The following is a 576716-nucleotide window of genomic DNA, read 5'->3' as shown; positions in this document are numbered from 1 at the left end:
AATGCTCCCTCCTAATCATCAACAATTGATTTCACTGGCTTTTTTCAAGAATCAGTTCAAAGATGTGATCCACAAATGAAGGACTAGACATTTTTTCCCAGTTCTCACTAATGCTCAAAAAACTAGAGCAGTTATAGCTGCATTCACAGATCAAGACCATCAAGACACCTAAAAAGGTAAGTTTTATGATTTAACATCAGAGAACACTAATCTCTTATGTACTCAACCCCACCCTTCCTCCTGCCAATTCTTATTTTCTGGCATAGCACAAGAAGATAAATCAACAAGCAAGATAATAAAACAGAAGGGAAAATGGCCACCAGGACATCTAAATAACTCCAGACATCTCAAAATAAATATTATAGGACAAAGGAAATTGAAGCAACATCTAATGAACAGAGAACTCTGGATTCTCAAGAAAGCATGGAGCTAACTTCCTGAAATGCTCAAGAGAGAAATTAGAATCTTGAAGGAAACAGTTAAAAAGGGACAAATAATACAATTTATCACTTGAACAGCAGAAATAATAAGCAAAATAGAAAAATTTGAATCCAAGATAATGAATCCCTGCCTCGGACAAAACTGAAGAATCGATGGTGCATAAATGGGTAGAAGAGGGGCAGAAGACAGAGCAATGTATGACATAACCCAATCAAGTCAATGACAAACAATGAAGAAATAACTTCTGCAGTTTCTCAAAAGCAAAAGGCCTATAAATTGGGTAAGTTATATATCTCAAAGGAGATAATGAAAAAGGAGATAATGGAAAAAAGAGAGATTTCAACTCAGCGGTGAGAGGGGACCCCACGGAAAAAGACCTTCAAAATATTTTCTCTTTGTCTCTTTCTTTTTCTGTATCTGTCTAATCTGTCTCTGCCTCTTTCTCTATCTCTATACAGGAAAACTATATCTATATAGAGCTAGAGCTAGATCCATATCTATCTATTATCCATAGCTCTGTCTATATCCGTATATAGGAGATTATATAAATGAGAACACATATACATATGTATGGGATTGATATATATATATATATATATATATATATATACACACACATGTATGCACAGTGGTCATGTATGTGTAGTGAGAGATGCAGAGAACATAGAAATACAGATACATAGAAACATACATATATGACAGATACATAGAAAGACAGAAAAAGAGATTCTATAAAGGGAGATTGAGATCTTAAAATAGTTGTAATATACTGGGATTTTGTTCTTAATTCTTTTGAAAGAAGTTGTCCTTCATGTATAATATCATGTCTTAGGAGAAAGGAAATAAGAGTTTATAGGAGCAGCAAGTATCAAGAAATATTAAGTATTCCAGTGGAATAAGAGGGTGAAAGGGAGGAAAATAAATGCAGGTTAATTAAAAAGAAATTTAATAATATGTTATATTGTGAATTAATATAAAATAAAGAAAAATCTTACAATATAAAATATCACCTTTAAGTGAGTTTAAATTTTACTGTACAGGATTTCCTGAAAGCAGCAGAAACATGCATGTTATCTTTTTAGTAATGATCATTGAAAGAATTGGATGGTATATGTATTCACAACCACACTGTGTTAAACATTTTTATAGTGCTCATTACCCAAAGAACCATGTCTAGAAACACAAGGTACACAAAAGAGCACGTGAGTATGGTTTTTGTATTTGTTACATAAATGAGTAGTGATCATTTCCCTGACCCCAGTGTATGATGCTCCCCAGTCCCACTAGTTCTTGCCACCAAGTGGGTGTTGTTGACTGTGTCCTTATCCTTTGTCAAAAGTTTTGCTCATTATCTTTGTGTGATAATCTAGGGGTCATTATCGAACTCATGTCCTGGGTTGATAAGAGAATTGGGTAGTTGGTCTAGATATATTCGTCAATTTTGAAGAGCTGTTGGTGGAACTTTTTTCCTTTTTTAACAGAGGCTGACATGGATTTGGATGTATCAGGTCTTTGAATAGAGTCCTAGAAAGTGGAGGACCAATAAGATTTTTTTAGTGGTGATCCTTTATGAAGACCCAGACTCTTGAGTTGGGCTGATAGCATGGTCCCAGAAGAGATTATTTGGGAAGGCTTGAAAAGAAAAGGCTGATCACAGCTCATGAATGTTAATATTTTTAATGACTAATTCTTCTGTTTCAATTTAATTATTTCGTTTTCATTCATGATGTATATGTGAATAAAATATGATTTTTTTTTTTGAGAGGAGCATGGGACAAAGCTACACAGATTCTCAGGGTTCTTTAAAGTCAGTCCATGGATTGAGATTTATCTGATGTTTCCCTTTAACTGGATTTATCAATACAGACATCTTTGAAGATGTGAGCATCATTTAAACTTTGTTATATACAACTGGGAAAGGTGACTAATCTTACAGGAAAAAATCTAACCAACTGTCCCCATCACTGAAAATTCTTGGATACATAATGACACTAAAATTTATTGAGGAACATCCATAAGTCAAGGGGAATTACTATAAAGGGGGAAGAGAGAGACATTGTTATGACAGTATAAACTTTCATTAGGTCTGGATCTGAAAATTCCAGATCTCTTAGAGTTGAAATTGAAATTTTTTCAGTTATATTTTGAGCCTACCCAAGGGTTAGAAAATTATTTGGAATAGTCAGTTTATAACTCAAATCCACATCATTCAAAGGAGATAAAAGCCAGAGGTGGGAAGAGTTCCAAACAGAAGGGAGAAGAAAGATAAGAAGAAAATGAATCAAGCAGAATGGTCCTGCCATTTTCTTCATGTCCTCCATCCTAATCTTCCTGCAATTTACATCTACCTGGGGATAGTTTAACATTTTGGAGAAATTAAGCAGGATGCCCCATGGGCATTTCTCCCTGAGAGACAGATTGCAGATATATCAACAAGACATATGGTTCAAATGATCACAAAACAAAACCAAGTTTGTAATCTTAAGAAATTCTACCATACACAGTACATTTCATTGCTTACAGCATAGAGTGGTATAGTATTAGCATGAATAATACAAGGTAGTGGGATTGTTTTTCAATTGTAATACAATAGATGGTAATACAATATTGAAGACATCTTTTGCGTTCACTGAGCTCTTAGGATGATCCAAACATTTATCTAGCATTTATATAGCTCTTTAAGGTTTGTACAACACTTCATAAATATCTCATTTTACCCTTGAAACAATCCTGTAGCATAGGTACTACTAATATTCTCATTTTACTTATGAGGAGACTGAAAATGGGAGCAGTTAAGTGACTTATCAGGGACACACAGATATTAAATGTCTGAGGAAGGATTAATATTCAGGTCTTTCTAACTCCAAATCCAGCATGATATCCACCCTGTCACCTAGGTGCTCTACCAACACCCTGAAATTCACACAGCATGGCACTCATCATGTTTTTCAAGGCAAACATCAATAAGATTAAATGGTCATAAATATAAAAGAATGAGATTATGTGATTTAAAAAAGGTGTAGAGGGCTGAAACTCTTGAGTCAGTGCACTGAGGTCGGTTCAAGCACTTAGGACCAGTTGGACAATACTCTATTAGCATATGCTTGGAAAATGGTCCTTCCCACTATCTTATGCTGGCTCAATGATTGGTGTATGCAAATAATTGTAGGAGGGACTAGGGGGTGGAGTAAGACGAGCCAGGGTCACTTTTTGGGGTGAATGAGGAAGGAGGGCGCTGAGATTCTACTTTCATCCCCTTCACTTCTATCCCTAAAGACCAAGAATAAAGACTAAGGACTTTTGCTTATCCTGACTCCAGCTGATTCTAAGGTATCCAGGGAGCTAATGTGGTCGTCACATTTGACGCCCAAGCGTGGGGCCCGAGGACCCTAACTTCACTGAAGAATTCTCTGGTGACCAGGAAATAGGGTGAGTATTTTAATAGACAAACAGGGAACTTACTTTGTTAAGGACTAAACTAGTAACCTTTTCTGGCTGAAATGGGGCGGATATTGGGAAAAGATTCTCCCTCAGCCCCAAGCCCAGCCCCAGCCCCACCCCTCCCCACCCCCACCCCAAGGAGGTGCTATAGAAAGCATGCTTAAGTTGATCAAGGGACAAGGCTTACTTGTAACTTGGTTGCAGATCGCTAGACTCTTGGGTACATTAGAACACACATCTCCTTGGTTCTTAAAGGAAGAGGAGATAGGGCTACAGAATTGGAAGCTAGTAGGACAACAATTATGTGAATACTACAATGACAAAGGTCCTTGTTCAATTTCCAAGGAAACATTCTATACATACAACATAATACAATTGGCCTTAAAGGATCCTGCAAGTTATAGAAAAAAGAAAAATTCTAAGAATGGCCAGATGAGGAAGTGTGAGGAAAATGAGGAGGACAAAGGAGGGATTAAAAATGATATCACTAGAGGGCATGGGGAATTAAGTGAGGGTGAAGGCCGTGGTGATTCTTGCTCTCACAAAGCAACTTCAACCCCGCCTACACCAGAACTGGTTCTTGACATGCCCTCATCAACTTCACCTTCTGGGATGGAGGGGGGAGGAGTAGTGAGAGGCAGTGACACCACCAGCACCTCCCCCCCAGTAATCACCCTTCCTCCATGACTAGATTGCAAAAGGCACTACTTAAAGCCACAGAAGAAGGGCAGAATACAGTTGATTTGAGAATAAAAATGTATTCTGTGATTCAACAGTTTGACTCTTCAGGTCAAGAAAGTAGAAGATACGCTCCTTTTGATATAGAAATCCTCAAAGACCTGAATAAGGCTTGCCCTCTTTATGGGGCTACATCAACTTATGTTAAGATGTTACTACAGAATTTGGCTTATGAAGTCTTACCCCCTAGGGACTGGAAATCTAGAGCAAGGACATGCTTAGAACCTGAACAAAACTTGTGGCTTTCTGAATATAGTGAGCTCTATAGGATACAAGCCCAACAAAATAGTCATAGTGGAGTTAATCCTCCAATCACCTATGACCAACTAACAGGTGTATGTTCTTATGCAGAAATTTCAGTACAGATTAATTACCCCTTAGCAGTTTGTGGGCAAATTGCTGCTGCTGCTATCAAAGCTTGGACTTCGCTGCACAATAAAAATGATAAGGGTGAAGCCTTCACAAAAAATAGCACCAGGGCCAAATAAACCTTTTGCTGATTTAGTGGGATGTTTGCAGGCAGCTGTCCTATGAACTAATGGGGAAAATGCAGTAACAGTCATTATGATAAGGCAACTTGCTAAAGAAAATGCTAATGAGGTTTGTAGAAGAATTATGCTAGGACTACCCAAGAATGCTCCTTTAGAGGAGATCATAAGACGCTGTGGCACAGTGGGCACAAATGCCTTTTATAGCCAGGCTATGATGCAGACTTCCCAAGATCCAAACATGGGAAGACAGGGTCACTTCTGGCAAGGGACTTCCAGAGAGACTCATCAATGCTTTCAATGTGGTAAGGTAGGATATCTGAAAGCTCAGTGTTGGCATAGAGACAGAATGAGAAAACAAGGTGGGAGAACATGACCCAAAATCCCATGTCCAAAATGCAACAGACGCTTCCATTGGGCCTCAGAATGTAGACAGATTCAGGGAAACAGGATGAAGGACCCAGCCCCAGGGCCCAAGACAAAAAACACTTAGGGCAGCCGATGCTGCACCCAGAGAGGGCCTAGAAGTCCAGTACCCAGACATGACCAATCAGCGAGGAAGCCATATGATGGGAAAAGGGGATTATACAATCAATCAGCCAGGAAGCAACCTGATGGGAGAAAAGGATTACAATCGGAGAGAATAGAATTGTATGTAGCTGGGACAACTGAGATACCCCCTGGAGAAGTGAAATTTGTTCCTCTCCAGCCTATGGATCCCTTGCCTCCAGGCACAGTAGACTTGACCATTTCACCTCCTGAGAGTACTTACAAAACAATGTCCATCCACACACTGATGTGGGAAACTAGGGAATGTATAGATAATATCCCAGTCACTAATACGGGTAGAGAATGTGTGACTTATCACCCAGGAGAAGTAGTAGCATCAGGTTTACTCATATAGAATCCTAATAAGCAACCTGGTGATAGTCACCCAGATTCTGACTCCAAGCAACAAAATCCAGGAATATACTGGACAAGAGCTGTGACAGCTGACTGACCTATGCTCATGATCTATATAAATGGCCTACCATTAGAAGGATTAGTAGACACAGGTGCAGATCGTACAGTCATTAGAGGTGCCAACTGGCCTAGTCACTGGCCAAAGATTAAGGCAGACACCTACATGTCTGGCATAGGAGGATCAATAGCAGCTGAAGTTAGTGCTGCTCCTATGAGATGGACTTTTGAAGGTGAAAGAGGAGTTTTTACTCCTTTCATAGTTGAAAAAATCCCCATCAGTCTGTGGGGAAGAGACATTTTACAACAATTAGGGTTAAAAATGAGTACCTCAGTTTTTTAGGCAGGGCTGCTGTTGAAGGCCTGCCAACACTTTCACCTGTTCCTATCCAATGGAAAACTGATACACCAGTGTGGATAGAACAGTGGCCCTTAGGTAGCAATAAAATTCAGGCCTTATTAGATACAGTACAGGAGCAACTTGACCAAGGACACTTACAACCTTGTCTAAGTCCTTGGAATTCCCCAGTGTGTGTTGTAAGAAAGAAATCTGGAAATGGAGGATGTTGATTGATTTAAAAAAGGTAAATGAACAGATGGAAACTATGGGAACTCTTCAGCCTGGACTTCCATCTCCTACTCAATTGCCTAGAGAATTACCTCTTTGGGTTATAAACATTAAGGATTGTTTCTATTCTATCCCTCTAGATAAGGAAGATATGAAAAGATTTGCCTTTTCGGTGCCCAGCGTTAACTTAGCTGAGCCTTATAAAAGATATGAATGGACAGTTTTACCACAGGGAATGAAAAACAGCCCTACTATGTGTCAAATGTATGTTGCTGCTGCTCTTACTCCAGTAAGAAAAGCATTCCCAAAAGTTATGCTATTACATTACATGGATGACATTTTGGGATGTGCACCTGAGGAACAAATGTTAGAAGCATGTCTACAAAAGACCATGGAAACACTAAGATACTATAAATTGCACATAGCTCCAGAAAAGACATGCTTCTTTTCAATATTTAGGATATGAAGTATATCCTAAGGTGCTCATAGTACAAAAACTTTCCTTAAGAACAGAGAAGCTAAACACCTCAAATGACTTTCAGAAATTAATAGATATCCAATGGATGTGTCCAGCGTTAGTCTTGACTACCTATCAATTACAACCATTATATGACATTTTAAGGGGAGATAGTGTTTTAAACTCATCACGCCAGCTTACAAAAGAAACTCAAGAGGCTTTGAGAGAAGTTGAACTGGCTTTATCCAATGTGGTTGAAAGAGTCATTCAAAAACCCTTGGAAATATCGGTTTTTGCTATATAAGAGACACCCACAGCAGTCCATCAAGGAGACAGTGTGATAGAGTGGGTGAACCTTCCAGCACAACCAGAACAAAGCCTTATCCCTTACCCAGTGCTTGTGGCTAGAATTTTATTGAAGGCCATTAAACGAGCAGTACAATTATCTGGGATAAGACCTGACAAGATATATACCTTTTATACTAATGCACAAATTAATGTATGCTGTGAAACCATCCCAGAGTGGCAAATTTTATTAGCCAATACTCCAAATTTTACACACGGGTCTCCATTAAAGATAACCAGACTATTACATAATTGGTGATGTATTCTTGAAGAGAAGATTTCTAAAGTTCCTCTTAAAGGACCAACTATCTTTACAGATGCATCCAAACATAATATTTGTACTGTATACTCTTGTGACTTAACTACAAAGAGAGTAATCAGAACTCTTTTTTAGGTCACTCAACAGAATGAATTGTATGCAATCATTCTAGCTCTTATTTATTATGCAGGAGATATAAATATAATATCTGATTCGGCCTATTCATTAGGTGTGGTACAAAGAATTGCCACAGGCCAAATAAAATTTGTAGCCTCTAATATATATCAGCTCTTTAAGAAACTTTAAGAGTAAGTGAGAAAGCATCCAGGTAAGATTTATATTTTGCATGTCCACTCTCATAGTGGACTCCCAGGTCCTATTTTTGATGGTAATTCAAAGGCAGATAGCCTTCTAACTATGTTGGTCAATACTCCTTTATTTCAAGAGGCCCAGGAATCTCATTCTAAATATCATCAGTGTGCTCAAGCTTTACATTTGCAATTTGGAATAGCAAGAGAGGAAGTAAAGAGCATAGTAAAAGCCTGTATGGCTTGCCTTCCTTTCCATGCTTCTACACTGCCTCCAGGGAAAAACCCTTATGGTTTGAGACCCAATGAAATCTGGCAAATGGATGTGACCCATTATAAATCTTTTGGACATCTGTTTTTTATCCATGTTGTGGTAGATATTTTTTCAGGATTCACTTTTGCAATACCAGCAGCAAAAGAGACAGCCTGAGTGGTCACTGAATTCCCTATATAAGCATTTGCAATTATGGGTATGCCACAAGCCATAAAAACAGACAGTGGACTTGCATACACTTCTAAACATTTTGCACACTTTTGTGCACAGTGTAAGATTTTACACACCACTGGCATACAGGCAATAGTAGAGAGGAGAAACAGAGATATTAATGTAATGGGCTGAAGCTCGAGTTGATGCACTGAGTTCCCAACCACATGGGGCTAAATAGTAATTGGACCATACTCTATTAACATATATGCTTGGAGAAAGAATGGCCCCCACCCACTCTTTGTGCAGTCCTGATTTGTTGTATAGGAAATGATGATTTTGGTGGGTGGAGGCAGAGAGGCAGAGAGAGACTGCTGGCTGGCTTCCTGTTGCAGCTGCTCACATTGCTATTGCAATCCTCCTTCACCTCCAAAAAGAATATTGAGGATTTTCCCTTAACCTGAATTCCTGACTCCAGCTGATTTTAAAATACACAGTCATCACATTTGGCACCCAATGTGGGGTTGTTTTTCATTCCCTGTGGCAAAACTGTCCATTCATATCTTTTATAAGGCTCAGCTAAGTTAACGCTGGGCACCAAAAAGGCAAATCTTTTCATATCCTCTTTATCCAGAGGGATAGAATAGAAACAATCCTTAATATCTATGACCCATTACGGTAATTCTCTAGGCAATTGAGTAGGAGATGGAAGTCCAAGCTAAAGAGTTCCCATAGTTTCCATCTGTTCATTTACCTTTCTTAAATCTGTTAACATCCTCCATTTTCCAGATTTCTTTTTTACAACACACACTGGGGAATTCCAAGGACTTAGACAAGGTTGTAAGTGTCCTTGGTCAAGTTGTGACTGTACTATATCTAATAAGGCCTGAATTTTATTGCTACCTAAGGGCCACTGTTCTATCCACACTGGTGTATCAGTTTTTCATTGGATAGGAACAGGTGAAAGTGTTGGCAGGCCTTCAACAGCAGCCCTGCCTAAAAAACTGAGGTACTCATTTTTAACCCTAATTGTTGTAAAATGTCTCTTCCCCATAGACTGATGGGGATTTTTTCAACTATGAAAGAAGTAAAAACTCCTGTTTCACCTTCAAAAGTCCATCTCATAGGGGCAGCACTAACTTCAGCTGCTATTGATCCTCCTATGCCAGACATGTAGGTGTCTGCCTTAATCTTTGGCCAGTGACTAGGCCAGTTGGCACCTCTAATGACTGTACGATCTGCACCTGTGTCTACTAATCCTTCTAATGGTAGGCCATTTATATAGATCTTGAGCATAGGTCAGTCAGCTGTCACAGCTCTTGTCCAGTATATTCCTGGATTTTGTGGCCTGGAGTCAGAATCTGGATGACTATCACCAGGTTGCTTATTAGGATTCTGTATGAGTAAACCTGATGCTACTACTTCTCCTGAGTGATAAGTCACACATTGTCTTCCTGTATTAGTGATTGGGATATTATCTACACATTCCCCAGTTTCCCATCCAGTGTGTGGATAGATGCTGTTTTGTACATACAAAAAGGAGGTGAAATGGTCAAGCTTACTGTGCCTAGAGGCAAGGGATCCATAGGCTGGAGAGGAACAGATTTCACCACTCCAGGGGGTATCTCAGTTGTCCCAGCTGCATACAACTCTATTCTCTCCAATTGTAATCCTTTTCTCCCATCAGATTGCTTCCTGACTAATTGATTGTGTAATCCCTTTCTCCCATCATATGGCTTCCTGGCTGATTGGTCATGTCTGGGTACTGGACTTCTAGGCCCTCTCTGGGTGCAGCATCGGCTGCCCTAAGTGTTTTTTGTCTTGGGCCCTGGGACTGGGCCCCTCATCCTGTTTCCCTGAATCTGTCTACATTCTGAGGCCCAATGGAAACCTCTGTTGTATTTTGGACATGGCATTTTGGGTCTTGTTCTCCCACCCAGTTTTCTCATTCTGTCTCTATAACAACATTGAGCTTTCAGATGCCCTACTTTACCACACTGAAAGCATTGACGAGTCTCTCTGGAAGTCCCTTGCCAGAAGAGATCCTGTCTTCCCATGTTTGGATCTTGGGAAGTCTGCATCATAGCCTGGCTATAAAAGGCATTTGTGCCCACTGTGGCACAATGTCTTATGAGCTCCTCTAAAGGAGCATCCTTGTGCAGTCCTAGTATAATTCTTCTACAAACCTCAGCATTTTCTTTAGCAAGTTGCCTTATCAAAATGTCTGTTACTGCATTTTCACCATTAGTTCTTGTGATAGCTGTATGCAAACGTCCCACAAAGTCAGCAAAGGGACCAGAAGGGCAGTGTCCAGTGCGAGCAGTTCCACTATCTTTAGATAATCGCCAGGTGATGTGGAGAGACCCAGAAAGTGGTGAATGGAAGGGACCAGATAAGCTAACTGTTTGGGGGAGAGGGTTTGCTTGTATTTCTACAGGTGGAGAAGGAATCAGATGGGTGCCAATGAGCCGTATTTGCCTTGCCAATCACAGAGAGATGGAGCAGACCCTTGAAACGAAGGAGAAGACCCAGGAAATATCGGGTGGTTCTGTTGCTGATTGTGCTCACCATTGAAAGAGCGTGGCAGTTATGGCGTTTGACTCATGGACATCGAAAATTGTTGGACTTGAAAACCCTCAGGAATCATTGGATTTTCTAAGACATAAGATTGTTGTAGGACTTGAAAACCCTCAGGAATCATTGGATTCTCTGAGACATAAGACTTGAAAGCCCTCAGGAATCCTTGGATTTTCTGAGAAATGATAAGACTATTTCAGGACTTCAAAATCTGCTGGTATCATTGGATTCCCTAACACATAAAAAGACTTTTGCAGGACTTCAAAAACTTGGGGGGATCACTGGATTCCCTGATATGTGAAACAATGGACAATAGATTGGTTTTGGACTATCTCTTGGCTGCTGAAGAAAGCTTATGTGTGACTGTTGTTTACATACCCTCCTTCTATGACTTCTGGCAGTCTTTTACAACACCATGTTGATTTATATTGGTTGCTATTCCGCTACTTGCATGTACAATTCATGTTTGTTATGCCACATTGAGCCTACACCAACTGTGGGGAGAGTCATCCCTAATAGCCTCTGCGTTATTGCTATGTGCTTGTGTAATACCTCTCATGCTGATGGGTTTGTGCATAATAAGACCCTTCAACCCAGAAACCCGCCAGCAACCCCCACTTCCCTTTGGTGCTTTTCATCTCTCTTCCTGAGATGTCAGGGAGGGCGTGATCATCTCCTTTTTAGTGCTTTCACCTCCCTTCCTGAGAAGTCAGGGGGATCATGATCACCTCCTTTTCAGTGCTTTCACCTCCTTTCCTGAGAAGTCATGGAGGGTGTGATCACCTCCCCTAGGGGGCTCTGACCTCTCTGAGGAGTCAGGGATGGCATAACCACCTGTGTTCTAAAACAAAAGAAAGCGGGAGATGTAATGGGCTGAGGTTTGAGTTGATGCACTGAGGTCCCAAGCACGTGAGGCTAAATAGTAATTGGACCATACTCTATTAATATATATGCTTGGAGAAAGAATGGCCCCACCCACTCTTTGTGCAAGTCCTGATGTGTTGTATAGGAAATGACGGTTTTGGTGGGTGGAGGCAGAGGGGCAGGAAGAGAGATGGGGAGAGACTGCTGGCTGGCGTCTTGTCACAGCTGCTCACATTGTGATTGTGGTCCTCCTTCACCTCCAAAAAGAATAAAGATTGAAGAGTTTCCCTTAACTTGAATTCCTAACTCTGGCTGATTTTAAAATATGCAGTCATCACACATTAAGATGCTCTTCCAAAAACAAAAGAAAGAGGGAGCCACAGATAACCCTAGAGAACTTCTAAATCTAGCTCTTTATACTTTATACTTTATATTTCTTGATTTTTGACAAAGATGCACTGGCTGCGGCAGACAGATTTTATAACCCACTGGAAGAGCAGTGTCCAGTGTGAGCAGCTCCACTATCTTTAGATAATCGCCAGGTGATGTGGAGAGACCCATAAAGTGGTGAATGGAAGGGACAAGATAGGCTAACTGCTTGGGGGAGAGGGTTTGCTTGTATCTCCACAGATAGAGAAGGAATCAGATGAGTGCCAAAGAGCTGTATTCGCCTTGTCCATCGCAGAGAGATGGAGCAGATCCTTGAAACGAAGGAGAAGACACAAGAAACATTGGATGGTTCCACTGCTGACTGTGCTCACCACTGAATGAGCATGGCAATTATGGTGTTTGACTCATGGACATCAAAAATTGTTGGACTTCAAAACCCTCAGGAATCACTGGATTCTCTGAAACATGATAAGATTGTTGTAAGACTTCAAAACCCTCAGGAATCATTGGATTCTCTGAGACATGATAAGATCGTTGTAGGACTTCAAAACTCTCAGGAATCACTGAATTCTCTGAGACATAAGATTGTTGTAGGACTTCAAAACCCTCAGGAATCATTGGATTCTTTGAGACATGATAAGACTGTTGTAGGACTTCAAAACCCTTAGGAATCATTGGATTTTCTGATCTGGTCTGATAAGACTGTTGCAGAACTTCAAAATCTGCTGGAATCATTGGATTCTCTAACACATAAAAAGACTGTTGCAGGACTTCAAAAACTTGTGGGGATCATTGGATTCCCTGACGCGTGAAGCAATGGACAATAGATTGATTTTGGACTATTTCTTGGCTGCTAAAGAAGGTGTATGTGTGACTGTTGTTTGCATACCCTCCTTCTAGGACTTCTGGAAATCTCTTACAATACCATATTGATTCATATTTGTTATATCACTACTTGCATGTACAATACATGTTTGTTGCACCACACTGAGCCTGCACTGGTTGTGGGGAGAGTCATCACTAATAGCCTGTGCGTTACTGCTATGTGATTGTGTAATATCTCCCATATTGATGGGTTTGTGCATACTTGTTTCTAATAAGACCCTTCAGCCCAGAAACCCACTAGCAATCCCGACTTCCCTTTGGTGCTTTTCATCTCCCTTCCTGAGATGTTTGGGAGGGCGTGATCATCTTCTTTTTAGTGCTTTCACCTCCCTTTCTGAGAAGTCGGGGGGGTGTGGGGTGTGATCATCTCCTTTTGGGGGCTCTCACCTCCCTGAGAAGTCAGGGATGGTGTGACTACCCCCTGTGTTGTAAAACAAAAGAAAGCAGGAGATATAGAGGGCTGAAACTCTTGAGTCATTGCATTGAGGTCAGTTTAAGTACTTAGAGCTAATTACCTATTGGACAATACTCTATGGGCATATTCTTGGAAAATGGCCCTTCCTACTATACTGTGTTGGTTCGATGATTGGTGTATACAGAGAATTGTAGGAGGGACTGGGGATGGAATAAGACTAGCCAGGGTCACTTTTTTGAGGTGGACAAGGAAAAAGGTGGTTGCAGAGTTCTACTCCTAAAGACCAAGAATAAAGATTAAGGACTTTTGCTTTTCCTGACTCCAGCTGATTCTAAGGTATCCTGGGTGCTAGCTTGATCATCACAAAAAGGAATGATAGGAACTCACTCAATATTGGAAAATTATCAATTGCAATTAGCAAATGGCTCTAAGATTACAGGGTTACAAGAACTTATTTTTTTCCCTTCCATTTGTATGACCAGCTTTTTGGTCTGTGGTAATATTGGAATTGTTGTAATATTAACTTTTTGAAGGAAAAGAGTCTTTAAAGTTAGGAACTAAAGATCTAAAGTTAAAGTGGTCTGCAGACTTATAGGAGTCTTCTCAGAAAAGTCTCTAGGTTGCCTCTCTTTCTTATGATTTAAAGTGAAGAATCTAGTCTTTTATTTTTTTAAAAATAAGCTTCTTTTGGTATCTTCTGTTATTTACATCATCACAGTTATCCCCACTGTCTTCATCTTCTCCCAGAGAGGCATTCCTTATAATAAATAGTATTTTTAGAGAGGAAAAAATCAGCACACTAATCAATCAAAACCATGGCAATATGTATAATAAGTATCTCATATCTGTTCATTTGAATTCTGCTTGATTTTTTTTATTTAGTTACATTTGATTTTTTTTGTGTGTAGTTGTTTTCCATTTACAATGTTGTAGTTATTATGTATATTGTTTTCTTGGCTCATTTTATTCCCCTCTTCTACCCATTAATTCATACAGATATTTCCATCTGTATTCATCACACATATCATTTCTTACAGCATGGTAATGTTCCATTATATTCATTTACCACAATCTGTCTAGTCATTCCCTAATTGATGAACATGTACTTTGCTTCCAATTCTTAGCTATCTCAAAAAGTGCTGCTATAAATATTTTGGAGCTATGGGAACTTTTTTCTTATTGATGGCTTCCTTGGGATATAAGCCCAGTAATGGAGTCTCTGGTTCAAAAAGTAGAGACATTTTAATCATTTAAAAATTTGCCTAATTTCAAATGGATTTCTGAAATGGTTATACAATTTCACAACTCCACTAACACAACCCAATTTGCAAAATGTAAGGATACAAGCTAAGTCTACTGAAAGAAGAAACACTATAAAATATACTAGTTAGTAAAATTGGGAAAAGAATAAATAGAAGAATAATAGCTAAAGAATATTATCTATTATAGGTAAACTCCCAAATTTACCATTTTAATGTATATTTCATTTGTAATTTCCTCAGTAATTCGTTCTAATAGTGAGAAATAGTGGCGTCAATAATGAAAAATTAAAATAATTAATGTCTTACCTGCCATCAGTAGAGGGAAATTGATTCCCAGGACATTGAAGGAAAGAAAACTTGGTTTATATCTCAGGCTGAAGGTAACAAACTGAGATTAGGAATTATGTAGCCCTATCAACATGACTTGTATGCCAGCTTCATGGTAAGGAAAGCATTTGGTATCTATTATACTCTAGTAGGAATAAATGGAAAGATCCATTTTGGGGTGGTAGGGATGTAGCTTGCCTGAGACTTCTTTGGATCTCTTTGGGGGAAGCAACCTAAGCCATATACTTACCAAATTAAATAAACAAATAATCTACCCACATTGTGAATTACTTAGACCTAGTTAACAAGAATAATAGTATTATTCCTACCAAAAGTACTTCTATATCCATAGACATAAAGAAAATTAAATTGGAAAATTGACAATGGAGGCTAATAATTATAGGGAGTTAATAACTGATAGATTCCATGTTTGAAGCCAAAATTGTTTATCCTGAGGTACATGAAGATAATGGACATGAAGAGAGCAGTAGGTTCTTAAGGGAATTTTTGTTCTAATTTCAATTAGCATATTTTATGAGTTTTGAAGGAACAGGATGTAGTAATTTTGTAAAGTTTTCTGAGAAATACAAGAAACTTATTTTTGAGAATCAGGGATTATTGAAGTATAAATTTCCAGAGGGGTGATAAAAAATAATGAGGCTTTCTTGGTAAATAAGTAAACTGACAATTCAAATTACTGGGTGGGTAAGCATAATTATGGCAGGTGTCACAATACTTATCACAGCATGGGCACTCAAAAAAGAACAAATGAATATTAGTAATAGTAATGACCATTATTAATTTTTGCCCTTGAGCTAATTAAGGGTTGGGTATATTGCGGAATGTTTATCTTGAACCTAAGAGGAAGAAGGACATTATGACGCATGTTCAGGCTTTTCTTCCTCTTCCTCTCTTATTGATTTCATGCCCTCATGATGTGCTGGTATAAGAGAAAATTCATAGAAACCTCAAGAAAGGAATTTTTACTATAAGGTTCTAGTTGGAAAACCTGGCACTATATTCTGACTGCCCACTCTTTCTAGTTTAGCTTCTGAAATGTCTTGTTTTTCTTTTGTTCTCCACAATCTGTATGAAACTTCTGATGAGACTGTTAACCAAGCCTGTCCCTAAGATCACTCACTCACCTTGGTTATCCTGGCCTTGTCCCAATCCCACTATTCCTATGCCACCCCACTGGCTTTTGATAAAAAGAAAGGAAGGAGGTAAGGGGTAATTGTTATATTTTGGGATGCAAGGAAGGGGGTCACAACATGAAAGTTAAACAGTTAACTTCACACTTTTCGATGCACCAAAGAGATCTTTAAATAAATAAAAAGTAGCCCAATAGGAATAGAAAAGGACATTTTGATATTAATGAATATTCTAAAATTCTTACTAGATTCTGAAAAAATTTTCTGCTTACTGATCCAGCCTCTGTTAGTCTAGCTCCCTGGCTCATATATCCCATTGCACAGTCAGGCAAAGTCAGTAACACAGAATCTCAAAAAGAACACTAAAAACAAAACTGCCTATAATCCTACACAAGGAATAGAACGTAGTATTAAAAAAAACCCAAATCCACAAAACAAAAACAAAAATCTCAGATCTAAAAGCATTTGCATTTTTCTAAGTTCATTATAAAAAGAAATTATTGCATCCTCCTTAGCAAAATGCTCTGAGAACAAAAACTTATTCATGCAAAGAAATTGTATTTTGATTCACTCTAAAACAAACATGGCCCCAACATGTGCCCTGATTCTTCTCTATTTTGCCCTGTACCCTTCTGCAAATGTTTGATGAAGATATAACCCTTCATTTACTTTGCTTTGATCTCTCCTCCTGCTTAATGTATTTGTATTGCTGATTTCATAGTGACATTGCGTTTGTTCTATTTGGCACTTGTTGAATCTGTGAGTGTGGTTTTATGGGAGTGAGGGACAGAGAAAAGAGGGCAGTGAACTGCTTTGGTCAATGTAGCCAGTGGTTAAATAGTAGGAGATATCAGGCCAGGGCATGCTTAGTAATTTTAGGAGTACTGAGTATAAAAAACAAGAGGTCATGCTCCTGGTGTGGAAGAGAATTCAGAAGGAACTCCTGATATCAGAGATACAGAACTCTCAAAGTTCAACTTGGCCTCTTCCCTAAATCACCCTTGCTCTCCCTTCTTTCCTAGTCACATCTTCTCAGCTTTCCTTATTCAGTCATATTTGATTCTTTGTGACCCCAATGAGGTATTCAAGTAAAAATGACCTGGAGAAAGAAAAGGTTTCTTCCTTATTATCTCTTAGATCCCTTAGATCTCTGTCTCCTTTCCAGGAGTGTGCCAGTGAATGTTTAACAACCAGCTCTCTGAGGGTCATGTCCCACTTTTAAATTTAATCGGCATTATTTTGTTTTGTTTTTAATAGTATTCCCCCAATATATGCAAAGATAGTTTTCAGCATTCACTTTTGCAAAATCTTGTGTTCTAAATTTTTCTCCCTTTCTCTCTTCTCTCTTTTCCCAAGACAGCAAGCAATTCAGCATAGATTAAACATGTGCAATTCTTCTAAACATATTTCCATGTTCATCATGCTGTACAAGAAAAATCAGATCAAAAGGAAAAAAAAAGAGAGAGAAAAAAAAAAACAAGCAAACAAAACAACCAAAAAAGGGTAAAAATACTATGCTTTGATCCACATTCAGTTTCCATCTGTGCATGGCACTTTCCATTACAAGTTTATTAGAATTGCTTTGAGTAACCTCGTTGTTGAAAAGAGCCAAGTCCATCATAGTTGATCATCATATAATGTTCTCTTGGTTCTACTCATTTCATTTAACATCAGTTCATGTAAGTCTTTTCAGGCTTTTATGAAATCAGTCTGCTCATCAATTATCTGCATTAACATTTTCTCCATTATTTTCTAAAGTCTAGACTAGACAATAAATCAAGCCCTGATTTGTAGCCTTTGCTGATTTTTTAAAAAAAGTGGAACAAATGATTTTTATTCAAACCACCACCTTTGTTTTAAAAGAGAAACTGAAAATCAGGGTGATGGTGAGGGGAGTAATGTTTGGAATGACATGGAACACATGGAACTTTTCCCATTTGCTAATTTAATATTTAAACTTGCTTTTAAAGATATATATATATATATATAAGATATAGCTCTCAAATGGGAAGTAAATTTTCTTTTCTTTCCTTTTTTTTGCTGAGGCAATTGGAGTTAAGTGATTTGCCCAGGATCACACAGCTAAGAAGTGTTAAGTGTCTGAGATCAAATTTGAACTCAGGTCCTCCTGACTTTAGGGCTGGTGCTCTATCACTGTGCTACCTAGCTGTCCTGGGAAGTAAAATTTCAAAATGTACAATTTCCTTTAGAGAAGTTTTAGAACTAAAGCTCTGATTTACATGACAAGCTACAGAGAAAGTAGTTGAAAAGTCCATTCATAAAACTTTTATTCTACTTCCACTAAATTAATACACATGTTCATAACAATTATGCTTGGATTATTCATGAAAATTTCATAGAGCATTAAATAAAGCTAACAATCATCTTAAATTATTTTCCTGTTAACTATTTTTTACAGCATATGCATGTTAATTTTGTTTTATTGCTGTGCTTGATAAACCATGACTTTATGAATATCAAGAAATTTATTTTTACTGCATCTTTATTATACATTTGCTCTGAGATTGCCGAAAACATTTAAACGAAAATAAAATGAGTTCAGCAAAAATAATGAAAGCAAAAAGCAGGTAACTTTACAAATAATGGATTGAGAACCATTTCTGCCCTTCTCCATAATAAATTGACTGAGTTAAACTTTGTCTTAAAGAGCACTTTTGCAACTGCAATCATAAAGGTGTGCACACTGAGATTGTGTATTCCATAGATAAACATGGAATGACATGTAATATCTATGGGGTATCTGTTTCTAACACACCATGAGTGCTCCGAGCCTTAGGTATCCACAACAACTATACCTGTGGCTGGAACCTATTATCCCTGGAACCTATTATCTTGACAAGCAAAAGGGCACCAAGTGTATATTTTTGAAAATCCACTCTTTAGAGCAGGGATTCTCACCCTCATGTGTGTCTTGCAACCCTTGGATGGTCTGGGAAGGCCTTTTCTGAATTATGTTTTTAAATGCATAAAACAAAAAACATAGGATTACAAAGGAAACCAATTATATTGAAACATATAAAGAAATTAAGCTTTGATTTAGAGGGTAGGCTTGCCTAAAGGTCAGGTACCTGTATTGAATCCTGTTTCTCCCTGTTTTCTGACTTGGATTATTTTTAACTTCTTAGCTTCCCTGCTTGCTTGATTTGTGAGAAGTGAAGGTAGGCTTTCTAAGGATAAACACACTGCACAACAGAGGATAAAAGGGCAGAGTTCAAACTAGTGCTTATCCCTGAGAGCCCTGATCATGATCAACTTTTCTGAACCAGAAATCAGGGCAAAGGACAGTTTATTTGCAAAATCCTATTGAGTATACTTTGCATCAAATGAGTTGACAAAGATGACAAAAAATGAGAATAACGTTGTAGAGGCTATGAATAAACAGGCACAATACTACATTTTTGGTAGAGCTTTGAATTAGTCCAACAACTGTGGAAAGAAATTTGGAATTGTACTAAGAAACTGACAGAACTGCTCCAGATGTTCTTGTTTGCTGGCAACATTGTGCTGGTTGCAAAAAGCCCTGGGATACTACCCAGTGCACTAAAGAGATTCAAAATCATTTGAAACTTTGGCCTAACTATCCAGTGGATGAACAATATTCATTCTTCAGAATATGATATGCTGTTGGATGTACAACCTATAGAGCTGGTCCATCAGGAAATATATTTTGGATGAATACTATAGTGGGCACAAAATTGGATTGGACAGAATGGGCTGACTTTTATCAACCCTCCTCATCAGTAAAATGTAAGGACTGGATTAGATGGCCTCCAAGATTTTTTCCAGCTCTAAATCAATGATGGATGATTTTATAGTAGGGAAATCACTCTGTTTTTAATAATAATAATAATAAATAATAGCCATCATTTATCTAGCACTTTAAGGTTTACAAAGTCCTTTCCAAATATTATTTCATTTTATCCTCACAAGAACCTTGGGAGGTACTATTTTTATCTCAGTTTTACAGATGGGGAAAGTGAAGCTAACAATGATTTTTATTTTTATTTTTTTATTTTATTTTTATTAAAGTTTTCTATTTTCAAAACATATCCATGGATAATTTTTCAACATTGACCCTCATAAAACCTTGTGTTCCAAGTTTTCCCCTCCTTCCCTCCACCCCCTCCTCAGATGGCAAGTAATATGTTAAACATGTTAAAATATGTGTTAAATCCAATATAGGTATACATATTTATACAGTTATCTTGCTGCACAAGAAAAATCAGATGAAAAAGAAAAAAAATGAGAAACAAAACAAAATGCAAGCAAAAAACAACAAAAAGAGTGAGAATGTTATGTTGTGATGCACCCTCAGTTCCCATAGTCCTCTCTCTGGGTGTAGATGGCTCTCTTCATCACAAGATCATTGGAACTGGCCTCAATCATTTCATTGTTGAAAAGAACCAAGTCCATCAGAATTGCTCATCGTATAATCTTGTTGTTGCTATGTAAATCATCTCATTTCACTCAGCATCAGTTCGTGTAAGTCTCTCCAGGCCTTTCTGAAATCATCCTCCTGGCCATTTCTTATAGAATAATAATATTCCATAATATTCATATACCATAATTTATTTAGCCATTCTCCAACTGATGGGCACTAACAATGATTTTTTTTTTAAAGTGACTTAGGGTCATAGGGTCAAGCAAGTGTCTGAATTCTGATTTGAATTCAGGGCTTCTTGACTGCATGTTCAGCATTGTATTCACTGTTATCAGCTAGCCAATAAGAATAGATCAAGAGTTAAATGCTGGAGAGGATGTGGGAAAATTAGGACACTAATGCATTGTTAGTGGAGTTGTGAACTCTAACCATTTTGGAAAACAATTTGGAATGATGCCCAAAGGGAAACCAAACCTTTTGACTCATTACTAATTCTGGCTCCAAAGAGATTGTAAAAAAGAGAAAAGGCTCTGATGTGCAAAAATATTTATAATATCCCTTTTCATGATGTCATCTTCAAAAGAGGAAATGGGAGAGAGGCAAAGAGAAAAATTTGGAACTCAAAATCTTGTAAAAATGAATACTAAAAATTTTCTTGACATATAACTGGGGAAAATACTATTAAAAAGGAATAAATCATCTTTAAAACCATCTTTAAATGGTTTTAAGTTTGTGATACATATATGTATGCATATAATCTTATTTAGTCCACACACAATAATACTGTGATGTACGTATTATTATTCCCATTTTATAGAACATGAATTTCTTGAGAAAAGGGAATGACTAACCTTTCTGTTTATATTCTCAGCTCTAACATAGTATTTTGCACATAGCAAGTGTAATAAATGCTTTTTGCCATTCATTCATTCATTCTTTATTCATTTTTTGGGCAGACTCATTTTCTAATCAGAATATACCCTGCCTCCAGTGTTATTGGGTGGAAGCAGAGTCTACTACATGTAGCAGGAGGGGGACAAGTCAGGAAAGTGCCAGTACATTCCCCGAATGGTGGTGATAGTAGTGGTGGGGGGATGGAGGGATAGGATCTAGGCACAAGCCTGAGAGTCAGATGTATCCCTGCCATGCATGAGTGAACATTAGTAGGGGAAGAGTGCTGAGTGAGTCCTTTAAGAACAAAAATTCTCTGGAGTTAATTTATAAGAATTTTAGTTTGTCCTGGTTTTATCTTCTCTGGCACGTATTTTTTTTTTTTTTTTTACATCCTCTAGTGTGAGGATGCTCATCCTGCTTTAGTATCTATTTGATTCATCCAACTGTTACCTGTGATTCCAAGAAGCTATAACATGTTCAGTGGCAACACCTGGAAAATGGGCTAAACTGGGTTGAGGATTGTAATCAACAATCCTCCAAACTCTTGTTGAGTTAGGGAGCTGTCTAGTCCATGTATGTGAAGGTTTTCCTCAGTAGGATGGGTGTTTGAGAACAATTTGTTCTAAAGACCAGCTGAAGCAAGTGCTGTACAGTGATTAGAGCTTGGTGGCCAAGGTCATCCCCTGCATCCTGGGCCATCACCAGTCATCTTGATTTTGCTTTGCCACTGGACTTTTGGATCAGGAAAAAAGTGAGAAGGGTGACTTTGTGCAACCCTACCTCACTAAAATCCAATTCGTGGGTAAGTAAAAAAATCACCCACAATGTCTTTGGTCCTCTTTGAAAATGAAGGACTAGCAATAACAACCACAAAAAGGGACTGATCTGCCATGTTTCTGATCAGATATATATCAAGATTTATTCAACACAAAAAGCAGTAACTTTATCCACTTGGGTAATAATTTCCAGGATGTTAAATAGAAAAGAGTAATTCCATAATAATAATAACTTGTCCCCAAGCAATTTATATCTGATCTTCATTTCTAAAAGATGAGAATAATGAGACAACAGTGATACTAACAATAAGCATGTGGAAACAGGAGGGAGTACATTGTATCTCTCTTATCTATGTCCCAGGGGAGTTGTACTGAGTTCACATTCTGTGAGACTACAAAGGATGGATTTACATCCCAATAATCAGGCACATCATGTAATCTCGTTGAGTTCAATGTAAGACATCTAGCTGATCAAGGGCTGACCTGGTCAGTCCTCCCATCTTTCCCCATTACATCTACTTTAAAAAATATATAATTGTAGTCAAAGTAATTTTGGTTCTGTTGGTTTCATTTTTCATCACCTTTTATAGGTATGCTTATGATTCACGTTTATCATTTTTAATGGTGCCATGATATTCAGTGCTATAAGTATAACAAATTATTCAACAATTTCCCAATTTTCAAATATATAGGTTGTTTCCATTTGGTTGGGATCATAACTCTGACTCATTTCTGTCTGCCTGACCACTGACAAAGTCACTTAATTTCAGTACTTTAGGCCATGATTCTCAAATACTATTAAAAATTATTGAGGATCTGTCCAAAGAGTCGGGTTTTGGAGATGCCTCTAGGATTCTCTGGATCATACTTTCAGAATCACTGCCCTAGGCAATACTCTAAGATAGTAAATTTTAAAGGAGCCAACCTGTCTTGATACTAAGCTTCCCTCATAAGAGTCTAGTCCTATCCAGTTTCTAATCTTCCCCTCTCCAAATAGAGCAGTTAATTCTTTTTTCTTTCTTTTTTTAAATTTTAATTAATTAATTATTTATTTATTTAATAACTTTTTATTGACAGAACCCATGCCAGGGTAATTTTTTACAACATTATCCCTTTCACTCACTTCTGTTCTGATTTTTCCCCTCCCTCTCTCCACCCCCTCCCCCAAATGGCAAGCAGTCCTATACATGTTAAATAGGTTACAGTATATCCTAGATACAATATGTGTGTGCAGAACTGAACAGTTCTCTTGTTGCTCAGGGAGAATTGGATTCAGAAGGTAAAAATAACCCGGGAAGAAAAACAAAAATGCAAACATTCATTTCCTAGTGTTCTTTCTTTGGGTGTAGCTGCTTCTGTCCATCATTGATCAATTGAAACTAAGTTAGATCTTCTCTTTGTCGAAGGAATCCACTTCCATCAGAATACATCCTCATACAGTATCGTTGTTGATGTATATAATGATCTCCTGGTTCTAGAGCAGTTAATTCTACATGTTTTTGGATTGATACTTCCCATTTTAAAATAATATATTGACCTTCATTTCTCAATTGATAAATGATCAAAGAATATGAATAAACAGCTTTCAAAGGGACTAATCAAAGCTGCCTGTATTCATATGAAAAATGCTTTAAATCACTATTGATTAGAGAAATGCAAATTAAAATGACTCTAAGCTATCACGCCACACTTATCAGGTTGACTAATATGACAGAAAAATAAAATGACAAATGTTGGAGGATATGTGGGAAAATTGAGGCACTAATGCATTGTTGGTGAAGTGACATATTGATTCAACCATTCTGTAGGGCAATTTGGAAATATTCCCAAAGGGTTATAAAACCATGTGGTTTTATACATTTGACTACATTTTTACTACATTTACTACATTTACTACATTTGACTAAGCAATACCACTACTAGGTCTATATCCCAAAGAGATTACAAAAAAAAAAAAAAAACCAAAAAAGAAAAGGACCTATATATATTTAGGCACCTATATATTTAGGTGGCAAAGAATTAGAAATTAAAAGAATCTCTATTAGTTGGTGAATGACTGAAAAAGTTGTGTGTGATTGTGGTGGAATACTATTTTACTATAAGGAATGACTAGCAGGATGCTTTAAAAAAAAGCTGGGAAGAGTGATGCAAAATACAATAAGCAGAACCAGGATAACACTGTACACAGTAAAAGCAATATTGTATGAAGAACAACTGAGATTGACTTGGCTATTCTTAGCAATACAATGATCCAAAACAATTCTGAATGACTTTTGATGAAAAATGCTATTTATTTTGAGAGAAAGAAAGAGCTGATGGAGTCTGAATGGAGATCAAAGCATACTTTTTCTATACTTTATTTGGGGAAGGGTTGTCTTGGTTTTCCTTCACAACATGTCTAACATGGAGATCTGTTTTGGATGACTGCACATGTATAACCTATATGAAATTGCTTACTGTCTCGGGGGAAGGGAGAAGGCAGGAAATGAGGGGAAAAATTTGGAATTAAAAAAAACTTTTAAAAATGAATATTAAAAGTCACTTTTACATGTAATTGGGGGAAAATAAAATATTTAATTAGAATAATATATTGGCCTCAAAGCAATTTGTATAGCCTAAAGCTTAAAATAAATCATTTAGAAGGCAAGTAGAAATTAAAATTAGTCTAGGTGGTACATTGAATGTGGAATCAGAAAGACTGAATTCAGATCAGTCCCACAGTCTAACTGTGTGGGAGTCACTTACTCTTTATCTACTTCATTTTTCCCATATAAAATTGGGATGATAATATTATTAATGTTCATCTTCAAAAGTTATTGTGAGGATGAGAAAATATTTGTACACCTTAAAGTGATATTTAAACACTAGCTGTTATTAAAAACAAGATCCCTGAAACAGATATAGTTACTTTATATCTCCCGGAACTCTATTATAGAACTTCTATTTTTCTGTCTCTTTGTAGATGGGGCAGAGAATAATGGTTTCCTTCTAGCCTAGCAGGAGAACTCCCCATAGTGGTCCAGATTATGGGAATTTGTTCAGCCTGTTTGATTGCAGGTGTCCAACTTGTTTTTTTTCCCTTTAACTGCCATCAGATCCATCAATCAAAGCTAAGAGGTTTAAGGGGGAAAAACTGCCTTATTGAAAGCAAAATGGGGGATTGGCCAGTGTCCAGTGGTAGTAGCAGTAGCTTCTGAGGCTGCTTATTTCCTTACCTGGCTACTATGTGGCTATGAATGTATGGTGCTGTTCTTTCTTCTGCCTATTTGTGCTTATTCTTTCCTGATCTGGGTTATCAGAAACACAATGGACCATCCTTGTAAGCTTTAAAAAGTTAGAAATGATTTCAAATGTTTCTTCACCAACTGGGACCAGTAAGAACAGTAGCTGATTTTGATGAGGAGACTTCCTGACTTGGACCAGTGCTCCAGTGAATGGTCAAGTGAGTGTGAGTAGGGACTGTGTAGAGGACTTTTAGGGCCAACAAATACCTTTCCCCCCATTTTCTATTGGGGATAAGAATATTTTATAAATTTGAGTCAACTCTTCTTAGAGGCTGAGAGTGTATTCAGAGAAGAAAGTACATCTTCAGATCAAGGGGGATGTCTTTGTACTTGGTTCTTGCTGTACCTTCTTGGTAAATATTTTTCTGTAGAAGCTAATTGATGTTTAATTGGTTAATTAATGCTAGGGAGATGGTAAGTGGTTTATCAATATTGCAGTGTGTGTGTGGGAACATACCAGATGGGAGCTCAGACTTGATTGCGTTGGAGATATCAAATACTTCAGGGTTACCCCTCGAACCTGCAAGGAGAAGAAGTAGTAAAAATAGATGTCCTCTAAGGGTCCTGACCAGCCAATGATATGGGGTCTGGGAGAATGAATCCCAGAGCCAGTCCTACAAAGTAATATTCCCCCATGACAACAAGGAAATAAGGCAGATTAAGCTAGATTGCAGCCCAAGTATCATCTCTCTCCAGGCACAGAGTGAGGAAATTTTGTATTTGCATGACTCCTGTCCCTTTTTTCCCACCCTACACTACCTACTCAGAGAAAATCAGGAAGAATCATTTTGTGCTCACTGTAGCTATGATCTACCTGTGGAGAGAAATGTCTCTTTTCTATGGTATCCATTGATCCATGGATCGATTTTTAAGTTAAGGAAAATCCCTTTCTTAGGACTGTGTCAGAAACCCTGATGCAACAGGAACGTGTCTAGCTTTCCCAGACCAGGCCCCTGACCTTGGCTGCCTAGCCAAGGAACTCCCAGAACCCTTCTGTCTTGGCAAAGTCACCCTGAGCTTCACCTACCAAGCCCTGGTTTTCTCTTTCATTACTAGAGAGAATCAAGTTCCTCATGTGAACAATAGCTGCGATTACAGATGCTGCACCAGGGCCATGGATGGCCTTGCAAGTGATAGGCTCATTAGTCCTGCCAGCTGTCAAGAATCTCCCTCATTCAAAATACGGTAATCCGAGAAACGTCAACAAAGACTGGAACTATGATTTGCTGATGGAATCACTTTCTGCAGAAATAAGGGTGCCCAAAAGTCTTGAGCTGCTTTTACGGCGTTTGTATGGAGGAGGAGGTCCTTTTGGGTTTTATCTTAAGCTTTTTCTTAACATAGATATGACACAATCAAATGAAGGAGGCCCCCACAGTAGAGGAACAATTCTTTCTTTTTGAGGGCTGCTGGTTCTATCTCTATCTAGGGAAATTAATATATTGATTAGCCCTCCAGAGGATAGCTGATCCTCCCCGTGGGGAGTGTCTGACTGGCTAATCCCTCAGGATCCTGTTGCCAGGAACCAGGACGTAGTTGTAACCTTGACAGCCGCAGCATGGCATGCATCTGTTCGGGTCCCCATGTAATTCTTTCCCTGTGATGCCGCTGTGTTTATTTGTCAGCCCCATACTTGAGTGAGGCTGGAAAGGGGGGTGAGCTCATCTGAGACCTCTATGCCTTCTTTGATGGGCAGGGCCGGCCCCCCCTGGGGTCACATTGCATGCTTTCATCTTTCTCCCCTCTGCATCTTCTTGAAATCAGCTGATGGAACCTCTTAAGTTACACAGCAGCTCTCGAGGCAGGCTGCGTGACTCTTGAGATGAGCAAAGTCCCGGGTAAGTGTGTTTGTATCTTCAGCTCACTGAAGGGATAAGATATTTCTTGACGTGGAGAACATGGGAGAGCAGTTGTCTTATCAGTGTTTAGCACAATGTCTTCCACAAAGCAGGCACTGAATAAATGTTTGCTATATTGAATTGTGACCTTGAAGAAATCATGACTTCTTTGGGCTTTCATTCTCTTATTTGTGAAATGAGAGGAGTTAGACTCCTAATAATTCAAAAGATCTGGGTTCAAATCCCACCTCAGCATTGGCTAGCTGTGTGACTTTAGCAAAGTCATTTAATTCCTTTGTGCCTCAGTTGGAAAATGAAGACAATGGCCTCTGTGCTCCCTTACACTATACATCTGTTATTCTATGATGAAATGATTTCTGAGGTCCCTTCCAATTTGAAATCTATGCTCTGTTGAATTGAATTACTTCTCATTTGTCATCTATGTAGCTAACTCCAGTCACTGTCCCATCTACACATTTTTAATTTTAGCACTTTCTGTGCTCTTCCCATGAGGATCTATTCCCCATCACCCACACTACAAGCAGGGCTGGAGATGCCACAAGGCCTGAGGTGACTTTGGAGGGGGAGAGGAGAAGAAAGGAGAAGAGGGAGTCAGACACACCGAGGGGTTTGAGATTTTTGTGCAAGTCTGTGCGCTCCTGGGGAGTGACTATGTTTTAGCTTTTTGTGTTATTTGATATTCACTATTTCTGTGTTACTTTGCTGGTTTTTTGTCCTCCCCACTGAAATGTCTCTCATTGTCATACAATGTTCCACTGCAAACAACTTCTGGAATCATATATCTGTGCTTGTCAGAGGGACGACACTCATTCCTATCACACTTGTCCCAGAAAGTACTCAAGTATTTGTTAATGTACATACATACGTATGTACTTATGTAGACCCAGATATATGTACTATATGTACACATGTATACATAATACATTAACAGATATTATATATACAGACACATATATAATATGTGTATATATTACATATATATATATACACACATATACATAAAAGCAAATACTCTAATAGTTACTTCCATCATGAAATGGCATATGGAAATGAGCTGCATAAGCTTAGATTTCTTGATTTGCATTTTTACTTTGTCTTTCAGAATTTACTTAATTCTAACTCTCAGAAGCCCCAAGTTTTTAAAACACTAGGCAGTCACCACCTAAATTTCAAATACATGACTTGGGAATGAACAGTACATCCTGAGGTAGTTAACTGTACACTGCTTACTTCTCCCTCCCCCAGTCCCTCCCTCTTTCTCTCTGTTCAGGGCCATATTGTCATTCTCTTTTCTCCCACACTCAGAACAAACTGTTTGAACTGGTTTGCTGGGCATGGGGAACCATCTGATTCAGTTTTTTTCTCCAACCATTTTTTTTTTCCTCTTCAGAATGGTGCACTCAACCTCTCTCCTTCCCTCCCTTCTTCCCTCCTTCCCACCTTCTCTCTCTGTTTCTCTCTCTGTCTCTCTCTCTGTCTCTCTGTCTCTGTCTCTCTCTCTCCCTCTCTCTCTTTCTCTCTCTCCCCCTCTCTCTTCTCTTTTCTCTCTCTTCTTTCTTTCTCCTCTTCTCTTTCTCTCTCACACATATACACACATGTATATACACACACAAATTCACACAGCCTAAGAGGAGAGCTCCTTACAGGGTACTGTCTTACTCCAAGAAATGAAAATTGTATGGTCAGTGATGGAGAATCCTGGAGAAATACACGGAAGCTGCCCATATGATTTACCCATGTTTCCAGGGAGACAGCTTCATGATCTGGGTTTCCAAACCCCCATCTACTCTTTAGAAAAGGAGGGAAACTGATTAAAGATTATTCTAGTTCCTGCTACTTCTAAAAGAATGCTTTTATTGAAATTTATATATCTCTATAATTCCCCCATTTTGTCCCTCTCCCTTCCTCCTTCCCTCCATTTCTTCCTTCCTCTCTCCCTCTCTCCCTTCCTTCCTTCCTCCCTCCTTCCCTCCCTCACTCCCTTTCTCCCTTTCTCTCTTCCTTCCTTCTTTCCTTCCTTCCTTCCTTCTTCCTCCCTCCCTCCCTCTCTTCCTTCCTTCCTTCCTTCCTTTCTCCCTTCTTCCCTCCCTCCCTCCCTTCTTTCCTCCCTCCCTCCCTTCTTTCCTTCCTCTCTCCCTTCCTTCCTTCCTTCCTTCCTTCCTTCCTTCCTTCCTTCCTTCCTTCCTTCCTTCCTTCCTTCCTTCCTTCCTTCCTTCCTTTTTCCATGCTACCTCAGTACTCATTGTCCATACAAATTGAAACCAGAAAATTCCTATAGACTTATAATTGTTCAGAGGATGAATTGTGTGAAAGGAGAGGTATGAAGGTAATTCAGTGACTGAGTGGAGCCAGATACATGATGGGGAAGAGAGGTCAAACAGGGGTGATGTATCAGAAGCAAAGAATGTCATACATGTCAGTGAGACTTGAAAAAAAACAGATGTGCACAAGTCCTGCTGGCCCACTGGGAGTAGTATGTTGGCAAGATCCAAGACAAGCAAGCCGTCCAGCCGAGCAAGGCTCCATCTGCACCATTCGTTCTTCAGATCCTTCTCCTTAGATGCACCATGGGAATGCGTAGCATTTTCTCTTCTGAAGCACAGAAAATGAGACAGGGACCCTGGGAATACAACATTCTTCCCACTTCATTGTTATAGAGAATGCTGGTAACTACTGCAGCACAAGGGGATTTGGTGACAGGATGAGGTCATGAGAAAGATAGATTCCATGAGGGAGACGACTGTTAGGATACAGTTTGCTGGAATGGCTCATTTGGCTTTTGGAAAGAGAAGATGCCAAAATGGACAAGATTAGCAATTGATGACTGGTAGATACCAGAAAGGAGTGCACTAACTAATAATGTTTAGCATTTATACTTTAAGGCTTGCTAAGCACTTTATAAATATTTCATTTTAGCTTCACAATAACCCTGAGAATTGGGATTATTATTATCTCCATTTTACTGTTGGGGAAAATAGAATTTAAGTGACTTGCCTTGGTTCACACAGCTGCTAAATTTTGAAGCCACATTTGAACTCAGGTCTTGCTAACTCTAGGTCCAGTATTGTCCTATCCACTAGCAGAAATAATTTTCCTTCCTTCCTTCCTTCCTTCCTTCCTTCCTTCCTGCCTTCCTGCCTTCCTGCCTTCCTGCCTTCCTGCCTTCCTGCCTTCCTGCCTTCCTGCCTTCCTCTGCCTTTCTGCCTTCCTGCCTTCCCTTCATATTTCCTCCCTCTCTTTCTTTTCTTTCTCTGCTTCTATTTCTCTTCAATAAGTTGTTATTCAAGAAACAGACACAAAGATAAAAATTGATAAAACATAATTAATTTTCTTCTTGAAACCTGGTCTCTTAGCTTTTTTTGGTGGTAAGGAATTAGAAATTGAGGTGGTGTCCATTATTCTGGAAATAGCAGAACACATTGTTGTACATGAATATGATGGAATACTACTGTACTATAAAAATGATGAAGGGGATGATTTCAGAACTGATTCAGAGTGAAGTGAGCAGAAGCAGGAGGACAGTCTATATTACTGTATAGATAACAATATTGTAAGGAATTACAACAATATTGTAAGGAAAATCAATTGTGAAGGATTTAATATAATACATGACCCACCACAACTCCAGAGGATTAATGATATGAAATACTATTCAACTTGAATAGAGAATTCATGTACTCAAAGAGCACATTAAAACAGATTTTTTCTTCTTTCTTTTTTTACTTTCCTTCCCCTGATCATGGCTAATGTGGAAATATGCTTTGTATGACTATTCATATATTTTTGGCTTTCTCAATGGGTAGAAGGAAAAGGTGGAAGAAGCGAGAGAATGTGGAACTGAAAATAAAAGTAAAAAAATAAATCTGGCCTCTTTCAATTTTCCCTATTTTGATTGAGGGCGTACATACTTTCCCAATGTATCAAGTTCATTACATTCCCAAGTATCTTTGACTTTTCCTTCTGCCTCATTCTTCCCATCAAATGTGGTGCTAAGATGTGTCTAGGTCCACTTGATCTCTGGCATCTATCCCTTTTTCTCTGCTCATGCAGCCATTACCCTAGATTAGGCCCCTATTTTATCTCTCCAATCCATTTTCCACTCAGCTGCCAAAAATGATCTTCCTAAAGTAACAGGTTGAACAATGTTACTCCCCTCTTCACAAACTTCAGTAGCTCCTATTGCTAATAGAATAAAATGCAAACTTCTAGGCTCAGAATTTTGAGCCTCCACAATCTAACTCTAGCCTATGCTTCCAGCCTTCTTTCATATTATTCCCTTTCATGGAAGTGTACCTTTCAGCCAAACTATGCCACTAGCTGCTCCCCAGAGTTGATATTTTATCTCTTGCTTCCCTGTATTTTTCCTCAGAATCTTTGTCTTCCTTCCTTTATGGCTCAACTCAAGGAGCATCTCTTGTACAAAGCTTTTCCTTCTTTAACCTCCTTCTTGCCATTTGTTCATTCTTCCCTTTAACCCAATTTTCTCCCAATAAATAATATTAGTAGCTCGCTTTTATTTGGAACTTTAAGGTTTTCAAAGCTCTTCACCAAAACTAACACATTTGAGCTTTATAAATGCCCTAGAAGGTAGGTAATTTGAGTCATTTGACTTATGAGGAAACTGAGGCAGGCAGAACTTAACTGTCTTGTCACTTAACTAGTCATGCAGGTAGTATTCTCTCTGGGCAGAATTTTAGATCATTTGATTCCAAAGCCTGTGTTCTATTCACCAGACTACTCTTAGCTCAACTAATGAACATTTACTTAATGAATTAATTAATGGATATGTTCTATTCTCCCAACAGAACGTAAGCTCTCTGAGGGCATTGGCTATCCTGTTTCTAGGTGATACAGCCCAGAACTTAGCACAGTGCCTTGTGCAAAGTAGTCTCTTAATATTTGTTGAATGGAGTAGAATTAAAGGAATAGAAAGATAGATTTCATCCAGAGACATAATACAAGGTCTTAGTGCAGAATTAAGCTGGGTGTGGGGGATGGGGAAAGAGGAAACAGGTATTTATGAAACACAGGCCCTGTGGTAAGTACTTTAACAATATTATTTCATTTGATTCTATTTGATCCTAAGCTATTAGAACTTAAAATTTCTCCAAGGTTTTCAAAAGACTCTGTATAACCCAAAGAAGATATTACTAATTACCTCTCTGTCTATAATATTTTCAAAGCACTTAAGGAGCTAAAAAACAGAATGAGAATTGTTTGCAAAGTACCTGAGTCCTTACAAAGCTTAGATAGATTTCATTCTCATAGAGTAGTTTTTTCTCTTGAAGCAAACATTGACATAAAAACGTAGTTGCCTATTACAAATGTTAGTAGCAAGGCACAAAATCTGCAGATATCCTAGTAGAAAGATTTGGTTAAGAAGTCTTATTATTATCTTATTATTATAAACTATTCAGTAAAGTTGCAATTTTCTCTTCCACTCTCCAGCAAGAAACTTTTGAACTTCAGAGGCAAATGGGACTTAAGGCACCTGACTACCTACTTCATCAATAATGTTGCATAAAGAAACTTAAGGCTGAAATATTAAGAAGATAGCCTCAAGAAGAAAAAATGTACCCGAGAATAAAAAGGCATCCTGAAGGAGAGATTGCATAGAACAATAGATTATTTAAATGTCATCCATCAAGCATTTATTAAACACACTCACGTTCCAAGCACTGTGCTAAGTTCTGGGGAATCAAAGAAAAGCAAAACAAAAAACAAAAAACAAAAAACAAAACCCTATTCTTAAGAGGGCACAGTCTAATGGGAGAGGCAACATGCAGATGATTCTGTACAAATAAGTATATTCAATCATTTTTCAGTCTTGTCTGACTTAATAACACTATTTAGGGTTTACTTGATAGAAATTTATTTCTTCAGCTCATTTGACATCTAGGAAATAGACAAATAGGTTTAAGTAATTTGTTTAGAGTTACATAGCTAGTAAGTTATAAACTATAGCTATAAATAGGATAAATAAGAGATAATCAACAAATAGAAAAGAATTAGAATTACAGGCAATGGGGAGAGGCTTCCTATAGAAGGTGGGATTTTAGTTGAGACCAGAAGGAAGTCAGATATGAAGGAGGAAGATTCTTCTAGGGATAGGGAACAGCCAGAAAAAATGCTCAGATTTAGAAAACAGAGTGTCTTATGTAAGGAACAGCAAAGAAGTCAGCGTTATTGGACTGAAGAATATTTTAGAGGAGGATAGAAGTAAGGTGTAAAAAGATATAAAAGGAAGGAAGGGTATAGATTGTGAAGGGCTTTGAAAGGTAAACAGAAGATTTTATATTTGATCCTTGAAGTGGTGGGGAGACACAGGAGTTTATTGAGTAGGTGGGTATGATGGTTTTTTGGGGAGATCACTTTGCTAGCTGAGTGGAGGATCTGCTAGAGTGGGGAGAGACTTGAGGCAAGGCAAGCTACCCGCAGGTGTTACAGTAGTCCAGGTATAAGTTGATAAGAGAATTCAGGCAGTATATGAGGAAAGAAAAAAAGGGAAAGAGATATTAGGAAGGCAGAATAAACTAATCTTGGCAACAGATTGGATGGAAGTGGAGGTAGAGAGATTGAGGAACAGAGGATCATCTGAGTTGCTCATCTGGGTGATTGACAGAGGATGAAGGTGCCTTCAAAAGTAATAAGATAATCAGGAAGAGCAGAGGACTTGTAAGGGGAAAATGCAATGTGGCAAAAATTTTAAAGAATAATCCTTTAATTCAAATGGAAATTTTTGCACACTTGAAAATTCCTTAGATGATTGTTGATTTTTTGTTCTCTCTTTACAGACATCCACATCTTTCTTATAATATCTGGCTGTCACATTGAGCACAGATGCTTGACCTACTGTAAGTCAGAAAATCTTGTTTTAACTTCTTTTCTGTCATTTCTTTTTGAAAAAAAAAAATGATTTGAGTGAATTCAATCATAGATGGTTAGGCTGAAGAGAGGTCTATGTATTCTTTCAAGATTCATCAATATTTAAAACCAGGTATTTTGTTCTTAATGACCAGAATTGCTTAGTGAAAAGGATCTCTTTTTCAATGGGAATTCCCAGAATTCTCAGGGCACTATTGATGGCATTCAATAATGCATAATTGTTGCTGGCAATGAAAAGTATCTCTAATCAAAGAGTAGAAATATTTTCCCTTTATGACTTGATGGAAAAGGTTTTTCTTTCTATCTTGATATCTATTTGTTAGTCTTTTAGCTGTGTGATATTTATGCATGATTATAGGATTGACTATTTTTTTGTTTTAAGTTAGGGAAAAAAAGAAAAACTATATGGAAGTGATGTGGTATTATTTGGAGTTTCACTATACAAGTATTCCAAAAACAAGTCACAAAAGTGAAAATCATTCTGTATGTACATTTTCTTCCTCCATCCACCCTGCCATAAACTGGTTTTTAAAACATTTATCACCAAACCCCTGGTTGGAGGGAATATGTAAAGACTAGCAAATAGAGTGTTCTCATTTGGGAGTAAGGGTGGATAAAACAAATCTGGAGCAGAGATAAACCCCTGTTTCCTCACTTCCAAGAAGGGCAGTAGAATCAATTTGCCAGAAAGTTCAGCAGTTTGTCTATGAAAAATATGACTACACTAGTGTGCATTCATTGGCAGGTAATCTATGGTGGAGGTTGGCAAGAGGAAGATAATGAAAAGCTTACACGGGGTCCTAGTGGACATGTCTCCTTATATCTGGAGTAGCATGGCGAATAGATTATAGTATGAGATTTGGAGTCTGAAAGACTTGGCTCTGAATCCCTCCCCCAGTACTTACTAATTCTGTGACCATGTATGATTTTGTTGATTTTACTGTGGCCCATTTACAGGGTTATGAGCCAGCCACCTTTGAGCGACTGATTAACAATCTGCCTTAGAATCACTCAGCCCATCAGTTTCCTCATTTGCAGATAATTATATCCTTAATACCTCCCTCACAGGGCTCTTGTGAGGCTCACATTAAGCTATGTATTTATATCTATATAAATATCAATATCTAATGACTAAACTGGCCTGTGATTTCAACTGAAGGGATTCTTTCTACCAATGCAGGTCTGCATTTTCTCTGAAAAATAGTCTTTGTTATTTTATTATTTGTCATTATTTATTTATTTATTATTATTTATTATTAATAGAGACTTGTCTAGGATTCAGAGAGGTTGTTACTTGCCCAAGAACACATAGTCAGTATAAATCACAGTACCTGGCTCCAGGCCTGCTTGACCCTGCTTGACAACTTTGTATTTGTTATATTGTTCAGTCCCTGTTCATCTAGGAATTGAGTATGCATATATAAATGTATTAAGTATGATGTATGTGCACATACATACACACACAATGCATACACAGTGTTTGGTGTGAAAATTTCTCCACTTATGTAATGGATATACAGACATACAAATATACACACAAACATGTTTATTATATATGTATGTACACAAATATTTATGCATATATATATAAATATTATATATATATCCCCGTGGATGATTAAATTCTCTAGATGCTCCTTTTTGTGGATAATATCACACTTACTGCACAGTTTTTTGGCAAAGATCTAGACCCATTCAAAAGGATTTGGCCAATGCAGGAAAAACTGGTGGATGATGAATGCTTATGGTATGTTCTTTGGTGGGCCACTTATATAGCATATCTATCAGTCTATTTTATCTGTCTCTCTCTCTATTTGTGCCTGTTTCTTTATTCACTTATCTATATCTTGGATAGATAGTACAAATGGACAAAATGTTGGGTGCATAATTAAGCAGGAGGACAAAGACTGGATTGCCTTCAAAAAATTGCAAAGTCCCTTAATAACTCAGAAAAAAGACTCATATTCTATCAGCATTGTTATATGACTTAGAATCATGGGATTCTATAGGCACTGAAGAATTAAAAATGAGGAGCACACACAAGCCACTGGAGATACTATTACATTATTGGTGTGGAGAGACTGCAGCATCATTGGTGTGAACAAGCTGTGACATCACTGGTATGGTCAACATAAAACAAGGAAAGAATGAGAATAAAATTGCTGAAAGTAAGAAATGGAACTATGTATGGAGAAAGAGACAATACTTTTTGTTTTTCTTTGACCAAATCCAGTGTGGTGAGAGGAAACAAATCTAGGTAGAACATAAGAAAAAAATTGAGTTTTCTTTATCATGATTCTCATAAAGTGCTTAAGAGTTTGAGCACTTGCCTGGAGTTAACAAGAGACTAGGTATATAGCTGATCTGTCTTTCAGGTCTTACGCAGTTTCTCTGACCCTTCTTCACTTATCACAAACTTTTGAATGCTGTCCTCTGCAGGGGGAGATTGAGACAGGAAAGCAGAGCACTAGTTTCCCACATATGCCAGTCTCTGTGCTATTATAAACGTCTAGTCTCTATTTGTCCTTTATACTTCACAAGTTAGGTGGATAAAAACTCCTCAATTGAGCCATTTTACTTTTCATTTTTTAGCTAGCTGAGTTATTCCTGGTTATTTTGACATGGGTTGTTGATGAATTAGGTCATAAAAGTTAATGTTGCAAGCCACGTACAATAAGTATGAAAGGATAGAAAACTGTCTTAAAAGATAGGAAGACCTGGTATCAAGTCTTACCCTGACACATATTGGTGACTAGTTTTAGTTTAACTCTGTCTGCTTCATCCATCCATCCATCCATCAATTCATCCATCTATCCATCTATCTATCTATCTATCTATCCATCCATCCGTCCATCTATCTATTCTATCTATTCTTTCTTTCTATCTGTCTATCTATCTATCTATCTATCTATCCTCTATCCTCTATCAGTACTTCAGGCAACTCTCTGAAAGTTTAAGTTGAAAAAAGATGCTAAGTTGTATTAGTAGAGAGAGGTTCCTATATCTGTGAAATTCTACACCCATTCCTTCTACAACCAGCGTACTTTTTGATGGACCATCACTCTTGAGGAAAATGGGAGAGGCAGGGTCTGACTGTGTTGAGAAATTCTAAGCTCTTCCCAGAGAGTTTTCGCACCTCAGCAGACTTCAGTTCCTCCTTTCCTTGATGTGCCAAGGTACTGTATTCTATGTCTAATGATACATAGTACCCAACAAATAGCCAGTGGAGCATTTTGTTTTGGGAAAACTCAGTGCACAGAATATGGGATCACAGAAGCATCAGAAGGGAAATAAAAGACCAAATGGCCCTGGGCTGGACTAAGGTCTTAGTGTATGAGACGTGCACAAATTTGGACAGAATGAAGATTTTTTTTTTCCTGACCATTGTGATCTATCAATGCCTTTCTCAGTTTTCCTAAAATTATGGCCCTCACAACAACATTTTAGTTCTGGGATCTTCTCATCCTCTATCTCTTGCTCAATATGGGCTAAATTTCCAACCAATACTACAGAGTATACTTCAGATGAACAGAGGAAATCCTATCTCCCTTGCTTCATCAAATAACAATAGGAGACAATGATGCCTTGGAGAAGATAATCACACTCATTTTCAAAAGCTGAGTCTTTTCCAGACACTGATATATCTTAGAATGTTTTATATTATAATTCATCTGAAATATAAGCATTTTATATCATTTATCTCTTCATCTCCCTAACATAGGCCACCTTGATCAAAACTACATGATTTTTCAAGGCTGATAGAGCCTTAGAGTCTTTTATGGGTTTTTCACATTTTGAAGATAGTCTTGAAGGAGACCCTATTTATGGTTCCTTCAGTCCTACTTTGATCCCAAATCGTAGATTTAGATATGGAAGATCTTGGAAGATTATCCAGTTCATTTCATCAACTTTACAGATATGGAAACTGAAGCCCACAGAAGTGAATTGCTTAAGGTCATATAGATAGTCCCAGTCCTAGATCCTACAATGAGCCAATTTAGAGTTTTCAAAAATTTGATCCTGCAGCTGCTCATTAGTTGTAATGTTGAACAGGTTCATTCTTGTCAGCATGAAAAAGAATTCTTTCTCTTTATATCCTTCTCTCAGCTCCCCGGTTTTCTTCAAATCCCATTTTTTACAAGAAGCCTTTCCTGATCTCCCTTAATGCTAGTGCCTTTTCTCTATTGATTAATTTCAATTTACCTTGCCTAAGTTTTGATTGTATATAGTTGTTTTCACATTGTTTTTTTCCCCCAATCAAAACTGAGGTCCTCAGAGACTGTCTTTTGTCTTTCTGTATATTCTCATGTTTAGAACAGTGGCTGGGACATTTGTGGTTGTTCAGTCATTTTCAGTATTGTTTGATTCTTCCTTATTGTATTTGGGATTTTCTTGGCAGAGATACTGGAGCAGGTTGTCATTTTCTTCTCCAGTTCATTTTACAGATGAGAAAACTGAGGCAAACAGGGTTAGGTGATCTGCTCAGAATCACACAGCTAGTAAGTGTCTGAACTCAGGAAGATGAGTTTTCTTGACTCCAGGGGTAGTGCTCTATCCATTGTACCATCTAGCCATCCTTGGCTACTATATAATAAGCACTTAATAAATGCTTCTTAATTTGACTCCTTTCTCAGATTTTTTTTAGATGCAAACTCATAGAAGGCAGAGACTGTCTTTCTTTTTATGTGCTCTTAATAAATGTATATAGAGTTGGAAGTTAGAGTACTATATTGGAAAGAGATTGTCTTGTAGACTGAATCCTGTTCTGCCATTTACAGCTTGTATGATCTTGGACAAGTCACCTGATCTCCTTGCAAACCTTGTAAAACAAAGCAGTTGGACTAGATGGTTCTGAGGTCTATGATCCTATAAGTACCTTATATTCCTCTAAGCAGTCCTTGTTTGCTGTCAACAAGTTTAACTTCTATTAGGAAATACCTTCAGGAAAGATTTGTTCTAGTGTTCCTAAAGACTTTTAGACTATTTCCAGGAGTGCTGGGGTTGTATGAAACACTGGGAATGAGAGACAGAATGGCTTTTTGGATCATGGTCTTCAGACGAACAATTATAATCAAATATATATATATATATACATATATATATATATGTATATATATATATATATAGATTGTTAGGAATATGTTGGGATATACAGATAATATTATATGTATATATGTATACACACACATACACATATATATATGTATGTATGGATAAATAGATAGATATGTGGGGCCTTATTTCTGTGTTTAGTTTCCTTGGGGCATAGATTCAGAAATGAAATCCATTCACTTTACAGAAGAGAAATTTGAGACCTTGAGAAGGAAGAGTCCAATTTGTCACTTGTTACACTGTCAACATTTTCTTTTGATTATAATTATTCGTCTGAAGACCATGATTATCTGATTCAAGGTTTGAGCTGGGTTGGTGATCTATTGATCATTCAAACTGTCAGACTTTATGCTAAATCTCTGCACAAAGGATTTCTAATCCTCAGAGAATTTCAAATTTCAGAAGGAAACAGCTACTTTTTTCAACTCTGACCATTGTAATTCCACCTTGGTTTGTCATCAAATAGGAGTTTGCATTAGCAAAAAATTTTCTTTTCCTCCAAATTAAAAAAAAAAAGTTTCCAGGGTTAAGACTACAGTAAATGGAGAAAGAGTCTCTTCCTCTTAGTAAATACTTTTCCCCCTAATGCCTTTATTTGTGTCACAGATATTTTTATTTTCCAGAGTCTAAATAAAGGTCACTATATTTCATGGATTACTCATACTATTTGAGTGTGAAAATAATATGGTCGGAGTAATTAGAAGTCATTTAAATAATTTCATACAATGATTCCCAGGAAGAAAGATATTAAGCTCGATAACCTGGATGATAGATCTGAGATGACAGAAATGTTGTTGAGTCACAATAATCATGAAAAGAAGAAAATAGGGGTCAGAATACTAGACAAATTCTGTCTATGAATTTTGAGCCACTTTTTCTTTTACAATTGCAAAGGGCATTGGTACCATAAGGTAGTTATTTTTATTGCACTGCATTTTTAAAAAAACTAACCTTTGTGGCAAAGAAGGACTCACTGGGCAGGAGAGTGATGTATGTAGAAATGACAGTGATATAAAAATATAAGATACAAACTTCAAACTTCCTCTCTCTCCACTCCTACTATCTCTTACTCACCACTCAATATTATATGGGAAAATGAGATTCAAAAGTCTGTTCACAGACAGTTTCTACTCAAAGTTCCTTGGTGTTAATGACATTGAATAATATTCCACACTCATTGTTATCCACTTCTAAAATAAAAGGGATGAAGGAGAGTGTGTATTTTCCAACTCTTTTACAGGGTCAGACTTGATTAATAAAATGACAATGTTCATTTTGATGGACTTTGTTGTTATTACTGATTTTCCATATATGGATATGTATATATGTATATTTACTTTTTTTGTATATTGTTTTCCTGATTCATTCTACTTTACTCTGCATAAGTTCATATATATTTCCTAAAGCTCCAATATGCATATTCATTGTTTCTTAAGATATGATAATAATAATGTTAGTAATAATAATAATAATTATAGGTAATATTTCTATAGGGTTTACTATGTGCAAGGTACTGTGCAATTGTTATCTCATTTGATTCTCATAACAACCCTAGGAGACAGATACTATTATTATTCTCATTTTACAGAAGAAGAAATTGAGGCAAATGGGGGTTAAGCCTCTTATCCAGGGTCACACATCTAGCAAGTATTTGAGGTCAGATCTGAATTTAGATCTTCCCAACTCCAGGCCTGGCATTCAAGCCACTATCCCAATGATAATATTCCATTACCTTCATGTAGCATAATTAGCTTAATTATTCCATATCTGATGGGAAAATTTTGTGGGAAGAGAATGCTAAAAATTGGATGGAATATTGGAATTCATTTTGTCTATCCATCCTTGCATAAGGAGTCAGAGTGGTATATCATTCTGGGACTATATATATTTGGCTGAACTAGACCAGTGTAGATTGGGAACCAAAGAAATTAGGCAGAGACTAAGAAGTAGAAAGGAAGTTGGGTGAGACATACCAAGTAACTGAAACTAAAAGGCTTTGAAACAATATTTAGCTTAAAGTCCTTGATTCTTAGTTTAATTATTTGATGTTTTATTCATTAGTTTCCTAAAGGAGTAAGGGAAACCAATGACCCTTCTTTTCCTTGGTCAAAAACTGTCCAGTGTTTAACTCTTTGTTTCCTTAGATGTTTTCCCCATTTATCTTCCCTCCTCCCTACTTTCCTCCCTTCCTTCCTCCTTCCCCCCCTCCCGCCTTCCTTCTCTTCCTCCCTTCCTCTCTCTTTCTTTCTCTCTCCCTTTCTCTCTCTCTCTCTTTCTCTCTCTCTCTCTCTCTCTCTCTCTCTCTCTCTCTCTCTCTCTCCCTCCCCATTTTTTTGTGTAACTTCTCCAAAATGCTTTGCTTTTGACCAGCTTCTCTAATCTGCCTTCCCTTCTATCATCCCCTCATCCTTCTGTTATTCCCTTTTCCTCCTACTTCCCTGTAGGGTAAGATAGATTTCTGTACCCAGCTGAGTGTATATGGGTATTATGTTATTACCACTTTGAGCCAATTCCAGTGACAGTAAAGTTCAAGCATTGTCTGCCACCCTTCCCCCGTCTTTCCTTCCACTATAGTTCTTTTAAGCCTCTTTTATATGAGATAATTTTCCTTATTCTACCTCTCTCTTCCTCCTTCTTCTCAGTGGATCTCTCTTTCTCATCTCTTAATTTAATGTAATTTTATATCTAGTAGCCCAACATAGTTAATTTATACCTGGGTTCTCTGTCTATATATACTGCTTCTAACTGCCCTAATAACAAAGTTATTAGAGTTACATGTATCATCTTCTCATGTAGGAATGTGAACAATTTCATCTTATTGAATCCCTTTGGATTTCTTTTTCCTGTTTGTCTTTTTATGCTTCTCCTGAGTCTTGCATTAAAAAGTCAAATTTTCTATTCAGCTCTGGACTTTTTATTAAGAATGTTTGAAAGTTCTCTATTTTATTAAACATCCATTTACTCCCTGAAGCATAATATTCAGTTTTGCTGGATTTATTGTGATTCTAGTTGTTTTGTCTCTAGAATATAAAATTCCAAGCCCTTCAATACTTTAATGTAGAAACTACTAAGTCTTATGTTACACTGACTGTGGTTCCATGATATTTAAATTATTTCTTTCTGACTCCTTGCAATATTTTCTCTTTGACTTGGGAAGTCTGGAATTTGGCTATAATATTCCTGAGAGTTTTCATCTTGGGATCTGTTTCAGGAGGTGAGTGGTGGATTCTTTCAATTTCTATTTTACCTTTTGGTTCTAGGATATCAGGAAAGTTTTCCTTGATAATTTCTTGAAAGAAGATGTCTGGGCTCTTTTTTTTTAAATCATAGATTTCAGATGGTTCAATAATTCTTTAATTATCTTTCTTGCATCTATTTTCCAGGTTAGTTGTTTTTCCAATGAGACAATTCACATTTTCTTCTATTTCTTTTCATTCTTTTGATTTGATTTTATTGTTTCTTGATGTCTCATGGAGTCATTAGCCACTACTTGCTAAAGTATTATAAAACACTTTATAATATTTTTTATTATTTTTAAAGAATTACTTTCTCTGCTGAGCATTTATACTTCCTTTATATTTGACCATTTTTATTTTTTAAAGATGAATTTTTGCATACTTTTTTCATGTGGTCAATTTTCTTTTTTATTGAGTTCTTCTTTTAAGTGAATTTTTACAAATATTTGTCTATTTGGTCAATTCTGCTTTTTAAAGGCATTGTCCTCTTCAATGATCTGTATGCTTCTTCTTACTATTTGTTCTATTCTATTTTTCAAGGTGTTATTTTATTCAGTAGTTTGTTGTGTCTCCTATACCTAGCCATTGATTTTTCATGATTTTCTTGATTACTGTTATTTATTTCTTTGTTTTTTCCCCTCTCTTGTTTGATTTTGAAAATCCTTTATGTGCTTTTCCAGCAATTTGGTCCTGAGACCAATTTGCATTTCTCATTGAGGTTTTGGATGGGACAGTTTGGACTGCTGTCTTCTTTTAAGTTTGTGTTTTGATCTTCCTCATTGATATAATATCTTTCTATGGCCAGGTTCTTTTTTTTGTTGTTTGCTTGTATTCCCATCCTATTGCTTGACTTCAAACTTTATGTTAAAGTTGGGCTTTACTCCTGGAGTAAAAGGAGCACTGTCCCAAGCTTCAGGTTTTTCTTGCTGAAAAGATGATTGGTTGAAAATACAATGTTGCTTTACCTGGAGGAGAGAAGATTTAGAAAGGGAACTATAATAATCTTCAAATATTAAAAAACCTAATAATTATCACATGGAAAAGAGATGAGACTGTATTTTCAGTGAAAAAAATTAGACTTGATTTAGAAAGAGCTTTCTAACAGTGAGAGTTATTCAGAATGGAGGCCATGGCTTTCTACTTCCAGAAAACCTATAATCAAAGGCTGGGCCATTTGTTGTGATTTTTCAAGTTTGTGCCACTAAGGTCTATTCAACTCTGGAATTATGGGTTTATATTATTATATAAACTGAAAAGAAGAGAATTTTACTCTAAAGTTTCATGCTAAAGTTTTTTTGTATAACAAGGGTCAGAAATACTTTAGGACTATCTACTGTATGGAGGGCAACTGGACATGAGGGTATGAATTTTATATTTATGTAGTACTTTGTTTTTTTCACAACAAACTTGTGGAATAGAGATAATGCAAATGAGAGGAATCAAGATATAGTGGCTAGACTCCTGGATTTGGGGCAGGAAAACCTGTGTTCAAAATCTGCCCTAGATACTTACTAGTGATGTGACCCTAGACAAATCACTTCTATCCAACTCATTTTTCTTATCTGTAAAAATGAAGAGGTCAGACTAAATGACTTCCACAGTTCCTTCAATCTAAAAATGTATGGACTTATAATAGGATTCATTTTAAAATGAGAAACATGAAGCTAAGATGGGTTAAATATTTTCCCTGAGGTACACACACACACACACACTTTATACATACATACATTTTAAGATCAGTCATGTTCTTTTCACTGCACCATGCTGCTTCTGGATTGTACTGCTCAGCATAACTTATGCTATTTGTATTTTTTCCCTCACAATGAAGGAAGTGAAGACATGAGAACTGTACAGTGACCCAGCATCATGAAAAGGTTAACCTTCTTTAATAGTTTCAGGGCTCCATCATTCACCATTGATGCTGACTTGTTTTCTGGAAACATCATTCACCAAACGTATGTTTATGTGCCCACAAAAGCCCATTGGGAGACAAGCATTAAGTCCCTAGGCTTTAATTTGCAGAGTAGATTCCCCAATCCTGTCACTTAACATTATAGAAGATCTGTTTGGCCTTAATTGGATGAAATGAAAAACTGTCCTGACCGTTTGTGGTCATTAAAGATCCCAGGATACTTACTTTCCTTAAGGCAAGTGAGGCCCTGGACAAATGCCAACTCTATTAATTAAATTAGAGCCTCCCCAGTTTCTCCAGTCACTTTCATTGGACATTGTGTTCCCTTCTAGATTCTAGGCTACAGGCTATTGGATATTATATTGCATCTTTAAACTTCTGTTCCATCCCTAATGGGACATATTTTCTCTGATAAGTGTAATAATAATAATGCATTCTTCACCTACAAGATGTCCAGAAATTCAGGGAACACTCCCTGAGTTAGTGGAGGGAACCCCAGTAGGAGATGCTGAAGATACTTTCCCACACAGTGAATGAGTTTGCTCTAGCCTGGCTATTTAAGATGTACTATAAACTTTACATCTCTCTTCATCCAAATGAGCCTGTTTAATAGCTTCATATAAATAAGTAGAATTTTCAGGTAACGCAAATTCTTTTAATGCTTCCAATAGTTATTCACAGCCATTTTCTTTTTTGTATATTATGAGTTTCCATAAATATAACATGTAATGCTCTATTCACAGGCCAAACCTTGTGGTTTTATCTATTATTTTATAATAATTATTTTGTCTTCTATGAAAACTATCAGTGTGGAAACTCCTTCCCCCAGCATGGTTTGATATTTCCTCTATAAGTTGTAGTCATAAAGAGTTGTCTGGGATACTGAGAGATTAAGTGATTTTCTCATATTTCCACAATTAATATGTATTAAAGTCAGGATCTGAATTCAGAACATGAGTATACCAAGACTTGACTGCTATTAACTATGACATATTACCTTTCAGTTTACTTTTAAATTTACTCAAATACTCCAAATGGAATTGTAACCTCATCAATGTGGATGCTTTCTTCAGTGATGTAGATTTCTGGCCATCTCTGCCATCCCATCATGTATAATTCTTGTCCATGGCCACTCATCCAATCTAGTGGAAGTTTTCCTTACTTTTCTTAATAGTGCAAAGATATCAGTGGAGCTCAGAGGCTGTCCTTTTTATTACATCTCACGTTTTGTGACCACCTTTTTGGCTACACATTTCTTTGATTATATCCTTTCTTTTTCTTCATTAATTGTTGTATGTCAAATCCTGCTCACACCCACATCCATATTGTTATTGCCCTCTGGGTAATTAATTCTTTGATTTGTAGTGTTTCATGATTTGTAGCCATAAAACATCATTGGTTTTTATTGGTAGATCAATTAAAAAGAGGAAGCTTTATATCAGAGAGAAATTTGGGGTTATTAAAGAAACCAGAGGCAAGCCAGCCCATCTACTATTACTTAATTTTAGATCTAACTCATAGGCTAGTTTTAGTATCTATCCAAGGTACTGATGTGTACATTTTATCAGTTGTCCATTTGATTGTATGACATATTCTGAGCAATAGACATTCTTTATCTATTGGATTTCCCTATGTATAAGATTAGGTCAAGGGCTACATATTTTACCCAAGAGCTTGTGTGGCATTTAAGCGTTTGATGCAACAAGCGCAATGTTACCCATAAGCAAGAATATGTGAAGAATTTCACCCTCTAAAGGGAATCCTTTTTGACTTTGGACTCTGTGCTGGGTCCTCCATGAAAGGAGCAAATAATGTGTGGTGAGCATATATCTCCCTGTTTTATGCCTAGTCTCATTAATAATCAGAGTATCATAGAGCAAAATTATTTCTATTATTTTTTTTTCAGGGAATCTTAAATTTGATGTATGGTTGAGCAACACTATTGTAAGAGGACCTTTAAGATGGTGTTTTGCTCTATTGCATTAAAAACTTTTTTTATGATCAACATAAAAGCTCATTAATCTTTACCCCTTTTAGTCAATTTTGTGGTAGTGAAGATTTGATCTACTGTAAAATATGGTTGGCAAAAACCTACCTGTTCCCTCATCAGAAGTACCTTTCATTTTTATATGTACAGATAATTCTCAGAAAGAAATGTAGGGAAGTGGCTATATAAGTCAGTAGTTGATGTTCTCTTAGTTGCCCTTTTATGATACTGTTAAGGTTTGAGATATTTTCCTCATCTTTGGTATCTTCAGATACCTGATGAATTGATCTTCATCATCTGTGATCAATTGTTTCACCACCAGAAGAGTTCTCTTCTCTTTACACTTACTTCCCATATCTTTGTTTTCTTTTGAATCTCCAATTATATCTCTTCTGTAAGCACATCTGGGACTGTGATGTTATTGTGATGGCTTTGTTCATTTGCATCTGTGGTCATGTTTTCCTTAAATTTATTTACTTTTTTACTGTTTCTCTGTTTTATGGGGTAATATTTTTCAGTCATCTACCATCGTCATAAGATTTTACTAATGAGTTTATATTCTAAAATGATGTGATCCTTTGGTTGTCATATTTTTTTATTTGGCAAATGTTTACTGATTAAGAAGATTTCAAGACCTTTTCAACAGACTCCCTTTATTAATGCAGCCACACTCTCCAATTAGTGAGTTCTTTCCAGTCTCCATTGTTTTTAGACAAGACACACTTTATTCTCTAAAAAAATCTCCAACCATGGAAGAGATGGGGAGGGAAGGCAGCAGCATGGTGAGAGGGTGGGAGAGGTGTTTGCTTGATTTTGGAATAGGAAAAGTAAGTTAAAAGTAGGATCTAAGAACCAGCAGGGAGATCATATTCTGCCTTCTGGGCGTTTGGGGAAAAGATGCAGAAGCTCTTGGGCAGCATCTTTGTAGCTCCTTAACCAAAGATGTCTTAAAATCATCAATAGCAGCAGTAAAGACCAGAAAGATTTGGCTCAGTTATCCAAGGATTTTTTAAAAAAAGAAAACAAAAATCTTAGGACTAATTGGTCACCCGTAGCTTCATCCCTTATGTGAGGGAGTCATTTGGTATGTCCCTTCCCTTTTCCTTCTAGATTCACACATAATTCTTGATTAGGTATCCTGAAAGACCTCAGGAGCCCCATGGAGGAGGAACAGAAGCAGAGAATTGGACCACATAATGGCTTGTGCCCCTTGAACTATCAGAGGATCAAATACAGCACAATAGCCCCTCACTTAGTAGAAAAAAGCCTGGAGCTGTTTAGCCACCTACAAGCTATGTCCCACCTCCCATTTCTGAGCATCAGCTGCCAGGGGGCTGTAGAAGTCCCTGATGATCACATAGGCAGTCCAGCAAAGAAGAACCAGATCAGGACTATTGTGATGAGGAAAATGACCCTGAAATCAGAACTAGTCAAGCTTTTGGTTCCTCATCTTCTATGCATGTGGTACCCTTGGTCCTAGCAAGGCCGACCAGAGCCTGGAGTTTGCTACCATTTCCACCCAGCTTAGTTTTTCATTCTTTTTATGTGGTGTTTTCTTCCATTAGAATGAAAGTTCTTTCAGAATAGGGGCTGTCATTTTTTTTTTTGCTTCTATTCATGGTTATTTTTTTAAATGTTAAAAATATTTTTAAAAGGGTGTTTACTGCAAAAAAAAAATAGCCAGGACAAGTTGCAAACATTTCCACCCAATTCCTGGGGGCACAATTTTTCCCTATGCCACTTCACTCCCTAGAGAGTGTGTTCTCAGTGTTAAGTGTTTCTGCAGCATTTGATTTTTAAAATTATTTCTAAATGTGGTTTAGCCACTGGATTAATCCATGTCTTGATTGGAACCCAGGTAGGATCCAAAAGGTTGCTCTTTGCTGAATGACTTTAGGCAAACTCCAGCATGGATTCCAACCATCTAGATTTTAGTGTCTCATTCTACTGACTTATTTTTCATTCTCTCCCCCACCCCATTTTATTTTCAGTTCCAAATCCCCTTTCCTTTTTCCCCTCCTTCACCTGTTGAGAAGGCAAGAAAACAAAGTTCATTACAACGTGTAAAACTTGTTGTTTTTGTTGTCTTGAGTCATATCCCCAGCTCTTAATGTAGTGCACAACACACGGTAAGTGCTTGGTAAATGCTTGCTGACGTTACTCCTTGTGATTTACAATGATTGAACTTTTCCATGAGATATTATAATCAATATCTGTTATTTTTTCGTCATATTCAATTTTTGTCAATGTTTATTTATTTTGTCATTATTTATTCATTATTATTTATGCCCTTTTCATGACCCCATAGATCATAGCACTACTGTCCAAAGGATTTTCAAAAATCTTCTCTAGCACTACAATTCAAATGCATTGATAAGAATATAGTTCTTTAATTATATTCCATATATTTTTATTTTTTAGCAATAATATTTTAATCTTTGCTCTAACAAGTTGGTAATATAATTGTACACTGAGTTAATTTATGAAGGACTCCCTCCATAGGCTAATTGTATCTTGAATGTGAAAATATGGTCAAATTTATTTTTGTGGTGCTATTCAGTACCCCTCATGTTGCATGCCTACTGATTCTTTCTCAGAGGAAGAATTCATGATGAGTTTATGTGTAGCCTACAAGGCTTTGGCATCTTAATTATTGTTTAATATTTTGAATTTTTAATAGTCCTCAATGACTACATTGAAGTCACTGAGTATTATCTGCTAATTTAATTTGGAGATTCTTGTCTAGTTCTTTAGGAAATCTCTTTACCTCTTTATCTTCTTCAACAGATGTTGTAGTGCAAATCGTAATTATTTCCATAATCTTTTTTGCAAATATTTATCATGAATACTGAAACATGAAGTGACAAAAAGTCCCTTGAAATTATGTTTCTTTTTTCCACTGGCACACTATAAAACCTTTTTGATCAAGCCCTTTATTTACTTTTTCAAGAAGAATCTGTGAGCTATCCTTTTATTTGGTGGCAAGTTCCTACTGTTGCTTGATTTTATTTATAATGAAAATGTCAAAATTGAGATGATTGGTCATTGAACAAATCTTAATTTAAAATCTTAAACTTCTGAACCTTTGCCCCACTTTCTGCCACCATCTTTGCAGTAAAGGAGGTATTTTGCATTTTTGCATTTTTTTTGTGTGTGTTTTTGTTTCATGAATTGCAGTGGCCAAAAATTTTCATCATTCACTGACCACCCTCCCTGTGATAAATCTCTCAGAACTTAACCATCCAGGTCTTGGAGAGAAGGTTTAGTCTATTTCCAGGACTTGTTCAGATATAGACTTTTCTTACCTTGATTTTGAAACAAAATGGTTTTTTCAAGACCTTTTATTAGTAATTGCTTTTAGCAAATTTTAACTTCAAATCATAGGCTACCTAATCTATCCCTGAAGACTTCTGACCTCTCTAATCTTCTCTAGATGGGTGCTACTTGGATGCAGATGGTGATGCTGCTCCACTATAGCTGTTTTACCTTGCCATACCTTACCTTATTGTCTCCATACAGCTTCTAGGCATCTCATCACCATTTCCCCTTTTCAAACATACCTTTATGGATTGCCTTCTCCCATTAATGTAAGCTACTTAAGTTCAGAGACTTTTTTACTTGCTTGTATTTTTAACTCTAATATTCTGCACAATGCCTGACATAAGTGCTAAATAAATGCTCTCTCTCTCTTTCCTCTCTCTGTCTCTCTTTCTTTCTCTTTGTCTCTGTCTGTCTCTCTGTCTCTCCCTCTTCCTCTCCCTCTCCCTGTCTGCCTGTCTCTGTCTATCTCTCTTTTTGTCTCTCTCTGTCTCTCTGTCTTTGTCTCTCTTCCAGTGGTATTTGGGCAAATATTTAATATCTGGATCTCTAGGAAAACTGTATGCTTGTCACAACTTTAAGTATAAGTTGACCAACCTTTTCTCTTTTCACCAAACAATCTATATTAGGGATATAAAAAGTGTTCAGGGAAGATTAGCTCCTTTAGTGTTAGGGTTGTTTCACTACCTTTGGCGTCTATCTTCATCAAAATCTTACCTGTGACTCCAAGAAGCTGTAGCACACACAGGACCCATGCCCTCATAAATCACCTTGGCAGCAAATTAAATCAAGTTGATGGTAATTCATGGGGTTCAAACCTACTAGTGAGTTAGGAGATGTTTCAGCCAAGCATATGAAGGCTTCCTATGACGGAATGGATAGATGCAAATTATTTGTTCCAGTGACCATTGGAACAGGTGGCTGAAGCAGTCGCTATGGGTCAAAGATGCCAAAAGTCATCCACTGTGTCCTGGGCCATCCCCAGGCATATTCACTTTTGTCCTCCCACTAGACATCAGTGACTCAGGAAGAGAGTGAGACTGATGACTTTGTGCAACTCTACTTCACTTAAATCCAATTCACCCACAAGTCATCACCTCCGATGTCTTTTCAAAACTGAAGGAGCAACAACAATAATTTGCATTATTAACATTTTCTTCATTTTTATTTTTTATTTTTTTGCTGAAGTACTTGGGGTTAAGTGACTTGCCCAGTGTCACACAATTAGGAAGTAAGTGTCTGAGGCTAGATTTGAATTCAGGTCCTCCTGACTTCAGTACTGGTGCTCTGTCCACTGTACCACCTAGCTGTCCCCTTCAGCATTCTCTTTAAAAGTCTAGATAATTAAGAAAACAATAAATCAAGCCTTGATTTGTAGTATTTGCTCATTTCTGCGGTATAAATGCTCACACTAAAAACGTAGCAGTTGGCTCTTCAAGCCAGTTCAGTTTGGTTCCAGTATATCCCTGTATCTCCCTCCTTTTCCCTCCTCTCTCTTTTATTCTTTCTTCCCATCTGTCTATTTATCACGTTGTTCAGTAATTCAGTCCAGTTCTTTGTGATCTCTTTGTCTATAGCTGCCAATACTGTCCATGGGGTTTTCTTTCCTTCTCCAGTGAATTAAAGTAAGTAGCTAAGTGACTTGCCCATGGTCACACAGCGGCTGCATTTGAACACAGGTCTACCTGATGAAAAAATACAGGTGAGGAGCAGCGCCCATATATCTTCTGGTCATGATTTGGAGTGTAAACTCAGCATAAATCACCAAGAATCATTCAGAGATTGAGCTTTTGGCCATGGCTAAATTTGCCTGTTTAGACTGTTTTAGCTAAACAGTTAAAATTAGCTGTTTAGACCAGCATACTCTGAGAAAAACTGCTGGTTTTCCAGTCCCATCCATTTTCAGCTCATTCTCATTCCTCTCAGCTCAATCAAAGGTTAAAAGTGTAAAAATAATGAATGTATAACATTTCATAAATTTATCTTAATTGGTTCATGTTCCCATTTGTCATTAATATTCTTATCCTCTTTCCAATCTCATGCAACTCAGAGGAAAACATACTTGTATTACAGAGTAGGATACATTTACTGCACTAATTTGTAATTTAAAAGACATAATATTGATATTCTGAATTACTGACAAACCACTACTTCTAGAGATGTCCTAATCCCCAACACAGCAAAGCAACAGATATTTTCAAAGAGCTCATTGTGCACCAGATACTGTGCTCTGTGTTAGGTGTACAAATAAACACAAGCCAGACAGTTCCTGCCCTCAAGAAGCTTGGATTCTAATGGATAAAGATCATATATAAAAAGGTACTGAAAAAAGGAACTGAGGGGAGACATTGGTAGAATTCCAGACAATCAGGAGAAGCACAGCTAAGAAGGGAATGAAGTCAGTCTAATTCCTTACCCAACAAGGAGACACCAGAAAGAACTCCCCAATGGGAGCTGGGAGCGGGCAGTAGTAGTCATTAAATTCTGAATTCACAGCTTCATTTTTGTAAGGGGAATGAACTCACTGAGAGGCTGTTTGCAGAAGATTGCTTTTAGCCTAATGTATCACAATAATGAAGATGGGAAAATAACATCATTTGATGAATGTCTCTATTTCCTGGACAACCATGAAATGAACCCTGGAGTGGCAAGGCTCTGATGGTTCCTCAGAGATGTCCCAACCTAATAATAACAGCTAGCATTTATCTAAGCAATACTGCTTTTACAAGTATTATTTTGATGCTTACAATAACTCTATGAGGCAGGTGCTATTATTCCCACTTTTTTAAACTGAGGCAGACCTAGGATCACCCAAATAGTATCTGAGGTCAAATTCTTGACTCCAGTATTCTATCCATGTCATCTAACAGGTTACACAGTCCCAGAAACTCAAGCTGTGTGGTCACCGTTTGTTGGTGTTCAGTTGTTTCACTTGTGCCTAACTCTTTGGGACTCCATTTGGTGTTTTTTTGGGCAAAGATCCTGGAGTGGTTTGCTATTTTCTTCTTATTTCATAGATGAGGAAGCAGAGACACAGCGTCACACAGCTAGTAAACTTCTGAGGCCAAATTTGAACTCTTCCCCTCCAGACTCTATCCACCCATAAGCTCATCATCCTTCACACAAATTAGGTGGAACTTAATTACAACTTCTTCTGGACTTCTTGTGAGTTTTACTTCCAATTTGGTAGCTCAGAACATGGTAACTCCACTCCACAGATACCCAGGAGAGAGGGAGAGGGGCACAGATTGTTGTATTGTGGGTTTTTAAATTCCTCTACAACCTTCACAATAGTGAGAATGGATCAGTTGTAATAGCCACATTATGCTGTTGCCTGGTTCTTTTGGTACCTTATTAAAAAAGAAGGGTAGAATGCTTCCAGTTTGCCATCCCCCAGATCTGCATGAGATAATGTCCTTTCCTTCCTTGTGAGGATTAATCTAATCCAATAAACATTTATTAAGTACCTACCCTGTTAAAAACAGTCTTTACTCTCAAGGATGTTGCAATCTAACAGGTGTGTGTGTTGGGGGGAGGGTGATATTGATAGGAAACCAGTAATTACCCAAAGGGAGCATCTTGTTCTGTGGAGTTGAAACCAGGCAAGGAAACAAAAATAAAGTGGATCAGATTAAGAAGAGTTAATGAACTCTTTGAGTAATAAACCTCAATTAAACATCCAAAATGAGCAAATTTTCAATTCCAATAATACATCAGTAAATTTGCATTTCTCATCCTCTCCTCTTCCTATGGGGTAAAACTGACTATATAGTTAAAAGGGGAAATAGGTAGCTTTCATAAGCTCAGCTGAAAAGGTCCCAACTGGCCCCAAATTTCTCAACACAATATATCTGTGGTTTCCTCTCCATCAGCTCTTTGCAAGCTTCAGTTAGTGTCTGGTCCACTGTCATTTGCATCTATCACCAGTTTGACTCCTCTGCTCTCCTCAAACCCAGGCAAAATGGGGATAATAATAGTACCTACCTCTTAGGGTTGTGGTAAGGATCAAATAAGATAATAATTGTAAAGAGCTTGATACAATGTCTGGCACACAGAATCTATCTATCTATCTATCTATCTATTTGTTAGCTATTATTGTTATTATTAATGTTACTTGTGGCTGTTTGCCTAATAATGACAATCCTGTATTCCCACATTCCCTGCTTGGCCAGGGCAGTTGTAGGATGGTGTAGTAGAGCTGCTTTGGCTTCTTTCATAAAGTCTATCCCTCTCCCAAGTCACTAAGACCCAGAAAAAGTTGCAGCTAGGATCACTGGAGGGTAAAATTAAACCTGAAAGGGATATGAAAGCACAGCTAGTTAAACCCTCTCATTTTATTGTTAAAAAATTGAAACCATAAATGTTAAGTGACTTGCTTATATTTATACACATACTAACCACTAGAAGCTAGGATTCAAATCCAAATTCATCATTCTTTCCACTGTACAGTTCTGACTTAAAAAAAATTAATTTTCATTTTTTAAATTACAGTTCTCACTTTCTAAAGGTCTTTGAGCTCCTACCTTTCAGTCTCTTGATCTTGTAGGCTTCTGGAAGGGGGTGGTATTAATTTCCTCCCTATGGCTAGAAATTTTGTGGTCCCTTTCACAATCAGTTGAGGTATACTTGAAATACTTAAACATATGTCATCAGCATAAAAATAAACATCCACACTTAAAATAACGAGGATCATTATCTCAACATCTCAACTAATTATCCCATGGAACCATTCACACATTAGCATTATATGTAATACATACAGCTCAGGGCAAAGTCAGGCTCTTTCAGTGACTGAACATTTTAATTACACACTGGTTATATTACATTCCCATATCATGAGGACATATACATATCTAATATACACCAGCAAATAATAATAAGTAGAAAACATCTCAATGAAACAAGGATAGTAGCAACAATATCAATAAACCCATAATAAATAACCAAATAAATAATATTGGTGGTTGTCCTTTGTGCCTGACGAGGACCTAAGTGACATTACTGTGCTGGAGTCAATGTACAGTCTGTCCCACTGTGGCTGATCAGACCAATATGAGCTCAAAAGGTTCCACCATAGGTTGGACACAAATAGTCCATGTGAACATTTATTGTGGAGATGTTGATGAATTTTAATAGCTTGTTTCTTTTTAGTTCTGTTTTGTTCATAGAACCCAGCTCCTCCTTTGGTGTGAGTATACCATTCTGGGCAGTCCTGTGCTGGTGTCTCCCATATCTCATGATCGATTTTTAAAATTCTTCATGGAGACCTTGAGTGTGCACTTATATCATTTCTTCTGATCTTTGAGCACTTGTCTTGTGTGAATTCTCTGTAAAATAGTCTTTTAGCTAAACATATTTGCAATAGAATAATGTGGCCAGCCCACTGTAGTAGCATACTGTAGTATAGTGTGAATAATTGACAATTTAGCTTGAGAAAACACTTTAGTGTCCAGTACCTTATCTTGACAGGTGATCAGCAAATCAGCAGACAGCAAGACAATACATAGTTTACAGACCGCTGTAGATATGAAACATGCAAAATGCTATTTGTAGCAGATGAACAAATTAAACTTAACTAGAAAATAAGATCAATACATGCAGGAATTAACACATGCACCAAAATTGGTCAACCAATACAAGAATGTGGAGAACATACAATTAAGTACTATTGTCAATATTAATTAGTTTTGCTATGAGGTGTTTACTCATGGTAACTTCCTCTCTAGCTTTACCTGGAACATTATAGATTTAGTCTGGTACAGGTCAGATAGATCTAGGTCTTTTGTGACCTGCTGATCTTTTGAATCTCCTAATTGAATTGATTGCTGATATGCATTGATCAAGATACCATCAGGGCTGCATTCCTAAACTGAATTGTTAAGAGCTCCAGACTGGCTTTCTGGTCTTTATACGTTGACTTTAGGTGTCTCTATAGCTTTAGTCCTTGGTAGAAAAGATGCTGGCCTGGGATTCAGTCTTTCCCCTCCATCTGAACTCAGTTTGATGAAAGGTTTTTAGATTATAGGATAAAAGTTTTTGCTTCACGGAAATATGACATTCCAAGTCAATATCTGCCATAGAATAGTTAGGTCATCTCTTTTACTAAATGGACAGATTTTCCAACTAATTCTCTGCAATAAGTGGTTTCAGCGAATTGCCTTTACGGATTTTAGGTGGTGAGGCCTGGACAAATCAAGTAATGCTGTTTGTTTCAGTTTCCTCATCTGTCAAATGAGCTAGAGAAGGAAATGACAAACCATTCCAGTATTCTTGCCAAGAAAAACCCAAATGAGGTCATGAAGAGGGATCTAAAATGACTAGTAAAGACTATCAAAATGACCACTGAAATAACTGAACAACAAAAAGCTATTCCCTAAGACTATTCTGTAAACAGACAAATTGCATAGTTCCTTGACCATTTGGCTTATAGTAGCTTTCCATTGACCCACTAATTTATGTTCCTGGAATCCTAATGGATTTCATAAAACCTTTTAAGTCCTTGTTGAAGGTCTCAACAATGAACCAGGTTTCTATTTCTCAGAGCCCCTTTAAGCTGAGAGGTATGTGTTGGGAGAATTTCAGTTTTTAAGTCTCCTGAGACTCCAAAGTATAAAGTCAATAAGCAGGCATGGGCTCATAGCCAAATATTTACAGATAAGGTGTAAACTTGTGACATCATTCCTGTGCAGTCATGGATGTGTACAAAGAATGCAGCATGTTGATTCCACTGAGTTTGGTTCTGGTATCAGTGATTCTAACATAGACTCACAGATCCAGAGCTTGAAGTGATTGTAGGTGCTATTTAATCTACCTCACTCGTTTTATAGAGGAAGAAACAGAGAGTCACCTAGGTAAGCTAATGGAAAGGCATTCTGATTTTAAACCAGTATGTTTTCTAGAGCTGGTCTCATTCAAATGGAACTCAAAGGTTGGATTCATAGAATGCTGGGAGAACTTGCATGAACTGAAGTGAGCAGAGCCAGGAAAGCAATTTATATAATGACATTGCTGTTTTCAGTCATTTTTTGGTTATGCCCAATTCTTTGTGATCTCTTTTGGGTTTTTTTTTGGCAAAGATACTGGTCTGCCATTTCTTTCTCCAGCTCATTTTATAGAGAAGGAAACTGAGGCAATCAGGGTCAAGTCTCTTGCCCAAGATCAATAACTAATAGGTATCTGAGGCTAGATTTGAACTCAGGAAGGTGAGTTTTCCTGACTCTACTTATTGCACCACCAAACTGCCCCCAAATGACTACAGCACAATAAAGAAAAATGACAGTGAACAATTGTGAAACAATTTAAGAACTCTGATTAGACAATAATTGATCATGACGCCAAAAGAATATAGTAGAGAATGAGACATATATTTTCATATATGGCCAGTGTGGGAATTTATTTTGTTTGACTAGGCTTATATGTTAAAAGGGAGGACTTGTGTATGTGGGGGGGGGGAGAGAAGGAGAATTAAGGAGAAGCTAAGAACAGATACTGTTAGCAAAAATAGGAAACAAAAAACATCAATGAAAAAGCTCTTTACAAATGTTATTTCATTTGATCCTCCCTACAACTCTGGGAAATAGATGCTATTATTACACCCATTTTACTGCTACTGAGAAAATTAAGCCAGAGCTTAAGAATTTATCCAGGGTTAAACAGCTAGGAAGTGTCTCAGGTTGAATTTGAAGTCAGGACTTTCTAATTACAGGTCCAGTGCTCTTTCTATTACACTACATACTCAATAAGGGATCATAGGATTTAGATATGGAATGTGATCTTAGAAATCAATGAATCTAACTCCCTAATTTTTCAGAGGCTTTTGAAAACGTGAAGTGATTTACTCAGTCATAGTAAATACTTCTCCTCCTATTACTACTACTACCACCTCTCCTACTATTACTACCACCTCTACTACTACTACTACTAGTAAAGTACTACCACTACTACTAGTAATAGTAGTACTATTACTACTACAACTATACTACTACTACAACAACTATATTACTACACTACTACCATCACTACCACTACGACTACACTACTACCGTCACCACTACTACTACTACTACTATCACCACCACCACAACTATACTACTACTACTATTACTACAACTATATTGCTACTACTACTGTACTACTACTATACTACTACTACCACCACCACCACCACTGCTACTACTCACTACTATACTACTACTACTACTACTACTACCATTACTATTTCTACACTACTACTATTACCATTACTACTACTACTACCACCACTACTACTACTACACTACTATTACCACTACTATATTACTACTACTACCACCACTACTACTACACTACTACTACCACCACCACTACTACTACTACACTACTACTACTACTACTACTACTACTACTATTACTACAGTACTACTACTACCATTATTACTACTACTACCACCACTATTTCTACACTACTACCATTACTCTACTGCTACTAGTACTATACCATTACTACCACCACTACTACTATTACTACTACTACACTACTATTACAACTACTACTACACTACTACCACAACTACCACTACTTACTACTACTACTATCACTATAAAAATACACAGAGGAAAGTAAAAGGCAGCTCAGAAGAGGAAATTGACAAACAGGAAAGTACTGGAAATAATGTTAAATCTTTATGGCATATTGGACAAGAGTGCTGGACTTGAAGCCAGGAAGGCTTTAACTTGAATTCTGCTTGCTCTTCATGTGGAGCATGGTTGGCTCTAGCTAAATAGTGCTATCGAAGATAGAGTGCTGGTCTGGGTTCAAATTCAGTCTCAGAAACTTATTAGCTGGGTGATCCTGGATGAGTCACTTAACCCCATTTGCCTCAACTTCTTCATCTGTAAAATGAGCTGAAGAAGGAAGTGGCAAAACCCTTCAGTATATTTTGCCAGAAAACCCCAAAGACATGACTAAAAGCAATTGAACAAAAGTAGCACCTACCTCCTAAGGTCATTGTGAGAATCTAATGATAAAGAATGTTGCAAGTTAAAAGTGTTGTATAAGTGCTAGCTATTACTGTTATTTGTAGATGGCACCAAGTGGGTGAATTGTTAATACAGTGAATGCTGATTTCAGGACACAAAGAAAATGTCAACAGACTTCAAAGTTAGATAAATCTATTACGATGGGAGAAATACAGTTTGTCAAATGGCTTCAAAAGATCAGTTCCATGAAAACTAGCGGGGGGTGAGGGGAAGGGAGAAGGGTGTTGGCAAGATATCAGTTGACCTTTTAAAAACATGGTAGTTTTGTTGAATTTTAGCTTAAGGAGACAAAATGGTGATATGATGGTGATTAAAATGAATGTCATGCTGGGTTGTATGGACAGCCATCTTCCAAGAATCAGAAGATGGAGATCCCTATAATCTGCATTGGTCAGATCACAGCTGGAGTGTTAGAGTAGGGTCTTGACACAGCATTTAAGGAAGAGTATTGATCAACTAGAGAATTTTCAGAATCTCTGGAATTTATAAAACCTCCGTGGAAGCTACAATCCTCAGAGGAAGCCACTCTACTATAGGCATTTTTCTTTTTGATAGCAAATTGAGAGAGAGATTGATCTCCTGTTGAGGATATGGATGATAGAGGATCAGTACTCAGGATGGGGAAGGCAAGGGAAGAAGCATTTATTAAGTGTCTGATATGTACCAAGCACTGGCTAAGCTCTTTACAAAAGTTATTTCTTTTGATCCTCCCAACAACTCTGGGAGGTAGGTGCTAGTATTGCACCCATTTTACTACTACTGAGAAACTGAGGCAGAGCTTAAGTGCTTACCCAGGGTTAAACATCTAGGAAGTTGGAGTTGAAGTCAGGACTTCCTAATTACAGGTCCAGTGCTCTCTCTATTACACTATATACCCAATAAGCAATCACAGGATTTAGATGTGGAATGTGATCTTAGAAATCAATGAATCTAACCCCCTAATTTTTCAGAGGCTTTTGAAAACCTGAAGTGATTTACTCAGTCATAGTAAATACTACTACTACTACTACTACTACTACTACTACTACTACTACTACTACTACTACTACTACTACTACTATTACCACCACCATCTCTACTACTACTACTTCAAGGTTTATAAAAGGCTTTAAAAATGATAGCTAACATATTATGTTTACTGTGAGACAGACACTATTATACTTTAAAAATAATATCTCATTTGATCCTCACAACAACCTTAAAAAGCAAGTGCTACTATTACACCACTTTTATAGATCAGAAAACTGAGGCAAAAAAAGAGGAAACGTGGCTTACCCCCAGATCACTCATCAAGGAGGGGTCTGAGGGGAAATCTTAACTCCAGTCTCCCTGACTCTAGATCCCATAATCTATACATTTCCTTTCTTTATTTGTTTTTTGACAGAGTAATTTAACAAATGTCTACTTAATTGAAACCTCCCTTTCCCCCCTCCCCCCAGCTTATTTTTCTACCTCTCCCATATTTCTTCTAGGCTCCCTAGCTGCCTACATTCTCTTTCTTTTAAATCAGATGTAAAATTGTATCCCTAAAACTGATTTCCCCCCTTTAATTGTCGGTGCTATTGCTTCATTTAATCATCTGACAGCATCACAAGGTTCTAATTTACTGCCAACCAATGTAATAATAATGAAGCTTCAGTGTAATGATTAAACACTTCTAGGAGTCATAATTTCATTGTGTGTGCTTAGCCTAAACAGATGCAGATCACAGCATAGTATCTGTAAAAGGACTGTGTATGCAAATTGCTTCAGCAAAAGATAAAGAAGAAACTCTAGTATTCCATATACTCTAGAGAATTAAAAAATATTGTAATAAAAAAGAATGCTTGTTTTTATCACTATTTCTTAATTGTAATGCCTGAGGTAATATTTTTCTATCTAGGGCTAAGATTCTGTGGTTTTTGAACTGAAAATTTCATTTTGACAACAGTAAATAGAACTGAAACTTGGAGAGAGCTGATTATATTTGGCATCTAAGTGCCATGAGTTCTCCATGTGTTCTATCCATGGCCACCCACTTTCCCCTATCATTACTCTCCCACTGTGCTATCAGATATCTGAATCGAGCTTCCTGGGAAATAATTACTCTTTTTCTTCTCACCTATGATATCTCTGCATCTTCTGATAATCAGCATCACGGACTTTGTGGGCAGGATGTGATAACTCTCTGAGATAGTGAAAGAGGCAATGATAATAGAGGGCTTTGTAAATTACCAGTGTCATGTGACTGATGTTTTAAGTTAAAAAAATTAATTAGTATGTCTTTGCACTTTAAAAAGTAGATCTCATTATAATTAACTTTTGTGTTTAGAATCCCTTTGGAATTTTTTGGGGCTTCCCTTTAGAGAGGAAGAAAAGATTCAGTTTGTGTTCCCTTGTCAGGAGTACTGTGGGATGAAAAGCACTGTGAACTGTAAGCTATTATTAAGGCTCCACTTTTCTAGATATACGATGATGTAGCCTCTAAAATGTCTGTCTGCTGACAGTGTCTACTCAAAGGCAGCTGCATTTGTAGCTACTTTCCAGCATTCAGCTCAAACCCCTGTGCATGTCCAAAGAATTAGAATGGCCCTCTCACAGCTGGGGTAGCTCATGGCTTTATGTAAAGTGGATTCAGCTGGATGGACACTCCCTCTAGGACAATACTTGCTGTCTTCTCCAGTTCGTCTTACACACAGCTGTCAAAATGATATTCCTAGACCACAGGTGTTACATTTGCTATTTCCTTGCTCAATAAACTTCAGTGGCCCCTAGCCCCTTTACCATCAAATACAAATACCTCCATGTGACTTCAAACTAGGTACATAGAACCAGGAAAACAACATATACATTACTATAACAATGTAAATAGTTAAAAAAATAAGATCATGGACACTGCCATTATAGTGCCAAGCTTAGCCCTAGAGAAGAGATTGGAAAGTATACCTTCCTCCCTTCTTTGTGGAATTGCGGGGGGGGGGGGGGGGGGGGGGGGGGAAGGTGTTAATACAAAGAGCTAGGTGGTACTGTGGAAAGCAGGATGTCCTTAAGGGAAATTTTAACTATTAATTTTTATTGTTAATTAATTTAATTAAAAATGCACCGTCAATTAATCCATTGATTTATTATTTTTATTATTAAATTAAAATGATTTAACTAATTATTAATTGTCTCCCAACATATGAGAAGAGTACATAAGCATCTTTCAGGGTTGTTGTTGAGTCCCACGCTATTGGAATGTCTAATGAAGTCCTTTTTGTCCTTTGTTAACCTTATCTTGATGGATAGGATCCAATATGGTCCTAGTAAATTCTTTTCTGCAATGAATTGTGTCATAGAGAGGCCCCTTTGTATAGCTTTCTAACATTATGCTGATTAATAATGTGGGAAACTCAGCTGATGCTTCAATTCTGGGAGGCTGGTAAGTTCAATAATTGAACTTCTTTCAGTTTTTATCATGTACTATTAAAATATTAACACAAACTATGCCCTCATTGCCATACTAATCAACCCTCTGCAATGTTAAATTAGTTTATAGACCAAGTGCTTTCCCAAATCTGGCACAGGCATGCAGGTGGTGATCAAATCAAATAGTGGGCAGGGTGGGGGCCAACTTCCTTATAATCTTCCAAACAAGGTCCAGAGGAAATGAACCCTTCTTAGGTCAGGGAGAAGAGGTGTAACCAAAGGCAGAAAGCCCTTCTCTACCCCCCAGGCTCTAACCTTGGAACTGACTTGTAGAATGAAGACTTGGTTAAACTTCATTTAATTAATATTATCTCTAAGCAACTTACAGTTCATGAACAAAGTGCTTCAGAAAAGACCAATCTCAAGGTTCAGAGATTAATTAAACACCATTTATTTTCCTGAATTGACTGATGTAATCTACTACATTACTGTGGTCACAGTGTTAAGGTTTTTGGTTGATAGACTGGATTTTCATTGTTGGGGGTGGGATTGACTCTTCTCTACCTCTTGCAATCATGAGATACCCTCCTTCTCCTGTGCCAAGAAGAGAGGGAAACGGAGACCAAATTTTGCAAAAAGTATTTCCAGTAGTCACTAGAAAATCCAAGAACCATTGGTATTACAAATAAGTTTGTAACCAGGTGATCTATACATCAAGGCAAGGGATTGATTGCTTAGTTGGTCAGCAGCTTTGGTGTCCCAATCTCTGTGCCCCAGTTTCATGTATAAAATGGGGTAAGAGTAATATCTGCTGTACAATGTGGTTATTAGGATAAAATGAAATAATATTCTTAAAATGCTTCTGAAAACTTAAAACATTATATAAATTTCAGCTATTTGTCATCATCATCATTGTTATAATTATATATAATACATATTACAAATAATATTTATGTAAAACATGTAACTGATGTAATATTTAATAATTAAATATATAATATACAAACCCATGATATAAATATTAACTATCATATATAATTTTAAATATCATTTAAATACAAATTTAAAATTCAAATACAATTTAGGTATAAATATAATTAATTATTATATTATTATAATTATGTGCAATAATAAATACAATAACAAGTATAATAACAATAATAATAATGAGTTTTAATTACAACAATAAGTATTTATAATAACAGAATAATAATGATGTCTTCTCAAGGTTAATCATTGCCTTGATTGGAATTCTTAACTCTTTCAAAGTTGTTTTTATAATATTGTGGTAACTGCTTAAATTACCATTTAATTTTGATTACTTCATTCTGCATCAGTTGTTACAAGTCTTCCAAGTTTTCCCCAAACCGTCTTTTTCATTAGTACTATTTCATCACATTCATATATGTAGTTTGTTCAGTATTTACCCAGTTGAAGGGTTAGTTGATAGTTCTTTCCATTGACAGAAAGAAGAGCTATTATACATATTTTTGTATTCAGGATACTTTTCCTCTTTATTTGTTCCTTTTGGGTGAATGGGTCTGGCAAAACTCTTGCTAGATGTAATAGTATGGCACGCACAATTTAGTCACACTTTTCAGGACAGCTGGGTCAATTCATACAAGCCCATTTTTCTTCAGCCCCTCTAACATTTGACAATTTCTTTTTTTGAGGGGAGAGGAATTAACTTTATCAATCTGACTTCAGAGTTACCTGAATTTGTATTTTCTCCTAATTAGTAGTGATTTAGAACATTTTCTCATATAGCTATTGATAGCTTGAATTTCTTCCCTTGAGAACTTCCCTTATATCCTTTGACTACAAGTCAATGGACAGATGATTCTAATCCTTATAAATCTGAATTAATTTCTTATATATTTTAGAAATGAAACCTTTACTAGAAAAACTTCCTGTGAAGCATTTCTTCCCTAGCCAAGTGATCTTTTTTGGTGCAAAGGTTTTTTATTTTTATGTAATCAAAATTATCCATTTTATTTTCTGTGTCCCTATTTGTCCTTTGTTTGATCATGAGTTCTACCCTTATCCATAGATTCTAAATGTAATTGCTTCCTTGTTCTTTTCATTTTTTTAATGATATGCCTTTTTATATATGTTACATGACTATTTGGAGCTTATCTTGGTATATGGCATTGTTCCAAACAATTTCTGCCAGAATCTTATCTAGTTTTCCCATCATTTTTTTTTTTTTGTCAAAGAATAACTCTTTGACTCAATACCTGGGATCTTTGCTGAATGCTAGACTGCTTAAGTTCATTTGATTAAGTGTATTGAGTAACTCATCTTTTCCACTCATGGACCACTCTCTTTTTTAAACTTTTTATTTTTAGTCAGTGCCAATTGTTTTTGATTACTATTGCTTGGCAGTATAATTTGAAGTCAGATAATGCTAGGCTCCCCTTCCTCTCCACTTTCCTCCCCTGTTTTCTTGAAATTCTTGAATTTATTTCTCTAGATGAATTGCTATTTTTTTTTCTAGTTCCAGAAAGAAATCCTTTAGTAATTTGATTGGTATATCACTAAGTCAATTAACAGGTAGAATTGTCATTTTTATTATATTGGATTAGTTTATGCAAGAGCTTTTAATCTTTTCTAATTATTCAATTCTGTTTCTATTTGTGCTTATTCTTTCAATTTCTTGTCACCACTATAACTAGTATTTCTGTTGGTTTTGTTCAATCATTTTTAGTCGTGTCAGATTCTTCGTAATTTCTTTTGGAGTTTTCTTGATAAAGATACTGGAGTTGTTTGCCATTTTCTTCTTCAAATTATTTTACAGATGAGGAAACTGAGGCAAATAGGGTTTATTGAGTTGCCCAGAATCACAATCTGGCAAATGTCTGAGGGCAGATCTGAACTAGTATTGAGGCTAGTATTTCCAGCTTTATATCAAATAGCAGTGATAATAATGGGCATGCTTGCTTTGTCCCTGATCTCATTAGAAAAGATGGTACTTTATCTCCTTTACATATATAATGCTGGCCCTTGGTTTTAGATATATACTACTTACCATATTCAGAAAAGGTTAATTTATTCATGTAATATTTCTAACATGTCTTACTTCTTGGGTCAGAACAATTGCCTATGGTCCTCATCTGTTCCTAGTCTAAATTCTAGAATCCTTTTCCTGGGTTGGGATGATAACTTCACAATTCCTATACTGAAGGACTGAATTTAAGATTTCTCTGAGGTCAGAGTAACACCACTGTGGCCCTGATCTGCTCCCACACTGTAATTCTGCCATTCTGGCTAGTCATTTGCCTATTGGTTGAATTTATGATCTTGTGCTAGAAAGATGATCCATGATAATTTCTTCTTCTAAATTCCTGATGAAATTTAGTCTGGTATTTACTTGAAATCTCTGTCCGTGTAGTTGTTGGGGCAACTGGGATTCATTGCTTTTTCCCATTCCATTATTTTGGTTGGTCTCAGAATAATTTTGGATAAATGTCCTGGTAGCCATTAAGAATAAACAATATTAGGGACATCTAGATGGCAGAGTGGATAGAGCACCAGCCCTGAAGTCTGTAGGACTTGAATTCAAATCTGGCCTCAGACACTTAACACTTTCTAGTTGTGTGACCCTGGGTAAGTCACAACCCCAATGGCCTCAGCAAAATAATAATTAAAAAAAACAATACTTTTGCTTAAAATTCTTTTTTTATTCAGACTTCAGTAGGGATTAATCTTAAGAAAGTCAAACTCAGGTTAGAAAGGCATCAGTGGAGAGTGGCTAGAGCTTTGGACTTGGAATAAGGTGGATCTGAGTTTGAATTCTGCCTTTGACATTTATTTACTAGTCAATGGAACATTTGTCAAGCACCTGGAACATAATAGATGTATGATAATAAAAGTTTATTGAATTCAAACTCTCTGGTCAAGATTCAACAAAGGGTGAAGAGGAAAATCAATTAGTCAAGATTAGGTGAGGGTTACTCAGTTAGCTACTGATACTCTGTCTTCTTAAGGTGATAATTAAATTAAAATGAATAAAATTAACACAAAATTTCTCATCCCTAATATGTGAGGTACTAGATAACTGATTTTTGGACTATGTGTCAGATTTCGTTGGTATTAAAGAATTCCTTTGCATTAGGCAACTGATCTTCCTCACAGTTTTAGAGATTAAATGACTTGTCAAGAGTCACATAGTCAGTATGTGTTATAAGCAAGATTTTAAGTCAAGTCTTCTTGACTCAGCCTTTTCTGTTTCCATAGCACACTGCCAAGTTAGGTCATATAAAGGCAATATAAAGGGTCCAAGATATTGCTTCTGTCATTAAAAGCTTGCAATTTAGAGCTTAGAAGAGTGTGCCAAATGTCATTATAAGAGAATAAGCTGAACCAAAGTGAAAGTTAGTTTAATTAGGTTTGTAGTAGGGGTGGAGGCAGTTTCTTCCCTGAACACAGTTGGCATAACTACAGAAAATAAAAGGACAAATAGAGGAGATGAGCTTTTGGTGGATTAAACTTACAAATGTGTCCATACCCTGTCAGCTCTTTATGTAGTATGAAGTTCTCCATGATTGAATTAGAGGAAAAGTCTTCCATTGGCTGGCTGAAGATTGTCCGTGCCTCTGGTGGCCTTTGAAGGACGTGCCTGTCAGCCATTGTAGCATCAGGCAAAGCATTTGAGCAGGGGAACAGCTGTGTGGAGGTGACCCTTGTACCTTTACCAGAGGGCAGGGGGATAGAGAGAGGAATTCATTTTTTCCCTTCAGTTGACCATAGAATATAACATTGGACTTTATTTGCTTAGTGTCAGACTTCACAGCCAGCAAAGAATAGAGAAAGACACACAATATTTGTAGAAAACTGGAGATAAGAAGCAACTTTGAGGAATGTGACCTCTGACAGGAGAGAAGAGAGTCTTTATGGGTATGAGAGAACTAGCCTTGACAGACTTAAGCTGAGCTGCTAAGAGGAAGCCCCGTTGAGGGAGCTGTCCATCAGAGTTTCTGGATCCAGTGTGAGGGTGCTACAAGAGAGAAAAGACATTGTATCCTGAAGAAGAGTAATAAATTGCCTTAGGTACATGTATTTCTTACATATATGTCTCTCTACCAGTACTCTATCTATATTCACTCTTCCCATGGCCACTGTATTTGTAGGATAGTGCACCCTATGTGTAAAGAAAGAATATATTATAGCTACAGTTTCTATTATGTTATCACACTGTCATTGTTTTAATCTATTGGGGTTACTAGTCAATGTTAAAGGTAAAGTCACCTTTAACTGGGGTGACTGGGGGCTCATGAAATATAGTTTTAAAGGAAAAAACACACAAGATGTGCTTTGAATTTGGAAAAAATTATCCCCCTTGGGATCCTATCTGCAATCTGTAAGTGCCATGTTGAGGAAGCCCAGAGGGATATTACACTTAATTTTTAAAATTCAAAATCCATTTATTATTATTATTTTTATTCTTCTTCTTCAACAATGAAATCTTTTGCTCTTTCTTTGGTTTCTTTTGGGTATGAACCTAATAGTGATAATGCTGGATCAAGGACTTGAAAGCAATTTTTTAAACGTCCAAAAGAGAACCAAAGGCAATTAAAAAAAATAAAGACAAGCAGAATAGCTTTGAAAATTACTTGTTATATTTGTTACATACTTAAAAGGAAAGGCAAGTGCTACATAGGGAAGATTTGTAGTTTCATGTGCAATCTTCTTTTTCTGTCTAACTTTGTATATTGAACTATTTGTTTTATTTGGTACTTGTTGTGTTGACAATGTTTTTGGAAACTCCTCAAGTAGAGAAAAAAAATTAACAAGAGATTGATGGGGAAGGGGGAAGGAGAAATCTGTGTCTATCTTTGAGGCACAATGAATGTGCAAAGACTTGAAAGAATTAAGGAAATATATAATATTGTAGTATAGTAGTAGTAAACCAGTAATGTCAAACATCCCTAGACAGAAAACTCTGTGGAATCAAATTAAGAGATAAATTAGGAAATGTTTAACAAAATAAATAAAAAGACAATGAAACACAGATAATGTATATTAATATGTTAATTTTATATAATAATATGTTAATATATATTTTTCTAAGTCAATATATGTTCCTCAGGGGTCCTTATACATAGGTTTAGTGGCTCCTGTTTTTATTTTAATTTGACACTATGGTATAGATTATAGACTATAATGATATAACGAGAAAAGCAATAAGAAAGATAATAGCTATATAAAGTCATAGGAAGGAATGATTATTTCCCTTTTTCATTATTTCCTCTTAGATGAATTCCAAGGTAACACTGTTTCCACCAAGTTCATATCCAAAACCAATATGAATGGACTAAAATCTTGGACCTTTATTTCTCAAAGCATTTTTAACACTTGTCCTATAGTTTTGAACTTCTGGGTCTCAGGGCTTATGCTATTAATCCAGAGAGGATGCTCCTCTCCATACAGAACAGATTTTTAGAATAGAAAAGAACAATTAAAAAAGTCAATGTATTATATCAGTGCTAGGAGGAAGGCCCCATGATCATTTCCCTTATAGCAAAGTTCTCTTACAGGAAGCTGTTAGTGAAGGAGTCATCACAGTCTTACTCATGCCTTTTTGGAAGACATTTACAATTCTGTCTACGCTACCCAATGGATAAACTTCTTTCAGAAACATGGTAGGCTAACAAGAAACAGTTAAAAAAATCCACGTATGCTCCAGGTCTTGTAATTCTTCCCAGCATCCTCCATATGGAGATTTTAGCAAACTGACGATATATGTATATGACTCTCCTCCTTGTATGAAAACTTTGCTATCCCTAGAAAATGAGCACATGTATATGTTGAATATACTGACTATATTCTCATTCCAGAATAGTACTTTGGGTCTCTGGGGAAGACATTAGAATTGTTTTTTTCAGTTGCTTCCCCGATACCATTATAGGAAGGAATTTCAAAATAGTTACTGTGACATGATCTTAATTAATCTCACATGTACAGACAAAAATTGCAATTATTCCCCAATACAGAGTTTTATAGGTTGAATGTTATACAAATATAAACACACACATATATGAACATTTCATAAAACTTACAAATGATCACTTGATTAGCATTCAACAAATGCCTATTTGAAGACAAATAGCTTCCTTCAAATTAATAACAGAAAGAGAAAAGAAAAAAAAACACAAAAAACTTATTTTCTTATCTTGGAAGGAAACTTGATCCATACAGAGTTTTGCAGATCATATGGAACTCTTCCTGAAGTGGTTTAGGAATTAGAATCTACTGGAACTCTCCATCTCACTTTCAGATAAGAGACAATCTTTATTGAAATTCTCCTATGATTCCCTCAGAATAGAAGTTCATCCATTTTAGGTCAGGACAGATATTTTTAAGGGCCTCCCCTAGAGGATTCCTGCTGCTACAAGGACAATTCCAAGTGAAATCAATCACAAACTAAGCCCACAAGACAAGCAGGTTTAGTTAGAGAAAATTGAAAAACAAGGTTGAATAAGCCCTGAGAGGTGCTTCAAGACTAAATGCTTGAGGTGGGTTGCTTAGAAAGTTCTAGTCAGATAGTCAAACCGATAGGGTTCAAGGATCTCAGAATAAGGCAAGTATTCTAGGTCTGTTTAAATGAAGATAAATATTTCCCAGTTGGGCACCAGCATTCTCCTGATGTGAGTTCTATATTTCTCATACTGAATTCCATATTAGTAAAGATTCAGTAATACAACAATGCAGTATCAATATCTAAACATTCAAGGGGTCAAAAAAATTTACAAAATTATTTCAATAAAATTGATTTGTGAGGGAATACAGACTGTACTAATACAGCTGAATTTTTTTTCACCCATTTTACCTTGGATCCCACAAACTAATGTATCCAAAAGGTCCTAGGTAGAAAATTTTTCTAGGGGTCCCACAAATGCAAAGGGATTGATTTTATCTTATATGATCCCTCATATGTAACATGGTTGAATATAGTCACAATATCTAAAAACTAGACCTGTTATATAACTCTTCTCCCAGATTCTCAATGTTTCCCTTTTCTATGTCATTAACTTGAGTCTCCACAGAATTGTATTCTCCACAATTTTGCTAGCATGCCAACAATATTCTCTACAATATTTGTTAGGGTTCCCTGGTACCACTTAGCCATTTAACATTGGGGTAACTTTTATAAAGAAACATAATTCAAAGATACAATCAGAACAAAATACAAACACTTTCTTCAAACTTTTGAGGGTATGATCTTCTCTATATTGGGGATGGGTGAGATTAAATTCCAAAAATTTCTTCTTATATAGCATGTTCCAATGTGCACAAATGCAGAATGAATCATTCTGCTGGGCTGGGTCTCACAAGTTTCTCCTGAAGATCATTTCTTGTTCTCTAGGGGCATCAGTGCTGTGCTGGATGAGGAACACACTGTGGTTTCTGAGTCCCAATTTCCTAATTTATACTACTAACCTTTCAAAATTCCCAAGATGAGAGATTCAACTTCCTTCAATGGATGCCATAAGTGAAGATGTCACTTAGATCCACAGAAGCAAATGAGGCAATGAGAACAGTTGACATTGAGAAGTCTTTTTGAATGTCTCCACAGTCGATGAAGAAGCCTTTTCTCTCTTCTTCAACATGAATTTGTTGATCAAGGCTAGTTACAGAATGTTCAAAGATAGTAGAATCTGAAAAATTCTCTCAAAAGCATCTTCCCAATGTCCTCCAGTTGGATGACACTATCTTAGTAAACTGATGGACCAGCACATCTGCCAGATTCTCATTTCACTTCATTCCTTCTTCTTATTTCCTCTCACTCCCTCCCCCCTCTTTCCTCTCTGTCTCTCTCTCTCTTTCTGTGTCTTTCCATTCTCTCTCTCTCTCTCTTCTTCTCTTGTCTTCCTCTGTGTGTCTCTCTCTGTCTTCCTCTGTTTCTTTCTCTCTGTGTCTCTCTCTTTGGCTCTTTCTGTCTCTCTGTCTCTGTCTCTGTCTCTCTTCCTCTGTGTGTGTATGTGTCTGTCTCTATCTTCCTCTGTGTGTTTCTCTATCTCTGTCTCTGTCCTTTTTTCTCTCTGTCTCTCTCTCTTTGCGTTTCTCTTTTTCCTTCTGCATCTCTTACTTCTTTTCCTCTTTCTCCTCCTTTCTTTCTCTGCAATCTTCTCTCATCTTCCTAATTTTTATTTTCCTCCTACTTTTCCTCCCTCTCTCAGCTTCCCTTTTATTCTCAATTCACTACAGCATCCAATATGCACTAAATACCAGATAAAGTCACCTTTTAAAACCAGCTGTATTGAACTCAATAAGACATCCCAATGAGGATTCCTTTCTTTTCTTCCCTGAATTTTTTCTCTTGTTCTGAACTCGAGACCTTGTGAGTCGGCAAATCCTTGTGATGGAGTGGAACAGGAGGAAGGGAAAATTGGAAACAAATGGAGCTTAACTTCATAACGTGAATCCATTTTCCAGCAAACCAGAATAATTTATTATAGTATGACACAAATTAGAATTTTTTCAGATGTAAAGTTAAATCTAGTAGAATCTCCAAAGTTTCTTTTATGAGGGATGCAGAGAGAAAGAATGAGGAAATGTTCCTGAAAGTCATTAAGTACATGAAACAGACCAAACAGTTGTTTTTTGAATTCCAAAGACTGGACTTTTTTTTTCTAAAGCTGAATTCTGTGTACCTGGTCTTTCTAGCTATAAGGTATAGGTAACCTTGGTAGGCAGGGAAAGAAGTCCCTCTAACAATGACTCTGCAGGGATCTGAACTGACCCTAAGAAACCCCTAGGAATTAGTAAATGTCTGACAGGTCCAAAGGTTCAGTTAAGAATTCTTTGTAATACGCCTGAATACTAGGCAGGCAGTACTTAGCCAGACCTCTAAAGAGAGTCTTTAATAGTTCTGATCTCTTAATCTTCTCAGGGTCTTCAAGACTAGTTATGAATCAAGACCAAATCTGATGTTCAATTCAATTCAAACCAACAAATTTTTTATAGAAATGTCTACTAAGTTTAAGTCACTATCTTAGGCACTAGGAGTACAAAGACAAACCTAAACCAATCCTAGCCCTCAGAGACCTTATATTCTATTTCAGGGAAAGGAGGAGATCATACAGCATATAAACAAGATGTCTAAAACAAAGTATATACAAAGTGATATCATAATAGAAGAAACACTAACAACTGGGGGAATTGGGAAAGACCTTGTGTCTGAGACAGAGTTTGAGCTGTGTTGTGAAGAAAACTAGAGATTCTATGGGTGAGGGGGAGGTGAGAATGGAGAAAAAAGGCATGTCATATCAGACAACAGCTAGCTGGTTAACTAGCTAGTATTAAGATGACCGACTTCATTTCTGCAAAGATATTGTTTCAGTAATAAAGGCATGCTATATTCCTTAAAGGAAGCTCTTAGAGTCAGCTAATCCTTTAAATATTTATATATAGGTATCAATATTAGAGAGCAATATTATATTTTTATTAATGCTTATAGGAATAAACCCATAACACCTTCTTGATGCCTCAATGCTTCTTAAATATCAGAAAAAAGGTGCTTTTGTCCATGTAAGAAATTAGTACAAAAATAAATGTTGAGCTCTGATGAGCACTGAAGCATCCAAGAAGTGAGTTTCTACACACAGTGGTGTTTTGTTGCCCAGGGAAACAGACAGAAAGCTTGGGTTTGGCTGGGACTAAAAATGGTAACTGTTGGGATTCTTCTGGGAAGAATCCAGGGCTCTGTTAGGATTTGACTGGTGTAATAAATGTTCTCATTGCTAATGGTAGCTTTGCAATAGGTTTTCATCTGAAAATCTAAGATTGGACCCAGCATGAAAAGCTACATTAAAAAAAAATAAACACATGTGAACAGGAATCATCTTTGCTTTTTACAAGCAGGCACTGGGCAACTATGACCTCAATAAACCTGTTACCTACATTTAATTTGAAAATGCAGTATGGGTCCAAACCATCCAGAATTTTGTTTTGTTTTGTTTTTAAAGAAATTTGTATTGTGATTTTATCAAAAACATCACACTTTCCCCCTCAAATTAGTGCTTAATGAAAAGTAAGATAGAATAGGGATAAGGCAAGTAAGTACGAAAAGAGATAAGGAATGTAGAAAGGCCCTTTAATAGTTAGCATTTATATAATGCTTTAACATTTGGAAAACACTTTACAATATTATTAAATATTACAAATATTTACAAAGTTTATCCTCACAATAACCCTGAGAAGTAGGTGCTTTTGTTAACCTCACTTCTCTGACAAGGAAACTGAGGCAGAAAGTAGTTAAGTGATTTGTTTAAGGTAACACAGCTAGTGTTTGAAGTTGAATTTGAACTCAGGTTTTTCAGGTGGTGCTCTGTCCACTTAACTGCTTCATGCTTTAGAGTGTCCCACACTCTTCTTGCTTTTCTCTCTCATTTTCTTTTCTTCATTTCAACACTATTGTACATGCTGAGGGGAATACAAATATAATTGTGAATCCTTGTGGGGACCAAAGATTGGAGTACTGAATCCTCTTTGTCTAAGAGCCCAATTTACTCTATAACTATAAATGTTGTAAGAATGAGGTTCAGTTCTAGAAAACCCTGAACACCTTGAAGAAGGAACATATTCTTTTTCCTCACACTCTTTGGTTCTTTATGTCCACATCTCAGAACAAATTTTCTTAAAGTATGGAGTGTGGTTCATATCTTGGGTATCACTAAAAATGTCAGAGAATGAGTATAAACATATTCAACATACATTACAAATCAGATATGGGACAACTACTTATTTCCTTCAAAAAAAAGAGGTGTTAAATACAAAAAAGATTCTCACTAGTATATAGGACACAAATTAGGATTCAGTAGTTTAGAACTGCTGTTAGGATCACTACATTGATAGAATAGTATTGATAGAAACTTAAACACGTAGCAGTGATGACTATTATACTCTTCTCTCTTCTACTAACATTATATTTTCTACTACAATACTTAGTTTTCACTCCATTTCTCTCTTTTAAAGGTGTGACTTGGATGTCAACACCCTTACAGAGGATCTCTTTCTCTCCCCAACAGCAGCTATTTAGTACATAAAATTTCATATATGTGATCTCCTACATCAGCTGGGATTAAACTCACTCAGGCAAGCATATATAGATTTCAAATCCCAAATTATTATTTCCACTTTCTGACTTTTTTCTTGACTGAGCAAGGATCCTGAGATATTAGAAGCCAGGAGTTTCTGGGTGTTGATCGGCAGTAGGAGACATTTCTCCTTTCTGAGATCTTTTTCAGAAGAGAAAATGACCGCTGCTGGAAGCCCAATGGGAAGCTCTGGAGCTGAAATTGCTGTGTGGACAGGATAGACTGAGAAAAAGTGAAATCCATTCAGCAGTACTATAAATCCCCTGGGAATCTATCTGAATTCCTGGTAGAATATAATAGAGGTGATGGGAAACATATGTTGATTTTTTTTCTGTTTCTAGGTTCTTGTAAATCCTCAAGTCTCCCAGGGGTCTTTCCTAGTCCTTGGGGGATAATACAAGGACTGATGGATTACTATTTCTTATTTTAAGCACTTTTCAATGCATACTTTTGAGCCTTTTTGGGTTTTATCTAGTTCTTTTATGATGGAAGAAATAACTAGCTGTTCAAGGAAAAGGATCATTTTTCATCCCTTTTGGGGGTACTCTAGACACGAAGCAAACCTAAGCTTTAAGTGATGTTCCCTCTGATTTTGAGGTGGGGACATTATGAGCCAGAAAGTAAAAAAAATATATAATAAAAATAAAAAAGCTTGACTCTTCTCTATGAGAGTCACACTTCCCAAGACTGACTCGGATCTTCATGAGTACAGAGCTGAGCCATGGTCATGGGTGACATACCTTATACACATACAATATATGTATAATATATATATATATAAATGTGTGTATATAATGTGTGTATTAGTTAGAAGTGTAAAAGCCAGCGAAATCCTCTTTTTGAAATTCTTACAAATTTCCATTTCAAAGAATGCAAGAGTCTCAGAGTTGGAAGTGACTTCAGGAGCCATCTGTTCTACATGAACTTGAACAAGGATCCAGCCAGAGTCCCCCCAAGAAGGAGGAATCCAGTAGCTACCTTTGGAGGCCCTCAAGTCCTTTGTGGGACAGTTCTAAACATGTAAAATTCTTTCTTAGATCAAGTCAAAGTTTGCCTTTTAGCAACTTCCAGCCAAAGCTACTGGTAGCTTTCTAATGGCCAGGTGGGACACACCAAATCCTTCTGTATTACAGCCTTTCAGACTTTTGATTTTAATTCCATCATAAGTCTTGAGGATACAAGGATGAAACTTCAATTTTCTGCTCTCATGGAGTCTGCATTCTCTTATGGAGAAGACACAGTGACACTACAAGTCTTCCCTTTTTTCAGGAAAAAAATTCCAATTCCTTCATCCAGTCCTCATGTTACATGACCTTATGGCCCTTTGTCATCCTAGTGCCATTCTTTGGCTACTTTCTAGGTTACTGAGGTCCTTGTTAGATTCTAGAACAGAATGCAATGTTACAGATATAGTCTGACCAGGGTAGATGGGCAAATTACAGCAAGACTCTCACCTTTCTAGTATAGCACACCTTGGCTCTCATTATTATTAGGGATGCCTTATGTGTATAAAGTCTGGGGAAGGCTTGGGATAATTTCTCAGGAACTCAATGGACCTGTTATTCTCTGGTGCTGTTAAATGCTTTGAAATAAGTTGTGGATGTTCATTTGTTTCAGTCCTGTCTGATTCTTTGTGACTCCATTCAGGATTTTCTTGGCAAAGATATGGAATAGTTTGCCATTTCCTTCTCCAGCTCATTTTACACATGAGGAAACTGAGATAAACAGGGTTAAGTAGTTAGCCCAGGATCACACAGCTAGTAAGTATTTGAGGCCAGATTTGAACTCGTGAAGACGAAGTCTTCTTGACTCTAGGCCACCAGGCTCTATCCATTGGACTACCACCAAGCTTCTCTCAAAATCAGTGTATACTGATACTTTATTTTTTTCTCAATAATATTTTATTTTCCAAATACTTGTTAAGATAGTTTACAACATTCGTTTTTAAAAGATTTTTGAGTTCCAAATTTTTTATACCTCCATCCCTTTCCTGCCTCCTCCCCAAGACAGTTGCAATCTGATATAGGTTAAACATCTACAATAATTTTAAACATTTCCATAGGAGTCATGTTGTGAAAGAAAAATTAGAACAAAAGGGGAAAACTGTGGGAAAGAAAGAGCAAACAAACAGAAAAGATAAAAAGAGTATGCTTCAATCTGCATTCAGTCTCCATGGTTTTCTTTCTGGATGCTGATGGCATTTTCCAACACAAATCTCTTGGCATTGTCTTGGATCAATATATTGCTGAGAAGAGCTAAGTCTTTCATAGGTGATCATCACATAATCTTGCTGTTATTGTGTCTGGTGATCTCCTGATTCTGCTCACTTCATTCAGCATCAGTTTATGTAAGTTTTTCCAGGCGGTACACTGGTACTTTAAACCTCCACCAAGCACTTATTATCTGCTATGTCCCACTATCTGGGAATACAAAGAAAGACAAAAGACATTTCCTGCCCTCAAGAAGGTCACAAATCTAAGGGAGGGAGACAGCATGTGAACAAATAAGTATAAATGTGCTTTATATAGGATATATAGGTTATCTTGGAGATAGCCAGTAGAGGGGAGACACTAGAATTGAGGACTAGGAAAGATTTCCTGAAGAAGATTGAATATTGGCTGGGACTTAAAAGAAGTCAGGGAAGCTAGGAGCTTAGGATGAGGAGAGAGAGCACTCTATGTATATGGGACATCCAGTAAAAGAAGTCAGTGTCATGGATAGCTGAGGGATGGGGATGGGGATGGGGAAAGATATAAGGAGTAAGAAGAATAGAAAGATGTGAGTGTGGGGAGGCATTTTATATTTTGTAAGGTATAATTTGGTGAGCATATTGAACCATATCCAAGAAAGCTGAGCTACTGAAAAATCAAAACAATTTTAACATAAGTTTGACTCCTTTGTAAGAAAAAATTGGATGACCCAATTTAATAAAGCTTCATTGCATTGAACTAAATTTTTTTTTGCCATGGAAATTGCTTTTCCAAGAAAGGATCCCATGTAGCTGATTCCTGGATAGATATTCGGTGTATTCATCAGTGTTTACACATTAAAAATTGGCTTATTGATAAAAATATCAGAAACACTACTTTAGATTTCTTGCAAAAATGCACATATAAATTTTATGTTTTCAAAGTTTGTAGTAATCAATGAAGAATTTACAGGAATCCAGGACCACTTTTGGCTGTTTTTACACTAACTTAAAAAGCAGAAGCTTATGTTTTTTCTTATTATATTCTTTTCTATAATTCATAAAACTTGTTACCTACTTATGGGGAAAATGATATATGATTTGAAAAAGCCAGTACTTTGGCATATAATTCTGTGCTATTGTGCCAAAGAAACTGCTTAAGTGGGAACCGAATTAGGTCTCTCCTTATAGCTAATATTCTTTTATGTCTCAGGAATTTTGGTGAATCTTGACAAATAACCGAAGTACTCTAGATGAAAATTTTTTCTTGCCATAATTTTAATGATGTGTGGTTCTTTGTAGCTTGGCTTAAATAATTGTTATTATGTTTGTTGCTAGGCACATGCATAATATATTTGTGTGAACAACAGAGACATATGTCTTCATCATAATACTTGCAATAGCCCTTGGACATAGCATCCTTGTCAATTTTTCTTATGGGTTGTTGTATTTATTATTTTGCTGTAAACCATAACCAGTCCTAAGATGATTATATGAAAATCAGTATCAAAAAAATAACTGTTACCTGTTTTTAGTTCAGAGAGATTTGAGAGAGGGACTGACCTTACCTTCCAAAATTGTTTCTTCTCATGTAGTAGACCAGAGTTTACCAGGTTGAGAAGATATCTCAGGTTTCATAGTAGAGGGAAATAAGTAGTCCATTTAGCAGTTAATAAAAAAAAAGATTTACTTAGTTATAGCAGAGAAGGTCATTAAAAATAGGGGAAAAATATTTATCCTTTTAAGTGCCTGCTATACATCAGTTACTATGCTAAGCAACTCAAAATGATTTTTTTGTTTATTTTAAATTTAAATACAAAAAAAAAAAAACCCAAAAAGGAAGAACATTTCTATGTACAAAACAACATGAAAAGAGGATTCAGTCTAAAACCATGGATTTCCATTTCACACTGTATATTTTTGGAAAATCTATGTAATAAATATTACAATCATTTCCTAAACTACCCTGATTTTCTGTACTTTCTTCTATATTTTCTTTTGTTCTCTGTTGTGCACTTCCCCCCCCCCATAGTAGACTACCCTTAGACTCAAATAAGAATATATATGTATATATATACATATATATTTATTTGAGTGTGTGTGTGTGTGTGTGTAATATCATACTATGCATAATTCTATTTATCTGTTCTCTCTCCAGATGTGGACAGCATCTTTTATAGGTGCTGTACTTGATTTGTGTATTTATGACACCCAAAATAACTTAGTTCTTCAAAGTTGTTTTTAGAACAATTATTATCACTATATGCAATGTTCTTTTGGGTCTGCTCATTTCATTTTTTCATTATTATCTGCTATGTCCCACTATCTGGGAATACAAAGAAAGACAAAAGACATTTCCTGCCCTCAAGAAGGTCACAAATCTAAGGGAGGGAGACAGCATGTGGACCACTAAGTATAAATGTGCTTTATATAGGATATATAGGTTATCTTGCATTTCTCTAATCAATAATGATTTAGACTCTATGTAGTTTTGATTTCCTCATTGAAAAATTCCTTGTTCATATCCTTTGACCATTTGTCAATTGGAGAATGACTTGTATTCTTATACATTTGATAAGATTCTTTATAATAAAGATGAGACCTTTATCTAAGAAACTGTCTATAAAAATTTCCCCCTCCAATTTTCTGCTTTCCTTCTAATCTAGGTTACATGGCTTTTATTTGTTCAAAACTTTTAATGTAATTGAAATGACCTATTTTATATCTCACAATGTTCTCTGTCTCTTGTTTATTCATAAATTGTTCTTCTGTCCATAAGTCTGATAGATAATATGTTCCATGTTCTTCTCATTTTCTTCAGAAATCTCCCTTTTATATCTATCATGTATCCATTTTGACCTTATCTTAGTAAATGGTGTAAGATATTGACCTATTCCTAATTTCTGTACAGCTTTTCCATGTTTCTTAACAATTTTTTAAAGCAAATAATGAATTCCTGTCCCCCAAACTTAAATCTTTATGTTTGTCAGATGCTAGGTTATTATAATCATTTGCTGATGTTTATTGTATGTGTACTGTTTCACTGATTTCTATTTATTAACCAATATTAGCCTATTAGCCAGAAAGTTTTGATAATTGCTGCTTTATCATATAGTTTAAGATCTGGCACTGCTAAACCTCCTTTTTAAACATTTCTTTTGAATAAGTCCTTTGATATTCTTGACATTTTGTTTTCCTAAATCAATATTATTATTATTTTTCTAGTTCAGCAAAATAAAATTTTTATATCAACTGGGATGTCACTGAATAAATAGCTTAGGTAAAATTGTCATTTTTATTATGCCACCTCTGTTTTCCCATGAATAATGAATATTTCTTTAATTATTTAAACCCAACTTTATTTGTATAAAAAGTATTTTATAATTATGTTAATTTAGTTTGATTTTATATTTTATAGTATTTTATACTGTCTATAATGACTTTAAATGGCTTATTTCTTCTTACAGAATTTTATTGGTGATATATAGGAATGCTGATGATTTATGTGGTTTTATTTTATATCCTAATTTTGCTAAAATTATAGTTTCAACTAAATTTTTAATTGAGTCTTTAGGATTTTCCAAGTATATCACCATTTATGTCTGCAAAAGATATATAGTTTTATTACTTCCCTGCTCATTTTGATTCTTTCAATTTCTTTTACCCTGACTTTTCATTATTTTTGCTACTAAAAGTTCTTTGTGAGGTCAAGTTTTATCTGGTTTGTGGGATACATTTGGAGCATCTAGTCATTCCTGTTTTATTACATCATATTCCTAGAATCTTCTTGTGTTAAGCATTTTACATATATATCATTTGATCCTCCTTACAATTCTGAACAATAGATGCTGTTATTATCCCCACTTTGCAATTGAGGAAACTGAGGCAAACAAAGGTTAATGAATAGTCTGAGTCTAGATTGATTCAGGTCTTCCTGACTCCAGATCCAGCTCTCAATCCACTGTATCACCAGGTTGCTCTAAACTTGTATGTAGGAGTATCAGAGCCCAGTTCGAATTAGACTTTTTATATTCAGGCAATGAAAAAGCTATGTTTGTTTGTTTGTTTGTTTTCAGATTCCAAATAGTCTCTTTATTCCATGTGTCTGATCCGAGGAGAAACAACGTATGGGAGGGGGAAGGGGCTGAAAGGAAACTGTGAGGGGAGGCAGGGGGGAGAAGAGGGACCTGACCTTCTGCTCCTTGGATCCCCCCAGCTTACTCCCTCCCATCCCCCTCTTCCCTTCTGAGGTCTCACTGATCACCCTGAGAGGACTATGAGGGAGGAGAGGTGGAAGTGAGGGGAAGCCCCCTTGGTCTGGAGCTGGAGCCCAACTGCACAGTGGGAGAGGGTTTATGAAGACCCCCTTCCTGGAACCCAGGAGCTCTGCTCACCATTGAGCCTCTGGCTGGGAGGTGGGAGGGATGGAGAAAGAGAAGAGATCATAAATAAAAAAAACAACCCCCCCAAAAATAAAATAATAGTAAAAATAAATAAACCCCATCACAAAAAAGGACAACTCCAATGCAAGGGGAGCAGTCTCTGTGTGTGTCCCTTCCCTCCCCCGCCTCATTTCTCAAGAACAGAAACAACAGAGAAATAAATTAAGAGTCAAAATGGCCACCAGCAGCTGACGCCCCTGGTCCCCGTGGCTATGACTTTAATCCTGTTAATCCTTTGGTCCAGTTTAGTTTCAAAGGCAGTTTCAATGCAGTGAAAATTAAGACAACTCTGAGATACCACCTCACACCTCTCAGATTGACTAAAATGACAGGAAAAGATAATGATAAATGTTGGAGGGGATGTGGGGGAACTGGGACATTGATGCATTGTTGGTGGAGTTGTGAACGGATCCAACCATTCTGAAGAACAATTTGGAGATAATTCCACAGGTCTATCAAACTTCACACTCTGATCCAGCAATATCTTTACTGGGCTTGTATCCCAAAGAGATCATAAAAGAGGGGAAAAGATCCAATATATCTTTTAATGTTTATAGTACCTCTTTTTGAAATGGCAAGAAATTGGAAACTGAGGATGCCCATCAATTAGGGAATGCTGAATAAGGTATGAAATATGAGTGTAATGGAATATTATTGTTCTATAAAATGATGAATAGGTTGATTTCAGAAAAGCCTGGAAAAACTAACATGTACTGACACTGAGTGAAATGAGCAGAACCAGGAGAACACTGTACACAGTAACAAGCAAGATTATATGATGATCAGCTGTGATGGATTTGGCTCTTCTCAGCAATTCAGTGATTCAAGACAATTCCAATAAATGTGGGATGGAAAATGTCATCCGAAGAGAGAATTAAGGAGACTGAATATGGATCAAAGCATAGTGTTTTCATCTTTCTTTTTTTGTTTGTTTGCTTTTCCTTTCTTGTTTTTTTTCCCATTTAGTCTGATTTTTCTTGTATAATACAGCTAATATGGAAAAGTATTTAAGGATTGCACATGTTTAACTTATATCAGATTACTTGCTGTCTTGGAGAGAGGGTAGGTCAGAGAGGGAGATAAAATATTTGGAATACAAAGTCTTACAAAATGAATGTTGAAAACTATTTTTACATGTTTTTGGAAATACAAAATAGTGCTGACTGTAAAAAAAATTAAAATGAAAGAAAAAAGTTCAGTAAAATTTAAAAAAAGATAGTTTTAATGGCTTTTAAGGAAAAGAACTAGCTACCTAATATTCAGGGGACCATGTTAGTTATTCTTGCTATCAGGTCCCACCCTGCCTTTGGAAGAAACAATTATGGGATTGTGAGACGGTTGTAAAGGAAGGGCTGGTGGTAAGGAGGAGCTTAAGACTGGGGCATGGAAGTTAACTGCTTCAGAAAGATAAATCATGAAAACTTACCTGAATATCTGGACTCCTTGTCCTGCAGTAGTATGGAAGTAGTATACCAAGAATCATTATCTCTGGGATGTTAAGAGCTAGCCTAATGAATGGGATGGCTCAGAGTAACTTTTCTATCTTCTAACAAAATTAGGTTTTTTTTTTTCCTCTTCCAGTTAATCAGGAACACAAGCTTGTAAATTTTTTATCTGTTGCCTCCAATTTAGAACTCATATGCCACTATAAATCCTGTTGGCCAGTAGAAATCCTAAGCCCTATGTAGATTTTATTTGTGATTTCTAAATAGAAAGAGAAAATATAGGAGAGTGATTCTCATTTTACTTTAACTTTTCTTGTGTCATGGGCTTTTTTTGTCTGTTAGATCAAACTTATGAACTCCTTGTCTACCTTAGTTGCTCCACAATATGCACACTTGAAAATTCAGTTAGTGATGGACAACCTGAAATACTTCCTTACATTTCTTAATTATGACAAGTTACTTTAATTTTATAAAATGATTTGCTAATAGTTTTTATTAATTCTTGTGAAAAACTTTAAATGGGATAGCCTAAAGAAATGTTTTTGTTTTTGATGGAAACATCATAGCTAGTATTTTTCCTATTATGACTGCATTACTCATGAATTGTTTAATCATTTATTCCATAATCTGTATATGTAAACACACCACCACAAATTGCAATTACAGAAGCTCTGCCAACTTGTTATGTTAGTTCAATGGAAAATAATAGAGAACAAAGCTAACAGTATGTATTTGTTTGTATACACCAACTAAAGGAAATGACTTAACTCATTAGATGTCAAGGACTAGAGCAGTAACCAGGGTGGGATGACTAGGACTTTGTCTCATAGTACTAACACTGAGAGGGGTGCTTAGATCTCTTTCTGTCCTTCACCAGAATAGAAATAATTGACCCAAGGATCGTCTTAGGATAATGGGATCCAAGATTTAGAAAGCAGGGGATATCAGGGGCAGCTAGATGGTGCAGTGGAAAGCAGGATGTCCTTAAAAGATTTTTCTCTCATTGTACAGATGAAGAAACCAATACTTAGAAAGATTGTAATTAGATACCATAAATCTAGAGTTATAAGAGATCTTAGAGGACATTTTACAGAAGAGGAAAGTGAAGTCCAATAAAGTTAAAAGAGTCACTCAAAATAGGAATGTACGGCAGAATCCAAGGTGAGATTGGATTGTGAGGTTCTCTGACTCCGATTTCAGTGTTCTTTTCATTAAACCAAATTGACTTGCTCTTATTCAAAAGTGAAATACGTGTAAACTCAGATCCTCTGAATCCAAATTCAGTGTTCTGGAACCTAGTAAGCAAATGTGGTCAATTAAAACAGAAAGCTATCTTATGGAAGTGTTTCAGGGTTTCTGGGTAACGTTCCCTTCCTCCAGCTGAAATGAGGGAGCCTTTGGTGCCTCTTGTATGATTGGTGCCATTTGCCCTCATCTCAAAAGTGGTTCATTGAGATTCTGCCTTTCCTTATTCCTTCGTTGTTATCACTTTTCCTTTAAGTCAACTTTATTTTATCTTTGCTTTTGCTCACTTATCTTTCGGTTATGTCCAACTTTTCATGACCCCATTTGGGATTTTCTTGGCAAAGTTGCTGGAGTGGTTTGCCATTTCCTTCTCTAACTCATTTTATATTTGAGAAAACTAAGGCAAACAGGCTTAAGTGACTTGCCCAGGGTCATACAGTTAATATCTGAGTTCAGATTTGAACTCACAAGGATGAGTTTTCCTGACTCCAGGTCCCAGAGCTCTATCCACTGTATCACCTAGCTTCCCTTTGTTATGTATTATATTGATTCGTCTATAAACATGTTGTAGATTTTTTGGTTTTTAGAGCAAAGACTCATTTTTATCCTGATTATGTAAATTGAATATTATATGCAGAAAAATCATGACATTTAGAAGTAAACCCCTTAACAATATTGTATTTAACATATACTAGTACTTTTTAAAAATAAAATTTAACTAGTAATTTTTTAAAAAATTATTTTTTATTATAGCTTTTTATATACAAAACATATGCATGGGTAATTTTTCAACACTGACCCTTGCAAAAACTTCTGTTCCAACTTTTCCCCTCCTTCCCCCCACCCCCTCCCCAGATGGCAAGTAGACCCATAAAATATGTTAAGTATGTTAAAGTATATATTTAACTAGTAATTTGAAAATTATTCTACACATGCACCAGAAATCAAAGACACTATTAAAATAATGGTTCATTTAAAATATTCTTCTCTGGCTTTAGACCAAAAACATAAAAAGGCAACATAATAATATTTTATAGCTTTTGTGTTCATTAAACAGTTATATATCTGAGTTTATTATAAGGATGCACATTTCCTAAGGTAGAGAGACAAATGAGCTTTATTTGCTATTTGGCAGGAATGCTAAGCTAATTTTTAGCAATTTTCTAATAGCAATTTTCTATGTATATTGAAGGCAGCAATTTCAAATGAGAGATCTAAAGCTGAAGCTGATGGGCTTGCATATTTCACTTGGTCCTTTTGCTCTTTGCACCATGTTTATTTACTTTGCCAACTAAGAACATTTTTGGGAAAGAGAGGATTGAGGAAAGCCTTCGTCACTCCAGTCCATCAGAGTTGCATGGTGGTCTTTGGTGGTGGTAAGGATTAGGTTCCTCAAAATGGGTTTCAGAGATAAGGAATTTAAAGAAAATCTCTAATCCCAAAATTGACTCGGGCCAGGTAACTCAAGTAAGAACAATAGAAGGGCTGTCAAACGAGCAGATTTAATCTTGGTCTGATGCTATCTGTTGAATTTTTTTTACAAAATTCCTAGTTTGGTGCAGCTATTATTGCCTACAATTCCCTCTTTTCCCAGAAAAAGGCTTACGACATACAGCCACCAGCCCATCTAGTTTTACAGATGGTAGTAAGGAGCAACAGATCATCTGGAGAGATGTGAATAAAGAAAACCTCAGCAAATGTTACAGCTAGAGATAATAGAAGCTCAGGAGAGAATAGTTATGCGACAGCCTGCAGAAACTTCGATGGAGTGCTGTCCAAAATGGATAGCTCAGATTTTATAAAACAGCAGGAAATAACATGGTGATAGGGGCAGTTAGGTATCATGGTGGATAGAGCACTGGGTCTGGGAAAATCAAATCCAGTCTCAGCCTTTCTGTATGATTCTGGGCAAGCCATTTAACCTTTTTTGCCTCAGTTTCCTCATCTGTTAAATGAGTTGGGGCAAGATATGGCAAATCACGCCAATATCTTTGCTATGAAAGCTCCAAATAGGGTCACAAAAACTCAGATAAAGCTGAAGTAAACGAGCAACAGCAAAGCATGATGTTATTATCCAAGACATTAGAGATTCTTTAGTATAAAAGGTGTAAGTTACCCTGATTATACAAAAACCTTGGCCACATGTTTCCTTATGTATATATTCTAGTGGATGAGTGTCGCCCTCTGTTTATTGGATCACTCAACTTGCTAGTTTGAATAAATGTTTTAAGCTTTAAATGACCATGATGGACAACTTACTGGTTGGTTTTGAAAAGTAGTGGGGAGGTTCATGAACTAAGACTTCAAATGTGACATCTATCTACAAATGAAGAACATTTCTCCCCAATGTGCCTCAGATGTTGGGTGTTGTTGGGGAAGACTGTGTGTATGTGTATGTATAATGTGTGTTATGCTAATGGGTTAAATTTAATTCAATATAACAGAAGTCCATGAATTCTTCAATCTGGCTCTTCCTGGAAACCCCTCTGTGGCCTGATAAGCTATATTCCAGACTTGCTGTGGCTGAAACATTAATCATCCTGCAGTCATTATGGAAAGGAGTCTCTGAACTTAGCCGGGATGCTAGACAAGACATAAATCTGTCACCAGGTTCATGTCAAAGGGTTTTCTAGTTTGTTAGAATGTGCCAAAGTTGCTTCTCCTTTGGCACAGCTTTTGAGATTCCAGTTAGCTCCATGCCATGTTGTGCCATCAGGACACATCCCTAGCTCTGAAACTCAGAAGTCTGAGATGCCGCATAACTTTTCAATTATAAATAGTCTGCATATCGTTTTTCAATCGTCTCTCTACAATTGTTTAACTGGGTTGGCTGTGGATAGGCAAAATATCTTTATTTTTCTCGTTTCCTTTTTTTCTTCTACTTTTTGGTTATGACAAAGCTCATTCACATCTCTGTTTGAGAAGGATTAGGAAAGGGAGAAATGAGATAATCAGAAATCAATCAATTTTATCTATTTCTGGTGTGGGAATAAGGTAAAGAAAGCCATTGGCTAAACTTGAATTGTTTATTGATGAGCTAGCCTTTTAGTAGAAATATTTGAGAAGTAATTCCTACTCTAACAAATTAAAGTTTGCCTTTAATTTTCTCCTTTATTCTGATAGAGACAAAACTGAATTTTCTTTATTAGTAAGAATGAAATAATCACCAAGGAATAATTAAAGGAATACCTTGATTTACAAAATCCTATTACTTCATATGATTTCAATAATGTGGCACTCCCTCCAATGATAGAAATTGCAATCCTTCTAGGCTTACCTATTCAATGTGATCTTCATTTATCACCTCTCATTCACCACGTAGAGTACATCCAGGATTGCGCTGGGGCCATCATGAATTGGATCTAGAATCAGTTGTTAAATTTGCAGTTTGAACATTTATATATTAGAAATCCCCACACCCTTTAAACCAGGGCTCAATTTGGATAGCCTTTTCCAATCATCTGAATTCTAGTGCCTTTCTTCTGTTAATTATTTCCTATTTATCTTATCATATTTGCACACATATATGCATATTTTATGCATATTTCTCCCCCATTAGACTGTGAGTTCCTTGAAGGCAGTGACGGCCTATTGTTTCTTATAGTATCTAATTTTAAAATAATAAATTCTATGGTAATAAATACAGAATTAAAGTAGATATTCTAATATATCAAATAAGAAATACATTCATGCATACACACAAATATATCACTGGGGAGCACCTTAATACAATGCTTAGAACATAGTAGGCATTTAATAAATGCTTATTGACTGATCATTTGACTCATTTATTATCTTATTGATTGTCTAATCTCAAAGTGATACAGAAAATATTAATGCAAATTAAAGTTAAAGGAGGCCTGTTTTTTTTTCATAGAGATGTTTATTAAGTTATTTAATAGCATACTTTTGGCTACATCCATTGCCTTTGGTATCATCCTAGCCTTCTGTTGACATGCTAGGGATACCAGTAAAGGATACAAGCTGTCTACTATTTATTTCTCACAGAATCAGTCTCTTCTTTTTTGATTGTCATATTTGGCAATTGCTTTTCATGTGAAACAACCCCCTAAAAAGGAAAAAAAAGTCCCTAAGATTTTTTTTAGTGAACTAACCAAAAATCCTATATATAACTCTTAAATACCCACCATAATTCTATGATCTCTCCAGGCCAGGATTTAAACTTTTTCCACTCATGCTCCCTTTCTCCCAAGAAAATTTTATGTGACCTGGGCATGGAAGTATATAAAATAGATACACAAATCAACCATTTACTGCTAATGAATCATCATTTTTCAACTTTCACTTTCAGTTATGACACCCCATATGGAGTTGCAACCCACTTTAAAAAGCTGGGCTTAAATCTAGACTAATCTTAGGAAAGCTGTCAATCATAAAAAAAAGTTCAACTTAAAACCAGTGTTTTCAGGAGGCTGAATGCTATACATCAAATAACAGCAACAGCAACAACAACAACTAGCATTTATATAATGTTTAAAGTTTACAAACCGTTTTTCAAATATCATCTCATTTGATCCTCACAATTATCTTGGGAAGGAAGTGTTATAATATAATATTAAAATTATAATTATACATGACATCATATATAATTACATTATTATGATGATTCCCATTTTGCAAATGATGAAACTGAGGCTAAATGAGGTTAAATGACTTATCCAGGATCACACATTTAGGAAGTGTTTATGGCAAGATCCAAACTCAAGTCTAAACTGATTCCAACTCTAACAACTTACACACCAAATGGAAAGGCAGAAAAAGGTCAAGATTTAATAATCAATTCTCCCTGTCCATCTGCCCCACAAAAGACACACATACGTAAGAAACATATGCCTTATTAGCATTTTTCATCACTTTCTTAAGTCTAGATGATCAACAACAATATAATAAATCAAAGCTCTGATTTGTGGTGTTTATGGATTTTTGAGATGTAAATAATCACATTGAAAATTTAACAGTCTCTTGAGTCTATTTTTAGCTGGCTCCAGCATTGCCCCCAAAAGGGGTCATATTGTGAAAATCTTTAAATATCAACCAAAGTGCTATATTTGATGCTGGAGGTAATAGGAAATGATTGGAATTTATTGAGTAGAATAAGATCTAAGTTTAAGGTAAATCACATTGACAGCTGAGAGGAGGATGGATTTGAGTGGGGAGATTCCAAGCAAGGAACCTATTGCCAAAGTTCAGGCATGAGATAATGATGATGTGAAATTGGGTGATGGCTGCGTGATAAAGAGAAGGGACATATAGGAGAGGGGTAACCAAAGCAAAAAGGACAAGATTAGCAAGTGGTTAGATACATGGTTGGGAGTGGGATCGGGTGAGAACAAGAAATCAGTAATAACACTGATATTTTGAACCTTGCAAAGTGTCCTTGATGAGAAGAGGGCAGTTTGAAAGAGGGGTGGGCTTGATCAGGGGAACTTAATGGACTCTATATTTATTATCTTAGAAATATAACATGAAACGAAATACATCTGAATATAATGCAACCAGTTTCCCATTTATATAGAAAGAGAAACCAACCAGTGGTTGGGGATAGAAACAATTAATTTTCTTAAATCAAGAAATCTGTACCAAGAACCATCTCTCAAAAACTTTTAAAAAAAGAGGTGAAGACTTGTGATGGTCAGATATGTTAATTAGCTCTAAACTATAGGCAAATGTAATTCCATATAAATATAATATTAAATTACTAAATGAATATAATAAATTACAATATTAAAACAACAGAATTTATCAGGGTTTTGTCATGATCTCTTATCTACTTATTTAATTTTAACAGACAGTAATAACAGCTAACATTTCATAGCACTTGAAGATTAGCAAAGGACTTTACATGTATTATCTCATTTGACTTAGAATGGAAGAATAGAAATGGACAAGTCTAAACAGCAAGTTTTGACCTACCTAAGAACAGCTAGGAGCCACAGTGCATAGAACACTGGACATGGAGTCGGAAAACCTGACTTCAAATCCAGCCTCAGACATTTAACGGCGGTTGATTTAATCACCGTTCTGCCTCAGTTTCTTTAACTGTAAAATATAGAAAATAATAGCATCTACTTCCAGGGTTGTTGTGTGAATCAAATGGGGTAATATTTATAATATTTGCAAAGTGATTAGCATAGCGCCTGACACATAGTAGGTGCTTAATAAATGTTTTTTTCTTTCCTTCCCTCTTATAGAAATTTGCTGGCAGAAGCTGACTCTTGTCAGCACATCTAGTACTATACTAGGCATGACTTTCCCAGGGTACTTGGTCATTTTTGATTCCTCTCCAGGCTTTATTTTTAGATATCCCACAAGACTTTAATGCTTCCATGTTTGTTGCCTGCTGTGTTAGCAACTGTCCCCAGTGCAATGCCATATCAATAGATGGAGAATATGGAGAAAGTGTCAGTAAGCCAGCAAGAAGTGAATTAACATGGTTAAGTTATTTTTTTGTTAGTTTTTTTTAAATCAGAGAAATAAGATCTGGAATCTAGTAAAAACCATTAGAGTAGAACACTACTAATTACAGTGGGTGGAAATTTATAGAGCTTCAGGCCTGGAATTTTTATTTTAATAAATTTTATATAAGAATAAAGGTTGGAAAACTGTATTCCAGTGTCTTCCCCCAAGTAATAATAATAGCTATTATATATATGTATGTATATATATATATATATATAAATAAACTGCCTACTTGTATCAGGTATTATGCTAAGCACTTTACAATTATTAATCAAATTTCATTCTTGGGAGGTGGGTGCTATTATTACCCTCCCATTTTACAGATGAGGAAATTGAGTAAATGTTAAATGATTTGCCCAGGATCACACAGTTAGTACATGTCTGAGACTAGATTTGAACTCAGCAAGATGAGTCTTTCTCACTCCAGGAAACTGAAAATTGGTAACAAATATAATTTCTATGGTTACAAATGTAGGATTCTTCATTACACCTGGAACAAATACTCAGATACTTACAATGAAAAATTATGCCCACCAGAACTTTTTCTCTTCATACAGAAATAGTAGATATATGAAGGATGATGTAAATGAATCTGCAACACACTGAAGGAAGATGCTTTCACCAAGAAGAAGGGTCCTGAGGGCAGCTGGTGGCTCGTGGATAGAGTACCAGCCCTGAAGTCAGGAGGACCTGAATTCAAATTTGACCTCAAACATTTAACACTTCCTGTCTGTGTGACCCTGGCAACCCCAGTTGCCGCAGCAGCAGCAGCAGCAGCAGCAGCAGCAGCAGAAGAAGAAGAAGAAGAAGAAGAAGAATGGTCCTTTGGATATTAAGATATTTGCAATTTAAGATTCTTTCATTTGTAGCATTAAGATCAGAATTTCATGATGCTTGGGAAATTTCTAGGGTCAGCAGAGAACACTTTTAGAACAGTCTTGCTTAGGACTATATATTAAGAGAGAGAAATTCCTCATCAGAAAAAGAAAGAAATGAACATTATTGAATAGAATATTATTGCAACATAAGAAATTATGAAAAAGATAACCCGGGAAATTGGGAAGATTTTTTTGTGAATTGATGTTTATGATCATGAGCAGAACTAGTACAATTTATAGAAAAAACTACTAAAGACAAATAACTTTAAAAGATGCAAGAAATGTGATAGATGAGATGATCATCTGATTCCAGAGTACTGAAGGATGATAAAGCTAGCTCCCATCCCCTGACAGAGAAGGAATGGATTCAAACGAGATACATATTTTTTGGACACGGCCAATTTGGGAATTTGTTTTACTTGACTGTTCATAGTTGTTACAAATGTTTTGCTTTTCTTTTTTTGTTTTTTGTTTGTTTTTGTGGGAGAGGAGAAAGAAGGAGAGAAATATGCTTTTTAATTAAAGAAAAAAAAAAAAAGAAAGTTCAGGGGACAAAATGAGGGGATTGACCTAAAGAGGTGGAAGTTCCCTTTCAGCATCAAAGTTCCACAAATAGCAGAACACTAGGGTAAGCCCGAGATCCTTGTTTGGTCCATCCCAGTCCAACATTCTCCATTTTGCAGCTATGGTAAGCATATGAAAATATGAGTGAACCACAAGAATCAAAGAGAGACATAATTCTCCTCTCTCCTCCACAAAACAAAGTACAGACCTTTCAAGATGCTACATTAAACAAACAATTTGGGTGATTTCCCTAAGGGCAAGTACCATAGTAGAAAATGAGATGGGCCATTTGGTAATGCGGTTATTTCATTGACTTATACTGCAGGAATATTTATTTTAGCTCACCACCCACAGCATCACCCTCTATCTCCCGTTGGGATGCCCTGAAGGGCTGATGTCAGTGGCAGAGAATGTGGAACCCACAAAGGGGCTTTCTGACGTTGCTCCATCGTGTGAAAGTGTGACAGCCACCAGGTTCTTCAGGCTTTTTCTATCATTCATCCTTTCCTGGAGTGACAAACAACTTTCCATTTTATTTAGCGACTAGCATCTCTGATTTCCTGGTGAGCGTGCCCTGTCTTTATCTTTCTTTGTTTTCCCAGGATTAGCACAGGACCCATAGTAGGCATTGAATAAATGTTTATTAACTGGCTAACTGAATTCATTTTCATTGAAAGATGTTAATGGGAAGATATGGCAGCTGTTATTGCCAGGATGGAGCTAACATGCTTCAGGCTTGCCGGAGTCATGTCTACTATTTCCCACAAGAAAAAATGCCCTGTAAAAGGACAAAGAAAATGAAGAGAGAGTTATAAGGGTAACTGGCATTTTACGTCACTTTAAGATTGCATTACTCACATTATCTCACTGGGAGGGAAGTACTGTTATAGTCATTGTTATCTTCATTTAGTTGATGAAGAAACCAGGACTTTGAGAGGTTAATTGGCTTGTTCAAAGTCACAAAATTGATAAGTGTCAGAAGTACGATGGGAGTCCAGGGTATCTCCTGTCTAGAGGTCATTACACACCTCTGATCACTTTATTTTCTTTTCCAGATTAATCTTGGTGTAGGAATTGAGGGTGGGAGGAAGTAGTATTGGAACTCTCCTCTCTCTCCAATCTTTTAAAAAAGTCTTATCTTTTGCCTTTATATCACAGTCATTTCTTGATACAAATGATTTCCATTTGACTTTCTTTTGTAGGGAAGAACCAGGTACTGTCAAGCTTTTTTTTTTTTTTTTCAAATTTTCAAAACCATTATCTCCTCAAGCAAGGAACTAGACCTATGATTTCATTGGTATGGGACTCTCAGATAAAGAAATGACCTCTAAGAATTCAGGTGGGCACCTTTTCTGGACCATGGAGGACCAAGATAATGTGATTTACTCATGGTCATGCAGTCAGGATGTATTAGGACTCCAATTCATGTTGTCCTGGTTCTGAAGTCAACTTTCTATCCATGTATCAAGTTGCCTCTTAATCCTCTTGCTTTTTAACAAAGCAAGACCAATAAACAAAATCAACAGACAAGAAGCCTTTCTCAATTACTGTCTCCTATTCTCTGCTAAATAGAGAGTAGTTCTCTCTGTCTTGACTGGGCTCTTTTGCATTTGGGTTTTATTTTGGGTTTGGAGTTAAGGGATTTGCTCAGGGTCTCACAACTAGTAAGTGTTAGTAAAATGTGTTAGTAAAATTTGAATTCAGGTCCTTCTGACTCTAGAGCTGGTGCTCTATCCACTTTGCTGTCTAGTTACCCTAAAATTATGGCTCTTTTTTAGCCTCTTTGACTTTACTAACTTGGAGGCTAGTGAAGGGGAAGACGATAGGGGAGATTGTAAATCCTAACAAATAAGGGGAATAAAAACCACCAAATAAAGATTTTTTTTTTTTAATGTCACTGGGGATTCTTATTGGTGAAACCTATGGATCTCTTTTCTGAATAATGTTTTAAAATGCTTTAAATAAAATATACAAGATAACAAAGAAGCTAATTATATTGAAGAATAGTTCTTAAAATATTAAAAAAGTTCAGAAACCCAGCAGAAAAACCTCTGCTCCTCACCAAAGAATAGTTATATTTTAGTTCATGATTTTGAACAGATAAAATGCCTCCAGTTTATAGAAATTTAGCCTATTCTTGAGGGACAATTTCAAGAAAAAAATTATTTATTTCCTCTTCTTTGAAAGGAGCATATTCCTTAGAATCCTTCTTCTTTAAGACATAGCTTATGCATCATACATGTACTATTGCAATAGCTTGCTGCTTGATTTCCCTGCATCTAGTTTTGTCCCACTTATCTATCTTTCATTTGGCTGTCAAAATGACCTTCCTAAAGCACAGATGCGACCTTGTCAACTCCAAGTCAACCCATTTCAGTGCCTCTTAGATAAACTCTTGCCATTTCTTTTGCTTATATTCTCAACTTTCCTATTCTGTTTGTAGTTCATAAGCTCTGAGGATCCTTATCCTAACTCCCACTCTCACTAACAAGTTTTGGGTTCTAAAGCAAAACTACATTTCTCCTCTGGATTCTGGGGCACTGGTAAGGAGTTGGAAGAGATTCTTTAATCTTATTGACTTGAGCCCTCACCAATGAACTTCCTCCAAGAAGCATATTCAATTATTGGTTGAAAATCATCCAATCTTAGATAGGCGTATTTAGTAAAAATAGTATAGTAAAAACAATTGTTACAAAATAATTTCCTTAAAAGTCTGTGACATATTCTCCTACAGATACATATAGAATATGGAAGAAAGTAGATTCAGGCTTAGAGATCACCCGGGACAAAGAGATACCCACAAATCCTAGTTGCTTAAATTTTTTTCCTCTCATTTTTGGCATATTACGGAGTTCCTCTAAAGCAAGGTGGTTTTAATTCCCTTTATAATGAGTCACCATCTCCTTGGTTTAGGCACTTACAATTGCTGCTCTGGGATGTTGCTTGGTCAACCCAATGGGGCGATGGAAAGTCCAACATTCTGAATTTTTCTCAAAGCTCACAAGGTCCTCCTCCAGGCAAAGCCAGGAAGTGGGGAGGAAGCCTAGGCTTAGTTGAAGCCAAGACCTCTCCTCCTCCCTACCCTTTCCCTCCTTCCCCAAAGAAGTTACTCTTCAAAGGTTTTGCCAGAATCAGTTCTTTCAATGTGTCAAATGACTAATTCTAAACTACCTTGATAATTTATGCAGAATTCTTAAGGGGATGATTAAGTTTTCTTAGCCTACCAGAAAAATTATTCTTGTGCAATGTTACTACAATTATAAAAAACTTTTTTGCACTAAGTCTAAAGTCTATGATTGAAATACTTTGAATGAGCATTTTTTATCACTTATTTAACTGGGGTGTATTGAATAAATCAATTAATCTCACCTTTACATTGATAGCATGACTATAATTCTATACACCCAAGCTATATTTTGGACTCAAATTAACTTTTTTTTTTCCTTGTCCAATGGTTGCATTTAATCAGTTAATAGTTCTTGTTGATTCTCAAATCAAGTCAATAAACTTTTATTAATCACCTACTATGTGCCAGATTCTGTGTTAATTGCTAGGGAAACAAAGAAAAACAAAAAAGTGATCGTTGGAGGAAAAACAGCATTCAAAAACAATCTATGCAGGATAAATTAGAGATAATTGCAATTCAACTTCCACAATATCACTTTCTGTACTCTCCTATTCCTATACTCTCCATTCACATTCTCACCATCCTTTTGAGGACGTCACCACCTTTTATCTGCATTATTTTAATAGTTCTTAACTAGACTCCCCTTTGCCAGAGTCTTTTTTTTTTTTTTTTTTTTTTTCCTTCACAGAGCTGCCAAATGAATCTTCTTAATGGACAGGTTTCACTCTGCCACCTTCTTGCTCAACTCTCTACTCCCCCACAGCCTCTAGGATTAAATGCAAATGCATTAGCCAAGCACTTTATGCTTTCAAATCTTTGGATCCAATCTACTTTCCAATTATTTCACATTACTCCCCTCAACACAATTTGTATTCCAGTCACATTGGGCTACTTTATGATCCTTTATTTGGTTCTGTATTCTCCTGCCTCTTTTCATTTGCAGTTCTCCAGGACTGACCAGAGTGTGCACGCCTCATTTTTCTGCATTTTAAGATCCTTCACTTTGTTAAGACTCAATTCAAGTACTTCTGTAATCCTTGACTGATCTCCTTCCCCAGAAGAAAAGGGATAGGAAGTTCTCAATAATGGAAACATTTCTGATGAAGAAGAAGGAGGTTGCTTTCCAAAGATACCAACCAATGTGGGAATTTCTGGAAACCTTGTCCAACTGAATTTTTTTCTTTTAAAAAATTCTGAACTTGAAAAACATCAAAAAGTAAGAACATTTTCACATGCAAAGAAGAACATAAAAGTTTATGTGTGAAGCTATGGCTTATTACATACATCTTTTAAACAATATACAATACATCCAACATCTTAGTTATAATTTAGTCTTGCTTGGACAGTAACTTTCAGTATCATCCTCTGAACTTTAATTCTATTCTCTTTACATGAAAAAGTGCTTCAATGATCATTTTTCTTTCTTAATTTTTGAGTAAGGAATTAACTCTCATTATTATTCTTTCCCTTCCCTAAATTTCTTTTCTTTCTAAACTAAAAAAAGAAAATCCAAACTTTTGTTTTTGTTATTGTTCACTTATTCCTGATCCTATGGAGATTTTCTTGGCAAAGATTCTGGACTGGTTTGTTATTTCCTTCTCCAACTCATTTTCAGATTAAAAAAAAACTGAGGCAAATAGGTTTAAGTGACTTGCCCAAGGCCATAGTTAATGCATATTTAAGGTTAGATTTGAACTCAAAATCTTCCTGACTCCAGGACCAATATTTTACCCTTGCACCACCTAGCTGCTCATAAAACAACAGCAACAACAACAATAAAAATTAATTATATGAACAACAAAAACATTTCCTTTGTTTTAAGTATGCATAGTTCATTTAGCTTTCCTAATTTCAAATTGCCTACTATCTCAATGTGGGGGGAGGGGAGGAAGAATGAGTGAATCAAGGATAGAATTTGGAACTCAAAGCTTTTTTTTAAAAAAATTGTTTAAAATGGTTTTAATATGTAATTTGGGGAAAATAAAATGTTGTTTAAAAATAGATGAAATTATGAAGCATAGTTCATAATTCCTGGTATGTAGTAAGAGCTATAAAAATGTTAAATATTATTATTGTTAAGCAAAAACGAATCTATACATTGGTCATGTTTGAAAATGTCTATCTCCTTAATGCCTTTAGTCTAGGTCAATGTAAATTTTCTTTCTTTTTCATTTTTCTTTTTTTCTTTTTGCTGAGACAATTGGGGTTAACTGACCTGTCCAGGATTTACACAGCTAGGAAGTGTTAAGTGTCTGAGACCAGATTTGAAATCAGATCCTCCTGACTTCAGGGCTGGTGCTAAACCACTGTACCACCTAGCTGCCCTATCAATGTAAATTTTCAAGAAAGATGTACACAGTGGATGCTTTTCACCCATGCTTTAAATGGGCTCACGGGGCTAGTAGAAGAATTCTGTAGATGTCATTGATCTCAATATCAGCAAAGCATTGAATTTGGCAAAGTCTCTCATGATAGCCTTGTGGATAGATGAAGAGAGATGGCCTAGAGCCATGAAAGTATTATCTCTTCATCAAAACTATGTGATTTGGGACAAGTCATTATCTAAAAAGTCTATTTCCTCATCTGTACAAACAGAGGTTTGGGCTAAATTAACAGAGGTCTCCACTGAATGAGGACAAGTATTTGTTAAAGGATATCATAAAGAGAATTCCAATTCAGATCTAGGTTGGGATAGATGGCCTCTTAGATTCTTTTTACTCTGAGCTTCTGTGATTGTAACCTTGCAAACATCAGGCAGTTCATAAATGTTAGTTAAACTGAATTGATTTGTTAAAAAATGAGAGACTTTTTTGAAACTCTGCTGCAAATTACTCCTTATGTAAAGATTTTGAGCATCAGTTTACCTCTCTGGTGCTTTTTTTTTTTTTTTTTTTTTTAAACAGAAGGACTTGGATCCATTTGCCTCTGAAGTCTATTCTATTTCTGGGCCTCTGAAGCCATGACCATTCTTGCAGAAAGATCCTTGGATCATGTCAAGGAGGTCTTTTAACAGAGGACCAAATGTGTTGACTACATTGGTTCTAAAAATAGATAAGATAACTACTTCATGCTTTCCTAATTTTAAATTGCTTACAATTTGTAATCCTAATTACAAATTGCAGTGGGGGCGGGAGGGAGAGAAGTGAGGGAGTCAAGGATAGAATGTGAAACTCAAAGCTTTTTTTTAAAAAATTGTTTAAAATGGCTTTAATATGTAATTCAGGAAAAATAAAAATAAAATATTATTTAAAAATAGATGAGAGTTTATAAAAGAAATATTTTCATATTCCAAATTCTAAGATAACCTTGGGTTCTATAAGTTATGAATCTGTTTCTTGTTCTTATTTGAAAATATATCAAATATTGATCTAATAATTATTCTAATAGAAAAGGAAACTGTAAATTTGATTACAGAAACATCTTCCTGTTAGTCTTCTATGTAGTCAATAGCCCTTTGGCAGTGATTTAGGGTGTGGGTGTAATTTTAAAAATTTTACTTTCTGTTATTTTATCTAATTTCGATTAGATGGGTGGGGTGACTTCTTTTCGAATGATTTGGTCTCCAGTGGGATTGTCTCATAAATTATAGCCTCTCAGTTTTGGTAAATCTGACACAGGGGAATCAGTGATTTTGTCGCATGCTCTGCACTGATGCTGCTACACACCCAGGATCCCAACTTCCATAAAGACAAAGTCTTTTTGCTCTGGTCTGTTCAGTAATTGTGTCAGAGTGGTTTTGTAGCATTCCACTTACTGATGTAATTATAATTTCATTCTTGCTGCAATTAAAACAGGATGAGAGGGGGTTTTAACGTAGAACTTTAGAGCTGGGAAGGTTTTGAGAGATCATTTATTTCAGTCCTTTCTTTTCATACATAAAATGGATTTGGAATTTGACTCTTGGCTCTGCTATTTATGACTTGTCTGACCTTGGACAAGCAAAGAAATCTGATTTTTTTTTTCCAGACAGGTAAAGCCTGTCTCAGCCTTAGCTTCCTCATCTATAAAAGGCTAAACTAGACTTTTTTTTCTTAATTTTTTCATTATAGCTTTTTATTTACAAGATACATGCATGGGTAATTTTACAGTATTGACAATTGCAAAACCTTTTGTTCCAACGTTTCCCCTCCTTCCTTCCACCCCCTCCCTGAGATGGCAGGTTGACCAATACATGTTAAATATGTTAAAGTATAAGTTAAATACAATATATGTATACATGTCCAGTTATTTTGCTGTACAAAAAGAATAGGACTTTGAAATAGTGTACAATTAGCCTTAAACTAGACTATTTTAAAGAACCTGTCCAGCTCTGATATATTGTGATCTTCGAAGTTCAGAGAGGTTGAATGATTTGCTCAGAGTCACACAACTCAGTGTGTGGCAGAGCTGTGAACAGAAACTGGGTCTTTGATTTCCAAAACAGTAGCTTTTTTTCTTTCCCTCCTTCCTTCCCTTCCCTTCCTTCCTTCCTTTCCTTCCTTCCTTCCTTCCTTCCTTCCTTCCTTCCTTCCTTCCTTCCTTCCTTCCTTCCTTCCTTCCTTCCTTCCTTCCTTCCTTCCTTTCCTTCCTTCCTTGCTTCTTGTTTTTTTTTTTTTTTTTTAACCACATCATCAAACCATGCTGTACTCCCCTTTTACACCATGTGTTCATTTCAGGGTGGGCTGGTGAAGAAGGCACAGATCTGTCCATCACTTAGTTCCTTCCAGTTCTGCTTTTGTGTGGGTGAACCTTCTGGGCAGCTCACTCTTCCCTTGGGCAGATTCTTCCTAGCCATTTTCATCCCCTCTGTCTTCCGAATGACTCGGTCATGAAGTCAAGGGAATGATGGTACTGCCTGACTTACCAGGGTTGAGTTAGCCAGGGCTAGTTACTGCTCTGTTACTGCCTCACTTTAATTCTCAGAGTCACTCCCAGTGAATACATTCTCTTTGCTCCGGAAAGTTGCTAAAATAATCAATTTTTGAATAGGATAAATTTCTCATGGAAGAGTAGGCTCAAACTCATGTATAAGAGTAGCGAGGCACACTTGTAATACTGTGATACTGCACTGCTTGGAAATCCATTTTCTCTGATCAAAGAAAGCAGTAGAGTGGCATTTAAACTCTAATTACCTTGCAATGTCTTATAATACATGTGTAATTCTTCCAGTAAAATGGAAGTTACCTGAAAACAGAGATACCTTTGTATTTCTGTGCTTTTTACTGTTTATGGAATGAATTTGGATGAATTATTGGGGAAATGACAATTTTGATAGGTAAAAGTTTAATTGGATCCATTCCAGTTGTACAAATTGTGCAAGGAAGAGGGGGAGAAAAGGTGCATTGAGGGGAAAGGAAGCAGCATTATTAAAGGCATGGAGGTAGAAAAGCACAATACATGTCTGGGGAATTTTAGCATGCTGAAGAATCAAATGAGTATCATCCTGATGTCAATTTTTAAGATGACAGTAATAATAATATGAAGAAAATCAACTTATTATGTAATCCTGGTACACATTGAGTAGTAAACAGATGCTTGTTATTAGACTTGCAGATTAATGAAAGCATCAGATAAGTTTTACTTCAGAAGAATGATGATAAAGCATATTTTCTATGCTTAAAGAAGAGGTGATGGATCTTTGTTATAGAATAGAATTATGTGCAAATTAAGACAACTCTAAGGTACCACTACACACCCCTCAGATTTGCTAGGATGAAGGAAAAGATAATGATGAATGTTGGAGGGGATATGGGAAAACTGGGACACTGATGCATTATTGATGGAGTTGTGAACTGATTCAACCCTTCTCGAGAGCAATTTGGAACTATGCTCAAAGAGTTATCAAACTGTGCATACTCTTTGATCCAGCAATGCTGCTACTGGGCTTAAAACCCAACAAGATCATAAAGGAGGGAAAGGGACCCACATGTGCAAAAATGTTTGTAGCAGCTCTTTTTAGTAGTGGCCAGAAACTGGAAATTGAGTGGATGCTCATCAATTGGGGAATGGCTGAATAAGTTGTGGTATATTAATATTATAAAATATTATTGTTCTGTAAGAAATGACCAGCAGGATGATTTCAGAGAGACCTGGAGAGACATGAAGTGATGCTGAGTGAAATGAGCAGAACCAGGAGATCATTATGCATGACAACAGCAAAATTATGTGATGATCAATTCTGATGGATGTGGCTCTTTTCAACAGTGAGGTAATTCAGGCCAGTTCCAATGGTCTTGTGATGGAGAGAGCCATCTACACGCAGAGAGAGAGAGAGAGAGAGAGAGAGAGAGAGAGAGAGAGAGAGAGGAGTATGGGAACTGAGTGTGGATCAAACATAGTATTTTCACTCTTTTTGTTGTTGTTTGCTTGAATTTTGTTTTCTTCTCATTTTTTTGATCTTTTTGATCTGATTTTTCTTTTGCAGCATGATAATTGTGGAAATATGTATAGAAGAACGGCACATGTTTAGCATATATTGGATTGCTTGCTGTCTGGGGGAGGGTGGGGAGAAGGGAAGGAAAAAAAATTGGAAGACAAAGTTTTGCAAGGGTGAATATCAAAAATTATCCATGCATATGTCTTGAAAATAAAAAAAATAAAAAAGAGGGGCAGCTAGGCAGGGCAGTGGATAGAGCACCAGTCCTGAATTCAGGAAGACCTGAATTCAAATTTGATCTCAGAAACTTAACACTTCCTAGCTGTGTGATTCTGGGCAAGTCACTTAGCCCCAATTGCCTCAGCAAAAAACAAAATTAACCAATTAATTAGCTAAATAATTAAAAATTTAAAAAAGAATAGAATTATGCAATTTCAGATATGGCTAAGAAGTTGATTGCTTTACTATACATTTGCATCCATACAATGGTGGGACAAAGCACTTGATAGCTCTATTAGCTTGCTCATCCTCCTCCTCCTCCTCCCCCACCATGAAAGACACATGGCATAAAAGGGGAGTATAGCATGGCTTGTTGATGTGGTAAAAAGATCACAAGATTGACAATCAAATTACCTGATTTCTAGTCCCATCTCTGCCACTGAATTGGGCAAGCTCTTCAAAATAATTTAATTGATCATTTTATAGATGAGGAAGCTAAGGTTCACATGGGCTTTACCTGTCTGAAAAAAAAAAAAAAACCACCTGATCTATCCTGCTTGCTCATGGTCAGATGAGTCATAAATAGCAGAATTAAGGGTCAAACTCCAAGTTTACTTCATTTATGAAATGAAAGAATTGAATGGGGGATGGGATTGCGGAGTTGTCAATAGTTTTGCAAAAAACATCAATAAAATATTTTTTAAACCTACAGAAGAACAGAAAAAAGTGACTATAAAGAGCAATTTTGGACTATCTAGTTTAATTTAATATGTTTCTTTTAAAAAAGTAAACTAAGCAACACAATTTCACTTTCTTATATGATACTTTGTCTTATTCTTTGCATATATATATATATACTGATTGCTACATTTATAATAAAAAGGAATTTTTAAAAAGAGAATTACACAATTTTTGAAAGAGAAAAAAATTTTAAAGTAGTACCAATAGACTTCAACTAAGGATTTGTTTTGGGGAATAGTTAAGGAGTCAAGGTTGAAGAGGTAGCTTAGGGCTTGATGGTGGAAAATCTTGAATAATAGATGAAGGTATTGGATATGGTCCAGATAGTAGGCAATGGAGTGCCACTAAAAACTGAGATAAGAAATTATTTCAATCAAATGTCATTAGAAAAATTAAACAGGTAGTGCCAAAACAATTGGGAATGGGATTGGGAATTCCCCCTGGAGGTGGGAAGGCAAGTTAGGAGGATATTCCAGGACTCCAGGTGTGAGGTGATAAGATGGAAGGCAGAAAGAATAGGTAGATAGAAAAGAAATTTGGAAAATGTCCTGTTCCTTTTTGAATGTAAGTTTGATGTAGGTTTGGAGGGTTGGCAGGTGAAGGGGAAAAGCCAGACATTTCTTTTTTGTTGTTATTTTCCAAAATAGTTAACAGGTGAAAAAGTGGAAAAAGTTCTAAGACAAAGTTTACTGTTTCCTCTTTTAAAATTGTTTTTGAAGAGCACTGGCCCCAGACTCAGGAGTACCTGAGTTCAAATCTGACCTCAGATACTTGACACTACCTGTGTGACCTTTGGTAAATCACTTAATCCCAATTGCCTTCCAGAAAACTAAAAAGAAAATTGTTTTTGAGATTATTTAATAAACAATTTACTTAATTTTTTAAAACGTAACGATCATTTATCCACATACTCTTTATCCATGTTCCTTCTCTCAAATCTCCTGTTGTAATTTATATTACACCATCTCAGCTAGGTCTTCTCTGCAGCAAGATAATCTTGCTTCTTCTCTCTAATTGATTCTTTATCTCACTAACTGTTCCAAACCTTCTTTCTTCTTCTCAAGTCTCCTAAGGCATGTTTAGCCATTTCTATATTTATTTAATCATATGAAATTAAGATGGTTACCATAGAATGGACCTATGAGCTCATGATAAGAGAATTCTCAGGTGGGGAAACTCTGTATCCATGCAAGTCATCATCTTCTTGGTAATTTATAATCTCCTGAGATATCTAGTACATTTCAAAGTTAGGTGATTTACCTATGATGACATAGTTATTATGTGTTAGAAACTAGACTTAAAACTAGATTTTCCTGGATCATCTCTCTGGCCTCAAAATCACACACATTTTTATTAAAAGAGATTTCGCTAGTTCATTAAAAAGTAATATTTAATGAGCTGGAGTCAGAGATTGAGCTAACATTAATAAAAAAGAGGTAATAATTCTATTAATGTATTAATGTAATAATAATGTATTAATGAGAAATAAAATATCCAGCATACTTCTGAATTTATTTAGGTCTTGGAGTGATGACATTTGAAAAGAGACTAAATTTAAGTGGTAGGTTGAGGGATGACTTAAGCAAGAATGATCAATCTCATATAATTTTTTTGGGTCAATTAGTTATGTCTGACTGCAATTCCATTTGGAGTTTTCTTGGCACAGATACTGGAGTGGTTTGCCATTTCCTTCTCCAGCTCATTTTACAGATGAGGAAACAAAAGCAAACAGGATTAAGTAATTTGTTCAGTCTTCAGCTAGTAAGTGTCTGAGATTGGATTTGAACTCGGGTCTTCCTGACTCCAAGACTGGATTTCTATTCATTTAACCATCTAGCTGTTCCATTATAATTACAACACCTTTATTCTGAGTTAGTTGCTACCTTGTGGTTTTTAAAATGTATTTACAATAATAATAAAATAGCTTAAAATCCTTAAAGTGCTTTAAGGATTTAAAAGTTCTTCCCATATTTTACCTCATATTTTCCTTATAACAATATTGGGAAAGAGGTACTATTATTATTTTTAATTTACAGAAGGAGAAACGGAGGCAGAGAGAAGTATAGTTACTACCTACTTATATTATTCTCCTGGATTTGTTTTACATAGATTCATTAAATGTTCCTATATTTCCCTGAATGTCTTATATTTTTTATTTCTTATCATTCAAAATTTTTTTTATCATATTCACATACCACAGTTTGTTTAATTATTTTTCAAAATGGTGACCATACATCTGATTTCTATGTTATTTATTACAAAAAAGTCCTACCATGAATATTCTGATTGTTTTTTGCTTTCATGGAAATACATGGCAATGGAATGATTTGTAGGACAAGATGTATGAAAAGTTTAGTAAATTTTCCTATCTAATTTCAAATTGTTTTTGCAAATGCTTGAACCAATTTACAACTCCAGCAACAATTCATTAGTGTATCAAACTTCTTTCCAACACTCCTGTTTCCATATTTGATCACCTCTACAAATATGATAGCTGTGAGGTGAACTTTAAACAAATAATATACAGTCCCTTCCTATGCACTACTAAGTGGCATAATCTTAGAATGGATTCATACAACCAGTATATATTGTTTTAGAATGGAATCATGATGCAATGGAAAGAGATGTAGAATTTGTTGATGTGGGTTTGAATCTTGGACTTACTAAAAGCTGCCACCTTCAGCAACTCACTTCTCTAAAATGAAAGGTTGAAGTAGATAGTTTTTGAAAGGTTCTTTCTCTTCTAAGATGATGAATCTATGATCCATTCTTCCAGATTCAGATAAACTCTTCCTCTTTTTTTTTGCACTTAATAGTATTTTATTTTTTCTAATGACATTTAAAGATAGTTTTCAATATTTATTTTTGTAAAATTTTAGACTTCTATTTTTTTTTATCCTTTCCTCCTCCCAAGACAGCAAGCAATTTGATATAGATTATATATGTATAATTGTATTAAACTTATTTCCAAATGAATCATAGTATGAAAGAGGAATCAGAACAAAAAGGGAAAACCATGAAAGAGCAAAAACAAAAAAGTAAAAAAAGTAAAAGTAGTATACTTTGATCTGCATGCAGACTCCATAGTTTTTCTTTGGATGGGTTCAGCATTTTCTTTTACAAATTTTTGGAGTTTTCTTGGATCACTGTATTGCTGAGAAGAACTAAGTCTATCAAAGTTAATCCTCACATGATATCACTGTTACTGTGCATGATGTGCTCCTGGTTCTGCTCAGTTCACTTTGCATCAGTTCATATAAATCTTTCCAGATTTTCCTACAACTCACCTGCTTATCATATCTTATAACACAATTGTATTTCATTCACAAATATTATATATTAATATACTATAACTTGTTCAGCCATTCCCCAGTTAATGGATATCCACTCAATTTCCAATTTTTTTTTTGCTACCACATAAAGAGCTGCTATAAATATTTTTGTTCATGTGGATCCTTTTCCCTTTTTAAATCATCTGTTTGGAATATATAGTAGTTACTATTACTGGGTCAAAGGGTATGTACAGTTTGACAGCCTTTTGGACATAGTTCCAAATTGCTCTCCAGAATGGTTGGATTGCTTTGCAATTCTACCAACAGTACATTACTGTTCTAGTTTTTCCACATGACTTCCAACATTTATAATTTTCTTTTTCTATCATATTTGCCAATGTGATTGAAACTATTCTTCTTTAAAGCTTTCTTTCAGCTATTTTTTCATCTTCTAAACCCATAGCACTCTGTCACTTATTTGGCAATTAATTCTATGTCTTGAAACATATTTTGAATTATTGTTTTCTTATATAATTATCACTTTTTGTTTATTTATGGCCTAATTCTATTGCCTTCAGTCTGAGAGAATCTATAATTTGCCTTGTATATATTTTACATAGTTTTTTGCCTTCTTCATTAGATTGTGAGCTCTTCAAGGGCAGGATTTTTGTTCTTTTTTATGTTTGACATAGAGTAGATGGCCCATAAATGCTTATTGATTTGACTTGTTTCAACAACTCATTTGTTAGTTTTGTGAGGTCAGGGACCATGTTTTACCCTCTTTATACACCCCTCTCTTTCTTCTTTTTTTAATCTGGATGCAATAATGATTAGTAGAACTAATTATCTTCATCACTTTTATCTGTTGGAGGTTGCTGTAATTATCTTTCTCAAAGACTTGGATAAGATGCCTAAGTTGAATTTGGGTATATCTAAAGGATGGTTTGCACATCTAGGTTTGGGCAATAGAATGAGAAAAGAGGCAGAAAGGGGAATAAACATGATACATGTCAGGAATAGAAACAAAATCTGTTAAATTGGGAAATAAAGTTTCCCACAAGTGATTGAAATTTCAAGTTTTATAAGTACAGTGGAACTAGATTTGGAGGACAAAATTTAGATGCATTTTATATTTCATATCTAGAGAGCAAAATATTTAAATGTGTTTGTCACTCAGCTGTTTCAATCATCTGACTCTTTGTGACCCCATTTGGGGTTTTCTTGGTAGAGATAATGAAGTGTTTTACCGTTTCCTTGTCCAATCCATTTTATAGATGAAAAAACTGAGGCAAGAGGGTTAAGTCACTTGCTTACTTACTCACACAGCTAGTGAGTATTTGAGGCCAGATTTGAACTCAGGAAGATGAGTCTCCCTGACTTCAGGCCCACTATTCTATTCACTATGCCAGCTAATCGATTGTTAAATTTATAATAAAAGAGAATTTTTTTAAAAAGTAAGGTGAGGGATAAGCTAGGTGGTGCAGTGAACAGCACCAGCCCTGAAGTCAAGAGGACCTGAGTTCAAATCTGGTCTCAGACACTAAGCATTTACTAGCTGTGTGACCCTGGGCAAGTCACTTAACTCCAATTGCCACAGCAAAAAAAAAAAAAAAAAAAAAAAAAAAAAAAAAAAAAAAAAAGTAAGGTGAGTGGTAGTTCTCATGGATTTCAGCTAAGGGTTTCTGTTTGGGAAAAGGGACTTAAAGCCAAAGAGAGATGGTGGGCCAGAAGGTGGGCCTAAATAAATCCCATATAATAAAATTATTTTTAAGGAAAAAAGAGAAAAGAAAAAATCATAATAAAAGAGAAATACATTTTAAAATATGGAAATATATAATATATGCACCTTTACAAGGGGGAGGATGGAAGGTTTTCACTTTTCTTTGGGGTTATGAGTCTCTGTAATTTTGTAACATTCACTTTTAATTGTTCTGTGGTTGTGGTCCTTCCTATTTCCATTGTCACAGTCATTGCATACAGGTGTTTTCCTGGGAGAGCCAATCAATCTTGTTTTAACTTTTTTCTTGCCATAGTGAATCACATAGACTGATTTACACAGGCTGATTCTCCACACAAAAACTAACTTATTGAAGCTATTATATGTGCGTGTAAGGATAGTGGGATATATAGCAATCTGCGTCAATATTGTTGAGCCTGACATAGTCACTTGTGGATTTCCCTGACCCTCTCACTTTGTTTTAGCAAAGTCCATTCATAAAAATTTTATTCCATTTACATAAATAGATATGTATGAGTTTTCAACTACTATCCTTAGATAACTCATGAAAATGTCGTAAGCCTTTAAACATTATTGACCACCATTGCAAGTTATTGTTTTGTTAACTTTTGTTATAATATATACAAGTTAGGGAAATGGGAACTAGACCCATGATTATGTATAGTTAAACATTTATTTTCTCTTCCTTATTTAACAGCCCCCTCTCCCATGGGGGTTGCCTGGGAAATATATTTCACTGGATTAGGGAACTCCAGGTTGAGGACACTCCTCCACCAATGTAGGTTGGTATCTTCTGTGTAACTTACAGTCTTAGTAGAAGTGACATTACCAGAGTCACACGGTCTGTATGTGTTAGTGGTAGAACTTGAACCCAGGTCTCCCTGGGTTAGACCTCTATTTACAATGTCAAAGTATCTTTCTTGCATAGTAGGCAAAAATAAAAAGAAAAAAGTCACAAAATCAAAAATCCTAAAAAAAAAAAAGTTATATCCATAGGGTTTTGCTTTAAAACACTGCTTTGCTTGATAAATAATAATTTTGTGGATATCAAGCATTTCATTTCTAATGATTTTTATTTGTATATTAGCCCTCTTAAACCACTGACATGAAAATAAAATGAGTTTAAAAATTAAAGCAGGCAGTTCATGAACATAATAAATATTGGGATATGTACCATTTTTTCTCCCTCTCCAGAGTACATTGACTAGAATGAAAACTTTGTCCTATTCATACAGAAATATGCATTACATGATTGCACATATATAACCAGTATCAAATTACTCACCAATTTAGGAAGAGGGGAGGAGTAGTAGGGAAGAAAAATTTGGAACTCAAAATTTTGTAAAAATGTGTATTAAAATTGCCTTTATATATAATTGGAAAAAATACTATTTAAAAATAATAAAAATAAAATAAAAAAATAAAAATAAAGTTTAAAAAAAACTTTGTCTTAAGGAACATTTTGCTTCTTTGGTCCCAAAGGTACACAGTTGCTATATATACCACATATAACATCTAAGGATCATCTGTTTCTACTATAGTCATGAACACACCAACTGTTAAAGGGCCCACAGTAATTACAACTGTGCCTGAAAATAGTGATTCCCCTCTCCTCTCTCTCTCTCTCTAGCCCTTCTCCCCCACACCATAAAAAGCCCAATGGATAGGCAGTTTCATTCCTTAAATGTGGAAGCTAGTTTAACGGTAGCCTTATGAAATCGTGTTAGTTAATAATCAATATTAAGCACATTTTACTCATTATGCTAAACACTAGGGGTGCAAAGACAGACAAAAAATACAGTTCTCCAGTAGCTCATAGTCTAACCTGAGAAAACCTACAAACAATTATGAAAATAGACTAAAGTGGGGAGTATCAACAAAGGAAAGGTACCTGCCTCAAGGAGAATCATCAAAGTCACCTTGAAGGATTATTGCAAACGTGTAAATCTGAATAAAAATTCCATCTCCCTATGTTGGCTACTTTAGATAGAAATAGGCAGCTCCCCAAATATTTACTGGCTCTGTGACTTTAATGTTAAACCAGAAATCTTTAGGTATATCTAGAAATAGAAACAGAAGTAACAGGATCCTATGAAAACTATTCATGGGACAGCATGCGTGGCAAAGGGTCTTTTTTAGAATGAGGCAGACAACAACAGATGAAAGATTGGCTAATTTTCCCCTCCTTAAGCTTCATCTCCTTCAGCCAGAGGCGCACAATGTCAATTGCCTCACCATAATTACATTATAAGTGGACTGTCTTTGTAGGATTTTTCACTTAATATATTAAACTCAGCAAAAACTTCATCGAAAGTTCTCTTTGCCAGAAAAAAAGGCTTTCTCTGGGGAATAAAGGATCTCAAAATAGAGCATGTCAAAAGTCTGAGCCAGACTCAGTCCTAGAGGAAGTGTTGGTTACATTTTCTTTGTGCTGATTTCAAAAGCTTGATACATTTTGTCCTAATCAATCTAATATTCTTTTCTTCCCATCACCACTAACCAAACAATGGCCATATTCCCTTTTCACTTCAAATGGAAAACTTTGCTTTGTGCCTGAGAAGTATTAGGAAACAAGAACCTGTCCAGTGGCAACCATCTAACCCTACAGATTTCTCTTAACTGTCTCAGCTTTTTCTTGATATTATCTGATTTTTGCTTGGATATTCTAGGAGAAGACTCTTCATGAATGACCTCTGGTCTCCTGGGACATTTTTATAAGCATTGGAGAGAAGAAACTTTGCCTTGTTGGACAATTTAGAACTTCTCTCTCAGATCATGCAGGCTGCTCCTGTGTCATCCTACTGTCTTAGCCAATTTGACCTTCTGCACCAGTTTTTATTTACTTTTTTATAAATGATTATATCTTTTTATTTACAAAACATATGCATAGGTAATTTTTCAACACTGATCCTTGCAAAATTTTCTGTTCCAAATTTTTTCCTCCTTCCCCCCACAGGTAGTGGGGTAGATGACAGGTAGTCCAATACATGTTAAATATGTTAAAATATTTGTTAAATCTAATATATGTATACATATTTATACAGATATCTTGCTGCACGAGAAAAATCGGATCTGGAAAGAAAAAAAACCTGAGACAGAAAACAATGCAAGCAAATAATAACAGAAAGAGAGAAAATGCTATGTTGTGGTCCACACTCAGTTCCCATAGTCCTCTCTCTGGGTGTAAAGGCTCCCTTTATTACTGGACAATTGAAACTGATTTGAATCAACTCATTGTTGAAGAGAGACACGTCTATCAGAATAGATCATCATATAGTCTTCCTGTTGCTGTATATAATGATCTCCTGATTCTGCTCATTTCACTCAGCATCAGTTTGTGTAAGTCTCTCCAGTCTTCTCTGAAATCATCCTGCTGGTTGTTTCTTACAGAACAATAATATTCCATAACATTCATATATCATAACTTATTCAGTCATTCCCCAACTGAGGGGCATCCATTCAGTTTCCAGTTCCTTGCCACTACAAAAGGGCTGCCACAAACATTTTTGCACATGTGGGTCCCTTTCCCTTCTTTAAAATATCTTTGGGGTATAAGTCCAGTATAAACACTGCTGGGTCAAAGGATATGCACAGTTTGATAACTTTTTGAGCATAGTTCCAAATTCTGCACCATTTTTAAACTATTTGTTATTTCGCTGGTATAGTTATTTCACAGGTGAAGAATTCCCTCTCCTGATGCAGATTGCTACTTTCTCTGAGAGTGTTGACTAGTGGGCAGATAGTTTGTGTGACTTGCCCAAGATCTCATCTTTATTTTTGAAAATGTTCTCTCTTTTCCACTCCAGAAAGCCATCCCTTATAATGAATGAATGAATGATATAATATTTATTAGAAACTTATGGGCACTTCCGGGTCACATGAACAAGCTGGAAGTCTAGACATTTTCTTTGATTCTTTCAGCCTTTCAAACCTCTCTACAATATAAATTGTAGAAAACAATGTCAGCTCTTTCCATCATCTAGAATGTCCAGAACCCAATAGAAGGTAACAACAACCACAACCACAATAACAATAACAACAACAAACCATCAACTGATAGCTCACTAACCCTGAGCTCAATAAGCACACCCCCTCCCCACCTCCTATATGGTGGTAATGAGTCTATATTAGCAGACCCAAGGATTTGACACATGGGCTTGCCACATAACCCACACCTCAGTCATGCTTCCTTCTTTCTAATGCTTTGGAGACCCTGGCTCCAGCCCAAGAAAGTTTGCTTAGGCCGTGACAAGTAGCTAGTACGACAGAAGACTTTCAGGAGCAAAAGCCTACTGGTGGCCAGCCAGTCAGCCTGAAGGTAGACAACCTTTTAAATACTAATGCTGCAAAACTCTGAACTTCCAGGGAAGATTTAAAACACTGGAATGGCAATTTTCTGAACTTCTATTGCTAGACTGGAGAACTGAGAAACAGAATACTCTCTCTCTCTCTCTCTCTCTCTCTCTCTGTGTGTGTGTGTAGGAGGGGTGCTCTATAGTACTACAATAAGTTCAAAGGAAGAGCACAGCATCTACCTGGGGCTAGTTCTGTTCACTCAAAAGTCAAGTGACTTGGGCAGGATACATAAACTGGTGAACTACATTTCCAAGTATTGGAGGAGGTAGAGAGACTTTGAGATCTGACTCCCAAGGGAAACTACTATCAGAGGGGACAGATTCAGAAAGTAAACAATAAGGGTTTCCCCTTATTATTACTGTAAATGTCTTTAATTTCTTCACCTGAAAATTATCTGTTCATATCCTTTGGCCTTTTATCAATTGGGGAATGATTTATATTCTTATAAATTTAAATCAATTTTCCATGTATTTTAGAAATGAGATCTATCAGAAACAGTAGCTGAAAAAATTATTTCCCAGCTTTCTGTTTCCCTTCTAATCTTGGCTACATTGCTTTTGTTTGTGCAAAGCCTTTTTAATTTAATGTAATCAAAATTATCCATTTTGCATTTTATAATGTTCTCTAGTTCTTCTTTGACCATAAATTTCCCCCTTCTCTACAGATCTGACAGGTAGATTATCCTTTGTGCTTCTAATTTTCTTTTAGTATCACTTTTTATGTCTAAATCATGAACTCATTTTGACCTTACTTTAAGTTGTGAGATGTTGGTAAATGCCTAGTTTTTCTCATACTATTTTTCAAATTTTTTAAGCAATTTTTTTCAAATAGTGAATTCTTATCCCAGAAGCTGGAGTCTTTGGGTTTGTTAGGCAGTTGGATAACTACAGTCTCTACTATTCTGTATTATATACCTAAGCTATTCCACTGATCCACTAATCTAAGAAATAAGTTTTACAAGTGATCAGGAGGAAGACCTTCAAAAACAAAGGAAAAGAAGTCTGGATAATGCAGGACTATTCTGAATCCATCAGAAAACACAGGAGGGAATGGAATAATGTTTTCTGAAGAGCCATAGAACTCAGAGTGGAAGCCAGGGTGACCTACCTTGCCAACCTGAGCTTATTCATAAATAAAAATGGACATTCAATAATAAAGAAGTGCTTGAAATATTTCTAGGAAAAAAGAACTGAAGAGATTATTTACTTCTCCAATTTTCCAAACAGCAGAAAAGAGTGAATAAATGCAGCAATTAAAGACAGCAATAGCAATAGGGTGACAGCAGAGACTTCTTTCTTGATATACAAATAAGTAAGAGACTTCTTTCTTGATGTTCAAAAAGAAACAGTGGTGGGATGGGGTTCAACTAAGAGCAGATTTTGGATCTGAGTTGAATTACTATGGCAAGGAGACATGCTAGAGTAACAACAGACTGTTAGCTAGGTCAGGGAGTTGAGAAGTGCCCGCACAAAAAGATCTTTGAGTTCTGGGATCATATCCAAATTAGGGTTTTGTCCTGGAGGACCCTGATCTCTAAATAGAGAGTCAAGCTCTTTCCTGTACTGTTTGGCTCAGTGTGCCCCTATTGCCAGAGACTTAGTGAAAAATCTTCTAAAGAGAGCTTAAATCTGGCTTATTTCAAAAGGCTTCCAAAAGAGAATAGAAAGGACAATGTAGATCAAGAATAGGACAGCTATTTATTTCCTCCACATAAAAGAAACACTTAAAACACAAAAGAGTCACATATGTCCATACTGAATGTCTTCTGAGTGAAAAATTCTCAGAAGCTAATTTTTATAATTGGCAGCATAAAGAAAAACTATAAAATATCTTATTAAACTAATGTGATAAATATTTCAGTATTAGGCGAAAATGTACTGGTTATTATTTACAAATTTGGTCTTTGAGATTGAGATTCAGATATTGATACTGATTCTAGTAGCTTAGTGAGCATAAGAGATAGAGATAATTTAGATTATGAACTTCTCGAAGACAGGGATTGTCTTTTGTCTTCTTTTTTCCATTCCCTGAAACTCAGTACCATGACTGCTATATAGTAGGCAATAAATTTTTATGGATGGGCATGTTTGATAGGTAACAATAATAACTTTATTATTTAACTACTTTAAGGTTTGCAAAAACACTTTACAAACATTACCTCATTTGATCCTCACAACAACACTGGATGGTAGGTGCTGTTATTATCTCCATTTTACCAATGACAAAACTGAGGTAGATAGAGGTTAAATGGCTTGTTCAAGGTCATATAGCCAGTAAGGACACATAACCTGAGACTGAATGTGAACTAAGGTTTTCCATTTACCTCAATTGCTAGTTAGCCTTAATGGGTGCAACCTCAGTCAAACTAAGACCTGTTGAAGATCTTAGCTTAAAAAGTCCAAGGTTTCCTGATGAAATGGGAAATTATTTTGCCACTGGAAGGTAAAGTGAGGCAAGTGACCTTGCACAGCCCTCCCTCACTTCAATCCAATTCACTTGTGTGTCATGGCAGCACCTTCCTGATGTCATGGTCCTAACAACCACTGGACTCTAGGTGCAGTGCTCTATTCATTGTACTTTCAGTTGTCAATTAACCTGAATTAATGTACCACTAGTACATGCACAGCAACCTGCCTGAATCTTATGTTGTAAGTAATCACTACATGAATAAAAGGGGGATGGGAGATATGAATACTGCTTTTCTTGATAATATATAATTAATGTGCTTAACCATGTTTTCATAGGTAGATAGGAGAACTATTAAAAGACAATCAATTTAGTATGAAGTCACAAAGTCCTGTACTATTGGGTCTATAATGAGATTCCATTCCATTTTATTTCATTTTTTAAAAAGTTCTTTGTTATTTTGAACTTGAAAAACTCCAACAAATATGGATATTTGAATATAAGAATAAAAGGAGAGGATTGACTAAGAAAGCATATATCTCTTTTATAGCATATATATATATATATATATATATCCATACACACACACCCACACACCCACACCCACACCCACAATATATTCAACATGTTAGTTTTAAAACTCTCTGGTGTGTATCTCTCTGAATTTTTTCCTTTTCTTCTGTGCATATTAAAATGCTTCATTAAAGCTTCTTTCTTTCTTCTTTTTTGGTCACTGCTACTTAATGCCACTCTCCTCCCAGATTCTATTTCCTCACCAAATGACTGAGCAAATACACAAACAAATCTTTGCAACAAATAAGCTTTGTTAGTAGAAACATATATGGACTGTTTCTGAAAATGTAGCTAATTCTGTCCTAATACATCTCTAGACAGGAGATGGGTTGTATACTTCATCACCAGTCCTCTGGAGTTGTGGTTGGACATTGCAGTGGTCATAATTTTTAAGTCTTTTGAAGCTGTTTTTATTTAAAATGTATAAATTGTTTTCTTGGTCTACTCTCTTCCATTTGTATCAGTTCATGAAAGTCTTCCTAGGTGATTCTGAATCTATCCCTTTCATTATTTTTCATGGCGCAACATTATTCCTTTATATTTATATACCAGAACTTGTTCAACAATTTTCCAATTGGTGGGCATCCTTTAGTTTCCAATTCATTTGGTTAAATTTAAAGAAAATTACTAAGCATCTAATATGTAAAATACACTGCTTTGAGGTGGGCAATGCACAATCTAGTAGAGGTCTAACTCTTGCACAAAAAAATAACTGGAACACAAGTTGTACTGAAATATTGGGTAGGAAAAGTCCAGTAGATGGATGACAGAATATGAAGGGAAATGTTTCTAGCTGAGGAAGGGCAGGGAAGGCTTGTTGGAGGAACTTGTATGTGGGGGAAATTTTTGAAGGAAGAGAAAGATACTTATAGAGTAGAGATTTGGAAGGAATGCATTAAAGGTATGGGGTTGATCTGAGCAAATGCCCAGAGATTGGATGGGGTAGAATAGGATTGGTAATTATTAGGCAAATAGTATGTCATATGTTGCTTAAATGTGCTGGTAGGATTAGTTCTCTTACTTAGGGGACCCAAAGCTGAACCATCAGAGTTGTTGAAAGGAAATACTAAGTCTCTAATCTCAGTTGCCCTAGAGAAGTATGCAGTGGATCAATCCATCTAGCAGAAGTGCTATGCTATATGAGGAACAATTGTAACAGAAATCTGTCCAAAAGGGATGCAAGCCCAGTTTAACACAGAAACCACACCTATTAGGAAATCTCAGGAGAAGAAAGAAAAGACATTGAAGTCTTATAGTTCCACAGCTATGAGTTGCCTCAGCTACATGTTTATACTTTAAATTTTATCCACTTTTCTCATGGACACAATGTATGTTTGTGGGAGTGTGAGCTCAGATTAGGTAGAGGAGATGTTTTGTAACTACGGGTCTTTCTATGCCTTCTGAATAGATAATTTTCCAAATTAAATGTCTCTACTAAATGTTAATGAGAACACATCAATGGGGGCTCATGAGCTACAGTCTTAAGAGTAAAGAACTTTTAGATTACCCCAAGCTAGCAACCAGTTTTGAAGAGGGTAAGCTGGAAGAGTATCTGAGAGAGGGTATTACAATATTTATACAACTATTGATCATCTTTGAACTTTTATATGTCAGTGATATATTCAAGCTTTTATTATCAGAAAATTACTTTGAAGTAGTATCGAAGATGTATTATAGAGGGAGGAGTTTGGATACAGGAAGATCAATTAGAAGAAGTCTATTACAATATCTAAGTGAAAGATAATTTGGGAAAGATAATTACTGGGAAATCAGTGAAATTTGTCAATTGATTAGATGGGATGAGAACAGTGCGTGAAGACTATTGCTAATATAAATGAAATCATTTCTAATGATGTTTGGGTCCCAAATAGCATTATTCATTGAGGGAAATTTCCTGGACTACATTTCCCAGAAGACTGTCATGATTAGTGACTGCCAGAAAGGACTTTGGTGTGAAGCATCCTTTGTGTGGGGTTTAAAAAGCAGGATTGTTGGAGAAGTGGAGGTATGATGTGATACTGAACTTAGAAAAGGAAGAGAAGAGAGGTTGCTATAAGTAAATTTGAAAATTTACTGAGAGAGGAACCCTTAGATTCAACATGAGGGACTGTAATAGATTTTAGCCCCTTAAAAATTCCTTATTCTACCCCATTCCCAAACTGAGAAGATGTAGAAGATCTTCATGTGGAGAAAAAGAATGATTTTGTTGTTGTTTATTTTATATGTATTATATTTGTGGGATATTCTGTTAATCAACACTTATACCCATAGGTTGCATTTCCAGAGAATGGCTGCTACTCCCAGATTCTAAGGAAGTCTCTGTGTCTGAATGTCCCAATACTACAGCTAATATACTCCCATTAGCGTGCTTCCTTTTAATAATCAGACATGGTTAGTTTATAGTAAAGATATTTGCTAAGATGCACATTAACACTTGTAACCACAAAACATTCCTTTTACCCCATAAATCTGGGGTGAAGTCTCTAACAGATATTCAGTTTCCATGGAAAGAATGAGCAAAAATCTATACAAGTAGTGAAGCAAATGTGTAGAGAGCAAAGAACTAAAGCTCTCTCTCTTTTTTTTTTCCGGACTTTGAAGTCTTTTCTCACCCAGTGTATTCCTCACAAATTTTTGTTTTTCCATTGCTATGACTACCTTTCTCTTGAGTCTTTAGCCATTTCTCTTCTCTGCCGTCCATCAGGGGTGTTTTCAGTTTTGAGTAACTGCATCTTTGTATCTAAATCTGTCTAATGTGTATGTCTCTGAAGCCTCAGATCACACTAATTCTACTGGATGTAGTTTCCCTCTGGTCCAATAATTCCAACACTAGATGTCACTAAGAGGGCAAGAGTTGGGTTCTTCTCTAACTACCAGTTTTTGCCTCAATTGCCTCAAACTAACTAGACTGTGTCTTTTAAGAGTCCCCTGGGGATATAGCCAGTCATTTATTTCCCTAATTGCATTATTCCCTTCTGACTAAATTGAAAAGAGATGTTTATACTTGATAAAGGGATGAAAAGGTTCTAACATCTTGCTAATGTTAAAACGACATATTCTATGATTATATTAAGTGAGCTGGAGGGGAGGAAGCAAGTCTTCCACCTTAACAAAGTCCCCTGAATTAAAATTTTGCTGTCTCCAACAAATCAAATGTGATATTTTTGACAAAGACATGCAGCAGGATTCATAGATCACCTGGAGGTTAGCTTTCTTCCATAAGCATATAGGCTTAGCAGGTTGTTCAGTTCTTTTTCAGACTCTTCATGACCCCATTTGGAGTTTTCTTGGCAAAGATACTGGAGTGGTTTTCCACTTCCTTCTCTAGCTCATCTTACAGAAGTGAAAATTGAGGTAAACAGGTTTAAGTGACTTCCCTAGGATCACACAGCTAGTGTCTGAGGCTGGATTTGAATTCAGGAATTTCTTACTCCAGACCCATTGTTCCAACCCACTGAACCATCTAGCCATCCAATAAGCCTAACATAGCTGATGGTTAGATATAAAATTTCATCTCATCCAGTAGAATCCGTGTGAGAGAGTCTGAGACATCAGAGGTTTACACACCAAATAGATATAGGTACGGAAAGGCAGTCCTTCCAAACTCTTGATATTTAAAGCCTTGGCAACCTGGCCTCCTTCTACCTTTCCAGTCTTCTTATACTCTATACTTTCTCATCTACTCTTTGTTGAAAAAATAATTAATTATTTTAAAATACTATTTTATTTTTTCAAACTCTTGCAAAGAGTTTTCAATTTTGCAAAACCTTATATTCCAATTTTTTCTCCCGCTCTTCTCCCCTCTACTCCTGTAGACAGCAAGTAATCCAATGTAGGTTACACATCTCATCTATTCTTTAAAACAACAACAACCTCCTTAAATAAGACACTTCATCTCATATGGCTGTCTCCCATATCTGTAATACTCTCCCTCCTCATTTCCTAGCCTTTCTGCAAGTCTTAAATAAATTTTCACCTTCTCTAAGGAACCATTCCCAGTTCTACCTTCTATGTGGGGTTACCTCCAATTTATCTTCTACAGATATTGTTTGTACATAGTTGTTTACATCTTGTCCTTCTCTTTAGACTATGTGCTCCTTGATGGTTGGGGACTGGTTTTTTCCCTTTTGGGGGGATAATTCCAAGAGTTTTAGCCTAGTCCCTAGCACATGGTAGACTAATAGTACTCAGTTTGTGAATAGACTGACTGATGTGCCCGGATATTACAATCACTCTCAAATTCATTATTACTTTAATTTTTACCAAGAAATCATTACCTTGCAAAATTCTCATATGTCATTGGCTATCTTGGTACTTACCAAGGTTTTCCTCAACCCCAAAGCAATGAAGTAAAGAAAAAAAATTAAGTTTTTCCCCTTAGGGGAAAAGTTTGGTCTCCATGGAGTTCCTAGGACATATGAGGCTCTCCCTGCAGCAATTAAGGACTGCTTTGTCTTAGTGCTTGTGTAAGCAGAGAGACCTGTCTGGTCCAGGGAGAGCTGGAATGACCTCCTTCTTTCAATAAGGGTGTCCTTTGCTCTGAATTCACAAGCACAGACTGAGTTCAGCTTTGGACAGGGGTAGGATGGAGGCTGATGAAAAGTCCTTTGGGTTTTTGCAACAGAGGGGCCACCCCAAATCTGTTCAGGAATACTTGTGAAACACAAAGAATCCAACAAGTCTGAACTCAACTCTGATTAGGATAAATGTAAAGGTCTAGAACTCTGGAGAAAGGTGCTAACTCAGTGGAATTGATAAGAGAATGGTTATCTAGTTTAGCATGGTGATTAATAGTTCTCTAGTTCAGTATGATTGAGTTAATCTTACAACAAATAATGGTTCTCTGGTGATATAATGATTGGTTTATAATCAGTATACTATAATGATGTAACTATAATAGAGTATATAAACTGGGGACAAAGTCAGCTACTGACAGAGAAAACTTGACCAGCCTCTGGTGACTCCACTGCCTCCTTCATTCCTCCACTGAAACTAAGACCCATATCCCATTATTTGTTGTAAGATTAAATCAACCATACTGAACTAAAGAACTACTAATCACCATGCTAAACTAGATAACCACTGTCTTATCAATTGCACTGAGTTAACACCTTTCTCCAGAGTTCTGACCCATTACAGATAAACAAGTTAATTTAAAAAGAAATCAGCAAACTCAGAAAAGTTCCACCAGCATCTGAGGCTCTCCAAAAGACATTGAGTTCTTTGGGGGTGAATATTCCGGATTCTTAGGTCATCAGGCAAACCTTATCCTAGGGACTTTATAGATCCATAAGGATCTCATATAAGTCTGGACTCATATCACAGGAGAGCAAGTATTCTAATAATTGCTACTATTTATATAACTCTTTAAGATCTCTTTTGTTCCTTGGGACAAATCTGTGAGGTAGGTGTTATTATTATCTCCATTTTATAGATGAGGAAATTGAGGTTAAAGATTTGTCCAGGGTCGCACAGTAAGCCTCTGAGGCCAGATTTGAGCTCTTCTTAACTACAAATCCAAGACTCTTATCTATTATTCTTGCTAATGGATAAATATGCTTCAGTGTTAGGAAAAAAACAAACACAAATGAGCTCCCATTGTGCACTCTTGGCGTGTTTCTTGGCACTGGTATCCTAGGAATGCAACATCCACACTGCTCATATTATTACTTTCTCTGTTCGTAATGGGCACAGTGACACAATAGTTATTAGTATTTATGCGTTTAGACATACAAAACTCATCTCAAAGATAATGTTTGTCACCGAATGCTGAGCAGTGTTTCCAGCCCAATAGCAAATGTTTCAACATCAGAATTGCTGGGATTTTCATCAGTGGAAAGGGTATTAAAAAAGAGGCAGGATTATTTGTTTTGTTACTATTGCACCTTAAGGATTACGGGACAGGTTCTATCTGACTTGTAGCTGAAACTTCAAATGTGTCATCTACCTCATTAGAAACTGATGTCCTTGAATGGGATACTGTCTTTCTTTTCTATTTGTATCACTAGTACTTAGTAAAGTGCTTTGTATATAAACTTCATAAATGCTCTTTTCCCCTTCCTTCCTTCCTTCTTTCCTCCCTCCCTTCCTTCCTTCCTTCCTTCCTCCTTCCCTTCCTTCCTTCCTTTCTTCCTTCCTTCCTTCCTTCCTTCCTTCCTTCCTTCCTTCCTTCCTTCCTTCCTTCCTTCCTTCCTTCCTTCTTTCCTTCCTTCCTTCCTTCCTTCCTTCCTTCCTTCCTTCCTTCCTTCCTTCCTTCCTTCCTTCCTTCCTTCTTTCCTTCCTTCCTTCCTTCCTTCCTTCCTTCCTTCCTTCCTTCCTTCCTTCCTTCCTTCCTTCCTTCCTTCCTTCCTTCTTTCCTCCCTCCCTTCCTTCCTTCCTTCCTGCTTGCTTCTCTCCCTCCCTCCCTATCTCCCTCCCTTCTTCCCTCCTTCCCTGTGAATGGCTACTGAAGACTGAATTCCAGCAACTCTTGGAGGGTCTAGAAGCTCAAAACTGTACTGGACAGTAGTTTTAAATGGGATGTTCATAACTGGATTCTCAAGACAGCTACCGTACATTAGGAGAGAATAGTTAGATGCTCCTGATACAGAATTCTCAGTGCCCCATATTGAATGGCAATAACAGGTACATCAATGTATAAAGATAAGTATCTTTTGGTTCAGAACTCAGATGTAATGAAGGAACTGATATTCTAATCATCAAGATGTTGAAAGACAGAGGGGGGGTGGGGCAGAGAGAGGGAGAGAAAGAGAGAGATAGATAGATAGAGAGATCTTTACTCTGATTTTAGGGTTGTCAATCCAATAATTTTGACTACAAAGGCAGCAGCTTGGCAGATGTGTATTTTAAATGTGCACTGTTTGTTCCATGTGATTTTCTGTCTCAAAGGAGACTGTCACCTCAAACATAAAGAAGAAAACTGTGTGATAAGTAATGAATAGGCAAGCTTGGACCGGGACCTATTGAAAGGAAGTGGCCTTCAACTGATGAAACAGTTAAGTCCAGGAGACTGAGGCAGTAGCCCGGTTTTATAAACCAGTCTCCCCTTTGGATTATTCACACTTCAAAGAGACAAGGAGGAGACAAGCAACAGTGGGTTACAGTGAGTGATACAAAGGAACAAGGGCCCAGTTATGTGTTTGGGAGGTGTCTGGTGTGAAACAGATTAGGTGGATCAACAGAAATCGAGGGACAAAGGACTTTTTATGCAAAGAGAAATCTGAGTTGATTCCTGATTTCATATCCTACAACTATATTGATTTTAAAATTTAAACTCAAACACATGGATTCTGATGGTTTAGCAGTTCCTGCAGGCTTTTTCTCTTTGCTTCTAAACAGTGGCAATTGTTTCTCATGTTATGTTGTTGGTTCCATGGGAGAATTTCTGTAGGAAGAATAGGATGAGACATTGGCCTGGGGTTATCAAAAGCAGTTTTCATAATTGACTCTTTGATGTGGAAAATAGCAATAGAGCTACACAGGCTCCTTGAGATCACTGGTTTCAATTTTTGGTTTGCAGGTGGGGAAACTGAGACCTGGAGAGATTAAAATGACTTGAGCCAAATTTCTACAGGTAGAAGAAAGCAGATGTGGGATTCAAAAGGAGGTTTTCTGATTTGAAATTCAGTGTTTTTTTACACTACAATTCACTGATACATCTCAGCATAATTGCTCAACTTTTTATCTGAAACGGTTTAAAATTGCTCTAAAAGGGAAGTAGTTTAGTGATTCAAATTAGTGATTGAAATCATAGAATTTTAAATCCAAAAGGGACCTCCTAGTCCAACTTTCTCAAATTTTAAAAGTCTAGAGAAATTAAATGAATTTGTCTTATAACACTCCTCTCAGAACATCTTTAGAGAAGCAACTGGGAATCAGAATCTTGCCCTGTGTGAAAATTATTTCTCTACTCTGGGACTCAGTTTTATTATTCATAACATAATGGTGTTTGTCTAGAGCAAGGCTTCTTCTACTTGTGACCCCTTTTTACCCGAGAAATTTTTATGTCACTCCAAGAATATGTGTATGTAAACTAGATATACAAATAAAACATTTACTGATAACAAATCATAATTTTGTGACTTCCACATATAGTTACAAGATCCCATATGGGGTCACAATCCACAGTAGTCTAGATATCCTAAAAGGATATCTTGTTTTGAGAATCTCGGATGTATAATTTAATTTAAAAAGTTTTGCCAAGCCACAAGTAAATGTGTGAATTGGAGGAAGATAAGAGTTGGGTGGCATCGTGTGGCAACTCATGAGACATGTTAAAACATATAAATGCATTTCCCACAGCTTGTGCCAGTGTTGACAGCTTGCAAAAACTGTGTAACTTCCCTTATAGCACCGGTCATCATTCATTGTAAGTCTGGGGGTGGAAGGAAGGAGCATGAATTATAAACCTACCTCAGCTCATCTCACTGAGGAATCTGTAGGTGGGAATTTGGACTCACTGGTCTGTAGAAAATATAATGACAAAGCCCCTGATAGCCAAACTTGTATCTAAAAGGTCGGATTTCACAGTGTCACTTCAGAATGACCTTCAGAATTTGGTGATCGAAAATGGCCTACTCTTTTTCATTAGTTACATTGAACCTCTAATTAAATTCTTTCTGAGGATGGTGATTTAGTGACTTTTTTTTTTTTTTTCATTAATCTGGGATTTCAGTGGCCACAAGTGCCATGAGAATCTGTCATTTGGGACCCCAACTCTAAAATTTTTTTCATTGTGTTCTTGTTCACTCATGTGTGTTTGACTCTTTGTGACCCTGTTCAGTATTTTCTTGGCAAAGACACTGTAGTGATTTGCCATTTCCTTTCCTAACTCATTTTACAGATGAGGAAACTAAGGTAAAATAGGATGAAGTGACTTGTCTAGGGTCCATCAGCTACTAAATGTCTAAGGCTTCCTGACTCCAGGACCAGTGTTCTTTCCACTGAGCCACCTGGCTGATTTGCTGTATTGAAACTTTATTTTTAATTTCCACCATGTGGGATACTAGTAACATTAGGTAATTTCATAAACTGTATCCCATCAGAAAAATATTAAGGGCATATAGCTGTTTTGAGCACAGATAAGTCACTTAACCTTGGACCTCAGTTTCCCCATTTGTAAAATGAGAGTTTAGATTAGATGTCCTTTTAGAACTCTTCTACCTTCAATGCTGTATCCCTATGTAAGAATAGGTGTAAATGTGTCTATTTATAAGGCTTTACGTTATATAAAGGCTTCTTTTCTTATTACCACTAGATGGCACAATCTTCTGCCTTTTCTTCCCTCCCCATCTTTTTCTGTTTTCTGTGAACAGTTTGGGAGCAAAAGGCTGCTGAAGTCTTTAAAAAAGAAACAGGTTGCAGAAAAGGTTAATTTCTCTGGTTAAGGCTAGGTGGAATTTCATTTTACATCCTGTTATTTGCTCTTCTGGTTACAAAAATTCAAATGACCAATTCTCTGGTTTTAGCTTTCCAATTATTGTGTTAACATTTCTAAATACTATTGGTCTATGTGGTTGTTGTTTTTGAGTCAGTTCAATTATATCCAATTATTTGTGACCCCAATTGGAGTTTTCTTGGCAAAGATATGCCAATTTCCTTCTCTAGACCATTTTACAAATGAGAAACTGAAGCAAACAGAATTAGGTGATTTGCCCAGAGACACCCTGTTAGTATGTGTCTAAGGCAAGATTTGAATTCAAGAATATAAATCTTTCAGCCATGGCACATTGTACCACCTAGATGCCCCACTGGCCTACTACTTAGTGGAGAATCAGCACCTTTCTTCTCTCTCTCTCTCCTTCTTTTCTCTCTCTTTCTCTCCCTCTTTACCTCCCTCTCCTCCCCTCCTTCTCTTTATTTAGTTTCATCTCACTTCTATTCCACAATTGTTATAGTCACTTCACTGATTCCTGAAAACACCTAACATAGGAGAAAACTAATTCTTTTTAGTTTTAATTCAGGTCAAGGGGCAACTTAAATTTCAGATCAAAGAAAGGAAAATTTAGCATCTGTGGTTCATGCAGAGGAAAATTGTCAAGTTACTCGGCTAAGTTAATCAATAGCCTTTCTGAGGAAACAGTGGAGTAAAAGGTCCTATGCTCAAATTCTGATTTTGACCCTTAAGTATCTGTGTGATTCTGAATAACTCACAATATCTTTCTAGGCCTCAGTTTCCACATCTGTAAAATGAAGGTAGGCAAGATGGTCTCTGAAAGGTTCCTTTTCGCTCTAGAGTTAAGACCCTAAAACATATATGAATTGGGTAGCTAAGTGTTACAGTGGATAGAGCACTGAGCCTGGAGTCAGGAGACCCTAGTTCAAAACCAGTTTGACAATTCCTCAAATTCCTGAGCAAACACTTACCTTTATTTGCTTCAGTGTCCTCATCTGTAAAGTGAGTTGGAGAAGAAAATGGTCATACTTATATTATCTTTGTCAAGAAAATCCCAAATAGGGTCCCAAAGAGTCAGATCTGGCTTAAATGACTCTCAATAACAACAAATATGTGAATCAGTGAATAAACATTTATTATAGTAAAGACCTACAGTAGAGAAAGCACTGGATTTGGAATTGGAAGACTTGGGTTTCAGTCTCACTTCTGCTATAACATATCACTCATGTGACTTCTGGACCTCATCTATAAAATTAGAGGGTTGGATGAGAATATGTTCTCTCAAGTCTCTTTCCAGTACTATGTCCTACTGTCTAATACATCATAATGAAAGTTGCGATTTTGATGCTGTGAATGGAAATAATGTCTCATTAGAGGTGAAGAGATGGCAGAAAGAAGTGATTGGATGGCAGCCAAGTGATGTCCTTTTCATTTAAATGACATTAATTGAATAAAGAATTCAACTCTCTAAAAACTTAAACGCCACCTAATTTTTATCAGTTTCAAGGTAAATTTAATAGTGAGATGCTGTCTTGTATATGCATTGTCGAAGAGGGCCTGTTCATTGCAGAAGGCCCACCTAGTCAGGTGAAATATTTAATCATTCACCAGACTTCCTGTCCTGTCCCCTAATGGAGGACTAAAATATATATATATATATATATATATATATATATATATACACATATAAGAATTTTTCAGTGGCCCTGGAAATGCAGTCATTTCAGTTTGTGGATTATCAGGGGCAAATTCTGAAGTGAAAATTTTGGATTGTTTTTATTAGCTAGGTTATGGTTGATTGTCTCTGACATGATGGGTATCAGTTTTAATATTAGCCCAAGGACATCATTGTTATGAAGAGAAAATTCATATTCTTTGCTTTATTTGTAGGAGAGAAAGCTGTTATCAGGCAATTTGACCAAGTTATACTATATAGCCAAAAAAGTTTTTTTTTTTTTTGAGATTATCTATTACTTTGAATTAACTGTGTCATTACTTCTCCATTAATTTAAATAAGTTAGATTTGTGTAAGGACAAACTTCACCAAGTACTGATCTCAGACAATTTCTCAGATTCCTGAGCAATCACTTACCTTTTTGCCTCAGTCTCCTCAACTGTATAGTGAGCTGGAGAAGAAAATGGCAAACCTCTACAGTGTCTTTGGCAAGAAAATCCCAAATGGAGTCCCAAAGATTTGGATATAGTTGAAATGACTCTAACAACAGCAAATATATGAACTGGCGTAATCCTGAAGGCCATAGTACTAGAATCCAGACTGACAGATTCTACCAAGTTGAGAAAGCTTCATGTAGATCCCTGGCAAATGAATTTTTCTCACCAGCTGAGATACATACATACGGAGAGACAACTGGGCCATGAATTCTTTGGCCGAGCCATGAAACAAAAGGCAATACATAAGGGTTTTGAGTCTTGCTTGTAGGCTACACAGAAGCCTCATGCTTGCATACCACGGATACTTTAAGAACAGAATTGGGAGGTGCTGAACATGAATAACAACACATATGCACAAAAGAAAGAAACATTATGTTTTAACAGATAGGATATGACATCAATTAATAAGTATTTATTAAGTACTTATATGTGCCAGACTTTAGGGATACAAGTACAAAGAATGAAGCAATAGGCTACTCTTAATGAGCTTACATTCTAATGGAGGAGACAAATACATATAAAAATATAAAATATAATTATACTTTAAACTATATTGCTTAGTTATTTTTCAGTCTTATCTTACTCTGTTGTCCCATTTGAGGTTTTCTTGGCAAAGATACTGGAATGGTTTGCTATTTCCTTCTCCAGCTCATTTTACAGATAAGAAAACTGAGGTAAACAGGGTCACACAAGCTAGTAAATGCCTGAGGTTGAATTTGAATTCAGGTCTTCTTGACTCCAGGTCCAGCAATTTATCCACTGTGCCATTTAGCTGCTCATATATATTCACACAAAGTAATTAATTATCTGATATTATGGGAAAGACACAGTAATTTGGAGAAAATCAAGAAAGGCTTTATTTGAAGATCCTTAAAGGAAAAGAGGGGTTCTATTAGGAATATGGAGAGAATGTATTTCAGGCAGGGGAAATGGCTTGTTAAAGTCCAGAGGTACTGATATGGAAGTTGTCCTAAAATCAGCTGTTTGTGGAGCCAGACCACTGAACTGTTATAGCAAAGGTCCAAATTAGTTCAAAATCAGAAAAATAAAAATAAGAAAACTAACAAAATACATAATATGCAATGAAGATGACTTTATCTTGATCTATTCAAGAAAGTAATTGATAATTGAAAAAATGTGCTATATAACTAGAAGACAGGGCAGAGATACAGACTCTATGATTTCCATTCACAAGCCTAATCAATATTATTAAATTGCCAGTGTAAACTAATATAAATAATGACTACAAAGGTTTTAAAAGGGCTTAGTCAGCAAATAATTGACTTATTTGCCAAGTGGAGAGAAATGGAGAGCCAAGGCCAGTATGGAGTTAGCATATAATTTAATTGGTCAATATTTTATGGAGATAGATGGACTAGATTAGCAACAGCTAATCTTCATAAAAGAGAGAGAAGCAGGGAAAGGAAAAACTATTTTAAAGAAAGCTTTGGAGAGGCCCAACCCAATAAAAATTGTCCTTAGAAATGCCTTTTCATCATTTCATGATGAACATGAAGGAGGAGAATAGTGGAAGAAAAAAGGAAAATTTCTGCAAAAATTGTTGTAACAATTGTTTTTTTCTCTACTGAAGAGACTAGAGAAATTGCACTTGAATCTTGCTTACGGAGAAGGTTAAAATGGCATTAAGGAGACAAGGATGGGGAAAAACAGCTGGATTAGTTAAATTTGAGGAGTTTTTTTTCTTTTCTTTTCTTTTCTTTTTTTTTTTTTTGATTGTTGTTGTTGAGATAATTGGGTTTGTGATCTGCCCAGGGTCACATAGATAGGAAGTGTTAAGTTTCTGAGGTCGGAGTTGAAGTCAAGTGCTCCTGACTCTAGGGTTGGTGGACTGTCCACTCAATGATTTAGCTGCCCCAAGATTAGGTTAAACCTTAAAAGGTCGTCCAGTTAACAAAACTCTGAAGACATAGAAGGATCAATTCACAAGATATCTGAAGGAGAAAATTCTCCCCCCCCCCCAAAAAAAAAATCTTAGGATATATTTATACTCTACAAACAGCAACTAAGAAGCAACAAGCACCATTTTATATGCCTTTAAATAAGAATCACCTATATATGTTCTTTTGTGAAGGAACACGTAGGCTTTCACAAGTGAAATACCATCTCTATTATCACACAACTGACTGAAAAACAGAGAAAACAAAGTTGTTGTTATTGATTTATTTCAGTTATATCTGACTCTTTGTGATCCCATTTGGGGTTTTCTTGGCAAAGATACAGGAGCAGTTTGCTATTTCTTTCTCCAAGAGAATATAATATCCTACTTCATTTGTTGATGGTTAATGATCTTTTTTAAAAGGTGGTTGATTTGGTTGAGCAAAATGTTGTCTTATGGCTCTTTTCCAACAAGGAGTCGTTCCATCTATACATCAAAATTATGTAAAGATCTAATAATTGAGATGAGCTTGTTCCCACCAATCAGATGTTCCAGGCAAGGTATAAGATATTGGAGGAGCACAGAACCTAACAGAAGTCTTGTGGATGGCAAAATCTTCTAGATAGATGTTCCAAGACATTCTTCTGTTTATGTGAAGTCCCAGAAGAGAGAAGAGCTTCCTGGAAAAGATCTATAAGTACTCAAAAGCATTTGATTTAACTATCCATATTGAAAAAAAACCCAAGAGAATAAAAAAATCTGTCATTCAGATTATGGTAGGTAGTTGGAAAGACAATCTATGGAGCTTGTCCATCAATATAGTAGGTAGATAATACAAGTGAACACCATATTGGATCCAGATTTAAATAGGAGGAAAATGGACTGAATTGCCTTTGGGAAATTACAAAATTCCTTTAATGGCCCCAAACTTCTCCTGGAAACAAAGATCCATCTTTTAAAGAATAGAGTGGATGTCTCAGAGGGGCATAGATAGAGAGGGGCATGCTGGATGTGAGCAGGCTATTCCATGAAATAAATAAAAGTGACATCAGTGTCTGCTCTCAAAGGGTTACATTCTAATATGGGAAATAACATGTACATGTACACAAGATGGGACACAAAATAATTACAAGGCGGCCTCAGAGGGAAAGACATGAGCAAAGGGACAGACCAGGAAAGGCTTTTTGTAGACAGTAATACCTGAGTTGAGTTTTGAAGGAAGCCAGGGATTTTAGGCAGTAGAGTTGAGGTGTGAGACATTCCATGTATGGCTTAGCCATTCATATAGGATATCCAGTAAAAAGGTATAAGAATTGAGGATAGGCTGCTGTCTCTATGGAATAAGCAATCCAACATGGCTGGACCAGTGTTTGGGAAGGAAGTAATGTGTAAGAAGATTTCAAAGATAGCAAGAAGTGAGGTTGTGAAGTACCTCATAGTTTATATCTGATCCTAGAATTATTAGGAAATTATGGCGTAGAAAATCACATAAACCCAAACTTTAGGAAAATCACTGTGGCTGATGTTTATGGAGAATGGATGGAAATGAGGAAAGAATTGAGGCTGGGGAACCCATAACAAAGTTATTTCAATTATCCAGATGGAAGATGATCAGAATCTGACCTAGGGTGGTTGTTGTTTGGGTGGATAAAAAAGTGAGGGCCCTGAGAAAAATGGCGACAGAAACTGAATGTGACAATTGAATATGGGGAGTAATTGAATTGAGGATGACATAAAAAGTTATGAAGTTATGGATAACTGGAAAGATGGTGGTGCCCTCCTCAGAAGCTGGAAAAAAACCCCCTGAAGAGTGGGGGCTTTCGTTAGAAAGATATTAAGTTGTGTTGGGTAGCTAAGTGACATAATAGATTGATAGCTAGAGTTGGAGTCAGACACTTCCTGGCATCCTGACTCTAGCAAACTACTTAATTTCTTTCAGCCTCAGCTTCCATGTTTGTACAATGGGCATAACAACACTGACCTCACACAGTTGTTGTAAAGATAGGAAGAAAATGACATATGTGTAAAACATTATTAAAATGTTAGCTTTGTTGTCACCATCACTGAGTTGCATACTAAAAGGGTACAATGAAGGGAGCGCTTATGGATTCATTGAGGATTTGACTTAGGAGTTCCAGGCAGTAATCAGTAAGTCACCGTATAGTAACTGCGTTGGCATTTCTATTTTTGCTCAGCTGGTTTATTTAACTTTCGCTCTTTTAACAAGTCAAAAGCTGTTTCCAAGCATTTAAGGCAATTAGCCTTGGGCCCAATCCAAGAACAAATGATCACTTTGTTGGCTCACCAAACAGCCCTTTGATGAGCTAACAGTCCAAGCCAGCAGCCATCAGTTACATAAACAAATGCTATGGTCTAGAACAGAAGTATCAACAAGGGCACAACCAACCGAGAACTAACTGATGGTCTGTAGCATCCTTACAGGGGTTCTTGCAAAGCTGGGATATTACATTCTTATAGAGGCTTGACCGAATGAGGAGCCAGTCTCCGGTCAGCAGAGGCAAAGAAATCCTTCACTGGGAGGTGTCTGTTAGGATGACCAAGGAGACTGGAGCACTCTTAAGAAAAGAGGGAGAGTAGGTACACGATTGTGGGGAAAGCGAAGAGGCAGCGTGCAGAGGGGGTTCCAGAGTCAGGAGCCCCGGCTTCAGCGTCCACCCCATTTTTCTCACCTGCAAAATGATGGGGTTGGACTAGTTGAATACTGAGGTCTCTTCCAGTTCCCAAAGGAGGAAAAGGCGGCGGGGCTGTGGAGAGGAGGCAGGATTCCTAACCGCAGCCGCAAGCGCTGCAGCAGCAGCATCCCCCCAGCTCTGGGAGCAGCAGCAGCAGCAGCAGCATCCCCCCAGCTCTGGGAGCAGCAGCAGCAGCCCCACAGACCGCCGCCGCCGCCTTCTTCCCCTCTCAGCCAAAGTGAGCAGAAGTTGCAAAGCAGCCTGCAGGCGAGGTGAGCCAGCCTCAGGCGGCCGGCGAGGCCCCTCCCCCAGGGCCCTGGAAGCCTTGAGCTCCAGTGACGCCCCGAGCAGCAGCAATCGGAGAGAGGGGTGGGGTGTTGGGGGAGTGTGGTGGGGTGGGGAGCAGAGGGGAGGGCCGGGCCGAGTCCGGTCTGGGGACGGCCGAGGCTACTCACTGCCTTAAATATGGATCGCAGGCTTGCTCTCCCAAAGGCAGCGGCGGCGGCGACAGCGGCGGCGGCGGTAACAGCGGCCGGCCTCCGCTCTCCACGACACTCCTCGCCAAGCCACGCGCGCCCCGGGCCGTGCCCCTGGCCAGGCACCACTGCAGCATGATTAGTTATTGGCAGTCATATCGGTGATCCCAGTACACAGGCGGACGCTGCAGAAGGGAACGTAGAGAAGACACGCACACACGCTCACTCACACATACACACACACAAACACAATACCTCCCCTCCCCCTCACACACGGGCACACTCGCGCGCTCGCTGGATCCCGGCTGGCCAGTGGCGGGGCCGTCTCCCATCCGCCCGCTCCCGGGCTTTCCGCCGTGCCAGGCGCGGAGGAGTCCGTTCCCCGGCCCCGGCCGTGCTCTTGGCCCTCACCCCCTTTCTCCCAGAAGTTGTGGCCGCCCGTCAGTCCGCTCCCCCCGGCTCACCGTGCTCCGCACTGCGTGGCTGCCCGCGGGAGGTTCGGGGAGTAGCACCGAGCGCTGCCCCGCAGGTTGAAAACTTTCCGCAGCTCCCGCCGGCCGGGCAGCGCGGCGCCCACGCCGGGGGGCTCCCGGCTCTGTCCCCCGCACGCCCCGGAACCGCGAGCGGCGGCTGCCCCGGCAGCCCCAGACCCCGCCGCCAAGCTGGAGGAGCGACGGAAGACAGATCCCCGGAGGTGAGTGTCCCGGGAACCTGCCGGAGGAGGCGGGCAGGCGGCCATCGGTGCGTTCCGGGCGGTGCGGGGCAAGCTCCGGGGCCGCGGGCGGGGGCCGGGCCGGGGCAGAGCGGGATGACTCGTGGAGGGAGCCGCCGGCTGGCTGTCCGGAGAGCGAGGTTACCAGGAAGGGCGCAGGCTGGGCGGCAGCAGCAGCAGCCCGGGAAGGGGTCCAGGCTCCAACCTTAGAGCTAAGGCAGGACTGCTGGGTTTCTCTTTAAAGATGACAAGGACCATCCGCGCCCGGGCTGGAAGGGGCGGAAGGCGGAGGGCAAGGAAAGGGGGGAAAGAATCAAATTTGGTGGGGGCAAACTGGGTGCGGAATACTTTTCTTGCTTCTGCTTCTGCTTCTGCTGCTTCTTCTTCTTCTTCTTCTTCTTCTTCTTCTTCTTCTTCTTCTTCTTCTTCTTCTTCTTCTTCTTCTTCTTCTTCTTCTTCTTCTTCTTCTTCTTCTTCTTCTTCTTTTTTAATGGGTAGAAGGTGGGAGGGGAGAGCCAATATGTGGGTGGTCCTCCTTGCCTCTGTTTCAGTGTCCTGCTAAAGATCCCAGGCAGCTGTTCTAGAGCTTGACCGCCTAGAGAACCTGTCTATCCCCGCAGCTCCAGGGAAGGTTAGGGTCGGCTGGTTTTGAGCATTTACTCGGTTGTCTGGGGGTGTAGGATCCCGGCCGGTCCGTTCTCATAGAGGCCTTCGGGAAGTTCCCTGTCATTTACCTCCAGGGACCAAACGAACATACATTTGGCTTCCTGGCGAGGTGAAGGCTGGGGGTGAGTCAGGCAATTTCTCTGGAAATAAAATGTCCACATCTATTTGAGAGCATTTGGCCAGCAGCCGGCAGAGGTTTAACGAGGGCTTCTCGTGGCCAGCCAAAACTTAAGCTCTTCTACAGGTACGGGGCAAAGTGTGATGCAAGAAAAGTCTATGTAGGGTTGTCCCTCTGTGCCTTTTCCTCATTTTTGCCAGTTGCTACTAACAGTTATCAAAAGAAGGCAGGGACCGGGCCAGATCTGGAGAACAGCAATAGCCATCACGAGGCAACACATTCTCTTTTTTGGTAATCTACACAGTAGTGTGTCCACCGTTGTGGCGAAAAGGACGACGTTTCTGCCTCTCTCCAGTTCCTTATCAATCTTGAGTCTGCCGACTTCCCTTCTTTGCCGGGGCCCCTCAGTGCTCAAGATAGATTTGTTGAGTGAAATGATCCTCGAGGTGCACCGAGAATGTAAGCAGTTTAAACATCGCTGTTGGTTTTCTTTGCTATTCACACAAGTACCAGATTCATTTCAGTTCAAGCAATTATTTAACAAGCAATTATTAAGGGTCACTGTATGCAAGATCATTCTCTTTCTCATAAATTGTCATCACTCTAGACGTTGCAATTCAATTCAGTTCAACAAGAAAGGAATCGTGCGGGGTGGCTAGGTGGCGCAGTGGATAGAGCAACAGCCCTGAGTTCAAATTTGACTTCAGATACTTCCTAGGTGTGTGATCCTGGGCAAGTCACTTAACCCCACTGGGATTTGTGGTTGGAGTGCCTGGCATCTAGTAAAACGTTTAAAAAATGCTTGTTAGGTGACTGATATTGGAATTAATTGCTTACATCCAGTGCTTAAGCACTGGAAATCATTCCTGGTCAAAGAAGTCGATTTTTCAATTCCTTTCTAAGAGAGAAGGTGATTGGATAATGGTTAGGTAACAAAACTTGAAGCCGGGTCTCTGTTTATTCCATGTCTTACATCATTGAGGAAAAAAAAAAAAAACCTCACTTTCATTTTGACTTTAGAAGAAGTTATAGGTGATGGATCTTGTGAAATCCTCCACCAGACCTGATTACATTTGAATTCTATCCAGAGCTAATAAGTAATGTAAGAAAGGCACTTTTTTTGGGGGAGGGGGGTCAGGATAGCCGATTTCATTGGTGTAGGGAATTGTAAGTGAAAAAACTCCCTCTCTCAATTCAGATGGACTCCTGTCCAGTAATTTGTAGACTCAGAAGGCACTAAGATTAAATGGCTTAACTCGAGGTCACACAGCCAGAATATGTTTCAGAAGTGGGAATTGAACCCAACTTCTTCATAGGTCCTGGAATGGTTTTCCCTCCCTTTCTTCAAAGTACTCCAGATTGCATGACGGTAAATAGAGAAATATTTACATGGATAGTTGAGGGTAGACCTTTTCCTTAAGGTCCATTAGAAGCATATTCATAGCCTAAGTCCTACTTATTTATTTTTTAAAAAGTAGAAAACCAGAAACAAAAAACACCTGTTTTTTAAGAGGTAGCCTAATGCAAAGAACACTGAATCTATAGTCAGAAGCCCAACCTTTGAAATGAAGTCTTGCTATTTCCTACCTATCTGACCTTGGTCAAATTCTTGTATATCTATTGGCTTCTCTGTAGGTCAGGCTGGGGGATGGCTGAGGTCACTTCCAGCTCCAAGTGATCTGTGATCTGCATTTCCCAGAACGATTCATACAGTCATTTAGAATCTGATCGCTTTTAGGGCATCACAAATGGACCTTTTCTGGAGAACAATAAGGTGATATTAAATTACTTGTCTGATTGTACAGATTGGCTCTCAGTGGGCTACCTTGCTTACGGTGATCAGAATATATTTTTATTTGTTCCGTGCACATGAAATGCTTTAGACTCTCAAAATGTTTTTGTTAATTCCAAACTTATTATGAATTGTACAGTCAGCATCCAGGGTACAAAATTTATGGTTAATAGGGGACATATTGCTGGTAGTATCACTGTTCACTCAGCTCTAACAAGTACACTTTTTCAAGAATTACTGATGCCTCATTCTGATAACAAGAGGATAAAATCTGGTTGCAGCATGCATCTTAAAGGAATACAGCACTCCTAAGAAAAAGAGAATATTGTACACATGGGTTGCTAACCATGTTGCTAATCAGGTTTCTCTAGCTGCCTCTGAGGGCGCTGCAGTCCAGTGTTGCTATAGCATTTGAGGTTGAAAGCAAAGCAGGTTTTCAGCTGTAAGAATTTCCCAGCTTCATGAAGATCCCAAAGCTAGCAATAAGCAGTCTCTGTTCAGTTTCAGTTCTTAAAGATTTAAAGAAAAAGTTGTTTGGTATTTAGTAATGTGAATGAAATTGAGAATTTGATCTGGTGGATTTTGAAATCAGAGAGGGAAATAGGAAGCAATTTCTCTAGGAATGATGCATTTTGAAATAAGTTTAACAAGCAGTTGCTTAATGCTATATGGGTTTATGTTGTATTTTTTTTTTTTGGAGGGACAGAGGGAGTGATAAGCAGGAATCAGTAAGAAGACATGTCTTCATGTTTACTGCCTATGATGCTCTCCCAAGTGGATTTAACACCTTGTGATTTACCGGCCTTATCCTTTATAGGGATGTATAATTATTTAGCACGACAGGCGTCTGCAAATGCCTGGAAAGCTATTAAAATTGCTCAAGGAAACAAACTGTAATTTATTATATGATACTGTTATTGCTGCTACTCCTCCTGGGATCTGTGTGTCAGGAACAAATCTATGGGAAATGAGACAATCTAAGCCTTCTCTCAGGAGAGTCAGGGTCTTGTTACCTTGGAGACAAGAAGACCTTGTTTCCATCACAGAGGCATTCTGCCTATAGAACCCTGGTCAGGTCACTTAAGGTCTTAATGTCCCAGGTAATTTATCAAGATTATAAATTGCTAAACAGGGCCTAACTTGCCTTGATAGAGTGAGTTCTCTTTCCTCCTTTGTCCCACAAAAGTTTTCCCTTATCATTTAAGTTATTTATTTATTTATATTAAGTTATTTATTTAGCTTCTACTCTGTGTGAGGCTCTGTGGTGGGTTTTGGAGAACCAAAGACAAAAATGAAATACATCTGGCCTGGAGTTGATAGGTGAGAATACAGTAATGATCCTAAAATGTAGTATATTGAGAATAGAGGAAAATGAGAAAGCAAACCGCTGTGGGAGAGGAGGTCTTGAGAAGGCTTAGCTGATAAGCAGCGCCCGAGTTGAACCTCGAAGAAAGATTTTTGAGAGGCAGAGATCTGGTTCAAGTTACCTCAGAAACAAGTTTTGCATTAAAAAGGCTAACGAATTTAGATGTTTGTGCCAAAAAAATAAAACTTGTTGCTTTTAGTACATAAAGATGATATTGTCTACTCTCAGTAGGAAATATATGCCTTTGCTTTGTTTTTCTGTTAGGGAACAATAATAATTTCCCAGACCCACACTCTTGCCTGATCCCTCTGTGTCAACACTACATATGTGCATATACACCCACACAGAACATTTCATTTTTCAGAGCTGGTCTCCTGGGCTGTGATTCCTGATGCCATACTAGAGGTTGCTAGGTGACAGTGGGTAAGAGTCCTGAAGTGGGAGGCAGAAAGACCACTCTCAGCCTCAGTTTTCCCATCTATGAAATGGGGATTACTATGTCTATCTCCCAGTTATTATGAGAATCAGATAAGAAAATAAACATAGTGCTTTTCAACCCTTAAAGTGTTAGATAAGTGCTGGCTGTTATTGTTAGTGACAAATAGCAATTGCATATTGGGTCACTGATGTTATTTGTCTTAATTTTAATTTGACAAAATTGATCCATCTATTTTGTTTAGATAGAACAGATACTGCCTCCTTAATAAGGTACATTTCATCAAGTATAGTTTATTGATTGTTAATAGAAAGGAATGTTTTAGTCCTTAAAATTTGTCTGATACTTACAGATCCTAGCATCCAGATTTGACCATAATTGACCTACACTTTTTCAATCAATCATCAAGCATTTGTTAAATGCTTCCTCTGTGCTAGGCTTTGGGCACATGAAGCCAAAAGCAAAGTAAGTTCCTGGCCTCAGGGAACTTACTTGTGTGTGTGTGTGTGTGTGTGTGTGTGTGTGTGTGTGAGAGAGAGAGAGAGAGAGAGAGAGAGAGAGAGAGAGAGAGAGAGAGACAGAGACAGAGAGAGACACACAGAGAGAGACAGAGACAGAGAAAGAGCAAAAGAGACAGAGACAGAGACACACTCAGGGAGACAGAGACAGAGAAAAAGAGAAACACACAGATAGAGAGACAGAAAGAGACAGACAGACACACAGAGACAGAAAGAGACAGAGACAGACAGAGAGAAAGAGAGAGACAGAGACAGAAAGACAGAGAAAGAGACAAAGACAGACAGAGAGAGAGACAGAAAGAGACAGAGACAGAGAGAAAGAGACAGAGACAGAGACAGAAAGACAGAGAAAGACAAAGACAGACAGAGAGAGAGACAGAAAGAGACAGAGACAGATTGAGGGAGGGAGACAGAAATAGAGAGACAGAGAGACAGAGAGCTAGAGACAGAGACACAGAGAGAAAGCGTATTGGGGGGCATATAACATGTACACATACATTTATATAAAATAAATAGAGGAAATCTTTTGGCAAAAAGTGCTATGGGTTGGGGATCAGGAGAAGCCTCATGTAGAAAGCACTCCCGGAAATGAGTTTTGAAGGGAACAACCGCTTCTAAAGAGCAGAGGAGGGGAGTGCATTTCAGGTATGGAGGACAATCAGTTCAGAAATGCAGAGATGAGGGACATATCATGTATGAGAACATCAAGAAGCTGAATTTGGCTGAATTGTAGTGTGCCTGCTGGAAAAGTAAATTGGGGCCAAATTTGGAAGGGCTTCATAGAGCAGACAGAGGGGTTTATATTTGATATGGAAATAATAGGGAACCATGGGAATTTTTTGAATGGTGGGGTGTTGGCGTGACTTGGTCAAACCAGTGCTTTAGGAAAATCTCTTTGGCAGCTTGTATGGGAGATGGATTGGAGAGGTATCAATGAGTCACCGGGCATACCGATCTTTTGGCTCACTTTCCTTTGCTCTGTATCATTTCATATAACTCTTTCCATGTTTCTCTGAATTCTTTAAATCATCATTCTTTACAATCCAATAATATTCCATTACAATGTTTCCCAACTTCTCTATAAAGCATTTAGGATTTATCCTGCCTATAGACTATTTGTATCTATTAGTTTGCACCATTGCCTTCCCCATTGTGAACTTCTTGAGGGCTTCTCTTATATAATCAGTGCTTAACTTAGTTCCTGGCATATAATAGGCACTTAATAAATGCTTACTAACTGACTGACATCCACATGTCATCATTTCTTCAACTAATCACCAATTGTTAGATATTTTGTTTCTGGATTTTCTATTTTATCCTTATCAATAATGCTGCTGTAAACATTTTTGCACACAAAAAAGAATTTTTTCTTTCTACTGATTTGAGGTAAAGACTTAGCAGTGGATTTTCTGAATTAAGAAAATGAACAACTGAGTGACTTTTTCCTACAAAATTCCAAATTGTTTTCAATAACGTTTGAAAAGTTCACCATGAGTAAACTGTCATGGAAGACTTTCTATAGCCTCTCCAATATTGTTTTATTAGCTTTTAGAATCTTCTCTGGCTTAACTGGTCTGAGTAAAACAATCCCCCAAGTTTAAAAAAAATTTCCAATTCTGAATTACTGGCAATTTTGAACACTTTTCATGTGTTATTGACAGTGTCTATTTCTTCCTCAGAAATCTTACTCTATTGTTAATGTGTTAATGACCCTATTCCATCCTTCCCATCTCCTCCTATCTTTAGACTCCTACCTCCCAACTAAATTGATCTATTAGAAGCAACTTCGAGAGAATTCATGACTTTCATATAGTTTACTTCTCATACTTTTTGGCATAATTTATGTTTTAGTAGAAGTTACAAATTGATGTACATGAATTTAGATACATGTGAACACCTTATGGAATTCGTTATTTACACTAATTAAGTCTTAAACAAACTTGCGTTTCTCTAATAAATGATTCTTTCTGAGGCTGTGCTTTGTAATAAAAAAAGGGAACAATAATACTGGGCAGTTGAGTGGATTAGACCATTGGCCTTGGATTTAGGAAAACCTGAGTTCAAATGTCAACTTATTAGCTGTGTGACCCTAGACAAGTAATTTAACTCTATTTGCCTTAGTTTCCTCAGCTTAAATTGAGTTGGAGAAGGAAATGATAAACCAATCCAGTATTTTTCCCAAGTAAACCCCATGTGGTTTTGAAGACAGAGACAGAGACACACACACACACACACACACAGAGAGAGAGAGAGAGAGAGAGAGAGAGAGAGAGAGAGAGAGAGAGAGAGATTGAGAGAGAGAGAGAGGAGAGACAGAGACAGAGTACTGATACTCAAATTATTGGGAACCATGGGAACAATACTAATAGGAATATTAAAACAGCAATATTAATAGGAATGATGCAAAGTGTTCTGGTAATTTTTTCAGTGTATTCTTCATTCTAAATTAAGTAGCTTTCAAAGATTATATTGTGAATTTTATAGGTGGCAAAACCAAGTTGCTGAAGTGGTACCATTTCATGGAATTCTAAAAGATAGGATACTTTAGAAGTTGCTAAAGTATTAGGTCACATCATACATAGTTTGATCATTTAGCTTTAAAAAAAAAGATTTATTTTCATTTCCTCAAAAAAGTTGTTATGGCTAGGTAGGTCATTCCACCCTACTGTCTGCTTCAGAACAAGGCAGCTATATGGTGCAGTGGATGATAGAATGGCTGGGCCAGGAGCTAGGAAGAACTGAATTCAAATCTAGCTTCAGATACTTACTAGCTATATGACCTTGGGCTTAACCTTTGCCTCAGTTTCCTCAAGTGTAAAATAGAGATAATAATGGCTCTGTTCTCAAGGGGTGCTTGTCAGGATTAAAGAAAATAATATTTATAAAGCCTGGCCCATAGTAGGTGCTATATAAATGCTTCTCTGCCCTATTCCCATGCTCACAGAGCCATTTCTCTTCCCCTTCACCCTCCCTTCCTTTTCCAATGACCATGTTTAAATGGAAGAGATCTTAAAAGAACAGGTACATTTAGGGTAACAGGCTACCACAGTAGGGGAAAAACCATTTCTTCCCTGGTGGGAAGAAGACTTTGCTCACCAGATTCTCTCAAAGTATATTTTGGTCTTCACACCAAACCCATGGTGTGGTTGGGTGGATTGATTCCTATGTGAATAGCAATTCCAGTCTGAAACCTTAAGGGCTATTTCCCATGGTCCTTGGGGAAAGGAACATGTTAGAATGAACCTAACTATTCTATTAAAGTGGTTAAATGTGAACTGACATCTCTATTCACTTTGCTTTTTAATTGTTGCTTGTTTCTTTAAGGATGTGAAGGAAAGGTAGCCTCAGTTTAACTTAAAACCATATTGTCTTCATCTCTGTTGTCTTAATGATAAATTCTATTTGTGGATTTATTTTTGAGCTGTCCATTGTCCAAATTAATAGATGCATGATTCACAAATGGAACATAACTTGAAGGGAAGCCAAGAAGTAAGGTGAATTTCAGCACATTTTCAAATTTTTTTTTTAGAAATTCATTCAATAACAAAACCCACCCTGTGTATCAGAAAATGAATACTTTGTATTCAAAGCAATGAAGATTTGCCTGGTAAATAGTAAGTGCTTAATAAATACTTCTTGATTGACTGAGTCACTGGGATGTAATGCCAGAGAGTGTTAGTGTTTAGGTAAAAAAGACCTGGATTCAATTCTCGCTTTATGACCCTGGGAAAGTCCCTTCACTTCACCAGTGTTTCCTTATTCAGAAAATGAAGTATTTTGACTAGGAGCTTCTATATCTCTTTCAGCTTCAAATCCCTTATGCTATGAAATTTTCCCTATGTTCATTGTACTATGGGGGTGACCCAAGATTCTCAAGAGCTACATCTGTGGACCATAGCATCAACAAGTTTTACTAAGTTACAGAGGGGACTAGGTGCCTGGTTTCCTAAGGATGAGCCTTAGAAAATCATCCTCTCCAGAAAAGCAGTCATGGGTGGAAGTTCTTCTGCAAGCATCTACTTGCAAGCATCATGACCACTGAAGACCAGAGCACGCGTTCCAGAACCTGCAAGAACCATGAATGTGGGCAGCTGGGTGGCTAAATCTCTCCCTCCCCTGATGGGTTGCACGCTGTCTGCAGCTGTAGCATGACGAGCTCTGTGGAGCTGATCCACAAATTCCTTCATTCCTCCAAGCTCGGGAGACGGCTGTCCTGAGGAATGTGAGATGAACACTCATGATGGATGCTTGGTTGGGATCCACCCCTTGAAGTGCTGGGATTGCTAAATAATGAACAACAAGCATCTTGAAAACTAGACCAAGTTACCAGTGATCATTATAGCATTAATGCCAATAATGTAGTTTAAAATTTGTCTTCAAGTATTTTACATGTACTATATTTTCTCATTTGATCCTTAGAGCTTCATGAAATAGTTGATAATGAAGATGATGTTTTGATGATAATGGTGATGATGATGGTGGTAGTGATGATGATAATACCATCACCAGTACTACTATTACCATTACTACTACTACTACTACTACTACTATTACTAACAATACTACAACCACCATTACTACTATTACCATTACTACTACTACTTGCTACTACTACTACTACTACTACTACTACTACTACTACTCTACTACTACCACCATTACTACTATCACTTCTCCTCCTCCTCTTCCTCCTACTACTACCAGCACTACTACTATTACCATTACTACTACTACTACTACTACCAATACTACAACCACCATTACTACTATTACCATCATTACTACTACTACTACTTACTATTACTACTACTATTACTACCACCACTGCTACTACCACTTCTCCTCCTCCTCTTCTTCCTCCTACTACCACTACTACTATTACCATTACTACTACTATTATTACTTCTTCTACTATTACTACTATTACTACCAATACTACAACCACCATTACTACTATTATGTAACATCATTACTACTACTACTACTACTACCTACTACTACTACTACTACTACCATTCCTACTACCACTTCTCCTCCTCTTCCTCCCACTACTACTACTACTACTACTACTACTACCACCATTATTACTACTATTGCTACTACTACCAATGCTACTACCACTATTACTACTACCATTCTCCTCCTCCTTCTCTTTTTTCTCTTCTTCCTCCTTCTCTTCCTCCTTCCACTACTACCACCACTACTACTATTACTACTACTTCTATTACTACTACTATTACTACTACTACCACCACTACCACCATTTACTATTTGTTCCCCACAACAGCCCTGGGATGTAGGTGCTATTTTGCCAATGAGGAAACTGAGGCAAACTGAGGTTAAGTGACTTGTATAGGATCACCCAAATAGTAAGTATCTGAGGTCAGATTCGAATTCAGACATTCCTGACTCCAGGCCCTGGGCTTTATCCATTGAGCCACCTAGCTGCCTATGATTATTCCTATCTTACAGATGAGAAAACTCAGTCTAAAATAAATTAGGTGACTTGCCCAGATCACACAAGCTAGTATGTGCTTGAAACAGTATTCAAGCCCAATTCTCCTGACCCTGAGTCCAGCATTCTAGTCACTATGCTGCCTGGCTGCCTAGTTATCAATAGTATTAGTAAGACACTTAACACTTAACACTTCCTAGTTGTGTGATCCTGGGCAAGTCACTTAACCCCAATTGCCTCAGGAAAATCTGCGCCCCCCCCCCCCCAAAAAAAAATCTCCAATTTCGCTCCTTTCATCAAGCTGCTTCAGATCTAATTAGGGAGATCATAAATTCTTAATGCTAATAATAACTGTCATTCATATAGCACTTTGGGGTTGGCAAAGGGCTTGACACATGCTATCCATACAGTTAATCTGAGAGACAGGGGCTTTTCATCTTTCCATTTCACAAAGGAAGACACTGATATGGAAAAGTTCATTGACTTGCCTGTGGTGCCTCAGCTACTCAGTATCTCCGGAAGTAGTTGAGTCCTGCTAGTTCTGATCTACTCAGACTAGTCGTGTGATCCTGCACAAGTCACTTTATCCTGTTTACTTCAGTTTCTCTATCTTTAAGATGATACACTCCAGTATCTCTACCAAGAAAACTCCAAATGGGATTATAAAGAGTCGGATATGACTGAATAGCAAAAAACAACATCAAAAAGGTCTGATCCCACACTCAGCAATCTTTCTACCGTGCCAGTTAATTGTTAACAACTGAAATCTAATTTTAAATATGTTAAGTATAATATTATTTTGTTGTTCATGCTTCCTTCTCAGAAAGAACCTATAAGAGGACCAGATCAGGGAGGTAATGCCTTGACATGTAAGTGAATTAGATTTAAGGGAGGGAGGTCTGTGCAAAGTTACCTGCCTCATTTTCCCCTCCAGAGCCATCTGAGTCTAGTGGCAAGACAGGTCAAGATGATGGTGAAAGCCCAGGGTACAATGGGAGACCTTGGCCTTTTTAAGCTAAAATCTTTCCCTGCCAGTCAAGCAGATTTCCATCCATCACAGTTTGCCATAGTCCAACCCTTATTCATGTACTTCCATTAGTCAGCCTGCTCAAGGGTCTGTCAAGATTCTGGAGATCTTTGAGTTCTCTTCTCACATTACAAGGGTACCATTGGAGCATTTCAATTAACCCTTGCATTCTCATATTCCATTGTGAAGCATTAGCCTTTGATAATGTTCTCCCCATCCTTCCTCCTTTATAATTTATTATTTGTAACATAAGGCAGTCTCTTTATCCCCACAATAGTACATATTCCTCTTTTTGTAATTATTAAGATCTTTCTTAAGAAGAAGGCAGTGAGATGATACAGTAGACACATCAGTGATCCTGGAATCAGGAAAATCTGAATTCAAATCCATCCTCAAATAACACATAAATGTGTGACTCTGGGCAAGTCCTTTAACCTCTATTCCCTTAAATGTAAAATGATGATGATAATAATATTTATCTTCTAGGGGTATCTGAGGATCAAATGAGATAATATTTGTAAAGCGATTAACATGGTTCCTGGCATGAAATAGGAGCTTAACAAATGCTAATTCCCTTCCCTTGATTCCTTGTCCCCAGTGCTAGATATCCCACTAACAGCTGGGATCACAAAGAAAGGTAAAAACCTTAAGGAGTTCACATATTTTGCAGATATTGTTGGGTACATTGAAAGACACATTGCTCAAAATGTGTGTGCTCCCTTTACTGAGGGACATGTGGACACTTCCTAATCTTTTGTGGATTACTCATAACTAAAAAAAATATACCCTGGAAGTCAGTTTTTTGGTGATTAGTCTCTGTTTGCAGCTAAACTGGTCCTTGGTGATAGTTTAAAGACCATGTTACTTCCCATTTATATTCTCTGTATGTTTGCATGGATCTAATTATTTCCATGTTATGTCTTCTATTAGAAAGATAGCTCCATGAAGGCAACAACTATTTTTGCCTTTGTTGAGAACTTGTAATATTTGTTGATGTCACAAAATGAGAAATTGGTGATCTTTAGCCTGATAAAGAGAAGACTTAAGAAGACATGTGGAGGGATGGTAGATTTATCTGAAAGACTGTCATATAGATGCTATTAGGCTAGAAGTTCTTTACTTGGGAATCTATAAATTTTTTTTGAACTTAAAAATATTGTTTGATAGTTGTTTTTAACTATTATTGGTTTCTTTTGTTATCCTATGAATTTGTTGTTTTAAAAACACAATTCTGAGAAGAGGTCAATAAAGTTCACCAAATTGCCAAAAGGGTCTGAATTACTCTCATTTTGTTTAGTTCCATATGTCTAAAGTTGGTAGAAGCAATTGGTGGAAACTTTATTTAGGCAGATTTTTGGCTCCATTCAAGGAGAAGCTTAATAACAATACCAATAAGAATTGTCCTAAAGAAGAATGAGATGTCTCTGTCTTGGAAGGTATTAAACTCTCTATTGACTTTCATGTGGGGGGCTTTCATGTGGAAGATGGATTATCCATTCAGTGGTGATATCATAGAAAGGAATTCAGGCTTTTCAGGTCTTTTCTTGGCCCTCTTCCATGTACTGAAGATTTTCTGGCTTCATAGAACCAGGCAGAGACTGTATTCCACTTTCATATCCTTCAAGACTTAAGTACATCTCCTTAGTTCAGATTTTAATGGAAATTACTGTCATGGTTAATCCTAATGATAAGAATTCATTAAGCCTTCATTGTGTTCTCCCCATTATAACATATAAAGAATTAGATATAATTCCAGCTTTGTGGCTTTATCTTGGAAAGGGGCAAGTACATATTGCAAAGGTAAGGGAAGATGGAGATTTATTATTTTTCTGTCTTCCAGCCTCAGTCAAATGACCACATTTTTACTTATCTTTATCCACTTCCATTGTTATTTCATATTTAGTTTATAAATAATAAAATGAACTTGGAGAAATTATAGAATAAAGTTTGAGTGATGAAATAAATCATGTTATATCTCTGTAATGAAATATTACTTTGCTGTATAAAATGTTGAAATCAAAGAAGAATGGGAGGATTTGTAGGAACTGAAGCAAAATGAAGATGGTAGAACCAGGAACACAATAGTTAAACCACATCAATTGGGAAGAAAACAAAAACTATTGAAATTATATATTATGAAATTATACTGAGAAGCTAGCTTTTCCCAAAGAATTAAGAGAATATACTTTCTCTAATTTTTTTTTTAGAGGTGAAAGACCATGATAATGGATCATCAGGTCTAAAAAAATATTGATTGGTTTTGTCAAAAATTTTTTTCTTCTTTTTTCCTCTTTATTATGGGTATAGGTATCTGGGAGGAAATGGGAAGAGGGATATAATAGAAAATGTAGGTAATATAAAAGTATCAATGAAAATTTATTTAAAAATCAGTAGAGGCAATTAGTCAACTGACCATATCACCTCCCATATAATCCTTGTGTGGTTTCTTATTATTTGCAGGATCAAATAGAAAATCCCCCTTATGGCATTCAAAACTCTTCATTACCTGGCCTCCTTCTACTTTTTCAATCTTCTTACATCTTAGTCCCCTCCATCTACTCTATGATCCATCAATACTGGTTTTCTTTCTTTTCCTTGCATCTGATACTTCAACTTATGACTGAGTATTTCGCTGGCTACTGTCTTGCCTGGAATACTCTTCTAGGAGGAAAATGACACCTTTACCTTTTAACTTTGCTGGCTTCCTTCAAGTCTCTAGCTAGTCTCACCTTTTGCAGAAGTCCTTGATGTCTTCCCTCTGCAATTTATCCTGTCTACATTTTGTTTATACATAGTTATTTGTATATAGCCCATTAGACTGTGAGCTCTTTGAGAGCAGGGGCTGTTAGTTTATTTATTTATTTTGTATTATAGCTTTTTATTTACAAGATATATGCATGGGTAATTTTTCAGCATTGACCCTTGTAAAACCTTCTGTTCCAATTTTTCCCCTCCTCCCCCCCACCCCTTCCCTCAGATGGCAGGTAGACCAATACTTGTTAAATATGTTAAAGTATATGTTAAATACAATATATGTATACATGTCCATACAGTTTATTTTGCTGCACAAGAAGGATCAGACTTTGAAAGAAGGTAAAATTAACCTGAGAAGAAAATAAAAAGTGCAAGCAGATAAAAACAGAGGGATTGGGAATACTATGTAGTGGTTCACACTCAATTCCTAGAGTTCTTTCACTGGGTGTAGCTGGTTCTCTTCATTATTGAACAAATGGAACTGATTTGGTTCATCTCATTGTTGAAGAGAGCCATGTCCATCAGAATTGATCATCATATAATATTGTTGTTGCAGTATATAATGATCTCCTGGTCCTGCTCATTTTACTCAGCATTAGTTCATGTAAGTGTCTCCAGGCCTTTCTGAAATCATCCTGCTGGTTATTTCTTACCGAACAATAATATTCCATAATATTCATATACCACAATTTATTCAACCATTCTCCAATTGATGGGCATCCACTCAGTTTCCAGTTTCTGGCCACTACAAAAAGGGCTGCCCAAACATTCTTGCACATATGGGTTCCTTTCCCTTCTTTAAGATCTCTTTGGGATACAGGGGCTGCTAGTTTTTAGCTTTTAGTGCAGCTTCTGGGACATAGTAGGGTTAATGGTTTTTGACTGACTGATTGATCTTAAGTTATGCTGGACTTTTATTTGTATTTTTATGAATATTACTCTTTGATTCAATGACAATGACCTCTTGGCTCTTCTTTGAACCAGACACTCCATCTGTTGGCTTAGAGCATTCACTCTGGTGGTCTTCCATCCTGAAATTCTCTGCCTTCTTGCTTTTGATTACTGGCCTCTGTGGCTTCCTTTAAGTTCCATCTAAACCTCACCCTCTGTACAACAACCCCTCTTCATTCTGGTGTCTTCCCTCAGATAATAATTTCTTATTTATTCTGTTTATTTCTTATTTTATACATATTTATATGTTTTCTATCTCATTAGATTGTAAGCTCCTTGAGGATAGAGTTGCTTCTTTTTGTACTCTAGCAGTTAGCATGTGTGGTGCCTGGCACATTGTAGGGTTTAATTATAGTTTATTCATTGATTGAGTCTATTAGAGTTATATTAGTTATCCTGGGCCATTTAAAATGGGATACTAGACTGGTAAAATAGTCAGATGGTATAAGATACTTATACATAACATCTCTAAAAACACAGATTCATTTGTGTAAAATCACCTTATTAATCCAAGTCCATGCTTTTTTGTTGTTGCTGTTGTTTTTTGAGGCAATTAGGGTTAAGTGACTTGCCCAGGATCATATAGTTAGGAAGTATTAAATGTCTGAGGCCAGATTTGAACTCGGGTCCTCTTGACTTCAGGCCAGTGCTCTATCCACTGTAACATCCATCTGCCCCCAAGTCCTTGCTTTTTAAAAAATATTGATATGATTCAAAAAAGTCAGTTTAGAAAAATTTTTAGTCAGCTATTTGAAAGAGTGAACATCACTGCATTGCTATGACATATTTCTCTCCTTTCCATATAGTACAATAAGTACAGCAAGAGCAATGGACTCAAAGTCCAAAATTTGGGTTTGAATCCTAGCTCTGTCCCTTCTTGATGTGTAGACTGGGACAAGTCATTTAACTTCTTAATGTCTTTATCTATAACTAACCCAGTTTGCTTGAGGTATTCATTTAAAAAAATTAATAATATATCAAATCAACCCTAAATTGATGGATTAAATTAATACTAAATAAAATGATAATAAATTAATGAATTGAATTGATAATAAATTAAAATAAATTAATGCATGAAATAAATGAGCAAATAATGTTAATCATATATAATTATATAAATGATATACAAATACGTAATATTCACAATAAATTAATAATAATATTAAGTAATTAAATGGGGTCATAAATGTGAAAGTTCTTACAAAGCTGTATTTTTTTTAACAGTTATTAGATAAATAGAAAATAGATGTAAGATTATTTTGAGAGCTAGACATGAGCAGTTGTGGATCAGGAGAGGCTTGATTAAGAATCTGGTGCTTGAAATGAGTCTTGAAGAAAACTCGGAGTTCTAAAAGAGGAGTTGAGGAGGGAGGGAGTACATTCCCTTCTTAAATGGGGTTGGGCCTATGATGGCATGGAGTCGGGTGATGGAATTCTGTATGAAGAACAAACAATAAAAAGACTAGTTTGGCTGTCCTGTTGTATGCATGAAAAGAAGTAATGTGTAGTAAGGCTAGAAAGGTTAACTGAGAGCAAGATTGGAAAGACTTAAACCCTTGACAGAGAGAGGAGTTTATAACTGATGCTAGGTCATAGAAAGTCAAGATCAGACCTGTGTTTTAAGTCAATTTGTTAGTTGAATGGAGGATAGATTGGCAAAGGAAGAGTCTTGAGACAGGAAGACTAATTAGGATGTTATTGAAATAGTCCCTATCTACTGATTCTGGGAAGTGATAAAACCTTGGAGAGAGGTGATTCTGGGTATAGAGAGAAGGGTATCTGTTTAAGAGATGTTGGGGTGACTAGTGTGCCCTCAGGAGAAATAGGGAAATTCAGAAGTGGGCTTAATTTATGGGGAGAGATTTGTCAGATATGTTGAGTTTGAGATACCCTTGGGACATCCATTTTGAAAAATCCAATGGACAGTTGGGGATGTGAGGATCTCTATCTATCTATGTGTGTGTGTTTATGTAAATATGTATCTTTACATAACCCATGTATGTATGTATACATGTATCTCATGAATGATTAAGAGCCTTGGGGTTAATCTACAGGCAACTGATATTCTCCTTATGATAGTCCACCAAAAGATACTGAAACGGAGCCTTATAGATCGAGGGGAGATTCAAGAAAGATTAGTATCATGAAAATGCAGACAGGAGACTGTATCCAATTGGATATGGTGGTTCAAATGTCAAATGCAGAGATGTCAAGAATGATGAGGACTGAGTAAAGACCATTGAACTGGGCATTTAAAAGATCATTTATAATTTTGGAGAAAGCAATTCCAAGGAGGGAAAGTCGAGATAAACAATGTAGACAGCTTTTCCTAGGAATTTGGAAAATACAGGGATGATATAAAAAGGTAGTTTGAAAGGATGATAAGAGTCTAGTGAATTTTCTTTTGGTTTTGCAATGGTTGAGAGACACCTGGATATGGTTTTAAGCAATAAAGTGTAATATTCTCTCTAAAATGTAATCTTCTCTTGTTGGGGTTTTCTTGGGGTCTCAGTGAATTTTCTTTTGGTTTTGCAATGGTTGAGAGACACTTGGATATGGTTTTAAGCAATAAAGTGTAATATTCTCTCTAAAATGTAATCTTCTCTTGTTGGGGTTTTCTTGGGGTCTCTGGAGGCAGTCTTTGTTTCAGTTCAGTAATCACCCCAAATGCAGCCAGGTGTTAAAGTTCAAATCCTTTATTGTCCCTTTCCAAGTCTTGTCTCCTTTCTGCAGCCCGGTTAGCTTTCTTATAGTCCAGATCCTTTATTATCTCCTTCCTGGGGCTGGGCAACTTTCTGGAGAGTCTTTCAGTCTGGCCTTGGTTCCGAGAGCTTGAGCTTCCTCCTGCCTTCTCTGGCTTCTGAATCTCCCCAACTTCTAAGGGTTTGTGCTTCAGCTTCCAGCCACAACAAAGGTAGAAGATGGAATGAATCTGTCTCAGCCTCCAAGAGCTTCTAGAGCCCTTGTCCTTTCTGGTCCTGAGAGCTTGTCCCTTATATGTTCCACACTGAGTACAAACTAATCATTATATCACTAGGAAACCATTATTTGTTGTAGGATTAAATCAATGCTAAACTAGATTTAACCATTGTCTCCTCAATTCCACTTAGTATCTTGTTTCAAGTTCTGGCCCATAACATCTCCTTGTAGGATTAAATTGATCATACTAAACCATGCTAAATTAGATAATTATTGTCTCTATCAATTCCACTGACTTAGTACCTTGTAAGAATCCTTTGTTTCAAGTTCAGAGTTCTGGCCCATAACAATAAAGACTAAAGATTTTTAGAAAATTTTAAAATCCAAGATAAGAGGACATAGGAACAAGAGATTCTTAATCATTTTATAATTGATAATATGATTAATGTACAAGCCTAATCCTCCTCGTGGACTGCAAGCCCCTTGAAGTAAATAGAGGAAATCAGAAAGAATAGTGTGAGAGTTAGGGAAGAATCCCTTCCTCTAAGAAGTGGCTCTGGAGCTGGTTCTTGAACGAAAAGGACTTTTAGTAGGTGGAAGTCAAAGGGTATGTTCAAGTGAGGATGGGTGGAGAGGGATGTAGGTATAGACATGGAGGTAGAAGAAAGCAGGAGACCAGGTTAAAACAAGGAGTTGAGTTTGATTAGAACATGGAATTCAAGAAGATGAGCATTGTAAAATAATTACTGGAAAAGGAGATAGAAACTAGATTATGGAAGATTTTAAATGGCAAGTAAATTAATTTGCATCAGTGAAATGAAATTGGCTGTTCTGAACCCCCTTTCTCAGAGGCAAAGGGAGGAATCAACAATAAGTTACATTTTAAGTGGAAAGTAAGAAAAGTCACAGTATTATCTCTTCTTGAATTCTTTCTATAATTGTATAATTGAGCTCTTCTGATCAGTACTAACTTCATCTCAGAAATAGGCATGGAATCCTGGTCATTTCTCTGTTCATCATGTCATATTGCCTTGGTTGGATAATGTAACAGAAATAGCTTCAGAGTGAATCCTAGAATTTTTAGTGTAGAAGAGGCTTTAGATATTATCTGGTCCAACTGTCATATTTTACAGATGAGGAAGCTAAGAACTAAAGAGACTGAAAAGATTGTCCAGTGTTACAGGGCTGGGAACATTCTGGGAGTCTGATAGCAGAGGCAGGACCCAAGTCTTGTCTTTTGATTCCACATTCCAATGTTCTTGACAGCAAGAGTTACTTAAAGGATGAAGGACATACATATATTTTTCTTGTTGTGTCTGTACCAATTGATGGCTCACTTTGGTAAAATTAGCAAGAGTGGTGGAGAAAAAGAAAGCCTTCTATTGGAATTTCTTAAGAATGGTTTTCCTTTTTCTTTTTAATGTACTTTCCCCCCTCTTCATCTGTGGATCTGTTGTATTTAATAAAGGGATTTAAATAGCTGAAAAACCTTTCCCTTCTTTTTAAAAATGATGATTTTTTTGAATGACTTATGATGCTATTTTTCCATATGATTTCATAATCCTAGACACAATGATGGTTAAAGAGGAAACAGAGGAAGACTTTTATTTCATTAAGGTTGAGTCACTAATAAATTTGATTAGTAGCTGAGTTTCATACTTTTGTTATGGTTAAAGGATTAATCCTTTCATTTAAGCAGCTAGTCTTAGTTCAATTAGCACCTTTTTTTCCTCCCTTAGGCTTTGATGTGTTTTCCTAACAATGACATTTTAACCCCTTGGAATTCTGTATTTGTGGGATAGAGGGTAATTTTTTTGTCATTGTTTTTATTGGGGATGGGGATGGAGACAAGTTTGGACATGTGATTAACGGGGATGGAAGATTTAAAAGATTCTAATGGATTTCTCAGAAATATGAATGTTGAAAATCTAAGAAATGGCCTATTAAAGATTGGTTGGCAGGGGACATTAAAATGACCAAAGGTGCTAAATGGCACCCAACTTAAAAGCAAAGGAGACTTCAAAATTGTGCATTTATATGGATCAAACCACACAAACCATTTTAGAGAAATGCATTTAAGCTGAATACTCAATGGGAACAACATTCAAGATTGTATTTCTTAGAAATACTGTGTGTTTGTGTGTGTGTGTGTGTGTGTGTGTGTGTGCGCGCACACACATGTGCAAATGCTTCTACATTGTAGAAGATGAAAAATAAAACCACAAAGTTCTTATATAGAAAATTTGTTGCATATATTGGCATAGGCAATAAAGCTATCATTATGCAGTAAAGAATGGTATCTGTGGATTTATACTTTACCCTGGATTTATTCGAGCTGTACTGAAATGTAACTGGGTCTTTCAGTCTAGTTTTATCTTATTCTGTAGTTACTATTAGAATTTTATCCTTTTTTGTGAGAAACTCATCTAATAAACTCTCTCCTGAGACTTAATGTGTAATGGAGGGGAGTGAGGTTCTTCAGGGGTTTATATTGAAACCCAAAATTTTGTAGGTTTTCTAAAAGTAGGAAAGAAAGACTTTGCATATAGGTTTAGTAATAGACCCCTATGTCATATATTAGCCAACTTATTGAGTACCTAGAGACTTGTCCCTAAGTTGGCCACAAGGTGATTCTTCTTCTTCTTCTTCTATCTCAAAAACAATATACAAATGATAAATGAATTGTGAGTGAATAGTGTCAGTGAACACCCACACTGAGAAATCAGAGTTTCTTGAAGTATCTGAATCTTGACAAGATTGGAGATACAGGCTGAAATAGAAAATAAAGCCCCTAGTCTAGTGCCTAGCACAAAATAGGTCCTAAATAAATGCTTGTTGACTTGACATCTCAACTTTAGATGACTGTTTTAGCTGTAAAAGGTATTCATGTAATAGGTTCAAAAATTAATCGAATATAATCCAGTTAACTTGATTTAAGATCAAAGATATTTGGTGAGAAAACTCTAGGCATCCAGACCAATTTTTAAATAGAAGTTGTAGGATTACCTGACTTCATTTACTAAATTAGTCAGATTCAACTTATTCCTTATTCTCACAAAGCTTATTTATTTTAAAAATATATTTATTATTTATTTAAAACTTAAATGTAAAATGAGAAAAACAATAGAAAAAGACAGAGAAAAGGAAAAAAATTTCGTGCTCAGCAGAATATAAAGGAAGATTAAAAATATGCAATAATAAATTTACAGGACAAGAAAGCATATAGAAGCATAGAAGACATTGTATTCTTAACTGTCCATCTTTTTTTTGCTTCTTTGTGGATTTTTTTTTTATCTCTATTGTGTACATTTTACTTTATTTTTTCTCTCCCTCCCTCCACCTCCCCCAAGCTATAGTTAAACATGGATATATTTATATATACATACACACACACACATATATATGTACTTATATACATATATACATACATATACACTTGCATATACAATTTACAAACATATGCATATACACATACATATACATACATCTAAAACAATATTAATATGGCTGACCAAAGCTTATCTATTTAAAGAAGACACATATCTGTGGCAGGTAGCATGATTCAGTGGAGAGAACATAATAGGAATTTCAGAAGACCCTCTAGGTGCTGGGTGCTAGATTCAACTTTATTCAATTAACTAATTTTATTGAATTTTAGACAAGTTAATCACTGTAACTCAATTTATTCAACTGTAAAACAAAGAGCTTGAACCAAATGGCTCTTCTTAATTCAGATATTCTGTGATTCTAAATAAGTTGAATAATACATGAGTACTTGTGACTATGTAATAAGGTTTAAATGGGAAATAATGCAATAGAGGCTTACTTAAGTATATTTTAATTACTTAAAAATTACCATATTAAGAATAATCATAGTTTATTTCTTAAAAGTTGATTACTGCTGTGTGTGTGTGTGTGTGTGTGTGTGTGTGTGTGAAAGATACTTGAGAAATAGTTCAGGGTAAATTCCAGAGTAAATTATACCTCAAATTTGAAAACTAAGGACTGAAATCCTCTTCTTAGGAATAGTAAATAGGAAAAGATTGCTATCCTACAAACAAAAGGAAAAAATAAATTCATATTTTTATTGGTATAATTTTCAATTTTGAATGGTGAGTTCACTCCAGATTCATTTTACTGAAAATGGACAATAATTCCTACCACTTACATTCAAAGCATTTCCTGAATATTGAATAATTTATTTATGGTAACTCCCTTATGAGAGTAGAATAACATGATTCTTACTGTTTACCCAGAAACCATCATGCCAGATTATTGAAATGGATATTTTAGAGCTTAATGTAGCTAAAATTTCCAAGGTGACATGTCTTAGTTTCTACTCTGCCTTTCCAAATATAGGCTTTCTGGAAATTTTTCCAGAGGTGTGGGATGCCTGGAACTTTTCTCAGTTGCAAATCATCAATATCTATATGAAAAAAATGCTGCAAAACACTAATAATAAAAGAATTGAAGTTTACACTAGCTCTGAGGTTTTGTTTCATATCAGCAAAATAACAAAGGTAATAAATGAGAAAAATGATGTAGAAAGGCTGTTGAAAGGTGGAGGCACTAATGAGCTATGAATGGAGCAATGAATCTGGAAAACAATTTGGAATTACAAAGTATATACAAAGTAAATTCAATGTAATTTTGTTAAGCAAAAGTAACAGTTAAGATTGGGAGAAGGGAATCAGCCTCTTGTAGAAAGGATGTGGTCCATGAGTTGAACTTGGAAGCAATGTGCTTTAGGAAGATCCCTTTGGTGCCATATGGAGGATAGTTTAGAATGGGTTAAAGGATCAAAATAAAGATATTGGTTCAGAGGCTACTGTAACAGTCCCAAAAAGAAGAGATCAGGACCTGGTCCAGGATGATTGTGTTATGAATAGAGAGAAGAGGAGGCAAGACATGTTTTGGAAGCAGAAGGGACAATGCTTTGCAACTGATTGGATTGGGGTTGGTGATGAGGCAGAGAAAAGAGTTAAATTTGAGAAGATGGATAATTGGAAAGATGTGATACCCTTGTCAGAAATAGGGAAGATCAAAAGAATAGGGGATTTGGAGACTGGCATGAAATAATGAGTTTTTTTGTACTTGTTATATTAGTGATGTCTATGACATCCAATTCAAAATGTCTAATAGGCAGTTGGTGATGTGGTATTGGATGTCTTGGTATAGCAAGCTTGAAGTCATCTTTATAGAAGTATCAATTGGACTTAATGGAACATATAGATAATTTTGATCATTTTTTAATGTAGTTTAGTGACTTTAAAATTATCTCTCTTTAACTTGTTTTCTAAGTCAGTTGTTTTTGAACATATATGCTTTGCATTTCCTTCCATGTCCTCCTCATCTTTTGATTTGTTTTTAATATTTCTTGTCTGGTGGAGCCATTGTTTTCTGTTTGGGCCTTTCTAACATTCAGGGACTTTAATTCTTGATTAAAGTTCACTGCTGTATGTTCCAAGGTTTTGATTCTCTTTGCTCTTTGTTCATCTTTGGTTATTTTATTTTGTATTTTTCTTTCATTTTTTCCAGGTTTTCATAGGATCCATGTAGCCAGGATGCCCTTTTTTCTGATTCTCTACTTGTATTTGTAGATTTACTTTCAAATTCTGGGTTTACTTTTTAGCCTTTTCTGGGTCCTAAGTATTTCTTCACTATGTTCAGCATTTTTTTTCTGTTTATTCATATTTCCTGCATTCGTTTCTGGATTGGGAGCTTGTGTTTCAGTACAGCTCAGTGCTTGAACTTGAGTCTGGTGCCTAGGACTGGATCCTGAATTCTGCAGGAATTGTATGACCTTCTGCTGTGGTTTGGGCCCAGGCTGCCTTGATGCTGGATTGCCTTGGTCCAGACTTCAGCACTGGTCTGCCTCTGTCTCCTGTTGTGAGATTGGACTATTTGTCTTCCACCTATCCTAGTTTGTTTTTGATCCATGTTTCCTCAGAATCCTGGGAGTTTTTTGTGCAATCTTGGGCTGGATAGAGAAGGAGTTTACAGTGATTGTTTTTCACCATCATTGTTTATTGTAGTGTATTTTTAGAATTTTATTGAAAGTATTTGTGGGAGAATCTGAACTCCTGTAGTTCCTAAAATACTGCCATCTCTGCCCATGAGTCTTAAAACAGAATGTGGATAGAGAAATCTAACCCCAGGACAGAACCTTGGGATAGATTAGGGAACATGCTGTGATTAATGTTTCAGTAGAGGTAACCAAAACCTTGGGGCAACTTTGATGTTATCAAGCACACCCTTCTTCTTGATACTTTTTCCTCTTTAGGATTTCTTTTTTGAGCAATGCTCTCTCTTCTGGTTCTTCTGTTACTTCTTTGCTCTTTCTGAGTTTCTTTTGCTGATCTTTTCTGATCATTTTAAATCTTAGTATTTTCTCTCTATTGATTTTATAGACTTTACTTTGTATATATCTGTTTGTATATCGTTGTTTGCATATTGTCCTCTGCCTTAAACTGTGAACTTCTTGAGATTAGTCAGTTTTTCCTGCCTCCCCCCCTTTTATTTGAAAGTATTTCTAGTGCTTAACAGAGTTTCTGGCACATAGTAAATGCTTAATAAATGCTTATTGAATGACTGACCAGCTGAAAAGGAGCAGTCAAACCTGGCAGTGGAGAGTCAAGAGAGATCAATGTCATGAAAATCTTGAAAAGAGAGAAAGTCCAGGAGAAGAAGGTGATCAACAGCATCTCATGTATCAGGTTAAAAAAAGATGAGCGCTAAGAAAGGACCATTGAGTTTGACAATTAGGGGAGATCTTTGTTCTTTCTTTGGACAAAACAATTGTATTTGATAATAAAGGGAAGAAAACAGTAAATTCCCTCATGTACCAAAATATTCATAGTAGAACATTTTGTGGCTAGGAAAATTACTGGAAAGTAAGTAAGAGAACACATTCACTGGGGAATAGCTGACCAAGATATGGAATATGACTAAAATGATGTATTACCAACTACAGATCTGATGAATTAAAAGAAACCCCCGGAAGACCTGATTGAACCTATGCAGAGTGAAGATAACAGAACCAGGAGGAGGGTATACAAAAGCACTACAAGAAAGGAAAAGAAACAACCCCTAAATGTAGCTGAACTCAGATGAAAAACAATGACTCATGTTGGTTTCAGTGGAGAGATGATGAAACTTGCCTCCTTTCTGGGATGGGGTGGGGGGAATCTATAGGTGCCAAATGTTGCATACAACATCAAATATGGTCCCTCTGCCAATTGGCTTTGTTGAATTGTTTTTCTTTGTGAGAGAGGAGGGTTTAGTGGAGCTAGAGATACTGGGAAATGTCAATGGTATGAAAAAAAACCTTGCCTTCTTCATTCTGTCATAACTTTCCCTTTCCCCTTGTACCTTTCCCTCCTACTCTCCACTTCCTGGTCTAAGTCTTTTGCCAAGCTGGTTGTTGAGGACGGGTTCTGCTTGAGGTAACCCTTTCCCCCCCCAAATTTTGACATTAGGGAGCCTAGTGAAAAATCTGGGAAATGACAAAACTACACACCTAGAAATCAATTTTTTCATGCACATTTCCCTAAATAAATTAATTAAAGTAAATTATTTGATAATTTATAATTTAGTACATTAAAGTGAAAGAGAATGGAAAATCAGTCTCCTTTTCAAGAATCTAGATTTAGCCAGGAGACTAAGGATAATATTAATGATCATTTATATAATGCTTTATGATTTGCAAAGTGATCTTATCTTATTTCATTAGATCCTCACAGACACCTTAGGAGTTAAGTGCTATCATCAGGCTCATTTTGAGGTTGAAGAAACAGAAGCAGATAAATTGAATGACTTGCATAAGATCAACTAGTAAGACCTAGAAAGGCTAGATTGGAACTCAATTTTTCTTGATTGTTAAGTCCAATGCCTTATATCTAATTTGCCATCTAGCTGCTTTTATTTAAGGAAAAGGGGGAAAGAAACATTTATAAACACGTACTATGTGCAAGGTACCATGCTAAGTGCTTTACAGATAATATCTCATTCCATCCTCCTAATAGCCTTGTGTGGCTGGTACTCTTATCTCTATTTTATGGTTAAGGAAACTAAGGTAAACTGATGTTAAGTGACTCTCCAGGGGGCCATAAGGATCAAGAAGCTGAATTTGAACTCAAAATTGAGCTAAGAGAGCTAGCTCCAAGGCTAGTACTCTATTCATTGCAGTCACCTAGAATTATGACTGTTATGTATTATTCCTATTAATATACTTATTATTTATTATTATTTTTGAGAGGCAATTGAGGTTAAATGATTTGCCTAGTGTTACACAGCTAATAAGTGTTAGTTGTCTGAGATTGAATTTGAACTCAGGTCCTTCTGATTTCAGGTTGGTGCTCTATATACTGTGCCATATAGCTGTTATTATTATTATTATAATAAATATATCTATTATGACTATTATATGCCCAGCAGTATGGCAAATAAAAAAACAGGTTTAATACAGTGCCCGTATTTTTATTAGGGTGGGAGATCTATTTTTTTCCCAACATGACTTTTATGGAAATGTTTTGCATAACTTCATTTGTTGTTTCTTAATGATAAGAGAGAGAATACAGAATTCAAAAGTTTTAAAAACAAATGTAAAAATAATTGATTAAAATGTAACTGGGAAAAAAATTAAATAAATTTAAAACAAAACAAAACAGAGATAGTGCCCATAGAGACAAGACCCATTAAGTAATTAGGAAACTCAGACATCTTGTATTTTAATACTAAATTGTACAGTATAGACAGCCTGACAACAAGAAAGTTGAGAATAAGCTGCTCAGAGACCCTCTGTGTAAAAGGATAAAGGGCAGAGGGCATTCCTTCAATGGGCTCTATAATCAATGTGCATCTCAGTCCTTTCTTTTACAAAATGGGGAACTGAGTTCCATAAAGGGGCCATTGCAATCCATAGATTGTTGTGGTTGTCAATGAAGGCCTTTCAGGTGGATGCGAGATTCCCAGAAATAGTAAATTCTTTGAATTAGTCTTTACATGTGTAATATGTAGCTCATAGCAGCTTTGAACTCATATGGATCCAAGTTTATATGTCAGGGACTTATAGACATTAATACTCTATTTAATAATAGCTAGCATTTACATGATGTTAAGTATATGCAGGGCACTGTGATAAGAAAACAATATTCCATAAAAAACTCTAGGAGATAGGTGCTACTGTTAACTCCTTTTTTACATTTGAAGAAATTGGGTAAACTGAGGTTAAATAGTTTGCCCAAGTCACTTGCTCATTAGCAGATGTTTGAGATTGGATTTGAACTCCTGCCTCTTGTAGACAAATACAATGACTTCTGTCTTAAATATATAGTTTGAGCCCCGACTGACAGGAAATACCTAAACTGAACTTGTTTTTAGCTCTCATCTAAGTGTCATTGGTGCTTTTGCCAGTAGCACAGTAACAAGGCATAGGACCTACACCAAATTTATTATACTCAACAAAGAATATTGAAAGAGCTCATACCTCATTCCATAGACAATCAAGAGTACTTTCTGTGGGAAGAGAACCTCTGTGATACAAGGGAACTGGTAACCTCTGCGATAATTCAATCAGATAAATCTTGGAATTGAAGCAGAAATAAATTTATTTGCTAGAGTTTTAAGCCACATCTTGGGTTAGTCCAAGGATTTCCATGGTAGCTAGTGCCCTATTTTGCCATTTAGAGCCTGCTTCCTAGGTACCCTGTGCCCAAAGAAATTGGGATTGCTCGAAAGTTGGTTCTCCCAAATCCAAACCTACACAGTCTACATAACTCACAATACCAGGAAAAGGCAGGGTTTGTCTTTGCTTCTTCACATTGTGGATTGATTTTACCTTTCTCCTTGTTTCTAATTTTGACAATTTTTGGCATCAGCCAGAAGTTCTCCCATCATTACATTGCTTCCGATCTTCAGCCAGTTACTTCACTGACTTTACTGCACTAACCCAATCTCAGTTATACATTTTCCCTTCTTTGGGAATGTTACGGTTCTGAAGGTGACATAATCAGAGTTAGCATGTTTCCATGGAGTTTACATGTCTCTAGCTCTTTTATTAGTCAGGATCTTAGTTTAGAAGCACATAAAAGGTTTTTAATCGCCATCCCTGATTAGCCAACTGAATTCATTCAGTTTATTTCTCACAATGCAACAGTAATTTTTTTCAGATGAACAGTACCTGCTGCTAAGTCTTTTTGAGGTGAGGCAAAAAAAGCTCTTGTATTTCTATTTCCTTTAAAATGCCCACCATCCCCACTTGGGAATTGCCCTGAAATTAATAGAAATTTTCATATAAAAAAGTAGCCAGCATTTATATAATACCTTAAGATTTGTGAGTGGTAAATTTAAGAATAGCTAGGACATAGCCAGGTGCATAGAGTGCTGAGTCTGGACTCAGGAAGGCTCATTTTTCTGAGTTCAAATCCAACCTCAGACATGTATTAACTGTGATTCTGGACAAGTCACTTAACCCTATTTGCCTCAGTTTCCTTATCTGTAAAGTGAGCTGAAAGAAAATGGCAAAGCACTCTAGTATCTTTTCCAAGAACACTCCAAATGGAGGCACGGGGAGTCAGACATGACTGGAAGCAACTAAACAGGATAAAGTACTTTAGGATTTACAAAGCACTTTGCAAATATTTTCTCATTTGATTGATATTCTCACAATAGCTCTATGAAACAACTACTCTTTCTATCCCCATTTTGTAGGTGAAGCGGGACTGAGTGAATTGTTGAGAGTCACAAAGTTAGAAAGTGAATAGGGCAATCTTTGAATTCGGAATTGAATTGTTGATTTTATATAATTAAATAATTTTATATATATGTATTATGTAATTACATAAATTTGAATTGTTGATGCCAAATCTAATGCTCTTTTCACTACCTCATTTAATTGCCTCCAAGAATTGATATTTCCTATAATACTGCAATAGTTGAAAAAATCCATGGGCCTCTTACACATAGAAATAATGAATGTCCACTTTTCACGCATCATCAGGAATGGAGTTCTGTAGGACCAGTTAATAAGAGTATGAGCTCTGACCTAGGTGATCACTCACATGGGAAAGTCATTAAGTATGATTCAGGCAATAGGACCTGTCATCCAAGACCTCATCCAGCCCAGCTCAGAGGGTCTCATCCCCAGGTGCATCACCATGGTCACTTCTGAAGTTCATTTCAGATTGTCCCAGTCATAGTTATTTGGAATATTATCAGTGGAAGGGGTGCCCACAGGGAATGAAATCATCAGTCCGAACTGAAGAAGTTCCATACTTGACTCAATAACTGTTCTTAGAAAAGTGTGTAAAAGTGTGACAGAAATGAATGGGGCAAATAGGGTAGCCAGGTGGCACCAGGCTTGGAATCAGAAAAACTCATTTCATGAGTCTGAATCTAGTCCCAGATTCTTACTAGCGTTGCCATCCTGGGCAAGTCACTTGATCCTGTTTACCTCAGTTTCCTCATCTGTAAAATGAGCTAGAGAAAGAAATGGCAAACCCCTCCAGAACCTTTGCCAAGAAAACTCCAAATGGGGTCATGAAGAATCAGATGTGACTGAAATGACTGTAGAACGTCAAAAAGATAGAGACTGCTGGGCCCGAGCCAGGAAAACCTCAGCTCAGATGCAGTCTCAAGATATTTCCCAGCTGTGCGTTCCTGGGTAAATCACTGCCTGCCTCAGTTTCCTAATCTGTAAAATGGACATCATGATAGCACCTACTTCCTCAAATTTGTGTGGGGATCAAATGAGATAATAATTGTAAAGCATTTAGCACAATGCCTGGCACATTGCAAGTACCATTAGCCATTACATCACATTCTGTTTTAAGTTCCTAGGGAGACAGCAGGGGATTTTGTGGGGCTGGCACTCAGGAGATCTGAGTTCTGTCCTTGTTCTGATTTTACTTTTTAACATGGTGCCATTGCTCTGCATCTCAAGTCCTCCAACTATAAAAATATCTTCAATATCCACATCTATAAAAGAAATTATAAAAAGACTATATGATCTGGAAGGCCCTTTTCAGTAGGCTGGGAGTCTGCAGGTTTGCTATTTTGGGGAACCCTATAGTGAAAGCTTTTTTTTTTTTCAAAGACAATGGAGCTTTTGCATAGTGAATAATCATTCCATAAATTCTATGCTTTGCAAATCCAGATGGTCATTGACTGTTTGCTTAAATGAAGGGTACCTGCTTTCTTATTGCATTATTTTATCAGTTGTTAGAATCAAAAATTAACAGAAATTTCTCTGGCATCTCCTACTTTGCCTTCATTTAGTATCTATGTTGTTTTATAGCGAGATCTTTGGGCTGGGAGTTAGGAGTCTGCATCTTAAAGCCAGCTCTGCTGTTAACTAACTGTGTGTGACATAGAACAAATATTTATCTATATTAATGCCTCTGGGGGCAGCTAGGTGGGCCTGAAATCAGGAAGATTCATCTTCCTGAGTTCAAATTCAGCCTCCATCATTATTTGGGTGATCCTGGCAAGCCCCTTAACCCTATTTTTGCTTCTCTTTGCTATCTCTTCTACCTTTGCCACTTTCCCCATTGTGATTTTAACATAATATGGGTCAGCATGAAAAATTAAATGGGAATTTTCTGGGAGTTTTTTGGAAGCTGAAGATGATACATAAAAGCCATCAGATGATATAGAAAAAGTTTACAAATTCAGAAATGCATAAAATATATCTATAGTATTATATAATGTTAACCCAAATTTTATAATAAGATACTATAAATAAAAATAAAATAAAATGGGAAATAAATAAAAAGGAAATAAAATAAAATAAAATAAAGGAATAAATAATATATATTTATTTAAAATATAAATAAATTAAAATAAAATAAATTAGGAATAAATAAAATAAATAGGAAATAAATAAAAAATAGGAAAGTAAAAAATAAAATAAATAAAATATTTATTTAAATAAATAAATAAAATAAATAGGAAAAATCAGACTTTTTCACTGGTACAAAGGGAGGGAGGCAGAAATGTTTCTGCAGATTTTCTAGATTGTGGAGATGATGCACCTATATCCACCATGATATGAAAGGGATAGCTAACTGCACAAATGAAGATGAGGCTGTTTCGTGTCTCCATGACCTGGTAATTCAGCTAGATTGAATCATGGTGTACTTTGAAAATCCTCTGAATGGGAAATCTACTCATTCTATATCAGATAAAATTTAGAAAAACTCAAGTCCTCCACATTCTGGTTCCCATTTAAATTTTCCAATCTTTTTTGCACGACTCTACTTCATTATGTCATAATTTCAGGGAAACTAATCTGTTTACTTCCTTATGCAGAACATTTCATTTTCTACCTTCAAAGTTTTGCAGAGATGGTTATGCATTTTTAGCCTAAAATAACCTTGTTTGTTGTTGTTGTTGAGTCATTCAGTTGCTTCCAACTCTTTATGGCTTCATGGACCATAGCCCGCCAAGTCCAGGACACTGGCCATATGATGTTTCTCCTGATGTTCCTGCTTATTAATCCTTTGCCTCCAACTGAAATGACTTCATATTACTTATTATTTACTTGCTTGTACAGTTGTTACATTCCCTCCATCCCCTGCAGAACATAAGCATTTTAAGGTCCACATCGATTTCATTAATGGTTTATTTAAAAAGCAGGTGAAGCAAGTAGGAATGTCAAGGACCATAGCATCACAAAATATGAAACTGAGAGAATCCTGACAGAAAAATAACAGGCCACTAATTTGAGAGTCATTTCTAATAACTACCAGTGTACAGACCTCTAGCTTAGAGCACAATTTGGCTCTGAACAAATTTGAAGAAAAAATAAAAATGAGATTTATTTGAAGAAAATGCTAATACTTAAAAATGAGAGATAGAAGTTCAGTTAGGTAATGCAGTGGATAGAGCACCAGCCCTGAAGTCTGGAGGACCCGAGTTCAAATTTGACCTCAGACACTTAACACTTCCTAGCTGTGTGACCCTAGACCAGTCACTTGACTTCAATTGCCTCATCAAAAGAGAGAGAGAGAGAGAGAGAGAGGACACAGAGAGAAAAGAATGGAATCAAACAAGGACTATTTCCCTTAGAAATTTACCAGATCTCAATAAGTCAAGCCAAAAAGACTAGAAATTTTCTTAGCTTTCAAATGCTTATGGACAGAGAGGGTTAAAGTTAGTCTAAGCAAAGCCAAAAATGTGCATAGCTAATCATCTTTTATTTGCCTGAAAGATCATCGGGATGCACTCTTTAGAATTTTTCAGCTACTAATAAACTGTCTAGCTAACTGAGATAATTTGGACACATATTTAATAGAAGAGTGGACCAAACAAATTTTTGAAATCAAAATAAATTATCAAAATAAACACCAAAAGATGAGTCATGTAAAGATGTAATCATCTCCTCAGCAAATTATATTCTTTATGTCAGTAGAATATTGCATAAACAAACTCTTAAGAATTAAAAAAAACTATAGAAAGAATTTTGTTATTCATCAGCAGTTCTCCTTTTGCTATAGAGAGTATCTTTTCTTTAGACAATATATACCTATTTGGGTAAACATCAGGCACCTAAGACTCAAAACTAAATGTTCTTTATTTTACATTGTTTTATGGCATAAATATCATATTCCCTAATAAGAAATTTGAGACTTAGCTTTATTATGAACTGTTACTAACCATTAGTTAAGAAGGAATGGTTTCTGAATTTAAATGCCTGAAGAAAATTAACCTTTTGCAAAGAAAAGTCTTGGAAGAAAGTTTAGATCCCCTTTCCTCACATCCCCAGTCTTCACATACTGGATTTCCTACTCTATTAGTATCAAATTTGTCAAGCACCTGCTCTGTGCCAGACACTGTACTAGACATCAGATAAAAAATGAAATAATCCCTGTCTTCAAGGAGCTTATATTCTTTTGGGGGAAATCACAATATATTCATAGGTTTTTAAAAATGTAAATACCAAGTAAGTACTAAGTAATGTCCAAGGGGGACCAATAGCAGATGGGGAGATGAGGAAAGATGATATCAGAGATTGAGCTGAGCTTCAAAGGAAGCTAAAGAGACTATGAATTCATGGCTTTGCATAGGACACAGTCTGAGCAAAAGTAAGGAGGTGGGAGATGCAGCATTATAGGTGAGGAACAAACAACAGGCTTCTTTGGTGGAATAAAGTACATGACAAGGAGAGTTATGAGAAATAAATCTAGAAGAGTAGATAGGAACCAGAATATGGAGAATTTTAAACATCAGGTGGTGAAACTTATCCTAGAAGCAAGGGGAAGACCCTGATGATTTTTTGAGAAAGTGGGTCATAAAGTCACGACTATGTTTTAGGAATATGAAATTGTGGTTTTTGTTCAGTCATTTTCCACGTTTCAGAGTCATTTTGCACAAGTCACTCAACCCCTCTTAGTGGCAGAAGGTTTTTTCCTCATTTTCCTCATCTGTAAAGTGAAAGGATTGAATTAAATGATCTCTGTAGTGCTAACATTGTGATCTGTGTTCTGTCAGTCATATCAATAAGTTCATAGTCTGTACTATAAGAGAAACAGAGATTAGTCCACCATAGTCCTGTCCTTAACTCCATAATCTCATTGTAGGAAACAAGATGAATCCTGCTTTCTTTAGTTCCACAAAAAATGTATTAATTGTCTACTTGGTACCATAATAGGTACCACAATAGACACCACAATAGGATGAAAAGAAAATGAAATCAATTTGGATCTGCAGGGAATAGAGGGAATATAACATATTTAGAAGCAAGTAAATAATAAGTAATATGAAGTCATTTCAGTTGAAAGCAAAGGATTAATAAGCAGGAGAATCAGGAGAAACCTCAGATGGGCAGTGGCCTGGGGTTTGGTCCATTGGGCCAGAACTCTGGAGAAATGTACTTGAGGCAAGGATTCTTACAACAAGGTGTTAACTCAGTGGAATGGATAAGACAAGGGTGATCTAGTTTAGCACAGTGATTAATACTTCTCTAGTTCAGTATGATTGATTTAATCTTACAACAAATAATGGTTCCCTAGTGATATAATGATTGGCTTATACTTAGTATGATGAATAGATTTAATTGTAATAGAGTATTTAAGAAGGTCAGAGTCAGACCTAGAGGAGAACTTGAAGACTCTCCAGGTGGCTGTCCTATCTCCTTCACTTCTCTACTACAACAAAGGTCCCCCAGAAAGCTTAATCGGCCTTAGGTGAAGGAGGCAGACTGTGAAGGAGATAATAAAGACTTTGGACTTTATTCCTGACTATTCTTGTGGTGATAATTCTGCTGAAACCAAGGCCCATCCAGAGACCTCTAGCCAGAACATTACAGTCCCTGAAGACTTTTAAAGACATTACTCATGATATATAGGTAAAAAGCTTCAGTGTATTCTACCAATCTTTGATGTCTGATTGTCGCCAAAATGTTGGTGGTTTTCCTGGCTCCAAGAGATCTTGCAGCTTTGTCCTTGGTTCTTGCTTCTGCTTTCTTCAGTCTCCAGTCAGCTCCGACTCGTGGCTTCTCAGTCTCCAGTCTGTGGCTAGTAGTCTTTTCTTCCAGAGTGTTCTTTCTCAGAGACCTGTTGATGTTCCAGAGAAATTCTTTGATGTCTCTCTCTTTAAGAGATTATATCTTCTTAAAATTCTTATCTACCTTGCACTTTATTTATTTTTGGCTTAGCATGGTGCTAGGCACATGATAGGTACTTAATAAGTGTTTCTTGGCTGACTGATTGATTGGTTTGCCTTTTTTGCTTTGAATTTGTGCCAATATGTAGGTTTTTTAAGTGATTTACTGAACTTGAAGGATATGTGTTGTGGTTCATTTATCTATTGTGACTTCTGATTATTAGTTTCTTTACCACTGGAGATTCCCTGCCTCCTTCCCCCAATCTGGAGCAGAATCTTTTCTTTCCAGAAACAACATGGGCCAAAGTTTAGTGTCTTTATCATGAAACTCCTGGTATATCTCATTATGTATAGAACTACCGGTGGGCTGACTCTACAGAAGTATTCTCCCTGTCAGTCCCCTAAACACACACAACCCAACACACACACACACACACACACAACCCTGTGAATTTTGCTTTACTGACCTATTTTCCTTCGTGGCCTACAATGACAATATATTACCAAAAGGTGGCAGCAAACTTAAGCCCTGATAAATTTCCTTAACTCTTCGGGTTAAGAATTAACATTAAGAGCAAGCTCAAAATAGCTTATTTCAGAGAAAAGACTTCATAAAGTTTTAAGCTAAAAAAAAAAAAAAAAGAACTATGATATTCATACGCTTATTCTAATAATATAAGTGATTTCCTAGCTTCTAGAAATGATTAGAAGAGGGAACTTTGGGGAAAGGTGGGTGTGTTGGTCCCATTTTAGGTGGAAGAGCTGATTTCTCATTTTCATGCGACCATGCATCTTAGTGATCTTGACTATTGCAACTGGAGATTTTTTTCCTCCCAAGAAGTTTCCAGGTAAATTAGCAGAGGCAGTCAAGATCTGAGTTCTTTCTTTTTCCTTTTCCTTTTTTTTTTCCTTTTTCTTTTCAAACATATATATAATTTTCAACATTTACCCTTGCAAGACCTTGTGTTCCAAAAATTTGTTTTCCTCCTTCCCCCTCCCTTAGACAGCAAACAAATATATATTAAACTTGTAATTCTTCTATGTGTATTTCCACAATTATCTGCTGCACAAGAAAAATCAGATCAAAAAGGAAAAAAATCAGAAAGAAAACAAAATGCAAGCAAACAACAACAAAAAAGTGAAAATACTATGTTGTGACCCTCACTCAACCCTCACAGTCCTCTCTCTGGGTGGAGATGGCCCCAAATCGTAATTCTGAGGGAGATTAGTACTGCTTTTATGAAATAAAGGCTCCATGTACATAATACATGGTCCACTGGGAAAAGAATTAGCTTTGCAGTTAGAAGACCCATCCTTTCACTTACTATGGCCTATTTGCTCTTTAAACCCTTCCCTCCCTATGAATCTTTTGTTTCACTCAGTGTGAAAGGGCACGTGTAGCAAGATTGGTTTAAACATTTGCTCTGCCTAGGATGGCAGTTGTAAAATGAGAGATTATGAGGCTCCCTGAAGCTTGTAAAGAGACTGAATGGTTCTGTTAAAACAAGTACACTTTAAAGAAATTGTTAACTAATAAACTTTATACCACAAAAGTGACTTAGAAAATTATCAGTATTGCCAACTGAGGACTCAATATGTTGAAAAGAGAAAGTCATTCTGTACTGTGTGCTATAACTTTCATGATTTTTTTTTTGGGAGGGAGAGGAATTAGTAAATCCTATTATTAACTTGATCCTTATGTAACTTCCAACTTAACCTGGAGGAGGAGGGGATGTAAACCATGGTAAGGGAGGAAGTGGGATGGTTATGTGGGAGTACTTGTTGGTGGAAAGATGAGAGTAAATCCTTTACATAGAAGAACACAGGGTCATGCCCTAGTGTAGGTGTATTTTGATAGCTATATTTCAATACTATCCTAGAAATTTAAAATTTAATTAATGTCTTAAATTAAAATGATTAATTATATCACTTTAATTTTATGAAAAATGTTATTAATTTTGTTTTACTTCAAGACATTCTGAAAAGGGGTTCATGGGCTTCAGGAAAAGGGGCCAGAGAAACATCACAGATTAAAGCTTTCTGCCCTGGTTATAAGATATCCTTTTCCCCCTTCTTATGAAGTTGCCTCTGAGTACCTCAAGTTCCATAGCTTTTAGTTAAGCTAAAAGTAGTGAGGTTCAGATTTAGTTGGGAACCACCTTGAATAGAAGTTTCCATTTCCTTTCTCATTCTCTTCTTAAACCTGGAAAAGCATTTAAGGATTGGCTATATAAAATTATAATCAAATACTACTACAATAAAGATAAATTAAATGTTTAAAATGGGCCACAGGAAGGGAGGGGTGGACGGAGAAGGGTAACCGAGGAGTCTAAAGGCGACTGAGCCCAAAGACCTTCAACCTTTAACAGTAATGTGCTGGGGCAGGCTTACGTCCTGAAGCCTGGGTTCTGGCAGCCTGCCACGTGCTGACTGGCTGATTGGCAGTTGCTTGCTCCGGGTGGACCAGCTGGGGAACACGTTGGCAGTCGGCAAGGACATTTAGGGGCAGGCTCTCTTGGAGGACAGGCTACAACAGGGTCTTATGGCCAATGGCTGATGCTGTCCCTAAATCTTTCTTGTGATGGGCTTGAGTCCCCCTGATGAGCCTGTTCCGTGTTAAGCTGGTCCCAGGAAAGAGGCAATGGTTTTGGCAGCCGATTTAGACATGTGCTCCACTCCAATGGGTTTTCTCTCCCGGAATAACAGAGAATAAGAAAAATTCCATTTTGGGTGTGGATTTTATATAGCAGGGCTATAACTTTTACTGTCACAGTCCACACTGCAAGAAGCCGATATTGGCTCAGTGTAAATTTTATAAGATAGACTAACATGACCCTTATCCCCGTGATGCCAGTGAGAGGCTTCCAAATCTATTCTGAACTCACTCTTGCTTGTGATATGAACACCCTTCAGTGAAGGAGTTCTCCCTCCCTTTCTTTTTCCCAGCAAAATGCACAAGCAGTTTGAAAGGCATGTTTCAGGAATGTTTGTGGGACAGTATGGGTAAAGTTACACAAGACATCGAGTCAGGTTAGAAAATACATGCCATCTATCTAAAGAGATGATTCCAGCGGTTCTAATTATAACATTCAGAAGAATTTTGGGACCCCAAACCCTCTGGATCTGAACAATTGACATTCAAGGCATATTGATGAAGATTCCATCTCTTCTCTTGTGTGCTTGTCTAAAATGATGGTGAACGTTCATTCTCATGTTCATGAGAATATGCATGTTGTGGGTGCCCAGGTTTTGTATTTTTAGTCTGTAATACTCACACTTGCAGAATGTAGCATCTTAACTCTTCTTGTAGAGAAGGGACAGCTCTCAGAACATGATGTGGGGTTCACATGCAGCAGTCAAACAGAAGTTGATTTTCCCTGTGTGAATTTCTGATTCCTTGTTACATATGGTCTGTGGTGGAACTCTAAACCATTTATCAAATAGCCAAAGACTGATCTAGGAATTATTGTCAGTTTGTAGTTCAGAAGAAACCCAGATGTTGATGATGGAGGTGGAGGGTGGAGAAATTGCCACACTGGATTACAATCTCAACCTGTAAACTAGCCCTTGTCTTAAACCTCTCTTTCAACTCATACAGTCCCTAGGTAGTGATAGCACATCTTTTTCTTTTAATTATCTTTTTATTTACAAGATATGGACATGGGGTTTTGGGTCTTCTCTCACCCTGTCTTCTCATTCTATCTCCATATCTGCATTGGGCCCTCAAATGTCCAACTTCAAATGTCCAAACATCGAGTTTCTCTAGAATGGGTAATTTTACAGCATTGACAACTGCCAAATCTTTTGTTCCAATTTTTCCCCTCCTTCCTCCCATCCCCTCCCCTAGATGGCAGGTTGACCAATACATGTTAAATATGTTAAAGTATAAATTAAATACAATATATATATATATATATATATATATATATATATATATATATATATACAAAGTATACATGTCCAAACAGTTATTTTGCTGTACAAAAAGAGTCGGACTTTGAAATAGTGTACAATTAGCCTGTGAAGGAAATCAAAAATGCAGGCGGACAAAAATATAGGGATTGGGAATTCTATGTAATGGTTCATAGTCATTTCTCAGAGTTCTTTCCCTGGGTGAGACTGGTCTGGTGGTACTGCTCTATTGGAACTGATTTGGTTCATGTCATTGCTGGAGATGGCCATGTTCATCAGAATTACACATTTTTTTTTTTTTTTTTTTTTACCTTGCTCCTGTTGCATGAAAGATGGAGAAAACTCAGACACAGCAAATTAACCTCTGCTTTAGGGAATTATATACTCGGTATCTGACAAATCTAGATCTTGTAGAGACCCTGGGATTGTCTCCCAGGGGAATGTTGGTTGTTGTTGGTTATTATTGAATTGAGGGGAGCAAATAGCTTTTTAGTAAACAGAGCCCTGAACTTGGAGCAAGGACATGAGTTCAAGTCTGACTGAGCTGTGTGACCTCAGGTGAGATATTTCTGTTTGGTTCAGTTTTCTCACTATAAAATGGGAATAATAATAGCATTTACTTTTAGTGTTGTTATGAAGACCAAATGAGATAATATTTTTAAAGTACTGAGTACGGTGTCTGGCACATAGCAGGTGTTGGTAAATGCTTGTTAAATCTTCACCTAAAGAAGGGAGATTAAACAGCTTTGCTTGTCCAGTAAGGGGAACAATAGAAATAGATTGACAGGTCAGGGGATATTCTGTGCTTTGGACATCTGTTAACATAATTTCATCATTGAGTTGTAATCCTTACTTGGATCTACAAACAATGTAAAATAAATGAATTTTGATTCTTGGGCTGGTGGCGGGCCTTGGTAAGGCAGGAGCATACTGGTTATTGATTGGACTGGAGTCGTCTCTTTTTATATTTTGATTCTACAACTGTTTCTCTTCTATGCCTTCTGTGTATGAGGTTCTATTCTGGGTAGTAGACATTGAATGATAACAAATGACTGAACCTTGCCTCTCAAGAAGTTTACCTTCATTTCGCTGGGAGATGTGCACACATCAGTATTATATAGAGTATGTTTGATGATGTGGCCAGATGAAACATCCAGTCAAAATATTTGAGGAAAATGTGACAAAAGAGAGAACTTTTGGTGTGGGAGTACAGGGAAGGTTCAGAGTCAGTAGCATGTATTTTTGGGAAGTTGATTTTGAAAGATGCTGGAGGCATTACAGTCCAGGCGGGGGGATGGCTTAGCCTACTATGCAAAGGCTGGTCATGGCATGTCAGGTTGGGTGAATAGAGGTATAGGCTAGAAAAGACCTCAGAGGTCAACTTAAGGAGGAAATCGAGGTCCAAAGAATTAAGGTTAATGTCAGAGATGGGATTTGAACCCAGGGGCTCTGACTCCAGTGTCAAAAAGAGCATAACTTTAGACCTTCAAAGTCATTTAGTCCAACTCTCTTCTTTCATAGTTGAGGGAACTGAGTCTTATAGAGGTAAAATGATTTGTTTATGACAGACAGTGGCGGTCACAGTCAATACTCTTTCATTGTTGTTTCATTGTTGTTTCATTGCTGTTAGCCAGCTATTGGTTCAGTTTGGGTTTTTTATTTGTGGTTTGTATGTAGTAAAAGTAATAAAGATAGCTCAGGTGAAGCATTTGGATGCTGCTCCCATGACTTCAGAGGGAGAAATTTTCCATATTTCTAGGGGATTGATGACAAGTCACTTAGGGAAGATAGGATGGATATATGCACATGATAGAGCACAGGGAAATATCCTATTTTGGATATCCATCCACATATGCTATCATGTATGTTCCTATTTTGCTTTTCCTTTTCTGTGTAAACTCTGTAGAGCAGGAAGTAGAATGATCTGGCCTTTCTTTGTATTTGCCACACTTAGCACAGTACCTGTCATTCATTAAGAAATTAATAAATGCTTGATTATGAATAACAAATTTCTGCATAACAGTAGCTACTGTTATAAGTCTAAGAACAATTCAATGGGTTTGATACTACTCTCTAAAATCCTTCTCCTTTGGGCCCTGCAGAATTCATGAGGGATTTTCTCCTAACTTCACTATAAATGGCGTTCATGGAATTCTCCCTAATAAAGTTTATACAATTAAAGAAAGGAGGCTCCTAGTATGAAAATAACTCTTAATTCGTGTTGTAAACTTGGAAATGTGCTTGGCAACGGTTGGCCTAAAAAGGCTGTCAAGACTTGGAAGGCTCATGAGGTCTTATTTAGCATGTGAAAATGCAGAGTAGATCCTATTATGTAACATGACAGGAGGGCAGCAAAATATAGTTCTAAAATAAAGAATCCCAGCCCCTGTGTAGGGCAGTTAAAGGACCAGCATGGGGAAACCCTGAAGTGAGAAGATGGAAGAAAGTCAATGAATGAGTGACATGTCTAAGTGACGCTAGGATGGCTTGACTATTGTTGGAGCTGGGTCCCAGCTTAAGCTTTAGATGTCAGACCTCTGTAAGGCCGACATGTGACTCAAAGCTTGCCACTTGACAGAAGCATATGTTTTGCTGGTATTAAGAGGCTGGCTGAAGGCTAGGCTCCCACTGTGTATTAGACGATCTCTCTGTCTCTGTCTCTGTCTCTGTCTTTCTTAGTCTCTTGGTCTCTCTCTGTTTGTCTTTCTCCGTTGCTGTCTCTGTCTCTGGGTCTCTCTGTCTCTGTATCTCTGTCTCTCTGTTTTTCTCTCTCCCTTTGTGTGTGTCTCTCTCTCTGTCTCTTTGTCTCTGTTTCTGTATCTCTGTCTCTTTGTCTCTCTCTGTCTCTGTCTCCCTGTCTCTCTCGTCTTTCTGTCTCTGCCTGCCTGTCTGTCTCTGTCTCTCTGTCTCTTTCTGTCTCTCTGTCTCTCTGTCTCTCTGTCTCTCTCTCTCTCTCTCTCTCTCTGTCTCTCTCTGTCTCTCCCTCCCTCCCTCCGTGGGTGGGTGTGCACAGGGGGTGTATGTGAGTGTATACATTTTCTGCAGCAGGTATCACCCGAGCTGCTCGCCGATGCTGGATTTCCACAAACGCTCAGCGCTCCGTTCCGCAGACACACCAAACTTCCTCTCCTCTCTAGTTTCTTGCCTGCTTTCTGCAAAGGCACCGAGTGCTGGGGGTGGGGAGGGGGAACCCTCTGCCGCTCGGTGATTACCCTCCCTCCACTTGCTAATTCTAGAATTCGAGCTATGTGGGACCGGTGTAATCCTAAACACTGCTCCAAAGAAGCTATAACGGAGTTGTAAGAGCGAGAGGAGAGTGGCCTGCTGACATGAACGGGAGCACGCAGCAGATTAACCTGCCCCGAAGCTGGGCTGCTCCGAGTGGCTCCCTCCAGGAGAGATCTGAACACTCGTTTTTTCTTTTTTATTACTATAGGATGGAGGATGAAGCCGTCCTGGACAGAGGGGCTTCTTTCCTGAAACACGTGTGCGATGAAGAAGAAGTCGAAGGTGAGTGCTGTCAGTGGGGGCTCGGACATCTCTCTCCTTATTTATTTCTGTCTGCACATTCTCACACCCAGTACAGCTGATATCTTTGAAGTTAGAAACCAAAGCTTTCCCCTAGGGAATCATTCGTATCGTGTGTGTGAGAGAGAGAGAGAGAAGGAAAGAGAGGGAGAGAGAGAGAGGGAGGGAGGGAGAAAAAGAGAGAGAGAGAGAGAGAGAGAGAGAGAGAGAGAGAGATTAGATAGATTTAAATCTTCATTCTGAGGTCAGAACCTTGGCTAAGGTGATGTTATCTTTTCCTGGGTGATCTCTAAAGCCCTTTCTAATGCTAAATTGAGGAATCTGGAAATCTGATTTTGTAGCAGGTGCCAGTGTTAGATGTTCTTTTAAAAATAAATTAGTTTATGTGATAATATTAACCAGTCACCAGTGACTAATTCAAAGGAGCTGCTGGCTTTATATAAATGTACTTGGCAGTGCTTACTAATAAATATTCTCTCTTGTATGTTACAGTGTAGACAAGCAGATGTTACAAAGGGAGACTGATACCAGAGTGATATAAACATTGTTGACAAAATGGGTTTCTGACCAGGGAATTAAGAATGGGAATCGGGGCAGGGTCATAGTGGAACAAAATGGACTTGAATCTCTCAATGAAAAGGGAAGAAGTTTTGCTGACTCTCCAGGAACCCTCCTTACTAAAACTGTCTTTATGGACCAAAAAGATTTGTGCTTTAGCCAAGCTTTAACTTAGTTTTTAAATTCTTTTTTTTGGGTATCATTTTGTCTAATTTTGTCTCTATTCATGAACAAAATGATAGATGGCTGTTTACTTGATAGGAGTGCTTCAAGACAATTAGTATAAAATAATATAATTGTTAAAAGATGAAATAGGTTGTTATGAAAATGACAAAATTATTAAGTGGTGAGAAGCAATATGGAATAGGGAGAAAGCTGATCTGGAGTCAAGAAAACCTAAGTTCAAATCTGTCTCTTGTCATTTACTGGCTGGATGATACCAGGCAAATTATTTAACCTCTCACTGCCCCAGGCACCTCTGTTTTCCAAGTTGTAGAGAAAGTGAAGACCTATGTCAGAAAGGAGAATTCCTTCTTGGAGAACTCCTATGGCAATGAAATTACGGGTCAGGTACAACAAAATAAAATTAAACAAATGGCACGAATGACAAACTTTTACATGAAAATTAACCATATGTAGTTGGAATCCTTTGATGGACTTATTTATTGGAAGCTCTGTCTTGACGACTGCTATACTAGGATTGAAGGACTGAAGGTTAGTATGTCAGATAAGAAGAGGTGCTATGTTAGCATGGTCTGGAACAATGTTTTATTCTAGATCAGGGGTGTTTCAGGTAGGCTGATGAAACCTATTGACCCCTTCTCAGAAGAATGTTTTCAAATGTTTAAAACAAAAATAAAGAGGATTACAAAGAAAACAAATTAAAATATTTAAAAAATAATAAATGGACCCAAGATTAAGACCTGTTTTAGAGCTAACAATAGGGCCTGGGAAAAAGTGGCTCTCATAGGTGTTTAGAGCTGCCTAGAAGTATGTTGAATTATGTTGGTATCCATGTTATTGCTTATGCTCCCTGGAAAAAGTTCCATTTGGACATATAGGGAGTACTTCATCCTGCCATGAATTCTTTTCCTTCTTCTTACGTCTCTCCATTCCTACTCGTTTATGTTTCTGAGTGTGTTTAGGGAAAAAGGATTTCCTATATGGTCTTTTTGCTTTGATAATGTTTTCCGAGTTCCCTGTCCTTTAACTCTGTGACTGTGGGAACATTTTTAAAGTTGTAAAAGCAAAATCCTTAGACCATGTCATATTAAACCTCCATTACAGTGATTGTATTGCTGTCAAAATGTCAAAGGGAATAAAAATATTAACAGGTAGAACACATACATATAAAATCAGGGTTCCCTGAGCATCTTGCTTTTTCTTTAGGACAATGAAGGTAGGTCTCTATGGGAATAAGCTGAGAAAGTTCTGAGAATAGGCTGCAACGGCCTTTTTTTTTTCCTTTTTCCTTGAGAAGGCTGTTTTGGCTCAGTTCACAGGAGATGCAAATCATATTTTTGGTTTTGTAAGGTCTGCAGTGGTTGATAGTAGCCTGTAATAGGATGTTGGACATGGCCTTTCTTCAGGCTTTGACTGAGAAATGGATTTCCTGAAGTATTTCCCTTGATTTTCAGGGGGGAATTTCCCCCCTGTTAAGATAACAACATAAATGAAAGGAACATAAACATTCACTCAGACTTTTAAAGTATGAAATAAGGCAATTAATGAAGTTAGTTATGAGTGTATTTGTAAATTCAATAGATTTGACAGCAGCTTTAGATGGAGCAGTGGACAGGGTACTGGAAAGTCAGGAAGAATTCAAATTTTCCCTTAGATGGTTCCTAGCTATTTAACTCTTGCCAAGTGAGTTAGCCTTTATCTACCTTAGTTTCCTCATCTACAAAAAGAATAATAATAGTATTTACCTCTCAGGGTTGTTGTGAGGATCAAACGAGATAATATTTATGATGCAGTGCCTAGCACATTAATGAATATTTCTTTCCTTGTTTTTATATTATGTTATTTTATATTGTTATGTTATTTTATACTGCATTATATGACATCATCTTATGTCATATACTGTTATATCATACCACATCTATCTCCCAGGGTGGTGGTGAAGATAAAATGAGGTATTTGTAAGGTACTTTATAAACCTTAAAGTTCCATATAATTACCAGCTCTGATGATGATGATGATGATGATGATGATAATTTGCTGTGGGATAAATAGAGTAGCAGCTCTGCAGTCAAGAAAAGATGGATTTAAGTCTCATCTCTGGCATATGATGGCATCTTGACTCTGTGACCATGGGCAAATTATTGAATCTCTCTTAGTGCCAAGGCAATCCTTGAGAACCCCACATTATAGATGAGTTTCCTAGCTATAGAAAGAATTTATAAATCCCCATTCTGATGAAATTGAGTCTTATAATGAGTCTGTCTCAGTCTCCTCCTCATATCTTTAATTTTTTATATGTAAGCAAGTGATTTCAAATCACTTTTGATTTTTTTATAATTAGCATTCACATTTGACTAATGTTGTATTAGGGTTTATATTAACTGAGGGATTGGTCAGTTTGGGCAAATTGATGGAAGGGCCTCCAGGATATAATTGGTTTCCTGATACTTGTCATCATGGTAGGAACCTTGTGATACCACTGAGTATGATTCATCCACTCTATGGAGACCTCCCAGCTATTGAGATGCCATGAGAACTTCTGGGACTGAGGGTGAGGTCACGCTTGGCCTGAGCTAGTTCTGGAGGGAGAGGCACTTGGCTGGTACAAAGTAACTCAGGAAGTGAGTATGGAGGAATTGAGAATAATAGCCACTTATATTTTAATTATAATTGGGCATACTCTAAAGGTATTGTCATCCCCAATTTTTGTTTTCTACAAGTGAAGAAGTTAGAGAAATGAAAAGACTTTCTCATGGCCTTACAAGTTTCAGAATCAGAATTTGAACTCAGTTCTCTATTGAGTCTCAAATTCAGTACTTTTTCCAATGCTCCCCACTTGGTGGAAAGGATTTATTTTCCAACCCCATGAATGAGGAACTAAAACCTTAATCAATGCCATAACTCTTGATAAAGGACCATAATTTCATTGATTAGAAAATTTTTTTCTTATTTTTTCCTTTATTTTTTTATTATATAGTTTTTATTCCTTTTGGTTTGTTTTCCTGTTACAGTCATTTCCTGATCACTCCCCTTGCTCAGTGATGGATCTTTTCTTGTAACAAATCAAAGTGGTTAGGCAAAAATGACTGAAAAAGGAACCATATCTGACAGCACATATAAGAAGTCATTTTGCTTTTAACTATGGCGGTTTAAAAAAGATTCTTATATATGTGTTTTGAAGCTATATCACCCTCACTTTCCAATGAATCCTATATATTGTTTTTCTGTTTCTGCTCATTTCAGCTGGTTTTCCTATATGTACGATCACTTATCTATCTTCTTGGCTGGCTATCATCCATATCCTATCCCTATGCATGTTCTCCAAAGTTCTCTCCTCTTTTTTTCTCTTGGGAACTTCCTTCACATGTTCTCCAAAGTTCTCTCCTCTTTTTTTCTCTTGGGAACTTCCTTCAATTCCCATGTGTTTTCTATATAGAGCACAGTATTCAGTTTCTATATCAACTATATCAATATAAAGAATAACAATGAAACTCAATACTCTGAAATTATAATATATATGTATATATATATATATTCAGTATACACATACATTCATATATATATATTCAGTATACACATACATTCATGAATCTATCTGTTTTTCCCCAGAGCTTCAGTTCTGCACTATTAGATGCCTGTTAGCCATTTCAAATTACATGTCCCTGAGACATCAAAAACTTAACACATCTTAAACTGAGCTCTCTATCTTTTCTTCCTGAAACACATGTCTCTATCTACTGTCCCTTTTCTGGCAAAGGCATCAACATTTTTCCAGATTCTTAGGCAGGGGTCCTCAAACTACGGCCGCGGGCCAGATGCGGCAGCTGAGAACGATTATTTCCTTCATCCAGGACTATGAAGTTCTTTATTTAAAGGCCCACAAAACAAAGTTTTTGTTTTTACTATTGTCTGGCCCTTCAACAGTCTGAGGGACAGTGAACTGGCCCCTTATTTAAAAAGTTTGAGGACTCCTATTGGGCATATAATCTTTGGTTATGACTCAGTGGACAGTTGGTTGTATTATTTATTAGGGATTTTTAGGGATGGAGGAAACAGATGAATTTGTAGGTGGTAGGTAAGGGAGTAGTAGATAGGATCTTTTGCTTTGCATTAACCTGATTGTGGTTTATTTAGGTAATCAAAGTTGCCATGCCTTTAAGTTCTCTTGAAGATCTTAGCTTCCTCTATGCTCAGTGGCTACAGTGTGGTGGGTAGTTAGTTGTGTTCTTCCCAGAAGTCAAGGAAATGGACTAAATAGCCTAGTTAAAGATTTCCCATCCATTTTCAATCTCTTTACAGTAAACTTCCCATACACCCTCTTCTATGTGAAAGGAAATAAATACTAAAGCTCATCATACATGTATGTATAAGAAACAAAACAATTTAATTTTTATTCTCCAAGAGTACACTAAAATTTTTGTAACTTCATTGATTGGGAATCCACTTAGAGTTTCTGGAATATTTCATTAAGATAATAAAATTACTCGAAATATTACCTAAATCCCCTTGACAAGCTTTTTGTATTCCCATGGAGGGCATGTGTATTAGAAAGGTAGGGTCATCATCTCTTCTTAACTCTGCATCTGTAACTGAGAGGAACTGAGACTTGAAACCATGTCCTCAGTTCACCTTCTTCAAATCTCCTCATGGTGGGTGGTATGACACTTTATCCATGAGTCTGAAAAACCCAAGCGAGGGATTTTAATGCTGAAATTCACGAAGAAGAAAATGAGTCAGAAGTGGAGTCATCCTCTGCTTCAATGTTTTTAACTATTGTGGTTTCCTTAAGAACTTGCTTATCGGTTTAAGGGAATTCCTTTACAAAGGAATCAGATGAGAAACTTTCTATTGAGTGATTTTTCTAATTGCATTCTCTAAATTGAATGTCAGGTCTATCTTTGTCCTGTGAAGAACCTCATAATTGTGATGCAATATTTCATCATGAATAATAAGTATTTATTTTGTATTTTAAGATGTACAAATATCATTTATTAAGCATCTACTACATACCAGATACTGTACAAATATTTTCTCATTTGATCCTTATAACCATTCTGAGAAGTAGGTGCTATATATTATCCTGTTACATTTGGGGAAATGGAGGCAAATAGAGGCTAAATGCTAGGTGTCTGAGGCAGGATTTGAATTCGAGATGTCTAATTCCAAATCTCTTGCTCTATATACTTCACTACCTACTTGCTTCTGGTGCAGTTTTTGCATGGAGATGGTGTGGTGATAAACTCAGGACAATGCACACCTTGTACCTGTATTTTTCATTCCATTGGGACCTAAGTGCCAGGTGCATCCTATATACTACCACTGAATTGGCTTGGGGATGTCAGATTGATGTTTTCTAGACTGACCTAGAAATGGGACCTAGAAGAATAACCCCTCAGTTTGAATTTCCAATAATACATAAGCACAAGTGGGTAGTGCTAAGCTGTAATGAGTACAGTTGGTTTTGGAGTGGAGAGATTCAATCCCCAGGGGCCCTCTCCAAAAATGAGGAACGATTTTTAAAATTTTTATTTTCAAAACTGTCACTCAGCCAAGATTTGAGGTGTATGTGCTGGAAATGTGTTACTTAATATGCTCATATTTTGCAACAGGGGAAAACGGCTAACTCCACCTCATCCTCTGAGATAAAAGGTTGGCTCTGCAAGCTTAGTGACTTGCCTTCAGGCCTTGGCCATTCTCACTATAAGGGGAGTGAATTGAGCTGAAAGTCAGTTAAGGACTCAGAAACAGAAAACACAATTGGAAAATGTTGTCCAATGGGTGTCCCCATCACTGGAAGAGTCTGGTTTTATTGATACTGCTTATTAGATATTTTAAGGTGTTTTTTTTAAATTTTAGGCACTTTGCAAATTAGACAGTGAGTACACTCTAACTTAGACATACATCAATTTGAAGAGAAAGTAATGTGGCAAATTCTCACTTCCATCAAGATGGAAAGTTATTGCTGAACATGGTTTAAAATGCAAGGTAGAAGAAGACTAAAGAAAAGGGCATCTAAAAGACCTAAAACGCCCTAACCAAACAAAACCCAATTGTTTTCTTTAAACATTTTCAAATTTCTAACTACTCAGAATTATTGTGTAGTATAATTAACAAGTAGGATGATATATATATATAGCAAAGCTATAATGACACAGAATCCGAATTATTTAATTTGATAGTTAAAAAGGACCTTGGTGATACTGAGTCCTCCCTTTAAATTTTTTTTTCTTAATCTCCTTGAAAAATTCTAGTTTGAGTTTTAATGAGACTTTGGCAAATGGTGTTTGCAGAGAGGCTATAGAACTAACTTTGATGTTCATTTAAAAAACAAATAATACTATCTTTTCTATCTTGTTTTTTCCCCCTCTAGGGGAGATAACATTTTGTTGAAGTGTTGAAGGATCTTAGCATTTTATAGATACATATTTGTAGTCATAATGACAAATCATTCTTCACCAAAGCAACTCATGATAATCCCCATAGGTGGAATAGTGGGGCTGAAAGTACTTTGAATAGGTCTTCTAATTTTGTATTTAACATAAAGACTAGCACGTTCAGTCATTCAGTCACTGGATAATGCCCAGGGCTTCCTCTGTAGAATTTTTAAAAATTATTTTATCCTTGGTTGTTTAAATACAGTTTACCTGGAAGTAGATCTCTCTTCCAGGTCAGTGATACTAGATTATTTTTGGCTTGCAAGTATATGTATGAGTCCATAATTACTAAAATAATTAAATAACTGTGGCCTAGAAATAGCAAGTCAGTGTTTTGCAAAGCCAACATGATTTGTAGCATATTTTCTTGGCTCATGAATTATCAGTTTTTATAGAAGGCTATAACTAGTTATGGATGTGAGATAACTTGTTGGATAGATATTTTTATAAGTCTTTTCATTTATTGTATTCATGTGCCATTAAGGTGGCTATATAACCACTTGAGTTATCAGGTAAGTTCAAGGAAGTTATTTATCTTCTGAATTCCTCAGTTTTCTCTGTGGAACCAACCAGGGCAAGTCTAATTTTTCCTTCACGTTCTAGGTCTGCAAATAGCAGAAGACAGATGCAATGCATTCTCTGATTCTTCTCTTCTCCAGGTTGAAACATTCCCAGGCCTTTCAACTAATCTTTATGAGACATGAACCTTTGAGGTCTTTCTCTGTTTTGATTGCCCTTCTCTGGACATTGCCATTTGTTCAATGCGCACATTGTACACAAAAGTACACTTATATTTACCTTTTACCTTGTGACCCCAGAACGGAACATTATTTCAGATGAGATCTGACATATTCAGAGTCCTCTGGAACTGTCAGATGGATAGATTCTTTTAAGCCTTTATGATGGCATCGTGCTAAGCATTGGAATTACAAATACATGCAAGCAAAATAGTACCTATCCTTGGTGAGCTTACGTTCTAATAAGGGAAGACAATAAATAAATAGGAATCTGAAAAAAATATATGTCTTTATGGAAAGGGGAGGAAACAGTATGGTTGGAAATCTCTGGGAAAGTCATGGAAAACTGGTTCTGGACAAAGAAAGATGAAAGCTCACCTCTCAGAGCCTGACGTCCCCAAGGATTGTCTCAAGTTTTTAATGGAGTTAGGGTTGATGATGACTGGGAATTAGGCAGCATGGGGGTTGTAATAAATGAGAAATGGTTGGGAAACCAAGTTTTAGGCAAAATAAGGCAAAACCTTACCTACCAAGGCTTGGCTATTCTTAGAAGCTAATCTTTCCTAATGTAACCTAAGAACACATTAACTTTTTTGGCTGGTACATCACATTACTGACTCATAATAAGCTTGTAGTCCATTAAAACCCCTCATTTTTTTTTAAAGGAAAAAACTGTTATTTAACCAAGTTTTCCCTGTCTTATACTTGTGAAGTTGATTTTTATACTCAACTGGAACATTTTCCATTTTCCTTACTGAATTTCATTTTATTTGTTTCAGGCCAGGACTCTTAACATAATATTTATGATCTTTGAATCCTGACTCTACTATCTAGTATGTTAACAATGCCTACCAGTTTTGTATAATCTGTAATTTGTTGAGCATCTATACCTTTATCCAAGTCACTGATGAAAATTTTGGAGAGCACAGGGCTGTTGCCATGCACAGATCCTTGAGGTTTTCTGCTAGACATTTCCTGCTTTCTTGATAGTGAACCATTAGCAACTGCTCTGCAAGTTAGCTAATCATTTTGGGTTATGTCTAAATATATTGTTTTCTAGTTTATATATTGTCTCCACAATTTATCAATTGTCTCCACAAGAATAGGATCTGGTCCTGGAAGTATTCTTCAAAGATTCCTCAGCCCAATTTTTGCCAAATTACTTTCTCCCAAATTCTACCAATGGCTTTGTATTTTACTTGTTTAAACCCTTTCCAAGTCTCCTACATGATTTCTTTCTTCTCTTGTTCCTTCTCTCACAATCTGTTGCCACCAAAGCCAGAAGTAGAATGATGCCATCCCCTTTTATGGAAATAACATTTCCTCTTCTCCGATCCCATGGTTTTTCTCCCATTTTCCATATCATTATGGTGGCTCAGCATTCCCATCTGTCAGTTCTTTCAGGGCCCAAGGGTATAGTTTATCTAAGCCTGGAGACTTGAATTCATCAGGGGCATTTAGGAATTCCTTAAATGCCACCATTCTGACTGGTCTTTTTGACTCGTACAGGCCCTTTCCAAAACACATGGGGCTGCAAAAATGATATCTAGTCTCAATTTTATATTTACTTCATTCATATCTACTACTGGATTCTACTTTTCCTTTTCTCAATTTTCTGGTATATTTACTGACCATAAATTACTGCTAGTAGGAAATTCACTTGAATTTGGTTACTCAAGAAAATCAGAAGGAAAATTGGAAGAAAATAATGATGGCTTCCACTTGGGCAGTACTTTGAAGCTTTCAAAATACTTTCATATTTTTTTTTCTCATTTTGATCTTCATGACACAAAAGATAGCAACTAGGATGAGAGAACTAAGGATCATATCAAACAAGGAACTGGGGATGTTTAGACCAGAGCGGCAGAGTCTCAGGAGGAGAAATGATAACTATATTCAAGTATTTGGAGGGCTGTCATGGAAAATTAGAGTTGTTTTGTTTTGTCGAAATTAAGCAGAATGAGAAGCAGTGGGTGGAAATTGCAGAGAGGCAGATTTTAGCTTGATGAAGGAAAAAGCTTCCCAGTAATCCAAGCTGTCCTAAAATGTAATGGGCTTCCTCAGGAGGCAGCGAGTTTCTTTATCACTGAATGTCTTCCAGTTAAGGCTAGATGATTACTTGTCAGTATTATAGATGGAATTCCTGTTTGGGTCTAGGTTAAACAAGATGAAGTTATCTCAAACATTTTGCCAATTCTATGAGCCCTGTAAGGTAGATTGGGGAAGGCACATTTTAATTCCTACTTTACAGGTGAGGAAATTGAGATTTAGATTCAATGACTTCTTTAGCCTCCAGGAGAGCTGAGAACAGAATTCAATTTAATGTTATTTTGAATATATTGCATTTCTTATAAAACCCATGATTGTTTTTTCTTTTGGCCCAATTTGAATTCTTTTAGGATGGATTATGTATGTATGTCATTATCTAATAATCTATGTGTAGTATGTGTAATACTATGTTGACTGTAATAAAAAAAAACCCTATAAAATACAGAATTTCTACTTATTGTACAAAAACTTGATTTGTTGTTATTTTTCCCCTCTTCCTTCCAAGTAAGAAGGGAACCTATTAAAAGAGAGGTAATTCAATTTTTCTAACTTATAATTAACTACAGTTTGCACTTATGTATTTGAGGTCCCAGATAAGTAAAATAGGACATGAAATCATAGATCTAGTACTGGAAGGGACTCCAGAATTTGTCTATTTCTCCTTCATTTTACAGATGAGGAAACTGAGGCTTCTCAGAGCTTGAGTTATTTATCCAAGGTCACACAGGTAATAAGAGAGTCAGGGAGTCAAATCCACTTCCTCTGACTGCTGTCCTGGGTCTCTTTACTCTTAACACAAGTTCCTAGGGTCATAAAGTGACATTGAGAACTAGGATTGGTGTGGGAGTAGAGCATGTGAATGTGTAAGAAATCAGCTACATTACTGTGCTCATGCCTTTGCCATTATGGGGGTGTTTGAGAAATGACTGAATTCAAGGAATCAGGGTTGGGAAGTGAGAGGTGGCATGAGGGAGAGATCATAAAAGGTCCTACCTATTATCCCAGTGAATCTCTTGGTGCCAGGTGGGATAAAAGAGTTTGAAAATCTGAGTGATATTTCCTAAATAAGCAATAGGAATGACTCAATTCTTTTTTTTTATGAGAAGTTAAAAATGTTTTAAAAAATCTAGTTAATCCTTACCATTTCCCTATAGCAGAATAGGAATTAGAAATAAAAGATTCCAAGTGTAGGGTTAAAGTACTCACCTTTAACTGTGATGATTGTAAAACAGAACAGGCCTTATATAGAATTATATAGTATTGGGGAAATTAGATAACCAAGAATTTTTGATTTTCCTTTTTTCATTAAAAATGTCTCTAGTTTTTACAGCAAATTAATTTTTGAATACATTTCTTAGTTCTACATTTCTTACAAGATTTCCATTGTAAGAAAGATTAAAAGAAAAAGAAAAAAAATCAATTTTGTAACAATAATGACTACGTCTTATGGAATACACAACAGTCCATCATCTGTAGACATCCTCCACTGTAATGAAAAGAGGGAAGTGCATTTTGTAAACTCTTTTCAGTATTTAAAATCAATTTTAATTGCACAGCATTGTTGTTGAGTTATTATTTAGTTGTGTCCAACCCCATTTGAGGTTCTCTTTGCAAAGATACTAAAGTGGTTTGCCATTTCTTTTTCCAGCTCATTTTACTGATGAGGAACTGAGGCAAATAGGTGTGGTGTTCTTTTTCCAAAACACAGCCATATGATAAAAGTTCAGATCTTTTATTTTGTCCTTCAATATAGCCCAGTTAACTCAGGCCTATCTCTGCTTGATTCTAAGAGCTCCACCCGAATGTCTCTATCAACTCTAATGGCTTAACAGTTTGTAAAGATTCCAACAAATAGGGTTGAGTAATTTGCTTAGGGTCACATAGTTAAGTGTCTGAGGATAGATTTGAATTCATGATGAATCTTCTTGATTTCCAATTCAGCCAGTGCTTTATCCATTGTGCAAGCTAGCTGCTCATATTAAGTAGAAGGTTATAGTCATTGTGTATACTCTTTTTCTGGTTCTATTTACACCAATAAATATCTGCATCATCAGTACATTTCCAGTACTTCCCATGATTCTGATTACATGTTAATTTTTCATAGTATAACAATTTTTTCATTTCCATTCATGTATCACAGTTATTTAGTCATTTCCCAACCCCTGGTCACTTATTTTGTTTTCAATTCTATGATATAGTAAAAGATACTACTCTGAATATTTTGGTATTTATGGGATTTTTTTTCTGTCTTTGGTATATGAGATAGTTGATTAAATGTAGTTACTTTAAAAAAAAGCCTATTCTGCATTGCTTTCTGGAATCTCCCTCCTTCTCTCCAATATACATCTTTGTTAATAGCACATGTGTGATTTTGTCTTTCTAAAAGACCTCCAATCTTGAGTGTTTCCATATTTTATCATTGTTGCTGATTTGTTTGAAATCACAGAATTGTTTTGATTTGCATTCCTTTTATTATTAGTGACTTGTATTAATCTTTCATATGCCTGTTAATAATTTACCATTTTTTGGGGGAGAGAAAATATTTGTTCATTCCCTTTGATCATTTATCCATTGGAAAAGGCGTCAATCACAAAAATATAAATACTTATTTCAGTTACCTACATATCTTGTACACCATGCCCTTATCAAAGATATTTACTATATAATTTTATCCTTTCTTAGCAGCTTTGATTTTGTTGGTGCAGAAGTTTTTCAATTTCGTGTAATTGAAATGATCTTTTTTTTTTTTTTTTTTTTTTTTTTTTTGGCTCTACTTTATCCCTTGTTTGGTTAAAAACTCTTTCTCTAGCAAGAATAGTTGTGAAAGATACCTCCTATCTTCTTCCAAGTTTTCAAAGTGATGTGATCATTTACATTTAAATTAACTTTATATTTGGAACATATGGTGATTTATAGTATAAGATTTTGGTGCAAACCTTCCTTCCTTCCTTCCTTCCTTCCTTCCTTCCTTCCTTCCTTCCTTCCTTCCTTCCTCCATCCCTCCCTTTCTTCCTTCCTCCCTCCCTCCCTTCTTTTCTTTTTCTCCAAACTTTCCCTTTTCTAGTTCATCCTTCAGATATACAACTGAGTAAGACCCAGGGGCCTACTTTGCCTCTAGGATCTGGCTACAACTTGATTTAATCCTTCCAGAGTTATTTAACATTATTCTTTTTCTCTTATGCTGTGATTTAGTTATACTCAGAAGTATGCTGCTAAGTTAAAAAAAACTATTAAAAAGAACATTCATAAGACATGCCTTTTAGATTTAATCTACATTATTAACATCTTAGCCATCCCTTTCTTAAGTCTGGACAATCAACAAAGCAATAAATTAAATCTTATTTGTAGTATCTGATGATTTCTTAGGTGTGAATGCTTACAATGAAAATTTAATAATCATCTCTTGTGAACGTGTTTCAGCTGACTCTAAATCTATATTCACTTCTGGATATACTGGCTTTCTTCCTGTCCATCACATAGAATGCTCAATCATCTAGTTCCATATCTTGACAAGTGTTTCTTCCTAGGAAGAAGAAAAATAGAATCCTTCTTCAACTCCACCTCTCTCTCTGGCTTCCTTCAAAGTTACTTCAAGTTCCACTTTGTGAAGGAGGTCCTTCTTAATCCCAGTGGCTGCACCCTTCCCAACATGACCTTGATTTTGCTTTTAGATCACTTATATGTCAGAGACTAGAATAATATTTAAAGGAAACTCAGTATAAACAAAAGACATCTCTCTAAAGCTGTCAGTAATGGAGTGAATCTGAGTTGGTTTAAGGAATTTCCTCAGTGGCAGATCTTTATTCTGGTTAAGCCACAGACTATATCTAGAAAAATTTGTATCTGTTTATATGTGCACATATTTCTCATGATAGAATATCAGCTCCTTGAGGGCAATATTGTTTTTATATCCCTAGATAATGGGACAATTCCTGTCATAAAGATGGCACTCGGTAAATATTGAAAGCCATTTAGTTTCTTGTGATTGTTGAGCAATCTTAGATTGTTCTATTTGATTTTCATAGTTGAAAGTCTCTGAGCTGCTAAAATTGCGGTTTGTAACCAACATTATAAAATTTAATGACTACTTGACTTGAAGTGTTTCTGGTGGTAATGTAGAGATTCAAAGGATCATAGTTCTAGCTAAAAGAGAGTCCAGAGACCAAATGTCCACCTCTTTCCCAGGGCTGTTGTGAGCATCAAACTAGATCGTATTGGTAAAGCCCTGGGTGTAGTGCCTGGCATATAGTAGGTTCTTAATAAATGCTTGTTTCCTTTCCAGAGTTTAGAAAACAGTGGTCCAAGAAGACTTGCCCAAGATCTTAGAGGCAAGAGTCTTCAGAGGTGGCATTTGAACCCAAGTCCTCTGACTTCAGAGGTAGGGTTCTTTCCCTTATACTATACTTCCTTCTCAATTGAGCCGTTCTTTGTTGTCTGTATCCAAATGTTTTTGAGAGAGATGATTTTTCTGCCACATAGTCATATGATTTTTTGATTTGTCATGATCAGCTAGAAAAACTGATCTCAAATTATCTGCACATTCTGTCTTCTAGACAAATTACTTTGTTCTGTATATAGTTCAAGGGTTGCTTCAAAGTCATTCCCTTGTGTTTCTCTTTTGTGAAATTGTGATTTTGGTTTTCGTGTTCCAAAGCTATTCTTTGGTCTTCTTCAGAGAGATTTCCATGGTCAAATCTAAGTTCCACATCAGTTTGTTTAATTTAATTTGACCCTGAGAGCTATGATTTTTTACCTCAATTTCCTCAATTTTTTTTAAGCTTAATTTTTTCTTTCAGTCACTCTAGAAATTCTGGTTATAGTTCTATGATCCCTGGATAGTCCACAGAATTTTCTTGTTCAACAGGGAATTTGGTTGGATTCATTTTCCTTCATAGTATAATATTTGTTCATTTTGTTTTGCTTGAGTTTTTGACTCAAACTTTCTTTTCTTTTTATGAGTCACTTTGCTGGTTTATCTCTCTGTAAGCTAGGTTTATGTTCAGGTTTTCTTCCTTGGACTTTTGGTCTTTTGGTCTTTCTCTTGTATTAGTCACTCGTTTTTGGTTTGTCTTCTCACTCTTTGGCTTCTATCCCTTCCACTACTACACAGATTCCCTTTTTACAATTGGAAGTAAGGAAGTCCAGAGTTGGGTTTTCAGTCCCTTTTTCCTTGGACACAGAAATTCTCTGAATATAAATGGCTCCATGGTGTTCACATCAACCATGCTAAGCTCCCCTTCCCTTTAACTTGCTCTCTTTTTCCTTTGTCTGAGTAGAATCAATCTCTTATGGGATGTGGGGATTGGAGATTCAGACTGAGTCACTGCTCTAGAGGAACAAAATCATGAGACAGTTTGTGCTGGTTGTATCCAGCATATGGCATGAGTTGAAGGGTGATTATGCTGAATGAAAGTGCTATATATTTAAGTTCTCCAATGTTATTTCATAGTGGTTTTTTCCCCCTAAATTTTTACCCTGTGTAGTGTTACTATCTCATTATCTTGTGGACTTAGCTTTAGTCACTCCATATCTGGCACATAATTTCTATTTCTGAGGTCTTTTGGTCATAGAAATGTGCAGGAAATAACTACTCTGACATTTTGCCAATCATGTGATTACCAAGCATTTTCAATGTATAATAAAATGGAAATGTTTTCCAAGGCCCCAGATGCTGGGAAGCTGAATAGCTTTTAAATTTGAGGAATAATAGCTAAAGCATCAATTTTAGAAAGTTAAAATTGCATATTTATAGATTAAGTCCATATTAAATTTTCAATAGGTAATTATGTTTCTACTAAAAGAATGGTTCCATTTCCTTATTTATAAAGTGAGATGTTTGGGCTAGATGGCTTTAGAGATCCCTTCTAGCTATAAATCTGGGAACTTCTTTTGACTGTCAAAGTCAAGTCTATAATTGAGACCTATGGATGCCCATTTTGATGTATTAAATTGTTTGGTCTCCTTCTTACTTTCATCGATTCTACACTGTGATTTAATGAATAAAGCTATCACAAGGAGTGCGGGGACCTGAATTTTGTTCCTAGCTTTGTCACTACTAGTCTTTTAGGTGTTCTAAGACAAATTGATTACATTTTTATGCCCAACTTTTCCTCCTTGTCTGTAAAATGGAGGTAATAACATGGGTCTTCTCATCTTCTTACTAATGATGGTAATACTTTTGGGAAGCTTTCAAATTTACCATGTGACCTTGAGCAAATTGCTCTCAATATTCTGATCTATAAAGACGCAGTAATGCCCTTTGCCCCTCCTATCTCACAGGAGCTCTGAATATCACTGCAATAATTTGAACTTGTCAACATGAACCCTATAAATTCAAGCAATTACTTCACATGGATCTATGTCTCTATATCACTTTCCTGTTCTGGTCTGGCCAGAGGCAGTGATTGGAGAATCCCATGAGGCTGAAGTGATTGCCACTCTTTAGAACTCAGGAAATGAGAGGAATGGTACCAAATAGAGGAAGGGTTTGGAGACCTGGCTTTGCACCTTGATCAGTTGGCTGGTTACTGAGCTTGAGCCAAGTGATGCTACTTCTTAAAAAGCCAGTTTGCCCATTTATAAAATATGGGGTTCCACTGGTGGACTCCAATGCCTTTCCCAGCTTGAATATGCCATGATGGTGGTTGAGACATGTTTAGATTGACACCTTAAATTTAACTGATAATTATTGTCTTCATTAGGGGCTCTTGGACACTCAAGTAATTGATAAACTTTTTAGCCCACTTCTCAGTTATTCAAATTGAACTGAGTGAGAGGCAGTGTGGTTGGATGGAGAGACTTGCTGTGATCCTTCCCCAAAGCCCTTCTCTTCCCAGTGCCATTTTACAGGTTGCAGCTGCCAGTTTCCTGAGAGACGGGTATGACTCCTTAAATCATAAAATTACAGGATATATAAAAATAAAAATGGGACAGGCACAGATACAAAGAAAAAGAATGAAATGATCTACCCCTTTTTAATTTTATGGGGGAGAAAACATATATCTATGGATGCAACTGCAGAATTAACACCAAGTAATTAGAGACAATTGGTGGTTCAGTGGATAGAGCACTGGACTTGGAGTTCAAATCTGACCTCAGATACTTAGGTGTGTGATCCTGGGCAAGCCCCTTAATTTCTGATTACCTGGCAAAATACATCCACCGAAACTGCTGGAGAAGGAATTGGGAAACCATGCCAGTGTCTTTGTCAGGAAAACCCCTAGTGGGGTCACTAGGGGTAAGACATGACTGAACAATTAGGAAAGAATTCTCTGAGTGGGACAATTGGGAAAGGCTTCAGGCAGAAGATGGTACTTGAGTCAAATGTTGAAGGAAGAGAGGGATCCTCTCAGAGTCAGAGATAAGAAGGAAGGTCATTCCTGCGTAAAGGCATGGGAAAAGCAGATGGAGCCCCACTTGTGAAGACCAGAAAGAAGAAGCAGTTTGGCTGGGCCATAGGGTAGAGAAAGGCAGTGGTATGTAATGAAACTGGAAAGATAGATTGAGATCAGGTTATGAAGGACTTAGCCAAGAGTTTATAGTTTATCCTTGTCGTTGTTCAGTCATGTCTGACTCTTCATGCCCCATTTGGTATTTTCTTAATGAATTTATTGGAATAGTTTGTCATTTCCTTCTCTGGATCATTTTCCAGGTGAGGAAACCGAGCCAAATAAGGTTAAGTGACTTGCTTAGGACTGTATAGTTTGTAGGTGTCTGGGACTAGATTTGGACTCTGGCATTCCTGACTCTAGGCTCAGTGTTCTAGCCACTGTGCCAATTTGTGCTTAAAGAAAATCAACTTGGCCACTTGGTGGAGGATGGAATGGGATAGAGAAAAGCTTGAGGAAGCTGGAGCTTCTATTGCACACTCCTCATTGAGCATAACAAGTAGGGCTATATCACTGAGCCCAGAAACCTGAAGGCCTGTAATAAAGTCCTGTTACAGTGAGGGCAGTGATGTGTTAGCTGAAGGCCTGGAACTCATTTTGTTCCAATGGATTTACTCACCTGGAAGGCTACTGTGGGCACTGAGCTAGCAGCTGATGGCCAAGGAATCTTGTTGGTTCTGAAGTGAAGGGCAGATCATAGTCTGCTTACTTCCTTTGTGATAATCATCATCAAGAAGAAGATCTGGGCAACATAAACAACATCAAACAACTATAAGTTTATTCATTCAACCAATTCCAAATCCATATGATTGTGGACACTTATATTCCATGTTTCTCTATTGTCTCCACACAATTTTGAATCACTTGATAAAAGATTTTGCTAAAATTCAGGTAAATTTTACCCATAGCATTCTCCTTGGCTGATAATTTTTTAATTCTGACAAAAAAGAAAAGGGAAGTGGGATTGCTCTGGCAGTATCTGATCTTGATGAAGCCATGCTGGTTCTCTGTAATCACTGCTTCCCATTTTACATGTTTGCCAAGTTTCTCTAAAGATCTTTTCTATAATTTCCCCCAAGAACTGAAGTCAGGCCTACAGTTTGCAGATTCTGTTTTCTTCACTTTTCTGAACATTCAGACCACATTTCACCTCCAGTCTTGGAGCAACCTACTGTTTTTCCATAACCTTTCAGTTATCACTGATAGTGAATCAGCAGTCATATCAGTCAATTCTTTTGGTACCCAGGAACATAGTCCATCTGGGCCAGGTGACTTGAAGTTATCAAAGGCAGCTAATTGCTCTCATAGCTTATCTTATTAATAATTAAAATTGTTGTTCTGTTATTTCCATTATAAAGGTCACTCTCGTTTCCAGAGAAAACATAAACAAAAGTTGAACATCTATGTCTACACCATGTTATTAGTTATCACTATCCCATCTACCTCAAGTAAAAATTTCTTTGATCTTTCTTTTTCTCCAAATACAGACACCTCCCTATATCCCACCCTTAGCTTTCTTTACTAATCACAGCTAATTTTGAGCTCTTTTTTTTTTAGCATTCCTGATATTATTTTTATAAGACTGTGCTAAATTCTCATATTCATTCTTTGTCACCTGTCTTCCATTTTTGATACATTCTTTTCTAAGATCTAAATTGGTCCCAGTGTATCCATGTTGGTTGATACCTTCAGATAAATTTCATTTTTTTCTTTTCTCATTCGAATTACTTCCTTTTATAACTTCAGAATTTTTTTCTTGAACATCTCCCATCCCTCCTGACCTGATTTCCCCCCAGAAGTATTTTGCTCCATGGTATCCTACTTTGAAATCAGCTTCCCCAGAATGTGAGGTGCTTGTCAGACTGTGCCTGGATTTTCTCTCCTGTATCACAAAGTCTAAGATGAAGTAATTACTCCTTCCCCACCCCACTGGGTTTCCATCATTACCACCCTAACAACCAGTTCCTACCAATAAAGAGAACCTGATCCAAAATAGATTTTTCTCCTCGTTGATTTCTTCATTTTTTTAATAGCTAGCATTTGTAATAGCTGAACTAAGCATTTATAATTTAAGGTTTGTAAAGTGCTTTAGAAATATTACCTCATTTTATCCTCATAACAACCCTGAGAAGTAGGTGCTATTTTTTATTTCCATTTCACAGACAAAGAAATTGAGGTAGACAGAGGTTAAGTGACTTGCCCAGGATTACCCAGTTAGTAAAGGTATTACTTTGGATTTGAACTCGGGTGATCTTCCTGATTCAAAAACCAATGCTCTAACCATGATGCTACTTAGATTCCTTTACCTTTTAAAGAATAATTTCTACATTTTGATTAACACATAGATTATAATCTGGTAGAATTTCACCTTTCATTGGGTTTTGCTTTACTATCCCCATTCTTGTCACAATATCTGGTGCATAGAACTGTGGATGTCTTTACCTTTTAAAGGATAATTTCCACATTTTGATTTACAAGTAGATTGTAACCTGGTAGGACTGCATTTTTCATTGAGTTTTGCTTTAGTATCCCCATTTCTTGCCATACTATCTGATGCATAGAACTGTGGGTGTTTAATAAATAAATTGGTTGATTCATTGATTGATATACATCAGTTCCTATCTGAATTGTAGGAACTCAGACATGGGGGATATTTTGGGTTGTTTCTAGTTGAGTTTTCCGTGCATACTTAATGTTGTCAAACTCTGTTCCAACTTTATTCACAGTTCTATTATACTCCACTCAGGCATGCAATAGGATCGAGAACACAGTTAGTTGACATTCCCATTTTTGAAAGGCCTTGGGGATATTAATTCTACTGATGTCATGGGCCATTTTTTGTACAGTGAGAAAACTTTGTACAGGGCAGGGAGAAGACAGATCAGTGGGACTTTTTTGTTGTTGGCTCATTCGCAACCTGGTTCAGTGACTAACATAACAGGTGTAGCTTACTGTAGTTGGCCATATAGTATTTTTTTTCATACTGTATGCTTAAGAATATCTACTGACCACACAATATGTTGAAGGGTTGTTATTTTTTTGTTTGCTTGTTTTAGTCTAAAATGAGTGCTAGACCTTGAAGTGAGGAAGAATGAGCTAAAACAATGGGTGTGTGGATGGATAGATAAGTGGGGGAAGGGAGCAGGGATTTAATTTCATCACATTATATGTAATGAGAAGTAAATGAAATTCCCTTTTGTCTTAGCTTTTTTTCTTATGTGGATTGAGGAACAAATTAGGGAATGAAGAATAAAGAGAGGTGCAGAATTTGATCATGTCTATTTTTCTTGTGTAGAGAGAAGGCTTATATAGATCTCTTTTGATCCAATTCAAGTTGATTCAAGTTAATGCAATTAAGTTTGATACATTAATGAAACACCTATTGTTTATAAGGCATTAGGTTAGGTGGGAGGGATAAAAAAGACAAGATAAAAAATAGACACAGGAATAGGATTATATATTTTTGCTGTTGTTGAGTTCTGACTCTTCATGAGGTTTTCTTGGCAAAGATAATGGAGTAGTTCACCATTTCCCTTTCCAGTTCATTTTACAAATGAGGAAACTAAGGCAAACAGGGTTAAGTGATTTGTCCAGGGTCACACAACTAATAAGTGACTGATATAAGCTTTGAACTTGCAAAAAGGAGTCTTCCTGACTCCATCTATTGTGCTATCTTGCTGTCCAGATTATATTTAGGGGACTAGATTTTGATTTCTTGAGGAGTGTTTAATGAGCAGAGGGAATATGCAGTAATAAAGGAATTAGAATCATTTTCACATTAAGAACAGGGGTAGGTCCATCTTGACAAAACTCATTTTAGGAATTCAATAAGAAAATCCAGTTAAAAATCCAGTTGTTAAATACTGATCATGTGTATAGCATTGTAGTAGTTAGTGAGAATAATGCAGCAAAAAATGGCCCATTTTCTGCTCTCCCAATTCTAACCCAAATTATATCCTTTTTGAGCATATTAGAGAGGATACTGAGGCATCTAGGTGGCAGAGTGAACCTATGGTCATTAAGACCTGAGTTCAAAGTCTACTTCAAACATTTAGCTGTGTGACTTTGGGCAAGTCACTTAATCTCTGATTGCCTCAGTTTCCTCATCTATAAAAGGGAATAATAATAAATAATTTACTTCTTAAAGTTGTTATGAGAATCAAATGAGGAAACGTTTGTAAAGAGTGTTTTGCAAACCTTAAAATGTTCTATAAGATGATATTTCTAGAGCTTCTATTATTACTATTACTACTATTACTATTATTATTATTACTACTACTGCAACCATTATTACTATCACCATTATTACCATCAACATCATTGGCATTACTATGACTACTACTACCACTACTGCTACTGCTGTACATGAAAAGTTAAGAGTTCATCCTCTGTCCTTGGTTTTTAGTGCCTTTCTATGTAATGGATAGTTCCTTATGTCTCTGAATCTGAGCTTTCTCTTCTATAAAAGGAAGTTAATAGTATATACATCTGTTTTATAGGTTTATTGGTGCACTATTGCAAACGATATTTTTAAATATACTTGGAGGTCATTAAAAGTGCTAAGTAAATGGAAAGAAGTATAGCTTAGGCTCTGATTGCAGAACATTTATGACTAATCCTTTTAATAATAACCTACAATTTTATAGTTCTTTAAGGCTTGTAAAGTACCAAATTCACCTTTACTTTGTGAAGTAGGGAACATAAGTATTATTCTCTTTATCTTCTTTTTAAAATTAATTTTTATTTTCATTATGAACTTCAATTCCAAGTAGAATGGACATTTACATATACATTGAACAGGAAAAAGAGGATTGTACATGAAATCAGAGATCTTTATTAAATGCGACTTGTTTTTCTTTAAAGTATATGACAAGTTCAACCCTTCATCAAAGTCCAGCTTGTCTGCCTTTCTTTGTAAACTCCTGCTAGTTTACTTCTCTCCATTTAAAAAATTATTATTTTATAGATGAAAAGAACACTCACATCTATTAAATTAGTTAGTCATTAAGTGCCTGCTATGTGCTGGGCATTGTGCTAAACCCTAGGGATCCAAAGAAGGCAAAAGACAATCCCTGTTCTCGAAGCTCATAATCCAGAAGGAGAGACAATATACAAATGGATTTATGGGATAAATAGTAAATAATTCACAGAGAGAAGGCACTCCAATTGAGAGGGATTGGGAAAGTCCTTGTAGAAGGTTGATTTTTAATGTTAAATGATTTGTCTGGAATCACTTAGCTACTAAGGGTCAGGAGCTGACACTAGAATGTAAGTTCTTTGAACTTGAGATTTGGACTCCATTTTATCACACAGTCTTTCTCAGAGGCATTTTATATGTAAAGTTAGAGAAGCCCTCAAATGTTCATAGAGACTATTTGTGTCCGACTTATGACAGAGCATTCCGAGCTTGTATTCATCTAATCAGACATAGTCAGACACTCTGTAACTTGACTCTAACATAGTATTGTCATTTTGGTCTTCTTCCAGTACAAAGGACAACCAACCAACTAGTTTATACTTTGGGAAATTAATCAATTTAGGACCATAGAACTTTAGAGATGATCTGAGTTCTTGCACCTCAATTTAGAAATACTGAAACTCAGCTAATCCATAAGCATTTATTATGCACCTACTTTGTGTCAAGGACTGTGTTAAAATATAACTGGAGTTATAAAAATAATTAACCTCCCCTATCAAGTAGCTCCCTGTCAAATGGGGGAGACAACTTCCAAACCCTTATATAAAACATGTGACATATAGAGGATGCATTGGAATATGTTGAGAGGGAAGGCATTAGAATTGTGAGGGCTTGAGTAAAAGCTTCTTGCAGAAGACTTTCATTGATGAAGGAAGCTGGGGATATCAGAGGGTGAAAATAAAGAGGGAACTTTTTCTAGGCATGGGGCACAGTTAAGAAAAATGTACAAAGTATGGAGTGGGAGTGTTATGTTGGAGGGACTGAAAGGAATCACTGGATTACTGAATAAAAAAAGGATGTGTGCAGAATACAATGGATTTTAAAAGCCAAATAGGGGATTATGGAGATAATAGGAAACCATTGAAGTTTATGGAATATGGGGAAATGTGGTCAGATCTATGCCTTAGATTGTTGATTAAGGATATACTGGAATGGGGAGAGACTTGACCAACTAGCAGGCCAGATATGAGAGGATAAGGATCTGATTGAAGAACTGTGGTGATGATGCTTGCTTTGAAGGTTTTGCTTTGCTTTAAGCGTTCAAGATTTTTTTGTAGAAGTTCAGCTTTATCAAAAAGAAATGTGCTGATTTGTAGTAATTATATTTAATGACTGTCAGGGCATGCCTCATCAGCAATAGACTCCTTGAATGCTTTGTCTTCTTGGCAGGCTGGTCTCCATAACTCTATTTTATGAGATAAAACGGTTTAAACATTTTTATTTTGTCTTATGTTTATATTAGATGATGATACTCCTTTATCCTTCTCTACCCTTGTAAACTTCCTTGTTGTAACAGACAATAAGAAACAAAACAAACAAAAAACCTCAAACCAAACTAAAAAAGAAATCCATACTCCCAAACAAGCAAACAAGGAAAAACTAGGGCAGTAATACTAATCAACAGATCATTTGAGTTGTACTAAACTCACATTATTTTTCTAGGTAAACAGATGCTTTTAAAAAATAACAACCATATACCTTTAGAATCATAGGAATCAATCTTCCATTTGAGATGGAAGAAACTCATATAACCTCATTACACTGCAAAGGAGACTGTTTAAGATTAAATAACTTGCTCATAGTCATAGAGCTAGTGTTCAAACAGTGACATACATATAAATTCTAAATTTGCAAGCAAGTATTTCACAGAAGCATCACTTGTATTCTCCTTGTTGTGCGAAAGTAAATCTATTGCCTCAACTACACAATAAACCAATGGCTAAAAGAGACTGGCTCTGGGGTCAGCTTGATGCTGGAGCAATTTCATCATGCTAGATTAACTAAGGGTAAGGTAAGGACAAGAAAAACAGCATTTTCTTCTTTCTTTCTTTCTTTCTTTCTTTCTTTCTTTCTTTCTTTCTTTCTTTCTTTCTTTCTTTCTTTCTTTTTTTCTTTCTTTCTTTCTTTCTTTCTTTCTTTCTTTCTTCCCTTCTTCCTTTCTTCCTTTCTTTCTTCCTTTCTTCCTTTCTTCCTTCCTTCCTTCCTTCCTTCCTTCCTTCCTTCCTTCCTTCCTTCCTTCCTTCCTTCCTTCCTTCCTTCCTTCCTTCCTTCCTTCCTTCCTTTTTTCTTTCCTTTTTCTTTTTTCCTTCTCACATTTATAAGGGTTGTGGGGAACAATGTCTTGAAGTTTTATAGTAAATGTAAATTGACAATTAATAAGATTAGGAATAGGTTCTCTATCATTAGAGATTACAGAAAAACCCTGTTTTGTTTCTGGATTTATCACCCAGATACCATATTTTTTTTTTTTTTATTTTATGCCTGGATATGTTTGATGCCTTTTAATGTTCAGTGTTACAGTAACAACAATATGATCATTAATAACAATGGGCATTTGTATAACTTTTCCAGGTTTGCCAAATTGCTTTTAAATACCCTCTTATTTGAACTTCACAATATTTCTATGGGATAGGTTGCCAATTTACAGGAAAAAGAAACTGAGGCTTAGGGAGGTAAAGTGAGCTTTCCCTTTAAAGAATGATAACTGCAGGATGGTTGGTCCCTAAGCCATAGTTTCCATCTCAAAATCTCAAACCCCTTTTTTACTTTTACTTTTTTCTCATTTTCTTTTAATCAAAACATTCTCTTAATCTTACCTTCCTTTTATCTCTTTTGACAACACCTGGAATTGGTTGGCATTAGACTTCAGGGCATGAGGCCAATTCATCTGGGGAAAACAGTATTAACTCTTTTTTGGAAAACTATTCCTTGGTGCTCATTAAAAGTACTAGACGGGGTACAATCATTGATTTTGAGCTGAAGAGTTCTGAAATTCACTCAGTCATAGCCTGAGTTGGAGAGCAAAGTGCCAGGATTAAAATGGAGAGAGACAAAAGGAGGAGATGGAAATGGGGAGAAATCCTGGAAGTCAGGCAAAGAGAAAACAGATTTGTGAGCCCTGAGCAGACACTTTGTATAAAGATCACAGCAAACTTTGCTATATTAATATTTCCATGGCTTATGTAATTTTTCTTTTTTTAATGTCATTTTCCCTTTTGGGTAGATATCTTCTTTCTCCCCTCCCTCTCTAATTTATGTGCAATTGAACTTGCCTTAAGAACTTTTCCCCTAAAACTGGGACACTGATACATTGTTGGTGGAATTGTGAATACATCTCACCATTCTGGAGAGGAATTTGGAACTATGCTCAAAAGGTTATCAAACTGTGCAAACCCTTTGATCCAGCAGTGTTGCTACTTGGCTTATACCCCAAGGAGATACTAAAGAAGGGAAAGGGACCTGTATGTGCAAGAATGTTTGTGGCAACCCTCTTTGTAGTGGCCAGAAACTGGAAACTGAGTGGATGCCCATTAGTTGGAGAATGGTTGGGTAAATTGTGGTATATGAATGTTATGGAATATTATTGTTCTGTAAGAAATGACCAACAGGATGATTTCAGAAAGGCCTGGAGAGACTTGCATGAACTGATGCTGAGTGAAATGAGCAGGACCAGGAGATCATTATATACTTCAACAACAATACTATATGATGACCAGTTCTGATGGACCTGGCCATCCTCAGCAATGAGATGAACCAAATCAGTTCCATTTGTTCAATAAAGAAGAGAACCAGCTACACCCAGAGAGCTATGGGAAATGACTATGGACCACAACAATGGATAATGGAAATGATAGCATTTCCACTCCCTCTGTTTTTGTCTGCTTGCATTTATGATTTCCGTCTTGTGCAGCAAAATAACTGTGGATATGTATATATATATGTATGTATATATATATATATATATATATATATATAGTATTTAACATCTACTTTAATATATTTAACATGTATGGGTCTGCCTGCCATCTAGGGGAGGTGGTGGGGGGAAGGAGGGGAAAAGTTGGAACACAAGGTTTTGCAAGAGGCAATGCTAAAAAATTACCCATGCATGTATCTTGTGAATAAAAAGCTATGAAAAAATAATAAAAAAAGAACTTTTCCCCTTCAACACAGATGTCTGATCCTAGCTCTTCTGTTATGCTTGACAAAGGGTAGAATATCTTGGTTTCTTAGGAATAATCCTCATCGTTCTGTAATATGCTCAATTAGGGAAGCAAGCTGAAATAGTGGATAGAATAATAGTCTAATGACTGGGCGTCAGGAAGTCCTAGTTCGAATCTAGGCTTAAGTTATTAGCTATATGACCCTGGGCAAATCACATAAGTCATTTCTGCCTCAGTTTTTTCAACTATAAAATGGGGATAATAATAGTACCTACCTACCAGGGTTGTTATAGATCAAATAAAATAACGTTTGTAAAGTGCTTAGCACTGTGTCTGGCACATAGTAGGCAATACATATATTTGCTGCTACTGTTATTCTTCTTAACAAATACTTAAAAATACTTAACAAATACTCCATTCATGGAGATACATTAATTCTGTTAATGGAACTTCTACAGACTTAAAGAACTTCCCAGTGATTTCTTGATGTTCAGCAAAAGCAGGGGCTGGCAGTGAGCTTCCTCATTGTTTTTGGCCAGGAGCACTGGATAGGTGATTTGGAATTTGCTGAGAACTTTGTTCCATCTGCTCAGAAAGAGCCTGAAGTATTGGCAGACCAACCTATGATAAAAATGGGCAGAGCCCAACTAGTGACACCTGGTGCCCTCCTAGATTATGTATCAGAATAAACACATTTATTTGAGTGAGTCCTTTATAAGGTGAGATGCTCCTTGTAAAAGGGTCCAATAGTCTTTCTTTTGATGGCACTTAGGAAAAAAACAAACAGACCAAACCTTTTCTGAAAGGCTATTCTTTATGATCCTTTCCCTCAATAATCTTCCTTCTGAGGGAGCTGCTATTGAAATTCCTAGTGATGAGGTTCTGTTTTACACTTCAGGGATCTGCCATCCATCAGTAGGCTAGGGGGGTGCTAACCTTGATTCTGATATTGTTCTGCAAGTTCTTGTTTCTGAAAGCTCATCTGTTTTTTATTTTATCAGTGTTATTTTATATATAAGATAATAGGACACACCTATCAATTAATTCATTTCCTGCTGGCTTATCGTCATTCTGTGAGTTATAAATTTGCGAAAGAGTCATAAATCTCCATATAGCTGAATTATGTAAGGTATTTACTTAGTTTTAAATTGGATTTGTGATTTCACTGGCATAGGGAACTCCCATTCTAAAAATTCCTGCTATCAATGTTAATCTATAATTTCATTACAACTTGCAGTCTCAGAAAGATGCTTAGGGAAGTTGGAAGTTAAGTGATGGGCAAAGGTGGAAGATAAACCAAGTGTTCCTAACTAGAAGCTAGATCTCTATTTAATAGGATATATTAATGGAATGTAACCATAGCCATTCTCAAGGATGTTACCATAAGAATATAAAATTCAGAAAATGACTCTTGGAGTTAAGTCAGGAGTGACTTTGAATTTGGGCAGAGTTCTGAAAAAGACAGTAGCCAGGTGGGATGGTAACATAAAAAAGAAGGTGCAGCAGTAGATTCAAAAAGTTAGGTTGGTAACCACATCTTAACCTGTCCAAACAGGGAACTGGCAGAAGGGGCAATCCCTCTGCACTCTTGTGGAAGTCACAGATTTGAAAGCTGTAAGAACCAGAAAAAAACTGGGAGGTGGTGGAGACCAGAGATTGTGGAGTAGGCTGGTGAACCATCCATACTGGGTCCCCGCCTCTATGGCTGGCAGGGGCCCTCTGTTAACTGTCCAAACATTTCCTTCCTGATTTCCCTCCCTCTTGGAGAGGGGAAGAATGAATAAAGGGCCTTTTTTGGTCCCTATCAGCTTGTAGTCTTAGTCAGCCAGGATTTCAAACCAACTCTTTCTAATTGCTGTTTCATTGTTTTATAAATTTGTTGTGATATGAAATTTGGTGGCCACCAGCCCAACTGGGGTGGTTAAAGCTGGCAGTGGAGTGAGACTGGGAGGAAAGGGAGGAAGCTGGAGTTTGCCTGGAAGCTAAAAGCACTGAAGGCATTTTTATTTTTGCCCATCAGCCAAAGTCAGAGGGTTGGTGAGGGGGTCCAAGGACAAAAGAGAATCTGAATCTCATTTGCTCCCTTGAGAGAGACGTATCCTGGAATCCTTGAGTTCCCTATGGCTTCTTCCCATGTCATTGCTTGAAAGAATGGCCTAGCTCATGGGCTTTGGGTGACAACTTCATTTCGGTGCCATGGATCTGAACCAGGGGGCTGGATGGCGCTGTATATCATCTCTAGCTAGGCTGCTGGTGCTTGGAACTGGATGGCTCCAGACCTTGGCAATCTCCTCCGGTTGGTTAGATATGGGAAACTAAAACAAACCCAAACCCAAATTAAAATTGAAAACAGAATTTTCTTTGGATTAAGACTATAAAAAAGGAATTTTGGTGGATAAAGTAGAAAATATTTTTGGAAAAGGTGTGTGTGAAAATATAAAAGAGCAAAAAAGAAGATGGAAAATTATTTCAAAAGAAAACAGCATAAATGAAATTGGGTTACTACTATTTTGCTCAAACTAGAAGATGAGAAAGAACAAATTTTAGCATCTCAGAGACAGAGAAACAAAACAAAGAGGAAAAAAATATTTAAAAATATCTGACAAGGCCCCACATCTAACCACCAGGGTGACAGTGAGTTCATCTGGGATGGAGGCTCAACCTTACCCACAATCCCAGCCTGTCCAACCTGACTGCCATATCTTCTTCCTTTACTCATTTGCCCTGTTTGGTCTCTCACCTTTTTGTAAGTCTACTCAAGATTAATGTCAGGAACACTGGGAAGCTCTAGGTAGCTCAGGAACACTGGGAAGCTCCTTTATCATATATTCCCATCATAGTGAGTGGGAGAATGTCAAGATGGCAGGGGGCTATAATATACACGTTGAGATCCACACATTCTCATCAAAAATAGGACTTTTCCACTAGTAATGAAAAGGTAGGCTTTTTCTTCTGCTCTTAGACCAATGGCTGGGATTTAGGAGAGTCAAGTAGCCTCCTTTCAAGTTACTTTCTTGGTCTGAGTATTTTGATTACTTAAGTACTATTTGATTCTTGCCAGATCCTTAAGAATTAGCCTGAGCAGACCTTCCTCACATTGGTGTCTTAGGAGGGAAGTTACCATCATTTCTACCTTCTTTATTAGGAAAAGAAGTAACTGAGCTTAGAGCAGAAGTCATTGTCCTGAGATGACATTTGTCTTGCAAAATCCTGAACAGCTGACAGCAAGGGAAGCGTCAGAGAGGGTGTTGCCAGCCCCTCCTCCACCATCCCTGCCCATCTTTGAAGAAAGAGAAAAAAAGTCTTCACTTCCTCCCCCCATATCTGCAATGCTCTTCCTCCTTTTCTCTATCGACCTCCTAGCTAAGATCCCACCTTCTACAGGATGCCTTCCCCAACTCCTCTTAATTTTAGTGTCTTTCCTCTGTTCATTATTTTTTATTTATTCCATTTATATATTTTCAATTTGTCTTCCCATTTGGATTGTAAGTGTCTTGAGGGTAGGGATGTTCTTTTGCCTCTATTTATATCACAAGTATTTAGCACAGTGCCTGCTGCATGGTGGGCACTTAATAAGTTGGTCTTTGGTTTTGTATTCAATGCCATGTGCTTCAGCTATGGCCATCTTTAGGACAATGATTATAGCACACGCCATGGGGATTTCATTTCACCATTCAGGAAATAGTCTTATAAGAAACAGGGTGGTCTTAGGCTAGAAAGCTGACCTCAGAGTTAGGATTCCTATTCTGCCGCAGACTCATATTGGCTGGGACACCTTGGGAAATTCACTGAGGCTCTCAGTATCCAAAGTCACTAAGACTATAAATTGCAAGAGGGATGACAATTCATTCAAGTGAAACTGCTCTCTCCAAGTTACCAGCTGTCTAAAAATTGCTATATGTGATGGCTTTTTCTCAGTCGTCATCTTGGAGACTGACTTGGATGCCCATGCCTTCTCTATTCCCCCTCAACTTTGCCATTCCTCCCTCCCAGTTCTGCTCCTATCTGTCTTGAAGTATTTTTCTCTCTTTTAAAGTATCATTAAGGCCCCCCTCAATTTTTCATTTGTATTATTTTCTAATAATGTCCTTTGGATTCTCATCTTGTAACATTTAATATATTGTAATATTATATGTACAACATGCTCTTATGTTGTAATAACACGTAATAAATTGTTGTTTTGTGTTGTTCAGTCATATTTTCAACTATATCCAATTTTCTGATTCCATTTGAGGTTTTTCTTGGCAACAGTAATGGAATGGTTTGCCATTTCCTTCTCCAGCTTATTTGAAAGAGGAGGAAATTGAGGCAAAAAAGATTAAGTAGCTTGCCCAGAGTCACATTACTGACAAGTGTTTGAGGTTAGATTTGAACTCACGAAAATAAGTATTTTTGACCCCAGGCCTGGGACTCTATCCATTGTGTCACCTAACCACAACCAAGTTGGCCACCGAGGGGCTTTTCCTTGTCTCTTTTCTTGCTTCATGATCAAAATCCCCTCCTGTCCCCCAGTTGTGGATATTTCTCAAGCTTCTATCATGTACTGTTTCTTCTTCTCTCTTTATACCTTATCCCTATGCTCATCGGCTTCTATAGATTTGTTCATACTTTCTACGGAGATGACTCCAAAATTTACATATCAAATCAGCATTTCTCCACTAATCTCTAATATCATTTTTAGGGGAAAAAGTCTTGATATTATCCTGGGCATAACATCAAAGAGACGTTGGAAGGAGGCTGTGTAGAAGCTGGTTGTCAACTGTCATCTCCAATGGGTGGATGTGGAAGGATCTAACAAAATCTCACTAAAGTCTATGAAAAATCAGAATATCCTAGGATTTGGAGCTGGCCCCCCAGCTCAGGCTGATTATGTCCTCATTTTACAGATGAGGCAACTAGAAGTGTGTTTGTGTGTGTGTGTGTGTGTGTGTGTGTGTGTGTGTGTGTATGTGTGTGTAGGGGATGAAGGGGAAGGAGGGATGACACAAAGGTAGCATTGTAAGAAACCGAATTTGAAGCCATTTCTTTTGATTCTAGTTCAAGGGAGTTTTTCCTGTACCTTTCTTTAGAAGGTACTTTTAGAAGGAATTTACTTTAGAAGGAATTGCTATAATCTTGGGATTTATTCAATAATATGAGAAAGTTGGAAGAATTGACCACCAGTAAATCTTAGTAGTTTTAAACAGTTTAGCCAAATGCATTTGGGGGATTGAAGTCATGATAAACTAATATGTGTGTATTTAATGCTAGTTTTGGCAATTTGCCATTATGTTCTGTTGAAAAAAGTTCAATATTGCAAGATTTTTTTCTTTCTTTGCTTCTTAAATTAATTCCTTAACAGGATATGACGTAAAGGGGACTGGACTTGGAAATAGAGTATTTAAGTCTAAATCCTGGGTTCTGAAATTTTCTAGCTAAGTGGCTGTTGACAAGCAGTGTATTCTATGCTCCAGTTTGCTTATCTGTAAAATGGATTTAATGCCATTATTTAACTGGAAGAGTGATTGTGTTGTTCACTCATTTTTTAGTCATGTCCAACTCTCTGTGACCCCATTTGGGGTTTTCTTGGCAAAGACACTGGAGGGGTTTGCCATTTCCTTCCCCAGCTCATTTTACAGATGAGGAAACTGAGGCAAACTGTGATAGGTGACTTGTACAAGATGGTTGTGAGGGATTTGCTTTGAAATCATCACGACACTACAACAGTATCAAGGATAATAGCTTTATAATTGGTAGGGATCTTGAAACTGGTAGGGGCAGATAAGTGGAAACAATGGCTAGAGCACTGGGTCTGGAGTCAGGATGATTTCTCTTTCTGATAAAGATGTCCAACCTCAGATAGCTGTGTGATCCTGGGCAAGTCACTTCACTCTGTTTGCTTCAGTTTCCCCATCTGTAAAATGAGCTGAAGAAGGAAATGGCAATCCATACCAGTATCTTTGTCAAGAAATCCCCCAAAGGGGGAATCAGAAACAACTGAACAAAGACAACAGGGATCTCAGAGACCATCTAGTTGTACTTCCTTATGTTATAAATGAAGAAATTTGGGCACAGAGAGTTAAGTGACTTGCCCAAAGGGATCACACAGACAGTGAGCATCAGAGATGAGATTTGAAATCAAGTCCCTTGAATCTAAAAACCAATATTTTTTTTTATTTTACCAAAACTAACTTTTTTTTATTATTCTTATTCTTATATAATAACTTTTAAAGGAAGGGAACCAAATCAGAACCCACCTTCTTTTGATTTACTTGAAGGTGTTGGCAGCTTCCATCCTTGTGACTTTTGAGATAAAGCTGCTGGACTCACCTCCTAGACTTGTGAAGAGGAAACAATTGGCGCTGTTTTTTTGATTCATGTTGTTTCTGAGACATTTCCTACTTCCTAGTAAAATTTAGTTTTCCCATGAGAACCATTTGCTGGCAAATGGTTTGGTTTGATAAATCTCACATGAAATGCAACGGGCAGAATTCCCCTGTGGCTCTGAGTTGGAGGGGAGGGAGGAGGAAAGAGCAAGTGGTTGGACTTCTTTAAATGGCCAGCAGGGTCCTACATTTTTCTTGAAGATTAATATAGATAGACTCCTGGCTTATGCTTGTCTCAGTTGAAGCCTCTTTCTTGAAGGAGGATAAGATTCCTTTTAATCTTTGCCAAATAGAGGCAATAGCCCTATGAATTACGTTTTCATAACTGTCTAATAAGTTATTGGGAAAAATAATTCATGCAGTTTAAAAGAACTATGGCACATACATCAGTCAGTCAATAAATATTTGTTAAATCCTTACTGTGATCCAGGTATTAGGCTAAATTTTGGAGAAACAAAGCAGGAGCAAAAATGGCTCTTGCCTTCAAAGAACTTACATTCTAATGGGAGAGATATGTAAATTAATAAGAAACCTGTAGAGTAGATGAAGGGAGTTGTAAAGGGGATGGCTTTAACAGCTGGAAAGATTGAGAAAGGCCTCCTGTGGAAGGTGGAATCTGAGCTGAGTCCTGAAGGCCTCCTGGTTAAATGAGAGGCAGAAGTGATTGTTTATGACATGAAGAACAGTCAGTGCAACATCACGGAGGTGGGGGATTAAGTGCTGTTTGAAAGGGAGTAGGTCAGTGTACCTGGGTCATTTGTTTGAAAGGGAGTAGGTTAGTTTACCTGGGTCATTTGGTGTGTAGAAGGATATAACATAAACACTAGAGGGTAGGAAGGATTCAGGTTGTAAAGGGATCTCAATGCTCAATTGAGGAACTTATATTTAATATTAGAAGTATATTATAGTTTTGTGATAATGTCTCTTACACTGGGAAATTGTTGTGAAGGCAGCATTCTTGTGGAAATGTGAAGGGAAAACCAAAGATAAGAAATAAATCAAATTTGTTGATATTATTGTTATTTTTGTTGTTGATATCTATTACTCGTGTCACTTCTGAAACAGATGATTTCTATATAGAGAGTGACTAGTTCACAAAACAGGGTGAAGTTTGACCTTATTGAAACAAAGTCTAGAACATTGACTTTTTTTTTATCTTGTCAGATGTCAACTCTGTAGCCCCTGTAATCCAGAGAAAGTATTTCACAGCCCTACGAAATGATTTGACCTGGTTGGTTTATTTTGATTAATGAAGCAGGGAGGAGAGGTGGTATTGCCTAATGGTTAAGCTGACCTTAATTCTTCATTTGTCTTCTGACAATTATTGGCTATCATTCTAATGTAGAAATCTCTAAATATCACATCTTTTTGGAAGTTATGGTACTTTTAATGGTCTGAAAGCAGAAATTCCACTTAGAAAAAGCCATAATAGCAACATAATTTAAAATTCTTATAGAAATGTTACAGAGTTGAGGTATTTGATTTTATTATTTTTATTTAGTTATTAATATTAAGTATTAATATTTAATTCTGACCACATCAATAGTTAAACCAAAGAATTCCTTTATTGTTTAATCATGTTTCTCCAAATATCAAACCCTAAAATCCTAAAACTTGGGAACTATCTATTTAAGTCACCAGTTTTTTGTTTTTTTATTTGAAATTAAACTATGGCTGAATGTTAGGGAAATCATTTCTACCTCTAAACTACAGTAGGTAGTCAAACCTAGGAGGATGACTCTGCTTTATTGCTCAGATATTTTCATCTGTCTTCTCATTAATATAATGCATGAACAAAAGAAGGAATATAATCTGTAATGACTGATGATCCCTTTGCCTCTCTTAGGTCACCACACCATCTACATTGGGGTTCACGTGCCGAAGAGCTATCGCCGGCGACGGCGCCATAAGAGGAAGGCGGGCCACAGGGAAAGGAGAGAGAAGGAGAGAAATTCAGAGAACTACTCTGACAAATCTGATGTGGAGAATGCCGATGAGACGAGCAGTAGCATCCTCAAGCCGCTCAGTGAGTACCTTTTGGGGATCTTCTCCTAATGGAGAGGAATTGCAAAGACAGCCACAGAATCTTGAGGAGGTTGGCGACTGACTTCGTAAAGTTAGGTTTTCCTGGCTACTAAAAGAGAGAAGTGTCTCATATGACTAGTCTCCTGTTGCTTTAGCAATTTATTGGGTAAGGTTCAAACGGAGCAGAGAATCTCCTACCTGAATTTCGGTATTATGGCCTTTTAAAAATTCTGTACTCAATTAGGTGTGAGTTAGACTAGACTGTTAAACCTAGGTGTTTAACAATAACAGGGCAATAACTAGGAAGATTCAAAGGCTCTTCTAGGCTAGTTTTCACTTTGTCTCTTGGGTCAACAGTCTTGCTAGTCCCATGAATGTATGTGACTTTAAAATGGGATAGTAGGGGCAGCTAGATAGTGCAGTGGATAAAGCACTGCTCTGAAGTCAGGAAGTTCAAATTCGGCCTCAAACATCTGTGTAACCCTGACTTAGCCCCAGTTGTCCTGCAAAAAAAAAATAAAGGAAAAAAAACAAAATGGGTTAGCAAGGAGAGGAAGGACACTTTAATTCTGGTCCCTTTAATTCAACAATTTGACATTTTCATGTTTCTGTGATAGAATTCCAAAACTAGTTCAGTCATGCACATCACCACTAATCTATGCTATCCTTTTATTATTCAGTCATTTCATTTGGGTCTGACCCTGTTTGGGGTTTTCTTGGCAGTTACTGGAGTGGCCTGCCATTTCCTTCTTCAGCACTTTTAACAGGTGAGGAAACTGAGGCAAATAGAGTTAAGTGACTTGTCTAGGATCACATAACCAGTAATGAAGTCAGGTCTTTCTGACTCTGGACTCAGTGGGCTGTCCATTGCACCATCTAGTTGCCCCTTATCTCAACTTGGGTGACTCTAGTTCGTGTCTATAAATCCTCCTCAAGGGTCTAGCAGAAATTCTTAAGGCTTTCACCTAAATCTCTTCTTGTTGCATATGTACTACTAACTGTTCCATTTCCTTTTCCACTCATCCATTTCGTTGATATCTCTTGTACTGCTTCTCTTGGCCAATCCTTTTTTGCTACATGCTGATTCTTTACTTCTCATCCCTTCATGCATGTGCTTATCATTTCCTTTGGAAGCCATTAATTCTTTGAAGATGATGGTACATTTTAAAAAAAATTTAAATTTTTAAATTTTTTAAATAACTTTTTATTGCCAGAACCCATGCCAGGGTAATTTTTTACAACATTATCCCTTGCATTCACTTATGTTCCGATTTTTCCCTCCCTCCCTCCACCCCCTCCCCTAGATGGCAAGCAGTCCTGTATATGTTGAATATGTCCTAGATACAATACATGTGTGCAGAACCAAATAGTTCTCTTGTTGCACAGGGAGAATTGGATTCAGAAGGTATAAATAACCTGGGAAGAAAAACAAAAATGCAAGCAGTTTATATTCATTTCCCAGTGTTCTTTCTTTGAGTGTAGCTGCTTCTGTCCATCATTGATCAATTGAATCCGAGTTAGATCTCTTTGTCAATGAAATCCACTTCAAGATGATGGTACTTTTATGGCTCATATATACATAGCATCATTGAGACAATATTGTTTCTTTGTTTCAGGGAGAAGTTTAGGGCTCATCAAAAGCAATTTGCAGTTTTTCCACAATGCAAATCCACCCTGTCCTTCAATTCTGAGCCAAGTTCAGTGTGAATCTCATTGCCTCTCTAGGTTAGAGATATTGGTGCCAGCTGCATGCCCTAGTGTGGACAATAGGCATTTAAAAATAAATGTTGTATTGATGCTTGTTTTAATATCTCTTTGTCTCTTCTTATTGATTCTTCCTGCCCCAAAGAATACAGGTTTATTACAAAGAATACATTAATATATTGGCTATGCCTTATTGTGCATCTCATTGTCCATGACCTCTTTTTTGGGAGGGGACAGACATGCTTCAGTAGTGGTCCTCTGAGGTCATGGATAATAAATAGACTTTCTTTACCTACTTGGTTTTTCCTGTGCATATTGTAAAGGCAAATCCTTTAGCATGAGTACGTTTGGAATAGTGGAGAAAACACTGGGAGTAAAAGTCCCTAGCTTTGAATCCAGGCTCTGATACTTCACACTTGTGAGATTTAGGGCAAGTCGGTCTCTGGGCTTTCCTCACCTGTAAAATAAGAGGTGACTAACTGACCTCTCAAGATTCTTTCTTTTAGATATCAGTGCATGACCCTCTGATTACTTTGGAGACTTTGTGGCCCTTCAGGGCTTGATGCAATGCACACAGTGTCATATGAAAATTGGAAGATTTTCATTGTTAAAAGAGCTTAAAATTTTTCATTTGGACCCTGTTCTGAATTTCTTCCATAATCAGAGAAAAATCATCTTGTTCTTCATTGCTGTCCTTGTTGCTGGTTCTTTCATGGGACCATATTTCATATACATGTATTCACACTCACAAATACAAATATATATACATATACCCATACTCATATAACACATATACAGGCATTTATACAATAGCATATATATGTATATGTAGATATACAAACACACACATTAGATATATCTGTGTATATATATATATAGTTATGTATCCATATATGTATGCATATATATTCACATATAATATACATCTCTTATGTATGTTATATATCTATAGCTATTTATATATCTAACACCTTTTTGTAGAAATACTATATAGACACAAACAGGCTGATCAGAGAACTGTGATCTCTGAGAGCTTGAACCCTAATTTCTCTCAGCAACCATCCAGGAAGGGAAGAGGGATGAGGACAGTATATAGCAAAAAAGTGAAGAAAGGAGTGGACTCAGAGAGACTTGGAAGACTTGAATAATTTCATCATAATCATAATTGATCATAATTGTAATTATGTAGAGGAAAGCAACTTTGAAAGACTTAGGAACTCCAGTCAAAGCAATGAACAATCATGTTGTAAAAAGAAGCTTGGTTCCTACTTTTTGGCAGAGAGATAATAAACATGAGAAATACAAAATAAGATCCATGTTTTAAGATACAGCTGATACATTTTATTTGAATGTTCTGATTTGTTACAATGAAAGGCTTTTTTGCATGAATATGCATGTGTGCATTTGTTTTGGGTGTGTATATGTGTGGGAAAATATGTGACAGAGGTAGGTGATATGGAAAAAAAGAAGAAAAAGAATAAAGCATCATTGAAATGTACAAATGACAGCAGAAAGAATTTCAGAAGAAATACAGGGAGTAATGGTCACAGTGCTGTAGCTACCATATAGTTATCATAATAAGAGAGTCATAGTTTCCTATACAATCTCTCCTTTGTAATTGAAAATGTTCATCTTTGCCAATGTTTGTTAAGTTTGTTATATACATATGTAAATAGTTCAGGCCCTTTTACCTTTCACCTGACTATTATAATAGTTTCTTCCCCAGTGGCACTATATATACAGAGGAGAGAACAGATGTGAGATATCATAGAAGTAGCATTAATAGGGGGACTTAGCAAGTAATTGGATCTGAGGAGTGACAGAAGAGTTGAGGATAAAATTAATATTTAGGCTTGAGTAACTGGGGTAACTAGGAGTATGTTGGTGTCATAAACAGAAATAGGGACATTAGGAGGAGGGGTGAGTTGAAAGAGTGAGCTCAGTTTCAGACACGTTGAGTTTAAAGGTGCCAGTAGGACACTGAAATGGAGAAGTCCATCAGGCATTTGGGAATGCAGGCCTAAAAGCTCAGGGGAGAAATCAGAGCTGGATATAAAAAATTGGAAATTGTCTGCCAAGAATGATTATTGGATCCATGGAAGTAGGTGAGACTACTGAGGGAAAGAGTATAGAAAGATAAGGGGAAAAGGCTAAGGGCTATGCTTGGGGGGTTACCCACACTTAGATATGGGAGGATAAGGTGAATCCATCCATCCATTAACCAATTAATCCAGAAGGAATGGGCGACAACAAAGCCAGATGGTACAGCAAATTTGGAGATATTAAGCTCTAAAAGAAGGCCATTAACGGCATGTGGCAAATAAAGGGCTGACAATTTTCATAAGAATAGTGTTATGATTAGATTGGAAGACTGATGGCATAAGATTGAGAAATTAGTGAATAGTAAGGAAAATTGAGGTGGTTGAGTATTTCCTTTCAAGTATTTTAGCTGTATGGGGAAGAGAAATAAAGGCCTTTAGGGACTATCAGGATCAAGGAAATTATTTTTAGGAAAGAAAAGATCTGAGCATGTTTGTAAGTAGTCAAGGAGTCAAAAGAGAGGCAGATATTGCATTTTGGAGAGAGAAGAAATTATCTTCAGTGAAATCTCCTCAAAGAGACAAGAAAGGATGGGGCAGAGGCACAAGGAGAAAGATTATGCTTTCCGAGGAATAGGATCTTCATTTCTGAAATTAGAGCAAAGGATAAGATTAGTGAAAATCTAGACATGTTCTATGAAGGATGAGAGAGAAAGAGATCATGATAGATGATCTTAATCATCTGAGTAAAATAGGTGACAAGGTCATGAGGGAGATGGTGGTGAAATCAGGATCTTTGTATGTCAAGAGATTCAGAGCAGTCACTGAGGGAAGAGGCAATCAGTCAACAATGGGATTATCAAGTCCCAGCTGAGACTGGAGAGCATGAATCTGATGGAGGTCGGACCCACTCAGTGCAGTTTCATTTAACATTTGACTGCTTGTGAGAGGGGAGAGAAAGGATCTCCCAAGGCTTTTGTGGTAGGGGTATTCCTATATTAAGACAAAGAGAGGGCAGCAGGCAATGATAATGCATTGTTGAAATGGCTAACAATAGGGCCAATACTGAAGAAAGAGAAATGAAGTCAGAGCTGGAATAAGAGATAGTATGATGTATTGGTTAGAGCATGGAGAAGACTTGGGGTCAGGAAATCTTGGATTTAGGACCTGTTTCAGACATTTGCTACCAGCATGATTCTGTGCAAGTCATGTCATCTCTTTGTGACTCAGTTTCTCCATCTGTGGCCTCTCTTTTAGCTCTAAATTTTTGATGTAAAGTAGAATGGGAGAATTAAGAGGGATGGAGAGAGCAGAATTTGTGGTGAGAATACCCAGCAAGGAAGAATAAAGCATGAGGCAGTGGCAGAGGTATGAAGAGTGAGCAAAGAGAAACAAAATTTAATTTAGTTTTTCAGAGATGGAAAAATTTTGGGTGGTAGGGCTTGTCCATATAAAATGTGTCCATTCCTCTGGGATACTGAGATAGAGGGAAAGTTGATATCTTACATACAAAGACCAAAGTGTGTGAATGTAATTTTGATCCCTAAGGATGAGAATAGGGGTTAGAGTGAAGATCATGGAAGATAATAATCCAGATGACAAAAACACTGAGGCATATGAGAAAATGATTGCAGAGGTTGATAGATGATGGCAATTAGTCATTCAATAAACATGTTATTAAGTACCTACTATGTGCCAGTTACTGTTCTGAGTGCTGGAAAGATACAAAAGGGATATAACCAGAGTAATATATATAGTGAGGGTAATATATAGCTAAGACTGAAAGGAGGTGAAGCTGCTCAATGATGGTGGCAGAATACAAGTTTGTAAATAGCAATGGGGAGCAGGGAGAATCTTGTATTTATATAGAAGTTTAAATTCACAAAGTATTTCATAATAATCCTGGAAGATAAGTGCTATTATTATAAGAAACTGAGGCAAACAGAAGTTAAATTTGGTGTCCAATGGCTATTAAGAATCTGAGGTAGGATTTGAACTAAGACCTTCCTGACTGCAGGTTGAGTGCCACTGAATTATCAAACTAATTACCTTTCCTGGTCCTGTGAGAGCCTAATATCTCACTGCTAGTACTCCATCTCTCAAAGTTGCCAATGAAACTTCAGTTGTCATATCAATAGCTGGATGGAACTGATATTTAGACCTGGGTAGCTAGGAATATGTTGATGCCATCGACAGAAATAGGGGCAGTAGGAGGAGGGCCAGGTATGGGTGAAGTTTTAGAGATGTTGAATTTTTAGTGCCAACAGGACATTCAAACAGAAAGGTCTATAGGCAGTTGGAAATGTGGGACTGGAACTCAGGGGAGCAATTGAGTGGAAAAGATGAGTTGTTGTAAGAAGGAGCAAGTGCTGGAGAGAATTGTGACCTTCATGGTGATATTAGTCAAAAGTCCAATTCATGACAAGAGGAGGAATTTATGATGAAATTGAGTTTTTAAACAATAGATTAATATGACAATGCAAAAACTGAGTACAGAGGAATGGTGACTGGTCAGAGATGGATGGGGATAAGAGAGCTGGGAGAAATAGCAAGTAAAAGAGATAAGATGTAGCAATGAATTCTAAATGACAGCAATTAGAGGAGATCATGGTGGTTTGATGGTCATAGGGTAAGAGGAGAAGCAGTGGGCAGAATGTTATAGAAAAATCAGCCTTGTTTACTTAGAATTTTTATGTCTGTTGTTGTTTCATCCATTTAAGTGACTCTCTGTCTCTGCCTCTCTCTTTGTCTCTCTGTCTCTGTCTCTATCTCTCTGTCTCTCTTTCTCCTCTCTCTTTTTGCTGTCTCTTTGTCTCTGTCTCTGTCTGTCTCTGCCTCATTGTTCGCTCTCTCTGTCTCTTTCTGTCTCAATCTCTCTGACTCTCTGTCTCTGTCTCTCTCTCTCTCTCTGTTTCTGTCTCTCTGTCTCTCTGTCTCTGTCTCTCTCTCATTCTCTCTCTCTCTCTCTCTCTCTCTCTCTCTCTCTCTCTCTCTCTCTCTCTCTCTTTCTTTTCTCTCGTTCTGGAGAAACCTTCAGCCTCCAGCTGAAAGGAGGCACAACCATTCTGTGCAATGACAGAGAGAAGCATCAGAATCCTGCCCCTTTGGGGGAGGTCTCCCCTGACCTAACTCATATACTTGGGGCGTTTCATGTTGGCAAAGACTGCTACATTCTTAGCCTTTTTTCCCCTGTACCAGGAGAAGTAAGGAGCTTGTAGCAAATTACATTATGGGTGGGACAGATGAAGATTGGATCCAGTAATCACAAGTGATGACAGACAAAATTAGACTAAGGAGCTTGAGGGTCTTGAAAAGTAATTTTACGGAGTTAATTTAAAAGGGGGCGTGAAACAGTAATTTGTGTCTTTTATATTCTGACAGTTGGAACAGAGCAGGTGGCACAGGAGGCTAGAGAAGCTACTACATTAAGAGCAGAGTTACAGATTGGACAGGGTTCAGATACGGTTCACTGCGATGGAGGGGGAGGTTGATTGGAAAGATCGTGATTAAGACTTTGATGGGAAGAAAGGACAGGAAAATAAAACGTACACTTTTCATTTGAATATTTGGAAAGAAGCTGAAAAAGATTATGCAATGTTGGCTCAAGGGTAGGGGTGTGTTAGCATAGCGATGTCTATGTGTAACACTTATAGAGGAATGTTTGAAGACCTTTCGGGCTCTAGAAGTGAGAGGGAGAAGGGTGATTCACTAGGGAAAAACAGAAACTCTGACCTACTGTATAGATGGATGCCATCTCTCAAGGCTTACTAGCTCTGTTGGAAGTCACCCAGATCCAAAATAGCAAGAGCGTACGGAAGAGGGAGGTGGTCGGGACTTTTATTTACCAGCTGTTTGCTCCAATACTGGCTCTGGCCAGAGTGTATTATAAACTTGAATATATGTCAGTCATCTCAAATATACGTGTATATATATTTATGCACAGAAAATGTTTGGATATTATTATATTTGCATCTATATTACATACGTATGTTGTACTTGGGGAATCAATAGATGTTTGATGTCATAGAATATATAAAATAAATCTGGAGAAATTTTATTACTAAGGGATATTGCCTCTTATTTTTGTATCCAAATACCTCAAGGAATCACACAGAAGAAGGGAATAATTGGAATAGCCTGAATTTAAATAATGATAGGGACAAAATCATCCAGCTATCTGGTTAAACAGAAGACAATCAAGACTAATTAAAGCATAACAGGAACCAGTGACATAACTCATGTAAAAAACTTCACAAACCATAGAGCATTATGTAAATGCTAAATATTTTACCATGTTCTCAGGATTATTTTTATTTTTATAAAATTTTCTCTATAAATATGAGATGCTCTTTCACCAAAGTATATAGTATACACCAAGGAGAGAGTAGTGATAAATTTAAAAAACTTTGCAAACCATAGAGCATTATGTAAATGCTAGATATTTTATCATGCTCTCAAAATTATTTTTATTTTTATAAAATTTTTCTATAAATATGAGATGCTCTTTCACCAAAGTATATAGTGTACTGCAAGGGAATGGTGGAGACAAACTTTAAAAACTTTGCAAATTATAGAGCATTATGTACATGCTAGATATTTTACTATGTTCTCAAGATTATTTTTATTTTTATAAAATTTTCTCTATAATATGAGATACTTTTTCACTAAAGTATATAATATACCCCAAGGGGAGAGTGAAAGCAAACTTATAGTAGCACTGCTTTTTATTTGTGTTGTCAAGGCAGGCATAAAATAGAAATATTTCAAAATAGAAAAATATTTTTGACTCATTCATTTGGTGTTTTGAATGAGAAATCCAATCTCTTGCCACTATTGGACTAACTGATAGACTGGATTTTTTGCTCTCTAGCTCTTCCCATAAGCTGGTATCAGAATCTTTCAGCTCTGTATGTGGTAATTTAAAAGGAGCACTTTAAAAAAAAATTAACTCTCCCTTCAATTATGAATGTAGATAACAAATCATAGTAGTATTAGCAGAACCTGAAACTTTGCCACCAATCAAAATCACAGATATTTTTATATTATAATTGTATTATATCATGTGTTATATTATGCTATAACATATTATAACTATATGTAATTTTTAATATTATAACTCAAAATTGTCATTCATGTTTATCACAACTTCACCATTGCTGTGGTTATTAGATTTCTAAGCTGCCTATGAGTACAGTCTTCCTCTATACCATAGATTGAGAGAAACCTTTATCTTGCTTTACTTTATGAAAGCTTTAATTCCATTTGCAACAAAACATTTTTGAGAATCAGCATATTCAACATTCATAATCATCGAACCAAAGAAAAGATGAATTGGATGTCCAGCATGATATACATTGTATTGTTTTGTGAAAGAGCATTTATCTTCTAGTTGAATGTACTTCTATAAACTAAGCAAACCATAGCCCTAACATTGATATGTCTTTTAAAAATTAAAATTTAATTCTAGCTTACCTATATTTTAAATGTACTGTGTTATTATTTGATCCATTAATAAAGAAGCATGCATTAATTTATTACAGGTTTGCTTTTAAAAAATATTTTAAGAATTATATTATACTTTGCAATCCTGTTTATTTCATTTTTTGCTTTTAGATAAATTATTCTGAAAAGAACTGCTAAAGGATCTATCACACAAAAAAGTTAAGACCCCTTGTTTTTAACTGCTTTGGAGCCCTCTTTCAACTTTACTTCTTGTTGTTTGTCCTTTGTTCTTGAGGAAGACTCTGATATCAGGGAGTTGACGCCATGAAATGCAAGTGAATTGAATTTAAGTGAGGGAAGATTATAAATTTAATAACTAATGTTCATATAGTGCTTTACTGTTTTCAAATGTTTTAAATGTTTCAAAAAATACATTAATTTATTTGACCATCAAGTAACCCCATGAGAATTATCTTCATTTTACAGATTTTACAGATGAGGAAACTGAGACACAGAGAAGTTCTTGGTGGTAGGATTTGAATTCAGAGCTTTCTGTTTTTAAATCCAGTGCTCCTCAGCATTCACTCCTCTAAGTTCTCTACCTCTTTCTCATCCCAACCCCCTTCTTTAACTTAAGTTTGTAATTGTACACATTATCTTGCATTTATGTTGGTTTAAAGTCTTTAAGAGAAAATACCTTTTGCTCCATATACTTGCCTTCAGTTAGTCTTACACTCCTCTATTCATGTTTTCAGCTCACTGGACTCCTGTCAGGGACTGGTAGATATGTGCTAATGAGCACTGTTTTACGAGCTTGGAACAATGGATGACAATCAGTGATCTAGTTACATTCAGGAAATGGGCAGCTGCTTAAGTTCATTGCTTCTGGGTAAAGCAAACAGTATGGTTCTTTCTTGGCGCCAGGTATATTTGGGATTATAACATTTGATTTCCCCTTTTCCCAGTATATCTTCAATCCAACTGCATTTTTTTATGACTACTTTGACATTTTATTTTATGACATTTTTTTATGCTACTGCTTTCTCTTTTTTTCCTTATTTCTTTGTTAAGACTTTTTTCTTTACTATATATGACTATATTATATATTTTTATATATGATAAAGTGAGATTTAGTCTTATTTTTCTGCATTCATTTCTTTCTTTTTTTGAGATTTCTAGAAATTAAGTTAATGTGCAGAAAAGAGTAGAACAAAATTTTTTTCTTTTGTGTGTCAAGTTCAGTCTTTTTTTGTGTTTGAAATTATAGGGTAGGAACATTTCCTTTTGAAAACACTCTATCTCTGGTTATTTTTCTTTCAGCATAAGCAAGAAGTACATTCTCTTAAAGCTTTGAAAATATGTCATTCCTGGAAAAAAAAGTGTGTGTGTGTGTGTGTGTGTGTGCATGTGCACCCATGTGCATGTTTTGGGGAGGGTGAGGTGGAAAGGAATTAATATTTTTCTTTTCCAGAAAGAATCCTTAGAATCCTCATCTTCTTCAGGGTCTTTGTCTATGAATATTTGTATATATGTTAGAAGAATTATTCTAAGTAAGAAGAACAAATCGTAGGTCATTTTATTAATGTTAAAACAATATTCTCAGCAAGAAAATTGGATGCCCTAAGACAGACTTTCCATAAGACAAGAGTTCTTAATCTGGGTTCTATGATTTGTTTTTCTTAAATATTTTGATTCTAATTGGTTTCCTTTGTATTCCTGTGGATTTTATGTTATGTATTTACAACATGACTGAGAAAGCATCCATAGGTTTCCCCAAACTGCCTAGAAAGTTCATAACTGAAAAGAAAAGGTCCAGAACCTCTGTCATGTGGGTTATAGATAGGGTTAGCCCTATCTTTCATCAGCCACTATCTTCTCTCTCAAGCCCTTTTTATTTTCACCATCTGCCATACTCTGATAGTGACAAGAGTCCTCTCAGAATATTGTCCTCCCTCTCATTTCACTCAGACCTTTCAGTTTCTCTAGTCCCCCTCTCTGTTTCTTGATTTTAAGTTCAGCCTTGGTTCCTGAATTGTGGCTGATGTAACTTCTTTGCAAGAAGAAAGAAGCAAGTAGCCTTCCAGAGTCTATGGCAATCTTGGGAAACCTAACAATCCCTTCTCAGAATAATGTTTTTAAGTGCATAATTTTTTTTACAGTATTATAGAGGAGATCACTATATTGAAATAGAATCATCAAAATATTAAAAAATAAAAACACATTTACAGACCTGTGATCAGAGAGACTTAAGCCAATTGACCACTTGAGCTTGGAAGTTCTGAGAAGTAACTGTTTAAAACTGATGGGATGTTACATTAATTCTGGTACCAAGATGGTGAGTCCCTGAAGTAGGCTATTAAGGCTATCTACCCATTCCAGTCTGGACTGGAAATGTAGCGGGTCAGAGTTTCTATACTGATAGACCAAGAGGTTGACTCATTAGTGGCTACTATACTTCTAGCCCCCTTAAGATTAGGAGACCTAGTCTTAAAAACAAACAAGCAAACAAATGCTCCCACCCCCAGGTGCTGAAAGAAAGGAAAACTTCTCAGGATATAATTCTCTTTCTCTCATTTTTAACATAGTTTTCCTCATGGTCTCAAAGGCAACTCATGGGCTTTTCTCCTTACTAAATGCATCTCCAAATTCCCTCATCATTCAGTTCTGTGCCATTTACTACCCACCTCAGCTTGAGAGTGAAAGCAAATGTGCTGTTTGGTTTCTTCAGCAACAGTAGTAGTTGACAATGGAGTCACAGGGGAAACTGAGTCCACAGGAAATCAAAAATGGGACTGCCTGAAGGGAAGTTCAGGCCACTGAGGAAGCTATACAAGAGGGTGGAAGAATGGCTGAGAATTTTTTTCCATTGTGCAATAGGAGCCTTCCTTTCTCCTCAAACCACCCTTTTTGGTGGATTTTGCCTAGAGAGTTCAATATAATAATAATTGTATGTATAATAATAATAATAATTGTGTATGTGTTAATGATTACTTGCTGTTTAAGACTACTAATGCTGTTACTGAGACACTGAATGGTGATGGAACAATTTCTAGAGAATTGGTGGTTAAGGTATAAATAGACATTTGGATCAGGGAAGGGACCTAGGTGAGGTAATGGCAAGGGACATCAGGTTATTTCTAGAGGTAGAAATGTGCTGTATGGGTGGCTCCAGTTGTTGAGTCCAGGAGATCTTGGGGACTAAAAAAGCCCCCCCTCCCCAGTACTTTTCTCATTTTCACCAGTTGTTTGCAGAAGGATTCTGATCAGTTCTAACTATGTGTTCCCTTCCTTTTTTCTTTCCCATTATCTAATAGGAATAGATTGGAGGAGATGATTGAACCATACAGTTCCTTTATAACAACAACTAGAATTTTATTGTGATTTTGAATTGAACTTGCAATTTTATTGGTATAGGAAATTCCTGGTGAGGATGGTCCCTTTATCAATGCAGATTGACATTTGCTTTGTAATTTAAAGTGTTAGTGAATTATCTGAGGCACTCAGAGATTAAATGACTTTCTATGAATCAGAGGCAGGTTGAACCCAGGTCATCCTATCTTCAAGACCAAACTCTTTATTCACAGCTATCTTTTTTTTTTTTTTTAAATAAATCATGTTTTTATAAAATCATGAGGATACAAAATTGATATTGAATTAGAACCAACCCACCTGCCATGCATATTCTAAGAGACTGTAGGCAAGAGTCCCATGTTAAGCATTATGGGGGAAGGTAGATTGTGTGTATGGGCAAGGACAGTTTTTGGGGAAAACAATCTTCCATGTAGTGCCACTTGATGGCCATCTATGCTTTATTTTCTCTTGTTGGTTAATTTGTTCATTAAGTGACAGACTTGCTTTCTGTAGGGAATGAAGGCACTAGAGTTTTTTTTTCTCAATAGTATTTTAATTTAGAAAGATAGTTTTCTGCATTCATCACTGTAAGACTTCGTTTCAAATTTTTCTCCTTCCCTTCCTTCCCTTCCCTCTCCTCAAGACAGCAAGCAATCTGATATAGGTTAAATATGTGTTATCATTTTAAACATATTTCCATATTTATTATTTTGTGCAAGAAAAATCAGACCAAAAGGTAAAAACCATAAGAAAGAAAAAAAGAACAAACATACAATAATAAAAAGATGAAAGGTAAAAATACTATGCTTCAAGACACATAAAGTGTCCACAATTCTCTCTCTGGTTGCAGGTAGCATTTTCTATTCCAAGTCTATTGAATTGTGAAGGCACTAGGATTAAGGGAGTTTGGGAATGGGTTTTTGAAGAAAATGAGATTTTTATCTGGAGAAGAATGTCAGGGAAGGCAGCAGGTAGAGATAAAGGGAGAGAGCATTCCAGGGATGAGGGACAGACAGGAAAAATGCCAGGAATTGGGAGATTGAGTTTGTTGTTGTACTGTACTGGCACCACATTATGGTGGGTTTTTTTTTGGTGGTACAAATAATTGTTCTTTATGCCTTGAGACTGGTTTTTGAACCTGTTGTTAAAGTGAATATATGAACCATTTAAGAAATGTGAGCATTTTAACTTATGTTTCCAAATGACATTTTAAGATTCTCTAAAATAATGGTTTCTTTTTTTCCTTGACTATTGGTTTATAACTATCATTTTACCCTCTCTATGATTATAGGGCAATAGCATGTGTGTGTGTATGTGTGTGTTTGACAGGGGAATTGATGCTTGCTCTATTTATAGAGTTCAGAGTCCAGTCTTCCACAGAAGATTTTGTTGCTCTCCAAGGGCTTATTTGTGCTAAGATCCTTTGTCTTGGGGTAGCAGGGAGGACAGAAAAGACTAGAATATTGATATATCATGTCATGAGATTAATTGAATTGGTTTGAGCAAGGTCTGTGTTACAGGCCACATGGGCATTGGTGCACCAAGAGTTGATCTGCCAATTCGAAATTCACTAATGGGAAAAAAAAAGCAATTGATTTTGTAGAAAAGACTTTTTTTTTTGAGAAAAAAAAAAGTCATTCTCAAAGGTTTGTCCAAATGCCTACATGAGGGAATTTTAAAAAAAAGATCAAGCCAGATAAAACTTTCATTTTGATTTTCCTGGGGAAAATGATGTGGTGGAGAGTACTGGGGGGATGTGGGTTGAAAATTAATTTCAGGTTGTTACTAGTAGTGTCTAATTGGACAAGCTGTTGGACTTCTCTTGACTTCCATTTCCTCTTTTCTAAAACAAAGAAAGACTCAATCTTCAAGGTCCACTGAAGTACTAAATCTATAAATCTGTGATCTTAAGGTCTAATTATGCCTATGTGCACTTTGTAGCAGATTACTGTAATATATGATTGATTGAAAGATGTAGAGAAAACAGGATGTCATTGTGTTTGTTGGTTTTTGATTATTAGGAAAACACCAAATGACATAATTGATAGAGCAAGCCTTAAAGCCTCTCTTTTTATCTAGGACAGTTAGGTAGTTCAGTGTATAGAATGCTGGGCCTGGAGTCAGGAAGACTCATCTTCCCGAGTTCAAATCTGGTGTGACCCTGATCAAGTCACTTGACCTGTTGCCTCAGTTTCCTTATGTGTAAAATGAGCTGGAAAAGGAAATAGCAAACCACTCCAGTAACCTTGCCAAGAAAACCCTCAAAAAGGGGTCACAAAGAGTTGGATATAATTGAAAGTGACTGAACAATAAAATTTCTCATATGTATTTCATATCCATTTTTCGTATGAGATTCTTTGAAAATGTACTAGATTTTGCCTTGTTTGACTAATCTTTGTTAACTGACTTAATTAAACACTAGAAGAAGCATAAAACAGAGAGACTTCTTCTTGACATAGGTATTTGCCACCATCCAATAGTTGAAGAGGAATCCCCTAGAGATAGTAAGATCCTCCAGATGTTCTTATTTCAGATGCCATTGGACTGGTTGTAGCAAGCTCTGAGACATTGCAGAACCTCCTGGAAAAGAACTGTAATCACTCCATCTGTTAGAAATATAATCTTGACACTGAAGATGAGACATCAAGGAAAATTTATTAAAGAAGAATCTTAAGGAATCTTAACTCTAGAAGCGGACTCTGCTCCTCTTTGGGAAGAGGGAGCCCAGAGCCCAGGAGTGGGAGAACTTTTGTACTTGCTAGTTTGGCACAGTCCCTCTCTTCAGAGAATGGATTGGTCTGTTCCTTTCATATTACAATCTTCCTGATACTCCCACTACGTGTTTCCCCCTAAATATGTATAAACGTGTCCCCCTTCACTCATCCTACATCCCATGTTCAAAAATGGCAGAAAACTCTCCTATGGGGTGTATTGTTTGATATTCAATTAGCCTATTAAGCAAGTGCAATTGTAATTTGGTCAAGTTAGGTCATTGACCCCAACTAGTTTAGGCTGGATTGACTATTAATTTTGTGTTTTTTTCAAAACCACAAGACTCTGTCTGATTGGTTGAATCCACCTGTGCCTTCCCAGTTCCCCAATTCCTTGTTTGCTCAAGGCTTCTATTGATCATTTAATTGTTCTGTGAAATCTTAACCTTCCTTAACCTCTCACATTCTGAAAACCTCTTGGTCAGTGGTACTCACTATCCCACACTACCTCAAAGCTTGCAACACTCTGTGGAAATCCAACTTTTCAGTATTTCTCACACATCTGTCCATCCATCCATCCATCTACTCTCTGTGTGTCTCTGTCTCTGTCTCTGTCTCTCTCTCTCTGTCTGTCTCTGTCTCTCTCTCTGTGTCTTTGTCTGTCTGTCTCTGTCTCTGTCTCTGTCTCTGTCTGTCTCTGTCTCTGTTTATCTCTCTCTCTCTGCCAATCTGTCCATATCTCTTTCTGTCTCTGTCCCTCATCATCTCCACCCTCATGTGTCTTTCTGTTTGATTAGCTGTCTGTTTGCCTGTTGCTGTATCTTGACCAGGTAGGTAGCACAAATGGACAAGGAAGTGGCTTCAACATTAACTTAACATAGGTGAATGGAGGGAATTTCCTTTAGAAAACTTCTCCAGTGACCCACAAACTTTCCCCTGTGGCATAGATCCATATTTCTATCATTCTATTGGAATGGTTTCAACATGGCAAGTGTAGAACTTTACACTCTCTGCAGAATCTCTGCCTACTCAGGACCTCAGAGAGGTGAATGAAAAGCAGGTTATAATGATCAACAATTAAAGAGCTCTGAAGAATAACCGGAGTAAAGGATGTTATCAAAGGACTATAGATCAGAGAAGAGGGACAAGTCACACTGTAGGAGTTAGGGGTAATTGAGGGACAGTCCCAGTGTCACTGAACTCATAATGTTAAGAGAAATTTTTTTTCCATCCTCTTGCTCTTGTCCCATTTGCCTCCTGGTGAATTTGTGCAAAGACATATCAAGTGTCATATAAGTGAACTTTCCATATGAGTTGTGATCTGCATCACTGGAAGAAATATCCACCAAGATCCACACATCCTTTTGAATATTTATAGAACTGTAGAAATGGGAGGGAAAAGGCACCATTATTTTCCTTGTCTACAACCTGGAGCCAGGAGGATTAAATTATTTTACTTTCTGTGCTGCTAATGGGGCTGATGGGTAGGGAAGGATTTTTAATGCTTCTTTCCCCCTATCACTCTGTGAAAGTATCACCACCATTGATAATTGGATTCTTCCAGGTCCCCAAGTGGAATTGTTTTTGACCTGAAAACAAATCTTCCCTAAAACATATACAGTAGTTGTCCATTTGACCTTTGTTGGAAAACTCCACTGAAGGGGAACTTGGCAACTCCCAAGGCAATCCATTCTAGCTTTGGATAACGCTAATTATTCAGAATTTTCCCCTTTCATTCTGTCAATATTTGCTTCATTGAATCTTTGGTCCTTTTGACTTCTGGTTTCTCAATAAGAATTTCAAAGAACAAGCCTATTCTTCCTTCCACACAATAATCCTTCAAAGCTTGAAGGAATCCATTATGATCCTTTTGATCTTTGGCTCCTCAGCTTGTAGATTTAGAACTGAAAGAGACCTAAGAGGTCCTCTAATTCAGAGAGATATTTAGTCCAACAGTTTCATTTGATAAATGTAGAAACTGAGGCTGAACTAGGGGAAATCCCTTGTTCAGGGTCACTTAGGGAGTATATAGCAGAGCTAGGATATGAACTCTAACCCTGACCCCAAATCCTACCTTCTTCCTATTATACCAAATGATCTCCTCCTTAGCTCAGACAGCCATAGGTCCTTCAGTTGAATGTCATATGTCTTGAACTTTCTTGAGTTTTTTATATCCAGTTTGATTTGCTCTTCTCTGGATGGCATAGCATTGTTTATTTATTTTAATAATAGCTTTTTATTTTCAAAATACATGCAGAAATAGTTTTCAACATTCACCCTTTTAAAACCTTATGTTCCAAATTTTTCTCCCTTCCCCCTCTCCCAGGCAGCAAGAAATCCAATATAGCTTGAACATATACAATTCCTCTATACATATTTCTACATTTATCATGATGCATGAGAAAAATCAGAACAAAAAGGGAAAAAATGAGGGAAAAAAAGCAAGCAAACAACAACAAAGAAGGTGAAGATCACCATATTGTGATCTGCATTCAGTGATGGCTTAATTTATTAAGTCTTAGTTTCTAGAGTGAGATCCCCCAAACTGAATCCAATACTCCAAACATAATCTCAGTAGGTCCAAGTGTAGGGAGGAACTATCATCTTCCTTCCTCTAGACCCCATACCTCTTTTGATGCAGCCTAAGATGGAATTGGCTTTCTTGGATGAAATATCACATTATTAACACAAAGAATAGCAGTTCTCTCTCCTTTTCCCCTTCCCTATTCTTTTTTAATTTTTTCAGATGAATGACTATCTAATCAGGCCTCTCCTATCATGTGCTTGTAATTTGATTTTTTGAACCCATGTAAGAATATATCTCCATTAAATGTCCTATTAAATTCAGTGCAATGTTCCAACCTGTCAACCTATTTTTAGATCGTGACAGTCATCCAATGTATTAGCTGTCCTTCCCAACTTTGCTTTGTCTGTAAATCTGAAAAATCTTGTCATCTATGCATTTATTCAAGTCATTGATAAATATGACACAGGGCCAGGCAGAGATCCCTGGGGATACTCCCTGGGAGATCACCTGTCAAATTGAGATCAGACCATTAATCACTATCCTTTGAGTTCCACCAGTTTCAGATCCAAGAAACTCAACTAAAATTAATTCACATCTTTCTCTGGCCCTTCTATAATAATAACACAAGAGATTTCATCCACATATTTCCCCCTGAAATTAAAATCAAGCATATCTGTAAGCATCTTCATTATCTGCCAGCTTAATAACTCTACCTGAACCATGCTGGCTTTTTAGGATTACTGTTGCCTCTTCTACATATCCACTTCCCACCCTTTCATTTTAGTTCTATGAAAGTAATTGAAGTCAAGTTAAGGGACCTTTAATTATATAATTGAGGCCAGAATTTAAACTTAGTAAGATGAGTCTTCCTGATTCTAAGCCCAGGGTTCTATGCACTGTGCCATCTACATAACCAGATACTGTGCTAAATACTGGCAGTAAAAAGAAAGGGGAAGCCCCTAAGAAGGGCTTCAAGGAGAGCACAATGCTGTGGATATGGTTTTATCTAGTCTTAGCAGAGCTGTTGATAAATTATCTCATACTATTCTTGTGGAGAAAATGGGGAGGTATAATTGGATACCATCAGATAAATTCAGAACTCATTGGAAGGTCAGCCTTAAAGAGTAAAGTCAAAGTCAACATGGCAGGAGGTCTCCGGAGAATACTCCAGGGAACTTTACTGGATACTTTAAACACATTAATCAATAATTTAGATCAAGGCATAAATGCCACACTAATCAAACTTGCAGATGGCACAATGCTGGGAGGAAGAGCTAATCCACTGGGTGACAGAATCAGGATTCAAAAGGATCTTGACACATAGAAAACTGGGCTGAATTTAATAAAATGAATTTTTAACAGAAACAAATGTAAATTCTTTCACAAAAACCAGTCCCACAGATATAAAATGGAAGAGACCTGGTTAATTAGCAGCAGTCCTGAAAAGGTTCTAGGGATTTTATCGGTGAATTGCAAGCCCAATATGAGTCAGCTGTGTGGTGTATAGATTTGGGTGATGGGGAATGACTTTGAAAATAAGGAGATTATAGTTTCACTATTCTCTGCTACTGTCAGATCTCATCTAGAATAATACATTCTGTTCTGGGTGCAATAGTTTAAAGCAGACATTGGTAAACTGGAGTGTGTCTGTAGGAGGGCAACCAAGGTGGACAAAAAGTTTGTGAAGATTCAGGGGACACACACTTTCTGTGTTCAGTTGTTTGAAAGTCTGTCATGAGCAGGGGACTTTATACTTGTTCTTTTTTGTCTAAGATGTGGATAAAGTGATGAACTTGGAGTTAGGAAGAGGCGAGTTCAAATCTTCTCCCAGATACTCCCAGATAATCTCTTTCAGAGATTAATAATAGTATTTAATTCACATTGGTATTGTGAGGATCAAATGAAATAATGTATATAAAATACTTTGCATATTTTAATATTCTCTATAAATAGTTATTTTTATTTTCTCATTATTAATATCATTATTATGATATTAATTATATTATTATATCCCAGGTGGAAGTTACAAAGAAGTCAATTTAAATTTGATTTCATGAAAAACAATTAGAAGGATCCCCATCACAGAGAAGCTGGATGATCGTTTCTCAGCTATATTATAATGAGGATTCCTTCATATATGGATTGAACTAGATGGCCCACCAAATCCAACTCTCAAATTCAGTGATTCATTTAGAATGTGAGCTCCTTCAAGCCTTTCTTTATATTACAAGTGTTTAGCACAGTATCTGGTCATCTAGGTGGCACAGTGCATAGGACTTTGGGCTTATAATCAGCAAGACTCATCTTCCTGAGCTAAAATTCTGGCCTCAGACATTTAATAGCTGTGTGACCATTGGCAAGTCACTTAACCCTGTTACCTCAGTTTCCTTATCTGTAAAATGAGCTGGAGAAGGAAATGGCAAACCACTCCAGTATCTCTGTCAAGAATACCCTAAATGGGATCATTGAGTTAGAGATGACTGAAAAGTGATTAAATAACAACAAAGCACAGCACCTGGGATGTGATAAACCCTTAACCCAAAGTTAAGAATAATCTCTTTCTCTGATGAGAAGATTTAGAGTTTTCTATCACTTCTTATGGCAAATAGATAGTTGCATAGAAAGAGTGAAAATGCTGGTTGTAATTCATAGGGAAATTGGGCAAATCACTACTTTCCTCATTCTCATTTTCCATATGTAAAAAAATTAGTGTGATACATTTGCACAACCCACTTTGTAAACCACAAAATTATATATATATTATATATGCATTTAATCACCATCATTATTGATAATATTATTATTGACTTAGCTATAACCTTTGTTGCTGTCTTTCAAATCTATGATTTACCAATTCTAAAATGAAACTCACTGCTGGATTTTTTTTGTTTCTATCATCATGTCCAGCTTTTTGTGACTGTGCAGTATTTATCCTTAATTAAGAACTGTTTTTGGTGCAGTGTTTATTTCAACCAAGAAATTCATGTTAGAAGCTGTCACCAACCCTCTACCACAAAAGCCATATTTAATAGATACTATTTCATTTAGGAGGTTTTGGGAAGGAACCCTTTAAATGCAATGGAAAATGTGATGTGTAGAGCTGAGTTTATGGTAAGTATGTGGGCTATCTAGTTTCTTCAGAAAATAAGTGGAGTTTGTGTGGAGCAGAAAATAGAGAAATTTCTGTTCTCCAGGTGTGGAAAGATACACTGTAACTAAAAATGACTTCCTGGGAATCTTTTCCCTAGAATTGAGAATCTGGATAGCTTTGATTCTCCATTTCAACCTTTGTCAAATTCTTCTCTAAGACTTTCTCTGAAATTCTTGATCATCTAAAGAGTTTGGGATGTTCTTTACTAATATCCTCCCCACCTCAAACATTGGTAGTAAGGCAAATCTATTTTAGCAGAGAAGGATTCTACTGGCTAAGTAACTGGTTTTTGCAGAGAATTGGAGACCAGTCCTAAGGGGGCATTTCTGAACTGCTGGTTGACTTATACCAGAGTTTTTATTTCTCAACTGAAACTTCGATTGTGGAGAATAATTTGTGCATCTCTTGATATCCCTTCAAATTTTTTATTTTATGATTTTGTCCAGCATTAAATTGAAATTAAAAGTCTGGCATGTGCAGTCAAAAGATTAAAATTTGAATTCTGGTTGAATCATTTACTAGCTCTGTGAGCATGGCAAAATGATTTGATCTCTCAGAAACCTAATTTTGCTTATTTGTAGACTAGAGAGAATAATATTTATAACTCCTATATTATAGGGTTGTTGTGAGCAAAACATTGTAATCTACAAAATGCTATGTAAGCCTGAGTTGTAGCATCCACACCAGAGGCAGAAATCCCTATCAATCAACTGATCAACAAGTATTTATTAAGCACCTACTATGTTCTAAGCACTGTTCAAGAACCAAGAAAAATCCTGTCCTCAAAGAGATTACTTTCCACCTGGAGAGACAATAAGGACATATGTAATATTTAGAGAATAAATATAAAGAGAAAACATAAGTAAATACAAAGTAATTAAATGAAAAGTTGTTTAGGATTGAGGACAGTATTAGTTTTGGGATCAGAAAAAGCTTAATGGAGCAACATGAGAGGGAGAATAATCAGTAATGGAGACTCTCAATGGAGACAGGAGATAAGAGTATTATGTTTGAGGAACAGAATAGGACCGTCTGGCTGGATTGTAGAGTGAAGACGATGGAGCAATATCCAACAAAGCTGGAAAGGCAAGTTGGGATCAGTTATTAAGGGCTTAAAAAGTTAATTTTGTTGTTCAGTCATGTCTGTCTCTTTGTGAACCTATTTGGGGTTTTCTTAACAGAAATGCTGAAGTGATTTGCCATTTACTTCTCCAGCTCATTTTATAGATGAGGAAACTGAGGCAGACAGAGTTAAGTTACTTGCTTAGGGCCATATAGCTAGTCCAAGCCTGGATTTGAATTCAAGAAGATGAACCTTACTGATCCTAGACCTGGCCTTCTATCCACTGAGCCACTTAGTTGCCCCAGCTAGATTTAAAGTTAAACAGAACAGTTAATATTTGATTCTAGAGGCAATAGAGAACCATTGCAGTTGATTATGTAGGGGAGAAACATATTATTATTTTTGGAGTTATTTTTGGTTCAATAGTAACTTATTTTTTTCAATTTTGTATATAGTTTTTAACATTCATATTTGTTAGATTTTGAGTTCTGAAATTTATTTCTCCCTCCTTCTCTCTCTTCCTTCCACCCTTCCCAAGATAGCAAGCAATCTGATATAGGTTATAAATGTACAATCATTTTAAACACATTTCTATATTAGTCATGTTGTGAAAGAAAAATCTGAACAAAAAGCGAAAATCCAGGAGAAAGAAAAAAATAAAAGTGAAAATGGTGTGCTTTAGTTTACATTTAGTGTCCATTGCTCTCTCTCTGGATGTAGATGGCATTTTCTATCCCAGGTCTATTGGAATTATCTTGGATCACTGTATTGCAGAGAAGACCTAAGTCTATCATGGTTGATCATCACATAATCTTGTTGTTACTGTGTATACACAGTCATTTTAAACCTAATAACAATAAGGAAAATCATGGCAGCTTTGTGAGGGATGTATTTGAGTAGGGATAGAGTTGAGGAGGGAGACAAATTGGAAGGTTATTGCAGTAATCTAGGTAACAGATAATAATAATTCTCTTAATTATTAAATTATTATTAATAATTATCTTAATTATTAAATTAATATATCTATTTGAATAGAAAGAAGCTATATGTGAGAGACTGGGAAAGAGGAACAGAAATATCAAGATTTTGGCAAATGGAAGAGTGAGAATTTCAATTCAATTTAATAAAGCATTTGTTAAGTGCCTATGGTATAACAGGCACTGTGCTAAATGCTGGGAATAAAAAAGGAGGCAAAAGACAGTCCCTGCCCTCATGGAGTTTACCATCAAATGAGAATATAATGCCAGGATTACAAATCTCAGAAACCGGTATAATGGTGGTGTCTTTGATAGAAATAGGGAAGTTCGTAGGAGAAATGGTATGGTGGAAACAATCTCAGCGCCGTCCCCCCAATTAGGTTAGTTGATTAATTTTCCCTTATAATGTATTGACACCATCCTGGGTATTTATTTGGCTCCATGGATTAAAGCTTGGATCATTGAGGCACCTTCTTGGTTGCCTAGATACAAAACATTCAGATTACAAGGGGCAGAAGTTCCTCCCTCTGGCTTGTGACCACAGACCAACAGTGGGAACCACACTAGAAAGCAATGTCCAACTGCATCGATGCTTCAGCCCAGAGCAATAAACCTTCCTCATTCCGAATGCCTTTGCCTTGTCATGGCTGAGTAAACTTCTTTTTGTTAACTGTTAGATGGACTATGAATGTCTTATTCAGATTTTTGACTCAAATTATCAGTAGATCCAAATGAGTTAAATCCAGTCTGTGATAGCTGGATTTGTGGGGAAAGGTAAGTTCTGTTTTGGACATACTGAGTTGGACATTGAGTTTGAGCAATTGGAGTAAGGAATTGAAGCTTAGGAGAGAATGAAGTTATCTATATAATAAATATGTGATTCACCTATGTGAATACCTATATCATTTACAGGTATAATTAAAACCATGGAATCTGGTGGGGAGGGAGTCTCACACACACACACACACACACATACACAGACATAGAGAGAGACTGAGACACAGACACAGAGACAGACAGACAAATACATAGACACAGACAGAGAGGCAGTGAATCACAAATAGTGATTGAAATTACCTTTTATTGGATGAAGTAAAGGGCACTTGAAGAGGGGTTGACCTTGGCAAAAAAGACCATTTCATTATTAGAGACTGAAAGAATGGATGAGGGAGCAGGAGATGATATCAAGGAGTAGTTACATGAAGGGAAGCAGAGAAGAGGGAGGTCATGTTGAATGTCCTCAATTTTCTCATTAAAGTCACCTCTTCAGCTGAAAGGAGAGGAAGAGATTTAAGGAGAGAAGACAAATTTGGGAATGAGATAGAAAACTAATTAGAGGGGAATAAAAGGACTGCCTTGCTGCAGTGAGGGCCGGGCTAAAGTTGGATGACATGAATTTCCAATGTCAGCAGGATTGTGTGATGTTTTCCAGCTTCATTCAGCAGCATGTGAGGAGGAATGGAGGAGGCAGATGGTTGGAGTAATCCACAGCTGAGGTTTGGCAATGTTGATAGGAGAAGGTGGTGAAAGATTTGAGAAGAGAGGACATTTGTCCTATATCTCTCTTTCCTTTCACAGCCAAATTCAGAGAAAAAACTGTCTCCACTCATTGCCTCCATTTCCTTTCCTTTCCCTCACATCTCAACCTCTTGCAGTCTGGCTTCCATCCTCATCACTGGACGGAAACTGCTTTCACCAAGATCACGAATGATCTCTTTATTTCCAAATCTGATGGCTTTTGTTTTCTGTCCTAATCTTTCTTGACACTGTTGACTGCTCTGTTCTGCTGGTTACTCATTCTTCTCTGGGTCTGTGACATTGCTCTCTAGTTTCTTCTTCTTATGCGAACTGTCCTCAATTTCATTTGCTGGGTCAGCATCCATCTCCTGACCCCTAACTGTGGGTGTTTCCCAAAGTTCGGTTATCCCTTTTCTTATTTTTCTCTACGTTCTCTTTTGGTGAACTCATAAATTGCATATCAGAATTCTGGAAAAGGATAATTCTTTCAGAAATTTTATCATTTCTCTTATTTCATTGTAATCTGTTAGTTCCTTTATCTTCTCTACTTTTTTCATGGCGTTAAATTCAACCTTAGCTCCTGAGTCCTGGCAAAGAAAATAATAACAACAATAATATCTGGCATTTGTATAGTACTTTTAAGTACTATCTATCTATATTCTATGTAGATAGATAAAAAAACAGATTTAAAGAGTTCAAGTAAGTTGCTCAGGGTCAGTATCTGAGGTAGGATTTGAATTAATTATCGGTCAAGCACTCTATCTACGACTCCACTTAGTTATTTAAAGTTGTCATTTTCTCTGATGAAATTGTTTCTATGATTTGTTCTCTGACACACAATCTTTGGAATTATATTATTTAGTCTCAATATAAGCTTGAATCTTTTAAAGAATGTGCCATCTTGATTATAATTGTTTCTTTCTCATCAGGAAAGGATACTTAATATTTCTGCTTTTCTGCAATTGTTTAAGAGGTTTTTGTTGTTTTTTCCCCTAGTACATGGTCACAGTTGGTTTTTTAGTGTACTCGGCAAAGCAGAGAAATATATATATTCTTTTTGTTTCCCATTAAAAGAATTATCATAGGTCTATTCTATCTCACTTTCCTGAAATTCTCTTCGGGTCCTTAACTTATTTCTTGTCTTTTGTTTAGATTTCTTTAGGTCTGAAAAATGCATCTTGAGGTCTTCAACTATTATAGTTTTTCTATATATTTCTCCCTGTAGTATGATGAGGTTTTCCTTTAAGTATTCATGTGCCATGGAATTCCAGGGATAAGTTCCTGGTACTAATATTATTTCATTATCTATAATGTCTATAATGAAAATTTCCAGTTTAGCTATTCTAGTAAAATAGCTAAAATTAGCTATTTTAGCACTTCAGGTTTTTACCGTTTTTACTTCTTTTGAATTCACAATTGCCATCCCTGCTTTTTTTTTATTCACCTGAGTCACAATAGATTTAGCTTCAGCCCCTTATTTTTATCTTTACATGAATCATTATGTTTCAGGTGTCTTTCTTGTAAACAGTAAACATATGGACCCTACTATGGATCCTATAGATAGGATTATAATCTATTACCTTCCTCTATTTTGGTGAGTTCATTCTGTTTCCATTTATTGTGATTATTGCTTTGTGTTTTCTTGCACTTCCATCCTCCTCTTTACAAAGAGGAAGAAGGTGGAAGAAACAAAAAAGATTGGGATTAACTTTAGTAATCTCTGATTCGACTCCTTTGCCCTTCTTCACCTAGCCCATACCCGGATCACTGATTTTTATGCTTTCTCTCTATTTAATCTCCCTTTTATAATTAATTCCCAGAACTGGTTTGTTTTTGCCAGTGACCATTTCTCCTCTCTGTTAGAAATAATTTTTATGAACTAAAAAAATCATCAACTCCACACAGACTTTTTCATAGACAAAATCAGAAAAAAGACTGCATGATATATGGAGTAGATTGTCTGACGTCTGGACCTATTGTAGTGGAAAAGTGAAGCAATCACAACTAAGATAGTAGGGCCCTAGAGCAGGAGACATACATCTTCACTAAACAAATTGATGTATGATTTGATTAGGAAGGAGATAGCCTTCCTTCCCTTGATTATGGTTGGGTATTTCATTAGTTGCTATCCTCTTCTCTCAACAACTTACTTCATCTTCTTTAATACAAGAGCCAAGATCCTCCAAATGGAATTGAATTAGTTCTATCAATTTTTTTTTCTGAAGGAAACCCATCAGCCCTATTGTCTAAGTGGAGAACTCTTTGAAAAAGCATAAAAGGGCCAAGGAAGAAGATGGCTTGGAAATTTTATTCATGAAGGGATTTACAAGCAATCATGCGTATCCAGTTGCCACCTGACTCGGAGTTAATGCTTGGGCTTGAAGTTTAGCTCATGAATGTTGCTTTTTGCCATGTTGACAGTAATAGTAATGGGATTGATTCTCTAGAAGAAGAAACATGTCAGCTATTCTAGGTTCATTGTACCAATCTGCTCCAACCCCTTCCTCTCCTGTCCATTTTCTTCTCTCAAGTTTTTAACTTCCTTTGTTTTTAACAAAGGTCCAAGAGCGGAAAATGAAATGCCACCTTGTCCCAGAAAGACATACAACATTGAAGAATGGTGCACTTTATTCTTGCCAACTCTGAACTGCTTGATATTGGGAACAACTGCTGAATTAAGTCTGACTACAATGTTCATTGGGGATTGCCCACAGATTATGGCCGGGCTGGCAGCAGATATGGGATGAAATTTATTTATTATCTTATTTAAAAGTCCTCTGCTTGAATCTTTTGCCCTAATTGGACTGGCCCCTGTTCTCTCCTCTATTTGATGACAAAATGAGTTTATAGTGACAGAATTAGGTTATTTAGGAAGGCAGTTGGGTCTAGGGACTTTTTGGTAAGCAATAAACTATCCTTTAATTGAAACCATTGGTTAACAGTTTATTAAGAAAACAACAACAGCACATGCTAGTTCATTACTATGTCCTCTGACAATTCTGGCTTACTCAGAGACTGCTGGAAACATTTCTGATTTTTTTGTTGTTGTTCAGAAAAGGGGGCTTGCTTCCTTGAAATCTTGAATTGGGTGCCAACTGCTGACATGGTCACATTAAGGCTGGTACTAGGGAGTTTTTTATTTTTTTTTTTTGCCATTTTCTTTTTGAGAGTGTTAGTTTTTATTTTTATCATTTCCACTAATTTGTCAAATGCTTAAGTAGAAAAATATTTTCTCAGTCTTTTGTTTAGCAAACAGTTACTTTTACTTCTTCTCCCATCTTTCCCCAGGGAGGAAATAAGCTAATATAGCTGCTTTTGATTTTATTCTTTGCCAAAGAGCCAAACTAACATATGATCTCATAAAGCTCTGGAATTTTTGCCTGAAATCGCAGCTTGTTACTGCTCTTCGAAGCAGTCTCACATACACCCCTCTGACCTCATAGTAAGGTAAGATCAATCAGTCATCAAGAATTTATTAAGCTCTTACTATATGCCAAGGGGAGGGGGACAGCTAGGTGGTGCACTAGATTAAAATGCTGGCCTTGGAGTCAAAGACTCGTCTTCCTAAGTTCAAATCTGGCTTCCGACAGTTCATAGTGGCAAGTCACTTAAACCCTATTTGCCTCAGTTCCTCATCTGTAAAATGAGCTGGAGAAAAAAAATGGCAAAAAATTCCAGTATCTTTGCCAAGAAAACCCCAAATGGGATCATAAAAAATTGAACACAACTAAAATAACTCATTAACAAAATGTCTCGGGGACTGAAAATACAAGGAATATAAACAGTCCCTGTCCTTAAAGACCTTACATTCTACTGGAGGAGACAACAGCAAGAGCAAATGCTGTTTAAAAACTCCTGGTTGTATACCAAAAATGCTCTTTCCAGGTCTTTGTGTTCTGCCTTTTGGGGAACTTTAGAGGCAAGGAAAATACTCTATGAAACTTCACTTGCGATTTAGAGCTAGAGTTTGCTCTATGTAAAATCTCCAAGTATGGCCATCACAACTTCAGTTCTGCCTTGAAATGACATCCTCTGTCCCACCCAGGTGTTTACAAACCTTAAACCTCCATAAATCTCCCTTATAACAGCTATCCTTCAAACACACACACACACAACTGTCCCATGCTTACACAGTGTCTAACACATAGTAAGTGCTTAAGTAAATGCTTATTGACTGACTCCAGTGTATAACATGGTGCCTGACACAAAGCAGGTGCTTAATGAATGCTTATTGATTGAATGAGTTAGGGTGGATTTTTCTAAGCTATTTCACGGTAGAATATACAGAGCTGATAAAGTTAACTTTATCAGGTAGTGATAAACCTGGTTCTTTAAAATTTTAACGTCATTAATAGTACAATTTGAGACATTCCTAAGATTCTTACCTCTCCTTTGCCCTCTCTCTCTCTCTCTGTCTCTCTCTCTGTCTCTCTCTCTGTCTCTCTCTCTCTCTCTCTCTGTCTCTCTCTCTCTCTCTCTCTCTCTCTCTCTCTCTCTCTCTCTCTCTCTCTCTCTCTCTCTCTCTCTCTCTCTCTCTCTCTCTCTCTCTCTCTCTCTCCCTCTCTCTCTCCTCCTTTCTCTCTCTGTCTCTGTCTTTCTGTTTTTCTATTTGTGAGTCTCTTTGTATTTCTCTAAGGGATAACAGCCTATGTTACAGGAGACTTGTGAGCATAGAGAGCTCAAAGTCAGGAAGCCTTGAGTTCAAGTCTTGTCCTTGATACGTAATGCTTTTGTGACTCTAGGTTCTAGGCAATTCTCTAAAATTTTAAATTGCAGTATCGGTTCTGTCCTGCACCTGCATTGGTAAAAGGAGTTCCTCATCTGCCAGTTCCCCATAATAATGAAATAACAAGTGTTATCCCTTTCTTGAATTGCTGATGAAAATACTACTAATGATTAATAGCAGAGCAGTGGGGTGTACTAGAGTATTGGACTCAGTGTCAAAGACTCCTAGGTTAAAATCCTGCCTGACATTTACTGTGTGACTGAGGATGGGCCAATTAACTTCTGGGAGCCTCATTTTTGTCATTTGTAAAAGGAGAGAGTTGGAACTGATGACCTTGAAGGTTCCTTTTAGCTCCAACTTACCCTATGATCCCAGACATATGTTTAGATTTTCTTATAGCTATGAAAATGAAGAAAATGAAACTTGAGAAACACTTCCCCCAAGACAGCGGTTGATTTAGGGAATGGACCAGAAGTTAGAAAGACCAACATTCAAATCCATCTTAGAAACTTACTAGCTGTGAGAACTTGAGTATATCACTAAATCTCTGTCTCATTTTCCTCAACTGTAAAATCGAGATCATAATAATTAACTTGCAGGGTTGTTGTAAAGATCAAATGAGATGATACTTGTAATAAGCCTTAGCATAAAAATGCCTAGTACATCATATAGGCTATATTATATAAATCCTTATTCCCTTCTCCTTCATGAGTACATCTAGTTAGAATAGCCAGAGATATTACTATATATTTCTAAATTATATATATATATATATATTATCTTTCAAAAAAGACACAGAACTGAACAAGTAGAATTGAATACAGATAAATCACACCTTGCCTTCTCACACTGCAACTCAAATACATGGTCTCTGGATCTTAGAAAGTTTGTGATCAAAATACAGAAATATTATACAGTGAACAAAGGGAGGGTCTATATATTTCAGGCTAAATTGTGAAGACCTCATCTGATGATTTTTATCAGAGGTATGCTGAAGCAGGCACGGACCAGCAGGCTGGTTAAAATTGATTATTAAATTTTCACTGGTATTTAAACCTCAAAAAATCATCGAATGCTACAGATAAGGACTTGATTTATTGTTTTGTTGATTGTCTATATTTAAGAAAGTGTTAATAATGTAAATGAACTTGAAAGTATCTTGTGGGCACATTTTTTTGTTAAGCCATTTGTTAAACATTCACCAACACACTCCCCTGTCTCTAAGATTCCTTCTAGCTCTAAGACTTTCTTCATTCTCATGAATATTCCAATTAATATTGGTGATAATGTTTCCAAGAGTCAGTGACTTTCCTTAGAAAAAAAAAATAAAATCACTGACCTAGTAAGCCCCTGAATGTTTTACCCTTCAATAATTGCATGCCAAAATTATGTAAGATTAGGGCAGCAGCTACTAACCTATGCTCACTTATTTTGCTTTTTTTTTTTTTTTTAGTGTTTTGAAAATTGCATCTCAATATAACTTGTTCCCTTCATAATCTTTGCATTTGATTTCATGCATTTAAAAACATTACTTTGATAAGGTGCCTATAAACTTCACCAAAGAGAACATGCGACAAAAAACATAGTTTAGGACAGCAATTGTTCAATATCTAAGATACCATCTTGATCTCTAATGGAATGATTAGTAGTGAAAAGGGCTCAGCTCACCTGTAGTGCTCATGAACATGGGACTTGAATCCAGGAACATCTGAATTTACTGACTAGGTATCTCTGGGGTTTTCTTCTCTAACTCTGATTTTTCATTAGAGATATACTAGATATGTAACAAGGGGCACCTTTATTCAAGGCAAATGCTAAGTAAAAGCCCTTATTTTGGCATGAGTTTCAATAGATTTACTTTTGACCCATTCATATAAATCCTTGAGCCGTGGACCTGCTTTGCCCTCTAACATTGACCTACATCAACTCTTTTCTCTAGATATAACTTCCTGTCTTTTCAGTTTTAAAAATAATAAAATTATTAGTTTTGGGAGAATTTTATAAAGATGTCTCCATTTCTGCTCTAGTATCTTTATGATTCATTTTACCTGTAGGCAAGTCTTTTCCCCCAATGTTAACTCTCAGCTGGGATCCCAGGTCTGTGTTTAAAAAGACATAGGGGGAAATCCTTTGGAAGTAATGCCATCTTCTATGTGATGTCTTTCCTAATTCCGTAATTCTCCCCAAATTCCCCTACTTTCCCCTTTATTTTATATACATACCTATTATACACATACCTATTGTCTCCTCCTATAGAATGAAGGCAGGGACTGTTTTCTTTTTGTCTTTGCGTTCCCAGAAGCAACATAGTGCCTGGTAAATTTTTGGGAGGTGCTTAATAAATGTGCATTGATGGATAGTATTTTTGGAATAGTGAACCTAAGAATTAAAATGATGTGCTATTTTTCTATTTATTCACATGATGGAAAATTAGCTACTTTAAAAAGATGAGCCTGCTAGATTTGAGTAGACATAGAATCCATTGATTGTATGTTTCCTTTTTTAAACTTATTTCCAGTATGACTTTTCATAAACTATAGGATTACTTCAAATGCCAGCTAAAATCCCACCTTGTGCAAGAATCCTTTCCTCGCCCCCCCTTCACACTAGGATTTTCCTTCTGCTGATAATCTTCAATTCATCTCATCTATATCATGCTTATACATGATTTCTTGAATGGAAATTTTTTTCTTTCCCACTAGACTGTGAGCTCCTTGTGAACAATGAGTTTTTTTGCCTTTCTTTGTATTTCTACCTCTTAGCATAGTGCTTGGCACGTTGTAGTAGGTACTTAATAAATGCTTTGGGGCAGCTAAGTCATGGTGGCCTGGAATCAGGAAGACCCGAGTTAAAATATGATTTCAGACACTCTGTAGCCTTGTGACCCTGGCCAAGTCACTTAACTCTATTTGCCTCAGTTTCTTCTTCTGTAAAATAAGCTGGGGAAAGAAATGGCAAACTGCTCCAGTGTCTTTGCTAAATAAATTTGGATTGGGGTCATGAAGAGTTGTACATCTGTGGAAATGAACAACAATAAATGCTTATTGATTGAGTCATGGTCTGCTACTCATGATTGATATCCTATGGTTCATTTATCAGTCTACTCTCTTATAACTAATAAAGTAAGGAACTGTCCCCTATAAAGATGGCAATGGAATACAGATCTCTTATGTTTGTATTGCCTGAATACATACTTTTCAGTATACAAGCTATTTCAAAAGTCCACTTTAAGTTATTAAAGCCTATTTTGATAGCTTAATTAAAGTCTATATTAAGTTACTAAGGCCTTTCTTTAAACCTAACATTTTGTACTTTTGCTCACTGCCTTTGCTAAAGTCACGATCTTCCAATTTGTCTTTTGTTCATCTTTTCTGTTGAAGTACATTGGAAAGCCCTTGGAGATTATCAATTATAATGACTACCCATAGAGCAGTTTTTCATATTTTACATCTGTTTACTGCACCTTATAACTTCTCCTGCAAATTGTGTAATCTCTGCTAAACATTTTTATCAGGGATGATATTAGAAGTTGCAGTTAAGATTTTGGGGTGGGGAGAGGGTCCTCCTTCTGCTATGGCTATCATTCCATGCTTCAAACTTTAAAATAGAGATAGAGAAGATAGAGAAGACATAATTGAGTTCAGTTGGTTATGTATTAGAAAGCCTTAAATCTCAGAATTTTGAGCTGGAAAGAACCTTAGAAATGATCTAGTCATATGACCATAGATTTAGAGCTGGAAGGGACCTTAGAGGCCATCAAGTCCAATCCTTTCCTTTTAAGATAAGACCCAAAGCTCATTTAATTGACTTAGAATCATATAACTAACGAGTGTCTGTATTGTTATTTGAACCCAGGCATTCCTGACTTCAACGCCAGTGTCCTGTCTGGTGCCCCATTGTACAGGTGAAGAGAGGCTAATTGGTTTGCTGTAGCTCCCCAAATTAGCTAGTGGCAGAGCTGGGACTAGACTTAGTCCAATAATTTCTTTTATATCACATATCACAAGGAAGACAGAAGTCCCAATGAAGCAGTGAAGGAAAGCCCAGAGGTTTCTGGAAAGTTTGGCATAAAGATGAGAGAAGTAGACTCAATATTTGACCTTATGTAAGTCAATTCCAGAGGACTCTATACTTTATGCATGCTCTGATATGGTCTATCTGTGACTTCATATAAGTGCTTCCTTCCCCATTGCAGATCATAATCTTTTCACATCTTCTAATTGGAATGATCTTTGTTCAAGCTTTAGCATAAACATTCCTTTGAGGATTCACTCTCTGGAGTACTGGGGTCTCCCTCTACTTTTACAAATAAGTTCTTGGGCCATCCAATGACTGACTTGTTATATGACTATCCATTTCCTTTTATGGGTGGGGATATTCTAGATGCCTTTTATACTCCCCTTTGAGTTCAAGACATTGTTCCTAAGTTTCCATTGTCTATATATACCTGTTCATCTTAAGGAAAATTGGCTAGAGTCAAAGCCAAGAAGATCTAGATCCTTAAAATATATATGTATGTATACCCCTCCCCCCACATATAAATGTTTTTAATAGAGTGGGTCATTGACTTTTATTTTTAAGCAAATTTTTATTTATATCAATTTGCTTTTATCTCTCTTCTCCCCTCTCCCAGAGAGGCACTGACTGTTCTTAATTGCTGCCATCTTCAACTTTTCCTTTTGGGGGCATCCTAAACAGTAGTGCAAGGGCAGACTTCAGGATTAAAAACCATGGAGCTGCAACTTGATATATCTCAGCAAATGATTCTAAAAATGTAGAGACACCCACTTGGCCTATTATGGAAAGTTCCCTATTGGGCTTTTTGTTCACCTGCCTAAGTTCCATGAATAATATTCTTGATTATGGCGATGATGTCCCTGACCCACTCTTAGTGGAACACACATGCTGAGTTGTATTTCTAGAAATTAATCTGTCAGCTACACTTTCTTGACCTGGGTCTCCTTGTGACCAATGACACACAAAGTTAGGAATGTAGCCTGTAGTAAGGAAATGAAGGAATTGTGACTGATCCATATTTTAATCATAAAGTATCAAGGAGAAAAGGTGGATCGATGTTAAATCTGCAGAAACATGGAGAAGAGTTGAATTGATGACCTTGGCTTCATGAATACTGCCTTTATATCAAATGAATTCTGATTCAGTTCAGTAATTTGACAAATCTTTATTAACTATTATATTAGAGACTCTGTGATAGACTGTTGGAATACAAAGAAAGAAAAAAAATATATTCCCCAACTTCAAAGGAGTTTGTAATCAAGTACAGGGGATGATGCATGTATACAAATAATTGAAATACAAGTTAGAAAATTATCATGACTCAAGGATGAAAAGTTCATTTTCAGCTGGGGAGGGAGGTGATAAAAAAGATACCATGGAGTATTTAATGATCTAAGTTGGATTTTGAGGGTTGAGAATGATGTTTATAAGTAGAAATGAGTTAGAGAGAAGAGAGTCAGTTTTAAGCATGGAGGATGACATGCATATATTTATGGAGGTAGGAGGACAGGACAAAATCAGGAAAGTAGAAATAGACAGTAGTCTTGGACTTGTTCAGGGTGACAAAGTAAGTAAATGTCTGAGGCTGGATCTGAACTCAGATCTTCCTCACTCTAGGTCAAGTACTTTGTGTTCTGCACCATTATTATATTTATTTATAAATTTCAAGCTATAATGCTTATCTAGCACAACTCTCTTTTTTCAGTTGATGAAACTGAGATGCAGAGAAATTTTGGCTTGTCAGAGATCACATAGCGTTAGTGGTGGGATTTGAAGCTAAGTCTTTATCTACAATGCTAATGCTTCACTGTTAATTTGCCTTTATTGATAATTTTTTTAAACCAAGCAGAAAAGCATACCCATAAAATATACTTCCTGAAAACAGGTAAGCAGAATGTTTCTAAAGAAGGCTTTTGATGGCTTGTTCATACAGCTATACACTTTTATCATTTACCATTTGTTAACAGAAAGGAAGGCTGTGTGCTTCAAGGTTAATAAGGTACCAGTGTCATCTGTTTTCTTTAACCTGAGCTGTGTGATCACTTAATACTGTTTTCATTCCCATGGTTGCAGTTAATATCTCTACTGTTCTTTGAACTCTCCTTTCTTTATTCTGTATCCCTTCAAATAAGTCAGTCTTCCCATATATCTTGAGATTTTTATCTGTATTCCCTATGGAACAATAATATTCCCTTATGTTCATGTGTCAAAGTATATCCAGCTGTTTCCCTGTTCTTGGGGACATGGTTTGTCTTTTTGCCTATACAAATAACTCTCTTCTGAATAGAGGCAGTTTTGGTCTGATTAATAGAATGCTGGGCTTAAGTCAAGAGGACCTGTAGACACATAGGTAATAGTTGTATGACTCAGTTTCTTCATCTGTAAAATATGGATGTTGGACATAGAACCTGCTAACTCTAAATGTATGATGCAGCCTTAGGATATTTCTGTTCAGCTTTTTCCTTTCTGTTCACAATCTCCTTGTGTTATAAAAATATGAGTCAAAGAATTTGAACTTTTTTGGTCTTTTATTAGACAATTTCCTATAGCTTTCCTACAGTCCAGATACTCCACAGTTGCGTCAGTAGTAAGTTGGTTTGTAAGTTCCCTATTTTTCCAGCACAGAGAAAAGGACATTCTACCATTCTCTTCACAGATAACATTAGTATCTGCTAGTAAAGAATTTTATCTAGATGGAGGAAGAATGAGAATTAGAACCAACAGGGAAATACAAAAGCAAAATAGGTTACTTGGAGATAATTCTTCTTCTACTCCAGAATGTTCAGTTTGTTCCAAATGTTGTTTCCGTCTTTCTCTAGAGAGCTGTCATCTGCCAATTCTTGATTGTTTTTCTTTCTTCTTCCCCCACCTTGTCTTAACTTCACAGTGGGGATTGATGAAGGGCATAGGACACTCCTTGCCTTCAGTTAGTGCCAGCAGCAACAGAGTCTTTTGCCCAGATCCCCTCAATGGTAAAAAGAGTGAATATAGGAACAAATCAAGGGAAGCCAGAGAGCAGGTCCAAATAGCAGAACCTCCCACACTGAAGCCATTGTTCCTGTGACCAGTCAACAGCTCTGCCTGCACAGAGGGCAGTGACCACTACTGATCGAGTTAGCTTGTGGCACTGAAAGAGACTGTCACTTGTTTCCCATAATACTTCCTGAAGAGTAACATTCCCATGTATTCAGGATTGTGACTGAACCCTGGCATTTTCCTAACTGCCCTGGTGGCAACAGCAGGAGTTTGCTTAAATGCCTGAAATTGCCAGGTAAGAGCAACTTCTTTAGAATGAGAAGCCTTTTTTCTCTTCCCTGACTGTGGCTCCCATGTGAACTTGGCTTTGGGAAAACATATTGAACCGTACACAGCAACTTCTGAGGCAATAATTCTGTACCATGTAAGGAAGGCATAGAACAGCAAATTAGTTTTTCAATCTTTCTAAACTCTAAATATTTCTTAGGCTATTTAGACTATTAGACTATTTAACTTTTTTAGAGACCATAGAAAGAAACAATTGCCAAGCTGTGGGGGAAAAAAAAGATGGAAGGTTCAGAATACAAGAACAAATTCAAAATATATAATAAGACTAGGGATGCTGGGAGTTGCTATAAAGCACTGAAAAAAGTGGGAGACATTTTTTAGGGAGAGAGAAGTTGTAACTGTTTTAGGTAGATGAATAATAACTTTTACTTAGTATAGATTTAGATGAGAGTTTTAGGACACCATGTTATTGATAGCAATATAAAAGGAAATTATTATCATTTTGTAATTAAGAAAAAAAAATCTCCCAAAGGAATACCTATATCACCTTCCCTAAAACCAAAGAAACTGAATGTATATAGTATAGATATTATTAGAATAGAATATTTATATTATTAAAATAAGGGATTGAGATTATATTTATGATTTTAATGGTATGGGAAACCCATGTACCACTTCAGGTCAGAACCTTGGAGAGTGTCCAGAGCAGAGGGGTCCCTGCTCCACTGATTTAGAAAACCACAAAGTAACATTATCTATATTGTATTCTATTTTTATTTCTTTTGTTAAACATTTCCCAATTACATTTTAATCTGGTTCTGGCTGCAATTCAGGATATTTTGAAGGTGCTGTGCTGCCCACTGTACTGACACCTCTATCCTAGATCATTGAGAAGTAAAGTGACTTGTCCAGGATCACATAGTCAATATGTGCCAGAAGTGGAATTTGAGATCGATTCTTTCTGGCTTTTTATACTAGGCTGCCTCTTATTATTAGAATAACAAATCTAAATTGGCTTCACACACATATGACATATTTATTTTTAGAATAATAAAGCTGAAATAGTTGCATACATATTATATTGTTGGGTTAAGAAAATGAAAATAATCATATTATTAGGATACTTTACACACATATTGAGAAAACCTTTTTGAATATTTGATAAAAGATAATTTACAATAGACAATATCTTTACAGTCACTTACTGAAAGGTGCAGAGAACACAATTTTCCATTGTATTTGTACTTTGTTGACTATAAAAATAATTTCATTTTTCAGTGTTTTAAAGGCTTACTTTCAACAAGGAATCCAATGTTTGTGTACAAGTCTAAGATTCCTTGAACGAAGCAACAATAGAAATGACTTTGTTTGAACCCACTTAATTCTTAATATCCAATAAAACTGAGTGTAGGATTGGAATAAAAATAGGATGATTAAGTTCAATGAAGTCAGGTTAAGAAGCTTTTGTTAAGTACTTATTATCTGCTGGGCACTGGGCTAAGTTAGAAATTGAAAATGTGCCCATATGGAAAGTGGATACTTTAGAGAAGAATTGATTAAATATATGTAAATTTGGCCATTAGAGGTGATGTCATTGAAAGAATGGATATCAGTAGTGTTTTCTCATCTTCTTATCAAGAGACTTAGATTTCAATCTTGATTCTGATATTAGTGGATATTTGCTTTTGTAACAGTGGGCAAATTGCTTAGAGCATGTTTCCTTTTCTTTTTAAAATTATTTTTATTCACTTCATTAATTATACAAAAGTGTTTTTAACAATCTTTTTTAAGACTGAGTTCCAAATTTTCTTCTTTCCTTTCCCCCTCCCTTCTTGATTTGATGATGAAGTTATGCAAAACATGTTTCCACATTAGCCATATTTCAAAATAAAACCACCGAAAATAAAGTTTTTTTTAAAGTATGCTTCAATGTGCACTCAGAGCTCATCAGTTCTCTCTCTAAAGATGGGTAGAAATTTTCATCATAGATCATTTGGAATTATCTTGGATCATTGATCAAAATAGCTAAGTCTTTCACAGTGGATAATCATTTTACTGTGTTATTTAATTTTTTTTTTTTTTTTTTGCTGTAGTCAATGTTCTCCTGGTTCTGCTCATTTCACTTTGAATCAGTTCACATAGAGACTATTAGACTATTTAACTTTTTTAGTGACCATAGAAAGAAGCAATTGCCAAGCTATGGGGGAAAAAAAAGATGGAAGGTTAAGAATACAAGAACAAATTCAAAATACATAATAAGACTAGGGATGCTGGGAGTTGCTGTAAAGAGTCGTATGTACTCCCACATTTTTCTAAAAGCATCCCCCTTGTCATTTCTTGTATCATAATAGTGTTCCATCACAGTCACATACCACAACTTGTTTAGCTATTCCCCAATTGATGGTCATCCCTCTTAATTTCCAATTCTTTGTCACAGAAAAAGCTGCTATAAGTATTTTTTGTACAAATAGTTCCTTTCCCCTTTTCTATGATCTCTTTGGGGTTCAGATGTACTCTGAATCAAAGAATATGCATAGTTTTATAGAACTTTGATGTAGGTTCTAGAATAGTTGGACTGGTTCACCACTAATACATTAGTGTTCCCATTTTACCATATCCCCTCAAGCATTTGTCATTTTCTTTTTCTGTCAAGTTAATCAATCTAATAGGTATACTGTAGTATCTCAGAGAGATTTTAATATGTATTTTTCTAATAGTGATTTTAGAGTATTTTTTCAATATGCCTCATTCTTTCATCTGTAATTTGTTTGTTCATATCCTTTGACCATTTATCAATTGGGGAATAGCCCTTATTTTTATAAATTTGGTTCAGTCCCCTGCGTATTTGTTAAATAAGGCGTTTTTCAGAGAAACCTGATATAAAATTCTCCCCCATTAAAATCATAAATTATTCTATTTTCCATTTAATTATGGCTGCATTCACTTTATTTGTGCATAAGCATTTTAATTTGATGTAACAAAAATTATCCACTTTACATTCTGTGATGTTCTCAATTTCTTTTTTGATCACAAACTCTTTTCTTATCTCTAGATCTGACAGGTACATTTTCCCATGCCCCCTAATTTACTTATGATTCCACCATTTATATCTAAATCATTTATCCATTTAACCTTATTTTGATATATAATGTGCTGGACTATATTTAATTTTTCCCAAACCACTTTTCTATTTTCTCAGCAATTTTTGTCAAATGGTGAGTTCTTAGCCCCAAAACTTGTATCTTTGGGTTTATCAAACACTAGGTAACTGTGGTCATTTAGTACTGTGTGCTATGTACCTAGTCTATTCCACAGATTTCTTAGGCATTCCAAATTGTTTTGATAATTACTGCTTGGTAATATGTTTGAAATCTTGAACTGCTAAGCTATGTTCCTTCAATTTTTTTTTTATTTCCTTGATAACATTCTTGACCTTTTCTTCTTCCAGATAAATTTTGATACTACTTTTTTCTAGCTCTATAAAATGTTTTCTCATTTTTGAAGTGGGGATGATAATCTTTGCTATTATTGAGTGCACAAGAATTTTATAAGGGAAGTAGCATGTAATAAAATATGATGATATGATACATAGCCATCAGGCACACAGTTGATCCTAAGCTAAACAGGGAGTGATTTTAATTAAAATGGAAGCATAGAATTTGGAAGGGACTAGTTGTGGAGACTAACTTTCTCATTTTGCGGATAAAGAAACAGGACCCAACTTTCTGGACAAGTGATTCACTTGTCTGGGATCACAGTTAACTAGTAAAAGAGCCACAATACTATGTTTTTTTTTATACTACTCACTTTGTGTCTTTGTACCAATGAAAGGGAAGTCCAAGCTTGGTTACAGTATCTTGCAAATGTTCAAGCAATTGATAGCATTACATTAAAAAAAGGGTTTTGACAACTGAAAAATATATTTGGAACATTTAGTTTGGAAACATAGTTGCAGTGAATTTTGTCCTAAATGGAATCATTAATGGATAGTCCAATGCCTGGAATGCTCTACCTCCTTATTTCTGCCTCCTGGCTTCCCTGACTTCCTTGAAGGGTCAGCTAAAATTCCATCTTCTATAAGAAACTTTTTCCAGTCTTCATCTTAATGTCTTCTCTTTGGATTTCTCCAATTGTTCTGTATGTATCTTATTTGCAAATCGGTAATTGCCTATGATCTTCCCTTCTAGACTATGTGCTCCTTCAGGGCAGAAATTGTCTTTTGCCTTTCTTTGTATCTCTAGCACAATTCCTGACACATAATAATAATTTAATAAATGGTTGTTGATTGAATTGACCAGTGCTTAGCACTGCATTTGTATTCTTTCTTTTAGTAATATTATTTTTGTATGTGTGAGAACTTCCTCACTAAGTGATCATTTTAGTATAAAAGGAACAGGAAAGACGATTGTATATAGGTGTTTTTAGTATGTTTTTCGCTGTAACCTACCTTCTTTTTCATTAGAGTAATAAATATGTATAATATATGGTCAAGCAAACAAAAAAACAACACAATGACCATGTTTCTGACTTCCCGTGTTATTATTTGATATTATCCGGTAGACTGGCAGTCTATTACTTCTCTGTCAGGAGGTAGTTAATGCAGTTCTGAAAAGTTAAGGTACTATGAAGGTTTCATACTAAAATAAGATTATTTTCCAATCCCAAAGGATAGCCAATTAACTGAACATTATTCTCTCATTTTGCATTTTTCTTTTCTATGAGAGTCTAATCATATCACCATTTAATACATTTTTCACCATGTTAGGATATATTAATGACTCCATTATATCTTTTTACATTGTACTTATACAGTAATATCTGAACCTATCAACCAATAAGCATTTATTAAGCATCTGCTTTGTGCCAAATATTAGTTCACTGTTAGGGATATAAAGAAAAAATGAAATGGCCCCCAATGTCAAGGAGCCCACATTCTAATTAAAAATGGAAAAATGGACAAGAATCTAGAGGTAGAATAAGTCACTGTAACATACATCCCCAGGACTGGTGCATGTCTGGCATCAGACTCACAATGAGTATTTCTTATTAAACCTGTTATACCTGAGGGCATAATAGGGTAGAAATACTCCTATCTGTTCTATAGTACCTTGTCCTCTATCTTTGGGGCTGGAAAGCTGGCAAAAGAAAATTGGCAGAACTAAGTGTGACTGTTCTCATGTTTTCAATGCTGGAGTTTTAGGGCCCTCATATTCAGAGAAAGAGTTGCCTTAATGTCAATGGAGTAGATTCTCACTCAGTGTCTTCCGGGAATGCTTCTTGTTGGAAATGAGCAAATTGAGCTCCTTAGAATTTTATCATGACTCTGTATGAAAAAATTGGAAGACAGATCAGGTTGGGTATGAGAGGTCCCTTACATGACTTTTGGGTCTCCATGACATTGGGTGCCCGGTTGTCCATGCCTTCTAGGCCCCGGGGAATGTCCCAGAAGAGCTCAGTGAAAGCTGAGCCCAGAAGGATCAACGGTGTTATCCTTTCATAGACAACTGGCTGATGAGCTTTTTATAGAGCCTCTTGCTGCATTTCCCTCCTCCTTTTCCTCCCTTGTGCTAAATGTGGATAGCGAAAGATCATCCAGACATTTTCTCAGTATTCAGCTTTGGGAGTAATCTAATTTCTTCTTTTTGTCTTTTTGACCTTTGTGACCTGGAAGCTTCTCTTGGAAACTTGACCCACGATGATGAGATGATACTGATAACATGAGAAATAGTAATAGGAGAAGCAGATGACTTAAGACTTATAGTAGTAGTAATCATGATGCACTAAATAAAAATAGGTCATCACCATTTGTTTTCCAGAATAAAAATAAAAGACACAACTTTTCCATGTTTGTTTGAGACCATATTAGAGAATAATAGCAGTGACTAGTATCTATATAGCACTTTCAAATTTGTTAAGTGCTTTCTGCTTTCTCTCTGTATTCTTAGTTGAACCTTACAACAACCCTGGCAGGGAGGTGCTGATGTTATCCCCATTTAACAGATGAGGAAACTGAAAAAATTAAGTCACTTATGCAGGGTCACATAGCCAATAAGGGACTGTGGCAGTATTTGAACTCAAGGCTTCTGGATTCCAAGTCTACTATACTACCCACTGGTCAGTGATTTTCTGCAGATGTCTCAAACTAGGTCAGACTTCCTGTTGGCTCTTTAATAATAGGAAAATGAGCTTATTAATAGAAGTTTTTATAGAATGCTAGATTGTTGGAACTAATAGGGACATTAGAGATCATATCATCACTTTTCTTCAAAGTGCAGAACTTCTTTCCAAAATACTCCTCAAGGTTATCTGGTCTCTGCTAAAACTTCAAGGAGAGTATATTTTATATGGCAGCCTGTTCTATTGGTGAATAGTAAAAAAGGATTAAAAGATTTCAGTGTCCCCTTCAACTTAATAATGATATCCCATATCGAAACAATTTTACCCACATTATTTTATATGATTCTCATAATCTCCTTGCTCAGAAGGAAGGTCAGGGATGAATTGCTAATTCTGCCATTCTGAAGTTAAAAGAACATATCTTATTTCCCTTTCACAGGAAAATCCTTTAAATATTTGAAGAGAGCAAACATGACCATTCTCTGACTCCTATTCTTCAGGAGGAGAAAATCCTAGTTCCTTTAAGCAGTCCTTATATGACATGGCATCCTGACCCATTCTGGTCTTAGCTTGTGAATGTCCCTCTTCAAAATAAAGAACTGAACCTAGTAAGGAAAATATTGTTTGATTCTTAGGGTGATATTTCCACCTTGATGGATACACTGTATTTTTAACAATGTAATCTATGATTATATTAATTTTCTTACAACCTATATGAATTCTTAGCTCATTTTGAGGTCATATTCAGTGAATGATGATGATGATGATAGTTAATATTTTTATAGTGTTTTAAGATTTGAAAATCTATATAATTATTGTTTCATTTGGTTCTCACCCCAAATGTGGGAGGTAGGTGTTATTACTATGTCCATTTTACAGGTAAGGAAACTGGGACTGAGAGGGTGTAATTAAGTAATTTGCCCAGGGTCACATAGGTAGCAAGCATCTGAGGCAGGATTTGAACTGAGTTTTCTTGACTCAAATACACACCAGATTCTTGAACTACCTAATTGCATTCAGGTAAATTTGGCAAATTCTAAAATGATAAATTTCAGTGCAGATGCCAACTTGAATTGGAAAAAGGAGTTTCTTTATTTTAGCATTCGTTATAGCAATGAAATCAGCTGCCCTCTATTCCTACTTAATTAAGCATTGTTGATGTTTGTTTTTACATAGATTGTTATTAAGACATAGTACTACTATTCTGTCATGAGGGTTGTTGCTTATGATCTCTTTTTCATCTTTAGCTCAAGAGTTTTAACCTAAAACCTAGCCAGAAATATCTTGACAAAGTTACATTTGGATGTTAAGCCATGTAACACTGGATTCTGTGACTTAGCCAAATACCTATACTTTCTTATCTTTATATATCTCTACTTGATAGTTCTTCACACTTTAGTAAAGCCGATTTTATGCTTGAAAGTATCACTGGCAATGTTATAATTTGGAAAAGTTTCCATGCTTGCAGGAATGTTGTCTTAGCTTTGGCCTTGAACTCATTTAATAGAGCTCAATAATTCATTTCTATAGTTTTCAAATTTTACTTTTTTGAAATTCAATTTTACTTTTTAGCTCTATCCTCTCACCCTTCTCCCATTCCTCTTTTCTCAAGAAAGCAAGAAAAAACAAATCCCCTTTTATAAAAACGTACAGCCAAGTAAATCAATTCTCTACATTAGTCATATAGGGAAAAAAAGTCTTAATCCACATTCTGAATTCTTTACCTCTATGTCAGGAGATAGATAGCCTTTTGTTATGAGTCCTTGGGAATTGTGGTAGTCATTGTGTTGATCAAAGTTCCTAGTCTTTCAAAGGTGATTATCTTGACAGCATCTCATTATTATATAAATTATTTTTTGCTTTTTTCACTTTACCTTGAATCTAAATTTTAAAAACACTTTCCTCATAATGAGTTGTATGGTACATTATTATCTCCATGTTGCAGATAAACTTGCTGATACTTACACATCTTAGGAAGAGTCAGAATTAGGTTTTTAATTCAGTTCTTTTACTCCAAGTCCAGTATTCTTACCCCTACATTATACTGCTTGAAGAATAATCCATTAAAATTCCTTAGAGACTCACTAGTAGTTGCGGAATTGACCAGTGACTAATTTGGGGGCAGGGTCTTCTGATAGAAGATATTTGGGAAAGTTCTATCTCAGGGGTTTGGGTCTTATTAGCAATGATTCCTGTTCCATTGTTGTCAACAAATCTCTGAAGGTCTAATTTTCTACCAGGGAACATTTGAAAGCATCATTTATCTTTGTGGAGGGACACTATAATTCTTCCCTAAAACATACACAATTCTCTTCAGCTAGGATATGGTCAGTTTAACTTCCCATAGCCCTTTGGTTGAGTATTTAAAGGAAATATAGAACTAGTTTGTATGCAATAGGAATCTCACCTGAGTATGGATCAGGGGTGTACTGGGGAATGTATCTCTAATACATGATAAATCTTAAAATTTATTCAGCATTATCAATTTTTTTGCCATCATTTTCATAAGTCTAAATAATAGGCAAGTCATATATAAAGTCATAATTCATAGCATTTGCCAATTTTCCAAGCTGTAAATGCTCACACTGAAAATTTAATAGTGCTCCTGAAGCAGTACAAGGTGGTTCCAGTACTCCACTGGTATGGATCCATAGCCATGGCACTTTCCTGGGTATAGACTGGATATAAGTGTAGTAGATGTGAGAACTGTCATCCCTTTGTCAACAAAGTGTCAACACACATAGGATTTGCTATTTTAGTGAAATTGTAGGTGTAATCCTAATCCTTGTGTTTCTCTGTCTTCCACTAGGTATATACTACTCCAAATAAAAACATTAACAAAATTTCATTCAGATAGTTGCCATTTTCAATAGCCTTGTTAGTGTAAAATGACCCCATAAATATTAAATAACAGATCCTCTGAGGGGTTGCTAAGGACATTATTTAGATGCCATAAATATCATTTTAGTACTGTGAAGACTCAACAGTTGTCCATTCCCAACCAAGTTCACATCCTTCTGATTCTTAGATGGCCTGAAACACTACTTTTAAAGAAAATTCAGTCCTGACTTCTCGGTTTGTCTTCCCATTTTTAAACAAAAGTTACAATCATCAGATTGAAATTCATTGTCTTTAATCTTCCTTTCACTTAATCTGTTTGGAAAAATCTCCTCTTTCCCTTGATATAAACCATTATTCACAATGGCAGATGCCTTTTCTGTTTGTTTAGTAGACCCTCAAGCTTACTTTGTAAATGGGTGCGAGCAGATAGCTCCTGGAATCCCTGTACTAAGTGATTTATATTTTATTTTAAAAATTTGTACCTATGATTTCATTGATATAGGAAACTTCCAGATGAGGGGACCTTCTATACTAGTGCAGACTGGCATTTTTCCTCCAACTTTTTTAAAAGAGTTATCCAGCAATTGAATGACTTACTTAGAATGAGTTAGAAGCAGGATTTGAACCATAGGGCAGCCAGGTGGTACAGTGGACAGAGTATTGGGTTTGGAATCAGGAAGACTCATTCCTGATTGAAGACTCCGATTGAAGACTCAAACACTTATTGTGACCCTGGGTAAATCACTTAATCCCATTTGCCCACATTTCCTCATCTGTCAAATGAGGTGGTGAAGAACAAGTTAAACCACAGTACCTTTGTCAAGAAAATCCCAGTGCAGCAAAATAACTGTATGGACATGTATACATATATTAACATACTTTTAACATTTACTTTATTTAACATATTTAACATATACTTTAACATATTTAATATGTATTGGTCTACCAACCATCTGGGGGAAGGGGTAGGGGGAAGGAGGGGAAAAATTGAAACAAAAGGTTTTGCAATTGTCAATGCTGAAAAATTATCCCTGCATATGTCTTGTAAATAAAAAACTATAATATTAAAAAAAAGAAAGTCCCAAAACTATAATATTAAAAAAAAAGGGGTCATGAAAAGCTGGACAAGATTGAACAACAACAACAGTTTCCTTGCTCTGAGTCCATCTCTCTAACAACTACTGTATGCCTTTCACAGAGTTTTAGTAACTCTTGCCTTCAGGCTGACATGTTAGCATGGACAAATACCACACTTGAACATCAATCGTTCAGTAATAATAATAATAACAAAACAATACACTACTATGTGCTTAGCCTTGTTCTAGGCATTGAAGATGGAAAGACAGAATTAAAGCAGCTCCTGCTCTAATATAATAATAATAAATAAATAATAATAATAATATAAGCTTCTTGCTTATATTTTGTTAGGGAAAACAAGAAGTATACATATAACCATATGCTAAATATATATAAAGTAAACACAAGAAAAATTTTTGGGAGGAATCACTAGCTGTGGGGGAATCAGGAAAGACCTCCTAGAGGAGGTGGTGATTGTGCTGAGCTTTGAAGGAAATTAGAAATTCAGAACTGGAGGACTGTACATCTAAGACTGGAAGCAGAACAAGCTATTTTCTTCATTATTGTGTGCTAGTAATGATAACAGTAACAATAATGATAACAGCATTTAGATACTTCTTCAAGGCTTATGAAGTACTTTACATATATTTCACAATCTCACAACAATTCAGCAATGTAGATGTTATATTCCCATTTTACAGATGAGAAAATTGAGGCAGCCAGGTGACTCAATTTGACATAATTAGTCTGGAGTGGAATTTGGACTCGACTCTTCCTCATTTCAGGCCCAGTGCTCTATTCACTGCACCACCCAGCTGCGTCAACACCTACATGATGTTTGGACAAACCTCATAAGTCTTTGGTTATCAAATTGAGAAAGGAATCTGGGTTGTGGAGATGGATAACTAAAAAGCTCAAAATGACCCTCATACAGTTGTCATTAGTGAAATGCATTGTAAACTGTAAAGGGCTAAGTAAAAATTGAATTGTTATTACTCTCTAATGGAAAAAAATACTCACCTTCCTGAATAAGCCAGGCTGTGATTTGTAGATCCTGAGCCACATTTTGACAATACCAACCATTCCTTTTGAAGGAAGAAACAGACTTCCACATTTTATAGGCCCTAAGGATGCCACAAAAGCCTTTCATCTCTGTGTAACTATTTCCATTACTCACAGCAACTGGCATGTAGTGTTTCAGACTTATGCCCTTCAGGAGTGATAGTCTCTGTGTTTTCAGCATACAGTACAACATAGCCTTTGTGTCTCAAATGTGACGTTTGTTTATGTCTTCATATTGTCATACTCTTGTTATTTTGCCCTATTGGTTGAAGTTTCTTTGGTGCATTTATCTTAGAGTAGCTTATGATTGCTAAAAAAAATTGAATTTCTATTAGTCCCTTTTGTTTGGTTGGAAAACAAAAATAATTTATAATTCAAAAGCAATTATAAAATGTTAAAATTTTTTTTTTAACACCTTAGAATCCATCATGGAAGCCAGTCAAGGCAACCTCTTTATTTTCAATGGTCTGAAGCTCACTAAAATTTCATATGAATAATTGAGTTTAGAACAAGTTTACTTTTCAAAGTCCCATTATATATCTGATGAATAGGCATTAATCATTAATTAATATTAATAACATGGTTTCTTATCCCAATCTAACTTAACTCACTATACTTTGTAGGGTTTGCAGCACTTGTCTGCTCACCTGTCCTAATCCTTACGTGTAATAGAAGAAACTTTTTTTTAATGGGATAATAAGTTGAATGAGAAATAAGTTGCATTTGGATTAACCTCTTGTTTTGTGTTGCAGAATGAATTCTTGAGAGTAGTCAATGGTGGAGAGAGGTTAATTCAGTTTCTGGGCTGCATTCACTCAGTCCTGATATTTCTAAGTCTTTGAAAAGGCCAGAAATCATGCTCCTTGGATGACACAATGGGCCTGTTTCATCTTATGGATTGTGATCTGATCTCTGGAAAAGTCTACTGAGCCATATCATCACTGAGCTAGACTGGGTGTTTTGGCTTCAGGCTAGGACTTCATTTATGTTGTCTTGAATGGTTTAGCTTATCTCCTGTGTTAAAAGACATACAGGAGTATTGATATAGATAGAAGATAGTTCTTGTTTGTCTCCAAATTATGTATAAAATTAGTCAAGGACTCCCTGCTCCTTATACCCTTTGTCTGAATAGTCTCAAAATATACAATGTTATACATAGTTTTTAAAGTGAAATTTCTCTCTCTGAGTCTTAGAATTAGATGTAGAACTATGTTCTAAGTTCCTAAATGGGAGGTGGCAGTGGGTGGGTTGCTCCCCCATGTCTTAGAAAGAGGACTGCAAAGAAAGAGGCTGGCGATGTAGATTCCAACCCACATGAAAGTTAGAAGGATAGAAGTTAATTTCTTTTTCTACTAGTATTTATATAAAACCTGAAGGAAACAAAGTGAAAGTAGCTTTTTTAAATAAAAGAGGAAGGGTTCCTAGTTGGAAAAAAATTTTTTTTTGGTATGGAAAAAGATTTTGACTAAGGCTGAAGTATATTTGTAAATCCCTAGAATCATGACATTAGAGATTAAAGAAAAAAGGGACCTCAGGAATGATTTAGGCTAGTAGAATAGAAAAAACCCCAAAGGCACTGACTCTTGTGTCAAGATGATCTGGTTCATATTCTCCCTTTGACTTTTGACAAGTCACATCAGTCTCCTCATCTGTAAAATAAGAGGACTGAGATAACTTTTGAGATCTTTTCCAACCTTACATTTGTGATCCTGTTCTTTAAATCTAAGTCTCTGGAAGGGAGATTTAATGAACCAGTCATTGCTTGCTTTCTGCAGCCCACCTTCCTGAAACAAATGTTATCTTGGGCATCTCTGTTGATTGAGAATGTTTTGATATTGTCATTCTTTGGACTGATGATGAAAGATTTCATCCTAGGTTTTGATGGGTTCCGAATTGTGCTGCGTCGAGACAGATTGACTGTAGAATTTGTTCCAGGTTTGTTAGCCATGAGGCTAACATAGTAGAATTATTCTCAACTGTGATCACTCTTAATGTGGCTACAGGAATTAAGACAATGGAAGGTGGTATGGAAATGGATAGTTGCAGTGAGAGTATGGCATAATTGTTTTTTTTCCTTGTTCAATCTTTGGAATATGTATTTCCATACACGGGATTGTAGGGATATAGTATTTCAATATATATGTTTGGGGGTGAAATAGATAATATAGATAAGAAGTTCTTTCATTAAAGCTCAAGGAGGTTATTGACAGATATTATTGCAGAAATAATGTAATAAATTATTGTAGATATAAGTTCTCTCAAATGAATTTGGATTGGAGAAAATAAGATCCTCTTATGCACGGTAATAGATGTCATTCTCAGTCTTAAGGACAGATGGATTAAAAAAAAACATTTTTATCATGTACATAGTATTTACCACTCACTGCATTAAGTAGCAGAGGTATGAAGAAAAGCAAAAATAGTCATTTACCTTCAAGGAGTATACATTTTGATAGAGGAGACAACTTGCAAAAAATTACATTAAACCAAGACATACAGGTTAACTGGAATCTGCAGCCTTCTCTGCATTTTTGAGTCTTAACTGCTATGTACATTTTGGTTTATTAGTAGTTTTGATTATATGATCCCATTTTTCCAATAGTTTTTTTTTCCTTTTGAGTCATAATGAATTTTGTCGTGGGATCTCAACAGTTCATTTGGAACTTTTCAAGTCAAAATAGTCCTAGCAGAATGTTAAATAAGTGAAAATTGGATGGCTTCCAAACTTGGAGTCAGTGTCACTTTTAAACACCACTTGGACAAAGTAAAGATGAAACCTTGCATAGACTTCTCGTTTGCTGGTTTATAGCCCTTCTTTAATTGGAAAGCCAAATTCTTGGCAGTTATTATTGTTAAACCTTCTTTTGAATTTCTCTAAGTACCAAAATATTCATCTTCATCACTTGGCATTGCTACTTGTATTATATCATTCCCAGCAGTCACACATATGATCACTTTTATCTGAAGATTTCATCTTCTCATGAGCTTTCTCTGAGTGTCAAGAAAAAAAAAGCCCCCTAAGGTCTCTCACTCCATGAAGCCTGTTTCTTATTCATGCTTATAAAGTTCATGCTTTAGGTTTAGCTGAAGTTTTGTTCATAAAATCCTGATTCATGCCACAAGGAACTCAACATGCATTTCATTAATTACACATCATAGTTCTTGGAGGCCCTGACAACTACTAAATGACCTTCAAATTCTGAGTTTTCTCAATTATTAACAAACTGTTTAATGCATGTAGAAAGACCAATTAAGCCTGAAGCATTTAGCAAATGGCATGTGAATTAGATGTAAAATGTTTCAGTAAACATTAAATGAGAGGCAATTACTTAAAGTGATAATTGCTCAAGTTTCATTAAGGAGTTTAAGAGAAAAAAAATGCTTGCTTAATGCTGTTTTAATTATAAAAGGCCCATTAGGGACCTTGTTTTAAACTAGTGTAGCCCTGTTTCTTAAGAGTTGGAACAGGATCATAGCACTTAGTTTGCTTCTAAGAAATGGAAAGAAACACTTGAAGGGGCTTTAGTGTCTCTTAGATATTCAGATGGATCCGAGATCTTATCAATTTAGATGTTCTTTCCCAATGGGGTCCTTTGCTCTAATCTTTCAAAGTTCCTTTTGCTTCTAAACTAAAGCCTGCTCACATTTACCCTACACCTTTCCATTGCCCTCAGTGGGATAATCATTTGTCATTCTTTAGAGCATGTAGTGTTTCATGACAGTCATAAAACAATATTGGTATTAAAAAGTCTTTGTTTCTTGGAGAAATTTAGAGTTATTGAAATGCTTTGAAATTTGTTGTCATTAAAAGTACTTTGAACTTTATCAAAGACAATCTGGACTGCTTTCCTCCCCTTAATAATTCTGGACTCAAATCTTTCTTTGTACTCTTTTAGGTATATACATTTTGGGCACATACATAGATGGGGGTGTGTGAGTATGTGTGTGTGTGTGTGTGTGTGTGTGTGTGTGCATACACGTGCTCATGTGCACATGCACATATGCCCACATGTGTGCACAGACAAGGGAAAACTACTGTATGCTTATCTTTTTCCTCATTTTGAAAGCTATGTGTTTCCCTTCCTCCCTCCCTCCCTCCCTTCCTTTCTCCTTCCCTTCCCTCCTACCCTTCCCTCCTTTCTTCCTTCCTCTCCCTTCCCTTCTACTCTTCCCTCCCTCCCTTCTTTCCTTCCCTCCTACACTTCTTTCCTCCCTTCTTTCCTCCCTCCCTCCCTCCCTTCCTGCCTCCCTTCCTTTCCTCCCTCCCTTCCTCCATCCCTCCCTTATACTCCCTCCTATACTTAACGGATAGACAAACTCTATAGTTTGTTTACTTAAGTGCGTTCTTCAGTTACATTTTCCTTTCTGTATAAATGGTTAAACCAAATGCACTTGAGAGGCTAGTGATTTAGTCAAACTTTCGTTTATAGCTCAATGTTAGTCACTGCTGTAACCCGTGGGGTGTGGTTAAACAAGGTGTCACGGACTACTTTGGGAAGTGTGCCTGATACCCGCTCCTTCCCCCCCCCCGCCCTGCAGATGCGGCAGCTGAGGACGTTTATCCCCCTTACCCAGGGCTATGAAGTTTCTTTATTTAAAGGCCTACAAAACAAAGTTTTTGTTTTTACTATAGTCCGGCTCTCCAACAGTCTGAGGGACAGTGAAACTGGCCCCTTATTTAAAAAGTTTGAGGACCCCTGTGTGGTAGCTCTATAATGTAGCTTGGGCTACCAGCACAGTTTTCTTCACAGACAAGAGCACCTGGAAGTCTTCTTGGTGCCCCCCTTCACTTGGCTTTTATGCTACATCTTCTTCATCGTGGGGTAAATTTTGGCTTATGTAAGTCTCTTATGTCAGGCCTTGTTTGAGTGCCCTGAAACAAAGTTATTTCCGTCATTAAATCTTTCAAAGAATCTTGCTTAATTTAGAGATCTTGGAGAAATGTGGATAGACTTGTATGAAATAATGAAGAGTCAAATGACCAGAACCAAGAGAATGTTGTGTATAATGACAGCAATATTTTTAATTATGAAATTTTATTTTTGATTTGTGGGATAAAACAGCATTTCACATTGTACAATAAAAAGATGATTGCATATGAGATTATAAATCTACTGTGCATAATTTACTATTGCTTTCAAATATACAACAAATTTAACAATTTTTTTCTTCCCCCCCCCCCTCCAACTGGCTATCATTAGATATAAATTGGTGTATATGTAAGTATCATTTTATACATTCTTCTATTTATTAGTTTTTTTCTCTGGATGCAGAAAGCATCATTCTTCATAAGTTCTTTATAGTAAGTTGGGGTATTTCTAATAATCAAAATAACTTATTACTCAAAATCATTCTTAAAACAATATTGCTGTTACTGTTGTCTTGGTTCTGCTCACTTCGCTCTTAATTATTTTGTGCAAGTCTTTATATATTAAAAAAAATATTGAGCTCATCATTTCTTATAGTACAGTAGTACTACATCACGATCATATAACACAACTTTTTCAGCCATTACCCAATTGATAGGTATCACTGCAATTTTCAGTTCTTTGCTACTAAAAAGAGAGTTGCTATAAACATTTGAGAACATATAGGTTCTTTTCCCTTTTCCTTAATCATCTTTGGAAATAGTTCATGAATTATTCTTCAACAGATTCTCACAGTTGTGTTACTTCCAGTTCATATCTCTTTGTAATGATATAGCTGGATCAAAGGCTACAGGTAGTTTAATACCTCTTTGGGCATAATTCCTTCCAGATTACCCTTTAAAATGGTTGGATCAACAATGAATTAGTGCCCCACTTTTTCTACATCCCCTCTAACATTTGTCACTTTTTCTTCTATCATTTTAGCCAATCTGGTAGCTGTAAAATAATATTTCAAGGTCGTTTTAATTTGCATTTCTCTAATAAATAATTATTTAAAGCACTTTTATATGACTATTATATTGAGAGCAACTTTGAGTCAATAAGTTGTTTTGACTATCATAAATACTTATATTAACTATAAAGGAATATGAAGATGCTATCTGCATCCAGAGTAAGAACTAATAAATAGAAGTGTGTATCCTTTTTATTTATTTATTTTAGTTTTATTTATACATAATATATACATATATATATACACATATACATACATACATATACATATATTTGTGTCTAATGGTAGCCATTTCTGGCAGGGGGAAGGACAAAAAATGGGAAAAAAAGAAAGTTACATGATAACTTTATATGTTTAAAATGGATAGCAAATTGTACATAATAGATTTTCAGTTTCATGTCTAACAATTTTTTGTGTTCTACTATGTTATAGAACTACTTGATATTTCTTAAGTTAAGAATAAAATAAATAAAATTAAAAAAAATTAAAAATTAATTTAGATTTAAGATACCTTGTTGGATGAGAACCTTCAAGGTGATGTTGGGCTATAGTGAATCAAATGCTTTTTATAATCAAAAAATAATAAACACAAAGAGCTTGCATTCTCTACATTATTTTCAATCTATTGTATGATGATCAAAATATGGTCCTATAATGGACTGTTACTTATAAATTCATACTAGTTCTTTAACAATATCCTCAGCAGTAGATTATTAAAATTTTTTATATACATGGGAAAGTAAGATATGGTTATTAATGTTTTCTCAGCCACCTTTTTGATATTGACAGGATGTGAGATTTTATTTTCCCTAGGTTTTTGGTATTTTTCCTCTCTTACCCTAGAGATAATTTATGAATTGATTCTTCAACATCCCCTCATAATTGTGTCACTTCCAATTCAGATCTCTTTGTATGCTTGATCTAATCTTACTGCTTTTCCTGTCTTTGTTTTCTTTAGTAACTCTATAAAACTTCTTTAAAATCTAATAATTTTATGTTGGCTATGATATCTGTAATGTCTTTTATCGTGAAAACATTTTATTAGATTTCAGATCATTTCTATTTTTCTTCTGTCTGTTTTTCCATTTTCATCCTCAAGTATTTTTACCTTCAGAATACTTTATTCTAGAAATATGTATTAAAATATCATGAAAATATATTCAGAATGATAATATTAATAGCAATTTTGCGTAATGATGTGCTTCTTCTCTTTGCCAAAACTAACCTCTCTTATGCCTTCTCATCTCCTTTCTGATCTTACTTCATCAATTATTTTTGTCTCGTATATCTTCAATTTTGCACTCTCTATTGGCTCTCTCCCCAACTACATACAAATTTAGGTTTTCAAATACTAAAAAATTCTTCTTTGACCCTGTCACTCTCTCCAGCTATTGTCCCATTTGTCTCTTTCCTTTTTCTGCCAAATTTGTAAAAACATATGTTTATAATCAGTGCTTCTAGTTTTTCATCATGGATTCATTCCTCATTCCCTTGTAATCTGGCATCTCTTCATTATATTCTTCTGAACCAGTTATCTTTAAGGTCACTAATGATCTCCTTATGATTAAATCTAATAGATTTTTTTGGTTTGTTTTCTTGGTTTGATTTCTTTGCAGCATTTTACCTCCTTCTTGATCCTTTACTTTACCATCTGTGACATTATATTTTCATGCATTTGCATACCTTTCTTTTCTTTATTGATTTATTTTATGTGTCATAAGTATTTCTAAATATATTGTCTACTCCCCTATACCTTGAATCTTCCATTAGGGCAAATATTTACAATGAAAGATAAAAAAGATCAACAAAACTAACCAACACATCATTTACATTTGGTTGTGTATGTAATATTTAACACCATAATTCCTCACTTCTGTAATAAGCAGAGAAAGATGCATTTCTCTACAATTCTTCAGGGTCAAGTTTGGTCTTAAAAATTAAAAAACCTTTGGATTTTATTTTTTTGATTCTTTTTATTTACATTGTTGCAGTCCTATGTATATTGTTTCCTTGGATTTGCTTACTTCACTCTGCATCAATTTATTTAACTTACTGTATTTCTCTGAATTCTTCATATTTGGCATTTCTTATGTAAAGGGTGGGGGTGCCCCACAGTTGCTATAATCACAGAGAGTAAAATGTTCAGATATTAGACCCTAATATTAGGGGTTTGATGATAGTTAATTGAAAAAAAGCTGATATAATTATATAATATAAATGTTATTTAATATAATATATAATAACAATATAAATATAAAAAATATAAACAATAATGTTACACATATTATTATTGTATGTTATGCACAATTATATATAATAAATATTATAATTATATTATGGATCCAGAGGTCTTTTTCCTGTCAACAGTTTTTAAGTATGTCATCAGTTCAAACCATCCTGTTGTAAGGGGCAGTTTTTTTTGAATGAGATCTATGTTCTTAATTCAAAGAGTAGTGGGATGGAGGAAGAAAGAGGGTTTTGTCTTCTCTCTTGAGTGACTATGGCAAGTAGGAACAGTGTAACACACCCAGAAATAGTTACATCATCCTGTACTGGTTCAAGACAGTCTGAGGCATACTTGAGGGAAAGTAGGCACATCCTCCAGTCAGATAGGTATACAGAGCAGTAGCGATTCAAGAAGGAAAAAGTTTCTTATTGTCAGCTCTTTTGTCCTTGAGAGAACTAGATCTGATATTTGAGAAGAAAATTGTGTGAGGACGACATAAAGGAAGAAGAAATCTCCCATAGAAGAGTGGGCACAAATTTGAAGTACAATCGTAGTGAAGCACATGGCCAAAATAACTCAGATATTCTGTTGTTCTGGTTTCTAAATGATGGTGGGGAATGGAAATTATTTTACATATTAATCTATGAATACTTCATTAACGGTTGTTTGTCCCTTTACATTCTGGGGTTACATCAAGTAGTTTGAAATGGAGAAACCAAATGCCTCCCTCTCATATTGTAACAACATTCCATCAATTGATGTAAATTCCATCATTTAACCATTCTTAACAATGAATGATGGGTTTTGACTTTGTTTCTAGTTCTTTGTTGCCGCAAAAAGAACAGGTAGAAATGTGTTGGGACTTTTCTTTCTTTCTTTCTTTGTCCTACTTAGGTATATGCCAAAGAGTTTGTCAAAGAGTATGGATATTTTATTTATTTTTTTAAAAGCATAATTCTACATTGCCTTCCAAAATAATCGGAACAATTTATAACTCTTATCATGAATGTATTAGTGTGCCATTCCCCCCACAAACCACCTAGTACTTTAAAAAATATTTTCTTCATCACCAATCTTCTGGTTGTATGGTGTAACTTTTGTTGTTTGGTTTGTATTTCTCTTATTCCTGTTAATTTGGAGCAATCTTTCAAAACCCATAATTCTTTTGAGGTCTTTCAAATTATATCATTTCATCATTTTGGAGAATGAGTTTTGGTGTTATGTTCTGTCAGTTTTCTCTATGTCTTTAATATCAAACCTTAACCAGATACATTTGATGCAAATGTTTTCCCTAATACACAATTTACCTTCTTAAGCAAATAATATTGATTTTACTTGTGAAAAGGCTTTTGAACTTCTTATTACCAAAATTATTTTCTGTGATCATCCCTATCCATTGGTTAGCTAAGAACTTTCTCCTAGCCTTAGTTGTAAAAGATACATACTGGCTCCAGCATATCTCTCCAGTCTTATTATAATATATTTTCTTTTTTTAAAGAGATATATGATTATTATAATATATTTTCATCCCCTATAGGATCTCATAATAGTAAGTTAGTCACATACAACATCCTTTCACCTCTCATCTTTTTGCTTATGCATTAGATGTTCTCCATGTTTGAGATTTCTTACCTCTTTTTTAGAATCCCTTATTTCTTTCAAGACAAAGTTTAAGTTTCACCTAATATTTCATTTTTATCTTTGTATTTTTGATGCCTAACATAGAGCCTGACCCTGAGTAGGACCTCAGGAAAGGCTTGGTGATTAACTGTGATTTATAGACTATAAAAGAATAAGAATAGTCCTTAATAATGGAAACACAAGTAAAAGATACAGATCTAAATAAAAGCACACTAATGACATTTTGAATTATGAATGAGTTAATGAATAAACCATAGAAACAATATCTATATTAAAAATGATAATGATGATCATTCTCTATCCATTATTTGTTTAAGAACTCTCATCTTAGCCCTGTTTGAAAGAGAGACCTTTATTCATTTGTCTTTATTTTAAAAAGCATGTGACAAGCCAAGTATCCATTTGGAACTTTTGATATATGATGTAAGATTCTGATTTAAACTTATTTTTAAAAAAATCAAATCACTTTCTAATTTTCCCAGAAATTGTCAAATAATTTATGTTCTTAGATTTATTCAGCACTTGGTTATTGAGCAAATTTGTTTTTAATTCTTGCTGTCTCCTCCTCCCTCCCCCAGCTAGTAACAATTGATTTTGGTGATTATCACTTTTTTGTTTTTTGTTATAATTTAAAATTATTGTAGTTCTATTCCTGTTTCCACTTCCTAGTTTTTTCCAGTTAGATTTTCCCTCCTTTTCTTAGCCATGCTTTCATTTTCTGGTAATGTGCCAGCCTCTACATGATGGTCTACTGGAAAAAATTTTGGATTTGACATCAGTACATATCTGGGCTTAGAGCCTATCTTTGATATGTTCTATCTGTGACTATGAGCAAGTCACTCAATCCTTTCCTAATTCTAGTCTCTGTAGTATCCTGGGATTCTTGTAATGATCTCATGAGGTTATGGCCATTTAACACTTTGCAGTCTTTTAAGTATTATGTAAATATTATCTTTTACTATCTCTCCTAGATTTAGGGATGTTTTATTTCTTTCATTGTTTAAATCTTGGCATGGAGCTCTATAAGACATGAGTTATGCTATATGTGTATATATACATACATAAAGAGAGAAATATGAAATGAGAGTGAGAAAGTAGAGGCATACAGATATAGAATAAGAGAAAGGAAAGAAAATAAGAGTGAGAATAAGTGAGAATGAGAGAAATATAAAATGAGTGAGAAGAGGTACTTTTAGAATGAGAGAAGAGAAAGAGATAAGATGAAAGAAAGAATAAGAAATATAGAAAAAATATTTCAGGGTACATGCAAATATATGTCAGTTTTGATGATTAGTAAATAGCCATTTAAAATTCCAAAGTCATATTTGAAATTACAGTCCTGTAAAGAGATCTCTTCATCCAATAAGTTACTGCCAGGAAAAAAAATCAGGGTCTTGGACAATGTGTTGCTTGACACGATAACTGAGAAACTTGTCTGGAGTGAAATAGAGAAGTTACAATCTTTGTCATCCCTTGCTGTTGCATGGGAAACGTTGGCAATCTCACTAAAAAAACCATAGCCATGGCGCTTCTTTGTTTGAAATCACTAATGTCCAAATCCACATTATATCTATGTCAGCATCGAAGCAGGAGCAAGTTTTTGCCAAATTGTGTCAGCAAAGTAAGGTTTGGCATATTGTTTTGACACAGTGTCATCTGCTGACAGTGACATTATCTGCCAGTGCCCTCAGCCTGGAGTTGAGTTGATCGATGCTGAGGAGAGAAGGGAAACCTCCCTTGGAAGTCTTTAGAGTAGGGGTATCAAACACATGACATGTGGACCTCATGCAGCTCACAACACATATAACACCCCCAAAGCTTCCCAAACTAGATTAAAATGTAATTGGAAATTGTCTGATAAAATAAATAAAATACAACAAAATAGAGATAAATTACATTTTACAACCAAATCATTTTTTGCAGGCTGCTGGGATTTTTAATCTGTGGCTTAGTGGCTCCATTTCTATTTGGGTTTATTACCATAACTCTTAGCACAAGCACATCTTCAGTGTACAGCTGCAGAGACTGTTTATGAGCAGCAAATGTGTTATTAGGAGATGCTCTTCTGAACATCTGTTTAACATGGTTTACTATGAGTAAGGTTAGGGAAAACAAAATGTAAAGCAAGCTGAGGTCAGTTAGTCTCCTTGGGCAGCTGACAGGTGATGCTGAAGTACCCTTAGTGGGCATTTCAAAAGTTTTCCAGGCAGAATTACAAAATAGAGATGTCTGTCTATGGTTGTTAAACCATAAGTGGTTTCCAGGGTTAGATGGTCTACATTAAACAGTAAAGTTTTTTGTTTGTTTTTTGGTTGTTACATTGCAGGATACTTTTTTCATTCTGAAGTATCTTGTGTATGTATGCGTTTACAAATGTGTGCATGTGACTGTACATGTAATCATTTAGTTTCACTTAGAGTGATTTGTGTTCTGCTTCTTTTCTGGATGTAGATCGCAACCCTTTCACACTCATCCTTCATGACATTTAATCCATGTTTTACTGTGAAGTCAGTATCAACAAGCTAGTTAAGGAAGAGTTTGCTTTATAATTCTCATAGTGAACCACTCCTGGGCAATTATGGTGGATACTGGGCTTAGAATCACAAAGACTCCTCATCCTGTGTTCAAATCTGATCTCCAATACTTATGAGCTGTATGACCCTGTACATGTCGCTTAACCCTGTTTGCCTCAGTTTTCTCATCTGTAAAATGAACAGAAGGAGATGGTAAACCCCTCCCAGTATCTTTGCCAAGAAACCCCCGTATGGGGTCATGAAGAGTCAGACATGACTGAAAACAACTTAACTAAAAGAGAATCCCTCAGACTGACTAGCTGTTATCTTCTGTTATGTGACTGACCCCCCTTATCTTCTGGTTCCATATATTTTGGCTTTCATTTCTGGTGCTTGCAAGTTGTCTTTGAAATGAGAAGATTCTAGCATGTTATTGATTTTAAAATCCTATTAAGCTCCTACTAAAAATGATAAGCATAGTAAAGCACTTAAATATTGCTCCAAGGCTTACAAAGCTCTTTACAAATATTATCTCATTTTATTCTTTCAATAATCCTGGTATTATATTCTATTTTTACCCTCATTTTACAGATGAGGGAGTTAAGGAAGACAGAGGTTAGGGGATTTTTCCAGGGAAAGTCATAACCTCTATCTAGCACATTATATAAACCTTAAGATTTGAAAAGTTCTGCACAGCCATTATTTCATTATTAATTGAGCCTCATAACACCCCTGGATAAAGGTTGTCGGGGCAGTAAAAATTGCAAGACAAAAGAACAGAAATTCAAGAGTTCAGTGTGTAGTAAAACTGGTCAACTTTAGTGTCGAAACTGTGAAGAGAGAGGATAAAAAGGACCAAGGTCAAAGTGAGGGGAAAGAGAAGTTGTAGGATGAGCTGGTGTGTGATTGAGAAGGAAATTTCATAGTTTCACAACATCTTGAAGATGCTATTGCTGTGGATATTGGGGAAGCTCTAAGGTAAGAACATTCCTGGAGGTAGCAGAGGCGAAATTAAAGCAAATCATGGGTGTTGACTTGGGATGCCAGCATGTTTGAAAGGACCATAGGGAAATCTGTGAGTTTGAGGGTAGTGGCAGGAGGGGAAGGCAATATTGTGATCCAGGTGCTGAGCTTCTTGAGAAAAAAGGTCAGTCACTACAACTAAGGTTGTATAGTGTGGTATAGTTGGATGGAGGTGAGCCATAAATGAAAAGAACTTATAAAGTGATTCCAAAAGAAATGGAATATGGGAAATGGAAGTGGGGAGGAAGGAATACATTGATCCCTCCTCCAGACCCAGTAAGTTTGGAGAATGAAAGGTGTAGACCATATTGGAGAAAGTGGTCAGAGAGAAAGTTTTTGCTGGAGAGAGCCAGCCTTCTAGCAGGGTCAAAAGACTGAAGAGATACATGAAGTGTCATGACAGAGATGGGGTCTCATAGTGCATAATGAAAAGGGTCAATGGGGGAGGATAGGAGATCTAGAGCTGTAGAACACTATCAAGTCCAATCCCCTCATTTTTTAGGTAAGGAACAGAGTCAGAGTGGTTAGAGTGCCTGATATCACACAGTTAATTTTCTGGGACAGGATATGAACTTAGATTTTTTTTTTTACCTCAAATCCCATGCTTTTCTCATTGTACCAGGTTGGGCAAAGGGCTAAAATCTGGGGAAAAAAGTAACAAAACCAGACAAAGTCAGCTAATCTTTTTCCTTAGTGACATCAATTCAACCTTGATGGGATTCTTAAAAGAAAGAATTGATTGAAGAGAAGAGATTGACTGCCAAAGTCCAACTCTCTTTGGTTGGTTTTTTAATTAGTTGGAATTGTTACATGCAATTAGGTAATAATTATGCTGCACACATCCCCACAGGGCTCCAGGAAGAATTAAGTATCGCCTCTGTCTCAGCTTGGTGACCCATGCCTATGCAGAATTAGGGTTCATTAATAATGCATTTCTTTTGACTCGAGGTTCGCTGCCTGCCCTGACTGTGTTGGGGTTACAGGTATCCAATAATGCTGCATGTCAATTTCTCAATACGTCAGAGATAAATCGTTGATCAAAAGAACTTTGGCAAAAGAGCTTTAGTGTTAATTGAACACTTTTTTTTTTTTTTTTTTTTTTTTTGTATTTGTGGCTCTTCCTCTGGGTTTTCAGAATGCTCAGCATGCTCCCAGCAGTGTCCCGATTTGGAGGGAAGCTGCTGGAGGTGTCCAAACACTTTTTTTTGGTAAGTTTTCTGTAATCATTCCATGGGTTAACCATGAGCATAGCTTTGTAGGAAATTTATTTCCATAACAAATGAGACCACTTTCCTTGAGGAAAAAACAATAGCAGCAGCAGCAACAACAACTCAACAAAACCCTCTCATAGTCTCAGCTGATCCCTTTATGCTTGAAAACTGGTTCAGCAAGCCCCCTCTACCCAGATGCCTCCCAGAGCTGCTTAGTAACTCACAATCCTGAAATGTGGTGGCTTTTCGGAAGTGAACTTAAGGTTATGGCCTTTCTGGCAGAACTTTACTTACCAGGTTTTGAAAGGGCTTTTTGTTCAGTATATTACTGGCTAATGGTCTGTAGGAGCCGCTGGAACTCATAACAGATGGCTTTCCCAAGACTAAATCTCTTGCTCAGGAAAACTTTTCAAAGTGTAATGGTTGAGAAGGAGGAAGCCTTTCAAGGATGGGTTTGGAGACTTTCAACCAACATTTGGAACATTCAACCAACAAATATTTATTAAGAACTTACTATGTTCTCAGGACTGGGCTATGTGATAGAGACACAGATAAAATTGTCCCTGCCCTCGTTCTAAAAGAGGCTAGCAGTGCGTCCCAGCCCAGTTTGCCCTATTTCCATCTTTACTGTTGTGGCCACCATTCAGGGAAACATCAGCTGTCTGGAGATGTGACCTAGAAGTTGTCTCTGCAAGTGCTGCAGACCCTATCTCAAGAGCCACAGCTATTGGAGACTTGGAAAAAACCAAACCCATTTTTGCCATTTAAAGTCCTTGACACAGGCAGATGGTGCAATGTCCAAAATGGATAGGATTTTATCAGTGAAATACCATTAAAGAATTTATAATCATTTGCTTTGCCATTGTGCCACAGGAAACATGGGGTTCTTCTAACTGATTTGCAGCAGAGCCTGTCGAGTTTCTCCCTAGGCATGAACAAATTAAGATAATTGATTTCCTTCCCTCCCTCCTTCCTTCTTTTCTTCCTTCCCTCCTTCCTTTCCTCCCTCCTTCCTTCCTTCCTTCCCTTCCTCTTTCCTTCCTTCTTTCCCTTCTTCCTTCCTTCCATCCCTCCTTCGTTCCTTCCTTTCTTTCCTCCTTCCTTCCCTCCTTCCTTCTTTCCTTCTGCTGCATAAGAAAGTGTTTGAAGGGCAGTAGGATACAATAATCCTCGAAAGGCAGACTGGTGCTAGGTTGTAGAGTGCTTTCAATGAGAAAAGTATTTGTATTTGAATGAAGAGGTACTGGGTAAGTCACTGGGATTCACAGGGCAGGAGAGTGACCCATCAGATCAGTGCTTGGTCAATTGGATAGAGTATGACTTGGCCTAGGAGAGACTCGATTGCGAGGAACCCCAGCATAATTGTGTTCTTATTTTAATTTTAATTATTAATTTAATTATTTTAATTAGAGGTGGATTGGGGTGAGAGAGATTAGAAATCATTTAAATTTGAGTGCTTGGGTATTCAGTGTAGTAAGAGAGAGAGGAGGGCTTCAAGGAAAGGACATTTTACAGAGAATGATTTTGATCCTGCTCTGGTGCTGTGTGGTCTCAGAGCCTCAGTTTCAACAGCTGCAAAATGGAGTCAGTAGTAATGTTTGTACTACCTACTTAACACATTTATTATTAGGAAAATAACTTGTAGGAGGGGGACAAGCATTTCTTAAATGCCTACTATATGCAGGTACTGCACTAAGTGCTTTGCAGTTTTCTCATTTTTTCCCCCTCCTAACAATTCCGGGAGGCAGGTGCTGTGATTATCCCCATTTTATAGATGAGAAAACTGAGATTGAGAGAGTATATTGCCAAAGGTCATATAATTGGAAATTGTTTGGGGTAGTTTTCGAACTCAGGTCTTCTTGCTTGCAAGTCTAGACCTTGATTCCTTTCCTCATGTTTCCTGTTATCAGGACAAAAAGGTACAAGAGCTTTATTCAGGGTGATCACTGACTGGTATTCATTCTGCTACTATAAATGGTTAGAAAATTATACTCCTCAAGTGTTACCATTTCTGGGAAGAACCAAAATCTCACTTGTTACATAAGGCCGCTAAATTTACAACTCCAGCATCAGCACTACTGATAGCAACTACTGACCTGCCTAGTTTCCTATAAATCCCAGCTAAATCCCACCTTCTATAGGAAGATTTTGCCAAGCCCCCTTGTCCCCATCCCCAATTCCACAGCCTTCCTGCTTTTAATTAATCCCTAGTTATTCTTTATCTGGCTTGATTTGTATATATTTATGTGCATGTTGTCAATTTGATTGTAAACTCCTTGAGGGCAGGGGTTGATTTTCGCCTCTTTTTGTAGCCTCAGCATTTAGCACAGTCCAGGTACATAGTAGACACTTAACAAATGTTTATTGTTCCATTGATTGGTTAGGATACAGCTTGATAACATAGCAGAGAGAGAATTGAATTTGCAATCATAAAGATCTGTGCTTAAGTTCTGCCTCAGATACTTAATTGATTTAGCCCAGAGTAATGAAACTACTAAGTTATTGGACCCTCAGTTTTCTCCAAAATGGCGATATTAATAGTACCTGTTTCATTTATGAAGAACAAATGAGATAATATATACAGAGGGATTTGTAAATGTTATAATACTGGCTGTACTTATTATTATCACCTAAATTCCCATGGTGCCTTCTCCCTAATCCTCTCCCTGACCCATCCTGTGCCAAGGTACCATTTTCAAATAAAATCTATGGGCACAAAAACAGGCTTTTTAAACAGTTTTTTTGTGTCACAAATCCTTCTGGCAGTCTGATAAAGCCTAAGGACCCTTCCTCAGACTGTTATTAATAGATTAAATTCAACTCTGAAGATTACAAAGTAAACCAATTATATTGAAATACTTTCCATTTTTAAAAGATGGACCTCAAGGTTAAGAACTCCACCCCCAAAAGATGGTTAGTATTACCACCTTGAGAAAAGAGATGAAATTTTCTGTGTTATGGGAAGGAGATCAGAAGGTCCTAAACATATTTCTAGGTATGTACTATCATGTTGGGGATGTTTATGTTCTTGTGCTTTTTATAAGAATATTTTCTGGCAAGAGTATCCTTCATGGTTAGGAAGGATGGAAGGAAGGAAGGAAAAGAGGAAGGGAGGGAGGGAAGAAAGAAAGAAGGGAGGAAGAAAGGAAAGAAAAAAGGAAGGAAGGAAGGAAAGGAAGAAGGAAGAAAGGAAAGGAGGAAGGAAAGAAGGAAAGCCCTGTTTTCATTGTTTTACAAATTATCTCATAACACTTCTGGGAGATAGGTACTATCATTATCATCACAGTATTATATATTATTACATTGTATAATATATTACAGTTGAAGGAACTGTGGTAGGCAGAAATTAAATGATTTCCACAGGCAAGGAACACAGCTAGTACATGTTTAAAGCTGAATTGGAACCCGGGTCTTCCTGTCCCCCGTGCCATCTATCTGTTTCTAAGGCCGTCTAATTGATTGTTTTGGCGTAGCAGTTGTCCTGTAATTGGAATTGTAAATTTAGTACTTTTATATAAGAGGCAGGCATAGGATGTGTAAAAGTAAGTCTGTATAGTTTATTTTGAGAACCTTAAAGTTTTTTTTTTTAATGTTGATGGGAATCGAGTCTGACATTAGCAACCTCAAGGTATAAATTATACTGATAATTGGCCCAAGTGGAACTTGGAGAAAATGCTGATGTGTTCCCTTCTAGCAGAATGATTCATCATCCATGCCTTACCGTGGGTAGCTCTATCAGAACAAAAATAAATGGATTGGGAAATGGGAGATTAAAGCAAGCTCAAATGATTGCTGTGCTACTTAGAGGCTAGGGGATTTTTCGATTTTGTAGAAGAAGCTTGCTGTATTGCAGTTGTTTCTCCCTTTCTGATTGATGCTTCATTTTCTCCCATGTCCAGGAAGAAATCGTTCTCTATCACCTTATGACCCAATTCCTGTGAGACAGTTACTTGAGTTTTCCTCTTTAATGTGTATGATTTCCCAATCAGTTGTTTATGGATATGGCAAAGTAATCTCAGAATAACTAAAACTGGGGTAAATCCTTTTAGATAAACCAGAGGAGGCTTCCACAGCATAGTAACTTGGTTGGTTTATTGTTGTTCAGTTGTGATTGACTCTTTGTGACCCCATTTGGGGTTTTCTTGGCAAAGCAGTTTTGTCATTTCCTTTTCCAGTTCATTTTATAGATGAGGAAACTGAGGCAAATAGGGTAAGTGACTTGCCCAGGGTCACATAGCTATTAAGTTTGAATTCAGGTCTTCCTGTCTCCAGCCTCAGCCTTATATCCCCTGTGCCATGAATTAACTGCAGTAGCATGGCAACTTTCCTAATGTTGGAGCTGTATCCACTGAGCCATCTAACAGACTTATTTGGTCACTTAGATGAAGAAGTGTGAGTGGATGATCTCCAGGGAAGCACAGGTTAATTTTGTCCATAGATAATATTGATATAGGTTATGATTGAACTCTTCTTAGCTAATATCTTAGAAATGATGCCTTTTTTTGGCTCTGACACTATTGTGGGCAAGTAGTTTAAATTCTAGGAGTTTCAGTTTTCTCATCTGTAAAATGGGAATAATTATAATAATGAGCCCACTTGTCTCATAGGATAGTAATGAGATTACACTTTGAAAATCTCACTGTGATGTCTCTTTCTCATTAATTATTATCAGGATTTAAAAATATTGCTTTTTGAAGGTGGGCTCTAGGATGTAGAGACATTGAGTCAGCTACTGAATTAATTAGGTCAAACTCTTTGGAATGATTACTACTCTCACTGAAGAGACCCTGTAGTGGTCTATGGCTTGCTGCAATCAGCACAATATCTTTCACAAAAAAGAAGTGGGGACAGTCCTTGGCATCTAGAGAAAATTCCTTCTTAATTTGCACTTTTCACTAGGTATTATCCACAAAAATGACCCATTCCTGTGGTGAATTTATGTCTTCTGTTTTATGTACAATGTAAAAGTGATTATCAGAGTGATGTGGAACAAAGATCTCTGTTGTTGAATTTTTAAAGGTATCATATATTATTTTGATATACACATAGAAGACTTCTTATTGGAAGAGAGCCTTTTGAATTAATGCTTTTAAAGCTGTCAACAAATAGTGGTTTCCAGGTTGATAGTTTCCCCTAGTCATTCTCCCTTTTATTAGGAAAGAAAGTCATTTTGGATTATTTCTCTAGATACTCTATTAAAATTTAAATCTGTTGCCTTCCCTCAATAAGGGATCCCTACTCTGGACTCCAGTAGAGTAGGCTCAGCCTCAGTGGAGCTTGACCCTAAAAAGGGATTTAGGTTTTTCTGTACTATTTGGTTCATCATGTCTACATTCTGGAGTACTAGGGAAAAATCTCTTAATGATTAGTTTTAGTTCATTCTCCAGAAGGATTAACAAGGTTCCTTCTAGGAAGGTATCCATATATAGAGTAGATCAAGAATAGAACAGATACTTATTTCCTGCATAAAAAAGAGATGATTAAAACATTAAAATATTCATAATATATACATTTATATAAATATAAATTTATACTTAAAATATAAACCCATACTCATTACACTTAAAATACAAAAGCATAACTCATAACTCCAGTAATAATATCTTAGGAAGTGAATATTTCACCCCTTCAATGCTTCACATATGAAGTGCTTCATGAAATGGCTGAATAGAATTTTCACCTTTATCTCAACACTAAGAAGTAAAAGCAATTCACTCAGTTAATTTTTCTTCCTCTGGACAGTGATCCTCTTAAAAAAGTTGTTGCAAGAGATTGCTTTTTGCTGGGCAAACAACAACTGTACTCAAGAACTTCCAACTTTTCTAGGCTAGAAAAATCTCTAGATTTCTGTTGAGTCACATGTTCTTATAGGAAAAAAAAACACAAAGAGTAGAAGAAACTAGGCCCTTGAGAGTCCTTACATGTATCAGCAGTTACCTTAGCTGCTAGGGGGAAGGGCAGAGGAAATGTGCTCCCTTCTATTTCCATAATAAATCTAAGGAAAAGATGTTAAATCCCAAATCTCAGAATAGAATAAATTAAGAATTTTTTTATCCATGAGAGCTATCCTTCTTCCTCCTCTTCCACCACCACCACCACCACCATCACCACTACCACCACCAGTATTACTAGTTTTCTAGTATTACCATTACTATCACTACTACTACTACTACTACTACTACTACTACCACCACCACCACCTCTTTTCTTCGTCTTCTTCTTCTTCTTCTTCTTTTTCTTCTTCTTCTTCTTCTTCTTCTTCTTCTTCTTTTTCTTCTTCTTCTTCTTCTTCTTCTTCTTCTTCTTCTTCTTCTTCCTTCTTCTTCTTCTTCTTCCTTCTTCCTTCTTCCTTCTTCCTTCTTCCTTCTTCCTTCTTCCTTCTTCCTTCTTCCTTCCTTCTTCTTCCTTCTTCATCATCATCTTTTTCTTTTCTTTTTTCCTCTTTCATCTATTGCTACTTTTCCTATTTTTAAACACATACTGTGGAAGACAAGACTGAATGTAAAAGATTACCTACCCTTAACAAAAGAGTTTCTTAGATATATAGATACTTGTCATGCTTTTTTACAAAAACAGTTAAGGTCCTTTAAATTCTAGCATCTCAGTTGGTTTATAGTATTATTCTTTTGATTGAAGATTAGGATCATCTCTTCTCAATCTGAGGGCAGAGGGCAGAGTCAGTAATAAGTAGTATAAATGGTTTCCTAGTAAGGGTGTCCTGGAAGTTTTGCTTAGGTTGTAGAATAATCAGAGTACTTCTTGATGATTGCCTTGGAAACATTGTAGAAGAAAGATTATAGGTTAAAACTTGTTAAAACCTTTTTCAAAGCTCTCTGCAGAACAGATTGGAAGGGTAAGGGTTGATAAATTTTAAAAATGGATTTTGATCTGTTTCTATTTCTTTGTTAAGAGTTCTAAGTATTCATCTCATCAGTACTCATAATATTCTAGTGAAATCAGTCTTCAAGAAATTCAAGAAGTAGAACTTTCTTCATTTTAGAAATGTTGAAGGAAGAACAAAGATGATGGACAACTTGCTCTACATGCTCCACAAAGACCTATATTGTCCAGCTGCCAATTTATTTTGCCTCTTGTTATCTGTAGAGGAAATAGTTATGCTTCCAAATATCAGAGCTGGATGGCTAGATGGATAAGTAATTAGGTACATAGATGGATAGATAGATGGATAGATGGACAGATTGGTGACTATGTAGACAGATGGATTAATGGATGCATGTATGATAGATAGATACGTAGATAGACAAATAGATGGAAAGCTAAATGAATGAATCTATGCATGGATAGAGTATTAAGTACTTATGCCAGGCACTGAGCTAAGCTCTGAGGATACAGTACAAGCAAGCAAGACAATATCTATCTCAAGGAGCTTACATTCTAATGAGGGGCAGAGGAAGATAATACAAAGAAACAATGAGAAGAGAATGGCAAACATGTATAGCATCATGATGTGGAGATGATTAAGAAGTAGTATGGAGGCTTGATTCCGGGCAAGATTAGGTAAAAATTCAGTTTCAGAGCCATACTTCCCAGGAGTCAGAGTTCAAGGTTTCATTGGAGGAGAGGTTTGGAATGCAGGGGGCATGGTATGGAGATGGTTAGTCATCTAAATGTGCTTCCAACTGTTCGTGCTATGGATGCTATTAAGTTGGGTACTGAGTAATCGTTGTAACTGACAAGAGTTTCTTGAGTGGGAGCTTATTAGTACATGGAAAGTTAAGTAGTATTTAAATTACCTGCCCTAATAAGTACTGTTAAATGGTTTTATTGTCTTGACTAACTTGAAAAAAAAATTTAATTGCCTGATCTATCTGTTCAGAGAGTATAGCAATAATTATCTCTATTCAGAGAATATAGTCATTATCTGACATAGGTAAACATAATTTACAAGCTGACAAAGGGTTTCTATGACCTTTATGTGTCCTTTCTGAATTCTATTTCTATGAAAAATCATGATATTATAATTAATATGACAATGATGATGACAGAGAGACAGGAATTGGCTGCATTCTGTTTTGTTAAATGAGTAATCAGAAGTAAATATTTGCGGGGCTTGCAAATATATGCAGCTCTGTATCTATCTACACAGCATCATGGATTTACAGCAGGAAGGACCACAAAGGCTATTGAATCTAAACCCCTCATTTTTTCAGATGAGGACATGAGATTCAGAGAAGTTAACACAGGATTACATAGCTAGTAAGTGATAGTGGAAAAATTTGCACCCAGATCTGACTCTAGAGTTAATGCTTTTTTCCACTACTAAAGAAAGTAGAAATGTTGTCTCTATCTAGTAAGGATATATATACACCCACATACACACATATATGCACACACATATAGGTATAGGTATATACACATATACACATAGGTTTAGATATATACCTAATTCATATATATGTAAACATATACTGGACACATAAACATATAAAATCTCTATCTTTAATACAGGTATAAGATGAAAAAGAATGTCTCTATTTTCATTTATGCTTGTATAATCCCTGAAAATAAATTGTAGAAGTTATAGGATTATAAATTTCCATCTAGAAGGGACCTTGAAGATTAAGTACAAACCTTACATTTTACAGATGTGGAAACAGAGGCACAGAGAAGTTAAGTTAAATCAAGAAGTATTTATAAAGAATTCACTATATGCCAGGCACTATGATGATTGCTTGGCTACAAAAAAGAGCCAAAATATCATTCTTACTTTCAAACAATTTGTATTCTAATAGGAGAGACAGTAGTGTCCTCAAAATACAGTGTATTTTTAAGCTATTTTAAAGCTATTTAAGGTGATATTAAGATTTAAAGCTTCAAACTAAAATAGACTTTTGGGACATCTGGCATAATTAATTTTATGTATACTAAATATATATATACACATACATATACACATATATAAATAATGTGAATAGAAGGTAGGGGAGATAAGAGTTTCATTGATATGGGTGTATATATGTATTGCATATACAATACATTATATGTACACCTATATACACATACATATATATTATGTTATATATATATAAATGACATATGCATGTATAGCACATATATTTTCCATTCCACTTCATTTTGTTTTTTCAGTTTTCTAAAATGGTGGTCCAAGATTCTTAAATAGAAAACCTCCCCTCCCAGGAGCCCTAATTTGCCTGGCTTGCCTGCCATATGCATGTAAACATCCCTACCAGCTCCCAGGCTCCTGCTAGGCAGGAATTGTTCATTATACTCATTATCTCTTATTGATGGGTAGCCTTTGGGGAGGCCACAGTTGGATGTTTCCTCCTTCAGAAATAAAAGGACACATTCACAAATGGATGTTAGCAATAATAAGCTAAATATGCCATCAACCTTCTATTTAAACTATTGCATGCATCGCTTTGTGTTCTCCCTCTTTGGAATTCCCTTTCAATTTGCTTTAAATAATCAAGCATGTCCTGCCTTTGGATGCTGAAGTGTTGTCCATCTCTTGTATTTTTCTTCCAGTTTTTGCAGGTTATTGTTTTAGCTCCTCAATAGATTGTTTATTCTCTGGGGGCAGGAATCATGTTTTATGGTTCTTTGTACCATTATAAGCAACAATAAGGCTGGTAAGATAATTATCTTCACGCAATATGGATTCATTGATTGGTCCATCAGCAATTTTTAAGTGCTTTCTATGTGCCAGACACTGTGTTAAGTAGTGGAGATCCAAAGAAAGGCAAAAACATGTACATATGTGAGACTACAAGAAAGGTGAAGAATGCAAAGAACTCACATTCTAATGGAGGAGACAACCAGCTAGAGAGAGAGAGAGAGAGAGAGAGAGAGAGAGAGAGAGAGAGATTGAGATGTAAGATAAAGGAGATCACCTCTCAGCAGGAAGGCACCAAACAAGAGCACCAGTTAAGAGAGTTGCTTATCTTAGCCTAAGGTATATCATTTTGATGTGTTCTCAGTTAAATTCATATAATAAAAAATAAGCATTTTGTTGATTCCTAGCTTTCCACTCGAAAAAGGTTAAAATCTGACATAAACTTAAGATGCAAATTTCTACTTTGGAAGTCTAAGTCAACAGTAATTAGGCACTTACTATTTGCTAGAGATGGTATTAAACATTGTGGAAGATCTGTTTTTCATAGTTGTGCTTTCATGTACCTAGAAATGTTCAATGTTCATTTGACATTGATTCATTCATCCACAAGGATAGAACACCTACTATGTACATATTTCTGCATAAGGGACTTAGAGGGAATCTCTATCATCCCATCAGGACCTCCCAATATACCAGGAAAGTGGGGACATCCAAGAGTTAAGTAATAATTAATTGAAGGATGTGATTTGATACAAGGTAAGTGGTACAAATAGGAAGAGGTATAAAGTTCCAGAGAAAGGAAAGTTAACAATAAACTGCAATGAGGAGAAAGAAAAGATATAAATATTTATTAAGTGCCTCTGACATGCTTTACAAATGTTATCTCTTGATTTTAACAACAACCCTGTGAAGTAGGTGCTATTTTCACTTCCATTTTCCATTTGAAAAAGCGGAGGCAGACAGTGGTTAAGTGACTTGCCCAGGATCACATGGCTCGTAATTGTCTTTAGCTGGAATTGAACTCGGATCTTCATGATTGGGGAAGAGGTATGCCTTAAGATGTTCAGGATGTGTAGGAACTGGAGGAGAAGGACCTTTCAGGAAGCTTATGAGCCATCTGAAGCTAGGAATGGATATAGGTTTTTACAGAAGACATCAAAAATGCCTGGTTCTGAGGATCCATGTGAAGAATAGCTGGAGATAATATGAGTAGGGCAGGGCCCAGTTATGTAGTGACCTGAATGCAAGGCTAGCAAGTTTATTTTTTTAAGTTTTTCCAAAGGAATCTTTACTTTGCAGGTTTACACAAAAACAGACGCACAAACATTTCCCTCAACACTCAGGGGATATATTCTCCTGGGACCTTTACTATCTCAGTCCCTGGGAAGAACTGATATAAACCAGTTTCTGCATTGCAATCCCCCAGTTAAATTCACTTCTTAATGCCAAATGCCATCATCTATACTAAGGCTATACTTAGCCATGAAAGCAGCTTAGGACTTTACTCTGCACTGTTTGGGGTCTGGCAAATCCTAGCATGGAATCTTGCTTCTAGACTGGTGGCTCACAGTCCTGACCTTTCAAAGGTCACAAAGGCATAACCATCTTTAATTTCCTTTACCTAAAACAGGAAAGATCAAAGGACTAAAGAACAGAAGCCCTTGTTCCTGGGCCCTAAGATAGGAAGATTAAACTTTATCTTGTAGGTCAAGGAAAATCCTGGGATGTCTTGAGCTAAGGAATGATATGATGAAATCATTGTCTTAAGAAAATTACCTTGGGACTGGGAATGGCTTTAAGGCCATTTATGAAGCTGCTGCACTATTTCAAGCTTGAGGCTATGAGTATCTAGGCTAGAGTGGAGATGATGAGTTTGAGCTAGAGTGGTAATGAAAAAGAGAAGGATGAACAAGATTAAGATACCTCCCTAGAGTTACATATCTGTCAAGGGTTTGAGGCAGAATTTGAACCAAAGGTATATTTTGAAAAAAGAATGGACAAGAGCAGTACCTGGACACTGAGAGGGAAAATAAAAAGATCCATAGTAACTCTGGAGCTTTGACCTTGAGCATCTGGGAAACAGTGAATGATATGTTTAGAATCTCCAAAATGCTTATTGTTAACCAGACTGTCCTACAGGTTAGTTTGCACCGACATAGAAGCATTAATAGCTTAATATTGCACTAAGACTTTTGGAACATCCTGTGATAACAATAGCTAGCATTTATAGAGTATTTTCAGGTTTGAAAATCACTTTACAAATATTATCTTACATTATCCTCACGACAATCTTGGATTTTACAGATTAGGAAACTAAGCAGATAGAGATTAAGATCCCTCCCTAGAGTTACACATCTGGCAAATGTTTGAAGCAAGATTTGAACCAAAGGTATATTGAAGTCAATTTGAACCTGCTTTAAACAGCATATTGTAAAATTTTCAGGTTGAGCATTTAGTACTTTGGAAATCTCCAGTGCTTCACACCAGGGCTTTAATTATTGTTTTGTTGGGAGAAAACAGTCATATGCAGATGAAGAGGGCTGATGGTTAAATATTTACCATCATAGCTAGATTTGAATTTAAGTCTTGTGACACTGTGCCTTTTAGCTGCCTCTCTGTGTACTTGTATCTTTTCCTCCTATTCCTCACCACCTACTCCCTAATAAAATATCACTCAGAAAGCAGAAACTATTTAGATTTGGTCTTTGTGTTCCCAACATCCAAACTAGGGGTTGATAATAAGACTGATTTGACTTGAGCTGTATTACATTGTATTACATTGTTGACGGCTGACCATTGATCATCTGCAGTAATCCCTGGATTAAAAAAAATATATATAGATATATATATAATCACCTTGTGATGCACTGTCTTTTCCTTTTTGAATTCTTTTTGTCTCTACTTTGCAATGTCCTTGTGAAATATAACCTGATTATTATGTCTACCCATCAATTTGGTGTTAACTCCAAACTCGATGCTCTCAAGAGACATTATGTGGGTCACTGATAATGGCTTAGCAACATTTAGTTTAGAGCTGACCCCTACATTCCTTCTGGCTGCATGAATCATACCAGGGGGTGTTAATGAACCCAAGAACCATGAGATTCATGTCTGAATGACACTAAAGGAGAGACTTTGCCATTGGATTTGTCACTGCACCCTGAGAATCATGGGACTTTTCCACCTGACTTGCAATTGTGTGCTATCTTCCTCATTAGTACGTGAGCTTCTTGAGACTAGAACAGTCTGCCTTTGTTGTGTCTCCTTTTAGCCTCAGTGCTTTGTATATAGTAAGCACTTCATAAATGCCTAATTCATATGTGGAGTAAATAGGAAGAGATCTGAGAGGCAAAGGCATTAGTAGCTGGAAGGACCAGGAAACTTTCTGAAGTAGAGAGTATTTGAGCTGAGTCTTGAAGAAAGCCAAGCAAATTAAGGCGTGAAGGTGTAAAGGCAGAGTATTTGCAGTATGGGGTACTGCCTATGTAAAGCTACAGAAATGGGAGGTGAAATGTTGCATTATAGGTGAAGAAAGCATATTTGACGTAGAAGGAAGAACTATGGGTTTAGCATGAAAAAAACCTAGATTCAGATCCTACCTACTACCTATGTGGGCTTAGGCAGGTCATAAAACCTTTCTGTTGATCTTACTTTTCTCTTTGTCAAAAGGATCAGCTGGTTTTGAAAGTTCATTGGAGCTCAGAACCCTGTGCTGATCTCTGAAAACTCGTATCAAATATATCCTATTTCTTGGCTCTCCACACAAGATTACCATTTTCCCAGGATGACCCTCCACTTAGATCCACAACCCCTCCAATGCTTTGTGCTCTGGACCACAATCATCTCTTTCATTGCTGAGCATGATGGGCAGGGCAGAGTAAAACAAGTTAAGCCTGATTATAGCCATTACTTAGCTTTACTCTGCCAGGCTTCCTGTACTGATAAAGGATGCTGCATTAGCCGGATAGACTCTGCTTTTTATATAATTTGGTAAATGGTTGCACAGTAAATACTGTTTTCTTTCTACTGCATGCATGTTGAATTTCTGATTTTTTCCCCTCAAGGACAAAAACAAGCTTGCCCTAAAGAAGAGGGGGATGGGTGGGCTTAGGGAGATGTGTGTTCTTGAATTGCTTCATGGGGAACTTGCTCACCTTCCATGAAGCTTAAGCAACTGCTTATGACCATTCTGCTAAGTCATAGCTAGGTCTCCATCTGTGTCATGGAGGGAGTTCTGAGAAGAGGCACTGATTCTTCCCAAACCTTTGTGTAAAAATAAAACTAAGACTTGTAATTTTCAGGGTCCTCTTCACCAATGTTCAGACATGTACACATTAAAAAATTAGGATTTGTGATTTTATTAGCGAAGGGAATTTCCCATTAAGGTCTCATATTCTTTTCCCTTCTGCATCTTAGAGAGTTCTTTGGGGACACACAGTTTACCTGCCATACCCAGTTTGTAAATTCCGAGATGGGATTGGAACTCAGGTCTCCCCATCTCTCTGTTCACCATTCCATATAGTCTTTAATATTTCTATCAAATTTTAGCCACTTCCTTGTGATTCCACTAACCCAGGATAAGGATGATGATAAGCGTGTAAATAACACTTAAGATTTGCATGGTGCTTTGTTTTTGTTCTTGTTTGATTGTATTAGGTGCAGTTGGTGGTTGGTTGTTGTCCTTTGTTCTTGAAGAGGACCAAAATGACATCACTGTATTACAGTCGAGTTACAGTGTGTCTGGCTGTGGCCGATCAGACCAATCTGAGCTCTGCCACAGGTCGAACACAAATAGCCTGTAAAAACATTTGCTTCTCTAGTTTTGTGCATCTTGCATTTCTTCTGGAATAATTCAATTCTGCTTTGTTTGTAGAGCACAACACATCTTTGATGAGGGTGTGCCATACTGGGCGGTCCTATGCCAGTGTCTCCCATGTCATTGATTTTAAAGTTCTTGAGAGTGTTCTTGTATTGCTTTGTTGACCACTTTGTCAATGCTTACCTTATGTGAGCTCTTTATAAAAATAATAAGGTGGTATCATCATGAGGAAACTCAGGCCGGGAGGGTTTAGATGAACCTCATCTCAGGGACATAGTTATTATTGGAGGCAGGGTTTGAATATAGGTCTTCCTCACTCCAAGGACAATGCTCTTTTCACTGTGTCACTAAGTTGCTGGTTCCTTGCTAGGCAGAGAACTTAGAAAGTGACTACTTTTTGCTGGACATTATGCTAGATGAGGGATCTACACAACTTCCTCCTTTTCCTTGCCCATTTCCCACATTGGTTTCCCCATTGTTCCCAGCCTAAAGACCCTATGCATGGCTTTTCTCTCAGATAAAGAATAGCTTGGGCTGGTTTTGTGTTAAAACTTGCCTTTGAAGAATCATTATTAACACTAGGGTCAAAGCATACCTGACATAAAGGTATGGGGGAAAATGGACTCTGGTTACAACTAATTAAGAAGCCCCAAGCAGATGGTAGAGCTTGACAAGAGAGATGAGGATCAGTGTGAAGATTAAAGGAAGTTAGGAGCAATGAGGGTTATATACTTTAATTACAGTGCCAAAATGCTCTTAGAGCTTCTAAATATGGGAACTTTGAGGAAAGGACAAGAAGAAAGGAAGTGAGGAAAAGCAGTTTTCTGGGGGATAAAAGTTCTGAAGAAAGCTCTATCATTATGGAATTTGTCCTCAAAAAGGCTGCTGTGGATCTAATAGTTGATGTTGGTAGAGTCTCTTATTCACAATCACTGTCAGCCCCTTAGCTAGATGAATTTAGTTTGGTAACATCAAAAATATTGAAATACGGAGGCTATGGTTCTATCAAACACCAGAGAGGTAAGGCTGCCCTTGCCTGTGCCCATGAGTGTATGGAAAGAAAGGAGACATTCCCTCCTTTGTCCTTCCTTTTAATCTGGATCTCTGTGTCGATAGAAAGAACAGTTACTTACCTTAGGAAATGAAGATCAAACAAAGTATTTGTGAAGCACTTAATGCAGAACTTGGCACACAGTAGGTGCTATATAAATGCTTATTCCCTTTCCCCATCCACAACCAGTTTGTCAAACTCAAATAGAAATGGAGTCACTGAGTCACTTAAAGATAGATCCTGAGTCACTTAAAGATAGATCTGTCCTTCCTTCCTTTCTCTCTTTCTTTCTTTGGATTGGACTTATAATTTAATTGGGGGAGAAAGCTTTTGGTGAAGAAATACTCTTTTGTATCAAAATTTTTCATCCTAGTGAGTTTCCTAGCACCACTGAGAAGTTACAGGATTTGTCCAGGGCCACGCAGTCCATGGTACAGAGGTGATACTTGATCACACTGGACCAAGAGTCAGAAAGACCTGAATTAGAATTCAGACTCAGATACCCACTAGATATATGATTTTGGGCAAGTCACTTAACCTGTTTGCCTCAGTTTCTTCATCTGTAAAATAGGGATAATAATAGTACCTACCTCTCAAGAATTTTTGTAAGATTATAATTATAAAGTACTTAGCATAGTACTTGGTACATAATAAACACTTTATAAATACTAGCTGTTATTATTATCATCATCTCTTATGTTCATTTTATATTATTCCATATGATCTCTAGATTTAGGATCTTTTTTTAAACTATTTGAATACTTGTTTCATTAATGCATGTTGGAAAATCTCCTACTTTGATTTCTTAACTGATATCATTCTTGCCCTTGTTTTCCCATATATTCTCTACAGCAGAGCTATCAAACCCTCTGGCAAAACTTGAGTTTGGTCAGAACTCGAGTAAAATGTAATTGGGAAATGTTTAATAAAATAAATAAAAATACAATGCAACCTGGATAACATGAATTTGTGGTTTTCTAATGCTTCTTACAGGGATCTTTATGTATAGTTTAGTGCTCTTTGTCTCTGGTTAAGCTTGACATTACTGTTCAAGATGATGAGCATCTTGTGTTATTCCAGAACATTCGTTTTTCATTGGTTTAGTTCGCAAATTATAGGAACTTTTCTGTTTTATGTTTTTATATGAGTACATATGCTGTGAAACATGTGAGCAATTTAGCATCCACTCAGCATATGTGCTCCACCGGCCATTCTGAATTTTGGACATATCCAACTTACAGGCACATTTCTTAGTGCCCTTGGAGACAGAATAACCCCTAAATCCTAGGACTTGAGGAAAATTCCAGTTAATTTTTCATTACACAATTTTCAAAAGAAAGGGTCAAAAGGAGCTGGTAGGGCATCCAATTATGGGTTTGAGCATGTTGGGAAATGAGTTTTCTTTGACTCAGGTGTACAATATTTTACTTGGGCTTGTTTTCCAAGTGCACTGAGGCCTGACTAAACATTTTGGGGGCACTGCTTCCATGTAAAGAAGAGGCCAGAGTTTGTTAAATATTCCTTCACCACCCTTGCAGTTGGCCAGTTACAGTGGCCATGAGCCAGTTAGAGTGCTGGTTCCAGGCAGCACACAGAAGTGGTGGTGGTGGGGAACTAATCATTAGGATGTTGCCTTGTTCCCTCCCACCGCTGAATGAAGAAGTGATTGGCTCAGCTGAGTTTTCTATCAAACAATTAAGAAAAATTCATGAGGTGGGAAAGTAGGGAGGGGAGGAAGGGTAGGCCGCCTTCAACTGAACTGGGGGCTAAAGGTCTTTTCTCACTTGTTGCAGACCAAATTGTAGCTGGGATCTGTCTTTCTGAAGAGCTCAAGATAAGCTAGTTTGAATTATTTCAGGCTTAAAGTGGAAAAGAGTAGGGAATCAAGTGAGAATCAAGGAAATAAGGAACAAAGAGGAGGGGAAAAGATGTCCAAGGAGGACACCAAAGGGAGACTTAACAGCTTTGGGGAAAGAAGAAGATCTCGCAGTCATAGTTCTTTGGTCTTCCAGGTTATCCAGCCAGTCTTTAACCGTAGTATTTTTACTTCTGCAGTCTCCCCGGCAGCTGAGCGAATCCGCTTCATCCTGGGGGAGGACGATGACAGTCCGGCGCCCCCCCAGCTCTTCACCGAATTGGATGAGCTCCTGGCGGTGGATGGGCAGGAGATGGAGTGGAAAGAAACTGCCAGGTGAGGACTTGGTCCGGGAGGCCCAACGGGAGAGTTGGGTATTGACCACAAAGGTGGGTCCCTGGCAGGTTTTCTCCAGCCCAGAAGTTGGGGACAGCACTCGGGTAGATTTGAGATACAAGAAGATATCTCTTCTTTTTACATTCTCTTTCAGATTTCCCTTGTTATGGATGTGAAATTTATTTGCTGTTTTAATTATAATTACTTTTACCCCTAGTTTTGTAATTGCTTGTGGGTATGTGATCCTTAACTGTATAAAAAATAGAAAGCATCTTATTTTTTTATCTATATAATGGGAGACAATTTGGGATAGTAAATAGCAAGCTGACCTAGAAGTCAGATAGTCCCTTGACTCCTGACATATATTCTGGCTCTGTCTTAACTTCCCTGGGCTGTTAACAATTCTCTAAGACTACACATTTCAGAGAAAGGGGCTAACTGCCTTGGTAGAGGGAGTTTCTTCATTCAGAAATGTCGGTAAAATCACCTAAACCTCATGGTAAATAGGAAGGAAAAGCTTCCAGATCACCTGGCAGGTGTTTTCCCCATTCTTTACACTTCACTTAGAATGATATCTTGGGAGAGTTTCCTTTATTTTCTGCCTGTCTCTATTATTAGGATGATCTTTGAAAATGAGTATTTCACATTATTTTCAGCATATGAAAAATAATAGCTAGCATTTTTGGAGCACTTCATTGTTTGCAAAGTGCTTTACGAATATCATCTCTTAACCTTACAACAGCCTTGGAGAGAGAATAACCCCTAAATCCTAGGACTTAAGGAAAATTCCAGTTAATTTTTCATTACACAATTTTCAAAAGAAGGGGTCAAAAAGAAGGGTATAGATGTACCTATGGGTATTTATATCTGTCCTTGTTTCTACTCTATCTATAGATATAGATAGATCTATCTATATTTCTGTCTATCTGCACTTGCTTCTAAGGAGGAATGGTTTAGATTTTCTCTTTCTATCCCAGCACAGTTCCTGAAACATGTCGGTGCTTAAATACTTGTCTTATTAGAACTGTGAGATGTAAGACCTCAGATAACCCCACTCACAAAAATGGTAGTGTGATTATTGTTTTTGTTCAGTCATTTCAGTCATGTCCAACTCTGTGTGACCCGCTTTGGGATTCTCTTAGCAAAGATACTGAATTAGTTTGCTGTTTCCTTCTCTACTTCATGTTACAGATGAGGAAACTGAGGCAGACAGGGGAAGTGACTTGTTTAGGGTCACATAGCTAGTATCTGCGAGCAGATTTGAACTCGGGTTTTCCCGAGTTCCATGCTCAGCACTCTATTGCACCATCTATTTGCCCGGGTGCTATTGTTATCAATCCCATTTTACAGATCAGGAAACTGAGGCAGACAAGTCAAATGACTTGTCCAGTGTAACAGAGCTTTTAAGTGTATGAGACAAGATTCCCACTCGTTCCTCCTCACCCAAGCCTGCCCTCTATCCACTGTGCCATGGAATTACCACATGAATCTAAATATTGAACTTGTTTGCTTCTGGGAAGAGTGGGAATCCTATTAGACCTGAGGCCTTTTTCACAACTCTATCTATTAGCAGGGCTTATGTCAATCATATTCTCTTTATTCATTTCTCAGCCCAATTTTTTGTTCTCTCTGTAATATTTTATATCCTTGTATTTGAGACCCTCTCCCCCCCAGTCTATTTTCTTATCCTTAGCTTTTTTTTCTTGCTCTGTTGTCATCCCCTTCTGGCCCATCTGAATGGCCTTTCTCCATCTCCTGAGCACAATCATTCTCTGTGCCCCATCCCCTATGAGTGGCTGTACCCCTGACCTCTGCCCTTTCTTGATGAACTCATCAACCTCCATGTTGTCACTCTTACCTCCTCAACACGTTCTGCATCTCTCTTCCTCCTTTCTCTCTTTTGCTGAACCTGGACTGATCTCCTCATTGATTTTTCCTGCAACATTTTTTCTCACCTTCTCCTGCTTCAAAGAGCTGCCAAACTGATAGCTTAAGTGTAGATCTGACTGTGTCCTTCCCCTCCTCAGAAAACTTCAGTGGGTGTCTACTGCTTATAGTCTTAAATACAAATTCCTTTTAAAAATTGACTCTAGGCTAATTACAGGATGTCCCAACAATCTTAGAGCAAACTTTTATAAATTATGCTATACATTACTCCCCCTCATTAACCTTTCATTCCAGTCTAACCAGCTTACTGGGACTTCCCATGGTCAACATTTCATCTCTTCCTTTGTATAAGACACATGTCATTCCCCACCCTTGGCAAGCCTGGAATATTTTTCCTTTTCCCCTTTGCTTCTCAGAATCCCTCATGTCCTTTAAGGCTTAGCCTAGAAGAGGTTTTTCCTGATCCCTACCAATGATTTTCCTGGGAAGTCATTTTGTATGTATTTTGGTACATTTTTATATGTGTGTAGAAATATATACACATACATAAATACATACACACACATGTATATGTATATAATATATGTATAATTATAATATAGAAATAGTGATATATACATATATGTATATAATATATGTACATATGTATATATCACTATTTTATTTTTATATATACCTATGCATATATAAATGATGTATGCAAATGTATTTATATCTATTTGTATTTGTTTCTACTATATAGGTATAAATACTATATATAACAATATAGTATATAGAAAAGTATATACTATATAGGTATAGATATTTATATCTGCGCTTGCTTCTACTATATCTATATAAATTGGCTTATCTATATCTATAGCTGTACTTTTTTCTACTATATCTATAGATATAGATAGATCTATCTATATTTCTGTTTATCTGCACTTGCTTCTAAGGAGGAATGGTTTAGATTTTCTCTCTCTATCCCAGCACAGTTCCTGAAACATGTTGGTGCTCAAATACTTGTCAAATTAGAACTGTGAGATATAAGACCTCAGATAACCCCATCCACAAAAGCATAGCATTCCCTCCCCACAGCCTATTGCAGGCATTGTGATCATAGAGAAACCCTTTCGTGCTCCACTACCAGATACTTGGGAATGATGTCTCCCTCATGGAATGCTTTATCTGCCTCAATAATGTCAATTTATAATAAGATCAAAGTCTACTACCTATTCCATCTCCAGCACATGGATCTGAATTAAGATTAATTCTTCAGAACTTTACTCTGTTTTATTAAAGAGAAAAATGAAATAAAGACAAAGAAATCGACCAGTCCAGCAAGGTTCAGGTCTTCAACTTTCCCATATTCCCCCTGGTCACTGGGTGTCATCACCTTTCTCGAACCTGTGAGGAATTAATTTGTAATCCTTTGCACATTATACATTCAGGTAAATATTAACCAAATATATAGAAGAATTGAGTGTTGATTCTTTTACAAGCAACCCTGAGAAAGATAGCAGTCAACTGATTGTATGAGTATAGCAATCATAACTCTGAATTTAACTAATAATAAGGTGGACTCTTGAAATTTTTGGTGGCGAGTGGTATTTGCTTAGGTATTGGGAATTTTTCAATCATACTTTCTATTTTTTCCTGACTTGCTCTTGGTATGCAGTGTACAGTGGTGTATAGAGGACCTAGATTGAAATCCTGATTTTGGCTCTTACTGTTGGTGTACGTTTTGGCAAGTCATTTCATCTCTATGAATTTCAGTTTCCTTACCCATAAAATGAGGGGGTTCGACTTTAAGATCATCTATTTATTCCCAATTTGAATCCATAAAGTGAGCATGCTAAAAAACCTTCTTTAGTTATAGTAACTAGGTTTTCTTCAAATATTTGAATATGTTGGAAAAAGATGTAATATAAATAGTGTATTTCTTCTCTAAAGTGACAACAGAAGCTTGTGATAGAATTTGTATTTTATATGGATTCTGGTATATCCTCTGAATTTTGTGTTAGGAAAAAAAACCCATGTAGTTGTTGGTTGTGTTCTTCCCTGTGAGGAGAGCAACCCTGCACTATACATTTCCAATGAAGTCTAATAACCCTTCCTCCATCAATCTGTGAATGCTTTCTGGAGCACCTTTTGATCATTCACTAAACTAGTTGAAGAGAGATTTTTGATTCATCAAAACCCCCAAAACTCACCCCTGCCCTACTATTTCCTATTCCATCTTTAAATGAAAAGCCTCTTCAACTTTCAGTAAGGGGCAGCACCATGTAATAATGATTATGTTTAAATAGTGCTATAATATTTGCAAAGTACCCTATAAATACGATCTCATTTTTATCTCTTAGTAACTCCAGGGGGAGAGTAGGTGTTATTATTAGACTCATTTTACAGATGAAGAACTGAGGCAGAGGTTTAATGACTTGCTTGGTATCATACTATTAAGTGTCTGGTGTCAGGATTGAATTCAGATCTTCTTGACTTCAGATCCCATGCTTTAACCATTGTATCATCTACCTGCCTAGATGTTGGGTAGAGAGCTGGCTTTGAAGTCAGGAAGAACTGAATTTTTTAAGTCCCATCTTTGACATATATTGGCAGTCTGACCTTGGAAAAGCCACCGAACCCCACTTTCTGGGCAACTCCACTTAACGCTCTAAGTTGCTGAAATGATATTGATCTTTACTGATGGAGGAAATTTCCTTCCCTGGGGGCTCCCTAAACCAAGGAAATCACAACCATAATCAGCAGTCTGCTATAAATGCAGGGGATTACAATTTTAAGGACTGCTTAAAAATTGTTATTTTATACCCTCTAGAGCTTACAATCTCGTGGGCACTAATATATCTAGTAGACACATTCACAAATAAAAATGATATGAAGTTAAATGTGATTGGCAAAGCAGAGAACTAGATAAAGTGTCATTAAAAACTAAGATGCTTAGTGATAAAACTCAGTGATAAAACTTAGAGCTTAGTGATAAAAGGGAGGCAAGTAACAACTGTAGCAAGTGTTATTTGAAATTAGCTATGAAGGAAGAGAAAATGTGGGAGGGATGTGGTCCAGGAAGATTGCCCTGAAAAAAAACCTGGGGAGAAGGGAGGGCTGGATAAAATTGGGGGATAGCTATTGATCTACTTTGTCTATAAAGAGTCTTAGAGTAATGTTCATTTAAAGACAGCTTGTAGAAGGACTTGAATGTCAGGCTAAGAAGTTTCTACTTTATATTAAATCACATGAAATAATGAGTATAAAGTGTTTTGCAAACTTCCATGGTCTATTGCACACTGAAGTGCACTTTGAAGATATCAACTCTTGTACATTAGGAAGATGAGTTTGGCAGCTCTAAGGAGGATGGATGGGTGGCCAAGAGGCCATTTAGTAGGCTCTTAAAATAAATGAGGGGACAGATGTGGCCTTTTCTTCTACTTTATTTCCCCCCCTCATTAGAGCAACTATTTTCATGATATCTTCTTTTGTCACTTTTGTCACTTTCCCTGACATACCCACATTTTCTTTACATTCTTTAAATTTCACTTCATAAAAGATATTCTCAAAAATGCTGCCTATAGGAAAACTGTTCCCTCCCTCTCTAGTTCAGATAAAATGTATGTGTATGTATATTGTACAGAGTAGCTATGTGGTACAGTGAGACCTGGAATCAGGAGGACCTGAGTTCAAATTTGACCTCAGACACTTAGTAGTTATATGAGCCTGGGCATCACTTAACCCTGTTTACTTCAATTTCCTCACCTATAAAATGTAATGGAGAAGGAAATAGCAAATCATTTTAGTCTCTCTGTCAAGAAGACCCCAAAAGGGATCCACAAAGAGGAGAACATAACTGAAATCACCAAACAACAAAAATGTGTGCATATTTTATATATACACATATTTATATTTATTTTTAAATTTATACATACACACATGCACACATATTGGTTGTTTAATTGTTTTCAGTCATTTCTGAGCCCATTTGGGGCTCTTCTTGTTAAAGATACTGAAGTGGTTACTTCCATCTAGGACATTATTTCCTTCTTCAGCTCATTTTACAGATGAGGAAACTGAAGCAGAAAGGACTAAGTGACTTGCCCAGGATCACACAGTTAGCATCTGAGATTATATTTAACCCTCTGTCTTCCTGAGTTCAGGCTCAGCACTCTATCCACTGCGCTACCAAGCTTCCTAGATAGTTGGGGATAGATATAGCTACATATTTGGAGGTGCAGTCTCTCTCTCTCTCTCTCTCTCTCTCTCTCTCTCTCTCCCCCCCTCCCCATTTATCTGTTTCTCTATCTCACCTTTCTGTTTGTATGCCTATCTGTCCATCCATCTACCTGATCTTATTTCTCAATTCTCTCTCTCTCTCTCTCTCTCTCTCTCTCTCTCTCTCTCTCTCTCTCTCTCCCTCTGGTATAAAAATAAAGGGTAAGAATTAGTTTGATGTAATTCATCTATCCAGAAGTAGGGTTTACATGGGTTTTGGTGAAGTGTGATTTGCATATTTTTGTCTGGATTTGAAATGTCAGTTATAATTTTCTCTTTAGAAAGGGCTGCAGAATCCCATGATCTCAGACAAAATTGGAAGGGATCTCAAAGGTGATCTAGTCCAACCAGCACTGGTTTGAATGAGCTCAGAATAAGTCCCAAATACAAGGAAGTTCCCTAACATTCCCCTAACACATGCACTGTAACTCATGTTAGGAAGATCTGAATTCACCCCCAATCTCAGACACTTGCTACTTGTGTCCTCCGTTTCCTCAACTGTAGAAATGAGAATAATAGTATCTACCTTCCAGGACTATTCTGAGGATAATATACTGAGGATATTCTGAGGATAACATTTGTGAAGTGCTTGGAAACAGTAACGTGCTGTACAAATTTGTTGCTGCTGCTGCTGTTAGGAAGTTTTGCTTGTTTCCAGGCAAAATCACCCTCCCTATAACTTCCACCCATTGCTCTTCTCTCTGGAGAGGAAAACCCTTCAAATATTGAAACACAGCTCTCATTTTCCCTCTCTTCCTGCCTACGCACAGACACTAAGTTTTCATTTTTGCAGACTAAACATTATCAGTCCTTTCTTTTGTGACATAGTCTTCAGGTCCTCACAATCACAATCACCCATGTTTCAGGATTTTCCAGGTTGTGTGTGAGTACCCTTCCTTGAGAACAGGAACTTGTTTTTGCTTTTCTTTGTATTTCCTGGCACATAATAGGCATATAATAAGTGCTTGTTGTCTTGCCTTGATCTCCTCAAAAGAGCACCCAGAACTGAAAACCCTGGCTTAGATATGGTTCAAATGGAACATAGTATACCAGTATTATTATCTTTCTAATTCTGTGTGCTGTACTCTCCTTAATGTAGCTGTGTTAGTTTTGGTGGTTTCCATCCTGTATTTAGGATTTATTCTGAGGTCATTCAAACCTCCAGATCTCTTTCAAATGAATTGTTGCCTAATCAAACTTCACTCATCTTGTATTTGTGAAATTTATTTCTTGAGCCCAAGAATGGACCTTTACATTTATCCCCCTTAACTTTTATTTCATTGAATTTTTTAATATTTTAACCAGTTGAGGTTTTTTCGGATTCCAATAATTAAGATATTCCTCCTGGCAGCAGATTAGACTTAGTTTTGTTTCCTATGCCTTCAATTCACATGTTTTATGTGAATTCTGCTCATGGAAATGTGGAGTTGCTATACAATTCTCATTACTTAGATAGGAATTACTAGGAATTCAGATCAATATAAAATTTCTTCTCATAAAAGACTTTATGAAAATTCAGTATCTTGCCTACTTGCTTATCCTAGAATTTGCATTTTTTGGATGTTAATACCATTTTTAAAGCAATAGAATAGATAATCAGTAGTCTGTGTTGAAAGAAAAGGAGAAAGGAATGAAGGAAGGAAGGAAGAGAGGGAGAAAGGAAGGAAGGGAGGGAGGGAGGGAGAGAGGGAGGAACTTAAGATGAAGTACAGTGACTATATTAAAAATAAATATTCTTAATGCGATTTTCTTAAGAATATGAATAGACAGCCACTTTTGCTCTTGTAATTTCTTATCCATTTTCTAGATGGAGAACTATGGAAAACAAATTGTTGCCAGGACCAGTCACATAGTGGACTAGGGACAGAACCCGGAATAGAGTTTGTCTCTGCAGGTCCTGTAACAAGTTAGGGGAGATTATATATATTAGAACTTGATTATGAAAATGCCAGAGAAAGTCAGACCTGGCTTTTCATTTTTCTTTCCTATAATAAATTCCTCTTGTGAATATCCTATTCTTGTTATTTTTAACAAGCTTTGCCATTTTATTTATATGATATTCTGATTCTGGGAAATCTAACTTTCTGGGTATGAAAATATTTTCCCCTCTCATTCCTAAACCAATTCTCTTCTAATTCCTAGCTTTGTGGAATTTAGGGAGAACTTGGTATGAGTTTGGCTTGATGATAGCTGGGGTCCTCTCCAACTCAGATTATTTTAAACTTTCTAATCTTGAAATTGGAATATAGTTTAGAGAGAATCCACCCTAACCTTTCATTTTCTAGGTAAGATGAGTGAAATGTTAGCATAATTCTTAACTCTGACCAATTTGTGAAGCCTAACAATTCTCCATTCTTCTTTGAACAACTTGATATCACCTGAGACATTAGAGTATATTGGTATATGTTTAACTAGTGACTCTCCACAAAGAAAATGTAGGTACTTCAAAGTTTAATGTGTATTATTAGCATTTTTTCCAATTACTTTCTTAAATTGTTGCTGTTGAGTTTCAGTTGTATCTAACTCTTGTGGCCACATTTGGGTTTTCTTTTGGGCAAAGGTTTGCCATTTTCTTTGCTGGCTTATTTTTACAGATGGGGAAACTGAGATAAAATGACTTGCCATGGGCCATACAACTAGTTAAGTATCTGAAGTTTGATTTGAATTTAGTTGTCCCCAACTTCAGGCCCAGCACTGTGCCACATAATCAAGTCAAAAAATTACAAAAACAATGAAAAGTAATAAATTAAACCCTGATTATTTTCTGTGTTCTGTATAAAAATGCCTACAATACAATTTTAATAATCAGTTCCTTTTAGTTGAGAGCTAGAATGGACTTTAGAGGTCTTTGAGTCATACTGCTTCCTTTTATAGCTGAAAAAAACTGAGGCCCAAAGGGCTAAGTGACCTTCTTAGAGTCATTGCTAGCAAATATTTTTTTCTTTATAGTGTTAATCTCTTCTACAACCACCTCTGTAATTCAGTTGATTTCAACCTAGTCAAGATTTTCAACTATGACTAGTCAGAGTAACTATGACCAAGTTAAGGGCCCTTAAAAGATGATGTGTTTTTTTATTTAGATTTGATCTTGCCAAGAAAAGTCCACATTAAACCACAACACTGCTTCTTTTGTGGGAGATGCTTGATCATGCTGGTGATCTCTCCAGTCCAACAATAAGGAGAATGGGCAGGACCAACAAGAAAGGGAAAGTAAGAAAGGAGGTCTCTAAGGCTCAGAAATGTTCTTGTTTAACTGTTGGGAAGCTCAACCTTGTTATAAAGTCCACAAAACTATTTATGGGTCAGGATGACTTCTGAAGTTCTATCTGCCTCTGTGTTTCTACTTTTTTGTATAAAAAAAGGAAAGTCAGTAAGACAGGAGACATCTGGTAGCATTTTTGAAGTTAAATCAAACATTAGAGCATTTATAGATGAATGGACAAGAGGTATTTCATATGAGAGTTCTGTGAATTCACTCAATCCATAGATGTCCCTTTTAAAAATATTTTACTCTTTCAGCATCAAGTCATTAGAATTTTCTGGGTACTCAATGAAGTGGCATTAATTGCAATTAACTAATTTAGTACTGCTGGAGAAATATTTGTGGCTCAGAAAAATTTTTCAAGGTGGTCTAGATAATATAAAGGAAACAGAAACAAAGTTTGGCCTTGTTTTAGTTATGGGTTAAAGTCATCCATAAAGAATTTTTTTTAAAAAGCTAGTGTTGCTGATTTCTTTAATTTATTTTTCCATTTCCCTTTAAAGGTTTAATTTGTTTTCCATTTTTTAATAGCTATAATTGACATACATTTATTTTCTCTCCCTCTGACCTTTCCCTTTCACCCTGGAAAAAATAAAGAACAAAATTCTTTTTAGCAAATATGCTTTAGTTAAGCAAAACAAGTTTCCCTAGTGACTACCTGAAAAAGAATGTCTCAATCTGTGTCTTGAACTCATCTCCTTTCTGAATTCTAATAACTTCCTAAATGAGTAGGTCTTACAGCATTAGGGTCTTAATGCTGCCATCCAGATATAAAGTTGTAAATTGTGACTCTAGTTGGATTCTTGCCAAACTCCAGTCATGGATTGGGTTGGTCCGCAGAGTCTGGAACAAATGGCATCTGTAATTAGCAGCATTGTTTGTACTTCTCCATTGAACTTATATAATAGAACCTTAGAATCTGTCTAGTCAACTTGTGTGAAAACAACAGTACTCTCAAAAGCAAAGTCATCATTCTGCCTGTGTTTGGACACCTTCAGTAATGGGGGAGCTCACTATCTCCTTGGAGAAGCTATTTTCTTTATGGAGAACTATAAGTAGTAAGAAGTTTTCCCTGAAATCCAGCCTATTTTTTGCAGTTTCTATCCATTTCTTTTGAATACCTTCTCTGGGAAAAAAAAAAGCATGCGTTAATAGCAATGATAGTTAACAACTTTGTGATTAGTTCCAAATTGCTAGTGTTATAAACTAGCTATTGTTTTTTTGTCAAGGTTCTTTTTTTTTTAAGCTAGATGATAATTTTTGGGTTTGCTATTATCATCAGTGTAATCATATCTTGCTTAGAAATGAAAACTACAGTAAAACATTTATTTAGGCAGAATGGGTTAATTTGCTGCAAGTGAGGGGAACCAGATCTGCCTCTCTCTCTGTCTCTGTCTCTGCTTCTCTCTATCTCTCTGTCTCTCTCTGTCTCTTTTTTTATATTCCCCCCCGCCACATACACATCCCTCTCATAAACATACATTATTTTTTTTCTATACCAGATAATAATGGCAAATAACTTTAGCTCAAATGAATTTCTCTGAAAGGGATGAAGGCAAATCAATCTAACTAATTATGTACATGACACATTGCATGAAAGTGCAATGTTTTGCAGTATTTCTTGCCATGCTAAATTTGAGAATTCAGAAATTCTTGAAAATAGCATTTGACCCATTAGCAAACCAGTATTGGCTTCCACGTTGGGTTTAATGACGCACTAACTGGTTGGCACACAATTCATTATAAAATTTTTATCATGTGTTTGGATTTTGTTCCTGTACAAAGATCAAGCCTATTTTCCATTATAAATTGCAAATTTCCATTATAAATCACAATTTGAATTATGATTCATTATAAAATGAATCACAATATAAAATCAGAGGCTTTGAATTTTCTTAATTATATTTTATTATTGCTAATTTGTAAAACTCAAAATGTCCAATGATTCTCCTATTTTGAACATATTAGTGAAAATCTGTTTGGTTGGCAGACCCTTGATCTGCTTTAAAATGGTAGATACTTTATCAAAGTCATTCTGAGACCTTGAGATAAATATTTATTTTCCTTTTGGGTTTATCTCTAGAAGATATGGCCATATTGTAATTATATATTATACATGTATTATTATATATTATATATTATACATGTATATATTATATGTATATATTATATATATACATTAGGAAAAAACCCCAATATAATTTAGCAGATAATTTCTTTGTTATCTGATAAGTACTGAGATTTCAGGAAACATGGACCTCTTATTGAGAATATGTGGTTATTGCCATACAAGCAGAATAATGACTTTTTAATATCCTCTGCAATGAAAAATTTTAGCTAGTTTTTAATAACAGAAGAAAATATGCTCATGACTTATTTCCAATTGTTTATTTAGCTTATTCATTGATTGATGTAAATAGGTATCCTATCCCATGTAGCATTTGAAATGCACTCATAGGTGCAATCCTGGTATGAATTGTTGTTCATCCTTAGTTCCCCCCCCCCACCCCGAGGCAACCAGGGTTAAGTGACTTGCCCAGGGTCACACACACACAGCTAGGAAGCATTAAGTATCTGGGAGCAGATTTGAACTCGGATCCTCCTGACTTCAGAGCTGGTGCTCTAACTACTGTGCCACCTAGCTGCCCCACATTCTTAGTTCTTGAAGACTGACCAATGAGATCATCTGAATTAGATTTGGCTCAGGAGTTCTGTTTTTCTGACCTGAGCTGGTTTGCTCCTCCTTAGAAAGCCTCTGTCTTTACACAGGAGATCCCCATAATGGTGTCAGGTATAGCTTAGACACCCAATGGGCTAAAGCCCTACTCAAAACTCAGATTCAGAAGCCTAAACTCGTGAGCTCAAGTGGTTCACCAGCTTCAGCCTCCTCCAGGAGAAAGAAGCACCAATGTGAACCATTTCACTTGGTGCAATTAAAGCTTCTAATTAAAACTTGTTGACTGATTGAATTCAAATGTGATGAAAATTTTCCATTTTTTTCAGATCATTTCCACCTATGCTATTAGATTGCCACCCCTCAATGTAGTTAGCTTTAGAACCTCCCAGTTTTTGTGATTACCATCCACAAATACCTCTAGACAATCTACCAAACATGTCAAAGTGTCTCTCTTATCCTTTTAATATTATGGGAATGATATTATTTTCATTACTATTAACGGTTTACTGAACCTTGTGTTAGGCGCTACATTAATTATATGTGACATAGAATTAGAATTTATATTCTAAGGACCTGTCGGATACTGAGGCTTCAAAAGGCTGTTTTCTGCTTATAGCAGAATATTGAGCTGGAGGGTTGTATAATATAGGATAATTGGAAAAACTAAGAGTAGTCAGAAAATAAGTCAGCTGATATTTATGATTTCTAGATTAGCCTATTTTTCTAAAAGTTATTTTTTTGTAAGCTGCTGTTGTTGGGTTCAAGATCTGTATCTGGTGTGTGAGGTAGGTGTGATCCAAGCAGGTTACTTTACCCCTCAGTATATCGGGCAACTCTCAAAGCTTCTAAGTTTCAGAACAGTTACTGATCCTGAATTGGTAGAGAGAACTTTCTCATTGGGAATTCACTTTACTAGTAAAATCTCAGGTCCAGAGCAAGTATCATATATTACTTTTAATAAAAACCATTGCAATTCATGGGAAAACTTTTCATTGAAAGTACAAAATGCTTATCTTACAGAATACAAATCAAATATTCTCAGTGAAAACTGTCACAAGGGGAAAATTCATGAAACAAAAACTCTTAGCTCCCTTCATCCAATTGGTACCAGTCTAGGGTGTTTTCTGGACTCTTGGTTGAAGTATCAAATCCTTTGTACAAAGATGTGTCCTAATAGCAGCCACTTAAGTAACTGCTGAATTATTAGCACTTACTTACAAGAGAAAAAGATGGTGCTCTGGTGTTGAGGAGTCAAGAGGAGGATGTTGGAGAAGCCTGAATGAGAGAGATTGCTTGAAGTGATCAGAAAACTCCACAGGTCAGGAAAAGTGACCCTTTTCCAGTCAAGATCCTTGGCCCGATTGCCAGAAACTTAATTCACAAATTGGGACAACTTGAAATTTTCAAACCAGCCTGTGTGTGTGTGTGTGTGTGTGTGTGTGTATGTGTATGAGCTCAGAAAGACCATAGTTCAAATCCAGCCTCAAACATTACATGACCCTATGCAAGTCACTTGATCTCCTCAAATCTAGTCTCAAATATTCATTAACTAGATGACCCTGGGCAAATCATTTTAACCTGTGTTTGCCTCTGTTTCCTCCTCTGTAAAATAGGGATAATAACAGAATCTATCTCTCAGGGTTGTTGTGAGGGTCAAGTGAAATAATAATTGAAAAGCTTTAGTACAGTGTCTAGAACATAGTATTATATCAATAATATTTATTCTTATTGTTATTATTATCATATAAAACACAAACAGAAATAAATAGGGACAGGGACTGAATCTGTGATTTCATTGACATAAGGAATTCCAGGATTGAGGAAACTACCTTTTCTCCAGTTTATTTAGAGAATTGCTAAAGCATCATAAAATTAAGGCACTTGACCAAGCTCACAAAGCCATTATGTATCAAAGGGGAATCTTGAAAGCATATCTTCTTAGCTGTGAGCACAGCTCTCTAACCACCACACTACAGCCATGCAGTCTAAGAGGAAGCAGTGAATAATCCATAAAGGGTATATTTATTTAGCAAAGATGGGAGCAACTATTTTTAAAAACTGAAATAACACCACAAAGAGGGAAAATAGATGCAACAAAATAGAATTTGCAAATCAAATTCTATTTCTTTCCCTCAAGGCTTTCCCACACATGGATGACAGGTAGCAAAATAGTTAGCTGTCAGTGAAACTGAGATGCCTTAGCCTCTCCACTCAGTTCTCTCCCCCAGACAGGCCCACTGCCCTCGATTATTAATCCCTGGACACCAAATGCTTTGAATCATATTCAGTTCTTTCCCTAAAATATATAATTAAGAAAATTTATCTCCAAAACACCACTGAATCACTGTACTTTTTTTTTTTTTAAGAGACCTTCAATGGATTCTTTGAAATGATAAATTGTGGCACCAGGGCAAGGATGACCCATTTGATATTTATAGATTTAAAATCATCCTAGATTTCAAGAGCAAGTCTGAAATAAAGTTTAAAGAATCTAAACTAACAAAAGTAAAAAATTGACCTTTTTTTGCCTTAAACATCAATATTTTTGTTTCTAGTTAAGAAAAATAGTGATGAATGTCACAATCCCTGTGCTTTTATGATTATTCTTTCAGAAAAAAAAAATCTTAGTATCAGGTCAACTTGCTACACCAACCTCCATCTGCCACTTTTAGTTTTTTTTGAACAAGAGGGCCAGGTTTGAGGAATTGAGGATTCTTTCTGAATCTTGTGGAATTTTTACTCTGATGAAAAGGCAGCTAAGTTTAAAAGAACCTCTGACAGGAGGAAAATCTGCTTTTTTACCTTCTAGGTCAAAGTGTTCTTATCCTGCAGTATGTGAATTTAAAATTCTCAATATGTTGATTAATGTTTTAATATCATTGACTTTCTTTGTAATCCTATACATTTTAATTTATGCATTTAAAAAGACTCTTCAGAGAAGATGTCCCTAGACTTCAGTTGACACTGCCAAAAGGGTCTAAGATATAGAAAATGGTTAAGGACTCCTGTTTTAGATAATTTATTATAGGTTTCTTTGAGGTAGCCTTGTATAGTGGAAATAGCAGTGAAGTTGGTAGTCAGTCAACCTAAAAGCATTTATTAAGCACTTCCTGTGTGCTAGGCAATGGATTAAGTACTGAGGATTATTAAGAAAGACAAAAGACAAGATATTCATGACCTGTTGGGAAATAGGAGACTTAGGTTAGAATCCTGACTTTTTCCTTTACTAGTTGTGTGACCTTGGACAAAGTTAACCTTGTTGGATAAAATAGGGATTAAAATGTTTGCCTTCTTCACCACATTATGTAAATGAGAGTTATGATTTTTACTTATTGTCTTGAGAAAGGGCAATACCCAAATGTTACTACAGGGATTAATTTTTTTTGGCATTCTTTATATCTTCAGCTCTTAGTATAGTTCCTGACATAATAGCTATTTAATAAACACTTGTTGACTTGATTTAATTGGCCACTTTCTAGCAGTAGCTACTTCATATCCACAACTACAGTAGTATTACTAGTAGTAATAATTGTGTAATGATAGCAGCAATAATAGTAATAGTAATAGCAGAAGTTGTTTGATTTAGGATTTCAGTCTTTCTGCTTTTCTTTATATCTCTAGCTCTTAGTTTAGTTTCTGGAACATGGTAGGCACTTAATAATGCTTATGCATTGACTTGATTTCATTCTCGTATTTTATACTTCATTTATATGATTTCAGTAGCATTAGTTATAGAAATGGTAGTATTAGTAGTAAATGCAGTGATAATAATTTTAGTAGCAATAATAATAGTAGTGGTAAAAGTAGCAGATGAAATAGCAATAGTATTACCATAATGGCAATAGTAGTAATAGTTATGGTAGAAGTAGCAGTAGTACTAGTACTACTAGTAATGATGGTAGTAATATTAGCAGAAAGAATAATATTGTTACATTCATATAGCACTTTAGGATTTGCAAAGTTCTTTATACATTTTCTCATTTGATCCTTAGAATATCCTTGTGAAATAGATAGTCACTGTTATTATCCTATCTTACAGCTGAAGAAATTGGAGATCAGAGGAAATAAGGAACAAAAATAGGGACTTAACAGCTAGTGAGTACCTGAGACAGAAACTGAAACCAAGTCATTTTACTTCTGAGCCTTGCACTCCGTCTCCTCTCTCCCCTGAGATGATGACCATCTTTTTGGCTTTCCAAGATAGGTGGTAATGGAGATACTCCCTGGTCATTGTGAAAAAGTCTCAGATTACTATGAATTTCAGTATTCAGTAATTCAGATCTCTAATTCTATTTATCACTGAAGTTTTAGAACTGAATTCTCACTTTGCAGTTATATTCTAATAGTTATTAGCTGGGCAAGGGGGGTGGGTACTGGAGAATGGGAATAGTGTTTTAGGCAGAGCTGCCTCTGATTTCTGACCTTTGTCCTTATGGCCAGCAAGTTAGGTGAGTGTTTAGTTTTTTTCTAGGTAAACATTTTTCAATCATTAAACTGCTGGGTGAAGAATGTAGAAAAACAGGATTTTTATCCTCTTAATTTTTTCTTGTACTTTACAGAAGACCTGGAGTTAGAGAAGCAAAAATTTGTTTTTTGTTGTTGTTGTTTGTTGTTTGTTTGTTTTTAACCAATATGAAGGAGAAGATGGTGATGTTTTTACCCTTTCTTGACAGCATGTCCAGCCTCAGAATTTCCTACACAGACACTGGCAAGTGTGCTCAGTTCTCTTTTCCATTCTGTTACTGTATTGCCATACATTTCCATTGTGACACATTCCACACAAAAAGGAAACTTCTGTAAGCTTTGAAGAGATTTCTTTTTAGCGTTTATGTGTGGACCATTGGAAAATTGGTTTTCCTTACCACAGATCTATTGCTCTATGGGCCAGATGGTCTTTTGTAGACATGGAGAAAAAAGTTCCCAGCTGGACTTCTGGAAATGCCATACTTTAGGGGCCAGTTACACTAGTCTATTTATGGTTCCCCTTTGCTGGTCCATCTTCCCGTACTCACTTCTGCCTCACAGCCTCCCTGGCTTCCTTCAGGCACCAGCTTTTGCAGGTGATTTTTTGGGGGCTGATTTCCCCATCTGTTTGGGCTTTCTCCTTTGAGGATGTCTTTCTTTTGGTACGTATGTTTCTTATAGTTATTAATATATTGATTTTGCCATTAGAATGGAAGTTGCTTGAGGACAGGACTGTTTTTTTTTTTAAATCCCCAGTGCTTAGCACAATGCCTGGCACCTAGCAGATGCTTGTTGGTTGATTGATTGAAACTGAAAGGGAAAAATTTCAGCAGGGGAACTGCAGTGGATAAAGTGACTGAGTTAGAGTCAGGAAGAGCTGAATTCAAATTTTCCATTAGATACTTGTTAGATTTAGGTCACTTAATCTCTCTGAATCTCAATTTCCTAATTTAAAATTGGAATAATTATAACATTCACAATACAATGATATTTTGAGAATCAAGTAAGAATTTACATGTATATATAATATTCTCATTTGAGCATATTATATATCAGGGGTCCTCAAACTACAGCCCGTGGGCCAGATGCAGCAGCTGAGGACGATTATCCCCCTCATCCAGGGCTATGAAGTTTTTTTATTTAAAGGCCCACAAAACAAAGTTTTTGTTTTTACTATAGTCCGGCCCTCCAACAGTCTGAGGGACAGTGAACTGGCCCCCTATTTAAAAAGTTTGAGGACCCCTGTTATAAATGATTGATATATATTCTCATTATGTATATACACATATTTGTATATACATATAAAGTGTCATATAAATGTTAACAGTATATAAAATATTAATTCTCATTTGAGTACCTTATAAATGATTAATATTATATATTCTCATTTTAATATATTTATTTATATACATATATATAAAGTACTATGTAAATGTTAACTATTATTAATATAAAATATTTGTTTGAATTTCCCAACATTTCAAGAATTCTAATTTTTATTTGTATGGGTTCTTCCATTCCAATCTGTGTTGGGTAAGGAAGTAAACAGCAATGTCATTAAAAATGTGGATCCATGAAGTCCTGAAGGATCAAGATGAATATTTAAAATAAAAACACCAAAATTTATGATAGATATTTGTCCTCTTAATTGTGGGTTCTCCCCAAAGCTCTGTCCTAGGTTCCTTACCCCTCTCTCTAAACTTTCTTAGTGACTTTATCAGCTCCCATCGACTTAATGAATCATGCAGATGACTGATAGATCCATACATCTAGCCCCCTCAGTTCTCCTCTGAGCTACAATCGCACACCACAAATTGCCTAGTTGACATTTCAAAGTGGATGTCCTGGAATAAACTCAAATGCCCCCAAAGATCTCATTTTTCTCTCCAAAATCTATCCCTCTTCCAAATTTCTCTAATTATTTTGAAGGAACCACTTCTTTTCAGTCTCCCAAGTGGGTAATCTCAGTTCTTTTTCTTTCTTTCTTTCTTTCTTTCTTTCTTTCTTTCTTTCTTTCTTTCTTTCTTTCTTTCTTTCTTTCTTTTTCTTTCTTTCTTTCTTTTTCTTTCTTTCTTTCTTTTTCTTTCTTTCTTTCTTCCTTGCTTCCTTTCTTCCTTGCTTCCTTTCTTCCTTTTTTTCACTGAGGCAATTAGGGTTCAGTGACTTGCCCAGGGTCACACAGCTAGGAAGTGTTAAGTGTCTGAGATCAGATTTGAACTCAGATCCTCCTGACTTCAGGGCTGGCACTCTATTCACTGCACCACCTAGTTGCCCCATCTCAGTTCTATTCCTGACTCTTCACCTTTATTCGTCCCACATAATCAGCTAGTTTCCAAATCTATGTCCATATCATCTCTCAGATCTCGCCTCTTATCTCTCCTCCCTCAGCTACCACCTTCTTTTCTCTAGATTATTGCAATAGCATTCTAATTGTTCTCCATGCCTCAAGACTCTAACTACTTCTGTCCATTCTATGGACTGCTGCCAAAGTAATTTTCCTTATAGCCTAGATCAGACCATGTCATGCCCCTATTTTATCATCTTCACTTGTCCCCTTTAACTTCTAGAATAAAATATAAACTATCTTGTTTAGCTTTTAAAATTCTTCACAAATTGGTCCCAACCTGTCTCTGGCTTTGTTGAGCATCATTTTCCCTCTCTGGTCTACAATCTAGACAAATTGGCTTTCACTCGGTTCTTCACATACCTTTTACCCATATTTGTGTTTTTGCATGCTACATAAAATTTTTCTCTAAAGTCAAAGTTGAATTATCATTTTAATAAAAGTTTTTCAAGCATGTTGTGGAAGGCTAGTATGAAGATAGGGTACTGTGTGTAGAAGATAAGAATTCCTTTATTTGACCCTTGTTATAATAATAAAAGGTCCTTAAATAATTTTGTAATGGGATAATACCTCAAAGAAAGAAAGAGTTTTTTCTCCTCATTTTTTTTGCCTTTTTTGCCTCAGTTTCTGACAGAGAACAGAAATGAGGTAGTTTAAAGAATATTTGAACTTGTTTTCTCTATATTTCTAATATATATACTACCAGACATACTTATTGTCTTATTTTTTTGTTCATCCTCTTTCCTGTTTAATTACTTGGGTAATAAGAAAACATTTAAAATTCCCTTCCAATGGAAATTTTGTGGGTGCTTGAGTTTGGAAGAGAGCCTTCCTAGGGTACCCATAGCCTTAATTTCTTTTCACTGATCTGCTTTTTCCTAGATGGATCAAGTTTGAAGAGAAAGTGGAGCAGGGTGGAGAGAGATGGAGCAAACCTCATGTGGCCACATTGTCCTTGCACAGTTTATTTGAACTGAGGACATGCATGGAGAAGGGATCAATAATGCTGGATCGGGAAGCTTCTTCTCTACCTCAGTTGGTGGGTAAGTATCATGCTCTGGTGAGCTCTTCTTTTTCTCCCCCATACTTTGAGTAAATGACTTCTGGCAAAAATAGCAGAAAGTGTTTTGAGGGGCTCTTTTTGCCTTGGTTAGATTGACTGTGAATTAGAAGACTGGAGTTCTAGACCTGTGTCTGCCAGTAGTGCTACATAGTGGTCATTGGTTTCACCTGGTCTCATGAGAAATGCATCAGAAACATCTTGATAGTACTGTGTGAGGTCTGACGAAGAAGGGTTCTTAGCAACCAGGAGCAACAAGGAAGGATTCATAAAGAAGGGGACATTTGAAATCAACTTTCAAGGATAGGAGAGGGGACGGAGGGACACCCCGGGCAGATCTCCTATTAGCAGTTGGTCTCTGGATGGGGTCAACCTGTATCTGAACCAAATTCTCTTCCATAACACCTGTGATCTCTAGTTCTGAGTAATTCACTACCACCCAAGGCAGCCAGATTATGCTTCTTTACATTAACTTAAATCTTTGTACCTTCATCTGTTTTTCTTAATTCTTACCTTGAAGCCAAAGAGAACACTGGTGAGCATTGTTCTTTCCACATGACATACCATTCTTAGGGCAAAACCAGCCATCCTCCCCATCCCCAATTTCCATGGATGGATCTGCAGTTGTTAAGATGATAATTCCATTATCATAGGTGAAAATGCAGCATATGCTATTTGGTCAAGAAAATCTTTCCTCTTTTACAAAGCTGATGAGGCTGTAAATTAAAAACTGATTTGTGGAACAGTGTGGTTTATTGTTTTAAGGGATGGTAGAAAGAATGAGAGAGAAAAAAGAGGAAGTGAGAACTTTTCAAGTGACTTTTATCCACCCAGACACAACAGGGAGGGGGTCAAATTTCAGAAGTGCTTTGTAGTTAATGAAAAAACTTTGGGTTCTATTTGTGAATGAAAATTGCAAGCTGAATTTTAATGTCAGAATCCATGACCTTAAGAAACCTTGAAACACTGAAGAAGAAAGTGAGCTGTTACCTTAAGGGTTTGCCACTGAGCATTCTTTTTCTTAGGATAAGCTCAACTGGTACCATTCATACATGTGGCTCTAGGCTGAATCTGAAGCCCAGATTCTTCATCATACCCTGCTCCCATTCTGGTACTTAACTAGGTATGGACTCTGAAGAAACATAATCTTTGACCCTGGTCTAACACAGAAACATCCCCATGAACAGCCTCGTTTATCATAGGGATATAGAGAGAAAGCTAAAGGCCCAGAAAGGTTTTTGTAACACTTTCTCATGCTACTTTTTGTGGAGCAATGTAGAGGAATAGGTGAGGTAGTAATTTAGCTAAATGGATTTTGAATTGGTGAAATGGGTGGATTCAAAGAACAGTCTCTAAGGATTTGGTGTTAACTTGCAAAGATCTTTATGGTATGAATGTCTCTGGGATCCCTGTAATAACAGTCCCATCAACAGCTTGGATTTAGGCATAGGTGAGAAATGTTTCTGATCTACTAATGAAAGGTGGAAATGAAAGAATATACAGTCAGAATTTAGGATCTTTTCTGTCTAGACTATTGGGCTAGACTATATTACTGAATCTAAGAAAATAAAGTTGAAAAGGGGAAAATCATTCATTAAGTATGAAGTACTTTACAAATATTATTTCATTTGATCTTAATGACAACCCTTTGGAATAAGAACTATTATTTTCCCTATTTTACACATGAGGAAGCTGAGGCTTCCAAAGTCACACGATTAATAAAATATCTGAGGCTGTATTTGAACTCAGGTCTTCTTGATTCTAGATCCAGCATTTTATCCATTGTGTCACATCACTCCTAGTATATTGGGCTGAACCTGATGAGATAAGACTTTAAAGATTTAGATAATAAGTAATATAATGTACTTGAGTTAATATATGCACACACACATAGGTATATGCATGTATATATATATAAATAATTGCAAGGCAATTAGGGTTAAGTGACTTGCCCACCATCACACAATTAAGATTTGAACTTAGGTGCTCCTGACTCCAGGGTATTCTATTCACTGTGCCATATGGTTTTCCCCTTGGGTTAAAATAAATCAATTTTTGAAATAGAAGAGAAGCAATGGCTAGATAGCACTTGAGTCCCCCTCACTCCCAAATCAAAGTCTTTTAGTAGGCTATAAATTCTATATGAATCAATAGAATGATGTGATGATCAATAAAGCTAATGTTATCTTTGCCTACATGAAGAGAGGTAGCGTATCTAGAAGTAGAGAAGTAATAGTCCTGTCATGATCAGACCAAATTTAGATGTGAGTCCAGTGAAGATGGAAATGTGAAACATTCCTAGAGAGTACCACTTTTCCCTCCAACTTTGCAGCAATGTCCTAAAAATTCTTCAGAAGGATCAGTGGTCAAGAAAGCCAAAAAGAAGGAATAATTTAATATTCCTTTCAATCCAGGATTGCACAAGTGGACTGCTGGAAACTTGAAGGTGTTTTGAGCTGAGACAAAATATGAAGGAGGAAGCCAATATTTTGTGCTGGGACCTTAAACCAGAGAGATTTTTGTCCTGGCTTTTTGGAGCAGCAAAGAGCAGAGCCAGTTCTTCAGGTCATGGCACAGGGAGAGTGGATTGGGCAACTCCACTGGGTTTCCCAGGAGACCTAAATCCAATGAATTGACAGCTTACAATAGAGCCACAACAGAAGAAAAGGGTCTTTGTGTTGGGTGGACATCAAGAGGCCAAAAATCAGCCCTTTTGATTATACAGTGCCATTGTGAAGCCACAGAGAGAGACAGGGCTAGTACATCCCCCCAAACCTGTGGACTTTTCCTCTGTTCTGGACCCATTGCTGTTGTTGAGGTCACCCAGAGAGCACAATATTTGGGCATTTCCAGCACTGGCCTGCACATTGGGAGCTTTGCAGAAGGTCTTTACTCAGCAATTACAGTAATTAATGCAACCTATCGGAACTTCTTTAGGGGACAGAGATAACTCCTTGTGGGAGATAAAGGTAAAAGTGATGGAGAGAGGGAGAAGATTAGAAGCTGCATTGGGTCAACAGGTGACAGTCTAAGAAACTAGGGATGTCACTAAAGATTTGTTAGGCCCCTATTTAGAATTGTAATGGTTTTGTCATCCAGACCATAGAGGAGACAGACCATCCTAGGACTTTTTATTAGAATTGATACTAGAGCCAGACTCACCTTCCTCTTGTACTCTTGAATGGTCTAATAAAAACTGAAGCAAAAAATATAAACAAACAGAAGAAACAATGAAGAAATGCAATGGGTTAAGAAAAGCTCAAGAAAAAGCCAGAGGAAGAGCATACTTATACAATTGTAAACAATTACTCAGAGAATAAAAAAGAATGGCTTGGTCACAAGAATTCCAAGAGTGTTTGGAAGGAAAAAAGCCAGAGCTAAAAAATGAAATTATAATAGAAATTAAAGCTTTGGAGGAAAAATTGGAAGGAGCAAAACGATCTTAGAACAGAAAGTGGAAATCATTACCAAAATAGGGGACTCCTGAAAGCAAAAAGAACAAGCAGATTTCATGAGACAAGAAGTAGTACTAGAAGGAAGACTAAACAAACAGAAGAAAATATAAGGAATCTTCTCAGAGGCACAACTTTAATGACAGCATCCTCTTGGTTAAAGTTTGATGATAAAGTGAAAGTGAGGTACTTTAAGTCACTGAACATTTACTATAAGGAATTTAACTCAACAAAGATATGAAACAAGGTTAAAGTGATAATTGAGGCATCCTCTCTTATCTCCATATGGAAATACATCTAGTCATCAAGATATAGTAAAATTATTTGTATGGATTTCAGAAATCAATCAAGTTAGAAGGGCCTAGACTCATGTAGCTGATAACATTTTATGCCCTTATGAATAGAGAAGTTGGGAACATTCAAGTCCTAGGAGCAGCTTTATACTAGACTTCCTTCATATTGGTTGTGTCAGGGGATGTCGGTAAAGTAGAGAAGGAAATGGTGTCACAGAAGCTGGTACCAGTAAGATCCCAGAAGCATCTTTGTCTTCTTTTAGGTAGGGCTTCCTCATATTGATGATGAGAGGAAAGAAACTGTATGATGGAAACACTGTTCTTATAACAACTCTATTTTCAAAATAACTTACCTGGAAAAATATTAAATAGTTTTAAAATCACTGGACTTCCTAAAAATTGTGATCAAACAAACTCAAACCTTGTATATTGTCATATTTCCAGACATCATAAAAGAAAACTGCTTTAGATCTAGTTTCTACTAGATCTCTAATTCTTTAGAGAACAAAATGAAAACAGAGAGAATCTACTGGTCATCTTCTGAAGGGAATCTCAAACTTCAAATACTAGGAAAGTCATAGGCAAAATCTAGAGCTTTTAGTCAAGGACTAAGGAAGATCTCATGAGCCAAATAGCCACAGTAAGGAACATACAAAACCGTACTCCAACCGTACCAGAGGTGTGAAAACCTTGGAATAAATTCCAAAAGACAAAAAATTTATCAACAAGAATAACTTATCCTGTAAGTCTAATTGACAAGTAAAAATTATCCTGTAACGTCTAATTGACAAGGAAAAATGGATCATTAATACATTAGAAGACTTTCAGACGTTCATGGTGAAAAAGACCAGAGCTGAGTGTAAACACTGACATGTAAACACAGGAATCAAAGAGTAAAGTACAACAAACACAAGGCTGGATGTGCCTTTATTCTTTTAAATTCATATTAAGAGGGAAAAGAAGGAGAGAAAATGAATATAATAGAGAAAAATTTTATATAATTGGGGTATGTGAAAAAGGTATAGAAATATGAAGACAAAGTGACAGAGACAGGTATTACATGAATTTTGCTCTCATCTGAATCAGGCAAAGGAGAATTGAACATATTCCAAATTAAATGTAGAAATACCTTAAACTCAAAAGAAGTAAAGGGAAATAACATTCTTATACCTTAGTTTTACTAAGCAATAAACAGTATTCTAATGGATGTTTTCAACCAAAAAAAAAAAAAAAAAGAAATACCTTAAACTCCACAGAAAAACAGTGCTTTGAAAAGATGCGGAGAGTTTAAAAGGCAGGGAAAAATCAAGAAGAGAATAATTACATACAAAACCAATGTCAGATTTGGGGGGTAGGTTGTAAAGTTGGGATTAAAAACAAAAGAGAGAGAGAAGCCATAATTAGTGTTTGAGTTTAGTGAAGAGAGGAGGGGCACAGGAATCGGAGCTGGATGCTTCAATTAATAGATTCCTAGGACTGAGGAGATTTTCTAATACTTTCTTTACAAAGAAAGGATAGGGAAAGAAGGAAAAAATACGATAGGACATAAAGAAATTAGAAATACAATCATAACTGAATGTGATGAACTCACCCACAAAAAACAAGAGGATAAACAAATGGATTAGAAAGTAGAATCCAGTGATCCATTGTTTCTAAAAGATATACTTTGTTTTGTTTTAGTTTTTGGAAAATGTCCAAAAACCCTGGATGATCACTACTTAAGGATATTATGGAGGGCATTCCTGCCTGGGATGAGAGATTAGATGAAATGATTTTAAATGTCCTTTCCCTCGCTGATTTGAATATCTGTTTTGTGAGTGGAATTGGCTCAACATTACTGTGAAGAGAATGTTTTAAAATAGATGATGGTCTGTTGTGAAGCTGTCCTTAGAATCTATGCAGTGGTAGGACCATCAAAGGGAAGTCACCTTATAAATGGTTTTTCAACATAGCTTTCCTTAGTTGGGTCAAAAGCTGAAATCCTTATAGCAAATAACTGTAGAATGAGGCTATGCTGCAAGCCAAGTGGAAATTGACAGGATCTTTGTGTTCTCAGCTTTACTTGCCATCCTTTTATTTTCTCATGGAAACTATTTCTCCAATCTCCAAATATTTATTTTAAAAATAGTCCTCATCCTAAAACCTCAAGCCAGGAGCTCCTTTTAAAAATCCTCATCCACTGATATATCTGTCCTTTATCCCCAGGGCCAACCAGTCATGTAACATAAGAGTCTGGCACTAATAATTCAGATGACCAAGACTGATTGAATCAAATAGGATGTCAGAAAAGAACATTCTATGTAGATTGGGGAGAGGAGACTACTTGAAGAGACAGAACTGGTTTTCAGGAATGAAACTGATAGTAAAAGAAATAATTGTAGAAAACCCCACCTTTTTTTTTTTTTTTTTTTTTTTTTGTTTGTTTCGGAAGTAAAAAACCACTGACTGAATTTCAATGGTTTTGAGCCTAGACAATTAGGAGAATAATAGAAATCAAAATGGGAAATTGATAGGAGAAGCAATTTTTTGGGGGAAATATAATAAGATCAATTTTGGATATGTGAGGTATCAAAGGGCAATCATACATTCAGATAGAAATATATAGAAAGTTAATAGAATTCTGGCCAGAAATTGTGGTGGAGACACCAGTCTAACTGGTTTATGATGTAATGGGATTGGATAAGATCACCAACAGAGAGAATAAAGGAAAAAAGAGGAGTATTTGGGGGTCAATACTAGAACCAGTAAAAGAGTATGGCCAAGAGTATCCAGTAAAAAAAGTATCCAGTAAAAGAGTATCCAGTAAAAGAGATGGCCAAGAAGGGAGATAGACAGATGAGAACCAGTAGAGAGTAGGGCGAAGGAAATTAAGGGAATATTAAGAAGCAAGTGTGATCAAAATTGCAAAAAGATCTATGGAAATAAGGACTATGAAAAAGGCCATTAGATTTGGAAACTGATAAGTCATTAATGGCTCTTAAAAGAAGAATTTTAATGGAGCCAGGAATCAGTTTGGAAGGACTTAAGTGGGTGAATGCTAATGAAGCAATGAATATAGGCTATAGGAGGGATGAATAGAGCCTAGATTTGGAATCTTCTTTGAAGTCCCAAATTAAAATTCTGCCTTAAATACTTACTAGTTGTCTGACTCTGGTCTCTTAAGTGACAAAATCATTTTATCTCAGTCTCAGTTCTCTCATCTGTAAAATGGGATAATAATAGCATCTACTTCATAGAGTTGTTGTATCAAACAAGATTTTATATATATATATATAAATTACATAGGCATACATATATACATATACATACACGTGTGTATTTACACATGTATTTATATACATGTAATATACATTTATATTGTATATCTTATATGCATACATGTCACAAAATACTACATACATGTTGACTTTATTATTATTGTTATGAATGAAAAAAACATTAATTAGGCACTTAGGATGTGCTTACATACTGCCAATCCCTGAGACTACAAATACAAATATGAAGATAGCTCTTGCCCTCAAAAACCTTATCCTCCAAAAGAAGAAGACAGGAACACAAAGGAGAGAGGAATATTTTAGTTTGGAAAGCTACAGAGATGGTGGGAAAACAGATTGATGCTCCTTTTTCAGGAGCAATGATAGAGTCAATTAAATTACAGTTCTAGAGCTGGCAAGTCAGCAGTAGAAGGGAAAGTGGACAAAGAAAAGACCACCAGATTTGGGAAAATCATTTCATTTGAAAGTTGACATTGAAAGCAATGTTGATGATCTTTGGGATGGAAGAGAGAGTAAGATGAGAAACAGAGGCACTGATTCCTTTTTTAATGATTTTAATTGAGTAGCAGAGATTATCAATATCAGGATAATTATTGGTGATGATAGGACCTAGTGATGGTTTTGTTTCCTAATATCGGGGGTGATCTGTACTAGAAATAGATTCACAGAAATCATCTTTTCGTATTATTTGCAATGATACTGGTTTTTGTGGGGACAGAACAAAAGTTAGCTACAGTGTAACAGAAGAAACATTGAGTCAATCAGGAGACCTTGATTAGTGTCCTGACTCTGAAGGAGTTGAGGATGAGTATAGTCTTTGAGTCTTTGAGTGGTGGCAAAGGGTGGATAAGGGGTTTGCCAATTGCCATAATCTTTGCAGTGCAGTAGGAGGCAATTCATCTGTTGACAGAGAATTTATCCTGAATTATTCAAGTAATTGGGGAGGAAGCATCATAATATTGATCCACCCCACAGGGTGTTATGGAGAATTCTGCATGATTGAACCTCAAATACATTGTACCTCAAATTTTATGTAAATGGATTAGACAAATAATAAGCAATAAAGGCAAACATAAATAAAGAACTTGATTTCCTCCCTCCTCCATATTCCACCCACCACTTCTTTGCTTGGAGTTGCCTTTGATAATCGCTGACATCCCAGCAGGCAGAAAAGACAGGGATGGAGAGAAGAATGGAGAGTGGGTTGTATATTTGCTTTAAAAGTAGTATAAAATGCTCTAGTTTTTGGTGTTTTAAAGAAAAACAAAAAGGGGGAGTTGAGGGATATGGCAAGCAAAATGTACAACATGTTTGCCAGCTGGTGTTACTTCTCACAGATTGTTTTAAAAAAATATGCCTAATTATCATTCCCCAGAGTTCTACTGTTTTATGTTCTGTATGCAGAACCCTTTTTGAATCCAAAAGCAGCTAACATGTAAGAGTAGATAAGTAGCTTCCTCTCCATGAGCTCAATGTTCTTATTTGTAAAATGGTGATAATAACTCTAGTACTACCTTCTCCTCCCCACTGGTGATGGATGTTGTAAAGGAGCTCTATGCACTGTACAACATGATCTTCTATTATTAGAGTCAGCCATCCTGAGAATAAGCTATGGAAATTTACTTGGTGATCATTCTTTTGCCTTACTTTTTTTTTGTCAGCTAATCATTTGAGATTAGTTTGAAAATGTAGTTACCCTTTTCCAAGAAATATAAAGCTTACAATGGTTTTTAGTTGAGAATCTGACTCTACCAGCTGTTTTGGGATGGTTAAATATAGATAAGAATATAGATAAGAAATGCCATATTTATCTGAATTTAGTCTTCCCTACCTCTCTTAAGGTAATAGCTCATTGAAAGGAAAAGAATAGATTCTTAACTCTGCTTAGATTTTATATTAATCATATACAAGGTAGGTGGGTCGGGTGGGAGTGAGGAGGAGAGTGCATATCTCATGTGGTGACACTTACTTCCAGGTGAAGGTCACATAGGCCATATGAAGTTTTCCCAAATACATTAATTTGAATAAGATAGGAAGTAAAAGCTTGATGTGATATTATACTTTTCATTTCTGCTAGTGGAAGAGGCTGAGACCATTAGATCATATGAAATTGGGAAGTTCTGAGCTACAGTATTGGATGAAGCTGATTGAGTGTCCATAGTGATTGGGTATCTGAGACAATTAAGGTCAGCACCTGAGAATGGTAGGGGCAAGTGCATTAGGTAGTCTAAGAAGGGTTAAGTGACACAGATTGAAATCAAAACTTGTCAAAACTTTTGTGCTAATCAGCAATGAGCTTGAGCATATGAGTAGCCACTGCCCTTCTAGTCTAGCGGTGATAATTCCAGTTTTTAAAAGAAAAGGAAAGGAAAGGGAGGAAAAGGAAGAAAAAGAAGAAGGAGAAGAAAAAGAAGAGGGAAGGAAACAGGAGGAGAAGGAAGGAGAATGGGAAGAAGGAGAGAGCAGAGAAAAGGGAAAGGAGAAGAAGGGAAAGGAAGTAGGAAGGGAAAGGAATTGAAGAGGGAAGGGAGAAAAAAGGAAGGAAGGTAAAAGATATATAAAGGGACAGACAACAATAGGAAAAGATAGATAGACAATCTAATATAGTGGAGAAAGCATTGAATTGGCTTCAAATTCAAGTTTTGCCAATTTCTACCTGATTGACTTTTGGCAAATTATTTAACTTTATCTTCCTCATCTGTAAAACTGAGGGGAGATGGTGGGATGAGGTGACCTCCAAGATCCTTTCTAGTCCTTAATAAATGATCCATGACCCAAATCTGTTGTTTAGAAATAAATATATCTGTAGACTCAGAAGAATCTGGGTGGCCAGAAAGCATAGAATCATCTACATTAACATACACTTGATCACAAACTAAATAGGAGAAAATCGAGGAGGAGAAGATTAAGAGGGACAATTCCTGTAAAGAAGCAAAGAAGGATGAAGACTGAGAAAAGATCATTAGATCTGGCAGTGAAGAGATCACTAATAAATTTGGAGATTTCAATTTCAATTGAAAAGAATAGGCCAAAAGCCAGAATACAGGTTGCTTTCAGCAACCTGATTGATGAATACTTGAATTTGAATCCCAACTCTGTACCGTTACACAGCTATGTGTGATCTTTGGAATCAACAGATCAATGAATCAATTAGTAAATAATTTACAAGTCTCTTTCTGAGAATGTCAAGCACTACACTAGGCATTGGGGATATCTAGAAAGAAAGCCTTCAAGGAACCTACATGCAGTTGAAGGAACAACTTAGACATGAAGTAACAAATACAAAAAATGTGTCAGTAGATACAAGTTGATTTGAGGAGTTGAGGAAAAGTGTCCCCAAAACTCAGAGAGGAGAGATTGTTCAGGAGGATAGGGTGATCAAGAGTTAAATGTTAAAAAAAACCCCAACAATGAGGATCAAGAAAAGTCCACAAAATAGAGCAATTAAGAGATCATTGGAAACTGGAGAGAATGGTTTTCACTGAGTGATGAGGTTGGGAGCCAGATGGAAGAGAGTTTAGAAAAGAATGAGAGGAGAGGAAATGAATGAAATGAGTTTAGACAGCTTCTTCAAAGAATTTGGAGGAGAAAAGAATGAGAGATATAAGACAATAGCTTGCAGGGATTTTTAAAGCTGAAGGAATGTTTGTTGGCAGCAAGGAAGAACTGAGTAGATAGGGAGAGATTGAAGATTAGAGAAAGAATGGGGATGGTAGTTAGTGTATTCTGCTAGAGAAGATGCAAAAGCGTAGATTCAAGGAGTTGACCTTGACGAGGAGAAAATCCATCAATGCTTGGGATAAATGATTGGGAGATGATTTTAAAAGATTATAAGAGGAAAATAAGGGAAATTGGGGAGTTTATGGCAAATAGCTTCTATTTTCACAGAAAAAGATGAAGTTAGGTCTAGCTGTGAAGGTTAGGGAATAGAGTAGCATGGAAGGTTTCAGGAAAGAGGAGAAGATTTGGAGTTCTATAAAGAGTGGGGAAGAGAACTGATTAAAGATGAGTAAATGAATTATTAGTGGTTTGGGACATAGTGAAGCTGAGATGTCCTTGTGACATTCATTTTGAAATATTTAATAGACCGTTCATGATTTAAGATTTGAGCTCAAGAGAGGAACCAGGACTGGACATATATATGGGAACCATTTGCCTAGAAAGATTTATTAAGCTCATGAGAGCTGATGAAATCACTAAGTGAGAGGGGACCCAGAACAGAGCCTGGGTTTAAACTGAAATTATGGTGAATGATATACATTTTTCTAGTGCCTTCCTAACTAAAGTTTCATTGTGTCTGCTTTGTTGTATCATATATATTTAATATATGTATGACTTGTCTCCTCTGAGGGATATATGCTCCTTGAATTAGACTTTCATTTTTCTTCTTGTATTTCCAAATCTATCCATATCAGATAAAATAGGTTAATGAATGTTCTTTGATCAATTGACTGATTATTCTAGCAAAAGGGACCAGGGAGTGGTCAGGTAGGTAGAATTAGAACTAAGAGAGAACAATTTCACAAACTAAATAGGAGAGAATCGAGGAGGAGAAGATTAAGAGGGACAAATCCTGTAAAGAAGCAAAGAAGGATGAAGACTGAGAAAAGATCATTAGATCTGGCAGTGAAGAGATCACTAGTAAATTTGGAGATTTCAATTTCAATTGAAAAGAATAAGCCAAAAGCCAGAATACAGTAAGCTTAGAAGACAGTGAAAAGAGGCAATGATTATAGATAGCTTTTTCTGCAAATGTGGCTGAGAAAAAGAAGTATAGGATGGTAATAGTAAAGATGGTGGAGTATAGTGGAGTATAGTGAAGGAAGAATGGAATCAATAGAAAGAGAGATAATTGAAGATGAAAGAGAGAAAGGAAATGAATATGGAGGCTAATCACTTTAATGGAAAAGAGGGGACAGGTTCTACATATTCCCTTGATTGGTCTCAGCATGAAGATCTGTCTGGTTATCAGAGGCAAAGAAGGAAATGAATGAGAAGGATGTCAAAGTATTATGATATACTAAAGGGCAAGAAGAAAGAACTTGTCTGTTTTCTCAGTGAAGTATGAGACAAGTTCCTTCTCTGAGAAGGGCAGACAGAGAGTGCATAGGAGGTTTGAAAAGAAAAGAGATTTTGTAATAGATGTGGAGATTGGAATAGATAATCAATTAAGGAGTAAAAGGACTGCTGTAATGGAGTGAGGGTCTAATTGAGATTCAATAGCATTAATGCAATTTATTTTTTATGACAAATTGTATTTTTTATTCTTGTAACAGAGATGATTGTTGATAATCAGATCGAGACAGGCCTTTTGAAAGCTGATCTGAAGGATAAAGTGACCTACACTTTGCTTCGGAAGCATCGGCATCAAACTAAGAAATCCAATCTCCGATCTCTGGCTGACATTGGGAAGACCGTCTCCAGTGCAAGTAGGATGTTTTCCAACCCTGATAATGGTAATGCAGGGGCCAGTTGCTTTTTCTTCTACAACTTTTCTCATTCATTTCTATTCCATCTCTTTCTGTTTTTCTTTATCTTCTTTTTATTCTCTACCTTTTTTCCTCTTTCATGAACATCTTAGAAGGATGTTTCCTCTTGCCTCTTGGCCCCTCCACAGGCAAATTTGCATTCACTCTAGGAATATTTCAACTCTGGCTACCAGTGTTTGCTTGTGCAGTTTTATGTTTCTCTTGGTTGGAAGTGGCAATAGCCCACTAGTGGAATATGTGAATAATTCAGATGACTGGACCAATTTGGAAGCTACTGAGTGTAAATAGAAATGTACTTAAAATATGTTCATAAAGCACTTGACCTAAAGTCAGGAAGACCAGAGTTCAAATCCAATCTTAGAAACTTATCAGCTGACTGACACTAGGCAAGCCATTTATCCTCTGTCTACTTCCATTTACTCATCTGTAAAACAGGGATAATAATAGCATCTACCTCCCAGAGTTGTTGTGAGGATCAAATGAGATAATATTCATAAAGAGCATTGTCAATTTTGGAACACTATGCAAATACCAATTTTATCATGGTGGTTTAGTGGAATTGTCAGTTCTTGGATGTGTTTGTGCTAAGAACTGGACAGTTGTGTTTAAAAAACAAAGAAGATGATTGATAGAACAATGGGATTGGAAGGGACCAAAGAGGCCATCTACTCTGAAGCACACATGAACAACAGTCTCCCATTGAAAGCATCCCTTGACAAGTTGTCCTTTTTGAGCCTCCAGGAAGAGGATAACTACCTCCCAACACAGCCCATGTCCCTTCTATGCATGTTTCCCCTGATATCAGGCTTAAACTTGTCTTTTTGCCATTTTGAATCATTCCTTCTCATTCTGTCTCTTGGAGCCAACTAGAGCAAGATTCAATGTGTTAGGTCTCCACATGCTTGAAAATTTCTATCACACTGTCCCAAATGCTTCTCTTCTCCAGACTAAATGTCCCTAGTTCCTTAAACTCCATTCCTTATAGGTGATGAGGTCAAGACCTCTTCACTCCTGATTGCCCTTCTCTGGATGTTCTCCAGTTTATCAGTATTCTCCTTAAAATTCTATGCCCCAAGTGAATACTGTTCTCTAATCAGAGAAGGAAACACCTGTACCATGCCTTTGTTAATTCAGACAGCGATGGTATCACTTTTTTCCCATTACTTTATTATTTTGTTGATTCATCTTGAGTTCAAAGTCAGTTTAAAATCTGCAGATCTCTTCTTAGATCTACTGTGTAGCTGGAAGAACTTGCAAAATTAATATTTTAGGACCCAAGTATGAGATTTTATATTGTCTCTGTTACATTTCATTGTATTAGGTTCATACTCAGTGTTGTTTAATGTATCAGTTATCTTTCAAAGATTAGTGTCATCTGGGGACAACCAAGCCACCTAGGTCTTTATCCAAATTATTAGTACTCCTATGAACCTCTGTAATTTACATTAGATGATGCTCTTTAGGTTCAGTCATACAGTTCCAAATCCATCTTATTCAACTGTCAGTGAAACTATATTGCCCCATTCCTATCCCTAATATCCCCCAAAAGTATAGGAGACTTTGTCAAATGTCTTGCTCAAATTTAAGTCAACTCTTTATCTTGATCCTTCCCCCCAAATACCAGTCAAATAATCCAGTCAATGAACATAGATTATTTGTGACTACCCTTTCCTTTCAGTAGCTAGTTGTTCAGTCATGTCCAACTCTTCATGATCCCATTTGGGGTTTTATTGGCAGAGATACTAAGACTGGTTTGTCATTTTCTTCTCTAGCTTATCTTACCAATGGGCAAACCAAGACACACAGTGTTAAGTGACTTCTCCAAGTCACACAGCTAGTAAGTGTCTGAGGCTGGATTTGAATTCACAAAAAATGGGTCTTCCCGATTCCAGACCTGGTATTCCATCCACTACATTAGTTGTAGTGTGACCATACTGTTACTACCCATACCTTTGCCATCACCATTCAAATGAATTTTGTTAGTAGGTTTTCAATTGATCTTTTTCCCCCTCAGCAAATTGCCTAAATTTTATTATGTGTTCTTTTTAAAAAATGAGTCTGCTTTCATGAAGTGCTATAAATATGGTTGAGTGTGGGTGGTATCAGGGTAAAATTTTGTTTAGTTCAGATTTGGAAAAGAGATAAGGAAAGGATTAGAGCCTGTTTATGCCCCCACCACAGGTAAAAAACCAAACGAAAACAAGGAATTTGTCCTAATTTTATCATTGATTGTAATGTTTTTGTGATGTCATCTCTTGTTCAAATGTAGCTTCATTGAGAAAGGAAAAAAATGTATAACATTATGGTGAATGTGTCCTGGGCTAGTACAACTTGGACTCAGCAGGAGGTGAGGTAGAGGAGGTTTATCTTAAGTATAAAGAGAAATGGACAAATGAATGAGAAGCCAAGGTCATTGTACACTGACAAAATAATATTAAAGTTGAAGCTTTGAAAAGGGTGGTTTAATGAATTGCTGTAAAAACCAAATCTCAAGTTATCTAATCTTTCATTCCATTTCTGAGAAATTGGGTCCCCTGATTCTCTACTAAGAGAATTGGCTCTCATGAAGCTCACCCAATGGTTGGCTGGAAGAGAAAGTACAATTTGAGCCAAGGTCCTGGTGTATGCTTTTCCATTATTATCTTAGTCCCTTAACTTATTTTTAGGTATAGAATTTGATGAAATGCTCATTTTATCAGTCAGTCCATAAGCATTTATCAAGATCCTCTTTATATATCAGGCACTGCTAAGCTCTGGGGATATAATGAAAAGCAAAAACCAAAAAAACAAGGAGTTCACAATGCTTTGTAAACTGTGCAGTAATCTAATGGTTAGAACAGCTGATGTGAGCAGTGTTATACATCACTGTTATATATAGAAAAGATTTAACAGCGATAGCAAAGGCACTAAGGTGAATGGATCCATCTTTTGATATCAGCTCTTAAATATTCCCTTTGAAGAAGCAGCTAGGTAGTACAGTGGATAGAGAACTGGGTCTGAAATCTGAAAGAACTGAATTCAAATTGTACCTCAAATACTTACTAGCTATGTGAACCTGGGCAGTACACTTTATCTGTCTGGCTCAGTTTCCTCAACTGTTAAATGGGAATAAAACACCTACCTCCTAAGGTTGTTGTGAGGACCCAAGTGAGATGATATTTGTAAAATACATTACCAGGCACTTAATAAATACACATTTCCTTCTTTCTTCCTTCCCATTTAAAGCAACATTTCAGGATTTGGAGATGCTTTTTTGGGGTCCAGGAGCTGGAAGTAGGGAGAAGGGCTAAAAAATTAAAAATTCAGCAATAATTTCTTTCACAGGGCAAAAAAGCAGTGATTTGGCAGAGAAATCCAGGAGGTCAGACACCAGTTTGAACCACATTTTCAGAAAACGCCTGCAATAATAGCAAGAGTTTTCCATTGAGCTCCTTGTGTTTGTAGCACCAGCATGGAGTATTTGGACATCAAATACTGATAGTAAAAGGGAGGCTTATTCAGTTTCTTATCTGCTCTCCAGATCTTGATACTCCAGAGGAAAGTTTCAATTGTCTTCGTCATTCACCTTTTTGGTTGTGAAATGTTGTATGTTCTAGGCACATCATAGAAGGAAGGGCTGTTCCTTCCTGGCACTTGGGGTGATCGGCTTACACCCTGAAGCTTGGGATCTGATTAGGTTCTACCTGAACATGTTATTATTGGCTTTGATATTACTCAATTCCTTTTAAGTATCCAGGGGGCAAGGTTTAGCTCTGTGAGCTCCTCCAGCAATGAATTCCACTGGCCTCCAAAGTACATGAAAGTTGCAATGCCAGTCTTTGTTTTCTAAGGGATCACTGCCAAATTTCCTTTTTCTTAGCTCTCTTGAGCTCTCAGGTTTATGCCATTTACCTTGATATCACAGGAATGAAATTCTTGATATAGTTACTTAGTAATAAAATGGTTTTAAAGTGATTTTCAAATGTGAAATACTCTAGAAATAGTTATAATTATAAAGAATGTTTTTTGTTCTAAAAATTTTTTACCCTTTACAGGTTTACATTTGGGAGCAAGGTTTCTCCCATCTTCCGGGAAATACAAAATGAGTCTGAGACAGCTGGCTTTTAGTCCTCACAGAAAATCAGTGCTAATAACACATAAAACTACAGCATCTGAACTTGTTAGAAATGTACAAATGTCATTATATTCCCTGCTATTACTATTGAGCAAAAACATGAAATGTTGACACTTCAAATATGGGAGTTCTTTCTCTTTCACGCCCCTAAGCTAAAAGTGGGTTCTCTAGGAAAGATTTACACCATATTTTGGGAATATTAACATGAATCGGGATTCAAGAAAACCTAGGGTTTACAAAGAGTATCAGGACGATTTCCAATATGTAATGTTCAGGTAAGAATTAGACCGTTTTCCAGTATTGTATAATAGAGTAAGTTGCTACTGATCTGTTTTATCTGTGGGACAGGGACATTTCTGACAGGTACTAAATCTCAGACAAATGCTGTCCATTATTCTCTGAATCAAGGAATTGATGTAGTTTTAATTTTATATAAAGAGGCTAATGAGGGAGGTTTCTAATGTCAGATTGATGCCTTGCTGATTTCTCACTTCTGTGAAATAATATGCTTATGGCCTTTTAGATGTAGACCTCAATCCTATTTTGTATTCTGTTCAAATGGATTGTGAAGGACTAGCCTTTAACCTATGCATATATCTTGGCAGTAGTTTGAAAAAAAAGTTTATTTTATTTCTCATCACGAAACTAATGAAGAATTTGAATAAGGAGCCCCATTAGTGCATTGATTATAGGAAAACTTTGCATTATAAATTGGTCAACTTTTTAAAAAAGTGAATGAAGATTTTCATGCTCTATAAACTTAGGACTTTTGGTCCATATCTTTCCCTATGGTGGCTGACCAAAAAGAAGAAATAGGGACCAATTTTAACAGTGTTTTCCATTGCAATAAAAAAATAGAATCTTCATTCTTCCAACTCTTATGACTTAAGAGAATCTCCATCATGTAAAATTTTGCATTGAGCCACAGTACATTTTCCCATCTTCTGTTCTTTTCGCTTTCTTCTATTTGGATCCTTTGGATTCTTTTTCATGGGACAGTAAAAAGAATGCTGGGTTTAGATTCTAAGAACCTGGGTTTTTTCATTTATTTATTTATTAACACATTTATTCTTCCATTTTAAAAAATTTATTTACCTCTGTAACTGGGTCTTAGATTTCTCATGCTTAAATGAGAGGGTGGGATTGAAGGTCCCTCAGATCTCTCAGCTTATGGAGTCTGTGGCTGCAAAGATACAGTTGGTGAGACTAGAGCTACAGACATGTAATTCCATTTATAATCTCCAGGTCTGTGACATATTTGTAATTTCTCTTCTTGATTTACAATCTGTTAATTGGGGGGAAAGGGGTAAGTCAGTAGAGAAATAGTAGAAAACATGTTTGTTTTGGAATCACAACCCTTGAGTTTGAACCTAACCTCTGCAATGATTACCTATGTTTCCTCACTTAAACCACTCAGTGTTCTCATCTTCAAAAAAGAAGAGATTGAAATACATGTTTTCTTAGGTTCCTCTTCATTTTGCATGTTGGATCCTATTTTATTACTTGTGTTTATGCAGTATTTGCAAAAAAAAAGACCATCCAGAAGAAAGAAGTACAATCAAGAAACAGGCTATTTTGTAAAATTTTGTTTGTGTAGCATCAGGGTGGCAGAGGGATAGTTGCATGGAGATGGAGGACTCCCATTGTGGAAATTACCTCCACCAGTGACAACTAACTCCTTCAACATTTATAATCTTGGAAAGACGACTGAAGGCACTGAAAGTCCGAGTGATTTGTTCCTGGTCTCACTGTAGAATAACAAACATCAACGGATTAATTCTCCTCTTCTCATCAGAGGATTTCAACTTAGCTTCTTTGACAAAGGAGAAGACAAACTTTCTAGCTCATCCTCCTAAATGTTCCTCTTTCTTCTCTTCTTCACTCATGCAATTCTTCAGTTTTCTAAGACATTTCAAGTTAGAGACAGTTGCCTGTAAAATGGCCTAGCCCCTGGATTAAAAATGTACTATTCTGCCTCCCATTTCACTGAGAAGCCCATCCGTACCACAACCTAACTGCATTGGCCAATAAGGAGTTTTAAATGGCCACAGTAGATCTGCTAAGGTCTCTAGCTCTGTCTTCATCTCCAAAGTTTCTTCTCCATTCTTCATACTCTGGGACTCTCCTGTGCAAATGCATATTTGCAAAATTCTGCCAATTCTACAGAGACTTTGGTGAAATGTTCCTCTTCTCAAGTGAATGAATACGGGCTCCTCTTTGTAGCAGGCTGGGTAGGTAGGCATAACAGACATCAATAGCACAGATGATATTTTACTGAATTTGTGGCTTTCCCTGAGTGGTATCAGCTTTTCTCTAAATCGTGATACTCTCTTTATACCTCTCTTTATACTAATTCTCACTTTAATACTGATTTCTTATGCAGCTTTAGACAGATTACTGTTTCTTTTACGGATTAAATTTGTAGGAAATAAATGAGATTAAAGTATATGAAAGTGCTTTGGAAAAGACAAAAGGCTGCTTCTGTAATGGAAGTAATTTTTTTTTTTGTTTAGTCATTTTTCATTCATGTCTGACTCTTGGTGACTCAATTTGGGGTTCCTGGCTGAGATACTGAAATGGTTTACCATTTCCTTCTCCAGATCATTTTACAGATGAGAAATTGAGGCAAATGGAGTGAAGTGACTTGTCTGGACTCATGTAGTTTTTGAGTGTCTGACATCCAACCTTTATGATTAGGAGCTAATTTTTCCATACATATTTTTATAGCCATCTCATGAGGAGATGCTGTAGCTATGAGGAAAAGAAAATACTGTGCAAAAATAATGGGAAAAATGGAAAAAGAGAAAGAAAAGAAAGAGGAGAAGAGAGGATCAGGCACAGCTGAAATTGTCATGGAATGTTTTTCAGCCCTTTAGAAGAAATACAATGAAATTAGAGCTTTCCATAGTCAAACAGAAATATCTCCCTCCCTCTCAGTCAAAGAAATGTTTACAGTAATGAATCAAGTAACAAAAATAAAATGTTTTTTTTTTAACTTGGTGAACCTAGTTTCATGAAAGCTTCATCTTAAATCCAACTTGAGCTGAGTGATCCGTCTAAAATATTTGTTCTGCTGTTGGGATAGCTGGTTCAAGAATCTGTGGTGTAATGCCCATTAGTGAATTATGTTTTTCAACTTACTATATCAAACTCTTGTGCCCTTCCAGAGATAATGAACTCTCAAAATAGAAAAAAGTCTGTTATTCTTCAGAGAGATCAGATTTTGTATAGTCATAGAATGTAGAGGGCTTTTAAAATTCACCATTGTGTTTCAAGATAGAACTATCTAAAGCATCTCAAAGATATATCCATATTGAAAGATCATTCCCTCTAATTTTTAGATAGTCTTTTTAATATCTCATAATTTTACTGATAAGGATTCTATTATGCTGTATTCTATAAACTCTGATTCATATTTTTGGGAAAGAAAATATTTTTGCACTAGTACCTAACAGTATTGAATAGATGCTCAAATATTCACAATAATAACAGTCATGGAAAATTTCTACAACTTTGCTTTTAGGAGAAAAACACATTTTCTTACACTTGAGGAAAAAAAAAGCTCCCCAAAAAAAGCCAAAGCTGCAAGTGGATCATAGATTTAGGTCATAGAGTGCATCCAATCCCCTCATTTTACTGATGAAGAAATTGAGACTAACAGGTTGAGTAAATTGCCCAAGTTTTCATAGTCAGTAAGGAGATGGAAGAGGATTCGAACTCAAGTCTTTTTTATTGCATACCAGTGCTTTTCTACCACCTAGTTGTTTCAATGTCCTAATGGACATCCTGATTGGAGGGAATATTCACCTTTTATATAGTAGGTATATTTGAATAAGGCAGCTAAGTGGCATCGTGAATAGAGCATCACTCCTAGAATCAAAAGGACTAATTTTGTGAGTTCACATCTGGCTTCATGGATGAGTCATTTAATTCTTGCCTCAGTTTTCTCATCTATAAAATGATCTGGAGAAAGAAATGACAAACTATTCCAAAAGATACTCCAACATCTTTGCCAAGAATACCCTAAATGGGGTCACAAAGATTTGGGTACAACTGATTAAATATTTCAACAGATTGACACAGAAAGATAACATAAATCACTAGAAAAAACCATAACATACCACCAATTTAAGCATTTATTTTGGAACCAAAATGTATAATTTAATCACTTTCATCAGTTATGAAAAAAAAAACTTTTCTATCTAAAATTAAGTACAAGAAAGGAGGGGGGTTAAAAAAGGGGTTTGCAAGACAATAGATAATTTAAAAAGCAGCACAGCAGATGTATTAACAGAGAGTGTGGTATAGGGGGAAGAAAGCCATAGTATTGGAGTCACAGGTTCTGGCTTCTGATCCTATCTCTATCCCTTGGATGTTTGACTTGGATAAGTCACTTAAATTCTCTTTACCTTCATTTTCTCATATGTAAAATTAGGGAGGTTACAGCATACAACCTCTAAAGCTCTTATAGCTATAAGTATATGGTCTCTAAATTATCTACCTAATTATTTTTTTGGCTGAGGCAATTGGGATTAAGTGACTTGCCCAGGGTCACACAGCTAGGAAGTGTTAAGTGTCTGAGGTCAGATTTGAACTCAGGTCCTCCTGATTTCATGGCTGATGCTCTAAATACTGCTCTGCCTAGCTGTCCCTACCTAATCTTTCAAACACAAAAAGTTAGTAAGATAGTATTTTTTCTGAAGGCAGTTATTATGGCCCATTATGTAAATATATGAATATAGTTATAATAATTTTGGTTTCATCTTTGGGAAAATGATCTTCAAAATATAAGCAGATTTATGAAAAACAAACCAGCAAGAAATGTTTTGCCGCCAACTCAAAGAATTTGTTTTAGAGAACAGTCTAATGATTCTAAATTTGAACAATATCTTGTCGTAGTAACTAATCAAAGTCTCCAATTGTGTATTGGGTGTTTTGCCAGATCATTTCAATCGTCACCTCAAAAAGGTAATTGCTAAGTCTCTGCAGGCTCCCTTACTTTCATGCATGTCAATGGAGCCAGACATTCTTTCTGGTTGGTACCAGCCTGGATTGCAAATTCCCATAGATAGGGAAGCTTTGATAACAATCAGTGAGGCTCAAGATCAAAGGGAGGAATAACATGGGTTCAGCACTCAGTAGGTTACTAGTGGCATGACATATTGAAAAGGTTGTAAGAGGTAGGTTTCATTTACGACCATTAATAATTGTCATTGAACCACTAGTGCAGACAGCTAGCTCTCGTCTGTTTTTTGAACAATGATACCAGTGATCCAGTCTATTCACATTTGTAAACACTAATTAAAATAGTCTGTCAAGGTTAGTTGCTAGAGAAAATTATTGGTCTGCCTAAAATCCCTTGAATGTAAGGGCATCTGATTAATAATGAATAATGGTGCATTTTTAGTAATCCAGAATTGCACCAAGTCTTAAGCTACCTACCTCTATTTTTTCACAAAGCCAAGCTAGGGGTCTTTGCAGGTCACTCATCTGTCAAATTAAATTAGAGGTTTGACTTTGTCAGAATCGTGGTGTGTTTCTGAATGTCTCTCTCTTGACAAAACAATTTTTGGAAGACTTAAAATGTGTTCATGTGCTTAGTGCTGTGAAAAACTGCAAAGAAATTCAAATGTAGGAAATAAATAAGAATTCAGTTGCAAAGATTTGGCAATACATTTGCCTCAAACAGGTACTGGCACAGATGACTTGCTCTTAAAGTACTGATTTTATTTACTGCTTTGTAATACAGAAAGATAATTGAAAACAATCTTTCCACTTTTGAAAAGGGCAGAACATCCACATTTATTCCTACTCCACACTCAGAAGTCTCTGAAATTTCTTTGAATCTAAATTTTTCTTCAACAATGCAGATCTCAACTTATTCCTATCTGCCTGTCGTGTGTGTGACTCATGGCCATAAATCCCATTAGTTTGCTATCAGGGATTCACTTTGCACATTTGAAGTCACTCATCAATTGTAGTTGAACCTATGATGACCCCAATGAAACAACCTCTGAAATAAAAGAAATGTAAATTTGTCCATAACTGAACATTAATAAATGGTTCAAGGTGCAAAACGGTCTTTTGAATCAACACTGATCTCATGAAGAGCTGTTTTTTATATATTCTGCACACCAGTATGGAAACATAAATGCAAAATTTTTAAATTCTTTAACAATGACATTTTAAAATAGGGAATAAGTACATAAGGACAAATTGCTCTCTGTATTGATCATATTATCAGTATAGGCTGTCACTTACCATATGGTGATGCTATCATTTCAAATTGGGGGCAGTATAACATTTCAAAAAGATAACAAAAGAGTATTTAGCAATATTCTGGAACCACTTGGCATACTCTGGAGACCTGGTTGTTAAATTTTCAAGGTAAACATCTACATCTCAGAAATATAAGGCTACAAGCCAGGGCATGATTTTAAAAATTTTACTTTATTTTATTTTTGGTTATCTAGACTTAAGAAAGAAATGGGGAAAGTGTGATAATGCTTAAAGATTGAAGTGGTGTGTTATGTGTATATTTTTTGCCCTCCCAAATCAATTGCTGAATGTGTACTAGTTCCTGTCTCCTTATATATCACTTGCAGTTTTCTTTCAGTCTGCCTTAGCTAGGGTTAACCTCTTGGGAGGCTAGTGATTGTCTTTAAGTTGGGGGACTATGCTGGGCATTCATACTTATGACTTCAGAGAAAAGAGTGGGTCACTATATATTGACATTAAAGAGAGTAAAAGCGAATCAGTATGGATTTAAGTACAATTTTATTTTATATTAATCTGTCTCCTTTCCAATGTATTTTTATGACTCGAGGGTTGAGGAACATGAAACAGTCAAAAACCATGTTTATCAAGACAAACATTTGTGAGTGTGTGAGAATGATGCACTATTGCCATCATTTGTCATCTTAGCACCTAATTCGCGCTATTGAAATCAAACTAGAAGGAATCTACTTTCATCCAGTTATCAACAAGCATTTATTTAGCACCCACTGTATGCTTGGCACCTTGCTAAGATTTGCTTTCTTTCCCTTTGTGCTTTTTGCAAATGTGTAACATCAGTGTGTGTATGTGTACACAGTGTAGACTTATCCACAATCTTAATGACAGCTCTCAGAGTTGTGCTACCATTGAAAGAACGCACTGGATCTGGAACCAGAGGGACTTGGATTCAAATCCTACCTCTGGAAAATACTGCTTTTGTGACCTTGGACAAGTTACTGGATTCTTATGGACTTCAATATTCTCCTCTATAAAATGTTGGACTACTTGACTTCTAAGGTTTATTTCAGCTCTAAAGCTTTGATCTTCCCTTCTCATGGCTCCAATTCCTGTTTCGTCTGGTGGGATTGCATGCATTGGGACCATGTTTAATCAGATATACTGAAGTCTGTCCTAAACTGTTCTGTCCTGTCTACGGTTGGAGGGTGAGGGGGAAAGTATCAATGTCAATGTTTGTCATTGTTCTCTTTTAACATGCTTGTGCAGTCTCCTTTAGTGTTATTTTTTTCTTCTTAACTTAATGCTCCCATGCTCCTACTTGCTGTGGCTGCTAATATGTCCTCCTCCTCTACCTCTTCCTCCTCCCGTCTTCTGCTTCTGATACTAAAGCCCGCAGCCCGCTTGAGAACTCAGTGCCCTGTCTAGCCACCTGCACATTGGACGATGAATCCCGAGTGTGGCGCAGTCCCAGCGTGGGATGGCTGAGTAAGTCAATGAGTGGGATGGGATAAAAGAGTGGTGGTGGGTGGAGGGCAGGGAGGATTGGGGCACAGGTACTGTTCAGAGTGAAGGAAGACATGAAAGGTAACATTAAAAAAATAGATTCCTAAACACAGATTTGAGAAGTCATCCCTTCTACTGCAGAAAAAAGTAGTAGTAATATATTTTGCATGTCGATACGGATCCCCTTGGTTAGAGGGAGATAAGCCTCCAGTCAATCAATGGTCATTTATAAAGCACCTACTATATACTGGGTATTACACTACAAAAGCAGAAATGAAATAGCCCTTGCTTTCAGAAGCCTTGAATTCTATCAGATGAGATAAAATGTACACAAAAGCAAAATGAATACAAAGTAACTGCAAGGGAGAGACAGTAGCTTATTGCCACATGGTCTTCCATTTATGGTTACATCAAGTTCAGAGCTGTAATACTCTTGCCCTCTCTCTTCTACCTTATTTTTCAGTACTCCTCAATGTGAATTCCTGCTCAACAGGGTACTATCATAATAATCCTCCTAGGGATATTGTTTTTATATATTAATACATTTCACAGTACTTTGCTGAATACAGAGAGAATGTACTCAGTATTGACTTCTTGGTTGATTCTCCTCCTTTCACAAGCCATAAGCCACTGGGTCAATTTGTTTCTTCTTTGCTACCATCCATGTTTTTCAGATCCTAAGGAGTATATACTTTCATCCTAAAAGGGAAAATGCTAAAGTTTTCTAAAATTTGTTATCTTGCAGCTTAAGTTTGCCGTACTAATAACCCTAAATGCTGGTGGACCTGCAGAGTTTCTCTTTCTTCTGGGTGCACATATTAGTGGGTTCTTGCCTGTTCAAATGCTTGATGATGCATATTTGTAACAGGAGATTTACTTTTCTTGCTTCTTGGGGAGGAGGGAAAGTGGATTGTCTTTTCAAAATAAAATAAAATTTAATTTAAAAAGAAAAAATAGAAGAAATGACCCGTTTCCCTTTGTAATTATTGCCAATTAAGACCAGCTGCCATTAACTCCTAACTTTGAACTGCAAAGAGAAAAAGAGGATGAAGATAGCTGTCTCTCCATCTTGCCCTCAATGTTTTCTTGTAATGTCTCGATTTTACTGTGTATTGCATTTGTCTGTTGCCTAGATTGTAAGCCCTTTGGGAAGCATTCTCTATCTAATTCTGTACATTGTTTTGTAGGCTTTTAAACTATGTTTAATGCAAATCACCATCATAATCATTACTATTATAATTTCTTTTAATGTGTGTTGGAGAACTATGTGATTTTTTTCTTGCTTTCAGAGCACATAATTTACATAAGAAGTGGAAAGCTCTACTCTAAAGTATTTTCATTTTAAGAAATATTTTCCATTTTCTCTGCTCTTGTATTTATGAGAGACAGTTACATAGCCCTTCCAGTATATAGGAAGATGATATTCTGAGTCAAGAAATATTAATTCATTTTGATTTTAAAGTTTTTTTCTTCTCTCAAAAACGTGTGTGTGTGTATGTGTGTGTGTGTGTGTGTGTGAATGTGCATGTGTGCATGCTCATGCACGTGTGCTGTGTTTCTTTAAGGAATTAGTGACCCCAAAGAGAGTTCATCAGGTAAGATCTCATCTCCATTGTCTATGTAAATTTGAATGGGTTCTATTTTTCCTCTATGGCCAAACTACCCACCAGAAGGAGTCTTTCCTAATGGGCTTTCTATTTAAAATTTTAATTGCCCTATGACCGTTTATCTAAGAGACAGTATGGTGTGGTATGTAGAGTGTTGGACTTGAGATCAGGAAGGCCTGCAGTCAAATCCTGTACATGGTACTTATTAACTATAAAATTATGGGCAAATCACTTAATTCCTCAATTTTTCTTATCTTAATTTTTCTTAAGGTGCCATTACCAGGGCATCAGAACAATCAGTTTCATAGATTGACTTTGATCTATTTTAATAAAGAGAGTTACCATAGTGATGAAATCACAGATCCTTGTGTACCAAAGTATGTGGTCCCCATAGAGGGGGGAGGAGCTCTGCTCCTGAAGCCATTGCTGGCAAGTATAGCTGGCACCATGTTTATTTTAGGGCTAGGATTTTAAATCATTTTTGACTTTTCCAGACTGGTGATTCTCTTTTCCTTTGTTCATGCTTTAATGTCTAAACGTCACCTTTTTGTTTTTGGGTGATGATTTTTAGGGGCCTTCTTGCTGAACATTGGGGACATAAGTTCTTGGGTTTTCAACAGTCAAAAGCAATTTGAACTGTGATTTTTTTTCATAGATTTACTTACTATTAATTATTTTATTTATTATGCGACATTCTCTTTTTAGGACTACCCTCCAAAGTCCTAGTCTCAAATTGAGCCTCTAAAAGAGAATCTGCCTGAGGTTGAAGGAACAGTGGGTCTGCTTCTTATTGTTAAACTAGCTCTTAGGTCTCTACCAGTGTGCTTACCTTTAATAGCCAATAGTCATAATTACCTTAGAGTAAAGGATTTACTGAGTTGGCATCACAAGAATAATAAATAATAGCAACAAAATATAGTCTAACTCACTGGGTCTACTTCCTGATGGTCAGTAGATCCATTGCAAGTTACTGTGGTTTATGGGAGTTGGGGAAAGGAATTCCCAGCCCACCTGTCATTGTTGAAGAATGATTACTTCTCAAAAGCTGGCTTCTTCTGTAACTGGTTCTCTTTTATACTGGCAGAAATTATACTCCTCAGAGTTGTCTTCTATCTTAACTGACTGCTTCCCCAGAGATAGTCTGCTTTTTTAAAGGGCCCTCTAGGAACATAGCCTATCCTTTGCTTCTAATGGTCAAGCTGCTTTCTAAGTTGCTTTTTTCATTCTATTTTGATCGGAGAACTTTTTCCCAATATAATAAGAAAGTACAAGCCTTTCTTTATAAATCATTTTTATCTTAATCCCCCCCATTGTCTTCTATTTTTCCTTTATCTTCTATGATTTTATCAATTGTTTCAGAGTGGAAGGGTGGGGTAAAATTTCATCAATTAGCCTGCTCAGGAGTGTCCTGATCAACCTCCTCTATCTACTACATTTACTATAAGTTTTTATAGGTATATTTACATCCCTCTTCCAGAGAGGATCTCTTGTAAGAAAGAATGAAAAGGGGAAAAAAAAGAAAATATTAGTTCAGTAGAATTAACCAACACTGAAAAAAATCTGACATTACATAAAGTGTTCCATACTCATACCTTATTCCCACCTCCTTTACTTTTTTGCAAGGATTAAGCTAAAGTATCTTTTCATTTTTCTTCTTTGAGATTTTTCTTGGTCATTATATTTTTCTGCATCTAGTTTCAATTATTTTTTGTTTTTGTTCTTTACATTTACATTGTGTAAATTATTTTCCTGGTTCTGCTGACTTCACTCTATACTAGCTCAGATAAGTCTTCTCCCTGTTTTCATCATTTCTTAGTGAGTATTAATTAGTAAGCATTCTGTCCTATAATGATTTAATCATTTATCAACTTATTGGGATCTGCTTTGTTTCTAGATCTGATATAACAAAAAGTGCTGTCATAAATATTTTAATGTATATAAATCTTTAAAAATCTTTGTTGTTTCTGAGGTTTATGCTCAACAGTAATATTTCTTGTTGGTGAGTGAGAATGAAGAGTGAAGGATTACTCCCAAGTCTTGAATGTGAATGCTGGAAAAAAATGCATCTCACCACATATCCCTAGTGATTTCAAAAGTAAGAAATTAGAAGGGTTTTGTTAATACACACCATTAGTCTTTAAGACTTCCTCTAATATCGTCAGTGTAAGACAGTGCAGTTTCTTTGGTGGACTAAAAGCAGGGCTACTTAAATTTTTTCCACTTGCAACTCCTTTTTACCTGAGAAATTTTTATAGGTTCCTGGGTATATAGGTATATAAAATATCATTTATTGATGATAAATCATAATTTTGTGATCCTCACATTGTTATATGACTCCATATGGGGTCACAACTCACTGTTCAAGAAACTTTGGATTAAAGTATCTGCCAACATCAGACAAGCATAGAGAGAATCAAAGAAAAGTGAAGAAGAAAATCCTGTTTCAATAGATTATTAGCTTGGGAGAGATTTGAGATGGGACAGATTAGAAAAGAAATTGTTAGGATACTAAAATTTAAAAGCTCTGCTTTGGTCATTGATGTGAATGACTTTTCTAAGTTTCTTACCTAGACATAAAGGCTGATCTTGTGGTTTCATTAGTAGAGAAAACTCTTGGAGAAGAAATTTCCTTTGCCGGTTTATATTTTGGTATATTCTCTGTAATTTATCTTTTTAAAAGACAGATTTAAAAAAAATTGAATTGCTTAGAATACTGAGAGGTTGTAATTTTTTTTCCTGAGTCACACAGACAATATGCTTTATTGAGGATTCAATCCTAGGTATTCGTGGCTTTGCCATACTTCCTCTGTTATGTATCTTAAGACCAGAAATATTATCATGTAATGGTAGAAACTGAGTGGAACTTGTGATGAGTTACTCTCAAACTTTGAATTACAGATACACAATATAGTCTCTATTCAGATCTCCACTGGCCACCTTGGGATACTCTATATTCCAACCCCATGCTTTTTCATTGGTTGTCCCCATCTCTGGAATACTCTTCCTTTATACTTCCACCTTCTGATTTCCTTCGACCTTCAACTCAAATCCTAACTTTTGCAAGATGGCTTTCCAGGTACTCTAGTACTTGGTTCTAGTGCCATCTCTTAAATTGTATTCCATTTACCTGTATATATCATATAAATAACTAGTTATTTGTTGCTTTCCCATTAGACTGTTTTTGTTTTTCTTTGTATCTCCTGTACTTCATACAGTGCCTAGCACATAGTTGGACCCATGGACCGACTGAATTGTTCTCAAAATCTTTCTAGCTTGGTCAGCTCCACTAGAGTCAGAGCCTATGCTCTGCTTAATGATCCTGTGTCACTCCTCTCTCCTTCTCCCCACCTCCCCCCTGCCCACCTTGAGACAATGATGTTTTAGAATATGTCTTTAGGGAAGGAATGGTTAAAGTACTGAAATGATGTAGGTGACTTCTAGGATATGGTGGGAAATGGCTACCTTTTTTTTTTAAGATCTATTTTTGTTCCTTTAACTTTGGAACTCAAAACATCCAAAGATCTGGGTTGTATTTATTGTTGTTGTCATTTTTCAGTTCTGTTTGATTCTCCATGACCCCATTTGGAGTTTTCTTGGCAGAGATACTGGAGTGGTTTGCCATTTCTTTTGCTAGCTTATTTTTACAGATGAGGAACTGAGGCAAACAGGGTTAAGTGACTTTTCTAGGATCATAGAGCTAGTAAGTATCTGAGACTGGATTTGAACTCATGGAGATTTGTGTTTCTGGTTCCAACCTCAATACTTTATCCTCTATGCAACCTACCTGCCCCAAGTATTATGCAGATTATTCTAATTTTTTCCATCACTTTCTTAAGTCTAGATATTTAACTCAAAAAATCAAACCCTGTTTTGTAATATTTGCCAATTTCTGGGATGTAAATGCTCACACTGAAAATTTAGCAATTGACTTTCCAAAGCTGGTTCAAGCTGGCTGCAGCCAGTTCTACCATTTCCCTGAATGAACCATCCACTCAGTTAAATATATTTAATGAAAGATCACTGAACCAGGATTCAGGAATCCTAGTTTCTTGTTCTGGCTTTGTCATTAACTATCTATGTGAAATTACATGACTTATTTTCCTCCCCTTAATAGCATTTTATTTTTTCCCAAATATATGTAAAGATAGTTAGCCACATTTATTTTTGTAAGATTTCGTATTCCAATTTTTCTCCTTCCCTCCCTAACTTATCCCTTCACTTGACTACAAGCAATCTGATTATATATTATACATATATAGTCCTTTTAAACATATTTCCATATTTGTCATATTGTATAAGAAAAATCAGACTTAAATAAATAAATAAAGAAAAACCAAGAGAAAGAAAAAGAAAAACAAAAAAGATGAAAGTACTGTGTTTTGATCTACATTCAGTTGCCATAATTCTCTTTCTGAATGCAGATGGTATTTTCCATCCCAAGTTTTTGGAATTGCCTTGGATCACTGGATTTCTGAAAAAAGCTCATAGTTGATCATAACATAATCTTTCTCTTATGTACAATAACAGAAAGGGAGCTTCTGCTCCCTTCGCTCAACATCAGTTCATCTAGGTCTTTCCAGGTTTCTCTGAAATCAGCCTGCTCATCTTTCTTATAGAACATTCATTCTTAAAGAACATTATATTCCTATACTATAACTTATTCAGCCATTCCCCAATTGATGGTATCCATTCAATTTCCAGTTCCTTGCCATTACAAAAAGGGCTGCTACAAAAATCTTTGCACATGTGAGAAAGAAAGGGAGGATAAGTAAATATGTCTAGCTTCAGATATGATTTCAAAGTTAATAATGAAATTTTGGTTTTGGCAGCCAGCAGGAGAATTTTACTTTGATGAAAACTCCTAAAATTTTTGGCAGAGCCTATGTAAATGTAGTTTGTCAGTTTGAAGTGAATTAAATTTTATGGAATTCTGGCAATATAAACCTCAGCAATCTACTTTGTTATTAGCTGATTATCTGTTGAAATGGTTATAAAGTCTAGTTACCCAAACCATTTCACCCTCTTTTTCCTGGATGAACCTACATGACAATTACCTAAGTATCTTTCAGAGTGGCTTATTTGGAGATGTAGCAACATTCAAAACAACCACCATTTATTTTTCTCTCACCTCCTACAGGCAGCTTGGCATATTGACTAATAAGACAATCCTAAAACCAAAATACTTTGGCTGTGTGACCTCAGGCAAGTCAATTAACCTTTCTCCTAGGCAATTTTATAGTATAAAATATATAGCAAAGAGGGTCTGTATGGGTGAAGAATTTTCTCTCCATAATTTCCTTGTGCCAGGAAAGTCAAAGGTGTAGAGCTTATTCCTATGTTACCATCTAGATAGGTGGTGAAGATACCAAAAACAAAACAAAAATGATCTATCTGTAGTTTTTGCTTTCAAAGAACCTGGTATGGAGAAGAGTTATTCTATGGTCTTCCTGAATGCTTTATTTGAAAGCAGAGAAGAGAAAATATTTATGGTTTCTTCCAGTATTTATGGAAGTCAAACTGCTGGTATTTTATTGCTCAGTCATTTTAGTTATATCTGATTCCTCATGTCTCCATTTGGGGTTTTCTTGGCAAAGACATACCATTTCCTTTCCTATTTGGTGTTGGACATAGACTAACAAAATACATTTGGGATAAATGAGACTATCTGACTGGCAGTAGTGTTCATTTTTGTTTATAGTTTTGTTATAGTCAGTAGAGACAATGGAAAGGAAGGATTTTTTGGCTTTTATTAGGGGTAGATTTTAGGAGGTAAAAATAGATCTTTTTAATATAATTATTTTCCTTGGTTATCCTATGTGTTTTATTTTAATCATTTGAAAATATGCTTCTGAAAGAAGGTCACTGGGCTTCATCAAGTTGCCAACGTGGTCCTGGTTACCAAAAAAGATTAAGAACTCTGGGCTAGAAGATTTCTAAGGTACTTTTGAGCTCTTAATGTTCAATGATCCTATCATTTTAATATACTTTGGAGGTAATCAGTCTGATATTTCATCTCCAGTCTCTGTATCTTACTGTCTCCCACACCTGGAATGCTCTACCTCCCTCATCATCTTTCCTTCTTAGGGTTCATGTCTTCCTTAAAGCCTTAGTTAACTACCACCTTCTGCATCAAGTCTTTCTTCATTCCCCAGCTGCTGTGGACTAGCCCTGTGAGATTATTTCTCACCCACTTTTGTATGGACTTACTTCTTTACATATCATCTACCACAATGGAATTTGCATTCCCAATCAGACTTTGGTGTTACATTTCTCAATATTCCTAGTTTCTAGCACACAATAAGCACCTCATACATTTCTGTTGATTTATTTATTGATTGTTATGGTTGTGGAGTATTTAATTCTTTTGTATTTCCCTTTCCTCATGATCCTCAGTTCCTGCCACAAATTTCCAATTGCTCCATCTTAAACTGAAAGCCATCAGACACTCCTTTAATCACTTAGCCATCTTTTGGCTTTGATTTTTCTATTCTAGATTAGTTAAGAGAACTGCCATAAACACCCTAAAGACTGTATTGAGACCAGGGAACGATTAGTTGTGGTTTATATCTGTAGTACTTAGCACAGTGTCTGGCACTCTGTAGGTACTTATTAAGTGCTTGTTGACTTGACTTAAATGGTCTTGGGAAGATCCAGGGGACCACAAGATTGAGAATGTGTATTTCCCCAATGCAGGTTGATGACATAAATTGCTTTGAAGATCTTGGTCAAATGAAGGTCAATTAGGATCATCCTAGAAGGATGTGAATAAATATATGCACACACAATCCTGCATGTCCTAGACACCGTGGGAGATGCTGGGTATACAAAGACCAAATGTTTCCTTACAATCTAATAATATATAATCAAAAGGTATGCAAGGCAGTTACAAGATCATCTCAGTAGGGGATGGAGAGAAGCATTAGTAGCTGATCAAATTGTGAAACTCCTTTTAAAGAAGGGGACACTTGAATTAAGTCTTGAAGCAATCATTCCTAGAAGTGAAGAGGGAGAATATTCTGGGCACAGGGGCAACCTCTGCCATAAGTAATAGGATGTCATGTACAAAGAAGAGTCAAAAGCTCAATTTGGAATGGAATATGAAGTGAGTGGTAGAAAATAAGTCAGATGAGGTAGCTAGCAATTGTTATACATTCCATACCAATATGACTAGGAAACATGAACTCTCTCCATCCTCCATAGGACCCTTCTTCGGTAGCTACAATATTATAAAGTAGTTTGGCTTTTACTACACTCTGCTTACGTAGTCCCATGTGATCTGGAGATTTCTGAATCATCCCAGTAAATCTGGGGCATTTTGGGGAAACTACAACATGAAACTTCACTGACAAGGAGAAAGACTTGGGTAGTGTATTGGGGAGGAGTAAGTTGGCAGGCACCCTTTCAAGAAATGGATAGAATGATACAGACCACATTTTCACCCATCTGGCTTTGTCCTTTCCCAAGGTTAAGGTCTTCAAGTTTAGAAAGGTGACAGAAAGATCCTTATTGGAAAGATAGAACATGAAAACAAAGTTATTTTTGTTTTTCCCTGAGGTTCTTTCTGTCTCTGTGTCTGTCTCCCTCTCCCTTTCCCTCCCCTCTTTCCCCCCACCTCTCTTTCTAACTGTGTACAACTTTTGTTCATTGGATGCTGACCTGCAAAGGCTCCGTGTTAGTAGCCCACCCATTTCCTGGAATGCACATACTTGTGATACCTCAGGTATGGGTATATTTAAAGCAAGAATGGTAGTTGTGGGGTTGGTCAAATACTTTGAAATGATCTGAGTAGAGAAACCCAAAGGAATGTAGACAGGCTGATGAAGGTTCTAAGAACTGTATTATGTGAGAAACAATTGAGGAGAGGAGAGGGAGGGCAGGAGAGTTTTCTTCACAAATCTGAAGGGATGGCATCTGGAAAATGGAGTTGACTTTATTATTTGAGGCTTCAAAGAGCACAACTTCAATAATTGGTAGAAGTTGGAGTGAAAAAGAAAGTCTTTGATAAGAAGTCTTTGAAAAGAAGTCTTTGATAGTCACAGTTACTTGACAGTGGATTCTATCTCATAAAGTAGGCAGTGAGCTCCCCATCAAAGAAAGGGTTTAATCAGAGACTAGATGATGACTGTCTATCAGAACTTTTAGAGAAAAGATTTCTTTTTTAGGTAGAAGTGTGGACTAAATGACATCTGTAATAAATTTCTACTTGAAAACTCTTTAATTTGGAGACAACCAATAGGAGTTTATGATCATTCTTCTGGAGGAGGCATCATTCCCTACCTGGTTAATTATTATGGAAAATTGAAAGCAAAAGGAGATGGAAGCAACGAACATGAGTTTGGAAAGACTTTGGGAGATAATGGCTGATAGAAGGGCCTGGTGGGCTGGGGTCCATGGGGTCACAAAGATTCAGGCAGGATTGAACAACAACAAGGCCTGGGAATATTGTTAAACCTACTTAAATGAACGCTGTTTAGGAGTACAGAATGAGATAATCGCTCTGAGCTGAAAGGACCTCAGAGACTAAGGAGTTATATTTGCATTATTTTGCAAATCACTTAGGGGTGTTAAATCACTTCTCTGAGGTCACAAAAGCAATAAGCATCAGATACAAATTTGGAACTCGGGTCCTCTGACTCCAGAATTAATGCTCTTTTCCTCCCAGTTTTTAAATTAAATTTTTTTTTTTTTTTACTTCAAATTTGTCATGGAATTATTTCAAATGATTTCATTTCAAATTAATGCATTTCAAATTAATTTTGAGGCTATAATTGTAATCCAACTGTTATATACAATGATTTTTTCATTCAAATGCACAAGATCATGTTCAAATAACTAAATTATTTATGGGGCTCAATTTTTCTCTCAGTCCTGAGACTACAAAATTTTAGTGACCATTAATCAACATCCCAGTACACAACTCTCAAGATAAAAAGGAATGGTGATATTATTTCAACAGTGGTAATTGGAATTTAATGAGATCTAAAACTTTTGTTGATGGAAATTACTCAAGTGTGTGAGAGGCTTAAGTGTTTTGAAAATAAAAATCTAAATGTTGACATCATGTTCTCCAGTGCAGATGGCATTCAGTTCAATAAACAATTAATAGTATTTCATCCACATATTCATTCGACCATTATGCAATGTTTCACAATTATTTTGAATGTTTTAACCCAGCAGGTTAATTTTATTTTTGGAAAAAATGGATAGCCTAACGTCATATGGATGACCGCAAGTAAACAATAACTATTTAAGAGTTTCAGAAACTGTGGGGCCAACAATCGGTGGTATTATTGTTAGACGCTGAAATGTTCAATTAAAGTAGTACTATAGTTTTAAGTGGGAGAATTAACTCCTGAGGCCAGTTTACTATTTTGAGATCTAAAAAGGTCATGATTCCTAAAATTCGTAGGCAAAGTAGGATACATTAATGAGAGAAATTTTTCTTTGAGTACTAAATTTCCAAACTAATGCTCTTTCCATAGTTTCATACCTCTGGTTCTTAAAAATACTTCCCCCATCTCTGTCAAAAGACCTGGGATTTTATTTCATTAATTTGGGACACTCTCTTCATCAATGCACCTTGCACTCTTAGAGAGTCACCTGGAGCACTGAACAGTTAGAATGATTTGTTTACATAACCAGGATGTGGCAGAAGCATCTCTCATTCTGTCTCTTTGTTTCTATCTTTGTCTTCTTTTTTTTCTCTGTCACTCTATCTTTTTGTCTTAGTTCCTGTCTTTATCTCCACATCTCTGTCTTTCTCCCTTTCAAAGGGAATTGGCTGGCTGCAATGACCTTTCAGACTTATAGTTTTTTCTACCACTTTCCCTAAACGGTTTTACATAGTCACAGACACAGACAGACAGACAGACACACATGATGGATAGATGTCTATATACATTTATCTTTGTTGATAGCTATTATTTTTTATATTATCTTTGATCTATTATCAGTATCTAAATATCTGTATAGATATTGATATCTAGCTACTCCTACATGCATCCACATATATAATCTATGCATATATTTGTTTTCATGAATCTGTATATACCTATGGGAAATAATTGTTATTGATCCTGAAAAGATCCTGAAAAGTGGACCTTAATATGAACATTTTCAATTATGAAATTAAGAACAACAATAAAATTATAGGGAGGTAGTGGGGTATAAAAAGGTCATGGTGTCAGTGGATCTTATGCAGGAACTGGGAAGAGCCAGTATCTCTAAAGGCAGAGGAAGAAAGAACAGTTATTTTGGTTCATTCCTAGGGGTGGCCCATCTTAATCAAAGATGTACTTTGAATAGACTTGAATCCTTCCGAGATTGTCTATAAATTGTGAGAGAGATGCAAACCCTTATATGAATCCCATATCACTTCCAGTTTCCCAAGTTAATTGTAACTTGGATGCTCATTGTCTAGGTTCAACTCAAGCCTCTGGGGTGCATAGAAGGGACAGTTGAGGAAGGAGGTGAGAGTTGTTTAGCATTAATTTGTGCTCTATTCACCCTTTGCCTTTTTCCTAGTGCCAAGCTTCCTGTGGTAAGAAGGAATATGCTTCAACTTATGCTTTTGAGCCAGTAAAGATTTCTCCCTTATATCTTTACTCCAGAAAGTCAGAATTACTTTAGTCCTTGGCCAAACCACATGCTTAGATGCTTATCAGAGACTTTTGCCTTACAATATTTATCACTTTCCAAAACAGAATCCTTCTTGGACTCCTATTTCTTGGAGACCTCTCCCCAGCTCATTCTCTGCTGTCCTGATTCCCAGCAGTCTGGAGTTCTTTCTAAATGTGCTTTGCTACCCCAGCTCCTGCTCTTGCTTCTTCCCCATGGAATTTCTCTTATTCTTTCCTACTTTTCACGGTTATGTCCACTGCAGGGTGTCAGGCACCAAGCCAGTTTGGCAGCCTTTGCAAGGCCTGTTAGTTCTGGGCTGGTTACAAACTTCCTCCCTCCTATTAGCTCTAAACCTAAAGCTTTCCAAGGCTGACTACTCCTGGAGTGCATCCGCAATTTCTCCACTCAGTAGGAAATGAGCTCTGAATAGCTATGTTTATAGTAGCATCAGCTAAGAGGGGAGACTTGACACCAGGTTTCCATTAAACAAACAAACAAAAGGCAGTTTTCACTCAGTTGTAAAATCTTTCCAAGTAGACTTCTTTTTTTTTCAGAATTTATCCAAAGGCTCCTCAAAGATAAATTTTGCATATTTATTTAGACTATGTTAGGAGTGGTTGGACTAGAAATGAAAATTTTCTTATTACTTTACGTTCATTTCTCAATATAAATGTTTGCTGCCCAATCGACTTTAAGAAAGATAAAAAAAAATCCCAGCAATTTCGAAAAGAAGCCAAGACAGTTCAGCAAAACCAACAGACAACAAATGCATCATCCTCACTCATAGTCTCCTCACTTTGCCAAGGAATAGTAGGATGATGCATTTTCTTGTTACTTTTTTCTTTTTGAATTAAATTTTCTTTTTTAAATTAGCAAAATCTGCCTCACTGTACCCCACCCTTCACTTTTAAAAACAAAATAAAAAACAAAATCCCTGTTATAAGCATATATAGTCAAGCAAAATAAATTTCTTCATTAGCTATGTCCAAAAGGATTGTGTTCATTCTCTCTCTCAATATTTGTGTGTGTATATATATATAATGTCTGTTTTCTGTATCTCATCCATTATCTATTAATCTATTTCTTGTCTATCAATCTTTATCTCTATGTCATTTCTATTCTCTCTGTATCTTTATCTCTTTGTGTATATATACATATGCATATATATATATATATTCTTTGTCTCTCATCTATTATCTATCTCTGTCTATTAATCCATCTCTACCTCTATACCATCTCTATCTGTTCTTTCCGTTTCTGTGTCTCTTGGCCTTTCTTCCTCTCATTTGTTATCTATTTATCTACCTATTTTCTCTCTGTCAATTTGTTTATTAATCTGTCATCTATCAATCTATCATTTTATGTCTATATGCCATCTCTCTGTTTCCCTCTTCCACCTCTCCTTCTTTCTTTCTCTGCAATATGTCTAATTCTGCACTTTGACTCCTTTACCTCTCCATCAGGAAGTGGACAGCACAGTTTATCATTACGCCATTGGAATCCTGGTTGTTCATTACACTGAACACACATCTTCCAGTATATACCATGTCTTGTTCTGTTCTTTTCATTTGGTATTAGCTCATACAAGTGTTCCCAGGTAGGAAGGTAACATTTTCTCATCTCCTAGGCAAAACTTGATTTAAAAATATACAACATTCAATTTATTTTTTTTCCATTTATGTCATCATACATCATAGTCATTGTTTAGATCATTTTCTTGTATAGATTATTTCCATATATATATATATGTGTGTGTGTGTGTATATATACACACACACACACACACACACACACACACATACACACAAACATACAGAGAGAAAGAGAGAGAATTTATATCATTATATTATTTACTTCTATCAGTTATAAGTTTTTCATGGCTCATCTATCTATCTATCTATTCTTTCTTAAGGAAGGTCATTGACCATCAGTGAGATCTTTGCATCAAAGGGCATAGACACATTAGTAACTTTTTAAAGCAAAATTCCATTCACAGCTCTATCATTAATGTATAAGTGTGCCTATCTTTCGATAGTCCTTATTTCTCTCTTTTCGTTTTGCCAATTTAGGGAGTAAGATGTGAAAAGAAACCTCAGAATAGTTATTATTATTTTTGTTGTGGTCATTAAGTCATATCTGACTCTTTGTGACTCTGTAGTTCATAGCACTCCAGGCCCTTCTATCCTCTATCTCTCAATTTCTGATTATTATTATTGTTAATTTAAAATAGTCTCCCATGTGATTGTTAGTAGTTGCCAGCTCTTTTGTGAACTATTTATTATTACATATCCTTTAATCATATATATATATATATAGGGGATTGACTTTGTCTTTTATGTTTGTGTTAATTTCCTATATATCTTGAATATTATTAGTTATCAGAGATAATTGATACAAAAATATTTTCCTTTCTCCATTGGATTTCTTATCATAAGTGTATTTATTTTGTTCAAACAAAAAAAAACTTTACAATTTGTGAAATGGAATGATCTTTTAAAAATATTTTATGAATTCTAGTTTTATTTTGTTAAAATTATCTTTTTAATCATAGTTGTAAAAGATAACTCACATCTATTTTTTTCCATTAAAAATGGGACTTTAAAAGACTTAAGTTGATTATCCATTTGGCTAATTTATGGCAGGTGGCATAAGATGATGGTTTAAAACAATTTTGGAAGAGGAGACAAATGGCTTTCGAGTCATATACTAGGTCTATTCCCAAGTCAACAAGCATTATTAAACATTCACTATGTGTTAGACATAAAGAAAGGGAAGAAAAACAGTCCCTGCTCTTAGGGAGCACAGAGTCTGATGGAGAGACAAAATACAATTATCTCAGAGGCACTAAGATTGAGGAGAACTGAGAAAGGCTTCTTGAAGAAGGTAGGACTTTAGCTGGAAAGGAAAACAATAGACTGAGAGGGCCTTTCAAATATGGGACTGCCAGTGGAAATGCCCACAGGCAGGAGATGGAGTGTCCTGTGCAAAGAATTATTGGGTTTATCAAACATAGGGGTATTGAGTTTGATTGTTTCTCATTCTTCTTAGACTGCTTACTTGATCTATTCTTTCATCTTTTATAACACATTTTGAGATCTTCAGGTGCTATTTTTATTTTATTTTGGAGTCCTGACTATTGGAAACTCTGAATTTTGTGGTGCCTATGAAATCTCAGATGTCATACTATTGTCATGCAGTGTTAATTGGCTTCTGTTCTCCTATGCCATACCCTCTTTAAATCCTTTGGACTGAGCCATGTGGTATATAATCTGTTTTGAATGAAACCCATGGTTCATTTACATAGGTGCCTGGATTGTATACATTTATATCATTGACATAATTATAATATTTTAATATACTTCATCTTGTAAAGTGTCCTGCATTACAAGCTCTTTCCATGAATTTCAGCTTGTTTAATAAAAAATGATTTTAAACTGCTTTCCAGATTTATCAATTGCTACGTGTGCTACAGAAAAAGAATGTTTTCAGATTTTGCACAGCAAATATTTTTTCTCTGAGACAATGTGTACCTGCCAAGTTGTTACTTTGAAGATGAAATTGGTTTTGAGTTGTCTGGATGCTTGGAATTTCATGCTCATAAATTACTTTTCCTATGGCTAGAAAATAGCAATATGAGGATTTATGAGACAGGATAGTAAAGGGAAAAGAGTGTTGGGTTTGGAAGAAGAATACCTGGGTTCCCATTCTGGCTATTTCCTTTGTGATCTTGGCCATGTCACAACCACTCTGGGTCTCAACTCTTCATCTTTATCAATATCCTCATCTAAATGATTTTAATTCTAAAATTTCTGATCTTATTCAAATAATATTCTGAGACAATTTTTTGGGGGGAAAGAGACACAAGTTTCCTCTGTGCAATGCTAATTGAAAAGCATTTTGTGAATTCTAAGATGAAATTTGATAAAGAACAAATTACTTAGGGAAGAACTCCCTACTTGGCCTAAAATTGTTGGAAAAACCAAAAAGCAATTTGGCAGAAATTAGACCACCCTTGTGAGCCATAAACCATGATAAACTCAAAAATAGATGCCTGAATATATGCTTTTTAAACTAAAATACAACCAGATCAGATAACTTATACAGTTATAATTAGGGGAAACATTCTTAACCAAGTAATGGATAGTGATGGTCACAAAAGATAAAACATCATTTTAATTACATGAAGTTGAAAAGAATTCAGCTTACAAAAGAATGAAAGGGTTTTTATTAGGGATAGAAATCTTTGCATCATGCATATTTGACAAATGCTATTCAAGATAGGTAAGGAGCTAAGACAAAATATATTGCAAAAAAGTAGCCTAAGGATATAAACAAAGAGTTCTCAAACAAATTGGGAACGATTAACAATGATATCAAAGATTACTTTACATCACAAATAGCAATACAGATTAAAACAACTGTGAGGTAGCATGACATATCTCCAAACCTGTAAAAAATGATAAAAGAAAGGAATGGTCAATATCTCCAGGTTTGTGTACTGTTGGTAGGTACACTGTGAATTGGTCTAATTATGCTGGAGAGCAGTTTGGAATTTTGCCCCAAAGTGTCTAAAGTGTCCTCTCTTTTGACCCAGAGATCTCATTGGTAGGCATATGCCTCTATTTTTATGCTAAAAATAGAAAATTTAACATATGCTGAAATGTTTTTAGTAGGATTTTTTTTTTGTAGTAACAAAGAACAGAAAATGAATGTTTCTATGGGAGCCCACTGAGGAAGTGTTAACCAAATTTTGAATTTCTGAATGCAGTAAAATCTGACTGAATTATTAGAAACTACAAATGTGAAGCTAACAGAAAAGCATAGAAAGAATTCAACTAATTCAAAGTAAAAAGGACAGAACTAGGAACATAATCTAAGCAATATTAATAGAAAGAACATTAATATGACTACTACTACTACAACTACAACCAAAATTGAATACTGTCAAATTATAATGATTAATCTTGGCTGCCCAAAGAGGTATGACTTCTTTCCTGAAACCGGGGACTATAAGTATGAAACATTACACATAGTGTGGATTCATCTAGTGTTTCAGTGTCATTGAAAATTTTTTAAATCTTTTTTTATTTGTTTAACCAAATAATATTTTATTGGGATATATGGAAGATATAAAATTTAAAAAATCAGTAAAAAGTAGAAAGTTGAAAAAATTATGTTCCCCACAGCTTTTGTAGTAAAAAACCAAACAGAGAAGCTACCTGTTATGAAAATTAAAATCATTGTGATATAACACTGTATTTAGAGGCAATGAGACCTGCATTAGAAATTCAAATCCTAGCTGTAACATTTATTAATTGAATGACTGTTCACCTCTCTAAGCCTCAATTTCCTCATCTGTAAAATAGCAAATTGCATATTCATACACATATATGTGTATGTGAAATATGTGATAATACAAACAACCAAATTTTTTTATGGTTATGAAATAAAAGTACTTTGCAAAATGCAATAGGAAATATGCTTTCATGTGAATAGAATATTGCCTGAGATGTTACTATTGGTGCTGGGGGAACTTATTCATCTTCATAGAACTGCCCTCCTTTCAGGGAGCTCCCAAACAATACTTTAGAAATAGCCCTGAAGAAAAAATAGCGATTTAGTCAGTGAATTTGTGGTCATTGATGTATGTCCTTCTCAGGCACTTATATGCACTAGCTTTCCCAAAGTAGCTAAAAATATTGTTTAGGAATGAAGAACATGAAGTCTACAGAAAAGCCAGATACAAAGTAAAGTGAGCATAATTAGGAAAACAATACCCAGTGTCAAAAATAGGAATTCAAAGAATGGAAAAAGAAGAAATGGGATGCTGTTCCCAATCTTGACCAGGAAGGAGAGATAAAAAATCACCTTCCTTTTTTTTTTTTCTTCAGGGATGGGAGCATAGGGAGGATAGGCAGGGATGGACTATGAGTGCAGAAATTTTCTATGGAAATAATCAACTGGTGTGGTGCTGAAAATTCAAAATTTGAATGGAAAGAAAAGGGTGGGAAGCTCTCACCTTTGGGTTCTGTTATCTGTCTAGGCATAACTATTAGTTCAAATAGTGATCAAAGCAGAAGTCGAGTTGAAAGAGCAGCAAAAAAAGGAATTAAAAACTGAGTTCTCAGGCCTGTTCTTCTGGGAACCATATATGTGACTTTTAAATCTGCTGTTTTCCATCTCAGCATCAGTATCTCCCTTAAGATGAGGAAATTGGAGGAGACAACTTAATGTCTGAAAGCATTTCTGAGTCTTTGATAATTCCGCCATACTCAGCCTCTCCATTTATGAAATAGGGTAATAATTTACTTGTCCAGTAACAGTGAAATAAATATAGTACAAAAAACATTGAACTTGGAGTTAAGAAACAAATCTAAAATTTGAGTTCTGATTTATATCTCTGTTCTAGAGTTCTCTGAAATGTAACATGAAGGACAGACAGAAAGAAACAGAGAGAAATAGATACACAGAAAGACACACACACACACACACACAGAGAGAGAGAGAGAGAGAGAGAGAGAGAGAGAGAGAGAGAGGGAGGCCTTCTACATGTGTGTGATGCTGTTGAATAGGTAACAGGTGAAGACAGTAATAATAATAACTACTATTTATAGAGCATTGTAAGATTTGCAAAGCACTTATATGGATTAATTCATTGCTTTTCACAAAATTTTATGAGGTAGCGCTGTTATAATCCCATTTTAGAGATGAGGAAACTGAGACAAATATTAAGTGACTTTTTAAGAGTCATATATCTAATAGGTGTTTGATGCTGGATTTGAACTTAGATCTTCCTTATTCTTCCCAGTGCTGTATCCACTTCACCATCTTTAAGGAAAAAGTTTGACCTTCAGTGTGGACTGGTAAATAGGTGATGGTGGTTCAACAAGGGTGTTCACTTGGCAGGTTTCCCAGCTGACATTTGAGGTGCTTCAGAAGCAAAGGAAGACTACACCTGATTTGTGTTTTGCTTTCTGCAAGCCTGGAGGAAATGAGCTGTCATTTTAATTACTTAGCAAAGGGGATCTTCTGTCTGTCCTTGTGGAAAAACCTTGATCTGCCAAACCTCAGGCTTGGAAGGGAGTGGCAAGAAGGGAGCCCTGGTCTGAGGAAGAAAGGCATTGTGAGTCAGGATGGTGATTTGCTCTGGGGAGGCTGGGGCTGGTAGATCACTTGAGCTCAGGAGTTCTGAGTTACCAGAGGAATAATGGCCATTTAATGCCTGAACTAAGTCTGGTAGTATTAAGAAGGGAACCTCAAATTCAGGAGTGAGGAGTCATCACACTGTCTAAAGAGGATCGAAACCAGTTCTGGTCAAAAATGGAGCAGGCAAAAGCTTCCACGATAATGAGCAGGAATAGTTGAGCCTGTCATTGTCTCCTTTCTGTTACCAGCCTGGGTGGGGAGGGAGAGAGAGAGAGAGAGAGAGAGAGAGAGAGAGAGAGAGAGAGAGAGAGACAGCAACAGAATCAGAGACACAAATATGGACAGAGAAACAGAAAGAGAGACAGATAGACACATATAAAACATGTTACAACAAAAAGAGCCCTGGGTTTGTAATCTGAATACCTGAGTTCAGATCCTACCTTTGATGAATCTTTCATGTGTAATCTTGAATTGTCTATGTATCTTATCTGTAAAATGAAGGTGTTAGTAAAGAGATGACCTCCAATGGCCCCTTCCAATTCTAGTTCACAGGGTCTTCTATGAAACTGCAAAGCTCCACATTGTTGAAAAACTATGCAAATGATGACTTGTGATTCATTGCCCCCATTCCTGCTTCTGGGACATCTCCTTTTCAATTATATTTCCCTATATGGTCTTGGAGTTGGGAAGAAGTCATATAACCTTGAACAACCTCTACCTCAGTTTCCTTATCTGTAAATGGGAATACTAATACTAATAGCACTTATTTTTCAGAATTGTTGTGAAGATCAAATGAGATAAAATTTGTCAAGTGTTTTGCAAACCTTAAAATGTTAAATCAATATCAGTTCTTCTTTCTCTTCTTCTTTCTCCTCCTCCTCTACCTCCTCTTCCTTGGAAAGCATGCCTCCAAGGGAGTCACCTGGAAGTGAGGGGACAAAGTGAGAAATACAGGCGGGCAAATGTTCTTCAGGCCTTCTGAGGCTTTTGGTCATTTCCATCTTAGCCCTGCTCATATCTGACCTCAGTCTCCCCTGTCACCAGTCCTGGTTAATAGTGTCAGTAACAACAGTCAGAGGTAGATTATAAATCCATACCCCTTCTTGGTTCCAGTTCTCAAACTAAAAGAAGATTCCTAATCTCAAGAATAGAGAAAAAGAGAAATTTCTATTGCAAGACACTAACCTATTAGACTCTTCTTTCTGTTTTTTGCCCACTGATGGGTGTTCTCTTTCACAAAATGAAAAATTGCTGATGAATTTACTCCTCCCCCAATATATGATTGCTGAAATCTCCTTTCATTTTTCAGTTCAGCAGTATTCCACTGCCCTTGTCTCTGTCCCAAATTTCCACAACTTCAGGACCTTGGCCGTGTAGCAGTATAGAATATATGGAGTGAGTGCTAGTGTGAGCATGTGAGGATGGGCTTTTTCATGTTTTACTTTTATTTTTCTACTTATATTTCTTATATATTTTATATATTTTTATATATTTCTTATATTTACTTATATTTATATTATATACTTATATTTCTATTTTTCTACTTAAAAATAGCAGATTATACCTTTACAAGAGAACTCTAGGTTATGTTTACTCTATGGAATACAGCAGGACATACAGCATTATCTCTGATTTAATCAGCCTTTATATTCAGATTGATATATTCTCTAGTGGATAAGGAATTTACTAGTTATGCACTAAAAAGGAATTCTATTCCATAAAGATCTGCTGTGCTAAGGAGACTCTTCACATTTGTGCAAAAAAAGGTTTTACCTTGAAAGAACTTAGATCTTTAACTTGAAGAATTCTTTGGAAACCAATGCAAAGCCATGTTTTAACTTTGCAACCCTTGACCTCTTGTTTGGAATGCCAGCCTGGGTTGGATCACTGGGATTAATAATGAATGCATTAGTCAGCACCTTGTATGTACATTGTGGGTAGGAGGTAGGAGAGAGAGTAAATCTTCTAAGTTGAAAAAAGTTCTTTTGCTTGGTAAGCCTAAATATTTTAGGCTCGTTTGCAGAATTGAAGTCCAATACTTTATTGATTAACATGCCCTGCATTAAGGATTCACTGTCAGGGTACTTAGACTTCTTTTAACTTGCCTCCTATTGAGTGGATTCTTCATTTTAAGGTTGTTTTCTTAATTTTTTGAGGAAATGTCATATGATGGTAGTTCATCAAATCATTTTGGCCCTTAATGCCATATTACTAGGCAGACATGTTCTAATCTAGAAATATTAATGAAATTTATTTTATACCTAGAGCTAGATAATATAGTGCCTAGAGCACTGGATCTGTGTTCAGAATGACCTGAGTTCAAATGTAGTCATAAATAACTTTTTTAAGTGTGTGACTTTGGGTAAATCAACTAAATTATTATTACTCCCATTTGTATAGGCAAGAATAATGAAATATCATTATTCTTGCCTATACAAATGGGAATAATAATAATAATAATAATAATAACACATGTTCCAAGGCTGTTGTAGAAAAAATTGAATGAGATGACACTTGTAAAGGACATTACAAACATTAAAGCTTCGTATAAATCCTAGCTATGTCAACAACAGGAATATAGTGCTTTATAATTATCTCACTGGATCCTCACAATAACCCTGGGAAGTGTGTGATATTATTATTGTTGTTGATGTTACCACTACCCAAATAAGTAAGTGGAGAGGAGAAGAATGGTGGAGTGAGAAAGCCACAGATAAGCTTCCTGAAGTACTTTCCTTAAAGTTGAGAATAAGGCTCTTAAGGTCCATAGATTTTGAACTTGAAGGGACTCTTAGAAGCCATTGAATCTAAGTCCATAATTTTATAGACTGAGGAAATTGAGGCAGAGAGAAGATTAAGCAAGTCACCTAGGATCACACAGTTAGTAACTCGGGTTTTCTTGATTCCAAATCCAGTGCCCTCTCTACTTTAATATGTTGCCTCTCTAGCATCCACAATATACTACGCAATGCATTATCCATCATATATATATTCTATGGATGGTATACATAGTATTCTCTGAGAAAGTGGCCTCTTTACTAACAAAGAAGTAGTGCAATGTGGGAGGTAGAAAAGTCAATCCAAGTGTTTTTCTCAAATTGCTCAAATTTCTCAAAAACGCATTAAGTGCCAAAAAGTGATGTCCTAGGTATGACATTTGTAAACTGGCCTGGACCTAAACAATCCCAACCTCTTTGAGACTTTCTTCCTTTACAAAATTGGATTAATTCTTTTACCACTACTTTGTAGGGTTGGTGTAAAGACCACATGAGATGGTGTATGGGGGCAGAAATGTACTGGATTACTATATGTAATTTCTTTAAGTCCATGTGTTCAGCGGTTCGGATGCTTTCTTTCACCAAGACAGACTGAATTGACATGGCCAAAAAAATTCATTTCCTGGTATCAGCCTCCTGGAAAACACTATATCACCAAAAATCCTTTAAATAATTCAGGTAAGAGATGGCCAGAAAGAAAATTGAAGAAGAAGGAGAATAATTAATGACTAAAGATGGAGAAAAAGGTGCACATTCAAGCAACTTTGTAAGAGAAAAGTTTGTAAAATTTGCTAGCTGTCTGAATACATGGGGTAAAAAATAAAGATAAGCAAAAGTGTGAACTAAGTGAACTTTGCTGGTGTTTCAGCATTTTCTTAACTTGAAACTTTCTGTCATGGAATCAGGTAATAAGAATTGAACAGTGTGAATTTCTGAGCCTCTTTTACAATTGTAAACGTATCTGGAGAATCATTTTGAGCAAACCTTTTTCATCGCTAAAATCATCATCATCACCATTACTAACTACCATCATCATATGTATTTATGACACACATTTATAGTTGTTGTCTTTCAGTATGCTTTATAAAAGATATTTTAACTTGTGCCCAATTTTATCTCTCCTTCTAGGTAGCCCAGCTATGACTCCTAGGAATTTGACTTCTTCAAGTTTGAATGACATTTCTGACAAACCAGAGAAAGATCAAGTAAGTCAGAAATTACATGTTTTTGAACTTATATTTGAACTTATATATATATATATTTTGAACATATATTTGAATTTATAAGAGATAATATTATAGTATATGAATATATACTAATGTGCATTTAAGAGATCCCCACAATTTTGTGGGCAGGGCAGATAGGACAAAGATCCATCATCACAAACCACTTTCACAATTTTTCCTTAGAAACAATTAAATGTCATTGTGTTATTTTAGGATGACAGTTGCAGTCTCTAATAGTTGAAGAATGTCAGATGGGCTAAAGCTAGATAAATGAACTTAATTAAGCATAATCTTCATTGAATATTGGGGTCACATAATAATATTAGAGTAGAAATAAAGAAAAGACCTTTAGGTTTTTTCCTATTGAAAGAAAATTGAAGTGCTTAGTATATGCTAGGTACCATGCTAAGCTCTGGCAATGCAATGCAAAGGGAAAGAACTCAATTAAAATCATGAGAATTCTTAAAACAGTGGACTGGTGTGTAAGGAAAAGGAGATTAGTTGACAAAGATATACATTTATTTGTTGGTATTGATGTTGTTCAGTTGTTTCCAACTCTTTGTGATTTCATTTGAGGTTTTTTCTCTAGCTCATTTTACAGATGAGGAAACTGAGACAAATAGTAAAAAGTGACTTTCCCAGGGTCACACAGCTAGTAACTGTCTGAGGCTGGATTTGAACTCATAAAGATAAGTCTACCTGACTCCAAGACCAGTATTTTATCCATTGAGCTACTTAGCTGCCCAATATGCATTTATAGCTTTTGTATTTTGGTCTGAAGCTGTTATTTCATCGATGCAGGGAATTCTAGGTGATGAACTCTTGCTACCAAAGCTGATCAGATTCTTTTCTTTTCTTTTGTCTTCTGTTCTGTTCTGTTCTCTTCTATCCTTTCTTTTCTCCTCTCCTCCCTCCTTCCTTGCCTTCCTTCCTTCCTTCCTTCCTTCCTTCCTTCCTCTCTTTCCTCCCTCCCTTCCTTTCCTCCTTCCTTTCTTTTCTTTCAGGTTTGCAAAGTCTTAATAAATTTCATCTCTCTTTATCCTCATAACAACCCCAGGAGGTAGGTGCTATTATTATCCTCCTTTTACAGAGGGGGAAACTGAGGCAAGTAGAGGTTAAATGACTTGTCCAGTATCACTCAGCTAGATTTGAACTCAGGTCTTCTTGACCCTAAGTAGTATTGCCTCTGAGGTAAAATAAGAATTTCTCCACTGGGTTCATATCTTGAGCTCTATTGTTACTACATTCACTTTAGTTGAGATCTTCGACACCACACACCTGGATTATTGCAACATCTTTCTAGCTGGTTTCTCTGACGTCAGTCCTCCTTCATCCAGTGGAACCTGCGACCTTGCCAGGCTAATCTTCCTAAGCCATCACTTTCACTAAGTTTCTTCCTCTGGTAAAATTATTCAATTCTCCCCGTTGGCTAGCTTATTAGCTTTAAACTCCTACCTGCTTTTAAAAATCTTTCAGTAATGTGATCCAAGCCACCTTTTCTGACCTGCCCTCTCCTCCTTCCCCACTCTTTGCTCCAGCCAGCCAGGCCTGTTCCTCCCAGATCCAGGAACATCCCATGCTCCTCCTGGCTTCCTTGTCTTTGATAACACTGTCCTCTCTGTACTTCTTGCCTCTTCCTCTTGGCTTAATCAAGTCCTCTCATCCTTGGAGCATCAGGCCAAATATCTCCTCCTCTGTTTAGCCCTCTTACTCTACTCAGCTCATAATGACCTCTCCCTTCCCTGGACTCTTAATTTATCAAAAGTTGTTAATTTATGCACTAAGCCCAGGCTTTAACACAAACCTTTTCTTGATAGCTGATACCATTGCAGGCACCCAATCCAATGACTACATGTACTCCCAGACAAATGTAAACCTTGTTCCTCTACTATACCTTTGAAATTACTGGCTAAATGTTAAGTCTCTTCTTATGTTCCCCTTCCTCTTTCCCATTCCTTTTGGCTCTCTTTTGTATGTTGTCTCCCTCCTTAAGAATGTAAGTTCCTTGAGGAAGAAACTGGTTTTCTTTTTGCTTATATTTGGATCCCCAGCACTTAGCATAGTACCTAGCACATAGTAAGAGCTTAAGTTTAAGTGACTTAAACTGCTTGCCTCAGTTTCCTCATTTGTCAAATGAGTTGGAGAAGGAAATGGAAAACCACTCTAGTATCTTTGCCAAGAAAATCCTAAATGTAGTCACAAAGAGTTGGACATGACTGAAATGACTGAACAAATACAAAATGCAATGAATATTACTCTGTAGCTTTGCATTTTGATTGTTTGGCAATTCTGTTCATTTTTTTTTCTGAACTAGATTGAATCAATATCCATTCGATTTGTTATAAAGTTACTAAATGATATATTGAACTGACAGGCACAATTTTGCATAGGATGGCTAGGACCTTTTATAAAAGGGGTTTATAATTTAAGCTCCATTGAAAGAGTCCACATAGAGATTTGTTGGGGGTAGTCTATGAACTTAAAATTTTTAATTACTAAATTTCAGTATATTTATTTCCTTTATGATTCTATTTTATGCATTTAAAAATATGACTCTGAGAAGGGATCCATAGATTTTCCAGAATGCCAAAGGGGTTCATGACATAAAAAAGGGAAAAAAACCTTGCCTATATAAAAATTTCCCATAAATTAGTCATCCTACAACATAATTTAACATGTTAGTTTTCCTAGATAGCCTTAGGAATATGTCATCTTTAAAATGTGAAAAATACAGTATCAGCGATAAATTTAGGTATTGTGAGGTTATGAAAATCTGTTAAAATGAAGGAGAGAGATGTTAAATAATGGAAGCAGATGATAGTTGTCAGGAAATTGAGGAAAGCTGGATACTGAGAATATATTATTCTTTTTTCTAGTAAAAAATACTGAGTAGGGAGAGGATCTCACAAATACTAGTCATCTTGACGGCTTAGTAGAAAAGGTTGGCCTATGAGGCTCTTGCTACTTTATGATAATTTTACTTTAAGCTCATCCTTTCCTCTTTGACTTAGTTTTATTTTCACTATGAAAACTTCTCTGTCTTCTTGTATTTGTATTCCCATTGCTTAGAATAGTGCTTAGCATGTAGTAAGTACTTAGTAAATGCTTTTTGAATTGATTTGTTATTGTTGCTCAGACATTTTTCAATTTTTTTTTAAAACACTTTGGGACCCCATTTAGGATTTTCCTGGAAAAGATGCTGGAGTGCTTTTTTTTAATTTTTTTTTATTTTTTTTACAGATTAGGAAACTGAGACAAACAGTTAAGTGACTTGCCCAGAGTCATACAATTATCAAGTGTGTGAGACCAGAGTTGAACCCAGGTGACTGATTATTAATTAACTTTCTCAGGCACCTTAAAATTCAATACTCTGATGACCTGCCACAAATATTTAGTTGGCATGGTAGGTGTACATCTTTTTGGGAAACAAGTGCTTTATAAATAAAAAAATTAATACTCTAGTATTTTGATTTATGATTTCTTTGAAATCAGAGTCCTGTGACCACTGGTATATACCTGCTTAAGCAAATAGGGAGGGATTTAGAATGGATCTTTATAAGGATGCAACTGCTAATTCCATTTCCATATTTAATATCATCATCCTGAGTTCTAGAATAATCCAGGGTCATGTTTAAATGTTTCTTCATGGATTATTATAAATTCAACCAATCTCTTAGTTACTAAACTTGGAACTCTTAATATTACTTATTTGATAAACTGGAGAAACCTTTCCAAATTCTAGTTACCCATATCTTTCTGTATTAAATCCTTACTCTTCTAAAGTTAAATATTAAAGTTACTGAATATATAATGAAATCAATAATTAAACAGATAATTATTTATAGTAACTTTACTTAATTTTGACAATATGTTAGCTGTGAGACAAGTCTCACTGTAATTATAGATGACTTTGCTTTTGAGAATTGTTGCATATCATTTAGTTCATTTAAAAAATCAAGTAAAATATCTTCATAAGAATCTACTTAATTTTCTTCACAACATTAAAGTAGTAAGAGTTCTATTAAAAAAGAACTATCTCCATCTTCTTTCTCCTTGTGCTCTTTCAGTTTCTCTCCAGAAGTGATAGGAAAACAATCTCTTCATTTTTTCATAATCTCTCTCCAGACTCGTGTCTCATAAAATTCTCCTCATGAATTTTATTATGAAATCACAATTAAGACAGTTCTACCATGAAAGAAGTTTCTCCTCACCTTCTTTTTCTTCTTCCTAGTTTATTTCATAGATCCTCATAGAGCAAAGTTGAATTGCCACACTTCCTGACAAAGAGCTAAACACTTCATAGACAGGTAGCTACAAATGTAATTCTTAATATCTTTCCTTCTTAAAGAGATAGTAATAATCATTGCTGAAGAGGGGTTAACTTCACTTTGCGACAGTTGTCCTTTCTCAGACACTGTGTATATTCTATTCTTTAAATACTTACAAAATCAAAAGATATAAAAACTCGTTTCAAGGGATGCATACTGCAGAGAAATGCAAACAGACACAGTGAAAAACATTCTTCAGAATATCTAAAGATTTCTTGGTTCTTTTGTTTACCCTTATTCCAACATAATAGTACACAATATACAGGTAAGTTTAAGCAATACTAACCTAGAGACTTATGTTCTTCCTATTTTTTTTAAAGATAGGAAGTCAATAGGAAAGAAAGGCTAATATATTCATTAGGACGATTGGAAGCTACTTCTTTCTTCCTGTTCCCACAGCTCAGCTACTCTCTCTCTCACCCTTCTTTATGCCATGATTATGGCATACTAGAGTGATTTAGTGTTATGAGCTGGTAATTTATTAGGCCTTTATCAGGAAGAATAAATAAAATGAAATTATTCTAATGGAAATGTGGGATTAGACTAAATCCAGTCTATATATTTCCTCAACTTCTATTTAATTTCATTTAAAAATGTCCTTTATCTAGGCTTCTTTTTTGGTACTTAAATCTCGTGACATTATGAGGGAGCAAGGAAAGATGGGTTAAAGATAAATTAGTGGATATGGATTTGCTCACAAACTGGGAAAAGTTAGAAAGGATGAAATTATGGAAACCACAAAAATTGTCATCTCTTTTTGGTAGAAGCTTTGAGAAAAGAGAAAATCATGAGTCTTCTTCTAAACATTTTGATTATTACAGCTACGAAATAAAGCCTTTTTCATTTTAGAGGAAGTTCTTTTTTTGCCAGAAAACTGGATACGCTTCTGACATAGCAGTTATGTGACAAAATAAACTCTCTTGGGAGTCAGAAGACTGGAGCCATTATCTTTAGTCTCACTTAACGGGATTCTGGGGAAAACGACTTTACTTGTTTGGCCCTCATTGTCCTACTCTTTAAAGTGAAGGGAGTGGGAGGTACATGATTTCTATGACCTCTTCTAGTTCTGAATGTTATAGTGGCTAAGGCATTGGGCTACTTTGGACATGGTTGAGCTTGAGATGTCTTCAGAGCATCCTGCTTGAAATGTCCAATAGATAATTGACAATGGACTGAAGCACAGGGGAGAGATAACCTGGATATACTTAGGTATGAGAGTCATCTGAATAGGTAGATAGGTGAACCCTTGGAAGCTGATGTAGCTGTCAAAGGACTGTAGAGAAAAAAAAGGAAGAGAGTCTGGAACATGTAAGGATAAAGCTGTGTCACTCACAGTTAGGGAGCGTAGGGATGATGAGTCAGCCAAATTGTTAGAGAAGGAACAGTAGAAGGGGAGGAAGCAAACAATGAGGCAGATGTGAAAATCCAAAAAGTAGAGGGTAGTCAGCAGTATAAAATGTAGTACCTAGAAGGATGAGGACTGAGGAAAATACCATCATATTTAGTGATTGAAAAATCATTGGTAACTTTGGAGAGAAGTTTCAGTTAGATGATGAAATCAGAGTCCAGGTGGCAAAAGGTTTGAAGAAGTGGAAGTATAAGCATCCAGTGTAGACAGCTTTGTCAAGAAATTTGAGAAATGGGAGAAAATACGTAGGGCAATAGATTGAAATAGCAATGGCATTTTTAAAAAGATAAGGAAGACCTGGCCATGTTTAAGCAGTAGGGACAACATTTTGAAGAGGACAAGGACCCATTCCACATAGAACTGAAGTTTCTCATCTGTAAAATGAGGGAATTGAAGTTGATCAGGGATTCTTTAACTTAGGGTCCATGACTTGGCTTTTTAAAAAAAATTATAACCATATTTCCACATAGTTGGTTTCCTTTTATAATCCTATATATTTTATGCATTAAAAAATGCCTTTCTGAAAAGGGACCTCTAAGCTTCACTAGACCAAAGGGAACCATGATCCAAAAAAGGTTAAGGCGCCCTGATCTTTAAATTGAGTCTTAACATAAAGTAATATTATTATTTTTGAAATACTTATTAATCACCTAGGTGATACCAGAAGGAACTAGCATTTTCCTCAAGCATCAGCCCAAGGGCTCAAGGGTAAAGTCTCCTTTGGCCTGTGATCACTCAGGAAATCAGAGGTAGTACTGGATTAGACGTCACTGTTTCCTCTTTCCAAATCCATTGTTGTGTTGACTTGAATTTTTGAAAGAACATTGATGTTTGAGAAGAAAGCATATTGCCAGGGAGAAAGAGATTGCGAAGAAAGCAAAACAAAAGAAATTCCATGGTTTTTATCCTGGTTGCTTGGTTCCACTCTGTTCTGTTTTGTTTTTGTTTCTACTTTTGGGCAGGAGCAGAAGAGTGAAATGTCAGTTAAATTTGTTTTGAAAGGACCTTTATAATTAATTAGCCAATGTCCTGGAATTGATCTTGGCCTTGCAGGCATATTTGCCTCTGAGTACATCCAAGTTGGCTCAAGAAGCTTCCATCAGGGTACCGTTTCAGTTACTGATCGACTGATTAATCTGCTCAGATGTAATTTGAACAGCGGTCGGTGAGGATGCCTTCTGATTTTTTCTAGCCACATGGTTTTCCAGTAGCACACAAAGAAGATGACTAAATGAGCAGTGAAGGCAGATTTGTGAAAGGCAATGAGATTTCTCTTCCCAAAGTTTCATAGCTCTTTGGACTCACTCTGGAGACCCTATATTATAGGCCCCTCCATTCATTGATCTAGAAATAGGAAGGGCCAAAAAAGTCACAAAACCAATGCTTAGAAAAATTAAGCCACTTGTCTAAGGTCACAAAGATAATAAATAGTCAGGAGGATTTGAATTCAGTCCCAGACTGTACTACATGATAATACTTCCTACTTTTAGAAATTTAATTGACAATTTGAAGTCTTTCCAGTGAGAATCTACCTTTGAAAAATAGAAAGAAACCTTTAGAAAAAATAAATGAACCCTATATATTTTTTTCATTCCCTCGAATACCTCATTTTCTGTTTCCTCAGCTACTTATTTCCCAAGTGCTTATCACTAGAGTTGCTTATCTGGGCATTGGCCCCATTTGTGTCAGGGTGGAATTTGTCCTAGAGTTATATTTCTGATGTGAATTGGAATCCTCATTAGTGTCAAATGCTGGCTTTCATATTAAATACATATTTGGTTTTCTTAGTCCTAATTTTTTGATCCCTTATCTTTTGCAAAATCTGAGTGTGGATTGACTCTATTTAATGAAAGAACAAGAAGATGAAACATAAACATGTCCCAATTTGAAATTGCTAAACTATAACCTGTTAAAATGTCATTCAGAAGAAAGGAGTCTAGGATTGATACAGTTTCTAAATTTGCCTAGTATAGGAGAGTCAATCCAATTTAGCTGTAATGATTTCAAATTATTTAGAAGGTATATAACTATCACTTCATTGATTAAAGTCAGATATTTTCCCTATTCCTAGCCCAGTACCAATACAAGACTTCTATTAGTGCTAATGGCTTTCCAGGAAGTGCAATGGAAAGAACATTGGATCTGAAGTTGAAAACTGGATTCAAATCCCACTGACTCTTTCTATGTATGTGATATTGGGGAAGTTACATTATTTCTTTGAGCCACAGTTTGTTATCTGTAAAAAAAAAAAAAAAAAAAAAAAAAAAAAAAAAAAAAAAAAAAAAAAAAAAAAAAGATATCCCTCCTATTTCAAGACTATAAGACCTTTTGATCCAATTCCCTGGATTCAAATCCCAGTTTTGTTATTTTTGTGACATCAGGCAAATCACATGACCTTTGTGTGCTTTATTTTCCTCATCTGTAAAATGAAGAGGTTTGGGCTAGATGGTCTTTAAGATTTCTTTCAGATCTGTATCTATGAATCTTTAGTCCCATTGTCAGCTTGACTGAAATGTACAATGGAACCTGTGGTTGTTCAGTTGTCTTATGTCTGACTCTTTGTGACCCCATTTTGGGAATTTCTTGGCAAAGACAATGGAGTTGTTTGCCATTTCCTTCTCTAGCTCATTTTATTTTTTATTTTATTTTTTTCATAATTATAACTTTTTATTTTTTACAACATTATCCCTTGCACTCACTTCTGTTCTGACTTTTCCCCTCCCTCTCTCTCCCCCCTCCCCCAGATGGCAAGCAGTCCTATACATGTTAAATATGTCACAGTATATTCTAGATACAATATATATGTGCAGAACCGAACAGTTCTCTTGTTGCACAGGAGGAATTGGATTCAGAAGGTAAAAATAACCCGGGAAGAAAAACAAAAATGCAGTTTATATTCATTTCCCAGTGTTCTTTCTTTGGGTGTAGCTGTTTCTGTCCATCATTGATCGATTGAAACTGAGTTAGATCTTCTCTTTGTTGAAGAAATCCACTTCCATCAGAATACATCCTCATATAGTATCATTGTTGAAGTATATAATCTCCTGGTTCTGCTCATTTCACTTAACATCAATTCATGTAAGTCTTTCCAAGCCTCTCTGTATTCATCCTGTCCAACTCATTTTACAGAAGAAACTGAGGGAAATAGGGTTAAGTGCCTTGCCTAGGGTCATACAGCCTAAAATTTCTCTCGAGTGTGGAGTTCTTAATCTCTATATTATAATGACTGAACTTCCCCCAATATTAAAAATCTTTCTTAGTAATAACTAAGTGTTTGAGCCTGGATTTGAAATTGGATCTTCCTGACTCCAACCTTAGCGCTCTGTCAACTGTATAACCTAAATAAAATTTATAGCCTTGTTCATTTTCTTATCCAATTGGAACACCCCAGAATTGATGATAAAAATCAAGTGATCTCTAAATTCACTCCTTAGGGAAGATTTAATGGCTAAGAGATAAATTAGAATTTCTTACTGAAGTAATTAGTTTGTTTTGGAAAGTTTCTTTGTAAATCATTGTAGCCTAGATTTATCAGAAATGATTGAAACCAGACAGTATTTATAAGAAGGTAATGTGTCATGAGGATGAAGCCTTGAGTATTTTTTTTACATTGTTACTGATTAAGCTAGAAATTTTCTTTAGTAGTGAAGAGCCTTTTGGTAGTTATTATAAAGAAATACTTTTCTCTTTTGTTTCTTGACACAAAGTTTCCTCACTAGGAGCTAATACTAGGTTTACTCTAAACCATGTCTGAGGTCTCTGTTTTACTATGGATCAATTCATTCTTTTAGGCTATTGATCAAAGTAGTCTTAAAACCATCATCTTTTCATGTGATTAGATATTTTCATGAATCATAAATCCATGTTCTTGTTTAATGTTATTTTCTTTCCCCTCCTTTCTGTCCCATCTCTGTATCATATTCTAAAAGTTTTAACAATTATAAGTTATTGGTAGTATTTGAGGAATATTCATCTTGAGAGTCACAAAAAAAACAGGGGTATGTTTTTAAAAATAGTAGTATGCTGTACATATATCTTTTAGTAGTTCCTTAAAGTTTCCTGATTTGGTGTCAAATAACATAGCATTCACTTAAAAAGGACTCCACATAAACAAATAAAACTCAGTGAATAAACCAGACTGGAGTCAGCAAAATCTTACGCAATCTATACTTTTAGATAAGAAAATGAAGAGGCTTTTGTAAAGTTTAAAGTTGCTATTTCTGGTTACTTGGAATTTGTGAACTTAGATTGTTCCTCAATCATCAAGATCTTTGTGCTGAATTAAGTTTGTTAGAATTCATGAATTAGGGCAGGAGGACATGGCCAATGGCACAGGCTAATGTATAGTTAATTCAGGCTCTTTTCTTCAATGTAAGCTCATAATTTCTCTTGAGCGTTGTACTGCTGTTTTTAAACATTAAACAGAATTTGATGGAATTAGTCACCAAACTTTCCTAACTTTTGCATTGAGGCTGAACTTCTATTAAGAAAGAGAATCTCCTTTAATAAGAAATCTTTTGATAAGATATTTTCCATTTGAAACAAATTTCATTTAATAGAGTGATTCAGGTCACCTGAGATTAGTACTATGTAATATTCTTGTTGGTTTTCTGGAGGTCTCTGGGACAACCTTCTTTTCAGTAGAGTAATCACCACAAGAATAGCCAGGTGTTAAAGTCTTTATTGTCTCCTTCCGTTGGTGTTCAGCTAACTTTCTCGTGGCCTTCAGATGGGACTTGGTTTCAGTGGAGAAAATGTAGGAGGACAGGCCACCATGGTGGTATGAGGTGAGATGAAGTGATTCTCAGTCCAAAGGTTTGTGCTTTAGCCTCCAGCCACCACAAAAGTGGACGTTGTAATGAATTTGTCTTAGCGGCCTTTGGCTGAGTTTGTCTCAGTTTATATGCTCTACAATACACTGAGTATAAACCAATCATTATATCACTAGGAAACCATTATTTGTTGTAAGATTAAATCAACCACACTGAACTTACAGAACTATTAATCACTATGCTAAACTAGATAACCATTGTTTCATCAATTCTACTGACTTAACACCTTGTAAGAATCCTTGTTTCAGAGTTCTGGCCCATAACATCTCCTGCTTTCTTTTGTTTGAGAACATAAGGTGGTCACCCTCTCCCTGACTTCTCGAGGACATGAGAAGCCCCAAAGGAGGTGATCACACTTTCCTTGACTCCTCAAAAAAGGGGTGAAAGCACCATAAAAGGAGGTCATCATGCCCTCCCTGATGCCTCAGGAAGGCAGATGAAAAACCAAAGGAAAATGGGGAATCAAACCAGATTAGCAGGTTTCTGAAGGGTCTCACTTGAAACAGGTGTACTTTTATTACATGAGAAGTATTACATAACAAACAACATGAATCAACAGGAGGGATTATACCTATCCATAAGTCCTAGAAATAGTTCAAAACCAATCTATTGTCCATTACTTCATGTGTCAGAGAATCCAATAATTCTTACAAGTTTTGAAGTCCTGCAATAGTTCCTGCAATAGTCTCATCATGTGTCAGAGAAATCCAATGATTCCTATAGATTTTGAAGTCCTGTATTAGTCTTATCATGTCTTAGAAAATCCAATAATTCCTGCAGATTTTGAAGTTCTGCAGTAGTCTTGTCAAGAATTTTTCATCTCAGTGAATCCAATGATTCCTGCTGGTTTTGAAGTTCTATAACAGTCTCATTATCTTTATTATAAAACCTGTTTGCTGGAATCAGTGCATCTTTATCAAAAATTTAAAAATTAATGGCATAGAGAGCTAAATTTAGAAGTTCTAGTTTAGAAGAAAGAGGCTCCCCCTTTCTTTTGTTTTTGGAGGAGTTTCTTAATGTCTCTGTTTCTCCTCTTTACTATTGCCTGTCTTTGAGGATTAAAAGGTATGCCAGTGGTGTGTAAAATCTTATACTGTGTACAAAAGTGTGCAAAATGTTTAGAAGTATATGCAGGTCCATTGTCTGTTTTTATTGCTTGTGGCACACCCATAATTGCAAATTCTTGTATGAGGAATTCAGTGACCATTTGGGCTGTCTCTTTGGCTGCTTGTATTGCAAAAGTAAAGGTGTCTACTACAATATGAATAAAAGACAGATGACCAAAAGATTTATAATGGGTCACATCCATTTGCCAAATTTCATTGGGTCTCAAACCACAAGGGTTCTTCCCTGGAGAGAGCATAGAGTTCTGGCCCATAACAGTAGTACATTATTTTTTGAAAAATATTAACTTATATGTATATATATATATATATATATATGTGTCTATTTGTATATACATGTACACATATACATACATGTCTATATGTATATTGGAATACCTGTCTATATCTCTATTTATCTATATATCATTTTGCTTCTATAACCCATTGATGATGTTAATGTTAGTTGTTATTCAATCAGATCTAATTCTTTGTAATCTCCTTTTGGGATTTTCTTTGGAAAGCCATTTTCTTCTTAAGCTCATTTTTACACATGAAGAATTGAGGCGAACTGAGTGACATGTCCAGGATCACATAGCTAGTAAGTGTCTGAAATCAAAACTCAGGAAAATGAGTTTTTTTCATTCCAAGCTTAGCACTGCATCCACTTTGACATCTAAGCTGTCCTAACAAGATCTGCCAGGATAATATAAAGATAATATGAGAGAGAAGTAACTAGCATAGTCCTAAAATAACTGGAAAATGACTTTCCCCCAACCAAATTGTTCAATATTCTCTCCAATGAAGACTACTTTTTCTCTTCCAGTATCAAGAGGAAAAGTACTTTTGGATCTATTTCTCAATTCCCCCTGCCATTCCAGACCAATATTCTACTGGCATTACTCAATTTCTCCTTTCATGCCATCAGACTGGTGCATTTGGTCTTTTAGAACAAATTTTCCTCAAATAGAAATACTGTGTAACACTTTCTGACACATGGTCATCCAGATTTTGCTTGAAGACTTTTTTGTGATGACTCTTTCAATGGTTCTAATGATTAGGGTAAGTCAGGAACTTAGCAACTTTCCTACTTTTGTTAAACAGCTCCAGGAGACATCCTGAATGTTGAAGGCTTCTAATGCTGTAATATCTTGCCTCCATGTGGGTGAGATCATAGTACTGGATTTGGAATTAGAACTTGGCTTGAAATCCCATCCCACCCTCTTTCCTATTACTTGTGTGATCTTGGGCAAGTCAATTAACTTCAGTGGACCTTAGTTTATCTAAGTATAAAATGAGGACTTAAAATAGACCATCTTTGTGATTCTTTCTCTCTCTGAATCCTTGTAATTTTTTTCTCAGGGATATGATTTATGTCTCTCAACTCCTCATCTGTTTCCTATTTCAGTTTGGCAATCAGAAACATATCTGCAATCATAACCTCCTTCTATGAGAAGGTTCTTCTAATTAATCCCACTCATGCTATAAGTGAATCATGTGGGATTTAGAGTTATTGATGCATTGCCATTGTATTTATCACATTATTCATTCTTCTGTTAGGTTGCAAACTCCTTGAATACAAAGATTATCTGGACTCTAATGTACCCTGAGAGATCGATAAATTACCTTGTAGGTCCTCAAATGCTTGGCTGGCTATTTGTCTTATCTTGACAGTATATCTGTGCCTCTTGTCTGTACTTTTCATTTAAAAATTTTTAATAGCTTTTAAAAATAGCTTTTGGCTACAACTGCAAACTAATGGAAGATAGTGAGGTGACAGACTTTCCTAATCATCCATCCATGAAAATGTCAATCATGGCCTTTTTTTTTTTTTTAACACAAAAACAGTGAATGCCTTTAATTCCAGCAGTTCAAGTTCCTATAAGTCTTTCCTAGGACTATAGGAAAGTATGAATATCTTACTGCTGGGTTTTTTCAAGTAGAGTTCTTAAACCAAAAACTATAGCTCCCCAAAGGAATGTGTGGACTAATGTCCAGGGTGAGGGAGGATTCCCATGATCTTGGATGAAATAATTAATATAACTTTATTTTTATTAAAGTCTAATTGAAATTTAGCATTTCTTTTAATTATTTAAAAATATTGTGAAGTAGAGTCTATATACTTCACCAGATGGCCATAGGTGTCCATGTTACACAAAAATGGTTAAGAAACCCTATTTGAAAGAGGTTCTTCTCCCCTGAGTTTGACATGACATTTGAAACTTCTACATGAAAGATTCCATGATTGAGCCCATAATATGGAAGTCAAAAATAACATACATCCATACAGAGAGTATAAAATATATTTTGTAAAAGAATTGAACCTCCAGTGAGGGTTTTTAGGTGACATTCTGAGTCTTTTTTGCAATTTCACAGAAGTCAGTACTTGAAGATGGAATGAGGGGTAGTAGGTAGGATATCGGTATTGACATCCTGAACACCTGGTTTCAGGTTTTGGCTCTGATGGGTAAAGTCATTTAACTTATGTGAAAGTATATCATAAATAGTCTTAGATTTTCATCAATGTGGGATCCTTCTTTCTCATTTCCCACCCCACTCATCCTATGGATCTTTGATGTATTGACATAATCATAGCATTTACTTTTTTCCCCTTCCAATTTTGTGAATGTTTTGCAATTGATGCCATTTTCCATCTCTTTTAAAGGCACATCTAGTCACTTTAAAGTACATGGTAGGTTTGGGAAGGCTTCCACCAAATGATACCCATACCTACTGCTGCTCAAATGCTCCAATGTTCCACTTTGTTCTCCTCTGCTGTCAGGGGGCTGCTTGGCAATTGAATCTGATTTCTTACATTTTTAGTTCACTGAAATTCTAGCAACTAACCTAAGTTAAAAAGAATCACACCTTCCATCCCGCTAACTTTTGAGTGAGAAAATTACAATCATGTGGTTTGAGCTAGGGTATCTATCTTTGTGTATTTTGTCCAGCCCTGTTATAGGAGAAAGAAGCAAAATCTATATTAGCAATGGTAGCACCTGGCAGCTCTCTAATCCATATTGCATTCTGGAATAAAGGTGCTGCTGCTCCCAGTTTCGAGGCCAAAGTTTCAGGCTTTATTGGAATGTCCTTGGCAACTCAAAATGGCTCCATATTGGGAGCTTTTCCTGATAGTTAGCACTCAGAATGAAGAGGAGAATTAAAAGAAAACTTGGATGTATATTTCCATTTGGAGTATTATCTAACTTGCCCCCTCCTTTCCTTTCCTTTTTTTTTTTGGAAGAGAAAAGTAAGTGAGCTCATATCCCAAGCAGTCAGGCACAGTAGAAAGAGAGCTAGCTTTGCATTTTAAAGACATGGTTTTAAATTTTGACCTTATTAACTTTCCAATCTTGAGAAAGAAAATTTTTTTCCTCTAAGACTCAGTTTCCTCATCTGAAAAGGGTATAATTGGATTAGATAAGATTCTTTACTTTAAAAAAAAAAACATGTTCCCTTTTGGCAGTCTAAAGTCTATGGACCATTTCTCAGAATCATATTTTTTAAATGCATGAAATAAGAGATAGGGTTACAAAGTCAAATCTACAAACATTTATGTACTTATTATGTGACAGGCACTATGCTAAGTACTGAAGATATTTTTAAAAAATGAACCAGCTCCCAAGGATCTCATAGTCTAATGAAAACCAGTTACACTAAAATATAGTTATAAATGTAAGTATACATACATATATCCAGCCCCCCCTACATTTAAAGTTCACAGACTCCAATTTAAAAACCTTGAAATAAATGATCTACAAGGTTCACTCTAGCTCTGAGGACTATATTCTTGCATTATGAAGTAATCATAAATTATAAGGTATCAAGTACAGATTAAAGTAAGACCTACTGAACAGGCCAAAAAATAAAGGCCAGAGCCCAAGGGCTCCCTAGAGAAGATAAAAGTAGCAAAATATAAATTATAAGCAGTGTATACATAACTTTTAAGTTTATAGATCTCATATGGAATGGTTTTTTGAATGTGTGCAGGTAATTGAAACATCTCATATGGTGTCTGTTTTGTAGTTGGATTGTTAGGGCTTGATATACTAGTGTTTTGATATCAGTTGGAACCCTCTACCAAAATAAATTTCTCAAGAAACTAGCCTGGCGAAATTGTTTTCCCAACTCCTCCTGGGCAAGAAAAATCGAATCCTACTTTTTAATACTCGTTTGGCTAATTGAGCCAATGGCTGGCTGGCCTGATCAATTATCAGCAGACTTGTCAACTTCTCTGTGTTGCCAGGGATAGCCTTATTTCATTCTCTCAAACTCAAAAAAGTACCTCTTTATCATTTGCTGACCTCTTAAAAGATCAAGCAATGCTTGTTCTTTTTTAATGTGTATATGTGATTGCAAATATATTTGTGGAGAGGAATGGGAAAAACAAAAAGGTCCTTTGCTTGCATAGTAATATCAGACTTCCATATTCCTGAGGCTTCTCCATCCAAACGTTAGAAATGCTACATTCAAGAGAACAGATGGTGTTGGATTCCTTGAACAGGCTTTGGACTTCCCCCTCAACTACACGTTTATTCCATGCTCATTGAGCAGCTGAGAATTTTTAGGCCTATTCAAATCAAGGAAGTGCCAGCTCTGCCCATTTGGACTAGAATCAGGTTTGAATCCCCAGCTACTCTGGAGCAGGCAGATATAATTGGCTTATCTAGCTAGCTGCTTCCCTTGTCCTGGGGTTGTATTTCAGGTCATATCCTGGCCCACAGTGAGAAGAGCTGATTTTACTCAAGTGTATTGCATGCCCCATGCTGCTGTTGGACAAGCTTTGAGGGAGCATAATATAGAAAAACCCAAGGGGTGGAAGGCAAGATTTGGGTTCTTAAGGACTTTGTTTTAAAGGGAGACTTTATTTGTCCCTGTTCAAGGAGGTCAGTCAGACTGCAAATATTTATTGATTCCTGTGTTCCTAGGAGCTGGGAGAGGGGGAAAAGTAGTAGTTTGTAATGTAATAGGAATTTCCCTCAAAAATGTATAGTATAGCCTGGGAGACTAATTTAGCCCATAGAAAGCAATAAGTTCAGTCCCACAAATTGCCCCAATCTACCTTTCTAGGAGACAGCTAGGCAGGGCACTGGATAGGATGCTGGATTTAGAATCAGGAGGCTTCATCTTCTGAGTTCAGATCTGGCTTCAGACACTTATTAGCTGGGTAAATCCGGGCAAGTCATGTAACCCACTTTGCCTCAGTTCCTCATTTGTAAAATGAACTGAAGAAGGAAATGGCAGTATCTTTGCCAAGAAAATTCCAAATAGTGTCACAAAGAGTTGAACACAACTGAAATGAGTGAATAATAAACTTTTCTTTACTATTTCACACAATCCTCAAACTTATAGCCAACCTGGGATTTTCAGATTCCTCAATAACACATTCTAACTTTCATTTCTTTTCTCACTTTATTTCTTCTTTGAAACATTTTCTCCTTCACTTGTGACATGTATTGGTCCATTAACATCTAGCTTCATTCTCACACTGATGTCTCCTTCCCCTGAACACCTATAACCTAATTTGATGCCAAGTCAAATGACAATGTGTATTGTTAACCATCTGTTTCTATTTCTTTTCTTTCTTTACAACTTGGTAAAAAAAAATTGGCAAATATCAAGGGAAGGGAACCTTCTCTCTTACATCCTTTTACAATTATTCCTAAGTTTGAACTGGTGCCTTCCCCAGAGTAGGTGAATGGATAATGATGAATAAAAGGAAAGAACAAGATCATGTTTATCTCCAAAAATGGAGAATCTGTACTTTATCAGCCTGTTTTGTAGGATGAATTACAGCAAGCTCTACCAGTAAAAGGATCTAACTTCCTCAAAGAGAGGTGCTTTATAAATCCCATCTATTCTTGTCTCTCAACTTTCATTTCAGCAAATCTTTTAAAAACCTAGCAATTCAAGAGGGCTTTACCTATTAATAGGTGGAGCCTCTGTGATATATATATATGTATATACATGTATTATACATATATATTATATTACAAATATATATTATATGTGTATTTATATACTTAAGTCCCATAAAAGTAAACCTTTAAAATAATATTTTTAAATGTATATCATAAAATATCTATGTAGAAAAGAAACATACATATATAAAGATAGATAGATACACATATACATATACATATAGTTAACTTCCTTGAAAACAAATTTAAAAAGGAAGTACATTTTATAGTAAGTCTACGTTGGCAAACCAGCTTACTTCAGGCATCCATCAGTAATGCTTCCTCATGGCCTAGCTACCATTTCTTATCTTTCTACACATGTCACCTAAAATCAGGAAGGTGTGATCTGTTGCAGGCCCTACTTTAAATCTCTTTAAAAATCATAACCTATGAAGAAGAATATGGAATTTGAGACTGGGCAGAATTGCCTTGGAACCTTAAAGTTAACTCCTCTAAAACAGAGCTCATTTATCACATACTCTTTTACTTATTCAGTAGTCCTGGAGGTCAGAATACAGGGTCTTTCATTCTTGAAGAGGACCAAAATGATATCACTGTGTTAGAGTGGAGTTACAGCGTGTCCGACTGTGGCTGATCAGACCAGTACGAGCTCAGAACGCTCTGCCACAGGTCGGACACAAATAGTCCCTATGAACATTTGGGGGCTTCTCTAACTTTGTGCATCTCATGTTTCTTCTGAGCTAATTCAATTCTGCTTGGCTCATAGAGCACAGCACCTTCTCTGATGAGGGCACGCCGTGCTGGGCAGTCCTGGGCTAATGTCTCCCATGTCATTTAAGAGACCGTATCACTTTTTCTGACTACCTTGTGAACTCTTGCCCTGTGTGAGTTCTCAGCATAGGGAAGCTTCAAATTAGTTATCAAAAACTGAAATGACCAAATGCTCTTAATATTTAGAAACAAGATGGAAAGGCTGGTCTGAGCTTGAAACAGACAGAAACTTTTAGAGAGAGAGAGAGAGATGAAAATAGCTTCTTGGGTTGCACACTCCTTACTATCTGCCACATGAAGCTTAAAAAATAAAGCCAATTTAATTATCGGCTTATTTGGTGGGATTGGGAGACAGAGATAGTCATGAATCTGGGCAAAAAAAAAAATACAAGGATCTTATTGTCAGAGAAAACTCAAGCAGCCTGATCTGAGAGATTTTGTTCAGACACACACAGGTACACACATACACACACATACATACATACACACACACACACTACAGAAACTGAGAAAACTTCTTTTTGTTTTAGAAAAAAAGTTTTTCTTTTTTTATTCTGAAATCTACAAATACATATTCTCCTGAAGATGAACATTTTCATATACAAAGCAGAAAAGAACAGGGTTTTGTTTGTGATGGAATCTCTGATGTTACTTTCAAAACTGCCCTGCTTTTCTTTATTTCCTTCTGAATAAGCATAAAAAAAGTTTCAGTGACCCTCTCTTCTTTCTTTTTTTGCAACACTATCAACCATTTCTATTCTCTTTCCATTTTTATCTCTCTCTCCCTCATTCTTTCTTTCCCTCCTTCTCTTTTCCTACTTCCCTTCCTCCTTTCTCTGCTCCTTCCTCCTTCCCAATCTCCCCCTCTCTCTGTCTCTCTATTTCTGTCTTTTTTCTTTCCCTCTCTCATTTTATCCCTCTTTCTTTCCCTCCTTCCCTCCCTTTCTCTTTTTCTTTTTCTCTGTTTCTCTGTATCTCTGTCTCTTTGTGTCTTTCTGTTTCTCTCTCTCTCTCTCTCTCTCTCTCTCTTCCTCTTTCTCTCCCTCTCCCTTATTCTTTTCCAAACTCAGCCTCTCTCATTTTTTTTTAACCAACTAAAACCTTCTCATGGTGTAGCCTTTTGATCAGCGTGTATTATAAACAGAGAAAGAAGCAAGGTGTGGGGGGCTTGGTTTAAGAGTGTGATAGGGATGCTGTTTACATCTCCATATGTCTTTGAGGAGGCCCCAGTTTGAAGTGCTTACAAAGGAATGCCTAGGCCCAGGGAGATGACATCAGAAGAGATGGGGCTCTAGATTTAGTTCTCATCTATGTCCCTCCCTCCTCCAGTGCCTCTTATGGAGAAACCCTGTGGTGCCCGTGGGTCCCTCCCCTGGCCCAGAAATAGCACAACACATATACTGAAGTGTCCTTCATTTTATTTTTATCTGGCCAATCGTTTTAGGGTAGAAACTGGCTCTGTGACCCATGCTGGGCCAAGTTCCTCAAAGGAGCATGTCTCCCCTCCTATGTGACTCAGGTATAAAAATATGAGGTACCTGTGGTCAGGGCAATGGAGAGACCAGTCCTCTGTGCCTTTCTACTCTAGGCTTCTGAGTCTGAGTGCTACATTGCTTTAAGGTCTGATCTTGGTGGTTAGAAAATCCTAGTTGCCTAGTGTGGAGATAAAACAGAGGCTGGTCTGACCTGAGGGGAGACTTGCATATTGCATGTAACACCTGTCTGGGGCCTGTGTCTGGATGGGCTTCCCAGAGTCCTTTTATCTTATATTTACATATACAAAACAGCCTCATACATGAAAACATGGTAATAGAGTAGGAAGAATACTGGTTCTGGGTTCAAATCCTGACTCTGCTACTTAATTACTACTTTTTTGGGTCTCTATTTCCTCATCTGTAAAATGGGACAATAAAAAGGGACTCTAAGGTCCCTTCTGGCTGTAATTAATGGATGGCTTATGATCCTAAGATATGAATGGAGCAATGGCTTTGGAATTAGGATGCTGTTGTTCAGTTGTTTCTGATTTTACAGATGAGTAAACTGAGGCAAATTTTACAGATGAGTACACTAATCCTGACTTGTTCAGGGTCACACAGCTAGAAAGTTTCTGAGACCATATTTGAACTCATGAAGATGAGTCTTTCTGATTCCAGACCTGGTACTCTAGCCGCTGAGGCACCCAGATGCCTTGTGATTAAGATAACCTGAATTCAATTGTAACCCCTGACATTTGCTAACTGTGTGATCTTGGGCAAGCTACTTAATTTCTGTTTGCCTCAATAACCTATAAAATGTGGATAATAATAGTATACACCTCCAAGGGTTTTGTAAGGATCAAATGAAATAATATTTATAAAGCATTCTACAGCGTGCCTGGCACATAAGTAAGCATTACATGTGTGCTGGCTATTATTATTTTTATTATATGTGTATAAATACACATATAAACATACATAGAAAATGCATATATGTACATACATATACATGCAACCAGATGGCACAGTGGATAGAGTGGAACTGGAGCCTGGAATTGGGAAAATCTGAGTTAAAATCTTGTCTCAGATTCTCACTGGTTATGTTACTGTAGGCAAGTCACTTCATCCAGTCTGCCTCAGTTTCCTTATCAGTAAAATGAGCTGGAGAAGGAAGTAGCCAACTACTCCAGTATCTTTGCCAAGAAAACCTCTACAAGGGGTCCTGAAGGGACAAGATGGAAGAACAACAACTATCCACACACATATATCCATACACACATTATATAATACATATTTATATGAATGAGGAATTTGAATTCCTCCTTTTTCTTAACTTAGTTCAGTGGTTCTCAAAAATAGTTTTTATTTCCAATATGGTAAATGTCTATAAATATAATCCAGATAAACAAAAACGCTTTGGAGAGATCCTCAATAATTTTTAATAGGATAAAGATACTGAAACAAAAATTTGAGAACCACTGAAGTTGATGTGATCATATGATGTTGTAACAGATGGTTGATGTAGTAACTGGGTGTTAACCCTTGTTGATCCCTTTATGAAACACAAACACCTCTTGCAAAGTGACTCCAACAGCTGGAAGGAACCCCCTAGATCAAGAGCTAATTTCTTCCCTCATTGTTGGCCCTCTCTTTCATACTATGAACTCTTGAACTTTGATTTCTGACCTGCTGCCTATCTTCAGAGCTTCTATATTTATAATAAAATATTTAAAGTCCCCAGGATACGGCTAGTGCTTAGTCCAGCCAATCACATAGCCCATTCTGACTCAAAGAACAATATTCACCCATGTATATAAAATGTTATGTTTATGTGTATATAATTTGATACAAACATTTTAATCTTGATTTACCATGTTCTGTACAAGAGTATGGATCTTAAATTTCTATCGTCCCTGTGATCAGAATAATGGCTAGCTCACCAGTCACTCCTTTGGGATAATTTTGCTCCCTGATACCAGCATTAGAGTTCAATCGATTCCATTAAAAGAACCTGATTACTGGTAACTTTGGTTTTCCAGTTATACTCATGAAGCCTCAAGAATGTTTCAAGAAAGTGGTGACCTGGTTTAGTATTTACATTTTTAGAAATCTGTAGGAAACACAGAGCAGATATGATCTGTGGAAACTGGTTCCTTGGAAGGGTCCCCTTTTCAATATAGTAAACTTCCATAATCTTTGTGACTTTTTTGTTTATGAAGAATGGGCACTAGTGATCAAATATTCTTGAGCAAGAATAGAACAAGTCTAGTTAGCAAGAATTTATGAAGTACTAATTGTCAAAAACTGTGCTATGTGCTGAGAGGATACAATGAAAAGTAAGATAATTCTTGTCTTCAGGGAGTTTCCATTCTAATAGAAGAAAATACATTTAAAAGGAATCTGAAAAAGCAGAATTTGAAGGGAAGGTACTCCTATGGAAGAATGGCAAAGAAAGACATCTAGAGCTTCAGGAATGGATTCAGGAAGAAATGAAAAAATAAAAATGATTGGCATTGGAATTTCTCTAAAAATATAAGTTCTGAGAAGAACTAACCAATCGGGAGAAATAGCCACAGGAGCAGAGTGATCTTCCAGGGTGAGAAGGCTGCTAGGTCGTGAAGGGAAAAATGGTCAAAGGGTCAGGAACTAAGTTCAGAAAGGAATAAAGGAGTGAGAATTAGGGGGGAAAGGTTTCAGATTTTTGCTAGTTCAAAAGAAGCCTCTTCCATTTAGAAGACAGATATGTTGGGCTTCATGGGAAGAAAAAATCTGAAAATCAGGGCAAATGTGAGAAAAAAGAAATTTAGATCAGGGAAAGTGAAGTGATATTGTTAATATGTTAAGGATAATGACAACTTCACACAGGCCTTCTCAATATAGGGAAGGTTGCATTGTAGGGAAGAAAGGGGAGAATCTGAAATTCAACATGCTAAAAACAAATGTGAAAAATTGTTTTACATGTAACTAGGGAAAATAAAAATATTCATTTGTAAAAAAAAGGATGATGGATTGAGGGCTTTGGGTTTTGTGGTGATTGTTTTGTTCTGGTTTCCATTGTTGCTGTCTTTGAATCCTATGGGGAATGAAATCATAACAGTCCTAAGGTTGCTTTGATATTATTTCTGTCATTTCTGTCATTTTCCCCTTTCTACTTTTTCTTGGAATAGTTACCAACTTTTGATGAATTTATTATAATGTGTACAGAGTTGCTTTTCAGAAGATGGTTCAGAGAGGAAAGGTAGCAATCTGAGTTCTGTCTTCTCTCTCATTAGAATTACTGAACTGCTGGCATGGTCAAGACACTGTCCTAGGTACTATGGAGGGATATAAAAACATCTGAGTGTGATCACTGTACTAAAGGGACTGAAAACCTAAACTTGCTGTTCCTGTGGCCTCTTGAAAGCCACGAGCATTTCTTTCTTTCTACTTCTGATTTTTTAAGTGCTCTTTCCAATGCTGCTAGTGATCCTCAAATTCAATGGCCTTTTCCTAGTGTTCATCCTCTTGACTTTTCTGTAGCCTCTTGCAACACTCTCTTCTTAAATACTCCTTTCTCTGTGTTTTTATGATTTTGCTCCCTCTTGTTCTTCCTACTTGTTTGGTTGTTCACTCCATTTTCTTTACTGGATCACCACTCTTTATTTACCCTTTAATTGTGGTTATATGCCAAGGTTCTGTTCTGGGTCCTCTTCTCTTGAATCTGCACATTTTCTTTCTTGGTGACCTCCTCAATTTTTGTGGATTCAATCATCATCTCTATGCAGATCATTTCCAGATCTGTATCTGGTCCTGGTCTTTCGCTGGAGGACCAGTCCTACATCACCAAAAACTTCAAAGTAATATACTAGATAGAGCAGTGGACTCGGAGTTGTGAAAACCTAGGTTCAAATCCAGCTTCAGACAATTATCAGTCATGTGATTTGGGGCAAGTCACTTACCCATTGCTTGCCTCAGTTTCCATGGCTGTAAAATGGGAATAATAATATCAATCTCTTAGGATTGTTATGAGGATCAAGCATTTCAGATCCAACACGTTCAAACAAAACACATTATCTTTCCTTCCAAACTTACTTTCTCTTCCTAGCTTTCCTATATCAGTTGAGAACACAATCTTTGTGGTTACCCAGCTTTATAGCCTTAGACATCGTTGGGATTTCATACCAAATATCCAACTAGTTGCCAAATCTTATTGATTCTTTCTCAGCAACATATATCACTCCTATATCCTTTACTTTCTTCAAATAACCATCAGCTAGTTTAATCTCTAATTAATTCTCATTTAGACTACTGCAACAGACTTTTAATTGGTTGCCTTACCTCAAGAGCATCTCTATAATTCATTCTCCATATTGGGTGTCAAAGTAATTTCCCTACATGCCTTTGTCCTTTTCAACAAACTCTAATGACTCCCTATTACTCCAGGACAAAATAGTTATCATTTAAAGCCCTTCATAGTATACATCTAGCTGATCTTTCTGTACTTACATGTTGCTCCCCCATCATAACTCAATGATTCAGTCAGACTGGCATGCTTGCTGCCACTCATATAGAATAGTCTCTTTTTCCATATCCATGCTTTTATGTGCCTAAAACATACCTACTCTTTGCCTCTGTTTCTTGGATTCCCTAGATTTCCTGAAAGCTCAAGTGTTGGTTTTTTCATATCTTTTATGATCCCTTAGTCCTATCTGTTAGTTACTCCACACAATTGCTTTGTATTTTCTTTGTATTTTTTTTATTTTTGTGAATGTAGGGTTGCAGTTTCTATTTAAAAGACTGTAAGCTTTCTAGGAGCCAGAACTGTTTGTTTTGTCTTTATGTCCTCAATCCCTAGTGACATTTAGTAGTCATGTAAGAAATGCTTATTGTTGATTCATATTTGGATCTTTCATTTGTCTAAAAGCTCAGCGCCTCCATTCTATAAAAATGTGAGAATAGATGCATAAATTAAGAGTACCATTGAATTAAACCAATAAACATTTCAGTTCAGGAGTTCAGTTCAATTAAGTATTCATCATTCTTGGAGCCATCTCTAGATGGTCTTCTTCCAACCAAATACCAGCCCGCTTCTCAGTGAACTACTCTGAGAAATTAGGATAAAGAGTGGGTGAGAGACATAGTCCCTGAGAACCCTTGGCTTCATCAGGAGCCATGAAGAGGTCTATAGAGTTAATCTTTTGGATTTTCTTTTCCTGGATCCACACACTGTCTTGGGAGTCCTCATGGGCTCAACTCTGTTGAGTTGAGAGGCATTTTACCTACCTCTTATACTTCTGCACTCCGTATCTCTGGGTCTCTAGTTATCCAACTCTCTCATTGTTCTATTTACCAGAACTACCATTCTCTTCTAGAAAGTCTCCTATTCTACCTCATAAAACTTCCATCTTTATTTTAAGGCAGGTAAGTAATCTAACGGTCAGGGCATTGGGCTGGGAATTAAAAGAACTCATTTCTGATTCAAATCTGACTTCAGATATTTATTAGCTGTGTGACCCTGGGAAAGTTATTTAACCCTCTTTACCTCAGGTTCTTCATTTGTCAGATGAGCAGGAGAAGGAAATGGCAAATAATTCCAGTACCTTTGCCAAGAAAAGCCCATGGCTAACCAGCACCAAAGACATTTTACAAAGTATGTAGCTTTGCAAAGCCATATAAATGCTACTCATGATGATGATGGTCAAGTCTACCTGATTTTTAGAATCCTGCTTCCCTGTTGATATGCTCACTAGCCGTCTCTTTAATGTTCCGGTCTAGAATTTTCCCAGAAATTGAAGTTGATTGAAATACTCATGTAGACTTAGATTAATCAATCAACTAATATTTATTAAGTGCCTACTATATGCCAGCCATTGTGCTAGGCTTGTTAAAAAACAAATGGGAAAAGAGAGTCCCTTTCCTCAAGGAGCTTACACTCTTTTAGAAGAAAGATAACTTCTATAATATATGAATATTACAATGTACAATAGAACTAAGTGTGAAGTATACATAAAATACAAAGAATTTTTGAAGAGAGAAGCATAATCAGTTTAGAGGACAGGGACATAAAAAAAAGCTTCACGTAGAAGAAGGTCACATTTCAGCTGAGCTTTGAAGAGAACTAAAGATTCTGAGACAAAGGTCAGGAGGTATTGAATTCCAGACATGGTGGATGGCAGCTTTTGTAAAGGCAGGATAGCTGGTGTGAGGAACAGCAAGATCCAGTGTGGCTGGATCGTGGAGTACAGGAAGGCAAGCCATATAAAATTAGCTTGGAAAAGTAGATTGGCTCCTGGCTTAAATGTCAAATAGCAGTTAGTTCTAGAGATGTGGGGAATGGACTTTGCTGAACAGGTCTATGTCTGGGATATTGTAGAAAAGATTTTCACTTCATTAGCTGGGAATTTGGACCAGATTAGGTCCAAATAGAGACCAATAAGGTCTCTTTTAGTCTTAAAATTGACGTAGGTATTGTAGTCACAAATGACCTGCATAATGATATTAAAAGCATTTAGAAGAGAGTTCACTTTTTCTTTAACTCTCAAAAAAATTTTTATTCGGAACTTAAACATCAAATAAAACAAGCATTTCCAATTAAGTAACAGAACAGAAGGAGAGGATTGGATATGAAGCTACAGATCTGTATTAATATACAGCTTGTTCTTCTTTTAAAGTATGGCATAAATTCTACAGGTAACTTTCAAAGTTGTCCCGCCTGTCTGACCTTCCTTCTCACTAATGTTTTCTTCTCTCCCCTTTAAAAGAACAGTTCAATAACTCTCTTTTCTGAAGAGTTTACTTTGGACTAGAATATTTCTTAGTTTTTTTTTTTTTAAGTGTCTCAGTCACTAACTCATCAACTAGCAAGAGAGGATCTCTCTGGGCAATTTCTTTGGCTTTTATACTTGAATGTTAATCTTCCCCAGAAGACTGTGAGCTTCTTAAAGGCAGGAACTATCTTTTGCTTCTTTTTTGTATTCCTAGAATTTAGCACAAGGCCTAGTACATTGTAGGCATTTAATAATTGATTATTGATTGACAACTATCTGCTTGATTTATTTTTCTTCTCCTTTTCATTATTCTGTCCTATTCAATTTTGGTACATATGGCCAGAGTCCTCAGGTAAAGTGTGTATGTATACAAACACACACACACACACACATACATACTTATACAGAAACATATATACATATATGCATATATACACATATATAGATGTATGTATATATGCATAATATATGTATAGATGTATGCATATATACCCACATATTCACATATGTACACACACACATATATATATATATATATATATATAATCTATTAAACAAGTTGTTCGGTGAATATAACACTTAAGTCATATCACTGAACCCCATATTCACGCCCCTTATGTCACATGAGTCCTGGAAATGGCCCATTTTACATGACTGATAATATTGAATGTCCCAAGAAATTGCTAGCTGCCATTTCGAAGTTGGGAGGGGATGTATTTACCTTAGCTGTTACTTCAGTTCAAAGTGTTTTTCATTAAGCATTCTGTCATTTTGATCTAAGAATTTAATGACTATACTTAAATAATGATCCTGAGAATAATAAGTAGATGGCATTTTTGTAGAATGAATAGCTTGGTCAACATGGTGAAAGTACTTCTAGCTTCTGGCACTCACCATCGCTATCCCTTCTCTTTGTCCCCATTTTGGATTTTCATAAGCTCTTTTAATAAAGCTGCAGGGGTTGGTATTTAAAACAAATGCAACATTTATTAAGAACTTACTGTATGCAGAGGACTGTACATCCCCCATAAGAGGGAGATATGAGACCTACTCCATGAGCTTGGAGTGTTTATTGTCTAATAGGAAAAAATAACTTTTGATCTGAGTATGAACATCAAAAGACCTGGAGTCTGGTCTTGGATTGGCCATTAATTTGTCTGCTTCCCCAAATTAGCTCATTTATGCAGTGTAGATTTTGTATACATTTTCTATGGGTCTGTGTTGTTGCTCTCTGTAGAATGTCAGCCAATTAGCCAACAAGCATTTATCAAGCACTCAGTAAGCCACTGTGTTAAATACTAGGGGCACAAACAATGCCAAAAACAAAGAAAACTCAAATCAACATTAATTAATTAATTGATATTATAATTAATTCTGTGCTTTGGATTGTGTGGTATAATGGGTAGGGTTTTAGACTTGGAGGTTTGAAGGTAGATTCAAACTCCGATCCTTATCAACTTGGAAATCCGTGGCAAGTCTCTTAACCTCTCTAAATTTCAGTATCCCCATCTATAAAATGAGGAGGTTGGACTAAACAGCTTCTGAAGTTCCTTGGACCTTTTAAACTCTGAGAGATGTTATGTGTTGCCATGGGATTGTATCCTGAGAATAGTGGATGCTTCTGGAGGAATTTTCCTGTTTTCTTTGGTTGCCTTGATTTTCTTGTCCTTCACTTCTCTCCTTCATTATAAGTAAAACTTTTCTATCTCAAATGCATGCATATTGTGTTGTGTGTGTGTGTGTGTGTGTGTGTGGGTGTGTGTGTATGTGTGAGATGCAAAAGTTTTGGTCTTTAATTTATACTTTGTAGTTCAAGGTCATTTTCTTGGTTTTCTTTGGAGCTGTGATTTCTGTTTTGTCTGGAGTGAAGGGTGAAATGAAGGAGGTGGTAAAGAGGAGAAAGAATCAAATGAAGTATTAATGAGTCTGCAGCAGCACTCCTGAAATCAAGTAGTGCCTTGGGAGTTGCAACTAGAAGCTGCAAAGAGACCAATTTAGACTTGATATCAAGAGAGACTTCCTAACAAGTACAATGGTCACAAAGTGAGTGGGACTTCCTTCAGTGATAGTGGTCCTCATGGCAGGTTTTAAAGTAAAGATTGGATGCCCAATTTTTGGGTATATTTTGATGAGGAATTCCTTTGAGATCTGGGTTGAACTAAAGCAGTGTTCTTTCCAGCTCTGAAATTCCGTGAGTTGTTAATTTAATTTCCAGCTCCCATCTGCTTATCCTGCTTTAAAAATCCCTCACACCTCCCTCCTTGGATTTAAAAAAAATTTTTTTTTACTAGCTATCCTGTCTGGTATGTGCACAGAAAAGAATGAACACAATACATTTTCCCTTAAACTGTAATTTTCTCTTGCAGTCATTGATTTCAAGATGTTATTTTTTTCTTGTTTTGGTTTGGGCTGTCTGATCTCCTCTCCTTCTAAAAGCAGTTGGACATTGTGGTGGTAAAAAGAGTGTTAAGTGCCTATAATATGCCAGGCACTATGCTAAGTACTAAAAATACAAAAAGAAACAACAAATTGTGTAGGGACTTGAGATTTCTAGACATTCGAATGTTTCCTATTTTTAGGTAATCCTAGGGGTGGCAAGTGTTAAGATAACAAGAAATAAATCATTTCACATTTTTTTTTCTTAGTGAAAACATGTTTTATGAAAAAAAAACATGTCATTTTGAGGGGGTGAAATTAACATGAAGAATTATGGTACAGTCATTAAGTGACTCCCATTTTTATTCCTCTTGCACTGAACAAATGGACGTTACCTATTCCTTTTCCATTTGTTTATGTAGAGGATAATTTGTATTTAATAGGTAAAGCTTATTAGAAATCCTATGTATCAAAATATTGTAGTGTACATATGCAGTAATGGGACTACTAGATGAATAGAAGAAAGAAATGCTGGAGAAATTGTGTGCTTGAGTTTCCAAAAGCATTTGCTAGTTTCTCCTTGTGGGTCAGCTAGAGAAATATGGACTGGATGAAAGCATGATGAATAGCCATAGCTACATTAAAAAATAAATTGAATGTCCTTTAATTGATTAATGTGACTTTTTTTTTTTAGCACTCATTGTCTTGTTCAACAGTTTTATCTAAGATTTGAATGAAAGCTTACATGTCAAATTGGTGGATGATACAGAGCTGGGAAATATAGCTGACATGTTGGTGGTATTCAGGATCCTAGGAAAAATAAATGACTGAGCCTTGTCCATAGCGTCGTCTTCCATTCTGGGTTCCCCAGATCAATTGACATTGACATATTTGGAGAATGGCAGTCAGAATGATAAGAGGACTTGAAACCATGCTATAAAAGATGACCAGAGGAATTGGCAAATCTTATCTAAAGATAACTTAAAGAAGGCATAATAGTATTCTGGATATATTTGAAGGATTATCTTAAGGAAAGAGTGTTGAAAAGAGAAAGCACATTGGATTCATAGTCAGGAACGTGGGTTCAAATGCCTTAGACCCTTATTATTTGTGTGATCTTGGGCAAGCCACTTAATATCTCTAAGGTTTAATTTCTACATCTTTAAAAAAGAATTGGATTAAATGGATGTGATTTATGATTTAATTTTCATAAGAATATCTGATTTATTTTAAGTAATTCCAAAGAAGAGCATGCCAGGGTAGAAGGTACAGAGAATCAGATATCAGTTCATTCCAAGAAAGAACTTTCTGACAATTATGACTGTCCAATAAAATTGGTTTCCATATGAGGAATTCTCTGCAATTGGAAACATGGAAAAATGTCTAGACAAGCATTCGTCAAGAATGTTGGAGAAAAAATTATTGAACCGGGTAGGATTCAGACATTGTTAACTTAAAGAGAACCACAATAGAGATCATTGCCTTTGTCTAATCTGAGTTTCTGTGTATCTGGATTGCATGTGCTTTCTTACTTTCTAGATATATGAATTCCTCCTGACTCTTATTTACAGAGTGAAGTTCTGTTTTGTAAATGTCTTTCCCTTGCTGTTCTTTTCAGGGTAGTATTAAAACTAAACGCTGTGATTGTAATATAGCCAGGATTTGATTCTTATTCTTAGAACAGATTTAAAAAACTTTCAGCTTCAGCTTTCAGAAAAAGACATCTTTAATAACTGACAAAATTTTTACTGGTTGCATTTCTTCTTTACTACCATCAGTCAGGTAGTATTCAAGAGCTTAATACAGATCCTCAGGAGTAGCTGAGAATCAGAAATGGAAAGAAATGAAGGTGTAATATGCTATCTTGTATTAAATACTTTTCATGCCTATAATTTGGGCAATAGGAGTCTCTGTAAATCATGTACCACCACTGTTCTTTGAGAAGAGCTTGTGGAACATGCATATTTCAAAGTGCCAAACAGAAGTTGAAGTTAAGGCTACATAGGATACAGTTACCTTTTGGAGTCTACCTATTGTGTTTTGTCAATCAAGTTTTCAAAAGTCACTGTGGAACAAATGGGCATAAATGCAAAAATAAAAAATTAGCTATGAGCTAAATATGTCCTTGGTTAGAAAGCCTTTTTTTTTGTGTGTGATCCAGTCTACTTCGTTTTCAGGCAATGATGTAATGCATTTGCCATTTTAGTGACTAAGACATGTCCCAATATAAGATTTGCCAAGGGCTAATGGTGAAATACAATGGAATATCATGCTGGGTTCAGGCTCAAAGGTCTTATAATACTTTGGTTTTAAACATTTTTTATTTTTATTTTGAGTTCCACATTCTTTCTTTCTCTCTCTCTCTACTCCTTCCCCACACATTGAGAAGATAAGAAATCATTATCTATTATTCATATGGAATCATGCAAAATATATTACTACATTAGCCATGTTCTGAAAAATAAAGAAAGAAAATCATCCTTCAATCTGGAGTAGCTAGCATTTTTCATCAAGTGTCCTTTGGAATTTCAGATCACTGCATTGATCAGAGTTAATAAGTCTTTCACAGCTTGACTATATAAGAAAGGAAGGAAGGAAAGAAAGAAGAAAGGAAAGAAAGAAGGAAGAAAGAATAGAAACAAGCATTTATTATGTCCCAGGCACTATACTAAGCACTTTACAAATATCATCTTAGTTGATAACATCCCTAAGAGATAGGTACATCATTATCCCCATTTTACGGTTAAGGATGCTGAGAAAGGCAGAAATTGAGGTTAAATGACTTGCCCAGGGTCAGTATTTCAGGCAAGATTTGAAATCATCCAGGCTCTATCCCCAGTGCCTTATCCACTGTTCTTCTTGGCTGTTGATCAGTTACCATTATTTTATTTTCAAAATGAGGAAAAGAATAACAATATTCATTTGCCCAGTTCTTTATAGTTAACACTTTTCATAGGCTATTTTGGTTGGTCTTAACAATGATCCCATGTGGTCACTGTCACTGATATATCACTGGTAGAGAAAGTTTCCTAACTGAGAAGTCTTTTATTATCAATGAAATATCAAGATCAGTTCCTATTCCTGTGTTCCTTATACAGATGAGTTCACTAAGAATGATAGGGATTAAGGTGATGTTGAGACCCAGGCATTGGGATTATTAGCTTCAGAGCCAAAGGGGACCAAAGAAAACATTCAGTACAATACTCTCCCATTACAAATGAGTGAATTGTGAGGTGACACTGTTGGCCAAATGCTATACACAGATTCTACATAACAGCAGCACCATGAGTTCAGTCTCTTATTTTTGACTGTCAGCCTGGTGTTCTTTATATTTCAAATTCCTGTGCTGGGGTTTTTTCCTAAGCATTTAAAATTTGTTATTGATGATTCACTTTACACAGGTGATATTCATGACTAGTCAGAGTTGCACTGTCATCAAAGGGTAGAGTATGAAAATCAAATGATACCATGTATTTAAAGTCTTTGTAAAAGGGAAGGACTATCCTAAGAGCAAGCTAGAGAAGGAAATGGCAAACTACTCCAGTATCTTTGCCAAAAAAATCCCAAATGGGATCATAAAAAATTGGTCACTGCTGAAACAGCTGAACAACAACATATCATCGTCATTACTGATGTTTATTATTTGAAGGGACAACTTTAATACTTTGGTTCTGTGATCTCAGTAATCAGATAGTTATAAACAAAAGTAGTCAAATAGTATTATATAGTGTACCAAAATTGGCAAAGCACTTTACAAATATTATCTTTTTTATCCTCACAACTATCTAGAAAGGTTGGCACAATTATCATTCCCATTGTATAGATAAGGAAACTGAGGCAAGCAGAAAATAAATGACTTGACTATGGTCACACAACCAGTAAATATGTAAGGCTAGATGTGAACTCATATTTTCCTGATTCTGGATCTAGTGTTTTATCCTTTCTGCTCATCTTGTGTGACTATTGTTCATAATTTCTCATAGATCCCCCTAGAGAAGTCCACTCCATATACTGGGTGTGTGTGTGTATGTGGAAATCGTCCACAAAATTTTTTTTTATTGCTTGAATATCAAATGAAATATATAACTGATAATCTTTTGGTTTTGCTATGTGACTGGTACACCTACAAATAGAAACATGAGTTTGTATTGAAAGGCTCAAAAGCTTTTAGATTTCAATTTTGAGCTAGAAGAGACACTGGACTTTACTGAGTCTGATCTTTTCATTTTACAGATATGGAAACTGAGGCTCAGTGAAGTTATTTACTTAAATAAAAAATTAATTTGAAATACATATAAAATTAAAGAATGTGGTAGGTTGGTGCTTTTTTAAACTAGGTCAGTTGAAATGTCTTCCTATTTAGGAAATCCAAATGAATAAATTGTATTAATACTATATTTGGCATAATAGCCCTTTGCAAATGTGCTGCTTTGCCTAATTATTTACATTCATGGTGATAAGATGGCTATATTTGGAAGAGGAGATTAGAAAGTCAATTTTTAGGCTTCTAGGGAATGCTTTTCATTTGAAGTTGTGTTTCTTAAGGAATAAATTCAAATTAAAAATTGTTAAATATGAACAGTAATAGAAATTCTCAGCATTCTTACTTGGCTAAAACTGGTTCTTATGGTCCTTCACACTGGGCTTCTTTAATCAGATCCACACCCCAAGAAATTAGCTGAACTCGGTGGCTTCCTAAATATAAAGTACCAAAGACATAATAGATAATTAAATAGGCCAGTTGTATATTTTGCAAGCTTGTTGTGAAGCAACCTTCCTTTCTACTCTATTAACATAAGTTTTCAAGTTTTATGCTAGTCTTTAGTCAGGAGACTTTGTGTGGACACACCTACGACTTCATAATAGCCTGAACAAGAGAAAGAGAATACTTTAAAAAGTATTTTAAAAGAAGATTTGAGAATTGAGCACTAATCATAGTTAGGGTCTCATTTCCTTCCCTCCCTCCTTCCCTTCATCTCTTCCTTCCTTCCTTCGTTCCTTCATTCCTCCCTTCCTCTCTCCCTCCCTCCTTTTCTTTTTTCCTTCCTTCCTTCCTTCCTTTTCTTCTTCTTGTTCTTCCTCCTCCTCTTTCTCCTTCTTCTCCTCCTTTTTGTCTTTTGATTCCTCCTCCTCAGAAGCCAGCCATATAGTTCTAAAGAAAGAAGTAAAAGCCATTTGATATAAACATCTGACACCAAAAGGTGCCTGGAGGTTAAAACTTGATTAATGACAAATAGATGGGTCAGTTCTGTTTCTAAGCATCCTTGGGGCCCAAGGGATTGATCCCACAAGGACTATTTTAGTAAGCTTGCTTCTTTATCCTTCTGACCAGTTGACATAACTGGTATACATCTGAATGATAATCCTTGACCTTCTCCACTAAAGCATCTTTGGGTTTGGATATATTACTTTAAGTATAATCCTGGGGGTCAATGGGAAAAAACCAAGAGAATGTGGGAAAGGGGAATGGAAGTTATGCCCTAGTGATATTTCTTGGTAAACTTGGAAAACTCTTCTAGATGTTATAGAATGGAGGATCTTAACCTTTTGTATGTCTTGTATCCCTTGAAACCCAAAAGTAAAGCCTGTGGACTTCTGAGAATAGTATTTTTTAAGGCAGAAAATAAAATACATATGATTACAAAAGAAATAGTTTTTTTTTTTCATTTTTAAGATTTTATTTATTTTAACCTGAACTTAAGAAATGAAACAAACATTTCCATAACATAGTAGTATAGAAAAAAGGTAATTGTGCATGAAACTGAAAATCTATTATATATAACATTATTTTAAAATATATAATAAAGCTATCATGTAACTTTTTTTCTTCCCTTTGCAACTCTTACCCTAGAGATGGCTGCCATTAGACACAAATATGTGTGTATGTGTGTGTGTGTGTATGTGTAACCATTCTATACATACTTCTATTTATCAGGTTTTTTTTTTCTGGATACAGATAGTGTCTTTTTCCACATTTCACATTAACTTTGTTGTTAATTTGGGTAGTTATAATAGTCAAAATGATTTAGCCACTCAAAATTTTTCTTGAAACATTATTATTACTATATGCGTTAACATGGAAATAGTTTTCAAAATATTTAGCAAGATCATGGACTCCCTTGAATCTAACCATTGATCTCCATAAATCTACCTCCTAGCTTAAGGGGGTATATTTTCTATCATCTTTTTTTCCTGATCTTTCCTAATTTACACTTTTAAAAAATCTCATGGCTTTCTCAAGCACTTAGAGTATGACATTGTGCCTTATTGCTACAATTTCTAATTGTTGATTTTTCAACAAACAAACTGTGTTCTCCCCTCCTCTTCACTCCCATCTCCAGATATGTGAAATGCCTAGGTACTGCAATAGATTTATCTTCTGCTGCAGAAGGAAGCATGTTCTCAACAGAGAAATTGTTAGCTGTCTACTAGTCCCATGAAGATTATGAGCCTTTTAGGTGAGTTTAGAGAATAAGTAAGATATAGAGCAAGATATAGAATAAGATATAGAAGGCAACTTGGTGTCTCAGTGGATAGAGTGCTGGATCTGAAGCAAAAAGACTGATCTTTGTGAGTTCACCCTGTCACTTCACCCTGTTTGCTTCAGTTTCCTCATCTATCAAATGAGCTGGAGAAGGAAATGGCAAACCACTACAGTATCTTTGCCAAGAAAACCCCAAATGGGGTCATGGAGTGTTAAACATGCTTGAAAAATGACTGAAAAAAAACAGGACATAGGATATTTAATACAGCTATCAGAGTAGAATGAATATTGTCTAGAATTAAAGAAAAATAGTCTTGCTATAGATTTTCTATGCTTGAAAGGAATAGAAAGGCTAACATCAGGAATGTGTGGCTAAGTATTTAACAACCCATACACACACACACACACACACACACACACACACATATGTATACATGATGCCCTTAATTTTTTTGCTGAGGCAATTGGGGTTAAGTGACTTGCCCAAGGTCACACAGCCAAGAAGTGTTAAGTGTCTGAGGCCAAATTTGAATTCAGGTCCTCCTGACTTTAGGGCTGGTGCTCTATTCACTACACCAACTAGCTGTCCCTACATGATGCCCTTTTAAATTTAATCTGTTTCTTCCCATTTTCCCATCACCTTTTTAAGTTTAGACAATCAATCAAATAATAAATCTCTAATGTTTTATAAATGTTATGAGCCTAATAGATGGGTTTAGTGAATAAATTCTTACTCATTTGTTATCTGTAAGCAAGAGGAAATCATTAGGATATAACAAAGGGAAAAACAAGCAAATGAAGAGAAGACAGAAGAATAGAAGAGACAGAAAAATAAGTTAAAATAGCTGATGATAGGGAATATATTTATTGACTTGGAAAATAAATGTATATTCAGATAAGGTTGTGGGGCATTGAGACCAAGTGTTATGAGAGCAAGTTCAGAATGGAGACAAAAGAAGGATTGGATTTGGAGTCAAGGGCCCCAGATTCAAATGTCAACTCTGCCATTTGCTAATTGTGTGACTTTGGGCAAAAGCATTTGAACTTTCTGGGCCTAGGTTTCCTCATCTATAAAAGGAAAGAGTTAGACTAAATGAGTTTAAGGTCCTCTTCTACCTCAGAAGTTACCATTTTAGAATCTGAGGATTAGCTAGAGAAAGTGAAGCAATAAATACAAAAGAAGGCAACTGAAGGTGTAAGTTATAGGAAAATTATAAAAAAAAATTCAAATTCATTTAAAATTTTTTTCATTTTGAGGGGATGTAATATTTTCTTGTTGGGGTTTTCTTGGGGTCTGTGAAGGCAGCCTTCGTTTCAATTCAGTAATCACCACATGAGTACAGTCAGGGGTTAAAGTCCAATTTCTTTATTGTCTCCTTTCCTGATCTTGTCTCCTTTCCTGCGGCCTGGTTAGCTTTCTTCTAATCCGATCCTTTATTATCTCCTTCCTGGAGCTGAGCAGGTTTTTGGAGAGCCTTTCAGTCTGGCCTTGGTTCCTAGAGCTTGAGCTCCCACCTGCCTTTTCTGGCTTCTGAATCTGCCTAATTGAATCCTGTCTGAGACTCCTAGCTTATATATGCTCTCTTATCAAAGGTGTGAATCTTGTAGAAGTATAGTAAGTACTAAATACATGTACTGAACTAGAGAACTGTTAAGCACCAGGATAAATTAGATAACTATTATCTCTATCAATTCCACTGACTTAGCACCTTGTTTCAAGTTCTGGCCCATAACAAGGGGACAATGACATTTTTTTATTTTAAAAATTATTTTCTTAATTTATGGAATAAACAAGCATTTCCATAACATAATATAAAAGATGATTGCACATTTCTTTTTTTCTCTTTCCCCCCATCATTTTATAAATGCCTATTCATAATGGTGAAAATAATTGTGTGTCTAGCTACCTAATTTTCAGGAATAAGACAACACTTATAGTCAGGTGTATTAATTTCTCATTTACAATTACTTCTTTAGAAAGAGATCTTGTGGATTTTTCAATATCTTTATCCTGTTTTTAAAAAATAAGGGAAGAAAAAAAAGGGGGGAAGAAATTTACACGATAACTTTATTACAGATTTAAACAGAATAGCAAGTTGTACATAATATATTTGTAGTTTTACATGAAAAAATATCCTTCAGTCTGCACTCAGAGTTCATCAGCTCTCTCTCAGGAGGTAGAATTTTTTTTATCACGAGTCTTAGATCATTATCTTAATCAGAGTACCTAAATGTTTCAAAATTAATCATTGTTACAATATTGCAATTACAATGTACAACATTTTCCTGGTTGTATTCATATTATTTTGCATCTGTTTATGTAAGTCTTCTCAGATTTATCTGAAAGAATTCTCATCATCATTTCTTACAGCACTATAGTATTCTATCCATTTATATACTACAAGTTGTTCAATCATTTCCCAATTGATAAGCATCCTCTCAGTTTCCGTTTCTTTGCACCATAAAACCTGCTATAAATATTTTTGAACAAATAAATCCTTTTCCTTTTTTGTAATCTCTTTGGATACAAAGCTAGTAGTGGCATCACTGGGTCAAAAGGCATGCACGCTTTTATACCCTTTGGGAAAGTTCCACATTGTTCTCCAGAATGGTTAGATCATTTTACAACTCTATCAACAATGTGTTAGTGTACCTATTTTTCCACATGCTCTGTGGCATTTTTCGTTGTCCTTTTGTGTCATTTTAGCCAATCTGATGGGTGTGAGATGAGTCATTTTAATTTGTAATTCTCTAATTGGTAGTGATGTACAGACTTTTTTTCCACTGATAGCTTTGATTTCTTCTTCCAAAAACTACCTATTTGACCATTTATCAATTGGAGAATTGCTCTTTATATAGTGTTTCAATAAATCAATCATTAATGCCTATTATATGCCAGACATTGTGCTAGGGATAAAATAAAAGAGACAAAAGATAGTCCTGCTATCTAGGAATTTACAATCTCTCTCTCCCCATGTATACTCTCCATGTATTGATAAATAGATAGACAATAGATAGACAGATAGACAGATAGATAGATATAGATATAGTTAGGCTTATAAAGCATGATACATAGATAGGTAGATAGACAGAGGGTCTCATCTGAGCCTTATAACAACCCTATGAGATAGATCCTCTTATTATTCCCAGTTTGCAGAAGAGAAAACTGAAATGAAGAGAGGGTAAATGCCTTATCTAGAGTCATATAGTAGAAAGTATCTGAGGCAAGGTTCAAACTCATTTTCCTGACTTCCAAGACTGGCACTTTATCTGCAAGGCAACCTAGCTTCCAAAAAACCCAAAACAAAACCAAGCCATAAATACACAAAAATATAGATAGAAGATAACATGAGATGAAAGGGATAGTATTGGATAGGATAGGATTGGATAAATATGATGGGATCACATAGGATAGGACCAGGTAGATCAGCTAGGCTAGGATAAGACAGATGGAAGTACAAGGGGCTACATGCCTTCCCTTTGTGCCCATGGAAGTAGGGCTATATTTCATCATATTCTCCATCCTGGAGCTGTGACCTGTGCTTTCTGGCTCTCCCCTGTACAGCTAAAGAACAAGTTCATGAAGAAACTTCCCCGTGATGCAGAAGCCTCCAATGTTCTGGTCGGGGAAGTGGACTTCCTGGAGAGCCCTTTCATTGCCTTTGTTCGATTACAGCAGGCTGTCATGCTGGGCGCCCTGACTGAGGTTCCAGTGCCCACACGGTAAGAGATGGTCCCTGTCTAGCTGGAATCCTCCAAAAGAGACTTCCCTTCAGCAAACAACCCACCAAGTAACTAAATAAATAACTAGTTATTGCCTGAGGCACATATCACCCGTTGGACTTCTGTGTCTTCTGGATGCAGATGAATATGGGATCTGAAATAAGGGATGACCAAAGCTGCTTCACATGGTTCTGACACTTCATGAGAACTAAACCAAACCATGGAAAGAACATATAAGCTATTTTCTCAGATTAGTTCTAAAATCAGGAAGCTCTGAAGTGTAATAGGGAGATAAATGAATTAGAACCCCCATTCTCAGTGAGCTTATCATTTTGTAGAGGTTGAGATGTAAGAATTCCTAATTATAATTACAAAATACAGAGGGAGGCTTGGTGGTGTAGTGGATAGACATCCTTGAGCTAGTAAGCCTTGGGTTTAAGTCCTGTATGACTCTGGATACACAGAGTTAATCTCTTAGGGCTTGAGACTATGGCAGAGAAGGAAGGGGCTGAATTGCACTGTCCAGAGACTTTCCTTATCCAAGAATTCCTTATACCATGAAATCCAGATCCAGTTCTTAACTCTCTCCCATGGGAGCTTAAAATATAATGAAGTGCTTTTATAGCAGAGTAAAAGGCAGTGGTTCTAAGAGCTTGTATTCAGAGACAGACAAATACCACTTAGGTTTATATCTTGAATACCACACATTTAGAGAAATCTGATTTTATGGATATGGAAGCTCTCTCCTTTGATGAAGAACACAACTCCTTCTGTTTTGGATTGCTGGTAAGTATTTTTGTTGTTTTAGAGAATCCAGAGAAAACATTTTAAAAAATATGTGTTTAAAAAAATCATAACTACTAGATTTACCAATAACATGAGCTACATATGCTGGAGTAAAGTAATTTCTCAGCCAATCTCTGTTTTTCTGTTGTTAGTGATTCCTCACTGTTCTGGGAAATATGGCTGAAGGTGCTCTGCCAGTCAGGGTCAATGACAGGAACCCCAAGTGGTTTAATAGGGTGAGCCAAGAAATCTAAGAGCACATCATTCAATTACCAAAGAGTTATTTGTAGACCATTCTGGGCCTTGAATGGTCATTTTTCCTCCCAGGAAATGGCCTTATCCATTGGCTGTCCTTTGAACTAGCTTGAGCTATAATCACCAAATTGGGGGCCTCATTAGCTGACTTTCCTGTGCAATGCAGGGCCATCTGTAATAACTACATTCTGCAAAATCCAATAAAAGAAATCCCACAAGGTCTGGAGGGCTTATCATGATGGACTGTCTCAGTCTTCAGCCATTCATTTTATTTAATTTATTTTTCTTCCTGATCATCATTATACGAAGATAAAAATGAAGCCGCTCCTCCCAGGATCATTAGAGGAAATGGTGAATAGGTAGGAAAGGAAGGGAGAGAAAAGAGGGAAGGGGAAGTTTCAGGGGGAAAAAATGAGAGGAAGTGTTTTTGAAAGGGCAAATAATTTTTCTTGGTACTTTTAAAAGGAATTCATATGCATTTTCTAGTTCCCTAGGTTTTCAATCAGAGAGAGCAAGTATCCTTAGTAAATTCAGGAAGATAGGATGAATGTAAGAGTTTCATTATCCTTCACTATTCCCTTTAGGGTAGATAACACAGATGTTCTCCCCTCCTCTATATATCTGCTCTCCTTGGCCCCATCTTCCCATCTGCCACATTTGAAGCTTCCCTGTAAGCATGAACCAAGGCTGAAAAAGATCTTATAATAACAATAACTCTTATTGCTATTATTATAAGAGTTAACACTTAAATAATCTCAATTTATCTCCCAACTGCTAGTATCTTCCTTTTCAAACTCCCTTGGATTTAATGATTTTGTATAATTATATATATTGGTTATATATATAGGTACATATATACACATACACATATATAATATAATAATTATAGATGTTTGTATACGTATGTATATGTATGTATGTTAAGCCAGTATATTGCTAAAGGACACTAGCTGGCACAGTAGGCAGAGTACTGGACCTGGAATCAGAGAGATTCATCTTCCCGAGTTCAAATCTGCCTTCAAAAATTTATAGCTGTGTGACTCTAGGCAAGTCACTTGCTCTCATTTTCCTCAGTTTCCTCATCTGTTAAATGAGTTGGAGGAGGAAATGGAAAACTACTCCAGTTATCTTTGCGAAGAAAACACCCATTGGGGTCATGAAGAGTCAGGTACAATTGAAATGACTGAACCACAACAAAAATGTTATATTTCTCACAGTAGTAACAAAATTGCCTCACTAAACCTCTTCTTTATCTTTACTCTGATTCTACCCTTATATCACTGCTCCTCTGGCTTTACTTTCTTTTCTTCAGTCTTGACTCTATAGATTAATTAATTTAGTTTTGAATCTCTTTTTTTGGTATAGAGTAGAATTTATAACCTTCTTTATCTTCTGTACCTCTCAAGATCATCTAGTGAAACCTAGGGACACATTCTCAGAAAACGCTTTGAAATAACTGAATTTGGAATGCTAAATTTTAGTTTGAAGCAAATGAAAATAAATATGTAATTTTTCCCATCCCTAAAATTTATCTAAATTTTAGATAAACCCCCAAAGTTAAAGCTCTTAATCTAGAGCTATAGGGATCTCTTTGGTCATCTAATTCACCCTTTTCAGGCACAAAGATGAAAGAATTTGCCTAAGATCATGCAGATAGTCACAGATTGAGAATTTATTCAATGCTGTCATGTCCCAGTATGCAGCCATTATTTTAAAATAGTTTATTATCTTTAAATATATTTGTTTTTATTGTTAAAATATTTTTAATGAATCATGTTTATTCAGTTGTTTACTAAAGATTTTTAAAGTACGGTGCTTGATGTTAGAAAAGATATGAAAATATTTAGGATATGGACTCTGTCTTCTCAGACCTTCAAATGAGCTGTATGTGTGTGTATAGATATGAGAGGTAGGCAGAGACAGAGACAGAGACAGCAAGAGAAACAAAGGAGAAAGATGGGGGGAAGGGAGAGGGGGGGAAGAGGAGGGAGGGAAGGAGAGAGGGAGAGGAGTATTTGAGTGTATATATATATATATATATATATATATATATATATATATACACAAATATAAAATAACAAAAATATGTAATAAATTCAAAATAATACAGAATGAAAAATGAAGATCATGAGGGAAAAAGTGTCATTTGTGAATTGAAGAAGGAAAAAAAAATTATCTTTTTTGCTTGGTGGATCAGAGAGTTGCCTTTGAGTCTCTAAGAATAAGTAGCATTTTCTCTGTTTATAACCTGTAATATATCTATTTATTTGTATATGATCTCTCCCATTAGTAAGTAATTTTATTGGGATAGAGACTGGTTTTGCCTTTTTTTTTTATATTCCTAGTGCATTGCAGAGTGCCTGGTATGTCATGAGGGCTTGATTAATGCTAGTTGACTATTGTTGACTGATTTTAGCAAGTGGAGCTGGATAGAGAACATTAGAGATAGAAGGACAAATATAAGCAGTGGCTGAGACCGAGGTAAATACCATTTAAGTAGTAAAGCCACAGAGTAATCATGTGTAGGGGAGATGGGTAAACTAAGGCTAGAAAGTTCTTCTCTACAAGAGGTGCTAGACTGTAGAAAGGCTTGAATGTCAGACTTAGGCTTATAGGCAATAGAAACTCACTGAAGGGTTATTAATTTGCAGGTAGTAAGAAGAAGATTGGAAATGGGAGAGTTTGGTCTCTGAGAGATAATGCACAATAATACCAAGCCCCAATAAGAATAAGGAAGGAGAAGGAATATGAGACACTGCCCAGTTTGAATTGATCTCTTGCTAACTGATGTAATAAGAAACTCAGAAGGAGGAGTCCATTTAAGGGGAAAGATGAATTCTGTTTGTAGACATAATGACTATTGCTTTGAAAGCTTGTCTTTACTATCCACCTGTTGTAGGTGAAGTATATTTCAGAGCTGAGATGTGTGTGAATGTAGAAGATAGAGGAAGCCCTCAGACTAACCTGAAATTGTTGAACAATGAGGGGAAGGAAACAGGCATTTATTAAATACTGTGCTAAGTGCTTTACAATTGTCTCATTTGATCTTCACAACAACCTTGGGAGTTTGGTGCTATTATTATTCTTATTTTACTTTTGAGGAAGCTGAGGTAGACAGGAATTAAGTGACTTGTCCAGTCACAAAGCTAGATAGATGTCTGAGGGAAAATTTGAACTCACTTCTTTCTGACTCTACTGTCACCTAGTTGCCTATGGAACTGAAATGATGATGATAGTGATGATGATGAAGTGAAGATGAGGAAGAGAAGAATGGGGAAAAAACCATAAGGATTTGGGGGGTTATGAAGTTCTTGATCTTCAGGTTATATATAAACACATGGGGTAGTGGGTCTGCATTATGTGTGGTCCATCGCATTTATATTCTTTTCTAGGTTGAGGAGCTAATTATATCCTGGTGTAATCAGCTTTAGATTGTGAAACTTTAAACTTGATTGGGGGATAAGGTCTTTTGATGGAGACTTCTTGAACAAAATCTGTAGGCAGTAATAAATCTAGCTGGAGCTTATTTCTAGTTGTAAGTAAATAAGAAAAAGACTCCAGTAACAAAAGCAATCCTTTTTATCCATCCATAGCTGTCATCTTGGTCTGTGGCCTTCTGGCCCCACAGATCTGATGTTTACTCTTAATTTGCTAACAAAGAGAAAGCTTCTGGTTAAAAATAAGATTTGCTCACTGACATAAAACAGCTTGGATCCCAAACCATGATTAGTTCATGATCAAAGCAGAGTTTGGCAGGATGTGTTGTATTGTAAAAATCAAACGTCCTTTTAGACTTGTGAGGTGAAAAAGCTCAGTAGAGGGAACTTGAATTCGGTTATCTAACCCTATTAGTTTTCCTTAATTCTCCCATTTCCCTTTTTTATTATTCTCCTCAATTTGGAGCACTTTATAATCTGTACTCAGTTCTCAATTTGGAGCACTCTGCTGCTGCAGAGTTAGGTATTCCAACTTGCTTTATGGACAGCAAAACTCCCCTTCTGTATTCAATTAAGCACCTACTAAGGGCAGCTAAGTGGTACCCTATTGATTCTGGAGTCAGAATGACTCATGTTCCAGAATTCAAATCCAACCTCAGATATGTACAAGCTATGTGATCCTGGACAGTCACTTCACTCTGTGTGCCTCAGTTTCCTCCTCTGCCAAATGAGCTGGAGAAGGAAAGGGCAAATCACTCCAGTATCTTTGCCAAGAAAACTCCAAATGGGGTTTTCAGTTGGATACAAATGAAAAAGGACAAAATAACAATAAAATGACTTCTACAAACTAGGCTTACTCAAGGAACTTATAGTCAAATGGGGGAAACAGCAAGCAAACAAAACCATAAAAAATAAGCTACATATGGGATAAATAGAAAATAATTGAGAGAGGAAAAGCCCTGAAATTAAGAGGGATTAGGGAAGACTAATAGGATTTTGATTTGGACTTAAAGGAAGTTGAGGAAGTGAAGCCAAGGAGAGAAGAAAAATTCCAAGAATGGAGGGGACAGCCAGGGAAAGTGTTTGGAGATGAGAGATAAAGAGTCTTGTTCATGGATCACTCAGGAAGTCCAGGGTCAGTATATTAAAGAATATATGTTGAGGTGTAAGGTGTAAGAAGGCTGGAAAAATAAGAGGAGATTAGGTTATGAAAGGCTTTGAATGCCAAATAGAACATTTTGTGTTTGATCCCGAAGGGGATAAAGTACCCCCGGAGTTAAGTGAATATTCCAAAGAATTGATTCTATAAATTGCTTCCAATTAGAATGGGAAGTAGGAAAAATGAATTCACTTAAAGGACATGTCATTTCTTTTTTGTCTTTCCAATTCTAATTAAAGAGGGGACTGACTTCTAATATGTCATAGGGTCATAGAATTAGACTTGGAAGGGACTTTAGTAATTATTTCATTTTGCAGATCAGGAAATTAAGTCCTGGAGAAAAGAAATGACTCATTGAAAATTACATAACGAAGAAAGGGAATGCAAACTCGGGCTTCTGATTATACATCAAGTGTGTTTTCTGTTATACTATAACCTCCTTTTAAATTTTACACTGGTCAAGAAATGGAGGTTAGCTTTTTCTTATTTTGAATATTTCTTCATGATAGTGTTACTCAAATTGGCTTATTGTCATTATGGAGAATCAGTCAATCATGTTTAGTTAGTTTATCCAATACTCTGAATGTGTTATACTACACACATACACACGCATAGCACTTATTATGTGCTGGGCACTGTTATTATCTCATTTCATCTTCACAACAATTCTGAGAGGTAGGTACTATTGTTATGCTCTTTTTGCAGATGAGGAAACTGAGGCAAAAGTTGTGACTTGCTTAGGACCACTCAGCTCTTCCACTTAGCACTTCCACCTAGCTCACCCAGGTTCACATATACACATATGTGTATCTATATGTATATGCATATGTATATTCAAATGTCCCATATCATGCTTGACACCACTGGCTATACTCAATGTGATACAATGTGAAAGTGTTATTTAGTATAGTGGTATATTTAACACAAAGAATTCTCATTCTCTCTTTCTATATATCTACATATAATATATTGTATTTTGTTATGCATATTTTATTTATAATTTATCTTATACACAAATTGTATTATTTATTATATTTATTATATACACACTAAATATTATACACATAATAATACATTTATCATACACACAATTTATTTATACATATTTTATTATATATGCATATATGTATATATATAGATGCACATATTATTTATATATATATAATTTTTCATGGTAAAGAGATTGATTTTTTTACCTATTTTTGTATCCAGTGTATTTGTCACATAGAGGACACTTAATAATTGCTTGTTGACAGAGTGACAAACTGATTGCCTCATGTAGCCACTAGAGAACACTTGTTCTTGGATTGCCGATATTGATTGGAACTTTAATGAATATATTTTTACCAAGATGAGGTGCTTACCCTGGGTTATTTAGCACAAAAGATGCATTAAGATAGCAATAGCTCACATCTAAATAGTATTTTAAAATTTGTAAAATGCTTTACATATCTATGTGTATAAGGTTCTGTTGTGGGTGAATTTCATGTTTTATTTATTGCAGATTAGGGAGTTATATTGGGATCCATTAACAGGATATGAACTGGCAGATAAGAAGAAATCCATTTACAAAATGCATTAGGGAAAATGTCAGGTGCTAGGCATATTTCCATTGCTGCACCACATCTGGCCCCTTTGTCCCTCCAGTCCTGGTGACTTTCTTTTTTACCCCCTAAACTGACAGCTGGCACCTTATGTTAGGTCACACGCCTTACAGCAATAGAAAGGACTTGAGAAACAAGACCAGCTCTGTTGATTATTTCTTAATGTGATTCCTCTATTTCTTAAGTGGTTAAAAATATTATACTTGTGAACTATTCAAATCAATGCCCACTCACGTCAAGAAAAAAAAAAATCGATCTGATTGTCAAGAGAAGCATTCTAGGTTTAATTTAGTTTTAGTGTTAGAAGTGCTAAAATTTGATTAAAATAATGACTTCCTTCATGCATGAACAAGCTTTTCCTCATGCTAGCTGCTATTGCCATTTCAACCACAGTGATAATACTGGAAAGTGAATCTGTGACTTCACAGGAGAGTTTTAATACACAGGAGATAATTTTTTATAGCTTATCTTATTCTCAGTGGACTTAACTTTCTCTCTTATCTCATTTTTTTCCCTTTTTGGATTGGTCTTAATGGTAGATTGGATGCTCTTGATTAAACATAATTTCTAAGAAACATAGGGATGCTTAATATTTTTGAGGTTACGACCCCCTTTGGCCATCTTGTGAGGCCCATGGACTCCTCTCACAATAATGTCTTTAAATGCATGACATAAAAACAGTTTTACAAAAGAAGCTAACTATACTGAAATAATTATAAAATATAATAATATAAAATAATAAATAATAATAATAAATATAAAATATAATAAATAATAATATAAAATTATCAAATAATTTTTAAATTTAAAATTTTTAAAAGTGATAATTGCTAACTTTGATTAGTTCTTTAAAGTTTCCAAAGCACTTTACAAATACCACTGGGAGGTGGGTGTTGTTGTTATTATTATTATTATTATTCCTGTTTTAGAATTAAAGAAACTGAAGTAGACAGAGACTATGACTTACCCATGATAAAGCTAGTAAGTGTCTGAGGCCAAATTTGCAGGTCAGCATTCTATTCACTGATCCACTGAGCTTTTTCTGGACTTTAAACCTTTTTCTAAGAGATCTCATTCAGTTTCATGGTCCTCTCTTCTCCCTTCTCCCCCCACTACATAAGGTTCACAAGGAACCTTAGGAAAACCAGCATTTTCTCTTTTTCCTTGTTTCTTGGCCCTATGAATCTAATGATTGGAGTCCAGATATTACAGTTTTTATTTGAAGTCAGGGATTGGGGCCACCATTATTGAAAGACGATTCCCTAGTTGAATTGGTATCCCAGATTCCCATTCACATACCTTATTCTCTTAGTCTAGTCTCTGACCTCCTTTTGCTTTGATGTCAAATCCCAGTGGACAACTCAGCCATTCTAATAGCTCATGGTGAGTTCTGATGTTTAAAAGGAAGAAGAAGTGATTTGTGTGGGAGCCATGCTCTTGCCTCTGTAGAGTTCAGACATAACTTGATAACAACAGCAGTTCTTTTCACATGTCTATGACTTTAGGCTTCTCAAAATGACTGAATATGTTATTCACAGTAGCTCTCTGAGATGTTAAGGTAGCTTTAGAAAAGTTCTCCAGACCTAGTTTTGCCATTTAAAGTCAATGAGTTCTTGAACACATCACTTAACTTTGATGATTCTTAATTTTCTTGTCTGTTAAAATAATACCCACTCTTGCAAAACTATTGTGTTCCAAGTTTTTCTCCCTCCATTTCCCCATCTCTTTCACTAAACAGCAAGTAATCCAATATATGTTAAACATGTACAATTCTTCTATACATATTTCCACACTTTTGCTATATAAGAAAAATCAGATCAAAAAGGAAAAAAGTGAGAAAAAAACCCAAAAAGCAAAAAACAAAAAGGGTGAAAATACTATGTTGTCATCCACATTTAGTCCCCTTAATTCTCTTTTCTGGATGCAGATGACTTTCTCCCTCACAAGTATTAGAATTCTCCTGATTGACTTCATTGGTGAAGAGCCATGTCCATTAGAGATGAACATTGTATAATCTTGTTGTTGTAGTGTAGAGTGTTCTCTTGGTTCTACTTACTTCACTTCTTCAGTTCATGTAAGTCTTTCCAAGCTTTTCTGAAATCATCCTGCTGATTATTTCTTAAAGAACAATACTATTCTCTAACATTCACATACCATTACTTATTTAGCTACTCTCCAACTGATGGATATCCACTCAGTTTTCAGTTTTTTTTCCACTAGAAAAAGGGCTGCTGGGGTCATTACTTCTTATCAATATTCTTTTCCAGTTGTAGGAATCAGGGCTGGAAGAGCCTTTCCTCTCACAATCCAACCTTCTCATTTTAGAGATGAGAAGATTGAAACAAAGGAACTTGCCCCATGGTGAACAGGTGATAAGCAGTGGAATTAGGATTCAAATCTAGGCCTGTGACTTCACATCCTTTCATCGTATATCTCATGCTGTTTTATCTAGATATTCTCTAATGATAACAACTTATAACGAGCATAAAGATTGAGAACATGTCCAAAAACTGAATTTATCTTTTCCTCTGTACCAGAGATTCTTAATCTTGAATTCTTTTTAAATTTTTTTCCTAGTATCTTATTTTCCCAAATATATGCAAAGATAGTTTTCATCATTCACCTTTGCAAATACTTTTGTTCCATATTTTTTTCCTCTCTCCCTTCTTCCCTTCTCCCCCCGAAACCAAGCAATCTGATATAGTTAACCTTGGGTTCTTAACCAAATACCTTTGTAACAACTGTCTACCATACCTGGACTGCACTCTCCTCAGCTCATCTTCATGAAATTTCTTTTTTCCTCTAAGATGCAGCTCAGAAACTACTTTCTACCTGAACTTGTAAACTGTAATGCTCTTTTCCCCATAATTACTTGGTGTTAATTACTGAACATTTATTTGTGTTTATTGTGTTCATATATTTATTCTATATATACCATTAAATATACTTATTGTCTTTCTTATTTATATGTAAACCTCTCCTAAGAGCGTTTTGTTCCATTCATTGTACTTGTATCCCCAGTGTCTGGCACATTGCCAAAAAGGCTTGTTTATTGATTTACTAATTAAAGGTTTGCAAAACAATTTGCTTATATCTTTTTTAATTCTCATAATAATTTTGTGAAATATTATAGGTTTTATAATCAACTTACAGATGATACAAGTGAAATCCATAGAGATACTCCTGATTTCTAGTCTAGAATTCTTTATATAATTCTATGCTTGCAACATCATGGTAGATGTATCTAAATGGGAACTAGTCTATAAGCATTTTTTTAAAAAAGTATTTCTGTTACACCAAGCTATGTATATTATTTGGAAAATAAGGTTAGAAATAAAATCAGCACATCCACAAAGGAATTTTGACTCTCTGTGGATGATGGTTTATTTTTGGTGTATTTATTCATCTTTGACGATCTCTCCTAGTTTTCTCTCTTGGTTTTGTTGTTAGCATAAGGTTCACTTAATATGTGACTAGTTTCTGTTGATGACTGAGCTCATCTCAGTAAAAACATTTCTCATAAACACATAAAAGATCATTTCTCACTGCCCATATTGGGTAAAGAAAAACCAAGGAAAGCTGAGACCCCTGAAGCCTCACTCAGGACTGTGCCTTCTAGGTTTTGTTTGTTTGGTTCTGAAAATTCATAAAAGCTTAGGGAATTGGACAAAAAGAGGAAAGTTTAAAAAGGAATGGTGAAATGATTCAGAAAGGCAATCCCTGTGAGACAACTTTAGATGCCTCCACTGTTAAGTTGGACTTTGCCCCAGAGTAAATCTTGCAGCCAATTTTCATATGTTTCCCAACCATGAAATAGAATCATCTGTATGACACAAGCACTATCCCTACTTAAAAAAAATAGATGAGGATTTGGGCCTGGCCTTTTTTTCTATACTAGCATAAATAAAGAGCTTTATGATTTCTGTATAATTTGAATTTAAAACATAGTATATTCTTCTGTATTCTAATCATTGCTTCTCTTTCTCTCTCGCTCTCTCTCTTTTTTTTTTTTCCAAACAGGTTCCTGTTCATTCTCTTAGGTCCTAAAGGGAAAGCAAAGTCTTACCATGAGATTGGGAGAGCCATTGCTACTTTGATGTCTGACGAGGTAGGAATTTTGGGGTAGAGGGAAGAAGGATATCACAGAGACAGCATGTGATGTAGAAGAAGCTCTCATTTGGCAGTCAAAAGAACCTGTGTTCATCTCCCAATTGTATCATTTCAAACTGTTATCTGGGCCTTCATTTCCTATACAGGAAAGGAATATACATTTGCATAGCACCTCCTGTAAGCACTAGGCTAAGTGAGTTTTTCAAATGTTACTTCACTTGATCAATAAAATGATCAGAATGGAATAGATGTACCGAGATGTCTCTTCTACTTTTGGGATCTATGGCTCCATAATCTGTGAGATTCTGAATACTAAATCATTCAGATTTAAATAACATGCAATTGTTTATAAAAGATGTTCTCAGAAGTACCAAATTAGGTAAATAATGTCAGATTTATTAGCCCCATTTTATAGATGAAAAGAAACTGAGATTCAGGAATACTAAATAATTTGATCATAGTTGCACAGGTATGGCATAACTCAGACTCAAAACTTAGCTTTTTGTGTCATAGCATTTAGAAGGAAGGGCTCTGAAAGATCATCTTGCCCAGTCCCCTTATTTTAATCTAAGAAAACTGAGGACCAGAAAACAAATGTCACACATTTATAAAGTATTTCTTAGTAAAAAAAAAAAAAGTCAGAATTTAAACTCATGTTTCCTTGCCTCGCTCAATTCTATTTTTGCTACATTATACTGTAGACATAAAGACCATTAGTCCATCTACTTTATCATTTTGTTTAACCCTGAGATGTGAGATTACTTTCTTATAACCTGTACATACATACAAACACAAACACATACACACACACAGAATTATTCTAATTTACTTTGTATAATTTATAATTTCTTGATCTTTGTTGTTGAGGTTCAGTCATTTCAGTCATGTCCAACCTTCCATGGCCTCATTTGGGGTTCTTGGCAAAGATACTAGAGTGGTTTGCCATTTCCTCCTTCACATTACTGATTAGCTGTATGACTCTGTCCAAGTCACTTACAGATGAAGAAACTGAGGCAAACATGGAGAAGTGACTTGTCCAGGATCACAAGCTAGTAAGCATCTGAGACCAGGTTTGAATTAAAAAAGATGAGTCTGCCTGACACTTTTACATGACATAATAGGAAAAAGTCACAAATCGAACTCAATATTTGACATCCATTTATCAGACAAGACCACATTTTATTTTTATATTAGTTTTTAAATTTTTTGTTGCAATGACAATGCCTTTACTTGCCTAAAATATTTTAATTTCTTAAGAATTATTTGCCTCCCTCAAATCTTTTTGCACTTAAATTTTTGAAAAGCATAACTGGATTAAATTAATATTTTTCTTCTTAATGGCTTTTCTTTTTTGGAAACACACTTTTTCTGAGAAATTACTTACCCTGACTTCTCTATTATTCAGAAATGATTGGCCTAAGAGAGAACACCAAATGCAAATCGTTTTCTTGTGTAGTCAGAAGTCATTGGTTTTTTTTTGGGGGGGGGGTTTCTCACCTTCTAAGAGCCTATTACTTTTCTCATAACATCTGTACAAAAATAGTGTGAATGAATAAGAGAAATCTTAGAACAATATAGCAGTTGCTATTGAACAACATTGAGAGTTTTAGAAATGACACAGGTGTGGGAGTTGGAAATGGAATAGTCATCAAGATGTTATTCCATTGATTCTTATGTCAATCATGTTACACCCATTTCAAAGATGATAAAACTGAGACTCTGGGGATTTTAGGATCACCTAGGGAGTAGACAAGCTGCTCAAAGAGAGACAGTAGGTATTAGTAGAATGAGCCTTTGATGTGCAGTCAGTAGCTCTGTACCTTAGTTTCCCCATCTTTAAAGTGGAAGGGTTATTTCTGAGACCATTCGAACTCAATTCTCTATATTTTATAATATTACCCCACAGATGCTACTGTCATTTCTACATTCTATCCATATCACAGCCATTATCTCCTGGCTTCTCTCTGCCTAATTGCTTAGTGTCTCAGTGCTGAGTGTCTCATGGTACTGCCCACTTCCTTCTGACTACTTTGAGATTCCACTGGGTGACATCCCATTATGTCCCGTAGGTACCCTCAAAAACCAGCTGATGGCCATCTGTACAGAAACATATTTGCCTTTTGGGTTCTGTTTTTCTCTTAAGGAGGACAGATTGGCATTATTACCATTCATTTTCTTTTTATCTTTACTAAATTTTTCCATCATATAAAGACAGAAAATAGCTTTCCTGCTGAGGTGAAATATTGACATTCTGAAGAAGTTTGTGGTTTGGTCTCTTTTAATGGTTTCCTGTTTATTTGCTAGCTCTATTATTTGTTAGTCTGGGAAAGAAAAGGCTGAAAGGGTCACTTAATCCTTTGTTTCAAGAATACAGTTTCTTTAGAGTTTTAGTGCATTTTTAAGCTTCACCATCTTAACAAACAGTAAGTTCAAATTAAACCTCTACTAAGATTTTGGGGACATCCTGTATAGTCTGTGGATAACCAAAAATTGTTCTACTAAGGACTGAAAAAGTAGACTAATATAGCAGGAAGGACTTGGATGAGCTGCAAAGAATAACTCCTTGGCTACAAAGTTGTTACATAAATAAATGTGTTGCCAGTAGAAGTTATAAAATCTACTCCTTTGGAGGTCTTTATAAATGGAATTGGTAATATTATTGTTGTTGTGTAATTTCAGTCCCATCCAAATCTTCATTACCACATTTGAGTTTTTCTTGGCAAAGATACTGGCAAAGATACTTGGCAAAGATTTACCATTGCCTTCTCTAGCTCATGTGACAAATGAGGAAACTGAGGCAGTGTGAAGTGACTTACCCAGATCACATAGCTTGTTGGATCTGAATCCAGATTCGAATTCAGGTTTTAACTCCAAGCTCAGTGCTCTATTCACTGCACCACTACCTATATGCCCTTTCTGCTTACTAGATTGGTTTTAGAAATGTTTGGTTGTCATCTTGTCCATTAATAAAGCTATAATAATAGTTAATACCCCTACAGGGTTTGAAAGTTTACCATTTTTCACACGATACAAGTACTTTTATCTCCATTTTACAAAGGAAGAAACTGAAACACATAATAGTTTATGGTAAATACCCAACTAAATATTTAAACTATTATTTTAAGTTTGGGTCTCTTGATTGCCATCAGCATCCTTTCCACCACACCATATCAACCTTATTTGTTAAAATTCCATTCCTTCCTATGCTCCTAATGAGTATAAAATTTGTCTCACTGGTGGTTGCTTATTTCTGTTCTCTTTCTTGTGAACAACAATATTAGGTAATACTTGAGGCTTGGCATTATTTTCAATACAGCCTAAATTCCCTGATGACTCACTAATGATTGTCCAGTTCTTTCTATTTCAGGGATAGGATTCTTATGTATATTTCCCCTAAATCCATTTTTCATCTGGATCCTTAAGGTGTACTGTACAAATCCCTGAAGGTTAAAGGTGTGGTCTTCCTGGTTGGCCTGAATAACCCAGTTTAAGCTACTGCTGTTTCAGTCATTTCATTGTATCAGTCTGGGACCCCATTTGGGATTTTTTTGGCAAAGATACTGGAGTGCCTTGCCATTTTCTTCTCTAGATCATTTTACAGATGGGGAAACTGAGGCAAAGTCACTCAGCTAGTAAGTATCTGAAGACAATTTTAGACTTGGGAAGATAATCTTTTTTTAAAAATAACTTTTTATTTTCAAAATACATGCAAAGATTCAACATTCATGCTTGCAAAACCTTGTGTTTTTTTGCCTCCCTTCCCTCCACCTCCCCTTCCCTTGACAGCAAGGAATCCAATATAGGTTAAACATATGCAATTCTTCTATACATATTTTCGTATTTGAAGATGAATCTTCTTGACTCTAGGTCCAGCATTCCATTCACTGTAGCACTTAGCTGCCTTAACCTCTCTCCAGTGAGACAGATTTCACTCTGTTTGTAAATATAATTTAATTTATTGTCAGTTCTAGAGAGTGATCTAAGTCTGAGACTGAGGGATGCTCACTCTCATATGGCTATTTAGTGTCAGAGGCAGGATTAGAATCCATATCTTCCTGATTCCAAATTTAGGCTTCTCTCACCTCTGCCATGTCAACTGTAGTCTATGAAAATACAATTAAAACCTGACTTCTTACTACTGCAGAAACATTTATTCATGAGTTCAGAAAACAACACACTGAAGAACAAAATAAGAAAGATAAGCATTGAGCCTCTAATGAGAGTTTCTGAGTGGAAAAAAAGAGAGAGAATTTGATATTAAAAAGGCTATTCTGGTCAGCATGAAGGATAATTTATCATGGAAAGAAATTATAAGCAAGAAAACATATTAAGAAGCCTTACTAATGAGTGCCTAGAGTAGAGTGATAGCGGTAGAAGTGAAAAGAAAGGGACAGATGTAAGAAATATTGCATATACATAATGGAAAGGACTTGGCAACTAATTGACCATGGGGATGGAGAAAGGTAAGGTAAAGGTATAATTTTTAAATCTTTAAGCCTGGTAAGTGAGAGAATTATGGTAATCCCTTAGAACAGATCATTTACATAGAGAAGATAATGAGGAATTGTTTAATTAGGAGAGAATATTAGGAATGAAGGAACTTGTAAAAAGGCTATAAATTTCAGTGTTGAATACTTTGGACAGAAATAAATAGAAAATTGAAGCAGCTACATGGCACTCTGGATAGAATACTGGACCTAGAATTAGGAAGACCTGAATTCAAATTCAACCTCAGATACTTATTGTCTGTGTGCAATCACATCATTTATTTACTGAGTTAGTTTTCTCTCCATATATGTCTTTTATGTGACTCTACTTACATATCACTACCATTAGAATGTAAACTCCTATTTTCCTTAATTCACTGGAGAAAAAAATGGCAAACCACTCTAGTACATCATTGCCAAGGAAATCCCATGGAGGATCAGCATGTCATGGTCCATGAAGTCGTGAAAGAGCTGGACACAACTAAAAACAGTAACAAACAAGATATATCAGTGGGATCATGGGGAAAGCTGACAAGTTTGCAATGCTACATTGTACTTCAATTTCAGCACTGAAAAGGTCCATGATTCTATCTATGTAATCATTCTCTCTATTGACACAGAGAATGATTCCTTCCCTCATTTGTAGATGGTCTGACTAAATGCTCTGGCTGAAAAAATTTTGTGACTAATCAATCAATCAGTCAATCAAGTATTTGTAAAAATGCTTCCTTTGTGCCAGCTATTTTACTCAATATTTGCATTCCAAAGACAAAAACAGCCCTTGCTCTCAAAGAATTTACATTCTAATAGTAGTGATAACAAGAAAGTAAAATCACATAAAAATATATATATGGAGAGAAAACTAGATCGTCAAAAGGATCTGGTTTAAATTCTAATTTTGTCACTTGTTAGTTGTGTGACCTTGGTAAGTCACTTAATCTCCAAAGAATTAATTCCCTAATATGGAGGGTACTCTAGATAGTTTGTGAGTTCCCTTCCATGATCCGTGATCTGATCCCTCTACTGCTAGATACCTCTACTTTTCTGATGTAGCTTTTGAGATCTCAAGGCCTCCATCATGCAAAAGGATGAGACATCAGAAAATAAGATAAATGGACACACTCATTGGATTCTCCATTTCTACCCCCAATCCCAACCCTGACATAATATGAACTTTTAGTCTTTATCTAAAACAATACCAATCTTCTCTTCCCTACAGGTATTCCATGATATTGCCTACAAAGCAAAAGATAGGCAAGACCTGATTGCTGGAATTGATGAATTCTTGGATGAAGTCATCGTCCTTCCTCCAGGAGAATGGGATCCAACTATTAGGATAGAGCCTCCAAAAACTCTACCATCATCAGACAAAAGGTTAACATGTCAGAGAATTGGTGGGGGGTGTACTAGAATAGGGACTGGATTGACTGTTTTGTTCTGTGTTCACAAATTTTTGAGTTTGGAGTTATTTCGAGAAAATCACTTATACTTCTTGGTGTCTTGTTTTCCTCTTTTGATAAATTGAAGAGGTATGTGTTTTGGTATTTCAGAGGAAAACTGCCAATTTCTGCTTAATTGGTCTGAATCAAAGTTAGGGTCAGTTCAGAACTGTGAGAGAGTTGAGGCAGGGAGACCAATTGCAGTTTTTCACTTGTGAAATGATGAGTGCCTACAGCAGAATGGGTTGAGTATTCCATGGAAACTTTCTGAAAATCACCAGAATGGTTCACCACATGCTATATGACTATGCTACATGACTATTCTGGCCACTTGAAGCTGGCTAATTCTGGTGAAGGATGGTGCCTTCTGAAGTATGGTTCTGAGAATATTGGGAAAAGTCAATCAGCATAAGAGTTGTTTTCCCAAGGAGTTTCTAGATAGGCTCACATCTTTAATTTAACTAATGTGTGCTAGCTATATCTTTGAAGCAGATGAGTGAATGACACTAACTTCTCTTGGGCTTTCTTGGTCTTACACAGGAAAAATATGTACTCAGGTGGAGAGAATGTACAGATGAATGGAGACACCCCCCATGATGGAGGTCATGGAGGGGGAGGGCATGGGGATTGTGAAGAACTACAGCGAACAGGAAGGTGGGTAGGGGATGCAGCTGGCATTGCCTTGTTAATCCTTAGGTGGGGCTTCAGTTTGCTGTACTGTACTATCAACTGGTAAAAAATACTGCTACCTATTTATCTTGATCTTAAAAGGCTCAAATGTGAAATTATCCTGTAACCATAAAGCACCTAAACATGCAAGATTATCATATTTCATATGTACCTTTCACCCTTATCCATTTCCTTATAAAGTTACTCTCAAATCTCATGTTTTTTGTGTCCACAACATCTCTTGTGAATATCCATTCACACAATTACTGAACCAGTTCATTGTCTCTCTCACCTCATCTTCTTAATGACCGTCCATGACTCTAATCTCTTCCCATTTCAATCCACTTTCTACATCCTTGCCAAAGTTAATTTCCTAAAGCACAGAACTGACTCACACGATGTCATAAACTCCAGTAGTTCCTGATTACAAATATAAAGACATAAAGTTAGCACTGAACACTTTTTTAGCCTGATATCTATCTTTCCAATTTTCTTATGCATCTCTCCCCTCCATGCACTCTCCAGTCCAGCCATATTGTTCCATTCATCCTTTCTCATACATGATTTTCTTCCCTCATCACCTAGCCCCATATCTTTGCACTGGCTGGGTGGTGAGGGAAGATCTTTTCTAGGTTTTAGTTTGTTTGAGTTAGGCTAGGGTTGGGACTCATTATTGGTCCATCAGTGAGAAAGAAAGGAGAAAGGAGAAAGGAAGAAAGAAAAATAAAAGACAGGCAGATAGATCAACATATAAACATAAATAATTTTTGAAGTAGTTATATGCAAAGTATTAGAAATATAAATATAAGAAAATAGATGGTTTTTGGAGTTTGTTCTAATGAGGGAGACAATATATAAAAGGCAATTGGAAAATGAGGTGGGATTAAAAAGGTTCTCTCCCTGGAAAGGAAGAAGAAAAAGAGACACATATAAAATCAATATGGCCACAGCCCTCCCTGAAACATTGATCTGGGTTAAAGAGTCCTTAATCAGGGAAGAGAGCAGTACCCCATCATGAGTTTTCTCTAGGGCAGAAAGGCCCAAGGAAGTGGATAAGAAATCTGAAATATGAGTTGAGCTGGGAGTAGCAGATTGTTCCTTTCTCTTTCTCCATATTTCTGATTTAGAATTCATTCTTTATTCCAAACAAAATTTGATTGAATCTAAGTTTCATCCATTTTACCAACAGATCTTTTCTATGCTTAGTAAAAATGAATCAAATCTAATGACCAGAAAAAGAGTAGAGTAACATGTCAATTTTACTATTGCTCTACTGATCTATCAACTATAAAAAAAAATCTATACTATCTCTGAGATCCTTTACAGTGTAAATATTTTGATATTGTTTGAATCTTGGGTGGTCAAGAAAAATTTATTTTACTGATTTTAAAAGTCCATCAGGGTTCTTGACTGATGAGTCATAAGCTTGATATTTTAAAAAGTTTTGGGGTATTTTTGGATAAATATTTCAATAAAATGCATTTGTTTTGTAACAATATGGATTTTTTAAGTTTAAAAGCATTCTGAGAAGAGATCCATGGACTTGAATTGCCAAAGGGATCCATCAGACAAAAAAGACAAACCTCTGTTGTACAATGGCTGGCTGGTTTTATCTTAGTCTTTTACTTCATTTATTACTCTTTTTCTTTCTTTTATTGTAATTTATTTTATATTATTACATGTTTCCTTTCTCCCCAGGTTCTGTGGTGGACTAATTAAGGACATAAAGAGGAAAATACCATTTTTTGCCAGTGACTTTTATGATGCTTTAAATATCCAAGCTCTTTCTGCCATTCTCTTCATTTATCTGGCAACGGTCACCAATGCGATCACTTTTGGTGGACTGCTGGGGGATGCCACAGAAAACATGCAGGTGTGTAGTAATTTCTGGAGTCTACAAATAGCCAGCCCAGATTGCCTTCCTTACCCTGCCAGCTCAGTCAGGAGCAGATGGCCTCTCAGTCACTCAGCATGATTTCAGCTTTCTTTTGCTGGATCCTGTTTTTTACTTTGCTTCTGGCCTGCTGCTGCATTTCCAGCCTTCTAGTGGTACCAAAAATAGTTCCATGAATCTGCCTTGAATCATAAGTCAGGGTTGGGGAGGTGGGGGGGGAGTAAAAGGAAATGAGGAAACAACCTCTTCTTAGAGTGGGAGCATTCAGCAGTCCTGGTTTTGTACAATAGTGTTATGTGGTCCCTTTTTGCTATGGCATTCAAGTTATTTTTATGAAGAGTATATCATTCTGTGCTTATGCTATTCTTGTATTACATTATTTTAATTTTACAAATGAGGAAACTGAGTCATAGATAAATTAAGTAACTGGCCCAAGGTCATACAGAAGCTATAAGTAAAGATGGGACTATAAACTGGACTTTCTGGTGTATCAAAGAATCTTTTTTGATACTATTTACCAACCTGGACTGAAGGTAGACAACCACATTTTTAACATCCTTAAGAAAATAACATAAGAACAGAAGGAAAAATAGAATTGTGATCATATGTACTTATTAAATATGTTTGGATATCAATAACTGATTTAAAAATATTATTTGAAAAATATAAACTAAAATCTGTACAACAATGTCACAAAACCATGAGAACTATAGATTCAGATATGATAATAGTTTATTGTAATGTGTACCTGGTAGTTAAATCTATAGCAAATGAAAATTTTGTGTAGCTACTATTATTTATATTTTAAGGTTGGTATGTGCTTTAACAAATAATACAGTAGATATTATTTGAAATGTGCATATACAAACATATTTGTGTATGTGATATATATATAGTATGCTATATATATATGTGTGTGTGTATGTATATAGTATCCTTGTTAAGATTTATTTCTCTCTGTATGATGTACTAGCAAAGCATCTGAAAGGTTCCCAAAAGCCTTAGTGCCCCTTTTAGCTTCAATAATAGCTTGGCTTATTATCATTAAGACTTTAAGATACCTTTTACAGTACACTAGTAAAGATATCTTTACAAAAAGCTAATTTTTTTTGCAATAGGCACAGTATGTCCTAGAAAGTGGAGTATAAGTAGAATATTTATTACTAGCTATTATTTACAATCTGAGTCATATTTTGGATGAAATTAGCAACATTTTATTTAAGGAAAATCTGTAGCAGATTATAAAACTTAGTAAAAATGAAAGCTAGATGGGCTCTTTGAGCTCATCTCCTCTAATTCCTTCATTGGTTGATTGATTGTTGTCCTTTGCACTTGAAGGGCACTAATATGTCATCTCAGTGACATCAGGGTCAAGGCATAGTGTGTCTGTAGTTGATCAGATCAATGAGAGCTCAGAAGAGTCTAGCACAGGTTGGGCACAGTAGTCCTTATGAACACTTGGAGTGGTAACTTCCTCATACTGCCAATAAGAAAACTTGAACCATGGGAGATGTTGGGCACATACAAAGCTAGTTAGCATCAGATCCAGGGCTAACACTCAGGTCTCCTCTCCATTAGTCCAGTGATTTGGCCATCATACCATATGCACTGTAAAAAAAATGAGCTAATATATATTTCAGAAATTTCACAGGATGAATTTTTATAAAATAGAAACATAATTTATAATTACTAGAAAATTCAGAAAATATCCTAATAAGAAAGTCACTATTATCTCTTTTAAGTAGGAAAAACAAAACAAATGGATTAATTCATTTCTCCAAGATCATTGTGACTAATGTGGGCAGCTATGAACAGAATATGAAATTACTATGTAATAATAATAATAATAAAGTTTGTAAAGCACTTGATAAATACTCACATTACCCTCCCAACAACCCTGAGGGGTAGGTGCTATTATTATACCCATTTTCAGATGAAGAAACTGAGTCAATCAGAGATTAAATGATTTGCTTGGACTCACACAACTAGTTAGATGTGCTATATGTATACACTGATATAGCTAGGTGGGGCCATAGTGGATAGAGCAGCATGAATGGCATCAGAGAGATGTTCCTCAGTTCAAATCTGGCTTCAGACTCTTACTGGCTGTGCGACCCCAGGCGATCCACTTAACCCTGTTTGCCTCAGTTTCCTCATCTATAAAGTGAGCTGAGAAAGAAATGACATATCGGTATCTCTGATAAGAAAAACCCAAATGTAGTCATAAAGAATTGGACACAGATGAAAAATAACTGAAAAAATGTACCTATCTATATACACATGCATGCATATATCATTTATAATCTCTATGCTAATCAATTAAGTTAAATAGATTTTCTTGTTCATTAGCTTTATAAATAATATATTTTATTGAGGTAGTTTTTTCTTGTGTCATAATAATTTCTGAAGAGAAAAAACCCAATAAGAAACACTTTCCCCTCCAGGATATACCCACTTTATGACAAAATAATACAATAACCAAAGAAAATCTAATATAATGACCATGTTTGAAAATGAACATCACATTCTCTCCTAGTACTCCCTTATTTTTCTGCTTTGAAGAAGGAGATGCTTTATCATCTTTCGTTCAGATTGGTTTTTGGTTATTCAGAATTCAACTCTCTTTTGGTGATTACATATGTGCATGTGTATGTCCTGTGTATGTGTGTACGTATGTAGATATACACACATATATGGTATGTTTATATGTCTATATATCTACATATATGTCTACAATGTGTATATATAAAATATATGTTGTATATATTCATAGATACATATATAGTTGCAGCCTTTTTGTATATATATATTTTTGATTCTACTTATTAACTTTGTTTCATTTCACAAAAATTGCCCTGTTTTTCTGAATTCTTCTTGTTGACTTTTTTTTACTACACATTAATATTCTATTAATTCATATAAGTTTTTATCCACCTTCTTATCAGTGGTCATCTGCTTTTTTTGAAAGGCTTTTTTTTTTTTTTGGTTACCACAAAGATTACCACCATTCCAATATAGATTTCTGGCTTTTATTTCTATCTCTGACTTTCTTGGACTATATACCTACTAGTGGGATCAGTGGGCAGAAAGGCATATGGTTTAATTACTTTTCTCATATAATTTCAAATTGATGCACAGAAGAATTGGACTATCTCACAGCTTTACCAAGTAGAGTATTAATTACTACAGTAGGACACAAGGTCATTCCAACGCCAAGAAAGCAAAGCTCCCAGGCAGCCCATGATTCAGCTGTGGCAGGAGAAAGAGCCAGGAAAGCACTTGGGATTTCCCAGGAGGCCTTCTACTAATCCAAATAAAATCTGGTTAAGGTCTCTCAAGATTACACTAAAGGATCGAGCCTTTTTCAGATTTCAGACTGGGTACTAAGGACCCAGATAATGAGTCAAGACTAGAGACACCAAAAAATCTTGGCCCAACCCCAGGAATTCCTACAAAAGATGTAGCCATCCTAATAGATGAGGCCCACAAAAATCCAAGAATATGGGCAAGAACAAGGAACTAAACCCCAGTCCATGACCAAATAGAAGATGGAGAAATACTGTGCACCAAGGGAAGGATAAGAGATCAACCAGAAAAAAATATAAGTAGAACCACAGAGTAAAGAAAATCCTGGCTACTCTAGGATTATAGGAATACCTAGAGGAAATGAAACAGGAAATTCAAAATTTAATGTTCAGTGAAATGAGAGCTAGGTGGAAAAAAAGAATGACAAAGCAAATTAACAGCTTAGGACAGATGGTGGCAAATTTTACTACAGGAACTGAACTCCCTAGAAGTAAGAATGGGTCAGACATAAATCAGTGATCCACAAGACAACAATAAAATAGTAACAATTTGAAAAGAGAAAAAATCAAAGAAAAAACATGGTATTTTTTGTTTAAAAACTTATCTAGAAAATGGGTAAAGGAGAAACAATCTAAGAATCAGAGGATTAACTGAAAAATTATAAACAACAAAAATAACAAATGCCTAAGATAACATATTTCAAGAAATCCTAAGTGAAAACTGCAGAGAAGAAATCAGAGGGGAAAGTAAAAATATAAAGACTCTGTCAGTCACATCTGTAAAGAAGTAGCCAAATGAAAATTTCCAGGAACATTAGAGACAAAATCTATATGTTTTCTCTATCATCACTAAGCTTATTAGTGACATAATGGGTAATTGAGGACAATTTGTTCCAATGGCTATGAAAGCACCTAAAGCAGGAATTGTAGAGCCCTTAGAGCTTGGTTAGACATGGAAGACACCGAGGTCATCCACTGCATCCCAGACTACCACCAATTGTTTAGATTTTTGGCCAAATACGGGTCTTCAATGATCCAGGAAGAGAGAATAAGCTGACCACTTTGTGCATCTCTGTCTCTCTCAAGTCAAGTCACTGACAAATTAAGACATCATCTCATGTGCCATTGATCCTCTTAGAAAAGAAGAACAAATGAAAACAGTGCAACATGGAAATGATAACAATAAGCAGAAAAAAGTAACAAAGGGAACAAAAAGCATATGTGGGGGGAACCCCCCCCAAAACAAACTAATTCGATGCAGCTAGTGATTCAGTTCAAATGGTAATTCAGACGCTTCCTAGATAGATGAACTTGGACAAGTCACTTAACTTCTGATTGTCTGACAAAAAAGTCTACTGGTCCACTGGAGAAGGCAATGGCAAACTACTTCAGTACCTTTGCCAAGAAAATTACGTAGACAGTTGGTCCACAGGGTCACAAAGAGTCAGCCATAACTGAATGACAAAACAACAACAGAATGTTTTTTTCCCCCAGACTACATGATAGTTTATTTTTAGAATCCAAAGAAAATGATTCAAATGTATTTGAAACAATAACTTCAGCAAGGTAGCAGAATATAAGAGAAATCTACATAAAAATCATTTTTGCAGCAGGAAGAAATTAAAGAAACTCAAAATAACTATAAAATGTTTTGGAATCTATCTACTAAGATACCCATAGGAATTCTATATAACATTCTTTACAAAAACAAAGCCAGATCTAAAAATTGGAGAAATATGAATCACTCATGAATAGGTTAAGCCAATATAATAAAAATAATAACAATAATTTAATAAATAAAAATAGCAATGCTACCTAAGTTAATTTGTTTATTCAAGGCCATATCAGACTACTAAAGATTACTTAATAGATCTAGGAAAAAAATAATGAAATTCACCTGGATGAACAAAAAATTAAGAGCAGCAGGAAAGTAATGCGATAGCAATATCAGATTTCAAATTATCCTACAAAGCAGTAAACTATCTTTAAACTATCTTCTGTTGTTGTTCAGTATCCATTTGTGTCTAACTCTTTGTGACCCCATTTGGGGTTTTCTTGCTAAGTGTATTAGAATGGTTTGCTATTTTCTTCTCCAGCTTATTTTACAGAAGAGGAAATTGAGGTAAATAAGATTAAGTGACTTTCCCAGGGTCAAATATGAATTTGAATTCAGGTCTTCTTGACTTTAATCCTAGGCTTTATCCTCTGTACCACCTAGTTGTCCCACAAGTTAAAAAATAGAGAAGCCAATAAGTGGAACAGGTTGAGTATATACTATACAAAACCAAAATGAAAGTCCTATAGAGTCTATTGTTTGATAGACCAAACTATGAATGAGATAGACTCATTCATTGACTCATTCATTGACTAGAAAAGAATGTGATAAACATTAGGTATAGACAAACAACTCAGACCATAACTCTAAGTTGAGTCTCAAATGGATACATGACTTGCATTTGAAATATTACATCATAAGCAAATTAGAGGAAAAAGGAAAAAAAATGTCTTTTGCAACTACTACTGGAAGAAGAGTTCGTGACTATGTAAATGACAGAAAGTATCCCAGAGGATAAAATAGAAAAAGAAAAGATTTAAAAATGGTAACAATGAAAAAAGGATAAAAAAGAATAAAATTGGAAAAAAAAAGTTCTTGCAGTTAAAATTAGAAGAGAAATAGCTAAGTGGAAAAGTTCTTTGTAGTAAGTTTCCCTGATAAAGATCTGATGACCAAGGTATATAATTAGTTATCTCAAATGTATAAAAATTAAAGCTGATCTCCAATAGATAGAAGATATGAACAGATAACTTTCAAAGGAAGAAATCCAAGTTGTTAAAAACCATGTAAGTACTTCAAATCACTAATAATTATGAAAATGAAAAAATGAAGCAAGTCTGAGTGAGGTTCTTTTACAGGTCCATCTGGTAGAAGAGATTCTTGTTCATGTTAGAACAAATAACATCTGATGTTGCTTTCAGTTCAGAAATTTTGTGATTTGGTTTTATAGCTTCTTCTGTTCTCTATTTTTGTAGTTACTAGCTAAAACTTTATAGGCTATTATATTTATCAATTCATCTTATTGAATCCCACCCATATTTTTAGCACTAAATAAATTGATATAAAAACTTTATTATAATTTTACTTTGAAATAAAAAATTTCATCCTATTTTTTTTTGCCTTGTGGTAAAAATTAATGAATTGTGTCATTCTATAACTATAACTTGGTCTTTCAAGACAGTTAATTGACTTTGCTGGGGTTCAGATTTGAACTCAGATCTCCCTGACTCCAGATATAGTGTTTTGGCTACTTTGCCCACTTAAGATTGCCAGAAGACATCAGCAGGATATATTTCAGTTAATGTTAAATACATTGTATATTTTAAAAGTATGTAAAAATTGTTAAAAAAAATTGTACTTCTAGGTATAATATCATTTTTCTATTTTATTCATTTATATTTAAGCTCAGAATAAAAATAAATTAAAAAATTAACTTTTATTAATCAAGAATAAAGGTAGGGATCAAAAAATGTCATATAGAATATAACAATTTTCCTGACCCATTAAAAAAAACGAGGATTTGAAAGGCGAGAGGGAGGAAGAAGTACTTTCTTGTCATAGGAAACAGTCTTGAAGCCCCATAGATGGGAAACAGATTGTTGTATATGGGAAACAAGGAGTAGACTAGTTTGGTTACACAATGAATGTAGGTTTGAATAGGAGAACGTAGAACTATGCTTTAGTCATCATAGATAATATTTATATATTACTTTAAAAAATCTTGCACACTGATTTATTACTAAAAGGTACAATTATAGGACTGAACCAAGTGTTAACCGATACTGCCAGAAGGAGTCTAGAAAGTGTTGCTAAAGATTATGAAATCTTGGGCAAGAAACTAACAACCTTTAGGGCACAAATAGTATTCTCATTACTGCTGTTGATCAAAAGTATGGAAGGTTTTCAAAGAAAAAGGCAGATTTGGGAAATGAGCTTCATGTTATGGAAATGTTATCTTAAAATGGGCTTTCCATTTCTGTACCATAGTTTAAAATCTAGGAATAATGACATGCTCCAGACTAGACAGGGAATGCACTTAGCAGAAGCCAATAGATTAAGTACCTTGTTAATGGGGCTGTAAACTGAAGGGAAAGGGAAAAGGAAAAAAATCTTGCTATCTGCCTTTTAACTCGGTATCTATGAAGCTAAATTCTATAGCTATTTAGTCATTAAGCATTTATTAAGTGCCTACAGTATGCCAAGGATAGTGCTAAATACTAGAGATCCAAAGAAAGACAAAAAGGCATTTTCTACTGTCAAGAAGCTCATTGTCTAATTTGGCCAACTATACAAATTATATATGTACTGAATATACTGAAGCTAAACAAGAAGAGAATCAGGAAAGTCTTCTTCCAAGTAGAAATTAGGAATTCAGCTGGAACTTAAAGGAAGCCAGGGACAACCATAATGTAGAAAAGAGAAAATTCAGGAAATTCATAGGAGAAATTCTTTCTAGGAAAGAAACCAGCAATAAAATCTGTGTCCTCAAATTTATGCCCAAAGATGCAAAATACAGGTCAATTAACTAGGTAAATCCAACACCCAGAAGCAAATTTGAAACCATAGATGTCTGTGAGACTTCATGGGAGGTGACCCCATAACTAAAATTATGGCTCTAGAATATTTATACAATATTAAAAAGACATGGGAGATATAAAATAGAAGGGATAATTGGAAAGAACCAAACCAATTTAATCCTCACAAACTATTGGTGCTATAGACATTTTAATTTTATAAATGAGGAAACAAAATCAGAGAGATTGAGTAGCTGTTCTATCTTCATAGAAACAATGAGTGTCTGAGTTGAGATTCTTACTGAAGTGTTCTATATTTCAAAGCTAGCATGCTATACACTATACTGGGAATAGTTTAGTTTATAACGTGGATTTTTGGGGAGCAAATGTCAGAGGGCTTAAATAAATGATAGGATCTTTTGGGATTCTCTCATTTCACAAATGAAAGTTCTGTGGGATACTTCAGTTTGAGAAGGATGCAAATCTGTCTTTCTGTCTGTCCGTCTGTCTCTGTTCACTTGACTTGTAAGTGTTAAGTGTCTGAAACTAGATTTGAACTCAGGTCCTCTGGATTTGAACCCAGGACCTTCTGATCCCAGGTTCAGCGCTTTTTTCACTGAGCCATCTAGCTGTCCCCACAAATTCTTAAGAATAAATTTTGAAGACACAAAGAAAAATCATTTAAATGAAAATATTGGGGGAGGGAATTGTCCAAGGGGTACCCACATGAGATGGAAACATGTAAAGAATGTTTGTCTCTGATGCTTTCTGGTTTTTCTTAAGAAGGCACAGTAGACAGAGCGCTAGACTTGTTGATTCCTGGCAAAATACTAAAGTGGTATTTGAAATTTGAAATTTAGCAAATTAACCAGCATGGCTCCATCATCAAAAATGGCTCCTGATCAATTCCTTTTATTTAATTTTTTGGACAATGTTGCAAGATGGATATACAAATTTACTGGTTTACTTAGATATAAGTTCTCTGTTTCCGCTGGGTAAAAAATCTTTTATTTACTCTCCTAACAAATTTCCTGATGCCTTTCAAAGCAACCTGCCATAATGGAAATAAAATAAGACCTAAATTTTTTTAAAATCGACTAGTAAAAATATTCCTACCAGAGTTAAATTGTTAATCATTGCTTCCTTTCCCATTAAACTAACTTGCCAGAAGTATAAGGGTGTAATGATTTCTAATTCACAAATGAGGAACTTGAGAGGAATAGGACGAGTAAACAAACAGAATAACTAGTATAGGCCTGGGAAGGAGATAATGCTTTAACACCTAGCTGTTTTGAGGCTGATAGAACTAGTAACTTTGACTTTTTTTTTTTTTTTTTTTTTTTTGCCTTTCTTTGTATCCCCAGAGCTTAGTACAGTGCCTGGCATAAAGTACCTGCTTAATAAATAAATGGCAGATCATTAACTGGAGCTATTGGTTGGATCATGTGACTTTCAATCAATAAACATTACTTAAATGTTTATTACACTATAATATATATGCAATTATGTATATAATACACACACATATTTTATATATATGCATGCCAGGGACTGAGATCAGAAAGACAAAAAATCAGAAAGACAGTCCCTGTCTTTCACTTGAGAGATACAGTACATTCACAGGTAAGTACTAACACAGGATATTTTATAAAAGAAATAGTAACTTGGAGGATGATGATATAGTATTAAAAACTAGGGGAATCAAGAAAGATCTCTCTCTTTCTTTCTTCTTCCTCCTCTTTCCCTATTTGTCTCTCAAGTACATGCTCCTTACTTAATGTTGAAAATTTAATGTTTATTCTGACTTTAGCAAAGAACATATAAAAACAAGTATTTCTGTATATAAAATAGAATAGAAAAAGAGATTGTATGTAAAAGTCTATATGTACTCACCAAGAAGTCATTTCTGGCAGTTAAGGAAGAGAGACATTTGTGGAAGTGACTTGGTCCAGTGAAAGTATGATAGCTTTAGGAGATAGTATGATGTTTATAGATGTTTATAGAAAACAGGGAAAGAAGCAGTGATAAGATGTTTGAAGATGCAAGAATCTGAAATAAACACAAGGCCAGGGTGCAAGAATAATGTATAGTTGAAGGTGAGGAGTTCATAGGATTGAACATAAATCTGGACTTGGAAGGTCCGGAGGTTATAGTTCAATCCTCTTATTTTCAAGGGGGGAAATTGAGGCTCCTGAAAATTAAGGAAGTTATCCAATGTTATACAGCATAGAGAAGATTCAAACCCATGTCCTCTGACTCCATATCAAGTGATCTTTCCACTGTTTATCCCACTGTGTTGCTCAAGGTTTTTTCCAGTTGCCCAGAGGTACTGGAATAGTGAAGGAAGTTGGTAGGAATGATTTCTTTAATGTTTTAAATCATCACAGGTCAAGGCTCATGAATGGTCTCTCTTCCCCCCTCCCCATACTAGGTTGCCTTTTCCCAGTGTTTATTGTTGTTATTTGTCCTTTATTCTTGAAGAGGACCCTGAAATCAATGAGAGATGAGCCATGACTTGCAAGTGAGTTGGATGTAAGTGAGAGTGGGCTGTGCACTTTCTCCTCTGGAGCCATCTGGGTCCAGTGGCAAGATATAAACCAGAATGACTGGAGATAGCCCCAGATGCAGTGAGAGACTTTAGCCTTTTAAGCTAGAGTTATTAACAGGTCTTATTTTGAGTGAGGCAATGCCCAATCAGTGGTTAAGGCTTGGTAAGAAATGAAACAGAGAATGGCTTCTTTTACCTAGTTAAAAATTACCAATCTGGGAGGGGAAGACCTTCAGAGTTTCTGGTCAAAACAGAAACAATTGCTATTTACCTTCACTCTGAGCCAATTAGGGTCTCAAAAGTGACAAAGTAGGACTTGGCCTGGGACCTATTGTTGACCAGTCAATGAAAGCTAGAGTGATTTGGGTTTAAGGCATGTTTCTTAAGAAAGAAATCTAGGTCTCAAACTCCAAGATCTTGGGAGTTTTCAGAGGTCAAAATTGTATTCCTTTGGGCAGAGTATGAACAGGTGAAGGTATGATAATCTATGGAGACAGAGGGAAGGAAGGGAAAGAAGAAAGAGAAAAGAGGGAAGAAAAGAAGGAAGGGAGGAAACAGAGAGAGAAGAAGAAGAGAGGAAGAGGGGAGGGAGGAAAAAAAGAAAGAAGAGAGAGGGAGAGGAGAGAAAGAGGGGAAGGAGGAAGAAAGGAAAGAAGAAGGGAGGAAGGAAGAGAAGGGGGAAAGGAAGGAGAGAAAGGGGAGAAGGAAGAAGGAAGGAAGGAAGAAAGAAAGAGGATGGAAGGAGGAAAGGAAGAAGGAAGAGAGAAGGGAAGGGAAAGGAAGGAAGAAGGAAGGAAGACAGAAAGAGGAAGGAAGGAAGGAAGAAAAGAAAGGAAGGAAGGAATAAAGAAAAAAGGAAGGAAGAAAGAGAGAAGGGAGAGAGGAAGGAAAGAAAAAAGAAAGGAGAGGAAGGGAGGAAAAGAAGGAAAGGAAGAAAGAAAAAAAATGGAGGGAGGAAAGAAAGAAAGAAGGGATGAAGGAAGTAAGAAGGAAGGAAAGATAGAAAAAAATGAAGAAGACTGTTACTCAGCTGGCCAGTTCTAGTTGGATTCATAGAAATGGCTGTTTATCTTTAGTGCCAGAAAAGGACCATGACATTCAGGAGATGATTCCATAACACGCAAGTGAATTAGATTTCAGTGAGGGAGGGCTGAGCAAAGTCACCTGCCTCACTTTCTTCTCACAAGTCATTTGGGTGCAATAGCCTCCTACAAACTTTGTCATGTTGTAACCAGCAGAATGTTGTCCCAGAACCCTAGAGCACTGGAAATTTAGAAATCTGAGTACAACTACTATCAAGAGATTCTTGTTCTTCACAGCATGAATTAAGTCAGTCTGGTCTTCCAAGAATGACTGATTCCATTTATCTGAAATCAACTAGATTTCATGTGCTGACTTATAGCTGCAAGCGATCTCTAGTACTAGGATTCTTATCCTGGGGTCTGTATACTATTATATATATTAATATATTAGTATATATTATTATATATTAATATATTATTAATATATAATATATATAAATATATAATATATACTAATATATATATATATATTAGTATTTATAAACCTATTTATTTTATTTCATTCATTTAAAATATTCTTAGAAGGGGTCCCTAAGTTTCAACAAACTGCAAAATGATTCTATAACACATACAAAACATTAAGAACCCTTTGGCAAGATATGATTTTGAAAATCACCTTTTTCTAGGGAAGTGGATTGCAGAGTCCAAGGATTCCACCAATAGAGCAGAATCAGAAATAATAGGCATACAATGCAAAGGGACAAATTAAGGCTTTATCAATTAGATTTTAACAATTCCTAACAATTAGAGCTCCCCCAGAGTATTAGTGTAGTGTCTTTTCCACCATCATTGGTCAAATCAGCAAGCATTTCTTAAATACTTCCTGTGTGCCAGTACTGATTGAGTGTGCAATGTGCTGGAGTGTTGGTCTTTAAGTAAAGGCTGGGTGGCCATTTATTGGGTGTTGTTCTGGGGATGCTTATTCAGGCACAAATTGGAGTAGATGGTCTCTGAAGTGCTTTCTGACTCTTAGATAATGTGATTACACAATCATATCACTCTGCTGTGATTGAAAAGACATGAATTTTCCCCTTCCTTATCATTAGGCCATTCTTCAAATTCTCCCTTTTCTTATTCCACAATCCCAAGAAATGTTTTCTTTTTTACACACTAAATTGCAGAGCTTTTTCAGCTGTACAAGAGGTCCAGTGACATAGGATACTAAGCTAGCCTTGAAACCAGCTGCATTCAAATCTTGCCTCAGTCACTGATTGTGAAACTTTGAGCAAGGTCTTTAACCTCTTAATGCCTTAGACAATTCTGTAAGACTCTAAATTGCCAAGTAGGTACCAATATGCATTTCCATAAGAGAGTTTCCTTATCTGGGAGTTCTGTCTATCAATAATTCCCCATCCTGTTCCATATTATGTCTTATCCCAGCTGGAAGATTTTGAGCCAAAGACAGTCCAGGGGCAGATACCTAAGATCTAGTCAATTTCTTTGTTATGATACATAACTTATATCAAAAAACCCCAAATGTCAAATATTACCTTTAAACCTTATTCCAAAGGCTTTGTTTTTGTTCTTCACAAAAAGATGCCTTTCTGAAATATTTTAGAGAATATGAAAAAGAACAATGTTTTCAAGCACTTTAAATTTATGTTATTGGTGAATGCCAGTTGGGACATTAAGTAAGCGAAGAGAACAATTTTTCTTTTTTCTATAGGATTAATTATCCTTTAGTTCAATTTAATAAATATTGATTCACATCGGCATAAATTTTTATTAAAAATGCAGAAACTTTTTTGATTTTTGAGTGAGATGGTGTTTATAAGTCCTAACAATACATTTTAAAGGAACTGTTCAATTCATGGTAAAATATATTTGGAGGTTCTATTTTTATGTTATTGTCTCTGCCTGGGCATTATTCCATCATCTCTTTTTCACTGGTGATATTTCTTTTTTTAACTGCTCACACAATTTGTCCCTAAAAGACATTTTTACAGAACTTGTCTGAAGTATTGTATCTGCGAACAAGGATTACAACCATTCCTTAGGTTTTCCTCTAACTGCATTACAAATTAAATGATTTGTTTCTGAGCACCAACTAGAATTTCTCCTCAAGGTGGGATTATGTAGCATCATCTTAATTTAGACACCAGCATTTAGTTATCATTTTTTTTCCAAGTCACTGATTTTCTATGGAAACTACTAACCCTGGTTTAGACAGGTAGAAACAGGCAAGCTATTTTAGGATCAAAATACTGGGTTCTTAGTTACTTAGCCCTTGGTGCCTTTATTTCTCATCTTAAAGTCCACTTTCTGCATGAAGCTTTTCTTGGTCCCCTTTCAGATGATCTTCCATTTATATTGCATGTATCTAATTAAGTGGGGGGATCCAAGTGGCTCAATAGATAGAGCTCCTTCAGATACTTGCTAGATGTGTGATCCTGTGTAAGTAAAAAAACCCTATTTACCTCAGTTTCCTCATTTGTCAAATGAGCTAGAGAAGGAAATGAAAAACCATTTCTGTATCTTTGCAAAGAAAATCCCAAAGAAGAGTCAGACATTATGTTGAAATGACTGGACAGCAACATCTAATTAAGTTCTTGTGTTACCAATAGACTATAATAAGTTCATTTAGAAGGTAAGCTTTTTTTTCCTTGCTTTTCTTTGTGCCCCCAGTGTTTAACATTGTACATAGGAGGTGCTTAATAAATGTTTGTTGACATTCATTTTTTCCCATGACTAACAGTTTGCTTTATTCCACTTGGCAGAAGTTAAGCTTTTTTAGGCATACAGTTCTGTTGGGGAAAACTTCTCCAATGTTCCTCATTTAAAAATCACACATTTGAAAAATTCTTCTTTCACTCTGTTGAACTAATCCACAACTGTCACCTTTAATTATCTTGATAATTCACAATATGATAGATGATCCTAAAATCATTTGTCTTGGCCTTAGAAGGTGTTTTATTACTTGCATGTGAACATCAGTCCAACTGCTTTTCTGGACTAGATAGGAAACCGCAGTCTCCAGGCCAAATTCATCTCCCAAGTCACCTCCTTCATGACCAGCATGTGGGATGGATATCACCTTTCATCCAGGTTTGATGGACAGGCCACTTCTTTCTTTAAGCTTGGCTCACATACCCTCAGGGAGAGGTTTAATTTCTTTAGCTTTAAAGGCATCCTTCCTCTTCCAGTTTCAGCCAGAGATAATTAGAACATTGAACTTGGAGGCAAGTTGGAGCTGTCTCAGACACTAACTAGCTGACTGATTTTGCTTCAGTTTCTTCATCTGTAAAATGAGGGATTTGGACTCCATTGCCATCAAGATCCTTTCTACCTTTAAATCTATGATCATAAATTTTCTGCTCTCTTTGTACCTAAACTTTGTAGCACAGAGCGTGACACATGTTGTTACTGTTATTCAGTCATTTTTCCAGTTGTATCTGAGTCTTTGTGATCCTAGTTGGTTTTGGGGGGGCAAGAAAACTGGAGAGTTTTGCCATGTTCTTCTCCACAGCATTTTACAGGTGAAAATTGAGGTAAACTGGGTTAAATGACTTGCCCAGATTCACACAGATAGTGTCTGAGGCTGGATTTGAACTCTATCTCCTGTTTCACCTAGCTTCTAGCTATAGTAAGTGTTTACTAAGTGTTTATTGACTGACAATGATCTTGGGGCCAAGTGGTGAATTGGATTATATATATATGGATGTCAAAATTATGATCTCCCAGGGAAAGTTATCAGAGATAAGAGCACTGACATTTTTCTAGGTGAGTGAAAAAGAATTGAGTATGCAAGTAAACACTTCATCTGATTAACCCGCTTTAGAAAAATCTAATGTTAATTGTGTTCATTGGGTTTGAGAGCTCTTGAGAGAAGATAGAAGATGGCTTAAATTATTCAGCTATTAACTCAGTTTCTCATTTAATTTTGTTTTCATATGCCTGTTGACCAATGTAAAAGGGTATTTTTCTTTCTTTCTTTCTTTCTTTCTTTCTTTCTTTCTTTCTTTCTTTCTTTCTTTCTTTCTTTCTTTCTTTCTTTCTTTCTTTCTTTCTTTCTTTCTTTCTTTCTTTCTTTCTTTTTTTTTTCTAATTTGACATGCTCCAAACTGATCTAAGAACTCATTCAGGTAATTTACAAAATTTTTATTATTTGGATCTGGCCATTTCTGAAAAGGTCAAATTCTTCCTGGTCAAACTTTTGGGTCAGAGATTAATCTAAAGAAATTTCAGGATCAATTAGGTGGCTTAGTTGATTGAGCACCAGCCCTGAAGTCAGGAGGATCTGAGTTCACGTTTGACCTCAGACACTTAATACTTCCTAGCTGTGTGATCCTGGGCAAGTCACTTGACCCCAATTGCCTCAGCAAAAAGGAAAAAAAAAAGTTTCCTTCTATTATTCAACATTCTACATAATCATCTTTGACTAAAAACATTAACTAAATTTTTAACTAAATTAACTAAAATTTAACTAAGATTAACTAAAAAAAATTCTTGTTTAATGATTAGAAATATTTCAGCAATTAAAAAGAAATATAGATTTGAAATAAATGAGATGTTTTCCATTTTTTTGTTTTAATATTCCCCAGCTTTTGGTTTTCTATGCTTGATTATTATCAATCAGCCAGTCAACCAACACATAATTATTAAGCTTCTGTTAAGTAGAGACAGAAAGATGAGGAAAGAAAGAATCCCTTACATTCTAATGGCAAAAATGGGTTTTGGCCCAGTGGAAAACAATAAAAGAAATAGTCTACTTTTTCATTGGAAGAACAAGAGCATGTCCTCTCTCTTCCCTCTGATGCTCTCCTGCCTTCTCCTCTCCAAATAACAACTTGAATTTTTACTCTATAGTTACATTTACCAACTCAAATAAGAAAAGCATTCAGTAGCAAAAAATTAAAATAATAATTCAGATAAAAAATTTCTGTTTCCAATGTTATATGAATGCTCCTAGCTCATTAAAGTTTAAACTATCATGCTCAAGTTTTTCCATGGCTTTCTCTCTCATATAAGATAGCTAGGTGATGTCATAGTGCATAGAATGCTCAGCTTTCAGTTAGGAAGGTATACTCCTGAGTTCAAATCCATCCTCAGATCCTTACTAGCTATGTGGCCCTAAGCAAGTCACTCAACCTGTTTACCTCAGTTTCCTCATCTGTAAAATGAGCTGCAGAAGGAAACGGCAAACTGCTCTAGTATGTTTGATAAGAACTCACAAAAATCAGATTTGAGTAAAAGACTCCATAATACATCTCTCATATATTTTGTACAACTGATGAAAGAGATTCAGGTTGCTTCCAATGCAGATTTTACTTAAGTTTCTGCTAACACTCCTTTTGCCATAGAATGATTTCTATTCTCCCTATCTTCCTTTTTTCTGGACCACAGGCATGTGTGTCCAGGCTGGCTTTCACGTTTGTTTCAGAGGCCAAGTTAAACTTCTTATTTAACTATGGGTAACACATTATGATATTCCAAATAAACTTGAGGATTTTTTTTGTGTTTTCAATTCTGTAAAATGTGATGAGTCAATAAAATACACTCCAGTTAATTCAAGATGTCTAGAAATACAAGGATTAAAGAGAGGGTCTTAATTAAGAAATGCTTCCTGTACCCACTTTGTTTGAGACCACCATTGGACCAACTCCAGATGATGTAGAAGAGAATTTTAATCAGATTTGCACAGGGCATGAATTAGAAGATAAAAGACTAGAATAATTCTTGGGTCTTTTTTTGGGGGGGGGGTGAGATAATATTGATTATTCTTAGTCCTCCCCTTTCTCCTCTGGAATTTTAACTCCCTTTCCTTCTCTCATATGAAATAAGAGGAAAGAGAGCATGGGGTAGTGAGTTGGATGATAGGAAGAGTTATACCAGTTCTTCAGTTTTATCTATTCAAAGGAAGTAGAATGAAATTAAAGTCTTATAAAAATAACACAGGGCCATGTTCCTCCTTTTCCAACACACCCCAAACCATTGGTCTGCATAATATCAGCCTATCCAAAATCTGAAATCTTTTAGAGAGATTTACTCCAGTAAGGTGTAGAATTGTCTTTTTGATTTATGGTTACTTAAAATAACTAGCTCCATAGTGATCTCTGTCCTCTCTCACTGTATCATTGTATGTATCCCAATATAGGGAGCCAGAAAAAAAGATTCTTATTTTTTCAGTTTATAAATAGTTTGAACCTCTCTTTACAGTTAAGCTAACAATGCTTCCTTGCATGAGAATATTTTAAAATTTCTGCAATGTACTTTGAAACTCAACATGTCAAAATGTGTTGAAGAAATGTAGGTTATATAAAAACAAAAAGATAGCAAGAAACTTTTATTTTAATAACAATCACTAGCATTTGGGAGCAGCTAGGTAACAAAGTGGATAGAGCATTGGATTTGGAATCAAGGACACTCATCTTCCTGATTTCAAATCTGGCCTCAGATTCCCAGGATGACCCTGATTAAGTAATTTAACCCTGTTTACCTCGGTTTCCTCATCTGTCAAGTGAGCTGGTGAAGGAAATGGCAAACCGCCCCAGTATCTTTGCCAAGAAAACCCGAAATGGGTTCATGAAGAGTTGAACACTATTGAAAAGACGACTGAACAACACCAAAAAAAGTCCCCCGAAAAACAAAACTAGCATTTCTGTAGTCCTTTCATGTACTTAACAACAGCCATAGGAAGTAGGTGCTCTTATTATATCCATTTTGCAGATATAAAACTGAGGTAGACATAAATTAAGGGATTTACTTAGGGTCATGCAACTAGTAATGATCTGGAATAAGATTTAAAAATTATATTTTCATGACTTCTAGACCCAGAATTCTATCCCCTATTCCTTGTTGTTTGTCCTTCATTCTTGAGGAGGAATATGACATTGGAAAGATGATTATGACTTGCAAGTGAATTGTATTTGTGAGCCAGGGCTGAACTTTTCTAAGGAACCCTGAAAGCATTTCCCAAATCATTACCAATAGAAGAGGAAATAGAGCATTTTCTGAAGGAAAAAGTACTATTTTTTAAAAATCTGCATTTTATATGTTTACATATATTAGATTAACATTTATTTTAACATGTATAATATATATTGGATTACTTGCCATCTAGGGAAGGGGGTGGGGAGGAAGGATGGAAAATTTGGAGCACAAAGTTTTGCAAGGGTCAATGTTAAAAAATTATCCATGCATATGTTTTGAAAATGAAAAGCTTAAAAATTAATATATCAAAAAAATCTGCATGTTAATTATTATGAGATTTAGGTTTCAGGTATTGTTTTATTACTGAGTAGCTAAGATCCTAGTCCTTCTCTGTAAAATTAGAAGATTGGGTTAAAATGACTTCTAGAGTCTATTATTTTGTATCTCTGTTGATGATAGGCTTTTAATGGTCCCAGTATTACTCATATCTACTATGAAATGCAGTCAGTTCTCAATTAGTATGAACAATGAATCCCTATATTCAAATTAACCTTATCCAAAGTTATAATTATGTAAACTATGGTCATTAGCTTCATGCTCAGGGCAATATGCAACACAAACTCAAATAATGCAACCATTTGATGGAAGTTGATAGTTGTACTAACTGGGACCATTTGTTTCTGTTTGGTTTTTGATTTATGGCGCACAAAGTCTTCACACAATGTATTTTTCAATGATTGCTCCCAAATACCTAATATCATAAGGTAGATCAGTTAATGCCTGTGTTCTGTCTGTACTAGGGCGTGTTGGAGAGCTTCCTGGGCACGGCTGTCTCTGGAGCCATCTTTTGTCTTTTTGCTGGCCAACCGCTCACTATCCTGAGCAGCACAGGACCTGTCCTCGTCTTTGAAAGGCTCTTATTCAATTTCAGCAAGTATGTATATCTGAGTATTTCCATTTGTTCACATTCACATACATGCAAAATTGAAAGGGTTTAATTAATTTCCATTCTGGAAAAACCAAAGAAAACCTAGCCCTTTAAGAAAAAAAATGAAAATGAAAACAACTTTAAAACTTCATTGGAATCACAAATACATAATTCTGCACATGCTAAATGAGATTAAAATCATTAGCCATAACTCAAGGGGTAACATTTAATCCAAAAGTAAATACATTGGAGAAAGGAGGAACAGAATCCCCTCTTGTGACTTCTGACTTCTTTTATTATTCATAGAATGAGAAGGTCTTAAATTTTTTTTTAATTTTTAAAATTTATTTTATTTTTTATATGTGGATAAAATAAGCATTTCCATAACAGTAGAATAAAAAGAAAAGATGATTGCACATGAAACTGTAATTTTTTATGTACAATTTGTTATTCCTTTTTTTATTTATTTGGAGGAAGTCCTACTCTAAGAGTGAAATATTTTCACTAATTATAATACAGAATATGAATATTGTCAGTTGATCTAGATTCCAGTCCCTGTTCTTTTATTTCTTAGCTTTATCACCTTAGGTATGTTTATAGCTTCTTCCTCTCATCAAATAAGTGACTGATTTATAGAGCAATTTACAAATTCCCTCTAGGAATTTGTCTTTAATATTTGTGCAAAACCTCATTACTTTTTCATTGAGAAGGTAATAAAACCTGAGTACTGCACTGTTCGTTTTTATTATTGCTAGATAAAATAATGGGCAAGTCACTTAATGCCTCAGTTTCCTCATCTGTAAAATAAGCTAGAGAAGGAAATGGCAAATCTTTGCCAAAGAAAACCCCCAAATGGAGTCATGGATGGTTGGACATGGCTTAACAATAACCAGGGAAGGTTAAGCTAAAGGCTTTCCATTGGTAATCCCCAAAGATGAAGATTAAATTTTTCAATCTTGTTTGTCAGCCATAAAAAAAATCAATTTTTTGGGGGGGGAGGCTAGATTTCCTTTTCATTGTCTGTATTTCATGTTGAAAAGTTCCTGTTCATTTCAAAAGGAGTTATGTTTAAAAATGGGGATTGGGGATTTAGGAAGAAACAAGAGAAATAGGACATTGAAATTTATATGTTCTAAGAATTAAAGGCATGAACATTGACAGCAGGAAATATTAGAAAATAACCAGACCATTTAAAAAAGAAAAAAAATGATATAAAGTGAGGTTCCTCATTCCCACCCTGTGCTTGACAGGATAACTTAGATTGTATGTTCCAGAATCACATAGTCCCTCACAGAGAGAGGGGGGGAAAGGGCAGTAGCATGGGGCTATATTATATACAAAACAAAAATAATAATTCCCATAGTATTCCCTTACAAAGCTGTTTCGAAGGATCTCTGATCTAGAGTTAAAAAGACACTTCATAGTCAACAATCCAATCCCTTCATTTTACAGATGAAGAAACCAATGTCCAGGAAGACTAAGGTCCCCCAATTGTAAGCATCAAGTTGAATTTGAACCTTGGTCCTCAGTCTGCAATGACAGAAATACTTTTTCCATTATGTGAAAAACAGATGAATTCCCATATTTCACCACTGAATATCTTTATGATATTATTGTTATTATTAGTTCAAAACTAGTCCCTATGGCCTGTTTTAAGTGAAGAAAAGAACTTTCAAGTTCTACATTTCAGCCTAATGCTGCAGTTTTTCCTTAGTTTTTTTGGATTTCCTTGTTATTATATGGCTTCTTCATCTTAATTCCCAGGACATTGGAAAGAATTCCACGCATGCCAGTTTACAGCAAATAGTCAAAAAGTTTTCTGTGTTTAAGAAAGTTCATTGTGTGAGAGGAGAAGGCCTTTGTGGGAAGAATAAGCCAGTCTGTACCCTCCACAGGAACAAACAGGGGCGGCCTCTTCCCAAAGATTTATGGGCAGTAAAGCGATCAGAGCCTTAATCTGGAGAAAATGTTTCTTGCTGGTTTCCTTTAGATAATTCTGAGATAGAAATTATTTCCTTTTACTAAGTAAATTCATGTCTCCCTTTTCCTTCAAATAGCCCATAATTAGCAAAGTAAACAAAGTACTCCATGATTTGTCTGGAAATTATATCTGATTAGAAGTGCAATGTCAAAGAGGAATACTGCAAAGATTTTTCTTTAATTCAAGCACTAAACAATATAGTGCTGTTATATACCAGCCTGCTTTACTTGGATCAAAGTACTTTATTATTGCTGTCATTTGGTGAATGGTATTATAATATTATAACAATAGTAAAAATAATTTTATCTATTCTCTCCATAGATTTTTTCCCCCCTGAGTCAATTAGGGTTAAGTGACTTGCCCAGGGTCACACAGCTAGGAAGTGTTAAGTGTCTGAGTTCAGATTTGAACTCGGGTCCTCCTGACTTCAGGGCTAGTGCCTCCTTAGACTTTTGCATGACTCCTGGGACTTAAAGGAAAAGGTAGGAAACAGGTACAGGTAGCTAAGACTTAGAGTCAAGAAAGGAGCTAGTGGCTCTAATGGATAGAGCACTGGAGTAAGGAAGACCTGAGTTCATATCTAACCTCGGACACTTTCTAGTTGTAGGACCCTGGGCAAGTCACTTAATCTAATTTGCCTCAGTTTTCTTATTTGTGAAATATCTAGAGAAGGAAATGGCAAACCCCTCCAGTATTTTTGCCAAGAAACCCCAACTGGGGACATGAAGAGTTGAATAAAACCAAGATGACAGAAAAATTTTATGTCTATAATGAACTATTTCTCATAAACTGTACTGTGATAGGAGGGTGAGTCCTTTTTTTTGGCTGATAGTCTTATAATTGCTAAATAAGTGACATATCTTATTATACCTCCTTCTTTCTCCTTTAAGCACATCATTTGTGTCAATGTTCTTCACTAGTTTCAGTGATTGAGACTATATAAGATAGTTTTAGGGCCACCCAGACCTAAGCATTTAATTTTCCAGTTAGCCTAAGGATCTTCTTTCTTTGCAAGATTTCATAAGCATATGTTCCCTGTTTCTCCTTCTCCCAAGTGATGTTGTTTCAACATCAGGCAAATATAAGGATCTTGTTCTTTTAACATGCTAAAGCATTGGAGGGAAAAATTGAAATTGTTGAACTATACCTTGGTCTATACCTTGTTAGGGAAGTAAAGATAAGTGCAATTTCCAAAAAAATCCCAAAACTTTTAAATACTTTTTTCCACTGGTGATTTCTTGGTCAAATGGATAAGGAATAAATTCAGAAATAACAAGCTCTGATTCCTAATTCTTCTGATGACTCATTTTAGATCTCAGCCTACTTTGCCTAGTACTTATCTCATTCATTTATTAATTTTAATATTAATTGGTAAGTTACTAGTTTAGTCATAAGAAATAGTGAGGTCTAATTGACAGGAAGCTAACTTGGAGTGAGGGAAGAGTTCTTTCAAATCCCCTCTTTGACATATTCTGCTTTTGGGGTTTGAGCAAGTCCCTAAGACTTAGGTAGAGATAAGGCACAATCAGTTCTATACCGATGACATTCCAAGTCTGATAAAACAAATAATGAAAGTTTGTTGAGTGAATGAATTGATAGATGGAGGGAAGGATGTCTCTAAATTAACTGTAGAAAATTCATTATATGATAAATTTATTTTATTATTGTCTGGTATTCTGTGAAATGTGGGCTCAAATGATACCTTATCAAGAGCTAGATTAGTTTCAGAGCATAGGAAGTGTGCTTTAGAGGCAGGAAAACTGGTCTAGGTGTAAGGGAACTTGGATTCCAACACAACCTTGGTCACAGATTAGCTGCATGACCTTAGGCAAATCACTTCAATCAACTCAAACATAAAATGTGGATGTTAGACTAGATAAGTGACAAGATAGGTTCCTTTCATCATTATTTTCAGCTATTTCTATTAGTCTTATGTGGAATTTCAGAGATTGGTCATTAGTAATCCAGGATCACTGGGTTTTACCCCAATTCCACAGCATTATTAAAATCCATTATTAGGAAAGACTGATAATTCAGGCTATAAGACTTAGAGAAAAGTCCTTAATTTATTGATTTTTTTATATAGAAAATTAGAATTATCTATCTTTATCTGACCAACAGAGGCTACATAGTATCATGGTTTAAGGGTTGGCTTTAGGATCAGAAAAACATGGATTTAAATCTTGCCCATGTGACATACTGGCTGTAATAAGTGGATTCAGGTCCACTTAAATTTTCTTTACCCCAGGCAGCTTGCTAAAGGCTGGGGAACCTTTTTTTGGTGGAGGGCCATTTGGCTATTTATAACATCCTTCATGAGCCACATAAAATTACCATCTTTTAGAACTCAAGCTGTGGAAGGTTGTTCCACCTAACTTTCAGTTTTATTAGCTATATGATCTTGGACAAATCAATTTAGTTTCCTCATCTGTAAAATGATGCGTTTGCTTTCCTTTTCAAGGTCTCTCCCCATTCTAAATCCATCATCCTGTAACACACAATATGCTTCCTTTCCAGGACCTGTAGATGATTTTTGGCATTTAATTACTAATTAATTAGCATTGGAGAGCCAGATTCTTCTTATTTTGTGTGGGGTCCGAGTTCTAAATTTCTCTCTTTCTTTCTTCCTTTCAGAGACAATGGTTTTGACTACCTGGAGTTCCGGTTGTGGATTGGTCTGTGGTCCGCCTTCCTGTGTCTCATCTTGGTGGCCACGGATGCCAGCTTCTTAGTTCAATACTTTACCCGCTTTACCGAAGAGGGCTTCTCCTCTCTGATCAGCTTCATTTTCATATATGATGCATTCAAGAAGATGATCAAGCTGGCTGATTACTATCCTATCAATTCCCACTTCAAAGTGGACTACATCACTCATTTCTCTTGTTCCTGTGTACCTCCAGACTCAGGTGAGGATGTCCCCTCAGATGGTACCTGCTCTGATTCTGGTGGTGGGGACAGTAACAAATTACTGGGTTGAGTAAGCTGATTCCCCGAAGAATATAGCATGTTCCTCTTCCCCCTGCAGAAATGATGCTTCTGAAATTTCCAGCCACCAGCTCAGACACTAATGACAAAGGCTTCCCCAAACTCTTTGTTAAATTGGAGAACTGAAACCTGGGGATATCAGGCAGTCAGTAAGCACCTTTAAGTGCTAAGTCCTAGGGATATAAAGGAAAAGGGTCAGTCCTTTTCACACAGTTTAATAAAGAAGACAAATATGTTAAAACAGGTTATCTACAGGATATAGAGAAGAAAATTAACAGAGGGAAGGCACTACCAATGGAGGGGGGAGATTGGGAAAGGCTTTCTGTAGATGGTGGACATTTATCTGGGATTTGAAGGAAGGTAGAGAAGCCAGAAGGCAGAGATGAAGAAATAGGGAATTCCAGGATCCCAGGCAAGGGAAATGCCTGGAAGCCAAGAGACAGCCTGTCTTGCTTGAGGTTAGTATCACTGTACCTCAGAGTATAGGTGAGGGAGGAGAATATAAGGTAGAAGAAAACTGGAAAATTGGGGGCTAGGGAGAAGGGAGAAGCCAGATTACAAATTTTGGAAGCCAGAGAATTTTATGTTGGATCCCAGAGGAGACAGAGAATCACTGAATTTTATCGATCAGAAGACATGATACTTTTATCTGTGCTTTAGGGAGGTCATTTTGAGAGCTCAGTGAAAGATGGATTGGAGTGGGGAGAGACTTTGAGGCAGGGAAGCCAAACAGCAGGTTGCAGGGAGTAGTAGTAGTAAGGAGGAGATTATGAATGGCTGCACGTGGATGGTACCAGTTTCAAAGGACAGAAGGGGATATAGGGGAGGATATCTCAAAGGGAGAATCAATAGCACCTGGCACTGGCTTGTTTAGGGCCAGTAAGAAATAGTGAGGATTCTGGGAAGTTGGGTTGACTGAGTAGAGATTGTGATACTCTCACAATAATAGGGAATTTAGGAAGGGGGGATCATTTAGAGAGACAAAATATGAATTCTGTTTTGTATCTACTGATAAAATTAAGATTTTAAAATTATTACGATATACTGATTAAGATACTTTGAGATGGTTAGCAGGCACTTGGAGATGTGAGACTAAAGGTCAGTAAAAGAGATTAGGATTGAATGAGCAGGCTTGAGAATCATTAGCTTAGAGATGGTAATGACAAAAGGAGGGTTTTCAAATGGTCTCACACAAAAATTATTGTTATAATATACTCCTCAATCCAAATCTCTCCACTGTTCTTTCCACTAGATTGCATTGTCTCTGAGAAGCAAAGAGAGTATATATATATATATATATATATATATATATATATATATATATATATATATATATATATATATATACTGTTCTATTCATCCCTATTTCATACAAGAAAAATTAATTTTTAAGCCCAAAGTAAAATTTTACATTTATTTCTGTTTAATTTCATCTTAGATTCAACCAGAGTTTTCAGATATTCAAGATGTTTTTAGGTCCTGACTATCATTCAATTTGCTAGCTCTTCCTTTGTGTCATCCACAGATTTGATATGCACTCCATGTATGCCTTTGCAGAGTCCATTGGTAAAAATGTCAAAAAATAGAGACCCAACCTCACATTTTTGGGGCTACTAGTGATCAGCCCAGTTTACATGAAATCCTTAATGATAATCCTTTGGATTTGGCCATTAAACTGAGTCCAAATCCCCTAATTGTCTAGTCCTTATCTCCTCATTTTTTTTCCCTCTAAGAATACTATGAAATACTTTATCAAATGTTTTGCTAAAAACTAGGTAATTTACAACTGTGACAGACTCCTGACCTACCAATTTAGTAACTTTGTTAAAGGAGGAAATAATGTTAGTAATTTTGATTTGATCATTCTGGCTTTTGATGATCCTTGCTTCCTTTCTCAGTACAGATTAATTCTTAGAGGTATTGTAGAATGGTGTTCTGCCCAGGAAAAGGCAAAACAAAAATAAAATTCTTTACATGAAAAAAAAAAAAAAAACCAGAGAGAGGTTCTGCTTTACTCTTTTCTGGGAAAAGCGATGGTTCCAAAACACAAAGGTCAGAAGGGTCTTTTAGCTGAAAGTTTAATAGAAATCTGCCAATGCTGAGATTCCTGTTTGATTTCTCAATAGATATGAATACATCCACATTGAAATTTACTGAAAGGAATGAAAATCTAGCAAGTCCAGGGATTTAGCATGCATACAAAGCTACTTTGAGGTTTCCATTTCTCATTTATCATACTAGAAAAAAGGGTCAGACTGGTGTTAGTCACCTACCTAGGGGGCTTTAGCTAAACTTGAATTCATTTCTGTTATTATTTGGATGGAGACAAGAAGAGGAAATAAATGAAAATAGTGATAAGAGATGGCATTTCATAAAGTACTTTGTTTTGCAAAACATTATATGTATGCTATCTCATTTGATTCTCTCAATAGCCCTAGGAGGTGGATGCTATTATTATTATTATTCCTATTTTTTAAGTGAGGAAACAGACTGATAGTGGCTGAGTGACTTTCCCTTAGTCATACAACTAGTGAGTATATGAGAGAAGATTTGAACTCAGATATTCCTGTTCCAAAATCCAGCACTCTACTACATCACCTAACTAAGGTAATAGCTATAGTAGCTTGAATAAATGTGAAAATAGAGCAAATCCTATCTTGTTTACCTGAGAACATGCTATTGAGAGAGGAACAAATTTTATACTTGAATTACAGGTTTTAACTTAATCTGGTTTTAGCTTCTTCTTTGACCTAAGTTATATTTGGCTTCCTCATTGTATATGGAAAGTTGGAAACTTTGTCTGACCAAGTTGTGAAAAGTCCTTGGTCACACATAATCCTGTGCACCAGAACACTGAATCAGGATGGAACCACCAAGTTTGAGTGATTGAATTAATGACATTGCATCATCTCTCCCTTTTCATGATGGGGCTCTTGTCTATTAAATAATCCCATCTTGAAAGCAATCATGTCTGTTTTGACCAGAAACCCTGAGGGTTTTCCCCTCCCAGATTCATTTATTTATTTAGATTTTTTTTGACTGGGTGAAAGAGGGGATTCTTTGCCTAAATTGCTACCTAGCCTTAATCACTAAATGGGTGCCTTCTCAGTCAAACTGAGACCTGTTGAATATCTAAGCTTAAAAAGGCCAAGATCTCCCATTGTATCCAGGGCCATCTTCCTCATCCTGACCTATATCTGGCCACTGGATCCAGGTGGCTCTGAAGGGGAAAGGGAGGCAGGTGATCTTGCACAGCCTCCCTCCCTTAAATCCAACTCACTTGCATGTCATGGAGTCACCTCCCTGATTCTCTTTGAGAATAAAAGACAAATACTAACCTCTGTTTAACAGAGGTTATTATTTCTCTGTGCATTATGGGCTACCTCTTATTACTGACTCTCTGAACTTAGGTGGAGGAGGAAGCTGATGGAAAAGAACTAACTGCCTTTTGGACTTTTGGTGCCCTCTCTTCTATCCATCTTGGTTTGCAAGTTTGGTAAACTGGTATTATGGAGAGCAAAGTCATTTGTGGAACAGAAAACAACCCAGAAAATGAACTTTGGCCATTTTCATTAGTACCTCAAAAGGTTAATGATTTCCTAAGCTAACTTACTCCTATAGAGCTGACTTGGAAACCTTAATATTTCTTGATAGGACATTGAAACATTACCTTGGGAGGATAACACAGTCTCAATTAGAGCCAGAACATTCTTAAAAAAAACCAACAAAAGTCTGGTTTCTCATCATAATACACCCTCTGAGTTAAAGAATTCAATCAATGAATCCATAATATTTAAATTGGCTAATGGCATGTTTTTCAGCACCAGGAAAATATGTAATACTGAACTGGTGACTTCACAGATGGAGGTCTCCATCCTGCAGACTGGGAGATAACTTTACAGGCATAATGGGGGCCCTTCAATCAAGGGTGAAACTCTAGGAGAGCAGCGCTTTCCCCATGTCACTGAAAAGTTTCCTAGTATAAGATGTTTATTTAAAGTCTCATCTCTCATCAGTGAGTGACATTATCCCTCTCTGGAGTAGAGCTTTCTTCATAGAATGATGGGTTTCTGAAAATAATATAATTCTACATCCCTGGCACTCAGCAATGGTGAAAAGAAGCTTTTTAGGGAATAAGAAAAGAAACAACTTTCTCCAAAATGAGGAGTAAATGTGTCATTTTGAATATGGAACCCTGCTTAAGAATACCAGTATAGGAAGTATGTAAGCTCTCAAATTTGAGTTCCATATCACCAGTCATGGCAAAATTAGTAATAAAAGCCAGAGACAGTTGGGTGGTACAATAGTTAGAGAACTAGACTTGGAATCAGAAAGACCTGAGTTCAAATTCAGCCTCAGACATTTACTAAATTAATCTGGGCATGTCATTCAATCCTGCTTGCCTCAATTTCCTCATCTATAAAACTGGAATAATAACAGCATGTACCTCCCATAGATGTTGAGAAAATCAATAAAATGATATTTGTAAAATAGTTTTAGTATAGTGCATGGCACATAATAAATGTTATGCATATATATATATATATATATATATATATATATATTAAATACTATATAAATGTTAGCTAGTAAATTTCCCTGCCTTAGACTGAGATGGTATTGGATAACTTTTTCTTCTGTGTTATTTCCTCCTATTACTGCTTTCTGCTTTTCCCCAGACTTTTTTTTTTTAAGCTGATAGCATGATGGAAATATTATCCATGAGTAATTATTAACAGAAATAAGATATATGATATTCATCTACTCTTGTCTGAAGCAGAAATCCCTAGAAGATTAGATGTGGTTATTTAGTTTAAGGAATTAATATTTAATATAATCTATTTTGAGTATCTAGGTGGCACAATGGATAAAGAATAGAACCTAAAGTCAAGAAGGCCTGGGTTAAAATTTGACACCAAACATTTAGTAGCTGTATAATCCTGGACAAATCACTTAACTCCATTTGCCTCAGTTTCCTCATCTGTAAAATGAGCTGGAAGAGGAAATGGCAAACCAACTCTAGTATCTCTGCCAAGAAAATCCCAAAATGGAGTCAGACATAATTCAATAACAACAAAATTATCTATTGTTGCTAATTTTTTTCTGATGTTTTTTGAGCATTCCATGATATTTTACTGGTGGAACAGCTGATTCTCCTTCCCCACTCCTTGGGTTATTCTATTGGTATAGGAATAGGGACTTTATTATAGTTTATTATGGTTATTGTGGTTTTATTAGGATAGAAAACTTCCAGGTGAGGAAGTTCCTTTGGTCTGTACAGCTTGGCTCCTTCTCTGCACCTAAGTCTTACAGAGTTACTTAGGACACGTCTGAATCTCAAATAGAAACAGGAGCTACCAAAAGGTACATAAGGATTCCTAACTTAAAAACCACACATTAATGTTATTTACATTTATTTTATAGTTATTTATTTTTTGTTAAATATTTCCCAATACATTTTAATCTGTTTCCTATTACACTTGGGAGTATAGACTACCTCAGTGTGTCTAGGGTCACCTATTTAGACCTAGTGAGCAGGGAGTGACCAGTCAGCTTTTTATTCATGAGGTCATGTTGTCTCTATATAACAATATGCAGTGTAAATATTAATTCCTATGTGTTGCACTTATTGAGTGGATATATCAATTCTAAATCACTATTTTTTACATTTGCCCCAAATACTACTCATCTAGTAAATATTTATTAATGGAAAAATGATGAGATATTCTAATTTTATTACTAGGGAACTATCTTAGTGTTTATTTAACTCAGTCATGGACAGGGAGTGATACATCCTTTTAGGCATTGAGGAGCTAGGTCAAGAATTGAGTGACAATTATGTTTCAAGCTGGGAATCCTGCCTTCAGCAGCCAGTTGTTACTTGTTTAGATTTTTTTACCCTTTGGTCACCAGTCATCTATATCTTGAGGGGTTAGATCACCAGTGATTACCGATGCCAGGCTTTGAGAAGCTAGAGGAAGATCCTGTAACTGCCATCTCTTATGTTAAGAATGTATTCTGTTCTATATATCAGCTCTGACCTGAATATACCCATCCACTTTCCTAGCTCCTATAGACACATTTATTTGGCTCCCTTCTGTTTTCTTCCATCCCTGTATAAACAGATATCAAATCCAGCTTAAGAAATGATGAAAGGAAAAGGCTAACAGCTCATAAATACACTTCTCCATTCTTAATGTCTTCCATTCCCACAGATGGCCTAAAGACCAATTGAAATAACAAATAGAAAGGGCAGGAAGTAAAAAAAGAGTGATTGATGAGAAGGTCTTCTGAAAACTCCCTGGAATTAAGCATGAGGAACAAAGTGTACCCAAGGAGAGTGGAATCCAAAATCTCCCACCTCTGAGAGCAGATAGATCTTGTTGGTTCTCTGGTTTAAAAGAACTGTGTCAAGTAAAAGGGAGGACAGATGAAGGTTTCTGGAATTCTCCATGTTCTTATTCATTCCAGAGTGCTTTTTAAGGATCATTGATTTAGAACTAGAAGGAATTGTAAAGGTTACCAAGACTGACCCCTGATTTTCCAAAACTGAGGCACAGAGAGATAGATATAAGTGATTTCTCTGCACTGTTAGTAAGTGGAATCTAAGGTGGAATTTGAACTCAAGTCTTCTGACAATAGAGTGATTAAGTTGAGATTATATATATGAAATCCTTTGCAAATTTAACTCCATAAATATAAGGTTTTGTGGTTAGTTTTGTTTTATCCAATCAGATAAAAGGGAAAGTCAAAAAGTTTGGACCCCCAAATCAGAAAATGAGTAATTGTGATGAAAAAGACATTACAATCTAAAGGGCACCTGAATTGTGGGACCATCAGAAAAATATGCAGATTTATGATACCAACTCTTAATTATATGACATTTTTGGGTTTGCACATCCTTACACAATAGTGATGCAGTGGCAAATCAGAGGACCCAAGTTCAAATCCCAGCTTTGATAATGGGAAATTCATTTAACCTGCCTGGGTCTGTTATCTGTAAGAATAAGTGGGTCTCATGGATATACATGTACTCTTGTGAAGTAGGTACTACAAAGTAATTTATCCCCATTTAACAGATAAGGAAATTGAGACCCTACAGAAGAAGTCCTAAATCAAGTTTGATAAAGCAGCCAAAACTGCTAATTTGATCTTAGGTTACATTGAGAGATAAGAGTGTCAAGTCTCAGGAGGTGATAATTCTGCTATTCTGTGCCCTAGTTAGATTATATCTCTATTGTTTTCATATCTGGTTGCTATATTGTGGGAAGAATATTGTTTCAAGTGGAGCAGTCTACAGAAGGATAACCAGGAAAGCCTCAGGTTCATAACATATGAAAATCTGTTGAAGGGTATGGAGAAGAGCAGACTCAGGAGGGACCTGCTTAATTAAGAGTATTTGAAAAACTGTGTCTGTGTAGAAAGGTGGGGAGAGGAAGGAGGTGAGAAGAGGGTTGTTCTAATGGCCCCAGAGGGTATAATTATAAACCATGGGTGTTGTTGTTGGACCAAGAATCAAGAAAGAGCTTCTTAATAATCACAGCTATCTAAGACTACCTCAGGAGGGGACTAGTTACCCCTCATTAGACATGGATGAACAAAGATTGGATAATCACATGTGAGTTACGTTGCAGAGAGGATTGTTGTTTAGATCTGGATGAGACTAGATAGTCTCTGAAGTCCTGGACAATTCATGGATTTCAGCGTTGTAGAGCTCTCAATTATTGTCTTCTAGGTTCTAGGTGTGTGTGTGTGTGTGTGTGTGTGTGTGTGAGAGAGAGAGAGAGAGAGAGAGAGAGAGAGAGAGAGAGAGAGAGAGAGAGAGAGAGAAAGAGGAGGAGGAAGAGGAGGAGGAGGAGAAGAAGAAGAAGAAGAAGAAGAAGAAGAAGAAGAAGAAGAGATAGAGAGAAATAGAGAGATAGACAGAAAGATGGAAACAGAGGAGAGCGAGAAAAAAAGGGAAAGAGGAAAGGAGGGGAAACAAAGACAGAGACAGAAGAAAGAGGGAAGAGAGAATGTTTGTATTTTATCTGAACCCCTAATATAATGAAATGTTGACTCTACCTTTTTATTTCAATTACTACCATTCTGTCTTTCTAAAAAGAATCATCATGGAACAACATAGCAACAAAAGATATTCCAAAACTGATCTGCCTGAGAAAAGAAATTTAATGAAACTTAATTGAATTGAAAACTGCCCCTTAATTTTGTTGCAATTGGGGAAACCTAATTACAAAAAAAAAAAAAAAAAAACTACTGCCTCTTTTTTTTACATATTAAATTATGATTTTCATTTGTCTTTCTGGTGTGTATGGTTTCAAATCTCTCTCTTGTCTTGCAGCTAACATTTCAACTTTTGATGATGTGACCTTCACCCCCACAGATATAGCAATGCCTTCTACTGCTATGGTGAGTGACAAATGGTCTTGATATCAGATGCCAACATTGCTGTGTTTGGGATGTGGACATGTCATTCACCTCAAAACACTTCTGATATCATCTGAAATAGGGTCTAATCTGGAAGGACTTTCTTTCACCTCCTATTTTTTTTCCTTTCAACTGGAGTAAATATTGACTTTGACAATGTTTTCCAGGGATCTGTTTTCCCCTGACTTGCTGCTCCTGTGAATAATGACCTTAGGATCTTTTCACATGGCAACTGGTCTGATGTTGCAAGTGTGAGAGTGGTGGAGCTGACTTTCCTCCCAACCATAGTTCAGAATTCTGTTTTGAATAGTATCTTTGGGAGGTTGGTGGGAGCAGAACCCCCCTCCCTGATGATGAGGGACCAATGACTCTTTCACAAGATGCTTTTTTCCCATGGCTTGTAACCAAGGAGCAAAAGGGAACTTGAACTAGGACTTTACAAAAAGACTGCTTTTCATGGAAAGTCTCTCACTGGAAGGAGATTTTTGTTTTAGTTTACCCCTCTGTGGGGTAGCAGAAAGCTCTATTTCAGCCTCTCAATTATGTCCCTTTTACACAAAACATGACCTATTACCATAGCACCAGCTCCCTAGTAGTCTTCATGGCAACAGCACTCAGAATATCTTAAATTGACTCAATGCCCATCTCTTAGGAGTTTAAAACACTGTGGAGATTGGTTGGTTGTCCTTCGTTCTTGAAGAGGATATCACTGTGTTAGAGTTCAGTTACAGTGTGTCTGACTGGGGCTGATCAGAGCAATATGAACTGGGAATTCTCTGCCACAGTTGGACACAAATAGTCCATATGAACATTTGGGGTGGACTGGCTAACTTTGTGCATCTTACATTTCTTTTGAGCTAATTCAATTCAACTTTGCTCCTAAAGCACAGCACCTTCTCTGGTGTTGGGCAGTTGTGTCAGCACCATACAATCAATTCCAGAGTTCTTAAGAGGGACCTTGAGAATATCCTTGTATCATTTTTTTCTGATCACCTTGTCCAGTGTGAATTCTCCATGAAATAGGTTTTTAGGCAAGCTCAGAGATATTATATAATGAAGACTCATACCATCCTTCTCAAAGATTTTTGACATGATCATTCTCTTCTTTCTCTTTCTTTGATTTTTTTCTAAGTGTTTGATTAAAGGAGGAAGTAAGAGGGAAAGGGCAGTGACCCACTATAGAAACTAGACTATAGATCAAGCATAAGAAATAATGAGCTCAGTGATCTTTTTTTTTTAAGTTGAAATTTTATTTATTTATTTTCATAATTATAACTTTTTATTGACAGAACTCATGCCAGGGTAATTTTTTTACAAGATTATTCCTTGCACTCACTTCTGTTCTGACTTTTCTCCTCCCTCCCTTCTCCCCTCCCCCAGGTAGCAAGCAGTCCTATACATGTTAATATGGTATATCCTAGATACACTATATGTGTGCAGAACCAAACAGTTTTCTTGTTGCACAGGGAGAATTGGATTCAGAATTGGATTCAAAATAACCCGGGAAGAAAAACAAAAATGCAAACAGTTTACATTCATTTCCCAGTGTTCTTTCTTTGGGTGTGAGCTCAGTGATCTTAGAAAACCATGGAAAGACTTGTATGAAATAATGAAAAGCAAAACCATCAGAAACATGAGAACATTATATATAAAAAGAGCAAAATTGTTTTAAGAACGACTTTGAGTATAATAAGTATCCAAATTAACTCACTAGATATTTAAGTGCTTGTAATGTGCCAGTCACCATGTTAAGTTCTGAGGATACAATGAAAAGCAAAACAGCAGCCTCTGCTTTGGAGGAATTATCAGTCAAATTATGCAAACAAGTATATGCAAATAAGATGTATACATACATATAATCTGGCTTCTGACACCTACCAGCTGTGCAAGTCACATAACACTTTGCCTCAGTTTTCTCATCTGTAAAATGAGAATAATAATAGCATCTGTCTCCTAGGGTTGTGGTGAGAATCAGTTAATATAATTGCTTACCTCATAAACACTATATAAATGTTAATGATGTTGATGATGATCATTATCATTGCATAGACACATGATAAATGGAAGATTTATAGCAGGGGAAAGACAAATACATTAAGGCAAATCAGGAAAGACTTCAAGTAGAAGGTATGATCTTGGCTGAAACTTGAAGGAAACTGGGGAAGCTAGAAGACAGAGAAACCCTCTTAATTTTATTTATTTCTCTTTTCTGAGTATTTTTTCTTTCTCTTGAATGTTGCTCTCATATATATATATATATATATATATGCCTAAAAGGCAAGAACTGTCTTTTTACCTTTTTTTCTATCTCCCAGTGCTTAACACAATATCTGGTACATTTTTGTTTGTTGTTCAGTTGTTTTTTTTAAAACTTTGTCCAATTCTTCTTGATCCCATTTGAGATTTTCTTGGTAAAGGTACTGAAGTGGTTTGCCATTTCCTTCTCCAAGTCATTTTATGGGTGAGGAAACTGAGGCAAGCAGAGTTAAGTTGCACAGGGTCACACAGCCAGTAAGTGTCTTGAGGCTGGATTTGAACTCTGAAAGATGAGGCATAATACTCCAGTTTCTTGGTATATAGTAAGTGCTTAATAAATATTTACTGTAGAAGCAATTCCATTTGTAGGGAATAACCAGTGAAAATTCATGGTCAAGAGTGGAATGTGTTGTGTGAAGAACAGCGAAGACCACCATATTATTTGATCACTCCTTCCTTTCTCTGAAGTCCATGCTTTTGTTTGCCGAGTCCTTAGGTTGGAACACCATTTCCTGAGGGAACCCCAGCCACACTGACTTCACTCTTAGCTTGATTTTTGCTCTGGACATATACACTTCTTTGCCTTTCTCCCAAGCTGTCATCCACTGATCCCCTTTTCCCTGGATGTCCAGATTCTCTTTATGAATTTATGTGTTATCTTCCCTCCAGGAGACTCTAAGTTCTTTGAAGACAAGGACCGTTCCTTGTATCCATACCTTTAGCATTTGGGAGAATGTCTGGTTCATAGTAAGCACTTAATAAATATTTTATCTTCCTTAGAATTGGAAAGGACCTCAGGGCTTTTATCTAATGCAGTAATCTCACTTTGCAGATAAGGAAACTTAGACCTGCAGAGGGTTAAATGCTTTACCTGAAATGAATGGAATCTTCCAGAATCAAGACTAAAATCCAGATCTCCTGTCATCTTAAGAGACAGACATAGACACACAGACAGACAGAGAGAAAGAGATAGAGAGGGAGAGAGAGAAAAGGGAGGGAGGGAAGGAGAGAGAGAGACAGAAAAGAGAGAGAGAGAGAGAGAGAGAGAGAGAGAGAGAGAGAGAAAGGTGGGGGACTGAAGAAGAGACAGGACACCATGCTTGAAATGTTGAGTAGGGATGGAAGGAGAGAAAGGGAACAGACCAACATAAATGGAAGTTATAAAGTCCCTAATTTTGATTAACTCTCTGTGCTTAGAACTTTTTTTTCCTTTTGATCACTATCCTTTTTGCCCTGCTGAACAACCCAGGATTGGTTACCTGACTTTATCACAAAATCACACTGGCTGAATTCATGAAAAGTTTCTGTGTCCTGACCTCTCCTGGATCTTCACTGCCTCGTAGCAGTCATTTTATAAGTCTCTTGTTGACTACCATTTTCCCCACCATGGTTATTCTTTTTTTCTCCAAGTTTCCATCTCCTCATTTCTTCCCTGACTTTCAGGAGTGACTTCTGTCTTTTTATTGGGAAAATTGTGGCCAATTGTTAGGGACTTCATCATCTCCCCCCTTCTACTCTTCTTGATATCCTCATCTGTTTTTCCTTCCTTCCCTCCAGATTCAGAGGAAGGCATGGCTCCTACTAGATTTGACCCCTCTGCTTTGTACCTGTAACCTTTTCTCCTTCCATTTCCTCCATGACCATATTTCATAAAGGTTGCATCCTTTCTCTGATGTCTTTCTTTCTTCTCTAACTCATTTCCCTCTGCCTAAAAATATATTTTGGTGTCCCCATGCCAGAAATATATTCTTTGACCCCCTCCATGAGATCCTCTTCTATTTCCCTCTTTTCCTTACCAAACTTTATTGTCTCATGTTTCCTTACTACCTATGCATTTCTCGGTTCCCTATAGCCTGATTTCCATCCTCAACAAACAACCGAAGCATCTGATGTCATTTTTTTCCCCAGTTCTCATTATTCTGGACCTGGGGTGGTCCATGTTTGATACATTTGATCCATTCTGTCCTGTGTTTTTCTGCACTCTCCTGATTCTCATAGTCTGTTTCTTTTGCTGTTGCCTCATCTGTTTCCAACTCCCTTAAGCAGAGATGAACTTGACCCTTTTTTTCTTTCTATTCCCTCCCTGGTGATCTTAACTACACTGGTTTCTGTTATCACTCTTTATCAGATAACTCCTGAATCATGTTTCTACCTCCACCTTTCCCTTAGAATCTTAGGACTGGATTTTTAACCACCTGCTAGATAACTCCACCAAGATATTGTACCAATAAACCCTACTCAAATGTTCCAAACTAAGTCATTGGTTTTACCCCAAAACATGCCCCTTTCTCTAAATTTTGGGGATTTTTTTTTCAGTTTATTTTTCTGACACAACTATCCTTTTACTCTCCCAGACTCATAACCTTAGAGTCATCTTTGACCCTTTGATTTTTTTAGACCTCTTAGATCTTTCTCTCTACATTATCTAATCAGTTGCCCAATCCTATCTCATTGATTCCATCTTGGCACTATTTCTCATATAGTCTTGATTCACTATAAGCACACAAGTTTGGCTTTATTTCCCTTCCCATGAACTTTTGTAATAGCCTTCTAATTGTTCTCCCTTCTTCTGGTCTATTCTTTCCCCAACTATCTGTCACAAAAATACTGTTTACAAAATTACATTTTATTTAAAATTTTTAATTTAATATTTTAAAATTTTTCCTCAGTCACATGGAAAGAAATTTTACATTGGTTTATAAAACTTGGAATTATAGATTTTCTCCCTTATTCCCACTCCCAGTTCCCATTAAGAAAGCACTGTGAAGTTATACAAATCATTTCCATAAAAGTCACATTGTGAAAGAAAATTTAGAACTCCCTCCCTAAAAAAAAAACAAAACAAAACCAAAAACCAAAAAACCAAGAGAAAGAGAGAGAGAAACAGAGAAGGGGTGGGGAGGAAGCATGCTTCAATCTGTATTCAAACCCCATCAGTTCTTTCTCTGGGTATGGATAGGATTTTTCATCACAATTCCTTCAGAGTAGTCATGGATCACTGTACTGCTGAGAATAGCAATAGTATAGCTGAGAATAGCTGTCATTCACAGCTGATCATCCCAAAACATTGCTACTACTTTGCACACAGTACACTTGACTTTGCTTGAGTTCATGAAGAATTTTCCAGGTTTTTCTGAGATCCTCCAGCTCAGCATTAAATTTTATTTTTTAAACTATTAAACAATTACTTTTTTCCTCCCAACTCCCTTATTCCTGTGGTGGGGGGAATGAAAAGTTAAACAAAACCTTATAACAATTAAGCAGAGTTAAGCAGATTAGCATATTGTCTAAAATGTATGCCATATTCTGCATCTTGAATCTATCACTTCTCTGTCAGGAGAGCCATGTTTCACCTGTAATCCTCCAGAATCCTAGTCAGTGATTTCATTGATCTGATTTCTGAAGTCTTTCAAAATTATTCATTTTTACAATATTAAAGTTACAATATAAATGTCTCTCTTCTTTCTGATCACTTCACTCTTGCATTAGTTCATACAAATCATCCCAAGTTTCTTGGAAATAATCTATTTCTTGCCATACTAGAGTATTCTGTGACATTACTATGCCATATTTTCTCTAAGCCATTTTTCAATTGATAGGTACTTCCCTAGTTCTTTGCTACCTCAAAAAATATGCTATGAATATCTATGTGTCCTTTTTCTCTTTCTTTGATCTCCTTATGGTTTAATCTATTAAGGGTATCACTGGATCAAAGGGTATGTACAATTTAGTGACTCTTGGGGTATAGTTCCCATCTGTCATCTTTCCAAGGTACTTGTATAATCATTATATTAAAAAAAACCTTCAGTGGTTCCCTATTGACACCAAAATGATATTTAAAAAATGGATAATCTATAAATTTATCTATTTCTATCTGTATGTCTGCATCTATCATCTAACTCTATCGATCTATTGATCATCTATCTATCTATATTTATCTATCTGTCTACCTCTCTATCCCTGATTCTGTTGTTGAATTATCATATTTGGTCTATTCATTTCATTCATAACTGCATTTGAGGTTTCCTTGACAAAGATACTGGAATTATTTTCTATTTCCTTCTCCAGCTCCATTTTCAGTGTCTTTATTCCCACTTTGTTCCTTTGTCTACAGTAGACTTCTACTCCTAGGTGAAAATTTTTAGAAAGAAGTATTCTCTTTTTTCTCCTCCAAACTATGAGACCCGAGGGAAGTGGGTCTCCTAGCTTAGGATTCATTCTAAGAACTCCCAATGCTATCCTCCCATGGAGGGACCGTGCCACCAGATTAATGCTATAAATCTAAAGAACTGTATGAATTCCTGAGTTTGGTGAGTTTCCCTAGAGAAGAGAGAGGATTGTATTGACTGTCTCAGGGCTCAGTTGAAAGTTGTTTACTTCTTACATAAATAAGTCTGCATTGGATTAAATTCTTTTTTTGCATGAGTGCTTATATGAGGCAAATGCCCTTTCCCATTGCTTCAAAAATTAAAAAATGAGGCAGATTCAAATGTGCAAGAGCAAACTGGATGAGAGCAAAAGCAGCTGAATTTTGAGGTTTCAGAGGAAAGCTTAGGTTTCCAAGAAGGACTGGGTGGGGGGAAAGGAGAGATTTTATTGAGAAGTCCTAAAGATAGATTCTGATCCATGTAATGAGTTTCAGTTTGGTCCCACTGGTTACATTCTACAGTTTCTTAATTCCTTCTCACTTTCTCCTCCTTCCTCACTTCTCTAAGATGCTACTTCCTCCATTAAGCCTGCCCTGACCCTCCCCCAAATGAAATTAATCTTTCCCTTCTTGAATTTCTCATAACCCTTTTCCCTAATCTTTTTACATTTTAAAGTCTTCCTTGTAATAAATATGTATGTGTATGTATATATAATATGTGTGTATGTGTCTATGCATGTGTATGTACATATATACATATATATAATATATATGTTTGTCTCTCTCTTCCTTCCTTCCTTCCTTCCTCTTTCTCTTTCTTTCTTTTTCTTTTTTTCTTTCTTTCTTTTTTCTTTCTTTCTTTCCTTCCTTCCTTCCTTCCTTCCTTCCTTCCTTCCTTCCTTCCTTCCTTCCTTCCTTCCTTCCTTCCTTCCTTCCTTCTCTCTCTCTCTCTCTCTCTCTCTCTCTCTCTCTCTCTCTTCCCTCTTGGTCAGATTAATGCCTTAAAAGCACACTCTATATCATAAACTTCTATTTCCAATAGTTTTCACATAGTAGGTACTTCATGATTTTAGGATAGTGTGGTGTGGTGGGACAAGAAATGGCATTGGAATCAGAAGTTTCTGGATTTGACTATTTAAAACACATAACACTGTATGAGTCACCTATCAATTAGCACAGTGCCTGGCACATAGTAGGAGATTAATAAATATTTTAACTGAATTGAATTAACTTCTGAGTATCTTAAGCCATCTTCTAAGACCATAAGAATCAGACAAATTGTCTGTCAGTGGAGGAGCTTTCCATACAAGGAATTTTCTACACCAGTGAAATCACAGATAGGATATATACACAGAGATTTTTTAAAATTATGAATAATAGTAATAACTAGAATTTATATAGCATTTTATAGCTTGCAAAACTCTTTACAAATATCATCTCATTTTATTCTCACAGCAACCATGAGGTATAATTATCATTTTTATTTAACAGATGGGAAAACTTTCTTTTCCTTCCTTCCTTCCTTTTTTTCCTTCCTTTTTTTCCTTCCTTTTTTTCCTTCCTTCCTTCCTTCCTTCCTTCCTTCCTTCCTTCCTTCCTTCCTTCCTTCCTTCCTTTCTTTTTCTTTCTTTCTTTCTTTCTTTCTTTCTTTCTTTCTTTCTTTCTTTCTTTCTTTCTTTCTTTCTTTCTTTCTTTCTTTCTTTCTTTCTTTCTTTCTTTTTCTTTCTTTCTTTCTCTCCCTTTTTCTTTCTTTCTTTCTCTCTTTTTTTTTTGTGAAGCCAATTGGAGTTGTCACTCAACTGTTCCAACTAGCTTCCCTTACAGTAACTTTTATTTTCATTTTAAACAGTATCTTTGTGTCTTAATTTTAGATTGTAACTGTAATATATAATGTGAGTGCTATAATAGTGGAGATTGAAATACACATAGTCCTAATATGCTTGCATGTTGCCTCTTAAGCCTACAGAAAAGCAGCATGCCATTGTATATTTTATCCAGCAAGGGACCATAAGATCTAAGTTGCCCACCAGCTGGTGCTCCCCTCAAGCCACCAATCCAGCAGCCGTAGCTCCTTAGTACATGTATAGATCTATTTTTTCAAAATCTGCAGTAACCCCTTTGGCCACTAGAGGCCATTCAGCCTGCAGCCGGCTTAATTAGTGGGAAGCATCACCAGCTGAGTTTTTATTCTTATTGTAACCTCTCATTAATTTGAATACTTAATAGCTTCCCCTAGTTCCAAAGTGAGGCTGATAATTCAAAGACATAGTAAGGGAGAGGGGGGCAGGGCTGGCAAAGCTATGGTTTCAAATTGGCTATGTCTGTTGGGTCCAAAATTTATTGGATTACATGGAAAATTATTCAAAATATTTAAAAATATGAAACCCATTGCTCTAGAGTTTTGCTTTATTGCTAGACTCTGGTCTTGATGTTTCACATTCAGAATACTCAGACCCTTACATAATATTATGATCATGTATTTTATTGAATATAGCAAAAAAAAAAAAAAAAACTCCTATAAAAGGACCTATCTCCTAAACTATTTCCTGCTTACCCTACGGTTTCTTTGAGAGTAGTGAGGTGTATATTCTTCATCTAGCTCATGGAAAAGGGATAATGAGATGAGTGAGGGTCTGTGGTCCCGTCCTGGGTTGTAGACTGAACCAAGAGTAGAGAGTGGGACAGTCTTGCCTTTATGCACCAGCTCAATAAGAATCCCAGCAGCTGTCAGTCACAGGACTCAGAATTGGAATGGATTCCTTCCGCATTTCAGAGCTCTGGCAGTCTCAGATGGCCAGTCGCTATCTCTAATGGAAGCCTGAGAATCTCAATCTGATAACTAGCAGTGGCTGCTGCTTACTTCCCATGACTTGTGTGGCAGTTAACAATCTCAAGGGCAGAGGAAGGAAGAGAATATCAGTAAATGCTGCAAACTAATATCTGAATCTCATCTTCCCTCTTATCACGTGTCTGCCTGCTCATTTTAAGCACATGCTCCCCAGTACTATGATCATCACCATGTTTCTTTCTCCGCACATTATCTTCTTCATCCTAAGCCTAGGGGGAAAAATTCAAGTACATAAGAGTACTATTGCTGCTGACATAAACTAGCTGTATGACCTTAGGGAACTCTCTAAAACTAAAAGTTGCAGAGATGCTAATCTGCATTGGTAGGGGTGTTTCCTCACTGGGAAGGCTATTTCTTCTTAATCTTAGTGCTTACTCTCTGAGACTATCCCAGTTTATTCTGTATATAAATCTTGTTTGTATAGACTTATTTATAGATTGTTTTTCCCCCCTCAAATCACATGTAAAAACAATTTTTAACATTCATTTTTAAAAATTATGAGCTCTAAATTCTTCTCCTCCTTCCTTTATCCCCTTATTGAGAAGGCAGGCAATTTCATATAGCTTATATATATGCAGTCATGCAAAACATATCTCCACATTAGTAATGTTAAAATGAAAATTAACCAAAAAGGAAAAAAAAAACAAGTAAAGTAAAGAAAGTAAATAAAAGTTTGCTTCAATCTGCATTCTGATTCCGCAAGTTCTTTGTCTAGAGATGAATAGTGGTTTTTATCATTAGCCCTTCACAATTGTCTTGGATCATTGTTTTGATCATAATAGCTAAGTCTTTCACAGTGGATCATACAATGCTGCTGTCACTGTGTGTGTATAGTGTACTCCTGGTTCTGCTCATTTTACTTTACATCAGTTAATATCTTTCCAAGTTTTTCTGAAAGCATTCTGCTCATCAGTTTTTGTAACATAATCACATACCACAACTTAGTCATTCCCTAATTTCCGATTGTCACTATAAAAAGAGTTGCTACAAATATTCTTGTCAATATAGGACATTTTTCTTTTTTCTTCTTTTTCTTTGGGATATGGACCTAGGAGTAGTATTGCTGAGTGAAAGGGTATGCATGATTTTATAGCCCTTTGGGCATAGTTTCAAATTGCTCTTGAGAAGTTCACAATTTTACCAGCAAAACGTCAGTGTCCTATTTTTCCTACATCCCCTCTAACATATTTTGTTTCCCTTTTCTGTCATATAAACTAATCAGATAGATGTGAGGTGATACTCAAGAGTTACTTCAATTTGCATTTCTCTAATCAGTTGTTTAGAGCATTTTTATATGACTATAGTCATATATACTTTTATTTATATATACTTTTATTTCTTATTAATATATATTTCTTATTAATATATACTTTTAATATATACTTTAATATATGCTTTTATTTCTTTGTCTGAAAATTGTGTGTTCATAATCTTTGACCATTTATAATTTGGGTAATGCTTGCCAAAAAGACTATTTTATAGAAAACTCACACAGGACAAGTGCTCATTGGTGAGCAGAAAAAGTGATACAAAGACACTCTCAAGGTTTTTCTTAAGAACTTCAGAATTGATTGCATGACATGGGAGACACTAACACAACTTTCTAATATGGCATGCTCTCATTGGCAAAGATATTGTGCTCTGTAAGCCAAGCAGAAGTGAAGTACCTGAAAAGAAATATGAGCTGTGTAAAGTTAGAACCCCAAATGTTCATATGGCTTATTTGTGTCTGACTTGTGCAGAGCATTCTGAATTCATCTTAGTCTGATCAACCATAGTTGGACACACTGTAACTTGACTAACATAGTGATGCTATTTTGATCCTCTTTGAGAACAAAGGACAACCAGTCAACCAATAACTTGCATTTTTATAAATTTAATTCAGTTTTTTTTATAATTTGAGAAATGAAGAGAACTTGCTTAAAGATTACTATATATTTCCCTCCACACTATTTTTCCCCATTTATCCTCTCCCTCTCTCTCTCTCTCTCTCTCTTTTTTTCTTTACCTCTCCCCTTTAGTACTGATCTTTTCATCAGGAATACTCAAAAGTCCCAAAATAGCCCAAAATTTCCCCCAAGGATTATACTTGGTTTTATTGGTTTGATTCTTGGTTGTAATCCTAGCTTCTTTGCCTTCCAAGATATCACATCCAAAACCCTCTGGTTCTTTAATGTAGAAGCTGCTAAATCTTGTGTTATCTTGATTGTGGCTCTATAACACTTGAATTGTTTCTGTCTTGCCCCTTTCAATATTTTTCTCCTTTACCTGGGAGCTCTAGAATTTGGAGTATAATATTCCCCAAGTTTTCATTTAGGGATCTCTTTCAGGAGGTGATTGGTAGATACTTTCAATTTTTATTCTATTCTCTGGTTCTAGAATACCGGGGCAGTTTTCCATGATAATTTTTTGAAAAAATGATGGGTAGGATCTTTTTTTACATCATGGCTTTCAGGTAGTCCAGATATTCTTTAATTATTTCTCCTTGATGTATTTTCATTGTCAGTTATTTTCCTGATAAGATATTTTACATTTTGTTGCATTTTTTCATTCTTTTGATTTTGTTTTATTGCTTCATGATGTCTTATAGAATTTTTAACTTCCATTTGCCCAATTTTAATTTTAATTTTCTTCTGTGAGCTTTTGTTCCTTCTTTTCCATTTGGAAAATTCTGCTTTTTAAGACCTTCTCTTCACTAGGTTTTGTGCCTCATTTGGCATTTGACCTATTTTTTTTAAGGTCTTATCTTTAGTGTTTTTGTACCTCTCTCCTACAAACTGTTGACTCCTTTTTCATGATTTTCTTTCATCACTGCCATTTCTCTTCCCAGTTTTTCTCTATCTCTCTTATTTGATTTTGGAAATTCTTTTTGAGCTCCTCTAAGAATTTATTGTGGTCCTGATATCAATTTACATTTTTTTTAAGGTTTTGGATATAGCAGTTTTGATTTTGTTGTCTTCTTCCGAGTTTGTGTTTTGATCTTCCTTGTCATCATAGTAACTTTCTGCATTCATATCTTTCCTTCCTTCCTTCCTTCCTTCCTTCCTTCCTTCCTTCCTTCCTTCCTTCCTTCCTTCCTTCCTTCCTTCCTTCCTTCCTTCCTTCCTTCCTTCCTTCCTCCTTTCCTCCCTCTCTCCTCCCTTCCTTCCTTCTTTTCTTTCTTGATTTTAAACTATTATCCCAAGCTTCAGGTATTTTGTGTTACTGTTTTCACAACTAGTTTTAGAAGTCTTCTAAGCTTTCAGTTCTTTCAAGGTGATATGATGTAAGGAGAGGTATGGTTATTACTCAACTAGTCTAAGCTCTCTTTACTACTCTGGATTTGTGACCAACGTCTGTAATTTCCTTCTGATCACTTGTCCAATCCCCTTATTCTCTGTAAACTGAGTGCTCTGGAAGCTCCCTCTGTTGCTGATCCTGTCGCCCCCAAGGCCTACTGCTGGCTTGATTGGGTGCTGAACTTCTATGTTGTCTTAGGCAGGAAATTTTTTTCAACTTGTCTTTTTGTCACCTCTGCCACACAAAAATTCATTTTGGGGTGTTATAGTAACAATTTTGGAGGGGGAGTTTGGGAGACCTCAGGCAAGTCCCTGCCTTTACTCCACCATCTTGACTCCTTGATACAACTATTTAGTCCATATATCATCTTAAAAGGCAAAAAGAAAGCTTAACCTGTATATGTGTATGTATGGGGTTTGTTGATGATGTTAGAAGTGAGAGTTAAAATTATAGCACACTTTTGCTGATTTAAAAATATTAAAATTTTGCTGATTAAAATATGTTGGTGATAGATTAATATTTCAAAATCAAACATTTTACCTTTTAAATGAAGGAAAATCTTGACCTTAATAGTGGAAAAAGATACCTGAAGAAAATCTATATTCAGCAATCTCACATACTAAGTATGATTAATCACCTATCAAAACTAAAGGTTCTGATTATGCAATTCAGTTGTTTACAAATTTGTGGAGAAATGATGTTATTAAAATCTTCATTCTATTTTTTCTAAAATTAGCTGGTTTTAATATCTTACTTTCTGAGATCTATAGAATAAGCTTCTTCAAACCAGGATTGGTATTTAATGGTGACTTAATCCTCTCACCCCATATATCACAAGAGTTCTGTAAGCAGTCACCAGTATTAATGATATGTTTGGTATGGGAAAGGATTCCCTTGCTTCTAAGGAGCAAAGGAAACATCCTCACATAAAAGGCATTTTTCCATGACTACATATGCAAAATATTTAACCCTAAAAGAAATTAATGAGCAAACAAATTTTTCTTTAAAAATTGAAAATGCACCCCCACCACGCTGAAATAGTAACACCAATTTATCTAAAGGTCAGACATTTGTCAGTTTGAGTTCTTTAGACAACAGCTGGGAACCTGGAGATAAAGAAGAAATTTATCTAAGAGGCAACAATAACTCCTAGTATGGGAGGGCCAGAGGAGTTAATTATCACTATTTAAACTTTGAAATAAATATTTTCATACTACTATCTCTGTTTTCTTTATGGATTAAAAAAAATCTTTCAGGATATTGAACGGACACTCTTGGGCGAATTCACTGGGGGATGTGGACAAAAGTAACCTAGAATGAGCAAGCAAGATTGGGAAGTGATTTTCAGCAATGAAAGGAATGTCTAAATCAATGAGATCACAAACCATTTTGTGCATTAATGAGTAATAATAATTGTGAATTTTAGTAATAATGACCTCAAATTATCAGAAAAAAAAAGTTCATTTGCTTTCAATATTGACTGATTTAGAAACAAGAGACCATAAAAACAGGTAAAAGACTAAGGATTCATTCCTAAATTGCTAATATAGCTTGATATTTCTAGAGAATAACATCTTCAAAAATTTAGGTGCTGAAGGGTTACTCTTACATTATTTGGAAAATTCACTTATCAAAATGCATTAGCCTCTGATAATGTATAACTATATTTTAGGTTTTCAGTCTACTAATTAGCAATCAGGTTGCAGAATACATGTTTTGTGTCTGTAACACTGGTAGCTTAATTAAGAACAGATGAAAACTTTGATAGAATCCTTTTTTTAAAAAAATGAAGAATAATAAATCTCTCTTGGAACAACAAAAAGGGAAAAGAACTCAGATATTCAAAGGCTGAGGATGTCTCTGTCCCAGTTCAGCTGGAAACTTGGTGGTTTGTTTCTTTTAAGGAAATACAACTATAGCATGTTGACTAAACAAGGCATTAACTCTGTTTCAAAGGATGGATTTACCTTAACTACTTTGAAAAAACTTAACTATGTTTTCAGTAGCATTAGATTGTCATAGATTGATGAATGCAAGTTTCTGTTTCACATATTTTTAAATTTTGTTTTTTTCTCTTTAGCCTCATAATGCAACCATTGACTGGTCGTCTTTGTCCAAGAAGGAGTGTTTGAAATATGGTGGGGAGCTCGTGGGCAACAGCTGTAAATATATTCCTGATATCACGCTCATGTCCTTTATCCTCTTTCTCGGTACATATACATGTTCTATGGCCCTGAAGAAGTTCAGAACCAGCCGCTATTTTCCTACTATGGTGAGTTTCTTAGCATTTAAAAATAATTTGGGAAGTCCATTTTGAAAAAATACCCCTCATCAAAGGTTCCCTCATCACAGGTATGACTGTAAATTTAAGTAGAATAATAAATGAATTTAAACACCATCTGAAAACTGAAGATAAGTTTTATGTCATTTTTTTGTAATAACTCCAAAGTAACCAGATTTTGAATCTTTTTTTTTTCCTGTCAATTGCTACATGTATAGTAAGTCATTTTATTTCTAGCCCTCAATTCCTAATCTAAAATAAGGGGGTTTGGACCAGATGATCTTGAAGTTTCTTTCTAGCTCCAGCTATGATGGAGCTCTATGATGGCCCTACCCTGAAGATATAATGGCCATAATTATATATAAGCATCTATTTTTGGGTAGGTATATTTATTGTTGTTGCTCAGTTATTTCACTTGTCGGATTCTTTATGACCTCATTTGTGGTTTTCTTTGCAAAGATCCTGGACTGGTTTGCCATTTCCTTCTCCAATTCATTTTGAGGAAAATTGAGGCAAATAGGATTAAGTGACTTGCCTAGGGCATACAGCTCATCTGTGTCTGAAGCCAGCTTTGAACTCAGAAAATGATTTCTGATTTCAGGTCTGGCACTCTGTGCACTATGGCACCACCTATAATTTGTGTGTGTGTTTATGTATATAAATATGTATATACATATGCTTATGTTGTTTTTTGTCTTTTTTTTTCAAAGACCAACAATACCATGAATGATATCTTGACTTGTGTGTGAATTGGATTAAAGTGGGGCTGAGTTGCTCAAAGTCATTAACATCATTCTTTCTCCCTCAGTTATCAAAATCTAGTGGCAAGATGGAAGTCAAGGCTACTGACATTGGCTTGGAATGAATGTATATGTATAAGTTCATGTATATGTGTATATATATATATATATATATACATATATGTGTGTGTGTCTATATCAAATTGTATATAAACACATGTTTATATATATAATATATATATTATATATATATTTGCTCAGGCCTTCTAATTCTTACTGTATATTCCTGGATAAACTAGGAATCAGCAATGCTATTTATGAGAGAAGACCAAACTAAGTTTATTGTAGCCCTTTATGGCCATTTTTTCCCATAAAAAATGCAATTAAAATTAGTAGCTCTTCATAGCCATTTTTCTATGTAAAATACAATTAAAATAATTTTTTACTTCTAAATTCCACTCACCAAAGTGTAAAATGCTATCCTATCCTTCTCAAATCATTTTGAGGAGATCTAATTCTTATTTCATCAATGATCTTTTCTGTAAAATTCTGTGTATACATTTTAAGAAATCCTTGCATCTGGCTTGTATCTAAAAATGAAATGAAGAGAGCTTATAAGAGCTGAGTAATGCATAAGGAAATTCTTTTGCCTTATAGGAACATCACACAGTAGTTCACATATAAACTCAAGTATTTAGTCCTATTTATAATATGGAAAATGAAGGACAGGGAAGATGGTTAGCTGTTCTGTACTCACTTGTAAATAGGTGCTCATGTGCAAAAGAAAGGAGCAAAAGTGGGCTAGTCTAATTCTCCATCAATTCTAGTTGGAAGAGTTTAGGATTCTATAATCTGGGGTCCAGCAGAGGCCCTACAGTTCAAATTGCTTCTAATTCAAAGTAGCTTCTTAAGAATAAAGAGTATATGAAAATTCTTGTCCTTTCAGAAAAAGGTTACCAAATTTTTTGTTGTTGTTGTTGCTTACCCTATGTGTTACTCTAAATCCTAAGTGGACACTTTTCTTGAAGTATCAGACTTCAAAAACATTTTCAGGGAATTGTCTATGAAGTAATCTGATTCAAAAACAAAGATCTGAACTGAAGCCTTTCTTGAGATAATTTTTAAAAATGCAGAAAGACCTGAGTTCAAATCCTATCTCACATATTTAAGGGCTTTGCAGCACTAGGCAAGTCATGTTACCTCTATGTGCCTCAGTTTCCTAATCTGTAAAATAAAGACATTAGACTTGATGAACTCCAAGTCTATGAACCTTTAATTTTTATGTTTTTGTCCTTGTAGACCCTTCTTTTACCCTCTTTTGGGGGAACTTTTAATTTATTTGAGCATACCACCTAGCTCTTTAATTTTTCCTTTCCTTCTTGAAGGAGTCCTTTTTTTATTAAACATAATAGAACAAGTGCTTTCTGAAATATGAGTAACTATCTCATGGGCATCCTTAAGATCTGATGAAATGTTGCATTTTTAATCAATTTAAGAAAACTTTTTTTGAGCTATGTTTGCAGATAATAGCTCTGCAGATTTCTAAAATTTCTCCTACTTTCTTAGACCAAGGTCATTTTCCAGCCAGATATAACTGTCACACACAAAGAGAAGGGCAGGTAACAAAAGTCATTGCTCTGATGATGTTTCAGATGTCCTGGTTGCTCTGGGTAGAGTATTGCCAGAATCACTAGCCTCTGATCTGGGAAAAAATAGATGATTGCAAGGGATAATTTCCAAATGTGGTATAGTATTTAACATTTTTCTTTAAGGAATGTCAATACATTCAATATCAACATCTTTCTGAAAAATTAATATGTGATTAAAAAAAACAGGCATTAGAAGCAAGATGGAGACTGAAGTTGTGCTTTTATTGTTTAGATGCTCTAACGATGTAGATTTGTAACTTGGATTGTTAGAGAGTTATCTAGGATACTAGGAGTTAAGGGACTTGTCCAGAGTCTTATCCAGTGTGTGTCAAAATTAGGACCTAAGTCCAGACTTTCCCGTTTCTAACACCCCTTCTCTATGGACTATACTATGCTGCCTATTTTGTTAGAGATAGGAGGAAGAATGGTATATAACAAAAAAAATTTCTTCTAATTGCTGATGCTCCCATTTGGCAAGATCTATTTCTTGAGGAGATTTTTGTGATCACTACAGACCACCGGGACAGAAAGAAAAAATAGAGGAGGAATTCAGGTTACAAATCATGATACAGTGTTGATACAGTAATGGGAAATTTGAACCCCCAAGATATGCCAGAGCTCTCTCTCAGCTCAAAATACAGCAACTACAAACTTTTTTCTTTCCTTAATAGTACTTCATCCTTCATAACACAGAAGAATCAAGGAGTTCTATTTTGGCTTTGATTCTTACCAACTGGGATGAACCAATTGCTGGGGGAAAATGATGAGACCCTTGGAGGGAAAAAGTTTATTCCTTCCTAGAGTTTGTGATAGAGATTTTGTTGTTCATTCTTTATTTTTGAAGAGAACCAAAATGACAATACAAGGCGATGTTTTGACTTGTATATGAATAGGATTTAAGAGCTATGGAAAGTCATCAGCTTTGCTGTTCTCCAGAGTTATCAGAGTCAAGTGGCAAGACAAAATTAAAAATAACTGGTGATGGTCCTGTATGCAGTGGGTAAACTTGACATTTCTAAATTAATGTCAAATTTTGAGGGTCATCCCATTCCAGATTGATATTTTTGTGATGGTATATTAGTCCATCTTTTGTCTCTGTTCTTACTTTGCTAGTGATAGAGGAAGGAAAGGAATCTGGGCATAATTGAATATACATTCTAGATTTTGAAGGGTTCAAAAGAAACACATTAAATTCTACATGGATTAAATTCTACAAGAGAATTCAGTGAGAATGTGGGGGTATGGACAGAAACTCAAGAATGACATTCCAAAGATATAAGAAGAATCATCTATGAAAAAAAGGGAGGAGGCAGTTGTCTGAAGAGGCTGATGTATATATATACAAAGAACCAACTGACTTCTATTGATGAAAGATATTTACAGAAAAAAATGGAAGCCAGGGAAAATGAGATGAGACAATAACTGTTCATCGACAAAACCCTTTTTATTCTTCTTTTGCTATTGTTTTCTCTGCCAAAGGGGAATGAATCATCTTTAGACTGGAAAGAACAGAACAGAAATGGCTGATGGGGAGTCGATTTCCTAAGTAATTAAGGAGATAGTAAAAGAACACCTAACCAGCCTTGATAAATATGCTTCCTTCCACAAATGAAACTGAGCGATGAGATTGTTAAAAATCACTCTCCATAAAATATGAAAAATCACCTACAGAAAATTCTTGCAGTAGTTTTAAGCATTAATAACCATTAATGCTCCAAGACTTTTGGAATATTCTGTAAAACAGGAGAGGTGCTTTATGACTAGAACAGTACAATAATAGTTAACACTTATTATTTATAAAGTGCCTTATGGTTTGTAAAACACTTTAAAAATATTATCTCATTTGATTGACCCAACAACAACAAGTTTGATGTTGATTCTCAGTAAAATTCTGGAATGTTAGGAGATATAATCAATAAAGAGACTTCTCATTTGTATGAAGTTGCTGTGTCTCTAAAGAGAAAGAGCTTCAATTTAGGCCTTTGATTAAGTCTGGTGTTAGTTTTCCAGAGATATCCCTTTGTCCTTTCTGCTAGTGTGGTCCTCTCATTTATATAGAATACTCATTCAGAGTGCAAATAAATAAATAAATAAATAAATCAGCACATCTTTAACTTGAGGGAGAAAAAAAACTATTATAAAAGTATAGATTAAAAAAAAAACTGTCAAGGAATTCCTTTTCTTATGATCTTTCAAGTCCTCCTTCCAGCTGGGAAGAACTGCTTCAGCTGCCTTGCTGATGAGGAGCTACATGTAAATATGGAGATAATAAGCTTTGTATCCTCCTCTAAGGCAGCTAAGTGGTATAGTGAATAAAGGTCTGAAGTCAAGAAGATTAATCTTCATGAGTTCCACTCTGACTGTGGAGATTTAAATAGCTGCATGGCTATGGGCAAGTCACTTAATCCTGTTTGCCTCAGTTTCCTTTTCTGTAAAATGAGTTGGAAGAAAAAAATGGCAGACTACTCCAATATCACTACCAAGAAAACCCATATAGGGTAACAAAGAGTGAGCTGACCCATTGCATGATTGTTATCATTATTAACAGTATTTCACATTTCTTTTAAAATAAGGTAATATAATGGTTATAATTATCATTTCTAGGAGCCCCAAACATACAATTTTTCACACAAATACTCATATATCATATTACTTGGAATATAGCACCAAGAATAGGGGAAGAATATAAGAGAAAGAAGCTCTTTAGCAAAGTTTGACATCATAAATGAATATAATATTTATTGATTGCTCACAGGTTGCATTATACTGCATTAGTCACTTACATCAGCATTCCCTCCAGTGAGAACAACTCCGGAGGCGAAATATTCTTTTGTCGCGGTTAATTTAGCAACAGCAGTAATTCTGCAAAGTGAAAACAGAATGCTCTCTTGGGTTTCAGGAAGATTAAAATCACTTCTCCCCCTCAAAGATTAATTGGCTTCTCATTGTTGTTATCTCCTATTGTGGCTATTTCAATAATTAATACTGTAGCATCCCTTGTGAAGTGTGTGATTATAATGGGTTTTTTTAGGTTGTTGTTTTCTAAGCAGTGAGGGATAGATTATGGTTCTTTGAGAGGCCTTTTCCAGCTCACTCTTGCTTTTAGACTTTGTTTTGGCGTTTTTGATGATTATGTAAACTGGCTGCTTCTATCCCGATTCACTTAAATATCTCCCAATTAATTCTGCAGGGAATGAGGATCTTTCCTCAACTCTCCATTTTCCTTCTTATCTCCAAAAAGAAATGGGGGGGGGGTGGAGGGAAAAACCTTTTGAACTAGGGCAGTTATTCCATTCAGCATATACTTTTGAGGATTTTTTAGGGATTTTTTTGTTTTATTATTTTGTTTATTTTTAAAGCTTTTAAGGACTTTGTCTAAATGGATGGAGGATAACATAGGCTTCAACAACTGGTTAATCACCATATTTGCATTTTTGTTTTCTATTAAAAACGAATTCATCCCCAAATAAACAAACAAAAAAAAAAACCCTCACTCACTCCTCTTGGGTTGTATGCTGTGTTGGCTCTGCCAACGGAAGTGGAAAGTTAGTTACTGGCAGATTAATGAAAAGTGAGCCAGAACATGTCCATGGGCTACCACAAGCAATATTGGGCTACACTTGTTTGATGTTCCTCAAGAGAGGGCAGACAACCTTTAGGGAGCAGGTTTTCTCAGGAATAGACTGGTACTTCTAGTTGCTGCCAGAAGCCAGTGATTGGGGAATAGAGACCTCAGGATCTCTTAAGAGATTTAGATTTGATTTGATTTCTACATATATTTTTAAATATTATATTTCCTTTCGATTTTAAAATAGGTCAAATTTGATAAATTTCAATGATGGTGCACAGAAATAATTAGAAGCTTGTATCCTACCTTAGATTTTTATTATTTGTTAGCCTCTTGGTCAGTCATTTAATCTCTATTTTTCTCATCTGCAAAATGGGGACATTAGAGTTGATGACCTCCATAGTTCCTGTCAACTATATATCTATGATCTCATAATAATTTTCTATTACTAAACTTGTTCAAAACAAAATGAGTTCTCAGAGAAAATCTTATGTAAGAGATCAAGTTTCAGGGTGTTTATCTTCACTTTCTTGAAGGACACTTTAGGGAGGAATTTCTGACATGAATTTTATAAATGCAAATTTTAAAAACTACCTCCTGTGCACTTCCTTTTATTTGTTCTAATTGATGAATTTTGATCTAGACTTTATAAGGATCTGGAAAAAAATCTATTTAATTTCCATATGAGCTTAGCCTCAACCTATTATTATAGGAGTGAGAGTTTAAGCAAAAATATTCCCTATTCTGTGCAAAGTAAATAAATAGAATTAAATAATTGGGAAAAGAGGAATAAAAATGAGAATACATGACAGAAAATGTTTCCAAAGCTATAACTTTTAATGAGACATAAAGAGAGGCAGTGTGGTATAATGGATAAAGAATGGACCTTTGAGAACCAGGAAAGCCAGGGAGATTAGTTGTTTTTGACATATTCTAGTTATGTGACTCTAGAAAACTCACTTAGAATATTTGCTCTAGAGTTCATTTACTACAATCTTACACTAATGAAAATCACAACCTATTTAGAACTAAGAATGAGATATCACTTGGGGCATGTGACAAAAAGATGAAGTGGATTCTTTTGATTTCCAAGCATTGTTTCTCCATGTAAATAATAGTCCTACAGAAGAATAAAATCTCTCTCTCAGAGATATCTCTAATGAAGCATTGTGTTATCTATCTTTTAAATGTTTTACATAAATCCAATTTAGTCCAAATTGGTAGAAAAAGGAGACAAGTCTATGACACGAAGACTGATAACTGAGGGTCGATTTGTGGAAGTCATTTCTGGAGGCAGCTCCAAATGCTGTTTAAGGAGACTTCCTAGGTCATTAAATCTGATAATAATTATGTCTAAAAGACTTACCTAGGCTCCTAGATGTTTCCCTTTACAGTCCTCAAATTCTGTCTACTGATTCTTGAAATTGCCTTCCTAATATGTAGAACATTTCTTTGATTGTTCATTATGTATGTAATGGAATATTATTGTTCTATAAGAAATGATGGGCATGCTGGAAAGACTTACATGAACTGATGCTGAGGGAAGTGAGCAGAATCAGGAAAACTTTGTACACAGTAATAGCAAGATTATGTGATGATCAACTCTGACAGAGTTAGCACTTCGTAGCAATAGTGATTTAAGACAATTCCAGTAGACTCTGGATAGAAAATGCCATCAACATCCAAAGAGAGCCATGGAGACTGAATGAGGAAAAGAAAGGCACTTGTTTGCTTTTCCTTTTCTGTGCCTTTTCCTCTTTGTTTTCGTCTTTCTGAGTTCAAATTTGGTCTGAGACGTTTGCTAGCTACATGACATTGGACAAGTCACTTAACTCTGTTTGCCTCAGTTTCCTCATCTGTTAAATGAGCAGGAGAAGAAAATGGCAAACTGTTCCAGTATCTTTGCCAAGAAAACTACAAAAATGAATCAGACACAATTGAAATGACTAAACAATGAAAAATTAGTATTCTTTTCATTCTTCATCCAAATTACTTTGAATTATTTTAATATCTAATTATATTGAACATATTTTCTCTTCCAGTACAATATAAGCTCCTTGAGATCGGGGACTATTTTATTTTGTTTTGGTATCCTTGGCACTTAGTACCTGGCACATAATTGGTACTTAATAAATGCTTGTTGAATTGCATGCTTCTAATCACAAGAAAATGCATATTGATTATAGCACTTTTAAGCTGTGCAGAACATCTTTCTTAAAACGATCTGGCTTTATTAGCTTCCTTTCTCAGATAAGAAATCTGAGGCCTGAAAAGTTACATGACTGATCAATGATCATACATTTAGTAATGTCTGAATCAAAATTCAGACTGAAGTTTTTAGATTCCATATCCAATACACTTTTCTTTATGCCATGTTGCTTCTCACAAGACTAGAGGTTGGCTAATTTTTTATTGATCCATAAAAAGAGTTTATATGATAAATGAGATAAATCTAGAACCAAATTGAATGCCACATTAAAAATATATCTTTTTTTATATAACAGGAAACAGGTATCCCTTAAAAGTTTTTGATGGGGGATTGAGGTGATTAGACCTATGTATTAGGAAAATTACTTTGCCAGCAATGTGAAGAATAAATTGATAGGAGACAGAGGACATAGTGAGTTATTATATTTGTCCATGAAAAAAGACCTTGGTTAGAATACTGGGGGTGAAAAATAGGAAACAGATGGGAGATATTGTTAGAATAGAAATCAATATCACTTGACATGGAAGAAGGGATTGAAAAAAGTAGGAAGATCCTAAGTAGACTCCAAGATCATGAGCCTGAGTAACTGGGTACATTGTATTGATATCTGCAAAATGTCTTCTTTATTAAATCAAAGATAATAAATTGAGTTTAAGACATGTTGAGTTGGATACTAAAGAAAAGTCATGGGTTTCTCCAAAATATCAGGTTACAGTGTACAAGGTGGATGAATACTGTTAAAAGTCATTAGATTTAGTGATAAGGTCATTAATAAATAACATTTGAATAATGTTTTATCCTTTTCATATTACTTCAGTAGGTGAGATTGATCAGAATTTGCTTTCCCCTGACTATTCATTTTTTTTCATGAATGAAATAGCAATCATTAAGCACTTAGTTGGGTCAGAAAACTATTTAATCCTCCTAGGAGTGATGGGTAATTTCTCCATAATCTTCCATATCCAAAGTGTCATTCCTCTCTCAAGTTCTAACTTTGGGATCTATTTTTATAATGATGTCAGTGCATCACGATTGAATGATGAAGTAACAATACAATTTAAACAATGCTTGAACCCCAGTATGATTCCTTCAGTCCATCAACATTGAGACAATGATAGGATTACCTTCATGCACAAGAAGCTTCATCCTCATGGAAATCCAGCAATAATGTGAAGTATAGATGAAAGGATAGATGGTTTCTTGGATATTAACTAAACAATGGGTATCTTATATTTTTTTAGGCAAGAAAACTTATTAGTGACTTTGCCATTATTCTGTCCATCCTCATTTTTTGTATTATTGATGCCCTGGTGGGTGTGGACACTCCAAAACTAATTGTGCCAAGTGAATTCAAGGTAGGTAAATTGTCTCTCTTTCTTTCCCTTCTCCTTCTCCTTCTCCTTTTCCTTCTCCTCCTTCTCCTTCTTCTTCTTTCTCTCTCTCTCTCTCCCTCTCTCCCTCTCTCCCTCCTCCCTCCCTCCTTTTTTCTCCTCTCTCTTCTTTCTCTTTTTCTCCCTCCTTCTCTCTTTTTTCTGCTCTCTTTTCTATCTTTCTCTCTCTCCCTCCTCTCTTTTTTCTGCTTTATTTCTTTTTTGTCTTTGTCTTTCTCTCCCCTTCTCTCTCTTTCCATCTTTATCTCTTTCTTTCTATCTTGCTGTTCATTTCTGTTTCTCTTCCTTGTTATCTGTCTCTTTCTGGGTTTGTCTACCTGTCCCTCCACCTCTCTTGATATATAGGATATATAGGGCAAAGAAACCCTATAGTCTGTCATAATGCCTTGTGAACTAGCTTTGCAGAATTATTCATTGGTCCCACCAAAAAACATTAGATTTGGGATGGAGGGGCTGGGATCATTTTCATCTGTGTAGGCCATGAAACAATGTATGTTAACCGTGTTGTCTTTAGACATATCCAGATGAAAATCATAAGGTCAAAATATTTCTTGGGATTTGATTTATCTTTACTTGATGGTCCTTTTCAACTGTCAATGTATTATGAATATTATGAAGTTTTCCCTATTTTTTTCATTGTTCTCAAAGCCAACAAGTCCCAACCGAGGCTGGTTTGTTGCACCCTTTGGAGGGAACCCCTGGTGGGTGTACCTTGCAGCTGCTATTCCTGCTTTGCTGGTCACCATCCTGATTTTCATGGACCAACAAATCACAGCTGTTATTGTCAATAGAAAAGAACATAAACTCAAGGTGAGTTCTCTCTCTCTTTTTTTAAATTATGTGTAGTAGTTTGCATCTTTTTGTTACCATTATAATGTCCTTATATGAACTCCTTCAAAGGCTTTAATTATCATAGAATCTGAAATTTTAAACAATAAGAGATCTTAGAGATTACTAATAATAAACACTTACATAGTGCAAAGTGTTTTCTAAATATCATCTCATTTTATCTTCACTACAATTCTCTAGAATAATACTATTATTATCCCCATTTTACAGATGACTAAACTGAGTTAGTCAGAGAGATAAAGTGATTCAGCTAGTAAGTATCTGGGACTGGATTTGAACACAGGGTATTCCTGATTCCAGATTCAGTAGTCTCTATACTGTGCCGACAAGTATCCCTCATTGTCAAAAGCCAAAAAAGTGTTGACTGGTTCCAACATAAATTGCTGTTGCATAAACTCAACGGGGGTAGCCAAGTAGCACAGTGGATGGAATGCCTAGCATTCTCAATCCAATCCAATCCCAAATATTTCCTAGCTGTATGACACTGGATAAATCACTTACCCTGTTTATGCCTAAGTTTGTTCATTTGTAAAATGAGCTGGAGAAAGAAACAGCAAACCACTCCAGTATTTTTGCCAAGAAAACACCAAATGGAGTCACAAAGAATCAAACATACCTGAAAACAACTAGCAAGAAACCCAATAGGGCCCTCACTGCTGCAAGGCGATCCTTTGCGTCTCTTTGATTTGTTCTCCTGCTCACCATTTATCTACCTTCCTTACATCTCTGGTCTATGTTTGCTTCTCTCATCTCAGCTATCACTTTGCTGAAGATTTTAATGATCCTTTACCTGATCTCTTGCAATAGATTATTAACTGACTTCTTAGTTTTGATTCTCTCTTTACTCCAATCCATCTTGCACTCGTGTCAAAATGATTTATTTCCAAGGTATTTCTCCATCACCTGAACTCCAGTGGCTTTCCATTCCTTCCATAATCAAACCTAGTGGTCTGTTGGACATTTAAAACTCTTCACAAACTGGACCTTTTCTACTTTTTCAGCCTTGGGCTTTTTTCCCCCTCCACAAACTCTATGATCTAGTGACCCTGGCCTACTTGGAGTTCTTCACAGAGGACACCTCATTTACTGACTGCGTATTTGCATTGGCTGTCCCTGATGCAGTATGCTTTTGCTCCTCACCTCTGCCAACTGTTTTCCATTATGACTCACTCAAGCCTCACCTTCTGCAGGAGGCCATTAGAATTATTTGCCTATTGTCTCCTTCTTGTGGATATATGCTTCTGGAGGGACAGTACATGCTTTTGCTTTTTCATGTAGTCCTAATGCTTGGAACAGTACTTGGCACATTGTAAGGGCATAATAAATGCTTATCAGGCTATCTGACTGACTGGACGATTCAAATATTTGCTGATCGATTAATTGATGAATGAGTGGAACAGTTGTTTTCTTTATTCCTTCACTACTTGTTTCCTTCTGGCTCACACACCCAGATACTGGCTCTGCTTTTTGTTGGGAAAGAGAGACTATAAAATCAGCAAGCTTTGGTAGCATTCTCATTTTCTTATGCTAAAGTTGTAAATTAATCATTTCAAGAATCATCATTTTCCACCCAGTGGCCAGCTTTGGTTATGTACCTCAAGTATATAAATCCTCAGGGATATGAAGCAAATAGAGGCAAAATATTGGGGGAAAGGAACAAGATTGCTACTAGCTGGTAATGCATTATATGATTAGTTTTCGTCAAATTTCAGTAAATATTTTATATAGCTGCATTTTATAGGAAATTAATTTCACAATTGCTCAATATCATTAAAGTAGAGACTTCAAAAAGATTCAGTTAGAAAAAAATGAATAGTATTATTATGGCTTTCCTTTGTCTTAAAGCTATTTTTAATCATAATAATTTTTGCCCAACAAATTTTTTTTGCATGCCAAATACCACTGGCTGTCACTGTGAACTGAAGAAACACAAGTTGTTCTCCAGAAGAGAAGATTATATCTATTTCCATTAGAGTTGTAATAAATCTTCTAGTTTTAAAAAACAGCTTAATATTATCTGTAGGGTTTTGCTTAAAACAGAAGTTCTTAAGCTATGATCCATAGGCCCTCATTGAGTGTCTATAAATAAATGTCAGAGTCCATGATTATTTTGTCTATTCTCTAATTGAAATTTTGCATTACCTTTATGATTTTTTCAAAGTGATTTTGAGAAGGAATATATAGACTTCAACAGACTTCCCAAATGATCCATGACATGAAAAGTTGGTTAAAAGGACCTTTGGCTAGTATGAATTGACTGCCCAAGTTCACCCAGCCACACGTGAGACATATTAGCAACAATTTTGAGTTCAGGTCTATGAGTTATGAACTTTTGGGAGAACTTCTGGATCTTTGTTTACTTTTTCTTGAATGAAAGCACATTCTTTCTCCTCTCTCCATCTCAAGAAGTGTTGTGTCAACTCGTCAGAAGAATATAGGCATTGAGTACACAAATAAAAAGCTCTTGTCACATTTAGAATTTCTTATTTGAAAACATTCCTCTTAGTAACACGGGCTGTTGACTGAATGCAGTCATTTTTTTCCACCTGCAGATAAAATAATATCAAAGGCTATTTCACCATGAATGTAATCATTCCAAAAGCTGTTCCCTCCAGGGCAAATTGTGCTCACATGGAGTTAAAGAAAGGCAGTCAATTAATCACAAGAGAGCTGTGATCCTATATCTAATTTGGAAAGCCTAGGACTACTTGAAAATGATTAAGAAGAGAAGGCTGAGGTGCCGAGCGAGACAAAAACATTACAGTATTAAAAGCAGCATGTTTTCAGCAAGCATTTGTTCCGGCACCGAGTCAAGCTGAGCTGGCTGGCTCGCTGTTCGCCTCGGTATCGGATCCATTTATCCACTTCACTGAACAGCTTTGTAATGATGTCAGAATGCCAGAGTACTTGGCTTTCTTTGGCCCTCACTCTGCTTCGTTATTTCTCGCAGTATTCCTGCAGGGAGCTCTTGAACAAACCAGGTTCCTAGCGGTCCTGACTTTTCCAAGGTCAGTTCCAGAACCATTAGCAGAATCAGGAAATAGAATTTGTGAGCTCCTCCCTTGGCATCTAATATCTGTTCACTAGACCGAGGCAAGTCTCCAAAGGAAATAGGCTCAGGGTTGGGGTGAAATAAGGGTGGGTGAAATAAGGGTGGGTGACGAGAACTCCACTGATGAAATTAGAGAAAAACCCAAATGATTTGATGTAATGATTTGAGTACTATGCAAATGGTGCTCAAATAGTCTTTCCTTTCCATTTTCAATGGTACCACCATTTCCACTCTAAATGAGTTCTGTATTACTCATTCTGTTCTAATGTAACAGTGAGGTCATACCTGATTTCCTGGTCCACAGTCTTTCATTCCCTCCACCAGTCAATCTGAATACCATTGCCAGACTTACTTTCCTAAAACACTATTCTGATACTGCTGTTATCCCGTGTAGAGACCTCCCTCAATGGCTTCCTATGTCTTCTGAATCCAGTGCCAGAGTTTTAGTGTCATGTTCCTGATACCTCTATGATTACATCTCAAATACTCTTCCCAGCCTTATTCTCTTACTGAGCTTTCACATTTGCCCTGTGTTATAGCCAGAACAGTTAGCAACTGGTCTTAACCCCTTTTTCGTCTTGATCATTTGCACATGGCTGAAATTCCCTGGCCCATATAGCTGACTACCAAAATTCTATCCATCATTCAAGACAGCTCCTTCTTCCATGCCCTTACACTTTTTCCTGAATGCTTTACTCCTTACTTCCCTTTCTCCCATGGCATGCTCTTCATTTCTCTCCAATGGCACTTATATATACTGCCTTTTGCAGTAGTTTTTGGACTCCTGTGATTTCGTTGGTGTGGGTACTTCTTAACCATTATAATTCAACTTTATTGCAATTTAGCTAACAGTGACTTTCTACAATGTATGGCATTCAATACAGAATAACACAAAGATAGATGATGACTGATTTTCATGGATCATACAGTATGACAGTGGGAAAGAGATGTAAAAAAAAGTTTAAAAAAGAGAGATATACAACCCACTAAGTCAAATAACAACTGACATTTCTTAAACACTTTCTGTGTGCTAGGAATATAGAGAGAGGCAAAAGTAGTCCCTGCCCTCAGGCAGAATGTATTCTAATGGAGAAGGCAATATACCATACCATAACATAATATTTTACATTTATATTATCCACGATAGTTTATATTTTAATATGTGTTCATAATTTATACTACAATATTATGAGATTATATTATATATTTAATGTTAAACTTATATTTGTAGTATATAAATCTTAGGTCTATATGAATGTAATATTTATATAACATAGTAATTATTCAATTATATTTTGTCATATATGATATTGATATTACATATAAATATATTATTCATAAATGTATTTATAAACTATGCCATTGATATATAGATATAGATTATATATATGCTTTCGTCTTATGTTCATGATTTTCCATGATTACGTTCTTTTTCTTTTCAGCCTTATTCTCTTAGTAAACCTATAAACTTGCCCCATGTTCTGGCCAATTTGGATCGTTAGCAACTGACCTTGTCCCTTTCTAGTCTTGTATAATACACATGTTTGGAATTCTTGGTCCCTATCTCTGTCAAAATTCCAATTAATTATATTTTATAAAAATAATATTTACAAGTTTACTAATTATATGATATATAATTATATGATTATATATGTATTGTATATATGTATATGTATACATACACACAGAGAAGACAGAAGGCAATCTCAGAGGGATGGGACTAGCAGCTAGGAAAATTAGCAAAGATCTGTTGCGGGACTTGAGTCCTGAGCAAAGCCAAAGATTTTAAAGAGGAAAAACATTCCAGGCAGGAAGATGGAAAACTGAGTGTTGTAGATGGTGTTTTTGAGGTAGGGAGGCCTTCACTTGATTCCTTTGAAAATACTTCATGAGGGAGAAGGGGGAAAGAAATGAGCATTTAATAAGGACCTTAGTAAATGTCAGATACTATGCTAAGCTTTTTTGAAATATCACATTTATCTTACTACAACCCTTTGAGATAAGTGCTGTTATCTGATCATACAGCTAGGGTTTAGGGCCAGATCTGAACTTGGATCTTACTGACTCCAACCCCAGCACTCTGTGCTCTGTGCTGCACCTTGCTGCCTCTGAGTACCTTTGGGTACCAGGGCAACACCTAAACCATCCATCATTCTCTCTGTGGATTCATGATTAGCCGGGACACCTCCTTTCCTGCATTCCTTTGCGCTGCCTTTCACATCACATCTTGTACACAAGGTTACAACACAGGGTGCTTACTACAGTCTGCCAATCCCATCACATGTCGTCCATTGACTTTTGGAGCTTTCATAGTTTTGATTTGTTTTTGATATTATATGAGTTTCTACAGATATCAGTTCAATCCTCATCAAAAGTCATATTCTGCTCTTGCATCATCCAGGCTTTGAGTGGTAATAGGGCAGAAATATCTGGAGCCAACTCCTACGGGTTGGCAAGACCAGGTTGTTAAATTTTCAGTATGAGTATTCACACCTTGGAAATTGGCAAATGCTGCAAATTAGGGCTTGATTTATTATGTTGTTGACTTTTTTAGACTAAGAAAGTGATGGAGAAAACATGAATAATGCAAGTTAAACTTAAAAGTGTGTCTTCTAGAGAGCTGGTTGTTAACCATAGTATCAACACACCTTCAGAAAAGAGGCAGGACTGAGTTTAATAAAGCAGAGGAGGAAAAGTCTCTAATTTTTTATATTCCAGTACCAGAAACTAATTTTGGAAGAAAAAGTCTTGCCTATCTTTATCCCTTGTAGCCTCTAGCCCAAATTGATGCATATGTGATAGAGGAAGATTTCCTTTATAGGAGTAGATATGTCCCTAGCTGAGGTCCCTTCAAATTCTAAAATAATGTGATTTTGTGACAGAAGGGGCTCAATAAATTAACTTGCTGAGTGAGTTAAGGAGCATTATTTGTGTTAATACCTATTTCCATTTGGCTTCACAAATCCTGGAATTCCAATAATGAGTGCCATTGGTGATGAATGGGAAACATCAATGAAATACCTTTCAAGCCTCATAATTAATGCTAATTTCTACTTGGCTTCCTTGCTACCATGAAGATCCTAGATACCCATTTTAGATCACCTGGGCCTTTTATTTTTACAGAACCTGAAAATACCTTATTTTGTTATGTAGATTTTACTCAAATTCAGAAATAAATAGTAGCCTTGAGTCCTAAAATTACAGAAAAATGAACTGAAGTATATATATATTAGATTTAAGTCATTGTTTACTGTTGATGAAGATGACTTTACATGGGAAAAAGTCTGTTTTCATACATGGCAAAAATAAGTTCATTTTTCTATAATTTTAGGACTCAGGGCTGAAGGTTTCATACAGGAGGTAAGACATGAACTATGCCCCCCAGAAAAGAATCAGATGAAGAGAGGGAAAAGAGCAGGAGAATGGTGGAGAGCATGGACTTTGCTGGATGATTTAGGAATTAATGTCTAGATGAGTTTGACCTGAGCAAGAGGCTTCTGTTGGGAGTGATGGGAAATACATGATAGTAGGAAATTAAAGTTACCTCTTTTTAGGTACTTCTTCTATTTCTCTACCAATTAAACACTTGGTATTGGAATCTGTGCCATGACCTGTATATGGAGCCTGACAAATGGGAAGGAAATAACAGATTTGCTCTTCATCATTGAAGGGAACAGTCATAGACCCATTGGCCCACTGGAAACACAGTATGAAAGAATTTCAGCTTTGGGATCAGAGGATTTGAGTTCAAATTCTACTTTGGATATTTTTAATCAAAGAGACCTCAGGAAAGTCATCCAAATTTCCTCACTTCAAAAAATTTATACATATATACATATGTGTGTATATATACAATACATATACACACATACATTCATATATATATATATATATATACATACACACACACAAACTCATATATAGATATATGTATATAATGTGGTATATACTATTATACTATATCATACATGACACATATAACATACATACATACATATATGTATATGTATTATATCTCAGGATTTTCCAGATGGCGTGTAGTTCCTTCTAGTTCTGAACCCAAGATCCTACAATTTTAGGAATGAAACACACATATTCAAAAGTGCCTTTTAATCTAATGCAGAAATGGCCTTTCATACATCCACAAGCAAATATTCAGCTTCTTAGGGTACATATTCTGATCACTTTGGAGATAGCAATTGCTTCCCTGAAATAACAGTTTGGAGGATTCATGGTTATAGGGTCAGGAGACCATGGAAGTTTTAGAGTTGCTTGCAAATCTAGATCTAGCAAATCTAGATCTAGTCAAAGTCACTGTTCTTATTACTTTTGACTGATTTAGCAAACACAAGGGCAAGAATAGTTAGAAAGGGAGAAGGAGGTTGAGAAGTCCTTCTTGTAGTTGATATAAAGGACAGCTCTGATGTCTCCCTATCCAGGATTCCCTTTATCACTGAGCCCATTTTCAGCTTAATATTTTAGGACACTCTCTTTTGCATACAAATAAGCAATCAGGAGGGCCAAGAGAGCCACTTATTGATGGAATCAACCTTGTCATAAATCAACTAGTCCGACCACTTTTTCCAACTTGATATGTCCCCTAGAGGAAGAACTAGGGTCCTTCCTACCCAACTGATAATTCAGCAAGCCTTTAAGTGCTCAGTAGGTGTTATGCTGACCATTAGGAATTCAGAGATAATCTTGAAGCATTTGAGATGTAATTCAGAATTCATTGTTAGTCTTTTTCACTCCTTGTGACCCCATTTGGGGTTTTCTTGGCTGAGATACTAGGGTGGTTTGCTATTTCCTTCCTCAGCTTATTTTACAGATGAGGAAACTAGAGCAATCAATATTCAATGACTTGCTCAGGATCACACAGCTAGTAAGTGTCTGAGGCTGGATTTGAATTCAGATCTGCTTGACTGCATGCCTGGCATTCTATCCACTGGGTCACAGCTGCCCTTCCTAATGCATAATAAATACTTAATAAATTTCTGTTGATTTGACTTAACCTTGTTAGAATTCCATTTCCTTATCATCAGAGGGAAAGATTAGGATTAGATATTCTCTAAGATTCCCTCTACCTCTGAATCTGTGATCCTCAATCATGGAGGCTCCCTGGGCCTCGGTTTTCCCATTTGCAGAATGAAAAGTTGGATGAGATAGTCTCTGAATCTATAATCCTAAATCATTTTAATTGCCTGGGCCTTGGTTTTCATATTTACAGAAAGAGAGAATTATATCAAATGGCCTCTAAGGTCCCTTCTATTTCTAAATCTATGATCCTCAGTTAGTTAGGCTTCCTGGGCCTCAGTTTCCACATATAAAGAATAAAAGAATTATACCCTGACTTCTAAGCTCTTTTCTAGTTCTAGATCTGTAATCCATTGGTCTTGTACATCATTATATTCATCAGTCAGGCAGAAATTATATGTTTTTTGGCCCAAAGCAAGAGGGAAGGAGCCCCCCAGTGGGACAGATCCTTGCAGCCAAAGTAACTAGACCCTGAGGGACTCTTGGATATTCCTTACTCCACCAAAACCAATGAGTCTCTTGGAACAGAAGACCTTTTTTTTTTTTTTTTTTTAAACTACACTATCTTTCTATAGCTGACTCTCTGTCTAGCCCATTTATCTCCTCTCCAGCCTGTGGTTCTCGGATAAATGTGAACTAAGTTCACCTCTACCTTTCTGCTAGGAGCCCAAAGTTCTTTTGCCAGATTTGTCCTTCCCCCACTTCAGAGTAGCTCTCCTTCTCCATAAGAACATACTGTGGGCATGTGGTCAGCCAGCATCCCGTGCGTGAACAATGGGCGAAGTCCTGGTGTCCCAGCAGAAGGAGAGCTGTGTTCCACTTGGCTGTAACCAAATCTCCAGGATCAACGCTACTTGGCTTCCAGTGTAAACCATCATCTCCCTGTCTTGGAGCCAGCCCTCCCACTCCCTTTCTCGGGCCCTGATATTTTGCTGTTGCCTTTATCCCTTCCATGCTGTGTGCATCGGCTGTTCTCTTTTCATAGGCTTCATAGGGGGATTCAGTATCTGATTTCTTCATAAATAAAGTAAAGAGATGGAACCAGCAAAATAACACTTCGTAAGAGTTTAAAATATTTATTTAAGGAGTAAAAAAAACTAGACGTTGTATTAGATTGTCTGCTTTTCCAGTCTGAAAGTGTTATTTTGACCATGGAAAGATGTTGTTGAAGGTAGTTATATTTCTGATTCAGGGGTGATGAATTATTTTTATGACTTGTCCCAGTCCAGTGGAAATTATTTTCCAATGTGAGAAGCAATTTTGCTTATTCAGCAGTAACTTAACACTCTCAGGTAGAGGATCCTCTGATTTAGTTCTGCAAGCATTTTTATTAACTACCTGCCAGGTGATAGCTATGGTACTTGGGCCATAGAGACAAAATGAAGTAGACGTTGGCTTTAAAGACATCAGTCTTTATTGAGGGGAACAAGATGGACACATTTAAATAGATAATTTATAGAGATGTTGATATAGAGATATAAAAGTAAGTCTGGGATAGGCAAGGAAGATATAACTCTTATGAGGGGCAGTTTTTTAATATAATGGAAAGTCCAAGGAGCACAATAGAATAGTAGAGAGAAATGAGAAAAGGAGATTATTATTATATTATATATAATATTAATAATTAGCATCTGTAAAGAGCTTTAAGTTTTAAAAATCCCTTTAGAGGTATTATCTCATTTGATATCTTTGTTATTCTCATTTTACAGGTAAGGATAATGAGACAAAAAAGAGAGTTAAGTGATAGTCAGGTGTAGCTGACCCCAAGTTTAGCTCTCCCTAGCCCTTGATGGGAATTATTTTTCTGATTTAACAATTCAGTTCAGTTCAACATCATTGAGTATTGTATTTTTATATATCAATCAATAAATAATTATTAGGACCTTCTATGTGCCAGATACTGTGCTAAACCCTGGAGATACAAAGAGAGGCAAAATATAGTCCCTGCCTTTAAGGAGCTTACAATCTAATGGGGAAGCTATTCAAAGGAATGTGCTATTAAAGGACTTGAACCTATATAGACACATGAGCAGAAATACACTTAATGCAACTTTTGGGGACTGGAGAAGAGAGATGAATAAATAAGTCCTAAAAATACTCATTGCTTTTGTGTGATGTGCAGGATCTTGATCTGAGTAGTGCAGAATTTGCTTCCAGGCTCACATGCTCATAGCATTTACAGCTGAAAGGGATCTTAGAGGTCTTCATTTAGTCTAAACTTCTCATTGTACCAAGGAGTAAACTGAGACCTAGAAAGGTCATGCACACAAAAAGCGGCAGAACCAAGGCTTAAACCTACTTTTTCTGGCTCCATTTTGAATTTTCCTTCTCCTCTCTTTCTTCCTTTTTCCTTCTCTTTCCTTCTCTCTTCTCTTCCTTCCTCCTCTCTTTTCTTCTTCTCTTCCTTCTCCTACCACCAATCAAGTTCTGTCTTCTACAAGAATTTCTTCACAAGTTTTTAAGACACTTAGCTAGGTATCAGGAATTCAAAAGCAAAGCTAAAATAACTATTACTTTCCTTGTTTCTCCAGGTAAATATGCAATAAGTCAAGGCAAATAGAGACAAGAAAAAGCACTAACTGTTGAGGAGATTGGGGAAAGCTTCAAGAAGGGGGTAGAACTTGACTGTGACCTTACCTTAGAAGGAAGATAATTCTAAGAAGCAGAGATGGGAGTGGGACAGGTTATTCTCAGCTTGAGGGAGAACATGGGGGAGGATGAAGACAGGGATTGCAATAGAGAGTATGTAGGGAACAGAAGCATGATTCAATATCAGTCTTTTGAACTCACAATTGACTATTGCATCAATCAGAATCCTGATGTCTTTCCTACCAGCTTTCTTTACATTATTGTGATCACCGTGTAAATTGTTTGCCTCAGTGGGTTTTATATCAGTGCCTGTAACCTAACCCAGTTTCTCTTAATTCTTCATAATCATATATTCTATCCCTTTCCCTCCCACCCCATTCCTGTTTATCCCTTCTTCTTCAGGTAGCCATATATCCCCGATAGGAATTGGTTCTCATCATAGCTTTGTTTCTCCTCTCTACAGAAGGGAGCCGGCTACCACCTGGATCTCTTCTGGGTGGCCATTCTCATGATTGTATGTTCCTTCATGGCTCTTCCATGGTATGTGGCTGCTACTGTCATCTCCATCGCTCACATTGACAGTTTGAAGATGGAGACGGAGACGTCTGCACCTGGAGAACAACCCAAGTTTCTAGGAGTCAGGTGTGAATTCCTAATACTCATGTAGATCTCAGGGCTCAATAACAGATATTCTATGCATACAATTATTCATTTTGGACAAATAAGATGGAAGCCAGGTGAAGGACTAATTTATATTAGATCATTCTTACAAAGTATATTGTAGGAAGATTTAGTTTTTGGACACAGTATAATTGTTGATGGTTTTTTTGTGAGATCACCCAAGTTTAGGATATCTTTTTCTGATTTTTTTTTTAATGAAAAAAGATGAAGAATCTGATTTTTTTCTAGAAGATATTTCAGGAGTATTATATTTATCTGGAATAAAATAGAATTAGAAAGACCATCTTTTAGCTTTATTGATATCTCAGCGAAACTTTTTGTTTTCCCATGAATCATAATCTTGATAAGCAGCTTTACAATGAAATTTTCTGCCTTAAAATCCACCGTTGAGTAGTTCTGATGTGGAACAGTTGAATTAAAGAGACTCTAAAGGTATGGAAGCAGCACTGTGTCATGCCTGCCATATACTTTCTAGAGGTCCTTTCTTGCTTGTGCATGGAGTCCTGAAAATGGAGCCAATTTTTGTTAAATTGGGAGTGATGGACCTGTTTTTGGGAAGGTGGTTCTGGAGGTGAATAATATTTTTTTAAAGTATCACTAATTTGGAAAGGAACCTGATTGGATTTATTACCCTCTTATTTGTCAGACAGCATATAAGATAATATGATTGCTATTTCTTGGAAAAGAAAAAAATTCATTCCATAGATGGTTAAAGTGCCTTAAAAATTACAAATATGAGGAAGCTAGTAACTGACAAGCAAAGAGTTTTCTTTCCTGTCTCTTATATGTAAATCTGTCAGTTATGAACAAAGACTTTAGCAGGAAGATTTTTCACTCATATCAACCATTCAAATCCATGAGCCAATCAGTCAGTATTTTTGTGCGAAGGGAGAGGTTGTGGATATGGGTGTGGGTGTATTGAGTTTGTACATTGCCCCATAAGTATTAATAACATTAAATTTGACCTACATTCCACATTGACTTGGATAGTTCATGTAATTTGGGGGAACTAAAGAGCTAGGATAACATGTGTGAAAACAGGAGGTAACTTTTTGGTTTAATTTCAGGGAACAAAGAGTCACCGGAACTCTTGTGTTTATTCTGACTGGTTTATCAGTCTTTATGGCTCCCATCTTAAAGGTAAATATTCCAGATATCTCCTCTTCTTTCTTCTTCTTAGAAAACTGATAAAGAGATACTTGAACAGTGTAAGAATAGTGATAAAAGTTATCTGAAAAAAAGAATTCTTTTCGGAGAATCCTTTTCAGATATTTGGAAGATCGTGATGAATGCATATTCTTTGAGGCATGTGGCTAGCTGGGAGGGAGGTTTCAATCCCTCATTTTGGTTGATCTTCCTTAACTCCATTCATTTCCCCCACCCATTATGATGTTCTCATTATTCTCCTTCACTCCTTCCCCCTGTCTTCTCTTATTACTGTCTATTATCCCAAACCCCTTACCGGTCCCCCCTATCCATTCCTATATTGCCAGGAAGCTGGGGTGAGTCAAGGTCAATATGGACCACCTCTTTTTATTCTATTTGCTGTTCTTGCTGACAGTGCTTCTATTGTCTTTGGCTCCAAAGATAGTTGCACAAAGAAAGATTAGAGAAAATGACTGGCCTATAATTAGAAAGCTTAAGAAATAAACTTCTAGCAAAGAAAAATTACAGGGTAGATTGAGAAATTTAGTGTAAGTCACTGTGAAAGTTTGCAGGATGGCATGAATAAATACCTGCATAGATAATATAGAAACTATGGGGAAAGTCTCTAAGGAAGAGTGTGGGTCTATCTGATGATATAATCATCTTCCTTTTCCCTTTCAAGTTTATCAAGTTTTAAATTAAGGAAAAATTGGATGTAACTGGGGGAATTGATTACCACCTTCAGCCTAATCCCCTAACCCCCTTCTTACCTCTTATCTAGAGCCAGCTTGTCTTTCCTTGTTTTTTCATGTTATCAAAGCCATTAATTGAAAAGTGCAAAATTCAATCAGCTTGTTGCTTCTTCTCCAAAAGCCAAATTACTGGTTTTTAATTCATATTTTTGAATTGAGAGAATCATGGCTTTGCCTGTAGCAACTAGGAATCTGATTAGAAGTGATATATTTTGGTCACATAACTCCCTCCTTTTATGAATAAATAAATTGAGGCCTAGAAAATTTAAGGGTCTTGCCTGGGTCACATAGTTAATGGAACTCAGAGCAGAGCCACATTCGTTTCCCTAATACTCTAGAATACCACCAAAAAAAGACTTTAATGGAGAGAGATCTGCTAACAGGTGAATGTAGAAGTGATCAATTTCCTGCTGGATCTATTATTGGATCTATTGGATCTATTCTAAACATTTATCTATTATTTTCTGTGATTGAATATACTTTTTCATAAACTAATGCTATGAAGCCCAAGGTTCCAATAGTCAGGATACCCCCAAGCAATATTCTTTGTTTCATTGTTGTTTCCAGTGCTTTGCTTCCCATCCCAGAGAATCTGTTAGATGACTAATCACAGATGATTCCAAAGGGACACAAAGAACAGATATTGTGTGAATTGCTATTTTTAGGAAGAGGTGACACATTGCATTTTTACCAATGCTGCCTTTAAATCCCTACTTCAGGAAACTTATTTTCTCATCTTGCCACCGGTATGGCCCCTTGACCTCTGGAGATTGAAAGACATTCTCTTTGTCTTTCTGGCTGTTCTCTTCTCCCTCCCCTTCCCTCTTTCCCTTCCCTTCTCCCCTTCTTTCCATATCCTTTCACTTTCTCCCCTCCCCTTCCTTTTCCCCTTCTCTTTTTCCCTTCCCATTTCCCCCTCCCCTTTCTCTCATTCCTCTCTTTTTCACTCTCTTCTTCTCACTTTACCCTCTCTTTTCTCCTTTCCCCCTTCCCTTTCCCCTTTCCTTCTCCCTCTTTGTCTCTGTCTCTCTTTCAAATCCATGAGGTTTTTTAGCCTGATTTTCAAAACATTGTGGTTCCATGAGGAATCCATGAGGGATAAGGGAGAGAAGAGATATTTATGTGGTAGGAGATGGGAGTTAGGTAGGAAGGAGAAAGAGATGGAGAAAGAGACACAAAGAGAGGGAAAAAAGAATGTCAATCAGCAAAGGCTCAGCACTTTTTATATGCCCTCAACATTCTCTTAGATCAGATAATATGCAACATATCTTTTCCTTTTTTTTGTCTTTCAAAGTTAATTTTTATTTATAATATTGTTGCTACAAATTGTTCTAAAACTCACTTTACATCATTTCTTTTTTTATTATTATTATAGCTTTTTATTTACAAGATATATGGGTAATTTTTCAGCATTGACAGTTGCAAATCCTTTTGTTCCAACTTTTTCCCTCCTTTCCCCCACTCCTTCCCCCAGATGGCAGGTTGACCAATACATATTAAATATGTTAAAGTATAAGTTAAATACAACATATGTATCCACAACATATCTTTTCTATACAATGTCAAGTAGATTTGAAATAATGTGTGGTGTCCCTCCCAGCTCACTAGGAAAGACAAAATTTTAAATTAGGGATTCTTAACTTTTTGTGTATCATGGACCTCCTTAGAAATTTGGGGAAGACTATGGACTTCTTGAAAATAGTGTTTTTAAAAGTATAAAATACGTAAAATTCTAAAAGAAATCAATTTTTAAAAAAGCATATATATGTTTATGCATATATATGGATGTGTATGTGAGCACATACAACCCACAGATTAAGAATCTCTATCTTAAATGTTGGCAAACCCATATTTCATTCAACAGACAAGGTGGAAAGTTCCATTTCTTTTCAAATGTGGTGACCCTAGAGGATCCTATTAATGTTTTCCTATGCATTAAATAGCCTGAGTAACTGTTTTACCATATCCCTTATACATATGAAAAGAAACGTGTGTTCATGACTTTCTTGATTGAAACTTGACTTTTTCAGAACAAGAATGTGTGGAATTATGGGAGGTTCACAAAGTCTTTGCTGTTAAGCAGTTTTCTCCTTGATTTGAATCATGGTCAAGGACATAGTCAGAGAAGCACTAGATTTCAATTGCTGGGAGAGCAAGAAGGGGGCCAAGAATGACTGAATTTCTAAGCTTAAGAATTAATTGTGTGTGTGTGTGTGTGTGTATACTATATGCAGAGTGTTCCTATAGTGATTTTGGGAGAGGGATACTAGTAGTTGGGTGGGGGGACTAGAGAATGCTTTATGCAGGAAAGGAGATAGTGTTGGGTCTAGGTTTTTGAAGGAAAGTAGCAGTGGCAGAGAAGTGGTGGAAAGGAGGGAAGCCTGAATTTAAGGGAAGGAATGTGCAAAGTCACAGCAAGATGGCAAGAAGACCAGTTTGGCTGAACCACAGTGTGTAGAGGAGAGTAATTAATTAGTTTAGAAAATATAGGGGCTGGAGCAGAAGTGTACAAAATGTAGTCTGTAACATAGCCAAGTATGGCCAAAACACGAAAGAAATAAGAATATAATAGACCATAAATGATAATATTTGGTTTTCTAAATTAATATGCATTGGTTGGGATTGTTAAATATTCTACAGACGCCCATTTCTTTTTGATGTTGACATCACTAATGCAGAACTGACTGGGGCTAGGATTAAATTTTGTTCCCAGTCTCTCTATATTGCTCTTAACCAGATCTTTGCTTCACAGACTATTTAACCCAAATCCAAAAATTCTACTCTTATCCTGAGAAAAATAATATATATTTACAGCTTTTATAATACCCACTTTGGAAGTTTCCATTGCAAGATGTAAGGAGCAGGCAGAATTTAAACTATAGAGAAACAATTAAATCAACTTCTGGGCTGCTTTTGGCATTTTTCCATGTATTTTCAAAAGAGATCCTGGATTCTTTTTTAACTATATCATAGCTAAAGCCCCAAATTGAGATGCTGGAGATATATTATTCCTGAGTTATTCCCTGGAATATTGATAAAACATAATTTCTCTATCTGTGCTATCGCTGAAACTAGATTATAACAGGGTCTTGGGACTTGCCCCTGCAGGCATTCATTGTACTAGCATGCTTCTGTTTCCTCTCATAGGATAGATTGAAGGCTGTGCTATGAGATATGATTTCAAGCTTATAGCAAAGGCTCCCAAAGCCTTGTGGTACTTTTCCTTTGTTTTAGAGCTTTTTCTTTAAGCTTTCAGAAGTCCAGTTTTTCTCTAAAGTCTTTCAGTATAGGCTCTCTCTAACTTTGTGTTCAATTCCAGTATATATGCAATAACACACATTCTCCCTCCCTCCCTCCCTTTCCCCTCTCCATATATATATGTATATATATATACATATATATATGTTTCTCTAGAGAGATATCTTTTTCTCACACACATATCCATCTATCTCCCTGCATGTCTAGCTACCCAGCATTTATCTACTATTTATATCTATCAATCATTCATTTATACACATAAGCACCCACATATTTTGTATAAATATATACACATATGTTTCTATATTATATATATTTATCTATTGTGTATATTAAGTATATAATTGCATATACAATAGATGCTTTTAAATGAGATTTTCTTATAACCATTTGCATGGTAGAAAATATCACATAAGGAACATTCATTGGTTATTTTTAAAATGTAAGTTTTTTTCTTGTTATCACTACTACTTTTTGCTTATGGGGGTTTATTTTAACTGAGGGATTAGAATTGTGATTTCATTGGTCTAGGTGGCTCCCAGATAATGAAACACTTTGTACTGTTGCATATTGGAACCTTTTTTGCAACTCAGAGTCTTAGAGTCACCCTCAATCTTTTTGTGTGAATTTTGAATACTTTTGATAGTCTGAGAGATGGATCCATTTTCAGAACAATACTTGCAAATGTCTAAAGTAAAATACATAGAATTTCAAAGGAAGCTAATTATATTGAAATTATACTTGTCAATCTACATGTGTATGTTTGTATGCATTTCTTTGTTAATTCATCCATCCATCCATCATCTCTCTGTCTGTCTGTTTATCTACCTACCTACCTACCTACCTGCCTACCTACCTACCTATCTACCATCTTATTTGGGGGGAGAAAGTGAGGCTGGTGACTTTGTACAACCCTCCCTCACTTAAATCCAATTCACTAGCATGTCAAAGCATTACTTCCCTGATATTATAGTCCTCTTCCAGAAAAAAGGACAAACAACAACCTCAATCTCTGTGAGTAGTATGCCCCACTGGGAACCCACTTAGAACTGGCCAATTGAGCAACACAGCTTTTTCTTTTTTCCTTTCTCTTCTTCCTTCTCTTCTCTTCCTCTTCTCTTTCTCTTCTCTGTTTCTTCTTCCTCTTCCCTTCCATTCCCTCTGTCCACCTAGCATCTCATATCCTTACTTGTGAGTGCTCTCATCAAAGGAATATAAATTTTGGTTGCTGAAACTCCTAAGATATCTTGGGGGTTTAAAGGCTAGATTTGTTTCTTAAAATTCATTCCTTCCTAAACCAAAGCCCCACTTGGGGCATTGTTTTGGTCCAGATTGGCCAAGAGATAATGTAAATAACCATTGTTTCTATTTTGACTAGAAACCCCAAGAGTTTTTTCATCCCAGACATTATTTTTGATTTGGTAAAAGAAGCCATTCTCTGATTCATTTCTTACCTAGCCTTAATCACTGAATGGGCATTGATTGCCACAGTCAAATTGAGACCTGTTAAAGACCTTAATTTAAAAAGACTAAAGTCTCCCACTGCATTCCTGGATATCTCCAGGCCTCCTGATCTATATCCAGATAGTGCCAAAGAAGAGTGAGACAGGTGACTTTACACAATCCTCCCTCACTTAAATCCAATTCATTTACATGTTATGACATCACCTCCCTTATGTTATTGGTCCTCTGTCTATCTATCACTATCTCTATATATCTATCTACTGACCCACCATTTCTCTCTCTCTTTTTCTCTCTGTTTCTCTGTCTCTTTCTCTCTATTTCTTTTTATCTCTCTGTCTCTGTGTCTTTTTCTGTCTGTCTGTCTGTCTGTCAATCTCAAATTCTAAGAAATCTTGAGGAGAGCTGCCCAAAGCAATGAAAGATTAACTTACTTGCTGGGTCACATATCCAATGTATATATGAAGCAAGATTTGAACCCAGTTCTCTCTGGTTCCCAAAAGCTTTCTATCCATTAATTTAGTTTTTAACTTAATTTATACAGTAAATAAAGCAGTGAAATGTTGTTATAACTTTCTGGGTATTTGTTCTTTTTGTCCTGGGCAAAAAAATTTTATTTTTCTACATCATTAACTCCTTGACTAATTAAGACTTTTGTAGATGCCAACTGATCTTGTAAATTATAACAATTTTCACTTTCTGTTTTAATATTTTAGCCTAATTTATATTTTCATGTTTTAATTTTTTATATTGGTTTATGTTTAAAGCTGTTTATTTTCTATATTTTAGTTTATAGTAGGGCCTTATCTTTATTTAAGAACAAACAAGCAAATAATTCTTTTGCCTTCCCTTGATCATTTTCTTTTATTTTAAAAGTAGATTAGTAAGATAACTGGAAAAAGGGACACATGATCAGCTGCCCCCAATTGACTAAATACCATGAAACCTAATTGAACAGGACAAATCTACACCCCAGGATTGGAAAAAAATCATTAATGTTTCATATCTTTGAGATTAGATCTTTGTAGATCTTTGTTAAAAACTCCCAATTTCCTAAGAAATCTGTATCCTAGATGGGATAGCAATCACCAATCGGAGAAACTATGGGGTTTCTGTTTTTATTTTGTGTCGAATATAAAGGCATCCAGCACTTGTTTTAAAAACCAAATATACAAAAACTTTAACAATAGTAAATCATTCTAATTGCAGAGGCTTAACTTTAGCTTTTCAGAGAGAAAATGTACACCATGGTCCACATCCTGTTAAGTTTCTTCTTAAAACAAGTACATGGATACAACTTTTACCCTAACTCCTAAATTCTGTGGAGGCTAGGAATCAGTGTGTTCTATTTTTGTACTCATAAAACAGAACATGAGACATATAAAGTGATCCCAGAATTTCATTTTTTTTTTTTTTTAAATTGTTCATAGTAGGGTTTAAGGGGGAAAATGTGATGAAGACACTCTTAAAGTTTCTAGTGACTTAGGATGTATTATGTCTGCCCCTTTGCGGTGGTGATTGGATACTACAACACATTTTTTCCCACATCACATTCCCCCCCATTCCCCCCATCTAGGTACTCTATATAATCACTTTTCTGTGCTTAAGGTCAAATTAACTGCAGTATGGTTTTCAGCCAGTTCTTTTTTAGTGAAGCATCCAAGCACTTTTCATATAATTTTAATCATTTTGATTGCTAATTTTTTTAAATTAAAGGCAATCACAATAATGGTATTTATAAGTGCTTACTTCTATCAAAATGCCTCAGATTCTCTGATACAGGATTGTCTTTAGATAATCCCAGGAGAGAAAGCTAGGAAATGGGATTTCATCCATTATATTGAAGAAGAACAATACTGCTTTAAGAACACACCAATGGAAAATATGGAAATTTATTTTAATTGAGACTTTTTTTTCTTTTCATCTCTTTTTTTAAAGCTACATTCGTATTAGATTAGTAACACTTGGTGTGAACTGAGTCTTGATTTATCATTATATGTTTCCTGTTTGTGAGAGTAAATTATACGATTGGGTCAGTTTAGAGCCCAAAGGTAAAGATTACACACACACACACACACACACACACACACACACACACACGTATATAAGCATATGTATATGTGTATATATAGAAAATGCATTAAATATCTTTGGGAATACATACACACATACATATTTATGTTTATAGACTCATATATACATGTAATATGCATACATATATTGATATATTTCTTTACCACAAGACTTATGTGTGTTTGTGTATATAAACACATACATGTACACATACATATACATGTTCTGTCCCATTTCTGTGCAGAAATAGATTTCCTCTGAATTTCAGCTGTCTTAATTATGGAATACTTCACACAGTGTATTCTATAGTGAGTGATCCAAAATAAGCAAAGAAGTAACTAAGCTTATTTGTATTGAACATTCAAAGTGCTGGACCTGGAGTCAGGAAGCCCTAAGTCCAAATCTGCCCTAAAGGCTTAAAGTAAAGCTGTGTGACCTGGATAGGTCACTTCACCAATATCTACTTCTGTTTTTTTATCTATAAAAAAGGTCATAATAACAGTACTACCTTAAAGTCTTCTTGTGATATCTCAAATCTTATTAATGTATTTATCTCAAGTGAGGTAATATATATTCTCAGTGCTATATAAATATTAGCTATCCTTAACAATTTACGTATTATTCCTTGTTGTACTTTGTGGCTTGGACAAGAGTGCTAATGAGAGAATTACTATTATTTTGACATTCTCTATTATACTTCTTTATCATCTTTATATCAGGAGTTTTACCCTTCTGGGTTAAAAAACAAATAAATAAAAAATTCCCTCTTTAAAAGCAAAGCTAAATTTGGAGGGGGGAACATAGCACAAATTTTTGCTGAAGTGACTCTTTTGCTTCTTTGATACTGTTTTAGAGTTTCATTTATTGAATAAATGTGTTGAATAATTGTGTATGATAATTGTAGAAATAAATAATTATCTTTCTATAGTTGTTTTATGCTGGAATTACATTTCAAATTTAATGCATCATTTTTGAGAAACATAATTGTGGATTGAATAGAGAACTGAACTTGGAGTTAGGAAGCTCTGTGTCCAAATTCAACCTCTACCCCAAGCTGAGTGACCCTAAATTGAGAGACCCATTCATTCTTTTACAGTAGGTAATTCCAAGTGTAGAGAAGCTGCTGATTCTCACAGAGAAGTTTTCTACACTGATGAAATCATTTGTCAAGTCTAAAAAAACCCATAAAATGGTTTTTGTTTTTGTTTTTTTACAAAGTTGTTCTACATGACTGAGCCTTGTTTTCCCAACTCTTTCTCCCTAGTTTATTCCGATGCCTGTTCTCTATGGTGTGTTCCTGTACATGGGGGTCGCATCGCTTAATGGGGTGCAGGTAAGTTTGCCATAGCAACGTGGTGCTCTTCTGATAATGAGTATTCCAGTAAAGAACCTTTGAAGGAAATGGTAATCATTAACAGCCAGGTTTTCCTCATCTCGCCTCTTTTTTCATTTTCAAGTTTAGCCCTTGTTTACAGAGCCTATCATACCCACACATTCTTAGAGATGAAGTTCATAAAGGTCAGTAGACTAGTCAGGCAAACCAAGTTGTAATTCTTATATCACCCCAAAGAAACACATCCCCTTCATTATGTTCTCCAATAGGGATTCTTGAACCACTGACATCCAAGTGCTGATGGACAGCCCTTACATAGGAATAGGGAGTGTTTGTGGCTACCAATTGGCTCCTTCTGTGGCCTCTGATCAATGATCAAAACTTCTGCACAAATTAAAAAAGTGAGCTAATATTTTTATGTGTTTTTTTTTTAATCTAAGACATCAGCTAAGAGAATACCAGCCCGTAATCTGGCAAAGCTGACTCTCCATCCTCTTCCTCCTTTCCACTCAACATCTTAAAAAAAATCACTGGGGAGAAATTATATAAGGGACATTTTTTCTTACTGAAGGGATAATTTAATTGGTAGCAGGAAATTGGAAGTGTTTCTATTGCTTTCTGGCACCTTGTTAATTGTAGCCTTATTTAGCACTTAGTAGTGTTTTAATGACAAAAGACTGCATGTTACCCGAACACCACAGGAATTTATTTGGGCCCTTTAAAATGGTTCTTGCTTTCTTCAGTCATTGGATTTATATGAGTTTGGTTTGGGAGTCAGATTGAGCTGGGCAAAGGGCCAGGTCACCAATAAGAGAGAAACCCATTGTAGTATTTTTTCTTTTTTTGTATTCTGTTCCGGAATGGAGTTGTTCACATGCTCTGCATAGGTGGTCAGAATGCCAAAGGATCTGCTGGCCTTTTCCTTTATTGTGGGGAGCCTTTGTATTAGGAGCAGCTTGTTCCTTGAGTTACAATGACAAGCTGGCCTTCTACAAACCCAAATGTGTTTTTGGTCTCTATGGCATCCAGAAAAGTTTGGAAAGTTATGAATGACCAGGATCTTTGAATTTAGGATTTGATTCAATAAAATGCATTTTATTTTTGTGAAGGGACTAATACAGTACAAATTAATCGTTTGTTTCTGCTATTGGACCTCAAGGTATATATGAATGCTTTCTCTTCTTCTAAAGCAAAGATCAAGTTGTGTTTGTTTTAATTTTTTATCTGAGTGTCAATACATGACATTTTTAAAGAACTAGCCTTCTTCTCCTGACTGATTCCATGAGTCAACAAAGAAGGGCTGAGACAGATGAAATGCTTTGTTAAGATTACATTTTCTCAGAAATTTGTTTATTCCCCTGCTGACAAACTGAAAAAGACAGTTTCCTCATCTATAAAATTGATATAAAGATATCTATGTAATTCACAGTGTTGCCAAAAAGTCCAAATGAGAGAATATGTTGCAAAAATTAAAGTGCTATATAAATGCCCCTTGATATACAAATAGACTTTCTGATTTGACTCAATGTCCTCTGAAGACCAACACTTGATTTGTCTGCATTCTTTTGAATTCCTCCTGGATACTCTAAAGGAAAATGTCATGTATTTCTCCCAGATTCTACAAGGGAAAATGCCAAAGTACTACAGCCCGAGCTAATAGAAATACCATGTATATATGTATATATTGATTTTCTGGTGGGTTGAGAGGATGTTTTGATCCATTTTAGTAGTGGCCTAAATTACAAAGGTTAAACATGTGCAGTCATGTAAAACATTTCCATATTAGTTGTTTTGTCTCAGAAGACTTGATCAAAAAGTTAATTAACAAGAAAACTTGATAAAAAAGAGAGAAGGAAAGAATATGGAAAGAAGGAAGGAAGAAAGGAAGGAGGAAGGGAGGGAGGGAAAGAGAAAAAGAGAGGGAAGGAGGAAGTGAAGAAGGAAGGAAGGGAGGGAGGGAGGAATGGAAAGAGGAAGGGAGGGAAAGAAGAAAAGGAGGGAGGGGAGAAGGGAGGGAAGAAGAAAAGAAAAAGTGAAAAATTGTATGTTTCAGTCTATATTAAGAAATGAAAGACTGACCAGTCATACAAAAGTTTGGAAATGAGAGATGTGTAACTAAGGGACAAAAATGTTGTCTAATCTAGTGTATGATCTAGAATTACTTTCTAGATCCCTTGAATTCTAGTCTAGTAGATTCTCCACCCTACCCTTGAACTACACTATCTACCTTTTCTTGTTACTTACATTGCAGGGTACTTGTGAATATTATAGTCGAGCAAATGAAAGCATGTATACAAAGCAATCCTCAAAATGATATGTTGACTTATTTGTATTCAACGATTGCTATCATTTCACTGAATTAATGAAATAGAGCTGACTGAAGCTTCAGAGAGACTTTTTTCTTCTCAGAGAGAACATGGTGCACATAGAATTCTTAAACTCACCTGTATGGCTCTTAAAGCTAAACAGGCTGGCCCCAGTCTGCATTTGCAGGCTTTTGGAACAAAACTCCTTCTCTTTCACTGAGCAATCCAGCCAAACTGGCCTCCTTTTTGCCCCTCACTCTTTCTCTTACCCCCAGACTTTATTCTGTCCCAACCTAGAAGGCACATCCTTATTACTTCTGCCTCAGAGTCCCATTTTTCTTTATGATGTCCTTATTGATCCCCTATTTGCTAGCATCTTTCTTCCCAAACTACCCGATATATAACCACTTGTTATTTATTCAATTTATATAATGTATGTACACACACAAATATAATATTTGCATATGCACTTGTCTCTTCCATTACGATATAAACTCCTGGCAAGAAGGGATCATCTTATTCTTATATTTGTATTCCCAGTTCCTAGCACAGGACCTAGTGAACAGTAGGTGCTTAATAAATGCTTGTGGATAGTTTATGGTCAAGGTAGTTTCCATGAGCCCTGAGTGACATTGCCCTGGTGTGAGTTAAAGTCCTGTCCTGCTCCCTTTCCTTGCAGTTCATGGATCGTCTGAAGCTGCTTCTGATGCCCCTCAAACACCAGCCTGACTTCATCTACCTTCGCCACGTCCCCCTCCGTCGAGTCCATCTCTTCACTTTTCTCCAGGTGCTGTGCCTGGCCCTGCTCTGGATCCTCAAGTCCACAGTGGCCGCCATTATCTTTCCAGTCATGGTAGGAATTTCTGTGTGCTTGAAATGCCTTCGGGTGAAACATTCTGACATTGGGTGGGTTTTAGGTTGGGAAGAGACACACCTTTCTTTTCTTGGGTGGTCCTGAGACCTGTGAGCATCATCTGAAAGCATTTCCTGTATAGTGTGTGTGTGTATATACTGGTACTGCTTTGCCATCCTAATATCGGATGAGTTATAGGAGCCTCAGTTGAGCTTCTTGCTGCCTTTATCCCATTCTCTCAGTCTCTGTTCCAGATGAAACCTGGGAACTCTAAGGGTGTCTTCTTGCCACAATATGAAAGAAACCAAATAATTAAGCCTCTTTGATGAGCCCCAAATCATGAAAGAGGAAATCAGTCCCTAAAAAATTCATCTGTGACTTCCCCATTTCCCCTTGGCTCCCCATCCCTGGCAAGAAACTGGCACCGTGCATCCAGCACGAGGTCAAGTTCAGATCTGCCTTCTGTCTCCCACACTCTCCTGGCTGCTGAACTGCTGAGCTGTCTCCTTCCCTTGTGTTTGATTAAAAAACAAACAAACAAACACAATAAAAATCATTTGCAAGATTGTGAATATTCTTGTGGGTGTGGATAAAAGACAGGGAAAAAGGAGAGAGAAATTATCATCAAAGTCTTTTTCCTCAAAGAATAAGATCTGTCATTGTGTGGCAGTGCTAAAGTTGAGTGACCCAGCTAGCACGTGAGCCAGATCTTTCATCTATCCCAACCTGCTGACTTCTCAGCAGCGTCACTACCTGTTGATAATTACACCAATTATAGTCTTTGTTCAATGGCCTTCTCTCTGTCGTTCCAGATCCTGGCTCTTGTAGCTGTCAGAAAAGGAATGGACTACCTCTTTTCCCAGCATGACCTCAGTTTCCTTGATGATGTCATTCCAGAAAAGGACAAGAAAAAGAAAGAAGATGAGAAGAAAAAGAAGAAGAAGAAAGGCAGTCTGGATAGTGACAATGATGATGTAAGAAGTGTTCCAGATAGCCAAGGCACCAATGGGGAAATGGGGTATTTTGTCCATCTTGAGAGAGGGCAACATGTTTCCAAGAATACACAAACCTTACCTAAGTCTGTCAAGTGGCTTTCTTCAATTTCCTTCTCTTGTTTCACTTTTTTCCCCTTTCTTCTCTCTCCTTCTTTCCTCCATCCTTTCCTCCTCCCTCTTCTCTCTCTCTCTCTCTCTCTCTCTTTCTCTCTCTCTCTCTCTCTCTCTCTCTCTCTCTCTCTCATATTTATTTTGGGTCTTTAGAATTTACACCTCTTCAACAATGATACACTCACAGCTACTTATTTTAGCACCATATTGATAATGGACTCTGGGTTCAATGCATATAAAGCACAAGATAAGATTTGCTTGGTTACATAAGCTTTTACACTTTAAAAAAATTGCATTTGATATGTTTTGTTTTAAAGTTATCTTCTTTTCCAAATATCTCCCTACTAAAAATATGTAAAAAAAGATCCTGAGAACATGATATTTAATCTCTTGTCATTGTCATGGTGGGTTTAGGTGAGTAGGGTTATCCTCTAAGCCATGAACTGTCATTTTAGAAAAAGAAGAAAAAAGGTGATTGGGAAAAATTAATCTTCCTATCAGCCTAGTCTGATAGCGTCTGTATATGCACATACATACATGTATATATACACAAACACATATATATGTATATAATTCACATATACCTATGTTTAGGTACACATGCATGTATGTATAACTATACATGTTTATGACACACACCTGTTCAAAGAAGGGAGGGAGATGCATTTTCTCATTTCTTCCTAGATGATGAGTTTGGTCCTTATAATTACCCAGCATTCAGTTTCTTTTCTTTTCCTTTTTGTCATTGTTATTCTTTATTTGATATCCTTCTAAAGGCATTTGATTTATGATTAATTTACTCTTTTAAGTTCCTCACATATAGTATGCCTTTAATGAGTCTTTCTTGGTAATGATTAACTAAAGGGTGAGCTCTTAGGAGTTGTAATCTCTGGATATAATGACGTTAATATAATGAAATATGAGAGGTAGAGTGGAATAGTGAGTTTAAACTATTGGGTACTGTGATTCTGGCCAAATCACTTAGCCTCCTTTAAGTTGTAAATTATTAATCTGCAGTGGTGGAAAGGGGATTTCTTCAGAGACTATTGAAATCATAGATACATACACATATCTGCATATGTGTATATATGTATATGTATACAAATAGTTTGTATATATGTTCATATCAATTAATTAATTAATTAGCATATATTCAACACTAAGCACAAAAAGAGGGAAAAAACACTCCAGCCCTCAAGGGGCTTACAATCTAATGGGGAAGACAACTTTGTAAATAAATATATGCAAAACAGGTGACAAATAGGATAATAAATAGAAAATAATTACCAGAGGGAAGATAGCAGAATTAAAAGAGATTGGGGAAGATTTCCAGTAAATCATAAGACTTTTATTAGGACTTAATGGAAACCAGGGAGGGCAATAGTCAAAGTAGATAATGGCATATGATCTACACACACACATGTGCCTTCTTCTTCTGTGTACTCATCTATATACATGCACATACAAGTGCACATATATATGTGGAAATGGAAATAATTAATAGAGGGAAAGGACTAGAACTAAGGTGCTGGGGAAAGCTTTGTTAAAAGATGGGAGTTTGGTTGGGACTTCAAGCAAGCCAGGGACTTCTGGCTGCTCAGTGACTGAAATGATTTCATTTGTAATCTTGGCCTTAAGGTCATATAAATAATATGGTTTCAATGAATTTGTGACAATTTTGACATAACTTTCACAAGAATATTTGATAGAGATAGAACAAGTGATCAAGGGGATGTCTACTACTAATATGTTGGACTGAGAAAGTTTATCTAGAAAATATTGCTCACACAATGCTTAACAACAAGGTGGCCCATCTTGTTAAAATGAAAATTTCATTTTACAAAATCTGCAAAACCAAGTCAAAGAAATTTAAATAATTTAACTTTCAAACAATAATTTCAAAAGTTTGTTGCACTTATACTTCAGAAATTTTTAAAGCTTAAAACTTTACCAATATTTTTGGGATATCCTATATATTGTAGTTATTAAGCACAGTTAATGACTTTTATCTGTTTATATATTTGAATGGCCTTTCCTTCAAAACTCACTTGAGAATGATTTCTCTTATAATTTACAACCAACTGGGGCCAACTGAGTTGAGATTTTGTTACCATGTAAGGAAGAGTAAAGAGCATTTGAACCTGTATTTTCTTAAAAAATAGATGCAGGGAACAACGGTATAGACCAAGCTATTCTGTCCCTTGGTGTCTTTTGTAACATTTTCTTGCTACTGGAGGAGACCATCTCAGAGAGCTGCCAATGCTCCATAAGGAATGTTTAGTCACTGCAATTAGGCAGTCTGGAACTAGTCTTTGTTTAAGAAACACTCAAAAGAAAAACATGCAGTTTATCCTAACAGTTCCTCAAAATGTTTGGGAAAGAAATGATTGTTTTTTCTTCTAGGAATGAATTGATTTATCTATCATAAATAGATGTGCCAAGTCAAATCAAGTCAACAAGCATTTATTAAGCCCCTGCTGTGTGCCAGGTAGTCTATTAAGTGCTGAGAAAACAAAGAAAGACAAATTCTGTATCTGCCCTCGAGGAATTCACATTTTAATGGAGGAGAACCATGTAAATAACTATGTACAACAAGATATTGACAGAAGGAAGACTCCAAGATTTAGGAAAACTAAGAAAGGGATCTTGTAGATAGTGGGACGTTAGCTGAGAGTAGAAAAGGGCCAGAGAAGCCAGGTTATATTGGTATACTAATAATCTCTGCCAGTCACGGAGCGACTGTTCTTGGATTCTTTTGCTTTCCTTTTATTAAAAAGCATTTTCTTTCCCATTGACCACTCATCTTTGAAAAAAAAAAAAAAGAAAAACAAAACTTTTATAACAAATAGTCATAGTTCAACAAAATAAATTGGACATTGGTGATGTCTAAAAATAAATGTCTCATTCTACATTTTGAGGCCATTGCCCTTCTGTCAGGAGAGGTATGTTCATCATGAGTTGTTCCTACATTTTGCTGTCAACGTCTAGATGATCCCAATTCACAATGGGATTTTAGAAGCACTATTTCTGTCTCTTTTTCTGTCTGTTTGTCTGTCTCTGTCTCTCTCTTATTGTGTTTCTTATTCTCTTGTCTCCATCTTTGTCTTTGCCTCTCTCTCATGCTGTTTCATTTTCTGTATGTGTTAATTCTTTCTGTCTCTGACTCTCACTGTCTTTCTTACTATCTCTCTCTTTCCTTTGTCTCTCTCATGCTGTCTTACTCTGTATCTCTCTGTTAATTCTTTCTGTTTCTGACTTTCTCTCTTGCTGTTTCTTTCTCACTGTCTTTCTTACTATCTCTCTCTCTCTTTCCTTTGTCTCTCTCATGCTGTCTTATTCTGTATCTCTTTGTTAATTCTTTCTGTCTCTGATTCCCTCTTGCTGTCTCTGTCTCTTGCAGTCTCTCTCTGTTTCTGTCTGTCTCTATCTATGTATATGTGAGTATATGTATTCACACATACGTATATGAATTTGTTAGAAAAGATATCATCAAGTTTCTGCTCACTTTGCCCATGGATGAATAAGAAGGAATGACTTTATTTAGCCCTAATGGGCTGTCAATTAGTACAGGATGAGGTAGAATTGATCTTATGTAAACTTAGTTTAAAAAAAATCCCTGGTTGTAATAGTCTTGTGTATATTCTTCAAGATTATAATGCTGGACCTTAAAAAATCATACTGGAAATACAATTTATGTTATACCATGAGATATCAAGAGAAGCTAAGTTAGCAAGCACTTATTCAGCACCTACTATGTGCCAGATACTATACCAATCTATAGGGATATAAGGAAAAGCAGAAATAGTGACTGTTTTCATGATACTTATAGTCTAATGGAGGAAATAATAACCTGACAACTCTATTTACAAGATACATACTTGGTAAATGGGACACAATCTCAGAGGGAACATGCTAGCAGTAAGACAGACCAGAGAAGATAGGATTTCTTTTTTTGGGCACTCAGGAGTGAGTGAGTCACATAGCCAATAAGTATCATAGACTGAATTTGAAATAAGGTTCTCTTGACTTCAGGGCTAGAGCTCTATCCATGGTACCACTTAGTTTCCCCAAGAAGAGAGGATTTTTCTGGGACAAGCAGAAAATGGAGCTGAGTAGGGAGAACCTTTGGAGTTTACTGAATGGAAGAATGACAGCCCTGTGCTCTGGAAAGATCCATGACAGCTGAGCAGAGGATGGAGTGGAATCTGAGGCAGGGAGACTAAATAGCAGATTATTGTTAGTCCACCTATGGGCAACAAGGGTCTACCCCAGGGTAGTAGCAATGTAAAAAGAAAAAAAGGAGCAGAAAGAGATTCTGGAAAAGTATAGTCTAATCCAGTAAAAATTTATGTGCTAGACACTGTGCTTAGTACTAGGGATATAATAAATAAGAAGAAAAAATGGAGTTTACAATCTAAAGGAAACAACACATAAAAAGAGGGAGGAAAATAAGGACAAGGTGGGGTGAGGAGAATACCAGAAGGTATCTAAGGTGGAAGTAACTTGTTCCATGGAGTTGAAATTGCAGAATAGCAGATGCAGAGTGGAGCGAGCTGAAAATCCAATTTCTTCCCACTTTTAAAGATAAAATTTGTAGGATTTTGTAACAGATGAATTCTATGGGGATGATATGAGTGACAACTAAATTGCAAGCCTGAATAACTAAGAGGATAGTGGTATCCTTGTTAATAGGGGAGCTAGGAAGAAGGGTGGGTTTGGGGTGAAATACAGTGTTTTTGGTACACTCATGATAAATTTAGATATCTGTACAATATCTAGTCTAAAATACTGAATGCAATAGAGATTTGGAGATTCTGCATATAGATCTGAGGATTATCTGTTTAGAAATGATAATTGACTCCATCATCAATTAAATAGTATATATAGAGAGAAGAGAAACAGATCCAGGTCAGAAACTTAAGAGATACTCATTTTCTATGGGTATGTATTTTATGAGGATCCAGCAAAGGAGAATAAGAAGATGAGGTCAGACAAAGAAGAAGATAGTCATGAGAGAATAGTGTCATGAAAACCCTTGGAAAAGAGTATCCAGAAGTGAGGAATCAACAATGACAAAAATCAAGAATGAAGAGGATAAAGAAAAAATCATTAGATTTGGCAATCAGGAGAATGCTGATAACTTTGAACAGAGCAGTTTCAGTTGAATGAGGTCTGAAGTCTGACTATAGAGAATTAGGAAGAAAGTGACAGAAAAGGAAGACTGCTATTGCAAGCACTATTCTCAAGGAGTTTAGCCAAAAAAAAAAAAAAAAAAAAGAAAGATGGGGATGATAGCTAATAGGGATTGATGAATCAGGGTATTTTGGTTTTGGGTTTTTTTTGGAGAGACTTTGTGAGACATATGTATGTTTATAGGCAGCTTGTAGGGAAGTAGCTAGTAGAAAGGGAAAGACTGAAAACTAATGAGAAATTTGAGAATGTAGAGGAGGAAATCTGCTGGAGAAAATGTGATAGAATAAGATCCCATGTGCACATAGTGGGGTTGACCTTGGAAAGAAGGAGGCACCTCTTCATGAGAGACTAGGGTAAAAGAGGAGATAGTAAAGGGAAAAAACGTGGAAATGGTATGAAATAAAGAGGAATGGAGAGGGAGCTCTTGAGGAAGGGTCTCAATTTTTTGGTTCTCAGCTAAGAGAATGAAGGAAGGAAGGCTGTGGGAGATTTATGGAGGAATGAAAAGATTTGGAGGAACCGCCATGGTGAGAGGGATAATGAATCAATTAGGGAGATGTAAAAGTATTACTTTGCAGCAGTAAGGCTCCAGTTGAAATGATGTTCACATAAATCGATAGTAGATGGAGTCAGCATAGCATCATGGTTTGCTTCAACAGCAAGAAAAATACAAATAAAAACCATGGATTGTGGGAGTAATCCAAGACTGTTCTTGGCTGGGTAGGAACATTCATAGATTAAGAGGGCAAGGGTCTGGAAAATAGAGGATGGGATAGAGAAGAACTGGAACCAAGAGGTCAAGATGGGAAAAGGAAGAAAGTTTAAGGATTGCAAGGGGTGATAGCCTGGGAAAGAACTGAGGTGGAGGGTTTGGGGGCCATGGTAAGGATTAAGAAGAGGATCAGGGTCATAAGTTCAGGGAAAGAAAAGTGACATAGAAGGTTATGATAAGATGAAAGAATTTCTGAGTTCACGAATGTGAAAATAGAACACATGTTTTGAAGGAAGGCTGTTGAATCTCTTTTTCTGAAAACAGAAAATAATTAGGAAAAAGATCATTTTGCAGTGGTTTGCAATTCTGTTAGGAGGCAGACCCAATGTCCTGCTAAGATCTCTTTCAGCACTGTTGTGCACATCATGATGGAACATTTATGGCAAAAGTGTTTATTTCATCACAAATATTTATATTTGAATGAAGCCATATTGTCAGTCCTTCAAATTTGTCAAAGAGGTCTTGAAGATAAAGATTTTTTAAAAAAGATAAAAGATTTTTTAAAATGTCATAGGTTGGACTGGGGTTATTTTAGCTCTAAAATTTTATGATTTCCTTTCTTCCTTCCCTCCCTTCTTCTCTTCCTTCCTTCTTTCCTTCCCTCTTTCCCTCCCTCCTTCTCTTCCTTCCTTTCTCCCTCCCTTCCTTCCTTCCTTCTTTCCTTCCCTCCCTCTTTCTCCCTCCCTTTTTCTTTCTCTTTCTTTCTTTCTTTCTTTCTTTCTTTCTTTCTTTCTTTCTTTCTTTCTTTTTCTTTCTTTCTTTCTTTCTTTCTTTCTTTCTTTCTTTCTTTCTTTCTTTCTTTCTTTCTTTCTTTCTTTCTTTCTTTCTTTCTTTCTTTCTTTCTTTCTTTCTTTCCCTTCCTTTCTTTTCCTCCCTCCCTCAGGTCTTCCTGCCTCCTAGTCCAGCAATGAGGACATTATATCCTCTAGTTGGCTCTATATTGCTTCTTTATCATTACATTTCATTTATTGTTTTCAAGGTCCAGGTCAGCCACCATCTCCTTTGTGGACTTTCTGTCTGTCTGTCTGAAAGTGTCTGATCTCAAATTTTCCTGGAACATTTTGTGTGAAAACCTAATTATCCTTCTCAATTATGCCTTTCTGTGGATTGCATGTGTCTGTCTGTGTGTGTGTATATATATATACATATTATATATAAGCCTCTTGAAGTCAAGAACTGTGTCACTTTTTGATCCCCAGTGGCTACTCCTGTTTTCTGCATTATAGTGAAATTTCCTAAGAATACATTTCTATTTATTTATCTATTCATTTATTCATTTGTTTGTTTATTCATTCATGTATGTATTATGTAACCTGGTATAATGCTATGGACTTATTAGCTGGGGAGGGGGGGCAGGAAACATACCATCCTTTGAAACTCCCATATAATTTAAGAGACAATAGAATCAATTGGATATGCTGTGGAGTTTTGTCCCTTTACCATACAAGGATGGGTTAATGAAGGAAAAAAGTTTCAAAACTGATGATTTGACTTTGACCCCTCTGGCCCAAAGGATAGAGAAAATATCTTTTGAGGAAAAATGGTAATATTCATTATTTTCTTGGTGACTCTATATAAACAGCAAATAGAATCCTGTGGGGGGACATTGTGCTTAGAGCATTCTAAGACCTCTCCCACATTTCATCCACAGTCTGACTGCCCTTACTCCGAAAAAGTTCCAAGTATTAAAATTCCAATGGACATCATGGAACAACAGCCTTTCCTAAGTGACAGCAAACCCGCTGACAGTGAGTAGAACTAACCTTAACTTAGTTCTTACCTGCTTGAAACTAATACTGCCATGGGGGGAGGCGGTGAAATTAAATGCAAAGCAGCCCTTTTTTCCCTTCCTTTTTTTTTTTTTTTTTGGTCCTATTTTATCCACTTTAAAAAGAATATTTATAACTATAAGGACCTTGTTTTTTTACTCCTCTTGTTGCCCCCCTTAACAGCCTTTCCCTAACAACTAAAAACTTGTTTTCTGCTTGCTAGTATTCTCTTGAACTCTTCAAACATCCCTCATTTCTATCTGTTGCTAACCATGGTACCAAAGTGATTTCTCTTTCTACCATTTATTATTAAAATAGTTGCTTATGCTGCAACATCACTGTTACTGTTTGTTTTCCTTAGGTCCAATTGGTTGCCCAATTGACTCTAAAATTCTATGTCATGGGTCTTTTTGTCACTATTAACAAATTGCTTAGATGAAAAATACTGATTAATTTTAATCACCAATTAAAATGAGAATGATGAAACATTTTCACACTTTTCTTTTAATCAAAGTTAGGGGCATTTGTCTTGATTTTAAAAATTCTGCTGAAAACCATGGGTCAGTCATCACAGATGATCTGTAACCTTTCTTAGCCAACTGTTGCTACTAGAAAATACTCTATATCAAGGAGTTCTAACTTGTCGTCCATGAATGTGAATGGGAGAGATCTTTATTTCAATATGATTATTTCTTTTGTAATTTTACAAATTTTATTTTGAGAAGTATTCTGAGAAGGGGTTCATGGGATTCAACAGACTACCAAAATGATTCATGAAATCAAAAATGTTAAGAATCCTTTTCCTAGATCTTCATTACTCAGCCACTTCCAACCTGATCTATCCCCTTTCCATTGATGTCACGACTTGATGGCTAGGGTTTGATATATCATAACATGTTATGGAACAGTTATAGCAGAAGCAATAGATTATTTTGAAAGAGAAGAAATCTCAACATATGCCCTGAACATTTTTTCATATCTTTTGTGAAATTCTTCTTTGTTTCTTTTTTCTTTACTTAAATTTTCTATGGTAGGGAATTTATTCTTTAAAATCAATGTACTTGAATACTTCTCAAAGTTCAAAGAGAAAAAAGGACAGACACTTGTACTGTGTATATGGCAATGATTACTTTTTTAAAATTTAATAAGAAATTACCAAGAAAGATTGAAAGTTAATGCTCAATATTGAATCCATTGAGTCCAAAAGATATCCCCCTTATGAGATCCCATTCAGAAGCTAAATAATACCAAGCATTATCTGTCTGAGTTTTGGTTGATGGAAAGGATCTTATTTTTAGTAGTCTTATGTTTTATTTAATGTTTGTCACTTTTGTGTGTTGTTGAGACCAAATGAAAATTAAATCCTGGTTGCTGGTTAATTCATTATCTGATATGATTATTATTTACATTTAATTTATTATCTGATAAAGATAAATGAGTATCTCTAAACATTTTTACCATTCCAAAAATCAGTATATTAAAACAGAGGGAGAACACAAGTTATTGCAAAGGAATGGCTAGGAAATTAATAAATGATATTTCTTCCTGGTGCATTATATGTTCTTCTGACATTTGGCCTCAAACTTTATCTGAGTCTCACAATCAAAATCCTTACAGGACCTCTGTGCTTTAGGGTAATAAGGTAAATTGGTTGTGTTTCAAATCCTTTATTTAGATTATATTAAGACAACTAAATGGAAGTTTTAATTTCACAAATTCATCTTCATCACCTTTTCTTTCGTGAAGACATTAGTGAGAGACTAAAATGAATTGCTGTCAACTTTTGGGGCTAGAGAGACAGATTTCATGTTTATTCCATGGCTAATATTTTCATTTTCAGTAAAATAATGTGCTTTTCCCCAACAACTGTTACTTATGACTTTTGTTTTATCTTTCCAGGAGAAAAATCACCAACATTCCTTGAACGCCACACATCATGCTGATAAAATTCCTTTCCTCAAGTCGCTTGGGATACCAAGGTAAAAAGCAGCACAGAATTTTTTTGTTTTGTTTTTTTTTCCTTTTTGGCAGTGCCATGAGATGTCTGCCCCAAGAAATGTGGTAAGAGCACAGGTTATTGGGCAGAACTTCTTGTTCTAAATCTTCTTCAGATAATAAATGTGTGCTCAGCTTCTGTGTGAGAATAATGATTCTGAACATGCTTCTTTTGGATCTCCCAGCTCCATGATTTCAGAATCTTGCGTCAGTGTTCAGTCTTGTGATATCAGGGTTGTCATCCATCAGTTTAAAGAGCACACTCAAAAACAAGCTATGGATTAGAGTTTCATGATAGCAACTTCCATACTCATAATAGATGACACCTTTCCATTTAATTCTCTCCCTACACGCCATTCATCTCTCCCTACCCCCTTTCAGATTCCTCTTAAATGTAATCTTCCCCCATTAGAAAGCCAGCTCTTTAAAATTATCTCTCTGTATTTCCAGTACTTAACAGAGTACCTGATACTTGTTAGGTTTTTAATAAATGACTTTGATGTGACTTCTGAGTATCTCTCTAGACACTATCTAGAAAGATAGTTTAAAAGATGAAAATTTATGTTAAAAGATTCCAATAGAAGCTACATTTCTGCTGGGGTTTTTCGTTTATTCTCTGTGGCACTTTTCAGGACTTTTCCTAAGTTCACTGCTATCTACTCAAGCTTCAGCCCCGAGAAATTGGTAATTACTCCAAAGGGATTCAAAAGCAGGAAAAGATGAAATTGGAGACAGCAGATGCTGTTTTCTCTGGAATGATCAATTCATATGTATAGAAGATGATGGGTGATTTATAATCACTTGTCTGTTGTTTTTTTTCCATTTAGCCCTCCTAGAACTCCAGTCAAAGTTGTGCCTCAAATTCTAATAGAACTTGAACCTGAAGATGATGGTTATTTCTGGAGGAGCAAGGGAACAGAAACTACGTTGTAACCTGTTTGTCTCTTAACACTGAATTGTTTTCTTGGTGTGGAAGATGATGTTTTCTTCAGTTTGTTTTCGTTTTTTTGTCACTAGCCAAATATCCCAGTGCCCTCTGCTTCTATCCTGTGTAGGGAAAATTGAGACAAGAGCGCATTTTTAGACAATGAATTTTCCTGGAAGAATTTTCCTGATCTCTTTCCTATATTTTTGGTAGTTTTCCCCCCACCCACCCAATTCACACACACACACACACACACACACACACACAAAATCTCCCACCACTATCACTACTATCTTTCTTCTCCTTTTTTTCCAGGGGCTGCAAATGAATTTTTAAAAAAAAAAAAAAAAAGGATTTTGTAACAATTTCTACTAAAGTATCAAGATGACTGACAACTTTAATTGAAGAGCTATGTTTGCTTGCTTGTTGTTCTGACTAATTGAACCAACTCTCAATGACTTTCAGATGAGTTCAGTGTCTTTGCTGACATAGATTTGACATAGATTTTCACACCTAAAAATGCTGCTACCCTCACTCTCCCATGCTCTTGAACTCTTCCTTAGTAGTCTGAAGAGAAGGCAAGCTAAAGGTACTAATTTCACTCCCTGCACAGAGATACTCTGGCCAATATTGTAGCACGTTTTGGAAGTCCCATTTCCTATGCAACCTTTTTTTTTAATCCTCTAATGGGCTTATCTGTTGACTCTTTTGAAGAATATTTTTCTTCCTAGATTTTGTTGTTTAAATTATGGGGGCCTAACCTGCAACTTATTTTGTTTGTCAATTTTTTAAACTTTTTTTTAAAAAAATTACTGTAAAGAAAATGAATTTTTTCCTGCAGCAGGAAACATAGTTTTGAGTAGTTCTACCTCTTATCTGTAGCTGCCAGGCTTTCTGTAAAAACAATATATTGTAAATAATGTGATTTTTGTACACATAAACACACACATGCACACAATCTCCAGGACAAGTCATGGGGCTGGATTTGATAATAAGCACCCTGTTTCTAAAGCGTTAATTTTTCTTTTCATCTCTTTCTTCCTTTTTTTTTAGTTGTTGTTTAAAGTTCTATGAAGGAGATGGGAGATGGGGGGCAGTTAACTACTTTGTGGTTTTAGAATATAGTAAATGTAATGGCAATTAATAATGTATTGACTGGTTCACAGATGTGATTGTATTTTCATGTTGATATCCTATGCAGTATTTTTTTTAGAATTCTTTCACATAAAAACCCTTGTGTTTTTATGTATGTTCATGGATGTATTCTGCATGTGGCCAAACCTGCATGCAAAGGTAGAAAGAGAAGGAATGTTGGCAAGTGAATGAGTGAGTTATTGAGCCTTACCTATCAGTTTCCATAAAACGTGGGTCTGACTCATAATTGACAAATTATTCAAGAGTTGGAGTGAGGGGCCTCTCTTTGGCCAATATGGACAGATACGTGTTATTTCCCAGTTACCTGTCACCATTACTGATGAAATATTTCATAAGGCTCATGAAAAGTCCACAGGAATAGAACGGTCACCATGCCCATGTGAGCTGATCTGCAAGAATACAAGTGTAGCTACCATACACTGTACATATACACTGTTTTGGATTTTTTTCAAGGAGCAAGATGACTATCATTTGTGATTGGGATCTTTTTAAAGTTGGGTTTTGTATATATGTTTCTAAATTAACATAACATAATGGAAATTGGGCATTTAGTCACCAAATTTAGCATGGCATTTTAAGCATATCATTTTAATAGGTTGCATTATATATTGTGAATGTGCATTAGACATAACATTTTTAAATGTCTACAATCTAAGAGTCATATAACCACATTTGTGATGCATACACACTGTAATAAACAGGGAGGGGAGGACTGGGACCAGAAGGAAACCATTGGCTTTCATTCTGTGATACCTGTTGCATTGTGGGTCCCTTTCCAATACCACAAAGTTGACTAGGAAGACTGTCCCAATGGGAATATCTTTTGAAAAATACAGCTTATGAAAAGACCACATTCAAAACAGCTCTCACCCTGAAATATTTGCTACCTTTCTAGTACCAATAGCTTTAACAGTGAAATCCAGTGGAAAATATGGATTTAGTTATGACCTCTAAGAGTTTTTTATTTTTGAAAATTAATGAAGAAAGTACCTTTTTATGGTGCTGAGATCTCACATGGTGAATTTTGGCTGCACATTTAAAATGATCACTACCTTTACAACCACTAATTAAATAGATTTAAGTTCCCCTTTCCCCCATCCCGGCCCAACATCTGAGAATGCTTTCTTCCCTCCATCATCGAAGAAAACATTCAGTTAAATGTTTAAAATAAATCATCCATAAGAAATTTTTGATATATTAAAGATCCTTGCTTTTTGACCAATCTGGATTATAAGAATGTGGCCTTCTTTGACCATCAGTTCAAGTTGATGAATATCCTGTAGTGACCAGAACTTTAGATTTGGTCCTGGGAAAATTTGGTCCCTGCTGTCCTGGAGCCTATGTGTAGTCTTTTAAACTGGAAGCCATCCTTACTTCTTTCAGAGAATTCCCAAATGATGGAAAGACACCATTGGCATTCATGAAATTCCAGCCATTGAAATAGATTTACATGTCACTTCTGCATCTTTAATGGCAAAGACTGTTTGTACTATCTGCCTATAATTAGATACTAAAACTGATTTTTAATAAGAAAAAAGTTTAGCATAGATGAAAAAAGAGAATATTCTGCTTTTATTTCTTAAGGAAAAGATTCAAAATCCAACCCTTTCATCATCTTGATATCCCTAAAAAGAAATTTTAAAGACATTATTTTCAAAGAAGAGGTCACTCTTTTGAAAGAGGCTATGTCTATACATGCAGAACTGCCAGGCTGTTTGTGCTTTTACTGAATAATTGGTTTTAGTAAATGTAACAAATTGCTGGGCTGTCATGTTATTGGTTAGATACAGCCTTAGTGAGTTTATGTGATGAAATCCAGTAATTCTCACAATGTCTAGTACCATTGGAAGTAAATAAGTGAGCACCAGATGATTTAAGTTGCTAGAAGCAAATACCAGACAGTGAATGGATTAAAAGTGTTTATTAGTGAGATGCCAGATAAATGTAGACAAACCAAGTCCCTTTGTGATAGATGCATTGTTGTATTGTAGGGAGAAAGGCAGTCACACCTGACACATCTGGCTTTCTACCAGTTTCTTAACAAAACTCATTGCTTGAAAATCAGATTCGTTGTAAAATATCTTCCAAATCCTGGCATTCTGTTGGTCTTCCCCTACTCTCTTCTCATTTTAAACAACTGCAGGGAGGAGAACAGGAGGGTGGACAAACACTCATACCATTTTATTTGTGAAGAAAGGAATGAAAACAATTTTATTGGGGTTGAGGGAAGAGGAAGAAAACCCCACAGCCTGACTTTGATGTATTGGATATTAAATATAATTCTAAGAGTATACATGTTTATACATGTGTGTACAACAGACATATATACATGCATATGTCCATGCAATACACCGACACTTAGAGCATAAGTATTTTATTGGCAGTTAGCTTGTGATCAATATCCAGAAAAACCTAGTCTTCCGGGGAGTTTGAACCATGTTTAAGTACTTGAAATGTATTGACTGCTGAATTCTATGTTTAAAAAGAGAAATATTTGCTCTCTTATGCAGAAGTTGGCATTGTTTGGGGATGGGACAAAGATTTCTGGATTTCTCTTCAAACAACTCAATTTCTTTGTTGCTGGAGCCTGGGATTTTTCTTGCATTATCAGATATTTTTGGCATTAACTCATCATAGTATGAATGGAAAACCTGGTGCCTTCAGGTTATTGGAAAACACCCAGTGTCTCTTATGTGGTATTTGACTATCAGAAGAACCCTGGAATTTTTCACATCTAGAAATTCATTGTATTTTGTTTCAGCCTTGACATTGGGGGAGGGGGGACCACCAACTTAAGCAAAATATGCTAACCAGTCCAAATATGCTTGGGCCAGAAATTCGGGATATGGTTTATTTCTCAGCTCATTACTTTGTCCTCCATGGGAGCATACCAAAATGCAAGCTTCTGATACTTAACTTCCTTGGCAAATATTACAAAGAGATACAAACTCAGGGCTAAAGTCATCCAGTCAAACTTTCAGAGCCAGAAGTAACTTTGTCCCAGACCTACAATGTGAAAAGGGTGAATGAATACTTGCCACTTTTTTTCACCTTCTAAGCCATTTTCTTGGCTAATGCATCTCCATACACATGACTTTGGAATCAATACGCACTTTCAGATACTCTTATTTTTATTCTCTTAAAAGTCTTTATTAGCTTTGGAGAAATGATGCTTCTTTTTATTTTAAATGAAGTAGATCAACGTGCTGGAACAAATTGAAAAAAAAAGAGCAGAAAACATTTCAATATACTAATGATAATTTTTTCCAATATAAAACATGAAATTCCTATAACATTATAGTATTTTACAGTTTTATGATGCTTTCTATTTGTGACTTTTATGGAATCAAGAGATGAAGAAGATGAGATATTTTAGCATTTATATTTTTCAAAATTAAATGTATACTTAAATAAATAACTTTATGCATTTAAAGCTGTCTAATGTCTTTCTTGTTATAATATTTTTTTTTGTAAATAAGACAAAAATAAGAGGATGCAGTTTGCTGGAATCCAAGACTTAGTCAAGGCCTATTTTTAAAAATAAATCAAAATAAACCAAAAACACTTTTAAAAACAACAAAAAATAAAAAGACTTAAAAAAACCCACAAAAATAGTGCATCTGACCATAAGCAATGACCAAAATAACTGGCACAGAATCCTTGAACTTCAAATGAGAGGTAGATAGAACCACCTTCTCCCTCCTTGGCTTCATCATTCACACAACACTGAGAATTGTTTTTCTGACTTCCTCTAGCAAGTTTCTGTTTTGTTATAAATTAGCAGTTTCCAAAATGTGCTCTGAGATCCTTGAAAGTCCCTCAGGTGCTTGTAGAGGGTCAGTGAGTTTAAAACTTTTTTCAAAATAAAACTAAGAAATCTTAATTTTAATATAGCAAAATGCAATAAATAAAACCCATATAAATGCAAGTTCTTGAGAGTGGGCGTCTTCAATAATTTAAAAAGTGTAAAGGAGTCCTAGTACCAAAAGGGATGAGAATTTCTGCTCTAGGTCAGACATCGAGGATTCATTTGAGGTAGAAAAGAGCACAGAAGGCAGAAGAGACCTGGGAACAACAAAGAAAAGCCACAGACTACAGAAGCAGACTAGATTAAGAAACATCCCAGAAATCAGCACATCACATCACAGCACAGCATGAGTGTCTTTTGGCTCAAGAGAAAACAGCTCTAAATACTTCAATGGACCCTGTGGCCATCATCAAAAGGGGGAGGGAAGGTAGTTGAAAAATCATATAAAACAGATCAGAGGTCTTACCCTTTGTTTTGGGGTAGATCCCTTGGTGAAGCTTGTAAGCCCTTTCTCAGAATAAATTATGGGAAGGAACACCTGCAATTTAATTCCTCATGTTTACCAAAGCCAGATTTGCCAGTAGTTTGCTATCATAGAAAATGTCATTCAGAAAATAAATATCCATCAATTTTTCATTGCATGTTCTGCATTCAAAACTCCCATCAAAACTATTGATTTTTTTTGTTTGTTGGACTTAGTTGTAATCAGAACCTAATTAACAAATAAAATGGCCGTTTGTATTTACATAATAGAATGTAGGTAAAGAAGATTGTACATGAGAGTATTGTTCTGAATAATGATGATGATAATGATGGCTAGCATTTATATATTACCTATTATGTAGTAGGCACTATACTAAACACTTTATAAATATCACTTGGTCCTCACAGTGACCCTGCAACTTAAGTATTATTATCATCCCCATTTTACACTGAAAAAACTAAGGGAGACTGAGTTATCTTCTCTGCAATTAAAGAAAAAAAAAGGACATCTCAAGTAAAATCAAGTCAATAAGCAAGTCCCTCCTATATTCTAGGCACTGGGATCACTAAAAAAAAGCAAAGGGTTTTCCCTGTCCTCACAGCCTAATTAGAGAAATGACATAAAAAGAAACTATCTACAGGATGAATTGGAAATCATCACCAGAGGAAAGGCAAAAGAATGAAAAGGGATCAGAAACAACAGAAAATAGAAGATGGCATTGAAGCTGGAAGTTGAAAGAAGCCAGGGAACCAAGAAGATGGAGATAAGGAGGAAAAGAATTCCAGATATGGAGAAAAAAACAGTGAAAATGTCCAGACTTAAGATTCAGTGAAGTGATAAAAATTATTTTAAAAAAACAAATGAAAGTGGTGGATGAAAAAGTTGAAAAAGAAATAAGCACTATAGAAAAAAGATATTAAAAAGTTAACAGCTTGGAACAAGAGGTACAAAGCTTACCCAACAAAGGAACTACCACCAAGTTAGAATTGATTAAATAGAAGCTAATGACTCCATGAAACACCAAGAAATATTAGCACAAAGTCAAAAAACTAAACAATTAGAAGAAAAAGTGAGCAATGTCTTAGCAAAGACAACAGATCTGGAGGAAATATTGAGGAGATATAACAAGAATCACTGGTCTGATTCCTTAAAACCAGAGGTCAATTTAGAAAATGAAAGCACTCAATGGTTACTTCCTGAAAAATTCAAAAATGAAAACATTCAGGAATATTTTAGTCAAAATCCAGAACTCCCACAGCAAAGAAAAAATATTACCAGGATGCAGAAAAATTCAAAATTCAAGACTGAAAAGTCACAGTCAGGATACCATATGAGGCAATGGCTACAACACTGGGCCGAGAATCAGGAAGTTTAAATCTGATCTCAGACATTTACCAATAGTGTGATGCTGAGCAAATCACTTACCCTCCATTTGTCTCAGTTTCCTCAATGAAAAAAAAAAAAGGAATAGTAATAGTATCTACTTCCCAGGGTTGTTGTGAGGATTAAATAAGATAATAATTGGAAAGCACTTAGTACAGTACCTGGCACATCATAAGTGCTATGTAAATATTACCTATTGTTATTTAGCAGCCACTCTAATGAAGCAGAGATATTCCAGAAGGCAAAAATCTCTAGACTTACAACACAACAAGAATCATTTATTTGGAAAAATTAAATATAGTCCTTCAGAAGAAAAAATGAGTCTTTTAAGAATTTAAAGAACAAATCTTACAAACAATAATTTTATTAAAAACATTGAAAAAGATCATACACTATGATTAGCTGGATTTATACCAGGGATGTGGAACTGGTTTAATGTAAGCAAGACATAAACACAAACAACCGTGTTAATAATAAAACCAACAAAAATCATATGATTATATCAATAGATGCAGAAAAATCTTTTGACAAGTTTCAATTTCATTTCCTGTAAACGCTAGAAAGCTCAGTAATTACTGGAGCTTTCCTTAAAATGATAAATAATATTTATCTAAAAACAAGAATCAGTATTATCTGAAATGAGGATAAGAAGGACTTTTCAATAAGATCAGAGATAGAACATAGGTTTCCATTATCACTATTAATTACTATTCAATAATATTTAAAAAAAAGAATGCTAGTCATAGTAATAAGATAAGAAAAAAAGAAATTGAAGGAATAAAGCATGAGTGAAGAAGAAACAAAATTATGCTATTGGACTGTAAGAAATCACAAAGGGGGTGTTTTCAGAGAAACATGGGAGCAAATGTATGAAGTGCTGGAGAGTAAATTTAATAGAATTAGAACAATTTATAAAACAGCAATATTTTTAAAGTCTCATGTCATAAATAAACTAGAGAAAAAAAGGAATAAATAATACTCATACCTCTGAATTCGTGACCATTCATAATCAAACAAGGGATAGAAAGGATTATAGAAGATAAAATTGAAAGTATTAGGAGAGTTACACATAAAGTGAAAAGTCTTGTATAAATAAAATCAATGCAATGAAGATTGGAAGAAAAATAGTTAACTAGGGGGGAAATCTATGCATTAAGTCTATAACAAAAGCCCAGCATCTAGGAATGAGTTTACATATATGAGAATGGCAGTCACTATCCAATAGATAAAGAGTGAAAGAACATTGACAGCAACTTTTCGAAAAAGAAAAAGAAAGCCAAATTATAAACTGTCAAATATAAAGAAAAATATTCCTAATCATCAATAATTAGATAAATTTAAATTAAAACAATTCAGAGATACCTATTAGAGTGGCAAAGCTGATAAAGAAAGTGACAATTAGTGAAGTTATGGGAAGACAGGTACAATAATGCATTCATTGATGATGGATATTTGAATTGGTTCAGCCATTCTGGAAAGCCAATTTGGAAATATGCTCGAGTAGTCACTAAATTGTACATATCTTTTGAGCTAGTAATATCAATGCAAGTCTATATTCCTAAGAGATCTATGAAAGAAGAAAAAGGTACTGAAGAACCAAAATATTTACAATAGTTCTAGTATTTTGTGTTGTCTGTGAGCAGGTGGATAGTGTAGGATGGAGAAATACTGAACCTGGAGTTAGGAAGAATTGAGTTCAAGTCCAATCTTAGACACTAACTTGTGATTCTAGACAAATTACTTAACCTCTGTCTTAGTTTCCTCATTTGCAAATTGGGGTAATAATAAGACCCATTTTCTAATATTATTGTGAAAATAAAATGATTTAATATTTGTAAGGTACTGTGCAAATCCTAAAAATCTATGTAAATGTTAGTCATTATCAACAAATCTGTCTCTGTGTATATATGTGTGTGTGTATACACACATATGCACATTTGTACTGGAAAGGAAGGGAATGCTTATCAATTGGGGAATGGTTGAGGAAGTTATGATAAATGGATGTAATGGAATACTATGGTTCTATAAGAAACAATGAAAAAGATGGTGTCAGAGATGCCTGGGAAGATTTGTTTAAACTGATGCAGACTGAAGTGATAACTAGGAGAACAAACATACAGTAACAACATCATGATAAAGGAAAACTACAGGACAGGCTCTGTCCTCTTCTGAAATTCCCTCTTTTTGCTGAAGGAACCCCCATTATTTTAAACACCCAGTTTCTTAACTTACTCATTTATCCTATTCCATTGTTATTGATCCATTTTTGTAAGGTATATTTTTCTACTATAATTACCACTAAAGTATCAAAATAAGCTGAACTTGTAACCTGAACTTCAAAATTATGTTACAAATTTTTGAAATACATTTTTAAAAATAGAGAAGCATAATTAGATTTTTACTAATATAGCATAATTAATAAATTAGTGAACAAAAAGCTACTTTGTTTCTTTAATAAACAAAATATTCTTTTTAAAATGTCTTATCTCATTCTTCTAAACTACTGTTTTTGTGTAGGTATCAATAGTGTAAGCAACCATGTATATAATTTATTTTAAAAGTTAATATATATATATTTGGACTACATGCTTAAAAATTCCTTGTGGATAGATGAATGGTCAAAAAGGTTTGGAGAGTATTAACTTAATTATCCTTCTCGGTTTTGTATTATTTGCAGATGAGATAAGCCTTTCCTCAGTCACTGATAGAAAAAACTGTCAGGCAGCTCTGGACCAAGCACTGATCTCTAAGACATTCTCCGGTAGAAGGTTTACATTGAACGAGTAATGGCATAGATTTGTATGGAGTAAGGACTTCACATTCACTCGTATACTCTTTGAGTTTGATCATTCAAATTCCAAATACCACCCAAGGGTGGTATTGTCTAACCCCCATCTCTCCATCCTTTCCACTAGAATAGCAAGAATAACTTTGTCAGATGTTGTGCCAAAATTGTAGTAAATTCCATCCACAACAGTAGATGTAACAATAACCTGTCAAAAAGGGAATGAGATATGTAGGTAGATAGATAAACAGGTTATTTATTTATCACCCATTTTTATGTGTGTATGTATGTATGTACGTATATATTTATATGTGTATGCATAGAGAGAGATATGTAGAAAGGAAAGAAGGAAGGAAGAAAGGAAGGAAGGAAGGAAGGAAGAAAAGAAGGAAGGAAGGAAGGAAGGAAGGAAGGAAGGAAGGAAGGAAGGAAGGAAGGAAGGAAGGAAGGAAAGAAGGAAGGAAGGAAGGAAAGAAGGAAGGAAGAAAAAAAGGAAGAAAAAAGGAAGGAAGGAAGGAAGAAAAGAAGGAAGGAAGAAAAGAAGGAAGGAAGGAAGGAAGGAAGGAAGGAAGGAAGGAAGGAAGGAAGGAAGGAAAGAAGGAAGGAAGGAAGGAAAGAAGGAAGGAAGAAAAAAAGGAAGAAAAAAAGGAAAGAAGGAAGGAAGAAAGGAAGGAAGGAAGGAAGGAAGAAAAGAAGGAAGGAAGGAAGGAAGGAAGGAAGGAAGGAAGGAAGGAAGAGAAAGAATGAATAAAAAGGAAGAAAAGAAGAGATGGATAGATAGTTAAATAGATGGTAAAATATTTAGTAAGTGCCAGGCACTGTGTTAAATACTGGAAATACAAAAACAGTTGTGAGAATACATGACAGTCTCTGCTTTCAAGTTGCTTACATAATTTATCTATCATGGACATCTCTTGGTAGAGACATTTGAGATGCCTGATTTCTTTAATTTTCACCAATTATCTCTTTGAGGAAGCAAAATGATTAAGTGAACAGAGTGCTGAGCCTGGAGTCAAGAAGATTCATCTTCATGAGTTCAAATCTGATCTCAGACACTAGCTGTGTAGCCCTGGGCAAGTTACTTATTTCTGTTTGACTCAGTTTCCTTACTTGTAAAATGAGCTGGGATAGGAAATGACAAATCACTCAAGTATCTTTGCCAAGAAAACCCCAAAATGAGTTCATATAGAGTTGAACACAGTTGAACAACAATTGAAAACATTATTATTTCACTAGGAATCAAATTGAAGCTTACCAGACCATGGCCTGTTCTCTTGCTGGGTTTTTTTTTTTGGAGGGTGGAGGTGAAGAGTTTGGAAAATTGTCCTTTTCCAGATCTGTGCTTCTCTTTCCTTGCTCCCTAATCTTTCAGAAATCATTAGCAGGGGCTCATCAATCACATCTGTCAAGCTCTTTCAGTACTTCAAAAATGCATTTCATCTTCTGATACTGAATGCATTCATTCATTAAAGCAATGAAATATATTTATTCATTAAAACAGGCCTCCTGAATATCTCTACTAGGCAACATAGACACAATATGTAATTTAAAGGAATGATTTATTTTTTAAGTTCCATATTTCTGCACTTTTGAATTATTCCGATGACCCTCCCCCCATCATCATTTATCTAAATCACTGAGTATTTTTTTTACAATATTACTCAAGGCTTCTGGGATCATGTAGACATGTGATATTGTGTACATTCATTTGAAGAAAATGAATCATCACCATATGATACATGAGAGAATGTATCATCACTAATAGGGTAACGGCCAAAATGGCAGAATTTTCCAGCAAAGATGTGGACTTCAAGTGGCTTGGTAAGGAAAGCATCCAGGAGTAGAATGCTCTGCGAGTGGGAAGCTTGATAAAACTGTTTATGTTGAGCAGCATAAGCCTTTTGATTTCTCGGTGATATCATAAGGCTGACTTTTTGTTCTCTTGTCTAAAACAGACCCCCTTGGATCCCGTAATCTCATAAAGCAGGTTTTCCCATTATCTCTTAGACAATGCTCTTGTAGGAACTCCTGCTCCCAAATCCAAATAAATGACCGCTCAGATAAGCTGCCCCCGAGCAGGTTTTCAACTTGCTTGTGCTAGCCTCGATGATGTCATGAGAAAGTGAGAAATCAAGCATTACCTGAAGCACCCTCAAGTACCACCCAGTCACAGTTATCCCTAAAGGAGACAGAAGAACCAGCGGGAGAATCGTTGTTAAAACATATGGATATGAAAGTTGCACTTTAAAGTTGAAAATAACACAAGGACTATTTAAAAAAAATTTTCAACCTTTTAAAATTATTGTTTTCTTTTTTTTAACACTCATTTTTTAAAAATTTGTGTTCCAAATTCTTTCTCCAGCCCCTCCTTCCTCCACCGAGAAGGCAAGCAATATGATACCCATTATCCCTGTGAAATCCCGCAAAACACAGGGACTATTTTTAAAGATAAGCATTTGGCGTAGGCTAGTTGGTGTCTGCTTCTCTGTCATGATGGGCTTGACATCTGCCACCTAGATACAGATCTTAGGAATCCTTAGTTCCATTCATCCTCTATAGGTGTAAAGGGAGAAGAGTCCTATACTGTAAAAGCCCCTGAAAAGGTAACATATGGCTTAATGGAAACAGTCCCGAGAAGCGCAGCCTGGCTTGGCTGCTTTCACCCTGGACGACTGACTGTAGAGTAGATATTTTACCTCTTTTGGTTAAAGTTTCTTCACCTGAAACTGCGGGGATGGAAAACAATCACATCTAATATTTCTTTTAATTTCAGTATTCCATGATTATTGGAGTCGGAACAATCAACCCAGGAGTTAGGGAATTGAGCTGATATTTATAAATGCACTGTACCAGAGTCTTACAGAACACAATCTGCTAGTGTATAGTCTGTTTTTAATAAACGTGTTTTGATTTAGCATTGTACTTATCATCTCTGCAAAATAACAGCTATATAATTTCTCACATATTCCAGTAACACCTCGAACAGAATAGCCTGAAGCATTTTACTGACATCTCATGAAGTGGCAGGACTGTTAATCACGCCTAAGAATCCTTCTCTCAGGCTGCTGATTTCATTCCATGAAGATACTTTTTCACCTTCTTCTTGAAGGTTTCTAGATCAATTAGATTTTCTAGAAAGTCAAGAGTAATCATGAAAACAATAATTTATATAAGTGTTTTGCATTCAGCAAAGTGTTATATAATAGCGTCTGACTCTTCATGATCTCATTTGGGGTTTTCTTGGTGAAGATACCGAAGCAGTTTGACATGTCTTTCTCTGGCTCATTTTATAGATGGGGAAACTGAGGCACATAGTATTTAAGTGAGGTTGGATTTGAACTCAGGTCTTTCTGACTCCAGACCTGGTGCTCTATTCACTAAACCATCTAGCTGTCCCTCCCATTAATATACTTTCAGTATTCCATTATTATTAATATAGGTAATTTCATTAAATTCTCAAAATAAACCTATATGGTATAAATCCCCCCTTTTCAGATGAAGACCTATTAGAACAGCCCACTAACTTAGTCTAAGATCAGTTAGTTAATGGAAAAAAGTCAATTCTAAAGGTCTTCTTCATTTTAAACTCTCTTTTCCTTTAATGGAAGACTGAGGTCTTTTATGGCTGATGACTCTAATAAGAAATTCAGGTGAAAGTTATAAATTAATGGACCAAGGGAATTTGTTGAGCACATGCTATGCAGTCACCACTGGTCCAGGTCCTGTGAACCAACATAGAAACTGAATGAGGCATGAGCTCTGCCCTTAAGGCATTCACTATCTAGTGGAAAATGCAGCAATTTATTTAAACAAATGTTTATTAAGCACTTACTGTGTGCAAAGCTCTGTGGCTAGTGCTAGGCATAAATTAAAAATAATGTATACACTGAATCCAATTCTTCCTGTGCAACAAGAGAACTGTTTGGTTCTGCACACATATATTGTATCTAGGATATACTGTGATATATTTAACATGTATAGGACTGTTTGCCATCTGGAGGAGGGGGTGGAGGGAGGGAGGGAGGGAGGGAGGGAGGGGAAAAATCAGAACAGAAGTGAGTGCAAGGGATAATGTTGTAAAAAATTACCCTGGCATGAGTTCTGTCAATAAAAAGTTATAATTATTAAAAAATAATAATGTATACAAGGCTTTAAGATTAGAAAAGCATTTTACATGTATTATCTCATTTGACAACCTTGGAATACCATAAGTGCTATGATTATTCTCATTTAAAAAATAACTAACATATATACACATACATACAGACATACAGACTAACACACACATAGATAAATAGTGTCTGCTATATACCAGGCATTTACTATGTGCTTTATAATGATTATCTCATTTAATCCTCACACCAACCCTATGAGATGGGTGCTATTATGTTCCCTTTTTTATAGATGAAGAAACTGAATCAAACAAAAAGGTAAAATGACTTGCCCTGGATCACATATGAACTTAGATTTCTCTGGCTTTGGGACTGGTGGTTAAAAGATAGTCTGAAGCAGGAGTACCTGAGTTCAAATCTGACGTGGGACAATCTCAGACTTTTAGCCTTGAGTCAAATGGTAAGAAATAGATCCCAAAGCTTCTATGGGAACAGAGCATGACAACTCTGAACTCATTGCATGAGATGACATCTAAAGATTAATTTAATCAGCCCCAGCACCCTGCCCTTCCCTCCCCAAATTCATTATAGGTAAATTACATTTATACCTGAGATGCAAAGATGGTTCAACATTAGGAAGACAATTAGTATGTTAAAGTCAAGTCAATAGTTTAAAGATATACAGGGAAACTAAGAGGCAGAGGTAAGAGGGCTTAATATTCCAGGCATAAGGAACAGCCAGTGCAAAAGCAACAAAAATCATAGTCATCTCAATATAGGCTGAAAAACTATTAAAGCGCTCATTTATATTTATATTATATATTCATTTATTTTTTAATGTTTTATGATTTATATTTCATCTATATTTCAATGATTTATAGTTTACCAATACACAAAAAAAGATCAGGAAAGGAAAAGAGCTTCTCCTTATAGTCAAATACATTATCTAAATCCAAAAGCTGGACTTACCTGTTTCAGAGATGTTCTGGAAGCTTTTCTTCCAGGGGAATCAAGGAAGCCCGCCACCATTATTATTACTTTTTTGTTTTGTGCCATCTAGCAGCCTCACCATTATTACTTTATAGAAATACTACTTATAGCCATTAAACAATAAAAATAAGCTAATGGAATTATCTTTGCAGTTCTTTTAAAAATCATTTTATTAACATTTTTTGATTTTTTACAAGAATTTCTCTCAGTATCATTTCTTCTCTCTCTCCCTCCTGGTGAGTTATTGAATGTAACAAATAATATTTTTGAAAAATAAAGAAAGAAAAGAGGCAAAAATTTAACATTAGTGATCAATACATAAAAAAGTATGAAACAGGCAATGAACCATACTTTGGGCCTTCCACCTTTTCAAATAAACAAAGAGAGAGTATCTTTTATTTCTTTTTTTGGAGCCATGCTCATTCTTAGTAATTTTGCAAGTCACTTTTGATTATTTTGTGGTTGTTCTTTCCACTTACGTTCTCGGTTTATATATTATTTTCTTGGATCTACTTGCATGACTCTGAATGAGTTCATATAGATATTTCCATGCTTCTCTACATTTATTACATTTTTTCATTTCTTAAAGTTCAGTAATAGTTTATTACATCCATGTCTCAAAAATTGTTTATTCATTCAACCATCAATGAACACTTATTTTTTTCTAATTATCTACCACCACCATATGCCTGTCTCCTTTCTGGAAGTATGTGTGGATTTTTTTGATTGGCATTTATTTTCAATGTTCAGAAGTTCTATGTAGTTTTGTTGTATTATTTCTTGCATTCTGGTTACTGTATTTAAAACAAATCTATATTTTCCTGGGGGATCTATGACCCTCAAGTTGTCTCTACCAATTCTATCTTGAAGGTCAATATGCTTTTCTTAGATGGAGATTATTTTATTTAAATGTTATTGATTTTTGCTTTTCTTCTTCCAGATTATCCTTAACTTTTATGCATTTGCATTCCCAATCAGTTATTTCTGTTTTTATTTTTTTGTGAAACATGCCACCAGAGATTCTAATTTTTCTATTCTGTCAAATATTTTGGTTGAACAAGAAGGCTAAAAACCTGTTTCCCATACTTGTTCTCAGTTAAGCCATTTTGGTATATCCTGCTGCCATCTTATGGTATTTTGGAAATCCACAAGTCCTCTGTCTCATCAGATATTGATTCATTCCCCTTTTTTCTTGCAATGTTTATTCAGAAATGCTAGGACTCATTTAGTTGTCCTGGAAGCCATTTTTTCCCCTGTTATTAATATTTTCATCATTGAATTTTCTGCTTATATTCAAGATTTTTTAACTGAGCTTATTCTGAGATCTTTGGTAATTTTAGTCTTTTTCTCTTATATTCCCCTTTCACTCACACATTGACTTTGATGGCAGATCCTCCACTTGCTAGACCTGAAAGCTGTCTCAATGTCTTTCCATTGTGGATTACTTACCTTTCAGTGGCTTTGGTCTCTGCCCCACGTGACTTTTGGAAAGCTAAAATTGGACGCAGTTAGATGCTATTATTTTTTTCCTTAAGATCTAATCGAACCTCTCAAATATGCTTGTGCCCTACTTAATTCCCTCTGTTATATTGGTCATATAAGCTTCTTTTTCAAAATAAAACCCACATTTTTTAATATCAATATTTTTCTAAGGATGCTATGTCATTAAGAAATTACCACTCTTCCAATAAACACCTAAAGTGAATCATCAGTGTTAAAGTTCCATCCTTCTCACATATTTCTTTATGTTTTACTTCTGTTTATGGAAACTGTGGACTCCTCAAATTTCTTGTTTGTCTATCTATTTATTTGTCTGCTTATTTGTCCTATGATGGAATATAAATCATAAATAAGTGTGAGGGATAAAGCATGATACCAACATTGTGATTCTGGACGGCTAGAAGAATGATTATATCCTCAATAAGAAAAAGTAACTTTGGAAGAGGGTTGAGTTTTGAATGAAAGATAATGAATTCTCTTTTGGATGTTTTGAGTTTGAGATGCCTCGGGAACATGCATTTTAAAATATCCAATTGGCAGTTGGAGATGAAGGATGGAAGCTCAGGAGCAAGGCTAAAATTTTAGATTCATTTGCATAAAGATAATCATCAAATCCACCAAAAGAGAAACTGAAGAGAGAAAACCAAAAGAGGCCCGGATAGACCCTTGGGGTATAACCATAGATAGTGGTCATGAAAAGGGTGATCAATAAACAAAGAAGTGTCCCTTCTCAGCAGGGCCAGATGCTTTCTTTATATGCATCCCTGATGTTATTCCCTTCCATCTTCTCCAGAAGATGACTTTTACTATGAAGTAGATGGAAGAAACTTGAGCCATATATAGTGCTGCTATAGGCAGTAAGGAAGAAACTGGTAAAAAGTGAGAGATTGGAGATTAGAGAAAGAGAATAATGGCTAATCTTATAGAGAACACAGAGAGGATAGGAACAAGGGTATATAGAGAGTAGTTGCCCTGGGAGAAAAGAAGGGTTATCTCTCTTATTGAGATAAGAGCAAAAAGATGGTATCAATTGTGAGAAGAGGAAAGATATTATTGGATAAATGGGAGAGAAGACTAGGGGTCCTTACCAAATAGCATCAAAATCTAGACTAAAATATGAGGGAGTACCTCTGCTGAGAAGGTGGAAGAAAAGAGTGTAGTTGTAGGTGACAAATTTTGAAACAATAATTATGGAAAATGGAATAGAGAATGAATTTAAAATCAAAGAATTCCCTTAACATAATGAAGGCCTACTTTAGATTGAGTAACATAAATTTGTAGTGGATTCAGTCATTATATACAGGAATATTGGTGTTTTTTTAAGCTACCTTAAGCTCCATGTGAATGTGAGCTTAGAAAGTGGATGGTGGGAATACTCCAGGCTTAAAATCATTTAAAATAACTTTAAGGTTTCACCTTATCTCTAACAATTTGGCAAAAGATGACAAAAGAATGCAAAAATTCAATTATGGAATAAATATAGGAAAGTAGGCATGTTTTTTTTATTGCTAGGAAAACTGTGAATGACTTAGATCATTTTGCAAATCAACTTAAAATTATGCAAAAATTTTCTAGAATTATTCATACCCCTTTACACAGAGATCCTACTATTGGTTTTATACCTCAAGAATGTTGACAGAAAGAAATGTTATAGGTACCTCAAATATTCATAGTCACATTGTTTTTAGTAGCAAAGAGTTGGAAACATATTTTGTACTCAGTAATTGGGGAAATGGTTGGATGTGTTGTAAAGAACAAAGGATATGAGGAATTTATACTTCTCTCTTCAAAGGAGAAATCCATGCAATGGAATGAAGGTCTTTAGCTTGTTGTGGTTTATAGAAAGAAAATGACTGTAAGTCTTAAAGAAATAGATTGTGCTCCTCTCATCCTTGAGGACTAAAAGGAGGTAGGCTACAAGAAGAAAGAAAAGTAATGGAGCATTAGACAGAATTTCTTTGCAGTGGTGTAAGCATTCAATTTTACTTTGGTGTTGAAATTTGGGAGATGGAATAGAATCTGTAGCAAGAGACAAAAAATTTGGAGTGATGCATTGAAGGTGGCAACTGCTGCATCTCCTCCTCATGGACAATGGGGTAGCTTGCCTAAGAGTGCCTGCAAAGGAGAAACACTCTTGAACCATCCTTTTGAGAGACATGGCTGAGATCATCAGGATTTTACCTCTTCTTCCATGGCACAAACTGTCTTGGAGGGATTATATTAAGTGTAAAGTTTATCTGTTCATTAAAGTTGGTTTGTACTTCTGTTTATTTAGTACTAATGTTAACTTAGAAAAAATTTAATTGTTCACAGCTGTTTTTAATCTGTTTACTTTATTATTTTGAAAAGGAGCCAAAGAGAAGGGGACATTAGCTGGAAAAGGTCTATAGAAGTGAAGAAAGGGGACAGATAATGTGGCCTCTGTCTTCATTGTCAGGGGAAAAATTAATTATTCTAGACTGGTGACTCCCAAGTTGGATATGAGAGACAACCTTTTTTATTGTTATATTTGGTGAACTTTACAAATCAGGGGGAAAATGAATAAATTCAGTCCTTTTTTCCCTTTATGCTTAAATAATATGACTTGCAGATAGGGACAGGAATTTTGTTGTGATGGTCATTCCATTGTTCAGATGTCTTGATCCACTTCTCAGAAAAGGTAAAATGAAGGGTAGTGACTCCAGAATGGTTCAAACCTACCCACATACCAAGGTGGAGGCAAAGAAAAGCAGATACGCTATTACCCAAAGAAATCTGGAAACACTGACATATAATAAACTAGCATTCATTTATTAAGATTAAAATGTATATTCTATCTTCCTTTTAGCAAACAGCATAGGAAAATGTGTAAGTACACATGTCTAACAAGGCACAATACCCTTTTATGTTGCTTTGCTTAATTATTTAAAAGAAATGTCTTTTCTTTGTAAATTTGGTGTCATTTGTATTAAAACAAAACACATAAACTGAAAAAAACCACAATAAGTAATCTGAGGCATCAAAAGAGATCTTTAGCAAAATATAGTCTGTGGTGATAGCACACTGATTATTCAAGGTAGTCTGTTCTGTTTTAGAATTCCTGTCATCTTTAAATTGAACTCAGGAAACATGTACATAGCCCCTGGTACATTCAAGCTATTGTGTTTGGTGCCAGAGGATACAAGAAAACAGTATATGCCCTTAATAAAATTACATTCTCCTGGCAAAGGTGGGGAAAGGGAATGGAACAATATTCATACATATGAAACAGTTCACAGAAGGAAGGAGAGAAAGGGGAGGGAAGAGGAAAAGTCAAATGTTGGAAGATGGTATTTACCTTGAGCCCTGAAGGAAACTAGGAATTCTATATATAAGGTAGAAATGAGGAAGCATTCAATGAAAACATGGGGGTACCAACTGCACAAGGGCATGAATGGAGAAAATAAAAATGTTGTTGCTGGGGAGACAATAATTAGAATGATGATGATGTGAATGGAGAGTAATATAAAATAAGACTAGAAAGAAAGGTGACAGTTATATTGTGGAACCTTTAAATACCAGGTTAAATACCAGCTCCTTAAATGAAAGCATCAGAAAAGTACTCTAGGAAGGAGGGAAACAAGCACTTATTAAGCATTTATTTTGTGAGTATCTGAGATAGAATTTGAACTCAGATCTTCTTGACTGCAGGCCCAGTACTCTATGTACTATGCAACCTAACTTTCTCTGAATGATTGGAATTCTACTGCCAATGACTCATTTTAAATGCTACTTCAGTACAATTGGTCTAGAAGAGAATATAGGATTTCAATATATTAAACAAGACTGAATAGTTAAGAAACAAAGCAAAAATATATATCAAATAATAGCATGTCTTTTTTTTTCCTTTAAAGAAACTAACATTGCTTTTAAATCTTCCTTTTTCCTTTATGAATTAGCACCAAAGCAAAATTTGCTAATTCCTTTGAATATAAGAAATAAATTGTCCAAGGCTTTGGCTCTTGGGGAACTATGTACAAGGAAACTATGGCAACTGGAGCTAACGGGATGAAAAGCACAGGTTTAATAACCCTTGTTACCCTGACATTTTTTGGTAATTGTAAACCATGTACCATGGGAACAATCCCCAGACTAATCATTAAAGAAATTAGGACTTGCAAAAGCAGATCCTACAAAGATAATGCTTAATTGGCCAGAGATAAAGAAAATAGCTCAAATGAGTAAACTCTTTTGGGGGAGGGAGCAGGGAGGGAAAGGAGTTTAGAAGTCTTTTATTATTTCTGATTTTTTTCCTACTTGATTATCAGAAATGTTTAAAATCCCCTAATCTTTATGGCCTGAAAATCAACCTGCTAAGTTCCACTCAACTCAAATTTTGGTGTTTCCATACTTATTAGCATCAGTGCATCTAATAGAAATGAGCACAGCTTTTTTCTTTCACTGTGAAACGTATCAGCTGTCCCTGGCGACTGATAGTTATTAACCAAATGTGGAGATTATGGAGATCTGATTCTTTTTGTTCTCAGTTCCTAAATTTACCAACTGTATTTTTAATGCTAAAGTGCATCTGTGTGAAAGTTAAATTTGTGTTCAAGAGCAGCAAGCATTCTTAGCTTTTTTTTTTGGTCTTGGGTCAGTTTCCATGATCTCCTTCTTAGAATAATGATGTCACTTATATTATTGTTTGTGTTATTGCATTTTATTTGGGGGTTATTTTTGCTTTTAAATTTGGAATGTATTCTGTTTAATCCACAAGCTTTATATAGCTTCATTTAAAAAAAACACAAAATCTTGAAGGAAAGACTAGATTTTAATTATTTGTTAATGAAAATAAGCATGTGATTCTTTTTCTATCCAAGTTTACAGACTCCTTGAACTTAATCAATAAACCTCAAGGGGTTTTAAGGTTAACAACCTCTATCTTTGAGGGTTGAAATTCTTTTCAAATTGCATGCAAAAAACAAGCACCAGAGCCCCCCCAGCAGTGATTTTCCAACTCTGGTTTCAAGATCCCATCCCTACCCCTAAGGATATTACTGTGGATCTCAAGCAGGTACCTTAATACCTCCACAGAGTCATAAAATGAGTCATGAAGCTGTCCTTAGGGGACCAAAGGAGTCCCACTAAGTTAGGTAAGAATGAAATAAAGAGAGAGGAATGATCGAGCACAAGGAATTTGTCATCTTGACAGTTCTCAAAAATATTTTCTATTATAAAACCAGTCTGCCTTCACCTCTAAGTATTTCTTTTTCTACATGAAACTTTGGTGGGAAATCTACATTTGAGAGCAAGATGACATATGCTATGTCAGCCTCATGGATAAGTAGAATAAGAAGTAACCTGTAGGATGTGATTTGATGGGCACAGAAAGATCTTGCTATTTTAAATCTCTTCTGGTCCATGTTAAAGTCCTTGAAGTTACATCCCTAGGGTTTACTTTTTATGAGTTTCTTTACTTTTCCACTCCTGTTTCCCATAATTTTCCTTTACAAACTCTTTTACTCTAATCAAAATGGTCTGCTTCCTGCCTGCTTTCTTTAGGTCCTTTCTTCCCTTTCCCCATCCCTCATTACTTTTCATGTACAATCATAGGATCACTAATTTGGAAACGAATATGAAAATCATCTAGCCAACACCATCATTTTTTAGATAAGATTAAATGATTTGTCAAAGGTCTTTAAATTTTATGTTCTGCTAGCTCCCTTTCTCACTGTTCCACACTTTCTTCTTAATCTTTCCTTCTCTGTTGATACTTTATGATTTAAAAAATATGTTCAGGTCTTCCCTATTCCAAAACCAAATCCAACCCTTCTTTTGCTTTGACTATCCCCTGAAGTAATGATATTTTGCCTCCCTTCATTTTCAAATATCAGAAATTTTTGTCATTCAGCATTTGACTAAAATTGGTCTCTTGACTCATCAAATCCCAAGATCTTTTCTCGGTCTTCATTCTTCTTATTCACCATGCAGTAAATCTAACCCTATTGACTCCCTTGCTTTCAGAGGCACTTCATTCTCTTCCTATCTTTCTGGCAGCTCCTTTCACTGGCTCCTTTTTTCTTTTTCATATTCCAAGCATTAAATATAGATTTATCCTAAGGCTCTTGTATTTCTCTTTTCTCTCTTATTCTATGTGCTCTTCCTTTGAAATCTCATCTAATTTCATGACTTCACCTACCTGTTCCTGCAGATCTCTCTCTGTAGTCCTCTTTTTTAAAACTATATATATATATACACATATATCTTCCACTGTAATCTGTAATCATCTCAATTTCATTATGGCCAAAACTAAATCCATTATTATTGTTATATAGTTGTGTCTGATGCTTTGTGACCTCTTTGTGACTGGAGTAGTTGGCCGTTTCCCTCTCCAGCTCATTTGACAGATAAGAAAAGTGAGGGAAATAGGGTTAAATAATTTGTTCAAAGTCATATAGCTGACAAGTGTCTGAGTCTGAATTTAAACAAGAAGATGAATTTTCCTCATTTCAGGCCTCTCATTCTCTCCACTTGTATCCAACTGTTCTATTATATTTGGCTCCAATAAATGTTTCCTTTTGATTGCTTACTTTCTTTTACGTACCCCATCATTCTCCTAGTCACCTAGACTCTCAAAACTACTGTTTCATCACTCACTTCCCTTTTTCCTTACTCCCTGCATACAAGTCAAGAGAAGCATCCTCTATTGATTGTCCTTTCACAATATCTGTTCTGTACATTATCTTCTTTATCACCACCCTAATTATCTTTCATTCCCAAGACTTTATAATAGTATTTATGTAAAATGGTCATATTTATATGTTGTTCATACAAAATGGTCATCCAAAAGGATGGTTCTTTTTTTATTTTATTCTTTAAAATATATTGATGCATTTTTTTGACAGCAGATATTTCACCAATAACCCCTTTTTACAAAATACATTCGTTCCCCAACATTTTCACTATTATTAACAGATAAGAAGGCTGTGTGTTTAACCTTGACAGTATTAGGCTAATATTGATCTTTGTAAGTGATCAAAGTTTATTATCTTTCCATGTGGACTATATTTACACTGATGCAGGTTTTTTGGTTCAGTTTTCTTCACTTGGCATCACTTCATACAAATTTTGCCTGAATCTTCATATTTATCATTCCTTTACTTAAAGTAATATTCCATTGCATTCTTATACTCCAACTCATTCGGCTATCCCCTAATTATTGAGCATATTTTTCATTTTGAGCTTTTTGTAATCACCTGTAAAAATTTTTTTGCATATAGGTAAAGGAGAGTTCTCTCAATCTATAGTCATAATACCATAATGTCTTCTCTTTTATGTGTATCCAAATAATTACAATTATAATGATAATATAATAATAATATATAATAATGATCATAACAATAATATTATTGAACGATCCACAAATTATGGCATAAATAAGGTATGGCATCACTTGCGTCTCAAAACAAATTGGGTAGTAAGTTCTGCAAGTATTTGTACCCCCATTTTACAATTAAAAGGTGTGATGTGTAAAAGCAGAATTTGAACTGAAATTTTCCTCATGACAAGTCTCTTATATTAATGATTCTCTTTGTCCTTTTGGATTGTGAGATAAGCAAATAAGAGCTGGTATTTCAACATATTATGACAGATATTGAGTCTATTTTGTCCTGGAAAATGTCTAAGATGCTCTGTGTTACATAAGGCAAGACAACCTATTATTTTTGGCTATTTTAAGAATGAAACCTTTTTGGGATGGGTTCTTGATAGACCCTTCTCATTTTGTATTCTACGATGTACTGAATAATTTATTGAAATAATGAATATATAATGAGATTGTAGAGAAGTCCTGAAAAGTTTTCAGAGAACCAGTGGTTTGATTCTACTTTCTGTGTCCAGGAAGATGGACACATCTTCCTCCTTTGGAGAATGGTTATTGTGATGGAGTTTTCCCTCCCAATTATTTTTTGCAATAAAGAACTGCCACATGTATTTCTTTTCATCCTTTGCCTGTTTACTGATTCTAGACAAGACACATGGTGCTTTTATGCTGAGCCTCCCACACATGAATAAAAACAAAACCAAGATGGCATCAGCAAACATTTGTCCCTTTTTACCCTTCTCCCCCCAAAGCAACATGGAAGCTGGCTGATTCCCCCTTGTTTAGTCTACATGGCAGATGTCGAGAGATAATGTTTTCTTTAGCAAAGAGGACCAGAAACAAGCTGAACTATCACAAAAGCCAAAAGAACATCTAATGTAGAATATGTATGTGTTATGTTTTGTAAGTTGTAGGTAGATAATGCATATGTATCATCAATAAATACTCTTTTTTTTCCTTTCAGGAAATATTTGTTAATACTACTTAATATTAACTGAGTAATGTTGTATAGTGAATAAAGAACAGGAGTGGGCTGGGGTCAGCTTGAACTGGCTCAGGAGAGTATGAGCATTTACACCTTGGAAATTGGCAAATGTTATAAACCAGAACTTAATTTATTTATTTTTAGTCATCTGTTCTTTTAAAATGATGAATAAAATATTAATAGTGCAAATTAAACTTAAACATGTGCCCTCTCCATGCATTTTTAGGAGAGTCAATTGTTAAATATTTACCACCAGCACACCAATGAGAAAGATCTGATTTTAGAATCAAGAAGACCAAAGTTACTTAACTTCCAGGTGTTCTAGGTAACTCTTTAAAACAGAATAATTATGGACCTATAATAGTAGAGGGAAATTATTCATAATGGAACTCCTAAAGCAATGAAATAATTTGTTGCTGTTGTGGATCAGTTCTGTCTAACTCTCTGTGACCCCTTTTGGGATTTTCCTTGGCAAAGATAATGGAGTGGTTTGCCATTTCCTTTTCCAGTTCATTTTACAGATGAGGAAACTGAGGCAAACCTGCTCAGGATCACACAGTAAAACCCATAGGCCTGGGTCTCTATCCACTGAGCAACCTAGTTGACTAAGACCAAGAAGCTTATCACCCACATTGCTGTAGGCAATTTGAATTGAATTCAAGGGATCAGAAGCAATCTATTTTGAAGCAGGAGACTAGCTTGGAAGATCATTAGTTATCTCTCTATTACTATTTAAAAAATCTATTTGTTGTATATGGATCCTACTTTTTAAAGAAATCTTTAAGGAAGATGGGTCAATGCATGAGATAAAAGCTGAAATGTTAATCAAACTAGGATTATGCTAAGATAGATAATTCTTTTCAAACTCAGATACCAAAAATAGAATGTTTTCCCACTCTTCTTAATGAGACATGACTGGACTCTACTTTGACAATTGCCTCTGTGCCCCAGGAGAGAATATATTGAGAATAGGATGTTGTCAGTAAGAATTAGAAATGTGGCATCCTCCTGAACTAACTAAACAGAGAACAATAATTTTTCATGGTAAACCCTGGTTAAAAAATGAAAAAAAAATACACCATGAAACATCTTAAAGAAGGAAAAATCAGAGAATTAATTTCTTGATGTCATTTAAGGAATCAATCTTTGTGGAGGAACTATTTGTTAAATCCTTCTGCATGAATGGCAGGTCCCCTTCCTTTCTTCAGCAAATGCAACTACTGAAAACCTAGAAAAGAATGTTCTTGCCACCAAAGTTGCTGGTGTGGCCAATGATTCTATATTCAAAAATGGCATGATCTTATAGATGGAAATGCCATTAAAGAAGATTAATTACTATCTGCTTTGCCATTCCACATTAAGGACTACAGGGCTTTTCTATCTATCTTGCCACTGGAACCTTCTATATATGTTGTCTTCCCTTATTAAAACATGAGCTTCTTAGGCCTGGAGAGACTTACACGAACTGATGCTAAGTGAAATGAGCAGGACCAGGAGATCATTATATACTTCAACAACAATACTAGATGATGACCAGTCCTGATGGATCAGGCCATCCTCAGCAACGAGATCAACCAAATCATTTCTAATGGAGCAGTAATGAACTGAACCAGCTATGCCCAGAAAAAGAACTCTGGAAGATGACTAAAAACCATTACATTGAATTCCCAATCCCTATATTTATGCACACATGCATCTTTGATTTCCTTCACAAGCTAATTGTACAATAATTCAGAGTCTGATTCTTTTTGTACAGCAAAATAATGTTGTGGTTGTATACTTATTGTGTATCTAAGTTATATTTTAATATATTTAACATCTACTGGTCATCCTGCCATTTAGGGGAGGGGGGGGGTAAGAGGTGAAAAATTGGAACAAGAGGTTAGGCAATTGTTAATGCTGTAAAGTTACCCATGTATATATATCCTGTAAATTAAAGGCTATTAAATAAAAAAAAAAAAAAAAAAAAAAACAAAAAAAAAAACATGAGCTTCTTGGAAGTAGGGAATATCTTCCTTTCTATTAATACCCTATCTCCAGTGCTTTGCACAATGATTTGTATGTAGAAATAAAGAAAAAACCAAATGCTTTTCAAATTTATTTATTCATTAAATAACCCAGGGTTCAATAAAGTCATTAACATTAACTTTGGGAGGAAGAACCCCTTATTTGACAATAGCTTTTTGGAGAATTAGAAAGCAATTTGATAGAAATTAGGGTTAGACCAACATCTTATATGATGGATGTATGATCTAATTAAGAGAACAAACATATAATCACAGATGTAGAGTTGGAAATGACCTCAGAGGATTTCTAGTCTTCTCTCTTACTTTTGCAGTTTTGGAAACTGAGGTCAAGGAAGGACTTTATAATTTGCTTCAAATCACAAAGGTAGTCATTACCAGAGAGGGAATGAAAACCATCTTTCATTTCAAAGTCAGAAGCCTCTTTTCCCTGTGCCATGCCTTTATAAATACCTTTTACAATTTTTAATTGGGGAAATCATTCTTAATGAAGCATGTATAAAGGAGATCACATATCTTTATCTGTTTGCTCATTTCAATTACATGAATCTTAAAAGGTTTTGAACCAACGAAATAAATGCAGCTATGGTAAGAAGGAGCATTGCCAATTGGAAAGAAAAATATTTTAAACAAATATTTCTGAAAAAAAGATCTAATATTCATCACATATAAGGAATTAACACATATAAACACACAAGACCAAGGGTCATTTCTCAATGTGTTACAGGAAATAAAAATTTTAAAGAAGGATTGTAGATTATTACCAAAAAGAGAGAATAATATCAAATAAAATAAAATTAAATACTCTGAAGCTTCATTATCCACCCAGAAAATTGTAAAAGATCACATAAGATAGAAATAGTAAATGTTTGAAGTATTGTGGCAGAAAAGTACATTTTTGGTGGAACTATGAATTGGCCCAACCATTCTGGAAAGGAATTTTGAATTATGATTTTTAAAAATGTGACTATTACTTCCATATCCTCTGATGCAGGCTTATACCTCAAAGATACTGAAGGCAATTACCAATAATTATTTATTATACACTTACTATGTACTAAGTGCTTGAGATAGAAAAGAAGGGGGGAAAGACAGAAAGAGAGGTACATAGACCTCTAAAACAGTCATAGTAGTACTTTTAATGCAGCAAAAGATCAAAGACAAAGTACGTGCCCATCAGTTGCAGAATGACAATAAATTTTGATATGTAAATGTAATGGTTAATTTTATAGAACTGCTTTTTAGTTTGTTACAAGTGATGCTGCTCATTTCTATATTTTACTGCAATGCCCAGCAACAAGATATAGAAAGAGAAATTGCATCTAAAATAACTGCAGACGAAATAAAATATTTGGGTGTCTGCTTGCCAAGAGAAATCCATGAACTATATGAACACAATTACAAAACACTTCTCACACAAATAAAGTTGTATCTAAATGATTGGAATGTGTAGGCCAAGATAATATAATAAAAATGACAGTTCTACCTAAATTGGTCTACTTGTTCAGTGCCAATCAAACTGCAGGAAAAATAATTTATAGAGCTAGAAAAATAAGAAGAAAATTCATCTGCAAGAACAAAAGTGCAAGAATATCAAGAGAATTAATGAAAAAATACAGAGGATAGTGGCCTAGCAGTACCAGACCTAAAACTATATTATAAAGCATCAGTCATCAAAACCATTTGGTACTTGCTAAGAAATAAGTGTGGTGGATCAATAGAATATGTTAGATACATATGAGACAATAATCAATTAACATCGTAATCTAGTATTTGATAAACCCCAAAACTTCTGCTTCTGGGATAAGGACTCAATATTTGACAAAAATTGATGGGAAAACTGAAAAATATGTCAGAAACTCGGCATAGACCCACACCTCACACCCCATACCCAAATAAGGTCAAAATGGATAAATGCTTCGGCGTAAAGGGTGATACCATAAGTAAATTAGGAGAGCAAGGGATAAATTACCTGTCAGATCTTTGGAGAAGGGAGAAATTTATGATCAACGAAGAACTAGAGAACATTATGAAATGCAAAATGGACAACTTTGATTATATCAAATTAAAATGTTTCTACACAAAAAACCAACACAAACAAAATTAAAAGGGAAGTAAAAAGCTAGGAAAATTTTTTTTCAAAGCCAATGTTTCTAATAAATACTTTATTTTTTAAATATATTAAGAATTATGTCAAATTTACAAGAATACAATTCCCCAGGAAATCATAAAGCAGGGAAAAGGACATACACATACAAAAATATTTGTAGCAGTTATTTTTGGTGGCAAAAAATTGGAAAAGGAGTAAATGCCCTCAGTTGGGGAATGGCTGGATAAATTATGGTATATGAAAATAAAGGAATATTGTTGTTCTATAAAAAATGATGAACAAGTTGATTTTAGAAAGGCCTGGAAAAATTTTCACAAACCAGAAATAGATTATACCTAATAATAGCAAGATTGTGTGATGATAAACTATGAAAGACCTACCTGGTTCTTCTCAGCAGTTCAACAATCCAAGGCAATTCCAATAAACTTTGGATAGAAAACATCATCTGCATCCTGAGAGAGAACTATGGAGACTGAATTTGAATCAACACATTGTTCACTATCCCCTTCCCTTTTTCTTCTGTTTTTTTTCCTCTTTTTTTTCTCTTGTGGTTTTTCCCTTTTGTTCTGATTTTTCTTTCCCAACTTGATTCATAAAGAAATGTGTATTAAAAATGTACATATATAACCAGAAAAAACTATAAAAAATACAAATGATGCTCTCACTGAAGAGGGGAGAGGAAAGGGTTAACTTTTAAATATTTTTATATATCTATATAAAATTAAAGGTATCAAATAATAGGAAATTTTAAGAAATAAAATAGGATGATCATACATTAGAATTTTAGAACTGCACAAACATTAAATATGCTTCAGTCCAACACTCGTTTTATAGCTGAGGAAACTGAGGTGAGAAACTTTAAGGGAATGTATTCTATTTACCTTTCTCTTCTTTAGTTCTTCACTTCACATTTGTACATTCCTCACGATTTTATTAGGGCAATTAGGTAATGTAGTGGATAAAGCACTAGGTTTGGAAGATTTCTCAGAGATTTTACAATCTACTTCAGACACTTAGCTTGTGTGATCCTAGGCAAATCTCTTAACACCTCTTAGTCTCAGTTTCCTCATTTCTAAGATGGGGGTGTGTGTGATAAAATGGCATCTATCTTCTAGGATTGTTATGCGAATCAAATGAGATAACATAGGTAGTTGCTGTTTAGTCATTTTTCAATTTTTTCTGACTTCATGACCCCATTTGGGGATTTCTTGGCAGAGATACTGGAATGGTTTGTCATTTCCTTCTCCAGCTTATTTGATAGAAGAGGAAATTGAGGGAAACAAGGTTAAGTGACTTGTTCAGTCACAGAGTAATAAATATCTGAAGCTGGATTTGAATACAGGAAGATGAATCCAAGTTTATCACTCTATTTCCCCACCTAGCTGTTCCAACATAGATACAATATTATGCAAATCTTAAAATAAGTATATTAAACAAATTTTAAAATAAAAATAAAATATTTTTAGATTATTAACTTTTACCTAGAAGTGCAAACCCATTGTAATGCTACTCAGAAAATGTTTCCTTGCTCGTTTATTCTTCCACTAATTTAGGATATCTGCATATGGATACCATCTGAAATCTAATACATTCTGCCTGATTTTAAATTTCTCTATTAAAAAGCTCATAAAAGTTTAAAAGCTTTAAATTATTTTTACCTAAGGAGAAAAATCCATACAGTGTGGATAGGGGAAAAGGATGATCCTATCATTCTTTAAGTTAGTTGTGCAAATATCCATCCTAACAGTTATCAAAAATCTTTTATAATGAATTTATTTTTTGATATTTTCTGACTTGCATGTTTTAGTATAAAAATTCAAAATAGCCCTTAACTAAAGAGAAATATAAGCTTTTTTATTTTCTAAGAAAAGCATATTAAAATTAAATTATGGCATTTGAACTGAAAGTTGACATTACAAAGGTACTTTCCTAAAGACATAGCAGGCCTGTTATAACATTGTGATTCTATTCTTTGGTATGCATTTCCATAGAATAGCAAGACTTTTGCTCTCTTGCCTTACAGAAGAATCAAAAAATATATCCCCATGAATATGTTTCCTTTTTCGGACTTCTTTCCCACTGATAGGTCTTCTATAACTCTATTTCTTCTTTTTAAAAAAGACCGAGTTAAGGGAGGCAATATAATTTTCAAGTATAATTCAGTGCAGAGGACAAGAAAAAGTTTTGCCTTTATTGAGCATTGCATGAAAAGATTCCAAACTTAAATTACAAAAAGATAGACCTAAGTTGTTTTTATTTATTTTTATTCAAACCTTCAGTCACATAATGGTTCAGCTAGATGATACAATGGATAGAACTCTGGGCCTGAAATCAGGAAGACCAAAATTCAAATCTACTCTCAGAAACTTCCTAGTTGTGTGACTCTGGCCAAGTTACTTTACCCTTTTTTTTTTTTTTTTTTTTTTTTTTTCCTATTTCCTCATGGTCAAATGAACTGGAAAAGGGAACGACAAACTTCTTCAGTATCTTTGCTAACAAAACCCCAACTGGATTCATGAAAAATCAGAGAGAACTGATAAATGACTGAATAACAACTTAATGTCATAATTGTAGGAAGTTACCAAATAAGGAAATTCCAAATGGTTTGGAAGCTTTTGGAGTTTACAGGATCACAGAAAGGAGAGGAATATATTTGGAAATAAATATTATATGATAACAAAGGTCTCCCTAAATAAGGGTTATGGTTTCAGTATTTAAAGGAAACTTTGGAATAAGGATACCTCCTCTGCCAGTGCAGGGAAGCACCTTCTCTGTACCTTACCACTACACAAGTTACCTAGAGCACTGAAGATCATCCAGCCAGTATGAATCAGATGGAAGACATGAACTGTTTGAACAAGTCCTCAGATGGAGGACTTGAACTCTTCTGACACTGAATCCAACCAGATGCTTCTCTAGATTTAGATTAGATCTAAGCAATGCTTTTCTGTCAGTGAGACTTTTAAAAGATCATTTATATGAATTACTAAAGGAGATTATAGTGACCGTTATCAGTTTTTAAAAATAAGAAAGACCATAAATTGTTGTTACGGCAATCATTTTTTATTATAATTTTGTGTAGAAGCCAGGACTGACCAGATGAAATATAGAGAATTTTTTAACTCTGAGTCCAAAAAATTTTTTTTAAAATTCTGTTGTATGCTATTAATATTTCAATGTATTTGGGAAATCATCTGTTTAGGGATGCTTTATATCAGAGAAGATTGCAACCCATCTATACTTTCTAAGTATGACTCTTGTCCATCATCTGTGTCTTTCTCCCAGTCCACCTAAAGTGTTGAGACCTGAGTTCAATCTGGCCTCAGACTTTTGCTTAGCTGTGCAACATTGTGCAAATCAATTAACTGCCTTAATTTTCTCATCTATAAAATGGAGCTTAAAAATAGCATTTATCTCTCGGGGTTGTTGTGATAATCAAATGAGCTGATATTTGTAAGGTGCTTAGCACAGTGTCTGGCACATGGTAGTAGCTTAATAAATATTCATTTCCTTCCCTTATCTGTCCTTGGCATTATATGGATTATAACAATGAAGCATAAAGGCTATTTACCTTTGCCTTGCTCTTGTTACCTGAGAAATTCACCTCCTCTTCTAGCCATGAATAGGATTATTTCTATTTTGCTCCAATTTCAAATCTCCACTGTATATCTCATGTCTGTGTATAGTTTCCTTGGGGGATAATGGGTACACACTTATATTAACATGGTAGTGAGGTAAATATGTGAGGAATACATGCAACCAGGACAAATACAATTCAAAAACTGTGAGCATGTCAAAGGCAATAGCAGTCTATGAACTTAACTTCATTTTTCTTGAGTTGCTTCCTCTTTTTTCAAAAGATGTTTTAGCTATCCTAGGATTTAGGATTTTCTTTGGGAGTCCAGAGTGAGATGCTCTTCCCTTCTCTCTCTAAATCTCATTTTCTTCATTTAACCACCAGGTGCTACCAGGAACAAAGAACTCGCCTGAGTCAGATCTTGCACCTGTTTGTTCATATCAGGGGAACTCCTCCTTCCCACATAGTTGAGGATTTCCCATCATTTCACTCACCTTCTGGGAAGTGGCTTTGCTTCCAAACATATACATTTTGCCTTTTAGAGGAAGGAGGAAAATGAGTTTTATACCTTTCAGCAGTAACCTGGTCATTGTCTGCTTTGTTTGTCTGCATCTCCAATACATCCTTATAGTTTATCTTTCAGTACCTACTCCAGATGGCATCTTAGAAGCGTCTTTCTATATAGAAGAACTCCAGTTTCTTCTCCCCACCAGTCTCTTCCTAAAAGCAGGAGTCACAGGAGAATCATAGCAATTGGATAACTGTTCATCCCACAGATTTTTTTTCTGTACTCCTAGCATGGCCTTGATTGAAGTCTACTTATATGAAATATTTATATATAAGCAGGAAAAGAATTTCACAGTTTCATCTATAATCCTGCTTATATACAAGCAACACTAATATAGGAAACCTAGGAGTTGGACTTAATGACCTTTCAAGTAACTTCCATTACTAAACCCTAGGACCCATTTATGAAGCAGCCAGTGACTCAGTGGATAGAGCACTGGAATCAGGAATCCCTAAGTTCAAATCTATTCTTGGATACTTCTTAATTGTGATTCTGGGAAAGTCACAGTTTTTGCCTGACAAAATGCATCCCCCAGAGAAGGAAATGGCAAACCACTCCAGTATCTTTACTAAGAAAACCCCAGATGGGATCACAAAGGGTTAATCATGACTGAACAACAATGACTCAGTGATGATTGAAATGACTGAATAACGACTCATTTATATGATATCTGTAACATGTGGTCAGTAAGATGTTATTATTAAATTTAGGTAAACTAAGGGTCACCTAGTCCAGTCTTCCTAATTTTATAGAAGAGAAAACTGAATATATTATTTTTATAAAAATGCATTTATCAGTATCAACAACAGTGACATCTCACAATGAACAATTGTTACTTGAGCAGGTCAATAGAATGAATTGTAAACTTCTCGTTCCTTGCAAAACTATTGAGAGAAAATTAAAATATTAGTAAACCTTTTCTTATTTTGGAAGGAGGTGAGGGTAAAGTTGATGAATGGGAATGGAATGCATTGGGAAGCGAAGCTTATTCTTTGGCAAGAGGATGTTTTATATGAGTAGAGTAGAGAGTCATGGGGCAGAAGTTAGCAAACCACTAAAAATGAGTCCTAGGATGGGTAGTATGGGATGGAAGGAGGTTGACTGATTTAAGCAGGGGGATGAGGGCTCATAGTTTTGGCTTAGCACTTCAATTGCCTGATGTCATAACTGTGTCCCCAAAGTAATCAGAAACCTATTGATAAAGATGGAAGATAAGAGTCCTGGGGATTCTGGAAGCCGGCATTGGTGAGCGGTAAGTAGGAGCAAGCCCTGTGATGTTTCCTCCCAGGGGTTAAAGGAAACAGGAGGTAGGCTGTTCTGTGACCTCCAAAAGCCAGCTGTTGTAGTAGTGGTGGTGATGTGTCTGACTCTTTGTGACCCCATTTTGCATTTTCCTGGCAAAGATATTGGAGGAGTTTGCCTTTTCTTCTCCAGCTCATTTTACAGATGAGGAAACTGAGGCAGAGGGTTAAGTGATTTGTCCAGGGACCCATGGCTAGTAAGTACTGGAGGGAACATTTGAACTCAGGAATGAATTTTTCTGACCCCCGTGTGCTATGTCACCATGTAGTTGCCCATTCCAAAAAAATACAGAATTATCCATAAACAGAAACAGCACCTGGTGGTGAAATGCATAGTGGTTTGTTTCCTACTGGTTATGTTTCAATGGTTTGGTCCAATTAAATGCAATTAAAAATAATATGTATACACACACATTTAAGGCAGCTGGATTGCACAGTGGATAGCACTGCAGGCTTGGAGTCAGGAAGACTCATGTTTATGAGTACAATTCTGACCTCAGATAGTTTGCCTCAGTTTCCTCATCTATTTGAGCCAAGGAAAGAAATGGCAAACCACTCTAGTATCTGCCAAGAAAATCCCAGATGGAGTCAGGAAGTCAGCCATGACTAGGCAATAACAGCAACCATAATATGTATTATTGTATGTATATTTATACATACAAATGTATTATATACACATCCATAGACATAGGTATGTCTACCTACATATATACATATACAAACATATTATCCCTTCTTCCACATGGAACTTCAGGCTGGAATGGAAGACCCACATAACATTGTCTTTTCATTTTTCTCTTTCATTCAACAGAGAGTTCTGGTTGTAATTTAACTCTCAGCATAGCTGCTTCATGCAGAATTCAATTCAGTTCAACTATATGCCAGGTACTATGTTAAATATTGGGATGCAAATAAGAAAAATAATGACAGAGACAGATACTGCTTTAAGGTGCTTACAGTCTATTAGGGGAAGACAATACATAAAAGGAAGTTGAAAAGGAGGTTTACCGGAGGTACTTGAAATGGTCTTGATGTTCCACGAAGTCGAAACCAAGAACTACTGAGAGAAAAAAAGAAGATTGACTTGGAAAGTTTATCTGAACCTTCTATAAAGGAAGGAGAAGTGTGTTGCTCTGTTCTCCAGCTCCCCAGTTAGAAAGGAGAAGGAATGAAGATGAGAAGATTTTAGGTAAATCAGCATGGTGTTGAGATTTCAGACCCTCAGTTTGTCCTAGATGAGGCTTGATGTTTCTTGGAGTGGAAACCAAAAGAAGTGATGGACTGTGTAATCCAAGATCCTTACTTCCTGCTAGGATTTAGCTGCTATTTGTTGTTAAAATTTTTGCTAGGGTTTGTATGTTGCATTAACTTTTCATTTTTCAGACTTCTCTTGCTTCTTCATATCTTGCCTCCTTTTCTTTTAATGTTGCTTATAGTTACTCCTATTCTGATGAACTATAGACTTCCTATAGCTTCATTATCATGAAAATGATAGAAGTGGTGGAGTTGGAGGAGGGGGAGGATATTGTGGTGCATTTCTGCTATTGGGCCAAGCTTGAGTTCTACCAGGTTCGGAAGCATCATCCTCTGGAAGAATGGTGGGTTCACTGACTGGGGCTGAAGTGATGTTTTTCCCTCTTGGAGAAACAGGACCTGCTTCTTAAGAACAAGAACATGGTGGAGAAAATACTGATGTAACTCTGAATGAATGAATGAATGAGGAGAGGAGTTAGTGTGAGAGCTAGTGTGAGAAGACACCTTTCATTCCAGCTCCAGATTATTTTAGGGATTAGCCTGATACACTTGGAGAGACAGACAGACGGACAGAGACACAGAGTCAGAGACAAAGAGAAAGATGAGAGAGAGAGAGAGAGAGAGAGAGAGAGAGAGAGAGAGAAAAAAGTGAGAGTGAGAGACAGAGAGAGATAGAGAGAGAAAGAGAGAGAGAAAGAGAATGAGACAGAGAGACAGAGAGAGACAGAGACAGAGAGAGAGAGACAGAAAGAGAGACAGAGAGAGAGAGAGAGAGAGAGAGAGAGAAAGAGAGAGAGAGTAAAGACTGAAGAAGGCAGACTTAGAGACAAAAACTTCCACATATCTCTGAATTCCAGCTTGCTTCTCTAGAGACTGACAAATTTCTCCTTGGATAAGACTGGGGCCTCTCTCTTGGTTGAGCTGAGATAGCATCCAAGAAGAAATTCCCAGAAGCCTCTAGAGAGGCAAGCTGGAAATCAGGGACATATGGAGGAGTCAGCTCTCCCTCTACATCTGCCTTCCAAAGCCTTGTCTGTCTCTCTCCAGGTGTCTTGAGTCAACCCCCAACAAGTCTGGAGCCAGGATCCCATGACTTGAAACATTAGGGTCTCTTCTCTTCTCCCAAGCTCCTGCTCAGTCTCCGACCCTCATGCAGTTTCCCAGGGGGCATCCTCTCCCCCACTTGCTCTGTGGACAGTACCCAGCACCCAGTTGCCCCTTCCCCAGGCAGCTTGGTTGAGAGATGGGTCCCATATTATAAAGTTTGCTTGATGTCGTTTTGCTGTAATTGCTAATCAGGAATATGCGAATCAACATGCCAAAATACAGGGATTTTGTTATAGCTTTCCCCTTGACTTTTGACCTATGCTCGTTGCACATTTTTTAAACTGCCATGTAGAGATGAATTGTTTTTGAGGCTTTGGGTTTAAAAATAGCCCAAGAGATTTGGAAGTGGTGGAGGCTCAGAGCTCTCAGCCCTCCCTGCTCTGCCTCCCACAGAGTGGCAATGTTCCCTATCTCATTTTTAATCCTGTAGAGATCATTTTTCATTTCAAACAATAAATTTGATGAGCAGTGCTGATTTAAACTGAACTGTATCCTCATATTAAAAGCTTTAAATATCTTTAAAAATATTGAGGGTGCCATGCATAGCAAATATGAGCCTTGCCTCTAGTGACCTTCACCTTATCTCCCATTGTACCTCAAATATTCCTTTCTTACTCCAGATTGCAAGATAGGTCTCTTTCTATCTGGCAATGTTATTGATCAAATCATGGGCTCCCTTTTCTGCTTATCTGGCCCTGGAGAACTGGATTTTCTGAATTACACTTGGGGGAGGCCGATGACCTTCTGGGGGAAGTCAGTGTTTACATAGTCCTTCAGTAATTGAGAATAGAGGTACTCGGAGCATTTGGAAGCACAGAAACAAACATAAGCTGGAGAAACATTTTCTGTCCTCAATTAAATGAAATAAATCCAATCTCTGTAAGCAGGAAATATGGTTGTGGTACTAAGTAGAGTCATGGTTTGATTTCTGTTCTTATCCTTCTCCCTCCCACCCCCTTAGATATAAAAATATTTAAGAGGTAGCAGGGTACAGTGCATAGAGAACTCTCTTTGAAACCTGGAAGGTCTGGGTTAAACCTTGCTTTTGACATTTTTCCCAACCCTAGCTAGTCACTAACTTCTTAGTACTTAGGAACCTTAGAATATAGTCCTATACTAGTAGGAGCTTTGTCACCTGGAAGCTCCCCCTCCCAGGGAAATCCTGGGTTTAATTAATCCCTATTACTTAAACAAATTTAATTGAATTATTAGGGGTGATTCAAGTTTTCCTACAAAAGTTTATACAAATGATAGTTTTTTTTTTCCTCGTTTCATGTTACTTTGTCCTGGAAATAATAATGAAATTGGCAACCGGTTACTCCATGGTTTGCATGCATTATATGCACATATGCACTACATACAAACTTTCATTCTCACATGCATATGTAATAAAAATGAAGTTTATTAGTTTTCCCTTTACTGTCTCCAGAACAAGTTTCCAAATACGATATGGCTCTATTTGTTCTGGATCATCTTATCTAATTATGGCCTTTATCTGGACAGCAACAAGTCTGGGGGATCACTGAGTAAACACCATATTAATTAATGTACACATTTAAATAGAACTTTGGGCATAGGCTTTCAAAAGAGAAAAGAATACTCCAAAAGAGAGGACTTTATATCCATCCATGTGGTCTACTCAAGGGTCCTCAAACTACAGCCCACGGGCCAGATGAAGCAGCTGAGGACGATTATCCCCCTCACCCAGGGCTATGAAGTTGCTAAAGGCCCACAAAACAAAGTTTTTGTTTTGACTATAGTCCGGCCCTCCAACAGTCTGAGGGACAGTGAACTGGCCCCCTATTTAAAAAATTTGAAGACCCCTGCGTCTAGATAATCACTCAAGCCTAGGGATCAGTATTTGATGAATATATAGAGTGAATGATAGATTCTCAAGAAGAGAGGGAAGGAACTTGGGATCCAAGTGAGAGAAGTGAGAGTGGACCTGGAAGAACTTTCTCAGGTTATAGCCCTGCATTTCCCTAAAGTGGAAGGAGACTCAGCTTGACAAGGAATTATGTGCAACAAGAAAAAGGCTGGAATCTGCTCCATGATGGGTGCTGTGAGTTATACAAACCAAACAGGATGGAAGGGAAGGTGGATCCCACTAGAAGAGAAGGTTGTTTGATGCTTTCTGGTGAGGAGAGGGAAGTTCACGCGGGCTGTTGACTGGCTCAGAGAAGAGCCCATTTTCCACTTTAGTTAAATGAAATCTGATCTGCATCCTGAGAAACAACTATGGAGATTGAATTTTAACTATGCTCTGTTCATTTTTTTCTTATTATTCTGTTTTTTTCTCTCTTTTGTTCTGATTTTTCTCTCCCAACATGATTCGTTAAGAAATATGTATTAAAAAAAATAATGTAAATGTATAATCAGAAAAAACATAATAAAAATAAATAACATTTGCCTTATATCCAAATACTAGCTATATTCAAATACTTTTAGAGTTTAAGTTTAAGTTATCTTAAAGTGATGTGACCTAAATTTACTTTGGTAATTGAGAAGAATGATAAGATAATAATAATAGCTAGTTTTTATAAGGTTTGCAAATATACACCATCTCATTTGGTCCTCACAACAATATTTGTAAATATTATAATTACTCTCATTTGATAGAAAGTGATTTTCCTGAAGTGAGGATTGATATGTTATTCCCCAACTCAACAAATTTCAATGAATTCCTTATTTCTAGGATCAAAGATAAACTTCACAACTACACTTGCTGAACTGCCTCTCCTCACCTCCATGCTTGGAATTATCTACTTCTTTAATTTTGTTTCCTGGATTCCCTCACTTTCTTCAAGGGTCAACTTAAACTCCATCTTCTACACAAAGTCTCTCCTTTCTTCTTAAGAGTTAGTGCCTTTGCTCCATTGATTATTTCTAATTTATTCTATTTAAAACCTGTTAGAATACAGTTGTTTGCACGTTGTTTTACCTATTAGATTATGAACTTCTTGAAGGCAGGAAATCTTTTTACTTTTTCTTGTATATTAAGTGCCTAGCACAATGTATGGTTTCTCTTTGAGCTTTAACGGATGCTTATTGACTTGTTGACTTTATGATATGACCATTTCCTATCTTTTTTTCTAATCATCTCACATTCTAGTCCCTCCACATACTCTTAGTACACTATCTCCAGCACTTAGCACAGTTGTTAGCACATAGTAGGTACTTAATAAATGTTTCTTGATTGATTGTAGTCTAGGCTTAGTGATCTACTTATTGTTCACTGAGAGCTGAAAAGAATCTTGATGAACCTTTAGTCTAACTCAGATGCTCACACACAATACTCTTATGTTCTGAGTTTATGCTGATTATCAGCTTTTCTTGGAAGACTTTCCTTCCTTATTTTCAACTCTTAGAATCCGTGGCTTCCTATAAGATTTAGCAGTTGCCCCACTTTCTCTTTTGAAGCCTTTTCTGCTTTTCCCAGATCCCTGAGCCTTCCCTTCCAAGGTCACCATCCATTTACCTGGATATATTGTGTTTGTACCCACTTATTTACATGTGATTCCTCCCCTTGTGATGTAAATTCCTTAAAAGCAAAAATAGTTTTTGCTTTTCTTTGTATCTCCAGAATTTAGTATCATACCTGGCACATTTGTTGCTTAGTTGCTTTAGTCATGTCCAATTTTTTGTAACCTCATTTGGGGTTTTCTTGGCTAAGACACAGAAGTAGTTTGCCATTTCCTTCTCCAGCTCATTTTACAGATGAAGAAACTAAGACAAACAGGGTTAAATGACTTGCCCAAGGTCACATAACTAATAAGTGTCGGAGGCAGCATTTGAACTTGGGAAGATGAATCTTCCTGACTCCAGGTTTGGTGATTTGTCAAATGGCCACCTAGCTGTCTTTAATTTAGCACAATGCTTAGCACATACTAGACACAATAAGCACTGATTAATTGATTGATATGGAAGAACTAAACAGACAGAAGAGTGTAAAATTAATCCATGACTGTAGCGAGGCTTATTTATATAGAAGAATATAACACCATTTTTCTTGGGAGAAGTGGTTGCTTAGTCCTAAAATTTGATCATTGATATTCAATTTGCCAAGAAAGAGATTGACACATTTCTTTTCTTTTCTTTTTTTTTTGTAAAGCAAATAAAACCATATGAAATGAATAATTCTGATTTTTTTACATTATATTAATACAAAATGTGTTGCTCATGTCCACCATATGTCTTTCTATAGTTCTTTATGTATGTATCTCTAAGATAAATATAGTATATACAATTATCTTGCTGTAAACACTAGAGGTTGTCTATTCAACTATCCATATTCATCCTCCATATACTGTGTGGCTAGTTAGGCTCAACTCTTTTGACAAGGGATGCAATACATTATGATTGGAAAATAAAAAATGGTTTCTTGGTTACATTTCAAGAGTGAGGGACAATAGAATGAAGAGAAGAGGAAAGGAACATGAATTTATTAAGCACTAATTATGTGTTAAACACGCTAAGCATTTTTTTTCCTTTAGCCATATCCATTTATTCAACAAGAAATCCTCCAAAACAATTTCATACAATACTTATCAGAGATTAGTATTAAGAAATTATCTCCCCCTACCTACAAAAATACATATCTTACCACTATGAAAATGATCAAAACAAGGACCATTAAAACTTGTGAAGTTGATATATCAAAAAGAAGAGTAAAAATGTGAAAGGGGGAGCAAAAAAAAAATAATCAGTGAATGTAATACTTCATTTGAAATCAGGAAATTACCCCCCAAAAGAAATTTCATATTGTGCCTTTTTTAAAAAAAACAAATAACAAGCAAAACACATCATTTTTATTTTAGAATAAGACACTTGGTTCTTACTGTTGGACTTTGCTAGTATTTTCTGAGTTCATGCATTTATAGAAAACTTATCAAAAGCAGTTACCAACAAAGAAAACCAGTAACTGCCTCTCTTCCAATTTACAGCAAGGAGGATATTTCCCTAATCTCTTACTCCTTCCTCAAGGTTGTCCTTGTGAGGTGGAGGTGACCCACGACAAGGTCAGATTTGCAGGTCTAAGTGGGAATTGCTAAGCACTTTATAAATACTATCTCATTTGATGCTTATAACAATCCTAGGTAATAGGTGCTATTATTATATAGATAAGACTGAGAAATTGTGTAGTTTAGGAAACTGAAACAGAGATTAAGTTAGTTGCCTTGGGTCACACAATTAGTATCTGAGGCCAGATTTAAATCCAGGCCTTCCAGACTCCAGAACGGTCCTTGATCCACTGCATGATGTAGAAAGTGGAAAAAAGCATATTGAGTGAACCCATTGCAACCAATTTATGGAAGGACAGGGATGGAAATAATATGAGATGTATAGGTATAAATGGGTTGAGAGTAGTATCATTGCAGTGATAACCCAAATAAATGACATCACAGACAAAGTCCTGGAGGATTCATACTATGTAGCTTTACTAATGAACTATTCACTCATCTAATAGCTAATCAAACCCTGTCTTTCTCTGTAGAACTGTGCTCTCCAAGCTCAGGCCTTCTTAGCTTCCTTTGGCTTTAGGCCACCAGAAAAATCAACTCACGGGACTTTAGTGTTATTTCAAGAGGTTACTAAAGAATGTCAGCTCCCCTTTTTTATGTTACAAATTGAATGTGTTCTGCAGTTGATTTTCTTTGTAAATTCAAATTTCATAAAGTATTTGGCAAAATGAAATGTCTTTCTACCCTGGCTGTTGCAGCATGTTAATGTTCACCACATGACTCAAAGGGGACATACTTTTAAGTTGATTAGCATTGCAAATGTCAAAAGGAGAACAGGATGGATTATAGAGAATGAAATAATGGGACTCGTGACTTCAGGTTTCCATGCCTCCGAACACATTGATGAAGTAGTAATGATTTCAGACAAATCCTTGAGCCTGGCATTTTGAAACTTGGCCCCAGAGAAAGGAGTGTAAATACAGATCTCTGAATTTTTTGAAGCAGATCAGCAAGATTAACTTTCTCAAGGGACCTTGAGCTCAAACACAGAATACTGTGTGGGACCCTTTTCTAGATACTGTTCCCTTTCCCAAGGGGAATGAGGATATTTACTCAGCCTAAAATCCTCTGGATTTGCTTTCTCTTACTTTGATCAAGTCATAGATAGAACGACAGCCCAGGAAAAAGAAAGGGAATCATTAAATAATTCAGAATAACAGTCAATGTCTGAGAAATAATAGCAGTGGAAAGATTGATATAGGGAATTATCATTCAAGTAGAAATTCTGGGAAATCTGTCTAGAGTAAAAAAAATTCTGATTTGGACTGTCCATATAATTTGTCATCCATATCTCATCTGCCTTCTTACCCTGAGGGTTGTTGTGAGGATCAAATGAGATAGTATCCTTATTTAGCATTAGGAGAACACCTTATATGGTACATAAAGGCATGGTGGTAAAGTGTGGAGAGTTAGAAGCAGAATATCTAGGTGGTATAGTGAATAGAGCTCTGGGACTAGAATTGGGAATATTTGAGTTAAATCTGGCCTCAAACTCTTACTGTGAACCTCAGCAAATCATTTAATTTGTTTACCTCAATTTTCTCAACTCTCAAATAGGGATAATAATACATTTTGTCACCATGCCCTCCTATTTTCCTTCTGTCCAATATTTTTAAATTCCCTTTAATAGCTTTTCTTATCCATTTGAATGTGTACTCCTGAAGATGGGAACTATCATTATTTTTGTTTGCATTTCGATCTCCATAGCTTAGCACAACATCTGTCATATAGTGTTTAACAAGTGCTTGTTGATATAAGTAAAAAATTCCAAGTTCTGCATGTAGTGGTTGTAGTTCTCAGGCCATCTTTGTGTACATTTAAAGACATATTTTCTAGGAAACTACTAGTCACTTATTAGCATTCTTACCTTCTTAGCACATTTTGGAGGTAAGCTATACAATTATCATAAATGAGGGCCAATAATATAAATTCACTTAATAGTAACATGATTATATTGCACTGCATGGTTTTCTTGGTTCTGTATGTCATTTTCAGTCTTATCTGACTCTTCATGACCCCTTTTGAGTTTTTCTTGGCAAAGATACTGGAGTATTTGTCATTTCCCTTTTCAAGTCATTTTAAAAATGAGGCAAACAGATTTAAGTGACTGGTCTAAACTAGGATTATACAAGTAAGTTTCTGAGTTCACATTTGAACTCAGTTCTTCATGAGCACAGGGTAGGAACTCTATTCACTGCATCACCTAAGGGTCTTTGCTAATAATATCACATATCTTTCTCTTGGGAAAGGTTTTATACCTTTTGTTCCAATCTGTTAATTAATTTTCTTTTAATTTCTTTTTTTTTTTTGCAACTTTTATTTCTCTCCTTATTTTTTATGGTATTTATGGTTTTAAAAATCATTTTTAGCTCTTTTTAAAAATATTTTAACCTTTCTAGGAATTCTAGTTAGATGTGTGTCCAACTTACATTTTTCTTTGAGACTTGACTTATGAAGTTTTGGAGTCATTTCTTTGGACTTTTGTCTTGAGTTTTTTTTTGAAATCATCATAAAAACTCTTTATACTGGGATCCTATTTTATTTACTCTTTCTTCTAGGTTACTTCTTGAATGTGGACTGTATGTTAGGGGTAGATCTATGTACTGCTCAGGTGGGAATGTCTGATTTAAGATTCTGTCTTCTGAGATCCTTTTGCAAATTCATAGCTCATGCAAGAGGTCTGAAAGCTTTCAGTGCTCTCAAAGTCATGTGGCCATGAATGAGGTTTATTCACTGCTTTTCCGAATTGGACTGAGTTCTGCAAATTCCTTACCAAAATTTGAGTCTGTTGTCTTCTCCTTGGTTAGAAGTCTTAGTAGATTGCTGTGTCTCTTAGTCTCTTAGTCTCTATTAGCTAGCTGGAAAACTCTCTGGATTCACAACTGAACTGCTGGCTTACCTTTAGTCTGGGACGCCTGCCATGGTTATTTCACTGCAGGTTTCAGCCTGGACTGGAGCCTACAATTTAGTCCCTATTCTGCTCCTGGTATCAAAGCATCTGTTTTCTCCCAAACTTGTTCCTATATAATTTCATAATAGCCACCACCCATCTCCACTACCTCTTTGTGAAAATTCTCCCAGTTACTACCTGTTTTTGCACCCTTCCCTAATTCAGGAATACCTTGATCTTTAAGGGAAACTGGCTTCCTTAGGACTCACTCTTTCTTTCCATCTCTGGAAAGTAGAATGCTCCAAAGTGTCATTTTCCTGGCCAGGCCCAATGCCAGTGTCCACAGATCTTTCTGTCTGTCTCTCTAAGCCAACCTGGGCTGGAAAAGAGATTCATTTTTTTTCTTGGATTTCTTGGAATTCAGTCTGGTACGTTTTTCCTAGATTTCTTAATCTAGTACATTTTCTAAACTCTTGTGGAAGTATTCCTTACTACTGTGTCCTTTTGGTTTCCAGACATGTCTTTCCCAAATATTCTTTTGAATCTCTGAGCTCATTGATTTGAATGTTTCCTCTGATGATATAGAACACAATTCATCCATATCTACCCATCCTGTGCATCTTTATCTATGTCTTCCTATAGGTTCACCATTGATGGTCTAGCCAACCTACTAGCAACCAACCTCATTTATGCTTCATGTCATCAAGGTATTCTTAGGGGATGCACAGATCATCCTTCACCATGGCTACCATCCCACATTCTTGTTCTGTATTTTTCTGATAATTTTTCTGATTACATCTTTTACTCCCATGCTTCTTGAAATTTCCTCATTGCTCATATATTATAGCCTATTCACACTCATCATGCACCTCTCCATTGCATTCTGTGGGATATTGCTTTTCTGTTCTTCAGTTATTGCTCTCCATGGTAGAACATTCATATGGACAAAGTGGAGCTTTGCTTCTAGAAGGTAAATAGGGGTCTTTAAAGGACCTTTACAACTTCCTGATGGAAATCCAGCTTGCTCTCCTCTCTCTGTTAAATTCTGCACTCAGCTAATAGCTCACTTATGTTATTTGTCCTAGATACATATTAATGTTCAGGAGACATATGCTGTCCATGTGACTGCATGGTATAACCAGAGAAATATATATATTTTTATCTGCTTGATCTTTCTTGAGTGCATTATGAAATCAAACTCTTTTGAGATTACAGATCTCATTCTACAATGTTCTGACAACTGATGTAATTAGCACAATGCCATCTACAAGCAGGACCTTCAAAGAGCAGTTACCACTCATTTAGACTTTCTCTTTAACTTGAATTCAGTGATGATCTCCTCCTCCAACATCGTGTCAAACTTCTTTGGTGAGTGTGCATCTCTCTGTTTTATGCTTCCCTTTAAGGTTATGTTTAGAAGGCTATTGAAGAGAGTTATTTCTTTTCTTTCAAGGAAGGTTGAATGATTTTGACACAAGAAATAAAGACATTTTGTTGGATGAGGACTTTGGGGGTAGCATTCTGCACTACCAAATCAAACTTTTTTCATAATCAAAAAAAATTTAGCAAAATGAGATCTTATATCTGCTATATCTTTTAGTAGATTGCCAACGATGAAGAAATTGTCCATTGCAGAATATCACTGCTTATTTCCTGTTTAATTCCTTACTATTAACATTCTTTTATAGCTAAGGTACAGAGCAATGGGTAGATATAATCTATTTCTTTTAATTTTGGTGGTGCAGTGGATAGAGTACCTGGCCTGAAGTTAGGAACACTCAACTCTTGCCAGTTGTCTGATCTAGAGTAAATCACACATAATGCTGTTTTGCCCCAGTTTCTTCATCTGTAAAATGAGATGGAAAAGGAAATGGCAAACTACTTCAGTATCTCTTCCAAGGAAACCACAAAAAGGGGTCACAGAGAGTTGGAGATGACTGAAATGACTAAACAACATTTCTCTTAATTTATTATAAAATGATACTGCATTTTGTAAACTTTAATTTAAGCAAAATTATTATGAAATCTTAACTTTCCCTCTTCCTTTTATGTAGAAAGGTACATTTTTTGGTTTATAATTTTGAAAGAGGTGACATTGATTCTGCAGTGATTAAAGGGCTGACTGTGGAATTAGGAAGATATTGATTTAAATTCCTCCTCTGATACATACTAGTTGTATGGCCATGATCAAGTCATTTAACTTTTTGGTGGTCCAGTCAATTCACTAAATAATAAATTACAGATGCATTGCTGACCTGCTTTGGGATGATATTCACTCTGGTGAAACCACAAGTCTGGGAAAAAAGAAATCTTTTTGGACAAATTATTTCTCAATCAATCAATCAATCACTAAAAATCTATTAACTATTTATTATGTGCCTGAGACTGTGCTAAGTATTAGGGACACAAAAGATAATTCCTGTCCCTGCGAAACATAGAATCTAGTTATGTGTCCCCATAAGATTTGAAATGATGCATGATGTATTTTTACTTTCTACTATTGTGTAGCCTGATTTTCAAAATCATATTTTCCGAGATCCATATTTTAATTAATGTCCTTGAAGAACATTTTACCTGGAATATCAATTACATTTAAAAATATTTTAAAGTACTTTGAAACTATAAAACATCTAGAAACATGCATTCCAACTTATATAAACATATCATAAACATACACCTTTTCTGGATATAACAACAATAACATTCAAGGATTTGTTTTCATTCAGGATTTCCTGTGGGTTCCTACTTTTCTGAAATTTCCCACAATGATCTTCTTGATATGAGTTGGTGTGCTTTCATGACTAGAATGCCAGACCACAGAATAACTGTTTAACTCCTATAAGGAAATAATAATGCTCTGATGATTCAAAGAGAGTTTTCGATTTTGTGTCACTAATGCCTTATTACTATCTCTCACTTATCTCAGTTAATATGAAACAAATGGAATCCATAGATAATTTAAAGTATTCATTTTTGTACAAACTTTCAGACTTTCATCCTACCAAACTTTCACAGAACCATAAATAAATGATTTTAATATAAGGTTTTGTTTTTCACTCAGATTAAGAGAAAAGACAAAAAAAACAAAACAAAACAGGAAAGAAAAGACAAAGGATAAGTATCTGAGTAACCTCAAACTAGATTTACTTTACTCTTTTCTTTATGACTGAGAATCAGAATAGACCTAAAGCACTTAAAAAATCAAATGCACATTTGTGATCTATCATTTTAGTTATGTCTGATTCTTCATGACAGCATTTGTAGTTTTCTTTGAGTTTGTAGAGGTCAATATCTCCTGATCAGCTAATGAATTATTTGTCTTTTATTATTTTCTTCTAAACAAGCCTGAATGAGGGAAAGATCTGGGGAAAAAACTCAAAACAAGATTTTAAAACAGCAAAGTGGAGAAGACGTGAAGTCCCATGGAGAATAAATCCACTCATATCAAATGAGCCTAGGCCCAATTTTACATCATGTATCCTCTGAAGATGCTCAATAAAGCATCTTTGTAAATAATCTTTGTAAAAATATTTTCTTCCACATTTTTGTTCAACTTTTCCAAATGTTTTTGTCCAAAAAGTGAGTCCTTATTCTAGTAACTGGAGTATTTGTATTTATTAAACTCTGGGTTATGAGATTTGTTTGCTTTTGTATATTGTGTACTTAATATATTCTGCTGATTTATCTTTAATTTTTAACCAGTATTAACTTGATTTGAGAATTGCTGCTTTACATATATATTGTATCCAGGATATACTATAACATATTTAACATGAATAAGATTGCTTGCCATCTAGGGGAGGGGATGGAGGGAGGGAAGGGAAAAGTCAGAACAGAAGTGAGTGCAAGGGATAATGTAAAAAATCACCCTGGCATATGTTCTGTCAATAAAAAGTTATAATTAAAAAAATAAATAAATAAAAATTTTTTAAAAAAGAATTGCTGCTTTGTATTACAGCTTAAGATCTGGCATTTTTTCATTCCCACTTTTCCTCCATTATTTCCCTTAGTATTTTCTTTTATCTCTTTTGTCTCCATATGAATTTTATTACTTTTTTCTAGTTCTATAAATTAATCTTTTCTTACTTTAGTTGGTATGGCATTGAACAAGTAATTTAATTTATGCCAAATCATCTCTAAATGGATATATGACCCAGATAATATAATTCACATCATAAATAAATTAGACAAATATGGGAAAAATACCTACCAGATTTATGAATAGAAGAAAAGTTCATGACCAAATAAGACACAAAGAATATCACAGAAGACAAAATGGATTATTTTGATTAAATAACATTAACTGGGAATAACTTTTTCAGTAACTTTTTCTCTGATAAAAGTCTGATTTCTAAGATATAGCTATAATGTAATATATATATGCAATATATATATATATTTATATAATATATATGTATATATATTATATAATAATATATAATATAATTATATAATATGTAATATATATAATGTAATATATATATATATGTATAGGCAATTGATTCAAGTTGATAAGAATAAGAGCCATTCCCCAGATTATAAATGATCTAAAGACATGAGAAGGCAATTGTCAAGAAAAGAAACCCAGTACTATTTCACATCTCTCAGATTGACTAAGAAGACAGGAAAAGATAAAGACAAATTTTGGAGGAAATGTGATAAAAGTGGGACATTAATATATTGTTGGTGGAGTTGTAAATTGACCAACCATTCTGGAGAACAATTTGAAATTATCCCCAAAGGGCTATAAAACTGTGCATACCTTTTGATTCAGCAGTGTCTATTGGGCCTGTATCCCAAAGAGACGATAAAAAAGGGAAAAGGATCCACATGTGCAAAAATGTTTGTAGCAGCTTTTTTTGTAGTGGCAAGGAATTAGAAACTGAGTGGCTGCCCATCATTTGGGGAATGGATGAATAAATTATGGTATATGAATGTAATGGAATATTATTGTTCTATAAAAAAAATAATGAGCAGGATGATTTCAGAAAAGCCTGGAAACACTTATATGAACTGATGCTGAGTGAAGCGAGCAGAACCAAGAAAACATTGTAGGCAGCAACAACAAGGTTATTTAATGATCAACTGTGATGGATTTGATGCTTTTCAATAATGAGAGGATTCAAAGCATTTTCTTCTTTTCTTTTCTTTTCTTTTTTTCTTTTTTTTGATTCAATGCATTTTCAAAGAAACTTGTAATGGAAAGAGACATTTGCATCCAGAGAGAATTGTGAGGACTGAATATGGATCAAAGTATTGTATTTTCACCTTTATTGTTGCTATTTGCTTGTTTTTTTCCTTTTTTCTCTCTTTTGATCTGCTTTTGTTGTTGTTTGCTTGCTTGATTATTTTTTTTTCTTTCTTGTGTTTTCCCTCACTTGATCTGATTTTTCTTGCACAGCATGACAAATAGGGAAATATGTAATATTGTTTGTTGTCTAGGGGAGGAGGAGGAAAGATGGGGAAGGAGAGAGAAAAATTTCGAACACAAGGTTTTGCAAAGGTTACATTAAAAACTACCTTTGCATGTATTTAGAAAAATGAAAAGCTATCAAAAAAGAAAAGAAAACCTAGGCAATTTATAGTTGTATCCAAAAATGCTTCAAATAACTACTAATTAGAAAAATTCAAATGACAGTAATTGTGTTGTTTTATCTCAAACTCAGCTTGTCAACATGACAGTAAAAAGGAAAGTAATATTACAAATATTACAAAAATTACAAGTGTGGAAAACATTTGATAGACCCACAAATAGGTACTATTTGGATTTACACCAAGAGTTATTAAACAGTGTGTACCCTTTCATTAAACTATGCCACTGTTAAGTTTTTACCCAAAATAGATCAATGAAAGAGAAAAAAAACCCTATTTGCTGGGAGGGGTTTTTGATGCAAAACCCCCAAATGAACTGCATACAGTACCTGGAAACTAAGAAGGTATCCATTAATTGGGAAGTTAAAATGTGATAGAGTATTATTGTGCTGTAAAAAAATGAGGATTTAGACTACTTTAAAGAGACATTCAAATTTATGCAGAGTGAAACAAGCAGTTCTATCCATATTATACAAATGAATAATTTTGAGGATTTTTATAAAGTCCTGGAAATGAGCAAACCCAAGAGAACAATTTATACAATAATTATAATAATGTAAAAACAGTTTTGGAAGCTTTAAGAATTCTGATTAATGTAGTGATCATTTATGACTTGAGAATATTGATGATGAGACATGCTGTTGTGGATTAAAAGAGAGAAAAAAGGAAAAACAAGCAAACAATAACAACAAAGGTGAAAATACACCTCCTAAAAAAGATGTGATGGTCTCATAATGAAGAATAAGAGATACATTTTTATTAAAGTTTTTTATTTTAAAAAAATATGCATGGATAATTTTTCAACAGTGACCCTTGCAAACTCATGTGTTCCAAATTGCTTTCTTTCCTCCCACTCTCTCCCCTAGATGGCAAGTAATCCAATATATGTTAAACGTGAAAAATATATGTTAAATCCAATATATGTGTACATATTTATACAATTATCTTGCTGCACAAGAAAAATCAGATCAAAAAGGAAAAAAATGAGAAAGAAAACAAAATGCAAGCAAATATCAACAAAAAGAGTAAAAATGCTATCTTGTCACCTACACTAAGTTCCCACAGGCCTCTCTTTGGAAGTAGATGTCTCCATCACAAGATCATTGGAACTGACCTCAATCATCTCAAAGATACATTTTTGAACAAAAACAACAAGAGAATTTGTTTTGATCAGCTATGCACTTCCCTCCCCCCACCAGATGATTTCTTTTTTTTTAAAATAGGATTTATAGCAGAAAGAAGAGAAAATAGATTCCCATTAATTTTTTTACATGTTTCAATAAGAATTTTTCCATATTTTAAAGGATTTGAAAGATTAAAGAGGAGCCTATCTTTCTTCTAGACACCTTCAGCAGTTATCTGAAAAGAACATGAGACAAAGCAATATAAAGAAAACTAAAGATAAACAGAAGTTAAGTTTTTCCATAGACTTCAGAGCTATGCAAAAAAGGTCCAGAAGTTTAGGGGAGATAGAAGAGAAGTGACATCAGAAAAGAGCATCTTCCAGTAAATGGGTCTAAAGCCTCTTTTAGCACTGGCAAAAAGTTTGGGTCAGGGAAGCCAGAAAAAGTTTGTAAATGAACTTGAATCTTTTGAGCTCTGGGAAGGTAGGTCATCATGAGAAAGTCAGTATCAGCTCTGATAAATTGTCCTGAAGCCATCAGAAGTTTTGAATGAAATTGCCCCAGAAGAATGTTAGGTCCACATGGTAATTGAGGGGAGAAATCATTTCCCAGATCTTGATTGTCAGAGAAAAAACAGCCAAACAAACAACACAGAGGATGAAGCTAGCTTTTGCAGATGTCTAGTTATGGCAATCAGACTGTGAACTTCTTGGGGCCCTGGGAACCATGAGACAGAGTCAGTCCAGAACTTGGACACTCATGGTAGGGAGTCTTGCAGGAGACCTGAGACCTGTGTAATCTCCAAAGACAAATGGAATCTATCCTTGTCCCAGCAGAGGGTATAATCAATTCTTGATCTAAGTTTGTTTAAAAAAAAGGTTACAGAAATGGGGTGAAACTAGCACCCAAAGTGAACATGAGGAGAATCTGGATGCAAAATTCAGAGACTGAGGTGGGGTAGAGAAAGGCAGCAAGAACTGCAACAAGGATGGAGAGGGGAATGGGCCAAACAGGACCTACCAAAGTCATCTTAGGCACCCAAGCCTGGCTTTGACACAAAATCCCAATCCAAGACATGAGGCTTAAAATTGGAGCAAATAAAAGTCATTTGTAGAACAAAATGAATAAGTACCATGTATTTACTGAAGCTGAAGGGAGAAAATCCAGAAGAGACTCTTTAAAAAACATAGAAAGGACAGCAGCAGAAGGGAAAACAAGTTTTGGCTATAGGGACTGAAAGAATAGAGAAAGACACTTGAAAATATAATTAGAATTGAAATAAGGGCTTAAAAAAGGAAGAATAAATAGTTTAAAAGAGAATATAGAAAACATTACCTAAGTAAGTAAACTATTTGAAAAATAACATGGAGCAATCAGAACTCAAGGACTCCATAAGACAACAAGAAAAAATAGAAGAGAATACAAGGCATCTGCTATCAGAAACAACTAGCCTGGAAAACAAGTATAGAAGAGAGAATTTAAGAATCATTAGACTTCCTAAAAATTATGGCAAAAATCCAAACAAAACAAAACAAAGCAATACTCTGGACACTATATTTCAAGAAATTATATAGTTTATTATTACATAGTTAAGTTATGTTATTAGTTAAAATTATTATTATAATTTAAAGAGAAAAATTAAAGTAGAAACAACATGTTTTTCATCTCCTGAAATCAATGCAAATAACACTCAGGAATATCATAACCACAATTTAGGGCTTCCAACTGAAAGAAAAAGTGTGAAAAGCAGTCAGAAAGAAACAATTCAAGTACCAAGGAACTATAGTCAGAATCATTCTAGACTAGGTTGCACTTATGGTAATGAAGAGGAAATCTTGGAATATAATTTTTTTAAAAAAAGACTTAAAAGCAAGAATACTTTATTTTGAAAAAACTATATATATATATATATTCCCGGGGTGGGAAAACATATCTTCATTAAAATATATCTTTACCAGAGAGATAATAACTACAGATATGATCCTGGAACAAGGAAAACCTGAGTTGAAATCATATTTCTGACATATACTAATGGGGTGAGTCTGGGAAAGTAATTGAACTTCTCAGATGCAATTCTTTAGTACTATACTTACTATACTTTAAAGAAGATACCAACCTGTATTGATAGAGGAATGAATGATTTTCCCAGCTCTCCTTTAAATCATTATGACAGTAAGTCTGTTTCTGTGAATAGCTGGTGGGTTATGAAGTATATTTGTCTCAAAGTAGCATTAGCCAATATTATATCAGGACCAGCATTCTCTTCTATACTTCCCTCTCCTCAATATTTATTAAAGTTTCTTCTGTGATGATCAGTTTATTCTTTTTTTTTTTTAAGTTAGGCAGTGGGAAACTTTTTTCCATAGTTACATTTTTAAAAAATATAACCTTCCTTAAGGAAAAGAGGGATTAATTCAGATTTCAATTCCCTAATAAGATAGGGCTTATTAGCTCATAAAGAAATTTTCTAAGTTTTCTAAGTTTTTCTAAGTTTTGCTACTTGTTAAATAGATTTGACAACAAAAGAGAAAAGAAAAGAAAAATGGAAGGACATTAAAACTAAAAATTACTTATGTTTATAAGATTCTATATTTTTTCCATCTTCTCTTCTTTATAAAGAGAAGAGAAAGAAGGAAAGAAGAAAAAGTATAAGAGAATAAAATGGAAAGAAATAGATAATTAACAATCAGAAACAATTAATGTGAAAGATAAATTTTCCAATGAAATGTAGACATGAAAAATGAATCAGAAAACAAAATCTAAAACATGTTGCTTTTCAAGAGACTAAAAACTGTGTGAAATATAACATAAAATTGAAATGAATTTCTAGAATAGAATCATTATCCTTCAAATGAATTTTTAAAAAAGTATGAGTAGCAATTATAACTCCAGACAAAGCTAATATAAAAATAGATATGGTTAAGGCAGATTTGGTCAGAAACTATATTATATGAATGATACCATAAATAAAGAAATATTATCAGTAATTAACATATGTCTCAAATTGCACTGCATGAATATCTACTTAACAGAAAAACTAATTGGATTACTGAAATAATGGACAATAAAACATAATCATCAGAATCCTTACACCTACACAAATCTAAACAAAATTTAAACAAGGAAGAAGTTAACAATCATAATAAATTTTTTTTAAAAAAAAGTTTAATAAGATAGATTTCTAGAGATTACTGGAGAAACAAAGAAAGTCCTGTATAAATTTCTTAGCTTTGCATGTCCACTTATGGCAATAAAATATCATAAATAGTTAGAAATATTAAACTCATTCTTTACTGACCACAATTCAATAAAATTATAATAAATGAAATGCATTTGAAGAAAAGATTCCACCTTAAGACTAAATAGTTTAATTCTAAATAATATGGGGGTCAAAGAACAAACAATAGCACAAAAGGTGATATGATTAAAGAAAATGACAACGAGACAATATAATATAGTAAAAATTTAGAGAGACAGCCAAAGCAGTCCCTAGGGGAATATTTATTCCTCTAAACACTTTTACCAACGAAAGAAAGAAAGAATAAATCAATGAATTAAGCATATAAGTCTAAAAGAGGTTTGGTGAATGTACAGAGTGTCTCCACAGCCTTTCCCATGTGGAAAGTCTACTTGTGCGAGTCCTAATGATGTGGAGTGGAAATACCTTTTAGAGACAGTGGAGGGGAAACCCATATATTCTATACCTGGTTCCTGTTTGCTAACCTTGTGGTTAGAAGACTTTTTTGAATGACTGAATGGCCAAACTGAGCCATCTTTAAAAAGGACTGAATTAGTTGTGATCTAGCCTCTTTTGACATTTTCTCTGGCTGTGCTTTTTGGTAAATCTTTTTGACTCATTTACCAATGATATTTGGTAAGAGTAAATACTGTGCATTGCTACACAGCAAGGAGCTACCTATCGCCCTGGATACATATATTTTAACTAATTAATGTATTATCCATATAGCATGTTGGCCATAAAATCACAGAAGTGACTTTCTCCAATTTTCTGCCCATTGTTCTTCCTTGCTCTCCTTTGTGTGAACTTATGATTTAGGCAGCATCCTTCTAATATCATTCCCATACATCAATATCCAATACTCCTTCCTCCCCTTTTCTACCCCCATCTTTTCTATATGTATTATGGGTGTGCTGCTCTTTTGCCTTCATTAACAGGCATTATTTGGAACAGACCCAGGATGTTTGTACTCTATAGAAACCACATGTTTCACTCCACAAGCCTGTCTCTCTTAAGGAACAGGACCTCTTAAGTGCTTTACCCTGAATGCATACTTTTATTTGATTTGGAAACGGGATCCTAAATTATTTTGAGACAACATAACAGCACTTGTTCCTGTACCTCAACAATTCCAATGTCGAGGCTTTTGCAGCCCCCTCATCACTGATACTCTACTAAGTGACCTTTAGGATCTAGCCCAAGGTGGCTGAGCCCAGCATTCATGCAGTAGTCAATTCTGCATTTGGACATAAACTTGGAAGATCAGTGTTATGTGGACAATGAGCTAAACTTGATCCCACTCTCCCCAATGACTGAGATTTAATAGAAGAGAATGTTTTCCTAAGGTGTTGGGGAGAAATATCAGTATATTTCCTGTAATACATTCCTGTTTTACGTTTGTTCCTGTTTATACATTCAAAATGAATAAATAGTGTAAAAATCAATTTGTTAAGTAGTTAAAAAGAACTGCTGCCAGATATTTACTAATACCAAACACTAAAGGGAAATACAGTCAATAGGGGCTAAAGCTCATAGTCTTAGGGAAAGGACAACACAAATTACACTAATAACAGGAAAAATATAAATTAAAACAATTTTGTAACTCATCAGAATGACAAATGTGATAAAAAAGGAAATGATAATTATTGGTAGAGCAGTGGGAGGTTAGGCAAACTAATGGATACTTGGATTACCTAGTAACTGATCCAGCTATTCTGGAAAATTATTAGAACTATACTTCTTAGGGCTCTAAACTATATTCTTTGTCATAAAGTTACCAATATTAGCTCTATACCTCCAAAGAGATCAAAGAAAGAGGAAAAGGATCCATATGTCCAAAATTTTTAAATTTTTTTCTCAATAGTATTTTCACCTTTGTTTGTTTGTTGGTTTGCTTGCTTTTTTTTTTTCTCATTTTTTTCCCTTTTGGTTTGATTTTTTTTGCACAACATGACAAATATGAAAATATATTTAAAGGGATTCCACATGTTTAACCTGTATCAGATGCACATAGGCCACCTTTCTTTGCATTTTTTCATTAATTCTTTTGATATTCTTGACATTCACAAAAATATATATTTTCAGCAACACTCTTTGTATTAGCAAGGAACTAAAAAGTACCTACTACTTGGGGAATAGCTTTAAAACTTTTGGATGGTTAGTAAATGATAAGAAATGATGATAGAGAAAGGTTTAGAGAAATGTGAAAGTATTTCTATGAAGTAATGCAGAGTAAAGTGAATGAAATCAAGAGAACAATTTATATATAGTCAGTTTTTTGTTAAGTCATTTCAGTCTTGTCCAATTCTTTGTGATCCCATTTAGGATTTTCTTGGCAAAAGTACTGCAGTAGTTTGCCATTTCCTTCTCTAGATCATTTGACAGATGAAGAAACTGAGGCAAACAGCATTAAATGACTTCTCTAGGGTCAAACAGCTAATACATATCTGAGGCCAGATTTGATGTAGAGAAAATGACTTTAGGCCTAGACTCTATTCATATGCAATTTAGCTGACCCTATTCAGTCTTTGCCACATCATAAAGGAAAATAGCTGTGAAAGACTTATGAAATATGATCAATATTTCTAGATCAAACCAATATGATCAACTACCAATTTTTTATTAAAGTTTTTTATTTTCAAAGCATATGCATAGATAATTTTCAACATTCCCCTTGCAAAACCTTGTGTTTCAAACTTTTTCCCTCCCTTCCCTCACCCTCTCCTATAGATAGCAAGTAATCTAATATATGTTAAACATGTGCAATTCTTTTATACATATTTCCACAATTATCAAATTTCACAAGAAAAATCAGATCAAACAGGAAAACAAAATGCAAGCAAACAGCAATACTATATTGTGATCTACACTCAGTCCCCACAGTCCTCTCTCTGGGTACAGATGGCTGTCTTCATCACAAGACCATTGGAACAAGGATGGCCAATCTTATAGGATTGATAACTGTAACGGGCTGAGGTTTGAGTTGATGCACTGAGGTCTCAAGCACGTGAGGCTAAATAGTAATTGGACCATGCTCTATTAATATATATGCTTGGAGAAAAAATGGCCCCCGCCCACTCTTTGTGCGAGTCCTGATGTGTTGTATAGGAAATGACTCTTTTGGTGGGTGGAGGCACAGGGGCAGGAAGAGAGGCTGAGAGAGATTGCTGGCTGGGTTCTGTTCTGGTGGCTGCTGGTCTCGTGGCTTCTGGTCTGGCTGGCTTCTTAACTCAGCTGCACACATTGCTATTGCTGATTCCCTTCTACCTCCGATCTTTCTTCACCTCTACTGAGAATAAAGATTGATGATTTTCCCCTAACCTGAATTCCTGACTCCTCCTGATTTTAAAATATGCGGTCATCACAGATAACACTTTATCTTTTAATAGAGAAATGATGGACTAAAGATACAGAATAAGATATTTAGACACTTTTAAAAATAAGCATTAGAGAATGGATATGTAATGGTGTCATGCAATCAACTTTTTCTGCTATTCTTTTAGTAAGGAAATGTTCGTGCTCATTGATGAATTTAAACAAATATAAAAATTATACAAAATAGACAAATATTTGACCATTATGTTTAATTATTGAAAATTTTAAACGATTATCTCCATTTTCAAGCTATTTCCATTTGTAAAAGTCACAAGCCATCATATTATGTAACATCTACTAATTTGGAAGTCATTGAGTAAGATAAATGATACCATAGGACCTTTAACTTCCATATAAAAATTGATTAACTTTCAGCTTCATAGTTCATGTTTGAATATCGGAAGCAATATGGTAACCACTTCATTATTGACTCCCCATTAGTTTTTAGTTGTTTTATTTTTTCTGTAGTGGGAAGAGCTTTGTATTTATCCACATCCTTATCTTCTCTTCTGGGACCAATGAGACCAAATTCAAAAGATGATTGGCACAGGTTAGCAGTGTGATTAGAAATGGTTGGACTGCTAAGTGGCAACAGGATTGAAATCATGAAAATTCATCTTCCTGAGTTCAAATCTAGTCTCAGACATTTACTGTCTGTGTAATCCTGGATAATTCAGTTATCCCTGTTTGCCTCAGTTCCTTATTTATAAAATGAACTGGGTAAAGTTATGCTAAATCACTCTATTTATCTTTGCCAAGAAAACTCCAAATGGGGTCAAGAAAAGTCAGACATGAATGAGCAATAACAACAGGAATGGTAAAAGGAAATGAAACTTCCTGGCTTATACAGAAACTCTCTTGTTCTTATTGTACTTTATTGGCTTAAGTGGAGGAGTTGAAGTCATAAATACCCTGCAAATATAATGTGGACTCCCAAGTTAATGAAGATAATAAAGTGCTTGGAAAGCAAATTAGTCCAAAGTTGTGGGTAGTGAAATCCTTCTAAAAGTTCTAAGGAATCACTTTTCTAAGAATGTTAACAAAATGTGCATAAAATGAACGCTATGACTACCCACTGCACAAAGCATGGACAATATTTTTATTTTCTGAATGTGAGGGCATAGAAGGAATTCTAGTTTGAGAACCTAGCTGCTGATACAGTGATGCAGCTGAATAAACTAAAGCCTTTTTCAGAAATAATTGTTCTGCCAAGATGAATTAGCTTGAAAAATCTGAAGCTTTGCTTTCAGTATAGGCAGAAGTTCTAATAAGGGAACTATTTTATCTTGAAAGAGTTTTTATTTAATATGAAGTGGTATATTCTCCAGAGACATCATCTTATTTTCTTAAGATTATGCTTCATTCTCTTCTTCTTTCCTTCCTTCCTTCCTTCCTTCCTTCCTTCCTTCCTTCCTTCCTTCCTTCCTCCCTTCTTTGCTTCCTTCCTTCCTCCTTCCCTCACTTCTTTCTTCCCTCCCTTCCTTCCTCTGTTTTGTTTGTTCCTTCTTTCCTCCCCTCATACCTTTTCTTCCTCTCTCCATTCCAAACTTTTCTTTCTCTATCTTTTCTTCTTTACCCATATTACAAAGGTAAAAGATAAATTAATAAAATTCAAAAAAGGAATGATTATCCAAGCATGCTCAATGAGTTAAAGACCTAGGGATATTTAAAAATAATTGTTCTGAAGCTTTTTACAGACCTTTCCATTTGGCTGGATGAATGCCATTGACTTTATTCAGGAAGCCCCACTATTCACCTATTCTTCCATACCCTAGCTGCTTCCTTGTTTTCTGTAGCATTGGTAGACAATGACTAATCTCTGTCTCTGACTGAGATACAAGGCCTTTTCCCAGCCAGAGCATTGGACCAGGGCTCTGTAATTAGTGAAAGCTAAAAGCTAGTCTGTACTTCTAATGAACAGGAAGAAACTGGTGGGGGGACTGGTTTTGCATTTCAAATGAAGACAGCCTCCCCCCTTGTCACCCCCTACTTTCAACCCAAATTGTGCAGTTTGTGAAAAAATGAGGAGAAAGATCTGGAAAAGTCAAATTAATTCAGAAAAAGAGGTATGTGTGTGTGTGTGTGTGTGTGTGTGTGTGTGTGTGTGTCAGTGTGTGTGTGTGTGTGTGTGTTTCACAGTATAAAAAGGAACTGGTAAAAAAAAAACTTCAACATACTCAGGCAAAGTAGAGCACAGAAAAATGCAAAGAGGCAGAAAATGAAGTTTAACAAAATTTTGTGGGAAGCTGAGAACTTACATTAAAAATCCATTTGTTCCATCATTTCCGAAAGTCACCAAATGGATTGTCAGTAGCCCAATAGGACTAAATAATAATGTATAATAGAGGGGTGTCCAATGAGGGCCAGTCCTGGAAGCATACTCAGATTTATCCTTGTGCCTTCCGGATTTATATTAATTTCAGGAAGAATGGAAATCCTCAGCCTTACATTTAAAATGTTTCCCCCCCCTCCTACTTTGTTAAATGTAAGTTCCTTGTGAATAGTCATTGTGTCATTTTTGTTATCCCCTACCTTGGTGCAATACCTTTGTATCCTCCATTGTAGGAGCTTAAGAAATATGCTTGACAAATATTAAGAGAGGAAATTGTAGGAAGATGACAGAATAAATTAAGAAATTATCTGGTTCTCCCAAATACCCCCGACCAATAACTTAAAATAATACCTCAAAAATAAATTTTAGAACAACAGAAAAATTAAAATTTAAGATAAAGAAGTTGTTCAGCCTAACAGAATCTAAGAGTATGTTAGGAAAGATCTGATTTCCTTACTGAGTTAATAGACAGCAAGCCCTGTGATTGCCTTAACTTTCAGGAACTTTACCCCATGAATAATGCTGGAATTGTAAGGGAAAGAGTGGGACTCCACTGGCATTGAATGGGGCCCAAATGTGCTGACCAGACACAGTCTCAGGTTGTTTTTGTGAGGAAAAAGAAGCACTCTCCAGAAGGATGAGGGGTCGTTCTGCTTGTGGCCACTCACAAGTGAACAAAGTCTCTGGTTTTTGGAGCAGCAGGGTAAATTGAGGTTTGCAGCAGCCTAAGGGGCTGCAGAGAGCAAGAATATCTGACTGGTAGCAGTACTGGGGGCCTTGGTCATGGCTCAGGGCAGAGAGAAGTATCTAAGGGCACCCATAAATTAAGACATGAGCTGGAGGAGCAGTGACCACACCAGGCCTAGGATTATAGAATACTGGAAGAACTACAAGTCAAAAGCTCCCAGACAGAGGTCAGAAAACAGCAGCATGAAATGCTTGGAGCCTGAGAAATTATTTGCCATCCCCTGGCAGGAGAGTGTGATCTTAACAAAAAGGTAACAGTCAAGAAATAAGCCTTTTTAAGCATAAGCAACAAAGAACCCAACCATAGATAGTGACTATTGTGGTAGAGAAGATGAAAGTTCAAACCAAGAAGACAATGTAGTCAAAACAGCTACTTATAAAACTTCACAGAGAATATAAAATGGTAGCAACCCCAAAAAGAGCTCTTTGCAGGAGCTTAAAAAAGGACTTTAAAATCAAATATGAGAGATTGAGGAAAATAAGAGTAAGAGAAGAAAATCACACAAATTATGAAAAGAAAGTCAAGGAACTAGGAAAAAAAAAGATCCAAAAACTTACAGAAGAAAATAATGCCTTAAAGATTAGAGTTGGGCAGGGGGAAGCTAACAACTTCATAAGACATCAGGAAATAATAAAACAAAATAATTTAAAAGTTAAATAATAGAAGAGAATGTGAAACATCTTATTAGAAAAACAACTGATCTAGAAAATAGATCAAGGAGATATAATTAAGAATTGTAGGACTACCTGAAAGTTATAATTTTAAAAAATAGTCTGGATTCTATAATTCAAGAAATAATCAAGGAAAATTGTCCACAAATTTTAGAACTAGAGGGTAAAATAGAAATAAAAAAAATCCAACAATCACAACCCTGAAAGAGATCCTAAAATAAAAACCTATAGTAACATTTTCTTGCTACGTTTTAAAATTTTCAGGTCAAGGAGAAAATATTACAAGCAATAGAAGGAAATATTGTAAAGCTAATTTCAGGATAACACAAGATTTAGTACCTTCTACATTAAAAGACTGAAAGGCATGGAACGTAATATTCTAAAGAGCAAAGAATCTGGGTTTGAACCAAAAATATCCCATCCAGCAAAGCTGTATGTAAGCTTACAGGTTGAAAATGAATATTTAATAAATTAAAGGGCTTTCAGGTATTCTTGCGGAAAAGGCCAGAGCGCAACTAAAATTTGACCTGCAAAAATTAGGAGAAACATAAGAAAGTAAACATGAAGGACTAATTATAAGGGATTTAATGAGATTAAATCATTTATTTATTATATGGGAAGATGGTGTTTATAACACTTAGGAATGTTTTCATTACAACTATGATAGACTTGTTTCTTCTCAGCAATTCAGTGATCCAAGGCAATTCTAATAAACTTTGGATAGAAAATGTCATCCTGATCCAGAAGAAGAACTATGGAAACTGAATATGGATCAATGCATACATACTATTTTCTCCTTTTACCCCCTTCTATTTATTTTCTCATGGTTTTTTCCCTTTGTGCTGATATTTCTCTCTCAACATGACTCATATGGAAATATATAAAAAAGAATGTATAGTATAATAAAGGGAAAAAAGGATGCTTCCATGAGGATACTTTAAAAGAGTATACATAGAAATAAGGCTTAGAATTGAGTTGATTATGATGGAGTGATCCTAAATAATAAAATTGGGTAGGGAGAGGTAAAATAGAGCAAATTATCTCATATAAAAAAGTCATGAATGGAAAAAATTACAGTAGAGGTGGGAGAGGGGAGAGTAGTGCAAGAATCTTGCTCTCATCAAATCTGTGTTAAAGAAGGAATAGCATACACACCTAGTACAGTATAAAAGTATTCTTTATTTACAAAGAAATAGGATAAGGGAAAGACTTTTGGAAGGGTGTATGGAGATTATGGAGACCATGGTCAGAAGTAAATTAGACTTATCAGGAGAGGTAGGGTACAAAGAAAAAGAACATGAAGGATAAAGAGTAAAGAAAAATAGAATAGAGGGAAATATATAACTAGCAATTACAAATTTAAATGTGAATGGGATGAATTCCCCCATAAAATGGAAATGAATGCCATAATAGGTAAAAAAAGCTAGAACCTGATAATTTATTATTTATAAAAAACATTTAAAAATGAGAGACTTAAAAGAAAAAATAAAGGACAAGACTAGAATTATTATGTTTCAAATGATGTAAAAGTAAAAAAGCAAAAGTAGCAATCATGATCTGAGATAAAGTTAAAGCCAAATAGATTTAATTAAAAGAAATAAACAAAGAAACTATATTATATTAAAAGGTATCAAAGATAATGAAGTAATATCAATACTAAACATGTATGCACCAAATGAATAAAATAGATAAGCATTGGCTAACATTATTTAAAAAGAGAGAAAAGAACCAAATCATTAGTATCAAAAATGAAAAGAGTGAATACATTATTAATTAACATGAAATCAAAGCAATTATTAGGAGTTATTTTGTCCAATTATATACCAATAAATTTAACAATTTAAGCAAAATGCAAGACTGTTTACAAAAACATAAACTGTTCAGTTTAATAGAAGATAAAACAGGACATCTGAATAAATGTATTTCAGAAGAAGAGATTGAACAAACCATAAATAAGCTTCCTAAGACAAAAGCAGGGAGACTAAATGAATTTACAAATGAACTACCAAACATTTAAAGATTAATTAATTCCAATTTTAAATAACTTATTTGGGATAATAGTCAAAGGAGTGTTACAAAACTCCTTTTATAAAACAAATATATTTGGATTTATTTCCAAATGAATTAGGACCCCCTCAATTACAAGAAAGACCAGACTCAAGCTGATGCTCTGATATTTTAATTTTGATATTGTAATGAGATCAGATACTTGTAGATCTAACAGTTAACAAGAAGAGATTTACTTAGAAAGGAAGGATATTAAACAGGACTATTTAGTGAGGGCCCTACTATGTATTTTTATATAACATCCTTGCTTGCCTCTGCTATCCACTGTGGCCCCTGAGTCCAGAGTAAGGGAGTAATTAGAACTCTTAGTGATTCTCTCCCCCACTTCTAGGTAACCAGAAATTGATATCGTTTGTCCCCTGAGTTACTCAAGTCTAAAATCTTTTGAGGATGCTTTTAATACCTCTTCAGGAAATGTCGCTGTTCAGTTACTTCTAACTCTTTAAGCCTCCATGGACCATAGCATGCTAGTCCCTTCTATCCTCCACTATCTCTCAATGTCTGTCCAAGTTCATGTTCATTGTTTACATGATACTATCTATCCATATCATCCTCTGCTTACCTTTCTTCCTTTTGCCTTCAGTCTTTCCCAACATCAAAGTCTTTTCCAATGAGTCTTCTTGTTATACAGCCAAAGTATTTAAGCTTCAGATTCAGTAATTGAATTTTCAATGAATAGCCTAAACTAATTTCTTTAAATATTGATTACTTTGATCTCCTTGCTGTCCAAGGGACTCTTAAAAGTCTTCTCCTACATCACAATTCATAAACATCAAAAGATCTTACCTAACACACAAAGTAGGAAATGTTGGTAGCTATTTTTCCTACCATATTTTCCTCTACCAAAAATCTACTTTCCTAATTTTATTCTTATCAAGATAATAGAAAAATTAGTTTATATTTAGTAAGAAATCATCAGCTCCCTAGTCAGGAAGAGAAAATTAAGAAGAGTGTTACTTTTTAGAATGGAGAAGAACTAGTATGAGATTAGCTTATAATTGAACAGCCTAATTATGGATAACTAGAAACTGACTGCATAGAGTTTTCAAAATCCAAATTCAAACAGATTTTCTCCTCCTGCTTTCTATGATTAGTCCTTGGCTTTCAAACCCCCTCCACCCCCTAAAAAACCAAAAAGAAAAAGCATTGAATTATTTGTAAATTACTTTTCAATAGTGCTGAGACAGGAATATATCAATTTACTGATGCAATTTTTCTACTATGTAATTACCCAGTCAAATAAGGAAATAGATTTATCAATAGACTTGAACCTCTTATAAGCAAATGGGATAGTTTTTAATGAATAACCAGCTAAGCCATGGAATTTGACCTCTGACCACTAAAATCTGATCTTGAACATATTTTCTTTGACTTGTTAGTGCTGCCTAATAATTCTTAGTGGATATTTTATTTGGGATATTTTGTTCAGATTCTTTCTTTCTTTTGGGGGAGTTTAAATTATTTTTGATGTTTCTCCTTGTTTGTAAGGAGAATTTTCCTACATTATTTCTGTATTCATTGGATATAACTATACTGCAAAAATCTTAATTGTGATCTTAGTTTATGCTTTTTTTTTGGCCTCGTGCTACCTATTTTGTCTTTTGATGATTTTTTCTCCTTTTTTGTATTTATGCTACTTATTTTTTATTTATAGCTTTGCAATCAGTTAGTTGATATGGATTTATTAAATGTCTGCTTTGGACCAGGTACTATTCTAAGCAATAGGGATACAAAAAAAGGTAAAAAATAGTCCCTTAAGGAACTCAGAGTTCAATGGGAGAGGTAATATGCAAATACTAAATAGCTAGTATGAAGTGAATTGTGATTTTCATATTAATTGATATGATATATGTAAGGAATATACTAATAATTTAGATTTCTTAGAGTTGCCTCTTCTGTCCTAGGAGACGGTCTTGCAATGTAACTTGAAATGATTCATCAATTTTTGACAGCACTCTCCTGTGTATGTTAAGTGAAGTGAATCAAAGATTGCAGAACCTGTTCTTGTTACAGAACTCTGGTCCTGTCCCCCATCACATAACGACCCCTGTGATTTGAAACAATCACTTATAAATTGTTCCCACGGGACTGAAGAACAAAAATATTGTCCTGCAATTGTGGGCTTGTTCTGGGAACACTCAGACCCTGAAAATGATTGTTATGAAATTCATCTTCTACCCCCTTTTCCACTTAGTATTTGTGTATAAAATCTCTACCTTTACTGCAAGCAGGTAAATTCTCCTTCCCAAGAGAGCTTTCTGTTTGCAAACTGCATTCCTCACATTGAAATTGATTGATTAAACTGCTACTTGATCTCTAAAAACCTTCCTTTAGGCCTGTTTTCACAGTTTAGAGAGCAATATAGTAAAATTCTGTTAACACTAGAATTATAGTTGTAAGTCACCATGTTCAGGCTCAGGTAAGTTTTTTTCAAAGAAGATAAAAAAAGCCACATCTCCTATTTATCCTTTATATATTTTATTTTGTGTATATTTGTTTGAATTTTACCTCTTACATTAGATTGTGAGATTTTTGAAGACAGAGATTATCTTTTGCTTCTTTTTGTATTTCCAGTCTTTTGCTTAGTGCTTGACACATAGCAGGCACTTGATAAATATTAAATGATTGAATTGTCAAATTGGGACACTTATCTATAGAGGAGATTTGTCAGAAAACTGTCATCCAATGATTTGAATAATTGTAAAATAAAATGCTAAAATTGTAAAAATTGTAAAATAAAATGCTAAAATAAAATTTCTTTTTAAAAAATTTTTATTATAGTGTTGTATTTACAAGATATATGCATGGGTAATTTTTCAGCATTGACCCTTGCAAAACCTTCTGTTCCAACTTTTCCCTTCCTTCCTCCCCCAGATGGCAGGTAGACCAATACATGTTAAATATGTTAAAGTATATGCTAAACACAATATATGTATACATATTCATACAGTTATAAAATACTACTTCTAATTTATCTGATCATTAAGCATAACATAGAGGACCTCAGTTTATTTGCTTCAACAATATGGTGTCTTAGACTCTAGTAGTAGAGTTTTATTCATTGAACTTCATGTGCACTATTATCAGAGATGAAAGAATTTGATTTAAATCTCTAATTTTTTTAATGAAAAAGTCTGTATCTGTCAGAATCTTTTCAGATTTGTCCCACATCATTTTATATACAATGAATCTGTTGGATTCAATACTGAAATAGTTTAAAGGTTATTATAGAAAAATAATGAAATTTGTCTGGTGGAATCAGTGACTCTCAAATTAAATAGAATTTTCCTCACTTGGCAAAGAAAGAGTCACTTTCCAATTTAATTATTTTACTTATTACCAATTCTGAATGATTTGAGTTGTAAATAGGTAGTTTCCAGGTGTTTTTTTTAACCTCAGTATGAATCATGTTTTCCCTGTATGAATTAAGATTACATATTTACAGAATTGTGAATGATTTACTCTTTCCAGAATGGAAATAAATATATCGTTCCTGAAAACCACACCTGTGAAATCTTGTCCTTTAGCAACAAAAACCTGTCAACCAGATCTAAATCTAAAGCCAATGCCAGTCACACCTAGCAGCTGTTATCAGTACTTGAAAAATTAAAGGGCATTGGTGATACCTGGAAATTCAATGGGCAAGGAGTTTTTCCTTTTCCCTATTTCCTTAAATTGTATTACTGAACCTTTCAGGGACTAAGTTTTTTCTGGGTTAAAGATGAATAACAGTTCTGCTCCATCTTCCTTTTCTCAACATTGA

The 576716-nt window shown here is 36.0% G+C and overlaps 1 protein-coding gene across 6 annotated transcripts; it reads left to right on the top strand.

The window, feature by feature from the left end:
* The first annotated feature begins 131770 nt into the window (after positions 1–131770).
* Positions 131771–514001, top strand: SLC4A4 (solute carrier family 4 member 4). Of its 6 annotated transcripts, XM_031944126.1 has the most exons (26): positions 131771–131823; positions 173794–173867; positions 208587–208766; positions 288368–288503; positions 308283–308443; positions 320757–320909; positions 356099–356175; positions 395206–395363; positions 406625–406712; positions 412421–412575; positions 413181–413294; positions 415008–415182; positions 434378–434511; positions 439121–439392; positions 447813–447880; positions 462509–462700; positions 472117–472230; positions 472915–473076; positions 484254–484432; positions 485539–485611; positions 494426–494494; positions 497480–497653; positions 498466–498627; positions 506376–506472; positions 508393–508472; positions 509316–509438. In XM_031944126.1, the coding sequence occupies exons 2-25, from the start codon at positions 173795–173797 to the stop codon at positions 508434–508436; spliced, it is 3210 nt and encodes a 1069-aa protein (XP_031799986.1). In that variant the 5' UTR covers positions 131771–131823; position 173794; the 3' UTR covers positions 508437–508472; positions 509316–509438. The 6 variants fall into 6 exon arrangements, with proteins under 6 accessions (XP_031799986.1, XP_031799985.1, XP_031799984.1 ...); XM_031944125.1 differs by lacking the exon at positions 506376–506472 and having other exon boundaries at positions 509316–514001; XM_031944124.1 differs by lacking the exon at positions 506376–506472 and having other exon boundaries at positions 320757–320936; positions 509316–514001.
* Positions 514002–576716: the final 62715 nt, after the last annotated feature.

This window comes from Sarcophilus harrisii, chromosome 6, assembly GCF_902635505.1.
Source record: "Sarcophilus harrisii chromosome 6, mSarHar1.11, whole genome shotgun sequence".
NCBI classification, from domain to species: Eukaryota; Metazoa; Chordata; class Mammalia; order Dasyuromorphia; family Dasyuridae; genus Sarcophilus; species Sarcophilus harrisii.
Note: the sequence above shows the minus strand (reverse complement) of the source record. Positions and strands in the feature narration are given on the sequence as shown.

Excerpts from the sequence above, each read along its gene's own strand:
- SLC4A4 (XM_031944124.1), top strand. The coding sequence starts at position 173,795 with ATGGAGGATGAAGCCGTCCTGGACAGAGGGGCTTCTTTCCTGAAACAC. Across the intron at positions 439,393-447,812 it reads CTGTGTACCTCCAGACTCAG|CTAACATTTCAACTTTTGAT; the intron begins GTGAGGATGTCC and ends CTTGTCTTGCAG. Across the intron at positions 447,881-462,508 it reads CAATGCCTTCTACTGCTATG|CCTCATAATGCAACCATTGA; the intron begins GTGAGTGACAAA and ends TTTTCTCTTTAG.